This window comes from Lissotriton helveticus, chromosome 9 (assembly GCF_964261635.1).
Source record: "Lissotriton helveticus chromosome 9, aLisHel1.1, whole genome shotgun sequence".
In the NCBI taxonomy this organism is placed as follows: Eukaryota; Metazoa; Chordata; class Amphibia; order Caudata; family Salamandridae; genus Lissotriton; species Lissotriton helveticus.
Window position 1 is genome coordinate 258,973,899 of NC_136070.1, and position 576,716 is coordinate 259,550,614.

A 576,716-nucleotide genomic window follows, 5' to 3' on the forward strand; every position below is an offset into this window, starting at 1 on the left:
GTGTGGAGAGCCTGGGACTCACGTCTGAGCATACCCAGCCCACTCGGGGTGAAAATTGCAAAAAACACAGTTGATGGACAGAATGTAGAACAATGTCATACATTCACCCCAGTACAAGGATCTGGGCCTAAATCCATCGTTTTTTTCACTCCACACCACCCTGGGTTAGACACTGGCTATATGCAAATCAGCTCTGACCCTTTGCCTCATGGGAAAAGTCCAGTCCGAACTGCCAAGCCCTGTCTTTCCCAGACCGGAATCAAGCATCCAAGGACCGGTTTCTGGCTATCAGCCTTCATTCAGCCTGGATAGCTTGACTCCAGTGGTGTGGAGAGCCTGGGACTCACGTCTGAGCATACCCAGCCCACTCGGGGTGAAAATTGCAAAAAACACAGTTGATGGACAGAATGTAGAACAATGTCATACATTCACCCCAGTACAAGGATCTGGGCCTAAATCCATCGTTTTTTTCACTCCACACCACCCTGGGTTAGACACTGGCTATATGCAAATCAGCTCTGACCCTTTGCCTCATGGGAAAAGTCCAGTCCGAACTGCCAAGCCCTGTCTTTCCCAGACCGGAATCAAGCATCCAAGGACCGGTTTCTGGCTATCAGCCTTCATTCAGCCTGGATAGCTTGACTCCAGTGGTGTGGAGAGCCTGGGACTCACGTCTGAGCATACCCAGCCCACTCGGGGTGAAAATTGCAAAAAACACAGTTGATGGACAGAATGTAGAACAATGTCATACATTCACCCCAGTACAAGGATCTGGGCCTAAATCCATCGTTTTTTTCACTCCACACCACCCTGGGTTAGACACTGGCTATATGCAAATCAGCTCTGACCCTTTGCCTCATGGGAAAAGTCCAGTCCGAACTGCCAAGCCCTGTCTTTCCCAGACCGGAATCAAGCATCCAAGGACCGGTTTCTGGCTATCAGCCTTCATTCAGCCTGGATAGCTTGACTCCAGTGGTGTGGAGAGCCTGGGACTCACGTCTGAGCATACCCAGCCCACTCGGGGTGAAAATTGCAAAAAACACAGTTGATGGACAGAATGTAGAACAATGTCATACATTCACCCCAGTACAAGGATCTGGGCCTAAATCCATCGTTTTTTTCACTCCACACCACCCTGGGTTAGACACTGGCTATATGCAAATCAGCTCTGACCCTTTGCCTCATGGGAAAAGTCCAGTCCGAACTGCCAAGCCCTGTCTTTCCCAGACCGGAATCAAGCATCCAAGGACCGGTTTCTGGCTATCAGCCTTCATTCAGCCTGGATAGCTTGACTCCAGTGGTGTGGAGAGCCTGGGACTCACGTCTGAGCATACCCAGCCCACTCGGGGTGAAAATTGCAAAAAACACAGTTGATGGACAGAATGTAGAACAATGTCATACATTCACCCCAGTACAAGGATCTGGGCCTAAATCCATCGTTTTTTTCACTCCACACCACCCTGGGTTAGACACTGGCTATATGCAAATCAGCTCTGACCCTTTGCCTCATGGGAAAAGTCCAGTCCGAACTGCCAAGCCCTGTCTTTCCCAGACCGGAATCAAGCATCCAAGGACCGGTTTCTGGCTATCAGCCTTCATTCAGCCTGGATAGCTTGACTCCAGTGGATAGCTTGACTGCAGTTACCCCTCCAAGTCACGCAGCACCGGGGACCGGAGCTGAGCTCGAGCCGAAGTGGCCAAGGGGTGGCCCGGAACGGGACCAACTCGACCTCTGACGAGGCAGCTGCCTGCGTGGAGGGACGAGAGGGACCAGGGGAGTGAATAGAAGCCCTCCGCCAGCCTCGGCCCAGAATGTGATGGAGGTGGTCCGCTGACCCATGCGGCGCCACCAGGGCCGATTCAACCTCCAACTCGACCTCCGACGAGGCAGCGCCTGCGTGGAGGGACAAGAGGGGCCCGGAGGGGGACTAGTGGTCCCCGTCCAGCCTCGACCCAGAGCGGGATGAGGGGCCCCACTAACCCCTGTGGAGCCGCCCAGGCCAGCAGCTGCTGGTGCCGTAGCGGCATCACCTCAGCCCTAGACAAGGCCGCCGCCTGTCCAGAGGGCGGAGAGAGGCTCGGGGATGCGACCCAAGCCTCGGCGACCTCCCGCGACGCCTCAGGGACTCCCGCAGAAGTGTGGGCCAAAGCAAAGGCGCCGTGGTCCGAAGGAGGGACCCCCAAAGGGCCGCACCCCAACTGCACCACATCCTCCAAGCCTGGAGCCGAGCCAGTCGGCGCCGGGGCCCGAGCCGCCGGCGACGCCGCGGAGGACCCCGCACAATGCAAGGGATCGGCCGACCTCCCAGGAGGGAAAGGAGGAGGAGACGCCAGTGAGGCCTGCAAAGCCGCCGCATATGTCTCCATCTGGGCTCTCGACGCCCCCCTCACCGGGAAACGGTGGATAGGAGGACGACACTCTGGCCGCATCACCCGCGGAGAGCCAACTGCCCCGGCAGGCAGTACACCAGCCCCCGGGGACAAGCTGTGACACTTACCCACCGGGGAGCAACGCTCATGAGACATCGGAGAGGGATGAGGACGCCGCTGCTGACGGCCGCTTCTGAAACCTTCTGCCGAGGCTGATCGAGGGGATGAAGCTGCCCTGAGAGACGCGCCAAGAGTAGTTTCATCCGGCGCTCCCTCCGCGACTTCGGCTTCAACTGTTGGCACACTTCACAATCAGTAGTGCCGTGATCTTCCCCTGAACACCACATGCAAACGAGGTGAGGGTCCATCGCCGACATAAGGCGCCCACACGACGTGCAAGTCTTAAAGTCTGAAGGCATTTGCACACTGTTCCGCCAAAAGATACCACAATGATGAAAGAAGAAAGGGCCCAAACAGGCCCGAACAGAGACCGGATCCGCATTGCATGCAGAAAAGGAAGAAAAAAAATGACGTAGGCACGCCGGGGTGGGACTTATGTGACCTCGCTGACATCACGTACGCGGACGACGCCTGGGCGGAGTCGCGTGATGCCATCATCCCGGCACGCAGGGATGCTGTGGCAAAAAGATTTTCGGATCCAGTCTCACGCCTGGCGATAATTCTATGTTACGGAATCTGCGGCTAGTAGTCTCTATCATGTGGTAAATAAATAAATAATACCCTATTTTTGACTAGACTTATAGCATAACAGATAGCTCAATAAATAAGAGTCAAGATTCGAGGTAGTAGGAGTTTCTGCAGGTTTATTACAGCATAAGGACAGGATCAGGACAACCTGCATAGGAACAGAATGACAGGGCCCAGCAGGACAACTGGGGCCCAGCAGGGGAAAAGAGGCCCAGCAGCTGCTGGGGCTAGGTCTGGGATGAGCGCGCTAACATTTAATAACATAACATTGATTTATATACATAGCGCAAACACATAGCATTACATTGCAGTAGGCGTAACAGTGGGTGGAGCAGAAGGCGTGACGTGTAACAGTCGCGAGAGATAACAGTAATAAGAGGTGTAACTGGGAGTTTACATAGACATGTGATGCGAAACGTAACAGAAGATGTCATGAATGGGCGGACACATAGGAGGGGGCTACCTAAGGAGCCGGGACCTCTAACCTAATGGTGCGCGAAAACTGGCAATGACGTGTTACTAGGAGAAGCTGGGGGCTACGAACTCTGTGCTAGGAGCAGAGACTAAAGTCTGGAGGGTCGGAGCGACATGTACTTAAACCCTATCTGGTATCTAATGTTTAGGGAACGTGTTGATATAAACTAGAAGTCATGAGGGGAAAAGCTAACCTGATTCTAAGACTGGACCATGCATTATTCTACATGTAGTGCGTGAAGAATATTAAATGACCATTAAATACAGTATTTCTCTAACATGGAGACGAGAAGGCTAGACAATGACGGAAACTATTGATGCAGTTCAGTAGCTTAGGAATGCAGAGGAGGAGGACTGAACTGATAGCAGGAACTATAACATACTTTTGGCAGACTCAGAGGCAGAGCCGGGGTGCACCGGGCACTGCAAGGCAGGAAGTAAGTGAAGGGTCGAGGATACAGGTGGGGGCTGTATCGCTCCTCAGCGAGGCTTTCAGGAGACAGGAGCTGAATCCAGGGTCCGGGCCCTTTTGAGGCCTGGAAACGGAGACTTTATAATAGAATAACGTGCACACTGAGAAACGTGGCAACATTACTTTACATAGGCCTGATATTCGTAGTATTCACGAGAACTGGAAACTAACATATTAGAGGTGGACACAACTGTAATTGCGTCTTCAATCAGAAATGGGGAATAACATACGCATATTGGTCATGCATACATAACATATGATGGATGGGGCGTAGGGACACAGAACATGGCAAAATTTACTTTTCCACATTCCCTCCTTGTCGCTACGTTTCCATCAGGAAACATCAATATTCATGATACCATCTATCACTTCATACAGTACCATTTGCTCGTCTCGAATTGTCTTGGAACGGGATTTAGAACGGGGCTTGGGACCAGGAATACAAGAGGTAGCACACATGCTGCAAATCGCAGGGCCACATTGTATACAGAGGCAGCAGCTGAATATAATCGCTACTGCAATACCTAGGAAGGACAGGACTTTCCATCCCCATGCGGAAATTATATTCCAGAACCAACCGGACCATGTCCAGGTGCCTGGATCTTGATGTAACAGATGGGCAATTTTATGGAGTCTGGTTATAGCTGAATAAACAGACGGCGCGTTATTTGGAATGAAAATACAACAACTGGATCCGAGAATTCTACAGGCCCCGCCCCTATCGGCCAGTATGACGTCAAGGACAAGACGATTCTGTAAAACGACAATTCTCATAAAGGATTGCTCTTCAGTTAAATTACCTAGAGCGGAGGCAGTCTCATCTACTACTGCTTCAAGGGTTCTTGTTAACCTACGAATTAGCTTACTATTTACAACTGTACCTAAATAAGGGAAAACACCTTTATCTATATCAATGAATTGCTCGGCGGCGGTTTCAGTATAATCGACAATCGGGAGATTTCTCTTGTGTCTAGTGTGTACTAAGAAAGAATTCCTATGATAATCAGGTGGGGCTAGAAAAACAGGTGGCAGTAGGAAGGCAATGTAACAGGTTCCCTCCCAATCGAGGGGCAGACGGACATATGCAGTTTGACCACAAACAAAATAAGAATGACGTGAAGCTATAAAAATAGATTTCCCACTGTCACTATACTGGATAACAGTAGTACATTCACTATGACCTATATGTACAGAACCATAACTACGGACACATAATTCGCCTTTGACTGGTAGTACTGAAATAGCGGGTGAGTCTGGAGTAGTATTAGACTGAACATTCAGAACCATAAAATTCGACGAATAATTTCCTAAATTATATACTTCATTTTCTAGATCTAAACCTGTTCTATGGGGGAAACCTTGCTTGTCTGGGAAACATGTACTATTAAGAAAAGACATATCTGTTGAGGATGACGTTAGCGTGGACCATGCTCCACACGAACCATTGTGTGAGAATGGATAAGGAAAGAGTGGCAGAACTCCCTTCGGTGTCTGGAAAGGGGGGAGTCGACCACACACCCAACAATTAGTGGCATTGCTGGTCTGGTGTGAATAATGTAACATACGGATGAATGTGTTATTACGCATGGCGAGGCGGTATGAATATTCGTGAGGAGGCAGATCACTAAACGTGTGCTCTACTGTAGTATGAGCAGACATGTTTACATGAGGAACTGGAAAACACAGATAGAAAGCATAACTGGTGCAGGAAATCATTATGCTAAGAAACAATATGAAACTTAGAAAAACGATGCATTGAAGTGAACTTCGACTGACTCTCTCACTATGGGGGTCTATTTTATACATGTCAGAAACAGTCTAACCGTTTCACCTAGGGGAGGACTTATACAATCAAACTGGCTGACTTATTAGACCTGAGCTTTAACTTATACTCCTGTTGCGGAGTTTTCTCTAACAAGGGAGGGGTTGTAATAAAGTCTGGTGCGGGACAGTCCTTTAAAACAATGTTCTGGCAATCCTTCGAATCCTGGGAAATGTTCTTGGCAATGTCTGGTTCTGATCCTTTGAAAAGTTTTACATGAGAAAGGTGGACCCACCCCTTCCTGCCTTCCAACTTGACGGCAGTTCGGGTGGTCAAGAGGACCTGACGTGGCTCCTTCCAACGTGGTTCCAGCGGACTTGATCTGTCAAAATTTCTGATCATCACCAAGGATCCTGGAACGATCTCGTGCGGTGCCACCTCGGTATTGTCTGGAAATGCGGCGGCAACCTGTGAACGACATGAGTTGAGGGCAGACATCAAGGAAGCTAGGTAATCTGTCAGCATATTACATGAAACATCGGTAATACTTCGGGGTCTAGGAGTACCCCACATGTTAGGGGGGCGGCCGAATACGACCTCATACGGGGACAGACCTGATCTGGAATGTGCGACCATACGCATGTAAAACAGAGCGACTGGCAAAGCTACTAACCAGTCCACACCCTTGTCTTTACAGACTTTTGCTATACGGATTTTCAGAGTCTGATTATGTCTTTCGACTAGTCCAGCTGCTTCTGGATGGCGTACACAATGGAACTTCCACTGGTACCCTAACAACAGGGAAACGTGTCTCATGAGTTCGGATGAGAATGGCTGACCGTTATCAGAATATACGACTCTAGGGAGTCCGTATCTAGGGAAAAATTCACGAACCAACTGCTTGGCAGTGGTCGCGGCTGTGTAATCTGGGACTGGATATGCTTCTGTCCACCTGGACAAAGCGCATACAACTACAAGGACATACTTGAAACCTCGACATCGCTCCATCTGAATATAATCCATCTGGAGGACCTCAAAAGGGTGGTCAGGGGGCTGGAAACCACCTTGTTCCACCGGGACACTTTTACCTGGATTAAACTGACAACATATCATACAGGTACGGACTTTCTGCTTGGCTGCAGCTCGTAAATGCTTGTTAAACCAAATGTTCTGGATACTGTCTAACATAGCTTTTTCTCCTAAATGTGCTGGACTATGTGCGGTATTGATAATGACTTGAACCATAGAATCGGGGAGAAACCATGTGGCTCTACCCTTCGTTAACCATCCTTGATCTGTCTGGGCCCCTCCTTGTACAGACCATTTCTTGATTTCATCGGGAGTAGCATGTGACTGGATATCTATGACATCTTGAGTAGGGTCCTTAACTGTCATGCATGTAATCAGATCTGGAGTATGTGTCATGTTTACTGGAATGTCTGGAGTCTGTGCTGTAAGCTTGGCTGTGCGGTCTGCTAAATCATTACCTTGGGAAATAATGTCAGTAACTTTCGTATGTGCTTTGCACTTCATGATAGCAATAGATGTCGGTAAATGTATGGCATCTAACAGAGCTTGAATAAGGAGACCATGCTGAATCTTGGTTCCATGAGAAGTCATAAAACCTCTCTCCTGCCAGAGCACTCCGAAGTCGTGTACAACTCCGAATGCGTAACGTGAATCTGTGTAAACATTAACCTTCAGGTTCTTGGCGTGTATACAGGCTTGTGTCAGAGCAACTAGCTCTGCTGCTTGAGCGGACAGAGTATCAATACGGTGTGTTTCAATAACTGCAGTGTCAGTAGTCACTGCATACGCGGCGACTAGTTCTCCTGTACTAGTTCTCATACATGAACCGTCCACATAAAGTGTCAGGTCAGGATCTGGTAACGGAATGTCTGTCAGATCTTGTCTTGGCTTTGTCGTAATGTTAACTACTTCCACACAATCATGTGGGTCTGGATTTGAATTAACTGATGGTAACAGTGTAGCAGGATTCAGGACGTTGCAGCGTCTAATTTCTATGTGTGGCTGGAACAGTGTCAATTCATAACCTGTTAAACGTGCAATTGTCAAGTGTTGAGTTTGTGTTCGGTTTAAAAGAACTTCTACTGAATGTGGAACCTGTACTGTCAGGGAATGTCCTAAAACTATGGAATCACTTTGTCTGATAGCTAGTGCTGTGGCTGCGACTGACTTGAGGCACGCAGGCAACGCCTGGGCGACTGGATCTAATGTGCTCGAAAAATAAGCACAGGGCTTGTATTGACCTGCTTGATCTTGTGTGAGAACAGATAATGCTGTACCTTCGCGTTCTGTAACGAAAAGTATAAAAGGCTTACTGTAGTTCGGTGTAGCTAGAACTGGAGCTTGGCATAGGGCTTTCTTTAACTCGTTGAAACTAAGTGTATGTTCAGATGTCCAAGGGAGGACAGTCGATACGGCTGCCTCCTGTGTCGTTAACTGTATCAGTGGCTTGGCTAGAAATGCATACTGGGGAATCCATTGTCTACAATAAGAAGTAAGGCCGATGAAGGCACGTACCTCCTTCTGGGTTCTTGGCTGGGGAAGACTCGCTATTAACTGGATACGGTCGGGTGTCAACTGCCTACCCCTCTTGGACAGCAAGTGTCCTAAGTATACCACTTGCTGGACACAGAATTGAAGCTTTGAAGGTGACACCTTGTGCCCCATCTCGGCTAGGAAATACAGAACTGTAAGTGATGCTCGCTCGCAAGCACGTTCAGAACGGGCTGTGATCAGTAGATCATCGACATACTGGAGCAGGGCAGTGTCAGTTGGCATGTGAATATTGTCTAGTTGTCTCTTGAGTGCTTGACTGTAAATACTAGGGCTTTCTGTGAAACCTTGAGGAGCGCGTGTAAACATATAGCTCCTTCCATTTAAACAAAATCCGAAAAGAAACTGGCTGTCTGGATGAATTGGAACACTAAAAAATGCATTCTTGAGGTCAATAACAGTGAAAAACATGGCTTCGGAATCAATGGCTGTTAACAGGGAAGAAATGTCTGGGACAACTGGGTACTGAGGAATTATACATTTGTTAAGCTCTCGTAAATCAATCACTAATCGATATACTGGGGGTGCATTTGGATCAGTACGTTTCATGACTGGAATGATCGGAGAATTGCATACATTGGAGTCAGTTTCTACAACTACTCCCTGAGCCATGAGCTCGTCAATAATTTTGGATAAGGCTGCTACAGCCTCAGATGGCAATCTGTACTGCCTGATTCGTGGTAACACTACACCTGGTTTGAGAGTCACACGATAGGGTGTGATTTGCATGTAACCTACATCAGTTGGACCTTGCGCCCATAAATGCTGCGGAACATTAGACAATCTTGAATCAAAATCTCGTAACACATAGTGACCCTTAAAGTCACGTAGGAACAGACGTATTCCCTCTGGGGAACAGCAAATAACTGCACCTAATTCTTTCAATGTCTTAATGCCTAATAGATTTTCTGGACATGACTTAGTAAGTAACAGATCAGTAGTACGGGACAATGGACCTACTTCTAGAGTAACTGGCTTTGAAATCTCATTAACGATGGGTTTTCCTGAAAATCCAAGGGAAACATTTCTTGAGCCTGAGAGCGGAGCCCCTGGAACTTCGGCATGACTAATTGTGGTCCTACTTGCCCCTGTATCGATCAAAAACTTTCTGTCTTTCCCTAATACTTGACTATGAACATAGGGACCTTCTTGGTCTACAGGTATCTCGATGAGAGGCAAGCCTACCTCCCTCTCTAGGCTGTTTCATGAATATGACTGGTACTCTGGATACTCGGACTGTGCATACTGGTACATCTGCGAAGTAACGTGCTGTGTTGCAGCAATAGGCTGCGGTACTGTAACTGTCTGTTGTGCATTCTGTGGCTGAGGAATCTGTGAAACTTGTTCTTGTCTCGGCGGACGTGGTCTTTCTTTAGTCTTACCAGTAGCTATGTTGTGTTTCAGAACTGCACACTCGTTTATAAAATGACCTGGCTGTTTACAATAGTTGCAGTTCCCTTTAACGGGAGCTGCAGGATGACTGGCTTGAATCGGACCCCTCTTCTGACTGTCTTGAGGAATAGATTGTGCAACTAGCACTTTCATTTTCGTGTCTTTCATACGTTTTCTTTCGTGTTCTTGCTCTTCTCTGATTCTATTCTGGTGATACTGGAGCATCTGGAGCATCTGGGACGGAGTATTTGCTTGCCAGGTGCTTTCGACTTTCAAAACTCGATTTTTAATTTGGGGACTTGAATTCTCGACTAATTTGGTAACGAAAAGATGAGGGTATGACTCACTACTTGTCTTGAGACCACTGTTAATACTGAAACATTTCTCAAATCTAGAATAAAAATCACTAATATCCTCTTCTTGTTTCTGTTTACAGGCTGAGATTGCATCCCAGTCTTCTTTCCTAGTTGTCAATAATCTGGGTAAAACTTGAATCAATAATTCTGGTAATTCTTTACATTTATCTCCAAGACCGGTACCTGGTACTCGTGCCTTGTCTTCAGCTTCTAGAGCTGCCCAATCGATCTTTTTCTCTCCCACCTCCCATTCTTTTTCTTTTAACTTTTCATACACCCCTGCGGGTAGCAGAACCTTTAACATTTTAATGATATCTGGGTAAGTGTATTCTCCCATACGGAGCATGTCTTTTAATTCTCTATGGAACCCTGCTGGATCTTTGTCATGACAGGGAATTAATTTTTTCATTTCGAGAAGTTCCATCTTTGTGATTGGAGTGTATACAAACACTCGTTGCATTTCGCCACCCGCCCTTTGGACTGGGTGGACTTCTCGTAACGGATTCTGTCTGTCTATGTAGAATGGTTTACTTTCTGGGGGTGAGACATGAACAAAATGCGGGTTCAGGAACGTTCTATACTTGTGGCGCTGTTCTAGAATGACACTAATCAAATCGGTACCTAGACCTCTCCATCTGTACTGGAGTAACTCGTTCAGGATATCGTGTAACGGGCCTGGATCAGAGTGTTGACCCTCATACAGAGTAATGAGGTGCTGGATCATATACATACCCACCAGTCGTTGCTCGGCTAGGGGCAGTTTCAGAAACATTTGTGCCACTATTTCGTCTGGAAAAGTGGTAGAATCAGTAATCCATCGGACTGCTGATCGGGCTAGTTCTTGTTCATGCATGGTGCTTAACTCGCTATAACCGACTCGTGATTTCAGAATGTGATCGGTAGCTTGAAATACTTGTTCTAGAGAACCTTGTTCTGGTGTTGGATGATGAAAAACAGACTTGGGTTCTAGGCGTAAATGGCGATCTGGAAATCTGGATTTTCCTACATACGCTATTCTGGCGGGATTCTCGTCTTCCTCTTCAGGATCAGAGATACTTTCTTTCTCGCTTACTTGTGCTGCTTTACGCTGTTCGTGTAACCTTACTATTTCTTTACGAATTTTCTTGTACATACTTTCCATAGCACTAATGGTCTTGTGCTTACCCTCGGCTATATTATCACTCCACCTTGTTAGGATTCTCATTTCGGCGGGATCTTTAGACGGGTAATCTTGTTCTCTTATTAGACAATTGATCAGGAACTTTAATATCATGAGCTGAATCTCGGCTTTCCTTTGAGACATAATCTCGCCAATACTTTCTGGATCATCCCCTGTACGGATGAAACGATATATTCTGTCTAGATCTTCTTTCATATTCGGCAAGGTGACTAGATACTCGGTCACCCTTCTTACGCGTACGGAATATAAAACCATATTATACTCGCCTGGGACTGTGTCATAGACACATTCGGCAAGGGCTTGTCTGATTTCTGTAACAGACTTATTACTTTTAGGAGTACGCTGTGATGCTTGAGCATGTAATTCGAGTGCTGATAAACGCTTGTGAGGCGGCGGGGTTTGAGGAGGACCTCCTCCTGCGGCCCCTAGACTAGAATCGTCGACTGACATTCTTCGTGCTTGCAGGGTCGGTAATTGTAACGTGGGTTGAACTTGTATGACAGGCTGACCCGGGGGTACCGTAACAGGTACTCCGGTGTCTGGAGAAACGGGAAGTGCCTGATTTACAGGGACAGGTGGAGCGCGAACTGGATTGGCATATTCTGGAACTGTGTCGTCCAAATAGGACGAAATAAAAATATCAGCTGCGGTCGGTTTGTGACGTAGCTTGGTCGGAACCAATGGTGGCGGGAAATTACTGGGTGCCTCTGGGGTTGCTTTTGGCAAGCCTTCGGCAAGGAGAGGATACATACCCTTAATGAGGGCATGCCTCTGTCTGTCTGACTGTTCGGCTTTGACTTGTTCACCTATCTCGATTAATTCTCTTTCTTGGGCTCGTTCTTGGGATTCTCTACTTAACTCTGACTTTCTGACTTCCTTTTCCGTTCTTTTATGAGCTTCCTTACGCCATAACTCGATGGCATCTTTCTGTGACTGTCTGGCTTTCTTTTTCCATAATGCTTCTTCTACTCGCATGATACATTCGGCATCCCATGTACCCGATACGGGCCATCTATACTTTTCTTCTAACTGTTTGGTATATTCTACCCATAAATCTAGATACAATATGGCGCTTATGCCATGTTTCTGATACATAAAGTGACCTGGACTGTCCCTAGGCGGAACAGGAACTGCTGCTTCCAGCAGACCCTTTCTAGTTTTTAACTGACGTAACTTGGAAAAGAGCGGCATTCTAAACTTGAATCGGAACACAATACAATACACGAAAAACAATAACAATTGGGAAAACAATTCAGGCATACCACGACATTGAAAATACATTAAACAACATTATAAATAACAGTTCGAACAGAATACTACCTGAAAATACTGAAAACAGAAACAGAACAGAATTCTCGAGAACGGAACAGACTAGAATTACTGGATGCACTGCTATAACAGTACGGAACATACCGGTCCCATAAAGGAACACATCAAGACCCGTATCCACCTAGGTGAATACTTCGTTTGTGGGCTTGGGTACCACCAACCCACGGACCAGGAGTCAATTTAGACTGACCCTGTCTAGACACTACCCCAGCAATGGTACTCACCGGGCAGCACGGAACGGAAGGCCTCGGACGGGACTGGACTACGACGACGAACTTCGGGCTTCGGACTTCAGTTACGGGTGGACCTCCGGATACCTCGGACCTTGGACTCTCGGCTTGGGCTCTGGTCGGGACTCGCCGCGTTCCTCCACCGTCTCGTTCGGATGCTGGACCGCCTCCTCCGTCTCCTCCGTGGGCCTGAGGGATACTTGAAGCAGAAATATCTGCACTGGCCAGTATGGTTCCGTCACGACTGCAGAGGGTCAGGGGGTCGGCGTGGCTTCACCGACGCGTGGGGAAAGGGCAAGTCCCTATTCGGGCGCCATTATGTGGTAAATAAATAAATAATACCCTATTTTTGACTAGACTTATAGCATAACAGATAGCTCAATAAATAAGAGTCAAGATTCGAGGTAGTAGGAGTTTCTGCAGGTTTATTACAGCATAAGGACAGGATCAGGACAACCTGCATAGGAACAGAATGACAGGGCCCAGCAGGACAACTGGGGCCCAGCAGGGGAAAAGAGGCCCAGCAGCTGCTGGGGCTAGGTCTGGGATGAGCGCGCTAACATTTAATAACATAACATTGATTTATATACATAGCGCAAACACATAGCATTACATTGCAGTAGGCGTAACAGTGGGTGGAGCAGAAGGCGTGACGTGTAACAGTCGCGAGAGATAACAGTAATAAGAGGTGTAACTGGGAGTTTACATAGACATGTGATGCGAAACGTAACAGAAGATGTCATGAATGGGCGGACACATAGGAGGGGGCTACCTAAGGAGCCGGGACCTCTAACCTAATGGTGCGCGAAAACTGGCAATGACGTGTTACTAGGAGAAGCTGGGGGCTACGAACTCTGTGCTAGGAGCAGAGACTAAAGTCTGGAGGGTCGGAGCGACATGTACTTAAACCCTATCTGGTATCTAATGTTTAGGGAACGTGTTGATATAAACTAGAAGTCATGAGGGGAAAAGCTAACCTGATTCTAAGACTGGACCATGCATTATTCTACATGTAGTGCGTGAAGAATATTAAATGACCATTAAATACAGTATTTCTCTAACATGGAGACGAGAAGGCTAGACAATGACGGAAACTATTGATGCAGTTCAGTAGCTTAGGAATGCAGAGGAGGAGGACTGAACTGATAGCAGGAACTATAACATACTTTTGGCAGACTCAGAGGCAGAGCCGGGGTGCACCGGGCACTGCAAGGCAGGAAGTAAGTGAAGGGTCGAGGATACAGGTGGGGGCTGTATCGCTCCTCAGCGAGGCTTTCAGGAGACAGGAGCTGAATCCAGGGTCCGGGCCCTTTTGAGGCCTGGAAACGGAGACTTTATAATAGAATAACGTGCACACTGAGAAACGTGGCAACATTACTTTACATAGGCCTGATATTCGTAGTATTCACGAGAACTGGAAACTAACATATTAGAGGTGGACACAACTGTAATTGCGTCTTCAATCAGAAATGGGGAATAACATACGCATATTGGTCATGCATACATAACATATGATGGATGGGGCGTAGGGACACAGAACATGGCAAAATTTACTTTTCCACAATCAGCTAATTAAATTCAACTTTCGGACAAAGACACCCGTACTTGGGAACCACAAAATCTGCCTGACAGTAGGACATGAATGAAGTGGGGCGAGTGGACGGCTAAAATATTAAGGGCAGCCCTGCTGATCCAGAAATCCAACAAGGGGCGTGTTTACTTCCACTGTTTGAGATTGTGACCGAAGGAGGTGGGAGGTATAGCTGGCATCAAGGCAATGGCTGAGTTATGAGTTTCACAGGACCCTAGGAATTGGGGAGGTTCCTGGCTAGAGTGCAAGCCCCTTACTTGACAAGGTTTTTATTATGCTTTTAGAGCACCCCAAAATGTCAGCAAAGAACGATCAACATATTCCTCCTTCCCCAATTGCAGTGGTTTTCCCTCCCAAGGTAGTAACAGACACCATTTTGGCCAAGGGTGCAGGGGTCTTTACCGAAAAAATAACTCGAGGCCTCCCTCCTTGAGTTGAAAATGACCATTGGAAAATCCCTAACAGATAATCTGGCAAAGATGAGGCCTAAAATAAGCATGGACATTGCAGACATTAAAACTGACGTGCAAAGACTTTACCTGAGGTTGAAAAAGGGCAGTCAGATGCAGACAACTCACCACTACATCCATGTCAACTAGAATCACAACCGATATGGCTAACGCTAAACTGTGAAGACTTGGAGAATCGATTTTGACACCATAACATTCACGTTAGAAACCTGACAGGGGGGGGGGGTAATATGGTACCTTTATAGTAGAGCTCTATTGTACTATAAACAAGCATTGGCATAGCCAATAGGTCTCGCCTTTGGAACCTTATAAGTGTAACACTTATAAGGTCACAAAGGCAAGACCTATTGGCTATGCCAATGCTTGTTAAATAATATTACAGCACAAAATGAACACAGTATTATAAATTAGACCTATCTCTTGGTCATCGGTTTAACAACAGGAACTACGACTGAATCTGACATCTGGTCACAGAGCCTACTTAAGCCCATTTAGCAGTTCCTTCTTACCCTTAAATCACTCTGAGGTAATTTGTCCCATCAACTACTATGGTACTTCTATTCTGGACACAAAATGACCACACTATGCCTACAGTGCATGACCAAAAGTGCATGTTAGAGCCCAGGTCCATTTGGAGATCACAAACCAGAGAACAGCGATAGTTCCAGCGTTTTGTTATTGTACGGACGCATGTATATAGCATTTCATAACCCATTATGGGTAGTTCACGCTACATAGTGTTGGGGGTGGGGGGCAAGCCAAGCTTCCTGGCGTGGAAGCTGCTTTGCAGTAGTGCTGTTTTTTTTTTTTTTTAGTTAAAGGTTACAAAGTTATCTGAGGTCCGAGGATAATTTCTCCACGAGCTTGCGCATGCTAAAACACATTTAAATCTGATGGATCTTTTCGAGTCAACTAAATAAACGGTTGCAATAAAATGTAAACACAAACCTCAAGCACCACAGCCAGTAAATACGTACAGATTATCAGTAAAGATATCAAACATTCCTTAGTTGCCAGCAAAAAATTACTTGTAGTTTTGTTATTTCTACAGCTGAGAAAGGAAACCAAACGCCTGTCCATTTCAAAGGCATCATGCACCATGCAACTGTGGGGTCTCCAAGTGGGCCAAAGTAAAACTGTGCGTGGCCCAACAGTGACATCTTCTGGCCGTTGTAACAATATCATGCACAGTAAACTCTCCCGCGTTTAAAACATAGTTGTAAATAATGATGCATTGACTTAGTGTTTTGTAGGTACCACGTAAAGAGGTAACAGTGTATTCTCGGACTAAAATAGTCTTCAAATAAACTAGCCTCACCTACATTTATGGAATACTGAGGAATTTATTTATAGATTTATAAAAATCCCAATAGAGAAAAAAACTAGGAAAAAAGTTGAAAGCGCAACTGAATATTGAAAATATCCACGAATGCTTAATGTACACCCGCTACATTTTAAAACAAGCGCGGCCAGTCATGGGAGGGACAGAAGATGTGCACGCGGGGACTGGCTTTACTGGCAGCGAGAAAAAAAGTCCCCGGTGTATCATGCCGCCAGTAAAGCATCCAATCCCCCCGTGCACATCTTTTCTCTTGTTTGTCTCCCCCCTTGCACCCTAGAATCGTATCGATTCCAAAAGTCCTCTGCATGGCAGAACAGCGCATGCACTGCTTTTCGCCAGGCCGAGACCTAATAACAAGCAATGAAAATGCAATAGGTCTCGCCTTTGATTAAGTTAAAGCCATTTGCTTTGCTAATGGTATTGTATAGCAAAGCAAATGGCTTTAACTTAATGAAAGGTGAGACCTAATGTCAGTCAGTGTCAGTCAGTCAGTCAGTGTCAGTCAGTCTGTGTCAGTCATGTCAGGCAGTTTCAGTCAGTCAGTTCCAGTCAGTCAGTTTCAGTCAGTGTCAGTCAGTCAGTGTCAGTCAGTCAGTCAGTGTCTGTCAGTCAGTGTCAGCCAGTCAGTGTAAGTCAGTCAGTGTCAGTCAATCAGTGTCAGTTATTGTCAGTTATTGTCAGTCAGTGTCAGTCATTGTCAGTCAGTCAGTGTCAGTCAGTCAGTCAGTCAGAGTCAGTAAGTGTCAGTCAGTCAGTGTCAGTCAGTCAGTGTCTGTCAGTCAGTCAGTGTCAGTCAGTCAGTCAGTCAGTCAGTGTCAGTCAGTGTCAGTCAGTCAGTGTCAGTCAGTCAGTCAGTGTCAGTCAGTCAGTGTCAGTTATTGTCAGTCAGTGTCAGTCAGTCAGTCAGTCAGTCAGTGAGAGTCAGTGAGAGTCAGTCAGTGGCAGTCAGTCAGTGTCGGTCAGTCAGTGTCAGTGAATCAGTGTCAGTCAGTGTCAGTCAATCATTGTCAGTCAATCAGTGTCAGTCAGTGAGTGTCAGTCAGTCAGTGTCAGTCAATCAGTGTCAGTCAGTGAGTCAGTGTCAGCTAGAGCAGCTCTGCTGACCTGGTTCTCTGGCTCTAAAGCAGCTCTGCTGACGTGGTTCTCTCCCTCTAAAGCAGCTCTGCTGACCTAGTTCTTATGCTCTAGAGCAGCTCTGCTGACCTGTTTCTTTGGCTCTACAACAGATCTGCTGACCTGGTTCTCTGGCTCTAAAGCAGCTCTGCTGACCCGTTTCTATGACTCTAAAGCAGTTCTGCTGACCTGGTTCTCTGGCTCTGGAGCAGCTCTGCTGATCAGGTTCTCTGGCTCTAAAGCAGCTCTGCTGACCTGGTTCTCTCTCTCTAAAGCAACTCTGCTGACCTGGTTCTCTGGCTCTAAAGCAGCTCTGCTGACCTGGTTTCTCTGGCTCTACAGCAGCTCTGCTGACCTGGTTCTCTGACTCTAAAGCAGCTCTGCTGACCCGGTTCTATGGCTCTAAAGCAATTCTGCCGACCTGGTTCTCAGGCTCTAGAGCAGCTCTGCTGACCTGGTTCTCTGGCTCTAAATCAGCTCTGCTGACCTGGTTTTCTCCCTCTAGAGCAGCTCTGCTGACCTGGTTTCTCTGGCTCTACAGCAGCTCTGCTGACCTGCTTCTTAGGCTCTAGAGCAGCTCTGCTGACCTGGTTCTCTAGCTCTACAACGGCTCTACTGACCTGGTTCTCTGGCTCTAAAGCAGCACTGCTGACCTGGTTCTATGGCTCTAAAGCAGCTCTGCTGACCTGGTTCTCTCCCTCTAAAGCAGCTTTGCTGACCTGGTTTCTCTGGCTCTACAGCAGCTCTGCTGACCTGGTTCTCTGGCTCTAAAGCAATTCTGCCGACCTGGTTCTCAGGCTCTAGAGCAGCTCTGCTGACCTGGTTCTCTGGCTCTAAAGCAGCTCTGCTGACCTGGTTCTCTGGCTCTAAAGCAGCTCCGCTGACCTGGAGAGAGTAGCGAGTAGTAAAGAGTGAGTAGAGAGTGAGGAGTAGAGAGTAGTAGAGAGTGAGTAGTAGAGAGTGAGTAGTAGAGAGTGAGTAGTAGCGAGTAGTAGAGAGTAGAGTGTTGTAGAGAGTGAGTAGTAGTGAGTAGTAGAGAGTAGTAGAGAGTGAGTAGTAAAGTAGTAGAGAGAGAGAGTAGTCGAGAGTGGGTAGTGCAGAGTGAGTAGTAGAGAGTAGTAGAAAGTGAGTAGTATAGAGTGAGTAGAGAGTAGTAGAAAGTGAGTAGAGTGAGGAGTAGAGTAGTAGAGAGTAGTAGAGAGTGAGTAGTAGAGAGTAGTGAGTAGTAGAGAGTAGAGTGTTGTAGAGAGTGAGTAGTAGTGAGTAGTAGAGAGTAGTAGAGAGTGAGTAGTAAAGTAGTAGTAGAGAGAGAGTAGTCGAGAGTGGGTAGTGCAGAGTGAGTAGTAGAGGGTAGTAGAAAGTGAGTAGTATAGAGTGAGTAGTAGAGAGTGAGTAGTAGAGAGAGTAGTAGAGAGTGAGTAGTAGAGAGTAGTAGAAAATGAGTAGTATGAATTGAGTTGTAGAGAGTGAGTAGTAAAGAGTGAGTAGTAGAGAGAGTAGTAGCGAGAGAGTAGTAGAGAGTGAGTAGTGGGGAGAGAGTAGTAGAGAGTAGTAGAGAGTGAGTAGGAGAGTGAGTAGGAGAGAGTAGTGAGTAGTAGAGAGTAGAGTAGGAGAGAGTGAGTAGAGAGTAGTAGAGTGAGTAGTAGAGAGTGAGTAGAGAGTGAGTAGTAGTGAGTAGTAGAGTGAGTAGTAGAGTTAGTAGAGAGTAGTAGAGAGTAAGTAGTACAGAGAGTAATAGAGTAGTGAGTAGTAGAGTAGTAGAGAGTGAGCAGTAGAGAGTGAGTAGTAGAGAGTAGTAGACAGTAGTGAAGAGTAAAGAGTAGTAGAGTGTGAGTTGAGTGAGGAGTAGAGAGTAGTAGTGAGTAAGAAGTAGAGAGTTGTAGAGAGTAGTAGAGTTAGTAGTAGAGAATGAGTAGTAGAGTTAGTAGAGAGTAGTAGAGAGTGAGTAGTAGAGTGAGTAGCAGAGAGTGAGTAGTAGAGAATGAGTAGTAGAGAGTAGAGAATAGTAGAGAGTACAGAGTAGTGAAGAGTAGAGAGTGTGGAGTAGTAGAGTGTGGAGTAGTAGAGAGTGTGGAGTAGTAGAGAGTAGAGAGTGAGTAGTAGAGAGTAGTAGAGAGTGAGTAGTAGAGTGTGAGGAGTAGAGAGTGAGGAGTAGAGAGTAGTAGTAAGTAGTAGAGAGTGAGTAGTAGAGAGTGAGTAATATAGCGGAAGGGAGGACGGTGGCAGAGTCTCCCCGACCCGCTTTTCTATCTTGCTGTGAGTGCTACAGCGCTCTGCGCTCCTTACTACCTGACACCTGTTTGCTGTGCTTCTGCACATTTTTAATGGTGATTACTACTTTTAAAAATATTGTGTTATAATTGCTGTCAGTACTGTGTTGGTGCACCGGGGTCTCATAGGGGCTTCCTGCATCAAAGAGGGCCTGTGCTCGTTTCTTCCCCTGCCCCGCCCCGTTCCGACGCGGCAACCAGTGCCGTTTGAGCGGAGGGCGGGACAGGAAGAGCCAGTCACCCCACCCAGCCTCTCGCGCGGTTAGCGCTCTAGCTTTTGCAGCAGGCAGGGCATTTAAGCCTTCTCGTCGCCCAAGCGCGCAGCGGTTGCGCGCAGGGGTGCGCCTTAGTCGCGCCTGAGACGAGCCAGAGAGGAGCCCGTCTGTGCCCGTCTGTGCCCGTCCGTGACCGAACGGGGCCAGGGGCCAGGGGCCATGACCCCTACTTCTGCTGCATCCTCCTGTAGTGCAGTGTCTAGATTAAGATATTCCTCTAATGACCTGCGCAATCTGTGGATTCCTCCGCACAAAGGCTGTGCACAGGACTCTGGGCCATGTCCTGGAGGCCCGTTCTCATGTAAGCACTGCCATTACCAGTCATACCCCTGCAAACTCCCTTCTGACATATTGTCTCCTGAGGACCTTCGTCTCAGGTCTCCTAGGGGAAACAGTATATTGTGCAACATAAGATCTCTCTCGAAGCACCACTCTGAGGTTTGGGATTTGATACACTCTACCCGCCCCGACTACTGTTTCTGTACGGAGACCTGGCTCAAACCCCATTTGGTTCCTGCAATTACATTGGGGATCCCTTTGGGGTACAAGATACTTAGGCTGGACCGCCCTGTTAAGACTGGCGGTGGGGTCGCCATTATTTATAGGGACACTCTCACCGTCACCATTCTAGATCAATGCTGTACCAGGGACATAGAAATTTTGGTCTTCAAAATTGGTTCTAATCTAGAGGCCAGCTGGAAGGGGGCATTGGTGTATCGTCCCCCGGGCCCTTGTGCTGATGCTTCCACTCTCCTTCTGGAGACGCTGGCCCCTCATATTAATATAGGGACTAATTTTTTACTCCTTGGAGATTTTAATATCCACAGCGAACTGCCCGACAATGTAGAAGCCCATAACCTGCTGGCTGATCTAGCTGCCCTGGGCTTCAAACAGTGCAACCAGGGCCCGACCCATCGTGCCGGTCACACTCTTGACTTAATCTTGTCTAACTCGCACACTCTGACCTGTTTCCCTCCCATACAAGTGGAGTGGACCGACCATTTTGTGATTAGTTTCTCCCTCCCTACCCTTACACAGGAACGCCCCCAACCTGCTCCCCTCCCGTTATGGCGTAGGCAGTGGCACAAAGTGTCGGCAGATACTTTTAAAGATGCTTTTATTCCTCCGGACATCTCTCCCTCGGATACCCCCGACATGGCCCTCTCTAAATATAATGCTGCCTTGAACACTGCTGTTAACCTCATTGCCCCTCTAAGACTCTGTAATCAGCGGTCCAACCGTAGGCAGGAACTATGGTATTCTGACTTACTGCGTGATGAAAAGAAAACATGTAGGAAGTTGGAGAAGACCTGGAGAAGTTCGCACAATGTAGCTGACAAATCTCGCTACCACTCGGCCTTGAGACTTTACCATAGAAATATTAGAGCCGCCCGCAAAAACCATATTGTCTCTCAATTATCGGAGGCAGGTAATGACTCTAAACTCCTGTACCAGGTTCTCTGTACCTTCACTAAGCCTGTTGCGTGTGACAGCCCGGAGACAGTGTCCCAAAAATTGTGTGATGATACTGCTGTGTTTTTTGCCAATAAGATCGATGCTATCTATCAAAATATTGCTCAATCCATCACTTCGGTCGATACCAAGGATCCCTCTCCCAGCCTTCAGCTCGGAACAGTCGGACTTGGCCCTTCTGTATTATCCTCAATTCCTGAGATCAGTCTGGATCAAGTCAACTCTTTGATTAGGACAATTAAAGCGGGCAGCCCGGTGGACCCTGTACCCGCCCGTGTCATGCATCTTATTGGGAATGCTCTTAGTCCCACCATTCAGACGGTGATTAATCGCTCTCTTTCTGAAGGATTGGTCCCTCTGGAGTGGAAAAAGGCCCTGGTCAAGCCCATCAGGAAAAACACCTCCATCCCTTGGTCGGATATGACCAACCTGAGGCCGATCTCCCTTTTGCCGTTTGTCGGCAAATTGATGGAGAAACATGTCAACCACCACCTTTCCAGCTTCATCGAGCAGACCGGCTGTCTGGACCACTCTCAGTCAGGGTTCAGACCTAGGTATAGTACCGAAACGGCTCTTCTTTCTGTCACGGATACTATACGCATGTCTCTGGACAGGGGTTTGTCTGTGGTGTTGGTGCTGTTGGACTTGTCCGCAGCATTCGACACCATATCCCATGCCATTCTCCTAACCAGATTAAAGGAGATTGGCATAGACAAATCTGCCCTGGCGTGGTTCACCAGCTTTCTTGCAGAGCGTACCCAGAAGGTTAATATGGGCTCCTTCAGTTCCATCTCCACCAATATTACCAGAGGAGTCCCGCAGGGCTCCTGTCTCAGCCCTACGTTGTTTAACGTTTATGTTTCCTCCCTGGCCGACATCATGAGGTCCTTTGGGTTTTTACCCATTTCTTACGCTGATGACACGCAGCTGCTGTTTACCTTTAAAACCTTTACCCCTGAGATAAGACAAGCTTTCTCTAACGGCATGACTGCGGTCGCCAGCTGGATGGCCAGGAACTTTCTCCAGTGCAATGTGGGAAAGTCGGAAGTCATGCTGTTCGGGGAGGCAAAAATCCTGTGGACCCCTGACTGGTGGCCTACAAGCCTGGGAAAGGCCCCTTCCCCTAAACAGGTGGTGAAAAATCTGGGGGTCCGTTTGGACCATGACCTCACTCTTGCTCACCATGCCAACATCACGGCGGGATCCTGCTTTCATGTCATCAGCCTCCTTCGGAAAGTGTTCCCTCTTCTCCCTGACTGCACAAGGAAGACCTTGGTCCAGGCCCTCGTATTGAGCCGCCTGGACTATTGCAATGGCCTATTGTTAGCAGCCAATGAAGGAGTGCTCAACAAACTTCAGGTTGTACAGAATACCGCGGCACGCTTGGTGACCAATGCCCCCCCTAGAACACCATCCCTGCCCCTTCTTAAAGGGCTCCACTGGCTCCCCATCCGGAAACGGGTGGAATTTAAGACCTGTTGTGTGGTACACAAGAGTCTGCATAACCTAGGGCCCCACTATCTGGCCGAAAAATGTGTCCATCACCGCCCCTCGCGTACCTTAAGATCCAGCAATCAGCTGTTACTACAGATTCCCCGACACAATAAGACCAGACAGGGAGGTCGCGCTCTTTCTGTTATGGGTCCTCGTCTGTGGAACAGCCTCCCCTTTTCCCTCAGACAGTGCTCTAGCCATCAAGCCTTCAGGAAATGTCTTAAAACAACTTTATTTCAGAATTAGCTCCAGTTTGACCTGTATCACTCCACAGCACCGCGCGGAGATACACCTTCGGGTGTGATTCCGGCCCGTTACAAGCCCATAAATAAAATAAATAAAATAGTGAGTAATAGAGTACAGTGTAATAGAGAGTAGAGTGTAGTAGAGAGTGAGTAGTAGAGAGTAGAGATTAGTGAGTAGGAGAGAGTAGTGAGTAGTAGAGAGTGAGGAGTAGAGAGTAGTAGAGAGTAGAGAGTAGTAGAGAGTGAGTAGTAGTGAGTAGTAGAGAGTAGAGGGTAGTAGAGTGAGCAGTAGAGAGTGAGGAGTAGAGAGTAGTAGATAGTGAGTAGTTGATAGTAGTGAGTAGTTGAGAGTGAGTAGAGGGTGAGGAGTAGTAGAGAGTAGAGAGAGAGTAGTAGAGAGTGAGTAGTGGAGAGTAGTAGAGTGAGTAGTAGAGAGTGAGTACTAGAGTAGAGTGTAGTAGAGAGTGAGTAGTAGAGTGAGTTGTAGAGAGTAGTGAGTAGTAGAGAGTAGAGTAGGAGAGAGTAGTAGAGAGTGAGTAGAGAGTAGTAGAGTGAGTAGTAGAGGGTAGTAGAGAGTGAGCAGTAGAGCAAGAGTAGTAGAGTAGTAGAGAGTAGAGAGTAGTAGAGAGTAGAGGGTGAGGAGTAGTGAGTAGCTGAGAGTGAAGTAGTAGAGAGAGTAATAGAGCAAGAGTAGTAGAGTAGAGAGTAGAAGAGAGTAGAGAGTAGTGAGTAGTAGAGAGTGAGTAGTAGAGAGTGAGTAGTAGAGAGTGAGCGGAGAGTAGTAGAGAGTAGTAGAGAGTGGGTAAGTAAGTAGTAGAGAGAAGAGTTGAGTGAACTAGAGAGTGAGTAGTAGAGAGTAGTAGAGAGTGAGTAGTAGAGAGTAGTGAGTAGTAGAGAGTAGTAGTGAGTACCAGAGAGTGAGCAGTAGAGAGTAGTGAGGAGTAGACAGTAGTAGAGTAGAGAATAGTAGAGAGTGAGTATTAGAGAGTGGGTAGTAGAGAGTAGTAGAAAGTGAGTAGAAGAGAGTAGAGTGTAGTAGAGAGTGAGTAGTAGAGTGTAGTAGAGAGAGTAGTAGAGTGAGTGGTAGAGAGTGAGTAGTAGAAAGTGAGTAGTAGAGTGAGTAGTAAAGTAGTAGAGAGTGAGTAGTAGAGAGTGAGGAGTAGAGTGTAGTAGAGTGAGTAGTAGAGAGTAGTAGCAAGAGGAGTAGAGAGTAGTGAGTAGCAGAGTAGTAGAGAGTAGAAAGTAGTAGAGAGTAGTTGAGACATTAGTAGCGAGTAGTAGAGTAGAGAGTAGTAGAGTGAGCAGTAGAGAGTGAGTAGTAAAGAGTAGTAGAGTAGAGAGTAGTGAGTAGTAGAGTAGTGAGTAGTAGAGTAGAGAGGAGTGGAGAGTGAGGAGTAGAGAGTAGTAGAGAGTGAGTAGCAGAGAGTAGTAGAGTGAGTAGTAGAGAGTAGTGAGTAGTATGGAGTAGTAGAGTGAGCAGTAGAGAGTGAGTAGTAGAGAGTAGTAGATAGTAGTGAGTAGTAGAGAGTGAGTAGAGGGTGAGGAGTAGAGAGTAGTAGACAGTAGAGAGTAGTAGAGAGTGAGTAGTAGAGAGTAGTGAGTAGTAGAGAGAAGTAGAGTGAGCAGTAGAGAGTGAGTACTAGAGAGTAGAGAATAGTAGATAGTAGATAGTAGTGAGTAGTAGAGAGTGAGTAGAGGGTGAGGAGTAGATAGTAGTAGAGAGTGAGTAGTAGAGAGTAGTAGAGAGTGAGTAGTAGTGAGTATTAGAGAGAAGAGAGTAGTAGAGAGTGAGTAGTAGAGAGTGAGTAGTAGAGCGTAGTAGAGAGTGAGTAGTAGAGTTGTAGAGAGAGTAGTAGAGAGTGAGAAGCAGGGTGAGTATTAGAGAGTAGAGTAGTGAGTAGTAGAGAGTAGTAGCAAGTGAGCAGTAGAGAGTGAGTAGTAGAGTAGTAGAGAGTAGAGAGTAGTAGAGAGTAGAGAGTGAGTAGAGGGTGAGGAGTAGAGAGTAGAGTAGTAGAGAGAGAGTAATAGAGAGAGAGTAGTAGAGTAGAGAGTATTAGAGAGTGAGTAGAGAGTGAGTAGTAGATAGTGAGTAGTAGAGAGTAGAGAGTAGTAGAAAGTAGATAAGAGTAGAGAGTGAGTAGTAGAGAGTGAGTAGAGAGTAGTAGAGAATAGAGAGTAGTAGAGTAGTAGAGTGTGTGTAAGTATTAGAGTAGTGTGGTAGAGAGATTAGTAGAGAGTGAGTAGTGGAGAGTTTTGAGTAGTAGTGAGTAGTAGATAGTACAGAGTAGAGTAGTAGTGAGTAGTAGAGAGTAGTTGAGAGTGAGCAGTAGAGAGTAGTGAGGAGTAGAGAGTAGTATAGTAGAGAGTAGTAGAGTAGAGAGTAGTAGAGAGTGAGTAATAGAGAGTGAGTAGTAGAGAGTGAGTAGTAGAGAGTAAAGTGTAGTAGAGTGAGTAGTAAAGAGTAGTAGAGAGGAGTAGAGAGGAGTAGAGAGTGAGGAGTGGAGAGTAGTAGAGAGTGAGGAGTGGAGAGTAGTAGAGAGTGAGTAGCAGAGAGTAGAAGAGAGTAGTAGAAGAGAGTAGTAGAGAGAGAGTAGAAGAGAATAGAGAGTAGTAGAGAGTAGTGAGTAGTAGAGAGGAATAGAGAGTAGTGAGTAGTAGAGTAGTAGAGAGTGAGCAGTAGAGAGTGAGTAGAGAGGACTAGAGAGTAGTAGAGATTAGTAGAGAGTAGTAGTAGAGAGAGAGTAGTAGAGAGTAGAGAGGAGTAGAGGGAAGTACAGAGTGAGTAGTAAAGAGTAGAAGAGTAGGGAGTGGTAGAGAGTAGTGAGTAGTAGAGAGGAGTAGAAAGTGAGGAGTAGAGAGGAGTAGAAAGTGAGTAGAGAGTAGTAGAGAGTGAGTAGCAGAGAGTAGTAGAGAGTAGTAGAGTGAGTAGTTGAGAATGAGTAGAGAGTGAGTAGTAGAGAGTAGTGAGTGGTAGAGAGGAGTAAAGTGAGCAGTAGAGAGTGAGTAGTAGAGAGTAGTAGAGAGTGAGTAGAGGATGAAGAGTGGAGAGTAGTAGAGAGTAGTAGAGAGTGAGTAGTAGAGAATAGTAGAGTGAGTAGTAGAGAGTGAATAGTAGAGAGTATTGAGTAGTAGAGAGTAGAGAGTAGTAGAGGGTGAGTAGAGAGTGAGTAGTGAGTGAGGAGTAGAGAGTAGTAGAGAGACCATGATAGACTCGGGCTCTGGAGGGCTGGGGATCTACGATGACAACGTTGGCCCACTCCAACTCTGGCTTAGAGTGAAGGTTCCAGTGGTGTCCTAAGGCGTCAAGCCTCTGGGAACACGGAGGCCTCGCAGTAGTCTTTTGGTGCATACAGGGAAGCAGGTCAGCAACTTTTCGGGAGGTCTTGTTTCCTGGGTGAAGTGCTGGCAGGTTTCTCTGGCTTTGGGGAGTCAGCAGCTGCAGGGCAAGTCAACTTTTGGCAAAATTGCCAAAGTCAGTAGGCAGGCCAACAGGGTTGGCACAAGGTCAGTTGCTGGGTCTTCCATTCTTGCAGGATGCACCTCTTCATGTCCATCTTCTATCTTCAGGTCATCAGGATCTATTTTTCTGGTGCTAGGGGTTCTTCCAAATACTGAATTTAGGGGAGTTAGTGGAGTGTATGGTGTTGGACCCGGAGTCACCGGTCCACCTAGGGTAGCCTGGCACCAAGTGGAAAGGCCTAACTCCTAGGCAATTGTGCTGTACTTGCGTCACACTCCACACAGCAACTCAGCGCACCACCACTTAAAAATGACACTACACCAGTTTTTTTAAAGAAAAAGTAGAAAGGCTTTGTCTTTCCTTTAAATTTGTTTCTCAGTTGTGTCAGCAATAACAAATCATCATTTCAAATGCTTGACTATTAAAGTTTCTGTTCCTGTAAACACATGGATGGCATAAAGTCATGTACCACTAATGACCCTTACCCAGCCATAGTACTACTAAACAGCAGATTTAGATGCAAAAGCCCAATTCAGACAATGACTCATTTAAATATAAGGTGATTAGCGAAAGGCTTAAAGGCAGATCATTGGTAGTCACATTAGCACAGATTAAGCGAATGGATACATTAATTTCAAGCCAAGTAATGCCTAGAATGGAGAAGGCAGGTAATTTCATAAGTCACTTTAACTTCAAATCAGCTGCGAATGGCATTCTCTTAGTAAAGACTGAACATGCATTAGGCCCGCAGATAGTTAAAGATCATGCATTTAGTCAGGCGAGGTACACAGTAATCCTCGTGAGTAAATATGCCTTCAATTGGTAATTCTGAAATGAGCTAGTTCCTGGACAGCCATAGTAGGATCAGCAGCTGACTCTCCGTTTGCAGGTCTTTCAAGAAGAAGGGTTATACTTTTTCCAGTTTCCCAGCCTCACCACTCATTCTTCCTTCATGGACCAGAAATCCAGGCAAACACTAAGCCTAGCAGAGACCTCTGTGAGGCGTGCCTCCCTTCAGCCCAAACCCCCCTGCTTACTTCTGTCAGTCGATACGGCAAGTGCCGGCAGTCTATGGGGTTAAGGCTATACACCAACAGTTATTGCTCTGATCAATGAAGGCAGGCCCGCTGAGGCAGGATCCCACCGGAGACAGGATGTGCTTCAAACACCGCTTCTTCAGCTGTCTCCGCGTTCCTCCCTCTCACGCACACCCGAAGGGAAACTCCTCCCTCGGCCGCCTTCAACCCCACCTCACTCTTCCCGGCGCCCTTCTTGTCTAGGGCGGGTCTTCCTCCAGGCTTCAGCTGCCTGGCAACCAACTCCCCGAGGCAACGCACTTCCCTTCCAGGCCGGTCCCCAGGTTCTCCTCAGCGGGGAACCGGCCGTCCAGCAAGACCGGGGACGCGCTCCCGCCTCCCGTTATCCTAACTTGGAACCGGGCATGAAGGCGCTGCCGGCTCCAACCTTCGAGAGCAGCACCCCCCACCACAGGGTTTCCAATAGCCAGCGGCGGCGATCCAGTAAGTACTCCGCTATCGCAAGCGGGATAAGGAGGGACACAACAGGGCAGCAGGGAGATGAGTTATGGGGTGGTAATTGACATAGGGGACTGTAATATCAAAGTTCAGCCCTGTGTGGAGGGCTGCCCCACTCACCCTCACCAAACTGTTCAAGCTCTCCCAGTCCCCAATCTGGTCCTCCACTAGGGGTCCTGGTGATATCGTTGTCTCAAGTGACAGAGTCCTTGCGGGGTCAGATCAATGGCTGGGGGTAGCATCACAAAGAGGAGTAGCAGCCTTTGAAGGCAGTCAACCCCCCCAACAGTGTGCCAACCTCCTCACTCCACAGCCTGGACTCCAGCTGACCTCTCTCTTCACCTACAGTCTCCTCATTCCTCAAAATGGCCGCACAACATTCCATCTTATATAGCCTGGGCCCAGAGTGTCTAGAGTGGACCAGAAGGTTCTGGAACCCCTCATGACACCCTATGGCCCCAAGCCGTGAGGTAATATTGACAGGCCACCATTTTGTGAAGGAGCTCCTGCTCTTCCTCCATTTTAAGGGAGCACCTGCACCTCATTATTAATTGTTAATATTGGGGCGCCTAGAGACCTAAGGTCAACACCCAAAAAAAAATCATAGTGGACAAAAAAAAAAATAAAAGAAGGCAAAAAGGGAGAAAAAGTAAGGAGGGACCACCTAAAGGGCTGACAGGTCTAACACGCGTCCCCCCCCAGCTGAAAGTGGGGAGAGCTACCCTACCCCTTGGGAGTTCTCATCACTAAGGCGGAAATACTTGGAGAGACCGTCAGCGTTGGCATAGTCCACTCCTGGTCGGTGTTCCACCCTGAAGTCCGTTCCCTGTAGGGAGATGGACCACCTTAGCAACTTAGGATTCTCACCCCTCATTTGCATCAGCCAACAAAGGGGCCGGTGGTCGGTCTGAACGAGGAAGTGCGAGCCAAACAGATATGGCCGCAACTTCTTCAGTGCCCATACCACCGCAAAAGCTTCTCGTTCGATCGTACTCCACCTCTGTTCCCGGGGGAGCAGTCTCCTGGAATGGAAAACCACAGATTGGTCCAGACCCTCCTCGTTGAGTTGCGACAGCACCGCCCCAATGGCATGCTCCGATGTGTCTGTTTGGACGATAAACTCTTTGGAGAAGTCAGGGGCCTTTAAGACCGGAGCCGCGCACATAGTTTGTTTTAGGGTGTCAAAAGCTCGTTGACATGCCTCAGTCCAGACTACCCGTCGAGGTTGTTTCTTAGATGTGAGCTCAGTCAAGGGAGCCACGATAGTAACATATCCCATGACAAAGCGACGGTAATATCCTGTGAGGCCCAGAAAAGCTCGAACCTCAGTTTGGGTCTTGGGGGGTTCCCAGGCCATGATAGTGTCAATCTTAGCCTGGAGGGGCTGCACCTTTCCCCGGCCCACCAAGTGGCCTAGGTACACTACCGACTCCTGCCCGATCTGGCATTTGCTGGCCTTGATCGTCAAGCCAGCCTGCTGCAGGGCTTGAAGAACGGCCTGGAGGTGAAACAAATGGTGCTCCCAGCTGCTGCTGAAGACAGCGATGTCATCAAGATAGGCAGCAGAGAAGGTCTTCATACCGGAGGAGACCTGGTTCACCAGCCGCTGAAAAGTGGCAGGGGCGTTCTTGAGCCCGAAGGGCATAACACAGAACTGGTAGTGGCCCTCAGGAGTGGAGAAGGCTGACCTCTCCCTTGCTCCATCTGTAAGAGAGATCTGCCAGTACCCTGATGTGAGGTCAAAAGAACTTCGGTATTGGGCAGCTCCCAGCCGGTCAATGAGCTCATCCGCCCTTGGGATAGGATGGGCATCAGTCTTCGTCACAGAGTTCAATCCCCTGTAATCCACACAGAACCTAAGTTCTGGGGTGGTGCCCGGCAGGGCAGCTTTTGGTACCAGAACCACCGGACTGGACCAGGGGCTGCTTGAAGGTTCAATCACTCCCAGCTCCAGCATCTTAGTGACTTCACTGTGGATGCTGGCCTTCACCTTATCCGACAGCCGGTAGGACTTGGGCTTCACAGGTGGGCTGTCCCCTGTGTCCACATCATGGGTACACAGGTGGGTCCTTCCTGGGATAAGAGAGATCAGCGAGGAATACTGCTCCAGGACTTGATGGCAGTCTCTCTCTGCTGTTCGGGAGTCAGGGTTGGTGAGAGGATCACCCCCTCCACCGACCCATCCTTCTCTTGGGATGCAAAGAGATCAGGGAGAGGCTCACTTTCCTCTTCCTCTGTCCCATCAGTCACCATCATCAAGATGACTTCGGACCTCTCATGGTGGGGCTTGAGGCGGTTGACATGGAGCACCCGATGGAGCTGCCTGGGGGTCTTAAGATCCACCAGATAAGTGGCCTTGCCCCTTGATGGTTAATGTGCGGGTTTGGCAAAGGGGAGTTGGTTAGTAATTATGAACCTGTTTCCAGACACGATCGTGGGTTGATTGATGATCTGGGCATGATAGCACCAAAATTGGCTGGGGTCTCTGTGCCTTGTTAATTGCTGCATAATTGTCCAATCTTGTCTTAACTTGGAATGTGGATGCCTTTAATTTATACCGACCCCTTTGATTTGTTTTGTTTGTGTTTTAAAATAATAAAAAGATTTACAAAAACAAAAAATAAGTGGTCTTGCCCTTCTTTTTAACCACTTCAAAGGGGCCTGTCCAGCGATCCTGGAGGGCACTAAGCTCTCCAGGCTCCATGACCCACACCTTCTGTCCAGGCTCCAACTCCACGGGGTGAGCATTGTGGTCGTACCACTCTTTCATGACTGCCTGGCTGGCTTCAAGGTTGTCAGAAGCTTGCTTCCGCAACTTAGCCATTTGGCTACGGAAAGCCAGCATGTAACTCACCACATCCTGGGGAAGCCTCCTGGGAGTCTTTTCCCATCCATCCTTCACCAGGCTGAGAGGTCCTCTAACAGGGTGCCCATACAGAAGCTCAAAGGGGCTAAAGCCCACTCCTTTCTGTGGCACTTCCCTGTATGAGAACAACAAACAGGGTAGGAGGATGTCTCATTTCCTCGGCAGGCTCTCGGGCAGACTCCTGATCATGCCCTTCAAGGTTTTGTTGAACCTTTCCACTAGACCATTGGTCTGGGGGTGATAAGGGGTGGAGAACCTGTAAGTGACTCCACACTCCTTCCACATAGCCCGCATATATGCTGACATGAAGTTGGCCCCTCTGTCAGACACAACTTCCTTGGGGAAACCCACTCGGGTAAAAATCCCCATCAAGGCCCGGGCCACCGCAGGTGCAGTAACGGTTCTCAGAGGAATAGCCTCTGGGTACCGGGTGGCATGATCCACCAGTACCAGGATAAACCTGTGACCGGCTGAAGTAGGTGGATCTAATGGCCCAACAATGTCGATGCCCACCCTTTCAAAGGGGGTGCTAACGACGGGTTGTGGTTCCAGGGGAGCCTTCAGCTTAACCCCTGTTTTCCCACTGGCTTGACAGGACACACACGTCCTACAAAAAGTGTTGGGCGCAACCCTCATCTGAGGCCAATAGAAATGGGGGACAAGCCGGGCAAAGGTCTTGTCCTGGCCCAGGTGTCCTGCCAAAGGAATCTCGTGAGCCAGCTCCAAGAGAAAGGCTCGGTAACGTTGGGGAACGACTAAGGCCCGGGACGAACCGTGCACCAGAGCCTTGGGTTCGCTGTAGAGGAGGCCATCCTCCCAGTAAATGTGGAAATTCCCTGTCAGGTTACCTGCTGCCTGGGCTTCGGCCTGTCGCCTCAGTCACTCAAGGGTAGGGCACTCCTTCTGCCCTTGACAAAACTCCTCCCTGGTAGGTCCTCCCTCCACCTGCCACTCTGCAGGGATAGGTAAGTCCTCCTGGGAGACAACTCCCCCCCCCCCGCGGACTCCGGGACCACCATCTCAGGTGCCCCATCCATCTCACGAGGTGTGGACGCCGAGGCAGGTTTATCCCATCCCCGGATCTTCCCCTTGTTAGCAGCTGGCTGTGCCTTTGTCCCAGCCTCCAGCCCTTGCGAACTCCCTCTCCGGGCAGTCGCGGACCGCATGCTTGCACAGGTCCAACCAGGTGATCCCAGCATTTCTGTATGTGTCTGGAATTCCACCTCTTTCCAAGCATTGTGCTCAAGATCGTTTCCCAACAGACAATCGACTGGCACTGCGGGGCTCACCGCAACTCGAAGAAGGCCCGCAAACCCTCCCCACTCAAAGGGAACTTCGGCCACGGGATAGTGATCTATTCTGCCGTCAGCCATCACAGCTGGGTGGAGTATGTTAGGAATCACCTGCTCTGGGGACACCAACTGTCTCCGTACCATGGTCATACTGGCACCTGTGTCCCTCAGAGCTTCCCCTCTCTGGCCGTTGATGGTGACCCATCACCTATACTTTGTGGTATTTGGAGGCACATTGACCTTAGGAACCATCTCGCTGTCTCCCAGGGACACTAGGGTTAGCCCTGCCCACTCACCTCCCTTCTCTAGGGGCAGCTCCTCCCCGAGCACTGCACTTGCCACCCCAGGGGTTTTTCCTCCAGTGGGAGGGTGTGGTCTCTTGGGGCACTTGGTATCTCTTTTATAGTGCCCAATCTCGCCACACTCGTAACAGCGGACAACCCTAGGCTGCTGACTAGGGTCAGGACAGGGGGGTTTTTGTTGACTAAACTTGGGAGTGAAACCTGACCCCTTTCCCTGCGAGTTATTTTGGGGGCCTTTCGAGAACTCCTTCTTTTTGTCTCCCCTTCTTTCTTCTGGGGAGCACGCTGACCAGTCCTTTGGGAATCCCCTCCAGTTCCCTTTGAGGACACCCGGGTACTAGCCCAGATGTCCGCCTCCTCTGCAAGCTTCCTAGGGCTAGTCAGCTTACAGTCCACCAGGTGTTGACGCAGCTCCGGAAAACATTTCTCGAGGAGATGCTCCTTCAGGAACAGATTATACGAACCCTCTTAATCAGTAACCTCACTGCCTTGCACCCAGCCCTCTAATGCCTTCTTAGCGTAATCCAGAAAATCCACCCAGTTTTGTGTAGTTAGTTTGTAGCTGTTCCAAAATTTCTGCCGATATTTTTCAGGGGTCAGCCCAAACTTCCTGATCAAGGCAATCTTCATTGTGGGGTAATTGGTCTGTTCCTCCTGTTCCAGAGCTAAAAGAGCATCCCTCCCCACTGGAGGCATGTACTTATACAGGCCACCCCCCCAATGACTCTGAAATCCCATGGGATCTTAGTGAGACCTCATAGGCAGCCAACCATTTGGCAATGTCATCTCCTACACTAAAACTGGCGACTACATCTTTGGGCAAGTAGGGTCTGGGCTCCCTGGTAACTTCCTTAGGTACGCTGCCACCAATAGGATTACTGGGGGTCCCTATCTGTAGAGCTTTGAGGTCTAACTCCCTTAAAGTAAGTTCATGGATAAACCTCCTTTCCTCCCGCTCCTTCTCCAATCGGGCCAACTCCAATTTTAGTTGTCTCTTCTCCCTCCTGTCCGCTAATTGTGCTGAAGACAGGCTCCTTCCAGACACACTACTGCCCGCCCTCGAAGGTGTCCCAGGACCTGGTAACAGATTCCCCTCTTCGGTTTGGTACAGCATGTCCAATTCTGTGATGGTGTCAGGCTCCCCTTCCTCCTCACCCCTCCCACCATCTGGGTGAGCTGCTACCCATGCTCTCAAGCTGGTTTGAAGTTCCGCTTTCTTCGCACCTCGCCTAAAGAACACCCCTTTCTCCTGGCAAAATTCCTTAAGCTGTGTCACTGAGTAAGTCTCTAACTCAGCCAGCTCGAACTCCATTTTACCAGACAGGCCCCCAGACATTTGTTTGGGTTACTCAACAGAGAGGCGTCAAATAGGAGCTACTTATAACCACCACAAAAAAAATGCCAATTAAGGACTAACCAGGAGAAATCTCCAATCAAAAAAGAAAAACAAAAATTCAGGTGGAGGGTGCGTGGTGCACACTGGGCCCCTGTCAAGTGAACGCAAGCACAAGCCCTAATCCCACCACTGAACACCAATATGTTGGACCCGGGGTCATCGGTCCACCTAGGTTAGCCTGGCACCAAGTGGAAAGGCCTAACTCCAAGGCAATTGTGCTGTACTTGCGTCACACTCCACACAGCAACTCAGTGCACCACCACTTAAAAAATAACACTACACCGTTTTTTTTTTAGAAAAAGTAGAAAGGCTTTATCTTTCCTTTAAATTGGCTTCTCAGTTGTGTCAGCAATAACAAATCATCATTTCAAATGCTTGACTATTTAAGTTCCTGTTCCTGTAAACACATGGATGGCATAAACTCATGTACCACTAATGACCCTTACCCAGCCATAGTACTAAACAGCAGATTTAGATGCAAAAGCCCAATTCAGACCATGACTCATTTAAATATAAGGTGATTAGCGAAAGGCTTAAAGGCAGATCATTGGTAGTCACATTAGCACAGATTAAGCGAATGGATACATTAATTTCAAGCCAAGTAATGCCTAGAATGGAGAAGGCAGGTAATTTCATTAGTCACTTGAGCCTTAAATCAGCTGCGAAGGGCATTCTCTTAGTAAGGACTGAACATGCATTAGGCTCGCAGATAGTTAAAGATCATGCATTTAGTCAGGCGAGGTACACATTAATCCTTGTGAGTAAATATGCCTTCAATTGGTAATTCTGAAATGACCTAGTTCCTGGACAGCCATAGTAGGATCAGCAGCTGACTCTCCGTTTGCAGGTCTTTCAAGAAGAAGGGTTATACTTTTTCCAGTTTCCCAGCCTCACCACTCATTCTTCCTTCATGGATCGGGAATCCAGGCAAACACTAAGCCCAGCAGATACCTCTGTGAGGCGCGCCTCCCTCCAGCCCAAACAACCCTGCTTACTTCTGTCAGTCGATACGGCAAGTGCCGGCAGTCTATGGGGTTAAGGCTATACACCAACAGTTATTGCTCTGATCAATGAAGGCAGGCCCGCTGAGGCAGGATCCACACCGGAGACAGGATGTGCTTCAAACATCGCTTCTTCAGCTGCCTCCGCGTTCCTCCCCCTCACGCACACCCGAAGAGAAACTCCTCCCTCGGCCGCCTTCAACCCCGCCTCACTCTTCCCGGCGCCCTCCTTGTCTAGGGCGGGTCTTCCTCCAGGCTTCAGCTGCCTGGCAACCAACTCCCCGAGGCAACGTACTTCCCTTCCAGGCCGGTCCCCAGGCTCTCCTCAGCGGGGAACCGGCCGTCCAGCAAGACCGGGGACCCGCTCCCGCCTCCCGTTATCCTAACTTGGGACCGGGCATGAAGGTGCTGCCGGCTCCAACCTTCGAGAGCAGCACCCCCCACCACAGGGTTTCCAATAGCCAGCGGCGGCGATCCAGTAAGTACTCCGCTATCGCAAGCGGGATAAGGAGGGGCACAACAGGGCAGCAGGGAGACGAGTTATGCCGGGCATGGGGTGGTAAGTGATGTAGGGGACTGTAATAGCAAAGTTCAGCCCTGTGTGGAGGGCATCCCCACTCACCCTCACCAAACTGTTCAAGCTCTCCCAGTCCCCAATCTGGTCCTCCACTAGGGGTCCTGGTGATATCCTTGTCTCAAGTGACAGAGTTCTTGCAGGGTCAGATCAATGGCTGGGGGGTAGCATCACAAAGAGGAGTAGCAGCCTTTGAAGGCAGTCAACCCCCCCAACAGTGTGCCAACCTCCTCACTCCACAGCCTGGACTCCAGCTGACCTCTCTCTTCACCTACAATCTCCTCATTCCTCAAAATGGCCGCACAACATTCCATCTTATATAGCCTGGGCCCAGAGTGTCTAGAGTGGACCAGAAGGTTTTGGAACCCCTCATGACACCCTATGGCCCCAAGCCGTGAGGTAATCTTGACAGGCCACCATTTTGTGAAGGAGCTCCTGATCTTCCTCCATTTTAAGGGAGCACCTGCGCCTCATTATTAATTGGTAATATTGGGGCGCCCAGAGACCTATGGTGAACACCAAAAAAAAAATCATAGTGGACAAAAAAAAAAGAAAAGAAGGCAAAAAGGGAGAAAAAATAAGGAGGGACCACCTAAAGGGCTGACAGGTCTATTTATTTATTTATTTATTTGCGGGTTTATAACGGGCTAGGATCACCTCCCTGAGGAGTATCTCCGCTCCTTTGAAAACCTTTCAGCTTGTGACAGTAGGTGTACAGGTATCGCTAGTTTTGAAATAGAAAGGTTTTTAACTGTTTTCTAAACGGGAGATATTCCTGACAGAGTCTCAAAGAGAGAGGGAGGCATGCCACAGCCTTGGTCCGGCGATTGAAAGGGCTCTTCCACCTTGCCTGGCCTTTCTGGCTCTCGGGACCTGTAATAGAGCTTGATCACTAGATCTCAAGGATCTTACAGGTTTATAGGGGGAGAATCTGTCATTTAGGTACCCTGGGCCTTTATTCTGGAGGCTTTTATGTATAATACAACCTATCTTATACTTCACCCTTTGCTTAATGGGAAGCCAATATAAGGTGTTCAAGAGAGGTTTCGATGGAGTACGGGGAGGCTGATTTAGGACAAGACGGGCCGCAGTGTTCTGGACTACCTGCAATCTCGCAATAACTCCCTCGTTTGCTGATAGGAGCATCCCGTTGCAGTAGTCCAGACGACTCAGTATCAGGGCCTGCACTAGCGTCCTCTTAGTTGAGTCAGGGAGCATAGGGAAGACTTTCCTCAACATGGCGATCACATGAAAACATGAGCTCACCACTTGGTTGCTGTATTGCTTCAAAGAGAGCTCCTGGTCCAGACGCACACCGAGATTTTTGACCACCTGCTTTGGCTCTGGGACTGGGCCTAGATCTTGCGGCCACCAGTCTGGGGACCATAGGAGCTTTGCCTCACCGAACAGCATCACTTCTGTTTTTGCAACATTACATTGCAAGAAGTTAGATGCCATCCAGTGGGCCACTGCCTTCATCCCCAGGGAGAAAGAGTTCCTGACCTTGTCCGTCAGATGTTTAAATGGAAAGAGGAGTTGGGTGTCATCCGCGTATGACATAGGGATGAACCCATGGGATCTCATGATGTTCGCTAGGGGGGCCACATAGATATTAAACAGGGTCGGGTTTAAACAAGAGCCCTGTGGCACCCCCTTTGAGATCCCCAACTCCTCTGACCGGTATGCACCCAAGGTGACTGTCTGGGTGCGATCTGTCAGGAAACTCCTTAACCATGCCAGAGCTCCACCTTCCAGGCCGATGTTCACAAGTCTGGTAGTCATGATGTCATGTGACACGGTGTCAAACGCCGCAGACAGATCCAACAGAACCAGGATGACAGAATAACCCCCATCCTGGAACATGTGTAGATCGTCTGCGACTGACAGCAAGGTGGTCTCGGTGCTATGTCTCGGCCTGAAACCCGACTGGGATGGATCCAGTCCATGTGTCTCCTCGACGAAACTGGACAGATGGCTATTGACGAATTTCTCTATCATTTTACCCATAAAGGGAAGGAGAGAGATAGGACGTAGGTTAGTAAGATCCGTCCAAGGAATGGTGGTATTTTTCCTCAACGGTCTTACTAATGCCCTTTTCCAGTCTCTCGGAACTTCTCCCGTACTTAATGATAGATTAATTAGTTTCTGAATATCTGGACCAAGGATTTCGGCCAACATGGGCATGATGCGGGCGGGGACAATGTCCTGCGGGCTACCGCTCTTAATCATATTTGTTAGGGCAATGACTTCCTCTAAGGAAATAGGGGGAAAGTTTTTTAGACAATTGACCTGCACATTCTGCTGTATACTATTGTGAGGGGGGTTATTGGGGTCGGCTACCTCAGTCGTTTTTGTGGCCAATATCTTTGCATAGATCATATCAATTTTCTTCATAAAGAAGTGTGAGATCTCATCACATAATTCTTGAGAAGCAGCCTCTGCCGTCTCACATGCTGCAGGCTTAGTAAAAGTTTGCAGGATTTGAAAAAGAGCTTTAGAGTCCTTTCCAGCCTCTGCAAGTTGCATAGCAATATAACTTTTTCGAGCCGTCCTTATAGCCTTATGATATGACCTGAGGGATGTTAAGTAGCATTGTTTATCCTCCAATCTCCGGTATTGTCTCCATACTTTTTCCAGCTTCCTGGACTTTTGTTTCATCTGTCTCAGATCTTCGGAGTACCAGATTTCTTGTCTGCCTGCTTGGCGGGGTTTATACGTTTTCAGCGGAATGATGCCATCAATTGCTTCGCTCACTGCATTTACAAACCGATTGAGCTCAGTTGGCATAATTCCCTTATGATCGTTAATTATAGGAGCTTGATAGGCTCCTCGAAAGGTGTCCAGTGTTAATTTGTGCCATGGTCTCCTTTTGGTCGGCAGGGCGGTCGGCGCACTTAATTTGCCCATGGGCTCAGTGTAGAATTTTAAGATAAAGTGATCTGTCCATTCTACCTGAGTGGGGGGTGTACACATATTTAAAAGTGAGTTGGAAAACACCAAATCCAGCGTATGGCCTGCCTCATGTGTGGGTCCCTGATTCATCTTTTTGAGACCTAAATATTCCATATCCATAAGAAGTGTTCTGGCCTCCATACAGGTCTCTAATTCACTGTGGAAATTAAAATCTCCCACCAATAGGAAGTTCTGATTATCCACAATAGATGGCGCCAGAACCTCCATAAGGGAGATAGAAAAATCCACACTCGAACCTGGGGGTCGATATAAAACCGCACCCCTTCTATTCTCCCTAGAGGCAGAGCTGAGTTTAAAAATCATTAGTTCCATCAGAGGGGTGCTAATTTCCTCCAGTATTGTAACAGTTAACTCCTCCCTGTATACGATGGCTATTCCACCTCCTATTTTATGTAGGCGGTCCAATCTGGAGACCTTATATCCCATCGGGATGCCTAGTGTAATGGCTGGGACTGAGTAAGGCTTGAGCCATGTCTCCGTTAAAAAACAGAGGTCAGGCTTCTCTGTGGATATCAAGTCCCACACCTGTATAGCGTGCTTTGTCAATGAACGCACGTTACATAGCAGATGTTTACTTCCTATAGGAGTGGGGTCCTTTGTGGTCTTTACTGGGCCAGTGTTGTGTGTTAAACATCGCCTTGCGGTTGGAGCTCGCAAGGGACTGTCGGCCACTACCTCAAGGCCGAAATGTGTGCAACAGGTATAACATGTGAATGGTCCTTCTAGATTCGAATGAAAGGTGACATTGCATCTGTTACATATGCTGTTACGTAGGTCCAATAATACCTGTGAGGAATATGTTAGACGTCCAACACCAGGAGTTCTCGAGATGATAGATGAGACAGCCATGGTGTCCTGCCCCTGGCCCCGTCCAGTCACGGACGGGCACAGACGGGCTTCTCTCTGGCTTGTCTCAGGCGCGTCCTCAGGCGCTCCCCTGCGCGCGACCGCTGCGCGCTCAGGGCGACGAGAGGGCTAAATAGCCCCTCCTTGTGGGAGGCTAGACCGCTACCTGATGCACTAGCGGAAGTGAGGAAGTTTGTCAGGCTCTTACCTGTCCGCCCTCCGCTCTACGGCAATAATTGCCGAGTCGGACCGGGGCGGGCAGGCTACAACATCGAGCACCGACTGCAGAGTGCAAGTAAGTTTTAAAATCACCCCCAATGCACTAAAGAGCATGCGAACAGATTTTTACTATGTGAGCAGGTCAAACGAGTGGTTTTTAAAATCAACCAAACGACGCAATTAAAATATTCCAGTTTCCTGATTACAGGCAGTTAATACCTCGTTCCAGTAAGCCTGTCCTGATGCAAGCTGTCTGTCCTCAAGCAGAACGGGGAGACACTGCCACTGTCAACCCTATCCGCGAACAGCGCGCAGCTCCTCGCTGCCTAAATAGCCCCTCCTTGTGGGAGGCTAGACCGCTACCTGATGCACTAGCGGAAGTGAGGAAGTTTGTCAGGCTCTTACCTGTCCGCCCTCCGCTCTACAGCAATAATTGCCGAGTCGGACCGGGGCGGGCAGGCTACAACATCGAGCACCGACTGCAGAGTGCAAGTAAGTTTTAAAATCACCCCCAATGCACTAAAGAGCATGCAAACAGATTTTTACTATGTGAGCAGGTCAAACGAGTGGTTTTTAAAATCAACCAAACGACGCAATTAAAATATTCCAGTTTCCTGATTACAGGCAGTTAATACCTCGTTCCTGTAAGCCTGTCCTGATGCAAGCTGTCTGTCCTCAAGCAGAACGGGGAGACACTGCCACTGTCAACCCTATCCGCCTAACATATGGTAGTAGCTAAAAGGCTACTGACCCCTGTGCAAAGTGGGCATAACCCTGTCCTAGGGTTCCTAAGCGTGCTAAAACAAAGATAGCCACTTCTGAAAAGTCATGTACACTTCAGTTTAGCCCACCTTACAGGTGGTACTAGCCTGGAGGTGGCAGCCTACCGGACTAGCTAATTTTCCCACCTATCCCGGTGCAAAGGAGCTCTGGATAAAGGGGTCTGTTTCCGCTCCTGTGAGGGGAGCCAGATTTGCATTTGAAAGGCAGCAGATCTTGGAAGCTTGACCCCCTATGAAGGCTAATCCGCAGGTCATTCTGTGGGAGGGGGTGTGGCACCCTCTTCTATGACAGGCTTTTGTTCTGGGTCTCCTGAGCAGAAGGCTCTCACCTTAGTAAATCAGAACAATGTGCAGGGTGGCAGAAACCAATTAGAGAGCACACCAGAGGCTGACAGGTTTGCTTGTATTTGTAAATCCACCACAGAGTGGGCCTATCAATATGAGATGTTTGATAACAGACATCTCTATCTTCAGCAAAGCCATCATGTAAATGGAGAATTGATTTTCACCAGTGTCCAGTACATGTTTTGAAATGGCTTCCCTGGTCACTTGTACTAGCAGTAATAGGACTGCCCAGCACAGGGGCACATCTGCTCATGCAGGTATGCCCTCACATGAAATATTCAGCACCCTGCCTTAGGGCTGCTAGGCCTGCTGTAGGAGTGACTTGCAAATATTAAATATTACCTGCATTGGTAAGGGACAGGACACTCAGGAAACTGTTACATGTTGTGTTTTCACTTTGACACCAGCCTGCAATGGCAGCTTGCATGTGCTTGGGGAGGGGTCCCTTAGGGGAAAACAAATGTACAATTTTAGCACAGAGATCTGGCACTGGGGGTCCTGGTTAGCAGGAACCAAGTGCACTTCCAGTCGAAATCACATCTTTTATCAGGCAAGAAGTAGGGATGACCAAGTCAAAAAGAGGTACTGTCCTACAATTTCTCTCAAGTAGGATGATATTTGGTGTAATTGAGGAGTCGATTGCCTTGCAATGGGAAAGGCTAACAATAGACCTAAGGTTGCTGTGACTGGCAATACCGATATACTCCATTATATGACTGGTGTCCTCTGCATCTGGTTTCCTACAACAACAATAATTTGAGGAGTGGTAGAAACTGCAATGATATTGCAGTTTAAGTGTTTTTTTCAAAGTCTTGGGGTGCATCATCAATGTCTTTACTGAAAGTGCTTACCCACTAAATCACTTACCCAAACATTGACACTTCAGACTGGAGAGAGGTGATTCACATCCATCCCTCACATCTTAGAGCAGCGTGATAGCTGCCTGAATACAGTCTATGAGATGTTCATGGCTGTTTAAGCAATATATGGTGTAATATATTAATCAAATGCGTGTTATTAACATTCTAGATTGGCTAGTGTTGGCTACCTTGATCGATGTGCTGCCATCAAGCTTACCCTCTTTCTGAAAGTGTTCATGCCCTCCCTATAAGCTGTATTGATGCAGGGGGGTGCTCAATTCATAGGCTGTAGATGGGCAGCTGCTAAGATAGCCCAATCTGACTTTGGATAATAAGTTAGGCAAGAGGACCAGAATCAGTTGCTCTATAGTTCTATTCAAATGCGAGTATGTATAGGCATTTATGTATGTATAGGCATTTATATAGCGCACTACTTACCCGTAGGGTCCCAAGGCGCTTCGACCGCTGCGAAACCCTTCCTGGCTTCCCTGAGAGATGGTCCCTTAATGGGTATCTCCAGGGTGAGACCAGGCATCCCCGGCGGTCTGGTGGGGCCGTTAGTGAAGATGAGGCAAGCTTATGCCCAGAGTTGCCGAGTGTGATCGCTGATCAGAGTGGGCACCGAGGCGAGAGAATTATCGAGTCCGCTGACCCTGGTCCAGAAACCTGCCGCGCCGGGAATCGAACCCTGGTCCCGGGCCGTCCTCTGCTCTCGGGTCTGCCGCCTCTAACCAGTGAGCCACACTGCCAGCATCCTTATCAATCGTTGGCCCTCCTTACACAAATGGGAACATACCTGTAAGGTCTTTCTGGTTCAGTGGGCTCACCTTGAAATTGTATAAGATATATTGCTTCTCTGTCGCTGCAACATTTTGATCGAATCACTTTGATGCTCTTTCCACTTGGCCATATCACCTGGTGCTGGGTTCACTTAAGATCATAATTTCTGTCCTTCAAATCAGGAACACATCATCCTGTTCGTCCAGTGGTACCACGTCTTCCTCTGTGGTGTCCCGAATGTTGAAGTTGTCTTGTTTCTTCCTTCATAAATGAATAAATGTGAATATGCATATAGCATAAAAGTAGGCAGGGACTCTGAAGCATGGAAATGCTGGGTTACTTTCTCCACCGGTGGGGGTGGTGGTGGATGGGGTGTGGTTCTGGTTTGGGAACTATGCATACAAATCATACTCTGTAGCAATATGGCAACACCAGGAGTAACCTGCATTCTGAGATGCCTAAAACAAGGTAATAGTCACTGCGATTTCTTCAGTGGGATTAGGAAGCCCATAGTTGCTCCATATCATCTTCTTTCTGCTGATACACTGATGGCAAGTAAGTAGTCTTATCTTTCTCCGTTCATTCACTTTCTTTCTCTTCATGCTCCTCATCTCCTTCTGGCAGATTTATTATTTATTTATATAGCATGAACCTTGCCCTATGCGCATCGGAAACCTCTACAATAACTAATAACCGAGAAAACATTAGGTAACTGCAGGTGACATCCTAGGCACCAAAAAACATATGTTATAATTGGGAGGACAGGAGAATGAACAATGAGTCAGAGGTAGAGTCTGAAAATTAGGCGTTAAAATTCCTTCCACAAGCCAGGACAAATTGATACTTGTGGATTGTCACACTTGAATGGGAATGTAGGGGATTTTGAACAAGTCAAATGTGTGATTTTTTTAGTCCTCATCACCATACCCACTTGACCTACTCATCAACAACAGCCAACCATTCATTCATAAAATCTTTATTTCGGCAATTTGCCATAAAAGAGTGCAGAGCGATAAAACAATATTCAGGGATGATACTTCAATTCATTAATACAGACACATTGTACAATTAGCATCATACACACTAAAATGGTACATAATTTCAATATGACAGACCTTGTCAGCAAGATGAATCAATATCACTCATTAGCAATCAAAAGCCTGCCTTATGTCACATGGCTGCCAGAAACTGAGAGACGGCAAATACAATGTGCCTGGTCGTATCGATTTGTAAAACTCTAAAAGCATGCGTACACTGTACAAAACCCAGATTCTTACATAGAGGTACGAGCCAGTACTTCCTGGACTTTCTGTAAGCAGGACAAAAGAAGAGAACGTGAAGTTCATTTTCTGTGTCACAGCTACACCCAGGACAGTTCTTTTCTGCAGAAGCAGACCATTTACCAGTAAAGGCGTTTAAGGGTAGAGTGCAGATAAAGTTTCCTGGCTGCAATAGGATAGATATCATCGATGAAATCCTCAAAAAGATAAGAAACTTTAATTGTTAAAAAAGAATCAGTTAAGGTGCCGGCATGGGGATCAGACAGAGCAGCAGTAAGTTTGTTGTCCGCAAAAATCCTAGTGAGGGACTTGCACGAGACCTCTTTGCAACTCCACTCTGGATCATACCATAAGGCAGACAATCCCAACTTTACAAGTTCATTCTTTATGAACATGAGCCAGGGGATTTTAGCTGCGCTATAGTGAGTTAATATTTCCTTGAGTTCTAGCCTATAGTTAAGCAGCTCTGGCGTTATCCAGAGCCTACGCCAGAACCTAAGGGGTTTGAGCGCTAGTTCTTCTTCAATGGGTCTCAACCCCAGATCAAACCTTAGAGGGAGTAGCGGGGTACTTTGTGGAAGTGCCAACAACTGTCTAATAAATTTGTTTTCTGCTTTGGCAATTTCAAGCCTACAGGAATATCCCCACAACTCCCCGCCATACAGAATTGCACCCCTCGCCTGGGTTTTATAAATCTCCAGAGGGGGACTAACGGGTTTGAATGTAGATGAATTGGAAAGCTTGAGTATTCCCCCCCACAAGCTGGGCCAGTTTCATTTGTGACTTTATTTGCTAGGGGCCCCATAACAGATTTTCATTAATGGTTACCCCCAGGTATTCAAAAGTCGACACCCTTTCTAATCTAACTGGGCCTAAACTAGGATTCGGGCGGGTAGTTGCCGGTGGTTTGAAGATCATGAATTTTGTTTTACCAGCATTTATCTCCAAACCACGACCTCTGCAAAAGTCCTCAAAGCCATCCAGTATGCGCTGTATCCCCATGGGAGACTTAGAAAGTAGCAGGGTGTCGTCTGCGAACATGTTAGCCGGCACCCTGCTACCTACCAACCTTGGCGCATCATTGTGGAGAACACCATCTAGATGGGCGATTACCCCGTTGACATAGAGGCAAAACAGGGTGGGTGCCAACACGCAATCCTGCCTTACCCCCCTGCCAACGGGGAACCTGGATGACAGCGCCCCATTCTTCCCACATCTGACCTGCGCAAAATTCTCCTCATGTAGCCTCATCAGAATGGCTAGTAGTTGGGGCGGAATACCCAAATCTTGGAGCACAGTCCACAATTTCCCCCGGGGCACTAAGTCAAAGCAGAGCGGAGGTCCACGAACACCATATAGAGGCTGCCACCCTCTATCTTCACCGTTTTCCAGAATAGTAATATTAGGCAAAAGATTCGATCCATGGTGGAGGTGTTCCTCCTAAATCCCGCTTGAAACAGGTTGAGGATTGCGTGCTCCTCGATCCAGTCCTGAAAACCGTCTAAGATGAGCCGCGCAAAGATTTTGTGTGGAACATCAATGAGGCTGATAGGCCTGTAGTTGGCTGGGAGCAGAGGAGAGCCCTTCTTGAATATTGGGACAATTTCTGCTCCCAGCCAAGTACAGGGAACCGCCATGCCCCTCAGGACTGCATTGAAACGTATTTGAAGGTATGGGCCCCAGATCTTTGGTTCATGTCTAAAAAGGTCTCCCGGAAGTTTATCAAGGCCCGGGGCTTTTCCCGGAACGAGTTTGCCTATTGCATTACATACTTCCTCTGTAGTAAACTCTAGCTCATCATACTGGAAGGTGGGAGCTGGGGGTACCGAAAAACTTTCCCCACCTTGTTCTACCGAGTACAAGGCCTGAACGTGGTCTTGCCAAACTTTGGCATCTATATTTGGTTCGATAGCCGATTTCGGTTCTCCACAACCTGTATTGACTATTGACCAAAATCTCCGTGCATACCTTGAATTAAGTATTTCATTACTTCTTTATACTGTTGTCGCATAGCTCGAATTTGAGGTTTATTATTACCAAGCTTTAGAGCATGAACTAACTCAGACTTGGCCTTTCTGCATGCAGCATTATACGATAAGGATGCAGGAGCCCTTTTTGTCCTTTTAGCCACCTGAGGATTAAAGGCCTCGGCTAGATTGGATACTAGATCCATATGAAGAGCCTGCATTTTATCATTAAAATCGGGAGGCGGAGGTTGAGTGTTTAAGACATCAACCTCCACAAACAAGGGAACAATTTGATTATATATGTTATAGAGTACTTCTGGGTTTGCCACTATTTTTTCCCACCTAACCCTACGTCTATCATTTGATAATATGGTCCTGTCTCCTGGGTCCTCCAGATTAGCCGTGCCATTCTCTCCAAGACTGGGAAAAACCATCTCCAGACTTAGAGCGTTATGATCGCTCTCGGCTCTAGTGTTTACCTTAAAGTCGATGACCTTGGGCCATAGCCGTGTCTCGGCCATGATATAGTCGAGGCGTGACTCCTGTCCTTAATAAAGGTGCACCTAGCTGGCGTGTCAGAAGGCGTGCGACCATTACAGGCCCTGATAGAGTGATTTAACATTAGGGCCGTGATCTGGATTGCTAGAGGGGACCATGTATTTGGCGATGGAGACTGGCTCGGAGGTATAGCCCAGTGATCATCCTCCGTCATAAGGGCGGCTTCATTCATCCCAGATATGGGCTCAAAATAACAATTTAAGTCACCCCCCACCAGGAGATGGATTTCACTAGTAAGAGTGTGCAAGAAATGCGACAACTCATCAATGGTACTTGACTCACTGGCGATGCTTACAGGCCGTGAATAAACATTAACAAGAGCAAGCTTAAAAGCATTTGGCCACTGCAGAACTACACACTGGACATCGTCTGAGTGAGTGGTCAAAGTCTCAGCGGTACAGCCCAGATGCGAACCGACCCAGGTGGTGAGGCCACCTGACGGTCGCCCCTCCCCCCCCCCAACGTGCGGGTACATGGAATGCGGCATAGCCTACACGGAATTGTTCTTCACGGGCCCAGGTTTCTTGGAAGAGACAAATGTCGTTCTTGTCCACAAAGGATCCCCACTCTGAGCAGGCTATTTTATTGGGTAAGCCTGCAACATTCCAGGATAATATTGTCACAGAGCTAGGTTTTGTACCATTGGCGCTAATGTCGCCGCACCCCATTGGGCCACCCTCAGTCGGACTTGACAAGGAGGGATCCAATATGCGACCTGTTACAGTTCTCCCAAGTGGGTGATTGCTATTCCCTATAATAGTGCCTGCATTGGACGAAAGAGGATCTGGGGAGTCACGGGTTAGCTGGCTACTACCTAGCTCCGTAGCTCCCTCGTGATGTGCATTACTCATACTTTGAGAGATCCCCTTTGTACCCACCCCGGTGTGCTGCAGTCAGTCTACCATTTCCAAGCAACTGTATCTATTTTGTGTATGTATATGGCTGGATACGTGTGGTTGCACAAACCGCCCCCTGTCAGCCCTACTCACTCCTCGGTGCTCTACTAGGGTCCAATCATGTTCCGTGTCTGGTATGTGGGGCGGAGGGTAGAAGTATGACAATGGGAGGGGTTGGATGATTGACCCATGATTGTGGCACATCCAATGACATATATGCGCCACAGTCCGTGGGTCCCTGAAATTTACCAGCACACAATCGCCCTTTATGGGTTTTGGCCTAAGCCCCACCCAATGCAACCTGCGCACCATCAAAATTTCACTAGTAATGTGGCCGGGGAGCGGTCTATTTTTGTTGAGCCAATCGGAAACTTTGTTTTTTAGAGACTTAAAGGATTTCCTACTAGCATCACTTAGTTCGGGGACCCCTGTTAAAACTACCAGATGCGGACTCGATTCTGGGGGCAAATCAATTCTAATTTCCTTAGAGGAGCCCCCATCGAGTAAGTCCTGACAGTACTCCTTTGGCTTTACAACATTGACCCCTGAACGTATATTGACAAGTAAGGCCACTGGTGCAGCTAGCTTTGTGATACCTACATTAAGAGGAGATGCTAATGAAGGTACAGAATTTTGTAGTGCAGTTCCCCCCTGTCCAGTATTCAGTTGAACGTTACCCAAAGACGCCTCTTTAGACGTTAAACAGTGCGCAGTCTCCAGTGTTACTTTTCCGATCTTGGACAGCCGTTGTTCAATCTGCGCGAGTCTGTCTTCAAATGGTTGGAATGAAGACCTTAATAAGGTGCCCAATTTTACAAGGAATGGGTCCTCTGTTGCAACTGTTGCGCCGGTGGGATTAGCCACTCCTAGAGTGTTTGCAGTCAGAGGTGGTGAACCATTTTTATCCATAGGTTTCGGAACTTCTGGGCCCTGGCACTTGGGAGTTGTGTCACTATTGCTGGTGCGCTTAGCAATTTTGGGCTTCCTGCCACCGACGGCAGCAGCAGCCCCTCGCTTCCTCTTGGGTATCGCCCCATCGCATCTCCCCCGCAACTGTCGGGTGTTTGGTCTTTCAGGGGAACTGTCCATTATTGACACTGCGGTAGTCTCTGTTACTGCTGATTGTTGGAACTCATCAGCTAGAGAAGTATGACCATGGTCCTGAGAAATGACTGGACTGTGTGAAATCACAGGAACTTCAATAATAGTTGGTCGCAGTGTGGGCTCTGGTGTACGAGCATTTGCGAAATGACCCAAGGAGGATCTTTTCGCTAGGGCAAGATCTTGAGAGAGGCGGCGCTCCATTAGGATTATCTCATGATCGATGACTGAGTTAGCTCGGATGATAAAATTATCCAGCGTCCCTTTTACATATCCACTCGAGATCACTGTCTTGCTCCTACTTTCGCGTGCTGACATTTTACTAGCAAAGTTCGTAGTTCAAAGAGATACTTACAGTGGGTCAAGATGGTAACAATATGGGACAAGCCGGTTGAAAGAGGGGTGGCCCGGTCTGGTCTCCTCCGGGCTGTAACGGGCCCGCCCTTGGCCCGGGCTTCGCCCGCGTCCCGCGAGGTGGGAGATCGGCGTAATTTAATTTAAATATGCTGAGCAGAATGAGGGCGGGAAGAGGACCCAGCTGTGGCTGATTTTAGGGCTGCTGGTCCTCACAGTCCCGGTAGGCAATCCTCTACGTACAGGCTAGAAGCGGCAAAGTCCACACTGCTGCGAGCGGTACCCCATAAACTTCCTCACCCACCAAGGCACAGGAAGAAGGGTCATTCCTTTTCACAAAAGGTCTGAGGGTATTGCTCTGATACATGCTGAAAGGAAAGAGAGCAGCACTTAAGTGGTGTTCTTCATCATAGGACCTCTCCATGTCTTTCTCAAAACCATTCGACCACCGGGGGGCCATAATTCAACATTGTTCTTACACCTTACATTTCCTAGGTGCATCAAATACACTCTCTTTACTAACAATAACCAGTCTTTCAGTTTGGAGGGTGGGGAGTGAAGGGGTCAGGGTTTACCCATTTTTTTTTACAGATAGCATTCCTCGCTGTTATTATCAAATGAAAAATTAGATACCTTATTTTATGGTTGTAAGGCTTTTCCTCAGACTCTTGGGTTATCCCAAACAGTACTAGACAAGTGGTTACCTCGATTGCTTTGTTGGTCATTTCTACCATACATAAACCTACTTTCTCCCAAAAGGACTTCAAACCTAGACATTCCATAACATGTAGAGATCATCCGCCCTGGCCTTGTTGCATGTTTTACAGCACATCTCAGGCGTACCAAGAAATTGAGAGTTTCTGTGGAGTCTAATAAGCCCTGTGTACAGTAAACAAGTGATTTCATTTAAGAGCAGCAGAATTCAGCACCTTCTATAAAATGCAAAAGAATACTTTCCATAATGTTTCCAGCTGGTCACTTGGCAAGCATCTATTACAAATCAAGTTGGTGTTAACAGGTTTCCCACTTGACACACGAGTCCATAACATTTAGCGACTTCTTTCTTGACCCTGGCCAGTTGTTAGGCTGCTTCAATGTCCTATGGAGTTCATAATTCATCTTTATGTTATTGGTCATGAAACTAATTGCAGGTATTCACATTTGGAAAGGTTTATTCTCGTCTTAGTGCCTAACTCTAACCACGATTTTAAGATGCTGCTATCTAGAAAGTCTCTGTACTTTTGAATACCTGCAACTTGCAACGGATGCATAAGCTGTCTCGCAAGCACTCAGGAGTGGCAGGTGAATCCCAAATTGGAGCATAAGAAGAAAAGTAAGGTATTGACCAGATTTTATGTAACCTGATCCATAAGATTGTGGCCGCAACCACAAACTTCAGCATAACCTTCTTGCAACATTTTGGATCCCCAAACTTATACAGGATACCAGCTTTTTCAGTTCAGGACCCTAACATGGCCCGTAACATCTTATCCATATCTTCGTTTCCCGTATCTATCAATGTGTTCAGAAGAACTTAAATTGAAACCTCGCTCAAGCTCTCGTTCTATTAGATCTGTCGGCTGCTTTTGACACAGTCAATCACGCCATCTTGATCGACCGTGTCAAAAATGCGGGCATCCAGGGCATGGCTCTGACATGGATTAGCTCCTTCCTGCACCAGCGCTCCCAGTCGGTTCACCTGTCCACTTTCTCTGCCCCCTATTCCTCACTTTCCTGTGGTGTCCCTCAAGGTTCTGCTCTCTCGCCCCTTCTATTTAATCTCTATATGCAACCCCTTATAGCTTCTCTCCGCCACACTCCTGTCTCTACTTTCAATTATGCGAATGATTTACAGTTAATTTTTCCTATTGATTCTTCCCCTTCTTCCTGTGTTAATTTCCAAACCACCATGCTTGCCATTTCTGAGTGGATGCATTTCAGCCAGCTGAAGCTCAATCCCAGCAAGACGGAGTTGGTGTTGACAGGTGGGTTGTCCAACCCTTGGAGCTGTAGCTTCTGGCCCTCTTCTCTTGGCTCCCCACCCTGTCCTGTCAATACGGTGAAGAGCCTCGGTGTAATCATCTCCAGTGATCTTTCTATGAGGCCCCAAATCAATGCTGTCACCTCCTCCTGTTTTTTCCTCCTACGCAGGATTTGCAAAATTCGCAGGTTCCTCACCACTGAGGCTCTCACACTGGTCATCATGGCTCTTGTCACTTCCCGTATTGACTATGCCAACTCCCTGTATGCTGGGATTCCTGCCTACCATCTTCATCGGCTCCAGCTGGTACAAAATCAGGCGGCAAGACTGATCTTTCAACAGCCTAAGCACCACATGTTTCGCCCTTGCTGAGGAGACTGCACTGGCTCCCAGTAGCCTCTCAATGCATTTTTAAACTGGGTTGCACGGTATTCAAGGCACTCCTCGCTCTTGCCCCAGCTTTCACTTCCCTTAGTCTCAAGCGTCACATTCCCTCAAGAAATCTCCGGTCTTCTACACACAACCTCCTCACTGTCCCCAGGTTTAAACGCAAAAAGCACGGAGGTTCCTGCTTCTCTTTTCTTGCCCCCACACTTTGGAACTCTCTCCCGACCACTATCCGACTGTGTCCTAATTACACCTGCTTTCGTAAACTACTCAAAACACATCTTTTCCAGTTAGCTTACGAGTAACCTCGCTGCCTGCCCCTTTCTGCGTTTGTCCATGAGCGCCATGAAACCGACCCGGTGACCGTGCGTGGTAGAAGTGATTTTAACATAACATAACATAACATGCCTTACAATAAAATTGAATATCTGGCAACTGTAGGGACCCTGTCCGCAGCTTTGTCCGAGCTTCTTCCCCGATATCCGAGCTCCCCTCAAACCCCAAATAAAGCTATTTATGTTACCTTGGATCTTTTCTATTAAGCTCTTTTGGATGACTAATGGGATACAGTTGTAGAAAAACACAAACGTAGAGAGGATACTCATTTTAATCAGATTAACTCTGCCATATATAAGAGATAGGTTATGCCGCCTTCTAAGAGTCCTCTTGATTTCTGCTGAGGTTTTTCCAAAGTTGACTTCTGTTATAATATCCAACTTGTGGTTCACCAGGATACCTAGATAGCACACCTCCGCTTTTACTAAGGTATTGTGCATCCCTACATTCCAAATCATTAAATCAGTTTTATCCTGATTAATCAAATATCCTGAAAATGCACCAGGGTCCTTTGCGGACTTCACAAACCTTTCACGGGCAGAGCTAGGCAATGATGTATATAATATTAGATAATCAGGGCATAGACGATTTTTTTTTGTATCTATGAGATTGAAAAGGGGTAATCTCATGGTCTTCTGTAACCTTCTGTGGCCAAAGGCTTCGATATAAAAATGGAACAATAAAGGTGATAAGAGGCACCTCAATATTTTTATGTATTTACAGGAAGCTATCTGTTAAGACCCCATTAATCAGTACTCTAGCCGATGTCTTGGAAAATATTGCTCTCAGGGTCTCTACAAACAACTTAGGGACACCACACCTCTTGAGATAAAGCCATAGATACACCCAGTTCACCCAATGGAATGCTTTGGCTATTGTTGAAGGTCAATATTGCCAAGGGGATAACCTTAGCAACAGCCAGGTCTACGGTTCCTATCAATAAATTAGATTATGTATTTGATGTCCCTTCATAAAACCCTGCTGGTCCTGGTGAATGTCCTCACTGGCACCATTGACCAAGCCTCTGACAATATACCAGCCAAACTTGTATAATCTGTGTTTAATAATGAAATAGAGAGGTTTGATTCCCATTTTCTTGGGTTTTTGTGGGGTTTCAAGATAACTGCAAAGGCTGCCTCATATCATGACGGTGGGGCGGGGTTGTCTATGAGTAATATATAATTAAAGCGTGGTTTTAGAATAGGCCAGTCTCTTTACATATGACCTTATAAAGCTACCCTGGGTATCCCATCGGGTCCTGCTGCGTCCCCGACGCCAATACCCTTAATGACCTCTCTAATCTCTTCATCAGTTATTTCTTTGACCAAATCTACCCTAGATTCCTCTAAGAGACACAGCAAGCGTATAGACTCAAACCATTCCCTGATCTTCTGTGGGTTAGATCTCAAATCCTCCTTGTATAGCTCCTAAAAAACCTCTGGAATGCATCTCTAATTTCCTCAGGCTACGTTAGTTCTTGCTCTGCCTGGTCTGTCCTATTGAGCTTGAGATATGTCTGATAACGCTACGGGCAGACTATATCTCGCACGCCATGCTAACCAATTGCCAACCCTCTCTAAATCATTGAAGTGTCTCAGCCTCCCAGCTCTCTTGTTGTTTCTTATCCACAAGCTCTCTGTACTTTTGTTTGTGTTTTACTAATTCCTCCTTAAATAATTCGTACTGACTACTCTTGCCTGGATCACTAATCAAACTTTCTAGTCTTTGAATCTCTTTTTTCAGTGTTAACTCAAATTTCTTTCTTTCCTCCTCTGATCCTTTGTCCATTTGATAATCACTCCCCTTATATACGCTTTGTAAGTGTCCCACACTATCCTCCCCTCACAACTACCTCTGTTATCAAAATATTCTTTAGTGTAAACTAACACATTTTGTATAAAGTCAGGATATGTCAAGTACCTTCTTTCCAATGTCCACGTCTCAATAAACCTCCCATCCTATAGTCTTACCCTTCCATCTCTAACCAACCAATTTTAGGATTAGAGATTGCAGTAGGTATATATTTGATCGGACTCACTTTCCCCATATGCCTATGGTCGATAAACCAATTTTCCAATCTTGAACTATGTCCATATTTTGCACTGTGAAAAGAGCATTCCCTTTGACCTCCCATTTTCTCCATCCAAGTATCTCTTAATCTTAACTCCCTCAACATGTCCTTCAGACTACTAGTCATCTTTGGAAAGCAAGCATGGTTTCCCACACTGATAGAATCTGTCCCTTTTACTATCCAACAGAATATTTCATCACCACCCAATATCATAGGATTTTATATTCCAATAGCTTTCCAAATAATTATCTTAGAAGCCCCGGGCCATCAAGATTTGGACAGTAATACCCAATAGAGACAAATTAGACTTGACCAACAATTATCTCCACAATTACCTATCTTCTTTTATCGTTGACCTCAGAGTGCACCACTTGCAACTCTAGGTTAGTTGAGACTAGAATAGCCACTCCCTTCATTACATAGGTCTTAGTAAAACACCTCATGAATCCACCTCTTCTTTGACAAAAGTTCTTTCATTTCAGCAAATGTGTTGCCTGTAACACCACCACATATGTTCTAATATCTCTTATTTCCTGCATGTTCACCCCATGCCTGCTTCCAACTCGGAGGCCATTTACATTTAGATTCTAAGACATTATTTTAAAGGCACGCCTATAATTATTCTGACCCCGATTTGTTCCATGTACAAGCATTTTCTGCCTCACTGAACTTTACCCTCTTAATACTAAAGACTGGCAACTCGTGGTCTGTTCTATTGTCGTTGATGCAGACTATATTTTTTCACCCATGCTCCCCACCCAGTGTGCCCTACCTAGCTGCCACCCCACATCCCTGAGGAACCTTCCGAATAGCCTTGGCTGATTAGCAGCCATTTGGGTGTACTTTCCGAGGCTCTCCCCCTTCCCCACCTATAAACAAACTATGAACTCCCTGCACAACCACCCCCCTCCCTCTCATCTCAACCTCACCAGGAATGTCTATATAGAATATGTTTTGTCTTGCCATTTACTCTTTATTTCCCTTTGAACTACCTGTAACATCCAACCAATCATGCCTTTAACACAAAATTGTGCGGTAAAAGAATACATTGTTAAGACTCATTCGTTGTTCAAGCCACATTGTAGAGGCATGCGTTGTTTAGCCATGCGTACCTCTGTCATACAACCTCGAGCCATCCAGCCCCTCCAGAACGTTCATGATCTTAATGTTATTACGTCTTGCTTGGTTTTCTAACCTCTCCATAGATGCTGGTGTTACTTTGTTCTATCTTTTTAGCTTCTCCAGCTCCTGAGAGGACTTGCAAACATCTAGTGTCAGGTCTGCCATTGCACCCTCTAGCACTACAGTTCTTGAGGTCAACTCTTCTATCGTATCTGAGAGTTCTTGGCATGTATCCAGATTCTCTCTCTGGTTCTTATCTGAGGTTTCAAACCCATTCCTGATCTCCTTGACTAGTTCTAGTAGTATTTTGTTAGTTTAATTTTTATCGTCTGTAAATTGAGTTGTGCACAATGGCTCAGACTTTTTATTCTGGGGAGGTTGTGACAGGGTAGATGCTTGCATATCCACATGGTTGAGAGGGGCCTCACATATGACATAGAAAAGTCCTTGGTCAATACCTTTGCCTCAGTCTCATTATGTGCCTCTGTTTATGGGGTTTCAAGAATGCTCAAATCTGGTTCATCTAACCCGACCAGCACTAGCTGCGCAAACCTATTAGACTGCCACCGCATGCATTTCCTTACGTCCGAACCACAGTAGTGGTAGCAATTTCCTTTGGGTTATCCTTGTGATTACACTCGACAGTGGGCTCCATATCGCTACTCCTTTGAGATACTCGAAAAAAAGAGGTGGAGTGCAGGAGTCAGTTTCTGGGTATGTTTTGCTTAACTGGGGCAGTAACTATCAACCACTCTTTTTTATGCACCAGGCAAATATCCCTTGTCCCCTTAGTCAGGGCAGGACCCTCTCTTTCTCTTTCCTACTCTTGTAACTAGAGGATTGTGAAATCATCTACGCATTTCGTCCTTGGTTTTTATTAGAGTTAACAAGATATAAATATGGATGTGACCCTGGTCTGAGCTGGTATCTCCATCGGTCTCCATTTGTCCCCAGGGCCTCCTTTGTCCTTTCACTCCTCCATTCAGACATACAAACTCCCTTATCTTTGTCCTCTAATCTATCCAGTACTGACTTTTGATAGGGGTTCTCTAAGTCCAAGTCTGTCCTTCCCTCTATGAAAGCACTTACTGGCACATAGGAGCTCTTGTTCCAGCCAAACCTCGCTGATAGTGCGGTTTTAACATGCACCCAATGAGCCAATTTTCAACAACAGATCTTGCGAGGAGGAATGAACAGAATCAATGCAAGACTTCTCAATCCAAACTGAATCTGTGTACCGGATTATATTGAAGCATTATGTAGTTGAAGGAGTCAAATCTTAAAAAGGTTCTAGTGTATTAATAGACTAGCAATACCCACATCCCCAATCCTAAATATATTATGGAAGTATCTTGAATGTTGCAGTTTCAGTGCTACGTTTGTGGCAAAATCTGGACTGGCATGAGTGTAATAGGTTATTGTTGGCTAGAAGTCATACTATGCCCCCCCCTTCTTTCCTTTCAGGCAAGAAGGATCATGGTTCAAGCTCTTATTCTATCTCGCCTGGACTGTGGGAATGCCCTCTACCTGGGATCCCCTCATTTCACTATACATAAGCTCCAGGTGATTCAGAACTTTGCGGCTCGCTTGCTCCTCCAGATCCCTCATAGGCAATCTGCCAAACCTGCATTGAGGAGCCTTTATTGACTCCCTATTGTGGCAAGAGTACAATTCAAGGCCATGTGCTTGGCTCATAAGGCCTTTTGGAGGAAGTGTCCAGTCATTATCCGTTCCTTCATCACCACTTACCATCCGCCGAGGAAACTCTGCTCTAGCTCCTCCTTTCTTGTCGTCACAAAGATCAAGATGGGGCGGACGCTCATTTTCTTTTAATGCCTCTAATCTTTGGAACACTCTTCCACTAAGTCTCCAGAAGGAGCCAAACTTGTTAGCGTTCCAAAAACTCATTGCAGTCTATTTGGGTTGTTGGGAGTCAAGATTAGGCAAAGTTGTAGCTATCCGGCACTAAGGGCCATGATGGAGGTCTCACCCATCACCATCTGTCTCTAGAAGCTGAACAGGAGTTTAGATGTCACCTTACTTATCAGCTCTGTAAAGGTAACCCAAATTGTTGCCACCGGGAAAACAAGGCTCTTAATTTTGCCCTCTGACTTGTATATTTGCATACTGTCTTTGGGGTTTTCTTTAATTTTGATGAAGATCCACAGAGATTAAATGGTTGATAGGCATGCACTTGACAAGGTAGTCAATAATGTTGTTTTGGAGATGGACAAGTTCGATAGTGATGAGCAAGCACTTTACCCAGATAGACAGATGAGTCACAGAAGAGAGTATCTTTAACAACTACTTTGCCATCTTTGTTTTAATGAGGGTAGTCATCAACGATTTTGACAGAAACCATTGTCATACAGAGGCAGTAGATTTAAGTGGTGAAGAGTATTTATCTGGCACCCAATTCAGTTTCTGAGGCAAAGCCTTTGAAGAAGTACTCTAATCACTTGATAGGTTTTAGAATGTCCAGTTTTGGACACTTGCTCTCCTAATGAAGGGGAGCTTTTCAATGAATTATCACCCTGCACCTCAAGAGGGGACATTCTTATCTTTGTTGCTAGGGTTGTTTCTAAGGGGAAAAACCTTTCTCTGTCGTTGAGATGTTTAGCAGATAAAGTGACACAGACCTTTAAGTCCTCAGGAATGTCATAAGTGCCAGCAGTGAAGGCTCCTTTATGAGGCTCATTTGAATACCTTGTCTTAACGATGCCACGGGTCAAACACAACCTATATAGCCCCAAATAGTATTTACTATAGCTTTAGAGCCCACAGTAGCAGGCTATGCTGGCCATTAATGGCTCGCTCCATCGTTTAACAAAGAAGATGCCTTTAACGGCAGGAACAGCCCAGCTATGGTGGACTTTAACGCTATTAGAACATTCAGCCTCCTTTGGGCAGAATGTTCTAATTGAAAAACAAAAGCCTCTCGGAGCCCGAGGGGGTTGAAATCCTCTCTGCTCTGAAGCCTTTGTTCACAGCTCTTGCTGTTCTACAGTGGACAGCCGCGCACAGGGCTGTGGCTGTTGAACATTCACTACTAGAGCTGTGAAAGGGGCGGAAGTCAGCTCCCGGTTCTCCCCAGCCTGTGTAAACTTTTTTTTGTAGTTCAGACATGCCGGGGAGACCCACGAGATGAGAAGCACTAACCCCTCCTTTCTTCTGAAGCCCTGGTGACACCGCCTTCTGTAGCTCAATGGAACTAGGGCTTCAGAAGGAGGGAGGGGGTGAATGCTTCTCATCTCCTGGGTCTCCCTGGCTTGTCTGAACTACAAAAAAAGTTCAGCCAAGCTTGGGAGAACCAGGGTGAAGGCTGCCTGTGTCCTCCTGCACTGTCTCTGCCTTTGGGTTTCCTCTGCCTAATTAATAGATTTTCGAGAGGTAGGGGAAAGTGAAAGGGAGAGGCTGTGTATTAAGACACTGAAATGTTGAGAGCAGCAGGCCTATACCAGTTCATATACGCCACTGCTGTTCTGTTGTCTTCAGTGGAGCCTTCAATATTCCAATGTTCTAATTACTTGTAACTACATATCTCCAGCATTAGTAACTTTCATACGTTTACGTGCAACGCTCTCTCCCACACTTCTGTGATGCTCAGGTCTATATTTTATCCTTACAAACTTCTGGTAGGAAAGCTGAGCGTAGCGGTTCTCTACAGGGAGTGGCATGCTAAATATATTCACCTTATTGACTGACGTTTAGAAATAGGCGAAAATGCAACATAATAGCGTAATGCCTGAAATCACGTTAATACTACTTATAACAAAAAGTAAAATTATTGGGGACTCCTAGCCCGATGATGGGGAATGATTCAAGCAGGAGATCTATGAAATGTCAACCACTGGAGAAAATACTTTACCACACACAAACTCCTCTTTTTTGGCAGGCTAAGCTTCAGATACGAATTAACAAAACATTATATGCAAAGAAAATATTTTCCTTACTTTCCAAAGTGTGTTCCTAAAGAAATTAGGTGAATTCCACTGCTTTTATTCCAGAACCCTGGAGTTCCATGCCTACCTCGTTTTTGTGTCATCCTGATAGATGGTAGCACTCTAGGTACATGGGCTTGCCATACCATAAGACTACGAAGATATGGTGGACACAAATTCTAATAAAAATAAATGACCCAGGACTATCACTGCTAGACAGCTGAGGTGGTATGTGGGAGATTCTCTGGTAGGACACAGGTTTAGGGCTGATAGCTTTAGGTGGGCTAATAATCTAGCCTTGTCAGCGCCCCTGTAAAAATCATTTCCCCGCTCGACACAAAATTACTAGCGATAGAGAGAAAGAAATTGGTAACGTGTAGGTAAACCCAATGCATTGGGGAGCAAGCCTTGCTAGGATGCTTTACATTCTGGGGCATTGTGGAGATGGCATGGCTGTTGACAATTCTTCACATACTGTCATTGTGGACGCACTGTTATATCCGTAGTAGATTCTTTTGCATTGTGTATATCAGTTTGAAGCTAGTGCTTTTCATACTACCAGCAATTATTTGTTTTTACCCTCCAAATCAGGCAGAGTTGCATGTTGTTAGTTCATAAATCAGGAAAATGTCAGGGTTTCGAGGACAGGAGCCTTAAGCAGGCTCTCACTGAAGAAAGGTGTTTGAAAAATAAAATTCCAAATGTATTCATTTTCGTTTTTTAAACAGTGATCCAAGTATTATTTGAATTGCCACAATTTCTTTCAACATTTTTTGCTAGAATGTTGCAGGTCCACTAGGCATTAATTAATTGCATCATAATATGATAAAGATCCAGTGATAAAGAACTGGTCAATTTCGTGCTCCTTGTGACTATTTTGCTGTCCCTCCCACTCAAGCATAACTTCCCATATGAAACCCATACTGGCGAATCCAAAGAAATGGAAATAAGCATTGGCATAGCAAATAGGTCTCGCTTTTGGGACCTTATAATTATTTAGTTATGCAGCACAATATCCTTGGTGTAACAACATCAACTGTTGCATGGCTAAACATTTATAAGGTCCCAAAGGCGAGAACTATTGGCTATGCCAATGTTTGTTTCCACTTACAACGGAAGCGCTGGTCTGTCGTCCGTACTGGAGGGCGATTTTGGAAGTCATATCCGGTGTTGGCTGGGAGTTTCCGAACATGCAGACATTGTACTGTAGTTGCTAAAAACTCCTATATCTATACTTTCGCTTGCTGGCTAGCATCCACAGAATGAAAGGTCCGCTCCCCACGGGGGGCGGGGGGGTAACGCAGTACGTAAGAGCTGATTTGTGCATGACCCCACTGTGCTACTGTGCCTACTCATGGCTGTCTCTCAGGGATGCTGGTGAGGTGGGAGTGTTCAGGGCTTTGAATGTGGCCATACCGGCTCTGGCTCGAGCTGCGCGTTGCATTCCAGAGCGCTGGCGGTCCACACCGCTCTCTGTTATTTCAAAACAGTGTTGGCATCTCCTGGAGATAAAGCTACAGGTCTCTCTGGCGCAGCCAACCCACGCCCATCGCACTCCCCATCTACTGCTGTGGCAGCCAGGCTACGTCACCTTCAGGGGGGTGTGGGGTACAAGGGAATGTATAAGCGAGAAAGTGAAATATAAGCAGCACCAAAGCTGAACACTCCGTATGAAATAAAGTGTTTAAAAATATAACGCAGCCATGTTGAAGCTGGAAGGTCTCTACCTTATGGGATATAAAGAGAAATATAAGCAGCAGAGAAGATTAACAAATCATGCAAAAAAAATGAAATCCAATCAGCGCCGAAGCTGAACGTACCGTATTAAATAAAGTGTTAAAAAACATAGCATAACAATGTTGAAGCTGTGTGGCCTCTACCTTACTGGAGATAGAGTGAAATACAAACAGCACCACAGACGAACACTCCGTCTGAAATAAAGTGTTTAAAAATATAGCGCGGCCATGTTGAAGCTGTGTGGTCTGTACCATGCAGGAGATAAAATTAAATCTAAGCAGCACAGAAGTTGAACACACCATATGAAATAAAATGCTTAAATATATAGCGCAGCCATGTCGCAGCTTTGCGATCTCTACCTCACTGGAGATAAAGTGAAATACAAGCAACGCCGAAGCTGAACACACCATATGAAATAGCGCACCCATGTTAAAGCTGTGCGATATGTACTTTTCAGGAGATAAAATTAAATATAAGCAGCGCCAAAGCTGAACACACTGTATGAAATAAAGTGTTTTAAATAATAGCGTGGCCATGTTGAAGCTATGCAGTCTCTACCTTGCAGGAGATAAAGAGAAAAACAAGGGAGAACGAGGGTGAGACAAGCAGTGGAAAAGCAAGCGCGCAGCTACGTTAATTACAAACAGATGGCCCCTGTGCGCCGCAGCTCACTCCCGCAAGGTGGATGCCGCCACATGCACGAGTGTGTGGAAAAGAGCAGACCAACTTCTAAAGGTCATCTCCTAGAGCAGCGCATGCGCGCTGCGCAAGGCTCGATCTAAAAAAACTAAAGGAAACAAAATGACAAAAGGAACAAATGGTCTGGCTTGCATTTTGAGTCCTGACATTTTTTAAAGCCTATTGTATTGAAAACACAAAAACAAAAAGATTGCTTTCTGTGTCCAGCTAGAAGACAAAAGGTGGAAAACATTTATTTGCAATGCAAGCACTCCAGGGGAGGTGCAATGATACACCAAACAAGCAATAGCATGAGGTTAGAGCGTTCTACTTCTTTAAGGTGGAGGTAAAGCCCACTCAATATAAATGTTAACCTCATAGCTGCTATGGAACGTCCAGCTCCAGTGCTGGACGTTCCATTGGGCAGGTGCAGTTCGAACGTTCAACGGCAGCACTACGGCGGTAGTGGTGCCGTCAGCCGCTGAACGTGCGCAGCACTTAAGGGGTTAAATAAATTGCAACAATAGGTTTTGCAGATGGCTGTGCTGTCAAGCTAGTCATAAAAGGAAAATGTTAATTACTCTGTAAGCATTTGGGCATAGCGTGTAGTGTTGTAGATCACATGCTCTACATACTCCTGCCATGTAGTGGTAGGCTTGGATGTTTGCAAATAGTTTTTCTTTGAAGAAGTCTTTAGAGTCACATGGTATAGTGACCCGTTACCTAGAATAGCAATGCACAAGGGCATCAACTCTTTGTTAGATTGTTTTCTGCGCAGCGGGTGAGAGTAGTATGGTGTGGTCAGGTAACGCTATATGATGCATGTGTATTGCACAACAAATATGAGTGAGAGTGGAGAGATCTGTGATAAGAGGTACAAGTCAATCTACGCCACTAGACACAATGAACAGATGCACACAGGGTAAGAAACATTCTCCGCCTCTAGCATGTGTTGCTGCAGATATACATGCTACGCACATACTTAAGCAGTACCCTCCTATAAGCAGTGGCTAGCGTTTGGATGATGCAGATGTCTGAAATAAGGTCTTCAAGACCGTTTGGCCAAGCAGAGCATGCTGTCTGGATAGGACCACAAAACAACTGTGTTTAGTAAATGTGTGTGGGATTGGCCATATAGTTGCCTTACACATATCGGCTAGGGGGAAGGTCCCTAGGATGGCCCTGTATGCAGTCTTCTTGCCAGCAGAGTGACCTGTAGGGGTAATGGGGAGGACTCTCTTTGCCTTTTGATAGCAAGTCTGTATACACTGGGCTGCTTTGGATATAGGTTCCCTTGTGATACTTTAGAAAGGCCATAAACAACTAGTCTGTTTTGCTAAAGGGATTGGTTCTATGTAGCACATAACTGCACGCTTTACTTCTAGGGTATGACGTGCTCTCTCTGTTACAGAGTCTGGGTGGGGAAAGAAATCTGGGAGCTCAATGGTCTGGTTGAGATGAAAGGGGGAAATCACCTTAAGAAGAAACTCAGGCTTTGTCTTGAACACTACTCTGTCCTTGTGAATTTAGATAAAGGTTTTTATTGCAGTGTGAAGGCTTGCAGCTCACTAATGTGTCATAAAGCAGTAATCGCCACAAGGAAGGAAGTCTACCTTCTCGGAAAGGCACAGGAGAAGGCAAGAATGTAAGGGCTCAAAATGGGACCTGAATGGTAAGGAAAATACTAAGTTCTACACTAGTGCTGGCAGAACCCTGGGAAGAATGATTCTTGAGGCCTTTAATGAATGACTTAACTACAGGTATGCAGGAGGAGGAGGAATGTTCCTCGGTTTACATGTACGACAATAGCTGCTAAATAAAGCTGTATTGAAGTGGAGGCTAGGCTGGACGTCTGGAGGTGGAGCAGGTAGTCAATAATATCCTTGACTGCAGATTTTACATGGTCTAGCTTAATATTGCTGTAGTACTGGATACATCTTTTTCCATTTTGCAGCACAGCATGCCTGTGTGGTAGGTCTACGAGACTCCTGCAGGATGTTCATGCATTCCTGAGCGAGGCCTAGGTAACTGAATTCTAAGACCTTGGGTTCCAAATCACTAGATTGAGTTGCTTGGGATCTGGGTGCTTGATCTGCCTTTGATTTCTGGTGAGAAGGTCTGGACTATTGGGTGTTTGACACCTCTAGCAGGGCCAAATATCAAGGCTGCCTGGCTCAGGAAGAGCCCACCAAAATTAGGATTTGAGATGTCCGTTGCATCCTCAGCACACCACCATTGCAAGGAGCGGGTGAGGTGGAAAAGCATAGGCAAAGCTCCCTGATTAGTTGATCCAAGTGCATTGCCCAAGGACTTTGGGGATGGATACCTGGAGGCGAAATTTTTATATTTTGTGTTACCAAGGGTGGTGAACAGGTCTACATCAGAGTGCCTTCCCCAGAAAGAACTGGTGTAGGACCTACAGGTGCCCACTTGTGAGCTTGTTGATGCATCCTGTTTAGCAGGTCTGCCAGGTAGCTGCCCACCCCTGGAAGGTACTCTGCCACCAAGTGAATGCGGTGGTGGAGCACACAATGCCAGACTGGCTGAGACAGTAGGGAAAGGGAGAGCAAGTGAGTGCACCCCTGATTTTGTAAGCAGTACATGGCAATCATGTCTGTCTTGACCAGGACCACTTTCTCAGAAAAGCGGTAGGAGAGCCTCGAGGGTAAGTCATATCGCCAGAAGCTTGAGGTAATTGATGTGATGATCTGTTGCTAGAAGCGTTCACACACCCTGCACATGGTTCAGATCGAGATGAGCTCTCAACCCAGCTTAAGAGACTTCCATGGTTTTGGTGACTTGTGGAAAGGGGTCTTGGAAAGGTCTGCCCAGCAACAAGTTTTTGCTGTACCACCACTGCAGACATCAATGGACTCTGGCCTTTGTCCACCTGTAACCATAGTGGTGAAAGGCAGTGCTGCAACGGCACATGTGTAGTTGGGCTTGGGGTACAATAGCAATGCCCAAGGCCATTATATCCAACAAGCACATTACAGTTCTGACTGTGAGGTCACGTTGAGGTTGAAAAAGAGGTACAAGCTGAACATAAGCTGTGGCCCTTTGAGCTGTGCCGGTGAGCGAATTTAGCAACTCCCCTAGAAAAAGTTGGATCTGGAGGGGTTGTCGATGGGACTTGGTCACATTTATTTTAAACACGAGGCTATAGAGTAGTGGGATAGTTGCCTGTATGTACTGGAGGAATTGTCGGCTGCTTGCACTCTTAATCAGCCAATCATCAGAATATAGGAAAACGCGATGTTTTCTCTCCTTAAGTGGCCTACAGCCATTGCCATACACTTGGTAAAGACCTTTGTAGAAGTGGTGATGCCAAATATAAGTACTTTGAACTGATAATGGAGGCCACTTACCAAGAAAAACAAGAGGGCGGTATGGATAGGGATGTGGAAGCATGGTCCTTGAGGTGCAATGTGCCCATGTAGTGCCCTTGCTGAAACAGAAGAATCACATCCTGCAGCATCACCACATGAAAATGTTCGGGGAGAACATATGTGTTGAAGGGCATGAGGTCCAGAACCATCCTTGGGGATTAGAAAGTAGAGCGAGTACACTCCTTTGCCTCGTTGGTGCATGGGCACCAGCTCAACAGCACCCTTTTAAAGGAGAACTTGGACCTCTTCTTCTAATAGACAGATATCCCCTGCTGAGAATATTTCTGCGGGCGGAGAGGAATGTTGGGAGGGGGGTGTGAAGTTCTGAGCAACAGTTCTGCTGAACTACTGCTAATACCCACTTATCGATTGTGATTTCCTACCACCAGTGGAGGAAATCTTGAAGACATCCACAAACAGGTCTTGTGTGATCGGTGGGTGGGAAAAGGGTCACTATTTGGAAGTGGAGGATCCTTTGCCAGAACCACTGTTATTGTTTCCTCTGCTGTCCCACTTTGGCGTAACCTTGTGATGATTGCTGGTGGTAGGCCTGCTGCTGCCTCTAATAGGAGGAAGGAGAGTCTGAGGAGGTGAACATGCTACTTGTCCTGTATTGCTGCCTAGGAAAGGTCTCCCTCGGGGTGGATGTGTGGGGGTCACCCATCATTTGGCAACCTCTGGGACGATAAGCTGTTCGCCACTGAGAGCAGGTTGATCAGATGCTATCGTACTGCCAGTCTAAAATGGGGGACACAGAGCCAGGTGTGACATCTTACTAGAATGTTGGCATCAACCCTTTTGGGTCGCAGTGTCTGCAGTACCCAGGACACATGGCGAATGGTTGCGTTGGAGATGGTCTTTCCTTCTGTCACCAATTCCTCTCCCCTTAGCCTACACTCCTCAGGTCTCACACATGGTGGTGTTGTGGTCAGGGAAGAGGCAGAGATTGCAAGCTGGGCGGGGGTCGGTCCAAGGAAATTTGGAGTGGTGTTGGAGACCGTAATGGAAGGATCTTCTTTTCATCACTGTGCGTGCATTCTTGACAATGTCTTTGAGAAAAAGTAGACAGCAGCCTGGGAAGCTCATGAGGCACTGGTGGTGAGGCGTTGAAAGAAGGCCAATGTCTGTTGAGCGCTGTCTGGAAATGAAGCGAAGAGGAAGATCTGTGCTGAGCGGAGTTTCTTCTATTGCTACCGGAGTTGAAACAATTGATTGGGCTTGAAAGGAAGAGCTGCAAGTCGGGGAACACGTAACCCTGATGGTATATGCCCAAACTGAATGGCGCACAAAAACAGTCTCACATGGAGTCGAAGCCCATGCCCCATTGCCAGCTAAGGGATAAGTCACTATACCATGTGGCTCAAAAGACTTCTTTGAAGAAAAGTAACTTGCAAATATCCAAGCCCAACAATAGATGGCAGGAAAATGCAAAGCATGTGTATCTGCAGCAACGCATACTACAGACACTGACTTTATTTCACAACCATTTGGCATATGGGTCAAGCTGAAGCAAAAGGAAGAGGAAGAGCCTATTTCGGAAAAAGGAGCTGCCACATCCCCTATCCAGGACACAGTACAGCCTTGTATAGAGTGGCTTAGATATCAGGATAAAAAGAACGTCAGTGTTTTTCATCAATGGAGGAGGTTCACAGGCTTTAAGCGCAAGATGAGGGCAAAAGAACTACAAGTAGCTCGGTTGTGGGGAGACGTCAACAAAGGGTTTCTTCCTACTCCCATAAGAGGAATTGCATGGTCATAAGAATACATTTAGGGAAAATTGGAATAAAACTTTCAATAAAAGCAGAAAGACTGTCACGTTAGTGAGGGACAAACACATTGACATGCCTAACTAATCCATCCCAGACTGCTGATTCCTTTCCACATCAGAGAGCACCAACTGGTCCCCCCTTACATCCAACAGGGCTTATAATCCATTTAACAGAACACAAACATACTCTTCCCTTTCTGCTGTATCTACATGCTCCAGAAAGACAGTGCAAGCAGCAACCCGAGGGTAGCCATGACAAATGCCCCCCCACCCCCTCAAAAAAAGTTAACAATATCAACATTCACTGAATTCTTTGATGTAGATGCAGCTTGAGTAGAGTAGACAGATCTTTTTCTGAACGGAGTCTGCTATGTTTAAAGAAATAAATAATTAGTGTGAAGAAACTGAGAAAAGCATTGGATGTGTTGGAGATTCATCATTTTATTTAACAAACTCCAAAGCTGCTGCACTCCAATCTCAACCCTTCACAATACGACCCGAACCGATTGCAATGGGCACATATCAAAACCGACAAGAAAATCAGCACCAAAGTAACAAACAATACAAGACGTGATGCACAGATTGCCGGACACGGGACTGAAGGAATTATGATGGGCAAGGTGCCCACAACCACCCATGGGCGTGCACCACTGGCATCAGGCCAAGTCCATTCATGGAAAAACAGCCACTGAGGTCTTCTTTTTTTCTTCGGAGAGCAGTGTGTTGTGCTAAACATCAGTGAAAAAAGAATAAAGTACAACATAAAAACAGCAGCAACATGAGGCACTTCAAGAACTGTGGCCTAGAAAGGGCTGCCTTTACCCTTTCAGAGCTGGCCGCAGCAAGGATCCTCCATTCACAATATGAGGACTGACACAATGGCATTGTAGTGACGAATAGCCTGTTTGTCTTCAACATTTGGTATCCTGGCCAGGTAGAGAAAGGCCACCTCAGTCTAAACAACTTACATCTAAGGCACATCAGGTGTGGTACAGAACAGCAGCACTGGGTGCCTGATTCACATGAAGGCGATACAGGAATCCTGTCCTGAGGCACATCAAGGTGTGGTGCAGAACGGTCAGCAGACTTGCATATCACTGGGGTATTATGGTGAGCAAGACAAGGGGCTGATTCAGCCTACCGACCTTGGCTTCCACAGGACATCATGTAACATTTATAACCCTCTATGCCTATAGCACAAGGTGATGTGCTACAGAAGGATCCTGGTTCTGTCCAACAAAGAAACTTCAAGGACATGCAGGAAGGCCTGTCTTTGGATCGAAGCATAGGCTCTCCAGCACACAAAAGGTGCTATACAGATAAATCTGCCCCATTTTACAGAGGTGGGCATCACCGGCACACAAGCGCTGTATCTAAGTGTGGGAAACTCTGGACCATCCAAATCTGTGGTACACGTGAGCCTCCAAAGCCATAGCTCATAATCTCAGGTACATTAGGTGTTAAAGCAGGATCTCCATTTAGAGAGGCTGGGATCTTAGCCACATCAGATGTTACAGAATGCTCTACCTTAATACCAAGAGCAACACAGCTCACACAAGTCTGACTTGGCACAAAGTTCTACTTTTATGTCTGGAGTTGGGTTTCTAAGGCACATCAAAATATTGTGTAGAAGGGCCCTTTGTCTACAAAGCTAGGTGTCTTTGGCGCGTCAATGTTTGTGGTGCTCACGGTCTATTTACAATTCCCATTTCTCGCCAGAGATGGGATATTTATATATATTAAGGCCTATAGAGAAGTAACTTCCCAAGGGGATCTTTCCTCCAACAAGGTCACTGAAACATTTCAAATTTCAATGTGCGAAAACTCCCATTTGAAACCGGAAAATTTGTAAACATATTAGTGAATCCAGCTGCCAAGCAATGTGGGGTGAGATTGCCCACTTCTTAGTCTACTATAGGGAAAAAGATTCTTAACTGCAGCTTCCTTGTAAAACAGAACATCTAGACAAAATCCTTACCCAACTGGCCTGACATTCTGCAAATTGACATGTAGCCAAAATGATCAGTTGCCCTTCCTCGTTTCATCCACCTATTATCCTACAAAAGTGTAACTTGTAGCCAGAACCCCTAGCAGTGCCTTCATTGTCTCATTTATCTCACATTATACAAAATGATCCATCTGAACCAAGAACATTCAGCGGCACCGTCTTTGGCAAATAGGAAGATCTAGGCAAAATTCTTGACCGACATATCTGACAGTAATACTAATTATACTGAGTTGGTATTAGGTTACTAGTTTAAAAAAAAATCTCTTATTCCCCTAGTCTTATTAGATGTCTGACATTATGCCAATCAATCTGTAGCAACAAGCCTCAGCTGCGCCACCTCGATTCACCTACCTTTTATTCTACCTACAAAAGTAAAACTTTTATTCAGAATCCTGAGCAGTCCCCTCCTTTTCAAACTTTATATTATGCAAAATTATCTGAATCCACGGCTTTCCCCTCCGCCTCTCAAGCACTCATATTTTGCCAAATAAATCTAGCAAAATTTACTTGTACCCCAAATCCATAGCTATCCCTCTCCTAGCCTTTCCTCACATTATGTTAAATCATCATCCAAATTCTCATCTACCCCCACCTCTCCGGTCTCACCTACCTTACATTATCAAGAATGACCAACAGTCACTGCAATCATTCACAGCTCCCTAAGTCGCCCACTCCACATTACGAAGACGATCTTGCCCTAAATTATCAGCTGAGTCTTCAGTTTTTCAAATACTCCATGTGGTGAAGCTAAAACATGCATCTGCAATCCTTCCTAATTGAACTACTTTGTGACTGTCTGTTTCCTCCAACTCTGCTTCAGTTTCACATTCTTCATTCTGAGGTACCTTTCTATTTGCATGTCGGATGTAACCATTAAACAATCATGTCAATATCCTCAAAGGATGCCAGACAACCCTGTAGGACATTTCTATTGAGGATTCAATACAGTACATAAAGTGGATATTTTCCTCTTCATACAGCAATTGGCACCCATGGATATGAGCGACATATACCTTACAAATGACGCCCAAGGCCAGGACCATTGCACACCTTCGTCATGGCATCATGGACACTCCTTCTGTAATCATAAGACTGACATCAAAGCTCTTGCATTTTCACCCAAAATAGCATTGACTAAAAGATTCTCCATACACCCAAAAATAGCAATCTAGTGACATTTACTGTACCTTCTGGGCATTACACTCAAGAACGTCCTCTCACCCTTGGCATTACAGCCTCATCCTCTGTAAACTGCAGAAACATTTAGGGACCATTCCCTGTAACTGTACAAGTGGTGCACAGCGACATGTACTCTTATACACCTGAAGCATAATAGTCATAGACATACTCTCAGAACATTAAATATTTACGGAGTACTCTCTGTACAGTCTAAGAATTTCCCTCTTGGGTACGTCCCCAATTTACTGACATATGGACATTCTCTGGTCAACCGAACAACATTAATGAATAGGCTTGCTGTAGATCCAAAGTTTAACAACAAGACCCAATTGACATGTCCTTTGTATATTAACCCCTGATACAGGGAAAACTCAAATACAGCGAGGTGACCAAGTCTAAAAAACATCTGCACTCCCTCATATGCCATGCCCTTATATTCAGTGGACTTGCCTAGTTTATATCCAATATGTGACATTTCCAATAGCTTTGTGTTCAATCAATAAGAGACTCCCCCGTAATCATGCTCTATAACCCTAGTCAGATAGCTGAATCATTCTTTTGTATGCGCAAGTCTGAACACCAATGGACATGCCCTCTACACATAAGATCTAGCATCAGATTGATTAGCAATCTTTACACAACAGACCAACCACTCACTGGACATACACTGTGGAATTAAAGCCAAACACCTAGTGGACATATCTAACATTCATTTCGTGATTACGGCACCTGAACATCCCAGGGAGCCACTGTTTGTGGAACTGCGTCCCAAGCCTTCTGCAAACAGTAAGTCTTACATCTTGGGGCCACTTTAGATGGTTTCTGTACACTCTAGGCCTACCTAATCCCCAGTTGCCATCCACGCTACACAATGCACCCCGGATGCCCAGTTAACCACCTAAATCTGGCACCTGAAAAGCAGAGAACACTTCCTTAGTATGTACAGCTTTTTGGCTCACAGGAACATTAGGATTAACTAAACCAAGGCACTTGGATGCATCAGTTACTACACTTAATTGGAATCATCAGCACTGTCAGTGGGTTCAGAACTCTAGTTTCACAAAATGGACTCTTACATTAATTCTGTAGTTCATGCAATCACTGTCTCGGAAATCAAAAAATAGCAATGCTAGTGAACAGCTGAGAAAGGCAAACGTGTTGTCCAAAGTCGATTAAAGAATTCATGTGCATTGGTAGAGTGGTGTGGGTGGGTCCAAGCTAAAATATAATGACAGAACCTTGAGAGAATTTAAATTGTGGCATTGCATGGAGCACCCAGTCAGGACTAATGTGTATTGGCATAGCTGAGTTCTGATCGCAATGTAAGAGCAAAGCTTCCACAAGACAAATTTCTTCTGCATCCGTAGAGTTGTGCATTGGTTTGAAAGGACTGAAGTGGACTAGCAGAGCTTTGTGTGAAACTTAGTAGTGGCGCTGGAGACGTGTTGCATGTCATCGGGCAGGGCTGTGGCGCCACCCTTTTCCCCAAAGAAACAGCTGTAAATCACAACTGAAGTGATCTGGAAGTGCTTCCAGGCAATCGCTTCCAAGAAACTCCCACTCCCACATCTATGGCAACATGAGTGCTGAAAGGCAGCACAAGAAGATCAAACTACTATGGAGGACCTTGTGCTCCAATGCTCACAAACCAGCTTCCCTCACATATACACACTAAATTCTTACACCATATAGAAGCAATTCAGGTAATCTAGGACTAAACAAGAAAAATAACTACCTATCTTTCTAATGGACAACTGTCAGCCACCTTTGTCTTAAATGGAGAAATAGAACTGAAAACCTGGTGTTGCACCTCTGCATGTTAGCATACCTAATACTGTCACTACTGGTAGAAGAATGTCTGGGCATGATGGAGCAGCTCACTGTTTCCACTGTGCATACATGCTGAAAATTATGCCTGCAGCAGGGCTCACATTTGGTTCTAAATCTGCCTGGGACAACAGTACTATGCTCTAAGTCTACCTACGTGTCAGGAAACTAGTGCATACATGCATTGATACGTTAGTAAGGGCATCTGGGGATCACATTAAACAAAGCCTAGGAGAGCACTTAAACTACATTGCTAATGAATGGAAAGGCTCTACTTTTAACAAAGAAAGACGAAGAAACATAGCCACTGAAGCAACATCAGCCATATTATTACATTTTTCGCCATAATGGGTTTTAGAAGCTAGTGAGGGACAGTGATGTGCAATCACATTTTGTGCATTTTCTTGACTAAGGCCCCCTGTACTTTGACATTGCATGAACTACTGTCCTTTGTGAGTGCAAGGTGTGTGGCAAGAAGTAGAAATTGGTTAATGTTCGGCTGAACTGAGAAAAGTTATTTACCTGTAACTGCAGTTCTTGCACATTGGTATCTTTCATATAGTTGCAAGCTTGATTATTCAACATCGTTAGAGGGGAAGTTCTGATAGTTTTCAAAGTAACAGTAGACACTATCAACATGTCCACAGACAAAGAAGTGTTTATATATTAGCACATTCACCTCACTGAAAAGTGTCCAAACCTCAACCAATGAAGTGAACGTAACGCCCCACTCCTTCGAAAAAGCCACCACACTTTAAATTTCAAAGTGCTTATAAGTAAGAATTGAGTGCAAATGGTGAGCCTCAGCAACTGGGCGGAGGTTAACAAAAACAGGAAGGAACAAAAATGGTAAGCCTCAGCAAAGTGAGGAGGGAGAGGCTCATCATTTATGAAAGGTACCAGTGCTGCAGAACCGTAGGTACAGACAGTAACATATCTCATTCAATAGTGGCTCGCTCAGATTTATATGCTATAATCAGAACACTGAGCAGTACGTTACAAAAACAGAAATCCGTTATAGTGGGTATATAGGCTCATCTTACTGAAATGCTCTGTGATGAACCACCAGGTCCACTTCTGATTCTCTCAGCCAGGCAGTGATGGTTCATGAAGGTTTGCCGACTTCCCATGTCACTGTCATGCAAAGGTCTGATAAATACACTTCAGCGTACAGCGCAACTGGGGCAGACACGCTCCCAATAGAATTTCCCTAGACTCTTCTTTTGACATGATGGATGGCTTTGACGTGGCAAAGGTAATGAATGCAGAAGTCAATCTAGCAATACCCTGTTTTGGTACAGGTGTCTCTCCTCTAGATTACAAAGAGAGGCAGAACAGTCCCCTCGGTAATAAATACCATGATTGATGTTTAGGTTCAGGTCTGCAGCTCGAGAAAAAGCTCAAAAGTGCCAATTCCATCTGCTCAGGGACCACACTGTCAATTTGTGTGATGCTGCACTGTGATGTACTATCTGTACCACCTGCTTGGATGGAAGACCTAGCTGTGAAAAGTGAAGTACTGACCTACCAAAGGCTAAAATATATCAGTGAAACAGTAATGTCTGGACTTTGCCAGTGCCATTAAGATCGCCATGCACAGCTCTTTTTTTGAATTTGTTGAGCACCACGGATAATAGAGGAAATGGAAAAAAGTGTACACAAATAACCCAAACCAGTTAATTAAAAAGTCATCCCTCTCCTCTTCGCAGGCTGCCAATATCTGATTAAGAGGACTCACCATGTTTTTTTTGTCTCTGGCTGCGAAGAGTCATGTCTGGTTCCCCATGGGTGGAATTATATTATATTCATGGGGATTTCTTAAGTGCATGGCTACCCTGAAAAGCTTCCAAGCGCTATCACAACCAAGTATCATACATATAGAATAGTAGTTAAAAAATGTTTTTTTTTTAGCAATATCCTGAATGATAGTTCAGATTTGCTTTGCCTCAGGTTTTGTGGGAGTGCGTTTCAGGGTTTTGGTACTAGGAAAGCAAAGGACCTACTTCCACTCCTGGTCCTCATCATAGGGGCGGCAAACAGTTGCTGGGTATTAGAATGCAGCGTTCTTGAGGGATTGTAAGGGAAAGTAGATTTAGAATCAGCTTAGGACTCCTTTTATGCATCACTCTATGGGCCACACAGTAGCTTGAAGTGTATCCTTTTGAGCACTGGCAACCAATAAAGGTTTACCAGGGCAGTGGTGGCAGAGTGACGTTTGGGAATTTTTAGTAGGATACTTGCTGTGGAGTTTTGAAAACTTGGGAGTCTTTATGATGGACTTTGGGATGCCCAGGTACAAGAAATTTCCACAATCAAGCCTGGAGATGACCTACGTTGTACTACTATCCTGTGCGATGGCTCTGGTAACCACCGGATCAGTTTTCTTGAAGTCCTTAGCGTGCCTAAGCAAGTTGCTGCCAGTTTTTTGTCTTGTGTTGGCACTGTCATCTTATCGTTGAGCGAAAAACCTAGAGTTTTGATTTCTGATTTTGGGATAAGTTGACTACCAAGGGACTCAGGCCAGTACAGTTAGTTTGTTTCCCTCCATCATCACCTCAGTTTTCTCCCTGTAAAGTTTAAGTTTGCTTGCCGCCATCCACTCTACAACATGCTTCAGACAGGCATTGAGGAGGGGGGGGGGTCGAGATTTTATCTATTTGGTGGAGGAGGGATATGAGAATCGGAGCGCCCATGGCAGTTTATGATTTCTGCCATTAAGATGACCTACAGATTAAATGATGTTGGGCTCAGTGAGGAACCCTGAGGGACCTCACAGTTAAGAACGTAGGTGTTTAACAGTATGGGATCCCCACAGACTTGGAAGGTTCTATTATGTAAGAAGGAGGTTAGCCACACGTGCAGATCTGGACTTTCTGATTTCCTGCAGAGCGGGCTGGAGATGCTATTTGTAGCAGTCACTTCGGGATCTGCTGAGGCCATCAAACTATTTGCAGATCTCTACTAGTAGATGTTACATGTTTCACTGAATTAATCTTACGTGCAATAGTCCATTACATAAGTTCCTGTGACTTCAACATGTTGGGCTATCCTATGGCCCCCTACCCCACATATTCGTTGACACAACACTAGAGTGGTATTTTTCTTTCTAATTACAATAAAAGGAATTGAGATTCTTAGTAAAAACACCTGGAACTATAGCCATATCGCTTGTAGCGTCAAGATGATGTGCAACATTATATTAAGAGACCACTGGAGCATAGTTCTTGCAAATTAGCCCCCAAACCCCATCCTTCCATCCAGAGATATACCCAGTGGTCATGATAAATTTTGGCGACGGTGCCTTAAAAAAAAAAAATCACCTGAGAAATATTTCTACTATCCTGCCAAAATAGTAAACCTTTGTTCGAGGTGTGGTAGAATGCTGTGTCTTATTATGACTTCTAACTTGTAAACACTGAAGGTCTTGGTCTTCTTCGTTAAGATGTTTGTGCGGGCATTAAACAGGGACTTGAGGAATGCAGGATGACATGATCCTCAGCAGACACTTCTATTTACACATCATGTAGAAGCTAATCATTTGGAAGTATTAGACTATCATGAGCGGTTTAGAAACTCGTTCCCGAAAAGGTGATGCCTACACTATAGATACAGAGTATGGCCCCAGGAACTGCAGATGATATTTCTTGCCTGTTCATTGTATTTCTCTTTGAGGAGTAAGGTGTATGAATAAAGAAACATTTTTTGCTCCCGTTTCCGAAGAGAATGCTTCACCACTGCCAGACACTTTGTGAAGATCCTTGGGGCTGATCTGAGGCCAAAGGGAAGAACTATGAACTGGTACTGTTGAACTGCCACTGCAAATCTATCTTCAGTAAATGGGGTAGATAGAAACACTAAAATAAAAGTCTTAACCCCTTCAGTGCTGCGCGAATTTCGCTGCAGTGCTGAAGGGTCATAAATCACATTAACTCATGACGGAAATGTTCCGTCATCAGCACCGGAGCACCGACGCTGATGACGGAACCCTTCCGTCATGAGCATGCAAGGGGTTAAAGTACTAGAGAGGATAGAAATGTGCCCTTGTGCAGAAGAAACCTTCTTGACACAGGTTGGCAATTACAGTCACCAAAAATGCCTGATGTGATGCCTGCTTTAATGGAGATTGCAGCCTTATTTTGCTTATGCTGTATTTTATAAGGCTAATCATAATCGTCTTCAGGGAGAAAAAGTGCCTAATGGTAACCAGGTCTATAAGCAGCATCATATGTTGTGGTGCCCTCTGAATCACCAGCAACAATTTCTTCCATGCCAAGAATCAGGATAGGTGATTTTAAGGTGACATGAGCTACTAAAACTGCTAAGGTGACCCATAAAGGGGTGCTAAATGTAGTAGAAGCCAACAGTTGTCTTCTTATAGTCTGAGGGGGTATATTGGAAGGTTATCATATGAAGAGAAGTAGACAGTAGAATCACGGACAATGTAGCTGGTGAAGGTTAGATAACCTACTATGCTGGAGGTAGAATCACATTCAATGACAGAGCAGCCTCCAAAGGGACAGAAAAAGAAAGCCAAAGAGACAGTTAAAAATGGAGAGGCTGCTGACAGAAGGCATATAGATTAGGATGTAGGAGTCAATGAAACCTTCAATGAAGGGGATGTAGTCGTGTGAATTTACAATGATGACACTGATGAAGATGTTAAGAAGGTCCCAACTGTCGTGCGCGTGAATTAAAACTTGGAAGTGGATGACAATATTGTCAACCATGATTTCAGGTGCCTCTCAGTCGGTTTGTCAGAAGAAAACTTTTTGGCCACCTTCTGGAGGTGAAACTTTATAAGAAGGCCCCAGTTTCTCAGTAAATGCAATTTTCTTGGACACAGGAGATTTAGAGAAAGCCTATTTGTAACATTATATGTGGGTTCCTGGAGCATGCTGAAGGAGCACTCCTCATAAGTTCTTCCACTGGAGAGTGGTATCCTTTCAGGGGGCAGCCTACAGGGCACAGATTAGTTGCCCTTTCTTGAACTTAAGGGATTTTTTAAAAGAAGGTATCACAGACTTTACAGTCATTAACCTTGTGGCGCAGATAGAGTATTATCTACAAAAATCTTTTTTGGCCAAATGCAGAAGGAATGCCTAAAACACGGCCTTCTTCTCTTAGGTATATTTAGACACTGAAATGAAGCTCCTTGGCCCAAAGACCCTGAAACAACACTCCAAAGAAGAGGGCTGTAGGAGCAAAGTGTCCAGAAGAACTTAATGTAAGCAAGTTGCATAGAAAAATTGAACTTTTCTGTACAACAGCAGAGCCCTGACGGAATTCCTCCTGACCCCCCCCCCCCACACACACGCCCACCACCCACACAGTGTGCAGTAGAAATCGGAGCTATAGCAGACTGCTGGAAGGAGTGGAATGCCCAGCAAATTCACACTGCATGCAATTTGGCCACTTTCAATGAGGTACTAAATAAACGCTATTGTTAGCCTGAGAGAATGTTTAAAAGGAATACGTGTATGTTTAATTCTTCTTTAACTTCCTTCCTGATGATAGAGAGTGTTTCAAGCATGTGATCTATGAGCGATCCAATGCTAAAAAAGGTAATGTTTAAATAATGGAGAAGGAGAAATTAAATCTTTTGTTTCTTTTAGATGAGAATGCTAAAGGATTTTCTTTCATGAATTAACTGAGTCACAGCTTCAATGGGGGGTGGGGTTAGAAGTTTTGACTACCATCCCACCACATCTTTGGGACAAACAAGGATACGATTGATGGCGTAGTGATAAGTAACCACCTTCGAGGCGGACAGTATGGTTTGTTGAAATACTGATATTAAACAACAAGTTACTTAACTTCGGTCACACTTTTGCTATTGGATGGTCTAATGACAGATTGCTCACCTTGTTATTATCCCTGGGACCCACATTGGATCTGGAAAACTCAAGGAGCAGTGCTCCTGCCAGCGGATCTGTGCAGATCTGTGTCAACTCCATTTTGCTCAAGATGTGCAGAGAGGAGCCGCATGTAAGCACCACTCATGACACGGAGATCGGTTTCTTATGATAAGCCTGTTCAAGCAGTCAGACATGGAGTCCATCAGCAAATTGGTAGAACCAGTGTGCAGATTTCTAAAACCCGGAACTTTTCTGAAGCAGTCATTCCATAGACCAGAGAGCTGCGAGGGTAATGAGGTATCTGCAATTACATATAGTATCTACCAGAAAGAACATTACCATAGGTAAGCACCTTATTCTTCTGAAAGACACTTAACACCACACATTTCTCACCTGGTGGGAATGTGGAAAGATTCAAAGTCCTGCAAGACCGAAGGTGCATAATGCCAATCACGGCAAACCAGTCAAAGCAGTAGTGCTTACTGAATGTCTGCACCGATGCCCATGTAGCTGCTTGACAGACATTCAAGACAGGCAGGCCGTGTCAACACAGTGGTATCAGCCTTGACCCTGGAGGAATGAGGCCTCTCAGGACCTTCTGGGGGTTGCTCATTAGCAAATGCATAGCAGATCTTAATACAGAGGATCATCCATTGGGAAATGATTCATTTCTGCACCCACTTGCCCTTCTTCGCGCACAAGAACCTCACAGAGCTGATCATTGCTCCTTGGTATGAACACTGTAAAAACGAAGTGTTCTTTTGGGGTCCAAGTGAAGGAGTCTCTTTTCCTGTTTCAAGGGTTGAGATGGACCAAAGAATGTCGGGTGATTGATGGCTCGTCTGACATTAAAAGGTGTGACCACCTTCTGTAGGAACTCTGCTAGAGTCTTTAACCCCAGTTTGTCTGGAAAAAAGTTGGTATAAGGAGGTTGGACTGAGAGGGCCATAAGATCACTCACAGCATGTGGATATTATCGCAACCATAAAGAGCATTTTGTAAGGTGAGGAGGTGCAATAGGCAGCTCTGCATCTGTTCAAAAGGGGTACACTTTAGAAAGTAAGAACCATATTTAAGTCCCACTGTGGCATCGCAAAGGGCTTAGGCAGAAATATTTTGTAAACTTTAAAGGATGTGCATCACAACCTGTCTTTTGAAAAAAGACGTCAAGTCTGGCAAAGGGAAAAAAAGCCAGAAAGACAGACAATGTTTAAAAGTGACCACACCAAATCCTTGCTGGGACAAAGACAAAAACAAACAATACATCTGGCAGTTTGGTCTGCAATGGGTCCATCTGGCAGGTACCACACCCAAGCCACCAACTTATCCAACAGCCAAGCATACACAGATTTCGTTGGAAGGGTGCTTGGTTGTAAGGATGAAATCAAAAACTTCAGGAGGGAGCTCAAATTAGATAAATGTTTCCCTCTCAAGCTCCACGCATGCAAATGCAGGTCCGGGTTTCAGACCCTTCCCTCATGTGGCGATAGAAGATCCTTCTGAAGAGGCAGCCGGATAGGAGGACAGAAGTTTAAGCCCAGCATTTCAGCGTACAACATTCTCATGGCCCAATCCGGAGCCACAAGGATGACTTTAATCCAGTAGTTCTTGATCTTCTTCACAACTCAGGGCAGGAGAGGTAGTGTTGTAAAGGATTCCCATGCTCTACTCCATGGGGAATGCATCATAGGGAATTCATCTTTAGGAAGTTCAGAGCGCATAAACATGTACATTGCGCTTTTTGACTGGTGGTGACAAGATTGTGACAGGGTTCTCCCAATTGTTGGAAGATGCCCTGCACCACATTCAGGTGTAACTGCCATTTGTGATCTGCCAGGCGTCACCGTCCAAGTTTGGCTGCATCGTGAATGGTTTGGGCTAAAGAAGCATGCAAGCCGTCGGGGACCATAGGTAAGATCTCACCCACCATGTCCCAAAGTGTGTGAGTGTAGCGTCCAAGAAAACGGCTCAAAGACCTCAAGACAAGGCTGGCCTAGGAGAACACTTGCTCCCCAAATGTACCACATTTCGACTCTGTCAGAAGCAGCGGTCAGGTAGGAGATCCGGTTCACTTTTCTGGTGGACACCTGCACCCCCACGCTTTCAGGGGTTGGGTACTGAGTCATGAAATCCGGTTTGCCTGAAGCAGGACTATGGCAACCAGTGGCTTGACTTTTTACGGGGGGGGGCAGAGCTTGGATTAGCCCAAAAGCCCAAATGCATGTCAGTGAGGGTCTCATTGAAAGGCAAAAGAAGTTCTGCTGGTGCCTAGCCAGGCTGCAAGAACTCAGTCAGTGCATTTCATTGTACCTCCATAGTAGGGAGTTGAAGGTCAAGGACCTGAGTTCAGCTTGCATGGGTGGCAATGATGTGATTCCATTTGTCACTTGCAGAGCGGAACGGCATCAACAGGAAGTCACACAATGTCATGTACTGGCATACAGGACCAATATTTCTTTTAGTTTTCTGGACCCAGTCTGGCGCCTGGGGATATTCACAAGGTGAGAAATCTGTAGTTACAAGTATCCTTCAGAAACCATTGTTCTCTGTCAGAGGAACAGACAGGCAAAAAGACGGACTGACAGCTCTACGCGCAACTAGAAGAACAAATGCTGCCCCATCGACAAAAATGAAGTAAGCAGGAAACTCATACACGTCTTTCCTAAGAAACGAACATGTGCTGTGAAAGCTAAAGCAATAAATATAAAGAAGCATAGTGCTGATCATTACTCAGTTCTGAATGACCAGGAAGAGAAGGATACCATTTGTGACTGTGCCTACTACCACAGAAAATATTTCCTACAGTCAAAGCAACCTCGTGGAGAGCAGATATTGGCAAATCCCCAGGAAGGATCTTCTTGAGAATTATGCCGAAGATTGCAAACTTCGGAAAGGAATATTGCTTCACATTATGTCAGCACATCACAGCATCGGATCCCACATTACTACATAACATAAGCAGTTCAGGCTAGAATTTCTCTATGCCCAACGTGCATCACAATTTTACCTTGCTTTTTAAGCCAGTGGAATTTGAGGTCTGTCGAACAGGCTTCTGATAACAAATGCTCTTTTAAAATGAGTTCTCCTCCAGTGCAGCTCCTTCAAACATGGAACTGACCTGACGACAGTCACATCGCTAGGCATGTGACAGCTAGGTGAATGCTTAGATTTATCTGTGGCCTTTCTTTCCCTCAATCGGTCAGATTTCGTACAATGGGGCTACAGCGGCAGTATAGCAAAGCAAAAAACACCACACATATACTCACTCCTCCATCCCAAATAGACATTGATATCTGCTTAGGGTTTCAGAACTACTGTGACATCATGCATCGGATGGCCCCTTTAAAACTTTGCTGAAAGGTTCTATAATAAAAACCCTCTAATATATCCATTTTTTGCTTTCTGGAAGTCGATCTATCTTTAATGCCTTAATTAGTTATTTGTTTGTTTAAAGATAATCAGTTGTTCCTGGAAATACCTCACTTTTAGTCTTTCCACCTCTGTGTGCAGCACTGCTCTTGGGCTTCTTTTGTTTGCCTTAACTGATGTGAAGTGCTAGTTCTGGTATCAAAACAGCCATCCATAAGAGAAATATACAACCTACAATCTGGCAGAACCAGACCAGAGTTTATCACATCACAGTATGAAAATCCACGTTGCCCTCTGCCTGGTTTAACAGGTTGTGAGATTAAAGAAAGTCTGCATTTGTGGGGGTATCTACCAATCAGTCCATCTCCCTTGAGGAGGTGGAAGGTGTGTTTGGGCGTCTTTCTGCACGTGGCAGCCAACTACCCGTCAGGCGTTGAGGATAGGTAGGCAAGAAGAGGTTGATGTATATTCAAATAGCTCATTGATGGTAGGACTGCAGGACGTACTCCAATCTTCCTGAAAAGTTCAAGCAAGAAATGACCCCAGAAACTCACTGCCACAGTCATTTCAGGACTGTTAATTTAGCACAATGACTGGCTGCACTCCTCTTCAGAGCCAGGACAGAAGCACTCACAACTAACGAGCTTCACTCAATGTCAACATTTGTTGTTAGGGATGCATATCTCAAAGCCAACACTGCCTCAAGTCGCATTACTCTTTGGGGGAGGATCTACACTCCGAATAATAGTTAACTAATGTCCAAACTGTGCTTTTCGCTATTTTTCATTCTGAGCTATGCTATCAGGACGGTGTAAAGGCACATCAAATGACGCCTGAACAGGTATTAATGGAAGCAAAACTGATCTGGTTTCCCTGAACCGCAATTATTAGTTAGCTGACCGTGTTCCTCGTCAATGAGCTACTACCCGTCGCAATGTTCCGTATGATGTTATGAAGAGTGTAGAAGAAGAGAAAATTAGGTTTCAAAAAATACTTTTCTCCAGCCGAAAGTAGAGACTAATGCACCCATGTCACAGTACTGTCTGTGCATTTTAACACAGTTCCACATAGCTGTACGAGTCCAGCGGATATTCTCACAGTCAACAACAACCAGCTAAATCTATTTCAGGGTGTGCATAACAGCATGTTGGTGCCAGATGAAGTATCCTGAAAAGCATTCTATCACATACTTCCGTCATATCTCTGCACCTACTCCTCATACGTTGGAAATAGTAAATTGCCTGAAACAGCGAAGTGTCAGGGCCTCCATCCAGGCGAAGTCGGCAAATATTTCCACTGCTTTGCTCTTACACACCAGACCAGCAATTGTGGCGGGCTCGACCAACGTTAAATGTGTGCTGCTGAAGGAGTGGAAAAGGCATGCATAGCCAGAGCACTGACTGCCCTAACCAATATCCTATAGACAGCATTCTCCTTGTGACTGTCGCGTGTACACACCGCTGGGGGAATCTGCCTTCTTCCCTCCAGCGCTCACTCCTGCTCTGATCCGGGAGGTGATCACAGCACAGGAAGGTGCTTGGCTTTCAGTTACTATTGTGTGGTGATGGTGAATCAATCGCAGTACTTTTTTAGGACTAAACCCCAGCACCTGGCATAGACCTGCATGGGTCAGGCCCAAGGAAACACCAGGAGTCTGTATCCGAGTCGTGCTTTGGATCCGCCTCAGTGTCTTCTCTTGTGCCATCAGTGCCAGCAGCAGTAGTGCGAGAGAGCTTGAAGAAAAACTCCAACTGTTAAAACAAAAACTCAGAATAAGCTTGCAGTAACAATATAACTGGCAGCCTCCGCCAACAGCATCTCAGCACTCAAAATCCCCTCTAATAACCTCAAAGCATTACACACCACAGGGATAGGCAGTTTGGCATTGACCCAAATGTACATTTGTCACACAGTAAACCACCTCTCTCTCACAGGTTTCCTAACATGTTAGAGAATTTATATTTTAATTTCTAAACCCTTATACCTGTAATTTCTAAATCTACCATTCTCTCAGCAGTTTTTAAACTGGACTTCCACTGCAGTTGTCTGACTACTAACCTGTCGCTGTAACACCTGGATCACCTCTCCCTGCTTGATCACAGTTTGGGTCAGCTGTGAAGAGAAAAAGTGGTAAATGAACATAAGTAGGAAAGCTGCTTTATACGGTATTCAACAAGAACTTGCAGGAGGTTTTATACACTTTATTAAAATTTATAGCACATGGTAACTGAGGAAGAAGGTCAGTCACATGTATGGAATGGAAGGGACCTTACTACAGCTAGATTACTATTTTCTGGTTAGAGCTTTATAGCAGCGCTTCTTGGCGTCTGCTACTGATGCAAATGTTTCTGGCTGAAATGGGAAGGTCCCTCTCCTGATCAGAGCCCCAAACCAAAGCCCTATGGTGAGGGCATAGTCATTTAAGGCTCACCTGCTTTGTTTCCTGAGAATCATGACTCAGCCTCTGTAGCTCAGCCGAGAGTCGTGTGTTCTCCTGCTGCAGCCTCTGCTGTTCAGCCAGACACTCTCTGACCTGCCCCTGAAGCCGATCGACCTCGGCCCTCAAAGAGTTGCATGAGCACCCTAATGGGCTATCGCTCGACAAGCACGCTGTCTCCGGTACAGTGAAGTACACCTGGGGATGAGAATAGTGTTATAGAACAGAGTTTTAAGAATGCCAATGGTTTCAATACTGCAGTGGTTTTTTAACATGTGGTCCATGGACCCAACCTACCTTGAAAGGGGGGTTGGGTGGGGGGAGGGGGGGGAAGCTGCTTAGAACATTTAAAATAATATAAACACATTACCAAAGTGTATATAAGTAAACAAAAGTGACCATTTTAAAATGTTCTGTAAATGGGAAAGAATTTGAAATTGGAGGCTTAAAAGTACAATGATATCCTCAAATTGAATTGTGGGACAGGACACGTGCATCAAACAAAATATAGTATGGACGATGGGTTGCCATAATCTAGTTTAGAAAAGCTTCAACCTTCACATTATAATTAAAAAATGTTTTATATTGGTTTGTAAACTAAATAAAATATTCAATCATTTTTGTATTGTTTTGTGGTTCAAACCATTAAAATTGCTTAGGCCGAGGCCCCCAGATTCAAATAATTACTCAGTGGGGTTCCCGGTATACAGTAGTGATTAAGTGGGGGGACACAGATGTGAACAGGTCAAGAACCACTGCACTGAGGTATTTGCCCTGCAGTTACAGCCCAAACAAAGTTCAGCACGAGCATGGACAGGTCTCCAAGCAGCAGCCTAACAAATATCGGAGATGGGAACAGGTCTCATAAAGGCAGCAGGAACTGCTTTCCTCATCGTGGATTGGGCCCCTATGCTTGCCAGGGGGGGGCCTATTGGCTTTAAAATAACAGGGACAAATATAAGATACAATCAAAGTAGCTATGACATGCTAAGAATTTTTTTGACCAGTTCTAACAGCACTACAATTCACAAAGAATTGCTCAACTTCAAGAATCTCTGGCCTTCAGGCTATGTGGTGTATACACCCTCTTTGCCGGGGACACAGGATTCGAGAAAAAGTATCAAATGAAATAGTCAGATTAATGTGAAAATCAAATACCACCATTGGCAAAAAAGGATGCGTTCTTAGCAATTCTTTATTCCAATGGAAAATCATGTATGGTTCATCAGAAAATATAATCTTAAGCTCACTCTTGGCAGACGTAATAGCCACTAAAAATGCAACTTCCCCAGAATGATGTTGCAAGTCAGTATTGCTCAGGACCGTGCCTCTTTGCTTGTTCAATTAGTGCATGGCACCCATGTCTGTGGCAGCAGTAATGTGCTGACCTTGATTCCTGGCAGGAAGGATTTCAGAGCCAGTTGAACAGCAACAAAATCCTTCGGTTACTGTAGATCACAGCAAGATCAATCATATAAGCACCCCAAGCCTCCAATGAGGCGTCTGTCACTGGCGCAGGTGTGAAAGTGGGAAGAGAACTCCTGTAATGAGATTCTTCCTTCTGTACCACAAACACAGGGACTAAAGGGCATCTGAAGTAGACTTAACGTTTGAGGTCTAAATTCAGATTAGATTCCTGCTTGGGACCTTTCTTGATCAAGAAATACAGCGAATAAGCACCTCTGTTCTGCGAATGTTTGGAAACTGGCTATATTGTGTCCTTATCCAGCAGCGATTGAGACTCTGGACCAGAATAACAGGATTCACTCCCTGTTGTGAAATCTGAGGAAGTGGAAAACATGATGTTGTACCAGTTTGCACAAAATCTAGTACCCATTTGCCCATAATACACTACAAGCAGATAGGTAGTTTGAAACGCTTGTGCTAAATGGTGGGGGTAGGAAAAGGGAATCATTGTTTACTGAAGTCTTTCCAGAGGCTATGGAAAGCTCTTAACAAGATCCTCTTCTCGGAGAGGACTTTGCTTCTGAAATGGCTGAAGTTGCTACTGTTTCTGGAGTTGACACTTCCAGAAAGGTATGTTTACATATTGTGTGTTGTGTCCTTTAAAAAGAAAACCTTAAACTAAAACAGAAGAAACTTTTTTTTTCTTCAAACCCACTAGCTTTAAGGGCTCTGCTTCCGTTTTCATTTTTTGTATCTCCTCGTTGGATTTTGAAGCAAACATACAGGCGCACCAGCACTTCTTGTGGAGCATGCGGTGTCAACGGGAGATGCAATGCCAGATGTCAGCAGTCGCTAGGTCAGCCGTATCCAGAACAACTCTAAGTCGTCTGAGGTGACCATACCTTCCTTGAATATTTCTATGAAATCTTATACCTTCTCTAGCAGGAGAACCCACAAAAACTGGTTCTTAGAATTTCAAATGAACCTATCATAATGGCTTAGAAGATCAGAACTGGCCGTTCTGACAATGCATGCAGACATTGGACTAATCTTCTTAACAAGGGAGTACCTACTTCTGCTTTCTTTCTCTGGTGACTTTAAAGAAGTAGAACCCTGCTCTGCTGAGTTGTTTTCTTTTCTGCATCTACCACCAGATCATAGGCCAGGACTGCTTCTCCAAGAACCCTCAGATCCAAATCCACAGGTTGGAACTTTTTCTCTAGCCACCTCTTCACAAGATGCACATAGAAAGGATTTGTAAGTGTCCATCATAAGTTCTAACAGGCCTTTTAGCAAGTGACCCAATAATCTGGGCTGAGGTTTTATCTGGATTGTTAAAAACGTGGTCACCTCTGGAGTTACTGTCTGAATGTTGGACTCTTTCACAGCCCTGTTTGGCAGTTCATGAAATTAGATAAGGTCATCAATTAGAAACAACCTTTATGGTATGGATTGTGGTGATGCAGGAGAAAGTTCACACCTAACTGTGGAATCATTGGAACCCATGAATCAATGCTGAGAAGAGATCATGCACCTCCTAGGACAAAGGACACACAGATCTCTCATGCCCTGATGTGCTGAGACCCTCCAAATTCAAATCACGTAAGCTTCAACTTTAAGCTTTTCAACCAGGTAGAACAGAAGGCAGCTCTGCTGGCATCAGGAGTTTAGAAGGAGGATGACCTTAAATCCACAAAATAGACTGGTTGGACATCATCCTCAGCTAATGGCATAGTAACCGCAGGTGTTGCGAGGCAATGTCAGTCTGTTTAATCCTCTTCCGAGTGCATGACTTTGAAGGCAACTCACCAGTAAAGGCAAGACAAATTATGGATGATATTGAACCCCCAACATTGAATGATGACTCAACTTCGATCACAAGTACTCCGAACCTCTTGATTTTGAGATGTGGGAATGCCTCAATTAAGAATCTTCAAAAGGGCTGGCTGAATGCCAACAGGAAGTGCAAATTCCTTCAAGATGCTGCCCATTCACTTACTGAGTGACAAAGCAGTGTCATGCAGGGGGTGGGTGCAGACGGGTACAAATTGGACACCTTCCCTTCAAAGCAGACTTAAAAGCTGAAAGAGGTGATGTTCCACCAATCTCATCCTTTTTTTCCCTAAGGTGGACATCATCCCTGTTCCTTGGAGTACGACATATTTTTACAAATATCACAGTCTTTAATGGGGAGAGAGTCCAGAAGAGCCACCATGCAGATATTTCCTCCACAATTTTTAACATAAAAAAAGCCTTTATGATGAGTTTAGACAGCAGGGAGATGAAAGCCACAAGGAAAAAGAGAAAACACCTTTCTTGTTCAGAAAAAGGGCTAAAGCAATCATAAAAAGTCAAATGACCACTGAACGTCCTCCACTTAAAAAAAACCTGGTATTTCCAGCCACAAATAGCTTTGTAGAAAGTAAACGTTCTAGGATTTTCTGCACAGAGCTGAAATAACAGACTGCCAGTCACCCTGCTTAGAATGATGGGATAGTGCAGTTCATACAGCTTTTGAAGGAGCGCTATCTATATTTTCACCTATATTTTCACTATCTGCAGTGTTTTATTAGAATACTGAAAAGTTGCATCGTGGAATCTCACACATAAGCAGATATATTACGAATGTCAGAAGGAATCTCAGGGTGAAGAATTGGTTTTCTTCATAAGAATATTTACCAAATCCAGGTGTTTAACGTAGCAGTGGATGTTTCTCCCAATAGAATGATTCTCTGTTGAATTAAGTTGCCCGTAAGAGTCCCATTAACTAGCTATCTTTTCAAACTGAGGCATCATACACAAAATACTGGTCTTTTGTAGCATTTTAAAAATATTCCTGGTATAGCAAACCAGATGTGCAGACATAGGCATCTGCTATGCTCCACTCCTGGCAAAAATACCACAGCCTACTGTCCACTATTCAGGGGATTTCTCTACAAAGATGCCCATAATGTTGTGGTACCTTGATACCTTCCCTCTCAAGCAAGTGTTTCAGCAAAGTTTTAACATACCCCAAGCACCGAGGGACTTGTTTATTTAAATCCACTTGACCATCTGGCACACCTCCTGGGAAATTAATCTACATAACTACTTTTCTTAGTGCTTGGACTCGAGTGTTTTTGTCCTGATGATGAACATAAGAATGGGTTAGATAATGTTAACAATATGACACCTGGGCTCGCTAGGGCAATAACTGCCGACAAGAAAGCAATATACATGATTGAACTCTGTTGCAATCTGTTCCTTCACTCGAGTCGGCACTGGTCCTGCACGCCAATTCCTTGTATACATCCTTTTCATCATGTTAGTTTCACTGTGTGATCACTCTGGTACTGAGACCCCTGGTTGTTTATAGTAAATGTATTTCATTTAAAACAATTAAATCATATTGATGTATGCCACTTAATTTTATTGACTCATTTTCAAGTCTTCGAAAAAAGGTAATAAGTCTGACCATCCACAAAGTCATTAGTGGAGAACCATGGAGAACAAAAAAAATGGAGACACCAACCTAACAATCACAATAATATTAAATCAATGCACCCCTCGTTAGATCTTATCAACTGTACTTCATATCTCCTTCCCCATTGTTTTTTAATCACACTACTGTCAGTCTTATTACCGGGGAATCGCTGCTGTAGCTTTCAGACACAGGAAGCGGTTCTGGATTTGTCGCCATCCCTTGCAGCTGATCGAAAGGAAGCGTGGTCTTCTCTGGCTCCGTAGATCCCAAGCTCAGTGGCGCTGAACTATCTGGCATTGGAATAAACTCTGCATTCTCCAACTCCTAAATATCAGAGGAAATATTTGAGAGCAAGATAATTGTTTCACTCCATTAACTGGCCCATCACTCACAATATTAAAGGCAAAATGCCTACAGCACCACAGGAATATATAGAGGTGCAAACAGTAGAAATTACCCTTTCATTATCAATTTCTTCCCTCGGAGTGCGAATGATCTTTAAAGTGTTATGTGTACATTGGTGACCCTTAGGGATGAAACGTATCCAGGGTTGCCCAAACTACCTTCATTAAGAGTCCTTTCGCCATTTCCTCCATGCCTGCCTTTCGAGGCCACTAACGTTCCGGGTATTTCACTCCGTCGTTTCAGCCTTGACTTCACCTCGTCTTCCAGTGACATTCAGATAATTTCCTGTATCGCAAAGAGGCACTTACCGATGTGCAGTGAAAAGTATTTTTTTCATTTGCCCGTTATTAGAATATTTTTACCAATAGGTAATTTGTATACATTTGAGTGCCTTTGCTCTTTCTCTGGACAGTTAGCCGTTTTGTGCCTCACACAGCAGCTCCTAAAAATCATTTTAGAAATATGACAATCACTTTTCTGGGGACATTTTCTTTCAGATTGCTTAAAAAACAATTACCCACAACAAGAGCGATTCTTCATGTCCTTGCATTTGTTTGACAATGTCTGGGATGCAAGAGGTTTTTTTTGTCAGCCACCTCTTGCTCGACTATAGCTACAGATTTTCACTGCCATTCTTCCTGTCTCCTAATAGTAGAATTTCAATGAGCCCATCTGTGATAGACTAGAAAACAGCCTAAGCTAGCAGCCTAAATACTCAATCATTAGCAAGCGACTCCTCCAGAGTGTGTGCAGAAGACTGAACATAATCTAGTGAGCGAGGTTGTTCGGAGGCTTTTGCAATCCAATGGTCCGCATTTTTTCTGTTTTCTGCACTACTATTGCTGTGCTTTGCACATATGCCCGAGCTGTTCTCCAGCAAACATGAGGCTTGAGTCAGTGACTCGATGCGCCAAATGGTTTCAGCAACAGTACACTTATCATTTGATACTGCATACAGATTAAATCAATGGTGGGGGTATATTTTTGTAGCCTCATTTTGCAATGCACCTTTTCTGTCTTTTCTGCCCCCGTACCTACCTTTGCAAGGGAAGCTAGGTACTACACTTTTTTTTAAAATACTGTTTTGTTCCCTTCTAGTATTAAAAGTTCATTTCAAATTACTTTTTTGCTTCCCTTTGACGAGACTTCTAGAGATTATCATCTGTTAGAGCAGGGACCTGCATGCAATAAATTGAGGAAAACCAGCCAAACTGGGCGTATCACGTTTGCACTGTGGGGAACAAAATTATTGCAGATGCAGAACATCTCCAGTCGAATGATGGCTTGTCAGCCTAAGCAATGGACAATTTCCTGCAAGCAGCCCCAACATCTTGCTGCCGTGTGCTCCACTGTCTTGAATCACTCCCCACTAGGTCTTTCTCACTTCCATTCAGTTATCTTCCCAACCTCCGCACAGTACCACCAACCTGAGCCCCACAATAGAATGCTCAACCAGTGGTTCCACAATAGCTGCAGATCTGGATTAGCGATGTTCCAGCAGCTTCTCATGGGGTGCATCTGAGATATTAGCGTGCGGTCCTTTGCCGGGGTACAATCATTGATCTAGGCTTGCTGTAAGCATTCAGAACTACTAAGATGCTGGTCACTATGCTTGACAGGATTTTCCACACCTATGTGCAGTATCTATTGCACGCTGACATTTACTCTTCAGGATGCTTACTAGGTGTCATATTCTCAGTCTCTTGGAATATTGAGGGTGTTTTCTTCACATAAGAGCTGACAGGAATGCAGAATTCAGAAAGAGCACACCCGTTGGTCTTCATGTGCCCAATTTGATCCCTCCCCAATAAAATATTCTCTGACTTATTATAAAATGCCTCCATTCACCATTTGGCACTCTGATTTATTTTATACCTAGGCGTTTTTGACTGCACCTCTTACGCTCAAATCCATAGCACTACAATAATAACCCTCTCCCACAGACAACATATTTCCATCTCTATGTAAGAATCCTTACCTCACGCAACCAGCTGGGACAAGAGCTTTCACTCATGCTGCTATCACCTCCATTACTGCGCATATTCTCAGTGGAATTAAAACGGCCCATTCCATGGTCAGCTTCCATGGTACCCCGGAAGCCTCCACTTGGATCACTCAACATTTCCTGCTCACTCTCGTCCTCTTCCCCTCCAACACTTCCATCTCTGGAAACCTGAGCAACTGATGGAAAACAACAGGCAAAAGTGGGCTCAGTTGAAACAGTAACTTACTGTCTGTAAAGTTATTTCTGTTGGATAGAGTGGAGTAGCTCTCCCAGGTTCCTCATAAGAACTCTCTTGTGGCACCCAGTCTAAACCAGAAATTGCTTTCAGCAATGTCCAGCCAGTGGTGGCACATGGGACTGCAGACCGGCATCTGCGCAGTGCCACAAAACACGTCATGGGTGTCCATTACATAATTTCTGCCCACTTTACCCATTACCTTTCAGAGACTGTGGACATAAAAGGCAGGGTCAAAATCAAAATCAAAACAAAAACTAATAACACAGGAAAATAGCTGGAAGGGCAGTAGGTAACCTATGCGAGTCGTAGTATCCCTCAGTAAGAACCTCATGAAAAGAAAGCATCTGATTGGCACTTGATCCCACTCACACAGCCAAACGGCAAAACCACTGACACACCCATTCATATACCCACCCACCCATCACACACACAACCACTCACACAACCATACAGACTATCATGCACCCAGTCACACATCCTTACAGCCACCCATATAGTCACTGATACATCCACTCAGAGAACCACTCACACACCCACTCACAGACCCACACAATCACACTCACATATCTACGTACACGCCCACACAACCACTAACACACCCACTCACATACCTCTGCAGCCACTTACAGACCCACACAATCACACTCACACACCCACAACACATTCAGACACCCACTCATACAGCCACTCACCCAGCCATTCAGACTCACACAGCTACTTACACATCCACTCACTCACTCAATACCCCGAAAACTAATAATTTATGTATCATTGTAATTCGTGTATGTTTTAAGTCCATGATCTGAATGTACTTTCAATTTTTTGAATATGTCTCCAGTCCTTGTTCTCTCAATGTGTATGTCCCTTAACAGTCCTGTGTTACTATGTATTTTATTGTGATTAATTATACGTTCCAGCACTTTATGGTATATGATTATTAATATACCATAAGATTCTTAATTTTGGTGGTTGGTGTCATATAATTTATGGTCTACATCAAAGCATGATTGAGTCATCAGACCTTCATAAAATATTTGTGTGATAAGTAATGTTTTTTGTGAAAGAAATACAACTCCCCACATAACCAATTGTAGTTGCATACGACTAGATTTCCCAGGTTCTGAGGGATACTGAGTCACCCCATTACTATTAATAGACTCTAAAGCAGTCCTCTCCAAGCGGTGGCTCAGTCCGAGGATGTTGCAGAAGACTGTAAAAGTGTATGTAAGACAGCTTGGCCAACTCTAACCTGTTACCTAGCCAGGATTTCCACACAGTAATGTTTAGTAAAAGTGTGAGGAGTGGACCAAGTAGCTGCTTCATATATGTTCGCTAGTGGTATGTTGACCTAAAAAAAGCAATAGAAGCCCCTTTCTTGCACGTGAAATGGGGTCTGGGACAGACAGGTAGGAATCTTTTACCCTTAGCACATCAAGTCAAGATACAGTTGAGAAGCCAGAGCAATACCTTCTTTGGAAATAGCACAGCGTTTATGTGGTTTGGAGTAGGGCACAGAGTTTTATGAAAAGGTTTTGTTCTATCCACATAATGCATTAACGCTCTTTTGACATCTGGGTATGCAAGATGCATTCTGCTACAGACTCTGGGTGTGGAAAGAAAACTGGCAGCTCAACTGCTTGATTGGGATGAAAACTGAAAACCACCGTAGGGAGATTTTTTGGGATTGGTTCTAAGGTCCACCCTGTCTGGTCTGGGTGGACTTGGGGAAAAAAAGATCTTCTAAGGTGAGAGCGTGTATCCCACTGACTCGCATGAGGGAAGTAATAGCTACAAAGGCGGCCACCTTCCATGAAATAAACTGCACTGGACAAGAGTAGAGGGGCTCAAAAGGAGGGCCCATGAGCCTGGTTAGTACCATGTTTAGATTCCACACCGTAGCAGGAGGCATCCGGAGCGGGATAAACCATTAAGGGCTTCCATGATAGCCTAATGGCAGGTCTTTGAACAGCAAAGTGTGCTGCCTATTCTGTAGGTAAACAGCCACTGCAGCCAAATGTAACCGAATGAAAGTGTGAGCAAGGCCTGTCGGTTGAAGGTGAAGAAGGAAGTAGACAAAGTCTTGTCCTGACTGTTAGGGGATTGATATGTTTTGGAAGACAAAAATGGATAAAGTGCTTCCATTTTGCTGCATAGAAGGCTCGGGTAGTAGGTCTACGTGTTTCACGAAGAATGGACATACATTTCTTTGATAGGCTAAGGTAACCAACATCTCAGGAGCCATATCGCAAGATTGAGTTGAGGATTGGAGTGTCAGAGAGTAATGTGATTTTGTGTTAGAAGGCGCGGCCTGTGGGGAAGCTTCTTGTGAAGAACTAGCAAGAGTTCCAGCGGGGTGGAGTGCCAAGGCTGGCACACCCAGGTTAGGGCTACTAGGATGAGGGTAAGAGAGGTCTGTCTCAGCTTGCGAACTATGAACAGTAGGAGCAGGCGAGGCAGAAAAGCGTAGTTAAATAGGCCTGTCCTGGTCATCCATAGTGCGTTGTCCAGGGACTGTGGATGGGGTAACCTGGCGATTAAGTCTGGGCATTTCATGTTTTCGGCAGTGGCGAACAGGTCTATTTGAGGAAAACTCCACTGCTGGAAATAGAAAAGTAGGGTCTGAGGGTGGAGTTCCCACTCGTGGACTTGTTGATGCATCCTGCTGAGCAGATCTGCCAAGCCAATGTCCGGACCAGGAATGAACTGTCACCAACTGCACCTTGTGATGTATTGTCCACTTCCCAAATGCTATGGACTAGAAAGACAGCTGGGGTGAGTTTTTTCCCACTTGTTTCTGTAGATAAAACATGGCTGTGGTGTTATTCATGTGGACTAGAACAACCTTGTCGCAAATGATAGGAAGGAATGCTCGAAGTGCAAACTGAGTATCCAGCAATTCCAGGTAGTTGATGTGGAGGCCCTGTTACGTGGATGTCCACAAGCCCCGGATTATGTGATCTTGGAGATGCGCTCCCCATCCGGTGAGAGAGGCATCTGTGGTGATGATCTCCTGTGGAACTGGATCTAGTAAGGCAGTCCTTGCAACAGATTGTTGGGGGTTCCACCACTTTACAGAGCAATGCGTACGGCCCCAAATTAAGACTAGATCCTCCCACTGACCCTCCGCTTGAGACCACTGTGCTGCTAGGCACTGCTGTAAGGGATACATGTGTATCCTTGTATGAAAACTATTACAATGCAGGATACATTACTGTCCTGACGATCTGGATGAAACAGAGGTATTAGACTTTGTAAAGCGTGGACCCTGGCAAAACTTGGGTGAGCCTTCCCCACCCTTGAGTCTAGGGTGGCCAAAAGGAACGGTTGTGCCTGAAGGGGTTGAAGGGCTATGTTTATTGTAAAGCCCAACTTGTGAAGATCTATGGTTGTTGTGTGTGCTCTAGATCAGCCGGTCACTGAGGTTAGGGAACACATGGATGCTACCTCGCCTGAGGGGTGTGGACACTTGGTGAAGACTTTGGGGGCTGGTGTTACCCAGAAGGGCAGTACCTTGAAATGATAATACTGTTCACTCACCACAAGGATGGCTGAGGGAAGGCAGAACAGAGTTGGCAAGACATCAGTGAGTGACAAGTATTTTCTTTCTCTCCCGGTCTGGAGAGGGTGTATCCGGTGCTCCCTTAGAATACGCTCTCTTCCTAGCGGTATCAACAGGGAATCAGGGGGTAACTGCACTTTGATGTAGGGTGGGTATGATGGAGAAATCAAACTTTTTGTCAACAAGTGTGTGATGACTAGCTTTTACATTCTTGGAAGCTGTCCCCAGCAGGCTTGAGCATGCCTTTTAACATGGGCAATTACTGGAGGGACATCTGTGTAAAGCAGAGGGTTTCCACTAGGGAATATTTGTCCCCAGACTGAACATATATCTCAACTTTATGGAAAGCCGCAGCCCTGTAAAAGGCTAGTGGTAAGAGGTAGTCTCATCGGGGAAGAGGGCTTGGCGGGGCACAAGTCCGGGTAAATATCTGCAGAGGGATCTGCTGATAGCCATACCAAGGGTCAGGAGCCCTCGGGTCATCAGGTGGATCATAAGGGATATAGGGAAACCCAGGGCTGTCCCCATCCCGTAAATAAGGAGATCTCTGTGGGAAATGTGTGTGTGGGTTTCCAGGTAGCAAGGGAGAGGCAGGAATAGGAGGGGATGGAGGAGGAGGTAGAGGAGATGGAGGAGAAGGAGGTCGAGGAAGAGAAGGAGCAGGCCTGAAAGGACCAAGTAGCAGTGAAGAGGTGCCTCTGTCGTGATGCCGAGGCTTTTTGGGCATCAGCTCCGAAGGAGGGTGAAGGGCCTCCTCGAATGGGACTCTCCTCTTGTGAGAATCATTGGTTGGCGGGGCAGACTTAGCCAGGATCCAGCAGGTGCCCTGCTGGCCAGCATCCAAATGTTCCTGGAGTCTCTGCAGGATAGTTTGGTCACACTCCACTGAAGATGGTGTAGAAAGCTGGCTCTTGATAGGAAATACAAAAAAAAGGTATATCGTACAAAGAGTCCAGCTATTCTCTTACTAGTGGACAGGGGCTTGTGCTAGCAATCTGAAGGTGCTCTTCTAGGAGGTAATGTAGTCAAGCAGTCTTAGGCTTATCAGAGTGGAGTGTCCGACATCTACAAATACACACATTAGTCAATAAATGATGCGCACAACTCAATATGGAGATTCACACCAATTTATAAAAATAACACGAATCTTTAGATATATTTAGGTACTAGAATCAATACGATCAGGTAAGTATGTTTTTCAATAGAAATACTTTTGCATTCAAAAAGTCGACAGTGCATTTCTCAGAAGCAACTTTTTTTTAGAAATATTTTTATTTGCATTTTCAACCAATTCAAAACAGCTAGCATGTCACAAGAAGTCACTCAAATATCCCTGACCACCCCAACCACAACCCACAGCATCATCGCCATGCCATGCACCCAAACTAAATCCCGCTCTTCCGCAGGTGAGACTTTTAGTAAACTACTCCCCTCACCCCCCTCCCCAACTGAAACTCCCCCAGAGTCTAAAACACATGCCCAGTAACACTCCATCTCGGCGCACATCAAAATTCAAAAGGACCCATATTGTGCTAGTCGGCTCCCAAACTCCCATCTAGTCCATGATACTTGCTCCATTTCCCCCATATTCTACGGAACTTCGGGGGCATCCTATCACTTTGTGTGACCCTTTCTGCCGCCATATACATGTCCATTCCCCTCCTCCATTCTCCTAATTGAGGGGGGTATTAATGCCCCCCCTGCACGTGCCACGTCTCTTTTAGCCACCACTAATGCCAATAATGCAAAAATAAGTTGTGGGCGGCTCAAGTCAATGTCATTGGAAAACCCCTGCAATACGAATTTAGGGTCTAAAGGAAGTGTGGTCTCTAGCACCTTACTCAGCTCTCCCAGTACTTGTAATCAGTATGTGTGGATGGCAGGGCAGTCCCAGATGATATGGAGAAGTCCCCCTGCGGATGTCTACAACGCAGACAGTTTGGATCATTGGCCCGGCCCATTCGGTGGAGTTGAACCTTGTCCAAATATACCATGTGTATATTCGGGGCATATTCTGGCAGGGTAGAGGAGAGCAAGCTCTCGGTCCTCCATGCATGTCGCAATTGCGCGTATTTAAAAATTTGGGTGGGGTGCAGCCCAAACTCCAATGCCAAAGGCTTGAAGGATTTAAGGTCCCCCTTTGCCACCACATCCCCCAACGTAGAAATTCCGATGTCATCCCAGCCATCAAAGCCCTTGAGTTTGTGGAGTTCCCTCAACCAGGTACAGTTCCATATCGGTGTCTGTTTTATCGGTGTACGTGTCCATCCCAATATCTTATTCGCCCTATCCCAGACCTCTACGGTTATTTGCGTGGCCGGAAGTAGACGTCTTCTACCTGGACCCCCATATAAGTAAAATAGACAAGAGCGAAGTGCCATGGTGTCCCTTTGTAATCTGTAGGTGGGGTGATCAGCCGGGGCATGGAGCCATTCATTTACCGGCGCCAGATGCTCTGCCCAGTAGTATGCCTCGATGTCCTGCAGGGATATCCCTCCATTATACTGGTTTCGCTGCAACGTACTCAGAGCAATCCTTGGTTGCTTCCCCAGCCACAGCAGGGAGCGCATTTCTGCTTCTATCGCCCGAAACGTCTGTCTGGGAAGAGGGAAATATTCATTTTGGAGGGCATACAAAAAGCGGGACAATGTAATCATTTTTAACATTGCGGCTCGGCCAAGTATCATAAGGGGGAGGGCTTTCCATCGCAGGGCATCCGCTGCAAAATTCGTTATGACTCGCTGAACGTTTTTTTGGTAGGAGAGATTTCTATCGGTGGTTAGGTAGATCCCCAAATACGTGAAACCCGTCTGCGTTACCTGGAGAGCCCCCGGGAGAGGGGGCCACGTCTCCTCAGTTCATGGGCTTAACAGAACCTATATATGCCAGTTTATCGCATAGCACGAGAAGGAGCCATACCTGCCCAGGAGCCTGAACAGTGCGGGGACGGTGACAGCCGGTTGGGTAACATATAACAGGATGTCGTCGCATATAGCGAAATCTTTTCTTCCTCTAAATCAGTCTGCGTAATTTGGAAACCCCGTATCTCCTTTGTCTGCCTGACCTCACAGCCCACTATTTCAATGGTGAGGGCGAATAGTAGGGGCGGACAGAGGGCACCCCTGTCGGCTTCCCCTTCTAATAGGGAAGTCCTCAGATAATAGCCCATTTACTTTAACCTGGGCTCTTTAGTCTGCATATAGGAGTCCCACCCATTGCCTGAATTTTGGGCCAATGCCAAACTTGACCAAAACCGCTTCTAAATAGGGCCTGAGAACGGGGTTGAGCGCTTTTTCCGCATCCAAGGAGAGGAACATGTGTGGATCATCCCGGTCCTGTACCGCCATAGGCCAGTTGTGAGTTCGCCGTAGGTTCTGTCTGGTCGCCCGGTCTGGTAAGAAGCCCATCTGATCTCGATGCACCAGGCCCGAGATCACTTGGCGTAAACGGAGGGCCAGTATCGTCGCCAGGAGCTTAACCTCTATGTTGAGGAGGGAGATGGGGCGATAAGATGCACAATCCTCGGGGGGCTTCCCTGGTTTATGGATGGGGATGATCGGGGCCAATCTAAGATCTAGCGGGAGGGTACCCTCTTGAGCCGCGTCCTTAAACAGTGCCAACAAGTGCACCACCAGGAGGTTTGCCCCTTTTTTATAAAATTCTGCTGGGAGTTCATTTCGGGCCTGGGGACTTCCCCGGGCGCAGTTTAGTTATTGCCTCCTTAAGTTCGGTCACCGATATGTCTGCTTCAAGTTCCTCCCTATCCTCAGCCGCTAAGCTCGGGGGTTTGAATATTGACTAGATGTGCTAGGATCTCCTCCGGGGCACCCAGTTCCCTGGCCTTATAAAAAACCCTAAAATAGGAGACAAATGTCTGTACCATTTGTGCATCTCCCTTTTGCGCCTGTCCCTGGTGGTCCACTATGCTTTCTAACCATCTGGCGTCCAATTCCTTACGGCTGAGCCAGACAAGGAGCTTACCAGATTTATTCCCAACGTCATATAACCTATGAAGGGTCGCCTGTGTTTTAGCCTCTTCTGTTACTAGGGTTCTATAGCGCTGTTGTGTCTCAGTCAGGAGCCGGAGGATCTGTGAGTCACGTCCCACAAGATAGCGTTTTTCTAGCGCCAAAATTTGGGTTTTCAAAGTAGTGAGCTCCTCTTGTGCTTTCCGCTTCTCCCAAGTTATTCGGTGTTGGGCTCCAACACGGAGCACTGTCTTATAGGCTTCCCACACTATAACGCCAGATTGCACCGAGCCTACATTTTCCGCAAAATACACTGTCGTGTCAGCCAGGAGACCCCGCAATATCTCAGTGTTCTGCAGGTCCCAAGCCATCCACCTCCAGTTTCCACTTCTCGCCCTGGGCCTCCTCCCTGTCCTATCCATCAGTGGGGAGTGGTCAGAGATCCCACGCGCCAGGTACTCTGCCTCACAGTCAGTGCCTGCGGCCTGCCGCGGAAGAAAAACATAGTCCAGTCGAGAGTGCACCTTGTGTGCGCCAGAATAGAATGAATAAGTTCTAGTGTCCGGGTGGAGGTGCCGCCACACATCCATCAGACCCAATGTGTTTATCACCCTGGCCAGTTGTGTAGTCGGGGAGTGGTCGATACGGTTCCCTGAGAGGTTCATAGGGATGGAAATGATGTCGTTGAAGTCACCCCCTATAATGTGTAGTGTATCTGGGGTATCCAACAGGATATCAGTCAGCCCATGTAGAGTCCTGGCCTGAAACTGCGGGGGGGCATAGACCGAAACTATTGTGACCCTCCGTCTACCCCACACCCAGTCACTCCCGCGTACGTACCCTGGGGGTCTGTCCATGTTGGAGTTATCTTGAAAGGGGGAGATTTTTTTAAGCAGGATTGCAACCCCCCGGGAGCCCGCTGTGTATCCCGCTAATACTGTGTAAGCTCCTCTCGCTAGAAACCCACACTTTGTACCCTTGAGGTGGGTCTCCTGCAATAGGTTTACATCTGGGTGGACCCGTTTTAAGTATGACACCAGCCCTCTCTTAATGTTATCCCCTAGGCCATTTACATTCCATGTGAGTATCTTGTAGGGGTCAGTCTCCATCCCATCTGCGGGGAATCTACGTTCACTCAAGGGGGCCATAGGCATGAGTGGTCAGAGTATATCCCAGGTGGGGGCAACAAGTGGCACGCGCTTCTGAGAAACCATGTGACCGCTTGTGCAAAACAAACTTAAAAAAACCAACTATAGAACTATTGTAACCCCCCCGCCCCAACTCCCCCCCTCCCCATTTCGCATTCCCCGACAGTCGCTGGGGAGTGAACCCCAGGGTGGTGGAGGTCTGTAGCCCTCCCAGTCCCAACTCACGCCACAAGTTCCAACTCTCGCAGCAGTCTCAAAATTCTACAGAAAGAACAAGAAAGAGGAGAAGAAACAGAGGGAAAGACCGAGCCAATAAGAAACGCAACTGCCAAAGCGAGGGAACGGCCGAGAGTCCAAGTCTGTAGCCACCCCAGGGCTATCGCCTACGGCTCTGCGGGTGTCCTCTAGGTCTCCGCAGGCTTCAGCAGATGGAACAAAGAAAGAAAGAAAAAAAGAATAGAAACAAAAGAGGTGGGTATCCAGCTTGCATGTTCCAAAATGTCAATCCAGTCCACGGCCAACCTCGCAGGCCCCTGTTCACGATTGGGAATCCCGCGGGTCTCCTTGGGTAGCTGCAGCATCCGTCGTTGCATCCTGTTCCATCGCCAGTATTCCAGCGGCCAAGGGGTGCATAGAGGGGCCCTCAGGCTCCTCTTCTCTGGAGAGAGTCTCCGGTTTCCGTGTCTGGTTGAGGATGACCAGGGAGGCGGAGTGGTTGTGAGCCCGCAGAGAGTCCAAGGAACATCCACTGCACCATCTGAATCTGCCAGTGTCTTTTGGGGCATATGGAGTTGCCTCCAGAAGTCAACCCCTGCGTGCCTGTCGGGGTCTTAGTAATCTTTGTGGGCCCGGGGACCGTCTGGCGCCCGCCCCCCAACACCGAGGACACATCGCTGCGTGTCGGCGCTTCCGGTCGCCCCAATGAGGGACGTTCTTCCAGCCAGTGCCAAGTCTCCTCTGGCGTCTGGAAGTAGTGGGATTTGCCCATGAACAGCACTTTCAGTTTCGCTGGAAAGAGTAACATATATTGAATCTTATGTTCTTGCAATTTGGCTTTTATGGAGTCAAATGTACGTCTCTGCTTCTGCACCTCCCTACTGTAGTCTGGGAAAATCATTATGCGTGTGTTCTCATGCCGGAGTACCCCAAGCTTTCTGGCTTCCCCGAGGATCTATCTCTATCCAGAAAGTTCAGAAAACATGCTATCACGGGTCGTGGCTGCGCTCCTGCAGGTGGTCGGGCCATCAACCCCCTGGGCCCTCTCTATGACAAAGCAGGTAGAGAATTTGTCTTTCTGGAAGGTGCGTAGTAGCCATGAATGCAGGAACTAAGGCATGATTGTTCCCTCAATTCCCTCTCTAAAGCCCACGAAGCGGTAATATTGTGGCGTGCTCTATTTTCCGCATCGTCCACCCACCATAGAAGGTCTTTGTAGGAGGCTTGTAGTTCCGTCATTCGTTTACGCATGTCTTGTAGCGAGTCTTCCGCGTCACCCAGCCTAGTCTCCGTCTCTGTGACCCTATCTGCCAAATTCCTGTGTTCCTGCCTCAGGAGCGACACCTCCATGCCCACTGCACCGATCTTCCCCTCTAGCGCCGCTCTGGATGTGTGAATTGCCTGAAGGAGGGTGTCCGTGTCCGAGCGGGGGGACGAACGTTCCTTGGGAGGGGGGCAAGGACCTTCGTGTATTGGTCCATCTTGCCCTGTCGCGGCGACTTCGGTTCTCCATCTTTGCCCACAATGGATGATGTTGGGACGGGGTATGCAGAGGGTTCTCGCCCTGAATGATATTGTTCCAGACAAGTGCACAGCTTTATCCAGTAGCCTCACCTTGTGGCGGATACCCCGCTGCTATCACTGGGCACCCCCCACTCCGCATGTATCACCCCTGCAGGTGCCCTTCAATGCAGGTCTGTGTACTTGCAGTCAGCGCCCCCAAAGCATTGTGTTGCAAGCGATATCTTCTGTGGGCAACCCAAGTCCGAGCTTCAGGCGGGGGCCTCCTCAAGCCTCATTCACCTCCACGAGGGTTCATGCACTGCCTTCAGATAAATTGAGGCCTCCCAACACAGGAAGGAATTGCTAGGCCCTCTGGGGCACTCATCGCCGGGCCGCCTGATCACGCAGGTTGGGGGCTGCCAGTCTTTCCCAGCCGTCTCATCGCTGATAAGTGGGTGGGAGAGAAGGCGAGGAACGAGATCCGCTGTTCCGGCGGTAACCCCCAGGCCTCACCGCACTGCCCCGGTCACCTACCTGCTCGCCAGCTGCAGCTCCTCACCAGTGCTTGCCGCTTGGCAGTCCTCAGGGATCAGCGCTCCCTCAAGGATCGCTCCCTCTGCTACCCTCGCACCCCGGGATCGTCACTATGCCCGCCCAGGAAGGCTGCGCCAGTTCGACGTACCGGGCACCTCCGCTCTCAGGCAGTCCCCTCCGGAGTCACACCACCTCTCCCGGACGCTGGTTCAGCAGGATTCCAGCAGTCCCCGCCATCCGTCTTCCCCCGCAGCCTCAACGCGCCTGAGCCCAGCCGCACTCCGACACACTTCCGGAGCGGGCGGGGAGCTCGCTTGCCCGCGGTACTCCACGGCCTCAGGGACTGCCCTCGGGGACTCCCCACCCCGCTCAGGCAGTCCCAGGTGGGGATGGGAGGGCAGCTCACCTCGCCGGCTCCTGTCCACTGTAGCCTCCACAGTGCGTTCCCGGTCTCTCAGATCGTCTCACAGCCCACTCAGTATCTCCACGGCGCCATCTTGGGTCTCGCTCTCGGCGGCAAGTCGGGACGATGTTTAGCCAGCGCAGCTCCTTCAGGGCATTCAGCTCCACAGCTACCAACTTCGGGGGTCATCTAGGTCTCTAGGTGTGTATAGCCAGTGGTGTCTGGGTCGGCAGGTCGCCAGAATCTATGGCGTATCAGGCTTTCAGCAGGAGCTCGGCGAAAGCACGTCTTACTCAGCCATGCTGCTAGCGACGCCCTCCTCTCAAAAGCTACGTTATACTATGGGAGAACAAGTACAGCATTCAGGTACAGTACAGCAACCTACAGGACCAATCTCTTGGACTGAAGGTGAGTGGTGTGCAAGGTCCAAGGCAGCACCAGCAAGACACCAACAGCGGCACTAGGGCGGCCAGGCGCAGGGGTGCAAACCAGCATCAGGTGCCCAGTCTTAGTCTGTGGGGATTTGTTCGGACTGAGAGGTCAGTCAGGCTGAATCAACAGGGGGGCTTTCATGATGCTCGGGGGCACTGGGACAGCTTTGGTCCACTTCTCCACAGCCCAGGGGAGACGGTGCAGAGGTGTTGGGTTTTTCTAACTGGAACCAGTCACGGTAGAGGGGGCCTGCGAACAAAGGCTGCAGGCGACGTGGGTGGGGGTGGGGGTCCACGAGAGGCAAAGCCATAGTGGACTGTCTCTGGAGAGTTGGGGCACTTAAACTGTGACTTGGAGCGCCGGGTGCTGCGATGACCTTAGGCGTCGGGTTTTTGTGGTCTTGGAGTCCTCTTAGGTGTCTTTGGGTGCCTGCAGGATGCAGGGAAGCTGCTTCACAGAAATTGATTCCTGGGTGTAGTGCTGGAAGGGCCTCCAGGCTCTGGAGACATGGCAGCTGCAGGACAAGTCGTCTTTTGGCACAATTGTCGAAATCAGCAGGCATGCTGGCAAGGTTGGTGCCACGTCAGTTGGTGGGTCTTCTGTCCTTGCTCTTGTGACTCTTCACGTTTGTCTTCTTTCAGGTTGGCAGGATCTGCTTTTCTGGTGCCAGGGGCTCCCCTAAATACTGAATTTAGGGGCGTTATAGGAGTGTAGGTTAGAAGATAATGGGCTACCGATCCTGGGGTCAGTATGCCCCAATATGAACACTTACTGTGGGAAGTGGGCATAACCCTGTCCTAGAGTTCCTAAGTTAGCCATCACAAAGATGGCCAACTCTGAAAAGTCCTGTCCACTTCAGGCTAGGCCACCTTATGGGTGGGTACTAGCCTGGGGGAGGGCACACCTACCTGCCTACCTAGCTAATTTTCACACCTGTCCAGGTGTCAAAGGGGGCCGGTTTTCTCTCTCTAAGGCGGTGACTTCTTTGAAGTTCGCCTGTCTGAGAGTGATAATCAGCAGGTCATCCTGTGGGAGGGAGTGTTATCAACCTCTTCCTGAGCAGGCTTTGTTTCTGATCTCTCGAGAGCAAAGACTTTTACCCTTGTGGGTCAGAAACTGGTCTCTGGTGGCAAGCTGGCAGAAACCAGTCAGCCAACACACCAGGGGGCTGTTAGGTTTTCAGGGGGAACCTCTAAGGTGCGTTCTGGGTGCATGTATCAATAAATCCAACACTGGAAATAGTGTGGGTTTACGAATACGAGATGTTTGATACCAAACTTCCATATTTTCAGGGAAGCCATGCAAGTATGCGATCTACAGCTTATATGCCTCAAACACTCATTTTTACCAGTGTCCAGCACATGTTTTTAAATGGCTTCCCTGTTCACTTGCATTGGCAACAATTGAACTGATCAGCACAGGGACATATATGCTCATGCAGATATGTCTTCCCATGAAATCTAATGCACCTTGCCTTAGGGCTGTAAGGCTGCCTGTAGGGGTGGCGTACAAATATTCCAAGGAGTGTTAGGGTACATAGCATACAGTGATGAGTGGAATGTCAGATTTTCACTTTGTCTGAACCAAAACACACAGCCTGAAGTGGCGTCTGTAGGTGTTTGGTGAGGGGTTCTGTAGAGTGGCATAATACATGTGGCAGCCTTTAGAGCCCTCTTTTGTCTCCTTGCCCCAAGTACAAGGGGTACCACTTACTAGGAACTTACACCGAGTGCTAATAAAGGTCTTGCCAATTGGGTATAATTACCCAGTTTTGGGAAAGAGATCTGGCACTGAGAACCTGGTCATCAGGAACCCATGCACATCCAGTCAACATCACATCAAATACCAGGCAAAAAGTGGGGATGACCATGTCAAAAAGGAGCACTTTCCTACAAAATAAACATGGGGTAAAGGGTTAAGAGAAGAGATTTAGTGCACATAGTTTGGAGTTTGGACCACAGGGCAGAAGGTAAGAAAATAGGGAGAGTGAGGGATTGAAGAGAATAAAAGGGAGACTAATGTGAAAACAGCCATGGAGGCAACAGTAAAGAAAAAGTAGGCAGAGGTCATGAAAGATAAGAAAGGATAAATGAAAGGCAAGAAGCTGCAAGCAAAGGGACGAGGCACTGTGTGGACCTAGAACATGGCATAACTTGCGACTGACAACACATACCTGTTCCGATGGACAACCCACTACTGTTGGACCTGATTGTTTTTGAGTTCAGAACCTTTTCTGTTGTAAAGAAAACAAAGCAAAGTTCTTAATGGCAGTGTAAGTTCAATAAACCAGTATCAACATACTATTCATATATATCTTCAAATCCAATACACAAGTAGAGAAAAGGATGTTTGGACTGACTTTAAGTACACCTAAACTACACTGATCTACCGGTTCCTTAACTCATTGGTAAAAAGGGCACTCTAAATCCTCGCTTAAGTGCAAATCCCGTAAGGCACAGAAATGCAATTTTCCCTCATAAAGAGGTGTGCTCGCATCAACTACCAAATAGTCTTTGCCTCGGTCCGCCAATAGTACTTTTCCCAAAGTCCTGGATATTGGGCTTGCAGTTTCATGAGACAGAAAAAGTAATAGATTTGTTTTGTTAAATATTATTCAAAGTTCTTCTGTGATTATGTGTGTCTGTTTCACGCCTTCAGTCTTGTTGACGAGGAACTGGTATTCACCATGTGCTTTCCCAGTACCTGGATAATGGCCTAGAAGGTTTCTTATTTATGTCTAAGAGGAATATCCCTCACCCCTCTCAGACCAATACACTAATGGACTCTCCTCTTGAGAAGCACAAGATGCTAACCCTGGGTAGATTTTATAGTCAAGCAGGTGGAAGTCTATGTAAACTGGAAATAGATGAAATCCTAACAGACGTAATGAATGATTCCTCTAATCGTGAAATGGAAAGAATTATACTTAAGCACATACATTTATATTGGGAATTAAGTCCTTCAATCCATCTAATCAAATACAGACTGGCTGCTAGGTAAAGGCTGTTACTATTAATATCAATGCAACTGTGCAGTTGTCCAGACCCCCAGCGGAATGAAACTCAAAATGAAACAGTAGGGGAAAAAAGTGAGATAAAAGCCATATATTTTATGAACGTGTAATAAAAAAAAACAGACTTAAATATTAAACTTCTCAAATTCAGTCAAGATGGCCTGACTATGCATTTCCAATTGAGGGGACAAAAAGTGTGAGTTACTCTGCAGAGATCAAATCTGACAGAGGGACACTGACTCTTTCTGGTGGATAGTTTATATAACCTCAGATCCCTCACCTTGTGAATATCATAGACTAGATCTGGGAAACTCTAAAGCAGTGATCCTGGGTGTGGTAGATAGTGCTATGCGACTCTGTGTCGACCTCGTTTCCCTACAGAAGTGACGATCAGAGCAGCATTATCGCCACCCATGCACGCTTATGCAAGTTTATTTCGTAAGCTTATCTGCACCCTCGAATACGGAGCCCTTCAGTGAATTGGAAAATAGGAAGTTTTTACAAGGAAAGGAGACCATTCATTACATTGGTGAGGTGGGAGGGTGGTGAGGCATCTGCATTTAGATAGTGTATCCACCAGAAGGAATAGGTTACTTACCCTGTAAGCATCTATTTGTAGCGTGTGGTGTCACAGATTCATATGCTTAGCATTATCCTGCCATCTAGTGTTGGGCTCGGACAATTACAAGTTATTTTTCTTCGAAGAAGTCTTCGAGTCATGCATGCTTGGTTCCTTTGTTAGACTGATTTTGGCTCATCAGGTGAGCGTTAGAAAAGGAGCAATAAAGTGACAGATTAAAGAAACATGCATATAATTGTGAATGTGTAATTTACAGTACTAAATATATTACGAATTACAGAAACCAAAAGAACCCGGGGAAGAGGTGCATATGAATCTATGGCACTACACTACACTCTACTAATAGAAGCTTACAGGGTAAGTAACATTCCATTCGTAGCATGTGTTGGCCGTAGATAGATATGCTTAGCATGGAATGTAAAGCAGTGCTCTCCTTTGCAGAGGCTAGCGACTGGTTGAAATACTTGTTTGAAGAACAAGTTAGTTACCTTCGGTAACGATATATCTGTAACAAATATTAGTTAGTTAGATTTCTTACCTTAGAATAACCCCGAGGTGTCAGACTGGATCCGGAAAATTTTGCATAGCAGTACCCTTGCGCGTCGGTAGGCGTCGTCTGCGGCTCCGCGTCAGTCGTCGTTGGCGCTGGGATGACGTCTGAGTACTTAGACGCCGCCCTCGCGCGCGGACATCAGTTCTTATACACAGCTTTTCCGCGCCAGAAACGCAGAGCCATGATAAAAATCAACACTGGTGCCATGAAACTAGGGCCCTGAAAGGGATGATCTTAACCCTAGATATCGGTTCGCAGAACGGGGAGGATGGGTGGGGCGGTAAGGAATCCATCTAACTAATGTTTCTTACAGATATATTGTTACCGAAGGTAAGTAACTTGTTCATCTGAAAGAAACACGTTAGTTAGATTCCTTACCTTAGAATAGATACCCCAGCAATACCAACCCCGGTGGTGGGTCTGCGAACCAAGATCACACCAGAAAGTCCTGGAGAACAGAACGGCCAAAGAAGCCATCTCTACGGACTTGGCTGTCCAGGCAGTAGTGTCTAGCGAACGTGTGCAGCGAGGCCCATGACAGATGTCCTGCAAGGGGACTCCCCGACCCAGAGCAGTAGACGCCGCCATGGCCCGAGTGGAATGGGCCCTCAGCCCAACAGGAGGCTCCTTCTTCGCCAAGGAGTAGCAAATATTGATGCACAAGACGAACCACCGAGAGATGGTTCGTTTGTGCACCGCCCGTCCCTTCTTAGCACCCACGTAACCAACAAAGAGTTTGTCATCCACCCGGAATTGGCGTTTGCGATCCAGATAGTATGAGAGCGCACGTTTTGGGTCCAGACGGTGGAGCCTCTCTTCCTCTTTCGAGGGATGCGGAGGCGGAAAGAAGGTGGGCAAGGTGATGGACTGCCCGATGTGGAAGGCTGTGACTACCTTGGCAAGGAAAGAGGGTCGCGTCCGCAACACAACTTTGTCTGGATGGACAGAAAGGAAAGGAGGTTGTGAAGAAAGGTCCTGGAGCTCACTCACTCACTCTCCTGGCAGAGGTGACGGCAACCAGGAATGCAGTCTTAAGAGTGAGAAGACGAAGAGGACAGTTATTAAGTGGCTCAAAAGGAGCGCACATCAGATAAGTCAGAACAAGGTTCAAGTTCCACTGCGGCATCACGAAAGGAACAGGGGGAACATATGAGTGATGCCCTTCAAGAACCTATTTACAATTGAACAAAGAGGGCTGACCAGGTAGCCTTAAGAAGGCGGAAATGGCAGAGAGGTAGCCCTTAATAGTGCCCAGAGCAGAGCCCTGCTGGGCAAGAGAGAGAAGGAAGAGGAGAACCTCTGAAAGGGGGGCAGAGTGTGGATCCACAGCCTTTGCTGTGCACCATGCCACAAATTTGTTCCACCTGCAGGCGTATATCGATTTTGTGGAGGGACGCCTGGCTGCCAAAATTACATCGCAGACTTCAGGAGGCAAGTCAAATGGCCTCAACTGCCGCCACTCAATCTCCACGCATGGAGGTGGAGACTGGACAGGTGCGGGTGGAGGACCGTCCCCTGCTGCTGCGACAGAAGGTCCTCCTGAAGAGGCAGACGAATCGGGGGATCGACTGACATTCTGAGTACCTTGGGATACCAGTATCTTCGTGCCCAGTCCAGAGCCACAAGGATGACTTGGGCCTGGTCGCGCCTGATCTTCTTCAGCACTCTGGGCAGAAGTGGTATAGGCGGAAAGGCGTACAAAGGACCGCAACTCCACTCGCGCCGAAAAGCATCTCCAAGTGAGTGCCGCCTTGGAAATTCCAATGCGCAGAATGGATGACATTGCGCGTTCTCTTCTGTGGCGAATAGACCTAACCAAAGTTCTCCCCACTGCTGAAAGAGACCTTGCGCCACGTCCGAGTTCAGACGCCATTCGTGATCCATCATGCACAGACGGCTGAGTTCGTCCGCCCTGGCGTTCCGGGAACCTGCCAGGTGTTGAACCACCAAGGTCACGCCCTGATGTTCCAGCCACTGCCAGAGGCGCAGAGCCTCCTGGCATAGGGTCCACGACCCCACCCGCCCTGTTTGTTGGAGTACCACATGGCGGTGGTGTTGTCCGTGAACACCTGCACTACACTTCCCCGGACAGAGGGAAGGAATGCCTTCAGTGCAAGCCGGATCGCCCGCGGCTCCAGAAGGTTGATGTGGAGCCAGGACTCCGCCGGAGACCAGAGTTCTCTGATCTCCGCCTCTCCCATGTGGCCCCTCCCAGCCCAGGAGGGACGCATCCGTCACAACTACGTGCTCCGGTTGGGGAAGGAAGAGGGATCTGCCGTTGACCCAATCGCGGTCCGTGAGCCACCACTGCAACTGTCTCGCAGTGCCCTCCGAGATCCGGACATGGTCGGACAGGTTCCCATGATGCTGGGCCCACTGAAACTTCAGGTCCCACTGCAGAGCCCACATCCGCCACCTGGCCTCAGAAGCCGCAGCGTCAACCTGACCGAGACCTGGGATAAAGGCTGAAAGTTCGGAATCAGAGCCTGAATATCCCAAACCCGCTGTTCAGGAGGATAAACCCGAAACTGCGCCGAATCCAGAACCACTCCGATGAAGAGGAGCCTTTGAGAGGGACACAGGTGTGACTTCGGAACATTGATGGAAAACCCCAGCAAGTGCAGGAGGTCGGCCGTAGTCTGAAGGTGGCTGACGACTGTCTGGGGCGAGCCGCCTTCAACAACCAGTCGTCGAGGTAGGGGAAGACTGACACCCCTAACCTGCGCAGATGAGCTGCGACCACCGCCATCACTTTCGTGAACACCCGTGGGGCGCTGATAAGGCCAAAGGGGAGCACGGTGAACTGGAAGTGCTCGTGGCCTACCATGAACCGCAGGTAACGCCGGTGGGCCGGCAGGACGGGGATGTGGAAATACGCGTCCTGCAAGTCCAACGCTACCATCCAGTCTCCGGGGTCCAGGGCAGCCTAGACCTGAGCCAGAGTCAGCATCTACAACTTCTCCTTCCGGAGGAAGCCGTTGACGTTCCATAGGTCCAAGATAGGTGTGGGCCCCTTTGCCTTTCTTGGGAACCAGAAAGTAGTGGGAATAGCAACCACATCCTACTTCTGGCCCAGGAACGCACTCGATGACACCGTTGGCAGAGAGGGCCGACACTTCCTCTTGCAGAAGTCGCAAGTGATCCCCCGACACGCGGTGGTACTGTGGGGGCATGGCTGGAGGGGTCGCCTCGAAGGGGAGGGAGTAGCCCCTTCAGACGATTTGCAGCACCCACCTGTCCGAAGTGATGGTGCGCCAGGGGAGGAGGTGATGGCGGACCCTGCCCCCCACTGGCATCAAATGAGCCTGAAAGCTTGGAATAGTAGGGCTTTGAGGCGGATGCTGCGGGGTGGATGTGGACGGGCCGCGCCGTTGTCCCCTGGCACCGCCACGGCGGTTACCACGTCCGCCGCTGCGCTGGATGTTAGACTGCGGCTCGTGGCTGGCAGGACGTGAAGGGGCACGCCTTCCTTGGCCACGAAAGGAGCGAAAGGCAGACTGCTGCCGACGCTGGCCCGAGAGGCCCAAGGACTTGGCCGTAGCCCTGGAGTCCTTGAAGCGTTCAAGCGCATGATCTGCCTTGCCACCGAAGAGGTGGCTGCCATCAAACGGCATGTCCATGAGGGTTTTCTGGACATCGGCCGAGAAGTTGGCCGACCTCAGCCAGGCGTGGCGGCGAACCGCCACAGTCGTTGACATCGCCCTGCCCAGCGAGTCCGTGGTATCCAGCCCACATCGTATGGAATACCGAGCTGCGTCTCGTCCCTCCGCGAGGGCTTGGGCGAGCTTCGCCCGGGCCTCCTCCGGGCACTCTGGCAGCACGGCCGCAACCGTATCCCACAGAGAGTGGGTATAACGGCCCAAACGGCAAGCGGTGTTGACTGACCGCAACTCACAACAGAGGGATGAGAACAGTTTTTTACCAAACTGTTCATACCTTTTGGATTCCCGATCTGGGGGTGCAGTCGGGAATGCTGATTTTGGAAGTAGAGGCCTGGATAACCAGGCTCTCGGGGGTGGGGTGGGTGGACAGGAAGCTAGGGTCGCCTGGAGCTGGGGGGTGGAGCCTGGCGACGTTCCTATCTACAGGGGGGCCTGTAGCGGGCCTGGGCCAGGTGCCCAACAGTACGTCCAAGAGAGCCTCATTAAACGGCAGCAGAGGCTCCGGAGAGCCTGTCTGCGGTTTAAGGACGTCAGTGAGGATGTTAGACCTCACAGTAGCGACGGGGAGCGTAAGCGCCAAGGCCTTGGCTGCCCGCATCAGCACCACACTATAAGCAGCCCCCTCCTCCGTAGTCAGGGTAGGAGGGGAGACAAAGCCAGTGTCAGGGGAGGTATCTAGACCACTGGCCTCCCCTAGCTCCTCTGTCCAGTCCTGAAAGGACTGACACTCACGAGTCAGAGGGTCCCCAGACCCCTCCCAATCCCCCTCGTCCTCCATCTTCTGAAATTCAAGGTCAAAGGATGGAGCCGGATCAAAGAAGAAATGCTCTTTATCTCCTCCGGCGTCGCGTTCAGCCCAGGGACTAGTGGGTATGGAGCTGGTCACGGCGCCTGCGACTCGGTTGGAGCCGGTGTCGCCCGAACCCCGGGCCACGTCGTGAGAGCGTTGGGGGGAGTTGGAAGAGCGATGTCGTCTCTTCGACTTCTTGTGCCTCTTACCTGAGGACTTGGAGCCCGACGAATGGTGTCGACTCATCAAGCTTCGATGACTGTGGCCCCGTGACCGGTCGACCCCCTCCTGGACCAGGACCTTGAGCGGCGTGGGGCCGACTGCCGGAGCTCGAGGCGCTTACGGGACCGCTCCCGTCTAGCCTTCGACGTCAAGGCCCGGCAGTCGGGGCACGACCGGTCGTCGTGGTCGGCCCCAAGGCAATACAGGCACCGGTGGTGGGGATCGGTAACCGACATCAGTCCGGTGCAGTCGGTACAGGGTTTGAACCCGTGCATCCCTACCGGCACCGAGAATCGTGAAGACTCGACAAGAGATCAAAAATGATCACAAAAGTTTAGTCAAAAAGTGACTAAGGTACTGCTTTCTCCGGACCTGCGCTTGCTGGCGCGGAAAAAAGAAGAACTGACGTCAGCGCGCGAGGGCGGCGTCTAAGCACTCCGACGACGTCATCCCGGCGCCAACGACGCCGACGACAGACGCAGAGCGGCAGTCGACGCCTACCGATGCGCAAGGGTACTGCTCTGCAAAATTTTCCGGATCCAGTCTGACGCCTGGGGGTTATTCTAAGGTAAGGTATCTAACTAACGTGTTTCTTTCAGATATAATGTTTTAAGTACAGCTTGACCCACTCTTCCTTGTTGATGTGTGAATAAATCAACACAGCATTGTCTCGTAAATGTATGTGGGTTATTCCATGTTGCTGCTTTACAAATATCTTCTATAAGGATATTTCCTAGAACAGCCATAGCGGCTCCTTGTTTACGTGTGGCATGAGCCTGTTGGGGGGTACCGCAAGTACTTTTTTGGCTTTTTGATAACAAGTTTGAATGCATCTAACTATCCATTGAGCAATTCCTGCTTTGGATATAGGTGCACCCTGGTTAGGTTTGTTCAAAGCAACAAAATGCTGCTGCATTTTTAAAAAAGATTTTGTTCAATCAATGTATTTATTTATATTTATTTATTCACTCATTTGTATGGCGCGACAAATCATCCCCAGGGGGATCTCTCGGCGCCTGGGAAAGAAGTACACTGTTACAGAGGGCTCATTTAAAAAAGCCAGGTCTTAAGAAGCTTTTTAAAATGGCGGAGGTTAGTATAAGCGCGGATCTCATCTGGCAGGGTGTTCCCATGGGTGGGGGCTAAGTACGAAAATGCCGGACCAGCCAGCCTCACCTTTCTGATGCTCCGTACACAGAGTAGATTACGACTGCTGGATCTCAGCAGTCGTGTGGGATGGTACCGTTCAATCTTCTTCATCAGGTAGGCTGGCCCCATCCCATGGAGGGATTTAAAAAACAGACATAAAAGTTTAAAGATGGACCTCTTTCTGATCAGGAGCCAATGCAATTGGCGTAGGAGGGGTGAAGAGGGGGTCTGTGCCGGCTTGTTGAGGGCAAGATGGGCTGCCGTGTTTTGGACCACTTTTAGTTTGAAGTCAGGTCCTCTCTCATCCCGACCAGCAGTGAGTTGCCGTAATCCAGTCGACTAACCAAGAGCGACTGGATCAGAGTCTGTCTGGCCATAAACGGAATCCATGGAAAGATCCTTCTGAGCATTCGCATGGTTCCAAAAGAAGTGCCTGCCACCGATTTTTCCTGCTTTTCCGTTGATATAATGTTATCAATTTTTATATGGTTTCAAACCCACAGTTCCTGATGATTGAGGCTAGGGGAGCCACATATATGTTAAACAACGTGGGGCTCAGGACCAAGCCCTGTGATACTCCCTTATCCACAATGGTGGTATGAGATACGAATGACCCCAGCTGGACACATTGTGTTCTACCCTCCAGAAAGCTCTGGATCCAATTGAAGGCCCCGCCTCCGACACCAATCTCTCATAACCGGTCCAAAAGGATCTTGTGAGAGATTGTGTCAAAGGCCGCCGACAGATCCAGCAGAACCAACATGACGGGATGTCCCTATCCAGGGACATCCTTAAGTTATCTGTAACCTCCAGCAGTGCGGCCTCTGTACTATGCGAGGTACGGAAGCCTGACTGGGAGGTATCCAGTATGCTGTTCCGTTCCAGATACTGGGAGAGATGCCGATTGACTAATACCTCCATGATTTTAGCGCAACAAGGGAGGAGAGACATGGGTCTAAAATTCTGAAGATCGGTGGTCAGCTAAGGGCTTATTGAGCAGGGGTTTTATGTGCGCACTTTTCCATTTGCGATGTACAGTGGAGGTGGCCAGCGAGATGTTACAAACTTACGCAAGAGCCTCAGCAAGGACAGGGGAGAGAGCTGACATAACAGAAGGGGGCACCAATTCTGATGTAGAACATGATAGCCCTTTTAGCATCTAATATATATATAGGGCTCTCTCTGCTCCTGAGTCTGGGTTAGGAAAGAACCCTGGTGGCTATTTGGTCTGGCTTATATGAAAGGATGAGACCCCTTGGGTAGAAATTTTGGATCAGTCCGTAGAACTAATTTGTTTGGGAACATTTTATAGAAAGGTTCTTGCAGAGTAAGTACTTGTAATTCACTTATCCTTCTGTGAGAAGAGATTGCCACTAGAAGAGATTGCCACTAGAAAGGCAACTTTCCATGTTAGAATTTGGAGTGGACATGAATGAAGTGGTTCGAATGGTGGCCCCATAAGCCTGGTAAGGCAATGTTTAGGTTCCAGGACGGGGCTGGTGGAGTGAAAGGGGGGATGACTCTTGAGTCCTTCCATGAATGCTTTGATTATTGGTATTTTAAACAGGGACATATATTGCCGGTTTTTCATGTGGGCAGCTAGTGCTGCTAAGTGTAATCCGATAGATATGTATGCAAGCCCTGTTTACTGCAGATGGAAAATAAAGCCTATAATGTCTTGTACTGTAGGTGCTAAAGGCTGAATCTGCTTACTTGTACAATAATGTACAAAACGTTTCCATTTTGCAGCGTAATATGCTGCAGTTGTAGGCCTACAAGCTTGTTTAAGGATGTCAATACATTCTTGTGGTAATTTTAGATGCCAAAACTCTAGTATTTCAGGAGCCACATTGCTAAATTTAGCTGATTGGGATGCATTACTCATCCTTGATCCTGAGTTAGTAGATTTGGCAAAAGAGCTAGTTTCTTGTGTGGCACTAAAGATAGTTGCAGTAGGGTTGTGAACCATGCCTGCTGTTCCCATGTTGGGGCTCATAGGATTAGTGTTAGAGACGTTTATGTTAACTTCTAAACCACATGTGGAATCAGTGGGAGAGAACGAAAATACTCCTGATCAATTAATCCATCGGGCATTGCCCCTGGATTGAGGGTGGTGGAACCTGCAAGCTGTGTTCCCCATCTTTTGAAGGAAGAGTGGAGTAGTTGTAAATTAATCTCCCACTAGTGTACCTGCTGAGTATATCTGTGAAGTGGTTGTCCACACCAGGGAGGTATTCTGCTAGGAGGTGGATTTTGTGATAGACTGCCTAGTGCCAGATACACTCTGGTCGGAGGGATAGCTGGGAGGAGTGAATTTGTATCAGCAGTCAACATATGCTTCATGGTGGATACAGGGCAGGCAGCAGCTTTAATCCTTTTGGACTTATCCGCAGCCTTTGACAACATATCGCTGACCCTGCTTGTTGAACAGCTGCAGGAACTGGAGGTCACAAACCTAGTGCTTGGCATCTTTTGAGTGATAGATGGCAAAATCCCTTGGAGCTGTAGTGACCATGACGGCTAGCACCTTGAACCTTTATTACCAACGTATAGTTTGCTTTTTTTTAGCTGGTTTTAATTGGCATTCATTTCATTTGGACCCCAATTCTTGTTGACCAGATATTTGAAAAAACTCGGATATAACAGAACGTCGCGTCACATGGTGAGATCGGTATTGTTGTAACCTTTCGTAGTAGCTCTCTCGTTACGAGCTCGTTATCAGCTTCTTTCCTTTTCCATCAGGTTCCCGCCAAATGATTTTGAATTCATGGTAGAGGTAAAAGAAAGCAGTTTCACAGGGCTTCCACTGGAAGGGCATATGTACCTGGATATTAACATTAGTGTTTTATTTGTCAGGAGCATTTTTAATCTTATTTTTGGAACCTCGCAGAACGCTTTCTCGTCACCTGAGGTACAGTCACTCAGCTCACCTTGGTTTATACACTTTGTTTATTGTCATTGGTTTTCACCACTGAATTCATTTTGTTGATCGTTTTATTTGATTTTATTCTGCAGGTCACAGGGGTTTTCAACTTGTGACGTTTACTTTCGGAATTACGGCGTTGGGTGCTGATCACGATACTTCCATAATCTTGTCCACAGGGTGTTTCACCATACAGGGTTAGGGCCTGATCTTTGTGTTGGCGCACAGTGATACATTACAGAATTATTTGTAATTGAAGCGCACACCATATGATATCGCATAGAGTTGTGATTTTGGTTCTTTTGTGTTCCGGCAGGAGGCCGCTTCAAGAAACAGGGTTTTTTTCACCCGATCCCCCAAAGAAGGGTTTTCACCAGAAATGCATTTGGGGCTGAAAAGAGTAACGAGAAATATATGCTCATGTAATAGAGCCAAACTTATGTCATTACATTCAGATGTAATTGTCTGCCACTCAAAGGAAATTGCTGACCCTGCTTCCTACCAGATGGCTATGTGCAGCTAAGGGTGCACTAAGAATGCTTTGAAGTTTCCTGCCAGAGGGATGGAGGGTTGGGACGTACACTGCCACTGATGTGGCAGTGTACGTTGTCTGTTGGGCATGGTCTGTTGGGCCATGGCCGTGACTTTGCAAGGGCTGGGAGGCCTGTTGAGTGGGTGGAGGGCCGGACGCTGTTGATACGCCAAGCTTCTGGGATATCCCAGAAAAGGGAAAAACTGTTGGGAGGGATTGCTGGACTGGTGGCAAAAAACTCAGAGTTTCGAGGCTCAGCTCTACTTAAAAACCTCCAAGGCACAGTCCTTTCCGCCAAACAGGCTGGTCCGTTGAACGGCATGTCCATTAAGGATGTATGAATGTCCCTGGAAAAGCCTGTAGAACTCATCCATGTATGGTGCTGAAGCACCAAACTTGTCCCAATAGTCGTTAATAGATTTCCAGTCTTGGCCAGAGGATGTCTAACTTGGCCGCACCATGGCTGTCCTGAATGGTTTCCTTCAAAAAAGCCTGTAAGTCTACTGGGAATGACAGTAAGATCTCACCAACCATGTGGCAAAATGAATAGAACGCCCAATGAGGCAGCTGGCTCGGAGTGATCATAGTAGGGAGGTGGAGGTCAAGGACTTCAGCAGTTCTCCTAGTCACAGTGGCAAAAGTAGAACTTACTTCTGCAGCTGGTCCAGAGGGGAAAATCAACCCAGTATTGGGTGAGGTATCCAACCCAGTGGCCTCTGGGAGGTCCATGTACCAATTGTTGTCTTCATAACGCAGGGCAAACGGTTCACCATCCCCTCAATTGTTGTTGCTATAAGGCTAGCTCTGGTGGAATCCAAGACAAAAAGTTGGTGTAGTGTCTGTGTGCGACTGCACAGTAATGAATTAGTGTCGGAGTCAGGGGAATTGAGCATTGGCTGAGCCACATCGGGATCTGGTTGTCGCCTTAGTCCGGAAAAAAATCGGCTCGGTGTCTGATACCAGGATAGATAGCGCGTTCTCCGGTGTTGGCACAAAGGACTGGTGAGGATTTTGGTCAAAGATAAGAAGTCGGCACCGATGACATTGCGGGGACCTAAAGCGGATTCAAGTGGCACAGATGGCACAGAGAATGAATCCGCCAATAGTACCGGACTGGGGGCCCCTGTGGATCCTCAGAGCCCTAAGGCACACCAGAAGTGTTCCAAAGATGTGCAACATGGCCTCTAGAATGGCTTCGACCTGCTGAGGTATCACCGATGGACACAGAAAATTGGGTTGCATTGGGACCAAAGTTGGAATGGACTCCTCAGTGGAACAGTAGCAAGACATGAAGGCAAGGCGATACCCTAATGCCTTCTCTAGAGAATAACAGTGGCGGGAAGGGACAGAGTGCCGCTGGGACTGTTTATGTTTTCTATTGGACTTACCCGAAGACTCTGGCAGCAAATTATGTGGAAAATACTCCAGGAGCACTCTCGACTTTGAACTGGAGCTGGACCTGTATGAAGCCTTGCCGTGCTTTACACATGGAGCTTTGCTTCGTGTTCACCAATGGCCGCCGCATTAATTTGGGCACAGATGTCACAGGCCTAGAGTCGTGCGGCAAACACCAGAGACACATCTCGAGGGTATCTGTCACAGACATCTGTATGCGACACTCCCTACCAGGGCTAAATCCTGTTTTCTTAGGGAGTAACATGTTCCCTTGCACACTGGAAAACTTTTGAGGAAAAAAAACTTCAGAGTGAAGAAAAAAAGAGAAGCATAACTCTGGATCCATCTCTGAACACGCAGAAAGAAAGGAACTGGCGTCAGCGTGCATGTGTGGCACTTCTAGAGCGGAATATGGTCAACACAGCACCACCTACCGGCACAGAGTATGACTGCTTTAGAGTTTTTCAGGTCCAGTCTGGCATCTGGGGATATTCACAAGGTGAGGAATCTGTGGTCAGAAGTATCCATCAGAAGAGCAGAATAAAATTCATGTGAAACTTTTAGCATCATCTTTCAACTACAATGCCACATTAAAAAATAAAAAAATTAATTCACATTTGCCTTTGTCCAGACGTTTTTGCTTTAGACTAGTGGTTCTAAGCAATATATGTGAATTGGTGAATTTCCAAAACTCTCACAGGTATTGTGCATTTTCTAATTCACAAAGCGGGAACTACGAACACAGAATATTAGGAAAGCAAAATAGGCTCTTCTCAATCTTGGAGATGCCCTGGGCAATCCAGACCTAAATCTGTGTTGAAAAACATGTTTCCATTGGGAGCCTTTGACAGGTTCAATGAATTCTTAATTTCTAAGAAGCACTGACTCAGCTTTAAGAAAGAGTACATGATGCCCAGCGATCATTAGTGTTAAATACAACATATTTTTACTTTTTGGATTACTCAGAGGAATGAAATAACAGGCGTACCCAGTCACTCCCAGAATACAGATGCAATAATGCAAAACAGAAAATCAATACAAAGAAAATCACTCCTCCTAAAAACAAAGCCCACGACAACATAGGGAATGCACTGATGTTACACAAACACAGTAGCATATCATAATTTTGAATGAGCAGGTCTCGCACTTTGCAGATACCCATTATACAGATTATCTACAAGACTTATTAACAAAGTCACGTTTTCAGCAATGCATTTTACACTAGTCACTACCACCCACGAAGGGTACTTTTGTGATCGCAACAATGACTAGCAGCATGCAGAAATTAAATGCAACTGGTCATAATTGTTCATCATGTTCCTCTTTGCTTGAACAACTGTTTCACTCGGCACTTCAGTCTTCTAGTCCTTGCTTTAAATCAACGTCAATCTCTACTACATTTGTACTCACCCACAATGAGAATAGTATGCCAGCCATGGCAGGACAGGTCTGGCACATGATGCAGTGAGCCAAAGATGGGTCGTGGCCAGGAGGTACAGATATCAGACCCATGAGGCCTTTCGGTTGGTGTCATTGCCAGGCGACCATTTCCTCCATTACCCCAGGCAAAGATATGATTATCTGTGAAAGGAAAGTCATGGGTGGAGGTGTTTTGAGTCCCTCAGACAATAGAGCATGGTCAACATTATGATCATACACTTACACAACAAATAAACAAAAGATGCAGAGAGGTATAAACATACCAGTACTGAGACTAAATACAGTAACAAGGATACAGACCAGTACTGCGTAGTAGAAGGATAAACGAGCTGAAGTCTTGCAGTAAGGAACAGTGTTTTCCCTGTAGAATTATCACTTCGAAATAGACTGTTCTGGAGTCTCCAACACTGGAGAGACCCCAGAACACATTGTTTTAAATCCTTTCTAGTTGTCCAAATGATGAGAACGCAACATAGCCCAAACATAAAAATAACAAAATAAAGAATACATTGTATTTTGGAGATGATTTCAACTATAATTCCACCTAAAAAAAATCACTAAGTTCAAGTTCAGTAATTTGTATAGCGCACTACTCACCCAGAGGGTCTCAAGGCACTACAAACCTAGTTCCATAAGATGTAGATATAAATTATTAAAAAGAAGTTGGCACATGCTGTAAGGCAATAACATAACTAACACAAAATCAGCGCTACAATCAAATAGTAAAATTGCATCGTAATTATGTGTCAGGATATTTTAATAATGGTGAAAGTCTTCAGCCACACTAAACTTAGGATGTGACGGCTGCGGGTGGTGTGTGTGTGGGGAATGCACTTTGGTAATCTTATGAGAGTTCTCCTGCCCTACGGCACCTGAGATTATGATCCCTCCCTCACAGGAACTCTACAGCACCCTAGCAAACCACTTCCAAAACAAGATATCCGCCATCTACAAGAACTTTGAGCCCCAACCCACTGACCTCCACATCCTCCCCGCTCCAACAGAAGCCTCGCCTGATCAGCCACTCCCTGCTTGGGAACAGTTCACCATGCAGACCACCACAGACATCTTGAACTCCATCCACTCTGGAGCACCCACGGACCCCTGCCCCCACCACCTCTTCAACCTCGATAGCAGGAAAATCAGCCACCAACTTATCACCATCCTCAACGCATCCATCACCACAGCCACCTTTCCCGACACATGGAGATAAGCAGCAGTCAGACCCCTCTTCAAGAAACCCACCGCTGACCCCACTGAACTCCAGAACTACCAACCCATCTCGCTTCTCCCTTTCTCCGCCAAAGTCCTCGAGAAGCCCATCAACCAGCATCTCACCAAATATGGTTTCCGTGCCAACCACAGCACTGAGACAGCCCTAATAGCTGCTTCGGACATCAGCACCCTCCACAATAGAGGAGAATTAGAAGCCCTGATCCTCCTCGACCTCACCGCAGTGTTTGACACCGTATCCCACCACGCACTCATTAAGAGACTGCACCACATCGGAACCCAGACGATGCACACAGATGGACAACAAACCACCTCAGGGGATGAACCCGGAGAATCCACCTACCTCCATTCCCATTAGAACGCAATAGCACCATGTGCGGCATCCATCAAGGTTTGTCCCTCAGCCCCACCCTCTTCAATGTCTACATGACACCCCTAGCCGACAGTGAGGACCCACAACTGCACCAGCATATCCTACACCAACGACATTCAGCTCATCGCCTAGCTCTCAGCAGACCCAACGACGATGAAGACCAACTTCTACAACTGAATGAAGAACGTTTCCAACTGGATGAACACCAACAGTCTTAAGCTCACCACACGCAAAACCAAAGAGCTAATAGTTGGGTACAACGACTCCCCATGGAACAACATGGATTAGTTACTTACCTGTAATCCTAGTTCTCTTCCAGGGGTATCCTCAAAGTCATTAGCATTAGAATATTCCCGCCCATGTGCGGGACCCCGGAAACACTATATTATATGTGCCCCACATATATATATATACACTCATATATAATATATATACATACATATATATATATATATATATATATATACATATACATATATATATACATATATATACACATATATACACATATATATATATATATATATATATATATATATATATATATATATATATATATATATATATAACATGCAATAGCAGCCAAATAAATAACAGAGCTGAAATATGCTGAAAAGAATTTCCACCATACATGAGTAATAAGCATTAGAAAACATGAGAAAAACAACACAAAGTTTGTTTTAGAAACTGCTTTAATGCTCAGAAAGCAGCAGAAATTCTCATAACTCCCTGGAAGCATAGAAAGCTCCCAGGCTGCATTGCAAACACACAGTCTAAAAAGACTGAAAAGCTAACCTGTAGCTACATAGCAATAAACTGACACCGTGCCTTTAAGGCACCCATGACCCCCAGTATCCCATCATGCCTCAGGGGTGACAGTTAGGTCAGTTGTTCTTTTCGGAGACTGAAAATAAACCCAGTAACAGATAGGTTAACAATATCTCCTTATTAAAGAACGTCCTTTGCCCGGGGAGGCGGGAGGGTTGCTTATGACTTTGATGAGGATACCCCTGGAAGAGAACTAGGATTACAGGTAAGTAACTAATCCTTCTCTTCCAGGGGATCCTCATCAATAGTCATAAGCATTAGAATAGAATAGCGAGCCTCACCTCATCCCTGCGGGCAAAGGGGTAACAATACAGTAATAACCATATTGAGCCTAGTAACTACTAAGCTTGTACAGGCCGTAGGCTACCCAAATAGATTCCTCAAAGAGGCTTGTCCTACTTGAGTATCGGCCCTGGAATCAGACTCGAGACAGTAGTGTCTCGTGAAGGTATGAACTGATTTCCAAGTCGCAGCCTTGCAAATCTCCGACATTGGAATGTCGTGCAAGAAGGCTACTGTAGCGGCCTTCCCTCTAGTGGAATGCGCTTTGGGTGACTGCAACAAAGGCTTGCCTGCAAGCTGATAAGCCAATTTAATGCTAGAGACAATCCATCTCGCGATGGACCTCTTGGCCGCTGGAAAACCTGTTCGCATCGAACCATAGTTCACAAACAGTTGATCCGTTTTCCTAATCCCTTTGGTCATTTCCAAATAGAACTTGAGCACTCTCTTAAGATCTAAGGAGTGAAGTGACCGCTCGGCTGGGGTCGTAGGATTTGGAAAAAACGAAGGGAGGGAAATGGACTGATTTATATGAAAATCAGAAATAACTTGAGGTAAGAAAGCCGGATGAGCCCTTAGGACTACCCTATTGTGATGCAAGACAGTATAAGGTTCTTTCGCACAGAGAGCTTGAATCTCGCTGACTCTGCGAGCAGAGGTGATAGCCACCAAAAAGGCCGCCTTCCAAGAGAGATGTTGTAAAGAGGCCTTGTGGATGGGCTCAAAAGGCGGTGACATTAACCTGGATAGAACCAGGTTCAATTCCCATAGAGGAGAAGGATTTCGCACAGGGGGATACACTTTTTTCAACCCCTGGAGGAAGTCCTTAACCACTGGAACCTGAAAGAAAGAAACCTGATCAGGTGATTTTCTGTATGCTACTAGGGCTGACAAATGCACCCTAATAGAAGCGTATTTTAAACCAGCAGTCGCTAGGGAAAGGAGGTATGGCAAGATGACATCCTCCTGTCCTGTAGTCGGATCAAGGTGATGATCCCTACACCATAAGAAAAACCTCTTCCACTTGAACGCATAGGACGCTCTCGTGGAAGGTCTCTTAGCCTCCTTTAAAATGTTCATGCACTCAGGAGGCAAGTTCAAATGTCCGTATTGCAGGACCTCAGGAGCCATGCTGTTAGGTTCAGTGAAGGGAGGTTGGGATGCATTATCCTCCCGTTCATCTTGCTCAACAGGTCCGGCCTGCAAGGGAGTCAGTCTGTGTGGACACACAGACAGATGTAGAAGATCCGGGTACCACCACTGCCGCGGCCAATCCGGAGCTATCAGGATCATGTCCATGTTCGACCTGCAGAGCTTGGAAACTACTCTCGGAATCAGAGCCAGGGGAGGAAACGCGTAAGCGAATGTCCCTGACCAATCCATCAGTAGAGCATTCCCCTGAGTCCCTGGCCGGTGGAACCTGGACGCGAAGGCGTGGCATTTGGAGTTTTCGTCGTCTGCGAACAAATCTATAGTTGGACGACCCCAGCAACGAAAAAGCTCTTCTACGACTTCGTTGTTTAGCACCCAGTCTGGCTGATCTTCGAAGTGTCTGCTGAGTGCGTCTGCTTTTACGTTCAACTCGCCTGGAAGGTGCACTGCCACTACCATGAGGCCTCGAGAGAGGAGCCAAAGCCAGATTGCCTGAGCCTCTCGAGAAAGAGGGCGAGACCTTGTGCCTCCTTGCTTGTTCAGATAGAACATGGTGGTTGTATTGTCCGTCTGAACTAGGACTGAGTTGGACTCTATCGCGGGGAAAAAAGCTTTGAGAGCCAGGAATACCGCTCTGAGTTCCAGCATATTGATGTGGTATGTCTGCTCCTGCGCAGACCACTGGCCTTGAATTTGAAGCGGACCCATGTGCGCTCCCCAACCTTGTAGAGAGGCATCCGTCACTATCGATTGGGTTGGAAGAGGCTGGTGAAAACAAACCCCCACCAGCAAATTCTTTCTCCGTGTCCACCATTTGATGGAATCTTTCGTCGCTTGGGAGAGCCTGATGCAATCCTCCCAAAGACCTGTCGCCTGGTCCCATTGATCCTCCAGGGCCTGCTGTAGAGGACGCATTCTCAGCCTGGCGTTTGGAATAAGAAAGATGCAGGATGCCATGGAACCCAGCAGGGATGCTACTTGTCGGGCTGTTGGAAGCCGAGATTCTAGCAGAATTCCACATTTCTGGTTCAAGGAAAAAAGTCTCTCCTCCGAAGGAAACGCTTTTCCCACTTTTGTGTCCAGAACGGAGCCTAGGTAGTGAATTGACTGTGTAGGCCGCTGGACTGACTTCTCCAGATTCACATGGAGACCGAGCCTGTGCAATTGGAGAAGACACAGATGTAGATCGTGTTTTACCCGCACTGGAGATGGACCTTTTAGGAGCCAGTCGTCCAAGTATGGGTATAGGAAGAGCCCCTTCTTGTGCAGAAAAGCCGCCACCACTGCCATGCATTTGGTGAAGACTCGTGGTGCGGACTTGAGACCGAAGGGTAGCACTGCGTACTGATAGTGTTTGTTCCCTACGACAAACCTCAAGTACTTGCGATGTTGTTGAGCAATTGGGATGTGAAAGTACGCATCTTGCAGGTCCACCGAACACATCCAATCTCCGACTTGAAGATGTGGGCATATTTGGTGAAGCGCTAACATGCGGAACTTTTCTCTGATGATGACCTTGTTTAGAAGTCGTAGATCGAGTATTGGTCTGAACTTGTCCTCCTGATCTTTTTTGGGGACATGAAAGTACCTGGAGTAAACTCCCTTTCCTCTTTGAGCGAGAGGAACCTCCTCTATCGCTCGTTTTTGTAGTAGGACTTTTACCTCTCTTCGGAGCAAGCTTAGTTGGTGAGGGTAAGCGCTCTTTGGAGGTATGTTCTTTGTAGGAGCAAGGAAACGTAGTTTGTATCCATTGCGCAGTATATTCAGCACCCACTGATCCTTTGTGATGCTGACCCACTCTGCCAGGTGTTGTGAAGCACTTCCTCCCACTGGAGTGGGCAACGGCGCCAGAGGAAGCCACTGCTCAGGCTTTTCCTCCTCTGGTGGTGTTAGAGGATTGTTGATGACCTCCTCTACCTCTGCCAGGTTTACCTCGAAACTGGGGTTTCCCTTGGTTCTTATTTTGGGACCACTGAGGGGTTTGAACCCTCTGTTGAGCCCCTCTCCCCCTGTTCGTCTTGAAGCGGTGCTTGAATTCTTTCTTTTTCTCCAAGCCCACCGCTTTCACTGTGTCCAGCTCGTCTTCATTCGGGTCATTTCCTCGTCAGCATGTTCCCCGAAGAGAGCGGAACCCGAAAAGGGGAGATTAAGGATGCGATGCTGAGCATCCGGCTTCAGGCCTGTAAGGTGCATCCATGCAGACCTCCTGGCACAAACCCCATGTGAATAGGAATGCGCCACAAGGACAGCACCATCCGCAGCCGTACTTATCATCTGATTCGCCACCAGACATCCCTCAGTCACAGTCTCTTCAAAATCCTGCTGATCTTCTTTTGGCAGCTTGGCTTTGAACCTTTCCATAAGAGTCCCATAAGGCCCTATCGTATCGACCCAGAAGCGCAGCCGCACTAGAAACCTTAAGAGTCGAAGCAGCTGAGGTGCAAACTTTCCGACCCTAGGAGTCTTGAGTCTTGCTGTCCTTGTCTGGTGGGCCTGAAGAGGAGCCGGCAACTGCGTGTGTCTTCCTCGCTGCTGCCACAATTACCGAGTCTGCTGGAGGGTCAGATCGTACAAAAACCGGGTCAGAAGAGGCCGGTTTGTATTTCTTCTGAATGCGGGCTGGTACCGCTCTAATAGCCGCCGGAGTTAGGAATACCTCATTGACAGGAACCATAATCCCTGGGACTAATGGCAGTAGAGGACGGGAGATCGCTTTTTTGTGTAAAGTCTCAAAAATGACTGTCGTTGTAACCTGAGGGACAGACATTTCAATGCTCAGCTTCTGAGCTCCTCTTTGCAAGACATCCAGATACGTGCCAATGTCATCCACTGGGGAGGACCTGGACGTAGGACTGTCCGTCAACGTAGGGGAGTAGTCCCTCTTGGAAGACTTGGTAGAAGAGGTAGATGAAGTAGATGGCGTGCGTCGACGTCTACGGTGAACACTGTGCCCCCTCTCTTTTGATCTTTTCGAACGCTCTTCCCGTCTAGGAGAGCGAGACCTGACTCGATCCTCTGGTTCGTTTCTGGGAGATCGGGCCTTCTGGGAGATCTGGTTGGTGGTCTCACAGGAGATTTGCACCTGGGAGGACTATGCTTGTCCATCTCCTCTACCAGATCCTGAAGGGGAGACCTGTGCTGCGAGCTGGCATAGTCCTGCATACGTTTTGCAGCCCCAGAATCTCTCCAATGTTCAAGAGATCTGTACCATCTAGGTGACAGTCTGACTTTATCCGCCCACGGGTCTGTCCGACGCTCAGGAGATTTGCGCACAGGACTTCTGGACTTCGAAGATGCAGTCGAGGAGCCAGAGGACCTTGAAGTGGAATGACGGGAAGCTGACTCCGTTACCATAACTACATCTGAACACCTTGACGTCGAGCGATCTTCCCTCGTCGTCGAGTGCTTTCGGGGAGTCGGCGGATCAAACAATCTTGTCTTTGATTGTCTATGCGAGGAGGAATGGTCTCTCGTCGTCGAGCGGCGATGAGCAGCCGCCGACGGAGCCCCCTCTCTCGACGTCGAACGACGATGCCCAGTCGTCGACGGAAGTCTTTCTCTCGACGTCGAACGACGATGTCCAGTCGTCGACGGAAGTCTTTCTCTCGACGTCGAACGACGATGTCCCATCGTCGACGGAGCTCTCTGCCTCGACGTCGAGTGACGATGTCCAGTCGTCGATGGAGGTCTTTCTCTCGACGTCGAACGGTGATGTTCAGCCGTCGACGGAGTTTTCTGCCTCGACGTCGAATGTCTGTGCGACGACGGCGGAGGGCTATTGGGCACCCTCGACGCCGAGAGCTGACGAGACACCGACGGAGACTGCCTCCTCGACGCCGATCGACTTTTCCTTGTCGACGGCGGAGGGGTCTTGGTCCTCGACGCCGAACGCCATTTCTTTGACGACGGCGGAGGAGTCACACTTCTCGACGCCGGTCGTCGTCTGGATGACGTCGGCGGAGGGGTGACCTCCCTCGACGCCGGTCGTCGCCTGGTTGATGCCGGCGGAGGGGTCTTGGATCTCGACGCCGACCGTCACCCGGTTGACGGCGGCGGAGTTCCCTTCCTCGACGTCGGACGTCGCCCGGTTGACGCCGGCGGAGGGAATTTCGACGACGGAGCTGGATCCTTCTACGTCGTCGACGTACCTGGTCTTCTCCTCGACGGCGAGCCCGCCGTCGACGGTAGTTTAGACGATGAATGATCCACCGGTGGTTCTTTTCTCAGCGCCGAGCCCGACGCTGAAGGTGAAGGGTGTGAAGACTTCTTTCTGGAAGATGTATGAGTCTTCCTGGAGCCCTTCTTCACCGGAGATCTTCCTCTTGATGACCTATGTCATAAATGCGAATTCTCTCCCTGTCCTTCAGAGTTCTTCCTGACAGGTGTTCACAATGAGGACAGGTGCCTGGATCATGATCTTCAGGCAGACACAGGATACAGACGTCGTGGTTGTCTGATTTGGCCTTCTTGTTGCCACAAGAAGGACATTTGTCAAAGAGTGAAGGCATTCTCAGGAGAAAATGTTCACAAAAATGACTGAAAAAGGCAGTATCTTACTTAACTAGGTGTAAAATGTCAAGTAAGAGCAAAAAATTGAAAAAGTGAAGTATTTTTCTGTCAAAAAACAGAAAAAATAGTGGAGCTGTGTAACCAGGGTCCTTCTCTGAAGGAGCCGGAAAGAACAACTGACCTGTCACCCCTGAGGCATGATGGGATACTGGGGGTCATGGGTGCCTTAAAGGCACTGTGTCAGTTTATTGCTATGTAGCTACAGGTTAGCTTTTCAGTCTTTTTAGACTGTGTGTTTGCAATGCAGCCTGGGAGCTTTCTATGCTTCCAGTGAGTTATGAGAATTTCTGCTGCTTTCTGAGCATTAAAACAGTTTCTAAAACAAACTGTGTTTTTCTCATGTCTTCTAATGCTTATTACTCATGTATGGTGGAAATTCTTTTCAGCATATTTCAGCTCTGTTATTTATTTGGCTGCTATTGCATGTTTTTATATATATATATATATATATATGTATATATATTATATATGAGTGTATATATATATATGTGGGGCACATATAATATAGTGTTTCCGGGGTCCCGCACATGGGCGGGAATATTCTAATGCTTATGACTATTGATGAGGATCCCCTGGAAGAGAACTGGAGGAACACTGAGCTGGGATCTCCTCCCAAACCGACAGACCAGGCGGGCAACCTCGGCATCATCCTGGACAGCAAGATCACCATGAAGAGACTGATCAACGCCGTCTCTTCTTCATGCTTTAACACTCTCTGCATGCTCCAAAGAATCTTCATATGGCTCTCCCTAGGTACAAGGAAAACAGTCACGGAAGCCCGTCACCTGCCAGCCGGACTATGGCAGCGCAATGTACGCCAGAACTATCACTGAACTCATGAAGCGAACACTACAGGCGATACAGAGCTCAGCAGCCAGACTCATTCTCAACCTGCCCAAACGGACCCACTTCACTCCACACCTTAGGAACCTCCACTGCCTCCCAGTCAAGTAAAGATGCAAATTCTAGCTATCGACATACCTACAAAACCCTCCACAATATATGACCAGCATACATCAAACCCCGTCTGAACTTTCACCAACTGCCCAAAGACCTATGCTCCGCCATCCTCGCACAAACCTCGAGCATCCGCCGAAGTCACAGCAGAGGCCGTTCCTTCTCCTACCTCACAGCCAAGTCCTGGAACAGTCTTCCACTCCATCTCCGGGCACCACCCTCACTGGAGGATTTCATGAAGAGACTTAAGACCTGGGCTTTTGACTGAGCTGTGCTACAAAGAGCCTGTATACCCTTGCAGGTGACTAGTCGCACCATACAAATATAGATTGATTGATTGATAACACTAAAATCCATTTTGAGGCAGGTACTACACCCGCAACAAACTCAATAAGGTTGTTGGATGACTGTGCTTTTGTCTTCCCAAATTCTAACAGCAAGTACACAAGAATTTTCTAGGAATCTTGTCTCTCCCTTTAAAGTGTGCCACACGTGTTACAGTTGGCTTAACAGACCTGTCAAGTAAGATTTGACACAGTTCTGTCAGAAGGAGGTTACAGCCTCCACCCTGCATATTCTGTGGCGTGCAGGGGAGTCATTGCTTCCCTTTCAGATCACCCTATTGTTTACACCTGGGAGGCATTTCACACTGCTTTCACACCTATTCAAGATGGAGACCTAGCAAAGACTTATGAGACTTAGCCTCTGACAGTATTAGGCTCTAACATGGATTGCCAGAGTTTCTCTTTGGGCAAACCAGCCTTCCAACAGTGAAAATAGATTTTATAGGCTTGCTAGTCACTGAAAATACATGTTAACATTAAAGTTCTAAATGGTCTACTTTTAAATATAATGAACACTGCGTTGTGGACTACAAGGCCCACATAGGAGTGACTTAATATTCAAAAGTGAGTTTTGTACGAGTCAGAAAGTTTTATTTTAACTGGTAGCAGTGCAAGTCTTGCACTGTCATAATCAGCCTAAATTGGTAGGCCTGAAGCAAGGTTTGCACTTCCACTATTAGCGGATGGTATAATAGTGTTGAAGACCACAAGTGGCATTTAACTTCCAGGCCATCGGTGCACTTTTTAAACTATACACTAGTGACATACAGGCAAGTTAAATGTGCCAATAAGGAATTAGGGAATTTAACCATGATTAAAGGGAGAGCACATGCACTTTACAACTCTGTACACTTATCCCTGGTAACCAGTAGTAAAGTCAGCACAAACATAGGGCCCGGCAAAAGGTGAATTATCTGTGGTGTGCAAACAGAAAAGGCGGTTTTCCTACACAGTTACACTGGCTTCCAGTAGCCAAACAGGGCCTGTAATTATCAGAGATTCAAACTTTCCCACTATGCCCCAGTTAAAAACATTGTAAGACTAGTCTCTGTGACAGTCTTCAGAATGGCAGCGTCACACCTCTAGCACAATACGCATTTCTAGCCGAAATGTAAACAGTTTCACTCCTGCTTCAGGTAACTTCTAAAGACTCATTTCTTCCAATCTATTCAAAGACAATGTTGATGATCTCTCAGCATAGGTTTCTTTCAAGCCTGATAACTTTAATAGTGCCAGGAAACCTTGTGTGTATGGTGTGCTCATTAAATACTGCTTTGGATTGCGCAATTTAAAATGTGATCGAGGAACTTACAATAATCCTCCTGTCGGAAATAAAATAAATGTAGCCAGCTAATCTGCAGTCGGATGCCCCGTGCCGTGCGCTTGCATGACTGTTGACATGATTACAGGAGGAGCTGAGAACACAAAGGGCGTTAAGATTCTCCTAGATTAATACTTCTCAGAGTTCTTTCACATTTAATGCCATGATGACATCTGCCTGACAAATGTGGAAGAATGAACGCAGTAAAGAATTCAATCAATGGCATTCAAGAATTTGAACTCCTAGTCAGAAATGGCAGAGGGAGAGAGTGTAGGACACCCGCGCACAGCACAGCAGAGCTCATGAAATACCATGCTAAATGGCCTAAGGCCACTAATTAATGTTTTATAATAGAATTCTTGTGGTTGCCGGGACCAGTTTATTAACAAGGAAGAAGTCCCACCCACTTTAATACCAGAGAGATCATGGTGTCCATTAGGAAAGAAGAAGTTACTTAACTTCGGTAATGCTCTTTCTGGTAGAGACTATCAGCAGCAGATTCCTCACCTTTTGATATTACCCAGGCATCACACTGTATCCGGAAACCTTTCAGAAATGCTTTTGTCTGCTGGAAGGTGAACGGCGCCTTGCGGCTCGGCACAGGCGCCATTCAGCTCCGGAAATGACATGTGGAAGCTGTATAGGTGCAACGCACAGTCATCATTTGCTTTTTATCTTTGGTATGATTAATGTAGAACCAGAGCACTCTCTTGGAGTCCAAGTGGTGGTGTCTCTCCTGGGGGTGAGGAAGAGCACATAGAACGCCAGCAGGGTGATGTTTTGGCAGATGTCGAACAGTCACAACTTTCAGTAGAAAGGCTGCTCTAGTTCACAGAACCAGCTTATGGGAGATGGGGAAAGTGTATGGTGGATGAACAGAGAACCTGAAGCTTACTCACATACAGTTTTGATGGCGAGAAGCTGTAAAGGACAGGTATGAAGCAGCATGAATGGTGAGCACATTAAAAAAGTAAGAACAAGATTGAGGTCTCATTGGAGCATCACAAACGAGGAATGGGGAAACATATGTTGCAGCCCTTTCAAGAAGAGTATCGCAACAGGTGATTGAAAGAAAGGGGGCCGATCAGGCGAATGTAAGAACGCCGAGATGACCAAAACATAAGTTTTAACTGTGCCAATAGCAAGGCCAGGCAGGGTGACAGACTGAAGAAATATTAAAACATCAGACAGTTTGGCCTGGATGGGGTCAATCTGGTGAATGCCACACCAAGCCACAAATTTGTCCCAATAGGTATATATGCCTTTCTTTGGGGGAAGCCTGGCTGCCAAGATGACATCAATTAACTCCAGAGGAAAGTCGTAGGTGTTCAGCTGTGGTCGCTCATTTCCCATGCATGAAAGTGGAGGCTGTGGAGGCCGGTGTGGATCTTTGTCAGAACTCTGGCAGGAGTGGTATCAGTGGAAAGACTTACAGGAGTCCTGAGTTCCACTTAGGGCAGGGCGGGTCTCTGAGTGAGATACGCCTGGGAAACTCCAGAGCTCAGAAGTGCTGATACTGCACATTATCGGCGGTGGTAAACAGATCGAGTCAAGGCTCTTTCCATTCATAGAAGTGACCTTGTTCCACCTCCAGGTGTAACTGCCACTGGTGATCTAATAGGCGCCGACAGCTGAGTTCATCTGCCTTGGAATTCACTGAGCCTGCCAGATTGTCTGCCACAAGGAAGATTACCTGGCGGTCCAGCCAGCTCCAATGGCACAAGGCCCACCTAAGGCATAAGGTCTGTGACCCCCACTTGTCCTGTTAGTTGCAGCACCATATGGCAGTGGTGTTGTCAGTGAGCACCCTTGTTCGACGGCTGCACCAAACGGATGGCCCTCAACTCCAGAAGACTGATATCGAGCCGGGACTCCACTGGAGACCAGAGGCCTCTGATCTCCACCTCTCCCAGGTGGCCCTCCCAACCCTGGAGGGACGCGTCCGTCACAACTACGTGCTCCAGTTGGGGTAGGGAGAGGAATCTGCCACTGACCCAATCGCGGTCCGTGAGCCACCACTGCAACTGTCTTGCAGTACCCTCCGAGATCAAGACATGGTCGGACAAGTTGCCCTGATGCTGGGCCCACTGAAACTTCAGGTCCCACTGCAGAGCCCGCATCTGCCACCAGGCGTGATGCACCAGAAGGATGCAGGAGGCCATCAGCCCCAGAAGCCGCAGCGTCAACCTGACCGAGACACGGGATAAAGGCTGAAAGATCGGAATCAGAGCCTGAATATCCCGAACCCGCTGTTCGGGAGGATAAACCCGAAACTGCGCCGAGTCTAGAACCGCTCCGATGAAGAGGAGCTTCCGAGAGGGGCACAGGTGTGACTTCGGCACGTTGATGGAGAACCCCAGCAAAGGCAGGAGGTCGGCCGTAGTCTGGAGATAGCTGACGACTGTCTGGGGCGAGCCCGCCTTCAACAACCAGCCGTCGAGGTAGGGGAAGACTAACACCCCTAACCTGCGCAGATGAGCTGCGACCACCGCCGTCACTTTCGTGAACACCCGTGGGGCGCTGTAAAGGCCGAAGGGGAGCACGGTAAACTGAAAGTGCTCGTGGCCTACCATGAACCGCAGGTAACGCCGGTGGGCCGGCAGGACGGGGATGTGAAAATAAGCATCCTGCAAGTCCAACGCTACCATCCAGTCTCCGGGGTCCAGGGCAGCTAAGACCTGAGCCAAAGTCAGCATCTTGAACTTCTCCTTCCGGAGGAAGCCGTTGACGTTCCGTAGGTCCAAGATAGGGCGTAGGCCCCCTTTGCCCTTCTTGGGTACCAGAAAGTAGTGGGAGTAACAACCACACCCTACTTATGGCCCAGGAACGCGCTCGATGGCCCCCTTGGCCAAGAGGGCTGTGACTTCCTCTTGCAGAAGTTGCAAGTGATCCCCCGACCGCGGTGGAATTGCGGTGGCATGGCTGGAGGGGTCGCCTCGAAGGGGAGGGAGTAGCCCCTTCGGACGATTTGCAGCACCCACCTGTCCGACGTGACAGTGCGCCAGTGGAGGAGGTGATGGCGAACCCTGCCCCCCCACTGGCGTCACATGGGCCTGAAAGCACGGACTTGGAGGGTTTTGAGGCAGGTGCTGCGGGGGAAGGTATGGACTGGCCTCGCTGTTGTCCCCGACCGCCGCCACGGCTGTTTCCACGGCCGCCACCGCGCTGTTGAACATTCTGCGGTGCGTGGCTGCCAGCACGTGTGGGGGCGCCCCTTCCGTGGCCGCGAGAGGAGCGAAAGGCACCCGATTGCTGGTGTGGGACCGAGAGGCCCAAGGACTTGGCCGTAGCCCTGGAGTCCTTAAAACGCTCAAGCACATGGTCTGCCTTGCCGCCAAAGAGGCGACGGCCATCGAACGGCATGTCCAGAAGAGTGGCCTGGACATCGGCCGAAAAGTTGGCGGACCTCAACCAGGCGTGGCGTCGAACCGCCACCGTCGTTGCCATCGCCCTGCCCAGTGAGTCCATGGTATCCAGCCCACACCGGATGGAATATCGCGCTGCATCTCGACCCTTCGCAAGGGCTTGGGTGAGTTTTGCCCGGACCTCCTCCGGACATTGTGACAGCACGTCCGCGACCATGTCCCACAGGGTGTGGGTGTAGCTGCCCAAGAGGCATGTGGTATTGACTGACCGCAGTCCCAAACTCAGGGATGAGAACGCCTTCTTCCCGAATTGTTCATACCTCTTGGATTCCCGATCGGGCGGAGCCGCCGGGAATGCGGTCTGGGAAGTGGAGGCCTGGATGACCAGGCTCTCGGGGGTGGGATGGGCGGACAAAAAGCAAGGGTCGCCCGGGGCCGGGCGGTAGCGTCTGGCCACGTTCCTATCCACAGGCGGACCTGTGGCGGGCTTGGACCAAGTGCCCACAAGAACGTCACACAAGGCCTCATTAAACGGCAGCAGAGGCTCAGTGGAGCTTGCCTGCGGTTTAAGGACCTCAGTGAGGAGGTTAGTCCTCACGGCCGCGACGGGGAGCTCAAGGTGTAAGGCCTTGGCCGCCCGCGTCAACACTACACTGTAAGCAGCCCCCTCCTCCGTAGCCACGGTGGGAGGGGAGAAAAATCCAGTGTCTGGCGAAGTGTCAAGACCACTGGCCTCCCCAAGCTCATATGTCCAGTCCTGTTGAGACTGGCACTCCTGTGCCAGAGGGTCCACAGACCCCCTCCCAATCACCCTCGTCACCCATCTCCTGCAGGTCAGGGTCAACAGATGGGGCCGGTTCGTGGAAATAGAAATCTCCAAACAACGTCGAGAGCAGCGCCCAGCGGCGCCGCTCCGGCGTGAGAACCGGACCGAGGGTAGGATCGGGGACAGCGCCAACAGTGGGCGCCGGGGGCGACACCCGCAGGGCCGGCGCCGGTGAGGTCGACCGGCGACGACCCGGATCCGGAAGCGGATCCAGTGAGGGCCGGCGGCGCCGGGCCGAAGCACCCGACCCGCTAGGCCCTCCAGCCGGGGCCGTTGGGCCCGGAGGCGCCACGGAACCCGGCTGAGGAGGGAGGGACCTCATGGCCATGAGAGACCTCATGGCCATGAGGTACCACTCGACCTCCTCTGGCGTCGCATCATGCCCAGGGACCCGAAGGTGTGGGGCAGGCAGCGACGTCCGCGACTCCGTCGGAGCCGTGTGGGTGGTGTCACCCGAACCCCCGGCCGCGTCGGGGTGGGTCGGAGGAACGATGACGTCTCTCCGACCTCTCATGCCTCTTACTTGAGGACTTGGATCCTGACCACCGATATCCACCCCCGGAGCTGCGAGGGCTCCGACCCCGCGACCGGTCCCTCGACCTCCTGTGGAACCGGGACCTGGGGCGGCGCGGTGCCGACTGCCGGTGCTCAAGTCGCTTGCGGGACCACTCCCGCCTAGCTTTAGACGTCAGGGCCCGGCAGTCGGAGCAGGTGCGGTCGATGGGCGTCGGTAACCGACATCAGTCGGTCGCACTTAGAACATGGTTTAAACCCGGGCATCCCTACTGGCACCGTCGGAGTCGGAAGACTCGAGTAGAGAAATTATCAAAGGATCCAAAAAAGTTTAGTCAAAAAATGACTTAGGGGTTGAGCTTCTCCGGATCTGCGCGGAAAAAAGAACGGACGTCAGCACGCGAGGGCGGCGTCTAAGTACTCAGACAACGTCATTCCGGCGCTAACGATGCCGACGACGGACGCAGAGCCGCGGACGACGCCTGCCGGCGCGCAGGGGCATTGCTACGCAAAATTTTCCGGATCCAGTCTGACGTCTGGGGATATTCTAAGGTAAGGAATCTATCACTAACGTGTCTCTTTCAGATACCATAGCCCTGGAAGGGGAATGTTGGAGAGATCTAAATTTGTTACTTTTGTTAAAGGGTTTATAAATGTTGCAGGCTCTCACTGGAGCAGAAAGATAGACAACGGTGCAAGGCATGTGTTGTTTAGGGTGGTGCTGCTCACTGGAATGTATATGTACTTTTGATTACAACATGCGCAGTCTCAACTCCCAGTAAGCGCTATAATGTGCAAGTATAAATTAAGAGATAAGGAGCCCATATACCATATCTCCAAGTGACACTTCACACAGTCTATGGGGCAAGCATTATAAAAGAGATGGCAGGGCCATATGTACGACACCATCTACTCTGCGTTTACCCGTTGGGCATTGATCTGGGCAAGACTGGCATGACTTTCCAGTACCTGACAAACTTAACCGAACTGGAAAGAATGTAAGGGCAGGCTGGAGGGCAAGGATATTGCACTGGTCAACATCTATGGCCTGGATGTAGACCAACTAGCATTTTTGGAAATAGTTTCCCCTCATCTGTCTGCGACACTGGAATTCTCATGTTATTGATGGGATTTCAATTGTGTGGTGAATGTTGAAATGGACGGGTTCTTAACCTTCCATTCCTATGTCTGGGATGCTTAGGATGGCCACAGCTTTTGATAATGGAGGACAGCGGGTGTGGCGGACAGCTGGAGGACCCTTAACCTCAGGGAAAAGGCGTGAAAACAAGTTACTTACCTGTAACTTTGGTTCCCCAGTATTGGTAACCTTCATACATTCCCATGCTTTTGTATCATTCCCCGTCGTCGGAATGGGAGTCTCGGAAACAAAAATAACATAGCAGTAGGTACAAAAGAGAAAGAAAAAGGCCTAGGCTTCATTCCCTTTCTAGCATATCCGCCTCTTTTTGAAATCCATCTCGCAATACTTTGTTTCGAAAGTGGGAGGCCCTTGCGAGGACCACCAAAAGCAATGAATAATTGTGAAGATTTACGAAATTCCTTGGTGCGATCCAAATAAAATTTCAAGCACCGTTGTACGTCCAGAGAATGCAGTGACCTCTCCGCTGGTGTGGAAGGGTGAGGAAAGAAAGATTTGAGAATAACTGGTTCATTCAGGTGAAAGTCCGAAGGCACCTTAGGTATGAACCTCAGATTAGTTCTTAAGATTACAGTATTCCTCTTGAACTGGAGAAACGGTTCCTGTATCGTGAGAGCCTGCAACTCCCCAATGCGTCTCGCCGATGTGAGGGCAAGAAGGAGAGCCAATTTCCATGAAAGGAATTTCATGTCCGTCCGTGTATTGGTTCAATCAGGTCCTTCATGAGCTGTGTGAGAACCAAATTTAGCTGCCAAGTAGGAGGCGGAGGCCTCATTGGGGAATAGACTCGGAACAATCCTTTAAGAAACTGTTTAATTATTCTTGAAGACCAGAGAGAGGGTCCAGATGCAGAACGTCTGTATCGAGAAATCGCTGCCAAGTGAACTTTTATGGATGAATGAGCTAGTCCTGTCTTAGCCAAAGACAAAAGATAAGGAAGAAGCTGATGAGAGAAGAGAAAGGGTTAACACCTTCCTTCCTGCACCAAATGCAAAATCTCTTCTATTTTAAACATTAAGTCCTATTTGTGGAAGGAGCTCTAGCCTGGGAGAGAAACTCTCTTATTTCATTTGACATGGGAAGGTTCATGAATTCTCGCTGCTCAGGAGCCATGCAGTCAGGTGTAATGAATCTGGATCCAGATGCCAAATCTGTCCGTGAGACATCGTGAGAAGTTCCGGAATCGTCCGCGAAGGAAGAGGAGGGACGAGCGACAGAAGATGGAGTTCCGTGAACCAGAACTGTCTCGGCCAAGCAAGGGCTATCAAGATCATCTTGCACAGTTCCACCTTGATCTTCCTGAGAAGCCTCGGGATCATTGGAATGGGAGGAAAGGCGTATACAAATGCTCTTGACCAAGCTATCGAAAGCGCATTCCCTAATGACCCTCGATGGTGAAGCCTACTTGCATAAGACCGGCATTTCTTGTTGGTCGGGGTGGCAAATAGATCTATTGAGGGTTTGCCCCACTGTTGGAAAATCTCGGCCAGAACCCTTTGGTTCAGTTCCCATTCGTGACTGACCGAGGATAGCCTGCTGAGTCTGTTGGCATTTTCATTTAGGACTCCTGGTAGATGTTCCGCCTGCAGCGATATTCCGTGAAGAATAGCCCACTCCCAGATTTCCTGAGCTTCCTGAGACAACGAAAGAGATCTGGTACCCCCTTCCTTGTTTATGTAATGCATGGCCGTGGTGTTGTTCGGATGTGAACTTCCGAACCTCGCAGTGGAGGGAGAAATGCTTGAAGAGCCAGCCTGATAGCCCTGAGTTCTAGGAGGTTGATGTGAAGAAGACGGTGCTGAGGTGACCAATGCCTGCTGACATGAAGATCCTGAAGTACTGCACCCCAGCTGTCCAGTGGAGACGGATTGCTTATGAAGGATAGACCTTGGGAAAGGTTTTCCTGCTTTGTCCACCACAAGGCCGCTCTTTTCATTGCTGAGGTGATCGTCACCTTGTTGTCGAATGAACCGTGAATCTGCTTCCACTGTTTGTCTAGCTGCTCCTGAAGAGGTCGCACCCGCAATCTGCAGTGAGGAATCAGAGGGAAGCATGAGGAGATCACTCCCAGAAGGGATTTGTAACGGCGTACTGAAAGAAACCTTCTTTTTCTCAAGAGCAGTGCCATGGCTCGCAGTTTCTCCTGTCTTTCTAAGGATGGGAACGCCTTGTTGAGATTTGAGTCCAAGATGGCCCCCAAGAAGCGCGATGTCCTGGACGGAATCAGAGATGATTTCTCCTTGTTGAGAGTAAGACCCAAATTCTGGAATAGGTTTGTACATTCGTTGACTGCTTCCCTCGCAGCCTCCCTGGACGGGGCCTTCAGCAACCAGTCGCCCAGGTAAGGGCAGACCTGAAAGTGATTTTCCCGCAGAAAAGCTGCCACCGGTGCCAGCACCTTGGTGAAGATTCTTGGGGCCGAGCGAAGTCCGAAGGGTAAAATCCTGAATTGAAAGTGGCTCTTGGCTACTGTAAACCGTAGAAATCTTCTGTGTGCTGGGTTAATGGGTATGTCTTGGCCTGTGAACCCCTTCATTCCTGAAGATATTCTCCTTCCGAATCGGTCTCCTGACATTTCACCAGCAGTTGGGATGGACTGTGTGCATACCCAAACGATTCCTGACCCTCATCATCTGAATCTTCATCATCCTCCTCTAACAACAAAGCGGGAGGCAAGGGGGTAACCCTCCTTGGAGACGTCACGCCTAGGATAATTCTTTTCATAGAAATAGTAATTTTCCCCGTCGACCCGTCGACGATGGAGATGTTAAAGGTAAACCTGCCGTCTTTGACGGAATAGGTATCGTCGACGGACGAACTATCGACGACGAGATGGGCGTCGACACTCCTTCTGTCGTCGTTAATGTTGTCGAAGCACTCGTCGACGACACCATCGTCGTTGTCACCACCATCGTCGCTGTTGTCGATGTTCCCGTCGACATCGTCGTCGACGTCGCTGTCACCACCGTCGACTCAGTCGACGCCGACGATCCAGTCGACGGCACCACCTTAATCTTGGGCTTCGACACCTTCGTCGACGGAGCCTTCTGCTGCATCGTCGGCGACTTGGAACTCCTGTCCAACTTTTCAGAAGACTGAGAAGATGGCTTTTTGAAGGCTGGAGCAGTCTTCATCCCAGTGGACGGTGTAGATGGTCCCTCCCTCTCCTTTACACCGTGGTGAGGAGATTAGACTGGACCCTGGCTCTCAGACTCGCGGGGGTCTTTTTTGAGGCCTTAACTGGACGCTCCACGGAAGGTGAAGGGGGAGCCCTACCCCTTTTTACCGACCTTCTGAAGATGAAGCTTAAGAGGACTCCTCACTGTCGCTGGAGACTGCGTCTTTCCTGGACTTCTGGTTCGGGGGCCAGGTGAGGAGTCGACCCTCACGGTCACTGAGGGTCTTGGTAGAAAAGGTGCGGCAGATCTTGCAGTCTGCAGCCTTATGATCTGTGTACAGGCAATATATATATATATATACACACAATCTTTATGCCTGTCCTCAACATATAACCTTTTCTTGACACAGGTGTAACATGGCTTGAAAAGGGCCTTCTTCTCCTTATCAGACATCCTGGAAGAGACAGCCAACAATTCTGAAGAAAATCCTAAGAGTAGAGATTGAGCAGAGCTCAAAGGAGACTCCCTAAGCACAACGTGCGGTAGAAAATCTGAGGCTCTGAGGTTCCTTCAGGTGGGTTCTATGGGGTGAGGCTCTTCTGATTGGCTGATGCTTAGTTTGGTCTCTTTTACAATAAGAGGCGGATATGCTACAAAAGGGAATGAGGCCTAGGCCTTTTTCTTTCTCTTTTGTACTTACTGCTATGTTATTTTTGTTACAGAGACTCCCATTCTGACGACGGGGAATGATACAAAAGCATGGGAATCTATGAAAGTTCCAATACTGGGGCAAACTCTCATTTTTCATGTTTACATGATTTACATGTTCAGCTGGATAAATTCCTCTGTTGCCCACTGATGCAGGTAAAGGTCATACGGGTCGAATACTTAGCCAGGACTTGCTCCTATAACAGTGCATTTCTTATTAAGGTGCAGTGGGATCCCCCCTAAAGAATGTATACCAACCTGGAGGCTTAATGTCACCCTACTTGAGAATATAGTTTCAAAGGGATTTCCGGGGGGCGGTAATCAACCATTCCTCTGCCGAAATTCAAGCTACAGGCTGATATTACTAAGCAAGAGCAACTGTTAAATGCCATAGAGAAGGAGGTGGCATGGGGCGGTTGATCCCAGGCGCACCTTGCATTGGAAAGGGAAAAACTGAAGTCGCAAGAGGACTGAGCTTCCCTGCATAGAGCATAGGTGTATGTATATCTTCTTCAGTCTCCTGACGAGCATCTTTGACACCAGCAGTTGGACTGAGACCTTCAAGGATTCAGATCCTTACATCGAGGGGTCTGTATGTGCAGGACTCCAGGCCAGTCTAAGCATGCATTTTGGCTTCAACTTCAACACCGAAATGTAGTCTTTGACACTTAGCTACATAGGGGACATCGAAGGGTGGTCTGTCTCAGCGCCTTTAGGTCGAGGTTTGTTTGACGTGTAGGAATGCTCTCAGGGTTGAGCAGAGTCCGCTGACAGAGCCAGACCAGAAGATGGGTGCCTTTTCTATGCTGGACTCAAGACTCTTTCGTAAGTGGTGGTCTGCCTTGGTCTGGAGACCCTCTAAAGGTTGAGATGGCTAACTTTGCTGCATCAGCACTAGAATTGGAGCTCTAGGTCTTCAGTACTAAGTGATTCTGGCCTGGGTGGTCAGCCTCCTCCTGCTCAACATAAGAGAACACAACCTCTAGGCTCTCACCTCCCTGAGTAGATGGAATGCAGAACCGCCCTGCTTCTTCCCCCCTGAACAAATTTTGTGAAGACGTCAGTGTTCTCAGGCAGGCTTGGCTTTCCGTTCTGCGATGTGCCCTGTGCCTCTCTGTTTGGTGCAGGAAGGGTCTGCAGGCATTGAAGGCGCTTTGTCGTATTTTGGCAACTAGCATAGATTGTACATGCCGTATTGGTCCGACCAAGAGTACTTGGCATTGCACTTAGGGCAAAACTGAAAATTTGACATGTCCCAGAATATGACCCGAAAAGCATAGACATCTTATCAGGGGAGTCCAGTCACAATGCATCAAAAAGTCTAACGCAGTGAGTCAAAAGAAGGCACTTGTTTCTGAAGTTACTTGGTTGGAAAGTGCGAAGGCTGGTCCTGAAGAATCCAGAAAATAATTTGTCATTCCAAGAGCTGGCACTTAAACATCTGTATCCAATGGCCAAACAAAACAATCTGAGGTGGAGTCTTTGCCCTGGTGCACTGTGGACTAACAGAGGAGTCACCACAGGTCTTGCAATTGAAACTTCTTAAAAGAAAAACAAGTTACAAATGTCGGTGCTCAACACTAGATCGCAGAAGTATGCAGAACGTGATTTGCATTTCTTCTTGGGAACGGAAAGGACCTTGATGCAGTAGTGCCTAGGAACTGATCCTCTGAGAGGAAAATCAGAACAAACTTCCAGTAACATGGTCATGCTCTGGGTATAAAGTGGCACACAATCTACATACCCATGGCCAGCGAAAGTAACCCAAAGACAAAGCCATACTGATGAGTAGCAAACTAGGTTACAAAAACTTCTGAGTGAGGCTAACTTTGTTATATCATGTAAAGATGAATTTGCTGAGCTAAGAGGTCTTCTGGTTCTTCTGGGAGAGTAAGAATATATACAAACAAGTCTTCATATATTTTTCTGTGGCTTACTTTGTTAAATTTTCTAGCCGACTGTTTACAAAGGTGTGACATGATTTTCACTGTAAAGCTGTCCTATCATTACATTAGGATGGATGTGTTAACCTCATGTTACAAACGTCCAAGCAAGGCAAAAGTACTTAATCAGTTCAAGGGGACGCTGTCTGTTGGCTTTGACTGTTACTGTAAGTGAAAGGATGGAGTGAGTTGTCCCATTGTGTATGAAAGTAAAAATGGTGTTGGGGTGAAATTCTGTGGAAAATTAAAAGTGTAGACCCCCCCCTATTTCCAGATCCACAGAGAATAGAAACATGGACTGAGGGGTCAAGTGTCACTGTGCTGCTTTTTAGAGCAGTGGAGCTCGTAGGTAGCATTCAAGGCGTTTGTCTTGTATATGAAACTGAATACTGTTCAAAACTGTTTTCCTTTGATGGTTTCCTCTTAAAATGGGTTCCATAAACTATGCTGCTTTGTGTTCTTAAAACCACTATAAATATTTTATTGGGTTTTGATATTTTTACTATAGAGGAAAATATTGCCTTTTCTTAGGAAGTGTTTTTGAATGTAACAGTTTTGTTTCTCACTTAAAGTGTTCAGGAATCCTCCACATGAAGGCGATAGCTAGCCTTTATTATTAATGATAATCCCCAAAATGAAGTGTAACATTTACATCTGGGCAACTGATTTGATAGGACAACTCTCATTTCAAAAGGAAGCATGCAAACGTTCTCAGTCACTTGTTAGTTTACAAAGTGGATGGAATGTATTCTTGCTGCAAATAACACGGACTCCTGCTACAGTGTTAAAGTACATTTCTAAAAGATAGGCTTTCAAACGTTAAGGGAAACGGTAGGGGTCAACAATATGATGCTAAACTAACGTCATGTTTGAAAATCTTAAGTGTCACTTTAGTAGACTGCAATTGGATTCATCTGAACAAAATGAAAAAGGAACTACTCCAGATCATCAACTGTTCAATGAAAGAAAATGTACTTGTAGAAAACAACGATTAACTTAGACATCAAGACTTGCCCTAAATCATAAATTGCAGTGGTTCTTCATAAAGTAACAAAAAAAAAGAAAATCACAGGTTCCCAGTGAAATATGGTATTTTTGACAAACAACATTTGTGTACTAATAGTATCTAAACTTGTGCAAGTGCTTGTGTGTTATAAAAATGTGTATACTGCATTTCAGTCATTGTATGTGTTAATCACTCTTGCCAATACCTTCCTGCACAGTTTAGGTCTTTCTCACTAGCTGGAGTCATGCAGTCGGTATCTTTATATCAATTATGTGTACCAATGGGTCTGATCAGTGTAGTGCTAAGTAGGGACTCTTACTAATATAATGGAGGATCCAGTGTTGCCCTATTGTTTTAAAGATTGTGCAGAGACAGACAAACGCCACCCCACAACAATAGAAAGAGCATACATTTTTTTTTCAAAACTGGTTTTATTGAATCGCAGAGATAAACATCCACAGCGCTCCGAACCCCGGAGGGACTGTGACGACAATCATGAGTCATGGTATGCGATACATTTAATGAAACAGTGAAGAGCATACATTTTTAAGTCTTAAATTTCGACCAACTTACCGTAAGTAGCAGCGATAGTGAACTCATCTCCACACGAGACATGAGTGACCTGCTTTCCAGCCAGGGGTCCTCCTAAAAGGTTTATACCAAGGCGCTTCTTGTAGTTGCCAACACCCAGCTGCCCACACTTATTAGAGCCAAAAGTGAGAAGGCGACCACGCTCTAAAATGGAACAAAAGAAATGAGGCTCTACATTTTTAACACAAACTGAATATTTTCCTAACAGTAAACAAATAGCCACACTCTTGCAGAAAGTGGATAGATTTCAAACAAAAAGCCAAAATAAAAGATCTTGAGAAAACCTCAAAACTTGACTTGGTTACCACAACAGTGAAAGGGTGGGTAGCTAACTTATATGGTCGTTCATGTAACACAGTACATAGATATATCCCCAAGCCTGCTATAAATGGCAGCAGAACATGGAACACACCGTTACCAATGTCAAGTGGGGATTTTGTTGAAACCAAACGAAACAGATTAAATAAAAGCATAAATGAATACATTTTAAATCTTGCCGAGTTCATTATTCTCCTGAAAATTTACCCCAATTCCAGCCCTGCATGCAAGAGATGTGGTTTCCCCCCCTGGATGGCTTTTTTTTCAATTGTCTTTGAGTTGTCACGTTATCGAAAGCTCCTAGAAGGAAATTACAGAAACAATAGCTAAGACAGCTGATGTTACTACTGACATGCCTGCCCTTTTGTTATTGCTAGACTTTGTGAAAGTCATACTCAAACACAGAAAGAGGCTTACTGCTTGATTCGGATTAGTTACCAAAAGACAGACAGCTAAAACCTGAATGTGAGGGCCCCAGCTGAACTTGATGGATTGGCTTATAGAGGCTGCAACATGGAACTTCAATGTTGAAAAGTTTGCTAACTTTCCAAAATAAGAACAAATGATGTTTGATAACCACTTTGCCATTACCTCACTGCCCAAGAGGCAAGGTTGCTGATGTTTAGAAATAACAATGTCCAATAACTTGGAGCAACTTTGTTAATTTCCCTATGTTTCGTATGAACAAACTTACAAGCGCTGTAATCTAAGGTTTTCGTACTGTCTTCTCCTATACAGCAGAAGATACTGTGTAAGATTCTCAGATTGTGAGATGTGGGACTCTTGTATGGGTTTTGTCAGGATTACATGATCGAGGTACACCACGATGCAACTAAAAGGTACACTGTCCTGGGTACTGATATGTTTGTAATAAAACTGAAGTTATTGGATTATTTGTCATGGAGTCAAAGTAGGAGTCAGAAGTAGGCAGTGTAATCCTACTCAAGACAATGAGGAAAACATTAGAAAAATCTTATCATAATGTAAGGGGTTTCAACAGAAAGAATATTGCAATGTCCAGTATGCCTACCGGCATAATGAATTATAGAACCACAAAACAATTCTCTTAAACAGCTTTTAAAAAGTAATATTAGTTCATAAGAAAACAGCAAAAACACGTTTTTTCACCCCAAAATGTAAGTTCTTCTTAAAAGTAATTATCAGTAAACGGCAAACTGGACTATAAAATACTGAACAACAGTGTTTCCCAAGTGGGTTGAAAAGTCGATTATTGGTGGGTTGCAAAAGTCCAAGCAAAACAAAAAAAATATCTTTAAATTCTGTATTTATCTGGTCACATTTGCTTAGCTTCAAAGACAGAGCTCAAAAAGAGGCTAAATCTTCTATCAAACTGCTGTTTTTAAAAAATAAAAATTCAGTTGGGATTGGGATTTAGAAACCCTTTGCACTTTACAGTCCGAGAAAGAAAAGTTAGGTGAATTATGTGACAAACTTGCTGGGGTACTGGGAGTGTGAAAGGAAAGGCTGTCATTTTGTAGCAGGGTGCAGATGTGTATATTATCACACATATGAACTGTTGAAGAATTTTCATTATTTAAGTTTCTCGGAGAGGAAGGATGTATGTTCAAGAAGTCCCATGATGGAAAGGTGTATCATAATTAAGTGACGTTTTCATAATGAAGTGACGTTTTCATGACCATCATGGGACTTTTTGACTAAGACTCAAGAACACTAAAGAATAGCGATAAACATTTAAAACTAAAAATAACAAAATACAGCCAAATAACAAACATATAATGATGCATGTAAATGAAAGGGTTTTGAAAAGGCTTGACCACCTTGAGAATGTTTTGTTATTTGGATTTATAGAGTGCAACATATCACCCGAAGTGTATCCAAGCAGTGGAGCAGGTGTGTAGGTCATGTGCCGGGGGTTAATTGAGGAGCCAGGTCTTCAGCCTCTTGGGGAACTCAAGAAGAGAGGAGTAGGCCCTACTCTGTCCATAGGGAGGGAAACTGTTCTACAATCAAAATCTAGGCAATTGTCTTGCACAGGCATGAACGGATTTCTAGGGCACAGTGCTGCACAATTCGATAATAGGGATATTCATATGAAAGGTGGTGATAGACAATTTGTCTCTGCTAGAATTAGCGTCAGCTTTCCTGAAAGGGACCTGTTTGTTTGTTGGTAACAGTATATGATACAAAAAAAATCCAACATGAAATGGACTGTTCGGTGTCAAAGTCATCCTGCTGATAAGATCATAATTGGCAAAAAGGAGCCTGCAGTTAATCAGTCCTATTGATGTGCTTATTTGATACAGTAGAGCTCTTTTCAAATATAAGTTGATAAGGGATTTTCTTTTTTCTTTTTACACTGGTGTGCATACATTTGGGGAAAATGTAGGGAGTAATTCAGTCCAGACAGTATGAAAACATGAAATGCCTTGTGTGAATAAAGCCGGGCGGCTTCTCAATAGAATCGTATCCATATGTCACACTGTGAGCAGCTTCTTAAAGCATCAAATCTATTTCACTGATCATAAATGCAGAAGTAACAGCTACTAAGGAAGGTTCCTTTGAAGAGAGGTGCTGCAGGAGGGCTTTGTACTTGGGAAAGTGCAGACCTACCAATTAGGGGATGGGAGGTGGAGAATACTTTAAGCTCCTCAAACAGTTTAATGGCTGGTACAGTGACAAACAAGCTCTCTGATGTAAATTTCATGTAAATTGTAAAAGACACTGGGTGCACCATCAAATGTCACTGCTCCTCTCCACGTCCCAAATTCAGAGCAATGCTCATTTCAATATTTTCACTGACCTGCTGGACGGTCTCTTTGTTTCTATCAATAAGGTAATGAAGTCTACTGGGACATTTAAGCATTCCTGTGGCACACTCAGGAGCTAGGCATCGAAGATCAAAAAACTAATTTGTTGTAATGTTTTATGCCTTCAATTCTTGTCAGAAGGCCTGGTCTGTCCAGCATTCACACGTGACTGCTAGGTATGTGAGTGGCTGTACTGGTGAGTGAATAGGTGCATGAGTGGCTGGATGGGTGAGTTAGTGGTTGCATTAGTGACTACATAGGTGACTAAATGTGTGAGTGCCTCTATGGATCAGTGAGTAGGTGTGTGAGTATTTGTATGGGCTATGCCAGTGGTTGTGTGGGAGAGAGAGTATGAGATGTTGTATAGGGTGTAAGTGGGTGTGTGAGTGGTTCTACGGATGATGTCCTCAGTAATGTAATTTGAGATGTGATCAGTGATGTCACTGACAATGTTATGAGTGATGTAATATGTAATGTCATAAGCAGTGCATTGCGGGCATAAGTTATAGTTGGCTCGGCCAATTAGAACTGCAGAATTTCTGTGGTTTTGTACGAGTAAAATGTCAGTCTAACTAGAACGTCCCTGTATCCTTTATTTTTTTCACTGAATTTCAAAGCTTTTTTATATTCTATTTCCTAACTATAACGTCTCTGTAACCTTTGCTTTTTTAAGTGATCTAATTTCTAAGGTTTTTTTAAATTCTATTTCCTAACTATAATGTTCCTGTAACCTTTCTTTAAATTAATTTCTAAGGTTTATTTAATTATACTTTGCAACTAGAACATCCCTATAACTTTTCATTTTTTAAGTAAATTTCTAATATTTTTTTTAAATCTATTTTTGTAAGTTTTGAGTTTTTTAAACATTTGGTTTTTTAAACTTCATTATAAAGTTTAAAAAATATTTTGCCTAACTATAAAACCCTAGAATTAATGTTTATTTTAGTGTACTTCCTACATTTTGTTTTTATTTCTTTTAAAAATTGGATATTGAAGACGATGTATGTAACTCAGTATTTCATCTGATTTGTTTCAGTTCATTAATATATTCCAGGTTTGTTTTTGGTTTTTTTCCATCGCAAGAACGTTGCGATAGTCACAGCGTTACACAGAGGCCCATGGTGACTGTCACGGCTTCTCCATGAATATTGCGCAAGGGTAAAAAAAAACATTTTTAGATACATAACTTGACATTACCACCTCCATTTCTCAAACATGGGGTCAGTACCTCCACCCAGACCACTTATATCCTCTTTCATGCACATTTTTTGCCTAGAGAAATGTTCCTCGATCGATAAAATGGCAGCCACACATTTCTATTCAAGCTATGGCCATCCAATCACAGCATTCCTGTTGGCTTGTGTCTTGTTGAATAATCGTGATGTCTTGGCGAAATATCCTCGGGCACAGAAATCACAAACTACTTCTTCTTAAATTTCCCAAAAACTACAGTATGGATTTACACCAAATAACTAAAAGCATGATCTGCGTAACAAAGTCTACCTTTCTGCGAAATTTGGTGTAATAACATTCAATGATTCGGGCTGTAGACATATTGACAGGTCCTATGGGAACTAAGATTGCAAACGCCCCCTTTTCTTAATCCTATTTTTCTCAGCCCCCGCTTTACGAATCACCCAAAATCTTTCCATGCGCAACAAGAGTCATCGAAGATTTTTGGAAGGTTCATCAAACGGCGCCAAAGATATAGGCAAGTCAAAAAACGCTTTTCCTATGGAAACATGGTCTTCACTAGAACTACCTACTGGCCAGTAATAGATATATATATCTATATATCTATAGCTATCTATATATATATATTTATTTATATTCATGATGTTTTGGTAACAGCATAAATATCTATCATAAACCCCTTTTTCTGATGCAGTATAGAGATGAAGGGAACGCAGGACAGTGCAGCATCATAGGCTGTCATAGGAGCTAAAAAGAGACTGTGCCTTTAAGAACTCGTAGACCACCAGTATCCCAATGTGCTCAGCAGAAGGCAGTTGCTTCAGTACTTTTTTCTGGCTCCTGCTGACCAGATCCTGGAGCATTGAGCTCGACCGCTTTGCCTTTTTTCCACAGAATTCTTAAACATTCTTCTAGATAACCATTTAACTCGACGTTTTGTTGTCTCTCCCTGGCTTTTTCTGACAGAACGTTGAGGTATTCTTCACAGAAAAAAGCCGCCTTTATTTACCAAATGCGCACCCTGTGTGTGAAAGCAGGCTCAAACCGACCCTCATGAGGTGTGTATCATCTGCTTTCCAGAAACTCATGTTCCTGAGTCTTATCACCACTGCAGGAACTTTTCAAAGTGCACCCTGAAGGACGGGGAGAAGATTTGCCTCCAAAGCACTGAGGAGCATCAAAGACAACAGGCTCAAGCTGAAGATGGGACCTCAGAGCATGGAGAGGGTCAGTCCTCTACCAGAGCTCTGTCATCAGTCTCTGGAGGGCAAGCTAGAAAGAAATCTGCACAAAAACACCATCAGTCCCAGTCGACGTCAAGAGTCACATTGAGGCATCATTAAAGATCGCCATCAAGAGTCACATAGGCGCTGAGGCGCCATTGAAGGTCGCCGTCAAAAAGTAGATCCATGTCGACACTACAGGAGACACAGAAAAAGAGGAGTCACATTTATTCTTCTCCAAATTTGGAGTATTCCAAGATCTATTATCTGTGACAATGGTCGAACCAAGTTCACGCCTCCAGCATCAGCACCACCACCACCACCTCCCCCTTGACAACCTCCTGAGCCTCTTCAAATACCTCTAGAGGCTCCGTTGCCATAACCTAGATCACGTTCCCGAACACCATCATAGACGGCATGGTTCCCACCGGTAAAGATCTAGATCTTATACAAGATCACGTCATACATCTAGAGATACTACATCCACCTGTACGAGAAAAATATTATCCAATGTTACCAGACTCTCCACCGCCTCGTATCTCCCCGGTGGATGACATCACTACATTCTAGGAAGTGCTGGTATGGGGAGCTACCAAGCTTAATATTTAGAAGTTGGCACCCACACCCTCCGCATCTGTAATAGTTGAAACTATACATCAGCGGACAACTTCGAGACCTCAATTGCCGCTGGTCCCTGGCCTCCTAGAGCTAGCTATGGAACTCTGTTTGACACCGGCCTCAGTCAAGGCTACAAAAGAAGCACCGACCTCCAGAGCATGACCCACTATTCCTCCGTTATGATCCACCTCCAGACTCTGTGATTCTCTTAGCGGCCAAAAAACACCACGCTACTTCTCCTTCATCATCGGTACCCCCTGATAAGGAGAATAAGAAACTGATTCTGCAGGTCACAAAGTCTGCAGCACTACTGCAACATCAATGAAAGCAGCCAGTTTACTGCTCTCTTGGGCAGATATGACAGAGCTATCTGGGACTCCATCCAACATTTTGCAGAGAATCTTCCCAGAGACAAAGGGGAAGACTTTTTAGAGATAGTTAATGAGGGCTCGATGGTGTTTAATCAAGTAATAGGTGTGGCAGCAGATTCTTTCCTCCTAGCAACTCATGAATACTCCCATGGAGTGGCTTTAAGGAGACACGCTTGGCTCCGCTAAACACCCATCTAGCCGGAGTCTCAGCAAAGAATCCAAAATCTCCCATTCTCAGGTTCCACTCTTCAGAAATCACACAGATGATGAGATGGCGTGCATGAAAGATGAAATGGAAACACTTAAAGCGGTGGGTCTAGAAAGACTAAGAGAGCAGAGAAAATCCTTCAGGCCTTACCAACGCCGCAATTACCCTCAGAGGATTCAAACCCCTTCATGGTATCAAGGTCGACAACCGCAACACCACCAAAGACCTTTTTTATCAACAACGAAGACAGACGAGAGGTAGATAAAACAGCCTGCTCAAGGGGGTAAACAGGCAACCGCATCCAAACCATGAGACCTTGCTTTCCCCTCTTCCCTTACCCACTCCGGTAGGGGGAAGCATTTCTCAGTATCTAGCATAGTCCCCATCGCCCATGCCTTCGAAACCCTTCCAGTTTTCATCACCCATTGCTACGGTCGGAAATAAACATCCTCTTACAGAAGAAGGCAGTGGAAGCCGCTCCCCCACAAACAATTGGAAAAGGGCATTTATTTCAGATACTTTCTAGTGAAAAAGAAAGACAAGAACAAGTTCAGATCCATACTAGACCTCAAAATAGCCAATAAATGGATTTGGCGAGTAAAGTTTTGGATGCTGGTGTTACATCAAATATATCCCCAATTGCACCAGGGCGATTGGCTTTGCTCCATCGAACTTCAGGATGCATATTTTCATATTCCAATCGCCAGAAAGCATCGAAAGTTCTTGAGGTTTGTGGTGGGGCAAGACCATTATCAGTACCAAGTACTTACATTTGGCCTAAAGTCAGCACCCCGAACATTCTCCAAGTGCATGGCAGTAGTAACTGTCCACCTCAGGAAGCACCACATTTTTGTCTACCCTTACTTAGACGCTTGGCTAATATATGTATTTATAATGCTTTTATGACATGTATTGTCAAAATAAAGCTTTTTAAACTGATTGGCTAATAAAAGGCATCTACAGCTCAGGAAGCCCAACTCCATTAAAATTGAACCTGTGATCTTCAGCGGTTGAGACTTCACGTCAGCCTTAGCAAATCAGCACCTACCCTGGTTCAGACCTTGCATTATTTGGGAGCTTTCATCAACACTAAACAGGCAAGAGTGTATTTTTCGGAGCAGAGATGCTTATTAATCCTTCTGAAGTGTCACTCATTCTCTCATGAGTCTCTCATCCAACAGTGAGAGCAGTGTCCTCTCTTCTAGGCTCGATGGCCTGCTGCATCCTCCTCACACCGAATGCCCAGCTCCAAATGCGGCCTCTCCAGGAATGTCTCGAGGACCAGGGGGACCAGCTCACGGGTAACTGGGAAGACCAAATCAAACTATCCCATCATGCAAAGCACTCCCTGAAATGGTAGTGCTCCCCAGTCAACCTGCTTCGAGGAATGCCATTTCATCAGCAGTTTCCTCCTAAAATAATAGTGACAAATGCATCACTTTTAGGATGGGGATACCACAAGGATCGCCTACAAATGCAGGACAAGTGGTCACAGAAGGAGAGGTCATATCTCATCAATCTCCTTGAGCTACACGCAGTCCATAAGGTGCTGAAGGCGTTTTGTCCCTCGTTCAAAACCCAATCACTGCTTGTTCAGACAAGCAATACAACCACCATGTACTACAAGCAGGGAGAAACAAAATCCAGGCCCTTGTCACTCAAGGCCCAGACAATTTGGAATTGGCTCATAGCCAGTGGCATGAAGATCATGGCAACTCCCCTTCCTGGTGACCAAAATATTCAGGCAGATGCTCTCAGCAGAATTCTGCAAGACAATCACAAATGGGTCTTAAATGACAGCATTATAAAAGACCTCTTTAAGCTGTGATGGACTCCAACCATTGATTTGTTCGCCACTGAGAAAAACAAAAAATGCTGAAGCTTTGCCTTGAGGTACTTTGTAGGAAGGTAGATCCCTGACTATGGTTGCCCCCAACTTTTTTCCTGGTGTTTTGCTGGTTTTCTGACTTAGTTGACATGGGGCCCTGCTATTCAGGACCCCAGGCCTACTGCTCCCCTTGTAAAATGGATTCTATGTACCTTAGGTACATATCTAATTGGATACTGAGTCACCTTATCAGTCCCTGTACAGTGTACCTGAGGTACCCAGGGCATAGGTGTACCCAGGGCCTACCAGGGGCTGCAGCATGTATTATGCCACCCCTGGCTGGCCATCCAAATCTGACACAACTGGCTGCACGACAGCTGGGGCAAGGTGGTGTAATCACCCTTTGCTTTAGATATAGTATACCTATATCTAACCCTAAAATGGGCACACAGATCTCCTATCAGTCACTCCTATGGCAGGCCTTGACAATCCTGAAGGCAGAGTGCTTGGAATCGTGTGAGATGGTGCTCTGGCATGAGCTGAGCCTGTCTGCGACTTTCGGGATCTATCCCTTAGCCGTTTCCATGATATCGCATACCATATACTCTTAAGTGCATTATAATCCTCGCGGTTATATGCCAACTCTGGTATCGCTTTATCAAAACATGTCGAGTAAGGTGTCATACGAATTGGAATACTAACCCCTCGCCAATTCTGGCGACGGGGTTAGCATTCCACCCTTCTAGAGGGACACGACATGTATGTAGCCTGTAACCCCGGTTAAAGTCAGACAGAGCCTTAGCTCCACAAAATGGATGCTGCCACCGAGACACAAGTCTGCCCTCCTGCTGCTGGGAGTCCTCCCAGAGCAGGAGGCAAGGACAAAGGGTTTCCTGCCAGGGGCGGTGCCAGCACCGTCCCAGACAGGGTTTTGTGTATTCTAGGTAGGCAGGGCTTTAGAGGAAGGTGACTGCAAGTGGCACCCCGGTGCTCACTGTGCATAGGCCGGCTTGAACCAGTTCCAGGGGCACACCAGACCCTGAGCTGGGGAAAGCCCGCCAAAGGAGAGGGGTGTAACCACCCCCCTCCTAGTCCCACCCATAGGGCAGGACTTAGTCGCGTGCCAGCCCCCTTTTTCAGGATAAAGGTAGGAGCAGGCCCCCTTCCAAATTAGATCATCTTTGAATCCTGAAACTACTTTCCACGAAAGGAACTCAAGACTTCTTCCCAAGATTCTCCCTTGTGACTAAGGAGTAGTCACCCTGCAGCAGCAGGCACCAACCAAGCTTTGCAGTTTGTTGCCAGTCTCTCCTACGGATCAAGACTGCTTCATCACGACGAGAACCGGCTTCCCTGGCACCTCTGACCTCAACCTACATCATCAGCCCAGCTGTGATCCGTGGGTGCGACGAGACCTCGAGGGACCGGCCATCTTCTGAACTGCACGACGCTTGTCCAGCACGACACCCGAGTGACCCTCGACCGAGTGCTTTGGGGTAAGAGAAGCCCCGACCCTGAGCAGCTCCAGCACCGAAGTCCAGACCCCTTGCATCCACGAGATCTGCGTGGGGCCCTTCTGCTTTTTGCTGCTCACCGCGTTGTCCAGGTCGCTTGCCGTTGGCTAGTGGCCCCTTCACGACGCTCCACGACAATCAACACTGCTGGTCTGGTTGCTCCAGACTGGCCCTTGCTTCCCTTCTTCAGAGAAGCACCTTGGACCCTCCTGGTCCACTCAAGACGCCATTTGAGGTCCACCGCGTGGGCCTTGCATTTGCCTAGGCTTGTTGCCCCAATCCTGGGTCCAGCGACGTCGACAGCAAGAACCTTCGTGGGACAGCTCGCACCTCCATCCTGGTCGCCGACAACGCCTCCTGGTCCGAGAGACTGCAGAGCCCAGCAGCGCCCACTCACCTGACTGCGGTGACTTCGCCCGGTGCCATCCTGGTGCCCACTTAATCACTGGCTAGTGATTCAGAACTTGGTCCCCTCTGCTTTCAGGTTTTCTCCTTCCCCGATCCAGGCTTGGATCTCCTCGAACTTTTCTTCACTGGCCGCCTGCCAGCAACTTCTTCTTCAGGCTCCTGGTCCGTCAACGTGGGTTTCCGACGCAACTTGAACCCTATGCAGCCGCAGCCCCTGGGCTAGGTAAATCCAGCACTCCGGTGCCTCAGCATAGTCCAACACTCCAAGTGTTCGGATCCACTCCTGTTTTCGTCCCAGCTAGTCGGGTTCGCCCGAGAACAGTAACTTTGTGAATTCTAGTTTCCATAGACTTTGTCCCGCATCCCGCGTGAGAGTGCACACTCTGCACCCGAGTTCCCTAGGCCTCCTGCTAGTAATCTAAAGGTTCAGTAGTCCAGTCCTAGCGATCCCAAAGCCTCTGAGAATCGTTACTTACCTGCTAGTAATTCGCATTCCACTTTTGTAGTATATGGTTTTTCGTGCCCCTCGGGCATTTGTGTAAATTGTGCAACTTGAAGTATTTTTATAAGAGTTTTGTTGTGTGCTTAGCTCCCTGTCTCATAAAGAGCCAGGGTAGTCTTGTTATAAATAAATACACTGTTTATTTTCATAACAACTTGTGTGGTGTCCTTTCACTTGGTGTTCAAGGGGTAATGTGATGGTAAAACAGCTGGCTTAACACGCCCTCTAGAGTCTTAGCCTTAGACTGCTCGTATCCATGCTACTAGGATAGCTGGTCTATAAGGTTGACTTACAACCAATCATCAATAAGGGTTGTTTGGACTGATATATAGTGTTCACTAGAATAGTGAACACTGCACATCAGGCCAACTTCTCACATACTTTCATCCAGGGACACTGGTCTGTCAAATTTCTTTACGCCTTCCCACCGATTCCCCTGATCCCGTCAGTCTTCATCAACCTGTCCCACTCAAGTGCCAAGAAGATCCTCATAGCTCCAGAGTGGCCACGTCAATAGTGGTTCACAGACCTTCTTCACCAGTCACAGGGTACACATCTGAAGCTGCCATGCAAACCAGTCCTCTTAACGAAATTCGGAGGTCAGATGATACACCTGAACCTCTCCTCTTTGAATTTGGCAGCATGACTCCTGACCTAGAACAGTACGGACATTTGAATCTGCCACAAGACTGCATGGAGATCCTCAAGGAGGCTAAGCGGACTTCCACATGTTCTGCATATGCCTTAATGTGGAAGAGATTTTGCATTTGGTGTTCCTCTAAGAATGTGGACCCTACAACTTGCCATGAAATGTCATTCTTCCATACTTGCTACACCTGGCAAAGTCTGGTTTGCAATTCTCTTCCTTAAAGGTTCATTTGGCAGCCCTTACTGCCTACAGAAAATGTCCTTCACAAACCTCTTTTTTCAAACTTGCCATCAACAAAGATTTTCTTGAAGGGTTGAAGGAGGTTTTCCCTCCCATTAGGCACACTTCACCTCCCTGGGAACCTAACATAGTCCTTTCGGGAATTATACAGAATCCTTTTGAGCCCCTTCACAAAGCGTCCCTGCAACATCTGTCTTGGAAAACAGCTTTCCTTGTAACAATAGCATCAGCTCGTAGGGTTAGTGAGATCCAAGCATTATGTGCTCGAGAATCATACACTGTCTTTTTTATTTTTTATTTTTGTAAAGCGCACATATCACCATTCGGTCTCATAGCGCTGACAGGGGGTTTGGGAGATGCAGAAAAAAGGGGTATTACGCCAGTGCCTTAAATAGTAGTGTTTTGAGTTCTCGCTGGAAGATTTTAGGATTCTGGTTGGATCTTAAGGCCATAGGCAGGGAGTTCCATGCCGTAGGGCCAACCTTCGAGAAGCTCCTATCTCCATTTCTAACAGTTCAAACTCTTGGTATTTTTAGGAGATTTTTGTTTGAAGAGCGCAGTGTTCTTTCCGGGCAGTATTCCTGAAGTTTGTTTTTTAGATATTTGGGGCCCTGTCCATTTATTGATTTGTGAACACAGCAGCAGATCTTGAACCTTATGCGTTTTCTGACTGGGAGCCAGTGCAGTTTCTTCAGGCATGGGGCCGAGGGAGTGCGTGGGGGCAGGTCGAGAGTCAGTCTTGCTGCTGCATTTTGGAGTGTCTGCAGTTTAGTTAGTATACCTTCGTTCACATCTGCCAAAAGTGCATTGCCATAATCAAGGCGGCTGGTGATTAGGCCTTGTATCAGTGGTTTACGGTAAGGCAGGGGTAGCCATTTGAATATTTTCCTTAGGCTTCTCATTAGGCCTATACAGGTATGGACTACTTTGTCTATGTGGGGTGCCATGGTCAGCTTGTCGTCTAGGGTGTTGAACGGTGCTTTTCGGGGATGGGCAAGGTCCGAGTTCCTGTGCCCACCAGTCCTGAGACCAGATGGATTTAGCAGCGCCGAAAAGCATTATTTCGGTTTTGCCTGCATTCAGCATCAGGAAATTATTGGTCATCCAGGCCTTTATCTCTAACATGCAATTCCTGAATCTCACTCTTGTCTCTGATGGGTCAGGACCAAGGGTTATGAGGATTTGAGTGTCGTCGGCGTACAACACTGTGTCGAAGCCGAAGTCCCTGATTATTTTGGCCAATGGTGATAAGTAAATATTAAATAGAGTCGGGCTCAGAATTGAGCCCTGGGGCACTCCCTTATCGTTTTCGATCGCCATTGATGAAAAAGGTCCTGATTTGACCCTGGAGCTTTGCCCCGCAAGATAGCTTTGGATCCAACCTAGGGCTTGGCCTTCGACACCTATCCCCGCCAGTCGCTTTAATAGGACTCTGTGGGATATGGTGTCGAAGGCCGCCGAGAGGTCTAGCAGGATGAGGATAGCCGACTGTTTGGAGTCCAGCGCCAGCCGAACGTTGTCCACCACCTCTATCAGTGCAGTCTCTGTGATGTGGGAAGCTCTGAATCCTGACTGCGAGGAGTCCAAGAGCGTATGTCCTTCCAGGTATTTGGTTTGCTTCGCGTTGATAATGAATTCCATAGTTTTACCGAAAAGTGGTAACAGAGATATAGGGCGGTAATTTATCGGTTGCTTAGGGTCTGCGTTATTTTTCTTCAGGATTGGCCTCACAATGGCTTCTTTCCAGGGAGTGGGGAAGGTGGCGCGTGTTAGGGACGCATTAAAAATAGATGTTAGTATGGGAACCAGGGCGGGTGCTAGTTTTGCTAAGATCTGGGCGGACGCTGGGTATTTAGGAGATCCAGATTTAGCTTTTTTTAGCTTGTCAGCTACCTCGTCCTCAGAAATTGTTCCAAAGTCAGATAGGTTCTGCTTTATGGGGTTTGTGGTGGAGAGGTCTGCGTGGCATACTTCACTTGTTGTGCCTGTTTCTGTGGGGAATGATTCATGAATTATATGTATTTTATCTTTGAAATAGATAGCTAATTTGTCAGCCCAGTCCTGAGAATTCTGTGTGACCTTTTGGCAGGCAAGGGGGTTAGAGAACTGTTGGACCCGGCCTCGTGGCGTGGTCCCACTTCTCCCGCCTATCGGGCCCTGGACAACGTCAACCCTCATCCCCCGGCCGGAAGGCTATCCCCTCCAAACTGCACGAGAGCCGCCACCCCTGGCGATCCCCGGCTCTCCCCCTCGGGAGCCCGGCGACCCCGGCTCGCCCCACTCTGCGGATCCGACCCCGATTCCGGCCCACCATTTCAGGCCCGACTCCATTTTGGACCACGTGGCCTCGGCCCCAGCAAAGCCCAGACATCGAGGTACCAAGATCCAGCCAGGTGGTAAAGCGGCCACTTGACGGATCCAGGAAGAGGGGAGTTTCGATGAGCCTCCAGCCGTCCCCGGACGCCTGGTTTCGATCGCCCTCCGGCCTCCCTGGGCGCTGGCTCCACCCCCCTGCTGGGTGTCTGGACACTCTCATCCCGGCCCCTCCGACCCCCAGGCGCGAGGGTCCGGACATCAAAGGGCTCCAGACCTATATCTGGGGCAGCTCTGGGATGGGTCAGTAGTTGTATCCTGGAGTCGAGAGCCCTGCTGACGCTGTCGCAGCTGACCCCGTAGAAGAACTCACTACTTCGAACCCTGAACCTTTTGGAGTCCTGCTGGCGCTGCCGCGGCCCAACCTCGCTGAAACCATTTTTGGAGTCCTGCTGGCGCTGCCGCGGCCCAACCTCGCTGCAACCATCTTTGGAGTCCTGCTGGCGCTGCCGTGGCCCAACCTCGCTGAAACCATCTGTGGAGTCCTGCTGGCGCTGCCGCGGCCCAACCTCGCTGAAATCATCTTTGGAGTCCTGCTGGCGCTGCCGCGGCCCAACCTTGCCGAAACCATCTTCGCAGCCTGCTGGCGCTGCCGCGGCCCGACCTTGCGGAACCCCCCAGCTCGAGGATTGAGAGCTGAGCGTAGGGTATCCCCGTGCTAGACTGGTATTAAGACTGTCCCGCTACCCTTTTCCCCCTTGTTACCGAGACTTTGAGGATCCCTCGATCCGTTGTATATATTACCGAAGGAACCGAACCGTTAATACTGATAAAGATTCTAAGAAGTACTCTCTTGTGTGGTGTCCCTTTGTAGCGTGTGAATACTCTGCTGTGACGAGTCTGGGAGAGGGCCCTCGCTCAGGAGGCCTCTCGACGGCGCTCGGCCAACTCCTTAAGGAGAGGTGGGTCTCGGGGTGGTCAGTCAGACATCTTCTGCCTCCCCAGGGACCGCCTTTCTAACAAGAACTCTTTTACGATAGAATAGAGTTCTTTCTGTGAATTTCCTGCTGCTTTAATTTTTTTCCCCCCCGAGATAGGTTTTCTTAGCAGTGGCTATTTTGCTCATGTATTCTTTATGTGCAATTTTGTATTGTAATTTGTCATCAGTGTTTTTTGTTTTGCGCCATAGTCGTTCCGCTTTCCTCGTAGATTGTTTAGTGGTTTTCAACTCATCAGTGAACCAGGGCGATTTCATTTTCGGGCAGTTTATTTGGCGTTTAGGGGCTATAAGGTCTAGAGTCTTACTGATTGCGGAGTCCAAGTCTAGTACCGACTTGTCCAGCTCTATGTCCTCGCTTACTCTCGGGGGTGCAAAGGTTTTGGAGAACGCTTCTAGGTTAATCTTTTTCCAAGGGCGGCTCATCTTTTTTTCCTTAAGGTGATCAGGAGCGGGCTCATTGGTTTTGATGGTGAATTTAATTATTACGTGGTCTGACCATAGGACGGGAATTAGTTCATTTATATGTGTTTCTTGGGAGTTGGTGCATACAATGTCTAGCGTGTGACCCCGCTTTGTGTGTGGGGTCGGTTTCGAGTAGTCTTAGGTCCAGGGACTCAATACTGTTCATTAGTTCCACCGTATAAGGGTCCTCGTGTTTTTCCTTGTGGTGGTTGAGATCGCCTAACAACAGGAAGTTTTTACAGGCTAATATGTGGGGTGCTAAGATGTTAACTAGCTGGGTGGCAAAATTGGCTTAGGTTTCTGGGGGTCGGTAGATCAAGGCTCCTTTCCATGACTCCTTCCTATTGAAGACAAGAGAGAAGATTAAAAACTCTCCCCAGGTGTCTAGATGTGTGGCAATGATGTTAATTTCAATCTCCGTTTTGTATATTATTGCAGTCCCTCCCCCTCGTTTCAAGGTTCTGTCTAGTCTGGCTATTTTGTAGTCAGAGGGCAAAGCTGCCGCTATGTCCGGTGCAGATGTTTCTAATAGCCAGGTCTCGGTTATAAAGAAAAGATCCGGGGCTTCTTGATCAAGTATGTCCCAGATCTCTAGTGCGTGCTTAGGGAGCGACCGCACATTTCCATATAGGCATGTTAGCAATTTGCGTGGTGGAGGAGGACTGGGTTTGGTAGGAGGGTCTACGTTTACTAGCTGGATCGAGTTAAGAGACAGGAGCTCTGTGCGAGTGTAAGTAATCATTTTAAATGTTATAATATTTGTACCTGTTTGTTGACGATGGACTATCAGGGGGGTCAAGAAAGAGTTGGCCTGTCGCCGACCTGGCGCGGACAGGCGCAGACAGGCGCAGACAGGCAGGACTTGACTTTGGCGCGACTTAGGCGCGCTGCCTGCGCGTCGCTGCGCGAGTCCGCTCTGCGCACTCCGCTATATGCAGGAGTGGGCGGGACCGCCTTCCGGGGAGTCTAGAGCGCTGACCGGTGTGGGCTACCGGAAGCGCTGTTGTAGGAGGAAGGACCCCGCCGTGCTAGCGGCACAAGCCGTGACGGATCGGGTGTCCAGCAGGTAATCAAGTGCCCGCAATCCAGTGTAGCGTCCGGACGCCCGGGGACACAGACGTGACTGAGCCACGAATTGTGCAAACGGCCACGAGGCAACATTGAAAATAACAAAGGCGATAGATTCTTTCCTGCATACAACGCGCCTGACCCGCCTTAATCAGACAGGCGAGCCAGGCAAATCCGTGAGCGCACTGGTAATCCCCAAATTGGGATCACAACCCTTCCAGCTTGTGTTGTCGAGCGCAAGATTGGTCCTGAAGAGAACTACGCAAGAATGGTAGTTCGAAACGCGTAGACCCCTTTAATAGCCCAAAAAACCCCACAATTGATTCATTAATGAGGGAATATTTGTACAGATTGTAAAAAAACATTTGGCTTTTGTTGCTGGAGATTCAATTCAGCAATTTTTCGAATCATTTATGTTTTGTTGACAGTCGGTTTGGTTTGTAGTGGATTGAGTGTTGTATGAGTGAAGACTGAATGGTGAGCAAGTTGTATTACACTGTAAATATTCAACAAGTCTGTTATCACTGTATATGTTATTTGTTGTGCACTCCAGGTTTTTAATATTTGTAGAATATATGAAAAATTATTTTCAAATAGAAGTGTTCAAATGAAAATGCAAAAAAATTAAAACAAACAGAATTGATTTCATTAAACATATTGTTTCAATCGTATGTTCATTCAACGAATGTTCAATTTGAAAAATTAGTGGCATTTGCAACCGTTTTGTTCTTTACAGCAGGTAATCAGGGGCACAGATTCAATTAAGCACAATACTTATTTCAATCGTTGTCAAATGCTTACAAAGGATGCCTTATTTAAAACACCATTACCAAGACAGGGTCTGGGCTCACTGGCAATAAGGACAAGCCTCACAATCAATAATAACAAACCAACACGAGCACCAATATTGCCTAGCTATTTCAACACTGGATCACAAGAAATGATCGCTCGAACTACTGAAACCAAACAGTAACTCTCAGGGATTGTTTTTTTCCCGGAATTAATCCAATACTTTTTTTATTTTGCATCAAAACCATATAAATGAGCAATTTTTTTCTTTTTGCACATACAAAACTGTTTTGACTCCACGTCACATAAATAAAGACAATTTCTTACAACCTGACAACTTACATTCAAACACTCATACACAACAACACATTGATATATATACACACACGAAATTTCTGGAACTATACAATGTTATTTACAATTTCCTGTTATTTGAAAACATAGCATTGGAAAAAACAAATGAAATTTTTGATGTTTGATGATCAAATAGAATATTCCTAATGCTGAGTGGGGGGGTCTACGCGTTTCGATAACCCCTTGGTGTGGGGAAATCTCATCAGGACCAAGTGCCTGTAAATGAAGGAACAAAAAAAACAATCAGCCTGGGGAAAACCGTGCCACTGGCACTACAGTGAGGAGGGGCGAGGAGAAGCTAATCCTACCTCTTAGGTGCTCGGTTTTCTTGCGTTAGAAGAAACTGTAATGAAAGCAAAGCCTATTTAGCTTCTGTTAACAAAGGAACTTAAACTTGTTTAGACGACAGACTCATACGTGAATACTCACATGATTTGACCCATGTTGCGGATTATCAGGATTGGTGGAGGTGAGAATCTGTAAAAATAGAGCGTTTTGGTCAGGGCATGGCGGTGTGAGGCATGCTCTGTGACTATTTAGCGAGAGACGGGGAACACACTTACATGATTCGGGCGGGTGTGGCAGCTGGACTGGGTTTCCGGATTTAGCGATGCTTCTTTTAACTTCAATTCGCTAAAATGGAAAGGGAGACTTGAGTCAGGTCTTTGTCTCCGCTTAAAGTTTCTCCCGTTATAAGATGCTGGCGGTGCTAGCATTTACCTTTGCAATTCGCTCGCGCTGAGTCAATCAGGGGTCCACACTGTTCAGTGTCGAATCACACAACACAAATCACGGATAAAAAAAAGAACGTGACGACTGCTCCACTGGTAAACCATTGGAAAAACCACGGGCACACGTTAGACGATTTAAAATGGACCGTGATTGCCAAGATTGAAAAAGATTCTAGAGGCGGCGATATAGAAGAAAAGCTATCGCGCCATGAAGCCCTGTTAATTGTGAAGTTTAATACGGCAACAGACGGTTTAAATGAACTCTCGGAGATTTACCGCTTGTAAATATTCCAGACGTGAGCACAGTTGACACTGAATACATTACATACTGCGAGCACTGCCTGCCGCCTCCGTGACAGCCCTGAAGGTCGGCTGCACAAAGTCCTATTGAACTGCATCCCGTTCTCATATGAATTCGGCAAAACATATCGTTCCCATGACGACTGCTGACTTGAACCACAAGTCCCAGAATTCCCTCAACCAGGAAGTGTGTTAAACCACTTGACGCGAGAGGAGCAACACCGACGAGTTGGTGCGAGCTCCGGCATTGAATGTCAGAGGCTGAACAGTGTGGACCCCTGATTGACTCAGCGCGAGCGAATTGCAAAGGTAAATGCTAGCACCGCCAGCATCTTATAACGGGAGAAACTTTAAGCGGAGACAAAGACCTGACTCAAGTCTCCCTTTCCATTTTAGCGAATTGAAGTTAAAAGAAGCATCGCTAAATCCGGAAACCCAGTCCGGCTGCCACACCCGCCCGAATCATGTAAGTGTGTTCCCCGTCTCTCGCTAAATAGTCACAGAGCATGCCTCACACCGCCATGCCCTGACCAAAACGCTCCATTTTTACAGATTCCCACCTCCACCAATCCTGATAATCCGCAACATGGGTCAAATCATGTGAGTATTCACGTATGAGTCTGTCGTCTAAACAAGTTTAAGTTCCTTTGTTAACAGAAGCTAAATAGGCTTTGCTTTCATTACAGTTTCTTCTAACGCAAGAAAACCGAGCACCTAAGAGGTAGGATTAGCTTCTCCTCGCCCCTCCTCACTGTAGTGCCAGTGGCACGGTTTTCCCCAGGCTGATTGGTTTTTTGTTCCTTCATTTACAGGTACTTGGTCCTGATGAGATTTCCCCACACCAAGGGGTTATCGAAACGCGTAGACCCCCCCACTCAGCATTAGGAATATTCTATTTGATCATCAAACATCAAAAATTTCATTAGTTTTTTCCAATGCTATGTTTTCAAATAACAGGAAATTGTAAATAACATTGTATAGTTCCAGAAATTTCGTGTGTGTATATATATCAATGTGTTGTTGTGTATGAGTGTTTGAATGTAAGTTGTCAGGTTGTAAGAAATTGTCTTTATTTATGTGACGTGGAGTCAAAACAGTTTTGTATGTGCAAAAAGAAAATAATTGCTCATTTATATGGTTCTTTTGATGCAAAATAAAAAAAGTATTGGATTAATTCCGGGAAAAAAACAATCCCTGAGAGTTACTGTTTGGTTTCAGTAGTTCGAGCGATCATTTCTTGTGATCCAGTGTTGAAATAGCTAGGCAATATTATTTAAAACACGGCGCAGCACAGTTAAAAATCAAGGTGCAAGCTGGCTATTAGAATCAGTCAGTCTCGTTCTTCGTCACCAGTTCAAATTTAAAGTGCTCAGGTGCTCACGTGCAAAATGCTGGCTTGTAAGTTTCAAATTTTACAATTCATACAAGTTTAAAAGCGGGCGAAGCAAGAGCTGCCTTTTAGTCAAGCAATCTCTTTGTCATCTGTCTTTCACATGTAGTCATGAGGACTCATCCGAAATCTCTCCCTAAGGTTATTTTAGATTTCCATGTTAATCAGACCATCTCGTTACCAGCCTTCTTTCAGAATCCCTCTACTCCAGCTCCAAGTATATTTAATTCTCTGGATGTCAGAAGTGAAAGATGAAGAATTGGACCATTGTAGCCTGTTCCTATAGGCTGCATAATCTTTTTCACTCTTAAGGGACTTCAGGCCTTCCCGAACATAGGCGAATATCCACACTTAAGAAGAGATATTGTGAAAAAATGCTCCGGGATCCTCACACGTGGGTGGGACTATTCAGTAATTATGCTTCAATGGAGATTCCCCTACAAGAGAACTGGAGGTACAGATAAACTATTCCTTCCATAAAAAACACATAAAAACTAGTCAAGACTTTACGCCACACAGGGTACTCTGTGACAGCGTGGCTTATGTTGCGTCCACCATTATGTGTAATGTGGGGACTATAATGAACTTGTCAATTGGCGAACAGAACACCTACCACGTTCTGACGACAGATAAAGGAGCTGAGCAGGCCATAAGCAAGTCCACGACTTCCTCAAGTAAAGGAACGAAAATTGTGCGTGTGCTTGCCCAATGAAGTAGTGGCCCATGAATGGTAGATGTCCATGCACACCCATTGAAAAGTTTACCTTGCGGCAGCTCCACCGCAGCCAATTTTCTAGTCCTTCACTTTTGTGTGGTACAACATAAAGCAAGTAGGAAAACATAGGGCTGTCAGAGATGAGCAATGAGGATAGTAAACACTACTCTCCTGCCTCTTTCCTTGCTTAGAGGAAACTCTACCATGACGACAAGGTTGAGTCTTTTTAGAAGTTTCAGGAACGCGATCAGCAAAGTGTCAATCCTGCCACCTTGCCATTTTCTCCTAAGCTTATGAAGTTAAGGCTGTTGCTTCTGTAGCAGAAAGAATTTCTACGACGGTCAACTGAAAGTCATAGAAAGACATGTCTTCCCATGGTGGTCTGGCGATAAACAACATACGCCTTGTATGTTGCCATTTGAATCAGGTGGGTAAACAGCTTCTTATACCAAGTGTGGGTTTTACTATGTGCATTGTATGGCTGAAAAACGTGGTCAATCTTATCCACTCTGCCCATGTACTTGTCGTAATCAAGTATAAAGGTGGGCTTGTGAACTTCGGCCATCTGACCCCAAACAGTGATAGAGAAAGTGCTCTCATCATGAATTGTGGTGAGCACCTACACATCATGCCTATCGGAAAACTTGAATGCGAGCAGTTTGTTGGAACACAAGGCAGCTCTCTGAGTTTTTTGGAGCTTCTTACAAACAAGCTCCTTCTGAAATCCTTTGCAGCGACAAAGAACTATACCACATGCCACAGTGCAATCTTTGTACAACTCACTGCACATCTCTACTCCTGTATAGAAGTTGTCCACATAAAGGTTATAATCTTTGTGAAGAAGTGTCTGGACAAGCTTTCATACAATCTTTCCTGTGATTCCTAGCGTGGGACTACAACCTACAGGGTTCAGAGTGGAGTCCTTCCCTATTTACACTCTCAGGCTGTACACTTAGCCAGAACGGGTTCTCACACAACATGTACAACTTGATACCATAGTGAGCTCTTGTTTCGCAAAATGTACTGTCCGAATAGCAGGCGCTTTCAGTACAGGATTAAGAACTCATCAATCTCTATATTCTTTCCAGGAGTGTAGGGGCCAGATGTAGTAAAATCAGAAATACCGACTCTTAATTACCGAATTTTACAGATTCGGTAATTAAGAGTAGGTATTTCTAATGTAGGTACCAATTCGGTAAAATTTACCGAATCGGTAAAAATCGGTATTTACCGATTCGGTAAATACCGAATCGGTATTTGCTATTGAATCCTATGGGCCTTGAAGCCCATAGGATTCAATAGCAAATACCGATTCGGTATTTACCAAATCGGTAAATACCGAATTTTGCAAGGGTGCAGGGGGTGTCACTTTGACACCCTCTGGCACCCCTGTTTTAGGCTTGTGTGCCATGTGGCACACATACATGCCCTAACGGCATGTATGTGTGCCACATGGCACAGGTGTACATGCACAGATGTGCATGTACACCTGAATCGGTATTTTACCATGCAATTGTATTGTATGGTAAAATACCAATTTTCAAAGCCCTGTGTCAATGTTAAAATTGGCACCTACATACCAAACATGCATTTTCGTTAATTTTACCGACCGGTATATTTACCGATTCGGTAAAATATACAGAATCTGTAATTTTACCGATTCTGTAATTTTACCGATTCGGTAAAATTACCGAAAATGCATGTTTTAATCCCCTTACATCTCCATGGCCATTTACCGGCCGGTAAATGGCCAAAATCTCCCACCTACATCTGGCCCCTAGTCTCTGGAAACTTGGCTGACAAATGTTCCACCGCAGGCTGATTTTTTGAACAGCCTGTCACGGTCTGGATGGTCTCATGGCATTGCAGCAGAATGGTCATTGAAATGCAGCATACGCTGCAATAGCAAAAAACCATCTCTGCTGCAAAGTTCTGGGTTACTCCAAATGGTTTGAGTAGACAATCACAAAACAGGTTGAGGACACCTTGTTTGAAAGGGGAGATTCTGACTTTGCCCACTGGAGGGGAGAGAACACTCGCCTGCTCCTTCCTTCCTGCTGCTGTGGTGAGGAATTTGTGACGTCTGCGTGCCTCGCTGGTGCTGAAAAAAGGGCTTCCTTTAAAGCCCTTCCCAGTGTCGGCCAATGACCAAAACCTGCACTGAGCAGGGAGTGTGGCCAAGGGATTGATACCTATCTAGAAGCTGGCTTCACGGAGTCAGTTTGACAGACGCGAGGGTTCCATTTCAGCATAAACTTGCATTCCTTCCCAAAACACATGCTGGAAAGAAAACAGAATTGAATGGTTTGAAGGCTAAAGTTATGTTCCGTCCATAAGAATTGTGACACCATGCCTGTCCCAACAACTCACCAGGCCTCTTTGCTAGTTTCAGTGTCATAGAACCCCAGCTACCGCTCACACTTGAAATCTCTACAGGAGGACTAGTGAAATGTGTGGTCAAGGAGGGGCAAAGGCCAATTGACTATGTCAAAGGCGACTATACAGTAGTTCAGAAGTGACATTATGGGTGGTGGGGCTTCCTGTGTGTGTGTGGTGGGCTCAACTAAAGGTCCGCCTGACACTCACCATGTCTGAATCAGGTAGTGAAGCACCTAACCTGCTCTAATATGCAGTCACCTGGGGGCGCTAGAGGGCGCACGAGCGGAATGGCTGCTTAAACAAGTAGCTCCCGCGCCTTGGTACCGAATCCTCTCATAATCCTACACTGCAGGGTGCAGAATCGCCAGCAAAACCCGTCGCTATCTGCAGGCTAACATCCTCTACCCTCGTTCCAAATTTGGAGCTGCTGCAGGACTCGGGACCGGAGATATCGAGGCCGTCGCATTTGCCGAGGGTGCCCTGGAGCTAGCAGACGGTGTACGCCGGGGTGACGACCTACGAGACGCCGCGGTCGGCCACGAGGGGCTGGGCCGCACCTCCGGACGGCCGCCCGGACTCACGGAGGAACCCTGCGCTGAAATCTGGGCCGGAGGTGAGCTGCGATCGGCCTGCTGCCGGTGCTGACCCCCCGTTGGTACGGATCCCCGACGCGAGGACCGAAGGTGAGCCTTCCCCGCTCCGCCCGGCGAGGAGGCGGGTGTCGCAACGACCAGGAGCCGCCTGGAGAGGCGGCCGCCACGCTGACCTGCTGGTGTCGGTGGGGTGCACCGGGATTGCCCTGGACCACGGGTGGGACCTGCATGCCTGATGACCTGGGCAGTGGGGGGCGGCACGCACGCAGACGCCATCACTCTCATGGGCCCCACGAACGGCGCGGAGTGAGGAACTCTTTGCTGGCATCCCTCCTGTGATACACCCCCACCGGGCAATACCACCTCCAGGGCCCGTGCTGACACACATTGGACAACACCCACGGGGGGTACGCGACTGCTCTATACCCAACCTGGTAGGCCGGCTGCGGCCTGGGTGCTGCTCTCCCTGTGTTGTGTTTCGTGGACTAACTAGGCTGCAGAGCCTCACTCTGCCTTTGCTCCTTGTCCACTGACACGGGCATACTTGGGACCGTGGGGAGCGCGTCAGGCTCGCATCCTTCTCCTGATAATTACTGCGATATACCGTCCTGCCAGAAGCTGCCTCACCGAGGGCTGCCGGAGCTGACTAGGACCCTCCACTACCTGGCGGTCTGATCGTGGCATCTAGGGACACATAGAGCTTCCCAGGCACACAGTATTACCGGACTGCTCCCTTCCACGACCATGGGACGCCTCGATGGTCGGCAGGCGAAGCTGAGCTTTGATGGCGCCAAAAAGGGCGCGAAATTGGTGCCTAGCGGCCCTGGACCCAGTGGAACGCCTCCGACGGCCACTACACCCCCCCCCCCCCCATCGGACCTTGATCTTCAAGCCCTATTCCAGGAAATGAGGCAGGGGTTTGCAACCTTTTGTTGAAAAGGTTGATGCTCGTCTGGACGCCCTGGTCCATAAGGTGGATCGTCATGAGGAAAGACTGACGGCTGCAGAACAACGAATCTCTACTACAGAAGATACTGCCGCATCGCATACGACGCAGCTAGCACGGATGGACAATCTGCTCCGAATCATAGCGGCGAAAAATGAGGATTTGGAGGCTCGCAGCAGTCGCAACAATATACGCGTCACGAATGTACCGGAATCAACGGACACGGGTAGGATGGAACTGTTTATTGAGAAATTGCTTAAGGAGTCAATCGGAGAAGATGCTTTTTCTACCCAGTTCATCGTGGAACGGGCGCATCGTTCCCTTGCGCCTGTAGCCAAGCCCGGATTGCCGCCTCGGCCTATTATTGCCAAACTGTTGAATTATCGCGACCGCGATGCAGCGTTGAGAGCAGCCCGAACTCAACGTAACTTGCAGTACAACGGCATCAATTTTTCCATCTATCCGGACTTCACGCCGATGGTGCAGGAGGAGCGCCGTAAATTCCTACCCGTGAAGAAAAAACTGCGAGAAGCCCAAGTGGACTATGCCCTTTTATACCCGGCGAAGCTGCGCATCACTCATCAGGGACGGCAAAGGTTCTTCACAAACCCGCAAAAGGTGGAGGACTTCCTGAAATCACTCCGAAGAGCACGACATGAGGAACGGGGTGCCGCAGAAGAGCTGGGACGCGATGATTTGCCTCCGGACCAGGACGAATGACACTTGCCTCTAAGGTTTGCGTTGGCTGCTTTCCCTACAATGCTGGAACATCGTTCATCATGTGGTTCAAGGTGCCTGCACTGGACACGGACACTGACCTCGCATGGCTTCGGCACACCTGTGGTAATGTAAACCAAGGCCCACTCTCTTGGCTCTAGGCTCTACCAAGGGCAGTACAGACTGGAGTTATGAGCCGAGAGGTGGCTGTGCGTACTCTATGTTTTACCCCCACAGGGTGCTCCCCTTCCAGCTGTTGCTGATTGTTTGGTTCCTACGTGGGTTAGAAATGGCGGGGTGGGGTGGGGAATGCTGGGTGGGACTTATTGGCTACTGGCATGATTGGGATGCTGGGGTGGGAGGGGGGTTGGACTGTTATATGTTGAGGCTGTACTTCCTTGGACTCCGTAGGCAGATTGTACGTAGTTATGCGTGGCCCTGGCGGAAGGCCGCTGCAGACCCGAGCTTCTTACTTTGGCTGCTTCTCCTGTTTCTGCTACGCACCGAATAATGGCCCTACCGACTGCTAATGTACATTTAAATTGCTTGTCCTGGAATGTCTGGGGGCTAAATGATGCTAGAAAATGTCGCAATGTTATTGCCTCTCTTGATAGACACCACGCTCAGGTGGTTATGTTACAAGAAACCCATTTGCCGCCGCGAGATAGGATCACCTTTGCCAGTAGATGGGCTGGGGACCGAATTTTTTCTTCTTATTCCACGTATGCGAGGGGGGTAGCTATCCTTGTGGCCCGGAATGTACCGTTTCATAGATATGGGGACCTTGCTGATAAGGAGGGACGATACGCACTTTTGTGGGGCAGACTAGGCCGGGACACTTACACATTTGTTGTGGTTTATGCGCCGAATGTGGACACACCTGCTTTTTTCACCACTCTGTGGGGCAAAATTCTAGCTGCGGGCTCCCGACACGTCATTTGGGGAGGCGATTTCAATTTGGCACTGGCACCACACTTAGATAGAGCTGATGGAGTGTGCTCCTATAAACCTAGGGCTCGTGAGGCGCTGGAGGGAGTGATTGCAGAAGGGGAACTTCTGGATGCTTGGAGACACTTACATCCGTTGGGGAGAGAGGGCACTCATTTCACATCGCACACGGAGACATGGGCGCGTCTGGACTATTTTCTAATTACCAAAGGGGTTGCCGCGGAGCTGGAGGGGGTGTCTCACCTGCCTAGGAAGCACTCTGATCACAGCCCCGTTGTCCTCCACCTTCGTGTCCCTGGGTGGGATAACCAACGACCACACTGGAGACTTCGCCCAGAAATCCTGCTAGAGACTCTGTTTCAAACCGAACTGGGGAGGAGATAGCTGCTTTTTTCCCCAGAAATAAAGGATCAGTTGACTCTGTGGAGCATGTTTGGGAGGCATTCAAAGTAACTATAAGGGGCTTCTGTATTTCCAAAAGCTGTGGAGTCCTACGTGATATCCGTCGCACTATTAGGAAACTGGAGATTGAGCTGGGCACTCTAGAACGCCGCATGGTGGAAGAACCTGACCCTGAATTGCATGCTACCTTTAGGGAAACGCTGTCGAAATTTGAGGAAGAGGCTGCTAGGGAGTCTAAGTTCCGTGGCAAACATCGGCAGGCCCGAAAATACTGTGAGGGAGACAGGCCTGGGAGGGTACTAGCTGCACTCACTCAACCAACACGTGATCGCAATATCATATTCGAACTTACAGATACACATGGCGCCACTCTCAGAAACTCGGATGAAATTCTCACCTCTTTCACGACACACTACCTGTCACTATACACTTCCACTGTGGGGACTACACCATCTTATACCGACTACCTGAAGGAAGTAGCATTATGTTGGCTTAGCGATGAAGATAGGGCCTTTCTAGCTGCACCTTTCGAGCTCGATGAGATCCGGGATGCCATCATGTCTCTTCAGAATGGTAAGGCCCCAGGCCTAGATGGCATTCCTGCCGAATTTTATAAAACGTACATTGATATCATGGCCCCTGTTTTGCGCGAGGTTTACTCGGAGTCCCTTGACGGAGGCGTTCTGCCCTGCTCTATGCGCGAGGTTGTCATCACCTCCCTACTGAAGCCCGATAAGGACCCCAGCTCCTGCAATTCATATCGCCCACTTTCCCTCCTAAACTGAGATGTAAAGATACTTGCTAAAGTTCTGGCTACTCGGCTATCGCTGTTAATGACCATAATTGTCCTGCCTGATCAGTCTGGATTCGTGGCTGGCCGATCCACATCGCACAACCTTCGTACCCTGTTCTCTCTCCTGCGTACCGTGCATCCTGGTACACCGGTCGCAGCGATCTTTCTCGACGCGACTAAAGCCTTTGACTCAGTCGAATGGCCCTATTTATTCGCTGTCTTGACGAGCATGGGATTTCCACCCTTGTTTATTTCCTGGATCCGCCTGCTCTACACCCGGCATACGGCGCGAGTGCTGATCAATGGCCGCTTATCACAGTCTATTGACATCACCAGAGGCACGCGCCAGGGATGCCCGCTCTCGCCCTTATTGTTTGCCATAGCTGTTGAGCCGCTAGCCTGCCGCCTACGTCAGCTTCATCGAGATGGCGCGATCCAATGCTTGCAGCGACAGATTGATGAGTCCCTGTATGCAGAGGACATCACACTATATGTCAAGCACCCTGAGATAAACCTTAATCCTCTACTCAGGGAGTTCATTGTGTTTGGCGGCATGTCAGGTGTACACATCAACTGGTCCAAGTCCCAATTTTTCCCCCTAACTGAAGCGGTGGGCGACTTTTCCCTTGATTATCCGTTGGAATGGTGCCGGACAGACCTCCGCTACCTGGGGATACGCATTTCCCGGGACAGGGAGGAGACGTTACGAGCCAAGTATGGCGTGGCTATCACAAACCTAACCGCTTCCGTGGATCGCTGGCTCACCCTGCCGTTTTCCATGGCCGGTAGGGCGTCCCTAATCAAAATGATTATCCTTCCCCGGTTCCTCTACCTTTTTATCAACATTCCCTATTTTCCCGGCGCTTTCTTCTTTAAGACGCTAAAGGCTGAGCTGCGCAGACTTTTCTGGGGAGGCAGGAACTCACGGCTTCAATGGTCCACGCTTACCTTGCCCTATGACAAAGGTGGATTCGATATCCCGGACTTTGAGAAATATTACCAGTGCGCTCAGGCACACTTTGCCTACCACTGGATGGCTCCTACACCTTACATGCCACATATTGCGGTCGAGGATTGGATAGTACGTCCCCTCCCGCTGTCGGGACTACTCCACTGCCCGGAATCATCCATAACCACGCTGAATACATCTGTATCGTGCACGATGGATGCATGGCGGCGAATGGCCAAGAGCTTATTATGCCAACTACCATATTCGCCGAAGTTGCCACTTACCTACCATCCGGAACTCACTCTACTGCGGGAACAGGGATTCCGCATGCTGTGCGCTGCACTCCGTATCTCCTGTTGGGGCGACTTGTTTGTCAATGGTCAGTTTAAAACGGCAGACCTTTTTTTCCAATCGCATGTCTACACTCCGCTAGAACTTTTTTATTACGTGCGCCTACGTGCAGGGATGCGGGACATACTCCCCAACTTTCCTGACGAGCCTGAGATTTTGCCTCCGCTCCACTTCCTGTTGTACTCCCGAGATGGGACACATTTGGTATCTGGCCTCTACCGTCAGCTCAGGGACGCTACGCAGATGCCGGACTCCAGTGCTCGAGCGCGCTGGGCAGCTGAATTGGCTACTGAAATCACTGATAAGCAGTGGCAATACTGCTGTGCGCTTACCTCCCGCCTATCTGCCAGCAGCAGATTTAAAATTATACATTATAAATACCTGCAACGAATGTACTATACGCCGGTGCGCGAACTCAGATTTGGCTTGGCAGACGACGACCGGTGCGCACGCTGCCATACATGCCATGCGGATGTCCTACATTTAGCATGGGAATGCCCACAGGTGGCACACTATTGGCAGCAAGTGGTGGATGCCCTTACAGACATGACGAGCACTACGGTGCCTGTAGACCACTTGGTAACGATTCTTGGATATACACAGCAGATCCCTAGCTCTAGCCGGAAATTTGTCGACATTGCGTTGCTGTTGGCCAAACGCCGAGTGGCCTGTCGGTGGGGCCGAGGCAGGGCACCCAAATTTAAGGACTGGCTGGCGGACTTGACCTACTGTCAGGATCAATATACCACATTTGCTGACTTATTGCCTACATCCTGTAAACCTAGAGACATATGGGGTCCCCTGGTGTGCTACATGCTCCAGCGATCGGTTGAGGAGGACACGCCTGAGAAGGACACTGTCCCTCTCTGAGATCACATTTTACGGCCCTAGAACAGACCTGCACTCTAGCTGCAACATCCACATATCACAGAACTTGGCACGGGTCGTGCTTTACCTACTACGGGCGGGCTGGAATAGTCAGCTATCGATACCATTGCCCCTGTACCTACCACTGAGGCTCCCCCCACTTGGTAGCGAATGTCTCCCCTCCCCCCCCTCTCTCCCCCCTGAGTTGATCCATTACCCCCTACACCGCACCTTGCATGCCCCCGGACACATCTTTTACTCTAATGCGTTACATACAACACACAGCACATATCATCGTCTCCGGACTGGCTGGAGAGCCGTTCAAGGTATGGAGCTATAGCCGCCGGGCACTACACTGCACTACTTGCCTACACTGCCTTACTGATTTGACAGTTTATTATTTCCTTTTTAATTTCAAGGAAGACTGAAATGCCTCTTAGTTTCTTCTATGTTGGAAAGTTTTAACTATTGTTCTATCAATGACTGTTGGAATGAATAACACTGTTCTGCTGCTGCTTATCCTCTAAGGGCCCTACAACGCCGTCTGCTTTACTGCCATCTCTCATGCTTATACTTTGCCGCCGGGCCTCAGGGATGCCGGCCACGAGGCTGTGTTTAAATTACTATACCACGCTGCCGGCCTCCGGGTTGTGGGCACGAAAAGCTGTGTACCCTGGCTTGTGTTATATAATAAAGCAGTGTTGAACTCCAAAAAAAAAATGTAAAAAAAATAAAATAAAATAATATGCAGTCACCTGGTAGCCTTGGCCACTTTTTTCCGGCTGAAGATCCCACAACCTCTAGGGCATTGACATAGTCAGTCTAGCAAAGCCCTGCGAGGATCCTACCCCCATGATGAGGGGAAGCATCAGTGATAGCCAGCCCTGGGCGCTTCAGGTTTAAGCCCTGAAGTGTCTGTATCACAAAATTCGGGGCCTTGGTGGGGCCTCAAAGGATGGAGAGATCGTCACTGAGGAGGTGGGAAGGAATATATCCTCCCTATGTATAACTGGTTAAACAAATAGATATCCCTCCTGGAACCAAGGAGGTTCCTAGTAACAAAGAAGAGAGAAGGGGAAGAAACAATCGATGATAAAGGACGGGGTGTTCTAAAGTGAAGAAGAACACCTGACAGAGTGTGCATCTCGCTTATTTAATAATCCCCCTTGGTTGAAGGGTGGGAAGGGAGGAAGACCCTTTTGTTATTATAGCCCTCACTCACTCTAATCGTGACATGCTGCATCATCGGGCTCACCCTGACTCCTAAAGGTCAGGGTGGGCTCGACTGTATTTCAGGGATCACTTATGAAGATATTTCGTATGGGGGGTAACATTAAGACAACATTCCTCTCCTGCTTTCTTGATGAAGAGGGAGGGAAGGTTAAAAACTGATTATGGTAGGGTTGGAGGATATGATGGTCCTATGACCCTAACTGAACACCAACATGTTTCAGCCCTTGCTACTGGCCTATTTAACGGTCCCGGGCTTTTATCAGGGTGGTAAAAGAAAAGAACATACACATAAATAACAATTTGTGACTTATGTGTGGTCAAGCCAGAAGCTGCTTGTCGCAAAGAAGCTTCACTGTTGTTGTTACCCTGAGCAACATACCATGAAAGTGACTGGTACCATGTGAGGATCACCAGAGAGTGATTGTGTCTGGTGTTCACGAAATTGAGATCATACCAGTGACAAACCTCCACGGAAATGTCGCTCAACCATATATTTTATGGGTAAAACATGCTAACAAGTTTTAATTCATTCGTGCCATACGCAATAAATTATGCTTCTCAGTGTCACACATACACGCATCGTGTTGCCCTTTTTAGGTCTTGCCGGAGCCAGCGCATGCGCTAAACTTGAGAGACATTTAGTGAGTGGGCTTTAAAAATCCGACAACACGCTTTTGCTTGTGGCCTAAAGCTTGCGGTTACGCGCACAGCCGCCATCTGGCTTTCCTATCTCTTCTTCATTAAGCGCATCGCTCAAGCGCATCGCTCGCGGGCACCCTTAAAGAGCGATCAATTTCACTTTTGCCAATTTCATGCAAAGGTGTGCGTCTGCCTCCGATTTGTTGCCCTTTTCCGCAGCAGAGCTGGTGTGCCGCTTCGGGTAGTCACCCCGTCCATTCCGCTTGTTATTCACTGTACTGGCTGCTGGACGCTGTCCGTGCACCACGTGCCCCATCACTCTGTTGTCAACTTCTGCTTTTCCTAATAAGGAAGAATTTACTTGGTTATGAAATAATTAAACAACCGTGTATCTCCCTGGAAGCGAGGAATGTAGTTGTTCAATCGCATCCTCACTTTTATAGACTTTGTGAGCCTGAACTTAGCATTTAGCCTCCTTTGATTTCGGTTCCTATATCTCTATGACTTGGCAAACTTAGCCACAGCCGTGGGGTCAGTAAAGTAGCGGGTCTTCCCCGGATGCATTATCCGGAGTTTAGCGGGGTACATTAAAGAGTATGTAGCCTCACATCGCTGAAGGGTGCGCTTAACCGGCAGGATGACTCTTCTGGCAGCTTGTACTGCAATTAAAAAGTCTGGATAAATAGATATTTCATTTCCCTGGTAATGGAGTGGACGCCTCGCCCTCATCAAGCATAGGGTCCTATTGTTCAAGAGCGGAACTATTACAGGGCGAGCCAGAGTCCCCGGCGGGTGCTACTGACCAAGAGATCTGTGGGTGTGCTCTATAGAAAACATGGCAGAAAGCTCCTCATTGAAAATGTCTGAAAGCATACCCTCGATGTAGTTCTCCCTTTTACCCATAGCTGTCTATTCAGACACCCCCAAAATCCAAAGATTGTTCTTCCTTGAACACACCTCCAACTCTTCATTTGTATTGCGGATCACCTTCAGGACTTTCTACATTCGAAATAGCTTTTCTTTGCCCATGGAGTCGCTGTCCTCCAAATCTGAGGTGCGACGTTCGAGTTGATCAACCCAATCATCATGCTTGTCCACCTTTTCTTTGAGACAGTCGAATCTGTCCGTCAATAAGTACATTTTCATATCTATGGCTGTAAGGCTGTGCTTCAAATCCAGGAAAATAGCTTCAATGTCATGTTCCAGAGCCGGGGTAACCTCACTGCTCCACCCTGGCAAGGGGGCATCAGCGGAGGGCTCCATCGTGCATGCTTGTTGTCTGTGTTCAAAGGTCAGTTTGGCTTGCCTAGTGTCTGCTTTACACATTGTCCATGCAGCAAACCACGTCAGGCAGCGTCAGCCCATGCCTGGCCAATCGCAGTTTCAATTTGCTGCTAAGCGGTGGCACCCTCTGATGTTCCACCACTCCCCAAGCAGCCATCAGTATGGGGGGGGGCACGAGCAGACCCACATTTGTCTCTGGTCTCAATGACTATCTGGCAGAGTACGCATGCATATACAGAGGAGAAGCAGCTGTACATTCCCATCTGTAGTTCGCTCCCAGGCACATGACCCTGCCTCACCCCAAGTCTCTGGGGGGCATGAGCAAGCCAGAACCCCTCACAGCGGTATATTGAACAATCCAGCACTAAGGCTGGGCCACCGGACGCTGTACATCCCAGAGTCTCCAGGATCAGCGCATGGGACAGCCAAGGGCTCCAACGATGATCAGGAGGCTAAAGGGCCCTCCAAAATTGCCATAAAAGTACCAGCAAAGGGACACTTCAATTGTCCAGGGCCTCAGCGGGCCAGCAACTAGAATGAGCAGTTAGAAGAGGTCTCAATTGTGCATGGCAAGGAATCAAAGGGAGCAGTTGTTTGGGGGAAGAAGGATTAGTTACTTACCTGTAATCCTAGTTCTCTTCCAGGGGTATCCTCATCAAAGTCATAAGCATTAGAATATTCCCGCCCATGCGCGGGACCCCGGAAACAATATATTATATGTGCCCCACATATATATAGACATATATATATACATATATATATATATATATATATATAAAAATAAGCAATTGCAGCCAAATAAAACAACAGAGCTGTAATATGCTGTAAAGAATTTCCACCATACAGTGTATTTTGCATTAGAAACATGAGAAACAACACCAATGCTTGTTTAGAAACTGTTTTAATGCTTAAAAAACAGTAGAAATTCTCATAACACACTGTAAACATATACAGCTCCCAGGCTGCATTGCAAATCCCCAGTCTAAAAAGACTGAAAAGCTAACCTGTAGCTGAATGTACTAAAACTGACGCTGTGCCTTTAAGGCACCTCTGCCCCTAGCTTCCCATCATGCCTCAGGGGTTACAGTTAGGTCAGTTGTTCTTTTCGGAGACTGAAAACCAAACCATGGTAATAACAGGTTAAAAACATCTCCTATGTAATAAACAAAGTCCTTTGCCCGGGGAGGCGGGAGGGTTGCTTATGACTTTGATGAGGATACCCCTGGAAGAGAACTAGGATTACAGGTAAGTAACTAATCCTTCTCTTCCAGGGGATCCTCATCAATAGTCATAAGCATTAGAATAGAGTAGAGAGCCTCACCTCATCCCTGCGGGCAAAGGAATCAACAGATAACATTCATATCCGTAGGCCCAAGAATAGGCCTTATTCTACCCAAAAAGGTTTCTCAAGGAGGCTTGCCCTACTTGAGAATCCGCTCTGGAATCAGACTCTAGGCAATAATGCCTTGTAAAGGTATGGACTGATTTCCATGTCGCAGCCTTGCATATTTCTGACATAGGAATGTCATGCAAAAAAGCTATTGTGGCTGCTTTCCCTCTAGTGGAATGAGCTTTGGGTGATTGCAACAAAGGTTTGCCAGCCAGTTGGTATGCTAGTTTAATACAAGAGACAATCCATCTGGAGATGGATCTTTTGGCTGCTGCAAACCCGGTCCTCATTGCACCATAATTGACAAAGAGTTGGTCTGTCTTTCTGGTGTCCTTCGTTCTTTCTAGGTAAAACTTTAGCACCCGTTTAAGATCTAACGAGTGCAACGACCTCTCAGCTGGGGTCGATGGGTTAGGAAAGAAAGAAGGAAGGGTAATCGTTTGATTTATATGAAAATCCGAAACCACCTTTGGAAGGAAAGATGGGTAAGCCCTCATTACCACTCTGTTGTGGTGAAACACAGTGTAAGGTTCCTTGGTGCAGAGTGCTTGTATCTCGCTAACCCTGCGCGCAGAGGTTATTGCCACCAAGAAGGCCGCCTTCCAAGTGAGATGTTGCAAGGAGGCCTTGTGTATAGGCTCAAACGGTGTAGACATCAGTCTGGAGAGAACCAGGTTCAACTCCCAGGGAGGAGAAGGATTTCTCACAGCTGGATAGACCTTCTTTAATCCCTGAAGGAAATCCTTCACTACTGGGACCTGAAAAAACGATGTTTGTGTAGGTGATTTTCTGTACGCTACTATGGCGGATAAATGAACCCTAATAGAAGCGTATTTCAACCCTGATGTCGCTAAGTATAGGAGGTATGGCAGGACTACCTCTTCTTGTCCCTTGGTGGGATCAAAGCCATGGTCCTTACACCAAATGAAAAATCTTTTCCACTTGAACGCATAAGACGTCCTTGTGGAAGGTCTCTTTGCCTCTCTTAAAATATTCATACATTCCGGAGGCAGATTTAAGTGTCCATATTGCAGGACCTCAGGAGCCATGCAGTCAGGTTCAGCGACGGGAGATTGGAATGCAGGATCCTCCCGTCCATCTTGCTCAGCAGGTCTGGCCTGCACGGCAGACGTCTGTGTGGACACAGCGACAGATGTAACAGATCTGGATACCACCATTGTCGCGGCCAATCCGGAGCAATTAGGATCATGTCCATGCTCGATCTGATGAGCTTGGCCACCACCTTCGGAATCAGTGCCAGAGGGGGAAAAGCATAAGCGAACATTCCTGTCCACTCCAGCAGGAGAGCGTTCCCTTGCGTCCCTGGCCGGTGGAACCTGGACGCGAAGGCGTGGCATTTGGCGTTTTCGTCGTCCGCAAATAAGTCTATGTCTGGACGACCCCAGCAACGGAAGAGTTCTTCGACCACTTCGTCGTTTAGCACCCAGTCTGGCTGATCTTCGAAGTGCCTGCTGAGTGCGTCTGCTTTTGTGTTTAGCTCGCCTGGAAGGTGTACTGCCACCACCGACAGTCCCCGAGCCAGAAGCCAGTGCCAGATTGTCTGGGCCTCCAGAGACAGAGGGCGAGATCGAGTTCCTCCCTGCTTGTTCAGATAGAACATAGTTGTAGCGTTGTCCGTCTGAACCAGGACTTTGTCCGTTGTTATTGCTGGAAAGAACGCTTTGAGCGCCAGATGAACTGCTCGAAGCTCCAGCATGTTGATGTGGTATGTCTGAAGGTTGGTCGACCAGCGACCCTGAATCTGAAGATGACCCATGTGAGCACCCCAGCCTTCTAGAGATGCGTCCGTTACCACAGACAGCGAAGGAAGAGGTTGCTGAAAAGGGACTCCCTGCAGGACATTCCGAGGGCGAGTCCACCACTGTATTGAGGTCAGTGCTGCTTGAGACAGGATGATTCGATCCTCCCAATCTCCAGTCGCTTGGTCCCACTGATCCTCCACAGACTCTTGTAGAGGCCGCATCCTCAACCTGGCGTTCGGTATTAGGAAGATGCAGGACGCCATGGAGCCCAACAGAGACGCTACGTCTCGCACCTTTGGACGAGGAACCTGAAGTAACTTTTTGCATTTTTGTCCCATGGAAGATAGTCTCTCTTGCGAAGGAAACGCTCTTCCCAACTTTGTGTCTAAAACTGCTCCCAGATAGTGGATAGTTTGCGTGGGCTGCAGGATCGATTTTTCTGAGTTCACATGGAGGCCGAGCCTGTGTAGCTGTTGGAGACACAGGTGACAGTCTTTGGTGGCTTGACGAGGTGACGAACTCTTCAGGAGCCAGTCGTCTAGATATGGGTACACAAAGAGACCTTTTTTGTGTAGACACGCCGCTACCACTGCCATGCACTTGGTGAAGACCCTTGGTGCGGATTTGAGTCCGAAAGGAAGCACTTTGAACTGGTAATGCTTGGACCCTACCAGGAACCTCAAGTACTTTCGATGACCTGGTGTAATAGGAATGTGGAAGTACGCGTCTTGTAAATCCACCGAACACATCCAATCTCCGATTTGTAGATGAGGACATATTTGGTGGAGTGCCAACATGCGAAACTTCTCTTTGACCACCACTTTGTTGAGGAGTCGAAGATCCAAAATCGGTCTGAATTTTCCTTCTTGGTCTTTTTTGGGGACAAGGAAATATCTTGAGTACACTCCTTTCCCCCTTTGGGATAGGGGTACCTCTTCGATTGCGTTTTTCTTTAAGAGGACGCTCACTTCCCTTTTGAGGAGCTCTAGTTGGTACGAGCGAGACTTTTTTGGAGGAGTCGGTTGTGGTTTCTTCCTGAAACGTAGCGCATATCCATTGCGCAGTATATTCAGCACCCACCGATCTTTCGTGATGCTGACCCACTCTGCCAGATGTTGTGCAGCACTTCCTCCCACTGGAGTGGGTAACGGTGTCAGAGGAAGCCACTGCTCAGGCCTTGCCTCCTCTAGGTGTGGTAGAGGACTGATGATGTCCGCCTCTACCTCTGCTCGACCTTCCACCTCTGTATTGTGGCTTTCCTTGTGGCTTGTTTTGAGACCATTGAGGGGTTTGAACCCTCTGTTGGCCTCCCCGTTTTTTGTTGGTCTTGAAGCGTCGTTTGAACGGTGCTTTCTGTTTTTCCAGACCTACTGCCTTTACTGTGTCTTCATACGGGCCATTTCCTGATCGGCATGCTCCCCGAAGAGTGAAGATCCGGAAAAAGGCAGATTGAGGATGCGCTGCTGTGCATCTGGTTTGAGCCCAGTTAAACGCAGCCAAGAGGATCTCCTCGCACATATTCCATGTGAGTAGTTATGTCCAGCTAGAAGGGCGTTATCTGCTGATGAACTAATCATTTGGTTTGCCACCAAACAGCCCTCCGTCACTGTCTCCTCAAAGTCCTTCTGGTCCTCCTTGGGCAATTTCCCTTTGAATCGTTCCATGGAGTCCCATAGGGCCCTATCGTACCTTCCCAGAAGGGCTGATGCACTAGAGACTTTCAGGGATGAAGCTGCTGTGCTGCATACCTTGCGTCCCCAAGAATCTTGCGTCTTGCTGTCTTTGTCAGGAGGAACTGACGAAGAAGGAGCGACTGTGTGATTCTTCTTAGCTGAGGCTACAATAACTGAGTCCGCCGCAGGCTCACCTTTAACAAAGATAGGATCTGAGTCGGCCGGCCTATATTTTTTCTGGATACGTGCCGGTACTGCCCTGATCGTTGCTGGCGTGAGGAAAACCTCTTTGATTGGGTCCATTATTCCTGGAACTAATGGGAGCAACGGCCGTGTATATGATTTGTGATGAAGGGTCTCAAAAATCACAGTAGTGGACACCTCTGGAGTGGTCATCTCTATATTCAGTTTGTGAGCACCCCTTTGCAAGACGTCCAGATATGTGTTGACGTCGTCAAGAGGGGAAGCTCTTGAGCGAGGGCTGTCTGCCAGCGTTGGAGAGTAATCCCTTTTAGAAGATCCAGGTGAAGATGGAGGGGAGGATGATGGAGTCCTTCTTCTCCTGTGGTGAAAATGCTCCTTCCTCACCGGTGATCTCCTAGGTCGTTCCTCCCTTCGAGGAGAACGTGATACCCTCTGATGTACTGGAGATCTCGATCTCTCAGTCCGTACCTCCTTTCTCGGTGTTCGAGATCTGGGTTGCTCCCTCCTTGGCGATCGGGAGACCCTAGGGGCATGCGACCTGTCCGCTCCTCTCTCTCGTGAGCGTGATCGGTGAATGGCAGGACTCTGTCCATCTGCCTCTTCTGCTTGCTGAAGAGGGGACCTGTGGACTGGACTCAAGTACCTTTGAAGTCTCTCTGGTGCCTTAGAATCCTTCCAATTACTCAAAGGAGCATACCATCTTGGCGAGAGTCTTATATGTGAAGTGTACCCCCGCTGGGGACTCTTTTGTACCGGACTCCTACTCCTAGAAGATGACCCCGTTGAACCCGAGGCACTTGAGGAGGAATGGAGTGAAGCAGATTGTGTCACTAGGACTGTCGAAGGCACCGAAGGAGATCTCCGTCTCACCGGTGTTGGAGGACGTCTCAAAAGCCTTTCCCTCGACGTCGAACGCCTCTGCGGCGTCGACGGGGTGACAACCTTCGGCGTTGAATGCTTCGACGTTGACCTGTGGTCCCTCGACGTCGATCGGCGATGATGTGCCGACGGCGGAGTCTTCTCCCTCGACGTCGAACGGCGTTGCCCTGCCGTCGACGAAGGTCTCGACGTCGAACGGCGTTGCCCTGCCGTCGACGAAGGTCTCGACGTCGAACGGCGTTGCCCTGCCGTCGACGGAGCTCTCGACGTCGACCGACGTTGATCTGTCGGCGACGGAGATGGCAATCTCGACCTGGCATGTGGCGACGGCGGAGGATCGGACATCCTCGACGTCGAGCGCCGACGTGCCTTCGATGATCCCTTCCTCGACGACGATCGTCCGAGGGGGCTCTTGCTCCTCGACGCCGAGCGCCTCCGTGGAGACGTCGGCGGAGGTGTCACACTCTTCGAAGCCTGTCGACGTCGAGACGGCGGCGAGTGTGACCTGTCTTTCGACGCCGACCGTCGCCTGGTTGACGGCGGCGGAGTTGACTTATGTCCTGACGTCGATCTTCTCGTCGACGGCGATCTCGTGGCTTCTCTCGACGCCGATCGTCGCCTAGTTGACGACGGCGGAGCCTTCTTCGACGACGGCGAACTTCTTTTCGACGACGATTTCCTCATCGACGCCGATCTCGACGTCGACGGAGCTTTTTCTCTCGAACTGTCCATCAGATGTCGTTTTTTCAGCGCCGAGCCCGGTGCTGAGGTTGATGGACGCTCTGACTTGCCTTTGGAGGGAGTTCTGGGTCTCTTTGAACTCTTCCTCTCCGTAGATCTTCCTCTCATGGATCTCTGGGCCAGACCATAGAGCCTGTTCCTCTCTCTGTCTTTAAGAGTTCTGTCAGACAGATTTTTACAATGGGAACAGTCTTTAGGATCATGATCCTCTGGCAAGCATAAAATACAGACCTCATGAGAGTCCGTTTTTGCCTTCTTGTGGCCACAAGAAGGGCAATCATCAAATAATGAGGGCATCCTGACAGGAAAACCTCACAAAAAATTGACTGCTAAGCAGTTATTTACTTGACTCTGATTTGAAAAGTCAAAGTAAATCAAAAAATTGTTCTTTTGAAGATTTTCTGACTGAAAAAGGCTGAAAAATGTGGAGCTGAGTATCCAGGGTCCTTCCTGAAGGAGCCGGAAAGAACAACTGACCTAACTGTAACCCCTGAGGCATGATGGGAAGCTAGGGGCAGAGGTGCCTTAAAGGCACAGCGTCAGTTTTAGTACATTCAGCTACAGGTTAGCTTTTCAGTCTTTTTAGACTGGGGATTTGCAATGCAGCCTGGGAGCTGTATATGTTTACAGTGTGTTATGAGAATTTCTACTGTTTTTTAAGCATTAAAACAGTTTCTAAACAAGCATTGGTGTTGTTTCTCATGTTTCTAATGCAAAATACACTGTATGGTGGAAATTCTTCACAGCATATTACAGCTCTGTTGTTTTATTTGGCTGCAATTGCTTATTTTTATATATATATATATATGTATATATATATGTCTATATATATGTGGGGCACATATAATATATTGTTTCCGGGGTCCCGCGCATGGGTGGGAATATTCTAATGCTTATGACTTTGATGAGGATCCCCTGGAAGAGAACAGTGTTTTTCACCTGGTACCACTACTTCGCCATAAAGCGATCCATCGGTGGTCCGCCTCCCGTAAATCAAAGCACTTGCGCAGCACAGCAGCCTCACAGTGCGACTGAGCGTCCGCAGGCAAGCGACCCTAACGTTCTCCCCCCGCAGGTCAGGAGCTTCTCCCTCCAGTGCTGCACAGCCTCTGCATACTGGCCCCTATCAGGGTACAGTGCGGCCGTCTGCACAGCCAAGTCTCAGAGAGCCAGTGGGCTCCTCTCCTTAGCTGCTCTCCGCCTAGGGGTCCCCACACAGCAGGCTACAGAAGTCGACGCCTTCCTCCCCGCAGCAGCACAGTTTGCATTACAACAGCAACAGCCCCCTCACCGGTCCAAGGCCCACAGCATTTAGCCATTAGGGGAGGGGGGGAGGTTGAGGGGTAGGCAGGCAGACCGTTCACTCACCTGATACTGCCCAGGGGCAATCCCCACATGCCCAGCCGCTCCGCAGTCCCTGGTAAGGCTTGCCCAGGAGTCCCCCCTCCTCTCCGGACTGCCCACCCGTCCAGACGATTTTGTCTTACACAGTGACAGCCGAGGGTCACCGCAGCCTTCATCACCAAATGCCGCATCATTGGCTTCAGCTGGCAGAGCCTCACGGGTTGACAGCCATCTTGTAGTTGGGCTCACTAGCACCCCTCTGTACTGCTTATCTTTCGTCAGCCCTGTAAAGCTTAACCTGGATTACTAAATCATACATATGCAGGAATATCCGGAATAACAGCAGGCAGTCAAGTCCATTGTACCAGTTGACATAGTGATTTCTTTAACGCCAACATGACTTTGCATATGATATCCAGAACATCTTGAAGTTCATTTTTCAGCAAGTTGTCTGACTTAAGAACCAATGAATTCCTCCTAGTAGTGCAGATGTGTTGCTGTTTTTAGAGCCAAGTTGGCACAGATTTTGTAGCCCAGTGTCAACCTTTTGGCTCTCTTTATCTAGGAGTACCAATGAGGAGGAATCCTTTCTCTCTTTGTGAATGGAGAGACTCGCCAGATCTACAAGAGGATTGTTTTAAAAAAAAAAAAAAACAATTAGGGATGCTATTCCACATTTATTTTGGTTTCACAGTTGTTGAGGCAAAGCAGACTACATAGCCACAGAGCAAGAAGAAATTGAGACTAAAGGAACTAGTAGCTGTGACAATTCTTGTGGTTTTATAGTATTTACATTTACAGAGATTGTGGATGTTTAATTTAACGAGTCCCCTGATTAGGGCATCTTGGAAGATAACCATATAACCAATCAGTGACACTCATCGTTGGTCAAGCGAGAGCTAATCGGTAATTTGATCCTCGGGGGGTATCTAAGGAAGGATCATCCCCCAAGTTCTTGGCCATACATGGGCAATAGGATTATCTCTATCTGAAGTGTGATGAGGTCCTCAAAGGGGTGCTGCAATGGCAGTGTCTTGTGGGGACAAGATTCCTTTCTTTTTTTTAAAAAAAAAAGGATTCTATCAGTTCTGAAAGTTTCTTGATGTTCTTTTTCAGAAGAGTTGGATACAAATGCCTTTTTCCTAAAAGACTTTATGATAAATGGTTAGACTCTGTTGATGGCATACAAGTGCCATAACACTGAGCAAGACCTCCACCTCAATGTCAGAACCATGAATGTTATGATGTGATGTGATCATCTCGAAGCGGATTGGCAGTGTTGACTATGTAGTGACCAATGCTCCTCTGTTTTCTTAGATACCTCCTGGACAGCATTCATGGCGGTGTTAGACACCAAAGAGGTACAAGAGAAAGCTGCCCTAGGCAAGCCTAGGGCACATATCCGCCTACAGCAGAAAGGAAGCTCTGGAAAATGCTCTGCCCCTCATGCGGATTCTCCGTCTATCTTTAGTGCCCTCTGGGGCATTTTCTAGAAAAAGGGGCATAATTCTGCTTTGTGAGAATCTGGAAGGTCAACAATGTATAGATCATCCAGGTCCACTTTTATTGGCACACTTTATGAACAGTAAAAACAGTGACAACATCCCGGATAGCAGAGGAGAAAAAATCTCTCTCAAAAACTATGAATAGGGATCATGTCTGGAGAATACAAGAAATAAACTGCCAATAAACTGCCAGAGCTGTGTGCACAAAGACAAAAGAGGCAGTCTTAACTGTTAAAAGCACTCTGCAGTTTCTCCAAGTAAGTTTATGATGCTTATCTGCCCACTATGTGCAATTGTCTTTCATTCTAAAATGAAAAGAAGTAGAGGGAGAATTATTCATTTGGGCTTGCGGGACTCTGCAATCTTTATTTTAATAGGCTATAAATAAAAAAGGAAAAAAAATAAAATGAGACTTTAAATTGGCATAACAATAATAAAAAGAAAGGTTACTATTTTAAAGTGTTTCAGAAAATCACTCAGGGGTATATCAATTCAGTGCTTCGTATCAGTGAAGATCCCACAATGGACAATATACACTTCACTAGGCATACAAAATGAGCCAGGATAGTCCATGAAGAAGAATTAACAGAGCTTTGTATAAGGGAAGAACAGATCCTAAGCAGATGACAAATGGGTCTAGTACACCTCAAATATCAGGGAGATATGGGCAACAAGTATAGATGTGGGCAGGCATGCACATTACATCTAGAGCATGTAATATGCTTAGAAACAAGATTTTGAGAGCGATCTGTGAGCTGTGCACTTCAAGAACGATGCAACCCGACATCTATAGAGAATCTCTCTATGAGAGCTACCAGGCAGCAACAGCATTCAGTAAATATTTGTCAAATATGTGATGCTACACAGTTAACTTCCCCCCACAAAATTAGACGGTTTGCGGCCCTCTGACTCCTGCTAGCCAAACGTGAGATCGCTCTGCTATAGGGCCGCAGGTCGATACCCATGCTGCAGAGCTGGATACGCAGCCGGGCCTACTGTAACACAAACAGCGAGGTTTATGCAAGTACTGTAACTAGCTCGTCCCAACCAAAAGATATATGGGGCCCGTTTAGATCGTACATTGAGAGCCTACGGCACACCGCCTCCTCTCAACTGGAAAGAGGGCTAGTCCCCGAGGGCATGGGGCGATGAGATCCTCCCAACGGTACTTGATTGCATGCATGCTGCGTTTTTTTTGTTGCATATGCAGGAACAGCTTATAAACTGCCTAAAACAGACGTGGGGGATTCTTAGAGATATAGGGCTGGTGTGGTTCCTGTTTGCCAATTGCGATCCCAGCGGAGATATACTTGTGGGTCTGCAAGTAAAATGTTGGACAATGTTTACTTTTGTACTGTTCACCGTCTTATAGGTCATATGAAGCTGTAATCTGTTGCCGCCCATAATATCATGAGCGATCATGTGCGGCAAATGTACCTTCATCGCTATAGATGCTGTAATGGGATGAAAATGAAAAATAAAGTTTCGAAAAAAATGAAAAATGTGATTTATGCAACCACCTGCAGTGACCCACAAAGTATACAAAGTGTACATGAAAAGGAAGCAGGATCTCACCATCGAGGGCAGCAGTGTGATTTTTGCCAGGTGCAATGGTTCGAATCTTGTAGAACGAGAGCTGTTTAGCCAAGGTGAGTGAAGTAGTATAGGGAACCTCATGGAAAGCCTAGAAGAAAACATTAGTAGATAAATTAGGACAAAACTAATATTCCAAAAGGGACCTCTGCTAAGCAGAGTAATGTTCATAGCTTCTTGATAATCTCAGTTTACACATTTTTGAAGGCACGCAAAGAGGCAGTATTGCACTTGCTTGTGTCCTATAGCATGACTATTTGTTCCTCCACAACCCCATCTCCGCATTTAGGAAGTAATCAACTTCACAGTCCTAAAAAGGCATGATTTTCCTATCTTGTAGCTGGCACATAATTCAAAACATGTGAATATAAGAAATATTCAACATAACTACCAGCATGCAAAGCTTGAATGTAAGTTTTTTCACTAAAGACCAGACTATTTAAAAAAAAGTATTATTCAGCTATAATTACTAAACTAAACGCTCTTGTACTATGAACTCTGTAAGAACAATAAGCCAATTTACACTAACTATGTTGTTAATACCTGGTATGAGCAGTTACAATATTAGATCTGTCTGATAATAAACTAATTTAGCAGTATTTGGTACATATAACGTTAAATAAAATTACGTCAGTTTATTCTGTACTCCCTATTCTGTATCGTGGGATCTTCATTGATAGTCAAACACTTAAACAATTCCATGCTGCATACCTGGACCCAGGAGTGCTTACCCTATATATATATTGACAACGGAGTACAAACACAGAGTGCTAGTGCTCATATGATGAGTTACACCTGTTTGGGACCTATCGAAGTTACAATTTTGCCCTGAGTCTGTAGTATAGTAAAAGAAACTAAGCTCAAGACTGAATTGCATCACCTAGGTTGCACGAGGGGTTGAAGTTGTATAAAACGGAAAAAAATGCAGCCTGAAAATGCTCAAAAGTATATTGAAAGACCAAGCAGTAATAAGACTGAAAGGGATGCTTCAAGATATGAAAGTGGAAGATGAGAAGATTTAAAAACAAAAAAGATGAGTCTCAAGGAAACATCCTCCCATGCAGCCACTGAGAAGATGACGGCTCCTGAAAAGGACTCAAGATCGACCTCAAAGTTAACAAAGTCGAGGGGATTGGAGCCAGCCTGCTCACCGTCCTAAAATGGCAAAATGTCATCAACACCAGATCTTGGCATCAAGACATCTGTCTACAGAAGAGAAGTCTATGTCTCAATATTCAAAAGCGTCATTACCACTGTCAACTTTGAAGAAAAGCTGATCAACAGCTGCAAGAGCCCCATCATTGTCCATAAGGCGGTTCAGCCACAGGTTGAGATCAAACAAGCGTTTATCTCTGTCAAAGTCTAGCCTCATTCCCTTCGCTGTTGAGAAGGTCCAGAATGGATTTGTCAATGTTCATCAACATCTATGCATATTACGGTGATGGACATCACCAGTCTCAATAGCCTCAACAGGATTCAGTCTTTCTTTTTCAATGCTAACCTAGTGTCATTTTACTTCTGCACCTCTTCACTTTAGCCAACTTCTAAGAAAACGTGAATTGCACCAGAATCCATCATCAGGCCTCAGTGATGCCTGTAACTCAGGATCCACATCCACTATTTTTAAGACCTCTAAGTCCGCATACCTTTTGAGAACCCTTTAAAAGAGCCCTTGCTTTGCAGCTCCTATTGCCCTATTTCATTACTCAACATAGACGCCAAAATCATCCCCGGTGTTCTGGTGCTACTAATGGCGGGGCTGATTGACCCCGATCAGGCGGGGTTCATTCCCACCCGACAAGGAGGAGACAATACAAAACGACTCCTACACCTCATGTGCAGCACTCATAGGTGCCACAAAGAGGCCATTTTCCTCTCCATAGATGCGGAGAAAGCTTTTGACAGGGTGCGGTGGAATTATTTATTTGATACATTACGTAGCTTTGAGTTCGGGGCGCACTTCATTCACTGGGTGCAATGCATATACCTCTCTCCTCAGGCCTTTGTTAGGGTAAACGGGGTGTCTTCGACCCCCTTCCCGATCGTGAGGGGTACGAAGCAGGGTTGCACGCTCTCTCCCCTCCTTTTTGCCCTTTATATGGAACCTTCTGCCCAACGGATTAGAGATCACCCAAGCATTCGGGGTCTAAGATTTGGAGCAGACACCCACAAAATAAGCCTCTATGCGGATTATGTCATCTTGTCTCTTGCCGATCCCCTACCCGAGCTCGTGCATGAATGGAGTCCTTCGGAAGGATATCGGCGTTTAAGGTAAACTTTAGCAAGTCCCAGGTTCTAAACTTGTCCTCCCCTCAAGCACACATCGACCTACTGAAAGGAAGGTTCCCGCTGCAATGGACCAATGACTCGATAACCTATCTGGGTATCCTCCTTGCCTCTACACTATCACGCACGTTCGAGCGGAATTATTCGGTGATGGATGAGTAGACCACGAAGGCACTAGACAAGTCGTCTAGACTTAAACTGGCATGGTTTGGGTGCATAGAGGCGGTAAAGATGACGATCCTACTGCGGATTCTCTATCTCTTTCAGACTCTTCACTTGGTGCCCCCTCCGAAAGCTGTGCATACCTTGCAACTGGCCATTAACAAATTTGCCTGGGGAGGAAGAAAGGTATGCCTGCCCACATCCCAACTGGATTGACCCAAGAGTGAGGGAGGTGTGAATTTCCCACGGATCCATGGATACCTACAAGCCTCCCTTTGCTATGTCTTAGAATGGAACTGCAGCTGTCCGAAAAACACTGGACCTTCATGGACCAGGTGGTGGCAAGATCAAACATCTGGAAGGAAATGTGGCTACAACGTAGGCTGAGAGCATGGGGCTTATACTCCGCTCCGGTTTCAGCGGCGACGCTCAACGTCTGGGACACAGTGGCGCTCAAGAGAGGGCTTACAACATTCCCCTACCCAATGACCCCAATGGTAGATAACCCAGATTTCCCACCATGCTGTAAGTCTGAGGTCGTACAACGCTGGAGAGAAGCTGGTAGTAAACACTTGGGCTCCTTATTTGATCAGAAGGGCATCCACTCCTTCGCCCAAGTGTGCCAGGATTAGAACGTACCAGACACCAATGGGTTCTACTATTTACAGCTGCAACACTGGGCGACTTCGGCGGCCTGTCTGCCGCATGTCTCTCGCCGGCTTACCCCTTTCGAGTTGTGGCTAATGAGCAAGAAAATGATAAAAACGTAATTGCAGAGCTCTATGCTTTACTTGCAGCGGGTCAGGACGGGAGGCGTACAAAGGGTCAGCTGTGTTGGGAAGAGGAACTAGGGAGGGCCCTTTCGGATAAGGAGTGGGAGAACATTCATTATAGGGCGCACCATCCTGCCTTTAACACTGCTGGCACTGAGTCTACGTTTAAGGTCACATCATATTGGTACCTCACGCTGGCACGTATCCACCAATGGGATAAAAACCACACAGAGAAATGCTGGCGCGGCTGTAGACAGGCCGGCTCGCTGGTGTACCTACTCTGGCACTGCCCGAGGAAGGTTAGAATGATTTTGGGTGAAGGTGCTGAACAGCATAGACGCTGCCTTCGAGACTGAAATTCCCCATTTCCCGGCATACACACTACTAGGGCTTTCAAAGGCGCTCACGTTCCCTTTGCGCTCTCTGAGGGGAAGGCAAATGGCCTTGGCATTATTAGCAGCACGGCAAGCAATTCTAGCGAACTGGGGTACTCCTACGGTACCAGATAATTCAGCTTGGCTACATAGACTCTGGTCGATCCTAGCCATGGAACGCTTTACGCTAGTACAAGATCACAAGGGCAAAACTTATGCAGAATTATGGGCCCCAGAAATATATTTGCTATCTAAAGAACTTGGAGAAGTTATGTGTCCCAAATTGCTACAAATCCTACATCTGATCCCGGTGGCAGAGGACAAGGTATTGCCCCGTACATAGTGTGGGGAGTCCTAGGGTGGAAATAGGCTATTGGGGGTAAATGGCACCACAGGACCCATTAGTACAGGGTGCAGGTGCCCTTTCCCTTATTCTTTTCTTTTGTGGGCTGTGGGTGGGGGGATTTATCGCTCTATTTTCTATGTTCCTGTAGTGATGTTTATTTTGTTCTTAGGTAAACGGATAGACTTGACCAATCCTAATATGCTGCCAGCCTCCGGGTTGAAGGCATTGAAGCCGTGTAACTTTATTTTATTCATTTATCCCATGCTGCCGGCCAAGGCGGTTGTAGGCAAACAGCTGTGTATTGTCGGTCTCACAAAACGAATACAAATATTTGTTCCATAAAAGAGCCTTTGTGATTGTCAAAAATTAGTACGGTATCCAAAACAACATCTACCTTAAGTAGGACATAATGGGAGACCATCTTCCCCTTCTCCTAGAAGATCTCCATCCTCAGCCAGTGACAGATGTCACACCGAAGAAAGCAGCAGAAGATACAAACCTCTGGAAGGTCCTGAACCCTCTGTTCAGATACAGATAGTACAAATTGCTCCTATACACCCACTTCACCTGTAGTGTCTCCATTCTAGGTCTGCCCTATAGATGATATCACCCTATTGTACAACAGCTTGGCCAAAGGAACCATCAGCTGAATGTACCCTTGGAAACTCCAGCACTATACTAGAGATCTTACAACTGAGGGTACTGGAAGTGGGGAGGTGTTTTTGCCCCGGGCAGGAAGACCAGGAAGGGTGGGCCCAAGAACTTAACTTCAAAGGGACTGAAGAAACTTCCCTTACCTCCCCGGGGCGGCGACCGAGTGGGGACTCCCTGACCTCCGAGACCGCTCATGCAGCCTCTCTGCCAACCAGGGCTACTCCTCTCTCCTTCTCCCTGCAGGGGCCGGCAGCGACAACGGTGCGCGGAGGACCGGAAGCGATCTCTTGTGACCCCGGAAGTGAGGCGATTCAGGAAGGACCGGAAGTGACCACCCTCGACCCCGGAAGTGTTTACCCCGGTTCCTGCCCGGAACATAGAAAAGCAGACAACCAGGTAGACGAGGGGTTCCCAGCAGCGGACTCGTGGCAGGAGGCAGCAGGAAGCGGAGAACCAGTAGCAGAGAGCGGAGCGGAGAGGAGAACACGAGACGACGAAGAGGAAGAGGACGTTTGGACAGAAGATTGGTGGCGACCTCAGGAGGTGGCTGGAGAGCGGCCGTAACTCGGAAGAGAGTTACGGCGGGGCACGTGAGTACATTGTAACCTTTCTCCGTGTTTCCCCTGTAGTTAAGTGTAATTAATGTATATAGGACAGCACGATCACCGTCTCACTGTAGTATAGTTGTACCACCGGCACTGTATATAAGACCTGACACCATTTCCACACAAGTAGCACCCTCTCCCCGTTCCCCATCTTGCCTTTCCTTCCCCATCTACCCTACCACCGTCCCTTCCTCACGCTCGGTTTCAACTCCCTCACTCCCCGGTGTAGGTGGAAGTACTCAAAAGTCCTGGCTGATCAGGACTAACCGCCCTGTACTTTTCTCTTTCCCCATATACCTCCGTGGGACACCGCTGCCTCTTCCTGGATAAGACGACCTCAGCCCAGCAGCGGACGTACTACCGAAGACCCCACCTCCCTGGATTTGCAACGCGACGACCCCAGCCCTGCATAACCACCCGGGACTCACCCCACCACACTTGTTCTTCAAGGACCTTACTTCTGTATCTCAATAAATACTCACTGATCATAGCGCACTTCATCCGGCCTCCCCGCCTGTTATTCCGGTCCGCCCATACCCATACTCCACAGGGACCTAACCGGTCACAAGCAAATGTTAGGCCTTAGCCTTTGTCCCCATAATCAGGCTAGCATTATACTCACTGGGGAGGGGATTCTACCCCCAGAACTGGTTTTGGTTGAGCACAGAGGAGGGGACTGCTTATTACCCTCGCCACACCTCTGGGTGGGCACACATGTTCTGCACAAAGGAAGAAGTGCTTGGATTTTTAGAGTTGGGGGCACTGTAGGGTTGTTTGCGGTAGAGAAAACGGGAACTGCTGAAAAAGTGGGTAGAGTTGCCTCTGGGAACTTTTAGCCTACAAGTTACAGAGTGCCCAACTCACTAGCTGGTTCCAGGCAGAATTGTGACATACCCAGGCAGCATTCCTTTGTATTCTTAGCTCCTCCTGTAATCATGTCAAAAGTGACGCAAGGGAACAGCAATGGGGTACCATACTGCAGAAGAGGTGGTTACATTTATTTTATCTCTGACAGAAGAGTTATTGTAAGGTCCTCTAGCACATCTCCAACAATGTAATCCAAATTAGTATTTTAGGAGCACACAGTACAAGGTATCTTGGTGGTATCAAAGTTAACAGGCTTGACAGAAAACTATGATGTCAGACCATCAAAATTGTCTTTAAATAAATAGGAAGAGAAGAGTTTTTAAACGTTTCCTGAAGTAGGAGTGAAACTGTGTACATTTAGGCTAGAAAGGCATATTGTTCCAAAGATGTGATGCTGCCACTGAAGGCTTTGTCCTAGAGAGTAGTCGTACAAGATTTTGGACTAGGGCAGAGCAAGTGGGCAAGTTTGAATCTGTGAGCCAATAAGGAAAGGGGTTTCAAGCTGTGCTAGTTTGTGAATGATGCACAGCTTTTTAAAGGGGATCCGTTTGGCTGCTGAAGCCAGTGTAACTAAGTGTAAGAAATCTGCATTTCCTGAGTAGCCACCACTGATTTTTCACCCTTTGCTGGGCACTACATTTTTTGCTGACTTTAAAACTCTGTACACTTTACCTGTGGTAACCAGTAGTAAAGGTGTATGTGCTCCCCCTTAACCATGGTTATTCCTGATTGGCAAATTTAACTTGCCGGTCAGTCACTAGTATATGGAGTAAAAAGTGCCCCCAGGTCCTAGAGGTGAAATGCCACTTGTGGATTGCAGCGCATATTATGCCATCCATGAATAGTGACAATGGAAAGTTGGCTTAAGGATGTAGCCTGAATGTTACAGTTCAAAACATGCACTGAGATCTGTCCAAATAAACCCTTTTGACAGGTAAACACGTTTTTTAAATATTATTTCACCCATATGTGGGCATTGCAGCCCACAAGGCAGGGTAAATGGCATTTAAAAGTAGGACATTTAGAAATGTACTATTAATATGTCCTTTCAGTGACTAGCAAGCGCTCAAATGCGATTTTCACTGAAAGAAGGATGGCTGGCCCACAGTGAAACACTGGCAAGCAATGTTAAATCCTAATACTGTCAGAAGGCTAATTATTACAAGTCTCTGTCAGGTCTCAGCCTTGAAAACAGTATGAAATGCCTCCCAGGAGCAAACAATAGGCTGACCTGAATGGGCAAAGATGACTCCCCTGAACGCTGCAGAATATGCAGGGTGGGGCCTGTCGCATTCTTTTGACAGCACACTGTCAAAACCTGCTTGTCAGTCTGTTAAGCCACCTTAAAAGACTTGGAGCACACTTTGAAGCGAGAGCAGGATTCCACGACGACAATTATTGTGTATTCAATGTTTGGTTGTTGGAGAACCATACTTTTGTCAAACCAAACATGTGTCTCTGGGCTAAGATTACCATACTACACTCCCCAAACAGACCTGCAGCCATCAAAGCCCAAGTTTAGTGGCCAAAGACTTTAATCATAGTGAAAATGCCCTGATGCATGGCGTTTTGGCCCTGTTTGTAGTACGGCAAACAGAAACTACTGTAAAAGTGGGAAGGGTTAGCCCCAGGAATCTTTACCAAATTGGTTAGGGTGTTCCAAAGGGTCATCTCCACCCACCAGCTTGTGCCAGGCATAAATGTGGCAGCTCCAGGCACCCTCATCATGTACTTAGTGGACCTGCGAAAGACCAGAAGAGTACTTGGCCTGCTGTTTGTGAACTGAGAAGAGCCCTGAAAGACTGGACCTGCACCCTCTTTCACTCAAGACAAAGAATTACTCCAAACATCAGCTGGCTGACCTGGATGGCTAGTGAGATAAATGCGCACTGCTTGGGGATTCCCACTACAGACTTCAAGGCTTTTCTTTTTAAATTGACACTTCACAAACAAGAGACTTTCACATGAATACTAATTTATAGACCACCTGGCCCTAAAAATAATTTCTTAGCTAGTCTCCATTCGCTGCTAGAATATGGCCTTCAATCCAATTATTTCTCACTTCTGGTAGATGTCAACCTTCATTTAGACTCATCTACAGATGATACGTTAAATCTCCTAGATATGACATCTGAAATAGGTCTCAAACAACCGATTGCTGGTCATACTTTAGACTGACTCTTTTCTCATAATCCTGCTATCTCCAATCTTGGAGTACTCCCACTAGTTTGGTCAGACCACTGAGCACTACTCTTTGACTATATGCTAGCCCCATCGTTTCAGACTTCAATTAAACCAGCATTCAAGGTGTCTAGTAGGCCTGGGCATAAATAGACCCAGAGGTTTTAACGTCTCATCTATTACAGAGCCCACCAGACATTGGCATGGACACTAAAACGGTACGCCTCAACTCTGCATTCGCAAAAGTAGCTTCCGCTATCTCTGTTAACAAGCACAGAGGGGCACCTTTGGCTCCATGATATTCCGAAGCATTGAGATTCGAAAGGCAAGCCTGCAGGTGGCAAAGAAAGGATGGGTGTAAATACTACAAAAAAAATAAATTGGAAAAACAAAGATAAAAAGTGGCTCTTGCAAATTATACAAAAATGGTCAATGAAAAAAGTCTTTACTATACACAATTAAGTGAAAAAGCTGGTAATTCCAATAAAGAATTATTCCACGCTATAAAAAAATTGACCTCAGCTACAAAAACTAAATCCATTACTCACAATCAAGATTTCTGCAATACACTTGCTCGGACTTTTAGAAATAAGGTCTACTTAATCTTTGCCCAATTCAACAAATCCAATATTGACATGGATACTAAGGACCACGAAGTAACCAACGTCTGTTCCTTAACAAAAATTAATACAACATCTCCCACCTAAGTAGGATGTCTTCTTTTAGCTACCAAATCAGGGTCTCCTGACGATCAATGTCCCCCTAAGATCCAAAAGCTCGCAAATCGCCTCTCATCTTTCATTAATATTCAATCAAATGTTCGAGCAAGGGACATTTCCTGTAATTTGAAAACAAGCTAATATTCTCCCTCTTATAAAAAAAAAAACCTCTCGACTCCTGTAATCCGGCAAATTATCGTCCCATTTCAAGACTTCCTTTGCCAGCTAAAATGGTAGAAAAAATAATCAATGCTGAGCTATCCAATTAGATTCTTGACAATCAACTTTTGGACCCCAGTTAGTTCGGGTTTAGAGAGAATCGCAGTACGGAGACTGCACTGACTGAAGAGATAAGAATGCCATTGGATGGCAGAGGGTCAGCAGCTCTCATCCTGCTTGACCTAGCTGCAGTTTTTGATACGGTGGACCATGGATTACTGGTCCGCCATTTGAATGCCATTGTGGTTATAAGTAAAGCTCTCGCGCTAGTAACCTTTCTATCACAGAGATCTCAAGTTCTGAATCTCAGTCAGTTTAGGTCCTCACCTTTTATTCTGCCATGTGGAGTCCCTCAGGGCTCTGCATGGAGCCCAACGCTCTTTAATACCTACAATTCAGAACTTGCCCCTCTAATTAAAAGTATTTTTTTTTTAAACTTCTTTTTATTAAACCAGTGTCAGCATTTCAAAACGGTTACATATGCATATTTTGAGGTGCATGTTTCCCCAATGATTTACACAATCTGCGACTTGCAAACATGTTCTAGTAGTCATGATACCGACGGAATCCACCTGTAACTTCGGTCCCATCCCAACCCCCCCCCCCACTTAACTATTCAGCACCCCCCGTACCCCCTATAGTCTGCCCGCAGCAGCCAATTTTTCTCCCATTTCTTGGGGCGTCCCCTGCTTTCATATATTTACCTTTCAGCCGCACAATACCAGTACATGTCCCTTTTCCCTTTAGGTGATTGAGTGGTCCCCCATGCCCCCGCCACGTTCCGTTTGACGGCCATTGCCGCCACTTGCAACCATATATTTGAATATTTGGGCCAGTTTTGTTCCCCAGAGACACACAATATATGCCACCTAGCATCCAGGGACACTTCTTGTTCTAGAACTTCCGACATTACCGGAATCACCTTCTTCCAGTAAGCTTGTATAATCGCACAGTCCCATAGGATATGGAAAAATGTTCCCCTCTGAGTGCAGCCCCTCTGACATTCCTCCGTGGAAATGCGCCCTATCGTAAACATTAGTGTGCTGTTGTAATAGGACAGGTGCAGTATCCGCAGCTGGACCAACCTAAATCGTGCCCGTATTGCCACCTTTCTAGGACTCTGCACTGCCTCTGCCCAGTCGTCATCCTCTAGTAATCCCACCTCGGATTCCCACTCCTCTAGCAATTTTATTAGTAAGTCTGACGAGTTATTTATTATTTTTTTATGTGTATAGGACAGTGCCTTCTCTGGAATAGGGTCCAGTAACAATCTATCTTCCAATGGGTTGTGTTCGGGAATCTGGTCCCCGTCTTTACGGTGCCTGCTCAACGCGTGTTTCATTTGCAAATATGTATAGTACTCCGTGGGTGCCAATTGACAGTCCTCCTGTAGTTCTGCAAATGTCATCCGTGCCTGTCGCCGCAGCACATCACCTAATCGTGTAATGTCTATTAGTTTCCACTTCGAGAAGCCCTGTAGATGACCCACCTCCCAGAGTGTCACGCTGGTCCACAAAGGTGTCTGGTCCGCCAGACGGCTTGCCAAACCCAGGAACCTATTGGCCTTGGTCCATACTGTTAGCACCATCTGAGTATGCTGGGGCAGTCCAACCGGTTTCTCACGGCCATACAGTGCCCCAAGGTATCCGTCAGCCCCCATTGCCCAGTGATCAACCCTGTATGCCGGGTCATTCCGATCTGCAAAAGCCCAATCATTGATGACCATTAAGTGCGATGCCCAGTAATACTTTAGACGGTCCTGGAAAGCCAGACCTCCCTCGTCCACCACCCTCGGTAACATGGCCAAGGAGATCCGTGCACCCCCCGTCCCACAGCAACGTCCTCAACTCACTATTCACGTCACTGACAAATGTGTCCGGTATCTGACAAGGGGTGTTCTATATGACAAAGTAATCGGGGTAGAGACATCTTGAAGAGGACCGCCCTTTCCATCAGGCAGATTGATAATGTCCTCCAATGGGAGACACCACTCCTCAAGCGGTCTAGTTGCGGCTTTAGATTCCTTGCCAGAAACGCTGTGTCAGTTCTTTCTATCTGTATGCCCAGGTATCTAAAACTGTCTTTGATCTGGAGCACCAAGCTGTGGCGGTGGACCACTCGATAGCATGTACAGGAGGGGACTTATCCCAGTTCATTTGATATTCCGAGTACCCCTAAAAGAGTTTGAAGATCTGGAGCAACCAATTGATTGTGAACCGTGGTCTTGTTGCATACAAGAGGGCATAGTCTGCATATAACAATATCCTTTCGTACCACTCATCACCCGCCGGGGATCCCCGATAGTATCGGGTCCCCTCTGACCCACACCGCCAGTGGCTCAATAGCGAATGCAAATCAGATCGGCACCCCTGCCTCGTGCCCTTCTGTAGGATAAAGGAGCGAGACACCGAACCATTGACTCAGACTCTGGCCAGAGGCCCCGTATATAAGAGCTTAATCTATGAGAGGAATTTGGGGCTGAAACCAAACCTCCTCAGTTCTTCAAACAAAAAGTTTCATTCAATACTATCGAATGCCATGTGGGCGTCGAGTTCTAATTAAAGGTTTTAATTTAAATCAAACATCCTATGCCGCTGAAACCCAATTAGTCGTATCAGCTGTAGATAACAATATTAACTATTCTCTAAGATTTCACAATTGCATGATTGCCCTAAGCAACTGGATGAGTAGACACTGCTTAAAACTGAACTCTAGTAAAACAGAGGTTATTCTGTTTGGAAATCTCTCTCGAGTATGGTCTCCGGCTCGGTGGCCAGACAGTCTGGGCTCTCCTCCCACACCGGTGCCTAAAGCTAACAATCTTGGATTTATCATGGATGATAAGCTCAGATATGATGCACAGGTGCCGAAAGCTGTATCCTTTTCTTTTTATGCAATCAAAACCTTGCGGAATATTTTTCCTTTCATTCCCGGAGATACCAGAAAGATTGTTGTTTCCTCACTGATTTTATCTAAACTCTACTATTGTAATGGCTTGTACATGAATCTCCAGGTTAAACTTCTTGATAAGCTCCAAGAGGTGAAGAATGCAGCAGCCAGATTGATTTTGGACATCCCCAAATACCAGTCGATACCTGCAGGCTTCTGAAGCTGCACTGGCTTCCTGTGCGACAACGGATTAAATTCAAGGCACTCTGTGTAGCCCGTGAAGCCTTGCTCGCACAGAGAAGGACTGAAATTCCTGTGGAAGGTTTACAACTGGCATTCACCAAGTAGACCTTTAAGGTCATGAAATGCAAAATTGATTACCACAATAAGAATCAGGAAAGTGAAATGGGGAGGAAGGAGTGTCCTAGAGTTTATGAACCAGTAATGCTCTAAATTTAGTAGCTCATGATCTGCAATCGCAAAGACACCTTATGGGCAGACGTGCGCTACAGAAGTATAATTAACATAACATAACCGGGACACAACCAGATACATGAGGCTCTTTCCTGGAATACCCAGCTGGCATTTGGCAACTGGACAAGAGACTGGACTTTGCCACTGGTCTCTTGCTGAAACCCTGAGAATCTTAAAGTGCCCTCCTCTGTAGTCCCAGGGGCCTTAAAAGCGTGTTCCTGTGGTTGGTTGGCACCAGAAAAAAGGAAACTTTGATAAACTGTTTCGCCAGTTCCATGGTAGTGTACTGAATTTTACCTTTGTCCCGCTCAATGCTCACAGCTTCATGGAAAAAACTACCAAAGACCCATTCTGTGCTGGGAACATTTTCAGAGATAAATCTCTAGAGTTCTAGTGGGACCAACCTGCATCAAATATTTAGCCTTTGGTTCCACGGAGAGGACTACAATTTCAGTGGCGGCCTGCTCAGGGAGGATTTTTCATCTCGAAAAGCCTCTTTCTGCCTTGGTAATTCGATACTTTTTCAAACTTTGACTTGCAGACTTTCACCGGGACCAATCAACTTGTGGTATCAATCAAGGCTACGTTGCAGTCAGCTACAAATCACGACTACATTCCCGGTCTACCCCTTACATGGATTTTCAATCGTGATTTGCTCTTTTTGGTGCTATTGGATGTTTGTACCCATTTTGTTTCTTTTCTCTTTATTTTAAGATTAGTTGTGGTTTTGGCTGAACGCCGAGACACGCTGAAGGAACACACTCTTTCCGACCAGAACCCCGTACTCGGAGGAGATATTACGAGCATTTTATGAACTGGGTGGATAATTACAAACGATTGTAAGGACTGGACGTCCTTTCCCCTTTGATAATTACTTGGAGCAAGACGCTTTCTTTTGGAGATTAAATCTATAGTTAGAACAATACGCCCACGCTTACCTACTGGAACTTTGCAGTAGATAATTTTTTGCCCTGATGAAGTCTAGTGGTCTTAACGACCTAGACGAAACACGTGTTTTTAATGAAACTGTTATTAGGAGATATAGGCAGGCTGGATAATTGAGCTAGTGTGTGCTCACTTTGTTCTATGTTTGTTATAGATCTATAGTTAGAACAATACGCCCACGCTTACCTACTGGAACTTTGCAGTAGATAATTTTTTGGTGAGCATTTATTTGACCTTTTTTTTATCGCATGTTGGTTGGCATGCACCTATTGGTTTACAGATAGGTTTATCACTTACTTGGGTGTGAATTGGGTCTATTCTTTTAGATACAATCCTGATTTGGGTTTCTTTTTTGGTGGTTACCTTCCTTTTGGACTGATCTTTCCTTTCATATTCTGGTTAGCATCCTAAATGTGCAGTAAACGAACTATCACTCACTGGGTTCTTGGTGGGTTTATTACTTTACTGTTCACATATCACAATGTATCCTTTTCATTGTGGAGGACATTTTTAGTGCAAACCACTTATTACTGTATGTGCTAATGTTATAATAACTCGGTCACCGGTGTTTTTTGTGCGGTTGCCACTTTGTTATATATAACTGTAAATAGGATAAGTTTCTTTTTTCTTAGAACAGTGTCTGGTTAGTGGAATGTGATTGTGATTATGTTTATTGTAATATTATATTTACAGCCCTGATGAAGTCTAGTGGTCTTAACGACCTAGACGAAACACGTGTTGGCAGCGGTTGTTTCTCTTCCTAATGTTTGAAGATTGGATTCTATCATTTGAATGAAAGAAACATTTTTTATGAAGAATAAAATGAAGAGCACCTGAAATATTGGGACTTGATACTTCGAACTTACTTGAATTCTTTTTAGCTCAGGATCGAGTGCATGTTTGTATCGATTAACTGTGGCCCCTCGGTGTCGCAGGTTTTGATTCTGGTGGGGTGACCAGAATCTGATCCTTTGAGCTTACTAAATATTGTGATTGTACTTAAATTTTCTCTTCCCAGCGCAAATTATCCTCTCTCACCCTTTTTTGTTGCTGTTGTATTGGATGTTTGTACCCATTTTGTTTCTTTTCTCTTTATTTTAAGATTAGTTGTGGTTTTTCATTGTGTTGTGCGTGACTTTTTCCACTTTCTATGCACTGCTTAAAATACTTTACACGTTGCTTTTGGTTTAAGCCTGACTGCTTTAGGTCATATTACCAAGGAATGAGAACAGGTTTATTATATTTCATTTGTGAGACATCTAGCAGGTGGTGACATTATCCTTTGAGGTGGATACTTGACCACCTCAAATAATAATCCATTTTCCTACGCTACGAATGACTACACATCTTCTGGAGAAAAAAACTTGCTCTATGCAGCAACTACCAGTACAATGCATTACCGGTAAAGGAAGCTCTTGGAATATTAAAGGGGCAGGAAACCAGTTTCTCAGCTTTCAATGTAGGCCTAGCAGCCTGCATAGTTTTCCTTCTGTTCTACATTTTCAATCCCTTTTGCAACTAAGATGCAGCAATGTAGACTTGAGATGGCTTATTTTCCTAAATACAGACTATTCTCAGGAAAACATGCCTTACAATATAAGTTTTTATTTCATGTACAAGACAATGCTGGACAAATGAGTTCAAACCTATTGCAATCGAATACTTTCAAGATGTAATCAGCTGTAGTTTAAGTTCCACATAGCAACAAACAGGAAAATAACGAATTATTCAACCAATAATGGCTTGCATCAGCCCTAGTCTTCTCATTTAATGCGTTGGCATATATGCACCAACTACTCCTCAGTTAGTGCTTGGATGCATGCAAGTGCACAGAGGTGTATGCAGACCCACCTCATGGTTAATGATCCCAGACATGCACTGGTTGAGTCCTAGTTTGTTACACTCGTTCAGACCACAAGCCAGCACCTTCCCAGATTGGGTGAGTAAAAAAGTGCCATCGCTGCTACATTGCACAGATACAATGTTCAGGGTCTTCTGAACTTCTACCTAGGAAGAAAAAGAGTACAATGTTACTCTGCACATGATACCAGATGACAAAAGCTTTATAGTATGAAAAAAAAGGAAAATAAATACATCAATAAAAAGGAGTATAAAACCAAAATGACTCTTACCTTCTGGGGAGTAAAGTAATCATCTTCGGAATCTAAGGCCAGACGTCCTAAGAATAAAAACAAATCTGTATTAATAAAGTAGGTAATTCTGGTAGTCACAGCACACACTACATGTGACTGCTCGAAGCCCACCCGTTCACAATTGATCTTGGGGGTGGAGGTAGGTCAGGTAGAAGGAAATCATCTCAACGTCTGGTCATCAAAACACCCTGTTAACATGCTACCACATCTTATCACCAAACCTCCCTGCTAACACTCTGTCTGTTTGAAGTGGAGCATTGTAGAATGAATTTTGGGAGAGAGCAAACTATTAAGATCCTCCTGCTACTATTCACCAAAGCCCAACTTTACATCCGCTTGTCTTCCGTGACCCTCAAATACATATGAGGAAAAGGCGCAGACAGGGTCCTTTCACTAGATTTATGCCAATACTTTTCAGTTTCAGCGCAACAAAATATTTTCCCTAATCCCCGCACCTGATGAAGGTCCATGAGAGCTGGATTCATAGAGGATTTTCAAGATAACCATTCACTATGTAAATTTTTTCATTTAGATTCATTGAATATAAATGTAGTTTATGCGGCAACGACAAAAATATAGCTTGGATCCAGCTCATATGGACTTAGGTTGGAAAATCACTTTTGTTGGATCATTTGGGAGAGGATCTACCCTCCAACATCCATCCTCTGCTTACTGGAGCAAACGCTTCACATCTGCCAGCCACAAACCCATTCCTCTTAACTATCCATCTGGAACATAGAGGTGTCCAGACTAATAGATAATTTGAAATTGAGTCACTGACTACACTATAAACTGCTGAGTAAATACTCTGACAGTTTCACAGATAAAAGAAAGCACTAAGTTAAAATGAGAAGCATGTAAAATGGAAAGTATGCTTATGGAAAACCCGGAAGAAAATCTTCAGTTTTCTTCAGTAAGTTAAAAAGAAAGACACCCCTGAATAAATAAATAAAACAATCTCTGTAAGCACAGGTTTGGTGAACTCAAAGTCGGACTCCAATTTTTAAAAGTTAGGTTAGCCGGTCTACCTTTGGTCTAAATTCAGCATATATTTGGCAGAAAATAACATTTCATTGAAATAATGATTTGTCATTACATCAGGTAAAGCAAGTCTGCCTAAATCTTCGCGATATATACATTTCGAAGTTTGACAGTAGACATGTATGTTAAACACGTAGTCGAGCTGACAACCGGTTACAGCTCAGATTTTGGAAAGTCCCGCTAGATTTGCAATTTAGGCAAAGGGTTAGCGGTCAATGCTATATAAAATCCTTGAACTGATCACTGAGTTTGAGAGGACTTTGCAGCAGGGTATCCATGAGGTCCTTCCAGAATGCTTGAGCATCTACTTTTATGCCACAAATTGATTTAGTGCTGAGTAGCTCAGCCCAGCTAATCTTGTGCTTTCCTTCTGAGGGAATACTCGCTCACAGCTAAAGTTGGATAGCCACAGCTGATCTGCTGTGAACAGGAAGGCAGGGTACTGGGCCCCAAGAGGCAAACAAGCTATTCCATGCTCTCATAATAAGGAGCATAGAAGTAGCTTTAAGGTGGTAGACTGTTAACATTCTAAACATGTTGGAATTGTTAATTTTATTTTCGCTGCTAGAATCAAGCACAAGTGCTGATTTAGTTATACTCTGTGATTATTATTAATGTCCTAAGCATCAGGATGAGAGTTTTGAAATAAACACATTTAAATATATAGTGTCTTTTATTAGTGAAATGCTTGAGTGTTCTATTCTAAGAACGAAATTGGGTTTGAATTACCGCTACATCCCAGAACCTTGTAAGTAACTCAGAAAGCACGATATCACCCTTGCAAGAAAGCTCAGTGGATAGTGTAGGGCTGAAGTAACCCTGACTTTCTTACTCCGTGATGGTGCACTGAACTACGCCCCTGCACCCATGGGTTAGGTATCCAAATATTGTTGGCCTGGGCCAAAGCCCCAGGATACGCATCATGGTGCCAGAAGTCAGCATTCAAACTTTGCGTAGTCTTTGAAAGAGCGCACTGAAAAGAACCATCATTGCAAATAATAGAACTGTCCATTGTAATCATGGTTACCTCCTACAGACAAAATAAGGAAGCACCTATTTACTGCAGCTTAGTCAAGCTTGACACTCCAACCCAGTGAGTTATGAGGTGTGTACACGCCGGGGCTCTAATGGCATACAGTGGTATTGTGTAACCCATGCAAATAATGTTTCCTTTCATAAATGTGCATGCTGTCTCAAAAAGCTTCCACAATATTGCTAAAAATGCTGCATGAAAAACCAACCTTCACTTAAAACTTCAGATTGTCGGCTCTCCTTTTTCCTTCAAATACCAACTCCTTCCATTCCATCCTCTGCAAACCTCCTCTCTCTGGGCACAGCCTACATAAATGTTTGCATTAATCCCTATTATTGTACGTCTGCAAATTACCCACACTTTATTTCACACCCCTGCACCCTAATACCTAATCTCCTGCAGCTCATCAATTAATACTGCCACTCAACGCATGAAATTCCACCCCGACCTACTCTACGGCACATCACATCAAATTTCCTACTGATGTAATCTACATCATAGAAACTTGAGTAAAGACATGCAATGGCGATGGTAGTGCACAAGACTAATCCCAATAACTATAAAAACACTGACCTTGGGACTTGGAGGCATGCTGCCCTACGTAAAAGCACAACAATGCCATTCGAACAGATAGCGCTAACAATTCTCCTCCTAACCTCTGCCTGCCCAGGACCCTAAAAATAAATAAATAAATAAATCTTAGAATGACAAATCTGTAAAGTAACCATCCACGTAGACTATCAACATAAGAAATACCAAAAGATGATCTGCAGAGCTGCTCAAAGCTGCCGGATTATAAAAACCATGAACTCCGCTCCTCTCACACTTCTTCATCCATCACACTGCTAAGCAATGCGTCCCACAACACGATAACCGCACCTCGGTGGTCCTTAGGTACAACATGGAAACGCTTCCACACAGGACAAAACCAAGACAATATCCTTCCAACCACACATCCTACACTGCGTAGTGTGCTACCCATGTAGGCAAAGGCTTCAGCACCCTACATAGGGGTAGCAAGCTCTATAGAAATCCTGCAATACAATACAGTAAAAGGGTTATCATATGCTCGTGCTGGAATGAGTGCCACAGTTGCAATGTTACAGCAACACTACTGGTGGCCGGGTTTACCTGAACAAGCCAGTGATTATGTATGACAGTGTAATATTTGTCAACAGATTAAAACTTCTACTGTTAAATGGCCAGAACAGGTACCCCCTTTTAATGTCTCACTTTACAGATCCAAATTATATATTTTGCCCATACTGGGCCAAATAAATTCTGTTAACCAGTATAAATACATTTTGGCAAGAAGCAAATAATTTGATCGATTCCTGTGCATTTGGCCACAAAGAAATGTGGATGCTCAAGTGGACATGAACAAAAACTTGTGGTGCCTTATAGCCATAAGAGCAGTTTATACTTTCATTCAGACAATGGTTCACCTCAAAGGCTTACAGGGATGATCATTCTGCTCCAGGGGTATGTCTGCAATTCAGCAACCCATTTCAATGGAAGAGTAATGGGTTAATCAAGCGAGCTAATGGCACTATTAAATAATCCCTGCCCGCTAGGCTGCTCAGTTTCGGACTTAGCTGGTACATTTACTTCCATGGGGTTCAGACAGCATTAAATAACGTATCTAGAAGAGTAATGGCTGGCCACACTACATAAGAAGTACTCTTCGGTGTACCTATGTATGTATCAGACACAGAAAATCCTCGGAAGGAGGCAGAAGAAAAAGAATTTGACCTGGACCAACGTTTAAGTGTTTTACAGAATATCCAAGCGATAAGAGGCAACTATCCAATTTGAAGCATTCTGAAACCGCCACAGGCGAAGAGAAGGTATTTCCAGTTGCTGAGGGGTGGGTTCCCCAAGTAAGTGATCTAGTACGAGAGAAGATCCCAGAAAAATGTGTGTTGGTGATAGCTTACCGAACACCGGTTCATCCATTTGGGGTAAAGGGCACAAGCACTATAATCCTGCTTCCAGTGTCGTGTCCAGTTCCAAGAAAAACAGACAAGTGTCCATTGACCACATAAGTGGCATCATGTGGCCGATCCTGAACAGCAGACTCTCCAGAACACCAAAGAAAATTCAGAGTAGTGCTTTGCAGCATCTAGCTATTCTGAATTATATGCCCCCGGAAGACTGCAGTACCACGGACAGCTTGAGTCTCTAGCCGGGGATATTCGAGCTACTGTGTCTCCAGCTTTGCACCAGACAACAGATTCCATGGAGGGATCAGATGCTACGTTTTCTACAGTTGTAAATAATCCAATCAACACTGTGGTTTACTATGAAACCCTGCATGACCCAATATCGATTGAGATGCCTTTCCAAGAAATAACGCTTTTTAAGAATGATTCGTAGTTCTTTTCAGATGCCTTCACACATCCCCCAGTCGATTTATTCTTGCTTATCATTGGTTTATTGACATGTACTTAATACCCCAGTGGTCCTAAGTTTGGATGGCTACATGACTCTTCCTTTTCATTATGTGGTTTATAATGCGGACTATTGTTCTGCTACTACTGAATAGACACTACCTTCTTGAAAGAACAGTACAACAACCCATGTTTCAAGACCTACAACCTCATCTTTCTTCCCACAGAGCTCGATGGGATCGCTATACTGCAAACACTGCAGCTTATTCTGTGCCAGAGGGCATGGTTTGGCAAAGAGTTCCTTATTATGCTATGAGACCCACTGAGACATTGTAATTGCCACAGGTGTTGAAAATTTCAATGAAGGTGATAATTTCTGTATCTATTTCAGGTGACCGGGATACTGCCTAAAACGATTGATGTACGATTTAAAGGCATATATAACCCTCGAAAATAAACACACTTATTAGAATGCAGTTAATTACAAAGACATGTATGGTTATCATCATTATGTACACCATTGCATACCTTGAACTAGCTATCCCCAAGAGATATACAATTACACAGTGGAAGCATTGTGAGGCTCCATCCCTAAATAGGACATCCATATTGTCAAAGTGAGAACAGGGCCATCCTTCAACTTTCCATTTTTCATAACATCTAGAGCAACTTATGATAAACTTAATTACTACGCACAAAATAATCTATTCAGAGGCATTCAATCAGAATCTGGCCTTGCAAGGATAAGAATACTGGAAATAAAATATTGACGAGAAAAGAATTTAGAGAAAGAAATATTGGGAAGTTCAAGGTAAAGAAGCCCTATTCGGACTGTGTCTCATATCTACATAAACAATTTTCCTGAATGCAACTTTCCAGCAGGTTATCTGTCAGGGCTTTAAAACTATGAGAGATCATTAAAAACCCTCCATACAAAAGGTTGATTCCATGCATGATCAACATATCAGACACTCAAATTGTTATTATTTTATTTTAAAAGTTTTATAAAGCGCGGATCTGACTCATCAGAGGGCTATACAAATTGTAGACTGGTTATACAAACAGAGTAAATGGCAAAAACAGTTATAAGAAAGAACAGCAAGAAATGCCGATAATCCAGCTAGCAGGTTGAATCACAATCAGATATTGTCAACATTAGAGATATTATGATCTAAAATGTAAAGTAGAGCAAACATGAGAAGATAACACGATTAAAGGCATCCTTATTACTCACAAAGTGAAAGTGCAATAAAAATACCTTTAAATCTTATCTTGTCCCATTTGCTGACTTTTAGAGACAGAGGTCAAATGCCAGTTTGTCTTCCTACATGTATTTTTCTTTCTGTGACTGAAGTTAGAGAATTTTGTCAAGTAAACTGTGTGACAACTGAACAGTGCAAATCATGTTAAATGAAAGGCTGTAACATCGTTAAAAGTAGCTAGTAGCCTTCTGGCTACTTTTGGCGATGTTACCTACAGCCAATTTTTTTGCCTGTACAATGTAATTACGTCTTTGACAAGAACAAAAGAAAAGAAGAAAATAAAGCAGAAAACTTCTTTTGAGCACACCTTGTCTTCGGGAATTTATTGTACTGGCCTGATACAGTTTATTTGTAAGTATCAAACAAATGGAAAGAACCCCATTTTCTGTTCATGAAAATCTACCGGTCACATGGCTTATATATGGAGTCATTTCTCTTCCAGTTACCAAGCTCACGAGTGCCAGATATATAAACCTTTAGGCGGATTTGGAAAAATGCAAAATGCACAATACACATTTACATTATTAATGGACTCTACCCTACCCCCCCCCCCCCCCCCCCGCCCCCAATGTTAAAAATGAAGACAAGGCTGTTTATCTGCATCTCTAGCTGCAGAAATCCTCTAAGTCACTCACTACTGTGCAATTCTATTTCTTTGCATGGAATGTGTAACCTTTCAAGCCAGAGTTGAGTTGTGTTTGCTCAGTAAACTTGGTTTCATTGATGTCAATACACCACACACTTTTAAATAAAGATTTGTATTTAAGGTTAACCAATACTAGCAGTTACAGGTTGGAAGCCAGCCCTTATGTGATTACAGTTTCAAAAACAATACAGTGTTGTGTTATGACCTTATACCCCAAAGCTCAACATGTAATAAGAGATGTCCCTTGGCCTAGAATTGATACAAAGGACATGCGTTTTGACAAAATTATTAAACGTGTTGCAGTTTTACTACTAAAGGAGGAGTCTTTAACCACTGCGGCTGTTACATAGCAGGCCGTGGTCCGGCCTGTGATGCCTGTATTTACCGCCGCGGGCTGCAGGTCAGTCCGCTGCCCCTCCCTCCACCAGGGCATGCCGCGTTTCTACTCTATGGGTTGAACCAATGCCATATCACCAATGCTTCTAATGACAGAGTCTGTACTCTCATTCTTCAAAATAGTACATGATGGAGATGCTATCTGTCTGTACTACTACTCCGTTCAAAATTAGATCCGGCAGAAAAACTCTGAGGGCTAAGCACTGCTTTTAACTCAAGGACATTGATGTGATATAGTTGTTGTTTGGGAGACCATTGACCTTGAATCATTAGATCATTATAGATGAGCGCCCCATCCGGTGAAGTAGACCTCGGCCACAATAATCTGAAAATAGGTATGTCTTGATGAAAGGGGACTCCTTGGAGTAAGAATCTGTTGAGCCAGCACTGAAGTGAATGACAAGCTTGTAGAGTTAAGATCACTTTGTCCTTCTAATCCACTGTTGAGACCATTGGTTTTCGAAGCATTGCTGAAGTGATCCCATTTTGAGACGAGCATTGGGGACTAGAAAGATGACAAGGCCACTGATCCCAGTAGTGGCAAAATCTGCCATAGTGATGGATTTGTGTTTATTTTATTTATTTTTATTTTGAAAGTTTTATATAGCGCGGACAAGATCTTTGCAGATATCAGAGCGCTTTACATAGAAGGGGTACATGAGGGAGCATAGTCAGACAGATAAATCAATAGAACAAACAGTACAAATAGGTGGCTGCAAAGCCAATCATGTGAGTAATAAGACAGCTAATACAAATAAGCAAAGGGGTCAAACATGTGGTACAGATCGGTACAGAGTATTAACAGAGTTCGAGATAATAGTTCAAGTGTATTTAGCCATGAGGATAGCTTTTACTTCATTTTTAAAGAGTGTAGTGGAAGAGATAAGCCTGGTTTCGGGAGGGAGTGAGTTCCAGATCCTAGGCGCCATTCCTGAGAAGGAGCGCTTATATGTTTTTTCCTTCCGGAATCTTCGAGGTTTCAGCAGAAGATTGTTTGTGCCTCTAGTGATTCTAGCCCTGCCAGAGATTGTCAGCTTCTGAGCGAGGTAGCCGGGTGAGTTTAAGTGTACCGCCTTGTGTGTCATGCAGGCGATTTTCAGATGTATTCTGGCTTCAAAAGGCAGCCAGTTCAGGGATTTCAAGTCAGGGGTAATATGGGAGTGCTTTTTTGACCCAGTGATGAGTCTCGCTGCAGCGTTTAGAGAAGCTCTTAGGGGTGCGGTTGTAGTTAGGGGGAGTCCGCAGAGGGCGATGCTGCCGTATTCTATTCGAGGGAGGACTAGTGCTTGTACTGCGGTTTGGAAGTCTTTGGCTGGGAGGAAGGGTTTAAGTTTCCTCAGCGTATTGATTTGGAAGTTCGCTCCCTTTGTTGCCTTGCTGATATGTTGCTGCATGTTGAGATTGGTGTCGAGTGTTATGCCTAAAGATTTTGCTGAGTCCACGATGGTGGGTTGGACATTGAGTGCAGTTAGGTGTTTAAGCCAAATTTGAGTGGTGGAGATCTTCGCTGGAGGTGAGATCAGAAGGAACTCTGTTTTCAGGGCATTGAGTTTGAGATGATTATCGGCAAGCCAGGATTGGGTGCCTCTGATCGTTGCGTTCAGGAGCAGGATGTCTTTGGGGGATTGTAATTTGAGATAAAGTTGGGTGTCATCGGCGTACATGTGAAAGTGTACATTGGATGCTTGTAGCAAGGTGGTCAGAGGTTCCATAACTAGGTTGAACAGAGTTGGGGATAGAGAGGATCCTTGGGGGACGCCTAGCGTTACAGGTATTGGCGAGGATATCAGGTTGTTGCTCTTGAATTTCTGAGACCTGTTGTGAAGAAAGGAAGTGAACCACTTGAGAACAGTTCCAGATAAACCCATTCTTGTGCTTAGTAGTTCTAGTAAATTCTCATGTTTAACGGTGTCGAATGCTGAAGAGAGATCAAGAAGGATGAGGAGGCAGGTGTCGTTTTGGTCTAGAATTTGAAGTGCGTCGTCAATTATGTGAGTCATAGCAGTTTCTGTACTGTGTCCTGCTCGGAAGCCCGACTGGTGAGGATTGAGGAGATCAAATTGTTCAATGTGTTTAGTCAATTGTAGTTGTGCGCATTTTTCCAGCAGTTTGGCGAGAGTGGGAATATTGGTAAAGGGACGGTAATTGTTGAGATCAGAGGGGTCGGCTGTAGGTTTCTTTAGAAGAGGTGTGACTTGTCCAACTTTGAGAGAGTCAGGTATGCTTCCTTGTTGGAGAGAGCTGTTGATAATTTTAGTCCAGAGAGGGAGAAGCAAAGGGGTAAAGTCTTTTACTGCGGTAGCAGGAAGGGGGTCCGTGAGGTGATTGGATGGTTTCAGGGTGCTGAGCAGTTTGCCAATTTCTTCTTCCGAGTATGTGCCAAAGGTTGACCATGTAGCATTGTTTTTTGGTTCAATGGGTGCTAAGCACTGGGGTTTGGAGTAGAGGCTTGCGTCAATGAGGAGATCGCTCTTTATGTTGTCCGTTTTTTGGATAAAGAAAGCAGCGAAGTCTTCACAGGAGGGTGCTTCACGCCCAGTGTTGAGTGGTTGGGGTTGATCCTTGGATTGTGATCTGATTAGCTCAAACAGTTTTCTCGGGCGGTTTTTTGCTTGGTCGAGCTGGAGGCTGAAGAAATCTGATTGAGCGTTTTTTTTTCCTGAAGTAGGCGTTTCTCTTTTTCTTCAGAGCTTTTAGGTGCAGTGCAGAGGGAGCTGATCTCCAGGTGCGTTCTGCCATTCGCATGTCTCGTCTATCCTCATTGAGACTCCCGTCGTACCATGGATTGGAGATTTTAGTAGAGACTCTTTTTAGCTGCATAGGTGCAGCCTCATTAATTATTGAGGTCATAGCGTTGAGATAGTGGTCAGTCAGGGTTTGAACGTCCGTAGCGCCTGTCGGTGGGAGTAGGAGATTGCGACTGTTAGGGGGCAAAGAGCCTGGGTTGAGTTTTTTCATGTCTCTTTTCCAGACTTTGGGCTTGGCGGGTTGGGCCGGGTTAACTTTAACTTTTTCATTGATGAAGAATGTGACAATATGATGATCTGACCAGTCACAGGGTTGGATGGACTCGAGTTGGATAGAGTCCTCTTTGGAGATGATCAGGTCGAGGATAGATCCTTTCTCGTGGGTCGGGCTGTTGCATATTTGGGTGAGGTTAAGGGCATCGAGGAAATTTTTAAGACTATTTACCACCGCGTCATTGCGATCGTTCCAGTGGAGGTTGAAGTCACCAAGGTATATTTGGGTGAGCTGCCGTCCGGAATTGGTTGAGATCATATCAATGATTTGTTGGGAAAAGGTGAGGTTGTCCCTGGGTGGGTGGTAAATGCTGTGAAGAGAGCATATCGGTTTGCCCTCACTAATAATGTCAAGCCAGATGTATTCCCAGGATGTTGGGGATGGTAGGGAGGTGGAATTGACTTTCAGAACAGAGAGGTTGTTCCTGTAGATGCATGCGATTCCACCACCTATTTTGCCTGATCTGTCGAGCCTGATAATGTGGTAGTTGGGAGGAACCAGAATGTCCATTATAGGTGACGAAGATTCAGTTAGCCAGGTTTCAGTCAGGATGATTAGGTCAAGGTGTTGTGTTGTGTTGTGTACCAACTGGTGGCATTTCTGAAAAATGGTACAAACTATGGAGGAAACACTTCTCCTTTGATAGTGTTTATAGACAATTCCAGATAATCTATAATCTTTTGATTTTTCAAGGTTCACACAAAGACCTAGTTGAGCTGACAGACAGTAAAGGTGCTGACTTTTTGTCCTTGATTTGCAGTGTTGTGAGCCGTTATCAGCCAAACGTCTAAGTATGGGGAGACAAAATCTTTGTTTTTGCATAGAAGAGCTACAACCACTGCCATGCACTTGGAGAATGTTCCTGGAACAGATTTGAGGCCAAATTGTACTACTTTGTATTGGTACTGAGTTTTTCCAACTAGAAAACAGAGACCTTATCTGGGTTTTTGTTTTAATATTGGGATGTGGAAGTAAGCATCCCAAAGATTCACAGAGCATACCTAGTCTCTCTTCATTAAGTGTGCATAAATGGGAGGAGCCTTTGGCAGCTGAGAAACGTTGTCGTTTTTCCTGTTTTTGCTTTTCTTCTTTAGCCATTAGGTTTTCTAGTTTTTTTCTAAGGTGAATGCCTCCCCTGTCTTTCAGAGCTTTTTTTGTCATCTTTTGGCAATTACGACAGTCGTTGCCATCCTCCCACATTGTTAGACCAATCACACATCATGGGGCTCTGAAGAAGCCTCCTTTCCCCCACATTTTGTACCTTCATGAATACTGAAGACATATAAAAACCCTAGGTTGGAAAAATTACAGGGAAAGTCATTAAACTTTCCGAAATTCATTATTAGATTCACTAAACATTTTTTGAAGAGAAATCCTTAGAAAAGAGGAGATAAAGGGCTTCTAAAATGTTCTGAGGTCCAGTCAGCACAACCCGTAAACAAGAAATGACCCTGTGAGGCAAGCTGCCAATGCAGTGCATGCTGGGTAAGGGAAGTTGCTAGCTCTTTTAAAGTTACAGTGTATGTTGAGTGCAACTGATGCACTTTGGACATGACTGGCAACTTAATTGTTTTCTCTACAACTACAGTTGGCTTTTAGCATAGTATTTTTATTTTATGCCATATCCTACATTAAAAGCCGCAAAATGGGCCACAATTATACAACCGTAGATTTCTTTAGAATAAAAAACAGTTAAGGCTGGACTGTCATCCGACTGTTTAACATGTAGGTGGCTACCTTCGAGAGATAGATAGGGAGGGGGGCGAGGATGGTGTGTGAGTGTGTGTGTTCCAGAGTTTCTGCATACAGGCAGGACTATTTTACATTCATGACCATCAGTGAGAATTCTACGATGCAGAAATTATAAATAACTAATAAAAATAAAACACCCACACAGCTTGTCCGATGGAATGATACTTTGGAACTAATTCTTCCTTTTTGGCCACCTCTTAATTCTCTTATTTCACTTAATTTCTCAAGAATGGTTACACCCCCAGTAATGGAAAGTTAGGATGTTGACACGTCCATAGAAAGGGGCAACCATAAATAGCTTAGGCACTCTTCTCAATGCTAAAAGTAAACTGTTTGCAAAGTCACTAAGTTTGTTTAACAGAGTGGATGGAGGTCAGTAAGTCACTGTACAAAGTGATCTCTTTATATATTTTATTTTTTTCCCCAGATTTTTATATAGCGCGAATTTGACCCGAATCGGGTATCAGAGCACTTCACATAGCACCAGTTACGTTACATGAGGACACACATTCATTTTTGTTAGGCCACGGGGAGATTAAGTGATTTGCCCAGAATCACAGGATATTTAGCGTCATTACCGAGACTCGAACCCAGTTCCTCAGGTCAGAGGTATGCTGTGTAAAGAGTCCAGGCATTGTGTATCAGTGGACAGGGGCTTGTTTTAAGAGTCCCAAGGTGCTCTATTTGTGGTAGTGTGGTAGAGTAGCCTGAGGCTCATCGGTGGAGTTTTAAGCATTTCATGCATTCACAGAGTCAATAAGACACACAAACACTTAAAGAGATCCACACAAATTTTGAAAAATACCACTTCTTTTTATAAATATTTCAACACCAAGAACTTCACAATGGGTTGAGAACTTTTCAAGTTATCACTTTTACAGCTTTTAGCAATGTTAGCCAACAGTGCGTTTTTACACTGTAAAGCTTTTCTATTGAGAGAAGAACATTTATGGCATACAGGTATTTGCAGTAGTATTTCGCAAGTCCCCTTTAGGTCGTGGGGTGAAAGGGGGCCGAAGTCCCAAGTTCCGCCAGCAGTTCGGTTTTACCTGCCCTGGTGTGTCTGGGTGCAGAGGTGCTGGATGAGTTGGTCGCCTTGCGCGCTACACAGAAGACAAAGGGGCGGGGGGAGCACCTAGAAATAGGCTGCAAAGCAGGACTTGTGGGTAAGTTCGGGAGGTCCCAATGGGTGGATCAGTTCATGAAGGACAAGGGAGAGCAGTCTGTTTTCCTGGACTCAGACGGGGGAAGCTCAGGAGCAGTGGGTTTTGGTCGACTGGCCCTGCGTCATAGGATCCATTGTTTGGACCTGCAAAGGGGAACAAAAAAGGGCAGCTGGGCCACTCTTGGTGCTGGCCTTTGCGGGGCAGACGTCCCTCGTCGGCTGGTCAGTCTTTGGATTGTTGAAGTGTAGATTGGGCTCTAAACAAGCCTTGGTCATGCATGGCAAGGGGTGCTGTACCCCAGGTATTGGTGCTGGGAGGCTCGTAGAAGTCCTAGCATCTCTAAACTTGGTAAGGAGACGAATCTGCCCTCTTTGAATATGTTGACCTCCTCCTGGGCAGCTACTGCGTCGGTGGGTCTGGTGGTCAGCAGCTTCTAGGAACCAGACGACACAGTTGTGTCTGCAGGATGCAGAGGAGTGGCTCATCCACTCCAAGGGTGAGATGCTGGCTGATTTTTGAAGTACTGGCAATCCTCCGAGGCTTTTGGAGGATGTACAGCTGCTGGATGAGTCAGGTCTTTCAAATTGTCAAGTCTATAGCAGGCAGGGTTTGGTGCCAAAAGTCCACAGCAGTCTTCAGTTCTCATGTTGGTCGGCTCTTCAGTGTCCTCTTTTCCTTCAGTCAGGGGAATCTAAAGTTACAGTGCCAGGGGGCCACCTAAATACTTAATTTCGGGGGTTAGGGGAGTGAAGAGTAGTAGCCAACGAGCGACATACCCTTGGGGTCACTATGTCCCCTATATAACCACTTCCTGTGAGAAGTGGACATAACCCTGTCCCAGTGTTCCTAATTCGGTCATCACCTAGATAGCTGAATTTTCCTAGAAGGAGGCACATTAAGCAGCTCACCTTAGGGGTGTGTCTGACCTGGGTGTGTTCCACGCCTTCTTGAATAACAAATTTCCCGCCTGTCCTGGTGCCAAATTGGCTTCAGGGTACGGGTGGCATCTCCCAGGTCTGGGGGCAGCCTGGGTTGCATATCAAAAGGCAGCAGAGACTTTGAACCCTCTGGGCTTGGTATGCAGAGTTACTAGCCATCCTGCTGGAGGAGGTGTAAACACCTCCTGCCAGGGCAAACATTGTTCCCGACCTCTGCGAGCAGGACTCTCACCTCCTAGGGGGTCAGAAGCACATCTGTGGTGGCAGGCTGGTCTGTACCAGTCAGGCAGCACTCTAGAGTACTAGTAGGGTTCATGGGGTACCTCTAAGGAACCCTCTGGGTGCATGTATTAATAAATCCATCACTGGAATCAGAGTGGTTTTATTAATAAGAGTTGGTTGATACCAAACAGATTTGATTTCAGTGAAGCCATCATGTAGCTGGGGAACTCGTAAACACCAGTGCCCAGTACATATACTGAAGATGGCTTCCCTGGTCACTTGCAATGTCTAAGAATCGACTTAGACATCACAGGGTCATATCTGCTCATGCAGATATGTCCACACATGTAATATAATGCACCCTGCCTTAGGACTAAAGGTCTGCTATTATGGTAACTTACATATATTGCATGCAGTGTTTGAAGGCATGGCACATAGGATGGGTGCCATGTCTAGTTTTCACTTTTGTCCACACCATTTCACGCTGTCTGCAAATACAGACTGTATGAGTGTGGTGAAGGGTCTCTTACGGTGGAACAATTCATGCTGCAGCCCTTAGCAACCTTCTTAAGTAGCCATGCCCCGGTACCAGGGGTAGGTACCATTTACTAGGGGCTTACAAAAGTGCTAAAGGTCTTGCCAATTGGGGAACTATTGAACAGTTTTAGGGAAAACCAACTGGAACTAGGGACCTGGACAGCAGGAATCCAGTGCACTTCTGTCAAAATTGCGTCAGATTGCGTCAGATACCAAGCAAAATGTGGAGGTGACCATGTCAAAAAGGGGTACTTTCCTACAGTTACTACCTCCAAGGCAAAATGGTTTTAGATCAGGGTCTTCCACCATGAGTAATGTGCATGCTTTGAGGTTTCTAGCGTTGCACATGCTTGCAAAAAAGATAGCAATGTTCTTTTATTGACTTTAGGACAGTCTTTGACCGAGAGACAGACAAATTATGTAGCAAAAACTTTCAAAGTTAGGCCATAATCCTGCTACACTCCAACTAATAAGACCCGTTCATTCTGATACATGGGTTAGGGTACAAACAAATCCACCTGGCATGCTAAAGCAAAGATCAGACCATTGAAAGCCTTAAAGGAAGCTATATTTTGGCATCTACCCAATTTAATTCACAGATGGCCAATATGACTCAGCATCTGTAGTTACTAAACGTATTTCACCACAAATTGAGAGGTCCTCTCATGTCAGCGCTGTCCTAAGAGAACAACAAATGACCTAGGCTCTGTTGGATCTTTGATGAATGCCTTGTTTGATTATAATAACACAAATAAACTGCAGCTAAAATTTTAGAAAGCAAACATTTTTATATCCTGCTATTATAAAGCACACCCAATTGGATGAGCTCAACAAATACAGAAGTCTTGGTATTACATTTATTTCCAACTTGACTTGGAAATCATACATGGCAGAAATGACCTCTTATGGACTTCAATTTGTCAAAGAAGTTTTCAATCTGTATATGGTGGGGTCAGAGGGGGAGCTTTCTCTATTATTGAGAGTATTGTTCAGTAAAATGGTGTATTCAAGTCAAGGCAACTTTATTTGATCATATTAAATAGACCACATAAATGCAATACAATCATGTGCAACAACGTACAATAAAACAGTACAGATTGATCTAAAATCCTAAGTAAGACCTAAAAGGTAAGAGTAAATATAACATCAAAATACATATAAAGCACAACCACCAAGTACAGTACAATGATACCATCAATTTAAGAGCCGGTCTATGACAGAGTCGAACCACAAAAAGCGGTCATGAATAGCCTGCTATATCGCGCAGTATAATTATATTCAAAGCATAGGACATTTCATCACGGTATTAAGTTTACAATTAATAAAGTACACCACAGCAGTATAGCATATTCATTAGTGCATCTACATCTAAAACATCCAGAAGTCGCAAAACTATACAAGGAGCTTTCCCAATCAATGTCCTCGCCATGGTGGGATGGGAAGAATGTTTCCTCTTATGCGCAATTGTAATTCTTCTAGCAATTGTTCCATACACTGATACCCACTTTATAGGTCTTCCTACAACGTGCAACCTCAATAGCAATCCTAGGCTGATTTTGAAGGGAGGCCACTAGCTCTTTGTGAGGCCTGGAGCATGCTGCATCAAAACATCCCCTTTTCTTAACCGGGCCCTCGTGGGACACTCTACATAATGCCCTTGACACTGCCTCGGAGAGTGATGAATGCCTGCTTTATACTAGCTTTATTAGCCTCAAGATCTATGCAAGCCTCGAACAAGCAGGATTACCCGTAACCAGTTAGGGTAAGAAAATGTCAGTGTTAAACTCCCACTTGATGCAGGTACCCTTTTAACTTTGAGCAGCAATGCCAGTGATTCTCCTGGTGGAGCAGACAAACTCCTGTCAGTTAGTAATATCCACAGTAAGGCTTTGTGGACGGTGATCACTCCCAGCAAGATTGCATAGTAGCTCATCCCCCGCCTTTTCAACTAAGTTCGCAGACAATAAAATAAAATCAATATCAGAGCCCTCATCCATACTCATAAAAGTCCTTGGGAAAAGACCATTCATAGTTTTGTACTCGTTAGCAAAACGCATGATAAATTTCATCAACAAATAATGTTATTCCAAAACACATTGTGAGAAAAATGAAATAAAGAATTCCCTTCAACATCTGTTAGGCCACAAGCATCTTTGTATGTAGGGAGGCGAAGTGGGACATTAAAATCACCTCCCCTCGTCAAAACCAGCTCACTATCGCCTTTAGAGCGAAGTCAGTCCAAATCAAAGTCTGATTTTTAAAAGATATAACCTTTATCTACTGTTGGAATATTGTTGCAGAAGTTGATAACGCCCAGTAGAAAACCAGACACAAATTCCCGACCAAGGACCTGATAAAATGATCTGCTAGCTACATAGAGAAAAAGATTGGCATTGACCAGAGTTGAGACATAAAATCGCCAAACCTCCCCTAGAGCGGCCAGATGCAGAGGGATTTACTGATAAGTGAAATGTTTTGTATCCATTGATGTGATAGGCATAGTATCATAAAAAAGCTCACAAAATGTGTCCATGTTCGAGTCCCAATTTTCCATTTAGTTCCAGCCACATTCCAAACCAAGAAAGATAATTTGGAATTATTGCTGGTTTTATTGGTAAGGATGAGTGGTTACATTGCATCCATTTAGCAATGGAGTTGATGTGGTGTTGCCTTTTTTTCAAGTCAGTCTAATATCAGTTTTCGGGATCCCCTGGATGTTGTTAACTGCACCAGGGGCAGTCTGGAACAAACGTTTTGTAGAAATGCCACAATGGATTTCTGAAGCTGGCTCTGCAGCTACGCGCAAGGGCAGGCAAGATTACAATTGCACGCAAGAGGAAACACTCTGCACATCCCACCATGGCTTCATGTGCGCGGAGGAAGTTACAGCACTCTCATTCTTGTACTACAGCTTTCTACCTACCGTACTTCATATAGATAACTTCGACAGTGACCCTCTGTATGCTCACTGATGGCTATCAAAGGCGCAGGTAAGTGCTTACAAAAATCAGTGCCGATGGGTCCTCTCAGGAGTCCTTCCGAGTCAGTAGAGTTGCTAGCACTTGGCAACAAAGGACTAGGATAGCAAGGTGGGAGCACTGGTGACAACTCAACGCCCACACATGTGAAATATAGCCTTGAGCTGCCAGACTGGATTGGCTAGGTCCGAGGATATCCAAGTAGTGATAGTAATATCTCTTCCCACTAAGGCATGATTTTTCCTGTACTCTATTGACCCCAGATGTGTACTGGTGCTAGCAACTGACCCAAACAATTTAAAAATTATACTTCTTTTAAGGACTACCTATTTTCCCCTAGAGACGTAGTGCGGAATAAACTAACTTGTTCGTTGAAAAATTGGACATACATTTTCCCTCTTCTAAAGCCTCCGTATTTTTTGCCCAGGTGCAATATTCGTCGAGTAGAGTCCTTCCACGAGGGAGGTAGGAGTAAACTGTTGGTACATTAGACATTAGATGGTCTATACAAGAGTGAGAAGATGCACAGGCAACATCAAACAGAGGGCTGATAGGCGGGCTAAGATGTTACCATTGGCTGAATGGAGGATTGCATTTGTAGTTGAAAAGAAAGAGGTTTGACGCCTTCACTCAAAATAGCAGGGGTGTTAGATCCAGCAATAGCGGTAGTAGAATCCTCGTAGAGTGTATTACCAGTATGAAGATTTTAAATTGGTGGGTTTGAATCATACAAAGATGATGCCAAAGCTATAACTGCATGCTGGTTGCTGGAGATTGGTGTTGTTCCGGCCACAGAAGTCTGCTTAACAGTCAGGTTTTAATATTAGATTGCAGTGGATCAATGGGTATATTTGTATTTCGCTAGGGAGCTTCTTGCCTAAAAGCGGTGAATAGTAAGGTTACCTGCTGAACCCTCATTGTCAGGAGAAGCCATCTGCACAGGAGCTGCAAATAAAAGCAGAATGCAGCTGGCTCATAGCTTCGGTCTTGTTTTCCCAAGTCTTTTGCGCTCCCTTTTAATAGGTGGCTTCACAACTATGCTGAGGTGTAAACTGAAATGTAAATGTAAATTGATACTTGTATAGCGCACTACTCACCCGCAAGGGTCTCAAGGCGCTTGTACGAATACCGCTGTGGAACCCATCCTGGCTTTCCCTGTGAGGTGTCCACTCCTGGTGGAGGCCAGGCATCCTTAGCGTTGTGGGGGCCGTTGTGGAGATTAAGCAGACTATTGCCCAGAGTTGCAGAGTGGGACTCCATGATTGGAATAGGCCCCGAGGCAAGAATTATCAGGTCCGTGGAATTTTTGAGCTCAAGACCCGCCGAGGCGGGGTATTGAACCCTGGTCCCGGGCTAGACCTCTGCATCAGGGTCTGCCGCTCTAACCATTGAGCCACACTTCTCCAGGTGCAGGTCATCTTCCATCAATAACTGAGTTGGTATTGTCATATTTTGAGTAAGAAGAGGGAGCGCCCTCATTGCTATTTGCAATGTCGGATGGCACAGGTTCCGAAGCGATAAGTCGCTCAGATGCTAGGCCCTCAGATGCCTCAGCAGAACCAGGTCTGATGGTAAGACAGGGTTAACCTGTATACAATGATAATCAGAGATGCCATTGAGCAAAGCGGGGGTCTGGCTAAATTCCATCTTGTCATGTTGAATCCAATTTGAGCCAGTCTGCTGAGAAGGTGTTCAAATCCGGTCAAGAATAAAGTCCAACATTTGAGGTATCCAAGCAAGAGAGTTAACCGTCCTGGAACAGGAGCAAGAGTAGTATACAGCATCCGGGTCTGACTGGACCCTTATAATCAAGTTATTCAGTACTGACAATTTTGTGTCAATACCCACTATGTGGGCTGATAAAGCACTTATAATGTCCACTTGCATGTCTAGTTTATGAGAGTGATAAGATAATGATTCAGAAACTGCACCCAGATTGTCGAGTAGAACATTCCAGATAGTAGCGCTTGAATTGTGCAGAGGTATCCCTTCAGTCTGGCTACTGAAGGATTTAGGTTGTAAATTGCATTCTTCCCATAGGGGCCGAACTCCGTCAGAATGACTTGACGAAGCATAGCCATGGATCTCATGGTCCTCTTCTATGGAGGGGGTAACTAGACATTTCCTTAACTGGACTGGTGTCTAGTATTTTTCCAAACAGTAAATTTAACTTTATGGGACTTAATGCGGTGGAAGAAACCAAGTGGCATGCAAAGTTCCCTGATGTATTGTTCCAATCTGTTACTGAAGCACACAGACTATGCTGTGTTAAGCTGGTCAACTGACATACCGAACTAGCCACCTCATTCTCCAATTTCCAGTTTCTAATAGGAAGGAAGTAGAGTAATCAAATGCGGTCTCCAAAAACAATATGTTAACCTCCTCATGGTCTGTGGCTGAGTCATGGACTTGAACCAGCACAGTTGTTGTATAATGGTGTGCAAAGTTGCCATGAATGTCAGAAAAGTTATTGCCATGTTTGCCACTTGAGGATACAGGGCGATCATCAACTGGGTTACAGGAGACGTGCTAGGTAAGGCTCAGGGTACCATTACTGGCAATGGAATTATTTGGAATTAAAAAGTCTGTGATCTTGGAGCACTTGGATGGGCGGTGGGAATGAGACATGGAGGAGTGGAGAGAGCCAGGTGATATTACTAATACTGATGGTATTATGGTATCTCCTGCCAGGTCATTCATAGAGGTGGACATGTCTTTCTTGCCAGATTTGACAGCTTTTTTTTACCACTTCCCTTTTTATTAAATGTATGAGGATCCATTCCCTGGACTCTTCCTGAGCGCATCATAGTTGGGCAGTAGAGCAAATCTGAAGATAGTGTCTCTACACTGTTTTGAGGCCAATACCCTGTAACATTAACCTTCTCTGAAAACAGATATCGGCCAAACAGCAGCTGCTTAGAATCTTAAATGAGGCTGTGCCACTAATGTGCTAAAGCTGCAAGCAAAGCGATATTTATTTACTATAACACTTTCTCCATTTCTCAGATTTTTTATTTTTCGAATAAATGTAATGCAATTCGCCAGCGCCACCTCACCCCCCCCCCCTCCCCCATATTATAACACATTCAAGAGTTTGCGGGGGGCACAAGCACACTGCACAAGCATGTTGTACAAGGTTAATAAGGTGACTCATTGGATTCTAAATGTTTGCTGTCAGGCTTTCATTTGAAGTGTGCAAGAGTTTTGGGTTTGTTAGAATGTATATTATTGAGCGGTGTATTATCTGCATAGATAGAGACCCCAATGTCTTCTTTGATTGAACTCTAGCATCCCAATAGTCTCACAATTGGCAGAATTGGTATTAATTTTACATTTCCCTAGGATTTGCATAAATTAACATCATTCAGTTACTTACTATACCAGGATAGAACTTGCACTATTGCTGGGGGTGAACAGAATCGTTCATGGCTCAATATGACATGCCAGAGACTTGGCACAATCCTGAAACTTTTAAAATTACATTTTAGTCTTTTGTCCAAACAAAACATCAGCCTACAGTTTTCTTTAAGAAATTAAACTTTCGAAAATAAAAACGGGCTCTTCCTTGAGTGGTGATCAAATTGCAACCTCATATTAAGCAAGTTCTTTTCAAATTCTACCTTACACAAACCGATATCTTGGAAGTAAGTGGGCACTAACATTTAAAAAGTTAAGAAACATAGTTTCACTTCTGTAAATCAGACCCAAAAAGACTTCTGCACATTCTCAATTTATTCCTGTCTCAAAGAATGGTCTAAATACCACTTGTACATACAAAGAAAATGGAGTTTGTTCAGTAATTGACACAGTGTAAATGCCAGACACCAATAACATTTGTTTTAGATTCATGTGTTTTTTTACCTCTAAAATGATCTATCTGCAAACCCACATTTAGAAAAATAACACAATCTTACAATAATAGGACATAAACAAGGCATAGACTAAAACATTGTTAGTTTGCGTTTAAGGTTCTTCCCATTTCCTTGGTTATTTAAAAGTTAAATTTATCTTGATGGGTTGTTGTCTGAATTATCACCGACTGTGCAATGTCATTGTTAAGTGATGATCAATTATGATCTTAATGTACTTGGTTTCTTCTTGTATTGGTCTTTTCTGAATGCATATTTAATACGTAATTATAATTAATACTAGGAAATGTACTTCTACTGGTGAGGATCCCTTTCACAGGATTCTTTCATCAAATAGAGTATTAGCAGTAATCTCCCCAAGCAATCTCCGGATACATACAATAGAACATTTGAACAACTCCAGGTCATGTAATCTTTGGTGGTTTCTCCTCATTCTCATCGGTGTCGTAGAGCTCCAAGTATAATTTAGTGGTGGCAATGTTGGCTTCTCCTTTCCAATGATGCTGAAGTCTTTGATATGGAGTTCACCATTGCAGACCATGAAACCTGCCCCAACAGGACAACCTTGGGAGTTGGAGCCTTTTACTAAGATGATTTTGATGCCATCAATTTCAGCTGTAATGCAAATATTTGAAGCTGATGGCAATAAATTACAAGGGTAACGTTTGTGGAGAGAACTATGAAACGCATTGCAGAAGAAGGGCGGGAGGGTCACCAGATGCAAAGTTTTCACCTTTGACAACGGCTCTCCCAAGGTGGATTCCTCAAAACTAGGAGACACTGTAGGACAAGATCTCCAATAGGAGAATAACCCTGCAGGGAAGTAAAGTCAATGAGCCACAGATGAACTGAACTCTGTTCCTTTCCAAACCCTTAAGATGATCCGGCTGCCCTGATTTTCCACCAAGTTATTAAGATCCAGATGCTAAACACATGGCGCGGCACCAGCTTCTCATCTAAATGAGAAGGTGGGACAAAGAAATAAAAAACAAGAGGTTTTTTGGAGTTCCTTACAAAGCATCAAACCTACAGGTTGTTTCAACCTTTGGAAGATTATTGTAGATCAGGTATGCAAATCTAAAATATATATACATATATACATATATATATATATATATATATATACATATATACATATATACATATATATATACACACATGAAAAAAGCAGCACTCCCCGCAGATAAGGAAGGAGAAGAGGCCACGCGAGGGAACAATGTAGGAGCCGTTTTTATTGACAGACAGCGTAGCAAGATGCATTTCGGCAATGAGCCTTCTTCGGTTGCTGTTGCTGACACGTGATGACCCCACCTGCATTTTCGAAATGTCCAGTACCACCCTCATTGGAAGGTAAGTAAGCCACCGCCCCCAAGTCACATGTTGATTCTACCATGGTGGCGCAAAATGAAACTTCAACTCCCAGAAGACAGTGCGACTGGAGAGTATTGCAGGGGACGGCAGACAGGATTAGAGGAAAAATGCAGTGATGAAATGAGGAAAAAACGTAAAATAAAAGTCTTGTGCACTCCTACACGTCCCTCTCAGTTCAAGCCTCGAGCATAGTGCAGCCCAAAATTAAGCCAAAATGCAGAGCCGAACAAACAGTGCAGTCGACTCCTCGTTAAGTAACAAGCTGCCAGCTGGCAGAAGGCTGAGGCAAACACAAACTTGAGGCGGGCAGAAACTGGTCCGGGAAACGGTAATTATTGATGCTTGGAAAGCAGGCGCCAGCTGATTTCTGCCACTTGAAGAACCGGAGCCTCCAACGCACCTCTGGCATGTGCGTGAATCTTAATGAAAAAAGCAGCACTCCCCGCAGATAAGGAAGGAGAAGAGGCCACGCGAGGGAACAATGTAGGAGCCGTTTTTATTGACAGACAGCGTAGCAAGATGCATTTCGGCAATGAGCCTTCTTCGGTTGCTGTTGCTGACACGTGATGACCCCACCTGCATTTTCGAAATGTCCAGTACCACCCTCATTGGAAGGTAAGTAAGCCACCGCCCCCAAGTCACATGTTGATTCTACCATGGTGGCGCAAAATGAAACTTCAACTCCCAGAAGACAGTGCGACTGGAGAGTATTGCAGGGGACGGCAGACAGGATTAGAGGAAAAATGCAGTGATGAAATGAGGAAAAAACGTAAAATAAAAGTCTTGTGCACTCCTACACGTCCCTCTCAGTATATATACATATATACATACACACACACACACACACACATAATGCATGTTGCATAACAGTATTAAGATGAAGGTGACTAAATGGACACTTTGCACAATTCTAGCAAGGGATCTGCCTTGTAAGAGAAATATACCAGTCCCACAGAGCCAAACTACAAGGAATTTAATCTGAATTCTGCACAAACTTTGAGCACAGCCATGCCTGTAATGGAAGTGCAACACACCAACCAGTTAAGACATCACTTACCGTACTCTCCACAGCCCCAAGAGTAAACTGCTTTGCTTCGGGTCAGGACTACCACATGATTTTCTCCACAGGAGACCTGCTCCACAGGGTTAAGAAGGAAAAAGTCCAATTGAAGTGGTTCGAGCACTTCAGAACCACAAGCCTGATCCACACCCATACAGCCATAGTAATCTGATCCAAAGGTGTACAGCTGTCCTTCATCTGCAGCAAGCAAAAAAGTTTTATGAGAAGCAACCTTGAACAAAATGACCAGAGGCTAATTGAAGAGAGTAGAAAAATGCATGTAGGCATGTTCATTCTCACAGATGTCTAGTCAGAGAACCAACCTGTGATACAGACTGTGAAATCATCCCCGCAAGCCACCTGTCGAATGGCCTTTCCTTGCAGTTTCTCCACATGTTTGGGCTGCCGGTATGAGGCTCGGTCGCCATGTCCCAGCTGTCCATGTAGCTTGGTACCTCCTTGCATGTTCTTTAAGACAAGGAGGCCACATGCATAGTGAACAAAGCTGTATCTGAAGAACCAAATGTCCGAACAAAAATGCATTCTCCCACTACAAAATCTTGAAAACACTCACAGTAAGTCCCTCCCTCATTCAAGGTTCTCCTTTTTAAAACCATTATCAGCGCCCCTCCAGCAATCGCACCCCTCTCCAGTTAGACACCGTCTCCTCATCTTAAAAGCAGAGCCCACCACCAAAGTCTACCCTTACCAGCATTCCCAAATCACCTCCATTCAATGTTGAAGGTCAATACAGAACAAGTACAAATCCCTTTCATTCCTCTTATGTGACCTCCTTTTCAAACCCACCCAAGTGCATTACAAAAGTACCCATGCCTTCAAATACATACAATTTTCCACTGCTTCTCTTAACTTGTTGATCACCCTGTGTTGTAGAGTTCTTACAGCCCGGAAAGATGGGTTTCACTCAGTTCTCAGTGGAAATAAAAAGGACGATCCTGCCGTGCCACCCCATGCTCATTTTTGTCCCAAACCTTTTCATGTGCCACTCAAACTGACCCACAGAAATCAAAGCATGATGCGGCTGCTTCTTACCACCCAGGTGTAAAGCTCTTTCTCCACGGTCACGACTGCAAAGTGGGTGTTACCAGCACAGACCTGCAGAGCTTGGCAGCCCCCTTTAAAGACATCAAGTTTCTGAGGTGTAGACTTTCCACCTCCCCAGACATACACCTCGCTGCTACGTGACGTCACCACAGCTATGGGAGCTTCGTTCACTGCACCGGGCCTGTGATTAATGTCATTAGGAGAGGTGGGGAAGAAAACCGTTAAATCAGAGCAATCCAAAAACAAAAACAACCTTCACTGTCATGAGATCGTCATTCATTATGTCAATCACTTGAAATAACCCTCCATCACCCTCGAGACCCAACTTCATACTAGTACGTGCCCCTTCACTGACTTTCACAATTCAAAACTTTTTTTTTTTTTGAAGTAACAGGTCTGCTAACTAAGATACCTTTACATATGTCAACATATTACCTCAGTCTTTTGCTTGGACCATTCAGCAAGGAAACCTTTTCTTCCATTTCCCTGAAAATGAAAAGAAAAAAAACAGTAGGTGAAAAATTACTTTATCAACTAGGGGACTACAATGGATAAACTCGCACAAAGTTACACAATCCCATACTCCACTTCAAATGCAGTTTTCATTGAAGGATCCTAGGCTAGCCCTAGTAGCTGTGGCTCAAACTGACCAACTGAAATTAGAGAAAAAACACCAAACGTGTTGTAGCAGCACCAAATTAACATGCATGTCAATCAATGAAATAGTAATATTCTGAAACCATTTTAGTAACAAGAAGGAAAATGTAATGAAAAAAATATTCATCAAAATGCCTAGTGGGGACCAGGAGCTAAGGGTTTTTGAATAGTCAAAAGTCACTCATTGGAAACCATCGGGGTCAAAACACAAATCAGAATAAGAGTCCCATATGTCATGTTAGAATAATGTTCTGATTTGTTACCTTTGCCTCAAATTGTAAAGCGCTCTGATATCCTTCGGGATCAAGTTCGCGCTATATAAAACTTTATAAATAAATAAAGTTGTAAAACAGAATGGCAATTCATACCTTTGCAGGTAAGCTTGCAGGCATTTTTCTGATAGTGTATTTTCCATAAATGCTATGTATTCAACACATTGAGTGCCTTTGTTGGAGCTTCATTGCAGGGCTGAGCATGGCTCCTGCACACTCCTAATTCACTGCCTAACCACATATACTAAACTCTTACCACCTCTACACCACCGCCTAGCCACGTATACCAAGCACTCTCCTCCTTGTCCACTTTTTCACATTGCAACATGGACTCCAGACTTGAAAAGTCTGGTTCAAACAGCTACAACATTAACTATCCAGACAACTTCTCCAAAAATGCGACCAAAACTCTGAAACGCAGACTACTCAAAGCCAATCCAGACACTCTTATCTCTGACCCCTACAGCTGCCCCAAAAAATTTTCTTTTACGAGCGACTTGATTTTCTACACTAAAAGAAGAGCTTAGTGAAAATTTACGTTCCACTCCCTTCTCAGAATCACGTCAACAAAAAAATTCCTGCACGGTCTGCGACTTTTGGTCTCCCACCTTCAGAGCAAATGGCACTATGGCCATATACAACAATGGGACTATTCTTATTCAGGCCACTGATCGCAGCCTGTAAATCTTTGATGACAGGTTTGCACTCTTTAAAAGGTCTCTGGTCCCTAGAGACTACCCTTCTCAGTCCTGGTATGAACCTTCTCGTACCCCCTCTAAGGAGATCCCTTATCCCTCTTTGACGAACCCCAATCAACACCTACTGGCCAATAGCTCCACTGGCACCGGGCTCCCCTAACTCACCCACGATCTAACCAGACTTTGACCAATAATCACAGTGCACTTGCTCTCCCTCGCTCCGGCCACCTCGCCAACACTTCCCCCCCACCCCCTCTCGCCCTAACCCTCATAACTCCTTCACTAGTCAGCAGGCTTGCCCACTTTCAAACAGGAACTCAATCAACCGCCCTACCCCTAACCTCCCTTACATCGCCAACTCACCTTGCACACCAGTACCTCGGAGTGGGAACTCTCCATTAGTTGACTTCCCCCCCATCCCACCCGTCCACTTGCCCTGATCTCCCCTCCCCCCTCCCCATTGACCAACCTACCCCTCCCAGAGTGTCCCATAATCCACACTCTGATCCTGCTTCAAAACTCAAGACTATAAACCATGAACTGCTAACTCTAAAAACTGCCATCCTTAAACTCATTAAGGCCACTGAAGACCTAACCTTGATCTCTCTCCCATCATGTCCATATCTGACATCCCCTATCTCTCTTCCACCTTGCCAACATTTGAAATCTAACATATGATCCTCCTGAAACCCTCTTCTCAAAATTTGACCACCACCCCCTACCCTAAGGCCCCGTCTAGACCTGCCAGATCTTTAAATGGATATCATGAACCTGATATTCTCCCCCTCCTCTTTGGGGACACCTGTCCATACACAGAAGCGAATATTCTCTCCCTCTTCAATGAGTACCCCTCTCCTCCTTCGACCTTCTCAGGCCCTGCTACTTGCTCTCGAACACCCTCACTTATTGCACATAACACGACACTCCCTAAACTTGACAATGCGGATCCCATCCGAACCATCACACCCAAACCCCATAGAACGCCCAGACTCAACACAAATTCCATAAAAATCAATAACCTCTTGCAGATCCCCACTACACAACCTGCACCCTCAGACAACCTGCACAAATCACACATGAAAAGTATGTTACTTAACTGTAGATCAGGAGTGAAACATCCCAGAGACCTTACTAATCTCATCCTCGCCCTAGAACTGGACCTCCTTATACTCACGGAAACGTGGCTCAACAACTCCTCTGGCCCTATCCTTGACCAATTAGTCCCTCCTAGTCACAACATTATCAGACTTGACTAAGTTAAGAAACTGGGAGGTGGCATTGCCTGTATCTTCCGCAACTCTCTCACAGCAAAACAGTCCCCCTCATCTAATCCCTCTTCCTGTGAATACCTTTCCATAGATATCGCCAGCTCACACAGACCCCTATGCAGCCTTCACATCTTCTACCACCACCCAGGAGAAAACTTCCATCTAATTGAAAAAGTTATGGAAAACATCTCCTCCAACCAGGGCAGACACTCCCCCAGATCTTCCTTGGTGACTTCCATCTCCACTGAAATGACCCCCACAATCAGGCTGTCACAACCCTCAAAAACGTACTTACCGACTTGTCTCTCACCCAATTCTGCAACAGCCCCACTCACAACGTAGGCTCGACACTGGATCTCATCATCTCTAACCCCAACTCCATTCATCTCAAATCCATTCTGACCATCATCTCATCAGCTTCCCGACACCTGGAAATTGGAACCACAATTCTGCTCAACCACGCAAACTAAAGCACTGGAAAAGACCGCTCCATAACACAAGCGTTAAGGAGCTCATCGAATGCTGCAATCTCTCCCTCCCGCTGCCTTCTGACATGATTGACGTTCTCGACCTCACTGACCACTATAACAACACCATGCTATCCGCCTTAAGTGATACGGCCTCCCCTTCAACTGAAAAGAAGTCCCATAAAAGAATCCAAGCCATGGTTCAATGACAGTCTAAATGCGGAAAGACGCAGTCTAAGATTACCTGAACGCAAGTGGAGATCCTCTACCTCCCCAGATATGCTAAAAACTCTAAGATCCCAAAGAAGTAGATACAACAAAGTCATTAGAAGGGTGAAAGCCAACTTCTTCAAACACCAACTTGACATAGCCAAAAATCACCCGAAACGACTTTTTGAATTCATTAAATCACAATCCAACAACACCACTACCCACTCTCAGCACCCTGCTCGCCAGCAACCAAACTGCGATGCAGTGGCTGAATTCTTCCTTGAAAAAAGACAAACAAAATCGAATCAGACCTATGGTCTGCTGCACTCACTCGCTCGCCCTCTCCTTACTCCTTTGTCTCCACACCCCTGCCCTCCCCTCAGGGTCTCTCACTCAAAAACAATGCCACATGGAGTCACTTCACTCCCCTCAATGACTCTACCATCCTCAACATTCTCTCTACCTTCAAACCCTCAAATCACTTCAATGACCCTCCCCCCTAACTTCTTTAAATAAATGATAGGTTCACTAGCACCCCTCTGGTCCAAAATCATCAACGCCTCACTTCTTCAAGGTGATATCCCGGACTGCTTGAAGGCGGGCCCTAGTGCACGCTATCCTCAAAAAAAACCTTGGCTGCTCCTGCTGACCCGAACAACTACCGCCCAATCACAAACATACCGACCATGGCGAAACTTCTGGAGAAATGTGTTCATGAACAACTTCGCAAACACATTGAGCAATTCCAGCTTCTTGACCTATTCCAATCGGGTTTACGCAGTGGCCACAGCACCGAACCAGCCATCACTCACACCAGCCATCACTCACATTGTGGGACGACGCTCTCACTTTACTTGACCAAAACGAAACCTGCCTTTTAATTCTGCTCGATCTCTCATTGGCATTTGACACTGTCAAACATGACAATCCACTCTTTCTCTTAGAACACAGAATGGGGCTATCAGGCAGGTCCTTAAATGCTTTGTCTCTTTCCTCAACAACAGAATACAAAGAATCAAATTCAACCAGTCTCTCTCCAACCCGAGGCCCTGCACACTTGGTGTCCCCCAAGGATCCTCACTCTCCCCCACTCTCTTCAACCTTTTCCTTGAACAACGGACTGTAATTCTTAAAGCCTCCAACATCCAATATCACATGTATGCGGACGACACCCAACTCTACATGAAAATCTCCTCCCTCGAGGACATCAAATCTCTCAACCGAACACTTCTCAAAACCCTGAACTGGCTAACTACCACCCATCTCAAATGAAACGCCCTCAAGCCAGAATTTCTCCTCATTGCACCCACTGGGCAAACCCCCACTGTGTTGCAATTTCTCTGTAACCTCACCGTCCACAACTGCACACCTCATATCGTTGACTCCACTAAATCACTGGGAGTTGTGCTAGACAAAAACCTAAACATGCAAGAACACATCAGATCATCGACCAAAGGAGCAAACTTTCAACTCTGCATCCTAAGAAAACTCAAACACCCCCTTCCCCAAGTGGACTTTAAATCGGCGTTGCAAGCACTTGTCATTTTCAGACTTGAATATGGCAGTGCGACTCTTTGCGGTTTGCCGAAACTCAGTTTAGCACCTATCAGAGCATCTCCAAATGCTGCCACTAGACTCATCACGGGTTCCAAGAAGTCCAATCACATTTCACCGGACTTTAAATCGCTCAATTTGCTTCCTTTTGAAGCTAGGCTACAACTAAAGATCGCATGTATGACCCATACGGCACTTCACTTCAACACCCCACTACCTGACAAACAAGCTGGAACTTTCAGGTGGCTCCAGGTCCACAAGGAGCACCAGCACACTGCTGCTCAAGCCCAAGAAATTTAATAAGCTTAAAAAACTTACAATCGTACATTCTCTGGCATCGCCCCGAGAATCTGGAACTCCCTTCCAGTGGAAACAAATCAGATTCCCTCTACTCTTGCCTTTAAAAGGGAAGTCAAAACACTACTACTGAACAAACTCTTCTAATGAACTCTGTGCTGAACCTGATGCTTTCTCCTATTGACTCGAATTGACAGTTTTTGTCTGGTATGCTCTTGATCTATATTGCCCTACTTGGCGCTTTCACCCATCCTGCTTCCTTTGCACTCTCCAATTTCATCCTGCTCCCGCTGTTTATTGTCCCACCTTTTCCATGATTTATATCACCTTGCCACTTTCCTTTGTATAACATAACATATGTAAAGCGCTCTGATACCCACCTGGGTCATGTTCGCGCTATACAAAACTTAAAATAAATCAATCAAAGACTACTAGAGGTACTACTGTGCTAAAATAACAAGTTACTTACCTTTGGTAATGCCCTTTCTGGTAAATACTCAATCTAACGCCGGTTTCCTCACCTTTAAAATATGTCAGTCTGGATCTGGACAATTGTTCAGCAATGCTCCGCATGCTAAGGGTGGGCACTGTGTGGGTCAGTAGTGACTCCTTATTGCCCTAGAAGTGAAGGAGAGGAGCTGCATATAAGTGCCACCCCTATGCATAGATGCTTTTTTGATGCAAATTTCTCTTTGTGTTTCATGTACCTTTCTCATTTGTTGGAGACAGTGTGCTGAATTTCTAACGTGGGCCCTATTTAGATGTCAAAGAAGCTACTCCACAGAACAGGGAGGTATGAGGGCAAAGAGGAACCTGCTTTCAGACAGAGTAACTACCAGAACAAGTCTTCCTGAGAGTAAATTGTCCGTCTAATGGATTCTTCTAACTGCAGATTCCTCACCTTTAGAATATATACTATGGTAGTATCCCCCAAAGTTGACTCAAAATGTCCTTCATAACCAAGATGGTGACATGGCCTTCCACCCAGACCGGACAGTCAAGGCCATAAGAGTTTTTAGGCCAAATTCAACTAAGCCCATGTCACTGCTTGGTAGATCACTAGAACAGTCTTCTCTCCAACACCACTGTTGCGGCCCTACCGCTATGGAATGACATGCACACCTTCAGAGGTTATCTTTTTAGCTATTCAGTAACAGATTTTGATACACAGAACGATCCACCTTGGCACGGTCCTCTTTTGCACCACCTTTCCTTTCTTTGCCTCAGAAAACCCCACAAAGAACAGACCGTCCAAACAATGTTACTCTGTGCGGTCAATGTAAAGCATAGTGTTCTCTAAGGAGCTATGCAATGGAGAGAGACTTCCTCTTTCGAAGTTTGAGGCAGGTAAAAAAATGCTGGCAGAGTGCTCGATTAGCCCACGTGGAAGGGAGTAATACAACCTTGTGAAGGCCGCTTGAGCCCTCAACACTTTTGTTGAAAAGAAGGTGTCGTACGGCAATTACACCGAAAGCACCTGTAGTTAACTTGTGGCATGCAGACATAATTGCAAAAAGCGTCAACAGCCTTAAGGCACAACTGTGCAAAGGATTAAATGGCATGCACATGAGAAATATCAAGACCAAGTTCAGACCCCATTCAAACATAACAATTGGTATGGAAAGAAACATGTGAGTCATAAGTCTTATAAAATGCATTACAGCTGGTAACAGCCAAACATTTTGGTTAAGTAAACAAGAAAGGCCAAAAGAGCCAACAAATTACCCTTTACTTTGCTCATCACAATGGATTGCTGGGCTAACAAAAAAACAACAAATATGAGAACATAAAGTTTGGATTGAGAGTGATCGGAGTTTTGGGCACTTTGTGTACTTATATCAGGCCACAGGGATGACTTCAACCGCCTCTGGTCTGCAAGTCAAATGCATTTAGCTGCAGACACAATCTCCACGCATGGAGACTGACTGACTGATATATTTATATAGCGCACTATTGCCGAGGCGCCTTTCCGCTAGGGAAATGTGAAAGGCGGAACAGCAAAATCAATTAGAGTTGCTTGAAGAGACAGGTTTTTATATTTTTTCTAAAAAGCATATGGGAGGACTGAAGTCAAAGTTGGACGGGGAGGGAATTCCATAATTTAGCTGTTTGGAATTAAATAATTTTCCTCCCCATCTTACTCTTTTTGTACTCGGAGGATGTACCAGTCAAGTGTTAGTAGATCTTAGACGACGTTATGGAACATACCGAGGAAATAGAGATTGTAAGTCTGTTGCCCCTCCTCCATAAAGGGCTTTATGAAGTAGGCAGAGGGCTTTAAACTCCACCTGCCGTCTCACTGGAAGCCAGTGAAGTTGCTTTATACTGGCACAGGTGGGGTGGTGTTTAGGTAATCTAAGCTGCACTTGTGCTGCTGCATTTTGCAGTGTTTGGAGTTTAATGAGCTGCCGTGCTTCGGCGCCTGGGTAGAGGGTGTTACAGTAATCTATTCTAGATAGCACTAAAGCTCCTACCACCGTTTTCCTCCGAGAAAAAGGAATAAAAGGAAGAATCTTCAGTAGGACCCTTAACGTAAAGAAGCAGGCTGAAGCCACTTGGTTTATCTAGGAGGCCATTGTTAAATCTTTGTCAATCAGAAAACCAAGTTTCCGAGCCTTGGGCACCGGACAAGTTCCGGCTTCAATAGGCCACCATGATTGGCTCCATATCTATGGTTTCTGACCAAATTCTATAATCTCACTTTTTTCAGTGTTGAGTTTTAAGAAGTTGGTATTCATCCAAGAAATCAGTGATGTAATCCAATTGCGAAACCGTTCGGCTGTCATGTCCCCGTTTTGCGTGACAGACACCACTAGCTGCGTGTAATCAGCGGAGATGTAGGCTGTGGAGACTGATGCAGGGCCCTGCCCTGATACTGAATCAGGAAGTCCTCATGAAGAACAATAGTTACTTACCTGTAAACAGGTGGTTCTCCAGTATTGGTGTCTTTCATAGATTCACATGCCTGAATCATTCCCCGTCGTCGGAGTGGGAGTCCCACGGTATATATAAAAGCAATAAATGCCATAAAACTTATAGCAAATATCAGAGATACTAAACCAGGAAGTAAAGTAGCACCAGCTACAGTAGAAAAAACTTCCACATTAGTGACTATCCTAGTCGTTATGTATTAGTCCAAACTGCGGCCAATCAGGCGACAGCACCCACCAGAATGTCCTCCCCAGAGGCTCAGGCTCTCAGATTTTTTCGCACGGGAGTGAAACCCTAAAATGCCTGAGTGAGTCTCTGGGGGGAGGCGGGCGGGTTGAATGTGAATCTATGAAAGACACCAATACTGGAGAACCACCTGTTTACAGGTAAATAACTATTGTTCTTCTCCAGTATTAGGGGTGTCTTTCATAGATTCACATGCCTGAATCAGAATAGTAAGCAGTACTCCTAACATAAGGCTCGTAGACGTCAGAGTATCAAATGTATATATATATATATATATATATATATATATATATATATATATATATATATATATATATATATATATATATAAATATAAATATAACAGAATACCAGTTATACAAGAAGCATCGAATCTGAAAGAACGTCTAAAGAGCATATAGGAGGAGGAGGAAACAGAGGCTCACCTTATTTGAAAAGATTACGCAGCACTGCTCTTCCAACCGAAGCATCTGCGTCGTCTGCTGAATCTAGACAGTAGTGTCTAGTAAAGGTGTGTCTACTAGACCATGTAGCAGCTCTGCAGATCTGTCGAATAGGCACACCAGCAAAAAGGGCAGTGGAAGAGCTAACCGCCCTTGTAGAATGTGCTCTTGGCAAGGCCTGTAAGGGTCTACCGGCCTGCTGATGACAAAGTCCAATCGTAGAGGAGACCCATCTAGCAATGGTCTGTTGTGAAACTGCACAGCCCCGGCGTTGCCGCCCATAAGCCACGAACAGTTGGTTTGTCTTGCGGATGGCAGAAGTTCTAGAGAGATAAAATTTAAGACATCTTCTAATGTCTAATGAATGTAGTGCTCTTTCAGCCGTAGACTGTGGGGCTGGAAAGAATGTCTTGAGGACAACCGGCTCATTCAGATGAAATCCAGAGGCACTTTAGGCATGTAAGTTGGATTAGTCAGCAGTACCACTGAGTCCGTGGTGAATTGGATGAAAGGTGCTTTAGATGTAAATGCTTGAATATCGCTTACCCTTCTAGCAGATGTTAAGGCTAGTAACAACGACACTTTCCATGTCAGAAATTTCAGGTCCACCTTATGGATCGGCTCAAAAGGGTGACGCATGAGCTGAGTTAGTATGACATTCAGATGCCATGCCGGAGGAGGTTTCCGGACAGGCGGAAACATACGAAATAATCCCTTGAAAAATTTGTTTTATGATCCTTACAGAGAACAAAGAGTTCGATCCATCTTGACGAAATCTAGAAATGGCAGCTAGGAAGACTTTAAGAGTAGAATGTGCCAAACCCAATCTGGCCAAATGCAAAAAGAAAGGAAGGATTTGCTCCGGTTTCGCATGAATGGGATGTAGATCATTAGATTGGCACCATGCACAGAAACGTTTCCACTTAAGTTTGTAGGTTTTGATCGTGGATGGAGCTCTGGCTTTAGCCAGCACCTCCTGGTAATCTTGTGGAATGTTCAGGTGTGCAAATTCCATGTGCTGAGGAGCCAAGCTGACAATTTCAGCGAGTTCGGGTCCGGATGGTATACCCTGCCCTGCTGGGTGGAGAGAAGATTCTGAATGCGTGGAAGTTGGATAGGGTTGCATTCCGAGAGAAGGAGTAGCTTGGTGAACCAGTATTGCCTGGACCATCGTGGAGCGATCAGTATCAACCGGCATGGCTGCTTCTTCATCTTCCTGATAACTTTCGGGATCAGAGGTATCGGTGGAAAAGCGCATGCGAATATTTGATTCCAATTCAGCGAAAGGGCATCCCTGCACGAGTCCTTGTGGGGAACCCAGCTTGCAAAGTATGGGCATTTCCGGTTCTGGTATGTCGCAAACAAGACCAAATCCGGAAGCCCCCATATCTGAAAGATGCGATGTAGAGATGGTAGATGTAGTTCCCACTCGTGAGTGCAGCCCCCGGACCTGCTGAGAGAGTCCGTCAACACATTTGCGATTCCCGGAGCATGGACCGCTGACAGATGGATATTGTGAGTCAGGGCCCAACTCCAGATCTCTTGTGCTTGTTGCAACAACCGGGCTGATTTTGTGCCGCCCCGCTTGTTCAGATAATGCATGCAGGTGGTGTTGTCTGTCCGTATTAAAACTGTGGCACCTTGTAGAGTCGCTTGAAAGGACTTCAGGGCTAAAAATATGGCGTGCAACTCTAGCCTGTCTATGTGCCATCTCATTTGGATCTGGTTCCATTTCCCGCTGACCGTCATGCCGTGGAGGTGTGCACCCCAGCCTGTCATTGATGCGTCGGTCGTTACTATGAACCTGGGCACTTCCGTGAGGAAGGAGCATCCCACTTGTATGTTGGATCGGTGGGTCCACCATTTTATCGCTTGTCGCATTCGCGGTGTAATTTGGATGATATCCTCGAAGGATCCTGATGCCTGGATCCACTGGCGACTGAGCTCTTCTTGCAAGGGCCTCATCCGAAGACGACAGTTGGGGGTGAGAAGAATGCAGGAAGAAAGCAACCCGATGAAGGACTTGAACATGCGCACTGAAACGCACTTTTTTAATAACAGTGCCGCAGCGAATCGTTGAATCTTGTCCTGTCTTTTTTTTTAGATGAATACTTGGGCGAGCTTGGTGTCCAGTGTCGCTCCCAAGAAAGTCTTTCTTGTTGCTGGCGTGAGGTGTGACTTTTCGAAGTTTACTGAGAAACCCAGGTTTTGCATCAGTGACAGAGTTTTAAGGGAATTTTATTAAATTAAATTAACTGAATTCTTCCCACAAGAATCACAGGCCCTGAACAGGGATTTTGAAGAAGACATCTGTGAAACTTGAAGAAACTAATAATGTAGAAGAAAAATTTCGAGAATCTAATGAAATAGGCTGTAATGTACGTAAAAGAAACAGCAAGAAAGAGCTGCAGGCTTCTCATTCGCAAGAGATAAAACACCCTTGCTGGATGTGCATGGATTGTTGTTCCTAGAAAATCCTGTGTCGTAACTAGGAATAATTAGGACTTGACATGGTATATTGATAAAAACCAGGCATTGAAACAGTGACTGCAAAGTCTGGATGTACTGGATTGCTTATTAAGAAGAGTGATCCTTCTTAAATAAACTTGTCTCAGAAATGATGAATGCGTATGTGTTGCAGACACAGATAGGCTGCCAGAATCTAGATAAGAATCACGTGGAGTGGACCGAGAGTCCTAAAAAAAAATAGGCCTGTGATAGAAAATGAATATAACTTAGAGGAAAGAGCAGCCACGTCCCGTGCTGTGGAAGGATTGGCACCTGAACCTTGACACTCTGGAGGTCGAGTGCACTTGTCAGGTCCTCTGGCAGTAACATTTGAAAAACCTTTTTGAGGTACAACATTTGAAAAATTTTGCGCAGGAATGACAAAAATTCGGCGCTACATTTCTGACCAGCTAGTTGATGAGGAACTGAGAGGAAAAAAACCTAACTCCTTATAGATTCAGAACCACTCCGACGGTCCCTGATGTATCCATAAGTCAATTTGTGAATGACTCACGTAGATGAGGTGAATGCGGTCACTATGAAGGCGTAGCAGAAAAGAAATAGCCAAATTCTAGAGCATGCCCTTTTGGCATCACAATTAGAATTCCCCACAGATAAATGGCATCGGTGACCAAATTAAATCCCAGAGATATTCCACCCTTATCCCACTTGGAATGGACTAAGGATGAGCTCTAAAGTAAGTCGTAGTTTCCTGGAAAAACGACTTCCTGTATACGATTTAGAGACGCATAATACAGTTGTATACCAGATACTGGTTGGAACTTCTTGGAATAAAATGTGAAAACTGTCCTCTGGCACCACGAAAGGGTTGATCCCCGTACTGTAGAGAACAGAAGGCGCGGCATTGTCTGGCCAATATGATGGCCCAGAAGTAACATCTATAAGAAGGTACGGCCATTATCTCAGTTTGAACTTGTGGGCGAGGAACCAAGGGTTCTTCCAACCCTAACTTCGCAATACAATACTGCAAAACTTGGAGATGCAATGTGCACTGCACGGTGTTTTGTTGAAGATGATCTCCTTCTATTCTTTTTGTTAAAATTCTAGAAGCGTCAGTTTAGGGGTATTCATGGGTACGCACATTCTGTGCCCCTATGCCAAAATTGATTGTGTCCACAGAGCTAAAAGATTGCCAGAGAGCCACCAGCGCCGATCTTTGGCTTAAGCAGGGCTCAAATCTCTGCCAATCTAAAATTAAAAGAGAAAAAAAACCTTCCGCCTCTATCCTGGTGACAAGGGCGTGACGAAAGCGTGTCACCGTTCCTTACATGAGGAGGGTAAATCCGTCAAAATCCGCCGGAGGATAGAATAATAAAGATTCATGCAAGATCTCGTCAAAGGACAGGACATGGCATCCCAAAGAAACCAAGGCTAAGAGTCTGGCTAAGTCGGAAGCCATTCCAAGAAAATATGGCGTCGAGTAAAAAGACATCACTCCATCCGGAGGATCTTGCTGAAAGGAGGCTACGACTAATAAGTAGGCTAAAGGAACACTGTACATAAACCCAACTGAGTCAAGCGTCGACGAACCTAACCATGGACTGGGTACAGCATCAGAGAGGTCAACCAAAAAACGTGACCCTCCGTGTCCGCATAGGAAAACTGTTGCAGACTTAAACTACTATGGATGTGACCGCTGACGCTGTCAATCTACAAACCCTCCGTAGACGTACTACTTGTTGTCCACGAAACTGATCCGTAACTTGGCCAACATTCAACAATAAAACTCACCATCACTGAGGATGTTTGATGAACAGAGTATTTTGTCGACTTAGAATGTCGTCGACGAGCCTGCTATTGACTAAGCTGAACTGTCGTCAATGGGCCAACTGTTTACGGACCTAAAGCCTGCGGGCCAACTGCCGATGTGCCCACTGTCAATGGCCCCAACTGCACTGTTTATAGGTCCGCTGTTGACAGCCAAGAGATGCTGGGTGCCAATGGCCAACTGCCGATGGACCACATGTCAGAAGGGCCACTGTCAGTGGCCCACTGTTATTGAGCCAATCGTCGCCAAAGCTTTCAGTTGACTATTTCAGCTGAATAGGCTCTCGAACGTCGAATAGACTCTTCACCGTCGACGAGGCACCTCACCGTCGAAGAGACTCTTCACCGTCGACGAGGCACCTCACCGTCGACGAGGCTCCTCACCGTCGACGAGGCTCCTCACCGTCGACGATTGCTCTTCACAGTCGACGAATGCTCTTCAGCGTCGACGAGGGACACCCTGCACCGTCAACGAGGCCCGTCGTCGACGGAGCTCCCTCGTCGTTGACGAGGCTCGTCGTCAACGAAGCCCCCTCGCCGTCGACGATGCTTCCCGTCGACGATGCCACCATCACGGTCGACGAGGCTTGTCGTCGACGAGGCTAAACTCGTCGTCGACGAGGCTCACCATCGACGAGGCAAAATTGCACTCGGTTATGAGGCTGTTTGTCGACGAAGCTCTTTGTCGGTTGCGCAGCTCCCTGCGACTTACAACCAGTGCATAAGAGGGCACTGTCAACAGGATCCTGTAGCCCTGTGACACCGTAGAGCACCAGTGACGGCAGAGATTGTCGTCGTAGAATACAAAGAGCGCCTTGTCAACCAGCTGGCACGTTCTCAGAAGAAAAGTGCGCAGAACGAGTCTAAACGCCTGAGAGTAAATCTCGTGGGCGTAGATGTGGGAGGCAGACTCAGAGTAGGTCAAAGACCCTTTACTTTTGAAGCAACGTCAGCTGGTGAAGTGAAGCCAAAAACATCACTGCAACATAAAGGCGCCATATAAATAAAGAAAATCCTCCCACATCAGAAGGGGGGTAGCCAAATCACAAGAACATCCCCTTCTCATCCTACCATGTCCGCGACAGGCAGAGAAAATGATCCATTAATTCGTGAAGATAACCGGAAACGGTCGCAGCTTTCCACAAGTGACACAGGGTCAACAAATAGACTTCATGTAAGAAGACATCACAAAATTTAATATAAATGAAGTAAATGAAGAAACTGAGCAGAGCTCAGGGAGACTCCCTTCACACGACGTGCGGTAAAAAATCTGAGAGCCTGAGCCTCTGGGGAGGACATTCTGGTGGGTGCTGTCGCCTGATTGGCCGCAGTTTGGACTAATACATAACGACTAGGATAGTCACTAATGTGGAAGTTTTTTCTACTGTAGCTGGTGCTACTTTACTTCCTGGTTTAGTATCTCTGATATTTGCTATAAGTTTTATGGCATTTATTGCTTTTATATATACGTGGGACTCCCACTCCGACGACGGGGAATGATTCAGGCATGTGAATCTATGAAAGACACCCCTAATACTGGAGAATTTGAGGTGTGTTCAGAGGATAAACGCTCAAGAGCACTGGGTACCCCACCCTCGTGGCCCAATCCGGGGTGATGATAATTACTTTGGCACAGCTGGTCGAGACCTTTGTTAGAACTCAAGGCACAAGAGATAATGCTGGAAATGCATGGGAGCCCATTCTTCAATTCTTCTTTGAATGAGTCTCATAGCAAGTGTCTTGGAGAAAACTCAAGCATGCAGAATTGTTGACACGGTTTGAAGTTTGTGAATAGATGTAGCTAGGGTATACCATACAGGTCGAAGTTTCTCTGTACTGCCTCGGGATGAAGCCACCGCTTGTGGTCTTCAGACGATACCTGCTCAGTTCATCCACTCTGACATTTAGAGACCAGGTCAGGTGGTCGTCAACCAGGAAGGTATTTTGGTGGTCCAGTGTATTCCTGACCTCCAGGATGGTAAGTGACCACTGCCATCACTTTCGTGACCACCTGTGAGACACAAGTAAAGTCAAAAGGAAGCACAGTAAATCCGAAGTGTTCCTGGACCAATCTGACCCACATGTAACGCCTCAGGGACTGCAAGATGGGTATATGGAAATTCATGTCCTTCAAGTAAAGGGACGCCTTCCAGTCTCCTGTGTCTAGAGCCGATAGGTTCTCAGCCAAAGGGCGCATTCTGAGCCTGTCCTTCCTCAGAAAGGTGATCAGCGGTGGAGGCACAAAACAGGCACACGGCCTCTATCCTTCTTTGGAACAAAGTAGTAACAAGATTAGCATATTCATCCCTTCTCCATGTCCAGTACCTGCTTGATGGTACCCTTGGATAAAATAAGCTGACTTCCTTCATGAGGATTACAGAGTGACATTTCAGAAGTTGCTCCAGTATTGGTGGAAGATGGGGTTAAGTGGGGATGAACAGAAGTCATGTAATACCCACCTCTCCGACATGATGGAACTGCATTTTGCGCCCTACAGGCCAGGCAGAGTCGAACAAGGCAAACTAAAGTGGCTTGGTAGCAGCTGCAGATGGAAAGGAAGATTTGGAGGATTGCTTCCCTTTCTATATTAATGGATTCTTGAGTAGCATGCTACTCGCCAAAGAACACCCCATTAGGGGTAACTTGCTATATAAATGCAAACCTTTTTCCCTCTTCTATCCTTCCGCTATCCATCTCAATCCACATAACTAAGATATCCACCACTCAAATGACTTTCCTATTTCACTATACTAATTCACAACTAATCCTTTACAGGTTTCCGAAGTAGCGTGCTACTTTCCGAAAAAGCACTCCCAACACCCCATCTGGGGTAGCAAGCACTATATAAATGCAAACCTTTTTCCCCTTATCCCTCCACTATCCTTCTCAATCCACATAACAGACTAATATATCCACCACTCAAATTACTTTTATATTTCACTATATTAATTCACCACTAATCCTTTATTGGTTCTGGAGTAGCGTGCTACCTGCCGAAAAAACACTTCAATGCCTCGTCAGGGGTAGTCAGCGCTACATAAATGCAATAGAATATCCTTGAAGGGTATTCCAGCAAACTGCAATATTGTAACTTGTCATGTCTCTACTGGAGTGGGCCAACAATGTCAGTCTTTGAGACCCAACAGCCTTGGGGGTGCAAAAGATGATGCAAGACGTTATCCAGCAGGCAAAGCACTGCTTTAACAACCAAAAACCCTTTTTGGACTTGCCAGAGGAAATGAATAGATGATTGAAATTCTGTGTTTGGTTCATATACAGTTTTCTATTGTTTACAACGCTCGATTTCTAATGAACACAGAGCCCACTTTGGTAAAGAAAAAAAGACGCCCATGGTATAAAGATTGGAAGATGAATCTACTACTCACAGAGGTGAACGGAAGGAGGCACTTTTGGGATCAACCTGGTTTGGCGTTGAAGGCGACTATATGCTAACTCACCAACATGCCTAAGAGATGTCAGAGTAGAAACACTGTCTTCCAAGAAAGCATTTGCAAGGGCACTTTATGGATGACTTCTAAATAATGATACATTACCAGGAGAAATATGGAATTCAAAAATGGCCACAAAGGAGATTTTCCCAGAAGATTCCTTTAGACCTGACTTGGCTAAGGGAATGTGGTCGCATCTGCATTGTATTTCGAATAAGAATCCTTGCTCAAATACAAAACTTTTTCCAGTTTGGGGCATAAGTTTTAGTCATGAAGGCCACACCAACCACCAGCAGAATATTTTGGCAATACGGATGTATGCCAAGAGAACCAAACTCTAGGTCTGAAGCAGCCAGGTTATCAAAAGGGTTGTGATAAAGGGCCTTGGCGCTTAGTGACAAGATATGCATCTGATTTGAACTGTATCAGCCTTTCCAACAGGTCTCAGAGGCCTGTGAACCAAAGTAGCCAGGCCTAGATCAGAGCCACCACAAGGAGCAGACATGGTTTCTGTTTTGTCTTGCAATGGAAACTCAGGATGAGGAGAATTGGTGGGAGAGTCTCCGCAAAAACTCCATGACCCGGGAATCTAAAATGTGTCCTCCTGTATACTAGGGAACCACCAACTGCAGCTAAAGAACCAGCATTTCAAATTCACTGGTGTCTCAGAGATCCAGTGGGGTCATGCCTTTGCGCAACAGTGGAAATATTAATTCCGTTCTAATCTGGTTAAGGAAGTAAGCAGAAGAGGATTCTTGCGCCTTGAACTTCATGTCTGTTAAACCCTCTTAGAGGCAGGGACAGATCTGATCGACATTTTGGGATTGTCCACAAAATCAAAGGTTAGACCTCAGAGTGGTATGGTTGCTAAAGTTATGAAAACTGGGCAGTCATCCGGGAGAGAATCTCAGGAGACCAGTTCTACAACAGTAAAGTATGGCATCCTTTCATGTGGCCTTATATGCGGGAGGGGAGATTCCTCTCACCCCCAATCATCATCGGCATCGCTACCACCATCACAGGCGAGAATTCACTCTGGCACAGGTTGCTTGCATATGGAAACTGGAGCACGTAACTGAAGAACAATTAGAAGGACTGGGTTGACAACCAGTGGTTGCTTACAAATGTCGGGATAAGGCCAGAATATTACTAGTGGCTGGGGTGATGAAGCTAGTGAAGGTCAATTAGGCATAGCTCACATATGGCAGCTGGTTGCAAAGAGGTGTGCTACGGCCCTGGTGCTAGGGACACACTGTATGACAGTGGTGCAAAATGTATCATACATAACAAGAAAAGAGTGTAGAGGGTTTCTAAGTAGAACAGCCAGAGCAAAAAGAAATACAGCACCAAATTGGTTTGTATGAAAAGCCCTCACTCACCAACCTGGTTGGTGACATGCTTCATCATAGGGCCCCACTGGGAGTGGCCGAATGCCACCCCAGTGTGCTTCAACGCCAGATTTACTGCGGAGCGGGTAACGTGAGTGCTAAGTGATAGTGTTGGTAGTGAGATTAAAAATGTCTAAATTGTATCAAAAAATGATTTATTGCTTGATCAATAGGGCATATTAAAAGCAAATGTGTTGGAAAGTAAACCAAATAAATTGTTTGGCTGTTTCCAATAACGTTGTAAGTGGGTCAACATGTTTCTGCCAATGTTGGTTTCAAATTACCTGGCATTCGTCAGGACCTATAGTGGACTAAACTCCGGCGGTATGGGCACGCTAAAATAATCTTACTCTTAAGGAGGACCCGCACATTAAGCTAGGGTCGAACCACCATTGGTTAGGTTTATGTCTAACATTTTATTGCTGTCTATTAAAATTTGTGATAACCAATCACCGTAATCCCAGTGGTCACATCTTTTATTCATATTTCCGTTGATGAATTTTCAATGCCCTCATGTGAATCCCTTTTAGAGCACAGAGAACATCAGCACTTTTGCATTAGTCATAATTTTATGATGAGACTGATTTAATAAAAAAGAATGTATTTGTAGCCTGTTGCTTGAACGTTCTCTTCATGCAAATCGTGGAGACTACAGAAGGAACATTTTTGACTAGGAATAGTACTAATGCATGTGCAAAGCTGTTGGCTTGGCCATTGCATGTTTGCAAAGCACGGTTGCAAAAAAGCAAAAGAAAAAAACATTTCAAAGTTTTGGATGAAAAGCAAACACATTTTAATGTATATGCAAACAGTATACCCAATTCATTACTTTCAATCTTAATAAAGGGAATATTTGATATTTAATTACTTTTTAAGCAGGAAACTTAATAGAATTTAAAAAGAAAAAGGAAGTATCAGAATACAATGAGAATAGCTTGCAAATACCCAATTTACTTTCCAGAAGACTAAGAATTTAAACAAATGCTAAAACAATTTGATAACAAACATCAGCCCATGGAGTAGATTTATGGGACGCCAAGGCAAGAGAGAACTAATTTTCAGTCATGCCAAGTACATCTTCTGCCTCAAATGACAGCTAAGAGAGTGCATCAGCCTCCCCTCACCCCCCCCCAAATTCCCCCAGTACCAGACATGCTGCTGGTCTGTGCCAAGGCATTGACTTTAATGCAATATGTGGAATGCAAGAGATAAAACAGTGCTACTTCAAAGTCTGTTCTTTTATCAAACCCTGGCAAAATTGTATCTGTTGCTGTGCCTTTGTGTGTAAGTGGTAGGGATGTGATGGAGATAGCAGTGCAGGGGAGAGAGAGAGAAAACCTATGCACTCTCAATTGAGTGGTGAATGAAAACGAAAAAGATAGTTCCTTGAATGTGAGTGTGAGAGGGACGAGGAAGCCGCCGGCAGGAAGTGCACTAAAACGGGCAAGGACAACCAAAACAGACTGGAAACCACCAGCGGTCTAGTTGTGCGAGGTGACGTCGAAGCAACGAAACAGAGGAAGGACGATAAAAACAGAGGAACAACGAAGGAGGGGCGGCACAGTCTGGAAGGGGAGAGTCGGAGAGTGACGGAGGACGAGGAGCCCAGGTGTCGAGGAAGAGAAGAAGAGCTACAGGAGGAGCAGAACGTCGGCAACGAGCTGCGGGAGGAGCGGAGGACCGGAGACCAGCTGCAGGAGGAGCGGAGGACCGAAGACCAGCTGCGGGAGGAGCGGAGGACTGGAGATAAGCTGCGAGAGGAGCCGAGATGCGAGAAAAGCCTCACAAGAGCAGACAAGGCGCACATACCCGGCGGCCCAAGGAAGGGAGAGGACGCCCCGGATCTGGACGACGCGGCCCTGTTCACGGGCCGTGGCCAAAGGCAAGTGCCTCTAAGGGGTGCATTCTGGTGGGGTTGGTGGGGGGAATAAGGGAGCATAAAAAGTCACTCATTCCGTCGGCATCCATCCCTGCACACCCAGTCCCTTTTACTTCTTTAACCTCCCCCTCCCCCCCACAATACGCCTGCTGATGGTAGCACACAAGAAGTTTTAGGAAGGACAGGTATAACTAATTCCGGCCCTTTACTTTCTTCCCTTCTTTGAGCCTCATGAGGAGAAGTCTGAAAAGCGGCAAAACGAGCCCAGAAGCCAGGACTTAGAAGCGGACGGCCCACCCTGAACCCAGCCAGAGATCATTCTTTATTTTTTTGTTTGTTCAGTTTTTCATCCGTGAAACTGCCCATTCAAGAATAATAGACTGAAGTCCTGAAAATAAAGGAACTTGGTTAAAGTCTGAAAGTGACCCAATTCTTGTGTCAACCACTCGGACCAAAAGTGGTGTCAGAAGTGGGATTTTCTCCCTGTCCACGTGTCTAATCAGGACAGCCCATACCTCTGAACGATATGGTCACACAGTTGGCCGAAGGACAAAGGCATTTGCAGTTAGTGCTGAACAACAACTACAGGAGGCACGACTAGAAAGGGAATCCCTACAAGGAGCTCTGAAGGATCAGGCCACCATAACTTCGACCAATCAACAGGTCCAGGACACGGCTATTTTAAGGCTCACTGATGCAATAGTAAATGCCCGGGTACACACTAATGTTCCTGGAACGGTATAACAAAAATACCAGGAAGGGGAAGACCCTGATTACTTTTTTTAATATTTTGAACGGGTGGCTTCCACAGCGGCTTGGCCTCGAGAGAGATGGGGCCAATACATTGCCCCGCTTCTTTCAGGAGAGCTACAACTGGCATACCAAGCTGCCAACCCGACTGGAACCACCGCTTACGATGATATGAAAAAGGCAATTCTGGAAAGACTGGGATTTGACCAGGAGCATTACCATAATAAATTCAGAAAAGAAAAGTGGTCTGCTGGGGACAATCCCCGTGCTTTGTATTACAGAATATGGGATATGGGGAATAGATGGCTGACTCCCCATATATCCACGATAGAAGAAGTGGTTAAAAAAGTTTATTTGGAGCAGTTTATAGACGCATTACCACCCTCTACACGTTCATGGGTGAAGCAACACCCAAACCTAAACTCCTCTTCAGCTGTAGACATCGCATGTGCCTCTCATAGATCCCCGGATTTCAGAGCAGGCAACACCCGGCCCCAGTTCTCCCTTCCCCCCTCACGAACCCAACTTGTTCTTCCCTCAGGTTCCCTGTAAAACCCGATCCAAAACCAATTACATCATCTCGCCCTACCCCTAGACAGGTCATGACCCCTAGACAGGTCATGACCCCCTCTAGTACCAGTGGGCAGGTTTCGCAATGTTTTAACTGCGCAGAGTGAGGCCACATAGCAAGACAGTGTCCCCTCAAACACCCTCCCGTAGAACCTATGGAGGTAAGGTATTCCCGGGCAGGATATTTCTAACCAAGGAAGGCCCCCAGCGATACAAAACAGAGGTGTTTCTGAACGGGGAAAAAGAGACAGGCTTTGCTTGACACCGGGTGCAATGTTACAGTAGTTGATAGGTCCCTCCTCTGGGTTCCCCAGCTACAGGGCACGGAACAGGTAAGGGCAACATGTGTGCACGAGGACACAAAGTCATATCCTATAGCAGAGGTACTACTGGAAGTAGATAACAACCCACACTTGAAGAAGGTGGGTGTAATACCTTCCCTACCAGAGGCTGTGATTATAGGGACTGACCACCCTAAGTTTGAGACTTATCTGGAGGGAAAAAAGAGAAACATGCAGACCTGACTTCAGGAAGCCCAGTTTTATAATATGGAGATACAGCAGTCAGATCCCAGCGCTAATAATAGTAGGCGAGAAAGGCGAATGGAAAAAAAAAATAAAAGACTTCTTCCATTCTCCGGTACCTCGTACCGCTCTTCCTTTTCAGACACCGACGGAACAGGGCACTGCAGCTTCAGAACTGCCCAACGAGAAGATGTCACTCGTACACGCCTGGGTAGAGGTCCATGTGCAGCCACCAGAGTAGGTAGGACCATATTTCATTATGAAAAAGGGGTTGTCATATCGAGCAGGAAAAAAAAGACTCCCAAGTTAAAACCCAGCTTGTTGTACCATTCCTTTTTCGGGAGCATGTCCTATTAGCCCATAATAAAATAGGGGGTGGACATTATGGGAAGGAGAATACCCTCAAATACCTACTAGAGAGGTTTTACTGGCCTGGTGTATACAAAGACGTCGCCAAACATTGCGTGTCCTATGTGAGATGCCAATACACGAGTACCGGGGGCATCCAAAAAGCTCCTCTACAACCTCTACCCATCATTGACATTCCCTTCAAAAGGGTTGGGATGGACCCGATAGGTCCCCTGACACCCTCAGCCAGAGGACATCGCTACATATTAGTCATAATTGATTACGCTAGCCGATATCCAGAGGCCTTCCCATTATCAAGCATGAACACTACAGCAGTGGCCCAAGCAATTATCACCTTGTTCTCCTGAGTAGGCTTCCCCTCAGAGATCTTAACAGACCAGGGTACCCCTTTTGTCTCTGGAATGATGGGACAAATCTATAACATTCTTGGGATATAAGGAATCTGAACCTCAGTCTACCACCCACAGACAGACTGTCTTGTTGAACGATATAACAAAGCACTTAAAAACCTACTCCGTAAGGCCGTCTCAGACTGGGAGGGACTCGGACCACAAACTGCCCCTGGTTCTTTTCGCCCTTAGGGCACATGAACAGAGGTCTACAGGATTTTCTACCTTCCAACTACTGTTTGGAAGGAAACCAAGAACCCTGTTAGACATTAAGGTTGAACAGTGGGGACAGGAAGATGAGGAGGGGAAGCCCCTGTTGCGATATGCCACTGATCTTAAGACCTCCCTGACAAAACTCTGGGGAATGGTACATGATAATATGCAGGAAGCACAGGATACACAGAAGAGGTACTATGACCGTAACAGTAAACTCCGGGAATTCCAACCCGGGGATAGGGTCCTTATATTACTCCCCTCCATGGAGGATAAGCTTGTAATGAAATGGCAGGGACCATACACCATAGAGAAAAAGGTAACACCCGTCACCTACAGCGTGCTTCTGCCCCATCGTGCTGCAGGTAAACAAATATACCATGTAAACCTATTAAAAAAAATGGGAAGACACCCCACTGTCTCTAGGGGTGAAAAGCACAGCCTTATTAGCCTGTTCCTCCCCACCAATAGACATCCCTCTCTCACCAGTTAAGAACCCCCCTGACCAACATGTACCTACCGGAGAGGTGTTAACAGTTACCCAAAAAACCCAAATGGAGGCCTTGCTAACAACTTTTCCTAGTCTCTTCTCTGCCCGTCCTGGATGAACATCCCTGCTCCAACATGAGATAACATCTCTTGTCCCAAAGGTTGTGAAACAGAAACCCTACCGGATCCCAGAGGCACACCGAGAGGCTGTAGAAAAAGAAGTGTCCAAGATGCTACAAGCAGGAATTATAGAACCCTCCCAAAGCAACTGGTGCTCCCCGGTGGAACTAGTGCCAAAACCGGATGGCAGCTTACTCTTCTGTATTGATTTTAGGCAAGTAAATGCCATCATTAAATTCGACACTAATCCAATGCCTAGAATAGATGAGATGGTAGAGCGCCTGGGAAAAGCACGTTACATGTCAACCCTTGACTTAACTAAGGGATATTGGCAGATCCCGCTAGGCCCCAATTCCAAAGAAAAGACGGCATTTGCAACACCTTCAGGCCAGTACCAATTCCGAGTGCTTCCTTTTGGGTTGCATGGGGCCCCGGCAACCTTTCAGAGGTTAATGGATCACCTCCTAAAGCCCCATCAAAAATAAGCAGCCGCTTATCTTGATGATATTGTGGTTTTCAGTCAAACATGGGAGGAACACTTGGAACACCTGAAAGCCATCTTTATGGAAATACAGGGCGCTGGTATTACCATTAACCCAAAGAAATCACTATTGGGCACAAATGAAATACAGTATTTTGGCTACACCATCCATGATGGACATCTGAAACCACAGATAAACAAGGTAGAGGCCATACAGTCCATCCCCAGGCCAACCACAAAGAAAGAGGTACGCCCCTTTTTGGGCTTTATAGGGTACTATAGGCGGTTTATACCCAACTTTTCTGCCATCGCTAGTCCCCTAACTGATCTTCTATCCAAGGCCAGTCCCACCCACATACGTACATGGTCTGCAGTACAAGAGAACAGTTTCCAGACGCTAAAGCTTGCTATGTGTACCGCTGAAGTACTAAGGTGTCCTGATTTAGAGCGTCCCTTTGTGCTCCAAACAGATGCATCAGGCCATGGGTTAGGGGCCAACCAGACCCTTCTGATGAGCTCAAGCCCCTATTATACATCAGCCGAAAGATACTCCCAAGGGAAGAACACTACTCGACAGTCGAGAAGGAATGCCTAGCAATCAAATGCGCCATAGAATTCCTACAATATTACCTATTGGGTCGGCAATTCTTTGTCCTGACCGCGCACCCCTAACCTGGCTTGCTAAAAACAAAGACACTAATGCTCGCATACTAAGATGGTTCCTCACCTTGTAACCTTTTTCATTTCAGACCCTACACGTACCTGGGGTGAAGCAAATAAGTGCGGACTATTTGTCCCGGTACCCGTCCTCTGAATGGCCTCATCGTCCATTCCTATGGGGAGAGATCTGTGAGAGGGACGAAAAGCCGCTGGCCAGAAGTGCACTAAAACGGGCAAGGACACCCAAAACAGACCGGAAACCACCAGCGGTCTAGTTGTGCGAGGTGACGTCGAAGCAACGAAACAGAGGCGGTACAGTCTGGAGGAGGAGAGTGACGGAGGACGAGGAGCCCAGGTGTCGAGGAAGAGAAGAAGAGCTACATGAGGAGCAGAACGTCAGCGACGAGCTGAGGAAGGAGCGAAGGACCCGAGACCAGCTGCGGGAGGAGCGGAGGACCGGAGATCAGCTGCGGGAGGAGCAGAGCTGCAAGAGAAGCCTCACGAGAGCAGACAAGGCGCACATACCCAGCGGCCCAAGGACGGGAGAGGACACCCTGGGTCTGGAAGCCGCGGCCCTGTTCACGGGCCGTGGCCCAAGGCAAGCACCTCTAAGGGGTGCATTCTGGTGGGGGGAATAAGGGAGCATAACAAGTCACTGATTCTGTCGGCATCCCTCCCTGCACACCTAGTCCCTTTTACTTCTTTAACCCCCCCCCCTCAACACACAATACGCCTGGTGATGGTAGCACACAAGAAGTTGTAGATAGGGCAGGTGTATCTAATTCCGGCCCTTTACTTTCTTACTTTCTTTGCGCCTCATGGGGAGAAGTCTGGAAAGCGGCAAAACGAGCCCAGAAGCCAGGACTTGGAAGCGGACGGCCCACCCTGAACCCAGCCAGAGATCATTCTTTTTTTGTTTGTTTGTTCAGTTTTTCATCCGTGAAACTGCCCATTCAAGAATAATAGACTGAAGTCCTGAAAATAAAGGAACTTGGTTAAAGTCTAAAAGTGACCCCATTCTTGTGTCAACCACTCGGACTTCCTACAGTGAGCAGCGAAAGGATACAAGTCATCCAACCAAAAGGATTGTAAAGAGGTTATACTCCAGGAGAGGAACAAACACAAGAAAGAGAAGAAAAGTCATTGGATAAGAGAAAGCAAATAGTTTAAGAGAAAAGAAATTGGTTAAAATAAAGCCAACCAATTGTAAATGATGTGCTGGCACAAAGTCTAGTAAGTTTTTGCTATGGTCCACAAAATGTCTTTTGAGTCCTAAAAAGTAAAGTAATATAATTTTAAAAAGCAGAGAAATAGCAGAGACTTGGGGACTTCCCTCAATTCACTTTTCATATAGTAGAAAATCTGTGTTATGAAAACCTCTTGGGGAATGGAGAAAAGTGTCTTTCTATCTAACTGGCTAAAATTCAGGCCACACAATATGATGGCCTCAGGTAGGTCGCCCGCCAGCTGCCACACGGTCCTCCTGTGACGCTGCCCCCATTGTCGCCTCTGCCGCTGCAACGGGATTCCTCCTGCTGCTCACTGTTTTACTTGTGTTACTGTATTTTTTTTTGCATTCTGTGATTCCTTGATTGTTCCCCCTTTGCCTTCTGTGCCCCCTTGTGCCCCGTTTCGCCGCCCGTGCCCAGTCCCCCGCTCCCCCGTCCCCTCTGTGCCCTCTCCGCGCCGCTGCGTCCCTGCGGCCCCGCCCCCCGCCGTTCCCATTTGCCGCCCCACTCCCGCCTCCCAGCTGCCCCTCCCTACCACAGCCCCTCTTATGGAAGCCGCGCAGCGGGCGCGCCAACGGCACGCCAAAGGCAAGCCCGTCTGCGCCCATCCGCTCCTGGACCGCGCCCAGCGCCAGAACCCCTGGCCCCCGCCGGAGCCAGGGAACTCGACTGAGATACGACTCCTCCACCCTCAACGCACTCAACACAGGACGTCAACTCGCCTGTTACAGAGCAACCCCGAAGCGAACCCAGGGACCCTTCACCTGTCAAGCCTGCAAATTCACCTGCTTCCGATCCCGCAGACCTCCCACCGGACCTAACATCAACAACAACCACCTCAAGTGCATCCTCCTCAACACCCGATCCGTCCACAATCACGCCATCGAACTCTGGGACCTCCTCGACACAAAAGCTCCAGACGTAGCCTTCCTCGCAGAAGCCTGGATGAACACCTTCTAGGCCCCAGACATCGTCATAGCCATCCCGGACAGCTACAAGATCAACCGGAAGGACCGCGTCAACCAAACCGAAGGAGGAATCGCCATCATCTACAGGAACACCATCAACATCACAACCAACGACGAAGACACGCTCTCTGCCGCCGAACACCTACACTTCCAGATTCACACCGACCCCAAGACCACCCTTAGAGGAACACTCATCTACAGACCCCCGGGCCCGCGCACACAATTCAGCTAAACCATCGCCGACTTAATCAGCCCGCACGCCCTAGCCTCACCAGAATACATCCTCCTAGGGGACCTGAACTTCCACCTGGAGAAAAACAACGACAACAACACAACCACCATGCTCGACAATCTCGGACTCAAGCAGCTGGTGAACACCCCCACCCACCTAGCTGGCCACACGCTCGACCCCATCTTCACTGCCAGCAACCACGTCTCCTTCAGCCACTCCACCGGGCTACACTGGACCGACCACAGATGAATCCACTTCACCTTCAAAGAGACTACATCCCACCTCTGCACGCAACAAATCCCCCGCAGATGCTGGAGCAAAATCACGACAGACCAGCTCCTCTCATCACTGAGCCAGAACCCGCCAGCCGACACAGCGGACCCCAACAACACAGCCCGCAACCTCACACAGTGGATCACCAATTGCGCCGACGACCTCGCTCCACTGAAGAAACCCCCAGGCGAGTCCCGCAACAGGAAATCCTCATGGTTCACCGACCCCCTCAAAAACTCAAAGAAATCCTGCGGAACCCTCGAAAAAACCTGGCGCCACGATCAGACCACCGAAAATATGACTGCCCTCAAAAACGCCACTCGCAAACACCACCAGCTGATCCGCACCACCAAAAGGGCATAGTTCAAAGAGCGGCTAGACAGCAACACCCACAACAGCAAGGAACTCCAGCATCGTCAAAGAGCTCTCCAAACCCAGCGCCAGCAACAACGACATCACACCATCACAAGACCTCTGCAACTCCCTAGCCACGTTCTTCCACCGCAAAATCACAGACAAACACGACAGCTTCGGACCCCAGACTCCGCCTCCAGCCACCGAACCACCGACCACCACCACCATCCTCAGCGCCTGGACCCCCATCAGCACTGAAGACACCACCCACGTCATGAACACCATCCACTCGGGCTCCACCTCTGACCCTTGCCCCCACCACATCTTCAACAAAGCCGACATCATCATCGCACCCCACCTCCGGAACATCATAAACAACTCCTTCACGTCAGCCACCTTCCCTGAGAGCTAGAAGCACGCAGAAATCAACGCCCTTCTGAAGAAACCCACAGCGGACCCCAAAGACCTCAAAAACTTCCGCCCCATCTCTCTTCTTCCCTTCTAAAGTCATCGAGAAGACAGTCAAACAGCGGACTGCTTGCCTCGAGGCAAACAACTCGCTTGACCCGTCCCAGTCTGGATTTCAAACCAACCACAGCACCGAGACCGCCCTCATCGCAGTCACCGACGACATCAGGACCCTGATGGACAACGGAGAAACAACCGCTCTCATCCTCCTAGACCTCTCGGCCGCCTTTGACACCGTATGCCACCGCACCCTGATAACCCGCCTCTTCAACACAGGGATCCAAGGAAAGGCCCTGGACTGGATCACCTCACTCCTCACCGACAGAACCCAGAGAGTCCGCCTACCTTCTTTCCGCTCAGCGGCCACCGAGATCATCTGCGGCGTACCCCAAGGCTCCGCGCTCAGCCCGACCCTCTTCAATATCTACATGAGCGCCCTCGCCGCCATCGCACGCAAACACATCAACATCATTTCCTACGCCAACGACACCCAACTGATACTCTCCCTCACCAAAGACCCAGCCACCGCCAAAACCAACTTCCAGGAAGGAATGAAAGACGTCGCAGAATGGATGAAACTCAGTCGCCTGAAATTGAACTCAGACAAGACGGAGGTCCTCATCCTCGGACAATCTCCTTCCGCCTGGGACGACTCCTGGTGGCCCACGGCTCTGGGCTCAGCACCAAAACCCACGGACCACGCACTCAACCTGGGATTCATCCTGGACTCCTCCCTCACAATGACCAAGCAAGTCAACGCCGTCTCGTCATCTTGCTTCAACACCCTGCGCATGCTCCGGAAGATCTTTCAGTGGATCCCCACAGAGACCAGAAAAACCGTCACCCAGGCCCTCGTCACCAGCCGACTGGACTACGGAAACGCCCTTTACGCAGGAACCACAACCAAACTTCAGAAACGACTCCAGCAAATACAGAACGCCTCTGCACGACTCATCCTCGACATCCCCCGCCACAGCCACATATCCGCCTGAGAAACCTGCACTGGCTCCCCGTCAACAAGAGGATCACGTTCAGGCTCCTCACCTACGCACACAAAGCACTCCACGACAATGGCCCCGAATACCTCAACAACCGCCGCTCGTTCTACACCCCCACCCGCCAGCTACGCTCTGCCAGCCTCGCCCTCGCAACCGTCCCACGGATCCGCAGAACCACCACCGGAGGAAGATCATTCTCCTACCTGGCAGCCAAAACATGGAACTCCCTCCCCGCACACCTACGACTGACCGAGGATCATCTTACCTTCAGGAAACACCTCAAGACCTGGCTTTTTGAGCTGTAGGGACACCCCCCCCCCTCCCTCCAGCGCCTTAAGACCCTCACGGGTGAGTAGCGCGCTCTATAAATGTACGGATTGATTGATTGATGGATAGACTACACATAATGCATGGCTGTTGCAATTAAACAGGTGCTTTCAAATAATGTTCTTTAAACATTCCTTACTGACACTTCCCCAGTCTGATAAAGGGGGTAATTCAAACGTGTGACTCAATAAAACTTCCAATCTTAGACAAACACAACTTATTAGGAGGGAGGGGGAGTTGGGGGTTCCCATTATGGAGGAGCAGTGGGCCTTTTGCTGTCGCCAAATAGGGGCCATCTCTGCAAATAGCAGGTTATGTCTCATACACTTCAAATATGTACATCGCTTATATTACACGCCAGCTAGACTACACCGGTTATGTCTGCGCGACACGGACCGCTGTGATAGATGTGGGGCTGCTGGCGCCGACTTTGGACACCTGGCATGGGACTGCCCTATTGTTCGGGAGTGTTGAGGGAGGTACTTCAGGCGCTGGGAGTCATGATTGCAATGCATGTGCCAGATGATCCCCTCACCGCTCTATTGGGCTATACAGAGAAAATTTCCACTAAGGTCAGGAAGTTCACCTCTCTAGCTCTTTTGATGGCAAAACGGCGAGTAGCCTGTCACTGGGGACGCGGTCGTGCTCCCAAGATTAAAGAGTGGCTTACTGATCTTGTATACTGCCAGGTACAGCTAGATATTTATGCTGATCTTATGCCACCTTTGTCACGCCCTAAGGATATTCGGGGTCTTCTTAGGGCATATCTTTTGGAACATACTGATAATGAGGGGACAGACCAGAGTCCGAAGCGAGTGGGGGAGGAGGCCGGGAGGAGCTTGTGGAGGCGGGAAAACCTTCGGATGTGGGCTCATGAGACCCTAGAGTGGGACATCGGACCGGAGGGTGGGGAGTAAGGGGTAGACATCCTTGACCACACTTAACTACCTGTGACCTGAGCGGTAACCGGAATAAGATATTGTATGGATTTGTGGCTAACTGTGACTACTGACCTATGCAGAATGTTTGCTTATAGGAGGGTTCTGGTTTTTTTTTTCGGTTACTTTTTAGGGGACCTTAATTGACTGCCGTCTGATGTGCTGGTCTACCCAACGCGGCCCACACCACCCTCCTCTGTAAAAACTCTACGGATTTCACTCAATAAACACCTCACTCCCCATTCTCAGATTAGCTCTGTTGTTTCTTCTTGTTTCTTTGCTCTCCGCACTATACGGAAAATCTCCCGTTTTTTCTCTTTCCCCGCCCTTAAATTAATTCTGATGGCGATGGTCCTGTCCCGGCTGGACTACGGGAACATTGTATATAATGGCGCTCCTGCATATACCTTTCGTCGCCTTCAGTTAGTCCAAAATCAGGCTGCCCGCCTGATTTATGGCCTGTCCAGATCCCATCACATCACTCCCCTACATTGGCTGCCCATCAAGGAACGGGCTCTCTATAAATTGGGCTGTCCCACGTTTCAGGCCTTGGCGGGAACTGCCCCTGATTTTATTTCTTCCGCCATCAGTACTTACTGCCCCAACAGAGAACTTCGCTCTTCCACTAAATTTTTTCTTTCTGTCCCCCGGTTCAAGAAAAGGGAATCTGGGGGCCTGAAATTCACTGTCCTCGCCCCCATTTTTTGGAACTCCCTTCCCCTTCACATTAGATCTATTTCCTCTTATCTCGAATTCCGCAGGGCACTCAAGACCTTCTTATTTTCCCACGCCTTCCCACCTCAGTAATTCGGTCACCCTAGCCATGGGTTAAGCATCCTCTACGCGCCATGAAACCGCCAGGTATACGTGCGCTATATAAATTTCTGTAAATTCAAATTCAAGGTAGGGGAATCACAGGCCCATTTCCGGTGTTTTTTTGTTTACCAGTGGTGGTATGGCTTTTTTTGACTTTGTACATACAATAAGTAGAGAGGTGACAGGAAAAAGGGGAAAACAGGATTAAGAAGACAGTGAGAGGTAGGAAGAGGGAAGAAATAAAATAGAGAGAGGCAAGCTAGATAAAGGTCTAACACAAAGCACAGCATAGCGGATGGGCAAAGAGGAAGGAAGAAGGAGTAAGAGATTAAGAACAAACATTTCTGCTAAATATACATTTTGCTACCAAATACTATGATAGGCCCTGAAGAACTGGAATATTTCAATAATGCCCCTTAGAGATGCTTGGAAAATATATGTATTTATAGGTTTGAAAGTGAGCACATAAATGTATTTGACGCTACTTTAGATACAGGATAGATTTTAGCTCACTTGCTCGGTGTAATATGGGGATACTCAAGTTTTTTTTGTCACCGTTTTTGGTTTTCAGTAAAGCAGTTCGTCATATGCACAGAACATGTGAAAAGCACAATACTCTCTAACCTAACTGATCCATTTATTTTCAGGAAATAGGTGTATATGGGACTACATCGAACTTCTCAATTGTAAAATGTTTTCAGACTCTTTATTGCTCAGTGTTTTAATTTCAAAAGGTGACATGCAATTTGAACTCTGTTGCATCCCAGATGTTCATCATCTTTGACAAAAGTAAAGATGATTGGCATCCTCAGTTTATCGTGTAAGCATCTTCTCTGTTACTGTAAAGGCATTAACCTGGTAATTTCTAGTGTACTTCTAAGCATGATTTCGATTTTAAAAAGTAAAACGTAAAGCTGGATATTTCAAATAGTCTAGAAAATAGTAAAATGATCAACAAATACAAAATAAGATTAAGAGTCAGGAGAACAATATGGATTCAAAAATATTTAAAGAAGCTAAAAGGAAATACATGTAAAACTAATTAAATTTCGACACGAAAAAAATGAATGCTGGGCACAGGCTTTGCTTTTTGAAAAACATCCGAGTGACTTTAAAGGGATGGAAGCAAAAAAAAAATAAAAAATCTGTGACCCACATCTGTGAAACTTTGAGTAAGAAATTAAATTCACTAAACAACCACATAAAAGAAAGTGTATCTATTCTATTAAGAAAAATAAGTAAGAGAGGACGTGTTAGGGATATTTACCATGTAACCAGGACCCAACACTTAGTTACTTGCTCTCAGCAACCATCAACACTGTCAAACACCATGGGCTCGCCAACAGCTTTTCAAAATCCATGGGGCTCACTGAAACAATGCTTCCTCTCATATTTATCCAACTGAAGCATGTCCAGATGAACCCATCATGCACCAATAATTAGCCAGTGACCTGTGGAGTCCCTCAAGGCTCCTACCTCCTCAAAGTGATCTTTAATCCGTACACAGACCCCCCCCCCCCCTCAGAGTGCTACAGCAAAACGCTTGATAAGCACTCACTAGCAGGATGATAATGCTCAACAGTTTCTTGAAGTCTTCACAAGCAGAGATACAGACTGTCAAGAATTATCTATGCATTTTCCAAACATGAATGACAAACTCCTACCAGAAGTCAAACCCTACAGAGACAGGTTACACCCATATTACCACCATGATTTATAGGCTTCAAGATTGCCAATAATATGCAAGTGGACCAATTCCCCCCTCAACTAAGCTCAAATGCAAAATTCCATGGCTTCAACACTGACTCAGAACCAATTTTCAAAAGTTACCTTGCAAGAAAAAGGCAAACCGCACCAATTTGCTTCTGTTCAAGGTCAAAACTCACCTTCTCAAAGAGATACCAGGATTTTTCAGCATGCCATAGTCCAACTGTATATGTAGGGGGGCAATGCTCTGCTCATACAAGTACCAGAGTCAACTGTAGTTACAATGTAGATCATTTTATACGCTGTTACCCGCTTCAACAGGGAGTCAAAATATGTAACCACACATTGTGCATCCTGGTAGTCCTACAGTGGCTGTCTCAAAATCATTTTATCTTCAGTAATTGCTACCTGTAATGCAGTAACATACTGCACATCAACTTCCTACAAAAACAATTGGACACCTCAGCTTACCACAGGATGCCAGAACTTCAGCAAATGAAAACATGAAAGAAGCCTTTTCCATCTATGTACCCAGAACAAGGAACAATATCTCCCCATACTTCAGTATTAGCCCATTATTTTTGCAATCATGGAAAGAGCTGAAGATAGTTCTAAAACAGTTGCTTAATCAACCAGCACAACTCATAATGACCTTTACCCCCTTGGTGATTATAGGATACTTTCACCTCACCCACGATTAGGTAGTAACAGTGCTTAATTTTCTCCGCTGCCATGCTAATTTATTGTTTTTTAGCTTTCCTTTGCTCTCTGTAAGGATATTGCTAAATAAATATCTGCCCATACATACAAATCAGTGGTTAAACGGGAAAGTTGATCTCACTCGAGAAGTTACGATTTATCCACATTTGTGCCTCAATACTTATAGATGCACTACGAAAAAGCCAAGGCTCACGTGTGCGTTAACACATAGTTACATTTTATATTGATTTTCTATTATTTTATGCCTACTTAAAGACCACTAAAATGTTCGTTTTTCTATGCACTTACACACATTTAAACCATACTGAAGCCATAATATTTTAAGATGCACAAGTACACCTATAAACATCTGTGTTAGTGAAACAGTCTAGTTTTGACGTTGGTACAACCAAGTGAGGATTTTAGAAAGTAGGGGAGTCAGTTCCCGTTAGTATTACTGGTTTTGTATTGTCAAGGATTTCTCAAATTCCTTACAATCAGAAGATCCTGGCACCTGCTCATTAGCGGTTATTGTCAAGCTCTTGCCTCATGGTCTAGTGGCCATTTACTTGCATTGAGAGAAAATGTACAACAATGTGTAAACATTGTATGAATTTTAGCATTACATAATCCATATGATTAAGGGCAAAGCTCTGGTCCTTTCAAATGGCAATTGCCCTGAAGTATTTGTGCTTTCTTCCTGGCTATTTTGCATTAAACCCATGTTAGGCTTTATCCAGCGTTGTGTTTCTTGTACACACTGAAGTGCATGAGCCAACCAAGATGAACAAGGCAGTGAGTACATGAACTGTATTTGTGACACACGTCCTAGGCGCGGAGCAGTGCCGTGGTTGTTTTTCTACATATGGTGTAAATATGCCTAATTATAGAAAAATAGCTGGAGATTTTAGTGATAAATGATTGCAAGGTGAGAAGAACTAACTACTGATGATCACAACCTGAAACACTGCATATTGGGGCTGCATGCAGTACCTCACAAGGGGAAGTGCAATATAGATTTGCTGCCCTATGTTTAGTGTTAACATCAACTTAGATTGGCAATACACTGGCTCCTTACAACTGGCCATTATCGGTCTTAGCGAAAAAAATATGTACTTGAATGAACTGCAGATGTCAAAGTCACAGACATATCCAAAACAGATTGAGGATCTTAACTGAAGTTGTATATCTACTATGCACTTGCCGACTTAGAACCATCAACAACTGTGTTCTAATTGTCTAAACGCTGCTGTGTGCATCGGATGAGATGTTGCTCTGGATATGCTGTGAGAAAATGTAAATTACCTAGAAGAATGCAGGAGCTCACTTTGTGGTTTGGGAAAGGTGTTCATTAAGTATTGTCACCAACTGTTTCCACTGTGTTGCTCTAAAGCATAGTTGTATTGCTTGAAATGTCAATAAAATGTTAAAATAAAAAATATATTTAACCCAAATGGGACTACAGCAACTCCATACCTAAACTATATTGTCCAAATGGATTCCAGGTCCAGATCAAGGGTGTAATCTTAAGAATTGTTCATAATGGTCACAGACATTTTAAATTACTTTATTGAATAGTTTCTCCTGTGTTATATGAAAGGTATTGGCATAAGGCACACTGCTGGGACCACAAACCTATTTCAGGCTAACAAACCGAGCATTAGTTCACCCCCATTGCACGGTACTTTGAATGTTGTAAAAACAATTGGAGTGGAAAGTTATGTATACTGTAGTAAATGTCATTAAGAAATATCGTTTAGAACTTTTTTTTGATAATCAACTTTATTGGGTTTTTAATAACACTTAAGTTCATTAGCAGTAGATCAAGCATCATAATAAAACATGGCATCGCATACAGTCGACAAAGGTAAAGGCGGCCAGCTGGATTGGGCACAGCAATAAAAAAAATAAAAAAAAGCATTAGGGATATACAAGATTAGTCAGGCCTTCACACTGGTAGCAGATTAATCCATTTACCCAACACTTTACCGAATAATTTGGGGCAACCCCGGGCCTCGAAGAGAGACTCTTCCTGTACTCCACACCAGTCCACTCCTCTCTTCCATTATTGCACAGTCGGTGCCTTAGCCTGAGACCAGAGCGCAGCTATATCTCTTTTTGCCACCGCCACGGCCGTCCCCAGGAAGCGCTTGTCTGCCCTGGAGCCATCCAGGCAGTTGAACACCCCCAACAGCAAGCGCCTCGGTTCGTGAGGAACCTCCCATCCCAGGGCCGGCGTGAGCTCGAGCTCCACCCCTCTCCAGAACGGCGCTAAAGCCGGGCATTGCCATACCATGTGATAGAAATCTGCTGGAGCGCGCTCATGTTGGGGAAGATCTCATATGGGCCCGGAAAAGGCGTGCCTGAGTGAGGTATGCCGCATGGAGGTAGTAAAGTTGGACCAGGCGTAACTTGGAGGATGTAGTCAATGTTTTGGGTGCCATTAGGGCATCTCGCCAGTCCGCCTCCTCCAATGTGCCCGGCCACCACTCCCAGCGGGTTCGGAGCCGGTCCAGGGATGCAGGACCGTTGTTCACCAGAGACAGGTATATGCGGAAGAGAGGTAGGGGATAGATTGCGAGTATGAAGGGCGTGTCTGAGTAGTAGGTATTTATAGAATCGGGAATGAAGAAGGGCGTGAAGTTGTTGTAGGTCAACAAAGGATCGTATGTGGTCTCCCACCCACACGTCTCCGAGCAGCGGGATCCCAATGAGGTCCCAGCAGCGGAACCCTCCTCAACCAAGCCCCAGTCCACAGCGGCGTTTGCCTGGTGAGCTTCCGGTCCCATTGCACGTGGCGAAGGGCTGTACGCCAGGCCATGAGCACCGCCCTAGTGACAGGGGCAGAGCCTGCGGCACCGAGCAGCCATAGAAGAACGTCTGGAACTGCGTGAAGTCCATTGTTTTGATTTCCACCCGGTATGCTGGGTTGGACCAGCCACCCGCAAACCAGTCGTGGATCATGATAAGTCTCGTGGCCAGGTAGCAGAGGTGGAGATTAGTCACCCCCGTGCCTCCGTCGAAGGGAGGGATACGACAGTGTGCCAGGGACAAACGTGGCCTCCCTCCTCCCCATAGAAACCGGGTAAGAACGCCGTCTAGTTCCCGGAACCAGCTACCTGGGAGGTGGATGGTGGTATTTTGCAAGGTGTAAAGAAAACTGGGGAGGATCATCATTTTAAAAAGCGCACTCCTGCCCAAGGGGTTAAGGGGAAGGGTCTGCAATTTCTTGAGGTCTGCCTTCATCCAAGTGACCAAGGGTGTGACATTCAGGGCCCATTCAAGCTCCGGTAGAAGGGTAACCCACACGCCTAGGTATTTGAACGATTGCCTCCGGAGGGGGATATCCATCTGCCAGTTAAAGCATGCCCGAGAGGGATGCAAAGGGACCAGAGTTGATTTTGCCGGGTTAAGTCTGAGTCCAGAGACCGGTTAGAGAGCGGAGAGGACCTGAAGGCATCTGGGGCCTGAACGGTCCGGGTCCGCCAGATAAAGCAGGACATTGTCCACGTAGAGGGCTATCTTGTCAACCTGACTCAGGTCCCAGGCCCAACCCCGGATGAGCGCGCCAAGGGCTCCATCGCCAATGCGAATAAGAGCAGCGAGAGCAGGCACCCCTGACGCGTGCCCCTCCGGATTGGGAATGTCTCAGAAAGCTCGCCGTTAATGAAAACACGGGCTCTGGGGTTACTATAAAAGGACGTTGATCAGGCGGCGGAAGGGAAGACCAAATCCCCTCCTCCCCACCGTGATCCGTGGCTCTGGTGGGGAGGAGGGGGTGTGACCGGCGCCACAGGCTGTGGAACTCACAATTCACCCTTTGGGACTCTCTGCAACGGGACTGCTCCGGACCCCACGAGCCAGGACCTACATGGCTCTACCGAATGTCCCGGTCGGGGTTTGACCTTCCATTGCAGTCCCGGGTCTGACACACTCTAGTAGTCTCACGTTTACCACTTCATGTTTTCAGCTGTTAGCATTCATCCGTATACATGGAGGGGGGTTCAGTTCAGCCATGTCCTTGCTTGTTTGTTGCCAACCATTTTAGATTAGCGAATCACCTCTTTGTGGGGTAGTTAATGGTTGGGATTTTTTCAGGGCGACAGATCCGACGTGATGGCCGACGTGCCCCCGCACCACTCGGCTGCCCAGTCAGTGATAAGAAGTGGGTCTTCACAGCAGTGCATCCGGGGCAGGTCGGTGAATTCTTGGGGCCTCGGAGGATGGGGCACCCCGTATCTCCGGTGCCTGGGCAGTTGCCGGAGGTGCTAAACCGCGTCAGAGGTCAGTACAGGCTGTCCCCAGAGACTGTAGAACGATCACAGTCCAACTGACCCCCTCGCCCAACGAAGCCAGCAGCACCCCGTGCCCGCAAGACGGCGGAGGGCACGAAAGGCAGCAACAGTCGAGAAGAAAGGAATCTCCCAGAAGTAGCCCCTCTCCAACCAGGAGTGAGGCGCGCAGGATTCAGCAGCAGTCCAGACAAAGGCTTCCCGGCCCCAAGGGGCAGTCCACTCGCCAGGGCGCCACAGCAGACCCCAATCCTCCTGTCCACACAGGTGGGGAGCACACGTGCGCGACCCCAGGAGTCCAGCAGCAGAGCCCGGGGGAGGCGACACGGAGCCAGGCCACGGTCCCCGCTCAGACCCCAGGGGGTCCTCGTGGATCAGTCCAGGTGCCGCCCAGGCAAAGGCCCGCTCTCCTCCACCACGTGGAGCCGGCCCCGGGCACTCCCGTCCCAGAGCAGGCCAGCCGCTCCACCCAGGCTCCGTTTCCATTCACCGCACTCTCGCCTGCGGGCAGGTCAGGCATAGCGGCTCGGCTCGGTCCAGCAGTCCTCCGAGGCCTCCTCTCCAGCAGCGTCCCAGCTCGCGGACGTCGCCATGCACCATGTGGCCCCAAGAGCAGGAACGGCAACCTCACGCGGCCGCAACTACTTCGGGGGATCGAGGGCGCCTCTTAGCGCTCCAGGGCGCCTCCACCGCGCCCCGGGACTGCCCCTCGCTCTCCTCCGGTCCGGCAGGCAAGGGGGTGAATCCCGCACCGCAGCTCCGGGCTCCGAGGCGAGACCGCCAGCCCTCGGCTCAGTCGTCCGCCGCCAGGTGAGTCGCAGGCAGGCAGTGGGGGCAAAGAGAGCGCCGGACCGTCCGGGCGGAGATTTCAGGCCCAAGGATGGGACGGCAAGGAGGCCGCTATCTTGATTATTCAGGGCCTCATGGGAAGAGGGGACCAGCGAAGACAGCAGAGTCACCGGGCAGCCCGAAAAGAGATGCAGGCGGGATGGGGGAGCCGCAGCCGTTATTGTGGAGCTCCGATGGCAGCTGATAGCGGGCGGTTGCAAGGCAGATGACGGAGGGGGTCCGGAGCACTCTTAGAGTGCGACAGCCATCTTGACGCCTCAAGCCACGCCTCCAAATACCGTTTAGAACTTAAATAGGAATGTTTAGAAAATGTTATTTGTGAAACTGCATCAGAAATGTTTCATTGAATAGATATAAAAAATGTTAGCATCTCCCAAAAGAGATCACGTATTTAAATGTGTCCTAATAGCTACGTAATTCACATCAGTGAGGAGAGACGTACTGAAACAGACCCTATCTTAAAGTACAATAAAAATGAAAAAAATACCAAAATAAGTTAGAGCTATGTCTAGTTTTAATCTTTGTTTGGGTTTAATCTGTGCATTTCAATGACTTATTATACACAGCTCCTTAATACAGCCAGAAGCTCGCCATTGGAGGCTGATTGAGAAAAGAGAAAGCAGACATTCTCATGGATGACCAAGAATGCTAAGAAAAGCACTTCCAAAATATGGTGAACTTCTAGTAAAACCGCAATTGTTTTAAAGTGTGGAATCCAGGGATGGAAACGTCTCTTAATTTATCCGTGCACAACAAAGCAATAGCAGTAAGGGTAGCAATCTACTATCACATGAAATGATTGTCATAGAAGTGGGGCAGGAGGGTCATCAGCCGAAGGAGACAGCTTCTATTATTCCCACATATATGTTTTTGAGTCAATTGTGGAAAGAGTACAGTTGTGGTTCAGAATTTACCTAGTCAGCAAACTGTTAACAATGACCATTCCGCACTGCATGTTTGAACTGGCAGTTTCCATGATACAGAATTAACAGCTCAATAATGCTATGGATCTGCAGGTCCTGTAATACTGACCAGAAAGTACTGATGTATATCACTATGGCTCTGGTTATTTTAATGGTGGCATTACATGAAGCAAAGCTTCTCATGAAACAGAGCAGGCAGGCAAGCTCATGACCCTTGCAGTCCCAGTGATATTGTTATCAAATTGCCACCGCTACCTACAAAAAACATTTTAATACCACAAACTATCACTATGCCCTGGTCACATAAGTGTTCTTGAACGTGGTACCTTCTCTGCCGGCTGATGAGAGGACGTTCCAAGATCTCCTCTGCAGTGGGTCGCTTGTCTGGATCCTACAACAACAAACAATAGTTAACAATGAGATTACTTTATGTTCCCACTAATTCTGCATTATACTGCAGGACCATAACCACTCCGAAATATGACCCACCTGTTGTAAGCAGTCTTGTACCAGGTTGATCATCTCTGGCGAGTAGACTTTTGAGTTAACTTCCATGGCCCAGTTTCCTTGCACAATCTTCACACAAAGATTCAGAGGGTTCTGCAGACAAACACAAAAACTGAGTCTCAGCAGCAGCAAGTACTGTATAAGGAGTTGCAGAATAGCCATAGGAGATTTGCGATACTGGGTTAACCAGAATACTACAGACATTACAGAACCTTGATTCATAAAAGGTAGGTCATTAGATAATCTATTTGAACTTCCATAACTGCTCCATTCCATGCTCTCAATTCTTGCCAAAACAACGGCTTACTAGCAAGTCTGAGGTCATTCAATAAATCAGCCAGGCCAGCCCACCACACCTGCTTATATTTAAAATACAAAAATCCTCCATTCCAAGAAGATAAAAAAAAAAAAAAAAAAAACGTTTTGCAACCCACGACCTCCACCTCCCCTCCTTCCGTCTCCCCAACACCCTCAATTACTCAGCCCTGGCAAAAAAAACGTTGCCATCTTTTCAATGGAGGCTGGGGTTAAATCATCAGGATAGCTTTCATAGAAAATTAGCAAATGTTTAACTGAAGTCCTTCTAGCCTAAATAGTATTTTGAAACAAGGCGCAGGCAATAGTCAGGGTGGGCATGAAAAATGTACTTTACTACCTCCACCAAATACCAAATAAACTGGTGCAAAACAACTGTAAACATGCAATTTTAAACACGTCAGGCTGAGTTTATAGGCTACAAAAGATTATGTACTAAGATGTGTTAAAGAAACCCCCACTCACACATTTTTAGGAACTTAATAATAAGTCACATTTCACAGTATGTGTTAGATGAATTATGCACAATTGCCCTGCATCCCAGTATTCATGGAGAAGACTTCATCTCCATGTGTCAGTTCTTTTCAGTCCTGTGTGTGAATGTTAAAAAGGAAGATAAAATTACTATATTGAGGCTGGAACAATAACTGCTTACCTGCAAAGACAAAAAGCGGTATCACCCCGTGTAAAGGTTTAACATGGCAGTCAATGGTGTAGCCACAGAAATAAGCGTGAGGGCCAGAGATATCACACTGCAGTTCAAGAGCTGGCTGTGTGACCAATTATCATTTGCCTAGAGGCTAAGAATATAAATAGGATGTAGGTGACTTCTGGGTGTCCACTGAGGAGAGGCAAATACCACCTTGGATGCAGATGGAGAAACCCACCATTAACATCTGCCAGTCATCCACCCACAAAAACAGCATAGAACAATCCCGGGCAAATTCGAAGAGAGGCTACTCTGTTCTAGCACAAGGACTCAAAGGAAAGAAAGAAAAAATGCATTTGATGCTTTATAAAACCAGTTTAAACATTACCCACAATGCTAAGACAAAGTATCGCATATAATTTTGATGAATGCCTACACCCCACAACTACTGTAAAGCGATCCAAACAATTCCTACATTAATATCCATAGGTACATCATGGAAATTGAGGCTATATCTATACGATGTCTGTAATTGAAAGGTACTAGCGACCCTGAATGGGCAGGCACAATCATATGAGCAGGTTTTATTAAAGGTTGAGCTAGCTCATAAACAGAATACAATTTTGCATGATACAATGCAGATCCAAGGCTGCGAGGGGACAAGCCGGTGTCACCACTCTCTGTAGAGGTACTACAATGTTCTTTTCCTGCATTGAGTTCTTTTGAACCTATCTTAAAAATGTGCACATATACTGTATTTAGAGAAAGTTGATTTTGAATGTGACTATCTTTTGAAAAAAAATCACTGTTCTACTAGTTCTAAGCTTTTAAAACATGTTCCTACTCGAACATAGGTTTTAATGAAACTTGTTGCACCTGATTCTCTTGCGAGGGCTCTCGTCTCACTATAGAGAGGGTCGTTTAACTGACCATAGAGAATCGCTCCTCCTCACGGTCACAGAGTGGCCAGGATAGCATTCTACCTGCGAGGGCTCGCCTACTTATGCTGGCAGCTGTGCGCCTAAAGCAAGCCAGTCTGCGGCCGTCCGTGCACAACTGGGACCAGGGGCCAGGAACCCTGCATGAGTACACTTTCAAGACAAATAAAGTACACTGCTGGTGAACTAGGGCTGCTTAGACATGCCCCTTCTCCACTCTGCATGCACTCCCTTGATGTAGACAACCCCCTGAGAAGCCGAGTGTTTTATCAAAACTGTAACTATACTCTAGAAACAAGTCCAGACAACCCCAGAAGCAAACAAGTCACACATGGTAATAAAGCGCACTGGAAAATGGGCCTAATAAACTGCAGATCCCTCCCAGGACACAACATCGAAATTGGGCTACTTCTAGAGGATGATGCTCTTGATGTTCTGTTTATTACAAAAACGTGGCTCAAAGAGAGTTTGATGCCACAAATTATTATGACCCTCCCCCTGGTTATTGCATTTGCAGACAGGACCGGGTGGGAAAAATAGGAGGTGGGGTTACCATTATCTAGTACAGTTCAGCTGCTCCATCACACCCCTGAGAATGACCAATTGCGACGCCATGCAATTTAGAATAACGCATGCCCCACATTCTCTTTCTCCGGTACTCTTGCTTACAGGCACCCAAGGATCGTGCACAATGTTTATGGAGTCCCTTCCTGATCTCCTTGCTAGCTTCAGCATAGTGAAAAACACATTTACAGCTCTGGGCGATTTTAAACATACTCCTGGACGATACTAACAGCTCGTCCTCCAACAGACTTCTATCAGACCTAGAGGCCCTGCAACTTCCCCAGCTTATGGGCTTTGCCATACATGAAAAAGGGCATATTGTCAACCCTATCTTTTCTAATGACCCCAGACTACAGGTGCTTACCCCAATTCAAGTCCCCTGGTATCATCATTTCTACATCCCTTTTCTGTGTGCTAAACCACTCATACAAAAGCCTTCAAGGGGTAACATTAATCTAGGACATAAATGGCCCAGGGTTGCACCTGAAAGTTGGACCTACTGTTTAGAGTCTACCACTCCCTCTTCATCAGAAGACCTCTATTTATTTATTTATAAAGTTTTATATAGCGCAAACATCTATGATGCACAAACATTGGTCATATTGGATTAATAACTCAGTAGACAAATGTTTTCGCAAACCTAGATTGACAGCCTAACACAACCCCAAAAGAGCCATCAATAGCCAGCTATCCTCTCAGAAAAAGAGCTGCAAGAGACTCGAAAAGAACTGGTGGAAAACCTATGCCCCAGACTTTAAGTTATTATATAAAAAAGCCATCAGAGAATACCATGATGACATTTAGCTAGCACAGGCAAAGTTCTATGAGGAGAGGTTTAATAAAGCTTTAATAAAGCTTCCATTTCCCCCAAAGAATTATTCAAAATCGTGAAATCGCTCACCACCACCGAACAAGGCTCCCACACACATCACACTTCGAAAGAGATGCAAGGAGCTAGCCACTTTTTTTTTTTTTTTTTAAACAAAGAGGAAAACATATATAACTTGCTACAAAGGTGTTCCACGGAAAACCCCCGAAGTGAGTCAGGACACCTTTGGTAGGAAGGGCCAACTCCATAGCCCAGAACAGCCTGGACTTCCAATACCCCAGTTATTAGGTACCTTCCCAGCATTGAGCAAAGAACGCACAGGCCTCCTCCTGAGCAACATTAAATCTGGGTCTTCACTGGATCCCGCCCCTCCCCGCATTTTACTTCAGGGTGGAAATTCTATCCTCTCCAAAATGGCTGACCTTCTATCGCTATCCCTACGCACGGTATAGTGCCAAAAGAGTGGAAGCATGCCACAATGAAGCCCCTACTCAAGAAGCCTCAACTGGATCCCACGGTACTGGGGAATTTCTTCCCCATCCCAATTTATTTATGAACACACCAAATATAAAGAGATCAAGATGGGGTGGGAGATCCTTCTCACACCAGGTCCCAAAGCTCTGGAACTCAATGACCATGGAGCTAAGACTGGCTAAAAATGAACGGTGTTTCAGGAAAAAACTTAAAACCTGTTTTTTCCCATGATTCCCTACCTCCACCCACTGCCCCCCTCTCAGTAGCGGTGGGAAGCCCTCGGGAAGCCATGCGCTTTATAAATCTCATGAGCATAAACAGTATACACAAAACGTTTTTGTTGCCTCTTTGCAAAGATTTAGGGCCTCGTGGACAAGTTGTAACAGCTTCTATCATCCTTGTAGGAAACTGACTTTTTATGTGATAGATTAGAAATCTGATATACTGTGTAAAGGGGCCAGGGGTTCTCTAAGGAGTAGACAGGAGTTGCTCTGCAATCCCAAAGTGCTCTGTTAGGGGGAAGTGTAGTTGGGCATCCTTAGGCTTAACATATATGAGTGCAAGATATTTGCAGATACACACACTGATTAATAAAGGACTTGAGGACTCAAGAAGGAGATACACACCGAATTTATAAAAATAGCAAGTATTCTTATATATGTTTAAGCATCAGAGAAAATCTGTTCAGGTAAGTACATTTTCAAAGATAAATTCTTTTCACTTTAAAAAGTGGACGCTGCAATTTTTGAATTCTGCAATGTTATCCTATGGAAGAAAGAACAAGTTCTGCACAGAGGTACAGTACATCAAATTACAAGACTAACCTCCCAGAGTTAAGGTGAATGGTGGGCAAGGTCCAAGGCAGCACCACAGTACACCACCAGCGGCATGAGGGCGCAGGGTGCAAATCAGTATTGTGAGCCCAATAGGTTTTAATGGGGATCGGTCTCTGTAAAAAGAGGCTGCAGGTTCTGGAAAAGAAACCAGTTGGGTTGAACCAACAGGAGGGTTCAAGGCTTGTGATGCTTGGGGGCGTACGGACACCGGGTGTCCTCTTCTCCACGGCCCCGGGGCGACTGATGCAGAGATGTTTTAAGGCATTGGGTTTCTGTTACCTGGAGCAGTTGTGCTTGAGGGGGGGCCTGCGTGAAGAGCTGCAGGTGACGTCAGTGAGTCCACGAGAGGTAAGACCACGATGGACTCTAGCTCTGGACGGCTGGGGAACCTGGTTAGCACCTGTGGCGCACTTCAACTTGGGCCTGAGGCCACAGGTTCAGTGGTGGCTTCATGTGTCGGGTTTTGGTAGTTCCAGAGGCCTCAGAGTCTTCTTTGGAGTTCTTTGGAACCTATCTGCTATTCACAGGCGGCCTTGGTCTTTATTGAAGGCAGGCAGCCCTCCCAGGTTTTGGAGGCACTCAGCTGCAGGACGAGTCATTTTTGGCGCAGGGTTGCCAAAGAACAGCAGCAGGGCTGGGGCCAAGTCAGGTGCTTGCATCAGTCTTCTGATTTAGCAGCTCTTAGGTCATCAGGATCTGCTTCTCTGGTGCCATGAACTCCCCTAAATACTGAACTTAGAGGTGTAATGGGCAGTAGCCAATGGGCTAATGACCCTTTGTGTCACTACACCCCCTATATGACCACTTCCTTTGGGAAGAGGGCATAACCATGTCCCAGAATTCCCAAGTATGCCATCACAAAGATGGCTACTTCTGAAAAATCATGTCCACCTCACTGTAGCCCACCTTAGGGGTGGTACTAACCTGGAGGTGGCACGCCTACCTGACTAGCTAATTTCCCCACCTGTTCAGCTGCCAAGGAGGCTCTGGACAGTGGGGGGAGGGGGAAGGGGGGCTTCCTCTCCTTTGTGGGCAGCCAGATTTGATTCCAAAGACAGCAGCTTCTCTGAAGTTCACCGGCCCAAGGAGGCTAATCAGCTGGTCACCCTTTGGGTTGAGGCGTTACACCCTCTTCCTGGACAGGCCTTTTTTCTGGGTCTCCTGAGAGCAAAAGGCTCTCACCCTAGGAGGTCAGAACAGCGTCACGTGTGGCAGGCTGGCAGTAAACAGTCAGCAAGGACACCAGAGGCTGGTAGGTTTTCAGGGGGTACTTCTAAGGATCCCTCAGTGCATGTATTGGTAAATCAGACACTGGCATCCATGTGGGTTTACCATAGGAGATGGTTGATACAAAACATCACTGTTTTCAGTAAAGTCATCATGTAGCTAGGGGAACTCGTTGTCACCAGTGTCCAGCACATGTTCTAAAATGGCTTCCCTAGTCACCTGTACTGACAGTAATGGAACTGACCAGCACAGGCGCATATCTGCTCATGCAGGTATGCTCTCACATGTAATACTAAACACACTGTCTTAGGGCTGTCAGGCCTACTGTAGGTGACTTATAAGTATTACATACAGTGGTAGGAACATGACACACAGGGACGTGTGACATATTGTGTTTTCACTTTTGCATGCACCAAGACATGCAGCCTGTAATAGCAGTCTTGTATGTGCTTGGTGAGGGGTCCCTTAGGGTGGCACAATTTGAGCTGGGGAGCAATACCTCAGGCCCTAGGTACCAGGGGTACAATTTACTAGGGATTTACAGAGGGTGATAAAGGTTTTTCCAATTGGGGGAACAATTGTATATTTTTGGGGAAGAACACAGATACTGGGAATCTGCTCAGCAGCTACCTAGTACACTTCAGTCAAAGGTGTATCCAAAACCAGGCAAAAAGTGGTGGGGTACGGCAATAAAAACAGAGACCTGATGGTAGCACTTCCTATTGAAATGAGTCTTTTCTGAAATTGTGAAGGAAGGAGAGCCAATAGCTTATGTGCTGGCCTGTTTGCAAGCTGTGAATAGAAAGCAGGGCACCGGGTCAGCTGTCCAATCCCTTCATCTACTTTTAGAAGGAAATCAGAACATCTGCAGCTCCCTTTCTGTAACACCCCTCATCAGCCAAGCTAGCTTGACATCAGTGGCATGGAGAGCACGGGACCCACATCTGGGCACACCCGTCCCACTCAGTGTGACAAATGGAAAAAGAACAATTGATGGAAAGAATGCAGAACAATTTCATACATTCACCCCAGTACAGAGATCTGGCCCTAAATCTGTCGTTTGTTTTTGCTTCCCATGCCATTCCAGTTTGAACCCAACATATACAAATCAGTCTTGACCCTTCTCCCTACGGAAACAGTCCAGCCCGAACTGCTAGGCCAGGTCCTTCCTGGACTGAAAATAAGCATCCTTGGACCGGTTTTGGGGTAACACCCCATATCAGCCAGGCTAGCTTGACTCCAGTGGCATGGGGAGCACGGGATCCACATCTGGGCATGCCCGTCTCACTCGGGGTGAGAAATGCAAAAAGAGCAATTGATGGACAGAATGCAGAACAATGTCATACATTCACCCCAGTACAGAGATCTGGGCCTGAATCCATTGTTGTTTTGTTCCACATGCCATTCCAGTTGGAACCCAGCCATATGCAAATCAGTCTTGACCCTGCTCCTATGGGGCAGTGTATGTTCTTTTTTGGCATCTGGAAATTTTCTATGGGAATTACCATTTTAAAACTAAAACTAACAATGTCTTGTAACTTGGTCTCTTCCCGTTTCACCATTCAGAACCAAATTTGATAGGCTTCTGATCTGAATTTGATAATGTTTTTTTTTTTTACAAAGCTCACTTCAAAATGGTCAGCTAACAGGGTTTCCATTGAGATCTTTTTAATATATAATGGGAATGTTACAAAAAGACTGCACCGGATTCAGAACAGAGCCTTATTGACTAAGATCAAAGGCCGGTTACTGGAAACGAGATTTTAACTCCTTAATAGTTATGTTTTTACAAAGGAGGTTTACGTCTTGGTTGTGCTGTTGAAGGGATTGAGAAACGTGCAAGGTCCACAAAGGATAAACCAGCTTTAACAAGGCTCAAGGAGATAATCTGGTAGAAAACTAGTCTGAATAGGTATGTTGGAATGAAGTCTGGATATGAATGGACCCACGTTTGCACACATCTTTTTTCTGGAAGAGTTTGCAACCGTGCTGCATAACAATCCAATGATATTGGAAGGCTCATGCAGTGGACTGAAGAGGTTGAAAAATAGAGAGGTATAAGCTAAGTGAGAACAGATAGTGCAAGGCAAATTCCTACCACCTGCCATACAACCAAGAACTCCAAACAAAACTCTTCAGCACATACATATATTAAACTCCAGGCAAAATCCTAGACAGGGCAAAGGCAAAATCATTCCTATCAACCAGCTAACTTCTGCCTCTGAAGCACTTCTTTGCTAGTACATTTGACACTTTTGATTCTTACTGTAGCATCGAAGGTCCTGGTCAGGGTCAGTAGCTCGAAAATAACACATCCTACTGCCCATATATCCGACTTAAAGCTGTACTTCACCCCCTGGCAGATCTCTGGAGACATGTAGTAAAGGGTTCCAACACACTAAAGAAAGGAACAAAGTACAGAAAGTAAATTGTACTGCTTATATCTGCATTATCCTCAGACAGTAGCGAATGCTCTTCATTAACCATCTTCAAATGGACTTTTCAGTGGTTTCTCGCCATGCAACAGCACCTTTTTATATGTACCAAACAGTTATTACCCTGGCATTGGGGAAACTTAAGAAGCAAACATGCTACTGTCAGCACTGCATACATCTGGCTGGAAACTCCTTGGTGGAGAGTTGTTTGTGTCTGTGCTGTCAGTACAAACTTTGCAGCGAACATCAAAGCTGTTGCAACAGCTTTGCTCTAGAATATAAGGAAGTTGGCACTGAAGAGGCCTTGATAGATGCTAGTGACTCCCCCTTTTACAACATCTGTACCAGGACCCTGCAGAAGCCTTAATAAACTGTAGCAACAGCTCCCTTTAGCAGTGTCAGTAATTGGGCTCAACACATGGGTCATGAGAAGCCTCAAAAGACTCCAGCATCTGCTGCTACCTTCACTTTCTTTGCCTAGTTTCTGTAGAATCCCAGACACAAGTTCTTTAAATCTGCACCCCAGTAGAGAATTAACAGAAGGTATCATCTGCCTCTCTAGCCATGCCCTGAAGAGGCCTCTACAGATAGTAAGACCTTCTTCTCCCATCATTGGGCTTGGCAGACACCTTAACAGGCATTTATCTGTGCAGTCAACAGCTGGGCTCAGCAGAGGTATACATAAACTTGCAAACACCAGTGCAGAGAAAGCACATACTCTTCTTTGCACTGGTGCTCTACAAAGAGATACATAAACATTAGCACATGCATTCCTCTGGAGCTGGCTTTGCGGAAGCCTCAATATGAATGGGACCTGCTTCTCTTAATGACTGGACCTGAACTTTGCAGAGGCTCCCCTGGACAGCCAAATTGGAGCCTGGGATAAGAAGAGAGCTTGGACAATACTTACCGTTTCTGCCATGGAAAACTCAGAGGACAGCTGTTTAGCCAGTCCGTAGTCTCCCAGCTTTATCAGGTTTGCTTTAGTCAGGAATATGTTCAAGGTCTTTATATCTCTGTGAAAAGAGAGAGAAAATTAATTGGAAAGAGCAGAGAAACACAGGAAGCAGAAAGTTGAGACTGCATATGGCAAGTAAAGTAAATAAAGAAAAGGTGAAAAATGGTGGGGAAATGGTGAGAGAAGAAATGAGTAAAGGAGCTGGAAAAAAGCAGTTAATAAGAGTTGAATTAGAAGTAATTAAAGAAGAGAATAAAATAAAACAGTAATGAGGGGGGAGACAATACTGCACATTAGGACGATGTTACAAAAAGTTTTCAAGGAGCCTTTCAAAAAGTGGTTATTTTTCAATATTTAAGTTAAGAAATTATTTTTGCAAAGTGAAGATTGTAGAGAGATTTTGGAGAAACTCCTCCTCTATAACAAACCTCATACAGCTATGGATAACAAGGAATGCGTATAGTAAACATATCCGTTGAGCCAAAACAGATCACTTTGGGTCACAGCTTGACAATGCCAAAAACAGACCTAAAAAACTATTCAAAATCATCAAATAACCAACAAAACACTCTGCCAAACAATGCTTAGCACAAAATGATTCACTCCCTAATGGTAAGGAGTTCTCAGCATACTTCATTGAAAAAACAAAGATTGAACTAGAACTGCAACTCTCCTTGCCTGACATGGATGATCAGTCTCAGTCCACTCCGTCTACATTACTTCCTCCTGAGAATACACCTCTTGCTGGCTCTGTGGATTTGACTACAAAAAAGGGTGCATCATGGAATTCCTTTATGCTACCAAACTATGTTGAGCTCTTCAACTACATAACTGCATTAAAACTCAAACCATTTCGAACAAACTCACCATGGGATGGTATGACAGGGGGATAGGACTGCCTGATATACAGCTTTACTATCAGGCATCCCAACTGATGGCAATTAATAATTGGGTTTTCGGCCCCCACGACGATCCAAACTTCTGCACCGACCACTGGCTCATGGGTAGAGGGGGCTATAACAGGGCGTTGTATACCAACCCCCCTAGGCTTCACTTAACAGGCCCCACGGCTAGCACGGTTGAATTATGGCACAGAATTACGTGGAAACTGGGGTGGCACATGTAGGAAGGTGGATATCTGACTATGGTTACCCCCAACTTTTGCCTAGTGTTTAGCTGGTTTTCGACCTAGTTGGCCTGGGGCCCTGCTATTCAGGACCCCAGTCTAATTGCTCTCTCTGTAAAATGGACTCCATGTACCTTAGGTACATACCTAATTGGACGCTGGGTCACCTTATCAGCCCCTGTACAGTGTACCTTAGGTACCCAGGGCATAGGTGTACCCAGGGCCTACAAGGGGCTGCAGCATGTATTATGCCACCCCTGGCTAGCCATCAAAAACTGACACAACTGGCTGCTAAGACAGCTGGGGCAAGGTGGTGTAATCACCCTTTGCTATAGATATAGTATACCTATGTCTAACCCTAAAATGGACACATATATTCCTATCAGTCACTCCTATGGCAGGCCTTATCAATCCTGAAGGCAGAGTGCTTGGAATTATGTGAGATGGTGCTCTAGCATGAGCTGAGCCCGTCTGCAGCTTGCGGAACCAAGTCCTAATAGCTGTTCCATGATAACGCTATATTATATACTCTTAAGTGCATTATAATCCTCGCGGTTAAATGCTAACTTTGGTATAGCATTATCAAAACATGTCGAGTAAGGTGTCATACGAATTGGAATACTACCCCCTCGCCAATTCTGGCGACGGGGGTAGCATTCCACCCTTTTAGAGGGACACAACATGTATGTATGGCAGTACTTATACTGCTAGATCTCACGGCGGCCTTTGACACGGTCGATCACAACATCCTGATTGACCGTGTCAATGCCGTAGGCATCCAAGCTAAAGCCAATGACCTCTTGAGATCTTTCCTAGCTGGTCGCACCCAGACAGTCCAGCTTGACACCTTTCTATCTGAACAACTGGCCCTACCCTGTGGTGTCCCCCAAGGCTCTTCCCTCAGTCCAACCCTCTTTAATATCTATGTCACCGATCTGGCAAGGGTAATTAAGGACTGGGGGATGAGCCTAACATCTTATGCGGACGACACCCAGCAGGTGCTTACCATCACAGAAAACGGACAAAAAATAGCAGCTAATTTCCAGCAGGGCATGCTCGCCATCAGCAATTGGATGTCAGCAAACTGCCTTAAATTGAATTCCAATAAAACCGAGGTCATGACCTTCGGCAAACTCACTCCCGCCTGACCAGATGCATGGTGGCCCACTAACTTAGGTCCCCTTCCCCTCCCAGTTACCAAGGTCAAAAACCTTGGAATACTCATAGACAACAAACTCACTTACTCAGCCCATGTTAATTCTATTGTCTCTTCATCGTTCTTCAAACTCAAAGCCATAAAAAAGATCCTCCCACTCCTGCCTCCTTCCTCCGGCAAAACCTTGATCACCTCATTTGTCATGTCATCAGTGGACTATTGCAACGGTCTTCTGGTTAATGCCCAAAACCAGGTTATCAAAAGACTACAATCTATACAAAACGCCGCGGCCAGATTGCTCTCCGGTACACCCAAATTCCAACCCATTTCCAACACCATAAAAAATGACCACTGGCTAACAGTCAAAAATTGAATAAAGTTTAAAGCTCTCTGCATCGCCTACAAAGCCGCGCACAAACAGGGCCCGCGTTTCCTCACTGACCATTTTGCTTTCCACGTCCCCAAACGATTGCGCCGGTCAATGAATAACTTCACCATGACGGTCCCACGTACCAGAACTGTCGCATGGGGCGACCGCAGCTTCCACGTATCAACAGCAAAACTCTGGAACTCCCTGGAACCCGATGTTAGATCTGCCCCCACCCTGACCATCTTCAGAAGGAAAATAAAGACATGGCTCTTAGCATAGTTGACTATGTCTTAGCATAGTTGACTATGTATCACAGGGTAGCTTAGGCCCATCTTCCATTAGTCTCACTAACCGTTTTTCCCCTTTGACCTCAATGGAGACAAATGATTGACTCCCAGACGCTCCAGGTGAGGACAAGGGGTTACCTAACATACAGAGACCATGTTGCAAAATTCTTACTTGGAACGTTGCTGGACTAAGCGCAAAAACTTCTGATCCTTTATGGCAGGGCTTTGTTAAGCAGTATGATATTTTGGCCTTTCAAGAGACATGGGATACATCACCCAGTTTTTCATTAGATGGCTTTCTCAGTTTCTCAACCCCAGCAGTACGGGGCTGAGAGGAAGAGCTAAAGGGGGCTTGCTTACACTGTTCTCACTTAACTTGGTTGGGGCTTTTAAAAAAGTAGTTTCTACCCCTCTGAATTCATTAATAATTGAATGGACCATTCCGGACCAACAAAAATTTCTAATTATTATTTTTTATAATTCCAGGGCGGGCTCATCTGAGAATGAGCATTTGACTGCCTTGGCAGATTATCTGTCAGTCTACAAACATGATCACACTTCTGTCCCAGAGATGGTTATCATGGGAGATTTTAATATTCACCCTTGTGAGGGGGATTGTTATAATGATGGACACGGAGGATCACCTGTGGAGGGGATCCCCCATTTTGAACATAGTAAGGAGGATGATGCCCTTGAGAGTCTCCTTGCCAACTCAAACTTATTCGAACCAGGCTTAGGTAATGGCGAGACTAGAGCGCCTACATTTATTGGGAGGGACGCAAACACAGTTATCGATTATATTTTTGTTTCCCCTGGGGTGCTAGCCAAAAAGCAGGAGTACAGTGTAGTGACCGCAATTTTTAGTGACCACAACCCGGTTTTATTGGCTATGGATCTTGAGAGTTTCTTGCATGGGAGGAACTGAAGCGTGGTGGCCTCAAGAGACTGGTCAACTGGAGGGCAGGGCAGGAGGGTAAAGTGGGAGAAGGTTATTCCAGAAACCTTTTTTAAAACACTTGCACAGGAAACCGAGGACAATATGGCTATCTGCTTAGACTCCACTGCATCAGGGGCTGATGTTGTGGATGCCTATGTAGAGATATGCTCACGGATTTCCAAGAATTTGGAGTCTAGAAATGACTCACATTGTGAGAAGGTGTTTAAATGGTTTGACAAAAAGTGCTCACTCGCCCATAGAGCCCTACTTAAAGCGCTGAAACTTAGACCCAGGGATAGGCTAATTGTGGCGAACCTTCGTAAGGAATACAAAGTGGCACTTGCAAATCGCAAGAACCAAATTAAGGAAGAAGCCTGGGATCATCTACAATCTGCAGATGTGTTGAGAGACAGTGTGAGAAGTTGGCCTGATGTGCAGTGTTCACTATTCTAGTGATCACTATATATCAGTCCAAACAACCCTTATTGATGATTGGTTGTAAGTCAACCTTATAGACCAGCTATCCTAGTAGCATGGATACGAGCAGTCTAAGGCTAAGACTCTAGAGGGCGTGTTAAGCCAGCTGTTTTACCATCACATTACCCCTTGAACACCCAGTGAAAGGACACCACACAAGTGTTATGAAAATAAACAGTGTATTTATTAGAATCACAACAACCCTGTACTCTTTATGAGGACAGGGTGCTAGGCACACAACAAAACTCTTACGAAAATACTTAAGTTAGCACGTTATACACAAATGCCCGAGGGGCACGAAAAACCATATACTTAAAAAGTGGAATGCGAAATTACTAGCAGGTAAGTACAATACTAATAGGCTTTGGAATCGCTAGGACTTAACTAGGGAATCGTTAGATTACTTCTAGGAGACCTAGGGGACTCGGGTGCAGAGTGTGCACTCTCACGCGGGATGCGGGACAAAGTCTATGGAAGCTAGTAAAGGCAAAGTTAGTGTTCACGGGCGAACCCAACCTGGTAGGAAGAAAACGACAGTGGATCCTGACCCTAGGATAGTGAGGCTATGCTGGGACACAGAAGTGCCGAAGTTACCTAGCCCAGGGGCTGCAGCTGCATAGGTCTGAAAAGACGTCGGGGATCTCGTTGCCGGACCAGGAGCCTGGAAGAAGGAAGTTGCTGGCAGGCGACCAGTGAAGGAAAGTTCGATGGATCCAAGCCTGGATCAAGGAAGAAGAAACCTGAAAGCAGAGGGGACCAAGTTCTTGAATCACTAGCCAGTGATTAAGTGGGCACCAGGATGGCACCGGGCGAAGTCACCTCGACTAGGTGAGTGGGCGACGCTGGCTCTGCAGATCTCACGGACCAGGAGGCGTTGTCGGCGACCAGGATGGAGAGGCGAGCTGTCCCACGATGGATGAAGCTGTCGGCGTCGAAGTTACCCAGGATTGGGCAACAAGCCTTGGCTAATTCAAGCCCACGCAGTGGACTCAAAATGGCGTCTTGAGTGGACCAGGAGGGTCCGGGGGGCTCCTCTTTTGGAAGGGAGCAAGGGCCAGCCTGGAGCAACCAGACCAGCAGCAGAAATGTCGTCGGGCGTCGTTCAGGAGGCCACAAGCCAGCGGGCTAGTAGCCAAACAACGCGGTGAGCAGCAAAAAGCAGAAGGGCCCCACGCAGATCGTGGAGATGCTGGGAGGCTGCACTTCGGTGCTGGAGCTGCTCAGGGTCGGGGCTTCTCGGACCCCAAAGCACTCACCAGGAAATTACTCGGCGGGCTTGCTGGAAAGAAGTCGTGCAGTCTTGAAGATGGCCGGTCCCTCGAGGTCTCGTCACACCCACGAATCTCAGCGTGACTGATGATGCAGGTAGAGGTCAGAGGTGCCAGGGAAGCCGGTTCTCGTCGAGCTGGGCAGTCTTGATCCGGAGGAGAGACTTGCAGCAGACCGCAGTGTTCTTAAGATGGTGCCTGCGGATGCAGGGTGACTACTCCTTAGTCACAAGGGAGAAATCTTAGGAAGAAGTCTTGAGTTCCTTTCGTGGAAAGTAGTTTCAGGATTCAAAGATGATCTGATTTGGAAGGGGGCCAGTTCCTACCTTTATCCTGTAAAAAGGGGCTGGCACGCGACTAAGTCCTGCCCTAGGGGTGGGACTAGGAGGGGGGTGGTTACACCCACTTCCTTGGCGGGCTTTTCCCCAGCACAGGGTCTGGAGTGACCCTGGAACTGGTTCCAGCCAGCCTATGCACAGTGAGCACCGGGGTGCCACGTGCAGTCACCTTCCTCTAAAGCCCTGCCTACCTACAATACACAAAACCCTGTCTGGGACGGTGCTGGCACCGCCCCTGGCAGGAAACCCTTTGTCCTTATCTCCTGCTCTGGGAGGACTCCCAGCAGCAGGAGGGCAGACTTGTGTCTCGGTGGCAGCATCCATTTTGTGGAGCTGAGGCTCTGTTTGACTTTAACCGGGGTTAGGGGTTACATACATGTCGTGTCCCTCTAGAAGGGTGGAATGCTAACCCCGTCGCCAGAATTGGCGAGGGGTTAGTATTCCAATTCGTATGACACCTTACTCGACATGTTTTGATAAAGCGATACCAGAGTTGGCATATAACCGCGAGGATTATAATGCACTTAAGAGTATATGGTATGCGATATCATGGAAACGGCTAAGGGATGGATCCCGAAAGCCGCAGACAGGCTCAGCTCATGCCAGAGCACCATCTCACACGATTCCAAGCACTCTGCCTTCAGGATTGTTAAGGCCTGCCCTAGGAGTGACTGATAGGAGATCTGTGTGTCCATTTTAGGGTTAGATATAGGTATACTATATCTAAAGCAAAGGGTGATTACACCACCTTGCCCCAGCTGTCAAGCAGCCAGTTGTGTCAGATTTGGATGGCCAGCCAGGGGTGGCATAATACATGCTGCAGCCCCTGGTAGGCCCTGGGTACACCTATGCCCTGGGTACCTAAGGTACACTGTACAGGGACTGATAAGGTGACTCAGTATCCAATTTAGATATGTACCTAAGGTACATGGAATCCATTTTACAGAGAGAGCAGTAGGCCTGGGGTCCTGAATAGCAGGGCCCCAGGTCAACTAAGTCAGAAAACCAGCAAAACACCAGGCAAAAAGTTGGGGGCAACCATAGTCAGGGATTTACCTTCCTACAGACAGCAAAAAATTTTGGGCCATCATCAACCAGTCGTTTTTCACTGAGGAGGGGAAATCAGATATGGACTGCGTAATTGAAGATGAGAGTTGGCTTAATCACTTTAGAAACATCTATGACATTGAGCTAGGGGTTCCTACTCCCCCAGACTTAGTTGTACCTCGAAACAATATGTCCATTAAGTTTAACACCTCTGAAGTGGAAAAGGCGATCAAAGATACTAGCAAACATAAGGCCCCTGGGCCAGACGGGGTCCCTGCAGATCTTTACATCTTTTACCCACAATTCTGGTCCAAAATTCGAACAATTGTTTTCAATGCAATACCCACCGCAGGCTCCCCATCCTCTTGGTCAACCTCCATTATTGTTCCGATTTTTAAGAAAGGGAACAGGGGGGACCCCGCTTGCTACAGGCCAATCTCCCTGCTGGACTCTGCCGTAAAGATCTTAGGCAGAGTTATTTTACAGAGATTGGGAGATTGGCTTGAGGGGAGTGGGGTTCTTTCTGATCTCCAGTACGGTTTTAGGGCACACAGGGGGACCATGGATCAATGCCTAAACCTTCATTTTATTATTAGCAAGTACACAGTGGTGAAGGAGGGGCTTCTATATTTGGGTTTCATGGATCTTTCTTCCGCATTTGATTTGGTCAATCGTTCTAAATTATGGTTTATTTTGCGGGATATGGGTTTGGACATCACGTTGGTTAATTTTCTAAATGATCTTCACCAGAACTTGTCGGCTTCTGTTAGGGTAACAAGGGAGGGCAGATGTACTGAGCAATTTAGATCAAGAAGAGGGGTCAGACAAGGTTGCATTCTGGCCCCTCTCCTATTTACGCTCTACATTAATTCTTTGGGTAAATCCCTAGATCTGGCCACCTGGACGTCCCGCGTATGGGAGGGTCGGCTATACCGGTCCTCCTGTACGCGGACGACGCCGTCCTACTCGCTCGAACTGGTACTGGATTACAAAGATTGTTAGATCATTTTGGCTCCTTTATGGAGGCCTTAGACTTAAAAATCAACACCTCGAAATCCCACGTAATGGTGGCTGGTTTACGCAGGAAAACCATGAAGATCAAAACCTTTGGATGCAATGGTACGCCAATCTTAAGGGTACCCTTCTTTTGTTACTTAGGGGTTATATTTGATGAAAGAGGGAATTGGGGCCCGCAGTTGAAACTCAAGGGTAACTTGGTTGCAAGATCTACCACAGCCCTCATGAATTTTTCAAAAAGATTGGGTGCAAGACCCATGGAGGCTATGACCCGCATCTATAAATCAAAGTGCGTAGCAATCGCCTCATATGGGGCTGACATTTGGGGCTATGTTCCAACAACAAGGATCCAAATTATAGAAAATAAGTTCATACGATCCCTTTTGTCACTCCCTCAATCATCCCCTACATATTCCATCAACTGTGAAGTAGGCTTGGGGTATATTTCTGATCACTTAAAAATGGCCCCTTTATTAAGATGGGTTAAACCCTGGCTAAATGAGGAGATCACGCTTAACCACCTAATACTCAAGGACTGTATGGCCCTGGATAGAGTGGATAGAATACCCTGGCTTGCGTATGTTAGAGCGGCATGCGTGAGGCTGGGGCGTCCGGAAATGTATCTATCACCATAGGGTCTCAGGAATGAGGCTGTAGGGTGGATTAAGCGCAACTTTCTCAATTTACTTGAGTCAGAAAGGGAGGAGGTTGAACTCAGGAAACCTACGGTGAGATCAATCTATCAACTTGTGATCTCCCCAGTCATGGAACCCTATCTGAAGTACGTGACCAACTCTTACCATCGTTTCCTTTTAGTTAGATTCAGGTTGAACCTCATCCAACTCACACTTGGTACCTGTCTGAAGTGGGGGACCCCTGAAGATACTCCACCCTGCACCTGTGATAGTTTCTCTAAACAGGACACGCTCCACTTGGTGATGTTTTGCGAGCACTATCTGGTGGCCCGTAAAAATATTTTATACCCTGTTCTGAAGGAACTAAAATTCGTCCAGGTGAGGCCTGCCCTCCTACATTTACAAATGCTTGACTCTATGCAGGTTACTTATAGTGTAGCCAGTTTTTTGGTAGCGGCAGCGCATATAAATAAAATTAGACTCACCCAAATGAATTCACTATCAGGAGGACACATAACTGAATGAGGATTGTTCGAAAATAGGGTTGGGCCTTTTTATTCATGACACAGATTTTGTCTCTTTTCTCTTTGCATCAAAGATTTTAACTGTTTTAGATTGTTTTGAACTGCAATCATGTGTATATCTTATTTCTGTACAAATTTTAATGTGTATATAATGTGTATATAATGAATTTTTGTATTGCATTGCTTTTATGGTTTTTATTAACCGAAATAAAGATGTATTGACTGACTGACGGACATGGCTTTTCAACCAGTAACTTGATCCCTCCTCCCTTCACTCTGCCTCATCCACAGCGCCGAGACGCCCTTGGGCAATTGTTCGCGCTCAACAAATTGCATAACTAAATAAATAAATAAATAAATAAATAATATGTAACTGAGAACCCCGGTTAAAGTTAACTCGAGCCTTAGCATCACAAAATGGATGCTGCCACCACAGACACAAGTCTGACCTCCTGCTGCTGGGAGTCCTTCCAGCGAGGGAGGCCTGGACAAAGGGTTTCCTGCCTTGGGAGGTGCTAGCACCACCCCAGACAGGATTTTGGGTATTAGGTAGGACAGGCCTGAAAGAAATGAGACATGCCTGGGGCACACAAGGTGCCCTGTGCATACACCGGTTCAAACCAGTTGCTGGGGCACTCCAGCCCCAGCTCTGGCGCAAAACCGGACAAAGGATAGGGGGTGTAACCACCCCTCTTCCTGGTCCCACCCATGGGAAGGACCTAGTCACAGTACAGCCCCCTTTAGGAGAATAAAGGTAGGAGCTGGTCCCATTCCAAATTAGATTATCCTGAACAACTCTACAAAGAAGAAACTCTGGACTTCGACGTTCTGCTCCACAGAAGACTGAAGAATCTCCCTTGTGGGCAAGGAGTGTCCACCCTGCAACTGCACGCACCATCAAGCGTACTCGCGGTTCACTTTGTCGTCCTTCCTGCCGGAACCAGACTTCAGAGCCCGACGAGATCCGGACTTCCAGACCTCTCCGACCTCAACCTACATCTGCAGCACAGCTGAGATCCGTGGGTGCGACGAGACACGTGGGACCGGCCATCTTGAAGAAACTGCACTTCGCTTCCAGCACGACTTCAGAGGCATCCTCGAGAAAGTGCTTTGGGGATTGAGAAGCCCAAGCCCCGAGCAGCTCCTGCACCGAAGACCAGCCCCCCCAGCATCCACGAGATCTGCGTGGGGCCCTTTAGCTTGATTGCTGCTCGACGCGTTGTCTGGTCACTTGCCGGCTGGCTAGTGGCCTCCAAGACGACGATCCTTGAAATCTTCACTGCTGGTTTGGATTGCTCCAGACTAGCCCTTGCTTCCCTCCAAAAGAGAAGTACCCCGGACCCTCCTGGTCCACTCCAGACGCCGTTTCCACTCACCGCGTGGGTTGTCTTTGCCAAGGCCTGTTGACCCCGAATCCGGATCCGACACCACCGACAGTGAGAGCCTGCGTGGGACAGCTCGTGCCTACATCCTGGTCGTCGAAGACACCTCCTGGTCCACGTGGCTGCAGAGACAAGCGTCCACTCTTCACCTGATCGCGACGACAGCACCTGGTTCCTTCCTGGTTCCACACCGGTCACTGGCTAGTGACTTTGAACACTGTCCCCTCTGCTTTCAGGTCCTCTTCTTCCTCGATCCACCCGTGGATCGCACCGGACATCTTCCACTTGGTCGCCTGCAGCATCTTTCTTCAAGGCTCCATAGACTTCGAAAACCCGACACACTTTGACACCTATGCACCCGCAGCCCGTGGGTGAGGTAAGAAGAGCATTTCGGTGCTCAAGGGTATATTAACTCTCCTAGTGTCCAGATTTCCAGTTGTTTTAGTCCTAGATAGTAAAGACTGTCCATACTTACCTTTTTCGTAAACTGTACTGTCCATTGACTGTTCCGCATCTCGCGTGTGAGTTCACACTCTGCACACGCGTCCCGTGGGCCTCCTATTACTTACCTGAGGTTAGGATAGTGTAGTCCCAGCGAACCTACAGCCTCTGGACAGCTCCATTCCTTCTATTGCTTTCCTTATAGCATTTACTTAGTATATGGTTTGTCGTGCCCCTAGGGCACCATTGTAATTTTGTGCAACTTATCGTATTTTTCCTAAGAGATTGTCATGCGCTTAGCCCTCTGACCTCATAAAGAGTTCAGAGGTGTTTGTTATTAATAAATATATTGTTTATTTTCATAACAACCTGTGTGGTGTCCTTTCATCTGGTATTCAAGGGGTTATATGTGGTAAAACAGCTGGCTTCACATGCCAAAAGAGTTTAGCCTAAGACTGCTTTGTCCATGCTACCATTAGGATAGCTGGTCTATAAGGTTGACTTACAACCAATCACCATAAGGGTTGTTTGGACTGATACAAGGTGATCACTAGATCTAGTGAACATCATATATCAGGCCAACTTCTCACAGCACAATCACTTTACGAAAGCAACTCCATTATGCGAACCAGATATCCTGGGTAGTCTCAGCCGCTGCCCTGGATTTGATAAGTGGAACATTATTGGGATCGCTACAGTGGGAGACATGTGAGTGAAGGGGATACTGGCTACATTCGCTGACCTCCAGAATAAATACCACCTCGCGCCCTCAGAGGCGTTTAGATATTTTCAAATCTGACACTCGGCGGCCTTACCGAAGGGAACCCCTCTCCCGGATTCCTATCGAGGATCGGTTATTACTGGATCCCATGGAAGGTAAGGCTATCTCCCTAACATATAAAATGGTAAACAGTCGTACTAATCCCATGCATAAAGTACGCACTAATTGGGAACTTGACTTGGGGGACATAGATGACGACTGGAGGGACGCCCTTGCCTCTCCTCGAGAGGTAGCAATCCTAATGAGTCTTCGCCTTGTACAGCTTAAAATACTACATTGTGTATATTTTGATGCTCAATTACTGTTCTGTCTGAAGAGGCGACCAGATCCGCTCCATCTTCGTCACTGCAACCAAGTTGGTACTTTCCTACATATACTTTGGGAATGTCCAAATGTACAAAACTATTGGGAAAGGGTGACACTCCAACTAGCCAGAACATTTGATAAGCCCCTGCATCCCTCTCCTAAAGTCTGCCTCCTCAACATATGGGATGCGACCAACCTCTCACAGACGGAACAATATTGGGCTGCAATGGGATGGATGATTGCTAAGATTAATATTGCACAGAAATGGGGGCGGGTGTGAGAAGTTGGCCTGGCATTTGCGGTCTACTGTTCTAGTGGGCACCTTGCACCAGTCCAAACGACCCTTATTGATGGTAGGTTTAAAGACAACCTTTATAGAAAGCTATCCTAGTGGTAGCTGTGGAGTGCAGACTTCAGGCTAAGTCTTGAAGGAATGTAAAGCAGCTTGTGTTACCAGTCTATAATCTTGTGAATGACCAAATGAAAGGAGAACCACACCAGGTATATATATATATATAAAATATATGTATTTATTCTAAACACATCCGTCTAGTCTCTTCATGAGGCTAGAAGCAAATGCACAAACTTATTTAGCACACAGTAAATTAGCACAATATATGGTTAGCCCTAGGGGCGTACCAAACCATATACTAATGAAGTGGTATAAGTACCACGACAGTCATAGAGACAAGGCCTAGGGCATGTAGAACCGCTGGGGCAACCAGGAACTACCCAAGGTAGTGACACAGGAGACCCACGGGGGACGCCTGCAGTGTCTAAACAAAGCCGCAAATCACCATTGACTTCTAAAGTTCACACTTAGAAACTTTGAGGTGATTCTCACAATGTTATTCAATGGGAGGAAATTCAGGTTACAGGAAAAGTACGATCGCGTTACTTTTGTAACCCAGCACTAGTCTCCTAGGGCCAGCACTGGGGGCTTAACTCAAAACAGGTAGGTAATTGCGTTTCAGTATTTCGTACGATTTTTAAAGAATATTTGCAGTTTTCAAAAGTAGGCACTTAGAAGAATTTTCATAGAAAAGCAGACAATGGGTTCCTAAGGAGAAAATACAGTTTATTAGTAAACCCGCTAGGGATTACTTTTGCGGTTCAGTACTGGGCTGAAAGGTACAGTTCTGGCTTCTCTCCTGATCACGGGTGAGTATTTTCGAATTCGGACTTTGGCTGATTTTATAGGTATATTTTTCGTTTTCAAAACACCACACTTAGAAAATTTTCGAGTCAAAAATGGGTCAATGTTATCCAATGGCAGGTAAGTGAATTACCGGTTTCCAGGTGAGTACTTGGTTGGTGAAGTTAGGGTTCTGGGCATAGACTCAGGGGTCCCCCAAGGTCAGGTGAGTACTGTTGGTTCGGTCCCAGCGGCGCAGGGGCGGCCGGGTGCAGAGGTAGGTAGGCCCAATGTTATCCAATGAGGGAAAGGGACCTTTGGTTGGTGGCTGCTGACTAGCAGGCCACGTGGCTCTGGGAGCTGGGCTCCTGGTCACTTGCTCTGGGCAAGAGGGGGAAGTAGGATGGGGCAAAGAGGTCACAGCCAGCGGCACTCGGGCGGCTGGGTGCAGGGTGCTTTTGAGCCGTCGGGCGCTCAATGTTATCCAATGAGGATCTTGAAAAAGGAACAAAGGATGCAGGCTCGGGGACGGTGACTCTCCAGGGGCGACCAGCACTTCGAGAGGTAAGTTGGGATGTTGGAGCACAGGTAGGTACCCCAGAGGGAGGCACAGGGGGCTGTAGGGCGCCGGGTGCAGGGGTGTCTTTGGGTGTCGGAAAAGCTTACCCTCGGCTGGTCGCGGTTGGGGTGGCACCTGTTTCTGAGTCTGCAGGCGTAGGCTGGTTCGTCGAGGAGGCTCTTTGGATGCTGGACTTCGGGTCCCAGTCGCCGGGGGGACGTCCTCGTGGTCTTGGTTCGGGTTGGCCCGGCCCGGGCTCGGCTGGTGCAGAGTGGGCTGGCCCGGAGCTTTCTGCTGGGCACCAGGTGGGTTGTTGCAGCAGAGCCTCTGCTGATGGGAGTCCCAATGTTCGAGAGGGTCAAGGCAGGCAGGTCCTCTGGGTGTCCCAAGGTTGCTGTCCGCGGAGGTCGCTGGGTTTACGCAGGAGCAGGTACCAGGATCAACAGGCCAGTAGGGCTGGGGCCAAGTCAGTTGTTGTTGTCCTGTTAGTAGCTGCACGACGGGTCGTCTTCTTCTTGATCTTCTTTCTTCTTTTTGATATCGGGATCTGAGGAAGGAAGGTTCAGGGAGCCCCTAAATACTAAATTTAGGGGCGTTACAGGTAGGGAAAGGGCAGGGATCAATGGGTCCCTGTCCTGGGGTGAGTACACCCCCTAGCCTGCTCCTCTCCTGTCGGAGGGGGGCAGGAGCCTAGCTGGGATTGGGCAGGACTCCCCATCTACAAGATGGCCGGGGCCCGGGGTCGTGCATCATCTCGCCTCCTCCACCTGACTGGTGGAGTTGGCACAGGTTGGCACACCCCCCTTCCTGACGTAGTTTTTACCGTCAGTCTTCCCACCAAAGTGGGGGTAGGACTGGTGGGGGGCTGGTTGCTGGGTACAGCAAATGGTCTGGGGAAGCTCTCAGAGGCGGTATGCCTTTGAAGCTTCCCCCGGTCTATCCTGGGGAAGGAGACATAGCACCTCGCCCAGGATGTGCTTTGTTGCAGACCCAGGAGAGCGGGGGGCTCTCCACCCAGGGGTCCAGCAACATGTCTGCTGGGTGGGAGCCTCTGCAGCCACTCAGCCCAGACGTGGATTGTAGGTTCAGGTATTTGGAGGGCATCTCTAAGATGCCCTCTCGTGCATGTTACATTTAATTCCACACTGACATCAGTGCAGGTTTAATGTGCTGATAAGTTTGGTACCAAACTTGTCAGTCTTCAGTGAAGCCATTATCGTGCTGTGGAGTTCGTGAATGACAACCTCCCAGCACCCAATACTCTTAAATGGCAACACTGCACTTACAGTGCCCAGGAATGGCCCTGTGTACTGTAGGGGCACAGGGCTCATGCACCTGGGCCCTCACCTCTGGCACAGGGCACCCAGCTAGAGGGGTGACTGAAGTGTGCCAGGGCAGTGGGTTCTGTGGGCATGGCACACAGGGATGTGTGCCATGACGACTCTTGCTTTAGTTCTGTACTTAGGCCCTTAGCCTGCAAAGGCAGTGTGTGGGAGCCAGGGTACAGGGCCCCTGAGGGTGGCAAAATAAGGGCTGCAGCCCTCAGGGGTCTTCTCTGGTCACCCTGCCCTGGGTACCTAGGGTACCATTTACTAGGGGCTGACAGGGGCCAGAGATGCCAATTGGGTATTTTGTTTCAGCATAGCTTTTCTTTGTAGGGAAGGAACACGGGCCCTGGGTACCCGATTGGCAGGGACCCAGGGCACACTCAGTAAAAGTACATCAGCAGTTCAGAAAAAGGTGGGGGCATACCAAGGCAAGAAAGATGGCACTCTCACAGTGCGTAAAAGGACAGATGCCACAATCAATGAGGGAAGCCATTTTAGTAGCCATCCCCTAACCAGGTAAACCCCCGGAGGATTACGGATCTTACCGGCCGCTTTCCCTGCTCAACGTGGACACCAAGTTGTTCGCGAAGATCTTAGCTAACCGCTTGCCCCTGTTGACCCCGGTTCTAGTCGCCGCGGAACAGGTGGGGTTTGTTCCTGACAGGAACCTCACTTATAATATCCACGTGGTCTTCGGCAGGATACAACACATCCGACAGGACACGAAGGCCATTTCTGTTTTCCTGGACATGGAGAAAGCATTCAAATTGGTGGAGTGACCCTTTATGAGACAGGTGTTGACCAGGATGGGACATGGCCCTGTTTTTTGGCATATGATACACGGGTGTTATATAACGCCCCCACCACGCGCATTCGTTTGGGGGGGGGGGGGGGGGGGATCTAGTCACAGATGGTATTTCGATTACTAGCTGCACTCGCCAGGGCTGCCCCCGACGCTACATGCTTTAATCGCGGAGCCCCTGGCGTGCGCACTCAGGGAATATCACAGCCACAGGGACGTCTGCTTCCCCTCTTATGAAATTGTGGTCTCCATATACGCAGATGACACCCTGTTATACGTGAGGGACCCTGAAAACAACCTCTCTGCGGTTCTTCGAGAGATGGTACACTTTGGGGCACTCTCCGGGTTGAAGGTTAACTGGTCTGAACCATTGCCTTCCCGCTTACACCCTCCGCGACGCCGTTCGAGATGGAATTCCCGCTACTGTGGTCAGACGAGTCGGTTCGGTATCCTGGCATCAAATTGCACACAGACTCGGAAATAGTTTTCCGAGAAAATTATGGGACTGCCGTATCAAAGTTAGAGGACGAAGTCGAAACTTGGATTGGACTGCCGCTGTCGCTCCTCGGGAGAGACTCAATCATGAAGATGGTAGTGTTGCCCAGACTCCTCTTCCTGTTCGCAAATATACAGATAGTGTTACCGCGTTCCTTCTTCGCCAGACTTAACAAATCAATGGTTAGGCTGGCTTGGGCGGGTAAGCAGGCTCGCGTTCAGGGGCGGGTTCTCGCACTGCCATACCATCTGGGGGGCTTGGGTGCACCAGGCCTAGAACTCTACTACAGGGTGGCGCAGAATGCGCAGGCTCACAGCTGGATCCACGGCGCAGATGACATTCCATATCTCAAGCTTGAGAGGTTGTTTGCTGACCCTCTTACCCTCCCAGTCATCATCTTCGAGACCGCGGATCGCGGAACGGGGATTCTGGATTCCCTGAACTCGACGCGGTATCCCTGGCCCAGCTTATTACAACAGCAGGCAGGGGCACAGTTGTATTCTCTGGAAATGCCAGTGGATTGGGCGGTCTGGCTGACCCCCCTGCAGTGATAAGGGAGTCGTACGTGCTCTTCGAGTGCTGGCATTCACAAAGTGGGGGACCTGTTTTCGGACCGCGTCGTTAAAACATGGAACGAAGTCATGACCGCTATAGAAGCACCCTCCCTCCTGCAGCGCTTCCAGTTTCACAGAGTGCATGGAGCACTGCGCCAACAACTTGGGGATTACATGGACGAGCCCCCTGAGGTGGGAGAACTAACGTATCTCATTATAACTAAATCTCCCCGAAACTAATAACCAATATATATATAAATTGGCAATGTCACAGAGTGACAACCACTACACTAAAGCCAGACTGGCCTGGCAACGGGACTTGGACATAACAATTGAGGACGATATGTGGTTCTACTGTTGCACTAACAAGAAGCGCATCTCACTGCACGGCAAACAAAGACTGATTCATTTTAAATTCTTTAATAGGGTGTACTATACGCCAGAGAGAATGCACAGGTACGGACAGAGAGGACGCAACCTGTGACAGATGTCGCTTCCCGACAGCGGACTTTACACACTTAGCATGGGGCTGCACAGGGGTTTTCCAATACTGGGAAAAAATATTCAGTGAAATAAGCACAATTGTAGAGTTGGAGATTCCCCCGGACCCGGCTTTGGCGCTGCTGGGCTACTCTAACAGATTGCCGAAGGCAGCTCGCCGGTTGGTAGGTATGGGCCTGCTAATAGCAAAGAGCAGAGTGGCAATGTGCTAGCTAAGGGGTCCTCTGCCCACAGTGTCGCAATGGGCGCGTGATGTGCTTTATTGCTGCACCGAATCTGAGATCTTCAGCGAGCTACTACCCCCGCGAAACAGACCAAAAAAAACTTCTGGGGTCTGTACACCACATACCTGAAGGTAGGGGTGGGGGTACATCTGCTGAGTCGGCGGCGGAGGCGAGAACTGGTGACCCAGCGACATAGAAAGTATTGCTAATTTGTGAACCAGGGTGGACCCTGTAGACAAGGCTGATCTTAGAGTAATAGAAGGGGTGAGAATAGAAAGGGGGAATTAGAGGAGGGTTACGATAAAAGCGGGGGGGGGGGAAAGAGATGGGGCGGGTCGGCGATGGTCAAGGGCCTAATTGTAGTGTTTGTCCTGACTGAGCGGACTCCTTTTTGTTTGTTTGTTAGAAAATTTTAATTTTGTGCTTTACTTAACAATATGGGGGCACAGCGGATAAGCTTCATACATTGACAGATTTAACTGCCCTCGGTTACAGCGCTGCCCGGCCTCCGGGATGTGGGTGGCGTTGCTGTAATGAGTGCTTTAGGTATATATGCGGCCGGCCCTAGGGTTGTAGGCAATCCGCTGTGTTTGTCATTAAGATCTTTCATAAAAAATAAAAATAAAAAGGGAAGACATCATAGGGTGGTGGACCTGCATTAGAGGTGCATCATAAAAGGTCTGTGTGCAGGTAGTAGGTGAATGAACAGCTTCCCAGTGATTTAACCTATTCAAGTATGCAGCTGTTGTCAAGGTGGAACTTCTGAGGGGAAATGTATTCAAGCATAAATAATGGAATGCATGATTGCTCCCTGCAAGTTCTACCCAGCAGTCATAGGCGCTTAAGCTTGTATGGATCTTTGGATTATGTTCTTTAGAGTTAAAAGTAACACTGAGCGCTTAGAGGCCAAAGGAGGGGTGGTATAGAATATTTAGGCTCTAGTTTTGGATTGGGGTGGGGGCGGCATCAGGACAGATTAGATTATGTAGGCTTCTAATTTGCTAGTATGCTGTTAAAGCTTTAGACTAACAGGGACCCTTTGGCACACTTTTCAGCATAGTGGATATCCCATCCAATAAATATCTGTTAAGTATTATGCCACGGTGAGGTGGACTGCAATACACTGTGTAGTGCCCAGGGCCCCAGAGGCAGAGGTTCGGAAGCAGGAGCTCCTAGACGGGCCCATAGTAGATGAACAGCATTATCCGCTCACTAGGAGAGACGAAAAGGTGGGAGGAGGAATTGGAGACATGCGGATGAAATGATTGGTAAAATTAAGGACCCACCAGATGGCGGATTACCATAAGAGTGGAGTGCACAGCACTGAGCTCCACGAGAGAGCTAGAGAATGGGTGGAACTAACAAGTGCCCAGGCCATAGGTTTTGCATTGTACACTGTATCGAGATTCTCACAATGTAATGAGGAACTTATCATCCTGTTTATTGCTAATCATGTACCATTGTGTGAGAGGATTGCAAATAACTAAAAATATATATTTTTATCATGTTTTCTAAAGTATTATGCCATGGTGTTCTCTATTCTTAGCAGCATTTTGGAAAAACCTATCAGTTTGGACCAATAAAGCCTTTGCCAATATTACTCCTAGGTTTGAGCACTGGGTAATATTCTAAACACTTGTTGGCAAGTCCCAGGTTTTTCTTGCCTTTCATGCTTAATGAGATGGCTTTGGTGTTCTGCATGTCAATCTCCATTCCGGAGGACAAAATGTAGGCATGGATGAATCAGCTAAATTGGGTGGGCCTAGACTAAAGCTGTTGGTTTTTATGCTTAGCCATTTAATTGCACCCATTGATATGTGCATGTGCCCACATATTTAGATACATGTGCACTATATGTAAATGTTTATTAGGTTATTGTAATTCTTTTCCCATACAGAGAAAGATGCCTAGCGTCATGGTAAATGGAGTAAATAAATCTCTAGAATGGTAAGATGAAGCACTGATCTAGCTTTAGAAGCCCTCCAAAGGGGCATGCAATGTGACATTCGAATGCCACCCTTCCCTAGGTTTTAAGGGGGCCTAAAGATATAGAAGGGTGTTTAAGTCTCAAGTATGTCTGATTTTCATTCAGGTTTATGTTTATTTTGTTGCTATATGTACCCTTGGGTAAATGTCTTTAGCTTGGAAAGGGCATGGCATAAAGAAACCAGCATTTACATGTAGAGTTCTCTTGTAGTAGTCATCGTTCAACTTGTTACGCGAGGACCAGAGTTGTGCTGTTATTGCGTTTTGCTACACCAACTAAGAATTTGTTGAAGCAAATAGGAGAGAGAGACATGGGAGCTTAGGCAATGGATACAAGTTTACTGATGGACGGAAAGAATGAGAGGACAGTGTGGTCTCCATAGAAAGTGTTTTGGGGTGGTGTGTGTGTGTGTGTGTGTGTGTGCGTGTGTGTGTGTGTGTGTGTGTGTGTGTGTGTGTGTGTCTACTCTATCTGTGTAGCTACTAGTGTGTAGCCACACAAGTGTGGAAAAAAGTGGGAGGACGTAAATATGCAGTGGTGCACACGGATCCCTACCATATTTAGAGTAGCGTAAAGTGTCCAGAGTTGACAACTGCTACCCTAGTGGGTGCGATCTTCCAGCAAATATAGTAACTGCTTTGGAGTTCCCACAGGACTGGCAGAGGAGCAACTGATAGGAACAGGCATCATGCAACCATCCTTGGCACATGCTCTGAGGAGTCCAACCGGAGGTGAACATTACCACTTTCAGGTGTGCAATCTTCCATCAGTCACAATGTAACAGATGCAGTCCACACATCAGCAACCTGTAGGAATGTGCATTTGAAATCATCCGTGCTAAATCTCAGATGGATCCATCTTGGAGAGACTATTACACAACTACGTAAAGGTTGTGCAAGGAGTCCATCAGGGTGTGTCAGGGAGTAACCCACAGGAATGTGTAATCAGACAACTAACCCGATCATGCGCTCCAAGAGTCCCACACAGGAGTTGTAAAGAAGCAATCCATAGGAAGGAGTGATTATTCACCAGCCACACTATTTAGTCTTCAGAGTACAACCAGGACTGGCAGGTATAGTACATACAGCTAGCTACAAAAAAAGCAATCTTGCTGTTCTTGACTGAAAGTTAAGTAAAAATCGCGAGAAATGTGTAAAACTGCAGATCCGACCTACATGGATTACACAGAACGATCCTCATGATCTGAGCACCACAAAACATTTTCCAGACTGCATTCTATTGCTTCACGATTGACTTGAGACGTCCTTGTTTCCTTGTATGTCAAGATTACCACAAATCTTCCTCCCCATGAAAAAAGCCTTAGGCCCATACGCACTAACAACAAAGGCAAAAAATGAAAAATCAAAGAACGAAAGAAAAAAAATATCAGATCGATCAAGTGACTGTAATTGTATAGATCAATAAACCTGCTACACAAGCCTTGTCCTCGTTTCTGAATTTTGATGTATGCTTGTGTCACCGGGTCACCAACGCACCAGGATCGTTCCCTGTGGCTGACTTTCCGTCTTCCCTGCAGGAGTGGTCCGGGCCCTTTAAGGGAAGCCAGGATTCCCTTGGCCGTGAATCCGCCTCTCTGACGTCACCGGAGATCAGCCTATCCCCAGGAGATGTTGCCGAAGAAAAGGAGGATCCGGAAGACGCGGAGTTGCTGCTGAGCCGAGGAGACATCGAGCCCCGGAGAGGAAGCAGAAGCGGAGAAGAAGGAACGGAGGAAGCCGAGTCGGATTGGCGAAGCAGAGGACACGGGACGAAGCCAACCCACAACAGAATGTCGGAGCGGGAGAGAGAGTCGGAGTCCCCGCCGAGGGAGAAGCCAGGAGGCCACCGGTCCCACGCACCGCCCAGCCACGCGCAGGAAGACGCATGGCTCAGTCAGGTACGGGGTCGTTTCCGTAACCTTCTTTGTTTTAATAACGGGGGAACCGGGTAACGGAGGGAGCGGGAGGGACCAGGACACACCTGTTGCTTTGTGCACTTCACCGCACTTCGGGTTCAATGCTTATGAGAACGTTGTTGGTGACGGTGGTTCGGTCTGTAATATTCCCACAGTAGTTACCCTCACACCCTTCCCCGTAATTACTAAGACTCAGGCAGTGAAGTAATTGCCACCTTTCTTTTGTTTTCCTGTATAAACCGGGCAAGCCGCAAAGACCGGGCCGAGGAGACCTCCCGCAGACAAAAAGCAGGAAGTTACCCCAAGACCCCTGGAACTGTATAATGGACTTAATCAGCTGTCTTGTGCAGAAAGCCTAATAAACCTGTTGTACAAAGACCTTCTTAGTGGCTCCTTCCCTCCTTGTATACCCACAAGGTTACAGCTTGCCTATTGTCATATTTCACAAACAAATGTTGATTTATCACTTATAATGTTTGGCAATCCACACTCCTTTATAAATAAATGTCAAATGTAACTGGTAAGTCCCAAACAGAAACTATAGGAGTTATCACCATCTTTGAATGGCAACCATTTGAGGACTGGCCTTGTCCACCATTAAACCGGAAAAGTCAATAAGAATGAAGGAAGAGAGAGCTACTCTATACCCAGATTCCTTTAAATGAACCCTGTACTTGATTCCTCTTATTCCATACTGGCACACTGTAGCCAATATGGGTAAGAATGTAGTTATCCACTGCCAACTTCAGGCAGCTGCAAAGGACTGTGGTAGAGCCAGACATGTTGCCACCACTTTCCCCAACAATGTCCCTGCAGAGACAGTCGTGGAACCGAGCACTGCCGCCATTGGAAACAACAAGGCTCTCAGAATAAACATTATGCAATGAGGAATAGTTAGTTCCTGAGGACGCCAACAAATAAAGCTAGGGAAGCAACCCAGAATACAAACAGCTAATTATTTCATGAACAATGTAGATGGCCGACGGCTTTGGGAGCTCCGGATGAGCAGTCCAGTCGACCCCAGACAAGCACTGCTGTCTCGGTTCTGGGAGCTCCGGTCAGTTCACACAGTCGACCTCAACCGACGGCCTTGGGAGCTCCGGATGAGCAGTCCAGTCGACCCCAGACAAGCACTGTTGTCTCTGATCTGGGAGCTCCGGTTAACTCACCCAGTCGACCCCAGCCAGTTGGCGTGGAAGCTCCGGTGGAACAGCTCAGTCGACCCCAGAGAGGCACCAGTGTCTCTGATTTGGGAGCTCCGGCCTGCTCACCCAGTCGACCCCAGCCGGTTGGCGAGGGAGCTCCGGTGGAGCAGTCCAGTCGACCCCAAGGGAGCACAAGTGTCGCCGATCTGGGAGCTCCGGGCAGCTTATTCAGTCGACCCCAGCCAGTCGGTGTGGGAGCTCCGGGGGGGCAGCCCAGTCGACCCCAGCAAGCCGGCGTGGGAGCTCCGGGCTGTTCACCCAGTCGACCCCAGCCATCCGGCGTGGGAGCTCCGGGCTGTTCACCCAGTCGACCCCAGTCGGCCGCGGCGGCCTTTGGGGCGGGTGATCTGATCATCTCACCACCGCGGTTGGATTCCTTCCCTCTCCCGTCCTTTGAAGACTTTTGTAAAACGGCTTGTTCGGTGTCATCCGGTTCTCCGCTCGATCCACTGCCCCCCAAATTTTGGAAAACTTTTCAGGAAGAACTGTTCCCGCCTCTGTTTTCAATCTGTCGCCAATCTCTGGAATCGGCTTCTGTTCCGGGCTGCTGGAAATTAGCAGTGGTGTCGCCTCTGCTAAAAAAGTCAACCCTGGATCCAGCTGTCCTTTCCAACTACAGGCCGATTTCCTTGCTCCCCTTTCCAATCAAGATCTTGGAGAAATGGGTAACTCGCTCTCTCTCCGGCTATCTGGAACACATTGGGTGGTTCGATGAGGCCCAGTTTGGCTTCCGACCTGGTCACGGGACGGAGACCGCACTTGTGACCGTGTTGGATAACCTGCGTTCGCGTGTTGACAGTGGTCGGGCAGCCTTTCTGGTGCTGCTCGACATGTCGGCCGCGTTCGACACGGTCTGCCATCGGACCCTGGTTCAGAGGCTGGAAGAGTGCGGGATTTGCGAGGGGGCCAGAGACTGGCTAATGTCATACCTCGAGGGCAGGCAACAGTTGGTGTCACTTCCGCCTTTCAGCTCGGAGCCAAGGAAAATCGGACAGGGGGTGCCACAGGGCTCGGCCATCAGCCCGTTATTGTTTAACCTGTACCTCCGTCCACTTGTCCAGCTAATAAAATCTTTTGGGGTCTCGGCATTTAATTATGCCGATGACACTCAGCTGGTGTTTTCCTTGGAAGGAAGCAATGCAATCTCGCTGAACACCTTCCATCGCTGCATGGCAGCTACAGCGGATTGGCTTCAAGCAAATTCTTTGCAATTTAATAGCTCGAAGACGGAGGTGCTCCACTGTTCCACGGATCGGATCCCGCGGGCTTTACCCACCGACTTCTGGCCCAGCACTTTTTCCGAACCGGTGTCGGCATCGGAGTCAGCCCGTAATTTAGGGGTCATGTTCGGCCCTAATTTACAACTTGACCTACATGTTAACAAAACCACGGGAACATGTATGATGCTGCTCCGCATGCTCCGCAGAGTTTTGCCTCTGCTTCCTGCTCGATCCAGGCCGGAGGTAGTCCGCGGGACTATTTTAAGTCGGCTGGATTATTGTAACGGCCTCCTTTTGGGGGCCCCAAAAAATCTGATTGGGAAACTGCAGAGGGTGCAGAATATGGCTGCCAAACTGGCCCTTTCACGTCCCAGATCCAGCTCCTCTACTCTGGCGCTTCGTGACTTGCACTGGCTCCCGGTAGATCTACGGGTCCAATTCAAAGCGGCCTGTTTGGTATTTAGAGCGGTTCACCTTTTAGGCCCCCTTCCACTACAAAACATGTTTGCATGGTATTCTGCCCCACGGCTTCTGCGGTCGTCATCGGCTCACCTTCTAGTGGTGCCCAGGTTTCAAAGAGTGAGGATGGGCGGCCGCTCATTTAGAGTGGCGGCAGCTAAATTGTGGAATTCTCTCCCACTCACTCTCAGGAGCTGCAAGGACTATCTTCCATTCAGGAAAGCCTTAAAAACTCATCTCTTTCCTAAGTAATGGCTGCGCGTCTGCTCTAGTCTTGTGCGATGGGTTCTCTGATCAAAGCGCCAGGATGCCCTCTGGGTGACAGGTCTGCGCTATAAAAGTATGCGAAATAAATAAATAAATAAATAAATAAATATCTTAATCATCGAGTTCTTACAGAAGCATATTGCTTTGGATGATGCAAGCCTAAGAAAAATGGACAAATGTTTCACTGATGAGAACAAGGGGGAAGCTGCCAAGTTTTAGAGCCGGAAGCGGGTCAATAATGGCTAGGCCCACTCCTATTCCGGTCGCCAGTTTCTATGCATAATCACTAAGAGGAGGAACATGGGAAGCCATCTCACACAAGAGGTAGATCTAGGTTGATGAAATTGACTGTTACTTCATGGAGTGCTACAATTTAAAGTCTTTGATAATTTGCTCAAAAGCCCCACTCTGGAAGAAGTCAACTGATGATAAATCAACAGCGATCCAATGAAACAGGTACAACAGTATGTAAGTTCTACAACAAAAGCTGAGACTGCATACAAGTCAACCCCTGGTCACTGTACAAGACGGAGCTGAATCATCAGCAAAGAATGAATAGTGAAAAGACAGAAAACTCATCCCTAAAATCTGGGTTTGAATATGCATGTTGTAATTAGTTTCATCATTATGTACTTCCTAAGGTTTTAAAGTACATAGTTCGGAATTACAAAATTCACTTTTTATAGGCACGAAGACACGAAATGAGATTCCGGCTGAACTGGCTTGAATCGATGACTTGTCTAAGCTTATACATGATGTACATTTGATCTGTAAGCAACTTAAATCAATGGGGATAGGTCAGAGGTCATATTGACTATTGTTGGTTGCTTACCTATATATAAAGAATGCACATGAATGGCCATTTCATTGTTTGCCCAAGCAAGTAATTAAACACTAATAAAAAGAGAGACTGCATTATGCAAGAGAACTGCGAATGGAATATGTAGACGATGAGTCTCAATCTCAACAGCAGCAGAGATTAGGAGCAACGGATGTGTGGGCAGGCTGTTCCAGGGGTGGGTAGGGCACTTCAACTGAAAAACATGTGTCATTCAGTTTGTGACATTGCCTAGGAAACGTTTTTTCACGGAACGCCAGTTGCATATAGAAGAGTATGTCACACTTTTATCTTACAAGTATTTTGGGGCGGAGCCTTCTATACCTTTCTGCCAGGCAGAAAAGCTTTCATAATTAGGACTTTGGCTAGAAGCAAATGAAGGCTTTTAGGTGGGCTGCTTCTGGCTCATGTATTGATAGTCCAAACATTTGTCTCACAGCCCAACATCAGTTTTCCCTAGATTAAGAAAGGTAGTATCCCGACTTTAAAATATCATTGCCATAGTTTAGTCAAAATAACCAATGCTTCCAGCACTGTGGGGTACTATGGGAGCACAACAAATGAGAGGAACATCCTTAGGAGTTTCTTCTGGTGTAAGAAAGTTTTATATCACTGTTCACACATGTGAGCTCATGATGAAGTCCGCGTCCCACAACACTCCCAAGTTTCATTCTTCGGTTTCGTTAGGTAGTTGTTACGTAGAAGAAAAAAAAAGGTAATCAAGACACAAGCTATTAATATTTTTGAGCAGGTATGCTTGGCACAATAGAAGCTTTTTATTGAAGAAGAATTTATTTTGACGCGGTTATCTATCATCCCTTTGCTTATGAATTCAAACTGGTTGTGACATCCTGTGACTCCATGCAATGTATGTATTTCTTTTGCAGAAGAGAGCAAATGGAGAAGATGGAAGCAGAGCAGCTCCTATAAAAGTGTAATATCTGTGGTGGCATATCTACAAAATGCCTACTCAGTAATAGAAATAAAACTTCTATGGTTGGATGTCATGGCAAATTGATTTAAGAGATGTTATAGTTGTATTTCATTGCTATTCTAAGGAGCTCTTTAAACTGTTGTTTTAACCGGAGGGGTCTTTTTGTACAATAGCAGGGAAACATAGAATGCTCTAGGTGATCCACTAGATTCCTCTAGAAGTTTAAAACCCAGCTCTTCAGAGCTTTGTGAAATTCAGCAGACTGCCTATAATGCAGAAATGTGGCAGCACAGGGTTGCAAACGGTCACCATCTGTACATACAGACGGTGCGGTCACCAAACCCAGTGCGCCAAAAGGTGGGATTCACCAAAACACTTTCCAAATCATCTTAATGACCACTAAGGGGGCCAAGTTTTAAAAATATTTTCTGAAGAAAAAGGGGTCATAGTAACCGATTATATGCCATACAGGGGGATTCATAAGACCAACTATAAACCATAACGCAGGTTAATGGAGACAATGCCATCCTCAGCAGATGTGCTAAACTTCTTTAGCTATGGAACGAATCTGGCTATGAAATTCTTGGTATTTTTTAGAAGACTCTAAGAGAGGGTACAACACATTAGGAGACAATACTCATTTAAGTGCATGACCACAAATGTCACCTTCAGTAAAGTATTAGTGTAGGAATGGAATGTCACTAGTTTCTAATGTGGTTGCAAAATTCAATATGGATAGCGCACAGACTCTATAGCCACATCTCCCCTATGGGATCCAGAATTACAGCAAGAACTCCCTGACTATTGTTCACAGATCCGACCCTGGTCTGCAATGGGTCTAAAATGCAATATATTGCTGTATCGCAGGAAAAATGAAGTATTAGCACTCTCTCAGCAACTTTGAAAGGGCAGCAAAGAGATAGGGAATGAGTCACTGGCCAACGTTATTCACAGAAAAAAAACCTCAATATTCACATCAGATCAAATCTTTCTATTACATATATATTCTTGTCTTACGTATATTGAAAAATAACATATTTCTTCCACAACCACACTGAAGATTTGCAACACAGATAATATGAAACCACCTGGCAAACAAGAATTAGCAGACAGAATTACTGCTGGTGTAGCCAGCATCAGCCAATCAGCCGAGGGCATTTCTTTGAAACAAGACAGAAGAAACAACACAATTTTGTTTGTTAACAGGTTGTCACAAAGGAGAAGTCTTTAGTGCAGTTCAACAAGCAAGTGAAAAGACCCAAATTAAACTACAGATGCCCATCTTCAGTCCTTGAGGTTCACAGCTGTGCCAAGTTTTCAGGATCACTGATTAATTGATTACCAAAGAGTTTAAATGTAAGTAACTTTCGGACGTGGAATCCTGGAAATCCTAAGATAGTGAATATACACCCTTGCTCTAGACCCATTTGTAATGTGCTGCATGGAACTTATAACTTTCCACTCATCTAGTTCCATCTGGCTCTCCCTCAGACTACTTGTCAAAAACGTACCCATTGCTGTTTATCTCCTACTGTCCTAAAGGTCGTTCAAGGTAATAGTGTAGGGCAATTAAATTCTCTATAACCCATGTGGTTAGATCTAAACAGTTTAACTGACACAAATATATAAACGTGGTTTCTTTTGGGCGAAAGTCCCACATGCAGATACAAATAAGAAATCAAAGTCATTGTAAACATGCAATAATCACAAAAAACGGAATTGTGCAGATATTCTGAAACTGTAAGAATGCAATTTTAAATGCCTAAATTCAAAAGATAATCCCCAAGTGGGGAACTGGTGGATACATTTAATAAACAATTTTACAATTCTGTGATTTATTTCTTTGTCCACTTGCAGGTAATACAATCAATCCTTTCAAAGATAAAAACAAGGAGAAAACAAACTGAGAGATATCCTTAAACTAGGATCAGAAAACTAGTAAGCAACATCTACTGCAGGCGTATCAGCATGTATTCTTTCTATTGGCATCCACAGGGAAAAAAACACCCGTCAAAAAGAAGATGTTAAAAGAACTCAAAGCTGATATGCAATTTTTTCAAGAGGTATTTCAGATCTCAAGCTACAACTCAGAGGAAAATTAACAGAATTCAATGTCACTCCCACTTAGGGCAACCCATTACGTGGAAATTCGATCAGCACATTTTGAATAACAGCTGACAAACCACTTATCATGAAGTGGTAAATATATACTGAAACTTGTTTGCTAGATGTAAGTGTAGTGAAGGACAGAATCTGGTTTCTACTAGAAACTTGAGTGACATATTATATATTTTACAATGATGTAGCCAAAGAGAGGATTACACATTTGAAAGTCAAAAAAGTTATATAGAGTAAGTGGACATCCTCGTTTATAAGACACTGTTCAAGACAAGCTCATCCTAATCACAGTTTCTACTTTCCTGAATGATGCTCCTGACAAATTAGAGACCTTTATCTAGTAACCAGTTTAACTTATCTCTCAAGTCAGCCTAAAGGTCAGAAATACATTAATTGGAGGGAAAACATAGCAATCAAGTAAGAATAATATTTACAACATAAGACTAACACAAACATGGGCCAGAATTCCCCTTGGTAGCAAATATAACATTTGCTCCACCAAAATCAGTCCGTTTACTAAGAAACACAACCCTGGATATAGATTTTCAAATATAACTCTGCATTAAATTGCCCACAGCTACCTGCAAAAGAAGACAGGGCAAGAGAGCAAAATGTACATGACTTACTACTTTCGGTTCCACCAAATTCCCTATCCTCAAACAGCACATGAAGAAAACCCATCCCATTAGTCTTGTTGCCAACCTTGGATTTTAAGTTAACATTCCTAGCAACCCACTATGCTTGTTCCACATATGAATACAAATGTACAGTATTTTTTAATGTATAGTTACTGTCCAACTGCTATAAAACTTCAAGCTAGAATTACAAGACACGCAGCGGTGAATACATTGGCTACAGTTTGACTTTCATCTCTGGTTTTAATTATTTAGCTTCAAGGAAAAACCAAAAGAAAATTTAAAGCATGTCTGACTGAACATCGTATATACCAAGCAAATATGGTTAAGAAATCAACAGGCTTATATATCATTTCAGCACACTAAAAACAAATAATCCAGTATATTCAGTGCCAGCAACTCAAGAAGATACTAAATTCATTCAAGGGAAGCAGCTGTGTGGAAAAAAAAAAGAAAAACAGGAATCCAGGAAGGCATGCGAGTATAACATTTTGCTTTTTCATTTTGGATCATAAACTACAATCTATCAAGCTACCAGTACTTTCAATGCATATTTTACCACTCTATTTTGTTTCTTGGTTAGATACGACTTTGGCGGCGGCATCGGACATCTATACTGTAATGTGGCCTAAGAGCACGTCAAACACTGAGCTCACTCATATGCCAAGAGATTTTTTACTGGGGGTTGGGGGTAGTCAGTATTTTAGAGGCAGCATTTTCTATGGGTAGTGTTTTTTTTAATTACTGGTGTATATGACCATCTTTTTTTTAATAATAACAGTAATATTTATTAGTTTTGAATCCACCCCTCGAAGAAGGGCAGCAAGACATATGTTACTGTTAAGGATGGGAATGACCCATGATTGGTACAAGGGCATTATTTTTTTCTGGCCTCGATTACTGGCGACAGCCAGGTGCAGAGATCTCGCATTTCACTGTTTCCTGGTGTGGGCTGTTTCTGCTTGAAGACAGTCTCATTGCTACCTGTTGTGAGAAGCATCACTTTACACAAAGATTGTTTCTGGAGAGCAACCTAAGAAGGATACTTGAACGAGAACCTCCCCAAACTAGATCTAAATTTGGGGACATGGATTTACATCCACAATCAAGAAAATGTGTATAAATGTGGGATCCAAAGCACTATACTTTATCTAGTTCCACTTTCTTCATGACCAAGGAATGGAATGCTGTGCAAAGTACTTGAAGAGCAGCTGTTTAACCAGAGCTGGTGTCTGCCTGACATCCCCCTCACCTCTGGGAGAATGGCTATCACCCGAAGTCTACACTCTCTGGTGAAGTACCTGAGGATCTGCCTGGTGTATGCTACATAGATTCTGCAATTGATGGCCTAGTGCATATCTTCCAAGAATCAAAACAGCTTCCCTCCTTAAGGGACAATCTAGCTCTTCTTTCCCGTAGGTCACAGCATCAAGGTTTCTTTCCCTGCAATTGTGGCCGCAAAAAATTCTTACATAGGCCTCCGACTCGCTATTAGGAAGGAACGCCCATGGAACCCCCCTTCCTAATAGCGACTCACGATTCCTATTTAGTGAGTCACAAAACAAACTCGCTAAATAGGGATTGCACACAGCCCTATTAGATTTTGCATGCGCAAACGGATCGCACTCCCGTTTACGCATGCAAAATAGGGTCGTACATCTGGCCCCAAATACTGTGTGTGTGCAACATAACCAAACTGCAGGCTTTAGGGAAAAGAAGCCATCATTAAATGGCCACAGAATCACTGTTACCACCTTCCAGAGACCTTTAAATGTGCTTCTTCAGCACTCACTGGGAGAGTTAAATGTTCCCAATGGAAAACATTAAGCAGAACAAGCATTGACAAAGCCAATAGGTCTCGCCTTCGTGAACTACTGGCTTTACAAATTGTTTTCAGCTGTGCTGCACAGTATCTTAGATGCTGTGCAGCATGGTTAAAGTTAAAAACAGAGTATATCAGGCATACACACTATTTGTTAAAATACCCCTCACACACAAAAAGGGCCCTTGGTGTCATGCTTCATCATCGGGGTCTTCCCCGCCCCGCTGCGGGACGGGTCGTGCTCCGACTAGCGACTACGCTGGAGCACTTAGATATTGTAAGTGCTATGTGAAGTGTATTGAGTGAGTGCGAGTAGGGTCAGGAGTGATATGGAAAAGTGAGATTTAAAAGAATACCTGGCCTTATGAAAGCAAAAAATTATTTATTAGTCATAGGCTGGTATCGTTAAAAATAATGGGGCGGAGACAATCTAGCTTAACAATGGGCTAGTTCTCCTGGTGTTGTCAACATGTTTCGAGGCTGACTGCTTCTTCGTCAGGACGGGGTCAGATCCCTCTGTCACTCACTAAGGTTGGTTTGAAGGTTTAAGCAACACCGACCCTAGCCCGACCGGGGGGGATTGGGATGAATTAGCAGCCCTGAGAAGGACACAGATAAAAACAGCTCTACATGGTCTTCTAATGACCGAATACCTCAAGGCCAAAGTAGCACCACCAGGCTTAATAGTCAAAAATGAACCTTTCATTTTCACCCACGATGCAACATTCAAAAACGACTGGTCACTAATCAGCTGGCATTGTACCAGGGCCTGGTTGGTCCTTATTATCAAGACAGCAACCCGGCTCACTCAAGAACTCAAGCGGGACATACAAAAACTAGAGGTCCAAATTAAAAGCTATCAGGCCCTGGCAGTACTGAAAAAAAGGTTAGAAGAACAGAATCAGGAAATGATGGATTTTGAATTGACACTGAAAAAGAGCAAATTCAAGAAACTGAAGAAAGATACTGATGTGTTCAGTCATGAACGTGTGTATCCATACATCAAAGATGATTATGTATCAAGACATAGTTATAGTGACCAAAGTACAGACACTGATCCCTCTGATACCAGTTCCAATGGGTCGGGATCTAGCAGGAACAGCAATTACGGTAACATGGGAGGCAGAGCTCGTTTTCAGGGACCGTATAGACCAGGGGGTAGAGGGTGGGCACCCTACCAACCCCCGCCTGGGTACATGCAATACCCACCGGTACCACCTTACATGGACAATCCATTCCCACAATGGAACCAGCCACCACCCCCGAATTTTGGTTACTATGGCCCACCGCCTTTTTTAGGCCAGCGCCGCGGCCCACGAAGAGGCAGGAATCGGAAGGGAACCCAGGTCCACTGGAACCAGAATCCAGAAGTACCTCCACGTGTATCAACACGGAGCATGACAGCTTCAACCAGCCGGGACACTTAGTAGTGAACCTATCAGACCTTCAACTTACTGATTCCCAACGCAAAGTTCTAGAGAAAGGGTTAAGTTTTGTCCCAACGTACAGAATGGACAAATTTAAGATTTGTCTTTAAATGAAACAATTTATGCGAAAACTAAAACTGCAAGCCTTCTTTAAGGACTCTAATGAGAATGTGGTCAACAACATTGACCCATCAGATACAGGCCTAAGGAATAAGTCCACCTTCACTCCTCTTGACTCTACCATTCCAGTTGAGTTATTGGCTTTCGAGAAAGCAGTAATGGAGGAGCTAGAAAATCTACCTACCACTCATAAGGCGACATTTCAGAACACGTCACAAAAAGAAAGGGAGGCCCTACATGAGCTAGCCAACAACTCAGAGATTATCATAAAACCGGCTGATAAAGGCGGCGCAATTGTTATTCAGACCAAGCAGAATTAAGATAGAGAATGCCCCAAACTATTAAATGACAGACGGAATTACGAGATACTAAGAGAGGATCCAACTGAGGATATACGTATCCGTATTCTGATGATGGTTGAAGAGGCCACTGCCCATGATTGAGTATCCAAAAAAGAAACTAACTTCCTCATTCAGAGCAACCCCATAACACCTTATTTTTATACCATACCTAAAATCCACAAGGAGGCACCCTACCCACCAGGGCGCCCAATAGTATCCGGTATCGGCTCCATATTGGAACCACTCTCCAAATTCGCGGATGCGTTTTTGAGACCGATAGTCCAACAAACCGACACCTACCATAAAGACACGAAGGCAGTACTACAATTGATTGAGGAAATGCCTTTTGACACCGAGCATGACCTATTGCTCGGGTTGGACGTGGAAAGCCTCTACACAAGTCTTCCCCATCGTGAAACCCTCAAGATAATCGAAGAGGTACTTTTCTCAACACCATGGAAATACCAGACCCAGAGACATGTGGTTTTGGAGTGCATCAGTCTGGCTATGAAGAAAAATTTCTTTCTCTATGATGGCACACATTACCTACAAAAGCACGGGACCAGCATAGGGAGCACCTTTGCTCCCAGCCTGGCTGGTCTTTATGTTCACCATTTGGAGACCACTAAAATTCTCCACCAACAGAACCCCTTCCGTGATCAAGTGGTCATTTGGAAACGGTACATTGATGATGTGCTTGTGATTTGGAGGGGCGACACCCAGTCTGTCCAGGATTTCATGGTCTGGCTCAACCAGCAAGATCCATTTCTGAAATTTACCCACACAGTATCCAATGAAAACTTGATTTTTCTGGACCTAAACATTTACCCGAACCGAGGCAGACTACATACCAGTACCCATTTTAAACCTACCGCTGAAAACTGCCTCTTACTGTACAACAGTTTCCACCTGAGACACTTACGAGATAACCTCCCTTACGGGCAGTTCCTTCGCCTCAGACAGAACTGTTCCAACATCACTGATTTCAAAAGCCAAGCGGCAGACCTCGAGCAAAAACTACTACACAGAAACTATCCAAGAGGAATTGTGACGAAAGGCCTAAAAAGGGCTAGGAACAATAATAGAGAGGCTCTATTGGAACCCACGTTGCCAAAGGAACAGGAAACCAGACCAATATGTGTAACCACATTCAACATCAACTCAAACAAGATCACTAAAATAGTGAACAAACACTGGAAAATCCTTAACTGTGGCTCTTTGAACTTCCCGAAACCAATGTTCTCCCACAGAAGGGGGTGCAACTTAAAAGACATCTTGGGCCACATTAGACCTAGAATCATGAAAGACACTGGCCCTCCTAAATTGATATCTGTAAATGGCCACCATCCTTGTGGCTCATGCACATCTTGTGAATCCACCAGTAAAAGCAAAACAATCAAATTCTCGAATGGCACGACATGGGAACAACGTGGTTTCACGAACTGCAACAGCAGAAATGTTGTCTACCTCATCACTTGCCCATGTGCCAAAGAATACATTGGAATGACTTCTAGACCAGTCAAGATTCGTATTGGTGAACATCGAAGCAACATACGTTGCAAAAAAGCCACGACTAAGATGGCCTCCCACTATCTAACCATGGGCCATGGTATTCAAGATCTTCAGTGGACAGTGGTTGAATCAATTAAATGCGAGAAAGATCTCGTGGAGAAAGAGCAAAGATGGGTGTTTCGTCTTAGGACACACATCACAGGGCTGAATGACGACATACCCTGGGCTCAACTGAGCCAGTAACAACCTCTATCAGGAGATCAAAACCCTATTAGAACTGGTTGTGGTCTCTCCAACTTGAACTGGTCACACTAGCGACAGGCTGTTTGCACTCTGCATGCCACTGTAGAGTAAGGATTAATTGCACAATGATCTGTCTCTACTTTGCACTCGTGTATGTTGGCATACCACTTTAATCACACAGCGATCGTTCTGAATAGGTTAGGGCCCATTGTGTTCCTTACCCTACATTAGTATTGATTAACTGTTTGCAAAAATATGGGCCCACTGTGTTCCCTACCCTACATTAGGATAGATTGCCTTTTGGCTAGTATGTGGCCCCATAATACGTATTGACGTGAGGCTTGATACTGGATCCATGAGGCCACCCTCCAGACCTGATCCAACTATACAACTTAATATCCGGTCACCCCAATAACCCCATTTTGCTCTTTCTAGGCAAGATGTCCGCCTCCTTTTTTCGAATCCTGATTCACCGCCCGTAGCACATACAGGCATCTCTGCATTAACAGAACCGCATGCAATTGCCAAGTTGTATAGCCTACAGATTTCACAACCAGTTCAGTTTCACCACTGGCCTCTCCAAGATGGCGCCCGTTTTTGATTCTTGATACTGTTCCAAGATGGCTCCCGTTTCCGTCCACCTTCCTGAGCTTACACCGCTCTAGTGTTCTGCTCAATCAGCCGCCCCTCCCAGGTACAGGTGCTAGTAATTATCCAATTTACTCTAGTATATAACCGCATGCTCCTCTCCTTCCTCTCACACCACGGAAGCCGCGGATGAGGGAGGATGCGAGGACTGCTCGTGAACTAGTAAGTACGGCATAGCCGCGTTAGGGAGCCTTATGCCTAGACTTTCAACACCTACTACCATGACCTTATCCTAAACCATGGCATGCTCCACTTTTACTTTACCAACAGATGGAAGTTCCATGTACCCCTTTTCCAGACCGGCTCATGGGGCACTGACTCCTAATTATTCCAGTATGTATTTAGTCCTTAGTCTTTTAATTTTACAGCTCACCATGGACTTGTGCAGAACTTCACGACATAGAGTGTGTTTTATGTTAAGTGTTGGTTTTGTCTTGTAGTGTTTTTCCTTCCACCTACAGGTCACAGCACCTAAGTGTATTTTACCGGCAATCGCAAAGTCACCATATATGTCACCATGTCTTTCCTTCCTTAGGTGATATATGAACGCGCATCTTACTTTATCTTTGCAGGCCCACGACTCAGAAATACTGACAGGGCTATAACTGTTAAAAATTGAATGCCATATTGCAGTTGTATTATAATCTATATTCTATTCACTTGTATATACACATAGCACACATTGTTGCCAACCTTAGTGAGTGACAGAGGGATCTGACCCCCGTCCTGACGAAGAGGCAGTCAGCCTCGAAACATGTTGACAACACCAGGAGAACTAGCCCATTGTTAAGCTAGATTGTCTCCGCCCCATTATTTTTAACGATGTAAATGTAAATGTGCTGGACTTGTGAAGCGCACAGCTGCCCGCAAGCGTCCCGGCGCTTGCTTAGGGAACCCGTCCTGGTATTCCCCTGTGAGAAACCCCGGCAGGGTGTCCACAAGGTGAAAGCCAGGCATCCCGCCGCGAGGGGCCGTAGTGGAGATTAAGCAAGCTATTGCCCAGAGTCGCAGAGTGTGACCCCGTGAGTTGAGTAGGCACCAGAGCGAGAATTGTCGAGTCCGTGGAATTTTGAGCCCGAGACCCGCCGAGGCGGGGAATCGAACCCTGGTCCACGGTCAATCTCAGCTTCCGGGTCTGCCGCCTCTAACCACTGAGCCACGCTTCTCCACTTCTACCAGCCTATGACTAATAACAAATTTTTTGCTTCCATAAGGCCAGGTATTCTTTTAAATCTCACTTTTCCATATCACTCCTGACCCTACTCACACTCACTCAATACACTTCACATAGCACTTACAATATCTAAGTGCTCCAGCGTAGTCGCTAGTCGTAGCACGCCCCGTCCCGCAGCGGGGCGGGAAGACCCCGATGATGAAGCATGACACCAAGGGCCCTTTTGGTGTGTGAGGGGTATTTTAACAAATACTGTGTATGCCTGATATACTCTGGCTCACAGGAAACCTTCTAGCGGTGGACCTTGTTGTTTATACCATTAACTGGAGGAGGGTGTGCCCACCTTTCTAGCACTACCTCTTCACTCCCCCCTTTTGATTCTTTGTTTAAAGTTAAAACCACCCATGCCCACTTTTTTATTTATCAATCTAGTTGGATGGTTAGTAAAAAAAGAAAAAAACAAGCAAAAACTTTTTTTTCCTAAATTGAGGTGGTGGAAGTGAAGCAACACAAAGGAGTTTGGGTTGAACACCAAAGCAACACGGGAAGCTGAGCAAAAGCAACAAGGGTGGCAGGAGAAGCCAAAGGAAAATGGGAGAGGGGAGTAAAAGCAACATAGTGGTTGAGGGGAAAAGCAACATGGAGGGAGCGGGTGGGGAGGGAAGCAATGCAGAGAAGCACACAGGTGAGCACAAAAGGGAGGATGGTGGGGAGAAGAAGTCAGGCAACAGAGAGAACAGAGTGCAGGAGGAGAGTTGTACACCAGGAAGACGGCTCAAAAACACATGCACTTTACCAGGATGCTTCACACAAAAGGAAAGAAAAAACACTGCTTGAAAAACATGCGGCAGGATCAGCGATGGCAGCCATTGACATTGTAAATTCATTGGCAATTCTCTATGGGAGGGACAAACAAAAAATTGACACGCTGGGACATGAATAAGGAGCATGCAAATGACAGTGACAAGGAAAGCCAACCAAAGGCAAGCAATTGGGGGAGATGGGGAGTTTCAAGCCGCTCTTTATTATAGGTAAGCAACAATATGCCTTGCAACAGACAGTCCATACACTGCCTTGTAGAATCGATCTAAGTGAGGGCTTTCAAGAAGGTAAATAGACTGCTGGATTCCAATTCTTCACTTCAGTGCTATTCCCAAATACCCACCTGTGCAGGATCCCAGCTTTGTGAATGCAACTGACAGCACAGGCGATCTGGAAAAGGTACCACAGCACAGTCTGTACAAAAGGAGAAAGGAAACGACAAGGTGCAGTCAGATAGAAATCACAGGAATGTACCAGTCAATGATAATTATGTATATGAAGAGAGTGAATAAGCTACATTTTAGCTGCAAGAGGTTCCATCATGACACACAGCAGGAAAACACTTTCTCTTTCACCCACCACTACTGTGAACAAAGACACCTCTGATTCTATGTGGCGGTCACATTTACATTGGAAAGCAAAATATTAAAGTGTGGTGGAGTCTGAGGTTACTCCCATTTAAAACGAGACGAGTTCCATAAAACACTCAAAGCAAGACAAGAAACCTAAAGTACTTTGAAAAGAGGATGAAGTAAACAGGACCTACAAAATAAGACAAACAAATTATACCAAACTGGGGTAAACCCATGTCAAACCATAAGCACCCAAACAGGAAAAAAAACAGTTTTTGGGAAGAGTCATTAAATGCTGAGAACTCATGGGAGGACAAGCTCCTCGTTCAAACACTGGCTTACATGGGAAAACAGAAGGGTGGCGACAAAAATTGCTGCTTATTTCCTATCCCACACAAGAGGTATATGGAGCACCTTATCGCCACCCACATCCTACCATCTTATACAAAGTCAAGACCCCCACATACTCATAACACAGGAACCAGATAAATGGATGGGAAACATTAGAAAAAACACGTGCATAGGACAATGTGAGGGGTCTTTCCTCTAAACCCTCACAGTGCAGAGAATGGTAGCATTTCCCCAAACCAATTTACCACATCCCCATAAACAAACCCCTCACCCTCCATGCTTTAAAAGGTTACCTCTTCATCAAACAGCATGTCCTTCTGACGAACAATCTTATCAAACAGATTCCCACCTGCATTGTACAAGAGAAGAAAAGTCATTAAGAAGACACTAACAGGAGAAAGACAGTTGCAATCCTCTACCACCACAAAGTTCACCCCTAAAACAGCAGCAGTCCCCGGTGCAATTTTCTGAAAACATATCCACTCAAACCCTACCCCTTTAACTCCTTATGAAATCGATGCATTTGTGGTTATAGAAATGTGAAATCCTATGAACAAAGACCAGTGCTCTACCCCAAACAAAGTACCAGAGGAGAGCCAAGACCTACTCCCTATTCCACAAAGATGTCAGTTCACTGGCACAGGAGACTATTTAGCAAGCATTCTGCCACACAAGATTGGGCCTAGCTAGCTCCAACATACATGCTCCACAGGAGAGAGACTCCTCACTGTGAAAAGGGAAGAACCAACCACCTCCCCCCTCTGCCACAGGAGCCGCACCATGGAGGGACACTCGAGACCCAACCACTGCCTAAAAGAAAATGATCATCCTGCTCCAACTTTAACTTAGCCAGAACTTACTATTGCAGTGTCCCAGTAATCAACCTGCTCCTGGGGAACACTGCTTGATGACCACCTCTGAACAGTCGTCTTAGGTTATGACCTTCAGCATCGTTCACATCTTAAGTATTCCAGTCTCCTCAGCAGCTCTCTGTGCTGCAGGTTTCCAGTGATCACCTGAACCCTGCTCCTTTCATACTTCAGTTTTCCAGTGCTCAAACCCAACACCCCTCACAGTTCCAATTTTCCAGTTACCACCCCACCTTGTCAGCACTTGCCAGTGTTCGAGTAGTCCATGGATCACTCCAAGCACCTCTCACCATTGCAATATTCCAGCTCTATTAGCAGCGTGCTGTTGTCCAGGAAGTGGTTGTAGTATGCTACTATGTTCTCGTGCTGCAGCAGAGCCAATATAACAATCTCATTCAAGGCATCGCGGCGCTCCTTCTCTGAGAGCCGGGTGAGGCACACTTCCTTCCATACTACCAGAGAGTCATCCTGAAACATATGAGGGTAAACAAATGCCCAATCAGCTAACACCAGAAGGAATCCAGAAGTAAAAGGTTTGTTACGCTAACGGTGAAGGATCAGCAGTTTAAAATGAAAATGCTTTGCATCTGTGGTGTATAAATGTCATCTATACAGCACAAAGTGCTGCATATTTTAGCTTAACATACTAGGAGAGGAAAGGTATACCCTCCATAACAGGTAAAGGCTTGTCATTTTCAACACAGACACAGAGCTTCTGTCTAGCCCATTAAATACTTATTAAATCTCTCTCTTAGACAGCAAAAAAGTGACACATGGACTTGCACGAATTAATCTAAACAATTGGTAAATACGCTGTTGACATTCCATATTATGTTGTTTAGCACTCTCATACCAATAAAGAAAGGGACAAATCAACCTTGGTCCTGCACCTAAACAGAACATTCTGCCACAGACTGCTAGGCCACATCTACTCGGAATTAAAACAAAAGCTATGCCATACATGTTTCACGCTTGTTAGACCTCAGCAGTGAGACGCAGCTTCAATCCCTATGGTACAACCAAGCGCAGAAAACATGTCTGAATACAGTCACACTGCTTATGATGATATTTTGCATATGGCTGGGTTCAAATTTTAATGGCATGGCGAGCACAAAAAACGATGGATTCAACCCAGATATGTAACTCAGTGTAAATATTCGAATTGTTCAGCATTCCAGCCATCATCTGTTCTTTTCACAATGATTTTCTAGACAGCAAAAAATGTGATGGAAGGACATGCTCCAATTAATCACAATTATTGAGTATTCTGGCACCACTCAATTCAGTTTTCTTTGCTCGCCTGTGCCATTACAGAGACCAACCATATGCAAGTCAGCCTTAAACTTCCTTCAAAGGAGCAGGCAGCCCTGAACTGTGGGCCATCTGAACGGGAACACAGGCAACCCTAATCATGGTTAGACAATCTTGGACATCATAAGTGAAGTGGAACCAGAGTACATAAGTGAAGTGCAACCAGAGTACAATGTGACCAACATTTGAGAATGCCCATATAGACACTAAGCCACTAGTAACTGCTGTGGATGCACTCCACATAATCTTGAATGACCCACCACAAGAAGGACATTTGAGGGAGTTGCTTAGGCTGACTTTGTTCCCAGAGTATAGTTTAGCAGTTCTGTCCCTTTTGGGGAGGACCAAGGGTGATTTGCATATGATTGGTTCCACTATACAGTGGCACAGAAAGGTAATGACTTATAATTGAAATCTCTCCAAAAAATGTTTTACTGTAGCAAGGACCTTTTATAATGTTGGTCTCAAGGTCAGATGCGCCATTTTTTAAAGGTACAAATTATCAGACTAAATTTGGAAAGTGAAGTAAGGCATGTTCTAATTTGAAATTATTGAGAAAATATTTTACAGGGAATAGCTTGGGGACTTTACAACCGTATCTGCTCTATCAAATGTTCCATAAAGTAAAACGAATTTTAAGTTGACACATGAAGACTGAGTGCACTTTATCTCTCGCCATCCCTCTCTTCAGATTTATTATATGATATGTACGTTTTTTAGGGGTTTTTTATACATGGTTTTAAAATGTTTTTGTATATTGTGCTTTTAAATATTTCATTATGATGAAATGTGCCAATCGGCAATGTTGATCCTTGTATGTTGTAGTTAACTTCAGTAGAGTTCTACATTAATAACAATAATAAAAAGTGGCACAGAAAAAAAAAGGGTTTGGAAGAGCGAAAACATCAGGGTAGACTTCTGGAAGGGCAGACGTGTCACAATACAAAGAGCATGCTCCACGTGATGCTGAAAACCATACTGTGATACTTGATTATCTTAAGCTGGCACTGACTAAACTACCAGAGTTTAGGACAGAGGTCTTCAAACTAAGGAGCGAGCACCCCAGCAGGAGTATGGAAATACCTCTTTGGGGGGCACAAGCTCCACACAAAGATTTCCCCTTTACATTGCTCATTCCAACATCTGAAGTAGGTTTACTTCTGTTTCTTCTCCAGAATCATGCCATTGCAAGCAGGTCTCTCTTTGATTGGAGGCAGCGGTCAGAGTAGCCAATCACTGCGAGTAAGCGTCAACTCTGAAGTTTAAACATTTTTCTGCAGGATAACTTCCTTATTTCCCCATCCTCTCTCTAGTCTTTTGCCAGTGCCAAACACAGTGAGTTTTGCCCCACAGCACGATGCTCATATACACATTTTCACTCAACATGGGGTTCACACCCTCAAAAAAACATTCTTTCACACAAACGCACACACATAGGACATACATGCAACAGTTCCCCCGGCATTTAAAACAGTGAAAGGTTGAGAACTTGGATGGGTATAAAAATCACCAGAAAGAAAGAAACACAAGTGACTCTGGATGTAATATCCAGAAAATTAACCGCACACTGTTCCTTTCAGATTACAGCCACCGAGCCACTCCAGATATACAAATTATGGGTCGCATCAAAAGGTTAAATTCTGGAGTCACCTCTGTCGCTCAAGGTCCAGGTGATGCTGTCTTTGCGGAGCATCTTTCTAGAAGGCAGAGGAACACCCTGATAACTAGACAAAAATTAACCATTAAATGCAAATAAGCTAGAAAAAAATAGCACTATTGTTCTTACATAGGGCAAAACTGCGCTGTACAAATGCTGACTACTTAGTCTCCTTGCACTTTGCTGCCAAGAGGCCCAACCTGAGGGTCTTATCTCTGCGAGCCCTGGCGCTTTAGCCAACAGTAGTTTGGATTCTGAAAATCTTCTGTGATGCAAGCATTTTCATAGCCTTAGGCAAAATTACAGGTTACCATGTGTCATAGTAGCTCCCATATTAACAAGGTGTTTTTCAGTCATTTGTTGAAGTTTTGTAGCCCCTACCGTTCATTTGTGATAATTATGTTAAGTAGCTGCCTGCGACAGCCTTAACAAAAGGTCCTGCCCACTAAACCCTGATAGTTGCTTTGTACTCTAATCCCAGCTATAATCATGGAGGCCATTTTCATTGTTTCACCAGGTCCCAAGGCATCTATACTGCTTTCGCCAGATAATACAAAATAAACGTATGGCAGTGGGAATTCCATTTGATTGAGGTGTATCTTCAGAGCAAAGACCTTGCCAGAGAATTATGTGGTTGCCAGTTCTGCCAACATTTTGCTTGTTCGCTGTATCGGACTGCATGGTACTAGATGAGGTCCTGAAAGATAGGAGTGCATGCACTGACCTTGTGGTGGTTTCCCATCAAAGGGTGTTGCATGAGTTCTGTGATTTTGGTCCAAATTTACAACTCACAAATCTTACATCTACATAACACTGTTAATGTTTCACTATTTCTTAAATGCATTGTCAGATAACACCTCAGGGTTAAAATGGTTGTCAGAGATGCTAAATTCCAACTTCCAGAAATGTTTGGGATGCGCCTCCCCCACCCCCACGTTAAGGAACTTGAGCTGCAAGAAGTAAATTAATCTGTGCATTGTCGGTGAGGATGATAGTAAAAGTAGAAGCGTATGAAAGGAGTGCATGCAGGAGGAAGCACACACCATTTCAAAACATCAAAAGAGAGAAGATATACAAGTTTGCACAACTGACAGAAATAAATCTCTAGGTACAGGAAAAAGCTGTCTGCCGAGGAGCGTTAGAAGGGTCATTATGTGCAGAGTTTATGGTACAAAAGAAGGGCCTTCTTGGGAGTGTCTCCTGGTGTTATGTTTGACATGAATCTCCTGTAGGTCATCTTTGACCCTGCGGTGCACCATTTAAAAGGGAGTCTATAGTGGGAAAATTATGGTGCTTTAGTAAGCTGTAAAGCTACAGGCAGTTATACATTGTGAGATCGTGTACTGACCATTGTCTCGATTTGACTTTAACTGCATTTTGTAAGCACTGTTTTATCTTGTACCTGTCTGACCCTGCCTTTTCAGCTGGGAATGCAGGCAGGCCCTGGTTACTTGCACACACAGATTGTTGATGTCTGCTACGACAGACAGTGTGGGATGCGTACAGTGTCCAAGGATGAGAATATGAAGAAATCTACCTCCGCTCTCATCGGACCCTGGCCAGCTTCATTGATTGACCTCGACGCAGAGAGTGTAGCCAGCACCTACAGCGCAGAAGAAGGGAGGGGGGAGCTTCTTGAAATCTCTCTCCGTGTTAGTAAAGAGTATAAACACGGAGACCTCTTGCAACTTTGACTGGAACTCTCCTGGGAGTCGGCTTTTGTGCCTAGTTGAGACCTACTGCCTGAGACAGTCAACGGGTTCCCTTGTCGTGCTGTCAAGGATGATGCTAAACAGACAGCCAGTGAAATATTTCAAGTTCCAATTATTTATTCCTGTGTACACGCAGTTACTTTTCTACACATTTATTCTTGTGTATTATTGCCATTTGATATATGGGAACGTGCTGCAATAAATATTCCCCTTTACTTATCAAATGAGTGTTGAGCTTTGTTCATGTTGTACTTTGGTATTCAAAAATGTGTAGAGTCCTATTTTGAAGTGTGTTCATGTTGTGTTCTGGTATTTTGAAGTCTTGCCCAGGTGCTCCAAAGAAAAGCAAGACATATGCTTGGGGACTTAATTCTTATTAGCCTCTTAAGTGATTGTGGTACAGAGGTCTCACAAAGCCGTTTGTCGTAAGCTGTGGGACTGTATCCTGTAACGCAGATCTATTACGTTACCTCATTTGGAGAACAACATCCTTTTTCTATAGCACTGAACATCTTATCAATCCGAATGCCTCCAAACTGTTGAAAATTGGCAATTTTTTGAAAAACTGTCACCACTGTCTCAAAGTGAAATATCTGTAATGAAATTAATAGACTTGCCCTCTTAAACATCTGATTTTGCCCTCATTAGGATTTCAACTGATTGATAGGTATGCTAAAAATTGTGTTGGAGAGTATGCCAGCCCTGCCATGTCCCATGCATCAAGGGTTAAACTAACGCATTTGTATACTAGTGTCCACATCACCGCACTTAAATGCATTAATCACACATTATAGCACCCCTGAGACATCCCCATAAGGTGCCCGTGACAAGGTTGCATTTAAGCAGCCAGCACGCTAAAACTGGCTTCTCGGGCAGTGCCAGCGCTGCTGCCTAGAGCCTGCCTCTAGATTTACAAGAACAGAGGCCTGCACACAAAAGGGTCTAGAGGGGCTGGCGTGTTAAACAGCGCCAGGCATGGGAATGTAGGTCCCTGGAGGGGACAATGGGCAGGAAATGGCAGCCGCACCCCGAGCGTGTGGGAGAGGGGCGAGGCTGGAAAGGGCGCTAAACCTGCAAGAAAGGCGCAAAAGCCGCCAGCCAATGGGAAGGCTGGGCAGGATTAAAAATTCACCCCATGGCATCGTAGCCCTATGAAGGAGTGGGGTGGGGGGCAAGTGCCTGTCACCTGTCACTGTTCGAAGCGGGTCGGGCGCTGCTGTTCAGCAAAACTAACCCTCCCACACCCAACAAAAGGGTTGTTGCAGCAACAAGGCGGTAGAGGAGTCATATAAATGGAGCTTAAGAAGGTTGAAAGGTCACACCAGACCTCACGGCAGGCTAAGGCGGCCAGAGATATGGGGAGGGGGGGGCAGAACATGGCACTCGCAGCCCAGGCCCACCGGTTGTAGTCCATACCAACTAAGCAAAGGTAGCGAGTTGGACCTAAAAAGAGCTTGCGGATTTAATTACCCCTCTCCTACATAGATGCTGAAACTCCAGCTCGAGGACTCCAGTTGACAGCAATAAACACCAGAGTGATTTATGGCGATAAAGGACTTTATGACAAGGAATCAATATTCCTCTAGGTTTGATTTATAACTCGATTTATGACCTGTACATTTGACTTGATTTAGGACCTGGTGACAAGCCAGGCTATTTTGATTTGTGGCACGATGCATGATGATGTAACGTTAAGAAGCTGTCTGTGATTTGTGATGACAGTTATAGTTGATGATTGTTTATGAACGGACGGACGAGCAGGATGATTTATGACCCCCCCAATAAAGTTGAAGCAGGTGCAGGTATTGTGCAACATTGGTGTAAATAATGCTGCGGCCAAAAACTTACAAACGTGTTCAGTGTGTAGCGTTTCAATGCAGAATGGGAGTGGTTGCGTGCAAAGTATAACGTAAAATATCCACCATGCACTGGTGCGTCCGTGTTGTTTAAACTGGTACTGACTGACAACTACTGTCTCTGCCCTCACATGAATCCAAGAGAACTTCCCCTGTCAGTTTATTTCTGTTACTTTCTTTCAATTTAGGTGAATCTGTTGCAAAACATACAAGCAATAAAGTGCTGGCAGTGAAACACAGCTGCGCCATGATGCCAAACCCCAAACCAACAAGAGCTGACTCTCTGCAAGTGGAGGAACGAATGATGTGTGTAGCCCCAGGTGTGAAACGCATTCTCTGTTGTTGTTTTCGGACTGGGACTCCTCTGTCGTGTTAGTCAAAATTTGAAGAATAGTGGTCCACCCACCCCAGGGTCGAGAGAGACTACCTACCTACCAGAGAGACCCCAGCAGGAACATCAACATGATGAATGAGGTGATTTAGCAGAGATTGGCAGCCGTGTGTAATTTTCTCACTTTGGTAATGGATTATGACAAATTCCTGATTATTCTCTTAAAATACAGTTTGGAGTTTACTTTCTGTCTCAAACTGAAAAGTTAAAGCAATTTCTAAAGTGAACTATACAATAATCGTGCTGAGTACAGTAAGTGGGAAAGACTTTAAAATGCCTTTTTCTCCTGCTAACACCCAACACGTATATACGTGTAAACGAACTGGACACTTTTTTCCCTAAATATATTAGCAATTAGAAGAGAACAAATGAAGCACGTTTTTGTAATTCTGAAGAGTAATGGAAACAAACATTTTAATAGGATAAAAACAAATCAATATACTTCTTGAAGCACAAATTAAATATTCTGGGAAACAATTTCCACACGTTATCGTTTGTGTACAATGTAGGTTTATCAGTAAAACTGTGAACATTTAGTTGTCTGTAACAGACAGCGCGCTACCACGCCATGCTTTAGTAATATTTGTGTTTTTTTCTAGCCGTTTTTATTTGGTATTAGATGTGAAAAAGTGTCGCACATATAGAAGCAGATGTCATTCATAAGTACCTCGAAACCGATGAAATGTCACACATAAGCAATGTGTAAACCTGGCAGCTATGTCATCTATTTCCGCATGCCGGGCAATTTTGTGTTATGCTCTGTTGCATGGGTCTTTGTGTGCTGGGGCAGTTTCTCACCTCAGTCCTCCGGTACAGGGTGGCTTCCCCGTAGGCCCCGTGTCCCAACACCCGAATGGGGACGTAATGCAGTTCTTCCTGCTCTCCGCTGAAGCTCCCTCGCGAACGTCCCACGCCCCCATCACCCTCACCTCCGAAGTCGGAGTTGATGGAGTCGCAGTGACGCTCGTACTGTCCGAGAGAGGACATGATGCTCGGTGACCTGGAGACAGCAGACTGAAGGGTCGCAAAAGGAATACCTTGTAGTACGTGGGAACAGGGAACAAGCAGACCGCAACAGTAAGAGCAGAACGGCGCGTATTCACGAACAGGGCTTTGGCTGCACACATGGACATACGGAGTCTTAAGCCCCGCTCTCTCGCGGGTCTCTCGACCCTTCCTCTCCCCTTGGCCTTCACTTCACGCACACCTCCGGACCTACGGAGAAAGCCTCCATGTTATTATGAACCGGAAGCGCTATTCTGCTTTTGCTGTCAGTTTTCAAGTGATACTTCCGGTCTCCAACTGCGAGCAACAAATTGAAGTTCGGATCATGGAGGCCATCTTGGATAGGGTTTCCCGTGTCTGCACAAGATTAGCTACTTGGGATCTGGGTATGTATGCTATCTCTTACAGCAGCTGAGCTGTTAACGATGCCAAAAGAGATATACGATAAACTCGGAAAAGTTAATATAGGAATGCTGCTGTCGAAAATACATGCTAACATGTGGCAACACCTACCATATACGGATATATATATATATATATATATATATATATATATATATATATATATATATATATATATATATATATATATATATATATTTTTTATTTTTTTTACGTCTTTCTTCATTTGCATTCTTCTTGAAAACTACATTGACGTTCACAGTAAAATGGAAACCATACATTTTTCACTGCTGCTGATAGGTTTTCCTGTTTTATATATATATATATATATATATATATATATATATATATTGAACACACGCTCAAAGCTGGAGGACACCGCTGAAAAATCCCAGGCGCCGCTGCAACAAGGAACACGAGACCCGAGGGTTCAGGTGAGAAGATTTTAATCGGCACCTTCGTCAAACATAACGTTTCGGCCTCCGAAAGGCCTTGGTCACATATATATATACAACAAATCTCCAATTCAAAGAAAAAGAGGTATGCCCGACCAGACTTCAGGAAATAACTTGCACTTTTATTCCACAAAGAAACAGCCTTGCGCGTTTCAGCTAAGCTACATCGGTAGACTTGATCACAGGTGAGCTGCATGCATGAATTTGAGGCGTAACTACGTGCTTTATACGCCTTCACTGGACCACAACATCTTTACGCAGTCCTTACTTATTACAATTCCCAGAATGCGCTTTGAATGTTAAACAGTCTCACAATCTTGTGGGGCTGCCACTGCTATTCATTTTCCCATCCTGTTTGTAAAATATCGGGTATTTTCACAGTTCGACGTACAACATACTGAGTTCACTCAAAGTACTGTTAGTCTGCTCAATAGTCATAAGGCTGTTGCTATTTTCCCAATTGTAAGTAGTACCTGAAACCTTGAAGTCCGTACGTGGGGAACAAATGTGCTTCACCTTCCCTTGCCTCACAGTGTTTACCAAAATTCCTCGGCTGGAATGCTCCGTGCCATTTGCTGTTTGGAACACTGCAGGCGGGTCCCGCTCCTTTTTACAAATCCAAGCTTAATTTGTCCGCAGAAAGCATACACCTCTTCCAGGGCGGTCTCGGCGCTGGGGGCGGACAACCTCCATACATACATATATATATATACATATATATATATATATATATATATATACATATATATTCATATATATTCCATTCCAGTGCACAGGCGTCAAATGAGTTTTCTCCTATGCAAGTTAATGAAACAAATATATATATTTATCGAACAGGATACTGGCTCTCCCCACTTCCAGCCGGCGAAGAGAGAGTCACGGACTCCAGTATTGCGTGGCAAAATCAGGTCTTTATTTTTACCTCACATAGCCATATGACTCGTTTCGGACATCAGAGTGTCTGCCTACTTTTTTATACTTTCGTGTTTTCTTCCCCGTGTCACATGATAAACAAACATAAACAGCATACTAAGTTACATTGTCTCACATAGTCTGTTTTCTGGTCTATGTGTTCTATACATTAGGCAATTGTATTTTCTTCCTTACTGCGCTGTAAATGTTATTTCAGTAGGCGACATTGCATAGAGAGCAACATTTGAAAGTGCACATGCTTATTGATAACTGCATGAATGCAGAAATAGTGTTGCATTGATTAAGCAATGGTTCAGTCATAATATTCAAATTTATCTCAATTCAATAAATAAATATATATATATAAACAAGAGAAAATATAGAAGGGCAAAGGAATTTTAAAACCAATGGTGAACATTTTTCCATCAAGAAGGTACTTTACCAACATTTAAACAGGAAAGGGTAAATCTTTCAATTCTAAAAATGGATGATAAGAAACCTTGGTAAAGAGTAGGTTTTACAGAAATAAAGCTTTTGATTCCTAAAAAAATCCCTTGTAAGAAATTAATGGATGAAATGCATCTCAGGCTTCAGTTATAAAAAGTAAAATAGAATGGATACTGAAATTGACACTCTAAACCTTGGTACTCTCTGACCCTGTGGAAGGCTAATGCTGAAACACGTAGGTCAACTGTTTGTTTGTTGCACTGTATGAAATTAACTGAATAAATAAAGAAGATTGCTGTAAACTTACTATTCTGTGCCCGCCTCTTCTGTCCCACTAGAACTGTGTGGCTGAATTTGGTTGTATGTGAGGTCCTTGAGGAGCAATCCTATGCAAAGTATAGTTCGGGCACCGGAACGCACACGGCGAGTACCTGGATGTGAGACGGCAAATTCCTTGTCTGGTGGTGAAAAGTTTTGGAATAAGAAATGAGGAAACGCTTCTTCTGTCTGGCGTCAGAGAAGAGACTTGGACTAGCGGTAAGGTGAGGTCGGGGAGGAAAGGGCTTAGGGACGTGATTACTCATGCTCCGGTAGGGACGCGGGTGTTACTACCCCCGCTCTGAACCTCCAAGCCAAAATCTACAGTGGTTGTCTCAAACACAATTTGACCGAGACAGGCATAAGGTCTGGTGGACGGGATGAGTTTAAAGTATAACAGTGGTGATGAAAGAAAAGCATTTAGAATTCTGATGCGCTGACTTGTCCTGTATTTCTGGAGTGTGTACTTCCAGCAATCAAAAGATTTTAAGGAGAATCAGAGCATAGAAGAGGGGCAAGGCATTGAATGAAACGACAACTGGTGATGAATACAAGTAAATAAGAGACAAATAGAAGCAATAAATAAAGAAAAAGTGAAAAATAAAATAACGAAGAGCAAGTAAGGAACTGCAATCACCTGAGGGGGAATTTCAACATTTGGAGTGGATTAGAAAGTGGAGCAAAAAAGGATGGCTGATAGACAGGCTAAACAGGAGTTAAAGGCAAAACAGCTCTTCAGCCACCAAGGTGAAGATGATGGGGAACCTAATTGGGTGCCAGGAGCCACAGAAATATCTCCTCTCAAAATGGTAAAAGAACTAGAAAAAATGAGAATTATGGAGATAAACAAATGGTGGGAAAATCCACACTGGAAAACGACATAAAATGTGGGAGAGTCCTTAGGGGCCTACGGATCTTTGTACTACCGACACTCAGTGATTTGGAACCAGACTGGCTAAACCAATGGCAAACTGATAATGGAATGTTCTAAAAAGCTGATGCAAACTTTGATTATACATGCAGAATGGAAATTGGTAAAAGTTGTTGAAAGGATTAAAGAATTAGAGGGCGCATTGGACATTTTTACAGAAAAGCAAGAAATAAAAAATGTTCTAAAGAATATTGAAAGGAAATTAGAAAAACATGAAAAAGAGGTGGGGGATAGAATGTGAAAAAGTTCATTCGGGACAGAAAGGATTACGCAGCAGGGAGTATTTACACCTTTGCCAGAAGATTTGATCATCTAGTCAATCGCCAAGCAGCAGATAGGAAGACAGTGATCGCGACAGCCCCATCCAGTGCAGAGAGCTCAGAAGTGAGTTCAGGGGATAAAGAAACTACAGCTTCAGTGCCCAAGCTGGATTTTTTAGGGGAGATGAGACTGTATCAAAATGAGCACAAGAGGAGTAGTACGGAAGGAGGTGGCAAATTCTCCAGAACAAGAAGGTCAAAAAGAAACAAAAAGAGGTCGTGGAACAAGAGGACAAAGATTTTGAACAATGTACTACCTCAAAATAACTTGACATCTCAGCTTAGGTTTTGAATGAAAATCATATCAACCTCTTAAATAAAGGATTGGCTTTCTGCCCCAAAGCCAAATTGGATCTTGTGAATGCTAGGGTTGACTTGTACAAATTCACATGGAAAGTACAGTTAACAAATTCTTTGCAAAGAAAGGGAAAAGATCACAAGGAGTGGGAAGTAAACCATTGTAATAAAAAATAACAGGAAGGGATATAAATCCTTTGAGGACGCTGACTAGTTTACAGATGGAAGCAGCAGGAGAAGAATCACATGAGGAAGCGGAAACCTTATCAGATATGAAATTGTGTCGATACGCAGGAATTCCAACAGATGAAGCAACTGGAAGTAGTTGTAAATTAAATTCAACATTTTGTCCCCAGCTCCCAGCGGGGAACAAGGTGGACATATTTCAGGAGAACATGATTAAGGGTCTCAACAAAATTAATAATAACATCAAAAAAATGAATAGAGGGGAAAATGTGCATAGAAACATGACATAAAATGACTTGGAGGCATCATTGACTTACAATAGGATGAGAACATCATCATAAAGTCAAGCGACTAGGGTGGAGATATTGTGATTTTTGATTGTGATAAGTACCTAATGGAAGCAAATAGGCAGCTGACAAACATGAATCACTGTAGAAAACCTGAGAAAGATCCCACTGATGAATATATGAAAGTCTTTCCCCTGTAATGAAATGAATGGTATGACACAGGCCTCCTAGATTATGAGGAGCATCAACATCTAAGAACAAGCCATCCAACCTTCCCAACAATATACTTTCTTATGAAAGTACATAAGGACTGTGAAAATTCCCCAGGGAGACCAATCGTGAGTTCAATAGGATCTCTATTTGAAAACACATCAAGATTTATAGACATCTTTTTTTATTTCCATATGTGGTCGCACTTCCATTGTATATAAGGGATTCTCAAGATTTTTTAAACAAAATCAGTGGTATGCCCTGTAATCCAAATTATTTAATGACTACAGTAGTTGAAATCTCACTGTATACTTCGATCCAGCATCAAGATGGGATAAAGGTGTGTCAATATTTTTGGAATTCCCGGTCTATATCTCTCTTAGTACATTCTAATACATTGCTAGAGATGATGGATATCTGTTTGAATCCTAATGTTTTTGTTTTCAATAAAGAATATTTTTTACAGGTACAAGGAACTGCAATGGGGACATCAGTCACCCCAAACTATGCGAATCTTAAGATGAACGATGGGAAGCTGAAGTCGTATGGAACGGACAAAAATTGCTATATATGGAAAAACTAATACTGTGGGTCCGTTTCATCAATGACCACCTTTTTATTATCTGGGAAGAAGACAAAGCAGAGTTAACGAGCTTCTTAAAATCCCTAGATAATAATACACTAGGTTTAAGGTTACCATATGAAATCAGACACAAGGAAATAAGTTACCTGGACATTGGGATTTATATTGGTGAAAATAAATCTACACTAAGATACACAGAAAGGCAACCAGTACCAACAGTATTCTAAATTGAAAATAGCAGACACCCTTGGAGTTTAAAGTGGAGTGCCCCCTATGGAGAGTTTCTCAGGGTGAACAGGAATTGCTTGGATGAGGAACAATTTGAAAAACAAGTTAAGGAGATGTATTTTCTTTGATGTTTTATATTTTATATTTTGAATTCTGGCCTCGTTTGTGTTCACATGTCTGTTTTACTGTATTTTCTGGTCACGATTTTGTAAAGCGCTCTGATACCTTCGGGTCTAGCAAGCGCTATATAAAACTTATATAAATAAAAAAATGAATAAATATGATTGATTTAAATATAAAGGATAACCAGTAAAGTTCTGGATGATGCATTACAAAGATCAAAGGATAAGAAAAGAGAAAACCTTCTAACTGTAAAATCAAAAACTGAAAAAGAAGGATGTGAAATAGCAAGGTATATTATGGATTAAGATACCTACAATTTTGCGGTAAAAAAAACTATTTAAAGACAACTGGAAAATTCTCCGGATAGATGATGACCTCAGAGATGTACTACCAGAAGCTCCCAATATTGCCTATAGGAAAACAACATCGCTTGAAGATCTTTTAACAAAAAGTTTTTACAATCCTGATAGATCAACAAGTAAAATTACAATTGGAAATTGGTTATCTAATATGAAACAAGGTTTCTGGAAGTGTCAAAGATGTAAAGGGTGCCCCCTTGGACTCAATACAATCGAATTTGAGACAATCCAAGGAAATCATAAAAAAAATTACTGGATTACATGTGAAACAAGTTTTGTGGTTTACATCCTACACTGTTCGTTTGGTCAGAAATACATTGGAAGTACAGTGAACAAACTGAAATTGAGCATCTTGCAACATCTACCTGCAATAAGAAATAAAGATGTTTCCTATAATATGGCGAAGCACATTTGGGATGCACATAATGGCGAAATAAATACTTAGAGGTTCTATGGAATACACCATGTGGCAAAAAAGATAATAGGTGGTGATAGAGAACTGGAATTACGTAGGGCTGAATCCAGGTGGATAATATTAATGAGGACAGAACATCCTAGAGGACTAAATTCAGATGCTGACCTCCATGATCACCTTTGACGGATCACGGAAACCTGTACGGTGTCAGAAATCTATAATTTTTCATATAATGTATTTAAAAAATCTATATTAATATATATATTTACAAATCAATTACAAAATCTATTTAGGAAATGTATTTAAAGTTTACTTACAATTCGATATTGGGTTATAATCTATTTTAAATTCATCTTGGATACTGGGTTATATTATTGTAAGCTAAAGTGGATGGCTATTTGATAGATCTGCGCAAGCACAAGGAGATGATGGACGGAGCGCGGAAACTTTTCAGACACTCACGCCCAGTCACAGATCTGGGTTGAATCCATCATCATTCTTTAGCTCACTTCGCCACCACAGTTCAGACTCAGGTATATCCAAATCAGTCTTGACCCTGTGCCTAATGGGAACAGTCCAGCCCGAACTGCCAAGCCAGGTCTTCCCTGAACCGGAAACAAGCATCTTGGAACCGGTTTCTGGGTAACATCCTTCATCAGCCAGGCTAGCTTAAATCCAGTGGCAAAGTGAGCAAGGGACCCACGTCTGGGCATACCCTTCCAACTTAACTTAACTTATTTGATAGATCTGAACACTTGAAATGAGGAAAAGCAAGAAATAGGAGAGTAACATCTTTTTTATTATGATATAAAGAAATGTGGAGAAAGAGTATCATTACAGATCCTTCTTGAAAAATGATGCGGAGGTGGTGACATTTATAAATTTTATGGAAATATGGAGAAAGTGTACTGTATTTAGATCCTTGCCATATTTGTCTGTATAATTTGATTGGATTTTACCTGTAATGCATTCGCACTTTAAATACATATGCACTTTAAAGAAATCTGAGGGAGTATCTGCACTTTACATTTAGTCGAGAGAAATTGAATGCTGGGTGAATAAGGAACAATGGAATTTAAACTGCCCCTGTACCTAAAAGAGAATTCGCACAACATTGCTTTATGGACGTCTCATGTACTGTAATGCATTTGCACTTTGATGATTTTATTGAGAAATTTGCATTGTACATCGTGCTAAAGAGGTCCTTTTATATATAGGACTAATTTGATGGAGTAGACAAATGTATTCCTATTTGAAATATTAACCTGGTGTGATGCACCGTTTAATGATGTATAGTTGCTAGTTCAATCCGGAAATGACAAATTGAGGTACATAAATGGGGCAATTGACAAATAAAAATGATTTGAGACATATTTATACCCGGTAAATGTACATCTTTTTGGATCTACATTATGTGCATCTATATCCAAGTGGATACTATTGTGGAATTGTGTAATGTATACATCAGTATATTCGGGCATGAAGACTGAGCATTGCATTGTGATTAAGATACTGGCACTTTAAAAAAGAAGTTCCCCTAGTAGAATTAACTACTACATCAAAACAGAAAGGAGTTCATCTTTCTCTTGTCACTTTCGATCTGTACTTGCACTTTTCTTTTGAAAATTGCAATTTTTTTTGTTAAAATGATGTCTTGGCAAGAAAAGTGGGAACAGAGGAATTGATGCTTTTTGATGAATTTGCTGATAATATTTACTTAGTGAAATGTGATATTGAAGGTACTTTACCGTTATCTATAAACAAGAGAAAATTTATAAGGAAATATACAAGGGCAAAGAAATTTTAAAACCGATGGTGAACATTTTTTGCATCAAGAAGGTACTTTACCATCATTTAACAATAAAGGGTAAATCTTAAAATTCTAAAAATGGCTGATAAGAAACCTTGGTAAAGGATAGGTTTTGACAGAAATAAAGCTTTCAATTCTTAAAAAATTCCCCTGTAAGAAATTAATGTATTAAATACACCTCAGGCTTGAATTACAAAAAGTAAAAAGTCATGGATACTGAAAATCTGTCATTTACATATTTAGGGAAAGCAACAGAAAGGAAAATGAGATACATTTCCCAGTTAGATGTTGGTTTTTAGGTTTCGACCTGGCGAGGGCACTGCAAGTGCCCCTCCCAGGGCGAAAACTTTTGTCAATAGTATGGATGTTCGGCACGCCTCTGTTTCCCATTGGCTAGCTCCATAAATGGACGCTAGCCATTGGCAAACAGAGGCGTCCGTCAAATCCCGAGGCGATTGGTGGGCGTTCCGGCAATGTTTTTCCCTCTCCACCCTTTTTGCATCGTCATTGGGCGGTGGGCGGAGTTTCGTTTTTTTTTTTTGGGGTGTTTGTTTTCCTCATTTCATGCCGACCACGGCCGCCGGAAGAAGTCCAGGTGAGTGCGTTCCTTCCCCCCCCCCTCCGCTGTCCGTGTCTTTCCCGCCCCCCCCCCTCCTGCTTCCGTGTCTTTCCCGCCCCCCTCCCGCTGTCCGTTCCTTTCAGGAAGGGAGCAGCAAAAAATAGGCCCATTACAGAGTGGACCTTGAGGGCCACAAATAAATTGAATACATAAAAGCATTAATTTCCATATAAAGAGGTTAGAAGAATCTGCAATTGTGGTTGCATGCATAGAGTGACCTGTTCCTTCGTGCAAGATTCTCATTGGATCATTGAAAACTTGCCAAAAAGACTAGCACGCAACCTTCCTGAAAAGCCTCATTTGATCTCACGAAACGTTCGGCCATGCTTGAAAGGCGACACTGTTCAATCATTTCATTGTGATACCCTCAAAGATGTATCATTGGTATAATAGAAAATGTTTTACTTTTTAATATTGCACATATATTCATGGCGAAAAAAATGTGTAACACACTCGGCATTCTTTTATGAAGTGTTTTTTAAATTTCCCTTTAATTTAATGTTTAAAATAAAAATTATTATAGATTTCAGTGGATCAATAACATACAAATTCGACTAAAATATGGATTCAAGTGACAAGCCTTTTCCCAACCAATGGCCGTGCGGTGTTTCTAACATGGCGGCGCTATGCTCTGCTGAGGCACTGCCATGTGGTGTATCGTCTCTGTCGATGAGACGGGGTGTGCACGCGAGCGATGGTGACGCGCCTCGCGCGCGCTGAAGCAGCTGTTGCGGAGGCCGGGTGCTAGCGGTGCAGGATGTCCTCCTGCAGCCCCGCCATGTGTCTGGAGAGATGCCGGGCGGACTGGGGGGATTTGGAGGACGAGTTCCAGCAGCTGCAGGTAAAGTCCCTGTCGAGGTTGGGTGGGGGGCAGTGCGGTGCCCCTTGGAATCCGCAATAGCTCCAGCAAAGCAGCTGAGTGCTAATGAAACCCAAGCAAAGCATTTAGTTTTTGAAGACGTCATGAGTGACACTGGTATAGGCTGTCATCGTTGTTGTGGTAGGTGACATCACCTGATAAGCACCTAGATCGAGACTGGCCAGCTTTCTTGCAGCTCTGAAAATATTGCCATGTTAGGTAGGACATGAGCGATCGCCTCTGGCTTGCAGACAGTGCAGAGCAAAACACTGCATTATTTTGCTTTCAACATCTTTATACCAGTATCCCCTTGCCTGCTATATAGTTCCTGATTTTTTTTTGTTTGCATGTTAGTTTGTCTGTCTAGAGCAATGCTGGTATTATGTAGTCACTAACAACATGTCGCAATTGCCTGATGAGTGCTTTGGTTGTACAGAAGCATTTCTGCCCCCGCTTTATGTCATGTTCAGCTAATCTGGTTGCGCATGTGCACAATAGAGTGGGCATAAGGCAGTGTTTCTAGGTGGACTCCATATGTTTGGCAGCTTCTCATGTTTGTTGATATTTCATTAAGAGCTGTGGGACTGTTTGCTTAACTGTGTTTTAGCCTTCTAACCATAACAAATAGAAAATACCTGGATGCCTTCTAAGATTGAATGCTCCTCTCTTTAATGGAATTCTCCTGGAAATTGGCTTATCAAGACTAACAGGTGCAAGTACGCTACTGGCTGCAGTAAATCTGTGGATCTCTCTTGCTCTTGACTACCACTTGTTTCTTTTCCTGGTCATATTCTTGGCCACCCATATGCACCACTGGAGTGATTGTCAACTCAGTAAATGATCCGGTGATAACCTTGATTAACATTCTTTCTTTCCATTTGCGGGCAATTTTTGAGTCGGAGCTTTACTACAGGCCTAGTCTGAATTTCTTATGGTGTCCGTTTTTAACAGTAGACTCAAGAAAGCACTTTAAATACCCCAATTCAAATATCCTTTTCAGAAAATCAGAATGACGAGACGCCAAGACCTCTACTAATAGAAGATTTTTTGTAATCCAGGGCATAACGAATCCGTCCTTTAAGATGTGTAGCTTTTTTTTACATTGTGATGTTGTGCAAGTTTATTTTTTTTTAAATACACTATTGGCTGACTGTTGCATTGGATCCGCTGTGAATAACAACATGCAATAGAATGTGAATAATAACATGCAATAAAATGTGTTATTCGGTACTCTGACACGATGTTTCGTTACAAATACACTTCGAGCTAATTGAAGATATCTTGCTGTCTGTCAGAAAACCATACTCGTTTTGTTGTTTCTCCAAATGTTTCGAGTACCTTTGGCGCATCTGACCCTGTTGCATGACATTCTCTAATGCACAACACAATGCTTGCCAGCAGGGTTTTGCACGATGAACACATAAAAGTTACACACGATCGTGCATTTAATGTGATTATAATAGCAGTTGCAAGTGTGTGTGGGGCTCTTGCGTGTGTGTGTGTGGGGGGGGCTCTTGTGTGGTGTGTGTGGGGGGGCTCTTGTGTGGTGTGTGTGGGGGGCTCTTGTGTGGGGTGTGTGGGGGGCTCTTGTGTGGTGTGTGTGGGGGGCTCTTGTGTGGTGTGTGTGTGTGCAAATGCAATACGTCTCGCATTTGCGACAGAGTAAGCTATTGGCATTGTAAATGACAATGCCATTTATTTATCTGTTTTCAAAACCAACACATAAATAAAAAGTTTGTCATTTACAATGCCAATAGCTCTAACTTTTCCGAAGGCGAAACCGTTGCATTGTAAATGCTTGTTTTATTAGTGGTGGGAAAGACTTGTGCCTTTAAAATTGACACTACAACTTGGTACTCTATGACCCAGTGGGGGGCTAATGCTGAAATGCGTAGGTCAACTGTTTGTATACCACCCTTAATCCTATAAAGCGCTCTGATACCCTCACGGGTCTGGTTTGCCCTCTATAAAACTATAAAAGAAATAAATCAAACATGTCTCGGCTCCTGCAGAGCCTTTCTCACGACCCCTGCCTGTTGCAACAGCCTGCATTTATCATGTATTCAACATAGAAAATAGACTTTCAACTTCTACTTCAAGTGAATAAACACAGTGGCCATTTTGTAATGTGCAAAATCTTGCCATGTTCCACACAAATGTGTTCAAATAAACAAGGTTAAACAATTATATGTCCACAATAGTTAGCTTTTAAAAGAAAAATAATACTAAACATATGCACACCCACATGTGAATGTATGCTATTGTTGCTGATAATAGCTGAGCTTTTAAAGATTAAGCCCCTTAGAGGCCCTAGGTAACCAAACATTGGCAGTTTCTGACTTCACTTCGCACCGATGCATCAGGCTTCCCTGGTGTAGGTGTCCTGGTTCCTGGGATATCCACTGGTGTGGTGACTCTCCAACCTTCTGTCTTCATTTTGGTTTCTTGGGGGTCAACTGGGGGGGGTCCTTCTTCTTAAAAACTGCAACCACGACTTTCCAGTTTACTTCTATTGGACACACAGCTGTGTTTCCACTCTGCACACAGCCTCCGTGGGGTTCCAGGGTACTTACCTTGGGTGGTTTCTTGTGTCCCCGGCTGCTTTGAGTCTCCTGGTCCAAGTCCCGAATCTGGTCGCAAGTCACATTCCACTTTTTTAGTATATGGTTTGGCCGTCCCCTGGAGACCACTGTATTTTGTGCTTACTTACCTCATTGTAATTGAAGTATTGTTGTGTATTTGTGCTGATTACTCCAAGTAGGAGATATACCAATGTTTTAGTGAGTGTAATGTTTTTGTGAGCGTTTTGTAATAGACATATTTTATATATACACTGTATTGTTCTCTTTCATTTAGCCTACACTACATGACTCAACTGGTAAAACAAGCTGCTTAATACTCCTTCAGGATAAGCCTGAATGATGCTCTCCACAGCTACCACTGTGAGAGCTTTCTATGGTTATCAAAGACCACTAAAATCACCCTTAGGGTTGCCTGGATTAGTTCAAGGTGCATCACTTAAATAAGTGAATGGTTGAATAAGCTTTATTGTATAGTTAGTTAAAACCATTACAAAAAGTAGAAAAAGGAACAGCGGTTTAAAATGAATGATCAACGAGCATCCATGGTTTAAATTTAGCAACATTAAAAAAACAAGATTACATAGAAGGGACGTCAAGTGCCAAGTCAATTCAATTTTATATTGTCCATTTACTTGTTGAGGAACGGTGAGTGGAACTCATCTTCCGTTGACTACCAAAGAACAAGTGGCAGGTGGAAGACTTGCGTGACATTAAAAAGAGGGAACTAAATCTTATTTACTCTAAAGTTAGCAGCATGATCTTTATCTTCATTTTTTTTTTTTTTTTCAAACTTGTATGATAGTATGTCTTTTGTTCTCAACGTTCGTGACAAGTTTGACTGATCTGCAGATTAATTGTGGATCCGCTGTACACAAGACTTGTATGACAGCGGAGCGGCAGGTACGTACTCTGTATTCAATTAACTTTGTCTTTAACCAGTACCGTCGTTCCTGATCCAGTGCAGGACAGATGCAGAGTAGATGGATAAAGTCTTGTTTTGCATCGCCACATAAATCACACTCCTTGGTGTCTGGTTTCCTCCAATCTGGTTTGTCTGCGTTTGTCGGCAGATTAGCCATCCTTAAATTAAGATATTTCATTTTGACATATGAGGAAAAGGAAAGACCGAGATAAGCTGCCGGTTTGAGCACTTTGTACGATTGAATTATCATCCAGGCATGTGATCGGTGACTAAGGATAGACTTGTCATTGATCAGCGAATGCCTGTTTGCAGCCTTTTTAATCGCTAGCTTGAATGATGATACCGGTAGCTTAGTTTGCCACAAGGATGTAAGTTCAGTAGTGTCGAGTGATAGTTTTAGATACTTAGCGTACTGAGAGTTGGAATTATTTTGCATTGCATCCCACGTGGCTTGGTTGATTCCTGTTTCCCTGTTCATCCAAATATCGTACCAGAATTTAATGGTCTCATACTTTTTTTGCAGTTCTTGGGATTTCAGGCCGAACTCCAGTCGGACCTGCGCAGGTGATGCATTGGACGGTAAGCTAAAAACCCGCTTGTAGACTCTAGTTTGAATTCGGTCTAGAAGTTGTGCACTTCTGCCATGATGTAACACACTGCCATAGCCTATTGTGGGTAACAGCTTGGCTTTGATGACTGTCAGAAGTGGATTAAAAAACGGGCCCTTTAGCTGTTTAGAGATGCTATTAAACGCATGTAGCAGGGCTATTCCTTTTTGGGTTTCGCCTGCCGAAAGCCTGCGCTCTGCGCAGCTTTTCAGCGCAGGTGAAATCCTATGTCTACACTAAGCACTTCGGGAACGTCCCCCGGCTCTCATTGGCTAGCTCCATAAATGGAGGCTAGCCATTGAGTGCCGGATCTGTCCGTCAAGGCCGGACCAGATTCGGGGGCGTTCCCGAGATTTTTTCCCTGGGCGGAGATGCGCTGTCCATTCCCGCCCCCTCCGTGTGCCTCCCCGCCCCACCCTCGCCGTCCTGTGCACGTTTCCTGCAGTCCGTGTCCCCTCCCGCCGTCCGTGTCCTCTCCCGCCCCCCTCCCGCCCTCCGTGTCGTCTCCCGCCCCCCTCCCATCCTCCGTGTCGTCTCCCGCCCCCCTCCCGCCCTCCGTGTCGTCTCCCGCCCCCCTCCCGCCCTCCGTGTCGTCTCCCGCCCCCCTCCCGCCCTCCGTGTCGTCTCCCGCCCCCCTCCCGCCCTCCGTGTCATCTCCGTGTCATCTCCCGCCCTCCGTGTCGTCTCCCGACCCCTGTGTCCTCGCAAACTGCGGCTGCGGTAGTCCGGAGGAGCGGGGTTGCGGTAAGGAGACATGGGGGAGTGATTAATACAGTCCGCCGAGAAGGCCGCGTCCCAGGCGTGGTCTCCCGCCCCCCTCCCGCCCTCCGTGTCATCTCCGTGTCATCTCCCGCCCTCCGTGTCGTCTCCCGACCCCTGTGTCCTCGCAAACTGCGGCTGCGGTAGTCCGGAGGAGCGGGGTTGCGGTAAGGAGACATGGGGGAGTGATTAATACAGTCCGCCGAGAAGGCCGCGTCCCAGGCGTGGTACTGGGCAGCGCCGACGGTATTCACGCGAGACCGGGGCTCGCTTTGCGGCCTAGGTCGGACGAACGATGAGTATAGCGTATACTAAGTATACAGGAAAACTGGTTCTTTTGTTCTAGTGCAGACGTCGGAGGGGGTGTGGTGGTTTTAAAAATCAGAGCCTGTGTGCGGGCCTTCGCGAAGCTGGACCGTCGGGCCTTGGAGCACTCTCGTCATACCTTTCACACCGAAGTGAAACATTGGATCCCTACCGGTGCACCAGGAGCCCTGCCTCCCTGGAGATTTCCCCTTCCTTATTTACAAGTAAGGGGCGTGGGCATAGCGATGGTGGTCGCCACAATTGCATATTATAGATAGTGTCTGTTTATCATGGCAGTATATATATATGTGTGTGTGTGTATGGGATCTTAGAGAGGGATACGAACAGGACTAGATATTGTCTAGGCAAAAACCACAAGTGGGACGTCTTTCCAGTGTTGTTTGTTATGTGAGCGATTAGGGCAGAAACCTCGAATCCGGCGCTTCTCACTCATACATAACAGGGCTGAGCAGAGCCTAACACAGGGGGCAAAGTCTCACCCTGGAGAGACCATGAGAACCGCGCCCTCCCGCTGGGGGCATGCACATCTCACCTTCACACAGGGATCGTGAGCCTTATCATAAGCGTCTCGCCCAGAGAGCCCGAGGTCCTCCCCCTCCCCAAGAATAGTTCCCAATCCCAGGGCCCGGCTGTTGCCTCGCGCGGTCTACGGCGCCTGATGTAGCAAGGTGTATGCTGACTCCCGGGCAGGAGGCGCGCCCCCCTCCCCCCCCCCCCCTCGCACCCAGGTAGTCTGGCCTGGATCCACCTCTCAGTGGGTGATTCATGTGAAAGCCAACAGGGCGGTCTCCCTTTTCTTAGCTCATAGCCTCCGGTTTCACAACATCCAGACTGACTCACGTCCAACCTTCCTCACAGGCTCCATATTCCCAGTCGCGGTCCTGGCCTCACACCTACAGCCTCGAGCCACACCCCTCAGTATTATTCGTCGCCTAGACTCAGTCACTCACTGCCCGCCTCCAAGCGCACCCGTAGCCTCCAGTCACAGCCTCCGAGCCCTCAGACTGGCTCCGCCCCGGGTCCGTCGCAGCATTTTCATCCTTTGACCTCAGTCACGGCCTGTAGCTTGACTCGCAGACTCGGATCCCGCTCTTCCTTGCCTTCCATCACCGCCCCTACACCATTTGGAATCTCGTTTCTCACTCGAACCTGTGTGAGACCAAAAAAAATCATGCTCATGCCCTCGACTGACGGAGGAGCTCCGTCCATCATTGTCAGCCACCTGGACCTCAGTCCGCGATCTGACCCACTCCAGCACATACACCCAGCCTTGCCCCACACCCACCCTAGCCTTCGGCCTCCATCTCTGCCTTCGGCTCCGCTCCCAGCCCGGTCTGTTCACAGCCTTGGGGCCCACCGGGTGACATATACAACCACTAGCAACAATCAGAGGCCTCACTCTTACCCCGAGGAGGCGCGATGATACTGTTGAGATGAGAAGTCATCCGGAAACATGGCTCGGACCGGAACCGAGGGAGGTTCAGGTAAGACGTGAGGAGGAAATAAAGATGGCACTGGGTGATCTACAACTGAAATGATCTTGGGTGTACGTTTATAGAAGCAGACGGTAATTTCACGGCCCTGATTTGGACAAGATCAGAGTTGAAAGTGAGAACTTTTAGAGCTGTGCCTTGAGTTGTGTAAAAACTAGAAGGTCGTGGTGTTTGGTACAACACGAGTTTGATACATATCACTTCTTTATTTAGTCCAAGGCTTTGGGTAGTGCTTGTTATTTATTACTAATTAAGTCCGTAGGATTGCGAACAGACGTAGCATATTTAAAACGTGCCTAGGTTACTAGGAAGGTATTGTGCGCAGGATACCGGGCGCTTCAACCTCTTTGGTCCTCTAACTGGATAAGGCAGCTCTTGAGGTCAAGGGATTTGGCTGTAGTAAGATAGCGAGAGTGCTCTTTTCGATAATTCAATGTTTGAAGGATCAGGAGGAGATTGTTGCTAGGGATGGTGTCCGACAGAGCGCGGTCTTTGCAAAGGAGCTCATATTTCGAAATGTTTTTGTGAATGTGAAGTATGGCGGAGAAGGTCCTGATCGCTGAGTTAGTATTCTATTTACTGTGGCGATACCTTGCAGTCTTGGTACATGTAGAGAGAAGTACGTTTCTCAACAGAATTTTAATATTTGTTGTACACTCTTCTCCATAGTTGAGACCAATAAAGCAGCTCTACTCAAGCGTTTCGTATAGTAATAACGCTTTGCTCTAAGATGTGCTTCCATTAAACGTATATAAACACTGACATTTTAAACCGTGGACCGGCTTAAGTGGTTTACATTGCTTGAGAATATGCATTGATGTGTATTTTAAACATTTCTTCCCATACTGAGGGAAAAGGGTTTACCTCCTGTTTCTTAGTGGCATTTATTCTTTGATTGGTGCTGTCCAGTAAAGAGATCGTTGCATTTAATTATATAATGCAGGGATGTGAGTCAGCATGTACCCATACAAGCCTTACCATATATCTCCCCAGCTACTTGTGAAGGCATTACTGAAATAAGTAAACTTAATTCCATCAGCCTACTTCGATCTAGGTCTGTAGAACCCAAGCACAGCAAAATGCGAGCAGCACTCTTAAAATATATATTTCGTTAACTTAAGTGAAAGTTAGAGCACTCAATTACTTACTATTGGTTGCCTTCATCTTTCCTTTATCGTTCGTTTGCACGTGAAAGTTTATTTGTGTGTTTGTCACTTCGATGGAGCATGGACCTCTAGGCTCACCCATAGGCACCCTGGCACTGAAAACAGATGTTTATTGTTACCCAATTCAATAGTACTCAGTTTATCGACCTAAGAAGGATGAATGGCTGAGTGGGTCCACCGGAATTTGAACCTGTGACCATGAGGTTGTACACAGGTCCCAGCAGTGTTCGCATTAGTCCACTGAGACACCAGACCCAGCTCCATGAAGGTATTCTAGATGCTCAGGGCCCCTTAGCAGGCATATGATGCCATGTTAGCTCCAGTTACTCCCCACCTGCCTCACTTCTACTCGTCGGTCCTGCCTGTACTCTGGACGTTATGCGCAAGCTGTCGCTTCCCTCTTCTTCTCAACATGCGCTATCACTGCACACATCCTCTCCACACACGGCCTCTCTGCACATGCCGCTCTCCATATAATCTCTCTGCACAGGGCCATGTGTAGAGAGGGCAAGTGAAGATAAGGCATGTGTAAAGAGGGCGTGTTCAGAGGGTGTTTTCCAGAGAGGCACTCCATATTTCTGTGTAAAGTAAAACACATCAACGTTTTACACATAATTCAAAGAAGTTAGAAAAGACCATTTGTCAAAAGCAATACCAAAAGCTCAAACTTTAACAAAGGCGAAACCATTGCATTGTAAATGCTTGTTTTTCGATGGCATCGAAGTGCAGGAAAAAGTTGAGGCGACTGTCCAATTGTATTCCCAAATACTTGTAATTGCCCACCACTTCCAATTTTTTATTGTCTATCACAAAAACCGGCAGAGTATTACGTCGACGGGTCAGTATCATGATCTTTGTTTTCTGGCTATTAATTTCGAGAAGATTGAGTTTTGTGTAATCTGCCAGTTCACGCAGGAGACGTTGCAGACCTATCTTTGTTTGACTTAGGAGCACCACATCGTCGGCATAGGAGAGATGTGTCAGGCGTAGTGTTCCTAGCCGCGGTGGGTGAGCATTAGTGCTATCCAGCCTCGAGGTTAGATCTGCCATGAACAGATTAAAAAGATAAGGGGCCAACACACAGCCCTGCTTTAATCCGTCGTGTGTTTTAATCTTTCGTGTCAGCCGGTGCCCATTGGCGATCTTTACCTGCATCCAGGTATCTGTGTATAAATTCATTATAGGGTTTAGAATTGTATCCGGCAAGCCCTGCTGCTTTAATTTGGACCATAGTAGTTGACGGTTAATACGGTCAAAGGCCGCCTTGAAGTTGACGAAACAAGAGTACAATGCTTGATAATTTTGCATACTTTTTTCGGCGATTAAACTTATTGCCATGGCGTTAGCCATGGTGCCTATGCCCCTACGGAAACCAGTCTGGTTTACCGGGATCTTCTGATTTTCCTCAGACCATTTTAAAAGGTCCATTAACACCAAGGATGCGTAATATTTTGCTTCAGCATCGATGAGTGCTATTAAACGGTAATTTGCTGGGTTTTTACGGTCTCCTCCTTTCTAAATCGGATTTATAATCGCCCCTCTCCAACTTTCTGGCAGCCGACTCGTGTCATTTATTGATCTGAATAGGATGTTTAACTTGCGTGCCCAGAATTGAGGGCCCTCCTTGTAGATAGCCTGGGGGACACCATTTGGTCCAGGTGCACAGTCTTGTCTGCTTCTCTTAACTATTTGCGCTGTTTCAAATTCCACGTATGATCTTTATGTCTGGTCTCCGTCTCGCTGGATGACACTCAAGTTGTTAAGTTCTACAGGGACAGTGGTCTTCACTTCCACAATTTTTAATATTTTTTGTATTTTTTGAGCTTGTGTTGTAGGTGGCACCAATTGCTTTACTGAAAAAGTATCAAGTAAATGTTGGACCCATGAATTTTCCGTAACACAGGTCATGCTTGTTGTTTGCGCTGATCTATTTAGTGAGTTTACTTGTGACCAGAATGCTCTGGAGTCGGATTTTTTTATGTTGTGTAGCAATTTGGTCCAAAAGTCAGTGACTTTGGTTTTATTTTCAAACCAGATTTGTTTTTTGTATTGTTTCCTGATTGATCGAAACGTTTGCCAAACGTGCATATCCGAAATGCGACCCTTTGCGTGCCTCATGGATGCCCGCAGACGCCTTCTTAAGGACAATATAGTTTTGCTGGTCTGACTATGTTTCTTTTGATTGAAGTTCTTGCGCAAGTTGACTCCAGTTTTTGGTAGCTTCTCCAAAAAGGCAGTCCATGTTTCTGCACACAGTTCGCTTTCATCACTTATGGTTTGAAGCAGGTGCTTTGCCTCCTTGGCTATTTGTGGTAGTGAGTTAGTCGTCCACCTTAATCGCTTCAGGATGACTGTTGTTAGTTCCCCAGCTGTTGATCGAGCTTTAAAGTGTTTGAACGGTGCCAATTTAATCTCAATGTGCTGCATTAAATGATCACTCTCCGGTGAACTTTGAATTTGGAATCTGTTGATTAGCCCCAGCAGGGGGAGCGAGACGATGGTGTAGTCCAGAATTGTACTCGTGCTGGGGCCTATGTGGGTAATTGAAGGGGGTTTATCCTGTTTGATTCTTCCATTTAGTACTCGCAACCCATGATTTTCCAGGGCCCACATCAACTGTTTTCCCACTTGTTTTTCTCCTGTGTTTCAACCGCCCAGAATTTGTTTGCAGCCATGATATTGTCTTCCTCTTCTGGGAGCTGTATGAGATTTGCATTGAAATCGCCCGTCAGAATTATCTCCCATCCTGGTTGGTCGAGGCAGAACCCTGATATAACATTATTAATGCCCTTGAATAATTCTTTTTTTAGCTTCGTTTTTGGATGGGCATATATATTGAATAATATAATAGTTCCGATACCTGCCTGGGATACCCTCTCTAATTTGATTATTTGCATGTCTGGTATGGAGGCTGCCAGTTGGGAGGCCTTGACGTTTAGTGCAGTGCTTATGTAGACCGACAAACCCCCCTTTGCTCGACCATAGCGCTGAGCGCGAATTGCGTTGACATGAAAACTAATTCTACCTGGAACATCAATTGGCTCTGTTAGCCAAGTTTCCTGCAGAGCAATGATATTGTATGTATCCCAAGTGTCTATTTTCCTACTGTTGTTTAAAAATTCTTTGGCACCGGCGATATTCCAGGAAAGGACTTTTACTATGCTATGTCCAGTGTTGAGCGCTATGCTTTTATTTCAGTATTCCGTTGGGTCTTGCATTTGTCTGTTCTGTTGGTCGATTTTGGAAATATCTGCACCCCTTGCCCCTTGCAGTACCGAATATGTACATCGGCTAACCCCAATATGGTCTCCTAATTTGGTGCGCTTTCTTAATAGGGGCGAGGGATAACCTGTTGTTGCATCTTCCTTAAGCGAGATCCCCCATTCTTCAAATTTCCTGGTTTCGTTGAGTAACTGCTTAACAGTTTCCGCGCTCCTCCAAGTTGTGAGGGTGCCTTCCTTGGGGGTGTTGTTTCCGAGGGTGATGAATTCAATTGTCAACAGGTCTGTGGGTGTTATGTGGTTGAGGCTCCGGATCACCGATATTAGGTGTAAGATGTTTCCTCGGTTTAGATAATCTTGCGTACCTTGCATTTTATAATTGGGTATAAAAAGTAACCTTCTGGATATTATAGGTTGCGCACCGTACGTGTTATCGTGCAGCCGAGTTGTCCCTGCTTTATTGCTTCCGTTGTGTGTACCCTCCACCCTTGTGCTATTAACCTGTTGGCTATGAGCATCGTTCCCTGGTTGTTCTGGCAGTATACTTTCCTTAGTTTTTACTTTCAATATTGTTTTTTTAGGTCCGCCTGGATCTGTGTTGGGAGTACGATCGTTCACGTTGTTGAGTGGGTTAGGACCTGGCCTTGTGGTCTTTTCCGATCCTATGGTTTGATGTTGTTGCTCGGTAGTGATCTTTACTTGTAATTGGTCTTCTTTATTCTGGTCAACTTTTGCTGTGACTTGTCTTGCCTTTATTTTATCTCTTTTGGAGGCGATGTTGATACTCATAGTTAAATCAGGTTTTGAAGCAGCTTTGTGAATATTATCTGGACCTTTGGTCACTACCCTTTGGGCTCCATGCTTGGTGGTTTCGTGACTACTGTCCTCTTGATTCCTTGTGTGGTGGTTTGTACCTTGTTGATTAGCCCAAGTTTTTTGCCTTACGTTATTCTCATTGCTAATTGGCTCGTCCTTAGGATTTCCTAGTATTTTGTTTAGGTGTGGATGATTATAATCGATACTTTCCAGACTCCAATCCTCCTTATTTGAGTCATCTGTGTCTGTGCTTGTTGCATAGTCGATCTCCTCAAATATTGTTGATGCTCGTGTTCTTTTTCTCTGTGCTGAGTCATTACAGCAATCCTCTTTGACGGTTAGCTGCCACCCTTTTTCTTTTGCACTATGCTTCCGAGAGCTGCTGTGGGGTTTTGACGTTGTTAGTGACTGACGTGACCCCTCGGCATCTCCCTCTTGGGTTTTAGTAATTGTTTTTCGACAGTTGAAGATCGGGAAATTGGTCAAGGCTTGCTTGGGTGCAGGTATGCGGTTTAATAATTGATTTCTATTTTTCCTTGCACGTTTTTTCTGCCTTTTGGTTAACGGTAGTTTGATCTGCAGATTTTTTTCGCCATCTTGTTCGTGCTGTTCTTTTTCTAATGATTCGTAAGAAATGCTATTCTGGGTTCCTGAGTTGTTCCCTGTGATGTTTTGTTGTTTCTGTTTGTCGCCAAGTTTTTTTCTGTGTGGCGAGTTTTGTTTTGGTTCTTTGTCTGTTATTTGTTGTAATACAGATGCTGTCAGTTCTGATTTTCTCTTTTCCCGGGTTGATATTGCTTCTTTATGTGCATCCTTTTGCTGAGCGGTGAGGTCTCTTTCATTTAATATGTTTTTTGCGCCCTGATTTGCGTACTTGCATTCATGTAGAATATCTCCAAGTACTGACGGTAAGTCTTTTAATTTTTCCAGTATTGGGCTGCAAGTGCACTGTGGGACCTGGGTCCCGGGACGGGCTGCTCCCGAAAAACATCGAACAAGTTTCCCAAAGTATCCATTTTTTTATTTATGGTGGCTATATGTTCGGCTATAGTACTCATTAGAAGAATTTGGATGTCGAGTTTGTCTGACTGCATGTTCAATGTTTTGATTGAAGTTTCCAGGATATTACCCAGTGCACTGTGCAGTGCAATTATAGATTCCAAATTTTGGCTGAGATCGCTCACTCCTGCTTGCTTGCGTGCGTTCGCATTATCGTGTTTGTCTTGAGTTACGGGATTTCGATGTTCCTCATGTTGTGTGCATGAGAAACCTTTGTGTGGCGACCTTTTTGCAGGTGATTGGTCGCATGGTACTGACACACTCTAAATATTTATTATTGTTGGTTCCTGACGGCAATTGGTATCAGGGCCCGTGGGCGATACTGGTTGAGCTTTGTTTTCTATGTCCTGGTTTGACCCACTTGATATCTCAATTATGTTATTGTTTGCTAGTTCCTGAGTTGATAAATTGGTTTGGTGCTGTTCGCTTAAGGTTTTTCCTTTTACCTCCGTTGCTGCAACTGCTGGCTTTTTTTGTGAATTCTTTTGCTTGGAGCCATAAATAAGTGTGCACCATATACTAAACCAGCCTCCTACAGTCGTTCTTGCTCATTGTTCTTGCTCATCCCTCCTGACTGTGCCCACCACTCCGATATGAATCGAAAGATGTTTGTATGTTTGTATGTTTGTATGTTTGTATGCCTCATCATCCTGGAATTAGCTGTCTTTATGTCTCTTGTGGGCAGGATTGATGGACTACTGACAACGTTCATACTGTTTCTTCTCAGAGCCCTATTTCCTGGTGTAACAGTACCTATCTATATTGCGAGTCTGAATTCGGATGCAGTGTTCCATAAGCAGCTAAAAACCTGGCTCTTCTCTCAACCGTAATTGTGTCCTGGTCTTCTCATCTTGGCATTTTTTTATCGGTGCTAGCGCTTAAATGCCTTTGGCTTAATTTGTTTTATAAATCCATATACAATGCAAAAGCACTTCCTGTCACCTTGACTACACTCCTCTCATCACAAACACGGACGGGTTAGACACCTCACCAGGCAAAGGGCCTATCAAGTCTAAAGCCACCTCTTCCCAAGGCATACCATGTAACGTATGACAGTGCATAGGCACAGTGAAGGCTTTAAAAATTGTAGCACTCTTTGGACACTGCAGATACTCCATCACAACTCTCTCAATCTCCACATCCAAACCAGACCTCCAGACACACAATCTTAAACTCTCATTGTTTTTCATAACTCCCGAGTGTCCTTGGTTGCTCAAGTGAATAATCCTCAGAGAAATAGGTGACATCAAGCTAACGCCCCTGAACACGAACTCAAAGATTGCCAATTCATCTTTGACATGCTGGTAAGATCTGATACTAGACATTAATTTCAGCTTATCCTTCCAACCTCTCGTATGTACCCCATAACCTCCAGAAGGACCTCATTCATCAGAATTCCTGTTTTTCATTCTTCCAGCAAAATCACACACCCTGTAATAACACAGATACTTTCCTGACTGTCCCCTCATCTTCTAACTCATCAGCAAGCTCATCCACCTTAGCAACCAACCTAGGCAAAACAAATTGTGGAGTAAATTCCTGCACCTATAATCAATGTTCCCTCTAATTTCCTTCCTCTGTGTGCGGCAGAGTAAGGTCTCTGTGCACTGCAGCGGAGGCTATGTGCGCCAAGAGCCCGACCGTGCTTGTGAACCAGGGCTTTAAGTAGGATGGAAAAACTGGGGGTCTCTCAAAGAGGCGTGACCGATTCAATGAACGGCGTGGCTTAAAAGCAATTAAGCTAAAAATCTGTGCTTAGCATAGTGTGCCACCCAACTGATATTTAGCTTCTTCTGTCATTGCATCCAGATATATAATACAAGTAACATTACACATACAAGAAGTCAGGACTATTGGCTTTGCCAATGGTTGTTTGTGGCATAAAGCAGTATATAATATTGAAAATGCTTCTGCTCTTGTGGAAGAGGTTGTGGCTTAATACTCGAGCTGCCGACTAAAGAGATGGTTTTGAGTTTAAGGGCCAAATAAATATAAAAAATCATGTAAATCGCCCCAATATGTTTGGGTTGAGTTCGCACTATATAAAACTTGGTGCATTTCTTTTCTAAGTGCAGGGCTGTCTTTTGAAAGCACTTATGTTAAATGCAGCCCATGACGGATGCTGTGATCAGGGGGACTAACTAGACCCGAACTTCAGGGGGGGCTAATACTCCCAGCCAAGGCTGGCCCAAGCACTGGTCGCACACTATGCAACAGTGGCGCACCCTCCCCCATTTCCTCCTCCTACATGAATTACCTCACCTCCACTCACCAACAATGCACCTCATCTCTCTATGCTGTTTATGGCAACAATGGTTCTGATGTGGCCTAAAGGTCCATTCAGGAGTGACCTTCCGGGGGGCACTAACAATTGAGTGTGGGAAATTAATTCTTGGAAAGGGAGCGATAAGTAATATACAAAGGGAATCGTAGGGTCAAGTATATATAGGTATTTATTCAAAAACAATAGTATTCAGGAGCTCACATAATAAGTGACAAACAGCGTGGTGTGAAAACTGAAGGTGAAATAAAAATAAAACATCGCATTGACAACAGTAGTGCGAACTCCTTCGAAAAGTTATACAAAGTAAAAGGAGTTCATGTTGTTGGGGGTCGACGGCGTTTTGAACTCATTTATTTGAGTTCATCATCAGGGCAAACATTGGTGAGCAAGCTGAATCTAAAATTATTGGAAGGGGGGGGAGAGAAAAGGAAAAAATAATAAATATAACATAGTATAGAGTCGCTAAACACCACACACACAAGTTAGAGGGTTTGTAAGATATTTATTCCCGGAGCGCCGGGAGCTGCCAACTTGCTTGTTACGGTCGGCGCCAATGAAACAATATGGCCGCCTTCCGCTTCCCGTCCCCTCGCTTCCTGTTCCGGGGACGGAACACTAGACCGCTACTACATATCTCCCCCCTTTATGCATTTACCAAACAATATAACAAAGTTCTTACTTCCAGTTCATATCAAAGTCCTTGAACCTCTCAGGTACCTTTACTCTGCGTCCTACTCGGGTCTCCACATTCTCACCATTTCTTTCTCCTTCTGATGCCTTGTTCACTGTCTGCTCTCTTAATCCTCCTCCTTCTCTGTCCATCACTTCCCTTTCACCTTCTACCTTGCATCCGCTTCTCTCTCTCATTATCGCTCTCTCATCTCCTTCTCCATCTGCTACCTGCTGTGCTCCCTCTTCCACATTCTCTCCGTGCCTTCCGCTACCTTCATTTTCTCCTTCTTCGTTGACATGCTCTGCTCCTTCCATAGTCTCTTCTTCCCACTTCAGGATCTTGCTGCACTTCGCCATCCTGTCCATTGACCATATTTTTCCGTCACTTAGCAGGGCTGATCGGCCGTATGGTTCCACAACTTTCAAGGGTGGTGAAAACTTGCTTTCTCCTTTTTTCTTCAAGATGGCCAGCTTTACACGAACCCAATCGCCCTTCTCCAGCTCCGCTGCCTGAGTGTTCCGTCTCTTGTTGTAGTGAGCTGTGTATACTTCTTGCGCTCTTTCCAGATTTCTTCTGACCACTGCTGGTGACCACTTGCTCTGTACTACTAATTTCCTCCATGCCGTGTTGTCTTTCGTGAAGGCCTCCCTTCCTCTTAAAACCTTGAATGGGCTGTATCGCGTGCTCCCGGGTGTTATGCGATAAGCCCAAATCATCTTCTCCAATTCTTTTTCCCAGTCCAGACCATCATCTATGGCTGCTTGGATGGTACCCATAATCACACGATTGAAACGCTCCACTTGACCATTTCCAGCGGGGTGATAGATAGGTGTGTGTTTCACTTCAATGCCATTTCTGTTGGTAAAGTCAATCCACTTCGCTGACGTGAATTGGGGCCCGTTGTCGCACGTAATTATTCTTGGGATTCCCTCCCTGACAAACGTGGCGCGTAAGAAACGTACCACAGCTTCCGTGTCTGCATGTTCTACAATCTCCATTTCCGGCCATTTCGAATATTTGTCGATGATTACTACTGCATATTTCTGAGTTCCTGCTTTGTCGAGGACTGGACCCATAATGTCCACTGATATCATTTCCCACGGTCCGTCCGGCACTGGGAATTTCCCCAAAGGCGGTCTCAGCATGCTCTGTGATTTGTCCGCTTTTGCACATGACTCGCACTTACGCACATGACGTTCCACCTGCACATCGATGGCCGGCCACCAGTACGCTTGTCTGGCAAGGGCTTTCGTTTTCGTTATTCCCTGGTGCCCTTCATGTAGTAGGGACATCAGATGATCCAGAATGCTCTGTGGGGGAACCACCTTGTCACCTCTGAGTAAGAATACGGGGTTCTCCGCCAGTGACAGTTCGTCCCTGACCTCCCAGTACCTCCTCAGTTCTTCTTTCAAGTGTCTTTTTTCCAGCCATCCATGGACGACATACCCTTTCACTGCCTCCAAATCAGTGTCCCATTCCTGAGCACTTATCACCTCTTCTGTGTCTTGGATAGTGGCCACCACATATCCTTCCCAGTCCTGTCTCTCTCCGCTCCTTGCTCCATCCATGGCCGCTGCCCTACTCAGGAAGTCCGCAACTTTGTTCTGCGGTCCCGGAATGTGTTCTACCTCATAGACGAAGTCTAACAGTCTGAGGGTCATCTTGGCAATCCTGGGTGTTGCGTGATCGTGTCCGCTGGATGTCAGTACTCGGACCAGTGGTTTGTGGTCTGTCCTCACTAGGAACTTGGCTCCCCACAAGTATTGCCTACATTTCTCCATCGCCCAGACTACCGCCAGCATTTCTTTCTCCACAACACTGAACTTCTCTTCATTGGAAGGTAGCGAGCGAGAGGCGAAGCTGACAGTCGACATCTCTCCGGATTCCGACTTCTGCATCAGGACTGCTCCAAGGCCGCGGTCACTGGCGTCAGTGGTGAGGATGGACTCTGCACTCGGGTCGAATCCCTTGAGGGGAATGGCGGTGCTCATCTCCTGTTTGAGGGCATCAAATTCCATTTGCTCATCTTTCCCCCACTGAAACCTATTCTTTTCCTTAAGTAGTTGACGAATTAAGTGGGTTTTCGTGGCAAAATGGGGAATGAATTTGCTGTAATATTCGGCCATTCCCAGAAATGACCGAACGTCCTCTTTCTTGCCAGGAGTGGGGGCCTCCTGGATGGCTTTCATGTTCGTTCTTTTAGGTGTAATCCCTTGTCCACTCACCTCGTGCCCTAGGTACATGATGGATTGTACTCCTAAATTGCATTTGGACCACTCAGCCGTGAGGCCATTGTCTTGCAGCTTTTGTAACACCTTGTGGAGTTTCTCATTATGGTCTTGCTTCGACTTGCCCATCACCAAAATGTCGTCCTGAAAGAACAGGACATCCTTTAAGTCTTTTAGAAGTCTGTGCATGATCTTCTGGAAGACTGCCGCGGCGGAAGCCAGGCCGAAGGGCATCCTCACAAATTCGTAGCAACCAAAGGGTGTGATAAAAGACGTGAGATGGCTGCACGATGGATGTAGTTTCACTTGATGGTAGGCTGACGACAAGTCCACCGTGGAGAACCATTTGACATCTTTTGTTTTCGCCAGCATTTCATTGATGCGTGGTAGCGGGAATTTGTCAATGACAATGTTTTTGTTCAACTCCCTGAGATCAACACATAGTCTCACCTTGCCATTCGGCTTCTGGGCTACCACCAGGGGTGAGAGCCATTCTGCACTCTCTATTGCCCTGATCACTCCTTCTCTTTCCAGTCTGTCCAGTTCCGTTTGCACTGCTTCTCTACTGCGGAACGGGATGTTCCTCACTTTGTGCACGACGGGCACAGCTCCCTCTTTTAGTTTGATGAGATGCGTGTATTTACCTAGTTCACCAATCTGGCCGTTGAACACCTTGGGGTATGCCTTCTGCCACGACACCACATCTTCCATGTTCTCCATGTCCATCAGCAAGATTTTTTCGATTCCTCCCGGGTTGAGCTGGATTCCCAACGCTCCCTGGTCCTTCCAGCTCAGCACCGAGGGGCCTTTCTCTGCCACGTATAGTTTGCAACTTGCGTGGCGGCCTCTGAATTCGAACATGAGAGGACAGTACCCCAACATGGGAATCCTTTGTCCGGTATATGTGACTGGTCTCACATCCATCGGTAGTAGGTTCTCTTTGATCTTTGGCGCGAATTTGTCTTCCCAGACTTTCCTCTGTATGATGGAAATGGGCGCCCCACTATCTGCAATCATCTCCATTGGTATTCCACCGATGTGCATGTCAAGTCTGGGTTTATCTGTGTCCGACCCTTCCATTTCTAGCACTTGGACATCTATGTAAAGGAACTCCTCCTCCTCTACGGAGTCTTCTTGGTCACTTGCGTCTTCACGTCTTCCTTGGTCCACGTAACGTACCATTGCGTTTTTTTGTTTCCTGCGGCACACCTTTTCGTAGTGCCCGAAAATGTTGCAGTAAGAGCATTTGGCTCTGAACGCAGGGCACGCCTTGTCATTACCTAGATGGGCATTGCTGCCACACCTGTAACAGTGGGGTCTACCTCCTTTGTTAGACTTGTTATCCGTCTGGTGTTTGGTGAAGCTGTTGGATTTTCCACCTCCCTGATTCCTCTGCGTGTCGCTCTGCCTCGAACGTTCATTTCTAGTAGTCATCATTATCTTGCATACTGTTTGCGACTCTACTGCTTCTTTCTTTGCTGCTTGAGCGCACCGTCGTGATAATTCTGCTTTCTTGACCATCGCCCAAATTTCTTTGAGTGGAGCATCTCCGTTCACCCACAACTTTTCCTGTATGTGGGAGCTGGATGTATGCATGATAATCTGGTCCCTGATTAGTTCGTCGTGAAGCGTGCCAAACTTACACGTGAGGGCCAATTTCCGCAACGCTACGACGTACTCGTCCACCGTCTCACCACTCTTTTGCTTCCTCTGAAAGAAGTTGAATCTGTCGATTGCGATGCACACCACCGGTCTGTAGTGTGCATCCAGGTCGGCGATGGCGTGACCAAAGACGTCAGTGTCCGTGGCAACTCTCTCACCTTTGACAATGGTGTCATACACCCTGATCCCTTCCGGACCTAAATTATGTAATAAGATCTTCATTTTCCTCTTGCTCGAGAACTGGGTATCACCTTCTTCTTCCAGAGCCTCCAGATAGTTAAGGAAGTACCGCTTCCAGTCTTCCCATTTCCTCTCCGGTTCACCCCCTTTAGTCAGAAACGGTACCAGTTGGGTGAGGTATGTGGTCTGGGCCGCCATCGCTGGTGCATTCCTTCTGTCTGCCGCAGTAGTGATCGCCCGGCTGGGTGGGCTCCCTGGCGTGTGCTGTCTCTCTGCGTCCTCTTCGCTGCGCTTTCCGTCGCTCTCCTCCCCCTGGACTCTCTTAGTGGGGTTCGATAGCTCTGGTCGTCTGCCCCCTTTATCTTGGTGTGAGGAGTCCGGTGCTTCAGCTAGTGTCCGCTGTTCTGCCAGGGTGCCTGGTTGGCTGCCCGTGACCTGGATGGTCCAATTCCCGCTTTAGCTTTGCGCACCCAGCGCGAGTACCTCTTGTGCCTTATTGTGTGCACTGTCCCCAGTGGTGACTGCGTGATTGGGGCTGCCGTGTCCCTCGCTGCTCAGGGTGCAGGTTCAGGCACCGCTGTTGTCTCTATGGGGTGCCGGCTGGTTTTCGCGCCAATGAAGCGCAGTGCGGCGGCTCCTCTGCCGCGCTCCGGGTGCCTCTGTGTTCGCTCACGCGGAATGCGTGTGATCGCGTCGTCGTGTGTGGTTGTCGGTGTCCCATCCCATCCTTGTCGCCATTATAGAGTCGCTAAACACCACACACACGAGTTAGAGGGTTTGTAAGATATTTATTCCCGGAGCGCCGGGAGCTGCCAACTTGCTTGTTACGGTCGGCGCCAATGAAACAATATGGCCGCCTTCCGCTTCCCGTCCCCTCGCTTCCTGTTCCGGGGACGGAACACTAGACCGCTACTACACATAGTCTGATCCCTGGATATATTTATCATAGTTAAGTCACTATTTAATTTTAAAGGCTCCCTATTGAGTAAATATGCATATTTAGCTCATGCATACAATTGATATCATAGAGTAAATCATCATTTAAAAAAATAGGTAATTAAGAAAACGAAAAAGTGTCAGAGGGTCATAATTACTAGTCGGAAAAACAGAGTAAACCAGATCTGACAGTTAAGAATGCACTTGCAAACTGGGCAACATTCGGAGTTCATAATTAATTAGATACAGTATGGAAAGGAAGTGGCGCTGTTGTGAAGAATGACAGGAACATTCTGAACGCAGCTGCACTGATATGGAAGCACTTATGAACTCTAATCAAGAAATGAGAGCAGGTAAGGCGCGAGGACATGGGCGTAGGAAGTGTGGGGGACGAGGGGGATATATCCCCCCCAGATTTTAAAGTGGGGGGAACACGGGGACAAGTGTGGCGGGGACGAAGGCACAAAAGAACTTCCCCCTCTCCCTTCTGTTATTCACAGGGCCATTAGCGCACGAAAGCGCTACCTAATGGCCCTGCACTTGACCTGCCTGGAGTCAAAGAGGCCACCCGCCCTCTGTCCTTTATTATGCTGCAGGAAGGCTCGGTGTCCTGGGAAGGGCTGTCTCTTTTCTTTCATACTCAGAGAAGGCAAGCACAGTGTCAACTTCTCCTGAGTCCTGATCTGCCTCTGGCAGCGGCCCTCCTACCCCTCTCTCTTTCTTTTTCCTCTATCTCTTTCTGTCTCTGTCTTCCTCCTCGTTAAGTTATGATTTTGAGACAGCTCTTACGTTCTCTCTCTTGCCTCTCTTTGTCTTTATTTGTTTCCCTGTGAAATGGATCCAAAATATTAAGAACACTTCAGCTGGAAATGTCCCCATTTGCTGATCGTTTTATAATTCCAAAGAAAAACCTCAGGACGGAGAGAAAACATTATTAAATACCTAAATAAAGCAATACAGAGTGGTCAGCAGACAGGCCAGATTGTTATTTACACCCACACACACATTAGCACCACTTTATATAGTTTGCCAGTGAAAGTGCTACTTTCTTTTTTTCTTCTTTCTTTGAAGCACATTGTTTTTCCAGGGTGGGGAAGTGCACCATCCCTAAAGGGACTGCAATACCTGGTTGATGAGTGGAGTAGAAACGTTTAATATGTTCGTTTTCAACTGTTTTAATTATTTTAGCTTATAAAATGTGTACTGTTGCTCTGTGTTCGGGTATGTGGTCTTTTTTTAACCGCATCGCTGCGGCGGCTATTCCGCCGCAGCGCTAAGGGGGCGGGGCGGCCACGCGGCGGCCGCATGCTGGTGACAGAACCGCTCCGTCATCAGCCGCGGTTGGGCTGTGCTCATGACGGAGCGGTTCCGTCATGGCCCCGCCTGCTCAATAGAACGCGCCGCACAGGCGCGGCGGCGGGGCCATGACGGAACCGCTCCGTCATCAGCACAGCCCAACCGCAGCTGATGACGGAGTGGTTCCGTCATCAGCATGGAAAGGGTTAAACCAAACTGCTAACATTTTGAAAGGATATAAGCAATGGACATTGAAACGGGTCCCTTCCTGACTGGTCCTTTAGCCATGTCCTGAAATTTACAGGCAAAATCACTTACTGATTTCTGAATAAAGAGTTTAAAACTGTTAAGGTAACCATGTTGTTCCTGAATACATTTCACATGTTTTTCTTATTTTTGCATTCCTTATGACTGTTTGCTTTTTCCAGGGTGTTCTTCATTTTTTTCAGGCAGCATTTTACTGTTGTCTAGTGCATAATTTAAATTTAGTTGCAGCACAATTGAGTTGTAGCTTAAGGCAGTGCAAGTTTCTCTCAGTGGGGCAGTGTGGTGTTCAGTGTGGGAGAGGATGTGGCACTCTGGCCAGAGCTGCTGAATTTGGAACTTGAGCATCATTTTCAGCCTTCATGACCAGTCCACCAGACCACACTCCTGACAGAGCTCATTCTGATGCTACACCTTAGAAGGCCCGATAGACCTTGTTATGTTATGTTATGTTACGCTCTTTTGTATAGCGCTCGAATCACTGGGGGGCATCTCGGCGTTTTACTCAGAGTACTCCAGATAGGTGGACAGCACAAGAAAGAGAAGGGAGCCTAGTACAAGAAGGCTTTTAGCATTTCCCTGAAATTTAAGTAGGAGGGTATATCTCGTAGGTGAGCTGGAAGACTATTCCAGTACTTAGGAGCCAAGAAGGAAAAGGCCAGGCCCCCAGATCTATGGCGCCTAATGCGGGGCACCTGGAGAAGCTGGAGTGTAGTAGATCTCAGGGAGCGACTCGGGATATACTTTTTTAGTTTCATTTGGAGATTCAGGGGGCCCTGTCCCTGGAGAGCACAGTAGGTCAGGCTCTCTGTTTAATCGGAAGCCAGTGCAGCTTTCCTAATAGAGGACGTGATGGTGATCCTGATGGCATATTCAGGACCAACCTGGCTGCCGTGTTCTGAACTACCTGAAGTTTTTTCAGGGAAGTAATTCCAACCTCCGCCAGTAAGGCATTCCCATAGTCTATACGACTAAGGACTAAGGCTTGGGTCAGAGTTTTGCGGTGTTCCGTCGTGACAAAAGGTAAAATTTTCCTCAGGAGCCTAAGCCTATAATAGTAGGATCCAGAAACTGAGGCTACGTGATCTTGCATAGATAGAGTGTGGTTAAGTTTCATGCCCAAGTTGTTCACACACTGTTTGGGTGTTGGTGATATGCCCAGTTGTCGTGGCCACCTGTCCTCCGACCATGCTGCTGAGGCTTTCCCTAGAAGCATGACTTCCGTTTTCCGAATTTAACTGGAGACGGTTGTCGGTCATCCAGTTAGATATTGCAGTGATTCCTGAGACAAAACGAAGTCTATCTGCTTCCAGGTTCAGACCGATGTTAAATATCAGCTGGGTGTCATCTGCATACGAAATGACTTCAAACACCAGAGCTTCCACCACCCTCGCCAGAGGGGCCATATAGATATTAAACAAGGTGGGGCTAAGGCAGGAGCCCTGGGGCACGCCTTTGTCTAGAGGTGTTTTTCCTGCTTGGTGGGGGCCCATGATGACCGTTTGGAAGCGGTCAATCAAAAAGTGTTGAAGCCACTTGAGAGCTAGCCCGCCAATACCAATGGAGCTTAGCCTCTCCGCCAACCTAATGTGAGAGCTGGTATCAAAGGCCGCGGAGAGGTCAAGCAAAACCAGAATAGCTGAACCGCCCCTATCCACCGTAGTTCTCAGAGAGTCTGTCACTGCTAGCAGGGCCGTTTCTGTGCTGTACCCTCGCCGAAAACCTGACTGTGTGGGGTCCAAGATACCATTTGTCTCCAGAAAGCAGTTTAGCTGCTTATTGATCAGACCTTCAAGTATTTTTCCTAATAAAGGAAGCAGGGATATAGGGCGGTAATTGCCCAGTTCCGTGGGGTTTGCTGTTGGCTTTTTCAGGATAGGTCGAACAAATGCTTCTTTCCAGGACAAGGGGATAGCCCCTTCTAGGATAGAGCGGTTGAACATTTTTTGCACCATAGGGGCCAAAGAATGTGACAGAAGTGCCATAACCTTCGGAGGGAAAAGATCTGCAGGTGAACCCGATTTTGCTGAAACTAAGGCCCTTTCGATCTCAACTAGGGAGATGGGTTCGAAACTTTCCAACGAGCAGTCAGTCCTAGCCCTAGAAATGGATGAATTCATAGTGCAAGATGGAATTGGCAACTTTTCTAGGGGAAAACTAGCATAGATTTTCTCAATCTTCTCCTGGAAAAAAACAGCTAGTGCGTTACACAGGTCTTTGGATTCAGTTGTAGGTTGCTTGCATACCTCCGGCTCAACGAAGCCTTTTACAATATCAAATAGAGCTTTAGCACAGTTCTTTGAGCCCTTAATTTGATTTGCAATAAATAGGCATCGCGCAGCCTTTAAATTTTAATGATAGGTTGTTAGGGCTCCTTTAAAGATTTGTCTAGACTGGGCAGTTTTTTGTCGTCTCCACTGTCTTTCGAGTCTCTTACAAGATGACTTTTCCTGCCTTAGTTCATGGGTGAACCACTTAGCTGACGATCGAGTTCGATTGGGGCAGGCTTTCAAGCCCTGGTGTCTTAACACCCGTAGGTGGACCCTAATGGTGGCAAGTGTGAGTTAACCTTGAAGGCCTGTCCACCACAATACATACTGCAGTTCACCTCCAGTCTTGCGAGCAGGCATACAAAGAAGCACACCCTAGACACACCATGAACAGTGACTGTCACTGAGGTCACAAGATCCTTGAGGCCAGTCCACCGCACCCATTGGTATCTCCATTGGCCTTTTTTAGCAGTAGTGGTGCAACTCACCAGGGATCAGTAATGAAGGATTTGCATGCACACCAAACTTAGGGGGTGATTATAATGGTGGTGGGACTGCTCCGTCACCTCATCATTGGCGGTTCCACCGCCATCGTTGACTGCATTACCGCCAGCAATATTACAATGGCGGGTGGTTCCCTGGCGGTCGGAAAGACCACCGCCACACACCCAACTGGCGCCTTGAGCCCGCCAGTGCGGCGGAGGGGCTCGTGGTTCCTACAATGCTGGTGGTGCCTACCAGCCACCACAGTAGGGATTACGATACCCTTTACCCGCCAGCCTATCCATGGCGGTTCACCCCCCATGAAAAAGTTGGTAGAAAGGGACATTGGGGGCCCGTAGCAGGCCCCCGTCCCCACAGCCCCCAGACATGGGACCCAGGGGATATCTAAGATGCCCCCCTACATATCACCGCACCATGTGGCAGGCACCACATTGTGCCTGCCACGTAGTGCAGTGATATATGTAACATGTGCTTTTTTACATTGCGGCGAATGATGCAGCCATCAGCACCTGCTGCAATGTAAAAAATAGGCCCGCGAATGCCATAGTAGTGGTCACATTGTAATGCCTATCGTGGGGCCGCCACCTAGAAGGCCAGCGGTCCCATTCCCCGATTTGATGGCGGACGGACTGAAGTCCTCCTGCCATCGTAATCAGCTTCTAAGTTTGCAAACTTCATGGTCTCTGCTTCATGCACAAACACTTTTAACATGTGCAGCCTGCTTTCGGGCTACTGGAGTTATGCAGCAATAGAGGCCAAAAAGATGTTGCAGTGTTGACTAAATTATGCAACAATAAAAAGGCTGCAGCGTAATGCAGTGCATTTTATGATACTTTATTATTTTGACATATTTAGCCTCTGCAAAGCTTTTGGCTCATTAGTACATGTGTAACATACAAATGCAGCAGTGGGAAAGGTGACCACCTTTGCAAAGGGCCCTACACTTCACAGCAACATAAGTCATATTTCTCTTAGTAATTTTTGATCCGTTTGAGCAACAAAATTGCTTTGGGTCAAATCGTTAGATTATGCAGCAGATGATGTATTATGTGGCAAATATGACGCAGCCATAGTTAAGTGGAAAACATTTTTCCACTTAACTTAATTTTGCCCCAGCATTATAGTTGATCAATTTGCAAGTTCTCCAAACCCAAAAGTCGACTTTGGGCACAATTTGCATTTTAAAAGCAGTCCTACGACACAGGGCTACTTGTAAACTGACCTCAGGCTTCAGCAGTGCACACATGCAAACGCAGAAAGGGCTGCTGGCCTCAAAACTGCCATGCCCTATTATATTGTAGGGACTTAAAGGTAGTTCTAATCCCCCTGCCCTAGTATGTACTAGGGCCTTATAGGAGAGGCCATGCCAATCATATGGGTACCCTAACCCATTCACGTTCTTTGCAGCAGGCATATTACCCCACTGTGGCTACCTTACCAAGAGTCAAAACTTCCACTAGACAAACCTCCGATCTCTCTCAATAAAGGACATTAATCACCAAAGTTATCTTCATATTTTTATTGTTGGCTGAAAATTGCTGGAGACCAGGAATGCAGCAGCAGGTATTTTTCAAACCATAATGCACTTGCAAACACGACGCCCCCACCCTAAGTCCGTGACCTTTGTTTGCTTGGTGCATGAAGATGCAAGATTCATATACATGTTTTTTTAACATTTGGTCTGATTACTATATGAAATAACAAACAAGCATACATGCAAACTGTGACAACATGCCTGCTTTTCTCAATATTTCACTTCGAAAGTATGCGATAATATTTGTTTAATGGGCAGTGATTTGTATAGGGTCATTGGGAAGTCCACAAGGTTGTCCCTGTCCCCCCCCCCCATAATTTTAGTGTCTCCTACGCCCCTGCGCGAGGACAAAACACGACGGCAAGTGATAAAGGTACACTTACTGGGTATGAAAACACAGTTAATAGCACGTCATTCATGGAATGCGCCTGTGAGACATGTGGTCCTTAAAGTGAGCGCTTGGAAACCTGGGAGGGAATGAGTGGTCAATTAATTACCAGGTTGAATGAGCGATGCGAATGGGTGTGAGAAGCTTGTAGAACAACAGTAAGTGATTTCTGCTGAATATGGGCCTTTTGAAAGTATTTATGTTAATCACAGCACCCATCAAGGGCTGCATTTAACAGAAATATTTTCAAAAGGCAAACAATCAGCCCCACAACTTTGCTCTATTTAGAAAAGAAATGCAGCTTAAGTTTTAAAGCACGAACGTGTGCTTTCAGATGATTGATTGTAAACTTGCTGCATTTCTTTTCTAAATAGAGCACTTGCTGCATTTCTTTTCTAAATAGAGCGCAGATGTGGGGCTGATTGTTTGCTTTTTAGGTCTCCGCCTAGCGAAGGCTGCGCTTGCGCAGTCTTGCTGGGGAGAACTGATGTTTTACAGAGTGGGGCTTGAACCCGCCCCTCTTCTCCATTGGCTGGCTTCCTAAACGGAGGCCAGCCATTGGAGGAGAGGGGCATCACTCCTTTTAAGCCCCGTCTTTTTGGGATTCGGGGGTTTGTGTTTTTTACTTTCTTTCTCTTTTCTTTCTCTCCTCTTCCCATTGGCTGGAATTTTACCTTCCAGCCAATGGGAAGAGGAGATAACGAAAAACACGCCCCCAAATCCCAAAATGACGCTGCGTTTCTCCGAGGCATTTCTGCTGGGCCTCGGAGAATTGTGGTGGTGTTTCCGGAGCTGCTCGGCTCTGCTCGCCTCCCCCTTCCCTTCTGCTGAGGTAGTGTCGCACTTTTCATTTAATTAAGACTGCGCAGCTCTCCTCCGTACCGCTCTCGCCTCCCCCTTCCCTCTGCCGCAGCTCTCCTCCGTCCCGCTCTCGACTCACCTCCCCCCCCCTTCCCTCTGCCGCTCCCCAGGCCCTCACACCTCCCTCCCTCTCCAGCGGACATGCTGCCTCGGCTTGGGCATTTCTGAGAGGAGTGCACTCACCAGCAGCACTGAGCTCCACACCACCTCGGACACGCTCTGCCACAGTTCGGCCGTGGTGCATTCAACATTTGTCTAAATTTGGTAAATACAGATTTAACAGCACACAGGTTATGGTTTCCGACTTTCCGCATAGTTCTGCACTGCATACACCCCTACATAAAGAGCGAGGTGCGGGAATGGGGCTTTGTGTTTAGCAGATTGCAAAATTAGGATAATCTCCGGGGCTCTGCAATGGGGGTTAGCGGGGCTTTACAACCTCTCTCCCTCCAAAGAAAATCAAAATAATAGTTTTTGCTGCGCATTATTGCACCGGCTATTGTTTTCCATTTTCTCTCCATGCCATTGAGAGTGAGAGGCACCAGGAGTGTTACGGGACAACCTGGTTTACCAGATGCTGTTGCTGCGTCACTGGTCTCTCGGGCCAATGACCACCTCAGAGTCCGCCATAGAGTGAACAGAGGCCCTCATTTGAACCCACTACCCGGGAATGACCATGGGAGCTCCCTTCGCCTGGGACAGCAACCCTCAGTGTGTTGTTCGCCCCTCTCTTTAATTACACAGCTCGGGCTGCAGGAGCCGTGCTTTACACACCCGCTCCCTGAATGAGGCCCGTCTGGAGTGAGGCGAGCCCCCTCACCTTCCAGAGGCGCGAAGACGGCACTAATGTCCAATACAAAGGCCGGCCCGGGGAGGGAGGGGCGCACCTTCCCTGAGATTAGAGCCCCGCCACTCAGGGAAGGTGTTCTGCGGGAGGGAGGGGTTAAGGAGCAGTGAGGGGGGGGCTGGATGTCAGTGCCTGCCTAACCATGCCTTCCTTCCCCCTTCTTAAACCTGCTCCTGTGTAGTCCGCAGGCACCAATAAGGAAAAAGAGTTTAGCTAGAGAATGATTAAAAAGGTAGCAATTGATTTATATTTCATCAACATATATTTGAAAGAGAAAACAACAATGTGAATAACCACCTCGTTTTGAGTGAATACACTAAACACAGATATAAATATCAACATATATATCTTTTATTCTTTTTTGTAGTATATTTTCTTTCTGGTTAGTTTTTATAGTTCATCCATTTCAATCAGAAAGAGGGGGAAAAAGAAAAACAAACATAATCATATATCCATAGATACGATAGACGTAAAGATGATGTAGGCAGTGCTGCGGATGTCAACTACGCGCGTTTCGGCATACATGCCTTCATCAGGTAGCCGTCTATTGCACAATAACAAAACATATATCGAGAAATGCTAGTATCCATATGAAAACTTCCGGTTGATTGGATGTAAAAAGATTGGCACGTGGGCTCCAAACCTCACATAGAGTTCTCGATGATGAACTAAAGGGAAAGGTCCATACTATGCGTCCGATATGCAGTCAGTTTGGCAGACGTAGAGATCGATTTAGTTTGCAATTGAAAAGAATAATTTTTTAGCTGAGGCACATGACGATGAAGATGATACAAAGGAATTATAAAAACAGCTGTTCTACCATACGAGGATATTCGTCTGTTTTAGCGGTCAGAGTGTTTCTCTCTCCACTTTGCTCATCATGCCATATCTTCCTGTTTCCAAAAATGGGAACGCCTTTTCCAGATAAAGAGACCTCCTCCTGCTCCTTTCTTGTCCTTATCGGGCGCAGAGCTGCTCCGGATGGAGGGGAGGTAGAGGCTGCCCGGCTCCCACTCACCGCTTCTGCACCCACAGGCCAGGGCTTGGAGGGAGAGCGCCCCAACACCGACCCCACATGCAGGACCCGGGACCCCTCCCAGCGTCCCACCTTCCACTGCTGTAAAGGTCAGTTTCATACTGTTTTGTTTTGAGTTTATTCGCTGCTGCTAATGAGGTCTGCAGCCCCCTCTGCCTGCGCTCAGCCTCTTCACGCTATAACCTGTTGGGTCCCTTGCACTGTGTGATGGTGACTAAAATTAATAAATTATACATTCATAATGACTTTCTTTAAGATTTCTAAATACTCTGTTACTTACTGTAATGTATAAAGTAATGCTACTTCAGTCAATAATATCTATGAGTGCACTATGCATTTATATGTACACAACACACACTCCGCTAGAGTGTAGAGCATACTAGCATGTGTACACACCTGCATGACCACAGGATATGTATACATGTGTAGACACACACACAGAGCCACACGCACGGGGCGTGAGTGTAGAACTTAAGTAGCATATGTACACAACACACAACAAACATGACTAAGAAATACAATATGTCTTTATGTGTGTAAACAAGACACAGGCATCCGTTGATATGAAATATGCATCTCTGTACACATCACACGCACGCCCCACGGGTATATATATATATATATATATATATATATATATATATATTTTTTTTTTTTACTGATGCAGCAAAGAGAGTAGATCGAATAGTAAGAAAAGACCTCATAAAGACCAATGTGAAAAAGACTGAAGAGGATAATACAGTGAGAATGATCACCAGTTTTAACATGAGATCGAGTGAACTGGTACATATATTTAATCGTAACTGGCATATCCTAGGTACGGATCCCACCATGAAGAAAATAGTACCAGCAAAACCGTCTATTACTTATAGACGATGTCAGTCTCTTAATGATCATCTTGTCAAAAGCCATTATGTAGAAATACCCAGAACACTGAGATCTAAACCCATCAATGGTTTCTTTCCGTGCATGCAGTGCAAAGCATGTAAGTACAGTAAGAAACGTACTAAATATGAGGGAAGACAGAATGACCCAAGGCCCACTAGAGAGATCACCAGATTCCTAAATTGCAACTCAGAATTTGTAATTTATTGCCTAACATGCCCGTGCTCCAAAAGATACGTTAGGAGTACTATTAACCCAGCGAAAAAACGCATTTTGGAGCACATGCGTACCATTACAAATAAAGATAAAAACTATCCTGTGGCACGCCACTTTGAGTCCCACCACAAGAGCAATAGGGATCTATTGTTTTTTTATCTCATAGACCAACTGGATAAAAAGGAACGGGGTGGGGACAGGATTAGATCCCTGAGGAAAATGGAGTCTAGGTATATAATCGATCTCCAGAGTATGGAACCAAGAGGGCTTAATAATGATGAGGAGCTCTGGGTACACCTGGAATGACAACAAATAGTTCTTGGCTGCCATGTAAATACAAGCAAATCCTGCAATCAGACACATATATGTGATAAAATCTACGCATGAGGTCTGTTTAACCGCCTGAGTCAATTTGGGATGATTATGAAATCACTAATGGATTAAGCCCATACAGGGCATTATGGCTGAAACAGGGACATTAGGAATGTAAATATGAGCCCATACAGGGCAAAATCTGCTTATGAAATTTCAATGAAATTGGGACATGAGAGCTCAAAACATTGCATAACGTTTATTTAAAATTGGTATAGAAGCATACAATGGATACCCTAATGTATATTCACCTGTTTACTGTGTTTTTAATACTTGCACGAGCACTTTTCTAAATCACCGTTTTTCCCATGTATATAATGTGTAAATATGTAAATAGTATTTGCGAAATTGCACATTACAAGATGGCCGCCAATTACATCGTGGCGAGCAGTAGTCCACTTTCAATGTTGTGGGAAGTGGTTGGGAATATAACGGTGTAGCGCACGAGTAATGGCTGACACTGACGAAGCCGAAAAGGTGAAACACGTTTGTCGAGGGGCAGGGGGGTCTGCCTAAATAAACCATCTTGGTGAAAGCGCTGACTTGGAGTGCCGCCTGTTTCATCCGAGTGATTGGGAGGTGTGTGTGAACATATATATATATATATATATATATATATATATATATATATATGTATATTTATATGTACAGGGTACACACATGATGAGTGTAGAACATATGTACACAGAGCCCATGAGAGTAAACTATGCATATGTGTACATATACACCAATACTGGTAAAACGGATATATATGTACATAAATAAATAAATTTCTTAAAAAGTGGTTAAATCACGAAGAACAGCACCTACTGTCCAAAATTGCAAGGCACGCACACATTTTTACAGAGAACACACTGAATCGAAATGTTTTATTGTTATCATTTTACGTTTGTTGTTGTTAGCACCCACTTACAAAGTTTGGCTCCAATGATAAAACTTTCCAAAACTCCTCTAACACTTCTGCGTTTGCTCATAGTGGGATCCAAGGAAACAGCGTGCCCAAGTTGCATTATGTAAAATGTTTATTATTTATTTGTCCAGACTTGCTTCCAAATGCGTGAGTCTCTCGCCGTTTTATTTATTTTATTTGCAGAGTTTTATATAGCGCGAACTAGACCCGAACCGAATCAGGTATCAGAGCGCTTTACATAGCACCAGTTACGTTACATGAGGACACACTTTCATTTTAGGCACGGGGAGATTAAGTTATTAGCCCAGAATCACAGGAGGTTTTTGGCGTCGTTACCGAGGCTCGAACCCAGATCCCCAGGTCCGAGGTCGAGCGCCTTAGCCGTTAGGCCAACTCCTCTCCCTTCTCAGTGATGTGCGACCGTAATTGCCTCTTTTCATCTCGTTTTTAGGTCTCCGCCTAGCAAAGGCTGCACTTGCGCAGTCTCGCTAGGGAGAACTGATGTTATACAGAGCGGGGCTTGAACCCGCCCCTCTTCTCCATTGGCTGCGTCTTCTTCCGAATTTGCTGCAAAGTAAACAACACCCGGGGGAAGAATACAGAGAGTGGGGTGATAATTGCCAACGCAGATAGGACCCACCAAAAGCTGCCTGGTTTGTGGCTTTGTGTGTGGCTCTGTGTCTGTGTGGCTCTGTGTGTGTGTTTGGCTCTGTGTCTGTGTGTGGCCCTGTGTCTGTGTGTGGCTCTGTGTGTATAGCTCTGTGTGTGTGTGGCTCTGTGTGTGTGTGTGTGGCTCTGTGTGTGTCTGTGGCTCTGTGTGTGTGGCTCTGTGTGTGTGTGTGTGTGGCTATTTGTGTGTGTGTGGCTCTTTGTGTGTGTGTGGCTGTGTGTGTGTGTGTGGCTGTGTGTGTGTGTGTGTGTGGCTCTGTGTGTGTGTGTGTGTGTGTATGTGTGTGGCTCTGTGTGTGTGTGTGGCTCTGTGTGTGTGTGGCTCTGTGTGTGTGTGTGGCTCTGTATGGGTGTGTGTGGCTCTGTGTGGGTGTGTGTGGCTCTGTGTGTGTTTGTGGCTGTGTGTGTGGCTCTCTGTGTGTGTGTGTGTATGTATGTGTGTGCAAATGCAATAGGTCTCGCACTTGCGAAAGATGAAGCTATTGCCATTGTAAATGACAATGCCATTTATTTCTCTGTTTTCAAAACCAACACATTAATAAAAAGGTTTGTCATTTACAATGCCAATAGCTCTAACTTTTGCAAAGGCGAGACCGTTGCATTGTAAATGCTTGTTGAAAGTATTTATGTTAAATGCAGCCCTTGATGGGCACTGTGATTAACATAAATACTTTCAAAAGGCCCACAATCAGCATGACAACCGCGCACTATTTAGAATAGAAAGGCAGCCAGTGCAGTAGCATTTTATTCCTTCCGGCGCAGGAACGCTCTATCGGGATGTGCTGTGTGTGCGCGCTTCACACACAGCACTGCGCGCTCAGGAGAACAGAGGTGCGCGGAGTGCAGGCGCGCAGGTTACAGGAAACAGTGCCTATAATATACTGAACCTCAAATATGAAGTCCTGTAGACCAATCACCCAGTTCCTTATTCTGTGCTGACACTGCATTCAGTCCTTTTTTTCAAACATTTCTTTCAAAGGTTAATGGTCAGTTGTAACCATCAAATGCTCACCTCACTCAAAATCTTTAAATGTATGTACTGGCCAATAAATGGCTAAAGCTTCCCTATCGATCACAGAGTAATTGTAAACTGCATCTTTTAGAGATCATGGGCAAATGCTATAGTCACCTCCATCCCTTTATCTATTTGAGTCAAGACCATGTCCAAACCTTTTTCACTCGCAACCGAGTTTAAAGTACATATCTCACTAGGTATGAATGCTAGCAAATTTAGGGCAATGTTCAAATACTAATACGAATTGAAATTCAGACAACATTCATCCAACCCAAAAAAATTTGCATTCTTCTTAAGCAATTGTCTTACCTGAAAAATTTGCTCAAATAAACTATTGATGAACTTACTATAAAACTTAACCTCACCTATAAACAAAATAAGTTCTTCCTTTTTTTTGGTGATTCCAGCTTGCATACAGTAATAACTTCTAGGTCGCTCTTGGGTTTTATTCCCTTCACACTTACTGTGTGGCCCAAATAACTTATCTGAGAGTGAAGACAAATTTCTCAGAACATTTCAAAACCTTATGTACTCTCATATTGTGCACCTCCCAATTTTCTCCACAGATTAGAAAACTATTCTGATAATAGCGCGCACCTTCTAAATTGCCGACATCATTCTTTGAAATACAGACACTGCTGACACCAGGCCGAATGGCATCCTCACAAATTCAAATGCCCCTACAGGTGTGATGAAAGAAATTAAATCTTGGAGGTTTTCCTTTTTTTATCTTTAAACTTGTTTTTATTGACAATTTAGAAAACGGTGCCATTATCTCTAAGGTGCACGACCTTGACTCTTTACAACAGCAATGGTAATGCAACAATGCACTAGATGGGTACGTTTAGTAACAGAAGGTAAATAGGAGCAGCTAATGCAATTGTGTGCGCACAGTTACAGAAAGAAGAAAGAAGATGGGTCGTGGGGGGACAAAATAAGCGCACTCATTGCTGGCGCATGAAGGTGTCTGGGGCCTTACCACACACACTTAGACAAATGTCGTAACCTTAGGAGAAAACTGTACAAATTGAGCACCTGTATTGCAAGCAAGTGACGGAACCAGGGGGATGAAGAAGAGATGAGACGATGAATCAGGCCTACCGCAGCAAGCTTTCAAGCAGAGTAGCAGGTGCAACAGCAATGGATGAAAACAAGCCACAGGCGCTGTTCTAAGAAGCGGGTTCTGTGCTGAGAGGTGCAAGTAGCTGGTCAGGCAGGTAAATCTTGGAAGTCTTCGGGTAAACCATCCGCGTGATAAGCTGATGCCAGGTCAAGAGTGATAAAATACCTGGCACCACCCAATGACAACAGCAGTTAGCAATAGAAGGTAGAGGAAAGTAGTCAACCACTACAACTTTGTTTAGGGCCCAGGGTTCCACACACAAACAAATATCACTTCTGGGCTTCTTCGCTATGACAATAAGTGTAAACCATCATGATGCCCCAGCAGACACAATCCTCCTATATTGAGTTAAACGCTATAAATCTTCTTTCACAGTACCCAGTGCCTCAAGGGCTAACCTACGCAGTTTACACAAAACCAGACAAAACTGGAAAAGCACCACTTTTAAGTTCAGTTTTGTGTAAATAGGTTTTAAGCCATCCCAATGCCATGCAGAAAACAGATGGAAATTAATTCTCAAAGTTACCCTTCAGTACACAACACCTCCAATGATCGTATTTGTACTTATGGGTCAGGTTTAGGAGCCAAGAAAATACCCAGAACCTTCTGATGCAGCCAGCCAAAAATACAATCTCCTTATACTAAGACATTAGCTTTTGCCACTGTAAACCTATTCCTAAAGCCCAATCCTGCTTCAAAATAACCCAAACATATGTTTGACCCTCATATCCACCAGGAAGAATGTCCATGTCAGAATGTCTAAACAAATCCTTGAACTCAAGACTATACATATCTTGCAAGGGCAAGAATCAAACATGCTAACCTGTGTCGGTCAACCTCAACCCTTTATGCTTGCACAAATGTTGTAAAATGCTTCATTAGTAACCTCTTTTTCTAAACGTCTATGTGGACCAACACCTGACAATCTACAGCATTTCACAAAATGCCCAGTCTTTCCATATTTATTACACACCACCTTCAAAGCTTCACACATCTTGTTACTTGCCAAGTGACCCCCAAATTCCAAACCTGAAACATTTATTTCCACCTCATGCTTGCGTCAGCCTTTGTCTTCACCTCCGTTCTTTTACTTTCTTTCATAACCACAAAAACATTACTTTGTGTGAATTTCTACAACCTAATCACATCAACACATTCCTCCATGTGTTTCACTCCCTTTGCAATATTCACAACTTCACTCAAAGGAGGCTCATCTTTGAACCATAGTTTCGCTCTAATCCTGTTACACTTGCAATTCAAAAGGAACTGGCCCCTAACACGCTCATCACGCGAGCCATGAAATTTGCAGATTGTTTTCAATTTCCTAAGCACAGTTACAAACTCCTCCACTGTTTCAGCCTCACTTTGCGCAAGTTTACTGCAATAATAATGATCATAAATTCCATTTACACGTGGAAGATAATGTCAGTCAAGTTTTTTTAAACATTCCTCAAATTCATTATGCCCTCTGGCCTCCTCCATTTCCATTTCTGGCAAATTGTCAAGGAACTCCTGACCCGCACCAGTCAGTGTAATAACAACAACCAGTTACGTTCTGCACCCAGATTAGTGCCACACACTCTGGCATAATTTAAGAAAGCCTTTTTCCATTTATTCAAGGATGGCTTAAGAAAAATGGGAGTGGGGTTACATTAATCTTTTTTCCTTAAAACTTAAGCTCACACAAATAACTTTAAACACTCAGTAAGCAGAATTAGTTACACTAATGAATATCCCAATAAAATAATATGAAACAGGAATAAAAAGGCTTAAAATATAAACCATGAACATTACACAAATCGCTGCTTCAGCACACAGTTCTTTTAGCCAGTTTTCGCAGCACCATCATTATGAAGTTCTTGTTCCAAAAATAGCTCAAAAGAGGAAAAAGGAAAAAAAAATTGGTAACACTACGAAGACTTCAATCAATAAATCAGGGAATTATAAGCGCACTACTCACCCGTGAGGTTCTCAAGGCGCTGAGGAGGGGGGAGGGGGTCCGCAGATCTGTTTAGCTCAAGAGCCAGGTCTTGAGGGTCTTCCTGAAGGTGTTCAGGGAGGGGGCACGTCTGATGTCAGCCGGTGGCTCGTTCCAGGTCTTGGCTGCAATGTGAGAGAAGGATCTTCCACCTGCTCTGGCTCTGTGGATGCGTGGGGTTTTGGCCAGTGCGAGGTTGGAAGATCGGAGGTTTCTTTTGGGTACGTGGAAGTTGATACTGTCGTTGAGGTATTTGGGTCCTTTGTTGTGTAGGCATTTGTAGGCGTGAGTGAGAATTTTTAAAGTGACTCTTTTCTCCACGGGGAGCCAGCGTAGACTTCGTAGGTGTTGGCGGATGTGTTTGTGTCGGGGGGGTGCCGAGGACGAGTCCCGCGGTGGTGTTCTGTATTGTCTGAAGTTTGTGGAGTAGGGACTTGTTGATGCCGGCGTAGAATTTGTTTCCATAGTCCAGTCTGCTGGTGATGAGTGTGTGGGTGTCTGTCTTCCTTGACTTAGGGGGATCCACTTGAAGGTCTTGCAGAGGATGCAAAGGGTGTTGAAGCGGCTGGAGGTGACAGCGTTGACCTGTCGGTTCATGGTTAGTGATGAGTTGAGGGCTTCCTTCAGTGTATATAAAACTCTCTCAAGTTATTGAGAAGATAAATGTGAGGTGACTTAGTCTCTATAGTAAGACAATACTCTTTCAACGACACACTGTAAACTGGAAGAAAAAAGAAACACACACACACACTGTACACTGTGGTGTCTGCTTCCCGTGTGAGCAAGCGCTTCAGCATCTGCATAGGGGTGGTAAAAGCTATATAAATGCTACCATACAATACAATAGGTTTTTGCCCATAATGAGTCTTGAGAGATTGCTGCTCATCCAACAGGATACTGTTGAGTAGCACCCTACAAATGCTCAAAGAGTGCCTGCAAGAAATAATTACCTGCTTCTAAGTCTAATTTCCAGAATTGACACCTTTCATAAGGTCACGTGAATTACCTGGGAACGAGGGAGAGCTGGATCTTTATTTAAAGGGAGTCTCCATGGTGTCTATTTTTCCAAAATGACTAGGTTTGGTAGTTTTCCCTAGATGGCCACTGAGTTTGGGACCAAAAACACAAGTGCCCCACTTGTAAAACCAGGTCGTTTTGTGCTACATATTTTTGATGTCTCCACAATACGTTTTGGGACCTTCCCTGTCACGGGCACTGGACGCACCGACAAGTGAGGTACCATTTTTATTGGAAGACCTGAGGGAACACTGGGTGGTAGGAAATTGGACCCAGCCCAGTCATCCAACAGCTTTCCCACACAGAAATGTTAGGAAAATATATATTTTTGTGAATTAACAAATTTACAAGGGTTTCTGGCTAAGTAAACCTTGTGGGATCCACACAAAACATATCACATACTATTCCTTTAGTTACCAGTTTCCAAAAATATGCAGGGGCAGAAGGTGTTTACTACCAAAAAAATATGCTCTGACGTTTAAAAATCATAACACGAAGACATTATTGCATACCCATTCACTAGTCAATAAAAGGCATACTGGGTGGGTTTGGTACGAAGGTAAGTAAATAGTTCATAAAAAAACTTCATTTACCCATGAGTTTACAAATAAAATCCGCAAAAGTCATTGTTCATTATTTCGACACCATATCAGAGAACCACTGACTTAAGGCTTGTGAGCTGTAAAGCCATGTCAAGGCACCAACCGCTTTACAGTCTATTCACACGCCTTTCATGAGTTACAGACAGAAATTCATTCACACTGCAAGCCGTGGTCTCAACACTATACAACACTTAAATTTACAAACAGCGCCCCACAAGGGCCCATTACTCTCATAAGCCAACAGGACTAACACACCTATCACACCACCAAGCACCCAAACATCAGACAACTGACGAACATACATCAAGCAAGTCAATACACCAATTTACATACTGGCTACCAGCCACCAACACACCGCCAGTCCACGTACACTGCCAGCGAAGGACCAGTCCATACACACCACCAGTGAATGCCAGTCTACACACACTGCCAGCCAAGTGCCAGTCAACGCACACAGCCAGCCAAGTGTCAGACCACGCATACCATCAGCCAAGCGCCAGGCCACGTATACCCCCAGCCAAGTGCCAGTTCACACACACTGCCAGTCAAGCACCAGTCTACACACACCGCCAGCTAAATTCCAGTTCAAACACACCATCAGCCAAACGCCAGTTCACACACACCGCCAGCTGAATGTTAGTACACACCTAGAAAGTCAAATGCCAGTACACGCAGTCAGACGAACTCCAGTTCAAACTCGCACAGAAACTTTACCTGATGTGTAGTGGTTTTCTGCCCCCCCTATTTGGAAGCTGATGGGCCTGAAAATATGGCTGATCTGCCACAAGGGGGTGGGGGAGAAAACAGGCAAAACATTGCCCCAATATTGGGGAGCGACCCTTGCACAATAGGCCACTCCCCGACATATCTTTGTCATCCCTGGTGTCTAGAGGATTTCTACCCCCCTTGCAAGCAGATGTGCCTAAAACTATGCCAATCTGCCCCCAGGGGTGTAGAAAACAGCCAAAATATTGCCCCCATAATGCGGAGAGACCCTTGCCCAAGGGGCCGATCCCCAACATATAAAAAAAATCCTTTGTGTCTAGTGGTTTTCTGCCTCAGCCTAACAGTAAGGCCTATCTACCCCTGGGGTATGGGGGGAAGTAGGGGTGTCAGAAAACAGCCAAAATATTGCCTTTATAATGGGGAGCGACCCTTACCCAAGGAGATGTCCCCCAACATATAAATAAGTATAATTTCTGGTGTCTATTGGGTTTTTGCCAGATGGGCCTACAAATAAGGCCGATCTGCCCCCAGGTGAGGCAAAAAACAGCCAAAATATTGTTCCATAATGGGAAGTGACCATTGTCCAAGGGGCTGCTCCTCAGCATATAAATAAGTATAATTCCTGGTGTCTAATGGTTTCTGCCCCCATTGAGAGCAGATGGGCCTAAAAATAAGGCCAATCAGCCCCCAGTGAGAGCAGGAAACAGCCAAAACAATGCCCAAATTAGTGGGGAGTGACCCTTGCCAAGAGGCTGCTCCCCTATACCAAATATACTAATAAATACATCTTTGGTGCTAGTGGCTGCGTTCTTGCTGTGCATTGCGCACCCACTCAAGATTGTACTGCAGAAATGCACTGCAAAGAGACAACAGGAGAAAAGGACAAACTCCCTCCTTTTCCCCCGTGCCTCTTTGCCGTCCCCGATCCCTCCCAGGAAGTCACTTTTTCCTCCAATGCACTGAAAGCAATGTCTTCCAGCACACCCCCGGCCTGCTCTGATGTCGGCGTGTGGCGTGCGTGCTGCCATCAGATTGCAGGGGTGGGGTTGGGGGTGGCAGTGGAAGTGCTTCCACTGCCACCTTCATTGGAGGCATGCTGCGAGGGGCCCATGGGGTAGCACTAGCGCTCCCAACACAGGTGGGTGCCAGGACGGCTTGGAGCCGTCCTCAGCATACACCAACCGTGGCTGAGGATGGCTCCAAGCTGTCCTAAGAACCCAGGGGGTTAAGAAGAAAATTATTTTTACTACACACAGTACTAAATACTACACCTGAAATTACAAATATGTATGTCAGATGGATGGAAGTACCTTTGGTGACACCCTCATATCAAATTGTACCCTAAGTACACTACATTACCCTCCACCTAAATAAGATGCAGCATTACAATACAAGCTGGTGACAATTTAAATAAGGCAGGCATACTGGCTTTGTCATTGTGTCACCAGGTTAGTAAAAGCAGCCACGTCACACTGTAACATTGCAACACCGTTAAAATCAATGAGCACAGTACCAGTCAAAAACATTAATTATAATGGTAAACGTTGATTTGTCAACATCAACGTTTTAAATATAGCATTTTAAATTGAAAACATGTGTGTCAGAGTCTTTCTTTTCCCACTATTACAATGTCACTGCAGCCAAGGACCAGCCAAGAGGTTTCTGTACTCCAGAACCCAAGAGCAAAAGCTCCAGTATTGCTTCAAAATTAAGGTAAACTTACCCCCAGGTCAAGGATTAAATCCCCTGAGAGAGGTAGGGTGACTAACAACATTCAAAGGGGGCTGCTGCACTTTCTGCAGCCCACCACAGCACATGAGGATAATGTTGGTGATATCCCTGCCCTTCCTTGAGGTACCAACAGAGGAGCATATCAATTTCAGTCCTCTTGCTGGACATTACGTTGTGAGTGCTCCAGCCTGGGTGGCTGTGAATATTTTATGAGTAGCTCATCCACTCTGTTTTCGGTGGTACGACCTTGTACCTTGTACCGTGTGTCTTTCTTGTTTTGTTTTTTAAACTCCTGGATGCCTCCACCGGAACACCCATGAGCTGGAGAGGGTCGTTGGCGGCTACAGGGGAAGTCGCCAGCACCCTGCATCCCCAGCAGCTCCTCTCAAACATGTGCACCTCCTGTGCTGTGTGCAGGAGCCGACATTTCTTTTTCTACTCCTACAAGGCTGGAGTAAGTGGATTGCAGTGGGCACCCCACAGCGCAGCACAACCCACGAGTAGAAGCACTGGCGACCTCGGGACAGAGCGAAGGGGCAGAGACAGAAAGCCCCCAGCTGCAGTCTGAGCAGCAAGTGGAGGACGGCGCACCAGGCAGCCCCAGGGGCCACAGTGGGACTCCACCCTCAGAAAGGCACGAAACCATGTGCGCACAGGCGTCATCCGCGACAGCGCCCGTACAATTCCTACCCAAACCAGGGGAACCCCTCATGAGGTGGGAAGACTGGAGAGACTACATTGACAACTTTATTGAAGTTCTTGAAGATGAAAACGAGAAATTTACCAGTAAGAGGAAGAAACGGATATTATTGCATAATCTAGGCCCGGAGGGGCTCAGAATCTTCAGAAACCTCGTGCCTAAACAACATGCGAGTACAGATGACGACGTATATGCCCACGCGATTGAAGATTTGAATGAACACTACAGACCTGCGGTTTGTGTCTCAATCGGCAGATACAATTTTCAACAAAGGAAGCAACAAGCGGGAGAATCGGTGGAAGAATATGTGGCGGCACTGAGGAAACTGGCGTCCACATGCAAATACGATACATTCCAGGACGAGTTCATTAAGGATCAAATCGTAATGCACACCACAAGTACAGCCGTGCAGGACAAGCTATGGGCTAGTGGGGACGCCACACTGAAGGAAGTAATGGTAATAGTCAAGAAAGCGGAATTGGCGCGACGCTGAGCGGAAGCGGCAAAAAGAGAGACTTTGGCTAGTCCGATGGTAAACAAGATAGAAGAAGAGGAGCCCTGGAGAGATGGAAAATTCAAAGGGACCAAACCGGTGTCAAGGGAATCCGGGACCTCCGGGAAAACAGACGGGAAACAACAAGAAAGCCTGCTACCGATGCGGAAGTTGGACACACGAAGCCCACGACAGGAAGTGTCCGGCGTTTCGCGCCAAATGCATGTTCTGTGGGATCGTAGGGCACTACGAGAAAGTGTGCCGCAGAAAGTCCGCCAGGAGTATGGTTAAATACATTGATCAAGGACTGGAGGACCCGGAGGCGAACAACCAAGAAGAGGACGACACCATTCTCTGCATCTACGACCAAGTGTTAAGTGTGGATACTAAGAGATCAACCAAGCCGGTGCTGGACATGACGATTGGCGGAGTACCGATAAGCATAGTGGCAGATACAGGTTCACCCTATACCATAGTTCAGAGGGCGGTATGGAACGAAACATTTAAACCACATTTGGGCCCAGAACTGGAGCGACTGGACATCAGGCCCGTCACGTACAATGGAGATCGAATACCCATGGTAGGGTTCAGGCCACTAAAGTTTGAATTCAGAGGACGCAGTGCCAACTGCAAACTGTACATATCGGAAAAAGGACCATCGGTGCTGGGATGGCTAGATCAAGGGGACCTGGGCATCAAACTGGACCCGGGTGGTAAAGTTCAGATATTGCTCACCGAACATGAAGGTTGGCCGGATCTGGAGAAGTAGAAGAGAGAGTACCCCAAGGTATTTGGAGGCACAGTGGGAAGACTCGAGAAGTTCGCGCACAAAATTGTACTCAAGGCAGGGGCGGTGCCAGTGTCTCACAAGGTGAGAAATGTGCCCCTCGCAGTGAGAGAGGCAGTGCAGGAAGAACTGCAACAGTTGGAGAAAAAGGGCATAATAGAACCGATCATGTGCGCAGAGTGGTTGGCACCATTAGTAGTGGTAATGAAACCCAGTGGGAAGGTCAGACTATGTGTAGACCTACGCAAACTAAATAAGAACATTGTAGTGGAGAAGTTCCCCTTACCAAGGATCGAAGAGATGTTGGCAAAAACAAGAGGAATCAAGTGGTACTCCACCATTGACTTAACCTCAGCATACCACCAGATTGCGTTGCACCCGGAGAGCAGGAGATTAACGTCATTCATCAACCCCTTCGGATGTTACCAGTTCCGCCGCATGCTGTTTGGACTAGCATCGGCGGCTGCGGTGTTTCAGAAATTGATGCACCAGCTGTTTAAGAATATGGATGGCTTTCAGTATTTCCAGGATGATATCCTGGTAATGGGGCGAGATAGATTGGACCACGATGCAAAACTAACCAAAGTACTGAAGGTGTTGGAAGAAAAAGGCCTAACGGTGGAGTGGGAAAAGTGCCGCCTAGGCATGGAATCAGTGACCTACTTAGGTCACGAGAGTGGAATGCAGGGAATCACACCCAAGACAGAGAATGTAAACGCTATTTGTGATGCACCACCACCCACTAGCAAGGAAGATGTCAGGTCCTTTTTAGGCATGGCAGAGTGCTATAGCAAATTTGTGCAGCATTTTGCAACAAAGACACACCACTTGAGACAATTAATGAGAGAAAAGACAGTGTTCTGCTGGACGGAGGAGGCACAAAGAGAATTCGAAAGCATAAAGAAAGACGTTGTGGGAGCCATCCCCCTGCAAGGATACGATCCTCAAGGAATTACTGTGCTCACGACAGATGCCAGCGATAAAGGATTGGGCGCTGTGTTGATGCAGGACAGAGGACAAGGAGTGATGGAAACACTGAGTTTCGCATCCCGCACACTGAGTGACACGGAAAGGAAGTTCAGTGTCATTGGAAAAGAAATGTTGGCCGTAGTATGGGCAATGACAAGATTCTGACAATTCTTGTGGGGTACACGATTTCAGTTGAAAACGGACCACAAACCATTGGTGAAGGTACTTACCTCCAGTGGGCATGCAAGTGCCACCCCCAGGATTTCAAAAATGACTTTGAAGCTGCTGGAATTTAGATATGATGTTGAGTACATTCCAGGCAGTCGGAACAAAGTGGCAGACTATTTGAGCAGGGTGGCAGCCATGGAACCCGGAGAAGAAGACAAAGCAGGCAGGGAAGAAATGGTAGCCCTGGTGGATGACCAGGAGAAGGTCATCAGCATTCAGGAGTGAAATGAGGCCTATAAAGAAGATCAGGCCATGCAGGATGTGAAAGAATGGCCAGAAAAGAAGCGACTTAGTGAAAATCTACGGAAGTATTACGAGGTCCAGGAAGAATTGTCCCTGGACGATCAAGGAGTGTTTGTATACAGAGGGGACAAGGTCATTCCCCCAGCAGGCATAGTCCCAAAACTACTGGCTATACTCCATGAAGGTCATTTGGGGATTGGAAAGACAAAATTGCTGACTAAACAAGGATACTGGTGGCCAGGCATGGACCTCCAAGCTGAACGTTATGTCAGGGAATGCACACAGTGCCAAGGAGCAGACAAAACCCTCAAGCCACTAAGACCGGCACTGGGAAGATTTGACTCCCCAAAGAACCCGTGGGAAGAATTATCCATCGATATCCTAGCCCGATTCTGGACAGACAAGTGTCCCAAAAGTATGTGTGCATCCTCATAGACAGATACTCGAAATGGCCTGAAGTGAAGGTGGAAGAGGTAATGGACACAGAGTCGATTCTAAGGTTCCTGAGCGACACGTTCGTGAGAGGGGGCATTCCTAAGTCCATCCTAAGCGATAACGGCCCCCAGTTCCCCTCAGAAAAATGGACAAAGTTCATGGAAAGGAATGGTATCCTCTCCAAACACACCTCGATCTATCACCCGGCAGGAAATGGACTAGTAGAACGCTTCAACCGGGTGGTGATGGGGTCTGTGCAAGCGGCAATAATGAATGACAAGGATTGGGAGAAAGAAATGTGGCATATGATATGGGCATACAGAATCACCCCCACTGGAACAGGGTATAGCCCCTTCCAAATTTTGAGGGTCCGGGACCCCTTCACGAAGGACAACCGAGCGTGGAAGGAGAAAACACTAATTAGCAAATGGTCCCCCGCAGTGGTTCAGGCGAACTTGGAGAAAGCACAAGCTGTCTACGCCAAATATTACAACATGCGAAGGAATGTGAAGGACACTGGACTGGAGGAAGGTGAATGGGTGCGAGTTAAGTTGGCGGTCATGCAAAGGAAGGGGGACAGCAAATATAGTAGACCCCTTCAGGTCAAGGAGGTGTACGACAGAGCCGCCTTATTAAGTGATGGAAATGTATGGTCTCAAGACCGCATGGCGAGATGCAATAAAGTGCTACATTGGAGCCAAGGTGAGATCGAACCGGAAGGGGCAGTGGAGCCCAATGTTGGAAATAAAAGAAGTGACTTGGAGATGGACACGGGAAGAGGAGAAGTCGACGATGAGCATGGCAACAGAGGTAGCCCTGGAATGGAAAGGGAGCCGATTTCCAGGAGGTCAATGGAGAGCCCAGCTGCACTGAACAATAAAGGAGGTGGCGTAGAGACTCATGAGAGGGAAGCCACGGCCACCCCGGTAAGACAGACCCGAAGGGGAAGAGCGGTGGTGAGACCATCCAGGTTCCAGGACTATGATATGAGCGGCGGACTGTAAGTTTCTTGTTGTTCCATTGTTTTGAAAAAAGGGAGATATGTAGTGTCAGCGCTCTAGCTGACGCACGTCGCGTGATGACGCAACGCACCTCCGGCCATCTTGTGGATGCGCGCGCATCCACATTCGAGAGGCGTGAGTGCCGGAGTGAGGACGTTCCACCAGCTCGGCGCTCTTTGATGTAATTAAGTTCAATAAATAGCGCTGCAACACGACGCTGTCTCCTGTCCTTATTGGGTACAATCATATCTTTACAATGTGCCAGGCCCTGACAGACAAGAGGATAGAGGGCGACAACACACCGAGCCAAGGAATCCCTGTCCAGGTGGATGGGTCCAAGGGACAGTATCTGACATGCATTGGCCCCTGGGAAGATGGAGGCTCCCAGGGCAGAAAATAAAATTAAACAGAGGAGGATTGCGGCAACGTCCAGGGCCTTGGCCCCCCCCAGGGGAATTCTTTCCCATAGTCGCAGAGTGCAATGCATTTTGTTCTCAGCTCAGTTCCCCTGGACGGGGCGACTAACTTGAATTAGCAATATCCTCGGACCTGTAGGTATGCTTTTCAAAATCTTTGGCTTGTTTTACTCTTCGTGGTCAACAATAGCCAACAGGAGCATTTTGTTTCAAAGAAGAGCTTTTCTTGAGGAACAAGACTTTCTAACTTGCTGCACAAGACGTGTCCTCTTCTCCTGCTTGTGGGGGCATCCTGCACAGCCCCTCAACCAGAAGAACACCCTCCCTGCCACACTCCCCAGGTCACATAGCCTCCTGGGTTGTTGAAGGGCACCTCTGGGTCAGCGAGTCAAGGACCAGTCCAAAGGAGATCCAGGGGAACTATCCAGGGTCCCCCGGCAGGTCTATGCTCCCAGCTGTTTCTCAGAGGACATATGCAGTGCCAGCGCCCCTGCCCACAAAGAGACCCATTCTAGACCGGCGGGCAGCTGGAGTCCTTCAGTCCATCTTTGCAGGGCATCAGTTGTCTTCTCCTTCTACCTGGGCATCCTATTGCCATCGTCATTCCGTGTTTCAGTGTCATCGCCTATCTATCTCTTGTTGCTTATGTTTGGGTGCTTATCCATAATCCAGTCTGGGTCTTTGCCACCTTCTGAGGCGGAAAAAGCCAAAGCCACAAAAACCACACTGCTGCATGAAGACTTGAGAGGGTTGAAGAAAGCCAGGTGTCCAGAAATCAATCATGGAATACTTTAGAGGCAGAGTCAGAGTCAGCAAGCGGAGGGAGCGAGGAAACAAGCTAGGGAACACAGCTTTGCTGCAACACACTCTCCAAATTGACTGAAGCCTTTATATAGTAAAGGAATGGGAAAACAAAATTACATTAAACCTCATATGCCAGTAAACACAAAGGATAGGGGAAAACCAGAAAAGAACGAATGAAGAAACAGACATGATGGAAAAGGATCACAAAAAAGAACAAAACCATGAAGTTGACTAGATGCGGGCAGCTTTAAAAGGCAGCTGCAAACCCTCAGATGGGTGGCTGCCATTTTGGAGCAGGAGGAGCAATGAGCAGCAGCTAGGAGCCCAGGAGCACGAGCAGCAATGAGCAGCAGCAAGGAGTCCAGGAACACGAGGGAAAACAACCCCCATTTGACTGAAACCCACAGTCCACATATGTTGGCTTCGTATAGTGTCCTGGGTACCTTGGGGCCACACAAGTTCCTGCAGTTTTCAGGCTTGTGACCAGTGAAGACCTGCGACTGCAACACTTGAGCAGGGGTTTTTAAGTGGGGTGAAGAGTTCTAGAAGTCACGCATCTCTGGCCAATCCTAGGGTGGTACATCATCACTCACCTCTGACCCAACCCTCCTGCAAAGTATTCTGGGACAAACCAATAGAGCGATAAAGTTGTCTGAAGGAGGGGCTCTCTAGAGAGCCTCAGCTCTCCCCTAGCTGACACAGTTGCCTGATTCATTCCCACCAAAACTTCAAAGGTGAGCCCCTCCTGTGTTGGCTCCAGAGGTCTGACTCGCTTGTTTTGTTCCAATGGGCCTACCAAGCCCAGGTGAAGTGTGGCAAGCTAATTAACAGATGCAGATTTCCTCCCTACCCTTCCTTTTCCAGGAACTGGGTCAAGCACTGTTTTTTTTCTGTGGGGAGATAAGTAATTAACATGGTCTAGTAGTGGGGGTACAAAGCATGGACTCTGAGCTCAACCAGGGAAATATGACGCATCTTGAAGTGCCTTATTGTGTGCATGTGGGATATAGGGACTGTAAATTCACACTCAGTGCATGCTGTACTTCATATTGATACCTCGCTGGACCCTGGAGGCCTAAGTGAAGCTTAACAGTGCTTTAAGACAGATTTTGCCTTTAATGTGTACACAGTGTAAGCACCACGGACCTTCAATAAGTATTACACACCTACGCTATGTACACTGACATTATAAGGCCTACCCCAGGTAAGCCCCAATCCCTTCTGCAACAAGCTGTGCGCAGATTTCGGGCAGCGCAAAATGGTAGTCTAACAAAAGCAGCCAACAAATTGTGCACATGCATGTGCTCACGTGTAACCAGCCCAAAGCCTTTTACCATAGCTAGCTGTACAGCAGCAATCTTATCTTAAAAGGCGTACACTGGCAGCTAGCACACTCAGTCCAATTACCATGAATTTACTGTGAGTAAGACTCACAGTACAAGTCCCAAAAACCTTTCAGTATTTTTTTTTATAGAGGACTAAATGGATAGAACTCATTTGCTAGCTACAGCTCTTATGAATGAATCTATGTATGCCTATAGAGCAGCACCAGGTAAACAGTTTTGATTTGCTTCACAGCACCTTCTAGTGGTATATGCCAGTGCTGCACAAAGGCTAACCACACGGTCTTCCAAAAGAACAAGAGACGAAATTCTAGATCCTCAATGTCCTGGATAAATATTTGTTACTTTTTTGTCACTGTGGAGTGGGTAACACTGGGGGAACTTCTGACAACCTGCCCAGAGCCGAATACCTAAGCTCAGGCACTTAAGATGCTTCTGACTGTTTGGTGTACAAGATTTTTCCTGAACAAATATAGTAATCGTTATGAATGGTAGGCATGATTTTTGATTGATCATTTTGAAAATGTTCTGCTAATAAACATCTGCCAGGCTTTGATGGATGTTCTGCATTCACTAAATTCTAATTGACTCCCTTAGACTTTTTAACCACAGAGCTCTGAGTGCATAAGCGTATATCTTGTGTAATGAGGTTTCAGAGTTGCCGAATCTCTGCCACCCCTCCTCGAGTAAGCATCGACTGCTAGTCCTCAATACCTTTGAAGAATTAAGTGTTCAAAGAAAACGACTTCATTATCCCACTGGGATTCAACAATTCCTGAAGGAGTGAAACTTAAGCAGTAAATGATAGTACCTTTCATTCAAAGTGTTCTGTAATCAAGACATTTGCCCCAACATCCACAGAAAAGGCCTCACCATTTCCAAGTGGTCAGCAAATCAACATGCAACAACTTCTCTCTGCACCAGGTGGAACAATGTCTACAATGGCCTCTGAGAGTGAAGTTGAAACTGCATGGAGGTGTTTGACAGAAAGGCAAACAGCCTGATAGAGAAGGCGAGTGGCTGCAAAATGGAGGATGTTAAACAAGAAAGGAAAGCAGCCAGGGAATTCAAAGCTGCACAGCCTGTTGTAGTCACTATAATAAACTGAAAAACACGTTGCCCACCTCAATGGTCTGCTGCACATTGACCATACATTAGGCATGTTTTAATACACAAAAATTGAGAGGCAACAGAAAACATTTGTTGAAGAAGACATTCAACAGTAATCATTGAACACTGAATAGATGCTTGTAAGTCTTAGTTGTTGGTTTGATTATTTTACTTTATTGTGTACTTCCAAGAGAGCGCAGCGAACATGTTTCACCTTACAAAGGGCTTACATCAGGGCTGCAAACATGAAAAAACTGTGCATCAACATATAAGTGGACACATATAAAAATGATTGACCGAAGACTGATAATAATATGAGCATATATTAGATACATACAAAACAATTTCATAACAAGTTCATCAACCCACAGTGCTGTGTACTATTGCATCGGCCACAAGACAAGAAATGTGTGAACACACATTACCCAAACAGTGTCATTGGAAGAGTTGATGAGTGACTCCATTCCTATACCATTTACTTAATATTGTTGTCTAAGGAAATACACCAATTGAAATGTAAGAGTATATACAAATAGAGATAACAAGGAACACCAGAAGACATGTTTGGAACAAATAGATAAACCAAATAGAGTTAAAAGCATTACAAATTCATGAGTGAGGTGCACACCCAGTTTCTTCTTCATAGATAAGGACCATTACGAATCAAGCATAAGATAGCAAAAGAAACAAAGGACCGTTACAGTACTATTACTCTAACTCAGACGTGATATTTTCTGAACTTCCTATACGTGGAAATCTGAACCCTGTACATACAAAAAGTGATGTAACACGTTATATGGGAGAATATTTTCTGACTATATGTACCATAGATTTAGGTGAAGCACACAGAGATAACTTGACCTGTTCATTGCATGAACAAGAGAAAGTGTTTTTAAACATGGCAGAGAAAAGAAGAGAAAGTTTCCAAAGAAAAGCGAATGATAAAAGGCAGAAAACTCCTAAGTGGGCTGAAAACATGGAAAGCACCTCAAATGGTGGGGCTAGTCCTGCTTTGTTGCTGGATTTCGAGAGAAAAGGTAAACGTTGTCTTCACCGAGAAACGACTAGTTATTATAATAACATTTTCATTGGTTCCAGTCAATGTGAACACAATTACAAGGTAATTGGAGGTTGGGGTTTCAAAAATGGGTCAGAACCTGTGTTTCCCGGAATTTATTACATATGTGGAAACAAGGCTTATTTCAAATTGCCGGATCACTGGTATGGAAGCTGCTATTTTGGAATTGTCTTCCCGAAAATATACCATGTGAATGAAATTGCTGGAAGCAATGAAAACACTAACAGTTTAGTGTGTAGTAAAAGAGAAAGTGTAGGTGAAATAATGGGTAGTATATTTAGTGCATTGATACCTGCAGTGGGAGTGATTCTGAACACACACAGAATTTGCAAATTGTCAACTATAGTGGATCGGTTGTCTACTGACACTGCTAGTGGATTTCTGATGATCAATACCGAAATGGTTGCGATCAGATCTATGGTTTTGCAGAACAGACTTGCTCTTGACACCTTATTAGCAAAAGAGGGCGGAGTCTGCCGAATGTTGAAAGCGCAACATTGTTGCACTTACATACCGGACAAAAGTGTGCAACTCAAAAGGTATGTGACCAACATTACCAAATTTGGAAAAGGAACTCAAACCATTGGAGGTTGATAGTGCTTGGAAGAGACTTACTGATGGTCTCTCCGCTGTAGGTCATTGGTTTTCTAATTTAGGTAAAGGTTTTTTGTTCAAGGTACTGATGCCAATTGCAGTAATAGGTTTTATTATATTTCTCATATTTGTCTGTTGCAAATGTCGCAAACACCAGAAGAAATATACCGTGAACAAAAGAGGCGTGAAACGGAGTGTGGATGAACTTGAATTAGAGGAACTGAATAATCAAATTTATAAAAGGGTGAAGAATTCTCACCCTAACAAAGATACGAAAGAGAAATTGAATTGAATGTTGGAGGAGATCGAATTGGGAAAATTGTGAAAGTTGGCATCTGATTCCATTAGTTTTGTGATGATAGTAAATATCATCAAAGAGTGGATTGATGGAGCAAGGATTCGCACGTTACGCGACTTGCTTGAATTCATGAACCTCGAATAACATGTAACAGAGTAACCCAACATGTTTTGTCTTACTAACTTTCCTTTATTTTGACATTTGGGATGTCCCAGAGAGGCTTGCCTATGTGTTTACTATAACTCAATAACGCTTGTCACTAAAAATGGTCGCTGCTTTGCGGGGTTTCTTCTGCGCATGCGTTAGTCACACTCACGTGACGTGACGTACTTGCAGTTCTGGTGGGAATCTTTGCGCTTGCGCATTAGCATTAAGATGGCCGCTTTGTATCCTCCCATGGTGAAGCTTGCGCTGCTGCTTTTGTGTTATTGTTTGTTTTGCATTTAACCATAATGCTATAGTTATATAAAGTAAAGGGGTATAGAGTAGCTATTCATGGTATACAGTGTAATCATTTATTTCTGTGTTTTAATTTGTTTTCGCTTACTTTTCATGTACCGCGTTCTTGAAGGTCTGAGAAACACTCGTGATTCCATATTGAACAGCCTTTCTGCGCATGACAGTCTTTGGCCGGTGGCATTGAATCCCTGCCAACCAGAGGTCCCAGCCAAGATGTGCCTGGTAAGATGCACCTTCGCCTAGCAGAAGAAGCTGAACTGTCCTGCAAATGCAACAATTGTATTTTATTCATTGTATTCTGTAAAATATGTCATGGGAACCCCAAAATCGATAGGCGGTCCCAGAGTATGTAAATGCAGGCTTGTAGAAATGAAATGTGATTGGTCCCCAAGTAGGATAGGTCAACACACCAATCAAAATTGGGGATTCTGACACTTGCAACATTTGGGGGGTGGTACACTGACCCGAAAACAGTATAACTAGCCTAGGTTTAGCAAGAGAAATTGTCCGACTTGTCCGAATAGCTGACCTGTCACTGACCCAACGCACTCAATAGGTGATTGATACAGAGAGCTGCGGAGCACTCTGTTCGTAATTTCCATAGACTCAAGCGGGGTTTTGGAAACCTTAAGTACTGGCGGAGCACTTTGCTGGGGAGTTCGTTAACCCAATCGGGGTTCTGACTGATAGCTGCAGAGAGGGTGGAGCGCAGGCGTTTCTTCCAAACTGCGGGTGCTGGTCTTACCTTGGTGGTCCTGTCCTGATCCTATTCTGGGTTTCCTGTCCTGTCCTGAGGTGTCCATTCTGCACCTGCTGTCCTAACGATGACTGTCCTTCCTTGGGGTCCCTCCCGTCCTTAACTGACCCGTGGCCAGGGTTGGTCTTCACACCAGACTAGGTAAATATAGAGCTGAGAAATCTATTCTGCATCTCCTATTTTCCTTTCTTTGCTTTAATAAAGTCATACTCTTGCATATTTGATTTTCCATGCTTGTCGCATCACTATATGAGCAGGTCATATTTTATTGTTCTTTATTTTAGCACACTCCATGGTCTTACTCATCCCTTTAAGTACATTCCTTTTAATTCGTGATATATAGATGTTCCTTCTCTTTACCCATCCTTCAGTAAATTCAAGTAATTGCACTGTTTTATTAGTATGGTCTATTCTTACTTTACCTATGGTTCCTCTTCATGGGGAAATATTTCACTGTGAAATTCTAGTGTGTTCCTTATTTTTCCCGTCCTTTAGACAACATACTGAGTCTAAACTCTGAAACCTATTTTAGTATGTTTACTGTTCTTACCTTCCTTTAGATTCATAAATGGTTGGCTTGATTTATTTCCTCTATGGATATGTGCTCTTTGTAATTTTGGTTATTGATAGTTTAATTGTTGTAAACCTCATGCTTTCTGAGATTGAAGAAAACTAGATAAAGGTTTTAATACTTCCCGAGTCTGTGATTATTTTAATGAGTACAAATATAAGAAGGTATTTTGGTGTCTGCCTTTCTTTTACTTTTAGACACATTCATTAAATGAGAACAAAAAGACAAAAAGACTCTCCGATACAGGTCCAGTAATTTGAGAAACAAATGCTCAAAAACTTGAAGTCATGTGATCAATCAATTGTATTAAAAAGAATTCCAAAACATTTGGTATCTGAATTGTAATCATTCATGGATAACAATCAATGTATATGGTGACTGTCAAGTGCAAAGTGACTTTCAGTGGAGAATGCTCAGTGAATGGCAAGATATACAACTCAAATTATGTACAATTATATACAATGTCTTCATTGGCCAGAAACTGTTTTAAACCAAGGAATCCTAGAGTTCTTGTATGGATCCTGGTCACTCTGGGCCTATGGAGTTCGCCGACGTTTCGACCCTAGTGTGCCCCGGTTGGTGGTCACGGCAGGTCTTTTTCAAGACGGGAGGAGGACAGTTTGGGGTACAGGCCGGACAATTACAGGCTGGGACCAGTGTGGCACGAATGCCAAGTCACTCTTGTGAGCAGATTCTACAGGGCAAACGGAGGTGCTTCGTTCCTCTCGTGTGTGGCGCTGCTGATTACAATTCAGATACCAAATGTTTTGGAATTCTTTTTAATACAATTGATTGATCACATGACTTCAAGTTTTTGAGCATTTGTTTCTCAAATTACTGGACCTGAATCAGAGTCTTTTTGTCTTTTTGTTCTCATTTAATGAATGTGTCTAAAAGCAATTGGTCCGACCCAACAGAACCACTTTCTTTCTAAACTACTAATACCCAGGTTCTGAGGGACACAGGGTTACCCCTTTTTCTTAACTGCCTTTCTTTTACAGCTAGCTCCCTGATCCATTGTGATCAATAGGTACCCGTAATGGTGGATTGGTAAGTCGGGTACAGTAGGAATAAATAGGAAGGAATAAGGGATACTGGTAGTAGAGTGTAAGGTTACCCGATTAATAAATATGGTAAATTGAAATTTATGGGCCCGATACGTGTATGGTAAAATTGTTGGTCGGGTGACCTGCGCGCTCTATCAGTGGAACAGAGTCATTACAGAAACCCAGATGGCAGCTGTGCACGTGCATGCGATCGTGAACGCAGGCTTGAGGCCAGGAAAAGGCGCTGGTAGCACTTTTAAAAGCCCATTTACAAAATTTCTCGCAGAGCAGTGCATGCGCTGGCTCAGCAAGACCTAAAAATGACATTGTTGGAAAAATTTCGGCTGCAGAAAAAGAGCAAAAATAAGGGACAAAAATCATCTAAGCTGTTGATGCTAGAAGCAACAAATGGGGCTTTGAATATGCTGTAACCACCTAGAAATTCAGCCTCATATATGAATATAAAGTGAATAGGAAGTGATATCACAGGAAATCCTTAAGAATCCATCTTGGACTGATAGACTCAGGCATACTATACTGGAATGGTGACCATCTTTGATTTGAAAGGATATTAAGTAGACCATGCCCATCCTGCCAAGAGAATGGCATTGAGCAGGCTGCCGCTACGGAAACCTCTGCAAGGGCAGTCAAGTCAGCAGATATGGCGGTACCAGCCTGATGGAACCACATGAGGCTGTGTCTGTGGCCACTGCTGTCTTGAGCGAGGCAATGTACTCTAGGAACAATTCATTCTCGACCCTGCCACTTCGGGGGCAACAGTACTCACCCCTGCCCAGGGTGACAACAGTTCACCAGCAACGAGCCTTGCCAACCAGCCTCATTACCAGACATCCACGATTTTTCTGTTGTACGAGCTGACTTTACAAACCGGTGGCAGTCTAGGTTGAAACCCTTGTTGAAAACAGCTGACTACGCTATGGTTTTATGTACTGCACTGTGATGACATCACCGTCACACCAATCCATTTGTTCACGTGACATTCTGGAGAGGTCTGTGAGAGCAGTTTAAAACCAGATGCTGCTGTGTAAGGTTCCCACACAGTCTTGCTGTGGGCGCTACATGCACCTTGAATGAAGGGATTTCTTCGACTGACCACGTCTCGTCTTCCAGTGCATGCAAATTACAACAGTTGATAAAGATTTTGCACCAGGCTTCTATGTTGACAGTAGATATATAAAGCTGTTTTAGAACCCTGATGGATACTGCATGCAGAATACCTATGTCTATGAGCAATGAACAGGGTGTGATTGACAGGAGGCCAATAAGCACCAACCTGGCCACAGAAATAACACTTACAATAATGATGCCTAACCAAGGCCAGAAGCAGCACTAGGCGTCACACTTGCACATGAACAAAAAATGGGAGTGGAAAAGGAAACAGTTAACATATGCAATCTGTTGCATTTGAAAAACATATCTGTTCGTACAGTTTCATACTTGCCTTCTAAAAACATTTGTGTGCATATTGTAGCCCAAACAGTCCAAGACACAGAATTAGGTAGCATAACTATCTATAGAATATAATGTACCTTCATCTCTTGTAGTTTCTCCTAACACCCATGCACTTCCGGACAGTGCTCGGTCGGACATCTCACGCCTGTCAAGGATATTGCTCTGACACCTCACAAATGTTATGGACAGTGCTCTGACATTGTGTCACAGACAGTTCTCTAAAATCTCATGCCTGTCACAGACAGCGCTCTGACATCACGTCTGTCACGGATAGTGCGCTGATATCTCACGCCTGTCATGGACAGCGTTCTGACATCTCACGCTTGTCACGTGCAGCACTCTGACATCTCACGCCTGTCACACAGTGCGCTGAAATCTCACGCCTGTCACTGACAGCACTCTGACAAGCCACACCTGTCAGAGACAGCACTCTGACATCTCACACCTGTCACAGACAGCGCTCTGACATCTCAATGACAGAGCCAACACTATACAAGCCACAAAGAAATACATTTGATTAAAAGTGAATATTTACTTTGCTGATGCTGTACATATGTTAGTGACATCAAAATGTGATTTCCTCTGGTATCCATTCACCATGACTTTGTACAGGACAGGGTGTCTGTGACCATATCCCAAATTACATCTTTGTGAATTTATTTTAGATGCTCTGATATTCAAGAACACACAGTCGCAGGACCTTCATCTGTGTTCTTGCAGCGCCCTGAAGAAGAACCTTTTCCCCTGGCCATAAAGGCACAGGACCACATTATACCACCTACTGATTAAGCAGTCCAGTTTTTAAAAACATCCTGAAGGCCCCATGAGTGGAAGATTCGCGAATTGCAAAGGGAATAGGGCTCTAAAATTTGTCAATCAGAACAGAAAACGAGCAGTTTCCTTTAAGAGCTTTGCGGGACCTATGATAAAAGCAGGGGAGGGAATGGTCCAAAAATGGTCATACCAAGAGAAACACCTCTTAATAAAGGCAGGTACCAGAGGCCACCTTGGTCAACGCCTTCCCTGATGCCCTCAGGAACGGTGCAGAGTCACTGATGGAGGGAGGGGGGGGGGGGGGAGGGAGGAGGAGTGGGAGAGTTGGTTCATGAAAAAACCCTTGAAGGCACCTGGGAACTACTCCGGCAATTGCTTGGGTTGCTCCAATCCCAGTGGAATAAGGCACCCAAGGATACCTCAAATTTACCCGGAAAGCACGTTGAGTCAGAAGACCCAGAGGATAATGACAAGCCAAGCCGCCCACTAGGAAGAAGCTGGTTTAAGGCTGTAGCAGGGGTAAACATGGATGGGGCGTAGACCCCCGCCAAAAAAAGGACACCAAATGAATGAATGAGACAGCATTTATAGAGCCTACAGCTACTCCGGAGTGTCCCGGTGCTGACAGGAAGTCTACACACCTAACTGAGTGAAATCACTTAAGTTGCTGAATAGCCAAGTTTTTAGTTGCATCCTGAAAGGGGACAGTTCCGAGGTGTCCCGAAGGGCCACTGGGAGTTGATTCCAGGCTTCGACACCCTAATATGTGAAAGATCTACAGCGGGTTCTAACCCAGCAGACCCCGGGAATGGTGGCAAGTGGCTAGAAGATGACTGTAGTGTCCTAGGAGGGACATAGTACAATATCCTCCTTCTAACGTAGATGGCACCATTTCCATGTAGGACTAGATGTAAGAAAAACCTGAAAGGAGACCGAGGACGTAGGGGTAAACATCCCATCATCAAGTCGCAAGTTACCCAGGGCAAAATCTGATGTAAGAATCTGAAAGGCACCTAAGGTGAAACCAAGGATAAGACTGTAAGGATTTCAGAATAAGAACCAGAGAAGAGCCAACAAAAAAGCCTTGTTTGAGTGCCAAAAGGTACTTTATGATGGCCTGAAAATGAGAACCACTTGGAGCTAAACAGTGTAGGGTCTTGAATAGCACCTTGGTTCAGGGACCCAAGTAGAACACCCACAAAGCAAAGACTATGTAAAGTCCAAACACCGTGTGAAAGCTCACAACACAAACCGTCATGTACAGATCAAGTGCAAAAAAGAGAAAACCTCTGGAGAAAATAACCTACTTTTCAGTCCTTTCCCAGGCAGATTCTGAAAGGGAGACAAAGAAACTTGGAGTTTGCACAAAGTCGTGGGAAAACATGTATTAACAAAACAAACAGGTCTGCTTGAGTGCGCTAACTCATGGAAAGGCATGCATACACAAATGCAATTTACATTTCTCTGCACTTTAAACCCAGATCTGTTGGCTTGGCTACTGTTTGTCTCTCTAATGGCCTTCATACTGAAAGAGTATTGTTGAAGGAGGAAACGTCTCATCAGGTGGAATTCATGGAGTTGAAGAGGAATCAGATGGTTGCATTCACTCACAGCAGAGCGAAGTAGAAAGAGGGGGCAGACAGGGGGTCTCCGGAAAGAACATTGGCAGATCAACAACCCCTTTATACCGCCACCTAGGCCCTGAAGCACCATCACAGGCTCGTGGAATACCATTGCAGCCCAGCTAACACCCCACAGTAGCATTGACAATGTCAGTGCAGGCAAACTCCCCCCCCCTCCAGCATTGGAATCAAATATACTCAAAGTCCATCATACACATCAGTGCAATCAGTTACAATGACCAATGCGCGCACAGAATAACAGGTTTAAACAGCATTCCAATGCTTTGGATTGCCTGGAATCAAAATGGCCCAGACAGGGCCAAGCAAAGCAGCGCAACATACATCCCTGGTGGACACATTGGAATGGTCATGAAAGTTGTGGCTCTGAAGCCACATGGGTGCTCACCAGTCACAGCTGTTGGGGAAGACTTGATATAGGATGAGGAGAGAGATTCCCTCCCACCCCGACTCTTATTGTCCAGTACCCACACACCCCTGGTCCTCTGACGATGACACCAACAGCGCCATGAAGCAGTACACAGCACTCGAGAGGCAGTAGGTGTTGTCTGGTGCATCAGTGCCCGAGTAGACGGAGCTGGTCTCCCTATCATGTGGTACTGACTTGGCTTTCAAGGTGAGAGGGGGGGAAATGGACAGTGGGAAATCTGGAAATCACTAAAATGAAAACCCATAACATTCTGTGGGCTGACCACAAAATGTGATGGACAACTGAGCAGGGAAATGCCTGAATGGGCTTTGCCAAACAAGCCAATGGCTGAAGGGAGCAGACTCCTAGTCTCTCTTTGACTGTTCTGTATTTGTGTTGTGTAGGCAGGCAGGTCTTGCAGATATCTAAAGCCATCTGTAACCAAACGTACAAACCTCAGAGTGAAAGCCGTGTAAAAAGCAGCCTCGGTCCGTACAGGTAAAAGCGGTGGGGCCGGGTGGGCATTCTGACTGACGATGACGAGGGAAAATGATTTATTTAATTTTCCCTCTGCATCGTTTCTCGAAATCCCCCACACCTGACACCACCGCTGTTACCTTCACGGACCGAGGCTGGTAAAAAGAACTCAAAGTGACTACATTAAAGCATGGGTGATGGGAAGGAACGGAGCAGAACCACAAATGCAAAATTCCTAACTTTTCCTATGCTGTGGAAAATGATCTTCACGTTGCAGCCTCAACATCAAACAAGCCTAGAGATTTATATTATGTGTCAGTACCTTCCTTGATTTGCTAGTAATCTAGGTCAAAAGATGATGCATTAATAAGAGTATAATGGTTGTCATTCTTAAATTACATTGCTACTACTAGTGTGACCTAATTCACAGTTACTTCGCCCTCAATATTTGTTTTTTTGTAAAGCATTGCTCACCACCTAACTTCTGAGCACATATACAGTGGTGCAAAGACCTAACTGGGCACTGCTTGGAGTGGACAGAGGGTTTTCAGCCCAAGTCAAAAATAGACTTTATGAGAGGGAAGAAAGATGATAAAGCTTTGAGTATCATTAGCCAGACCCCCAGTAGAACATTATTAGGTGATGGAAGAAATGCTTGCTTTAAGTGGCTATGGGTATGCCCTTGCATGGGCCCCTTGCTCACTGTACAACTACAACCATGCTACACCTGACTGAAAAGGTCTAAGCAGGCTGAATCCTTTGTTGATTTGCTTGTGTTCCAGTTCAGAGATGACCTGATTGGCAGTTCAGGCTGGTTTGTTCCTATTGGAGCAGGACCAAGACAGGCATTAATACGACCGGGCCTAATCTGAAGTGGCAGGGTGGGAAAAAGAACAATTGGTTGGAATACTACTCTGAGCAATTTTCATTGGTTAGACTTACTGCAAGCACTCCTCCCATCTACTTGTATGTGTATTTGGTGCAGTTATTTATAGCCTTGTGGAGAAGACAACATATTTTTAACTTATTCCCTTCCATCACTGGGGGGCAATCAAAGGATTAGACAGCAGGGGTAACATGGCCATGATGCTTGAGGTTGGATACCAGTTGGGTAGCATAGTTTTGAACTGGAGTTCCTTAAGGGAGGTGATAGGAAGGCTAATATAGAGTTCATTGCCATACTCTCAGTAGGACAAAACCACTGAAGGATCAAGGCAATTTTCTGTGTGCAAAGAAGCAAATGTAGAATTTCATCTCAGTTGATGGTGAAAAAAATTCATTTTTTCATCGCATAATTTTTTGTGGAGCAAATGTGACAGCGCTATTGAAGATTACTCCCAGGTTGCGTGCTTGCTTCACCCTCTAAGGCAACGAGATGCATGCATGCGAGGCTGGGAAGGGTATTCATTGGTGTGGGCTATATGTATAGAGAAAAGTGTTTGCATTACTGCAGGCCAGGTGCTTTGGTTGCATAGCTGAGTTTTTTCCCACACGGTACAACAGATTCATGTGACGGAAATGTTGTAGAGAGGCTTAAACATAAACAATCTTAGTGTAGCAATAGGGAGTGGAGTGAGTGCCGGATTGGGAGGTGGGCTTTGCATCCATGTGTAATGTGCCACAGGCTTGAGATGCACTCAGACTGTGACACAACAAAGGAAATGTGCAGCTAAGTTGAAAGGTGGCTGGCCAGTGTTGGAGGAGCATTTTGGAGGCAAATGGCACAGGCTATTAAGATATGACAATTTAAATATGCAAATAAAATGCCAGTTTTGACAAACTTCAGAATTATTACAAAAACATACCCCATAATATGTAAGTAACACTATCAAGGCACACACTGTTGAGACGGAAAACTCCCTTGCATGGTGATGGACGTGTACCTGTACCCAGAGTTCCCCAAACTGCAATGATGTTTGGATCTCTGGTGCTGATTTTTGTTGTCATGGGCGAATACAGATCAAGCGTGTGCACCATGACTTAGACATGTCTCAAGGATTGTGGTCTTTTTGGACCAGGAGGGGTACCCAAAGTGCTACTCATGGTGGTAAATGGCTACTGCCTATGCAAGGAGTTAAAGCGAAAAAGTCCCTAATCGCACAAATGCAATCCAGAAAACCTAGTAGTGTTATGTGTCTCAGAACTCAGAACAAACAAATACTATCAACATATCAAAGACATATAGTTCCCCGGAATGATAAATGGATATTTGTCAAAATATTACCAAAACAAGATTGAAAAAAAAAACATAATTTATTCTATACCCTACATTGTTATATAGACAGGTTTCATAAAAACAGATAAAGTACAAAGTTAAAAAATTCCTGTGGCCAGGAAACAATATTATAACAATGATTTGGAGAAACAAAGTTCTCGACGCAGCGTTTTGGGTTTTTGTCTTTAAAACACCTTCTTCAGGACAGATTTTTCTGAATAGTAAAAAACATACAATTAATCACATCCTAATTATCAGCAATCAATTACATGTACATGACTCTCTTAACATATTAACATTACACAGTAAATTTTTATGGGGCTTATTGTTTTATAACAGTTCTGAGTTAACATTGTCTTCAAACACATAACTACCTACAAGAACAAAATCATTCTGACAGTGTCTATCAGTGTCTAGTTTGGTACTACTGAGTTCAGAAGTATTAAATAATGCACAGTCATTACATACCTCAAAGTCGGGAAACATCCTTTACAACGCAACTTTTACCACGCAGTGCCTTTATGACGCAACTTTTACAACGCAAACCATTACAACGCATTGCGCTGGGGGGCGCTCTAGGATAGGGAATGTGTTTAATGTACTATCCAACACCTTCCCTACTATCCTTGGGGACTGGAGTTGGAATAGTAAATTAAACAATTCACTATCCAGCGCCTAAAAGCATTATGCGTTGTAAAAACCGCGTTGTAAAAGCATGCGATGCAAAAGCATGCGTTGTAATGTCATACATCCCTCAAAGTCACATACAAAATGTGACCAAAAAAGTGGAAGATTCACTTAAGTAGTCTGGTCTATATCCTATTTAGCCAGTACCCTTCTTCTCATCAAGGTACGCACCTTTAAAAGATAATCAATGATGGTGTTTGAATATACCCATTGCGGTATTGAGATTCTACATATGTAAGGTATATTACGTTCATTACCTTAGTTTTTAATAATCACACCATGGGGTCGATTCCGATCCGGTAAAATACCGTCCGTACGAATCGTATCCGGAGCCGTTTCCGTACGACTCGTACGGACGCCGTACGACCGGACGATTCCGATCGGCCGACCCGGACGCGATTCGTACGGTACACGCCGATTCGTACGGAAAAGCGCACGATCACCTACACACCGTACGGCGCGTACCCCCCATGATCGCAGGGGTACGCGCCGTACCCCTGTGATCATGCGGGGTACGTGCCGTACACCCAGCGTACATGGGGTACGTGCCGTACACCCACCGTACATGGGGTACGGTGCGTACCCCATGTACGCTGGGTGTACGGCACGTACCCCGCATGATCATAGGGGTACGGCGCGTACCCCTGCGATCATGGGGGGTACGTGCCGTACCCGGGGGGGGGTGTTTTGTACCTGTTCCGGCGCGCACTCTGCGTTTACGACTGTTTTCGGCTCCCGTAGGAAAAGGGTCGTACGGCACGTACCGGACACGAATCGTACTTGCTGGGTCGTAAAAACCAGCCGCGAACCGTAGTGATGTCGCGTACAGCCGGTTCCGAGTGAGACTCGTACGGAGATTTGAGTCGTATGGAGTCCTGTACGACTCGTACGGAGTTTGGCACCTGGTACGGATCATACTTCGTCGTACGTACGGGACGTCTACGGGTACGATTCGTATGGGGAAAAAACTCTCCGCACGACGATTCGGAGCGCATTTTACCGGATCGGAATAGACCCCCATGTGTTCCTGGATATAGAAGCCACCGTTATCAGGATGCTTTGGAGCCAGGTTCTAAGAGGATATATATTAAACACGAAAACCGAAACGCTGCGTCGACAACTTTGTTTCTCCAAATCTTTGTGTTATAATATTGTTTCCTGGCCACAGGAATTTTTTTAACTTTGTACTTTATCTGTTTTTATGAAACCTGTCTATATAACAATGTATGGTATAGAATAAATTATGTTTTTTTATGCAATCTTGTTTTGGTAATATTTTTACAAATATCCATTTATCATTCCGGGGAACTATATGTCTTTGATATGTTGATAGTATTTGTTTGTTCGGAGTTCTGAGACACATAACACTACTAGGTTTTCTGGATTGCATTTGTGCGATTAGGGACTTTTTCGCTATATCTCAAATTTCCCCCTGTCCCACATTGATTACAAAGGGGACCTCCCTTGTTTTTCTTTTGCAAGGAGTTTACGCAGCATGCCCACAGTGGTGGCAACATGCTGTATAGTGATCAGTAGAATTGAATAGGCCTTTTAACCTGTGTCACTGGAGTGAGGCCTACAGGATCACTCATGTAAAGTTCCACTGCAGTGTGCTCAGCACATCTCGTTATTGTGCAGTGAATGTGTTTTATATGAATGCACTGGATTTTTGTGCGCCTGTAAATGGTACAATACATGGAAGATGTAGTGCTGCGCAGTGCAAGAATGTTATATGCATTTGGTGAGTTTATGTGTGCTTGTGAACCATACAATATATGGAAGATAGGTGCTGTGCATATGTCTTATATGCGTGTGCTGGGTATGTGCCTGTGAATCATACAATAAAAGAAGATTCTAGGTTCCATTTCTGGAGACCCAGGGCAGACTGGAGTAGCATGAGGCGGAAGGCAAATCCCCCCCCTCCCCGAGACACATTTGTGGATTGCTGCATTCCAGTGAGCTGGGTGGGGCACAATGGAGGAAGGGAGAGCAGGCTCTTCAGTATACTTCAAAGGGTGCTCTTTGATTCTGAGAGAGGTCCCTGAAAAAGGGTGTAGGCACTTCTCAGAAAGGTGCTGGGGCTGATAAGGGAATCATAAAGAGTAGGGCTGAGGCCCTTGAGTATCTTTGATATACATATCACTGTGGCTGACACCCAGCTGTGAACCTCTAATCACTCTCATACCCTGTATTACTGGGTTATCCGATATGGGTTCGCTGCTGTTGTGACAGACTGCTTTCTGAAAGAAGGGCAGAGAGGAGGCCACAACAAAAGGAAGCAGGACACCCCAACACAAACTTCAAAGACTCAGACCCTAAATCACATTTGGTGAATGGAAATGGACTATAAGAGGAAGATCTCGAGGTCACCAATGTCGTCAACTGTCAAGTAGCCACTAAGGTGTTTTGAGAGCAGGAGAAGCTCTGCAAGACTTCTGCCTGGGATCAGGACTGGGGGCCCCAAGGCCTGCTAGTCTCCCACCTGGGCGAAAGGCATCACGCAGGCAACCCAAGACCAACTGCTCCAGGAGCACCGATGCCTGCCTGCCTGCCTGCATGCCAAGACCGGAATGCTCTGCAAGGAAGAGGCGAGTGCTGGAGCGCGCAAGGTCCAGTGGGAGATGCTGATGACTTGATCTCTAAAGCGAGATGTGAGGAGACTGCTTCTGCACTGATCAGGCCATAGCCGATGGGTGGAGTGAAGTCGGCAACTCCATACGCCAGGTGTTGCCACCATAAAGACTGCAGCATTGCTGATCAGGCCATAGCCCAAGTGTGGACAGAGTAATTACCCAATAAGCCAGGTGGGACAGCATTGAAGATTGCTACCATGTCAATCATGTGCAGAGTGAGGAGGTGATGCCAGGTGGTGCCATCGGAAAAAGTCAAAGAGCATGGTTTGGTCAAGACCGTCATTGACAGAAAGGGGCTGCTGTGGCAACCCATGCAGTTCCAAGCCCCGACTGAGGATCTGCACCAAAAGCGTCGAATTCTCCCCATCTGTGGGGAGAATCAATGAAACTTACCAGCATTGGTGGAGCATCAAGGACCCCCAATCCCCACAAGGCAGTGTGTGAGGATCTTGAGGACACGGCCACTGCCCCTGCAGGGCCACGTGTGTTACTCACCTGAGTGAGCCATTGCAGCTTCTGCGCCAACGAGGGGGTGTGCTCTCAGAGGCTCCAGTCATTGATGCTGCAACACGTTTGACTTTAATTAGAGTAGGACTGGGACTCCTGAGATTCAGACTACTAGTGCGACTTAACTTGAATGTCACCTATTGTGATAGGGGAATAACCACTAGCAATAGGAGAACAGGACTTAGGGAGCGCTCATTGGAACACTAGAGCCCTGATCTCAAGGCACTGTGTGTATGGTTTGTAAATGCCATATTTTACTTTGTGTTGGGTTATAAACACTCCTTTTTTCACAAAATTATTTGACTGGACAGTCATGTATTGCTGCTAGTGAACGCATTTTGAGTTGTGAGCTAGTATTGACCCCATACGTCTACCTACCTCCAGAGAAGCCTTGGACTACTCAACCAGCGCCATCACTGACAGTAAAGTGCTGAGGGGTACTTGACCCAGTTGCTCAGAATCCATAATAGGTTGGGCCCAGGGACATCAGGAGTTAAAAGGCCTAAGACCCCCATGGTTGGGCCAGCAGCTCTTGCTTGCCCTGAGGCCCTCTGAACAGGGTTGTGACACACACCAGTTGAACAAAAGTGTTGGTCTCGAAGTCTGCATTTAAGCTGAATGTCACTGCAGAATGGCAATTTAGGGACTGCCTTCCTTTACAATATATTTGGTACAACTGGAGATGAAAGGCATTATTAGCAATTAGGCCTTTTCACTGGAATAATGTTAAAGAACAATTCTTGAGGGGAGGAGCCTAGCTCGCGGCCGTGATGGTCGCCCTTTAGCTCGGCTCCCGCAGCCCTCCGTCCTGATTGACGATCCTGTCTTTTATCCTGTCCGAGGACGACACATCTTTTGGGGCATTGAAACATAACGATTTGTTTGTACTTACCGTCCGACCCCGGGGTCTCGGTGTGCAGTGGCTCCGGAGTTGTGGCCTCCGAGGGGTCGGGGCCTCTGCGGGACTTGGACCGGGACCTGGCTGGCGGGATCCGACGGCTCTCGGCCCCGGCCGAGAGCGGGGGCCGGTGTTGAGAGCCGATGTGCGGGGATCCCGGCGATCCTGGCCCGGGCCTGCCCTGGTGGCCGCGCGGCCGATGTGGGTGAGGGGCCCCGGGACCTGATTCTGTGGGGGGGGTCTCCCTCCGCCGCTGCTTGGTCCGGCGGCCCTGGTCCTCGGGGCCCGGACTCCGCTTGTCTGGGGCGCCGGGGCTGGTGCTGCCGGAGACCCGTTTTGGGCGGATATCCTTTTGGCGTCGGGGCCGCCCTTGCTGGGACCCCCGGAGCTTGTGGGGTCCTGCATTTGCGGACTGTTGTTTCCGGGGGTCTTGGTGGGCGGCGATTGGGCTGATTCACGAAATGGCGGCCGACCCTCTGGAACGAGAATCGCCCTGTGGCGGCGGGCCTGTGTTGCCTGGTCGGGTGGGGAGCGGATCTGGTGGACGTGGGCCGACGGTCAGAGATGTCCTGGGGGCGCTGGGATCCCTGCGCGCTTCCCTGGCCCTGGGGGTCTCGGTGGGTCCGCCACGATCTGCCGCCATTTTGGGAGGCCATCTCTTCTTGTCGCCCTCTTGTTTCGATGACTTCATTGCCTCGCCCCCCTCGATTGACTTGAGTGTCTCCGCCGCTGATCGAAGATCGTGTGGTGTGCCAGTGACTTTGGGGTGCCCTGCTTTTCATGGTTCGGACCCCGGGGACTTGGATGCTATATTGCGACCATGTTTGACATTGTTGCCTGAAACTATTGATGGACTGCCTCCTGTGCTTATTTCGATGACATTGCCTGTGTCTATAATTGGGACCACCTCGCCCGATTTAGTGGCGCAACTGAACTCCTGTTTTCCACTGATCGTGCTGCGATTGTTGATGCATCTACACTTTCGGTTCGGACTATTGCTCCCTTGTGGATCTATCTACCCCCCACGTAGCTATGTTAGTCACCATTCCACTCGACTATATGCTGATTTCGTATTTAGTATGTGGTTTTACATTGCCATGTGGTGGGTGGGATTTGTCGCTCGAAAGGGTTGGGGGTGAAATGTACGACTTCTGTTGGATTCCCGGTGTACGATTTAGTAGTATCATTGTTTTTCATCGTAGAAAGGTGGGCGGTCCCCTTCTCTTAATGTTTTATAGCACGTGCTGAGGTGTCGTCCTGGACTGTTTTTGACTGTATTTTTCTGGTTGGGCGGAGGGCTGCGGCCGCCCGTTCGGATTATAGTTATTCTGCTCCTCCCTCCTGTCCTTTTTTTTCTTTGCTTTGGTTGTTCTTTTTTGTCTCGTTCTTCTTTCTTACTTCTCGCTATATTTCGGGTTCTGGTTTAGGGCGACAGGCACGCTGTCTGAAGGGTAGGCCATAGCCTTCTACAGGGGTGCAGGGTGGGTCGGGTACTATTTTTTGTTTGTCCTCTGGTTCTATGGCCCTTTTCTATCTCTTTTTCGTGAGGCCGCGTCTGTCCGGACCTCCTTTGGTGTGTTTCGGGTGGGGGGTGTGGCATCGTTAATCCTCCTGATAGGTTTCAGCTGTCTTTCTCCCCGATTGCCATCCCCCACTTGGGCCGTTACTCCGTTTGTCTCCTGTCTCCCTGCCACGGGGGGCCTGGGTCGACGTGTCTTCTTCCTTTCGTTTTTCTTATTTCTTTATTTCCCTTTTTATTGTCTTTTTTTTGTCTTCCCTCCGTCTTCCCTTCCCTTCCCCCTCCCTACCTCGTCCGTCCCCCCCCCTTTTTCCTCTCGGTGTCCTAGAAGTTCTTATGACGAGTTGGTTTTGGTTTATTGTCTTTCCGATCCCTCTGTTCCTGCTTGGTAGTATCCTGGGTGGCGGGCATGTTACGAGAAGAATGCTCAGGGGCTGATTGTGTCTCACATATCCTGATTTCTTGAATGCATTGTATTATCCCCCCAGATCTTCTGGCCCCATGCCCCCTTATTAATGTTGCAGTTGATTACGGGATATCGGATGCCTCCGTATTGAAAGTGCGCCTGTCATACGTCTTCCCCCCATATTATAAAATTAAGCCTTATTTACTCCTGTGTTTTAGCCCTTTGGTTCCCGAATTTTTTCTCCCCCCTTTTATATTGTACGGCCTCTGCTTTGTATTGATTGATTATGTGATATTTGCCTGGTGACTCCTGATTGTATTGTACATTGCGGCCGGCCGGATGGGTTGTAGGCCTTGACTTGTCTCTCCTTTTTGATGTCAATAAAGGTTTAAAAAAAAAAAAAAAAATTCTTTACAATTCTTTTCAGTGCGGGGGGAGCACAAGGCCCTTGCTTCAAAACCAGGGTTAGAGTTAGGCAAATCATTTATTATTTAAACTGCTCACTGGAGAACTCTGGCTTGACTACTACAGCAATCGCCTCTGGGAGCCTATAATCTTCGTTGGTACAAACTAGGTTTCCTTTGACAGTGGGGTATCTCTGAATTAATTCTCCGCGAGAAAGCAGTTTGCCTCTTTGGGCTCCTTACGAAATCAGATGCATGATGACTATCCTATCATCCCCTCCACAATATTTGAGTAAACTTGAAAACACACACACACACACGACTGTGCGGCGACGACTCAAAGTGGAAAGAGACACCAGGAATGTAAAGCTTCAAACACCATTTCTGACCTTAAGGAGTGCAAAATAATCAGAATCTGCAGAATCAAATACCACCATGAGGCGATCGGTCGAATTCTTGCCGGGGGCCACCTCACACAGAGAATGAAGTTGAATGCATTTCCACTAATCTATCTGTACATTTTATTACAAAAAAACTCAGGCAATTCGTATTGCGACCACTAGATGGCAGGATAATGCAGAGCATGTGAATTTTTTCCGCTTCTTTCTGTAAAAGGACTAAATTAACGGCGACTCCTGTATTCTTCGTCGCTTCTACACTTAGTCCGACTGAGCAGATTGTGGAACGGCCCGGTTGTTGGTTTTTTCAAACAGAGAAGTAGCACCACAATTGTGCATTGACTGAGGTGCATAGAATGGCTAAATTGCTCAACACCATAGAAAAGACAGCGCATGAGCCAATAAGGGTAATTAAATGTAACTTTTAAACACTATCGTGTGTTCCTTAGATTGTTTTCTCATAAGAGCTTCTCGCTAATCCTGTATTGGGTAAAAACTAGCTTCCCTCTGTGATAGTCGACCCACTCTGAAAACTGGGACACAATCTACATTTACTGAAATCTGCCCGGACAGAAATGGAGTTTTGAACAATTAAATACAATGAAGGTCCGCGTGTTTCATAAGTGGCACGCCCTATCCACTCGCATACGTGTACCATCGCCAGTTACTGTATTGAAAAACGTGAAAGTCACTTGATGCGTTTTACCATGACTGAAGTCTCGGCGATAGGGCACTGATAATAGGAAAGGGCCTATGGACAAAGATTAACTAACTGAGTCACCCATATCTTGGCACTTTCCTATTTTCCATCAAGTGACTAACCCCCAGATGCATCACAAACCCATTTTGCTATTCCTTAATAACGAAAAAGAACAATTCACTATTAAGGAATAGCAAAATGCAATGCATGAAGAAATCACAAAAAAAATAGCGATTTCTTAAAATTCCTTATTTGCGACTCGCAAATTGCAAGTCACAATTAAGGAATATCTCCCCATTCATTCCTATGGGCCTAGAGGCCCATAGGAATGAATGGGAAGACATTCTCAATTTGCAAATCGCAAATTGAGAATGTGATTTCAAGGGTGCAGGGGTGTCCAAAAGACACCCTGTTGCACCCCTGAAATTGATCTGTGCACATAAGTTGCGCACACACATGCCCTTAGGGCATGTGTGTGCACAACATGAAACTTTGAAAAATGCCCTTTAGTGCATTTTTCAAAGTTTTTGCAAATTACAATGAAGTTCAACTTCATGGTAATTTGCGAGCCCTATTAGCGAAATCACTATTTTTTAACTTTAATGCATTGCATTTAAGGAATCTCAATTTGAGATTAAATGCAAGTAATCGCAATTTTGCGATTTTTGCATTTGGGTTGATGCATCACAAATGCAAAAATACCAGTCGCAAAGGGGCAGATTCTGAGAATCTGCCCCTTTGCAAGCAGATTTGACCTTGATGCATCTATGCCTAGGTTCCACAGCAACAGAGAATGAGAAAGGCAGCTTCGGGCTGCTTAGACCTAGACATAAAGGAAAAGAAGAGTTTCCTTGCCAAATCTTGCAGGTCTTCGGAAAGAAGCCTCAGGGCTTAATGTAGGCAGTCAGCTTGTTGGGTAGGCCACGCAGCCAACTGGCATAGGTTTCTGCTAGGCCCATGCCTAGGAAATGGGCAGAGCCACTGATGCCACCTTAACCCTGTTGGACAGCAGCCTATCTGAAAAGAGACGTCAGACAGCAAGCAAAGCGTAGCTATGAATGTTACATGAGTTTATCCATCTAGCAGTGGTGGCTTTAGCAACCCTCAGTTAACACCATTGTCTCAAACACAATAGTATGTATGCAACACAATAAATAAAACTAACCAAACAAAGAAGTCCCTACGCAACCACATCTTTCTAAACTTACAAGTCAAGATACATACTCAAACCTATCAAATTAACTTCAGGTAACATGGAAATTAACGTCTTTGCACCATTCATATTCCGTTCTAAGTATCACTTGCGATGCTTAATCACCCCACTTCTTTCCATGTCAGGTCTTGTACAGTCAAATAAACGCAGTGCAGTGTATCTTGGGGGACAAGTAATTTCTTTGCATTCTTACACTGCTAAAGGGCTGGAGGCCAAATAGACAACACTCTCCCTTTTCTATAAGCGATCAGGGGTTCCAAGACCTTCGTAACCCATACTCGGCAGCAGCACAATTGACAGTGCAATGGGGCGTCGATTCCAAGGTCTGGCTATGGGCATCATTGCCACAGACAATTGCTGATTGTTGTGTGTGCGGAGGAGGGGGGGGTGTTTGGAGTAAAGAATTTTATTGGCATTTATTGGCATTCCTACAACGAAATTCCCACCCCAACCTCGATTATTCTCTCCCTAGACACTAGTTATAAACCACGAGCAATTTGTACAGGCTGGAGATCCACCATTCTGTTCCTCCACATTTCTTTTCGGAAGGTGCTAGCTCCCATATGCCGGATGCTAATCTGCATAGTGGCATTGCCCTATAATGAATCTGCTGAAAATGGTATTTTCCAGTTAGGCCATACTCGCTTTTACAATCTTCGAAGGATATCATTTTCAGTGTGGGACGTTTCAGAAATAACCCGGTGTTCCCCTCTTACAGTTCTGAATAGCAGGACAATCGCATACTGGACCAAACTCCATATATTACTGAATGAGGGTATCGGGAATAAATAGTACTTTATGTTCTGCTGGCTGACACGGACAGGTGACTCCAGCAGATGCATATTGGGGGGGGGGGGGGGGGGGGCGGTGTAGTAAATAATTTTATTGGCATTTGTCATTAATGCAATAGAAAACAGGTATCATTTAAAATCAAGCAGGAAAAAGAAAACACTTATGTAATCTTAGTTTCAGAAAAAGACATGTCGAAGACAAACCAGAAGAAGCATGGTACGACAACTGAAGACAGCTCTGTGACTTAGTGCGGTCCCTACTCAATAAGGCTTCCCTGGATAGAAATGTTCCTGTCTTGGCTCTCATACCTTGCAATTTCTGGGTGCAGCTATGCACCTCGAATATGGGCTTCTCGAGAAAGTCGTAATTTCTTGTCACGGTCACCACTTACTCTTGGAGGGAGGCCATCTGCTTCCCACCCAAGTGCACCAGAACCCAAGGCGGTTTGCATAGGGTCCTCTAATTTAGGCAACAATGATACTTGGGAAGAGAGAGGGTTCATTGGCTAACCGATTAATCATGATGCTTTAAGTCATATGGAGAAAGGTACCATTCTCAGTGTGGTGCATAACAGGAACAAATTCCTGCCCGTTTTCCACAACCTCTCAAGGATATAGCACTGTCGAAACGAATTGGATCAGGAGGTATTGGCAGGAAATTCTATCCTCCCTGGTGGATATACAGGCATCCCTCAAATTTTCGTCAGATAGGCTACCATATAGGTCTCTCACACCTTATGTAGGGCAGGAAAGGAATCAGGGGGTGACTTATGGCTAGTGACATTTATCACTGGGACACATTGTTACCCCCAGAGGGCCCCTATAGTTATTTTCACTGCCAAAGGATTGAAACCGCTGTGATCGCAGTCCATCAAATAGATGGAGACAGCGTGTCATCTGGAGAAACCAGAAAACTAGGATATATGAAAGTAAAAGTATTGCAAAAGATTTATCAACTGAGGAAGGCATGTGAGCGCCGAAAGAATCCAAAGTGGAGAAATGTTGATGGAAGGACACCTGGGCTAGCCAGATCCCCACCAAAGAGGAGTCTCTCGAGTTAATTTGCCATCTGCTTGATAGTAGCACAGAGGAAGGCATGGTTGACATGTTGACATGAATGAGCAGCTTAGTGGCAGGTGGCACACCAGATGGAAGCCACATCACTCTAGAAACAATGGCAAGCAGAACAGTCGAAAATGATAAATCACATTGAGGTCCGTATAAACAACCATTTCTAACTAGTAAGGTAAGCAGGCTAATCTAATAAGGCGGGATGTTCATCATGCTAAGACCATCACCACTCTATGTCAATCTGACAATGGAGAAATGCGAGGGTCACACCCCCCCCCCCCCCAAAAAAAAAAGAAACCTCGTTAGGACAGCACTGATTTCCCCCAAAAAATAAAGGAACACAGAGAACATTTCTGAAGGGTGATAAGCTGCTCAAAAGACATACCATTTTAGAGACAGGCACTCGACACATTAGGACCAAGGGGAGTGACTAATGATCAATTCTCTCTGGAGAGAGGGAAGGAGCTGAAATGTTAACTTCTACGGCCAGGAATTAGCTTCTTCCCATTACATTGGTCTTATGCCCAGAATAACTACACTTGGGTGAGCTTTATAAAGGAACACCGTCATCTCCTTAACAAATCAAGAATGCTCTCCTATATATTATCAAAACCAGGCATGACCTCTAAATATGAAGTGGAGTACACTCCACCCCACCTTCCCTCCAACCCCTGTCCGGCTACTCGAGGGAATATTTTATGAAGATTCACTATGCTGCACCACTAAGCTACATTAGTGCAAGTTCCTACAACGAAATTCCCACCCCAACCTCGATTATTCTCTCCCTAGACACTAGTTATAAACCACGAGCAATTTGTACAGGCTGGAGATCCACCATTCTGTTCCTCCACATTTCTTTTCGGAAGGTGCTAGCTCCCATATGCCGGATGCTAATCTGCATAGTGGCATTGCCCTATGATGAATCTGCTGAAAATTGTATTTTCCAGTTATCCTTTGAAGATTGTAAAAGCGAGTATGGGATATCACTTTTCAGTGTGGGACGTTTCAGAAATAACCCGGTGTTCCCCTCTCTTACAGTTCTGACAAGCAGGACCATCGCATACTGGACCAAACTCCATATATTACTGAATGAGGGTATCGGGAATAAATAGTACTTCATGTTCTGCTGGCTGAAACCGACGGGCGACTCCAGCAGATGCATTGCTGATGGGAAACTGAAGCTTAACTGGAATGGATAACATTCTAGCTCGAAGCAATTAATAATGCAACAACACTTGGAGCTGGCCATTTAGCATCAACTTAAAAGCTCTGCCTACTCCGCCACCTATCCACCAAGTACGAAACTTTCCCAGCCCCGGTCTACAGCATTCACGTAGGAAAATAGGATGACTTCAATCTGTAGGCCACGGTGATTGCCAAATGTAAACCTGGTGAATTCCAGGATTATTCTCAACTAATAACGTCCCAGCCGTATTCAAGAGTTACCTCTGGACGAACGTGGATTGAGCAGGGAATCCAACCTGGAGATTAGAGCTGGGAGCTCTGCAGCATAATGAAGAAATGTTCCATGAAAGAATGAAAGGTACTAAAAACGTATAGTATCTATATGTACATTTAGAGAAGGATTGTGCCATCTAGCAGTGGGACAGAATAGCACAGGTCAGGCCCAGTCCTTCTCATTAACCTTTAATTTAATTTTGCGACCACAGCAACCCCATCCCCGCCCCCCCCCTCCCCTTCCCTTCCCATCCATAACCAGATGTCCTTGGTCTTTCAGACTGCTACGACCTTCTATTACTCCTACCCCCAACCCTGGTGTTCCCAAATTGCACTACCCCATGGTCTACTTGCAAATGGCCTCCTTTTCTTCTGAGATAATTCATCCAGTGATCAGTCTCATTTTGTCTCCACCCATTGAACCTCATTTCAGTTCCCGGTGGCCCTGCCTTGCCACTCTTGCACTCTCCTGGTCCACGCTGGGGTACCCAGTGTGGCTGCTCAATCTCCTGGATAATTCTGGTGATTTATCTCCCCCTAAAGCTCCATTCTATTCCTACCCCCCCCCTCTCCGCCCCAAACTCCCTTGCATTATTGCCCGTCAAATCCTCTTTTTGCTCTCACCCTCTAACCTGGCCTGAAGACTCCCCCCGACTCAGCACCTCAGTCTTGCGGGATCCGTGTGACCTACACTAAGGCGAGGGTCTCTCTAGAGCTCAGCTGAAACTCTGCCTACATCAAATAACTGGAAGCATTTAAGACCCACACCAGGAGTGAGACACTAGCTAAGGACTGGACCACCATGGGATAACCAAAGACCTACAGCTATAAAATAAATCTATATAAAAAAAAATTAGTATTTGTTAACATGCCAACCTTATTTCCAAGATTGCTAGATTACCAGTTTTTTATTTGACTGCCCCAATGGTTACTTGTATGCTTTCTCGTACTAGGCAATGCAGCTAGTTACAGATGTAAAATATATTTAATAATGACCGCAAGAGCTCCCTGAACTTACTTCTGTTCCTACATCAACAGTAAAAAAAAAAAACACAGCTGCAAGTCATTTAGTGGGTGTTGGTCATCCCAAAAGCAGATCCATATCGAGTCGCATTCTTACCGCGCCATCACAACATAAACCCTGATACCACTATGCACACAATACTGCTCAAAGCCACAAAAACTCTAACACTCCCCTATGCTCTAATCAATCTGTAGGTCAGCCTCCAAGACAAGTGAACACTGTGAAGTCATATGAATGTTACCAAAAAAAATTACTTTTAACAAAAAACTTTTAATCTTGAAGTCAGTTGTGTACTTCCACCTTTTAAAATTACCTGTGCCATATTGCGTGATGTAAACTCCTCAAGATCTTTAATTTCACGATCTTTCCAAAAGGGCACCACAGCAGAATACTTCACTTTTTTATGGCATTCATGTGCTCCTTTAGTCTTTCTTTGAATGAGTACTACTTTGTACTCACTGAAGAATATATAAAAAGATGGAATGCTTGAAGTAAATTCAACCATTTGCTTGAAGTAATTGCAACCACTGGTATTCACTCGGGCCGCAGACAGTCCATTATTTTGCATTCTATTCCACCTCAGTTTGGACCCAGCCATACGCTTATGTCTTGACCCTGCTCAAATGGGTACAGTCCAAGTCAAATTGCCAGGCCAGGGTTCGACAGTTTCCATTGGAGCAGGGTGAAGACTGATTTGCACACAGATGGGTTGATGGACTGGGATGCAGCCCTGAGTGATTGCCGATGGCTGAGATTAACTCAAGTATTCCATCTATCACTTTGTTTTGGATTTCCTAATAGTGATAGGTATGCTCAAACATAGGTTCCATGCTCAGTGTATCACTAAAACCAAGCTACACCTGGCCGATGAGCCCTAATAAGGGCATAACCATCCTGGGTTGATTGTGTTCCGGCTCAGGGAGGGCCTGGCAGTTCTGGATGAACTGTTTCCATTGGAGCAGGGTCAAGACTGATATGCATATTGCTGGGTCCAAAATGGTGGCATGGTGACCAAAAAAGTATAGATTGGGATACAGCCCAACCCATTGGAAGTGGTGGAGATTCATTCAGGCATTCCCCTCCATCACTTTTTGGTTTTGTTGCTTAGTACTCAGACATTTGATCAAGTAAAAACAGTACCTGGATTTAAAGGTAAGGAACACTAAAATGTTTGGTGTCTTTGTAGTGGTTAAAGCTAGTAGCCATATAAGCAGTGGGCTTACAATCACAAACAAGCATTTGCAATGCAATAGGTCTCACATTAGGAAAGTTTGAGCTATTGTTATTGTAAATTACACATTTTTTATTTATGTTTTCTTTTTGAAAGTAGCGAAATTAATAGCGTTGTCATTTACAATGCCAATAGTTATAACTTTCGCAAATGTGACACCTATAGCATTTGTAATGCAATGTGAGGTTGAGGGGGTGTGAGTGAGGGTGAGTGAGGGTGAGTGAGGGTGAGTGAGGGTGAGTGAGGGTGAGTGAGGGTGAGTGAGGGTGAGTGAGGGTGAGTGAGGGTGAGTGAGGGTGAGTGAGGGTGAGTGAGGGTGAGTGAGGGTGAGTGAGGGTGAGTGAGGGTGAGTGAGGGTGAGGAGGTGTGAGGGTCCGAAGTAAATGGTGGCCGGGCAGACATCATAAGACAGAGAGAAACACAAATGTTAAGATAAAAGTGCTTGAAGGGGTTGTGGCCTTTAGTATATACGTACACAGCATTCCATGTTAGAAAAAACCTACAAGATACAGAAGCATGGTGAAAAAGAATCCCTGAAAAGGCCTCTGTGTGGACATGGGACACCCATTAAAAGCAATTGCGCACCAATTAATGACTTTTGGAAACAATGCTTCTCTCCCAGGGCAACTTAAATTTGCGGAGGTGCCTAGGTAAAGAGAGGCTGGTGGAAGGCCTGTGCGTGTGTTGAGGGCTGTCCCAGGAAGGTGCACACAATATAAATCAGCGGGTATCTGTGCTATAAACTCACTAATGTAAGGGTATTTTAGGGCCACACCTCTGCACACCTGATCCTCACATTTACTACATTTTGTTTCTAGGAAACGGATGCTTGAAGTCAAGAAAAGTGAGATCACCTTTTCGAGTTATTCTCCAGTAACCTAGAAATGAGGGTTGCGGTGGGAGGCAAATGAAACCTGTCTGCCGATTTAAATAACAGTTTCTGAGAGATGCAGCTTTCAGGAGCAAAGCAAGTAGCGAACTAAAGACCTCCTTGAAAAATAACAGTTAAGAGTGCTGTGTGAGAATTAAAACACACGAGGATAAATATGAGAAAACGTGAGAGTCCGACCTACAGTGTAAGATAAAATGCACCTAAACACATTTTGACAAGTTAGCATGCTGACTCTAAAATCACAGGCAGGAAGATCACTGCAAGGAAGCAAAGTAAAATAGAACAAGGACTAGGCGAGAAGGTAGGGGGGAATGTCAGCAGGAAGCGAGGGGGTGACAAATGGTGAGTATTTCGCAGCCGCTTTGATGTGCTGAGTGGCCGCACGGCTCACTGAGAACATCAAAGCGGCCGCGAAGCATGGCGGTTTGTGACGTGGCTGGGGGTGTGTGGGGGCGGGGGGGGAGGCATTCCTTTGAAGTGTCAAGCGCATTGGCAGGTCGAGACCTAAAAAGGCCTCGTTTACAATTTATACGGTTGGTCTGCAATGTAGGGTGTCACAAAACAGCACAGCTGAATGATCGACATAAACTACAACGCAATGAGATGTAAAGACAGACACATTTAAAGCAGAAATCTCTCATGGAAAAATATAGTGTTATTACATAAGGTCATGCAGAAAAAATGCCATAACCTTAGAAGAACATACGTTGACTTAAACGCTGCTGTCATCGGTTTGCACTACCGAGCACCAATGCGTATTCTCTCTTGTACAACCAACTCCATTACTCGTTGCCATGGCATGCATGGGTCCAGCAATGCTGTATAAAGTAAAATGCAGCTTCCGTTCTAAAGCATAGGAATGAAAGGGGTCACGACTTGGACGGGAGCTCTCATCGCTGCAGCACAACGTCAGGTACTGTCACATCAATCAAGCAGCGGCCGCGACATCTGTCAGAGAGGCGACAGTGGCTGTCGACGCAGGCAGGAGTCTGCTAGCCAGGCCTGGCACACGCGCTCAGCTTTAAACTGGCACCGGACTGGGCAAACCCTGTCAAAAAGCACATGCCTGACGATTGTAAGCACGACGATCAACAGCTAAAAATATCAGGGAAATTAGTTTATGTAAACACTGAAGATGGACTAAAAGTATTCTTGTGTATGCACCAACCTTTACAAAGTATGACGACTTTCTGCAACTGTCAAAGCAGTGATTAAGGATATATTTTATTTGTGTAAATATGGAGTGATAAAACCGTGTGCACGACAATGTTCACTGGGAGCAGATTTTTTTGTAGCGCTCAAACTCCAGTCGATCACGCTCTAGTCTGCCAAGAAAATGCAGACTATGGAGTGACAGCGTGTGAAAGACAGTGAAATGGCAGCGCGGGAGCTGGAGGCCTCCTCTGACGTGTGAGCTTTTCACTCTGCCGTGTGTTAGCCAAGGGCCTGCTCAGCAGCGTGCGAGGGAAGAAGGGTCTAAACCAGGCCATCTTAGCCCACCTCCATGGAGTAACAATATTTGTGCTAACTGGGCTGGGTATGATAGTGATCGGCAGGACAAGCAATAGTCCTACCAAAAGAGAAATGTGTAGGCTATGTCAGTGTGGGATGAGGAGGAGGGAGAAACCCTGAGTGAGAATGGGCGAAAGCGATTGAAGTGTGCAAGGCACACTGACAGACTTAGAACGTACAGGGAATGCACGACCTATTTCTCTCCCAAAAGTTGATTTGGGTATAATTTGGTGGAAATAAGGACATCTAAATGGATGTACCCAAGTGCTACGGGACTCCATGGAATGGGATGTAAAATAATTGTACAACAGCGTCACTACATCAGTGAACAAATGTCTGCCTCCAATACCTTCGGGTAAGCCCGTAAGACTGCAAAATAAACAAGCTTTTACTACAAACAAATGGCCACCAGATGGCAGTATAAGACAGCCTGTGGAGAATGCCAGCATAGTTCAGGCCCAATTCAAACAAGTTTAAAAAATGCGCGTCACGGCCTGGCGACCGTGAAGTGTGAAGATGCGTGGGCAGAGAGAAGGCAGGCGCTGGAGGGGGTGGGCAACTCGAGCGACCATATGGAGAGGGAGGGGGGTGGGCTGCCTGCTGGGAGAAGCTTGTGTGAGGGAGGCTGGGCTGGCTGGGCTGCCTTTGATGATGGAATGCGAGCTCGTGCACGAGGAGCTTGTGGTCATGTGATTCTCGTGAACTGTTGAAAATCCGCTTTTGGAGAGCCTTTTGCGAGCCTTGGGTTTAAGTAGTGGTTTAGCTGCATTAGACTCGCATATTCATTCCTTGCGGAATGGAATAGCCGAGACCTAAAAACATTCATAAAAACTATGCTGTCAATTGTGTTAACTACATTTTAAATACTGGTTTCATTTTACTCGTCACTGATTGTATTTTGTGATAAACATTGCTGCGCAACACAGCTGGGTTGGAGCAATAGAAGTGTGCATGTCTGTTTGGCAGGCCTAAAAAGGACGGCCAAACTGACACGCATACTTCTAAGTGGCCACCACTCCCGGTCATGGAATGGCCCGCACTCCATGTTTCAACCAGAGCCCATCACATAAAAATAAGATATTGTTTTAATATTATTTTATTTTTCTGTGAACAACAGACCAGTGGGGCGACGCTCCTCCACCATTACGGAGGAGCTGCACCTGCTAATATTGTCAGAAGGCACCCACCACAATTGTAAGCAAACTGGATACATTCTGTATTCCAATTAATGCACTTTCAGAATCATGAAACCTCACTGTAAAAGGGAAAACCATTTATTGTCTTTGAGGCGACACTGAAGTTGAGTGGGAAAATGTTTTTCTTTCTGAGGGAGGAGTTGTAAGCACTGTTATGTCATCTCAAGGAGCTTTCTCTCCAAAGGCACAGCTGTTTCCAAGACCACCTTATGAATGGAGGCACCCACCGCATCACAAAAGTAGTCTGTGACTGGGAAGTCACAGACTACTTTTGTGCGCTGATAAGGTGGGCATAACATAGTAAAGTGGATCACCGACTAAACCTATAGCCCAGAAAACACGCACACACAACTATACAGCAAATGAATGTAGAATGTGAAACCATCAGAAACTAGGATCAATCAGGCCGCTGTTAGGCCCATAACAGCAGGATGAAACACCTCAACTTTACAGGGCAAAAAAACTAGATTTGGATCCGGCAGCAGTGTCAGTCTCAAGTCCACCAAACAGGGCAGAGTGCTGAAGAGTATGTTGAGGTCGGATTGGGAAGAATGGGCCCTACAACCGGAAGTGACATCAAGATAAATACCAATCCTCCGATATTTCCTAAACTTGGAATGGGGGAAAAGTTCCTCAGGAACCAAACAGGCCCTAAGAGGAAACAACTGGGTCAGTCATCCCAGCGTACGGATGTGGAAGAAGCTCCTTTCAGATTATCAAAAGCAAGAAGTCACAAACTGAAACTGGCACGTAGGTAAGCAGAGGATCAGAACTCATACATTAGGTTGCATGGAACCTCTCAGAAGGGACATTTATGGCAGCCTGCCCTCTTCGGTACACTGCCAAACAACTGGTCTCGAACGACTGAAATGGAGAGCAACAGCGAATCCCCATCAAAGGGATCGGGGGGGGGGGGGGGGGGGGGAGAATTGATGTTTAGCACGCCAGAGAATGCACCATATACAGCTCCATCGCATCTTTTTGTAGAGGTATCAGTGTCAGATTAGAGCTGTAGAAATACCGGCCAATGTAGTAGAGCTATTTCAACTCCGCTAGATCCAATTTGTCACTATCGAGTGAGTAATCTGTAGACCGAAATAAACATTACAATGTGTTGATTTAAATCCCCATGGAGTTAGGCTCTTGTTGCCCCCACTAGATGGCGATGCTCCCACAAGTTTAAAATGTGAAATGGCCAAGATTTGAGCGCTCTTTTACACAACGCAGAATGGCAAGCAGCAAGCGGAGTGCTTGATAGAGCTAAATAACATACTACTAGGGATGTTGAAACGATTAATCCAGATGACTGTGGCAATGAGAAATTTTACTGATCACTAAATGAGAAAAATGTCAAGTGAATTTAAAGTTTACATGTCATGCCGAGATTCCTTTCAACCACCCCTACCCTCTCAGTTACTCTGGTGTACCAATGCAATTTGTGTGTGAGCATGTCACAGTTGAATTATTCCACCCGTTAAGTGCTTGCATTTATCAGACTAATCTCAAGCACAGGCACGCCTCATGAACACTTATCTACCAATATTCCACCATTTCTCTCAAATGTAGCTACATGGGTTATCTCCACTCTCCGGTTTACGGGACATACCTACCTAGGGACTATATTCACAAGAGGTGATGTTCTCCAATAAACAAGCCAGAGAAAACACAATCATAATTTGCCCAAACCTATTACAACAAAATTCAGGGTAGTCATTCAGAATTCAGGATTCTGTGCTACCTCAGATAATTCAAGAACTGTTGCCAATCCTTAGTAGAACACAATACGAAGAAAGGTTGCCAGAATTCAGGATTCTGTGCTACCTCAGATAATTCAAGAACTGTTGCCAATCCTTAGTAGAACACAATACGAAGAAAGGTTGCCAGCTATTGTGGATCCATCAAAGACATAGCGCAGACTGAGAATGATCTGTGGAACAACGATAATTAGCTACTTACATGTAAACTACCATGGTCCAGGCTTTTTAACAATAGCTCACATGAACCTCCGCTGATCAAGTGTCTTCGTACATTTAAATTTATAATTGCATAACTATACCATCGCGTATGTGCTACTCAATTTCCTACCAAACATCTAGCAGCGACTGCATAACTATACCATCGCGTATGTGCTACTCAATTTCCTACCAAACATCTAGCAGCGACTGCATAACTATACCATCGCGTATGTGCTACTCAATTTCCTACCAAACATCTAGCAGCGACTGAACATGAGGAAATGTCATGGTCATAAAGAGAAACCAGTGACTGTTGGAAAAAAGCTTACATTTTCCCCTAAAGTTTTATTTTAGAACATTTCTGAAAAACATCCATCAAATTCAATACATACAGGCAACAGTTATCCAAAGGCAGGAGGCAGAATGTGGAGAATAAGACTGTCAAGTGGCAAAACTGAAAAGCTACATGTCTCGTTAACGCAATGGACCTCAAACAGTTTAGGTCCCACTGCATTAGTAGTCATGTGAATGGAAAATATTGGGAGCCTAGCCCAAGCAACAACAAAAGGTAATACTAGCGACCATGAGCTGAGGCAACAGAATATTCTGTGAATCACCTCAAGGACACTCAGAACTTTGCCAAGCTTTACAAATTAGAGGGTTCGAAAGGTTGACAGGTACAGGATATAGAAGGCAAGCGGGTATGAGTGGATAGAAAAGTGGTTATCCCGTTGTGGACGATGGTTAGAGACTGTCTCTGGATGGGTGCGAAACTAGCTGTGGCATGAGGAGTGGGATAAGAACAAGGGAATATTGCCAAATTAACAAGTCAGTTAACATAGATAAGGACTGCTTTGGTACGAATCAAATGTGGAAACAAGCTCCAAGCTGCAGAGTGGAGCAAATACCATGTTTGTTCACTAGACCAGTCACTGCCTAGGGTACAAGGAGTCTTAAACTATGTATTGATGTTTGGGAGGAATCAGAGGGGATCTTAATCTTCGTAGAAGAAATGAGTTTAGAAAACGTGCAGGTTACAGTGACAATTGCAGGCAAGACAAACCCTCAATCAGATGTGGAATGGTAGAGAAAGAACAGTCTCTTGCATCACTGCAGTACAAAATGCCAGCTCTAACAAAGATTGAAGCAACAGCACCACAAACATTGGCATGGAGTTCATCCCACGGAGTTAAAATAAAGTTTTGCATGTAAAGCATATATTAATTTTAATATTCTGGTTGAAAACCATATAAAATGGGCTTTGCCGGTGGTCACTTTTTTTGTTTTTACTGGATTAAGCCAGATACCAAAGTTCAGTGAATCATGCCTCCCAGAGCCAGAGACACGTACAGTGCTACCATTAACATTGATGAAACATGGCCCTTATCCTCACCAGGTAGGTGACCTGCAAGCATGATAGCATGATGGCACTTTGGCCACGTAGTCCTCAAAAAGCTTCTGCTATTCCCCATATAGACAGCATTGGCACCTCACTCGCTCCTTAACTTGTAGAGCATGGCAAGCAGAACTGCATGAACAGGCTAGAAAGAGCCAACCCCACCGTATACCCCCATCCCAAGAAGTAACAAGGCAGCATTTCAATAGATTTTCACCCCATGAACTAATTCAAAAATATTTGCCAAGTTCAGCAGCACTAGGAGGGCCAAATCCAAGGGGAAAAAAAAAAGAGTTTGTGCTGTGTCAATTTAGGAAAGAACAGCCACGGTGTGTAGACACTGGGGGAAGAACAGGGGAGGGGGAAGACACCAAGAATTGAAGAAACCTAACCTTCCCCAAAATTAATGTTACATAAAACCCTTGCCTGCACCCCAAAGACCTTGTCACCAATATCTGCACCCAGCCACAATGTGGTAAAAGGCTTCAGAGCCGCTGGAAACTCTCTTCCATGGCAGTTTATTTATTGGGCCGGACACAGAAGAGGAGCTGGGAGTCCATAAAAAAAGGCTCTGGGCAGTGGCAAGTCTCTTCCTCGGACTCTCCAAGGGAACAGGCGAGAGGAGGAAGGGGAGCCTCCCCGCCTCGGATGTGCGCAGGTCCATTCACTCGATCAGTTTCTTCGCTTTGAAGAAGCGCCGCAGGTAAAACACCTGCCAGGTGGCCAGTCCAATAAGACAGCACATGGAGAAGACGCTGAAGTACAGGACACGGACGTTCGTGGACTCTGTGGGAGGAAGGAGATGGCATCAGTCAGAATCATGTACCAAGACAATCACAGGGCACAGTGGGCAGGAACAACTTTTTTTCTTGAGAGTAAATTCAGATTCCTGTCGAGCAATCTAATTTCTATTGCTGTATTTCTCAGCAACAACAAATCAATTATATAAACCCAATCACATTAACAGTAAGAAGAATGAATAAACACTTCCTCAACTAGTAAGCATTCAAGCACCAGGATCAAAAGTACATAAGTAGGCTTGAGGAAGTTAGGTAACCTTCCTCCCAGTCTTGTAGCAATCTCTTAGAAAATAACCTTGAAATTATAATTCAGCCATACTTACAGTTGAGCGCCCTTAGTCCTAGTTGCCTTTCTTTCCTTGTTTTTTTCTTGAGAGCACGACTAATCGCAATACCCAACAATTAACCACTAACCGTGGATTCCCGGAGTAGCGTGCTACTCACCGTAAAACGCTTCAACGCCTTGTGAGGGGTTGTTATATAAATACAATTACAAAAACAGTTCCTATACATTTCATTAAAAATAAATTAAATAACCGTCCCTGAACGGTTAATCCTGGCCTGGACCTACCCGGAGGGGAGAGTGTTTTGAGCGGAAAGGAAAGAGCTACATTAATACTGTACAGTAACAGCAGCATGGAGCCGCCCTTCCCATTCCCTGTGCACGGGGGTGCTTTCCTTCTGGGAAAGAAAAGAGCATGTTGAATTGGTTATTTGTAGGGCTGGTAAACATCATATGGTCCCTATTAAAACGGAGGCCACTGCACCAAATCAACAGACCTCTTGGTTGTTAGAAACCGGCCTATGGGAGCGCCAGTCAAGCTTAACCTCCTACGTTTTGAAAAGCTTTTAAATGGTGTTTGTATGCGAGGGGAGTGCGTGACATACAATCGGTTGCTACAGCATGTGTATCCTGCCAGTCTTGTACTGTAAAACCAGTCTGAAAACTCAGCGGGTAAATGCACATACTGCAAGCCAGAACTTCGGATCTCAGTTAGTATAGAGGGTTAATGAATCTATTGCGCAGATTGTTTCGTAATTATACCACAGGTTCTACCCATACAAGGGTCAGTGCGTTAATAAACCTATCGTAGAGATCTGTGCAACCCGTAAGACACAGGTTCCAATCCCATTAAGACAGACCCCTCCCAGCAATGCACTGACCAGGATTCTGTGACGTGAAATCTGAGAAGGAGTTTAAATGGCAACGATCCAGGTTTTAAAAATTAACTAAAAAACTATCAGTGAAGTATGTTGTTGCACCAAATTAGTATATGCAGGTGCCTAACGATGAAAGGACCACAATGTAATTGCAGTATATTTTGCTCTTTTTAACCACATATTTGACCCCGAACCCAGACGCCCTTTGTCACAGTTCCTAAGCTTTTTGTATACCCTTGGATAACGGAGTGCTTAACAGTACACCCAACAGCATCGCTACGCAATTCTATATTTACAGGGACCATTGTTGTCATTCTAAAGCACTTTCCCAAAGGCAGCCGGCAGGGGGAGCCCAAGGACACTCCATGAACTTCACCAGCGGTACCTGCTCTACTGGCCCATACAGAGTTCACCGCTTGAACAGTATTATCGCTGCTCAGGAAAGTAACGAATCCATGGGCTGAGCAGAACCTGCATATACCGGATGTGCGCTACATAAAAGGAAAGTCACCAACACGTGGAGCATGCGTGGGGAGAGCAGTGGCATAGCAAGGGCGCAGGGGACCCTAAGGAGGGAGGGAATTGTCGCCCCCCACATGCCCTTGGTTTAGTAGTAAAAACAGGTACTAGACCCATGGGCCCCAGCACCTCTGCGCCTGGTGAGAGCTCTCCTCCCCCTGATATTAAGAACGCCGCCGCACACCCCACCCTCGGCCACATTCACTCACCGTTGGTGTCCCTCATCTCTTCCTCCCTCTTCTTCATGTAGGCGAAGTCGTTGACGATGGACTCGGACAGGTCCTCGAGGCGCCGCAGCTCCACCTCCAGGGGCTTCAGCTTCTCCACCTTAGCGATCTGCAAATCAGAGAGGCATCCATGAGACCGCAGCATCGCTGTGCCACCTGCCTGCACATCTCACAGGCGGGCACCACTGGGCACGCTGCATGGAACATCACCCAACAGGGCTCCCAGCAGCACAGCTCTGTGTTGGACACCGGGTTACAGAGGTAGGTATCCTGTCTGGATGACATCTTGCGAACACAGACACCGCTGATCTAGGAACTGGCCACCCCAGCTGCACATCTCTCTTAGCCTCTTGCATGTATAGTTCACCTCTGGACACTACCTGCCGTCCCCTAATATGACACCCTGCCTGCAGATCTAGGTGCTGGACTCACTACCTAAACAGCTCTGGGCTAGGCACCCAGCCTAAAGATCACTCTGTTGGGCACGTTGCTTAGACATCTCCCCACCAGCAGTGACCCTGCTTGCTGGAATCATGCTTGTAGATTTCCTTGCTGCCATCCAGCATGCACTCACTACCCCTCTACAGGGCACCCTGCCTGCAGATCACGAGGCCAGAACAGTCTCCAGATCTATGTGCTGGTTATCCTGCCTGCTAATGACCTCGCTGGGCACCTCATGCGGACATCTCCCAGCAGGACATTGTGAATCCAGACCTATCAGCTTGGAACCCTGAGGAGCATGATGCTTCGCCCCAAAGTGGTAAGAAGATCGGGTTTTCTCCCATTCACTCGCCATTTACATCTCCCGCTTTAGGAGACCACAGAGGGCTCCTGCTACCAACACCACCAATCAGCAAGTTACTGCCACCTGACCTAGCCTTCACAATGGACTTCAGACGCAGATCAACAATTATTTAAACACAAGGAAGCCAGGGGATGCAGAGCCCCAGGCACGGGGCTTTCACCCTCTCCTCACACACTATCAGTCCACCCACAAACGTGCCAGACTCCCTCCTGGAGATCAAATATCCACTGGGACAGGCCATCGATTGTTCCATGGAATTCACTCCAAGGAAGCCACACACCCAGGGGTAGTGAACAGGAGGTGGGGGGCGGGTGGTGCTCACCTGGTATTAAGCCACACCTTCACTTGTCTAAAAAGGCCTAAATAGGATCATGCAAGAACGACCCTAGAGAGACACATTGGAGTCCTTTTCCCTCTTTCAGGGTAACAGTGTGAAACTAAACAAAAACTTTGATTCATTCTTTTCGAAAGCAATGGGGCTGAATAAGGAACGATATGAAACACACGAAGAAATAAAAGAACGTGCAAAATAAAAATTAAAAGTCAGGAGCACAAAAAACCATAGAAACTAGGCACATATACTTATGTCAAGAAACTATAACTTGTGGAATAAAGTTACTTAACGGTACAAATGATAGTTATACTTATCTGAAGAAATTATAACTGCTAAATTTATATGGTTTTGTGAGGGTAAAATGCAAACCTAACTAGAAGGCCCCTGTAACCCTTGTTTTCAGCGAATTTGTATTTTTTTTTATAAAAGTAAGGCAATATGCAATTACAGTACGTTAATACAACCACCGCTCAGGCTACACGCAACCCCACGCTGCACACGGTCTCTGGCCGTTCATGACAAGGGTTTGTGGGGGGATTGGTGACGGGGGTTAAAAAAAATATTTTATTGTGCTTCAGTTCCGGGGGATACCTCGCCAAGTAACCTTAAAGCTCCTCACCCACGCACACAAGGCACTCCACAACACCGGACCAACAGACGACTGCTTCTACACCCCCACCCGTCCGCTCCGCCGACCTCCCCTTCGCCACAGTCCCCTGCTTCCGTTCTCCCACCTCGCCGCCAAGACCTGGAACACCCTCCCCATCCACCTACGGCAGACCCAAGACCTGTTGACCTTCAGAAAACTCCTCAAGACCTGGCTTTTCGAGCAGTAGCAGCATTCCCCACCCCAGCGCCTTGAGACCCTCACGGGCGAGTAGTGCGCTTTGCAAAGATTTTGCAAGTTTTGAATGATAGCTGTCAATTTAAGGAAGTCAAGCCAGAAAAGGTAGATTGCTGGGTTATGTTTCAGTATAAGGGGAAATGCAATTGTTAGCACATAACATTTGAAGTACTGTTGCTTCATGAATTTGTAGATGCTCAGAAATTAAGACTTTAAATTGGAGACACAGTCCGAGGAATCCAGTTTGAGACAGACCTTACACTTCTATAGTCTATATTAAATGATAATGTGCTCTTTAACTATCACAGTAAAACACATTTTGATAAACTGCATGCCAAGTCAGCCAACATCATGTTTCACGAGACAGTTATGCACACTCCAGAAGAGGAACTAAAAACATTGCATAGAGCATTGGGGGGGGGGGGGGGGGGGGGGGACTAAAAACATTGCATAGAGCATTGGGGGGGAGGGGGGGGGTAAGGACACCGGCTTATGAAATACAGAGCAGTACCACCTCTTTCGAAACCCAGAGTAACTGGGCAAGGACTAGAGTAAAACATGCATCTGATTCCACTACAGACTAAAGCGAGACAAAAACTACAAGCAGATGAAGGGGACTATAAGCCACCCCATTTTCTGAAGAACAAAGGCAAGGGGAGAATTCTGTTAAGCAACTTAACAAAAGTGCGCTTTCCTTTTTAGGCGGATCCATTTGAAATACTGCTTAGGCTCCCAATGTAATTTGAAAGTAAGAAACTGGTTTAACGGGTTTTAACCAGTGTTCCCTGTAGGGCGCACACACCCTTTCTTCCCCCAGCGCTCGTTTTGTTGTGATTAGAGGTTTTTGGTTTGGGAGGGGGGGCTGCAGGGTAGTGTGTTTTACTATCAATCATGGCCTATCAGCAAATACTCGCTGTCACTGATATTTTACTGAACTGTGGATCATTTGAATATGGAACAGGGAGTTTTGTATATACAGCCCCATATTGCATCTGAGCCTTGGAATTCAAATTTCAAGTCGTTTCACATTACTTTTCAGTCTTTGTTTACTTTAACTGTTAGTCGGCGATTATTAAAGCAGCTCTAAAACAATTTAAATGCACTTCCATCATATTTCTTCTCGAATAGTTCATGGGCGTCCGTAATGATTCTTGACTAATAGTTAAAGTAAACAGACGGAAAGCTCATGCTACGGTTGATTAGACACAGCGAGGGCCGAGGGCACTGCACTGAAGAGGGCAGCTCGGCCAGTCCATGCTAAGAGAGGGGGCATCCGAGGGCAGTCCGTCCAACGGGTGAGTGCTGGATGCTGCAGCTCTCCGTCGTTGGGCAGAAAGAACAATGCGGCTGATGATAGGGAAACGCTTTTGACGTTTTGCATAATTTCTGTTCAATAATATTTCTATTTTGTGCCGCGTTTACTGCGCAGGGCTATGTTGACGCATGCGTTTCTGATCACATAACTACTTCTTAGTAGCCACAATAAACTCTGGGCAGTAGATAGATATCCCGAATCCCATATGCAAATAACTAGTCAACCGCAAAATATACCTATGCTTTTAAGCACTCTGAGAAATGCAAGACTTCATTTTTCACTTCTGTCCAGCTGCCTTTACTTTTTGTTGCACGGCTACGTTACGCATACTTTTCTTAACTTTTTTGTTTTACTGAGTGACTCCCGTCTCTAGACTCTCCACCGCCACAGGGCCTGACTGGGGAACCAAAAGTAGCCCTGGCAAAAATGTTCAAACTAGCCCGCTCCCTTCACCTCCTCGTGCAGTCAGTCCGTCCGTCCATCCATCCACCCATCCATCCATCCAGATTGCTTTCACTACCCCCCCCCCTCCTCCCGTCCATCCATCCATCCATCCATCCATCCAACTATCCATCCAACTATCCATCCATCCATCCAACTATCCATCCATCCATCCATCTCTCCCCTCCCTCTTTCCACCATCTACCTCTCCCAAAGCCTCCCTGTGCCAGCTGTATTTACCCTCCATGAGCTGGGGCAGACAGAGGTACCAGGGGCAGACAGAGGTACCAGGGGCAGACAGAGGTACCAGGGGCAGACAGAGGTACCAGGGGCAGACAGAGGTACCAGGGGCAGACAGAGGTACCAGGGGCAGACTCCAAAGGCTCCGGCCCAGCGGGGAAATGCCAGGTAAATAAAAGCCAGTCCGCCCTGCCCCCAGAACGTAATTCATGCAGTGCCATGCAATTTTCACTTTTCTTCAACGGTCCCACCTTTCCACCCATTTCACCTTGCACTCCAAGCTTTGAAGTGACATTACGTTTGCACACAACGCTACATAAATACGCTCCAGACCAGCTTCCATTAATTAAGTAGCCACAGCTCATTTACACCTCAGTTACAGAGGTAGGTCACGTTTGCAATATGTAGCAGCTCTAGTAACTTTCCCCACCCATACTGCCTTGAAAGAGGCTTTTGGGTGAGTTACTACAGTAAAATTTCGCAATGGTTCAACCTTTTGATTCCCGTTTTCTCTAACTGGGGAATAGGTGCTACTTAACAGGTCATGTCAAAGGGGTGTGTCACTATGTCACAAAACTGCCTTAATACTTTATTATATGCAGAAGTGTTTGTAAAAATACCCCTTTTATGCTTTAGTTGTAAAAACAAGTTTAGAGAGGCAAATGCCACTGATTTTGGTAGGTTCACGCTGTATTCGCATAACCTTGCTGCACACACATACCCTTGGGTTGCAGCGCACACAGAGCCTACACTGTAGTGCACAGTGGAAAAAATTAGAGGGAACATTGGTCTTAACCGGTGTGATTGTTTAAAATTCTGACAGTGATGCCGCACCGTTCTTTTAGTTTAGGTTCCAAGTTGTTGGTGATCATACTAACATCAGAGCCTGAGAGCTGAAGGACCTAGCTTATGTAGCATTTGAGTAACCAAGGTAGACGCCTCCATTTGGGCTCTAGGATACTAGCTTTCAAAACATGTGCAGTGGAAAACCACATTTTAAATAGATATAATTAGGGTTTAACACAAACATTTTATTATACTGGATCACGTCCCACATCTACATACTCTGGTAATGGAAGATCAGTAAGAGGAAGGTGTAGTAACCATATTAAAAATGCATTCTATGAAGTTGTTAGTTTAGTGAAGTTGGTGTACACCCATATCTTGGTGCCATGGCCGGAGCTTCTCAGCCTGATCCAGTATTAGCGCAATGGCTAGTGTACCCGAAATCACAAATGAAGACAGTCCGGAACGGTGGTTCTGTGACTCATCCGTCAGGCGCTGAACCACCGTTCCGGACCATATCCATTAGTGATTTCGGGTACACTCGCCATTGCGCTAATACAGGATCATGCTGAGAAGCTCCGGCCATGATTCCAGAAATGTCATTCCCACTCCTATTTTGAAAAAGACCCGCCATGACTACCGATTGGGGCACCATAGGGTCGAAACGTCGACGCTTTTCTTGGGGTCCAGCACAGCCAGGATTCCAACAAGAAAAATAGGAAACCTTGGTTAAAAATTGCTAGCTGGCCACTGAAACTCCTGTATATAGGATATTGTCTACACAGTATATATCTTTCACCCTTTTTGAGCACTAAAAACACAATTGTCACTAAACTGTACTTTGCCACATATGCGGACAGTCTACCCATGTATTGTATAATATCATTGAATGACTCAATTCTGATAAAGTGACAGTACAGCCAGACGATCTTATGATTTATTTCTTCAGCATTTATTTCGAAAAATAGTGTATATGAGAGCATCCGTCCTAGAGTGCATTCCATAGCAGTACCAAAAGTAATTTTGTTTTACCCAACAGGACCATTTTCTTGTTTAAAGATATATTACCCAGGTTCTGAGGGACACAGGGATACCCCTTTTTCTTTTATCATTTAAATGAATTAAGTGCCAAGAACTTGGTCTTAATTTTCATTATGGTCAAGCCTCTATTCCTGCAAAACTCAAATTTTAGTAACTGATAAAACAAGTGCTGTCTGCAAATAATAGAGTGTCTATAATCTGAACCCTTAGTTTTGGGCATCTGAAGGCTCTTTACAGAGATTAGCAGTACATGCAGAAGAAAAATAAAGCTCTACCAACACACAGCTCTGCGTAGCCCCACTAGAAACACCCCTTGTGAACCCCATCTAACTTGGAAAACAATGATCAGCATATAGTTACTTGGTAGCTACCTTTGTTTACCTAACTTCAAGCGCAGCATAAAGCTCAATCCTGGGCATGCATTCAAGAAGGAAGTTGTCAAATGAGAGAAGAAGGTTGGAGTTCAATGAGCTCATTTTAGTAACATGGCATTGCTCCCAGGGGGTTGGTATGTTACATCCCGTCTCAACTCATGTTGGCATGGATAGATAAATTTGAAGAAGTGCAAAGGAAGAGAAAGATCAGAAAAAATACTTTTATGAGTGATGGCGAAGCCATCCCCTTTTTCCACCCGATGGTCCTATCCGGAGATGGAGTGATTTGGTGAGACAAGGAAGTCTGTAAGGTGGGGCGGGAAATACTTAAGATAGGTTTCAGTTACCAAAAAAAACGCAATATCACGATAAGTCTAGCTATTTAGAATTTGCACATCACATTTTTCACTTATCTTTCGTTTATTATACCACTAAGCAGTGACCTAAGCCACAAGACCACCGCCCTGGTCACTCCGGCATGACCTACAGCACTTCTATACAGAATCACGGCAAGCACAACACCCCTCCAAACAAGTGCTCCCAATTTGTAGCATAATTGTGCACTAAGGCACCTCACAATGGTGTATGATGTGATATACCAATGCAATACACTACACAAGGAAAGTGAGAGATTTCTGCCACTAGGTGCCTTTATTTGGCAGGGAGCGTGATTGCATTCAGTGGGCGGTCTGTGTGAGGATTATGTTCAGTGATATATTTCTGGATGGGAATAATGAGGGGATTGTGTGAAGACCGGGCACGAGAAAGTGAGGGCTGTGTATGATGTGCCAATATATGATTTTGTGGCGGGAGTTGAGAAATTGAGGATGTGTGGTTAAAAAAAAAACTGAACTTAAAAGAAAAAAATAAGACTTCAGACCCGCTGAGTACTAAGCAAGGAATAAAGTGCTGAGTTAGCAGTATACATTAGTGATGTAGTGTTACTCTTTGTAAAGAACACAGCAGCCCAGAATCATGATGCAACTGTATGCTTGAACGTCAGCCTGGCATGTTACACAAGCACACAGCTGCTGTATTTTGTACAGTCTTTACCTCAAAATCAGAAAGTCGGAAGGAAGGAAAGATGAGAAGGAACTTGTTCACGTCATTGGTGCGTAGAAGGGGTAAATGTGGAGCTTGCAGCATTAAAGCGGGTGCTGACAATTTTGAGGATGTGGTACTCCTGGCTGATGCGCCACTGACGAGAACCAGCTAAGAACAGCTATTTAAAGAGAACATCCAAATCACAAGTCAAATCTTAAGACCTTATATTTTGCAACGGTCATCCATGAAACAATCGAAAAAGTGAACAAGAAGGTTACGGAGAAGACCTAACAAATTTATATATAGACTTGCGCAGTTTCGAATTTTCAGCTGGCCCGAGCAATGTGGACTACAGGAACAAAATAGGCAAAGATAGCACAAGATGGCCATATTAGGAACATCTTTATCATCCGCTCTGTTAGTCCACACCTAGCACTGGATCAAACCTTCATTCTGGTCCCTAAAGTGGGCAGTATGTGGATGCCAATGGAGAGTAGTTTTCACATTCAAGTGCAATTTAAAGCTGTTGTCAAGAGTGCCCAAAGAGTTGAGCAGATTCCCCCTGTCCAAACCTGGAACCATAAATGCACATCCTCTGGTAATAGCGGAGAATATAGCAGTAGTCATCATGCAAACTAGCAATTTGCTTGGTAAGGATGGGAGCACACATCTATGATCCTAAGCTCTAGTATGCTCTCTGCCAAGCTTGGCAGCAGGATCTGAGCAGTTATTTTTACACCTCTATGGCATGTTTCTTGACGCTCAGTCTTAACTCTCACCATAACACTTATTTCTAGGGTGGTAGTAGGGATCCTGAATGCAGAGCTCTTTGTACTTTATACTGCTCGAAGTACAAAATACCTCTGCACACATCTATTATGAAGTACATGAGGACAACTAAGAAGTACGGAGTGAGATATGCATACTGTGTTCTTGGCTTTTTAAATGTGAATATTCTACACTGGGGTGGCTTCTACCGTCCAACAACTTTCCACATAATCTCATGGCAACCATTTTTTTAGGATCTTTATCTTTAATGGCCACATTTGTGTTTGTAGGGTCTCTTTGAAAACATCCCATCACCAAGAAGGGAAAGTCTTGCTTCTTTGATAGGTTATTGAAAACAAGACTTCCCTTAAAACAATTGGCTTTGTCACCATTACAGCCCCATTCATTCGCTAATCGTGAAACTCCTAGAAAGGCACTGGATCACTGTAGTTTTACGAAGTAGGAAAACATTACACTATATAGATAATGAATAAACAACAAGATGGGTGGGGCATTGGCCTGCAAGTTGTGAGCTTAAATCTTGGTCAGAAAAATCTTTCATCCTATGGATATGTTGATTGCCACTCAGATGTAGAACAGAAAAACATTACATCACTTAGAAAGACCCCAAATTTCTCCCCTGAGCACTATATAAAAAAAAAAGAAGCTACTGTACAAACATCTACGAACCTTAAAGTTAGAGAAACCCAGCATCTAGAGGTGAGGAAAATGATAATACGGTCATCACCTCACCCCCGCATTAAACACATTCTCTCACTGCTTTTTTCAATAACCCAGTGCCATGTCTTCTTTTTTCTTGGCCCTCACAAACTCCTGCAGCCCTTTTGCAGACTGCTCCTTCCTGCTCTAGGTCGTTTGTGCCACCCATCTCTTGCCTCTGAGGATCCCAACATTTCTTCCTTACACCATCCAATTGTACTGTTTATAGATTTTGACCTTGCTCCCTGTGCCATCCATCGATTGGGCCCAATTCCCACCGTGTCCCCCCTACTATTCCCTCCCTTCAATGGCATAGTGTTGTCACTAGAACGAGGCTAGTGAACTGAACAGGGACTGAAACAATACTTTTCTCCTAAATCTATTTGTCAACACTTGTCCTGCTCTAAAGTGAATAAAAGAAGGAACTTCCTTTTTAAGGTGAATTCCTTACGAGCAGATCTGAAACAGGATCAATAGGTCAGAAGGTTCGCTGACCTCTTACTTATTCGTTTGAGAGTACACAACTTGAGTGTTCCCTGATCTTAGCTCAGGTTGCGTCTGGGCGTCACAGAACTTAGTGAAGTGGAAGGATGAATAATGTAGGGTCAACTTCAGAGGAGACGGATGAGGGAAGGTCATGAAGATGAGCGCAAAATCACTTGGTCCTGATCTGAGGTAGGTTTATTTACTAGCTTTCCAATCTCTCCTTAGCCAGCCATCTATGATGCTCCTTCTTTGCCCCTACTCATATTAAAAGAGTCTCTGGCCCAATTAAGGGCCATCCCATTTTTTCGAGTCCCTTCGAGACACCGATCATTTATCCTAAGCCCACACCTACCTCTTCATAATTCTTAGCTTCCACTCCGTGCTTCATGTCTAGAATCACAAGCTGGTCCGGCACTCTGCCATGTCCTGTAGGCCAATGAAAAACATTTACACAATTAGCAAGTATCCCAGTCCTGTAGGCCAATGAAAAACATTTACACAATTAGCAAGTATCCCAGGAAGTCACTACCCTTGTCCTGTGGCCTCCACCCCAACCCACTGCAAAAGAATGCAGAATTCAAGAAGCTCCTTTGGATAGCATCAGAAAAACAGCTCTCACCCTTCCTTAAAAGCTCACTCTGAAGTGCTGAAGATGACTGGCCTATAATCTGACAACTGGCTGATGCATGTTCAGGGCTGAAAGTGCCCACAAACAGATTTGCTGGAGGTGAATAGCTAATAATGCCCCACAGCTAGAGAAACATCGTTGGTGACTGATTAGTAACGTCTCACAACTGCATATACAATGTGAGTGAATGATTGGTATGGCAAACTACTGTAAATGCTGGAGGACTGACAACTGACTTAAAGCTGAAGTTCTATAGGTGACTGGCCAACTATGTCTTCTGCAGGAAAGGAACGATAACTAATCTTCCTCTTTCTTCTCTTCCCTGTACTGTATTTGTGGCGCTGTGGTTTTGAGTAACATACACTTGTCATCCTCACATCTGGCTGAACGGCCCTTTACTTCCTGTCGGCAAAGCTGCCACTATCTAATGCTTCCCCCTTTCAAGCGTTCTTCGTTCTGCAAAGCTAAAAATCTTCATTTTAAAAAACAAGAATAGGCAAAGTCAATAGGTTGCGCCTGTGAAATCTATTGGCTTGGTCATTAAAAAAAAAAAAAAAGTACAGCGGTACAAGCTGCTGTGCAACGTAGCTTAATGTTAAAAAAAAAAAAAAAAAGCCAGGTGATGTGGTCAGATCGTGTCATATCGCTTTTTTTTTTACTGTAAGCTATGCAGGCAGAAAGAAGTTTAAATTGTTATTTTTCCTATACTTAATATGCAGTTTATATTCTTCAACAAATGTCCAGTGAAGTTACTAGCGCGCCAAAGTGTAGCTAGCTGGAACACAGAGCATGGACAGACCGGTGTTACGGCCAGAGGTGCCGACTTTGTGACTGGTGAACCAGATTAGAGTCTGGTCACCAGATCAACATCCTGTAATTCTGGGGAAATCAAATAGTCGCCCCTAGCCTGAAAAATGATGTGTCCTGCAAAATAACTGGTGCTCATCTAAACCACTCAAAGTTCTTCCAGTGGGCTCTGCGCTATTTTAATCAAGCTATGATGGAGGTGGGGAAGGGGCATGCAGTGACAGGAGCTAAGTGGTGAGACAGGCCAGCAACGAAGGGGAAGAAGCATGCAGCGACAGACGTGAGGTTGTGGTAGGGACAGGCAAGCAACAAAATAGAACGTGGACGCTGGACAGTAAAAAAAAATGGATATTACAAGTGCAAGACCAGTGGAAGGACACTGGATGCCGAAAACATTACTTGAGCCAGGCTCCACCGCCAGTACAAAGACGTGAAGCCACGCAGTAAGCTGGAGGAGGCACTGACCAGCAGGAAGAAAGGCAACACGAGTAACGTGGGAAACAACTAATAGTAAGTAAAGGTAAGTAATGCCAGGGCTCTAAGCCCCTTTAAGATTTTTTTTCTCGTAACAAGAGATTTTGCAATCGCTTCTAGGCTTAACTCGCACTTCTACCGCACAAAGTTGAGTCAAAGCTACACAAATTAAAGCTATACTGTCTGTGCAGGCATTGGGAAAGGTCAAAATCCACCTAGGACAAGGAGAAATAAGTAAAACTTGTACAGTCAGAAGGAACTACACATGCATATTAAGCCAAGCAAAATCTATAAACACAGCCCAGTGATACCTGCTAACAAGACTGAGCTATACAAAACTTATGTAAGCAGATCCGTGGGTCAAGCAAAATCCACGATAACTGACAATTTCCATGTGTATGGAGCCAAACACATCTACACAAAGCAATGCTAAATATATAGACAGCGAAGTCACTGTACAAATGTAAAATAGGATGTGCGACCAAAACCAACACGTGAAGAAAAAAAAACACAAAATGCTCCGACTTAAAGACTAAAGCAATATCTGCAAAAACGTGCACACAAGAATGCAAACAAAGCACTCACGAACACACAAAATAAGGCTCAATCTACACAAATACGTTATTTTAAGACAAGTCTACATTTGGGTGTATGCAAGTATGCATTTATACACAAAAAAATCTTTCTCAAAACCAATTAATCTTGTACTTCCTCCTTTCTGAAACAAAAGTCTCTGTACTGTTTGTCATTGTAAAGTTATAATGTCCACACACTGTTCCTCCCTATCGCTGTTTCCTATGGTCCTTCCTTCCTACCTTTCTCATGCTTAGGCTACTAGTCTGTCTTTATCCATTCAGGTTTCAGACCTCCTAGACTCGCACTCCTTGATTTGAACTCATGTCTTTATAATCCGCCACACAAGTTATGCTCGCATTACTGCTTACTGACTTTCGCGGCTGAATCGTGCACATGCAGGTAACTTGTCAGATTGTGTTGCACTTACAGCTTCCTAAATAGTCCAGCTCTGCATGGGCAGGGTTGCCATTTCATACGTCTGCTGCTACAAACGGGTACACTACATACCAAAGTAATCTAATCTGACTGTACAGCAACCTGGAACCTTTGTCCGGGTTTTAGCATTGCAGGAGGCGAAACAAAAACAAGCATTGGAAATGCAATAGGTCTCGCACCATTAGAGTTAGTGCTTTTAGAATTGTTTATGGGTTTTTTTGTAAATGTTTAGCATTTTTGTTTCCTGTAGCCAATGCGAAAGTATTACAAATAAAAAAAGCCATAAACATTTCTAAAAGCTCTAACTGAAATGGTCTGAGAACTATTGCACTGTGTGAGGGTGAGTGAGGGTGAGTGAGGGTGAGTGAGGGTGAGTGAGGGTGAGTGAGGGTGAGTGAGGGTGAGGGTGAGTGAGGATGAGGGTGAGTGTGGGTGAGTGAGAATGAGGTGTTGTGGGTGAGTGAGGTGTTGAGGGTGAGGCTGAGGCTGAGGTGTTGAAGTGTTGAGTGAGAGTGAGGGTGAGTGAGGAGTTGAAGGAGAAGTGTTGAGGGTGTGTGTGTGAGGTGTTGAGGGCTAGTGAGGGTGGGGGAAGTGTTGAGGATGAATGAGGGTGAGTGAAATTGAGGGTGAGTGAAATTGAGGGTGAGTGAAATTGAGGGTGAGTGAAATTGAGGGTGAGTGAAATTGAGGGTGAGTGAGGTGTTGAGGGTGAGTGAGAGTGAGGTGTTGAGTGAGAGGTTGAGTGAGTGTGAGTGAGGGTGAGGGGTTGAGTGAGGGTGACTGAGGGTGACTGAGTGTGACTGAGGGTTAGTGAGGGTAAGTGAGGGTGAGTGAGGATGAGCGTGATGGTGGGTGAGGGTGAGTAAGAGTGAGTGAGGCTGAGGGTGAGGGAGGGCGAGGCATTGAGGGTGAGTGTTGGTGAGGTATTAAGGGTGAGTGAAGGTGAGTGAGAATGAGGGTGAGTGCGGGTGAGGGTGAGGCGTTGAGGGTGAGTGAGGGTGAGTGAGGGTGAGGGTGAGTGAGGGTGAGAGTGAGGGTGAGTGAGAGTGAGGGTGAGAGTGAGGGTGAGTGAGAGTGAGGGTGAGGGTGAGTGAGAGTGAGAGTGAGAGTGAGAGTGAGAGTGAGAGTGAGTGAGGGTGAGTGAGGGTGAGTGAGAGTGAGGGTGAGAGTGAGGGTGAGAGTGAGGGTGAGGGTGAGTGAGAGTGAGGGTGAGTGAGGGTGAGTGAGAGTGAGTGAGAGTGAGGGTGAGTGAGGGTGAGTGAGGGTGAGTGAGAGTGAGTGAGAGTGAGGGTGAGTGAGGGTGAGTGAGGGTGAGTGAGAGTGAGGGTGAGGGTGAGTGAGAGTGAGAGTGAGAGTGAGAGTGAGTGAGGGTGAGTGAGGGTGAGTGAGGGTGAGTGAGGGTGAGTGAGGGTGAGTGAGGGTGAGTGAGGGTGAGTGAGGGTGAGTGAGGGTGAGTGAGGGTGAGTGAGAGTGAGGGTGAGAGATGAGGGTGAGTGAGAGTGAGTGAGGGTGAGTGAGGTGAGTGAGGGTGAGTGAGGGTGAGGAGGTGAGTGAGGGTGAGTGAGGGTGAGTGAGGGTGAGTGAGGGTGAGTGAGGGTGAGTGAGGGTGAGTGAGGGTGAGTGAGGGTGAGTGAGGGTGAGTGAGGGTGAGTGAGGGTGAGTGAGTGAGAGTGAGGGTGAGTGAGAGTGAGTGAGAGTGAGGGTGAGTGAGGTGAGGGTGAGTGAGAGTGAGAGTGAGAGTGAGAGTGAGTGAGGGTGAGTGAGGGTGAGTGAGGGTGAGTGAGGGTGAGTGAGGGTGAGTGAGGGTGAGTGAGGGTGAGTGAGGGTGAGTGAGGGTGAGTGAGGGTGAGGGTGAGAGAGTGAGGGTGAGTGAGAGTGAGGGTGAGTGAGAGTGAGTGAGGGTGAGTGAGGGTGAGTGAGGGTGAGTGAGGGTGAGTGAGGGTGAGTGAGGGTGAGTGAGGGTGAGTGAGGGTGAGTGAGGGTGAGTGAGGTGAGTGAGGGTGAGTGAGGGTGAGTGAGGGTGAGTGAGGGTGAGTGAGGGTGAGTGAGGGTGAGTGAGGGTGAGTGAGGGTGAGTGAGGGTGAGTGAGGGTGAGTGAGGGTGGGTGAGGGAGGGTGAGAGTGAGGGTGAGGGAGGGTGAGGGTGGGTGAGGGTGAGGGAGGGTGAGGGGTTGAGGGTGAGTGAGGGTGAAGGTGAGAGGGTGAGGGTGAGAGGGTGAGGGTGAGTGAGGGTGGGTGAGTGAGGGTGGAGGGAGTGAGGGTGAGGGTGGGTGAGGTGAGGGTGAGTGAGGGTGGGTGAGTGAGGGTGGGTGAGTGAGGGTGGGTGAGTGAGAGTGGAGGGTGAGTGAGGGTGGGTGAGGGTGGGTGAGGGTGAGTGAGGGTGGGTGAGGGTGAGGGTGGGTGAGTGAGAGTGAGGTGAGTGAGGGTGAGTGAGGGTGAGTGAGGGTGAGTGAGGGTGAGTGAGGGTGAGTGAGGGTGAGTGAGGGTGAGTGAGGGTGAGTGAGGGTGAGTGAGGGTGAGTGAGGGTGAGTGAGGGTGAGTGAGGGTGAGTGAGGGTGAGGGTGAGTGAGGGTGAGTGAGGGTGAGTGAGGGTGAGTGAGGGTGAGTGAGGGTGAGTGAGGGTGAGTGAGGGTGAGTGAGGGTGAGGGGAGGGTGAGTGAGGGTGAGTGAGGGTGAGGGTGAGGGAGGGTGAGGGAGGGTGAGGGGTTGAGGGTGAGGGGTTGAGGGTGAGTGAGGGTGAAGGTGAGTGAGGGTGAGGGTGAGTGAGGGTGAGGGTGAGTGAGGGTGAGTGAGGGTGAGTGAGGGTGAGGGTGAGTGAGGGTGAGGGTGAGTGAGGGTGAAGGTGAGTGAGGGTGAGGGTGAGTGAGGGTGGGTGAGTGAGTGAGGGTGAGTGAGGGTGAGTGAGGGTGAGGGTGAGTGAGGGTGAGTGAGGGTGAGTGAGGGTGAGTGAGGGTGAGGGTGAGTGAGGGTGAAGGTGAGTGAGGGTGAGGGTGAGTGAGGGTGGGTGAGTGAGTGAGTGAGGGTGAGTGAGGGTGAGTGAGGGTGAGGGTGAGTGAGGGTGAGTGAGGGTGAGTGAGGGTGAGTGAGGGTGAGGGTGAGGGTGAGTGAGGGTGAGTGAGGGTGAGTGAGGGTGAGTGAGGGTGAGTGAGGGTGAGTGAGGGTGAGTGAGGGTGAGTGAGGGTGAGTGAGGGTGAGTGAGGGTGAGTGAGGGTGAGTGAGGGTGAGTGAGGGTGAGTGAGGGTGAGTGAGGGTGAGTGAGGGTGAGTGAGGGTGAGGGTGAGTGAGAGTGAGTGAGGGTGAGTGAGGGTGAGTGAGGGTGGGTGAGGGTGAGTGAGAGTGAGTGAGGGTGAGGGTGGGTGAGGGTGAGGGTGGGTGAGGGTGAGTGAGGGTTTTCTCTGCAACTGAATATTCTCTGTTTCTCACCCAGTGACTGTGCGAAGGGAGCAGAAATCATGTGACACACTGGGGCACCGTGTGAGATGGTAGGTTTGGATTGACCACACTTGCCACATAACGTAACATATTATTGGTAACTAAAAAAAGAAAACATGTTCTAACTTAGATCAAAATAATACTGCCAGAGAATGTGCTGCAAAATGTCACAACATTTTACCTTCTTGCACATTAGGTATATAACCACGCTGCTGGATTCAGTCCTGCATTGCCGCATAATCCTAGTGGCTCTGCCCATGGTAAATCCGAGTAGTGATTCGAGGGGTTCTACTTATGATGATGAAACCCGTATTTTGAAGGGACTCGTGAGTCATTTCGCATATTTCAAGTGTTGCAGCTGCATTTCTGTTTGAATGAAAGGTCCTGGCCTCTATAGACCAACGTGCTTTGTTAGCGCTGATGCAAGTCTGGTGGTCTGTGATTTGGCTATTTAAAGACCTGTGTAGATTGGCCGTTATGTCTGGATATATGTAACATGTATTGTGATATAGAATTTGGATTGCCAATTGTTGTTTTCTACAGTGCGTTGTCCAAACATGTTACATACACAGCACACTGTAAACAAGCCAGTTTACACCTCTTCCAAAACACAAGTTGCTATTTCACTCTCCGCCTCGACTGATGCCACGGGCTAGGGGTGCGTTATTTTGGGAAGCTTGTGGCGTTTTGGCAAAAAGTCTTAAATAGGTAAAAAGATAAAAAGTTCTGTGCGTTTAAGCGTTCGCCGGAAAACGTGTACTTTACCGAAACTATTAATATTGCCTGTTAGACCTGTCTGACTTTTTGGCGAAGTCCCTCCTAATTTTTATTTATTTTGTCCCCTTTTTGCCCCTCATACCCTTATTAATTTTTGTGTCTACTGGATTTTTATAGGTGTTGGCCAGGGGGATAGGTGTTCCCTCTCCCCCTCATAGTTTTTTACCTCAGGTCCAGAGGCCTGTTCTGACAGGAAAGTTGGCACCACCTAAAATGGTGGCCACCAACTGCCCCAACTGTCACCAACAGAACCTGGCTAAACAGAACCTGGCTATAGACCAACATAGGGCATTCCAGAACCTTCTGGTCCATTCTGGACCACTGAAGGGCAGCCTATATAAGGCGGAATGCGGGGCAGCCATTTTGTCTACCTGTGGAAGTCAGCTGGAGGACAGGTGGTGGCTAAGGGTGGGAGAAGGTTGGACTTTGGATTGACCTCCTGGACTTGGAAGCTGTCTATTTGGCCCAGCCCACAACTCCCCTGTTGGTTACTTGTCCTGGCCCCGCTGTGGGAAGTTACTGGAGACCCTGGGCGCCTAGCTAGCCCCTTGTCTAAAATTATACAGGGACAGCTTCAGGAGAAGGAGACTGCAGCGCTGCGGTGTGCAGTCCTCTGCCCAGCATAGGGAGTCCAGAGACTGGTAAATGGTTCTAGACTGACCCCTACTTTGTAAACCCCTGGAGAAGATTGAAAAGAAGGACTCTCCTACGGAGAAGGGCTGATCCTGGTGCCCTCCCCTTGTTCTGCTTGTACCCCAGTGCTGCCTATCTGCTGAGATCGCGCCCCCCCTGGTGCCAAACCCCTACCTGCGACCACCAGGGCTGGAGAAGCGGGGACCGCAGGACCACGAGTCGCTCTACACCTGGGTCGGTGTGGAAACGCTGAGGGAGCCGGACCGGTTGTTCAGTTGGCCGTGCTGTCCTTTCATCTGTGCGAGTGAGCGACGCGCTTGTGGAGCTGTGTCAAGGGCTGAGGTGAGGAGCGGAGCCAGGGAAGTCTTCGGCGGCGTGAGGAGTGAGCCGGGAGGAGAGAACAGCATCGGAAGTGCAGCGCGGCCTCCAGCGGCAAGACGCTGATCTTTCGCGCATGCTCTGTGGCGCCGCCGGGCTCCGTGAGGTGGAGCCGGATCGAGGAAGGCGGGAGCAACTGCGGAGGAGCGAGAAGCATTGCGCATGCCCCCCCGTGATCAGCGCGTCTCCGACGAGGGAGTTTGAGGCTTCGTTTTCCCCCTTCGCTCAGGCGCTTCAGAAAGGAGCCAGCGCGAGCGGAAAGGGGGCCTTCCTGTGTGCGCTTCACTGATTCTCTGCCCCAGTGACGAGGAGGCGAGTGCGCTTCATTAACCCCCCCCGCCCCAGCATTAAAAAGGCAGCTGGCTCGGCAGGAGGGTTTGAAGTGAGGCCGGTGGGACCTCGAAGGAGCCGTAACTGACAGTAAGGAGGTCATCTGGAGGGGGAAGGTGGCGCTAGAGCCTGTGATCATCTGGTAATCCGTTAATGGTTGTTGCTCCTCTCAGCTACTACAGTTTATAAAGTGGTGGGAAGCCTGAGGAAACCCTCCTTGACTCTGGAGATTAGTTAACTGCACTATCAATGTTAAATTAACCTAATATCTCTGAAAGTGCCTGCTGGAGAGGGAAAGGGTGCATGTCCTCTTAGTGAGTTGAGGTTCAACTGTGGCAGAGGGGATTGTACCTACAAATCTGGAATACTAGAGCCTGTTCTAAAGTAAAGTGCTGGTATTATCTCGTTGAGGAGTCATAGGAAGCTATAATTTAACAGATTAAATAAGCACAGTGTTTGATGAGGTAAACTGTTAATCCTGCTGAATGTGGATTTGTTATAATTGAAAGGGTCATTATTGATTAATTGGAAAGTGTAATGCACCTTAGAAACTCTATTGATAAATTGTTTAGTAGCTTCTAAAGTAATTATTGATTCTAAGGTACAGGTTCTCCAAATGCAAAAGTGTGATAAGATTTCAGAAATACAGTGACTGTTAGTAATTGAAAAAGTGACAATCTGCTAGTAACGTACAAAGTGTAATTGTTGACCCTGAAAGTGATCTAAACTGCTTTGAACTATTTATATGTGAGCTACTAATAATTGACAACAAAGAGAATATTATTTTTACATAAAGCAGCACGTATTTTCATATAATTTTGGTGTAGTGTTTTTCTTTTTGAGTGCTATTGCGTGAAGTTACTTTTGGGTGGTCTGCAACCTTTACACTGTGCCTCTAGATGTTAGTCTTGCCCTAGGCCAGGCTACCTAATTCCAACATATTGGTGCCTAGCGGTGGGATTGCGGACTTGGTTGCAGCTACTTACTAGTAATTTGACGTAATACACCTAACCTACACCAGGAGTTTTCTCCTTGCGGCCCTCCCAATTAGTCCTTTTGTTTTTTCTAAATTTATTCCTGGTGGTGGGTGGAGTTGGTTTTAGGTTACCCTTACCCCTCTGAAATTTCTGGTGTGTATCCAGGTTTGCCAGACTCACAATGGAGTTTGCAGTGGAAAACCTGGAAGTCTATTCCGTGCCCCAATTGAGAATGTTCTGCCAACAAATGGGGGTCTTTTTCAAACAGGGTGCCAGGAAGGGGGAGCTCCAGACTAGCCTTAGGGCCTGGGTGGAGGCACACCAAGAGACAAAGGAGGAGGATGAAGAGGTTGACCAGGACATGCTGGGGGAGGTAGAAGAGTTATTCCGCGATAAGGGGGAAAACTTACTCACCAAACCAATGTCCTATTCCAGTAAGGGCAGTAGCATCTCTGGGAGAAGCCTAACAGAAGCCGAGCTCACCGATAGGAGAGAGAAAAGACAGCTAAAGTGGGAGTTGGCTAAGTTGGAGCAGGAGAAAGAGGAGAGGAGGATGGTCCACGAGTTTAGACTGAAGGAACTGGAGCTCCAAAGTCTGCGACGGGGGTCCTCTCCTGTTAGGAATGGTGGCAGCGAACCAAAAGAGTCAGCCAGGGAGACCAAACCCTATATCCCAAAGGACCTGATAGCGAGTTTCAGTCAGGGGGATGATGTAGCTAAGTGGCTGGCCGCTTATGAGGTTTCTTTGAAGGTTCATGGAGTGCAGGAGAAGCACTGGGGGGGTAGTTTGTACAAGTACATGCCTCCTGCTGGTCGGGACACCTTGCTGGCCCTGGATCCAGAGGAACAGACAAACTACCCCACCATGAAGTTGGCGTTATTGAGGAAGTTCGGGCTCACCCCAGAGAGGTACCGACAGAAGTTTAGGGGGAGTCACAAGATGGGCACTCAGAACTGGGTGGACTTCCTTGATTATGCCAGAAAGGCCTTAGAGGGTTGGGTCAAGGGCAGTGAGGTAAAGGATTATGAGGGGCTGTACAATCTATTTTTGAAAGAACACCTCCTCGAGAAATGTTTTCCCGAGCTGCGCCAACACCTGGTAGACAGCAAGGTGACCAATCCCCGGAAGCTTGCAGAGGAGGCGGACATCTGGACAAGTACTCGGGTGTCCTCCAAGGGGACTGGAGGGGAATCTCAAAAAGCCGGACAGGGCGCCCCCCAGAAGAAGGAAGGGGGGGGGGGAGAAAAAGAAAGAGTTCTCTAAAGGTCCCCAAAATAACTTCCAAGGGAAGGGAGCAGGTTTCACCCCTAGGGCAAACCCGCCCCGGAACCCTTATCCTGGCCAAAGCCAGCAGCCCAGGGTTCCCCACTGTTTTGAATGCGGTGGCGTTGGACATTATAAGGGAGATGTCAGATGCCCAAAGAGACCACCCCCTCCCACCGGAGGAAAGTCACCGGGAGTAGCTAGTGTAGCGCTCGGGGAGGAGTTGCCCTTAGATAAGGGGGGTGAGTGGGCGGGTGTCACCTTAGTGTCCCTGGGAGAGCGGGAGATGGTGCCAAAGATCCAGGTGCCCCCAAATACTACAAAGTATGGGCAATGGGTTACCATCAATGGCCAGAGAGGGGAGGCTCTGAGGGATACAGGAGCCAGCATGACTATGGTGAGAAGTCAGCTGGTGTCCCCAGAGCAGGTTGTTCCTAATGTACTCCACCCCGCCGCGATGGCTGACGGCAGAATGGGCCACTATCCAGTGGCTGAGGTTCCCTTTGAGTGGGAGGGGGTTGCAGGTTCACTTCGAGTTGCCGTAAGCCCTGCCGTGCCAGTCGATTGTCTGTTGGGGAATGACATGGAACACAACACTTGGAGAGAGGTGGAATACCGGACGCATTCTGCGATGCTGGGTACACCTAACTGGGCCTGTGTCAGCACAAGGTCTGCGACTGCCCGGAGAGGGAGTTCGCCTGGGTTGGAGCCTGGAACAATGGCCCAACCCGCTGCTAAAAAGGGTCAGAAACGGAGACAGGGACAGCCTGCTCCTGCTTCCACGCCCCATGTGACAGATCGGCCACCTGCAGTGGTAGGCCCGGAGTCCGTGGAGGGGGAAGTAGACTCTCTGGAGGATTTGCCCATCCCTGCTGAATGGCATGTGGAGGGAGGCCCTACCAGAGAGGAATTCTGTAGGGGGCAGAGGGAGTGCCCTACCCTTGAGGGACTGAGGCGTCAGGCTGAAGCCCAGGCAGCAGGTGATGCTACGGGACACCACCATATTTACTGGGAGGATGGCCTCCTCTACAGTGAACCTAAGGTTCCTCTACCTGGCTCATCAAGGGCCTTGGTGGTCCCGCAGCAATACCGAGCCTTTCTGCTGGAATTGGCTCATGCGATACCACTGGCAGGACACTTAGGCCAGGACAAGACCTTTGCACGGCTTGTTCTCCACTTTTACTGGCCTCAGATGAAAGCGGCGTCCAACACATACTGTAGGACATGTGTATCCTGCCAGGCCAGTGGGAAGACAGGGGTGAAGCTAAAGGCTCCCCTGGAACCACTTCCTGTCGTTAGCACCCCCTTTGAAAGGGTGGGCATCGACATTGTAGGGCCATTGGATCCACCAACAACAGCTGGTCACAGGTTCATCCTGGTTCTGGTGGATCATGCCACACGGTACCCAGAGGCCATCCCTCTGAGGACTGTTACTGCACCTGTGGTGGCTAGGGCCCTGATGGGAATCTTTACTAGGGTAGGATTCCCAAAGGAGGTTGTGTCTGACAGGGGGACTAACTTCCTGTCTGCTTACATGCGGACTATGTGGAAGGAGTGTGGGGTGACCTACCGGTTCACCACTCCTTATCACCCCCAGTCCAATGGACTGGTTGAGAGGTTCAATAAGACCCTGAAGGGCATGATAAGAAGTCTGCCAGAGAGTTTACGGAGGAAGTGGGACATCCTCCTACCTTGCTTACTGTTCTCCTACAGAGAGGTGCCACAGAAAGGAGTGGGCTTCAGCCCATTTGAATTGTTGTATGGGCATCCAGTGCGTGGGCCTCTCAGCCTGGTGAAGGAAGGATGGGAGAAGTCTCCCAGAAAACCTCCCCAGGATGTGGTGAGCTACATGTTGGCCTTCAGAAGCCAGATGGCCAAGTTGTGGAAGCAGGCTGCTGACAACTTGGAGGCCAGTCAGGCAGTCATGAAGGAATGGTACGATCAGAATGCTCACCCGGTGGAGTTGGAGCCTGGCCAGAAAGTCTGGGTGATGGAACCTGGAGAGCTAAGTGCCCTTCAGGATCGTTGGACAGGCCCCTTTGAGGTGTTGGAGAAAAAGGGTAAGGCCACTTACTTGGTGGATCTTAAGACCCCGAGGCAGCCCCTACGGGTGCTGCATGCCAATCGCCTCAAACCCCACCATGAGAGGCCAGAGGTCATCCTGATGTTGGTGACTGATGGTGCTGAGGAAGCAGAAAGCGAGCCTCTCCCAGACCTCTTTTCATGTCAAGAGAAGGATGGGTCGGTGGAGGGAGTGATTCTCTCCCCGTCTCTCACTCCTGAGCAACGAGAGGACTGCCGACAGGTATTGGGGCAGTACTCTTCCCTGTTTTCCCTTGTCCCAGGCAGAACCCACCTGTGTACCCATGATGTGGACACAGGAGACAGCCCCCCAGTGAAATCCAAGACCTATAGGCTGTCGGACAAGGTGAAGGCTAGCATCCATGGCGAAGTTGCCAAGATGTTGGAGCTAGGAGTGATAGAACCGTCCAGCAGCCCTTGGTCCAGTCCGGTGGTGCTAGTCCCAAAAGCTGCCCCACCGGGCACCACACCAGAACTGAGGTTCTGTGTGGATTACCGAGGACTGAACTCAGTTACCAAAACTGATGCTCATCCCATCCCCAGGGCGGATGAGTTAATTGACCGGCTAGGAGCTGCCCAATACCTAAGTACCTTTGACCTCACTTCAGGGTACTGGCAGATCTCCTTGACAGATGGAGCAAGGGAAAGGTCAGCCTTCTCCACGCCTGAGGGACACTTCCAGTTCTGTGTGATGCCCTTTGGGCTCAAGAACGCCCCTGCCACATTTCAGCGACTGGTGAACCAGGTCCTCTCTGGAATGGAGGGTTTCTCGGCTGCTTACCTGGATGACATTGCTGTCTTCAGTAGCAGTTGGGAGGACCACTTGCAACATTTGCAAGCAGTTCTCCAGGCGCTGAAACAAGCTGGATTGACCATCAAAGCCAGCAAATGCCAGATTGGGCAGGGGTCGGTTGTGTACCTTGGACACTTGGTGGGTAGGGGGTCCGTGCAACCCCTACAGGCGAAGATTGAGGCAATCATGGCCTGGGAACCCCCCAAGACACAGACTGAGGTCCGAGCTTTCCTGGGCCTCACAGGTTACTACCGTCGCTTTGTGAAGGGGTATGGCACTATTGTAGCGCCCCTCACAGAGCTCACCTCCAAGAAACAACCTCGACGGGTAGTTTGGACAAAGGCTTGTCAGCAAGCCTTTGAAAAGTTGAAGCAGGCAATGTGCGAAGCACCGGTCCTGAAGGCTCCCAATTTCTCCAAGGAGTTTATTGTGCAAACAGATGCATCCGAACATGGCATTGGGGCAGTGTTATCGCAACTCAATGAAGAGGGCCTGGATCAACCTATAGTCTTCTTATCCAGGAGACTGCTTCCCCGGGAACAGAAGTGGAGTGCCATTGAGAGGGAAGCTTTTGCGGTGGTGTGGGCTCTGAAGAAGCTGCGGCCATACCTCTTTGGCTCGCACTTCCTGGTTCAGACCGACCACCGACCCCTTCGTTGGCTGATGCAAATGAAGGGGGAAAATCCCAAGTTGTTGAGGTGGTCCATCTCCCTACAGGGAATGGACTTCCGGGTGGAACATCGGCCTGGAGTGGACCACGCCAATGCAGACGGTCTCTCCAGGTATTTCCGCCTTAGTGATGAGGACTCCCAAGGGGTTGGGTAGTTCTCCCCACTTTCAGCTGGGGGGGACGCGTGTTAGACCTGTCTGACTTTTTGGCGAAGTCCCTCCTAATTTTTATTTATTTTGTCCCCTTTTTGCCCCTCATACCCTTATTAATTTTTGTGTCTACTGGATTTTTATAGGTGTTGGCCAGGGGGATAGGTGTTCCCTCTCCCCCTCATAGTTTTTTACCTCAGGTCCAGAGGCCTGTTCTGACAGGAAAGTTGGCACCACCTAAAATGGTGGCCACCAACTGCCCCAACTGTCACCAACAGAACCTGGCTATAGACCAACATAGGGCATTCCAGAACCTTCTGGTCCATTCTGGACCACTGAAGGGCAGCCTATATAAGGCGGAATGCGGGGCAGCCATTTTGTCTACCTGTGGAAGTCAGCTGGAGGACAGGTGGTGGCTAAGGGTGGGAGAAGGTTGGACTTTGGATTGACCTCCTGGACTTGGAAGCTGTCTATTTGGCCCAGCCCACAACTCCCCTGTTGGTTACTTGTCCTGGCCCCGCTGTGGGAAGTTACTGGAGACCCTGGGCGCCTAGCTAGCCCCTTGTCTAAAATTATACAGGGACAGCTTCAGGAGAAGGAGACTGCAGCGCTGCGGTGTGCAGTCCTCTGCCCAGCATAGGGAGTCCAGAGACTGGTAAATGGTTCTAGACTGACCCCTACTTTGTAAACCCCTGGAGAAGATTGAAAAGAAGGACTCTCCTACGGAGAAGGGCTGATCCTGGTGCCCTCCCCTTGTTCTGCTTGTACCCCAGTGCTGCCTATCTGCTGAGATCGCGCCCCCCCTGGTGCCAAACCCCTACCTGCGACCACCAGGGCTGGAGAAGCGGGGACCGCAGGACCACGAGTCGCTCTACACCTGGGTCGGTGTGGAAACGCTGAGGGAGCCGGACCGGTTGTTCAGTTGGCCGTGCTGTCCTTTCATCTGTGCGAGTGAGCGACGCGCTTGTGGAGCTGTGTCAAGGGCTGAGGTGAGGAGCGGAGCCAGGGAAGTCTTCGGCGGCGTGAGGAGTGAGCCGGGAGGAGAGAACAGCATCGGAAGTGCAGCGCGGCCTCCAGCGGCAAGACGCTGATCTTTCGCGCATGCTCTGTGGCGCCGCCGGGCTCCGTGAGGTGGAGCCGGATCGAGGAAGGCGGGAGCAACTGCGGAGGAGCGAGAAGCATTGCGCATGCCCCCCCGTGATCAGCGCGTCTCCGACGAGGGAGTTTGAGGCTTCGTTTTCCCCCTTCGCTCAGGCGCTTCAGAAAGGAGCCAGCGCGAGCGGAAAGGGGGCCTTCCTGTGTGCGCTTCACTGATTCTCTGCCCCAGTGACGAGGAGGCGAGTGCGCTTCATTAACCCCCCCCGCCCCAGCATTAAAAAGGCAGCTGGCTCGGCAGGAGGGTTTGAAGTGAGGCCGGTGGGACCTCGAAGGAGCCGTAACTGACAGTAAGGAGGTCATCTGGAGGGGGAAGGTGGCGCTAGAGCCTGTGATCATCTGGTAATCCGTTAATGGTTGTTGCTCCTCTCAGCTACTACAGTTTATAAAGTGGTGGGAAGCCTGAGGAAACCCTCCTTGACTCTGGAGATTAGTTAACTGCACTATCAATGTTAAATTAACCTAATATCTCTGAAAGTGCCTGCTGGAGAGGGAAAGGGTGCATGTCCTCTTAGTGAGTTGAGGTTCAACTGTGGCAGAGGGGATTGTACCTACAAATCTGGAATACTAGAGCCTGTTCTAAAGTAAAGTGCTGGTATTATCTCGTTGAGGAGTCATAGGAAGCTATAATTTAACAGATTAAATAAGCACAGTGTTTGATGAGGTAAACTGTTAATCCTGCTGAATGTGGATTTGTTATAATTGAAAGGGTCATTATTGATTAATTGGAAAGTGTAATGCACCTTAGAAACTCTATTGATAAATTGTTTAGTAGCTTCTAAAGTAATTATTGATTCTAAGGTACAGGTTCTCCAAATGCAAAAGTGTGATAAGATTTCAGAAATACAGTGACTGTTAGTAATTGAAAAAGTGACAATCTGCTAGTAACGTACAAAGTGTAATTGTTGACCCTGAAAGTGATCTAAACTGCTTTGAACTATTTATATGTGAGCTACTAATAATTGACAACAAAGAGAATATTATTTTTACATAAAGCAGCACGTATTTTCATATAATTTTGGTGTAGTGTTTTTCTTTTTGAGTGCTATTGCGTGAAGTTACTTTTGGGTGGTCTGCAACCTTTACACTGTGCCTCTAGATGTTAGTCTTGCCCTAGGCCAGGCTACCTAATTCCAACATTGCCCAAGCTATTTTTCTCAACGCAAAAACACTTTCCTGCATTTTAAAAATGTTGCAGGAGATTTTTTTGGGGTGTCGCAAACATGCGTTTTTTTGTGCGCGAGTACACTAATTTGTCACTCATGTCGCTCAAGCGCATCGGAATGACCTCATTTTCAAAGTGGCAAAAAAAAAATATAGGAAGCATGACGTGTATACGGTTTAATTGAAAAAAAAAAAAAAGATGACAAAACAACACAGCCAGCTGCGAGAAAATATTCCACCATACAGGTAAGTGTGGGAGGAAAACGTTGACTGTTTGAAAAACGCGTGAATTTTATGATGCTAGGTGAAAGTAAATAACTGGCTAATTTTTGGCAAACCCCTGCTTCTGTAACAAAAATCAAACCCATCCATATGACAGATTAATTAAATTATTCCTGGTGCCCGTTTTAAGGAGAAAAAATAAACAAAAAAGAAGCCGGAGGGAAGAGAGGGGAGGGGGGAGGAGAGCGAAAGGATCGGAGACACGGCGACACGGCGGGTAAAATAAACAAAAAAAAAGCCGGAGGGAAGAGAGGGGAGGGGGGAGGAGAAATGCGACACGGCGGGAAGGGGAGGGGGCGGAGCGGGTCAAATAAACAAAAAACAAGCTGGAGGGAAGAGAGGGGAGGGGGGAGGAGAAGTGCGACAGGGGAAATGCGAGACGGCGGGAAGACGGACATGCACGCGCCCGTGACTTTTAAGGTCAATGCGCATGCGCATAAGCTTAATGCGCATGCGCATTGACCTTAAAAGTCACGGGCACTGCAAGGAATCGCCACGATTCCTTGCAGTGCAGATAAAGAGTGGATAACTCGCAATACTCTCGCCTTGCTCGATGCGCATGCGCATCGACAGGCGAGACCTAATCATTCGCCAAGCACCCCTTCTCCAAGGCTGAAGCCAGAAGAGACCACTTAAAAGTTCACTTCAAGGTTTAACAAGAAGCTTTCCGGGGAAATTCTCCACTTTTACAGATTTCCCAGCAAGACCAGAGAGAAAAACAAGACAATAAAAGTCGGGGTATAAAATGAAAACACGTTTTTATGGGCTGTTTAATGCAGAAGTGAAATAGGGAGGAGAAACAATTGCTTTTTTAACCTACGCATTTATTAAAGATGCTTTTCTGCACAGGCATCTCTAAGAATACTGAAAATCTAAGTGGTGAAGTTATTTTCTTACAAAGTTAAAGTACCCTTTCTTGCGCAATTACGTGCTTTGCATTCTATAGACCCAGTCTCAACTGTTAAAGCCACTGTGAAGTACAGACTAAAAACACACAGAAGGAGCATGGTTGTAAGATGTACTGCCTTCAATTTTCTACCGATTGAAATGGGCAAACGAGGATTTTGCTGCACAAGCTTTCACCAGTTATTCAGCTAGTCCTATGAATGAAGCCTCACACAAATGATCATAATTATTTTTTCTTAGAACGTAAAAACAACAAGCCATGATAACCTTCAGCTCCCTGCACTGCTCGCCAAGCATTCTAACAGGCACGGACTCACCCAACAGGCCTGACCTACAAGAGAACAACGCAGACAACAAGGGGTGGGACAGAGAGGCTGGGAGCAAGCATACAGATAATGGCAGGTGAAGGGGCAAGTGACGGACAACAAGGTGGGAGGGGCTGGGGCAAGAAACATGAAAAACTATGGAGGGAGAGTGGAGGCAACCAACACCACAAACAACTGAATGAGGAAGGGTGGGAAGGATGCACTCAACACCACGGACAATAGAAGGATGGCAGGTGGTAGCAAGGAAAAAGGATGAGGGAGCCGTACACAAGGGAACCAGCTGAAAAAGACTAAGCACTCCATCAGAGATGAAGACAAAAAAAGAATAGAGCCTAAAAAATTGAGCAGGTGAACGGCAAGTAATGCATCCATGCTCCAGGCGAGGGACAAACCCACGCAGAGGAAGGAAGCCTATGGCAGTTGACCAATAAGCAAGCAAGCAAATGAGTGGCAAACAAGCCAACTCAAAGAGACCGCATATGCCATCTACGAGAGGTCTAAAAAGCAAACCCTGTGAACACTCTGCAATTTAAAGCGCACCTGGCAGGCCCATAAAGACTGAGAAAAGCCACTTTTAAAATACTAAAGAATGATTGCTCCAAAAAATATTCACTTGCCACACAACAAAAATTTAAATCTTTGATGAATAGCATTTAGCTTACATTTTCCTGCTGTGATATAAAGTATCAAATTAAGGAAAGGAGTGAAAGCTTTCACTTAACTTCTTGGAGATCAGAGTTCCTTAATCTCCCATCCCAGTGCTGTTGACTACATAATTCCTTGAAGGTGCCCTTGACCCATTTATGGTGCTCTCAAAGTCAGTAATAGCACTACTTACCAACAGGAAGCTTGCTCTCAAAGCACACCTCAAACATGTCATATTCTTCTGTAGTGAAGGCAAACTTCCCTTTCGAAGCATCCTCCTTGGAGTAGAGGATGTGCCCAGCAGAGTCTGTAATCTGAAATAAAAGATGAAACACTACTGTGAAAAAGAAAGAAATCTTTCCAAACGTAACGAGCTGGGGGAAGGGGGCATTGTCCACCATTTCCCTCTTCTCTGTAAATTTCAATTTTACCCAGTGTCAAGTCAGCAGAAAGACAAGTGTGCAGTGTATAAAGACTGTCCCATCAAATGCGCTATGTGGCCCACATAATGCCGAAGCCTTAGAGCCTGGCTAATGCAACGCATTGAGAATTAGAAGCAACAAACACTTCTCAGGAAGCCAGCATTGGCAAAGTTAATAGGTCTTTCCTTTGGGACCTACTGGATTTGCCAATGGTATTTCACCATGTTAAGCATTCCTGATGCTGTGCAGCACGGCTGCATCATTTTGTAGGCACACCTTTACAATAGTCACATTCAGCAGTGGAAACTACTTATTGATTACATTTTTATGATTTGGAGAGGCAATGTATATACTCTGTCTGAATTCCTAACCTGGATTAATTCCCTCATTCCAGATACAAGATTGAATTCCATTGATTTTCTTGACTTGACAATCTAGGAAGTAGAGGGCCAGCTGGGTACCAAGCTATTTCAGAAACGGACAGAAAGGAAAGCACTATTTCAGTGCACCAGTAGTCACCCATGGGTATTTCAGGATTGATAAACGGTTGGTCATTTCCTATGTATTCGTGGGAACATTAAGTGGAGAGCTGTCTATTTTAAGAGAAGAAAATCTTAGAAACTAACTGTTGGCCTGTGGGTGCCCAAAATAATTGGTGAAACTATCCATGACAATAGCTTTGTATTCTCCAAATAAACATCTCCTTTCCTTCAAGACCAAAAAAAGAGACTAACTGTATTGTCTGCGTTACTACATTTTGTAATCGGAGTAATGCCCTAACCGAAAATCAGAAAAAGAATAGGTCTCTCACCTTTGTAGGCCTCACACCTTTGTAGGCCTCACTGACCCGATTACAAGGTTTTCCTTACACAAGGGTAGGACTTAAGGGAGCATTTTGTTCATCCCAGCGTTTAATCTGAACAGACCTGCACTGACCAAGGTCCCTATTTGGGATTAAATCGCCTAATAGGACATTAGAGGGGTGGAAGTTGTTTTATTTGTAACTACACTGATTGCAAGGAATGTGTTCATTGTAACATCAGACCGACATTAAGGGACTACTATAATTGTAATACGAACATTGTCATCTATTCTATCTGATGTCCCTGTATTCTGCTCTATATAGGCCAAACCACTTCAAAAGTCAACACTGTAGTTGTTTGTCAGTGAATAGGTGAGTTTACCTCTTTCCAAAAATATTTTGGGAGACAAATTTACAGGATATCCCCTCAACATGTACTTTTCAATTTTGTTGCTATTAGATGGCTTGCTGCTCTCTGTAAATCTTAACAGTCCTGATTATGACCCATAACGAGATTAGGGTCGAAACGTTAGACATAAAGGGCAAATGGGACCTATAAGAACCACGGATTATCTACTCTGGCTCATTTGCACGTTGTGTAACTCACTATTTGTTTGCCATTTATCATTGTGAATACTCAAGAGCACTGAGCACTTTTTGCAGAACAGTAAAAAGTTTGGATAGTGGTTTGTGTCTCTCTGCGTTTTACATTTTTCACAATTCCCATCTATTGATGGCTGCAGAATTCTGCAAAAGAACCAATTTCTTATTATAAGGAACAGTTGCTGTTTGTCCAACAGGTGAACGACCAGCAACAGAATAGAAATGCAAGCTATTGACTAATAAGCAAGCAAATGAGAGTGACAAAGTAGACAATGGCAAGTAATGGGCCTGCTTCCAGGCCCGCTGTGAAGCTTTTGGTATTATTCACAAAGCGTATTCGCCTACACACAGCTAAAAGCTGTCTGGTAGCAGAGATCTTAAAAGAATTCCAGAACAGATTATTTTCTGATCAAAGCATCATGTTGATACTGCAGAAGCTAAATGAACCATGGACGTTCTCTATACGTTAAACAAAAAGCATTACAAAGAAACAATTTCACAATGCAGTCATACCGAGAAATGACAATAGACATTCTCCGTATAGTTCAATCATAACTCCCTATCAGAGAGGCTCGAAGGAGCACTCAACTAAATCCTATTGGACACAAAATAAAATGGGATTGACCATAGAAGGCTTTAGCATGCCATAAACATTCCAAATTGTATCAAGCCCTGTCAAAGCTCGAAAGGTTACTGCCTTTATGTGGTGCTACTGTCGAGAGCTGACACTGAAATCTTTGGAAAACGTCATTAGTTGAATAAACTCAAATCTATGGGGACTTATAGGGACTAGTTTTATTATACTACATACATGTCAACGGCTCCTCCTGAGGAAATGTCAGAGCTTTCTTTCTGCACAACACACACCTTTGCACAGGGGTGCTCTAAATCGAATTATTTTTTTACAAGTTAAGGACAGAGAAACTCCAGTAGTAGTAAAACAAGGGATCAAAAAACTCACGGCATAATGTAACTTTGTTTTATTCTGGTTATAGATAAAAGTATTATCTAAATTATCTATTTGATTTATATAAAAAAAATCATAAAAGGGTGGAACTTACCACCATGCGGTCAACATTTACATCTTTAAAACAATACAATGTAAACAGCAAATCGGAATTAAAAGTAGTAACGTAAAAGTACACAAACTTTGCAGAGTTGATCGAAGGGGAAAAGTAAAACTTAAAGAGTCGTGTAAGTTGGATCACATTACACTTTTTAACTCAAAAGAATACTTGTGTTATACTAGTGAGTGGAGAGAAAAATATCCATTGAGCAAAATTAAGGAGGGTCCGTGACCGACTATAACCAAGCCTGTTATCCTTAGTCCTCTTCGGTTGGTACCTTGTTTTCCAGCTCTTGGGCGGTGTACTCCAAAAAATGTATAGTATTACAGGATAATTGGATCCAAGACCCACTAAGGCATTTAATAACGGCCGCCCTGCAGGTTCTCACCTGAGCGTCTCTTAAAAGTGGTAGCAGGAGCGTTTTCCTTAGTTCCTGAAGTGCCGGGCATATGCTTAGTAAGTGCAGTAGTGACTCTGCGTCGTTTCCACAAAGGCGACAGTCGTGTGTTGGCCACGACCGTAGCCATTTGGGGGTGAGGTCTTTACTCGAAAAGCAACCCAGCCGTAACAGCTTAATTTCCTTTTGTAATAGTCCCTGAAGCAGTCTTGCAAATATGGATGGGGTTTCAGATGGATGTATGATGGCAAGACGATCCAGGCGTGGCTTTTACCAGCCACTGCAGCTTTGTCCATTAGTAGTGACGCTTGTTTAATTGCTTTGTTGGTTAACTGTTTGAAAGAGGTGTAAGTCATAGGTAAAAGCCAGGATTCCTCCAGTTCTAACGCATGAAGCGCTTGCCTAAGGGACTTGTATATGGAATTGGGGAGCCCTGCCTGTTTTTCGACTTCTAGCCAGCACAGATGAGCCAGGGAGTGATCTTCTGCGTCCCTCATTCGCCAGTAGTATTTGGCAAGCGCTCCTTGTCTTGCCGGAAGCTGATTTGTGAGACTATATTCCAAACGTATTTGGGCTTGGGAAATGTGACGCGGAATTGAAAAAAGGGTTTTTGAACAGGCTAGATTGGGAGATATTTAGGACTATGGAGTCCCGGGTTGCCATCAACTCAGAGCCGTACGTGAGCGATGGCAGGAATTTGGCGGCTACAATCTTTAAAATGTGGCCAGTGGAATTTACCGGTAAATGTTTTTGGATGGTTTTAAAGGCAAATTGGAGTTTTGACTTTTGATTTCCCTTGTTCCAAGTGCTGTTTATACTTTAACTTATGGTCCAGTGAAATGCCCAAATATTTGTATTGGTCTACCTGAGTTAGTGTGGTGGAGTTTATCTTCCAGACAAATTTTTTTCTTTTCTTGCGAGAGCCGGAGAAGCATAGGATGTTTGTTTTTTTAAGATTTATTGTTAATTGTGCATTCAAGATATACGACGCAAGTTTGGAAATCATGCGTTGTAGGCCGAGAGGAGTTTGTGACAGGAGCACAATGTCATCTGGGTATTGGAGACTCATTATGGGTAGATTACCCAGTTTTGGTGGATCTCCCTGGATAGAACGTAAGTCACTTTCTTAGTATTATTCACAAAGGGTATTATTCGCCTACACACAGCTAAAAGCTGTCTGGTAGCAGAGATCTTAAAAGAATTCCAGAACAGATTATTTTCTGATCAAAGCATCATGTTGATATTGCAGAAGCTAAATGAACCATGGACGTTCTCTATACGTTAAACAAAAAAACATTACAAAGAAACAATTTCACAATGCAGTCATACCGAGAAAGGACAATAGACATTCTCCGTATAGTTCAATCATAACTCCCTATCAGAGAGGCTCGAAGGAGCACTCAACTAAATCCTATTGGACACAAAATAAAATGGGATTGACCATAGAAGGCTTTAGCAGGCCATAAACATTCCAAATTGTTTCAAGCCCTGTCAAAGCTCGAAAAGTCACTGCCTTTATGTGGTGCTACTGTCGAGAGCTGGCACTGAAATCTTTGGATAACGTCATTAGTTGAATAAACTCAAATCTATGGGGACTTATAGGGACTAGTTTTATTATACTACATACATGTCAACGGCTCCTCCTGAGGAAATGTCAGAGCTTTCTTTCTGCACAACACACTCCTTTGCACAGGGGTGCTCTAAATCGAGTTATTTTTTACAAGTTAAGGACAGAGAAACTCCAGTAGTAGTAAAAAAGCAAGGGATCAAAAAACTCACGGCATAATATAACTTTGTTTTATTCTGGTTATATAGCAGTGCCCCTTTGTGATCACTCCGCAGGTAAATAAAAATCACACACACTCATGAGCCTTCTATGCCAGCTTTTTATTTATAGAATGGGGATGGCCCACTGAACTAAACGTGGTTCAGCGTTGCCGATGGGTCACTGTACTTTCAGCACTAACACCGAGGAACAGCAGTTTAGCTTTAACGCCATCAGCGTTTCAAAACACTTGCCTTCCATACTCCGATAACATAGGCAAGAAAGGCATCTTCTCCTCGGCTTGACTGCAGCTCAGAAGGCAACTGTTTTAAAGTCTAAGCAACCCATACGTGAAACATGCTCCAGTTACCAACGGTAACCAAGACCTACTGAGGTTTAGAAAAGGATTTTTTTTAATCCATCTCCTTTGATTCCACGACACTCGCATGCACCTATAAAGGAGCTTAAAGTAACTCCGCGAGTAAAACTGTGCATCTAAAACAAGTATTTGATTTTGCCAGAAATATGGACCAGCCTATGGAACCAGGCAGCTGCACCAGTTGTTGAATTGCAATCCCCAAGTAAAGCAGGCTCGTAATACATCCGTTTTTAACGTGAAATCCATACAACTGCGCCCACAGCTCCATGTGCTCTGCAGTAACTGTCATATTTCAGACACGCCATAACGAAAGGCCTCCAAACTAGTAAAATGCCGAAGAATGCAAAGTAGGCGGTTGAGCGTAGCTGCAAAAGTAATACTACCGCCCGCTCCTACACCCGGCAGTCAGACCAAATTGTCAATCTGCAAATAAACCTAGCCAAAACGTTCACTTACCCTTCTAAAAAGGCCAGCATAGTTCCAATTAACAGAGACGAACCTAAGGGCCAAAAGACCATTCCCACGTTGGTGTTTTCACGCCGCCTGCAGCGCGTGATAACTCGTTCCACTAGCAAACAGGTCTCGGTCAGAAGAGAAAAGGGGTAGAGCTGCAGGCATTTGTTTAAACTGCCGTCTTAGAGAATCCTTTACATGCTGAGAATCTCACATTGGAGTGAAAAGATTGCAGGGTGCCATATCTTGAAATATCTTTGGCGTAGGTATAAAGAGATGGGAAAACGCGAGGCCATGCATGTTAAAATAAACTTTAAGGATTTAAAACACTGCTTTATATTATTCGTGTGATGAAATACTATTTCCGCAACTGTCAAAATCTTTGAACAGATTTTGATAAAAATGACGTAATTTAATTACCATATTAATTTGCACTTAAGTGGTGGGCAAAAGTGCGCGATCTTAAACAGATTTTTTTTTACATTATACGTTTGTGTAAATCAACCATATAAATCAGCGTTTGTGAACGCTATGGGAAGTCAGAACGAGATTAAGTGTGCCAAGAAAGTGATATCACTGCTAATGACTGGCGTGGGCGCACGGACACACGAGACCCGACAATCCGCTGTGGGCAGAGGCGGGAAAGCCTCTCGGGCAGACTAAAAAAGGACTTACGGTAAACGCGCCGGGCGCTGTGTATACACCCCCGCAGGCGCAGAATAGTCCACCCTTCAGCAGCACGTCCATCTGTCTCACATGGCGGCACCTAACAATGAGGTCGAGGCACGCGGCCGGACGGGGGTGACATCACACCCTCAGCATTGAGCCGATGCTGGGAAGCCTGCGCCCATACCACAAAGAGCCGGCGCTTCGGAGAGGCCTGTGCATGAACAAGAGCTGGCATTGTTTGGGTTTCTGAATAACCAGCCCGCGCAGAACAAGTGGGTAGTAGTGCCCACAAACATAGCGCTTCCGCCTGCCAGATGGAGCCCGCCCGCCCACCTGTACTGAGCCAGCCACAAGGGGCTTCCTAGTTAACTCAGCCTGGAGAGAGGGAAGGAGCCGGGTAAGAGAACGAGCGAGGTGAACTATATAACTCGATAGTTAACGCACGACAGACAGATCGCATTAGGGAGTGTCATCAGTCAAACAAAGCAGCCAGAAAATAGTCCCAAATATTAATCAACTACACGACCGAGACGGATGGTTTCACCACGCCTTCGATTTGTAGAGTCGGGCAAATAATTGCAGGGTAACTTCGTTCCATACATTTTTCAAGTCATATTCATCACACCAGGTAGATACCGATAGGCAACTTTATCAGAAAGCTCCAGTGTGTTTATTTTACTTATCAACTAATATTACTTCTTGCTGGCATCAAGAATACCGATTCTATAATGCCCGTTAGTAGTAAGGATGAGGAGCAAGGTGGTAACATATTAAGAAAACACAATATTACTGATTTGTGTGCCTTGGAACTATGTGGCACGCCACCACTCATTTCACACTTAACAGATGTTAAAAGGCAATTAGCTAAAATGCCAGCAAACGCAAAATCGACAGGACTGCCATGAACAGCGTTTTAATTTAAAGCAGTGTTTAGCTACCTATGGGTTCTCAAGAGCCAACCCACAAGACACAAACTTCTGCTAACACAAAGGAGAGGCTGAGGTCGGTCTTGAATTATGTAGGAGGAACAGCACACGCCCTTGAAGGCAATACAATGTCTGCACTCAAAAATTAGGTGTAAGACTTTTCTGGGTACAATTGCTTGAGGTTTGTAAAAAAAAAAAAAAAAAAGTGATACTCAGTGACCTAACAAGTGAGCTGCAGCTTATCAATTCATATGATAAAATCTAATTTATGAATAGCTATTATATCAGAAACCTGTGCGTTTTTAAATGTTCCTGAAAAATTTACTTTAGGAATAAAGGGCAAAAAAATGGCTTTAGGAATAATGGGTGTTTTACCCATTATTCCTAAAGTCTTTTTTCCCCTGAATTTGCCTTGCAAGTGGAAGCTAAATCTACTAAGAGAAATTCTATTAAAAAGAACAAATATTCTACTATTCAGTGTTCCCACGCTTTGATAAAAGCATTAACAGCCTGTTTGGTTGGGTCTAGAAAGACATTAAAATGCAACTTGGAGACAACATTTTCCCTATTAAAAAGTCAACCAGTTTTGATATTGTGGGTAAGCAGACTATTTGGGCCCATTCTCAGCCGCCAAGTAGGAAAACGTACTAAACCCAGACATTTCTAAAAACAAGACACTCAGGAGAGTCCAAGGTGTGACTTGCATGGATCCTACTACATTTTCTTACCCAGAATGCCATAGGACCCTCCAACTTTGGCTCAAATTACACATTTTCCTCACTCTTTGGGATCTATCAACTGTGACGAGAACAGATTAAACCAGGGACCAGGCAAAGACAACACTAACTTTGTATGGTCATGGTTTTCATCCATTCATGTTGCAGGCACACTAGCCCCAACCACACATCGGATGTTTTTAATCAGAAGACGTGTGTAAACACTGGGTAGTATGAATTGTGTGGTTCCCCGCAGGTTCCAGAAAACAGTGGGCTCCACGCAAGCACAGCACCCTGGATTTGTCTGGGTCTCCAAGTTTCATAAATGCCCCAGGTTGATAGTGTTTGCCTGGTACCAGGCTTATCCAGAGCCCAAATGGTATAGCCATTCACCACAGCAAGTGAGAGGCAATTGGGATTTACCCCTCTCGGCCCCAGCCTGCATACCAAATCTACTAATGTATGGGTGAGAAAACTTTGTCGTAAGGAAGTAAAAACTCAAGGGGTGTGGGGAGGGTGTTGGGGCAGACCTGGGGCTAAGCACCTCCTAATATGCTCCTGAGAGTGGGAGCAGAAAGACTGTTGGGCCTCTTTTGCAGTAGGGACACGACCAGATGCCTCTGCAAGCAGCCTCTGGCAACCAATTTTTTTGACCATATCCTTTGGATCTACCGAGCTTGGCTATTCGCCTTCTGAAATCATTTTGCGAAAAGAAATTTTTTTCTAGAGCAAGCATGTGAACATCACATCTTCTGCATTTAAGCGGTTAAGGCAAGTAATAACAATGTCTCCCTATAAATGAGTAGTGGAAGGATACAACTCAGGCAATCAAAAGGACAGGAAAGAAAACTATACTTCAGAGGAGGGACAAACAAGAACAAGCATTGGCAAAGCCAAATAGGACACCTTTGAGACCATTGGCTCTCATTTCCTTTTGTTCATTCTCGACAGCATGTCGGCACTGATCACTTTTTAGGTCTCGCAAGGGAGACCTACTGTCAGCGTGATGCCTCCCAAGGGAGACAGACTGGGGCACGCGCAGATTGTGGTCTGTGGACGCGCTTCTAAAGAGTCACGCTTGCGCAGACGCGCTTCCACATACACAGCCCGCTTTTGCTTAGCTAGCATGCACTAACGGCGCGCGCGCACACACACACAGCCACCCCGCCCTTCCTTGAACACACACAAACACGCGCGCACGCACACAGACACGCACGTACATTGCCCCTCCGCCCCACCCACCGCCACTTCTGCAGCCATCGCGGGGCTCTCCCTCGGGCATGGGAGCCCCGTGTCAGTACTGCTTCTCTAGGCCAGTCACTTCGTGGGCGCGGGCTTCCCATAAAAACGGAAGTCCCGCCCCACGACAGTCGTAACACACCCGAACTTCCAGCTGCACAACCCGACATCACTAGTGCCCTTGCGTAGCTCGCAGCATTACTCAGGAGTTGGTCGCCATGGTAATGCGAACACCCTTGTTTTTGGCACTAGATGGGTTTATAACAGATCCAGATTAGGTTATGCATGTTTTTTTTTCTTCTCATGGGGATTGCCCAGAATCACGGAGTGTTTAGGAGAAGCAGTGATTCGAATCTGAAGCCAGTCTCCATTTTGGTACGCACAGTTTGTGTGGCTCCTGTCTGCCTGGCCTCTGCCCTCCGTGGACTCTCGCTACAACACCCAGTGCACAGCCCACTCAGCTGCCAAGTTGTAAAGGTCCTGGCGTGCAGAGCTGCTCCACTCTGGGTTTTTTATTTAGCTGACTTACTTTTCTTTTACACGTTTATATTAATAGCATGAACTCGTGGCCCAATGGCACTAGATGGCTTTATAACAGATCCAGCTTATCTTACGCATGTTGTGTCTTATTTTTTTCTTATGTGCTGATGTAGAGTAACTGGTTTGCCCAGAATCACGGAGTGTTTAGGAGAAGCCGTGATTCGAATCTGAAGCCCGTCTCCATTTTGGTACGCAGTACTCCACAGTTTGTGTGACTCCTGTCTGCCAGACCTCTGCCCTCTGGACTCTCGCTTTAACACCCAGTGCACAAATGGGAGGTCACAGCTTGGTGTACCCACGGTGTGACAGCTTTTCACCGCGATGAAGGGATAAAAAGTGACTTTCGGCGAGTAATGTGGCGGTATCTCTGGCCAGTTGCTCTGCGACTTTCAACCTCATGTTATGTTTGTCTTTTTTCATCTCGCCTCAATATGTTGTGATGTTTTTTTAGTGTAGAAGTTAATGCAAAAGATAAGGTCGCCTCAAAGCGCTCATTTGGGAAGATTCAGGCAGAATAATTAGCAGTGAGGAACGAGGGGTCGTGCACATAGCCTCGTGAAAGGGTGGAGAGATCTCACTCAAAATGCGAATATTCAACTGGCAGCTTCCTTTTTGTCGGTGGTGGATGCGACATACATGAGGTAGAAACAAGACTAGGTAGGCAGCTTTTGTGTTGAGAAACCCTGACCATCATCAGCGCATGTGGCAGGCCTCTAAAGCCTTAGGCCTGGTGCACTTATAGTTTGCTTTTACAAAGTAAAGTGCAGCCAAGCGGCAGATATCTCCTTTGGTGTGGGTGGCCGGTTTCATGGGTCCCACCAGTAAGAAATTAGTGTGGGTCTGTGAGAAGACGGTCAACACTCTCCATGGAGTTGTAGTGAAGCTGGGAATGTAGGGGTCGCGGTTTTTGCGTGCTTTGACAGTTAATAATGGCCGTTATTGCAGCCCTCTGTTATAAATATCACATGCCCTTGGAACAGAAAAGTACATTGCTGTACAGCCACCTCGCGCCCCCTCTCTCCGACAATTATTAATCTTTCTTACAGTTATGTTTACAGCAAACAAGCATAGACTTTCCTGTGAAAATCACCTTTAATAAGCTTCATTTATTTTTTGTGGGGAGGCAGGGTGTGTAAGGTAAGATCTCCAACCTTCCCTTGCGCTTAATCTTGTGACTTTTTCACGAAGACATTTTATATATGTATAAAATGTCGGATTGAATAAAAGCGTTATGTACATGTACTAAAAATATCGTGCTAGTTTATTTAGTATTGCAGTAATTGAGCACAGCGATTTCCATTTGGTACGAAAGGAAGAGAGCTGGAGACATTCATCCAGTGGCTGAATTGCAGTGTGTAACCAATGAACCTGGAATCAAAACGTGCTTCCCTTTCTCCGAATTTTGTGATCCTATGGAAATCCCTTTACTTTACAGCGCTTCACTTTGAGTGTCTGATCTGAGCGCACCCTCAGTCTGGTCTAGATGTGGTCTGTATATAAAGCTTCGCCTACATAAAGTTAAATAGACCGTGTAGCTCCTCGCACATTAACAATATTGGTCTTCTGAACAGTGCCCATGACAAACTGGCACCTCGAGGCACCCGAAGGCAGTGTCCACTCGTCAGAGCATTGGGGGTGCAGTAGAGTTCACTTTTAAATACTGTTCATTTTAACAGAAGTCAAATCGGTGCTTTCATCTAATGCACCATGGGAAAACACGTGTTCAGCTAAAAACTTAAAAGTTGACAGTTACCATATCGTATACCCTGTCATGTACATGCCAAATCTTTTGGTGGCTTGGCTCATGGTTTGCCTTTTTAGATCCAAGTTCGATCCATGGCTCGGCTCTGACTTGGTGCTCTCGCTAAATTTTCTTAACTCGCTCAGCTTGATCATTAGGAAAGCTCTTTTTATCAAAATCCCCAAGGTCAAACTCAAATAAGTGTTCCACTTAGGATAAGCAAGAGCGTCACCCCTTCTGAATCCAGAGCGCCATGCACGAAATCCACTGTGCTACAAATGACATCTTCTGTGTCCATCCTGCACAAAACCTATTTGTTTCTCAATTCCAGATTTTTTCCTTATTCGATTATTGACTCCAACTCCATCATGTGTGATGGCCTGGTTTTTTTTTTTATGCTAGGCCTCAATCCTTTATGACATTCCCAACACCTGCACCCCGAAGGACAAATTAACTTGTACAAATTAAAACTATTTTAATCACAGCGACCCTTCCTTTAACAGTGGCAGTGGACCTTTCTTTAGACACCCCTCATCCAAACAAAGGGGCGTAGCCTCTATTAGCGTGAAAATGCTTTATGGGCTGCTTGAAAACAAGCATTTGCAATACAACAGGTCTCGCATTTTATAAATTTTGACCTATCGGTATTGTAAATGACAATGCCTTATATTATTGTAGGTTTTTTTTAAACAAAAATAAAAGGCATTGTCATTTACAAAGCCAATAGCTCAAAATCTCGCTATTGCGAGACCTATTGCATTGCAAATGCTTGTTTCTTTACTTTCAGAAATGCTGTCCAACATAGCTAAACAAAACATTGACAAAGCCAGTAGCTCTTGCATAGGGGCGAGACACATTGGGTTTGCCAATGCTTTTTTCCCCTTATGTGTATTGGTTCGACTACGGGCTGGTCAAGAGATTGTGATTAACATTTTTCTTGCCAACTAAGGGCAACACTAAATTAGAGCAATCAAAATGTTCAGTTAGTTTATGCCACAATATTCCTAGTGTAAACAGGTAAAACAATTGCAAACAGGGAAAGAATGGAGCGGTGCACTACGCTAGTCCTCTGTTCCAAGTAACAAGTAGTCAAGATTCCTTTGGTGAAAAAATATATATCCTTTATTCAATGTTTCAAAATGGTGCAAAGAGTCTCAGTCAACGCATTTCGTTCATCTGGGGGGAACTTCGTCAGGGCGTGTGATGTGTAAGAAGTCCAAAATTAGCTAAATAAAGGATATATATATTTTTTCACCAAAGGAATCTGGACTACTTGTTGTTACTTAGAACAGAGGACTAGCGTAGTGCACCGCTCCATTCTTTCCCTGTTTTCGGTTGATCTGCTTGGCAGTTGGCACCTCGCAACAGCAGGTGCAGGAGCAGTCAGTGCACACCACTTGTAAATAATTTGGCAAAAAACTTTACGAAGGGAATACAGCAAAGAGGTGCAGCCACTGGAGTCTGCCGTTGACCATTGCCTTTCCTAGGTAAAACAATTGCAACCGCAGTTTCAAAAGGAGACACCACCAAAGGGTCAACCAGTTATGCAAACCAATTACGCAGTAGCAATTAACATTTAATGTTTCGGCCTTTATGCATTGCATAGCTTTTCATTGCAACAGCTGAGCCAATTCATTTTTGATCTTGCATATTTTTTTTAAAATTAATTCTGTGAAGTATTAGGGACCTAGTTAATCCTAACAGGATAAGTGACCAGTTTGGCTGAATGAGAAGCAGTTTGTGCCCAGTCATGCTTTTTATGTTTTTTGGCTGGATGAAAGTTTACATTGTTGTCGCTGTTGACACTTCCTGAAAGGAAAGTTCATGGAAAAAGCAGTGAAGAACTAAACCACTTAAAGACACCACACGCTGGCATCCAGAGGAATGTGGCTGGTCACTGTATGATAGATTACATACTGTGTCGAATTAGGAAAATATGTGATTGGCACTATTTACTCACAGTCCCCGAAGTGGGATGTAAAACTACTAAAGACAATTTAATACGGAGGTCTTACCCACTGGATTCAAACCCACCCAGTCGACGGGCAGTGGCATAGAATTTGCGATGAGGGAACCAAAAGTGGTGAGGGGTGAAGATTGCCAAAGACATCGAAAAGGTGCATTCTTTTAAGTTTTGCTAAAGTGGACATCCTGATGAAAAAAAAATCTAGAAATATTAAATGTCCTCGAGACCATTATAAGCTTACTTCAAGAGCGAGACATGATCAGAGAAACAAAAAACCGTGCCCTCCTACTTATTAATTTCTTTTTTCAGTCAAATATTCCACAAACCCTAAAAAATGTTGGCATGTGCTGTTTCCAGCCAGTGTTAACAATGATATGAAAAGCAACCGCTACATAAAAGAAAGTGTGTCAGTACTTTAAAACACACATATGGTTTACACTGTCTGGCAAGACGTCACTTTCAAGATGGCATCGGAGCTTGGGAAGCTCCAGGGTAAGAGTACAAGCCTTGCAGCTCAAGTCAGTTAAATACTGGCACAAGCAAATCATGTACATGTGAACCAAAACATTATCACAATGAACACAAGGATTTGTGTTTTTTAAATAATTTTTATAAGTGTAGATCATAGTTAACCAAGAGCCCCAACTGACATCATTGGTTCTAGTTATGTAATTATTTATAAAGCGCGACAATTACCCGAGGTTGTCCTGATGCTAAAACCACTAATTCTCCGAGATCCAGGCTAGGCTATCTACAGTAAAAAGCCAAGTTTTAAGGTCTCTCCAACAGTTGAGTAGGTCCGTAGCGTTTCTCAAAAATGGGGGGGGGGGGGGGGGGGGGGGGGGGGGAAGCTTGTTTCAGGCTTTAGCTGCACATAAAAGGAAGCTTTTCGCTCGCCATGTGGATTTTTTAATCACATAGTCACCAGCTTGGCGCAGGGTTCTGCCCGGTGTATACCATTGTATTTTCTGTTTTAGAAAATCAGGTCCTATCCCGTATAGTGCTTTAAACACCATACTCAGATTTAAATCGTACTCTATGCTTGACTGGCAGCCAATGAAGTTTTGTTAATTCCTTGGAAATAGATGCGTATTTGGGCGTGCCTGTAATCAGCCTGGCGGCTGCGTTCTGCAGCATCTGCAGTTTGTTTGCAAAGCGTTCCTGAATATTTAAATACAGGCTATTACAGTAGGCAAGTCTGGAAAGAATGAAGGCTGTGACTACTGTTCGCTGACAAGATATAGGCAAAAAGGGCAGTATTTTCTTAATCATTTTGATTAAAAAATGGACGGAGGAAGCCACAGCATTTATTTGGTCCCCAAAACTGAGTTTCTCGTCAATGACTCCTAGGTTCCTCCCTTTCCTTACAGGAACAGGAGGTGATCCCATATCTCTAGGCCACCATCTAGGGGTCCAGAAGTTGGGGTCATTACCAAACAGGATGACCTCGGTCTTCTCAGAGTTCAATTTTAGACAATTCCGTGACATCCATTTTCCAATGAATGCCATGCAGTCATGGAACCTGTCCAATTCCTAATGTCTGACCAGGCTGCAAAGACACCACTATTTGCGTATCGTCCGCGTATGAAGTCAAACTAAAGCTTAATAATCTGAGCAGGATAGCCAGTGAAATAAACATTAAAAAGAGTGGGAGTAAGAGAGGACCCTGGGGTACTCCACACGGCAATGAGAAGGGTTTAGAACTAAAGTTACCCAGTGCCACCGTCTGAGATCTGTTTGACAAGAAAGATCTAAGAAGGTTATAGGCTTTACCTTGGATACCACATTCCGCCAAACGGTCCATCAGATCATGATGGACCATGTCGAAGGCTGCGGACAGGTCCATCAAAATCAGGGCAGCTTTGCCTCCCCTATCCACAGCCTCCCTGATCTCCGCCGTAGATTTTATCAGTGCAGATTCAGTACTATGCCCTTTTCTGAACCCAAACTGAGTTGGGTCCAGAACTTTTTTCCCCCCAATTAGAAAAGTACTGAGCTGTAAATTAATATTTTTCTCGACCAATTTTGCAGGCAACTGAATAACAGATATGGGTTAGAAATGATTTGGCTCCTTTTGGATCCAGGTTGGGCTTTTTCAGTAGTGGCAGTATCAAAGCCGATTTCCAGGGGCTAGGGAAGAGTCCAACTTCAAACACTGTATTAAACAGACTATTCGATTGGGATGGTTTTAGAAAATACCATCTAGATTGTGTCCTGCCAGGTGCGTGGGGCTTATCACCTGTTGGATCAGGTCAGTACTCCCCATGAGATCTGTGTGGGCCACTGTGTCAGAGTCCTCCAATACCTCTAGATGGTAATTAAAATCCCCCAGGATTGTGAAGGAGTCTGAGCTCATCCCCTCTTCTAGCAAGTTCCCAATGGAAGATGTATCGGTGCGTCTGGGTCCTGGAGGTCTATATACCAGGATGTCCTTAAATGTATGGTGACTTGTTAATTGGAGGCCGAAGGCAAGTGTCTTACAGGCCAAGTTAGAAGCTATATGAAAGGTGGCTTTTATTGAAGCAAGGCGGATCATCACCATACCTACTGAGGAGGTGACAAAGGTAGCCTGGTGGAGTGGCTTTTACAATGTCAGGACCAGAGTTATCATCTGTCCATGTTTCTGATATGAAGGAAATTTGAATATTTTTCTCTTCTATTAGCGAGGCACACTCAACACGGTGCTTCACCAATGACCTAGCATTCAGTAGAAGACATTTAAACACTGAAATATTGTCGGTAGACTTTGTTTTCACAACTCCAGCCTCAATAGATCTAACTGGCAGGTAGGTGAGCCTGGGGAGAGTGGTGTTACAATTGGGGCATGTGACCAAACAAGCCCTGAGACCTGAATCAAACGTGAGACACAGACAGCCTGGTCTCAATTTCATACGTTGGGACCTCATATGTTCCTGGAGGACCCCGCATTCTGTGTTACGACGGACAGGGATGCTGGCATGGAGCGTGGATGGGGCGCAGACGGGCTCGCCTCTGGCGCATTACAAATACATATATTGTGCCTCAAGTGCTAAGAAGCACAAAAAAATATATACAAAAAAAAGTTGTTGTTGGACAACAGACAACTCATTAAATTGATTATTCAATAGTTAATAGGAATTAGGAAAGTCTGTCTGTTTATAGTCCAGTGATACTCAAAATACGGCCCGGGGGACACATGCAGCCTTCCTGACCTTTACATGCGGCCCCTGGGCAATAGCAGCACTGGGCTGCTTTTTACTACACAGCACTGACAAAAAAACAAGCATTTGCATTACAATAGGTCTCGCATTCACGTGAGTTTGAGCTATTGCCATTGTAAATGACAATGCCTTTTATTTAGGTTTTGAGTTTTAAAACGTAAATAAAAGGCATTGTTGTTTATAACACTAATAGCATACTCTCCCAGATGCGAGACCTACTGCATTGCAATAAAGGGCCTTCTCGACCGCTTGTTAGATTGTCTTCAAAATAGTGATAAATAGTGCAGCGAAGAAGATGTGGAAGTGTTGTAAATTACACAGACACAAAGTGCGAAGTGAGAGTTACATATTATCCGAGCTATATACACTAACAAAGTGCTCCAACACCTTTCGCACTGTGATTACACTGTCGCAGCTCAGGAAGAAGAGCGGGGGGGGGCTATTTCCTGCCCTCTCCGTGATTGGAGTGTGCAGTTTGGCATTGCGTAAGGTCATTACTATATTTGGCCTAATAAACACTCCAGCTGTAGTAGGGCCCTGGCTCCACCTCCTGGTGCAGGGCGGACAGTGCTTTATGGCACGCATGGAGGGATGGTCTTGGCTGCAGCTCAGGCCTCATACAGTGCCCTAGCTATTACTAGTGAGCGAGAGGCGCTGAGGTGGTGGTATTGGCAGTGGTACTGGCAGTAGCAGTGGTGGTGGTACTGGTAGTAGCAGTGGTGGAGGCATTGGCGGTGGTGGAGGTACAGGCGGTGGTGGAGGCATTAGCGGTGGTAGTGTTTTTAATAAATCAGGTTTTTAAAAACAACCCATCAGGTGGCTTTAGTAAAGATGACATGCAACACAGATGTGCTTTGTCAGCTTCACACCATTAGCAAACAATTATGTTCTACTTGGAATTTACATTACTTAATTCGCTAATCCTTTCTAATTCCATTTTACTTGGGATTTGAAAAAGACACGAGGTAGTGTTGGGTTAAAGTGATTAAAAGCAAGCCACAAGTAAAAGAACCAGCCTCATGGAAGGTATCAAATGGCGACAATGTGGTAACAAGGAGGGACTAACAAGACTCATTATCAAACAGAAGCCAGCATTCACCAAATACAGTGACACCAGGCAATCACAAATATGGGCGGAGAGAAGGCGAGGCTTCCACAGGTTCTCGGCTACTGTATGCCTCGCAGAGCCAGCAGCGCATGCCACTAGGCTGGACCTAAAATCGTTAAACAGCAAGCATTTATTTAAAGGTTATTTACAGTTAAAGAAAGGAAGTAACTAGGGTGTACTGCACACCTCAACTTTAGGATTATCTGCATCTTTAAATACAGCAAACGTGTACAAATATGATAGGCTCTTCAAAATTCAAAAAAAGTATTTCATTAACCTGCAGAACCGTTTCACCGTAGTAAATCAGATTGTAGCGGTGCATTCAGAAGTATTTTTTTAAAGTGATGGTTTTCAAACAAATGTAGAAATGTCATGCTCTTCTCCTCCCTCCACCATTAGTGATTAAATCCAAACACGGGATAAGGTTTTGTATAGCACGCATCCTTAAGTTATGCACTTCGAGGTCCTCGTCTGTGTAATAATGAAGAAAAAATAGGGAAATTGAAATTGCCCAAGATCAACACAAATTGGTCAAGTGAGGAAGCCGGGATACATCCCAGGTCTTCTGGTTCCACATTGTGCGATTGAGTTCTGCCACTAGTTGTGCATGCTTACCTTCCCCTAAACCCATTTTACGCCCCTTATTTGTCCCCGACCAAATGTTTGCGAGTACCCATGGTTTAAACTATCAGCTGTGTTTTGACCCACAACTTGATGTTGGGTCTCATCAGGACTGACAATATAGGGACATCCTGTGTGAAAAAGAAAAAAAAACAAAGAGGGTGGCAGGGGTTAGATTACAATAAAAAACTGGGAGTGAGCCCTAAAGAAATGGGCAGGGCATGCTACTCACGAAGATGTGTCAAGCGAAGTGCTGTGGGAGTGAACAGGGGACCTCAATAAAATGGCACGGCATGCAAGGGGAGCATGCTCCCCAAGGAGGAATACAATTACCAAAGCACACTTCCTAAGGGACAGAGCGTCAGCAACCATTGTACAATCATGCTTCTTTAAAATATGCCACGATAGTGCCTGTCCAAAAGTAGACTGAAGGAAGGAAAAAGAGCAGGTTCTTTAGTGATAATACTCCTCCTTGGGTAGCATGCTACCAAGCATGCTTTGCCAGGGAAGCGATGATCATTTTGTCAGTCCTGGTGACATCCCAACATCTAATTTGGTGTCGAAATGCTGTCGACAGTATAAACAAACAATCTTGCCTAATTCCTGCTAACTATTTAAATTATTCTGATGATTTTTCTGTTACCTAACAACTTTCCTTCTTTTTGTATATATTTTTGTGTTTGTTATTTGTTTGTGTTCCTTAGCACTTGAGGCATACGTATTTGTATGCATGCTAGAACTACCAAGGACATCAATTGGGGCTCTAGGTTAACTATGATCCACAAATAAAAAAACAGAAAACTCACAAAAATCGTGTCGTTTTCATTGTAATCATTTTTTGGTTGTTGTGTACGTGCTTTGTGCAAGTATTTACTTATGTTTAGTGAGTGTCTGCTCAAGTTTTTTTTTTCATATTTATTACAGTTTCTACTGATAATAACAGTTAAGAGTGGGGGTGTGAGCATATGTTCCTACTTTCCAAAGAGTATATTCTGGTCAGTAGGGTAATTACTTATTTAGATACAACACAGTAATCCAGGTTGGTTTGAGTGAGGATAGTTCTTTTTATTCACCACTTGGTTAAATCCATTTCAGTCATTTTTAACTTTTCACAGAATGAGTTATTAGAGAAAGAGAACAGCCGACACGTGTTTCGCCGACACGTGTTTCGCCCTATGTGGCAAGTTGAGCCAGGGCTTTCTCAAGGCTAGTCATTTCGTTCCAGCGTCATGGTGTCAGACGAATAGTCTACATTTTCAATATTTTTTAAGGTCATATATTTAAAACATCCAATTTTTGAAATGGGTCCAATAGAGGTCTCTTGTGGGGTAGGCTAGCGGGTTACTGGGAGGCGGTAATGTCCTGCCTGAACGCTGTCACGGACCGGCAGATCGCTCTTGACATGGGCACCTGTCTATTATTGTGGTTCCCTCATACCCCTCGTACTCGAATTACCAGTAAATTTTGCGACCTGGGTTTGATATTAGCCAAATGTGAAATCTCCATGCACTGGAAATCTACTCAAGGCCCCAGCTACTTGCGCTGGAAGACCACACTAGAGCGCTGGGCGAAAGCGGAGAGCACTTTGCGGCAGGCTAGGAGCCTAGATAATGACAAGGCAATGGAGGCGGCTAGGGCGTGGGAGGCCCTAGTGGTAGCGCTTCAACGACCAGAGGGTGACCAGAGTGAGGATGAGGGGGGGGACACCAGGATGAGAGCACTGTGCCCGAGATGCCTCACACTCACCGGGGCACACACACTACTTACACCTACTGATGGCAGAACTGGGGGTCCTATCACCCCGTTGAAGGACATCACTTACCCTTTGCCGAGATACCTTTCCAGGACAAATAGAGTTACCATGTAAAAGACTGGGAAGGAGGAATGTGACACACTGGCTACGGGGGGGGGGGGGAATACGGGGTGGGATGGGTCAGTTGGGGACTGTTCTATATAAAAGGTGTCTTGTTGGAACTGTACTGCTAAACTGCATAGTCGGCTGATGCCTGGATTGCTCTTATCCTGTATTGTACCTTCTAAACTGGATTGCCAATAAAAATTATTTAAAAAAAAAAAAAAAAAAGTCTCTTGTGGGGTCCCTGGATGAATCCGTAGGGCATTATGACGCTGGAACGAAATGACTGCAAACATAATATAAAAAATGTATGTTCTGTAAATGTGCCAATAAAACACGTCTCTAAAAATACACCCATCTAAAAGAAATCAAGGCTTTAAAGATCTAAAAAAAAAAAAAAAAAAAAAAAAAGAAGAACTTTCTAACTGCTGTGCTGACCTGCACTTATTATAGCAGAACCTATTCTCACTTGGCTGTCCGGAAAAACTGCTTTCTGCAATGAAGTCACTTTATGTTGGAAACAGGGCAGCAGCCAGATAGGGTCCCAGAGGCGAAACAACTGATAGTATTGGCATTCATGTTGAAGTTAAGCTGAGTTGCAGCCTGGCACCAGCTCTATTTAAAATCTCCATCAGCGGTGCCAAGAAATGTCAGCGGGCATGAAGTCTTGATGTGACAGTTTGCAGTGGACAAAAAAATGGCATTTCTACTGTTCTCCGAGGAGGTCCTCTTTTCTTTAAAGAAAACTGACAAACTCACTCCTCAAAGGATCCGTGGCCTACTGAAATATGAAAAAGCTCTAGATCAGCACTCTCAACACGAAATACATGATCCTTAACAGAAGAGCCAAGACCAGGAACGCATTTAGAATTTACGGAACTCCCCTGGAATGTGGAATGTTAAGACTATTTGGAATAACATTTGATGTGGAATTATCTTGGCCTCCCAGCCTACGAAAAAGCGAAGCCACATTAACTAGTACACAAATGCAATATTAGGATTTTAACAACAACTGTGGGCGTGGGCTAATTGCCCTGCTGTCGAGGCTTATCAAGTGCAAGCAATAGCTGCTGCAACATGCGGGGCTGAATTCTGAGGCACCAAGAAAGTGGCAATCTTAGCAAAATCTGAGAATCGTTTTTTGCACAGATTCTTCACCAAGGGCCAGTGACCCCTACAGCTGTTCTCAGAAAGGAGATAAGACTTACCTCCGTTGACCATCACGTACCCCTACGACCGCTTCTATAATGGGTAACAATTTGGTCCAAGCCACAGCTGAGCAACTATTTGAAAATTGAGTGCGGGCTTTGGTCCTGAACAGAATAATCAAAGCTACATTGGTAGAAGTACATAGCTGACATATCAAGCCCCTTAGGATGCCCAGAGATTTGGTCCAACCCTGAGTAAGTGGGCAGCACATCCTACCCAGCATTTGAACCATATCTAGCCAGTCTTTACCCGAAATAAAAATACTTATTTGCATTAGATTCCGAATAGGAACTTGAACACTGAAAATACATCAGCTAGGGATCCAACTGAGAGCAAACAACAGTAGCATGCAGCTGGGAGGAAATTAATCTGTTGTGCACTTCACGGTCTTATGTAATTTGTCATTGCCAGCCTGAAGACAATATCTTTGTCCTCCGTTTAAGCATAACATCAGACTTTATAAAGAAGCCCTGGATTTATGGATTCATCCTGAATGATGAAATCATTAATGTTCTCTCTGCTTATATTTGCGCTGCTTGGAACATCACTAGATCTCTACATTGGGATAGCGGCACTACCAAGGGAATTTGACAAGCAGTTATTCTAGTTAAATCTACTTCTGGGTATCTCTGCACTGTTGGAATGTCTTTCATTGGCACTTTGCATAAAATCTTTGTCCAACACTTTATGGCCACAAGGGTGAAGTATCTTCTGTTTGATCAAAAGTGTACAGGCCTTTATTTGCCTATAAATGGCACTTTCACTTTATGGAATTCTCAGACATGGCACAGGCCCGGATCGCTTTGAGGAGCAGACATTTTAACACCATTAATCACATTATTACCCCCACGCAACAGAACCATCAAAGGCATTTAATCATCAGTTACTATACACTTACTCTCAGCACCTTGAACTTTCTGAATTCTTTGTATTGCGACTACATAGAAGCTTTTTCGTCCACTGTTACAAGGTCACAAGGGGGGCTGACCTGATCAATTCTATTTAATGGCACTAAGGGCATGGACCTTATCCACGCTCTATGGATACTCATAAGCTTAGAACGGTAGCCCTAGACCAAGTAGAATAGGGGCTGAAACAAGTCGCCCAACAGAGCATAGGATCATTACTTCCACAGAATTAGGTGCTGTGTGGGTATTTTTAGTATAGGACCCTGGCAGGAGAAATTATCTTAAGTGCTCCCTAAAATATGGTTACATACATCCTGGCTTTAGGGACCAAGATAAGACCCGATGATGAAGCATGACATCAATAAGATGTGTGAGAGTCTTTCAAACTACACCAAGTAATGTCCTGACTGACGACAGAGCTCCACTATAAAGAAATATAAAAACCTCCGCTGGGAAGGGTATACATGTGTAGGACACCTTAGGTGAGATTTGTAATAAAGGGAGGTTGTATCCTATACCTCCCATCCTCGGGGCTTCTGACCTTTGCTCTGGAAATTTTTAGACATACATGTTGGTAGTACAACCAAATATAACCATAGGATATCACTGGAGTTCTAAAACACTCATAACAAAGCAGGCATTCCTTTGCACAAATGTTCAGTTAGAAAATAGGTTAGTCTTCTTCCGGATGCTTATTCTTTAGGCTTCCAATTCTCAGTAAGTATACATAAAGAGCGGTCTTTGAATTTTCAGTGTTCAGAACGTTCTCATATAATAAACAGCAGATGTGTCTCCTCCAATAGAGTTGTTCAAGGTTATAATTGATGTAAAATACATAATATAAATAAACATGAGTGATGCAACATCGTAGTTTTTAAAAACTAGCCAGCAGAGCCACTCAAAATGAGTGAAACAGAAGGAGGAAAGGACAGAATATTATGTAGCCACAAGGTAGAAAGAAAAGATGCACACGTGGACAATTAACACCTCGGTGGGAACCAATCAATGGCTGAATACGTCCATCAAGGATGTAATCAGCCAAGTATGTTCAATCTAGTGATAGACCGGCAACGTGGAGCCATGATAACTACAATGACAAATGAGAGCAATGCTCAGTAAATGCAAACTCTCAGTATAATGCAAGTCAAGCGGGGTTACTGCTTCCCTAAGAAAATAACCTGTAAACTGATGTCATCCCGTGTAACGCTTGCTTTTACTAGCATCAGGGCACAAGTCCTAAAACACAGCAAAGGGGGGTGGGGGGGGGAGGAGGGGATGCTGACCTAGTTTGGCAGTATGCAAGTGACATCACGTCGTAGGACATCACAGGAACAACATCATAGAAAGTGGCATCACAAGCCACGACTTTACTGAAGTTGCATCTCAAGAAGTGACATCAGATCTAAAGCCCTCACGTATATGTTTAGCAGGTCTATTATGTGCACGTTTGAGCGCATTGCGGGGACAATAGCACAGTGAGCTATGGAAGATGATATGTGAGTTCTACACTTTTCAATCCCCCAGTTTTATGTAACACATCCTGTACATTAATTTACAAACTTATATAATTTATTGTACATGTAATGTACTTTGCCCTTGGCAGGGTGGATGGTGTTTACCCTCTGAAATAAAGTGGTTGGACGCCGTCCCCCTGCATGTACCCCTGACCCGTGCCATGACTGGCATCAAAAATATACCATGCCCCCTACTATGGTTGGGGACCACATTATTTCGGGGTCCTCTCCCTACGTGCTCAGCAGACCACTGCATGGCTCAACACTGGACTGAACATACTTAGTTGATTAGGTCCTTGATGGGTATACACTTGTGTGGTAATACTATTGTATTAAATACACATTTGCTGGCTTACCGTCAGATATTGCGCAAGTCTACTGGAAATCGTATTTTACCGTTCCCCCCCCCCCCCCCCAGAATCCTTAGCTTTTACCACATTATAATACTTACCAGAGCAGCCTCTAAATGTATTTGATTTGTAGGACTCTTAGCCTTGATTCCCATTATTGAACATTTGAAACAGGAACTTTCAAAGATCTAGCTACATCGAGAAAAGGGTATTTTGCCTTAACATAGAGGTCTCACTTTTACCTATGATTTCCCTTTTTTTGCATGCATACACTGATTTTAGAAGGTATCGCTCAACACTCAAATTATAAATGTGTGGTGCTGTGTTGTTTTCATTAAATAATTGGTTCGCACCGATGTATTAATTGCGCGAGCACTCACTTTTTGGTCTACCTTATGGTTGAATAAAATTCTGCGTTTCTCTCCTACGAGTGGGATCGTTGGCTGCTTTTTTAGGTTTTGCCTAGCAATGCGTACGAAGTACGCATGCGCTAGCAAAACCTCTTGAGTTCTATGTCGGGTGATGACCCGCCTCTGTCTCTCATTGGCTAGCTCCATAAATGGAGGCTAGCCATTGGGAGACAGAGGCTGTCAATCGCGCTTTCTCCAGAAAACGCGATTCGGGGGCGTTTCCCGGTGTTTTTTTAAGCCCCGCCCCTTTGTCCCGGGCCGCGCTGTGATTGGCTGCCGGCCCGGGACACCCCCGTGATGTCATTCCCGGGCCGCGCTGTGATTGGCTGCCGGCCCGGGACCTGACTTGTTTCCTTTTTGTCTCCCAGTTTTACATCCTTCCTTGTTCCCACCTCTTATCTATATATTTTTATTCCCTCCATTTTAATTTTGTTTCCTTCGTGCCTACACTTCACTTTCATTCTTGTTACTTTCCCATTCTCGTCCTTTCCTTTGCCCGCTCCAGACGGACGCCGACGCCTAGAAGGGCTGCAGACCTTTGCATGCCGTGAGAAAAATACTTCAAGCTACGTCACAAGACAAATGGCCTCTTTCTGTGTCACTGCTCAAGGACGGCCTCATTTGAGTCACGAGGCCTGCCATTCACGTTTGTACGGATCTTTCCATCCCACGCAGCAGTACTATGTCGATAGGAATCCTTCATGGGGGTGGTGTGTGTGAGGGGGGAGGGCGGGGGCTGGAAGCGCTGCTTGCTAGAGGTTTCAACCTCAGCCGCTGACCTTGAGCGGTGTCTTTTCTTCCTGGGCCTCGGCTACACGGGACCAGTAACATGCAGAGACCCTGTGGCTGCCCCGGAGCAAGCACGGGAGCCCTTTACATGGACTGGGAAGGAGGGGACGATATATATAGATATATATATAGATATATATATATATATACACACACAACCCTTATTACTTGTAATGTGATTATTATTTACACATCTGTGTACATAGGCTGGCGTCATACCATCATATATGTGCTGGGGTCTGGCACAAGCGAGCTGCACTGCCTCGCAAAGCGTCAAGATATTATTTGCTTTAAACTTTTTTGGGCCGCGCTGGGATTGGCCGAGCCTCCGCCGTGTCATCGGGAGGAGGAGGAGTGGAGAGCAGGAAGCAGCCTGCGTCGGCCGCGCTGGGATTGGCCCAGCCGGCCGAGCCTCCGCCGCGTCATCACTAGAGCTGCTTCCTCTGCTCTGACGCGGACACGGGCAGTCAGGTAAGTTTTCTTATTTTTTAAAAATGTACTTTTTAACCCCCCCGCGCGAGTCCCGTCCCCCCCCACCCCCAAGTCCCGTCCCCCCCCACCCCCAAGTCCCGTCCCCCCCACCCCCAAGTCCCTTTACCAAAGCCGACAATTCTGACTCGATAATGAGACTGGACGCTGCACTCAGACCACATGGCTTCTTGTGTGAGTAGTGTCTTCTGCAGCCGTGGAGGAGCTGTACTGACCTGCCCACTATATGCTTAAAATGTAGTTTACTGTAAGGCTATGCATGACACTTTTCCTTTCAAACTAAATTAACGTCTCTCACTCTTAATAAAGCTAGCACTGTGCCTAGCGATGACGTGGCATAAAGAGTATTGATGCACATAGTCGCTGTGCGTCATTTAAATGATACCTGTATATGAATCTATAGCCTTCATCAACCCACATAATTACGCCGTTACTGCTCGCCTCTGGTATTCCTTTACAGAGATGTCTGAACAGGAAATCCAGCAAGACCACAGGCACAACAGGCAATAATGAATTCAAGGATTGCCTGGTTATTCCAGAATGCCTCAGGCCCTTGAGGACTGGTATGGAAAAGTTGGCACACAGAGAAAGACCTAAACTTCAGAGAATACTGACAAATTGACAACACATGCAGTATGTTCCCATGAGGTGCACAGTAAATGGAGCATTTTGTAGAAGCTGAGTGAATGGTAATGACCACTGATTAGCTGAGGTCAGCCTATTGGGTCAAAAAGGGTTGCATTAGGCAGACTTAGTGGCTGAACTTATGAAGGGCCGGGATGCTTTTCCCAGTGACCTGTGAAGAAACTGAAATAGATGTAGCCCTCTCAAATACCGACCCTCCAGCACATCTCCAACTTGTTCTTTTGTGAGTCCCTTGTCTCACCACTAGCCATGGCCCTGATCGCGCACTAGTCCCTATGTCCACAGCTTGTGTTTAGCGCTGCAGACAGCTAGGGAGAATAAAGAGTATCAAAGGCAGAAAATCAGCCTACAGAAAAATAGGTGTTTCACCGTGGCTGGTGTATGCGGTATAGTGCAGAATGCAATATCATATTCCGAAGGAGTATTAGCTTTGATGGTTCTATACAACAAATAACACACACACCTAATAAAGAAAGCCATCTCCAGATGTTGCCCATGAAATTAGCACAATTGTTTCAAAATCCATACACTTGGTGAACAAGTTTAGTATTTTGTTATGTTCCTAAATGTTTTCATTTCATTTTCTTCACCGTGAGAGAAAGGAGATAATGCATGATTAGAAAAATTTAGAGAGAATATGTTACTTTATTACAAAGAAATTCAAGCCGTGTGTGCTTTACTACATCCACAGAACAAAAATAATGCCCACAGGTTACCCATAGTCCCGGTTTTAACTTTTTGTTCTTCTGTAGCCGTCCAATTCCTTATGCTCAAAAAAGAAGTTTGGTTACATATGACCACATTCCCTCTATGGCTTTATTATATTCTATTGTTAGAAGTGCATGGAATGTCTGCCTGAACAGTGCATATATTTTTCATGATTAGAATATTTTTTGTGGTCTTGGATTTGTTAAAGATGAAGTGATGGGGTGTTGAGGTGGTGGTTTCCCAATGCTTGCATGAGCCAGAAATTCACAAACACCTGCCCTCGTACTAAAAGCATGACCGTGGCGTTTAATCAAGAGGCTATGATTGTTATGTTTCATTATTGGCAAGTTGTTATATTTTTGTAGTGGTGATTTTCATTACAATCCTGGGGCTCGATTTGCAAAAAGCAGGAGCAAAATCAGATTTCAAAAAACCTAATGCTTTTGATTTTTGATTTGGTCAGCCCTGTTTGGTGCTAAAATGTGGAAATGATTAACAAATAATGATACGTTCAAAACGTAGGAAACAAAAATAGGCCAGTGGGTTGGTACACACCATAACAGTCCATACATAAAACAGTATCTTGTGACCCTGTTTTCGTTCCTCTGTTGCCTGCTTGTGACCCTGTTTTCGTGCCTCTGTTGCCTGCTTGTTCTCTGTTGCCTGCTTCTGACCCTGTTTTCGTGCCTCTGTTGCCTGCTTGTGACCCTGTTTTCGTGCCTCTGTTGCCTGCTTGTGACTCTGTTGCCTGCTTGTGACCCTGTTCTCGTGCCTCTGTTGCCTGCTTGTGACCCTGTTTTCGTGCCTCTGTTGCCTGCTTGTGACCCTGTTTACGTGCCTCTATTGCCTGCAATGTGTGGGGGCTCGCAGTGTGTGTGGGGGGGGCTCGCAGTGTGTGGGGGGCTCTGTGTGGCTGTGTGTGTGGGGGGCTCGGTGTGTGTGTGTGGGGGGCTCTGTGTGGGTGTGTGTGTGTGGGGGGCTCTGTGTGGGTGTGTGTGTGGGGGGGCTCTGTGTGGGTGTTTGTGTGTGGCATTTGCGAGAGATTAAGCTATTGGCATTGTAAATGACAATGCCATTTATTTATGTTAAAAAAAACATAAATAAAAATAATGTCAAGAGCAATGCCAATAGCTCTAACTTTAACAAAGGCAAAACCATTGCATTGTAAATGCTTGTTTTTTTACTGCGAGATAGCATCAGCCAGGTTAATTTATATTATGTATTTTTCACCTATTACAGCATTGGAAAAGCATGTGTCAGATGAAAAACGTTGGCTGTTTATTGTATGAAAAGTTTCCGAAGACTGGTCGTTGTGTACACTTATTGGGAACTGGAAGCTTAATGAGTAAACATCTGAAAGAAGATCATCATATTATTGGAATGGTTATTAATGCAAAGAATGTCAACTTTGCAAGGACAGAAAGTTCGGTGTTATCATAAGAAACCTATATCTTCTTCCCTCGTTGATCCCAACCTTTCGACTCTCCAGCTGTTTGTTTGCCAGGACTGAGGATAGGAAAGCATTTATTAATAATCAGGTTTGAGAATTCAGGCTTTCTCGGCCTCCTGAAGCATTATACCATAGGCTTAGTTAGTCGCTCACAACTTGTCACTCGATTTGGGATACACATTCCGGAGTCTGGTGGGCTAATTCTCCGTGAACTTAGAACACTCCACCCCATCGGGTCTTACCTTCAAGTGGGTCTTAACCCCGGGCTGTTCGCTCGCCTCGTATTCCCCAGTCACTAGCACGTCCCGGTGGATCTCCTCTCGCAGACACTTGCGCCCGTTGGACGGAAGGTGAAATGATATAGGCTGCACCGGCACGAAAATAAGCAACAGAGGCAGCAAACGAAACACGGCCATGGCGGCGGCAGTCAGAGACCAGAGCACGCACGGCACGTACAGAAACGCACGGCACGTATCGTACGCACATGACGTAGAGGACGTCAGAAGCCAAGGTTGCCATGCTTACTGTGGGCACTGGCTCGTTCCCATCTCTTAAATCCTTTGATGAAGCGCGATGAGTCCCTTCTGCTTCAAGTAGACACTTTGTAACTACCACGCTTTCGGACCTCAAGCCAAGTTTGGGACTATTTTCCTGCACAGAGTGCGCTCAGGGCTCTACGACGGCCATGTTGGATACTGGCACAGACAGAACTTCCGGAACAGAAAGAGGGGAGGTGGAGAATCGTAATAAGCTAGGAGACGTGTCCATCACTACTCTTGCTTCCCTCCCCATTACAACATATTGACAGTTGGCATAGGCGGGACTTCCACAAGCGTAGACGCTGTAGGTGGAAGACTGTTATAGGGTGAGAGTGCTGTCCGTCTCACATCATCTTTAGTTTGAAGACGTGTTGCGTAAAAGTCTTGATAAAGAGACATGGAACTTGTGTTGTGGTGGGTAGTCGGATCGGGGTGTGGGAAAGATGTTGGCAAAGGAGTTAAGGTCAGCGCACGAGGCGTGAACAGAAAGTCAACGAGGCTGACTTTAAGCATAGCTGCCAAGGTTTCAGATTGCTTATGAGCATAGCTGCCAAGGTTTAAAATTGCTATGTGTGACATTTTCATAATTTCAGTGTAATTATGAGTGACATTTCAATGACTATGAGTGACAGTTTCTCGCGAGCAAAATGAAGACGGGGAAACAAAAATATCTGAAATTATACCCATTTGAGCAACAAGAAACTCCAAGAAAATGTTAAAACTACAGCAAAGCACCAGAAATCATTGCCAGCCTATGGCCCCCTACCTGCCAACAATCAATCAGGAGAACATCAGGACTCCAGGGCTTTTCTCTGTCCATGTAACGTGGGACCCCCGGTCTAACAGGAAGGATGTGTGAGGCTTCACATGAACAAGACAAGTTACACAGGGATCCAGGTATCTCAGCTGCCTGTCACACAGTGTCAGCTGACTCGCAGGCAGTCAGGCTGAGCACCTTTTTCCATTATCCTCACAGGCTGAGGCCGGCGCAATAATCACCCATACAACATAGCCAAAATTATCTCTACCTTAAGGTGGCCAGAATGTAAACACACACGCTTGTCACAGCCTGGGCCTCTACCAGGAGCCACGCCTGCAGCCATATCAATGCAGAACTTCTGAGTCATGACCGGACTGGCACCCCACTGGCTGCAGGCAGCTGCCAATCTCGGGCCTGCCATATGGAGAGTAAATTAACATATAATGTGCCCGAGCCATGAAAAAAATGGCAGAAATGCAAATGGACTACGCTTCAGCATTACCTTAGTAACAAAGTGCAGTGGCTCTGCAAACCATATTTTTCAAATTAAAATGTTAGCACCCATTTGTCGGAATTATTCTCTGCACTGTGACTCCAGACAAGCTGTTTTAGCTTGTTTTCTATAGCCAGATTATGGTTTTGGGCGCAGAGAATCTAATTGCGAGGCTGAACAGCTGACTCTGTCCCAGTCTTTTAGTATTGGTCTTTCACAGGCACCACACAAGGCCGAAGTGTTACATGGGGTCTTCACAACACGTGATTTCACTCCACTGACTCGGTCTCTGTCACTTGAAAAAATAACAGAAATGCAAACAGGCGATGCTTCAGCAGGCAAGGAAGCCCGTATGATATCATAATGCAGAGTTACATGCACTGTAGTCCCTCCACACTAGTGACTGATTTAATGCAATAGTTGTTTAGCACCTGCATGCAGGCGGTGAGAAATGTGTAAAATAACCTGCCTCCTTTCTTAAGTCATTGAAAACAACTGCTTTTGTTTTCACATTTATGTCCCAATTAAATCCAACAAACGACGTTTTAAACAGATCTGCATACAAACATATAGCGATTGCTTTTCAGGAATATGTATTTCTAGATATTTACCAACGCGTTAGACCACGCGACATACACAGGGGCACAGTTGCAGTGCTGAGAGGCGCTTACAACCTGGGCCGTCCTCGGACAGCCTCTTCCATGCGTGCGCACCATTTAATTTATTATAAGGGGCCGAGTGGCGGGCGTGCACATAATTAAATTCAGAATGAATAGTAAAAGAGGCTTGCTGAGTGAGGGGGCCCCTGGAGCGAGGGGGGCCTCTCTCCTGCGGGTGCCAAGCCACGGCAATCTGCCTGGGAGGGAAAGGGTGCTGAGGCAGGCGGGCGGTGCAGGGCCTGCAGGAATTTAAAAACCTCTGTGTCAGTGAGCGCGACCTCTATATGCCCCATATCAGGACCAAAATAAGGGCAGACTTTGAAAACGAGCGCCGAAGCGCACTTCCTGCCGTGGTTCAGCCGGGAGTCTGTGCCGTGCGCTTCAGGAGCTGGATATTCATGTCAATGGCAGTCTCTAGTGAAGCACGGAACCCGACCAGCGCATGAGAGTCTGCAGGCCCCAAACTCGACTGGCTGCATCATCCGTGGTCCGGTCTGTCCGGATTCGTGCAGAATCAACAGAGGCTGCAGGCACCACTTAACCCTTTTGCCCAGCACTGACCGTGGTCCTCCAACTCTGTTCCGGAGCAGGCAAGCGGCTCTTTGACAAGAGGGCAGCACAACAGAGGTGCGAGAAGCGGCAGGCTCCACAGACTTAAGTCAAACGTTAGGAGGCTCAGGCACTCAACTCTCTCGAGTCCCCCGCCGATTCTAAGGACCAGGGACCTCACTTCCTCTGCAGGCAGCCGGGACGTGATGAGGTCACATCCGTTAACAATCCCCCCGGCCCAGTCGATACATTTGTAGCGCGCCGGCTCTCAGAGAGCTGCGCAGTCTGCTGCCAGGCTGTTAACTGTTTCGGGGCACAGGCGGCAAGGCGCAACTCGAGCAGCAGAGAGAGCCACGGTGACGGGCACAGTGGCAGGCGCCGTTGGCTCGCCTGGCAGGGCGAAAATGCGTGACATTTAATTTCAGTGCGGTGATGCGGATCACCGAACTGAAATGCGTGGGCGTCACGCGTGTTGCGTGACGCTTGACAGGACTGTATGAGTGACACTTTCAAAATGTCTGTGTAATTATGAGTGATTTTATTTATTTATTTATTAAAGGCATTTTTATAAAGCGCGGACTTTACCCTAAGGTGTCAGAGCACTATACAATAGAACCAGTTACGTTACATGAGAGAACTGTTACAAAAATGGTACAAACAAAAATAGCAGGCCATAGAATCAAAACAACTCAGGCAAAAGGAACACAATATCAAACACAACAAGCACAGAATGAACAAACAAAAATATAAATATATATGACAAATTTACAATGACTAAAGAACTTCCTGGCGAAAAATAGCAGGCCATAGAATCAAAACAACGCAGACAAAAGGAACACAATATCAAGCAATGAAGACGAGGAAAATAAATAAATATCATCCTCCTTCTTTCTCCTTGTAAATTTTTTCCTCTCTTGCTCTGAGTTAAAGTCATGATGAAGAAAAATAAGTGCTGGCGCCACCAAATTAGTGTTAGGGGCCCCATATGCAACTGCTGGCTCAAATTCAGCATTGGCTTTGGGTATCTGAGGAATATAATGCTGACATAGTGTACTGAAACTTATGGCTAAGTTCTGTTGTTTCCCACTCTAATTCTTAAGTACTGTGTTGGCTGACATATACCTAAGGGAAAAAGGAAAGTAATTACAAAGTAATTACAACTGAAAAACGTGTCACACATCTGAGGGGAGGTGTAGCATCACTTGTTTAGCTCCAGAGTTAAAAGAGAGGTTTAGCCAAGAAGGTCAGAGATTCATCACCACCACATTTGACACCTACAACAAACACTCATCATCTCACTCCAACAAGCACTTGCCTTGACACACAGTATTACCTTAACAAACACAACTGTACAGCACCAAATAAATAACACAAACACACACTAAAATCATGAGGGAAGCTTGCACTGCTGAATCTATGTGTTGGGAGTTGATAGTTTTCACCCATTTGCTCTGCTGCAGCTGGTGCCATTATTGAGATCTGTAAACTCTTTCATAGTGCACAATTCCAGGGTCTCTTCACTAGACTTTGAACTATCCAATGATGGTGCCACAAGCGGCCAAAATAGCATTTTGTTGACCTTTAGTTCAATACGGAAAAGCTGCATATTACAGACTTAGAAACTTTCAAAAACAAAACGTTGGTTTAACAACATTAGCCTTTTTTCATCTGTGTTCGAGTTATTCATTTTTTTAATACTCCTTCCGTATATCTTTCATCCCTAATTCATTCTACCTTTTTGTTTTAATCTTTCTCTTTCTTTCCTAACTGCACTTCTCCCTTCCGGTCCCTTAAGCTTTTCTTTCACTTCACTTCCCTCCCTTCCTTACTTTCTTCCTCATTTTCAATATTTACACAGTTTTCACAATGATATGTAATTGTTAGTTTCACACCTTATACATTTTATTTTTTATTTTAAAAGTTTTATATAGCGCTAGCTTGATCCGTAGGTATCAGAGCGCTTTACATACACACTGTAAAAACAGAAGGAAATTGCATTAGAATGTGGGAAGGCAGTAGGGAAGCAAAACCAAGATAAAAAATACAACATGAAAAATAGGTAAACAGTGCAGGGGAGGGAGAGAAAACAAACGAAGGTGGTTAACAGACAGTCCTGTCACCAACTATCCTTTAATGTCAAGAGAGAGAGGAGTCAACTCGGATATTGAAGTCTATGTTAGTTGACGTTGGTCAGGAAAGTATTTGTTAAGGAGATGGAGTTTCAGGTCCCTTTTGAAACAGGAGGAGGGGTTGCATCTGAGGACTTTAGTGAGAGCGTTCCACATCCTGGGAGCGTTGCCAGAAAACGATCAGTATTGGGTGGTTTTCTTTTTCAGTTTCAGAGGGATAAGAAGGAGTGAGTTGGAGCTTCTCAGCGTTATGGATTGACCTGCTTTTACCAGTTTGTTGTTCAGGTAGCTGGGGCTGGAGAGTGAAGGGTTTTGTGTGTGATGCAGGCCAGCTTGTAAATACACCTCCCTTCCATGGGAAGCCCGTTGTGGGACTTGAAAGCTGGGGTGATGTGTTCAAATCTTTTTACTCCAGATATGAGTCGAGCGGCCATGTTCAGCTCTGCCCTTAGTGGGGCTAGGTGAGCTTTTGGAGTCCCTGTTAGGATGGCGTTCCCGTAGTCGATTTTAGAGAAAACTAGGGATTGAACTACTGCCTTGAGGTTTCAATTTCGTGAGGTGTTTTAGTGAGAAAAGAGCACCTTTTGCAGAGTTTTTTAATGTGGGCCTCCATTGATAAGTTCTTGTCAAGGGTGATGCCTAGAGACTTAACTGAGTCGGGTAGGACGAGGGGTCAGTTTTTGGCAAACAGATACTTGAGCCACTCTTGGATTGGTCAATGGTTGCTTTTTGGAGAGAATAGGATTAGTTCCGTTTTATCTGGGTTGAGCTTTAAGTGGTTAGCGTTGAACCAAGTTTGGATCTCGGTTAGAGTGACATTGAGGTGTCGGATGTCACTGGGAGATTTGATTTTTAAATAGAATTTGGGTGTCATCAGCGTAAAGGTGATAATTCACTCCAGCTTTTTTCAAGATGATTGTGAGGGGCTCAATGAAGAGACTGAAGAGGGACGGGGAGAGGATCGAGCCTTGCAGGACCATAAGTGTGACTTTTGTTGGCTTCGAGAGACAGGAGTTGATTTTAATTTGTTGCGAGAGGTATTCTAGGAAGGAGGTGAAAAGCAACCAAACAAGAAAAGGGTCTGCCCCACTTGATATACGAGGCTGGCTCACAAGGAGTCCAATGCTTTTAGATTAGCAAAATTGAGCTCACCACATTCTAGGACCAAACCACATGATCAACCGTGCAACAACTCTGAAGACATCATATTTTAATTTTTTTATTTTTCTTTATACATAAATTCTGGATTATAAAGTATCATAATTATCGTTTCTTCTCTTATAAATACACTTAAATAAACATTCAATTTATACAATCCAAAATCATAAAACTTCAATACTAGCCCCTAGATACATTCTCCTCACACATTCCAAATATATCCATCAGTCAAACACATACTCACACAATTACGCCAACAAACTATACATTCAACCATTCATCCGTCATCCTCAGTGTAATTCCAGAGTGACAAGTTGGACCCGTCCTGTAGGGCCTTCACAGCTCCTCGCCAGAGACCCAAGATAGTAATCACAGGACAAAGGAGAGAAAAACGCCAACGTGCGTTTCGGTGTCCGGCCAGATCTATGGCCGCACCTTCAACAGGGCCTTCACACGAGGAATTAGGGGGGCAGGTAGTAGTACATACAACAGCAGATCTGTGGTAGAAAAAAACACTATTCATAATGTTGCACACATATATCATTTCATTAAGATTTCATTGAATTTTTACATTCTGATATTACATATACATTATATTATGACAAATTTAATCCTAGACAAGGATGAACAGTGTAACATTCCTTGCTAACATCGATATATCAATACTAAAGTGTTTTAATTGGTCGTATGTGCAGTAAGCTCAAGGTTGCTAGAACATTAAAAATAAACAACACAATAAAATTCTGCCCAAAGGCATGCTCAGGAATCCCTTCATTCTCACCAATCAGTTCATTCATCCTCTAGTATCATACTAGAACACGCTTCCCGGACAGATAATATAACCGATAGGGGGCATGGGGCTAGAGAAAGCACTGGACAGACAAAGCAGGGATTTCATAGGGCTCTAGTTCATCTTAGATCATGTACCCAGCCTGTCTCTCATCGTCCATCTTCAAATCCTCTATCATTCCACATATATCCCAAAAAAAAAGACTCCATAGGATACCTACTCAAAAAGGAGAGCACCACATGCGCTTGGGTAGCTAATCTTCAACTTCTGCCAGCAACGTCAATGACCATTCCTATCTGAGGGTCGAAAGACTCGCTGTAATCAAACACCATAAGATCTATTAGGTCAGGATAAACCTGGCGAAAGGAGGCCTCACACGGGTACCTTGAACGGCACTACCTCAACTACAGACTTACCAGTGTTTATGAGTTTGTTCGCGAGCACATTTCACCAGTTAAACACGTTCTTCAATACGCGGGCCAGGCTGCCTTCCACACAGGTACAAATAGATGTCAGCATCTGTCAAATACAAAATTTGGAAATGCGTCTTATTACCCCTTCTTACTAAGATATTTGCCTCGAGACATCTCCCTATTTTGGAGCAGTGCTAGATAACGTCACTCTCAGAAGGAGTTCCCAATTGCAAGAATGGCCAGTCTATTTAGGCCGTCAGCTCATGGACAAAGTCTGCACAAACTTTTCCGAGGGCCGCGGTAAATCTTCTTGTCATCGCGGCAAACAGACACGAGATTATAGTGGGTTTAGGCTCCCCCCGCCTAATCCCTAAATAGAGGGCGGGCACGAGCCCTGCATATTGCGTTGTAAAAATGGAGGGACACCTACCAAGGAACAGGCGGTATCTGCATCCCGAGGGCTCAATCGACGTCCTCGAGGGTCGTCCTATCAGGTGACCGGGAGGTTATGAACAACAGATGAGCAGGCTTCCAGGTCCTAAACATAAACCAACAGAAAAAGCTGTGCTAGCTTAAGTAGGAAACGTTTTAAGCCCAGTATTCTGTATAGGCCAGAGAGACACAAATAAGGGGGCATGTGAAAGTATCAGTTCCTACAGTGCACCCCAAATAAATTCCCCGCGTCTGTCGTATAGTAAGTTAACCCATTGCTGCCCCAGGGTGGAACAAACAATCAACGCTAATAGCGATTCAACCGAGGAAGTTACAGGTATCGCCTCCCATATCCCAGACAGAACCACAGATGGGCTCTGCTTAGCCCGCTCTAGGTTTAGAGAGCTCTCGGGGACCCAGGGTTAGAACATACACAGCGCCCATCTAGGGGTGATTCCTACCTCTGTATGTAAAATCTTTGCAGTAGTCGCTCCTCGTGGCAGGCTCAAATCTCAGCAGGTGCGGTCTCCACAAGGGAGCTACTCGTCGTACGCCGATATTTAAATCGGCTAAGCCACGCCCCCTCTGCACAGCTGATCCGCTCGTAAACTGACCCCAATCACATGTCGGAGCCAAATCAGTGCAGCAGCAAAAATCTGGCAGGGATTAGGTCAGGGAACTAGGATCGTACGGCCAATCTCAGTCTCTCAAGAGAACCTGATACCTAATATATTCCTGCTCGCCCAGGGTCCAAAGCACCACCTCCACATTACAGCAAAAACTGTTAGTGGTCCTAACGGTGACGTCAATAGCGGCCCAGCAGAATACGTAAGAAGGCCGACTGCGTCTCATGTCTCGTGCCTCAGTTGCTCACATATGTCTAAGTTGATCACACCAAGAAATAGCAATAGGTTAAAACCATACTGTTTCCAAGAATAGCCACTTTTTCCAAAATGCAGCTAGGAGCAATAACAAATAACTCCCTCAACAAAGATATTGGAAAGGATGTCTCAGCGACACAACAAAGGGTGGGGGGTATATGAGAATTCATGGATATGAGGGCCAGCCCAAAAACAACGTGTTATGGACATAAATCATCCAAGAATCGCTCACAGAATCGCGTTTTCCCATGGGCAGGCATCATTCAGCCCAGAGTGCACAGAGTCCAAGAAGAAGACCCAGAAAACCTCCGTCTTCCGTCTCACAGAGGTGGCATCCTTGCCAGGCACATCTCTCACTTTTTCGATGATGGACCATTTAAGGTCCGTCTCAGAATGCTGGGCCGAGATCCAGTGTGATACTAGTGGGGCCCCACTTTTGGAGTTCCGAATGTTCGATTTGTGCTCGCCCATCCTGATGCGGCACTCTTGCCCGGTTTCCCCTATATACGGGAGCCCACAGGGGCACAGAATAACATAGACAATATTCGTAGATCTACAATTCGTCATCGTGTTTAAATTGATGCTGCGGTTCCCGATAGTCAAATTGTTCCCTGTAAGGGCATGGGCACAGGCTTGGCAATTACCACATCGGTGGTTGCCTTCCACCGGTGGTAGACCGAAAATCCCAGTCTGCTTAGGTCCTCCAGTCATCGCAACCTTCCCACACACAAGGTGATTGCAAAGATTTTTGTTCCGCCTGAACGCAAAAATCGGTTTTGCAATGGGGTTATCTGGTTCATTGGTATTCAAAATGTGCCAAAGTGAATTCACTGCTTGTCTTAATTTATTGTTGGCGCTAGAATGCTTAGTGATACATACCAATCGCTCCTGTCTCACTTGGTCATGATCCTGAAACATGGTGTCTCTATTAAAATACCTTGCCCGTTTAAAGGAGTCCCTAATGAGGCGACGCGGATATCCTCGTTGTGCTAATTTTAACTTGAGGATGTCTGATTGTTGGAGAAAATCGCTCATCATCGAGAAGTTCCTCCTAAGACGAAGGAACTGACTAAACGGGATCGAGTCTCTTTGGCACCGGGGATGAACACTCCCATACTCTAGTAATGTGTTCTTGGCGGTGGGTTTAGTGTATAAAGACACAAACAGAGATCCTTCATCATGTTTCACCCACATGTCCAAGAACTCAACTTTGTCATTGCTCGCATTTGCTGTAAACCAAAGATTAGGGTCAGCAGCATTAATCCAGGTGACCAACTCATCCAGTGAGGCCTGGTCTCCGCTCCAGATGAAAAATATATCATCGATGAAGCGGGACCAGGCCCGCACATTTTCGAAAAACGGTGCCATCTCGTTGAAGATGTTAATGTCTTCGAAATGGCCCATGTAAAGGCAAGCCACGCGGGGGGCGCACGAGGCCCCCATGCTGACTCCCTTCACCTGGTGGAAATATTGTTTGTTAAACTCGAAATAGTTTTCCCCAAGCACTAACCTCAAAAAATTCAAGATCACAGTGGCATTAGGGAGGTTCACTTTTCTCGTCAGGATCTCTTCTAATACTTTCAAGGCCCCTTCCTGGGGGATATTGGAATAAAGGGATTCCAAATCCATCATAACCAAAAGCTCAGATCTTGGATCAAAAGGTAATTTCTCAATCTTAGAGATAAAATGTCCTGTGTCCCTGATAAACGACCTAAGCTTGCAAACCAAAGGCTTCAAAAAGGTATCAATATATTGGCAAGAGGTTCTGTTGCTGATCCAATCGTTGACACAATCGGACGCATGGGCGGATCAGCACGGTTCTTGTGTACCTTCGGGAGGCCATAAATAATGGGCATCCTGGTGAATGTGGGAGTACGATACTCCGCTTCTTTGGTGCAAATAAGGCCATCGTCCACAGCAGTGGTTACCACGTCAAGGATACGTCGTTTTAACGCTTCTTCAGGGCATCTCATGATGTGATGGTAATGCACTTCAGAAGAGAGAAGAGCATTCATTTTGTTTATGTATGTGGTGGTCTCAAATACTACAATTCCCCCGCCTTTATCACAAGGCTTGATGGTAAGTTTGGGGTTATCACAAAGTTCTTTTAGGGCTATGTTTTCATCCGCAGAGAGGTTGTAGCCAGGGTGGGGTACAAACTTCAACATTTTACCAAGTTTGTTGATAACCGCCTTCTCAAACACTCCCACCTCAGGTCCAAGTACATCTAGACTCGGAGTAAAATTTGATGGCGGTCTGAGACCAGAGGCATTTTCAGATTCCTCTATAGGCGGTCTAGAGAGGAAGAATTTCTTCAAGTGGACTTTCCTGAAAAATGCATGCATATCTTTCATCAGCTCAAAACGATTGAAATTGACTGACGGCACAAAAGAGAGACCATGTGATAAAAGGGACATAGATTCATCAGAGATACAACTTCCAGACAGATTAAAGACTGGGATATTGCTCACCTTCCCCAGTACTGTGTGTTCCGTGTCTGAATGTATCTCTGAGGAAGGCCCTGGCCTTGACCCTGATGAAACTGCGGTCCTCGAGGTGTTCGATTCCTTGGTCTGAAGTTGCCTCTGCGATTGGATAAAAAATGGTCCTGACCGTTGGATCTATCAAACGAATCAGGGTGTTGATGGTACCCACCACTGTAGTTAGGATCATTATTGGGACCACTGTCACCATCCGAATCCGTGGTATCGGAAAAAGTTTGAACCCTTTTGTTGCCCCCTCGGGGATTTCCCTGATGCCGATCTCCATTGTCCGCATTGGTGTAAGGAGGAAGGAGGTGAACCATTTTAGTACTGTACCATTAATGCTGGATTGCTTCGACAAGGCCTCCAGAAGAGCTGGATGATTTACTGTGTCGAAATCCGCAGATAGGTCAATAAGGATAAGTAGGCAGGCATCACCTTCATCTAAAGCCGTGTGAATATCGTCAGAGATGTTGAGCATAGCTGTTTCAATGCTACAACCTTTCCTGAATCCTGATTGAAAGGTGTTGAGGAGGTTGAACTCATCAATGTGTTTGTTGACTTGGTGGAGAACGCATTTCTCCAATGTTTTTGCAAGGAACGGGAGGTTGGAGATAGGTCTGAGGCTGTTAAGATCATTAGGGCCGGCCCCTGGTTTCTTGAGAATGGGTGTGATTTGTCCTAGTTGAAGGGAGTCTGGGACACAGCCTGAGATGAGAGAGGTGTTGATGATTTTTGTCCGGAAAGGGGAAATGGTGTGGTTGAGTTCTTTTAAAATTGTGGATGGGAGGGGTACCATAGTGTAGGAGGAAGGTTTTAGGTTAGAAATTATACTGAAGACCTCGTTTTCCGACATTAGCTCAAAGTCGGACCAATGCACATTGTTTTTTAGCTGGAGACAGATCTGATTGTCCTTGGTAAGAACTCTTTCTGATTGGACAAGGGTGTTTAAAGAGGGGCAGGTTAAAAGGGAAGGAAGGTTTGCGATTTGGATGAAGGATTGATCAATATTTGAGATTTTATTAGTGAAGAAGGTGGCAATTTCTTCACATTGCTCTTTGGTGGCTTTGATTTCGTGAGAGGGAGTTCAATTTGTTTGGCTTTTGACAATGTTGAAGAGTTCTCTCTGTCTGTTTTTTGCCAGATCTAGCTAGATGCGGAAGAAAGACGCCTTTTCACTGAAAATTTGTTTTTTGTATGCCTGCAGAGCAGATCTAAGTTGCGCTAGGTCATGGGGTTTAGTCTCCAAGACCTTTCCATTTGTCTGGGTTGACGCCTTTCATTATTGAGATCCACGTTGAACCAGGGTTTAGATTTGGTTTGCCTCATTTGTTTGAGTTTGAGTGGAGCTACTTGGTCTAAAACCTCTGTCATTTTTGAGTTAAAGTGTGTAGTGAGGTCATTGGCCGTCCATGATGAAGGTTGGAGTTGTAGATGGGCATGAATCCTGGATACAAGTTCGGGTAACAGGACTTCTTTGATGTTTCTGGTCCAGTGCTTAGGCTTGTCATCACAAATAGGTTGGTGGCTGAAATGTGTGGCAATCTTGAACAGAATGAGGTGGTGGTCGGACCAGTCAGTGGGAGAAATCGCTATCAGAGAGACCAGTTCATTGTTGGTAATGATCGCATCCAGCGTTCCACCTTTGATGTGAGTTGGTTTATTGCAGAGTTGTTTGAGGTTGTATATTTCAAGTAGGTTGGATATGTTCTGGACAGTGGAGTCTTCTGGGTCGTTCCAGTGGATATTGAGGTCACCCAGGAACACGTCTTTTGTGTCTGTCATGGAGAAACGTGTTATTAGGTCTGTTAGTTTTTCGGGGAAAAAGGTACGTTATTCAGGAGGATGGTAGTTGGTGTGGACTTTGATGGGTGAGGTGCCCTTGGCAGTGAGTTCAACACCCAGGTATTCAAACAATAGGTATTCTGCAGGTTTAAGTTTGGTAATCTGTATTCCAGTTTTGTGAATGATGGCTAGTCCCCCCCCAGTTTTGATCAGCTTATCTTGTCTGCTGATGTTGTACCCTGGGGGGTGAGAATGTCTAGAATGGGGGTGGAGTGTACATTGAGCCAGGATTCTGTGAGGAAAGTGATGTCAGTTTCTTCAGAGAGTAGAGCTTCAGCAATGTCTGTGGCGTGTTGTACTGCTGATCTGCAGTTTAGGAGCATGCAAGAGAGAGGGCGGGGAGCATCGATGTTGGGGGGAGTTAGGTGGATAGAGGAGTATTGAGCAGGAGGTCTAGGCAAGTGGACAGTTTTTTTTCTGATAGTGCCAATTATAATAGGGATGGGGAAAGGGGCTGACTTCTGGCTCAAAGCGAGGTAAGAGTCATTGATCTCATCAGGTTTCGGTACATACTTGCACTTATTGAAAAACAGTCCTGTGCGGCCAGTCCTATGGTTTGTGATTAGCACACTGTTTTATATGAATTACGTGGCAAATAATTTAAGTGCTCTGCTTGTGCATAGACTCTGAGAGCCAGAGCCGCTGCCGGCTTGGCTCTGGTTAAGCTCTCCCTCTTATTTTGTTGCCTCACTCACCTGGTAAGCTCCACTTGTGCCAAGGAGCAGTCCGAGTTTCCGGGACTCTCTCTCTCCATGCCTGCAGAAGTGGGGAGATTGATTAATCTATAATCTAGATGGATTAACAAAATGAAATAAATGCAGCAGCTCACCTCACCTCATGCACTACGTCAAGATAACCATCAGCACACTGGCAAAAGGGGCATAACACAGGAGGGATGCTGCCCACGCCATTGCTGCCTGCTCGAAGACCAGATTTCCAGAGAGGGTCATCGCGCAGTGTCAGTCACCTAGTTTGCACGTGGTGTGCACAGAACAAGAAACAATCAGAGACCTGACGCCCCCAGACCCAATAAACTCTGTTGTGTCAAGTAGGAAAAGGTGTCGGATCCACATGAGCAGCTGATCTCCACGACCAGCCTCCGCAAGTGAGACCCTGTTTTTCTTTGCTAGCTTTTTGAGTCACTCAATCTTGAAGAAGCATGGCCTGACGTGACATGTTTATAGGAAGCAGCTTGCTCTCTTCCATAGTGCAACATGCTCATGGCGTTAAAAAGTATTGTAGGGAAGCTTATTTGTCACAATGGTAACCTGACAGGCGACTGCCATTGCGCCTACATAGAGTATGTGATGCAACTAGACTAGGCAATGAGTTTTGAAGGTGGGCGGCAATTGCCTTCGACCTTCAAATCTGAGTCGTAAAGCAGAAGAAAGATCGTTAGATTGATTACAGATATTCAGTTTAAATTTTGCGCCCTCCTCTGATCGAAAGCAGCAAGTTCAGGCTCGGCTAGCAGAAACTAAAAGTACATTTCCTGGACTATCAGCAGCGCATTATAGTGTGACCCTTACAGCACTGCCTTAGCTTACAGCACGAGAGCTGAAGCCTGCGGGAACACAGCATGATCGGTGCATGCCACGGCGCGCTACCAGCTGCCTTGGGGCTTTCAGTGACAGCTAAGACACAACATTAGATATGCTTGACAAAGCATTTCAGTGCGGTAATGCGGAGTACCACATAGAAATGCGTTAGGCTAACGCATGATGCGTGATACTTGGCAGGACTGTTATTTATTTATGTATTTTTTTTTATAGTGCAGTCATGCCCATGGGCATCAGAGCGCTGTACAAAAAGTAGAAAGTATCAATAACATATAGAAAGCATGTAACATTCAATGTGAAGACAACACCAGGTTAGCCTCCCGTGAGGTAGTGCAGTACACACATATTTTTTGTAAAACACAGCAGTTAGTATTAACTGACTGATATCTAGAACTTAAAAACGAGACCACCTAGAAGTTCTGAAATTAATGCTGTTAGCAAAAACTCCAGACCTGGATGGTGGTATTTTTTTTTTTTATGCAGTTTTATATAGTGCAAACTCGACCCGAAGGTATTGGAGCACTTTACATGAGCACCGGTTACGTTACACAAGGACACATTCAGGCACGGGGAGATTAAGTGATTTGCCCAGAATCACAGGCTGTGGATGCGACCCCGAGGCTCGAACCTTGGTTTCCAGCACCAAAGTCGACGGACCACATCCTCTCCCCTGATATAGGTATCGGCTAGGGTGCCATATTTACCAGAGAAAAATACGTTTTAAGATTATGCAAACGCCTGGAATTGATCCTTATAAAGAACTTTATATAAAAAACTTTATTAGTTTTTAAAATGACCTTTCAGTTATTGTTTACTTTAATTATAAGCCTAGGATTATTAAGTATGCTCTAGAAAACATTTGACAGTGCGTTCTTATATTTACTGTATAAAATATGTACTGAAAAGGGGGAGAAATATTAGCGTATGTTCTTTTCATAATTTTTGTAGAGGCCAGGACATCGAAATACTCTTCAAGTCGGTAAAAAAACGGCCAGGTGCTAACCCAAACCTAGAACTACAACACTGACCTTCTGGCAGCTTATGTTACTTTCACATTTGAAACAAAATGGAATATTTCAAATGGATTTTATCACATCTAGGACGCACTCCAGGTGATTTAGAGTAGCGTGGGAGATGGCAGGGAAGGCATTTAAATATGCTAAGTGTCAATGGCGGCACGGCCAGTGTTCACGCAAGATGGCAGCATCCTTCTACGCTCTGTCGAGTCCACTGCATCGTTAGTCTGTTCCTGGAGCCCTTAACATTTCCACAGGCTTGGGAAACCGCAGACCTCTTGCCCTGATGTACTGAAGCACCAGTCCTGCAACTTCATCAGATTCAGGGAGCTTTAGAAACTCACCTCCCCGCAACGCTAGGGGAGCCAATAATTGACAAGATGTCACCCTATTATCAGAACGGGAGACAGCACGCTAATAGCCTGCTGATCCTGTGGTACATCTCCTAGAGCTCAGAAACTACAGTCCTTGACACTGACACCCGAGGCACAAAACCTTCAACATCAGCAGGCCCAAGCAACCCTAAAAAACTACACGAAGTGAAAAGAGCCAAGATGGTGGCACCCTATCATCAGATCGTGTTTCGGGCGTGCTGACAGTCTCCTTGAGCTCAGAAAACTACGGACCTCTACCTGACGCCCTGGGGCGCCACACCCGCGACACCATCTGGGGTCGGGGAGCCCTAAAAACAACACAACGCAAGTAGTGGCAAGATGGCAGCATCCTATCAGCAGAGCGTGAATTGGGCACGCTGTTATTCTGTCCACCAATAGCGGATTCCATTGGTAGCCCTTGGGCAAAATTTAACCTGTGGAGTACTGACCCTGCGGATCCCTGAACCCTTTCTCCTCCACAACGTGAGCGGGAAGAGACACTGAGCGCCACACAGAAACAAGATGGCGGTGTCTGGTGATCAAAACACTAGACGGGCTAGTTAACAGCCTGTCTCCACCCTTTGCCCTTGACCTTGTGGGGCGATCCTCGCCTTCATGAACGGAACCCTCAGGTGCCTGTGGAGCACCTGACTCGCCCGACTCCAGGTACCATCTTGCCATTTCTGTTACAGAGTGACTGAGACCCCTGCGGAGTACCTACGGAATACCTGTGGAGTACGTGACTAGATGTGACCATTCAGTGGCAGTTTGACCCTGCTGCATATATCAAGACGGGCGCATTGGTACACTGGTGCACTCATAGCTTCTGAACCTTCATCACCAATTCTGCCTTTCAAGTGTTTCAGTGGCAACCTGACAATACTATACAAAAGGGGATGATGGACGGAGCGTTTGAACAAATCAAACACTCACCCCCAGTCAACTGATCTGGATTTAATCCATCACCATTCTTTAGTTCACTCAGCCACCCCAGTTCAGACATGGCTATATGCAAATCAGTCTGACCCTGTGCCTCATGGGAACAGTCCAGCCCGAACTGCCAAGCCATGTCTTCCCTGGACCGGAAACAAGCATCCTGGACCGGTTTCGGATTCATAATCCTCATCAGCCAGGCTATCTTGGCTATCCAGGCTGATGAGGGCTGAAAGCCCGAAACCGGTCCTTGGATGCTTGTTTCCAGTCCAGGGAGGACCTGGCTTGGCAGTTCGGGCTGGACTGTTCCCATGGGGCACAGGGTCAAGACTGATTTGCATATGGCTGGGTTCAAACTGGAAAGGAATGGTGAGCAAAAAAACGATGGATTTAGGCCCAGATCTCTGTACTGGGGTGAATGTATGACATTGTTCTGCATTCTGTCCATCACCTGTTGTTTTTGCTTGAACCTGACAATACTGCCTTTCAAGTGTTTTAAAGCGCTGAGCACAGCTGGAGTGCAAGAATGATTCCAGGTACCATCCTCCTATCACTGAGTGCCGTTTGCTCCCGGCTCCCCTATTCTACTACCTGAAGGGTGTACTGTGTGGTAATTAGTTCAGGGTCAGTAGTAACTTTGTTGGAACTTATTTGGAACGACTGTCTAAACTTGGTGGCCCAGTATCTTGCATCACTGGTGCTCTCACATTGCAATAACCTATGCAGCTCTCCGCTAAGTACTGCATAGTTCCTGATTCCAATAGCGATCAGATATCCAGTAAGTATGGCGGATCACAAATACCACAAAATCTACAAGAAGAAGGAGGGCAAGTGCGGCCTGAAAAGATCAAAACAAGACTCCACAATTCTTGAATCACCAGTCAAAGACAAAGAGGAGAACCATTCCACACTGGAAGTGATCCTTAAAAAACTGAATGATGTCCACGACATTTCATAGGGTCTGAAGACTAACACTGACATCTTACAAGTGGTAGTGTTCGCGATTAGGAGAGACCTCAAGGACCTGAATCTGCGAGTCATGAAAACTGAATAAGCATGACGGAGGACCGTGTTATGGCTCAGTCCAAACACCTGCTCAAAAATGACTCCATGTTTACATCTCTTCGATGCGAACTAACAGAATTGGAGGACTGGAACAGGAGAGGTCACCTTAGAATCTTTGGCCTTCCGGAGGGAGGAGAAGACAAGACACCCTCAGCGACTGCCTTCCTGGAAGCTTGGATCCCGTCAACCTTAGGCATTTAGTTTAACAATGACTTTGAACTAAAGAGAGCTCACGGAGTACCTACATTCAGGATGGAGAATGCCACATTACCTCCTCATTAGTCTTCCTCGCCACATGACTAACAAAGTGACCTTCAGCTCCACACCAGAACCCTCCAAAGCAAAAAGTCAGCCTCCAATGCCTCCCATCCCTTCCCAATATGGCCGACCCATTACACCCTTCACCTCTATAAGAGGAGGGCCGCCCCAACCCATCAGCCTGTTTTTTTAGTTATGCATGCATTTTCTCTCCGGATGCTTCGTCAGGTAAGTGGTGTCTGCTATAGCAGGTACGTGGGTCTGGGATTGTAGGTCCTGCTCTAGCGGACCAGGGAATCTTGGACCTTTTTCTCCCCCCTTCCTTCCCCCAGTGTGTTTGGGCCGGTTAGGCTCTGCTCCAGCGAGGCATGGGTTAACAGGGGGGGGCGGCCGGGTACGGAAGGTGGGCATCGGCGCTCTGCCGCGCCTCTGCTCGCTTGGCTCTCTCTGGCCAGTCCTGCTCTGTGCCCGATTGTTTCCGCCCACCTGCCCATTGTGCCACTTTGGCAGCGGTACTGAGCACTTATTCCCTTTAAATCACGCCACCCGCCCGCCTTCCCCGCGCGGCGCTGTGGCGGGTGGTGGCTGTGCTTCGCAGCAGCTGCCCAGGACTGCCACTCACTTTCTTCCGGCTTGCTTCATTGTGGGTGATACTACTCTTCTCACCGCCCGCCTGCCCCTCGGGCGCTGCGGCGGGCGGCGGTTGTGCTGCAGCGTTCTCCCAGCACCCTTTGGTTTTCTCCGCCTGCCTGCTCCTCGGTCGCTGCGGCGGGCGGCAGGTGTGCTGCAGCGTTCTCCCGGCGCCCTTTGGTTTTCTCCGCCCGCCTGATCCTCAGGGCGCTTCTGCGGGCGGCGGCTGGGCTGCGCGGCGTAATCACGGCGCCCTTTGTTTTTCTCCGCCCGCCTGCACCTTGAGGCGCTGCTGCGGGCGGCGGCTGGGCTGCGCAGCGTTCTGTCATCGGCACAAGCTTTCGGATTACGGGGCTCCTATTGCGGGGTTACCAACACTAGCTATTGTTACGCCGCCCGCCTGTCCATCGAGACGCGACAACGGTGCTGCGCGGCGGTGTGTGGTCCTGGAGCTTACCGGGTCTCCACGGATTTCGTGGTCCGGGAGTGTGTGTGGTCTGACTCAGGAGCATTTGCTCACTGGTTGGTCTTGTGCCTCTGGTCGCTTGGGCTCGCTCTTTGGGCTTTGGGCCTGCGGTCCTTCCGTCCTATGGACTCCGGTTCCTGCCTGCTCTCCATTTTTGTACTGTGGCTCTTTGGTTGCTCTGCTGCCTTTGGGTGGTGCATGCTTGGTTTGGTCGGGGGTTCAGCGCCCGCCTCTACTGAGGTGTGCGTTCTGGACTTTTATTGCAGGGTCGCTTTTTGCCGGTCCCGCGGGTCCTTCTGGGCGGGTCCTGTTCTTCTGGTTTTGTTTGGCCATCGGCTGTTCCAGTTGGGGTTGTCTGCCTTGTTTGGGGCCTTCCTCAGGACGTGTTTTGGGTCTTGTTGACTGGTGGTATTTCCCCTGTCTGTCCTTTTGCGGTTCCTCTGGTTCCTGTTGGTCTCGGGGCCTCTGGCCTTTCCTTGGTTCCTTTCTTTTGCCCCGATGGCTCCTTACCCGCCCTGTCTCCTGGTGCGGCCGGTAGTCTGGTGCCTCCTTCCCGGTGTTGGTGGCATTTGCCGTCCTGGGGGCGTGCTTGGATTCCCGTTTTGTGCTGCTTCGGTGGGTTCCCATGATGGTGGGGTTCCCGTCTGGCTTCTGTCTACTGTGCCTTGGTTTTTCTGGGGTTTTCCCCTGCTTTGCTGGGACTTCTTTGTTCCTGTTCTGGGTGGTTTGTCCCCTGCCTTGTGCTCCGGGGTGTTTGCGGGGTTCGCCCCGGTGATTTTTGGCACGGTGGTACTGTCCTTGCTGGAGTCGCTTTGGCTTTGGCCGTCCCGGTCTGCATGCTCATGTTCTCATCTGGATGGGTCCTGTGGCCTCGTGGACTGGGCGTTGGCTGCTGGGGCATGTGCTCAGCCTCGTGGTCACAGGTTAGGATCCCGGCGGGTCCGCTCAGTCTTTCCTCCTGAGGTCTGTGGTGTGGGTCCCATTGAGTTGGTTTGAGACTTACGTCTGTTGTTCAGCTCCAGGTTTCCCGTTGTGGTGCACTTGCACTTTACATGTACACATGTTTTGTTATATTCTCTCATGCAGTGATTATGGGTCAGTCCTTTTTGGTGCCTGGATGGGAGTTCTCCTGGGAGCGTCTGGCGCTGTCCGTTTCCTTTGGCTCCCCGGTGTTGGCTCTTTGGCCTTCTCTTCCGGGCTCCTGCTTTGCGCTTTCCTGGGGCTTCTGGGTTTGTTTGGCCTGGCCAGGGTTTTTGTCCTGTTGGTGATGCTCACATGGGTGCGTCTCCGTTGGCGCCTGCTGCTGCGGTCGTTGACTTGGGTGCCGTTGCTCTTTGGAGCCGGGTCTGGTGGCTTAGTGGACTAATGCATGGGGCATGTGTTCGACCTCATGGTCACAGGTTCAGTTCCCGGTGGGTCCACTCAGCCTTTCTTCCATCTGAGGCCAATACTTTGAGTACCGTTGGGTAAAAATCAACATCTGTTATTCAGCGCCTTGAGACAAACGGGTGATGAGTGTGCTTTACAAATACACGTGTTTTGTTTAATAGCAGAACTGTGGCATGCAATTATTTCCCTTGCTGGTTTTTTGTTTCCAGCGGTGCTGTTCAGTGTCCATGGTTGCTGGTGCTCCCAGTTCTTGTCGCCCTGGCAGGGACCTGCGCTTCCGATGTGGTTTTGTGTCCTCGGCTTTTGTCCCTGGTCTTGGGGTCCCGGGGCCTGTTGGCTCTGATGGCTCCCTGGGGGTCTTGACATGGCTTGGGCTTAATTCGCCCTACCTTCTGTCCTTCTCACCTTTGGTGTGTTTCTACCTGTGTTTTTTTTTCTCTCCCTGTGCACTCCTGTTGCTGTCGGTTCTTCCTCGTTGGGCTGTGCCGGGCCTATTTGTTGGCTTGCTGGCTGTGTGGCCGCCTGGGTGCTCGCTTCGGTGGCTCGCTTCCTCCTTATGGTACTTTACTCGGAGGGGTTGCTTGGTCCCTGTGCGGTCTCGGGTCACCGCGCTGCGTTTCCCTTCCTTACGGGCATGGGCGGCCCTATGGGCTTTTCCGCTTTTTGCTGTTGCCGGTTGGGTTCCCTTGTTGGCCAGGTCTCTTTAGGGTCATTTCTGGCGCCTTTCCTGGGTCCGTTTTGCCTTGTGCCTTCCTGGGTTCTCTGCTTGGTGTCGCGATCCCTTCCGGGTGGTCCCCTGTGTGACTGGGCTCTTGCCGGCCTGTTTGATTGAGTCTGGTTCCGCTGCCTTGTTCCTCTGGTGGCTCCGACTCTCTCGCGGTTGGTGGTCCGCCTTGCGGTGTTGCTGTGTTTGTCGGAATGCGTCTCTTTGCCTGCTGTGGCTTTTTTGTTGGGTCGCTGTGGTGGGGATGCACTCTCTTCCTTCAGTTCCTCTCTCTGGGTTTTTGCTCCCCTCTCACTTTTGGCTGTCCATTGGGCGGTCTTGGTGTGTTTGGCCCGGCTTGCTGTTTTCTGTTCTGGGCCCTGTTTGCTGTTGCTTTTGGATCCGTGCAGTCTGGATCCGTGCCTTCTCTGTCCTCCTTCGGCTTTGCTTGGGGCGGATTTTCTGGTGGTGATTTGTGGCTCTGGGGTCCGGGTTTTTCGGCTTTTCCTAGTGTCTTTCTGTCCCGGGCGGGTTCTTCCTGCTCGTGGTTGCCTCTCTTGGGTGGTCCTTCCACTCGTTCTGGTCTGTTGGGTTTGCCCTCTTTCATGGGCGTCCCCTTCTGGTCTGTTGGTTTCTTGTGAGTTTCCATGAAGCCGCTTGGCTTTGGTATGTGCTCACTTTGTTAGTCATGTGGCGAGGAAGACTAACGAGGAGGTAATGCCCCAGTTGCTTACCGTTAATCTTCATTACTCCCAAACGCCACCTCCGATCAGCCAACCACGCCCTCGCCGCCGTCCCCCGCATCCGAAGAGCGACTACAGGAGGAAGGTCCTTCTCCTACCTGGCCGCCAAGACCTGGAACTCCCTCCCGCCCGACCTGCGCCTGACCCAAGACCACCTCTCCTTCAGGAAGAAGCTGAAGACCTGGCTGTTCGAGCAGTAGCGGCTCCCCCCCCCAGCGCCTTGAGACCCTACGGGTATGTAGCGCGCTTTATAAGTGTCACTGATTGATTACTCCGAGTATAGTCTTCCTCGCCACAAGAGTTCCCATCCCTCCCTCCCTGTCTGGCTATCGGCTTCATGTTTGTGCTTGGTAGTTTCAGGCTGATAGGTTGGGCCGGCCCTCTTCTTATAGAGGTGAAGGGTGTAATGGGTCGGCCATATTGGGAAGGGATGGGAGGCATGGGAGGCTGACTTTTTGCTTTGGGGGGGTTCTGGTGTGGAGCTGAAGCTCACTTTGTTAGTCATGTGGCGAGGAAGACTATACTCGGAGTAATGACGATTACTGGTAAGTAACCGGGGCATCACCACGTGCTATGATGTTCAGGCCTTTACGTTACCAACACTTAGAGCCCATCCTAATGCAAATGAGAAAGATTAAATCACACTCCTGGCAAGGAGCCACGTTCTCTATCTCTCAAGACTATGCCAGAGATACTGTCTCTAGAAAAAGGTCTTTCTAGCACTCAAGAAAACACTGCTGGACATAGCGATTAAATCCAAATTTAAAATCATCTACTAATGACTTTCTTAGAAAACACCCTAGAGTTCGAATGGAGGACTCCCAGAGTGGACCTGGTTGATCCCTCGGCCAGGCTTTAGCCCGCAGTTAAATCCATTTGACACATTGGGCCCAGTACTTTGTAAATGTTGTATTTCCATGATTCTACACGTTACTACATGCTCTTACTCTGCTACTTTCAGGGTCATCCTTTTTGCTCTTTTGACTTGTTTTGTTCAGTGGCAACACTTCTTAAGACTCTTTGACAATCTATTAGAGTGTTATCCTGCAAGCCATAACTAAGTCAGAAAATGTTATAAATATGTTTGCTTTACATGGTACAATATGCTCTTAATATGCAATTTTCAGGGTCGTCCTTACTGCTGTTTTGACATGTTTTGTCGACCTTGTTCAGCAGCAATACTACTGAACACTCTCTGACACTCTATTTGAATGCAATCCCACAAGCCATAATTAAGTCATATCTATTCTCCCACAGGGTTGTCGTCCTTTCTGCTGTTTTGGCATGTTCTGTTGTCCTTGTTTAGCAGCACCGGGTTTAACAGCATCAGTCTTATGTGCTCCTGGATCCCGCAGAATGATTGACTCTCTGGGCAACACCCAGCGGCCCGGCAAGCCTTTCTTGGCAGCCCGCGGACCTTGCAGACATTGTACCTGTGTTTTTGATTACATTTTTTTTAAAGAGTGTCAGCAAACACCCCTGCAGCAGCGCCAACTCTGAGACACCTTGCTCTATGGGGGCTGGGCAAATCCAGCGATAGTCAAAGTGGATATGCCGGGGTGCTAAGAAGAGGTGAAATACATCAATACTTCATTAACAAGTAAATGGTCTTTTAAAGACCTGTGAAGTACTCAAGTGCTGCTGTGTGTGTGTGCCTGGAAGCTGTCTCAGCCCAGGCTGCCACACACACTGGGTGAGGTGACAGACAGAGGGAGGGAGACAGAGACTGACAGAGGGAGACAGAGAGAGGGAGACAGAGGGAGGGAGACAGAGAGAGGGAGACAGAGGGAGGGAGACAGAGAGAGAGGGAGACAGAGGGAGGGAGTCAGGGGGAGACAGAGGGAGGGAGTTAGGGGAGACCAAGGGAGAGAGAGGGAGACAGACGGAGGGAGAGAGAGGGAGGGAGAGAGACGGAGGAAGACAGAGGGAGCGAGACAGAGGGAGGCAGAGGGAGGGAGTCAGGGGGAGACAGAGGGAGGGAGACAGAGGGAGGGAGATGGAGGGAGACAGAGGGAGGGAGGCCGAGGGAGGGAGGCCAAGGGAGGGAGACAGAGGGAGGGAGGGAGACAGAGAGAGAGGGAGGGGAAGACAGAGAGAGAGGGAGACAGGGAGAGAGGGAGACAGAGAGAGGGAGACAGAGAGAGAGGGAGACAGACAGAGATGGAGACAGACAGAGGGAGACTCAGGGACGAAGACAGGGAGGGAGGGAGACAGGGAGGGAGACTGAGGGAGACAGACGGTGGGAGAGAGACGGAGAGAGACAGAGCGAGACAGAGAGAGGGAGACAGAGCGAGACAGGGAGGGAGGGAGACAGAGGGAGACAGACAGAGGGACACAGACAGAGGGACACAGACAGAGGGAGAGAGAGGGAGAGAGAGGGCACCAGAGGGAGGGAGTCAGAGGGAGACAGAGGAAGGGAGACGGACGGAGGGAGACAGACGGAGGGAGACAGAAGGAGGGAGACAGAACGAGACAGAGAGAGAGGGAGACAGGGAGGGAGGGAGACAGGGAGGGAGGGAGACAGAGGGAGACAGACGGAGTGAGACAGACAGAGGGACACAGACAGAGGGAGAGAGAGGGCACCGGAGGGAGACAGGGGGAGGCAGAGGGAGACAGAGGGTGGGAGTCAGGGGAGACAGAGGGAGGGAGACAGAGGGAGGGAGACAGAGGGAGGGAGACAGAGGGAGAGAGTCAGGGGGAGACAGAGGGAGGGAGTCAGGGGAGACAGAGGGAGGGAACCAGAGGGAGGGAGACAGAGGGAGGGAGAGAGAGAGGGAGACAGACAGAGGGAGAGAGAGGGCACCAGAGGGAGCTAGACAGAGGGACGGAGACAGAGGAAGACAGAGGGCGACAGAGCGAGACAGAGAGAGAGGGAGACAGGGAGGGTGAGAGGCGGAGGGAGGGAGACGGAGTGAGAGAGACCGAGGTAAAGAAATGGAGTGAGTGAGACGGAGGGAGAGAGACGGAGGGAGGGAGACGGAGGGAGAGAGAGGGAGGGAGACAGAGGGAGGGAGTCAAGGGGAGAGAGAGGGGGGGAGACAGAGGAAGGGAGACGGAGGGAGGAAGACAGAGAGAGAGGGAGACAGAGGGAGGGAGAGGGAGACAGAGGGAGACCGAGAGAGAGGGAGACAGAGTGAGGGAGACCGAGGGAGACCGTGAGAGAGGGAGACCGAGAGAGAGGGAGACAGAGAGAGAGGGAGACAGACAGAGGGAGAGAGGGAGAGAGAGGGAACCAGAGGGAGGGCGACAGACAGAGGAGGGAGGGCGACAGACAGAGGGAGGAGGGCGACAGAGGGAGGGAGACAGGGAGGTAGACAGAGGGAGACAGACAGAGGGAGACAAACAGAGGGAGGGAGACAGAGGGAGGGAGACAGAGAGAGGGAGACAGAGAGGGAGAGAGAGAGAGAGAGATGTGTGTATGCCGGGTCTGGTGGCTCAGTGGACGAAGGCGTCCGCTGCACGGACCTGTGTTCTACCTCAAGGTCACAGGTTTTTTTGCTCTCGACCCGCCCCCTCCCCTACTGACCCCGCCCCCACCGGTGCGGCCCTAGGCCACAAACCACACTGTAAATTTGGCCCCCGAGAGAAAGTTTGTGAGTACCCATGCCCTAGAGTCTCAAATGGAGGACTCCCAGGGTGGCCGTGGTTGATCCCTCAGCTAAACTTTAATCCGAAGATCAATCCAGTTACTACTGCTGCCTATCGGGCTGTGTACTTTGTAAGTGTTGAATATTCATGATGCTACACCTTACTATATGATTTTACTCTGCATTTTTCAGGGTCATCTTTTCTGCTGTTTTGAAATGTTTTGTCACCCTTGTTTAGCAGCAACACTACTTAAAACTCTTTGACAATCGATTAGAGTGCAGTACCACAATCCATAACTAAGTAATATCTACTCTCCCATAGGTTTGGTATGCTCACTCTAGTTCCCTAGCTCACCCACAATATTTTGTATTATTTGTGTTTGCATACTAATTACTGTTATAAATATGTTTGCTTTACATGTTTAACGTCCAGCAGGGCTGTGTTCCTCACCTATTCCACTTTCTGTTTGATGCGGTGGATCCCGAGCCCCCTCTTGCTTCTTGTGTGCAATATCCATTGCCCTGTATCCCACACCTTGTCTTTTAGAGACCTTCCTCTTCCAGTGGGGGCCTTTTGTTTCACAACACTCTATGGTTTTCCATTTTGTTTCCCTCTTTTCTCTCTGTTTTGCTGCCCTCGCTTCCCTTAAGTCATGTGCCAGCTTTGAGTTCCCTCTTACCCTGCCACAAATAGTGCCCTAACTCCAAGAAATGTTCACTATAGGTTTCCACCACTCAGATGGCTGACCAACGTACCCAGAGGCTAAAGATTGTTTCCCTTAATACCACAGGACTCAGCCACCCGGTGAAACGCAGAAAATTCTCAGAATACTGCCAATCTCTTAAAAGCTACTTGGTTTTTCTACAGGAAACTAGGATCGGCTACAAAGAAGCAGCGTCCTTGCGCTCTGGTTGGGTTTCCGATATTGCCTGCTCTAAAAGGAACAGTGTAAACACAGTGATCTCCAAAAATTCCTGTCTTTTGATCATCACGTCAGAACCAGATAATGATGGCAGGAGGCTGATTTCTCGCCTCCAAAATGGTACTACCAAATTCTATGCAGTACACATTTATGCCACCATCGCAGACAATCCCAAATTCTGGGACAGCTTATCTGCAAAACTCTCGCTCCCTCCCCAATGCCTGAATTCTCCAAGACAGCGACTTCAACCTGCAGATGGATGCCACCTTAAACAGATAGGGCCCTATGTATCAAAAAAGAGTTTTAAGATTCTCAAATTGCGATTTTTTAGCAAATCGCAATTAAAGAATCGTAAAATGCAATGTATGTAGGATTTGCTAAAAAATGTGCGAATCCTACATATTCCTTATTTGCGAATCGCAAATTGAGATTCGCAAATAAGGAATACCTTCCCATTCATTCATATGGGCTAGGAGGCCCATAGGAATGAATGGGAAGACATTCTCAATTTGCGATTTTCAATTAGAGAATCGCAAATTGAGGACGCAATTTCAAGGTTGCAAGGGTGCCAAAAGGACACCCTGTTGCACCCCTGAAATATGCATGTGTGCACATTTTGCGCACATACATGCCCTAAGTGCATGCATGTGCGACATATGACACTTTAACAAAATCAAAAAAGAGTTTTTTTAAAGAAAATCGCAAATTACCACCAACTTGAAGTTGATGGTAATTTGCAATTCCTTAAGGCCAAATAGCAAATTTCTGGTGCTTCCAGAATTGCATTCAAGGAATCGCAATTTGCAATTCCTTAATTGCACTTGCAAAATAGAGAATCTCAAATTTTGCAATTCTCTATTTTGCGATGGACTTTTGGAATGATCCATCCTAAAGGCTTTTTCAAATTCGCAAACGGGCCGATTCTGAGAATTGCCCGTTTGCAAACGGGAAAAAGGCTTCATACATATGGCCCATAATCTTCCTTTTTGATATAGGATCCCCACAATCCCACAAAGCAATAAATTCCCTATGTACAACTCATCATCTAACCGATGTCTGGAGATTGCATAACCCCTCAGGAAGCGACTTCGCATTCTTCTCCCCAACACACAATACCTTCTCAAGAATCAATTCTCTCCTGGTCATAATTTGCCTGACCCTCTTTCGCGTCTTTGCAAACTCTGGCAGAAAGACCTTGGGAGGTTAAAAGACAGGGACTGGCAGGAAGCACTTGCCTCCTCAAGGGAAGTTGCCATAACATTAAAACCTAGGCTAATCCAGCTTAAGATACTTCACAGATCCTATTTTTCCTGTGGTACTCTACCGAAAATGGGAAGGAAGGAAGATGCTAAGTGTAGAAGACTCTGCGAACAGGAGGGTACGTTCTACCACATATTGTGGGAATGGCCAGCTGTCAAACTCTATCAGGAATCTGTAGTGTCTCAGCTGCAGGAAGTGTGTGGGGGAGATTCATCCTCAACGCATGGGAAGTGACTGACATGAATCGCATGGAGTGGCTCTGGGTCACCGTGAAAACGACAATTTCAAACCAAAACATTTGCCAGAAAATGGAGAGCTAGGGAGATGCCGACGCTGGGGGAGTGGAAAAGAAACACGGACTGGTGCATGATAGCGGAAAGGGTCGTCTATATGGACAGAGGGTGCCCCCGGAAGTGGGATCGGATATGGAGTAAATGGAATGCCCACAGGTGTAATATATGTGTCTCCCCCACCAATCAGAAAGGCAGAACTAGCTTTGAAGGGACTACTGTGGAGAGAAACGGTGAAGATTCGTAATGGGTCGCTGATGGTTTGAAATGAAAACTGTAAGGTAAACCATACCCAGACAACTTGTGATAAATGCTGTTATACTTTAACTACTGTATGACTAACTTAAATTTAATAAACCGAGTAAAAAAAAAAAAGAAAATCTCCTAGTTGACCTCTCTCTACTTCATGACACATCCTCTGCATCAGCAATAGAATCCATCACAATTTCAGACCATGCAGCTATTTCAATACCTCTACATATCCTCCCCACTCAATTTAAGGGGCAAATCTTGCATATGAACACAGAGGTTCTTGAAGATAATGACACTGTGAATGAGCTACACAAAGAACTAGCCCAATTCAAACAGGAAAACAAAGACTCAACATTCTCACCGATAATACTATAGGACACCCTGAAATGCTTTTTCAGAGGTCGCCATAAGCCGCATGTCCAGGAAATATAAGGTAACTAAAGCATCCCTAGATATTTTAACTTGCGAGATCAAGGCCAACAAATTGGTATTTATATAAAATAATGACCCTTCAGATATGGTGGCATTAAAACGACTCAAATAGGAATTCAACTCCATCATCAGTAAACACGCTCATCTATGGGTACATGCCAAGAAGGGCACTTTTCTTTTTTTTACTTAAAGCAGGTAGATCACTAATGGCATACCTGAAGTTCAAATGCAATTCTAAATTTATCCAAAGTATTAAAGATGACCAGGAAAAATTTTAAACGTTGACGGATGAAATCCTAAAAGTCTTTCAAAAATTCTGTACCAAACTATACACTCCGACAGTTAATACTCCCTGGGATGCCTGTCTAGAATTCCTCTGTAACCTCCCAAAAAAACACATTTCGATTGATGAGGAACTATCCTTAGGCAGCCCAATCAACAGAGACAAGATTAGGTTCACTATAAAAAGTATCCCAGCTGGTAAAGCATCAGAACCAGGCGGTCTTTCCATTTTAAGTTTATAAAACCTTTGCTCCCACGATTATAGAATCACTTGAATCTGCCCTAAACCATTTTACTACCTCTGGTTCAGTGTTGGGTTCTGCCTCCAAGGCTAACATCGTGGTCATCCCCAAAGATGGGAAAGATCACTGCAACCATAACAATTTAACCCATCTCCCTAATAAACATGGAGGTGAAGATTTACACTAAAATCCTTGCTAAGTGCCTTTCCCCCCTAATATCCAAATTGGTTCATCTCACCCAGACAGGCTTTATCAAAGGCCACCCGGCCTGTGACAACATGTGCTTAATTTTCCCATCTGATCGAAAAAGCTTTCTGTCCACTCTCCCCACCAGCAGCAGCTACAGCCTTACATGCCGAGGAGACCTTTGATAAGGTTTTGTGGCCATATCTCGAAGCGTCCTACCCACATACAACCTAGGTGGCCCCTTCATCAGAATGACCATGACCTTATACTCCAACCCCACAGCTGGAACACAACTCTTCACCCTACAAAAGGGCACCCACCAAAGCTGCCAATTATCCCCTCTACTATTCCATTAGCCATTGATCCCCTTCTAGTAGTGTTAAATGAGTCCACAGACATCCCAGGCATACAATTCAGTGACATACCTAATAAGAATGCTGCATAAGAAGCTGACGTAATAATATTTATGGAATCCCCCAACTCATCCATCCTTGATATTATTGATCATTTATCCTGCTTCTCTGGTTATTCCTTAAACAAGGATACAACAGAGATCATGTGTCTGAACATCCACTGTCATACCTCCACTGCTGGCACCTCCAAATTTCAACTGAAATCTAATATCAAATACCTCAGCATCTGGTTCTGCAACGATCTCTTAGAATCGGTTGCCATCAATGAAAAAAAAGATGATGGGTCAAATTAGGGACCTGTTGTCTGCATGGTATCTCATGGTGGGGCAGACTTGAACCTATGAAAATTATGGCTCCCCACTGACTAATTTTCTGTATAGTATGCTACCTATCTGCCTGTCTCACACATTCTTCTTTACAATCGATAGGATTGTCTTAGAATTTCTCTAGAGCAAGAAAAAAGTTTGATTCAGCCTAAAAAAACGGAGTCTTCCCAAGATAGGAGGCTGCAACCTCCCTAATTGGGTATCCAACCAAACGGCATATTTGGCTTCGCAAGGTACACGCTGGTCTTAGACTGAATCTTCCAGGAAGCCTGCATGGCTCATCGTGGAGAGGTCAGTCAGTCACCCATTCACTTTAGAAGCCAACCCGATTATGACTAACCAATCCTATCCACACTCCAGGAAGATCTTTAGAGATACAATTTCAGCCTTTCCTCTCAGTGGATAAATCTCTGGCATCCAGCATACACAAATCTTTCTCTCTATGGTTATGGAATAACGAGCTTCAGACAACCAACTCAATGGCCATCGTCAGATATAGGCAGCTAAAGGCATCTCATTGTTATCGGACCTTTACACGACTCCAAACCACTGATGTGTGTAGCTCTACAGAGTAGACATGGTCTCTCAAATAGGGATTTCTATGACTTCCTACAGATCAAAGCGAAAGTGACCGAGTTGGGTCCACTTCAGAAATTGACTCACCTCAGAAAGATACAACTTATACATTCGGGTGGTCCTTCCCCATTCAAGATCTATAAATTACTCCAAAGCGCCAATCTTTATCAGAACGCCCTCACTACTAAACAAATGGTTATCATACTTTTCTTCTAAAGATTACACACCTCTTAGAGAGGAGGCTTGGTCGAAAATCTGCCCACACGTAGTCCAAAACAAACTCACCCCCCCACTGATGCAAACACATTTCTTTGCTGCCCACTTCCTCTACTTTACACCCGTAAACTCTTCAGATTAAAACTTAAAGACACCGACACCTGCTGGGCCTGTAACTCACCACCTGGCGAAGCTGAACATATGTTCTTTTCATGCCCCTGTCTGTCTTCCTTCTGGTCAGACATCCTCTAATTGCACAAAATGGTAAAAATCAACACCTCTCTAAACTTCCTATTTGTAAACCTTGGCCGAGCCAAGGTTTTAATTTACAAAAGCCTTCTGGGACAGATGCAGAAAAAACAGGACTATCACAGAAAATCTGGGGTGTCTGGTGTTGGGATAGAAAAGTCCTCCGCATGGTTAAAGACGTCTACCCCTGCCCTGAGAGCCCAATTGTACTGTGGTATGGATCCCTAATACTAATTTGTCACAGGTAAACACAGATCGTGCGAGTGTGCTGTGACATAGGCCTATAGGCCTGTCTCATGGATTGCAGTTTTGGTGGACTGGGAGGGGCGCCCAAAGCACTACTCTCATTGTGGTGGAAGGCTCCTGTCTTCACCAGGAGGCAAGCAGCACAAGTGTGGTTGTGGCAGCATCCTGTGTAGTAATTAGTAGTAGTGAACAGGCCCTTTTTACCCTATGTAATAGAGTGAGGCCTACACGCATGCTCACCTTTAAAAAAGTTGTGCTGCTGTGTGCATAACTAACCCTTGGTCTACATCAGGTAGATGTGCAGTGCTGCCAAGGGCACAATACAGAGATAGTACAGTACTGGGTAGTACATGTGGTATTAGTGCATGTGCTGATTGTATGTATGCCAGCAAGGAATATATGACACGAACGATGTAGTGATGTGCAGTGTGTGCTCATTGAAAGCATATCCTGGATGTATGTGTGCTTGCTCTCGTTAGTGTTGGTATACTGGTGAAACTACACGCAATAAATCCCACAGTTTTCTCCTGTCTGTGTGTGCCCACATGCCTTCTCCATGAGAGAACAGAAAAAGTTGGAAGAGAGATGGCAGGAGAAGAGAATGAGCAGATGGGAGAGACTGTTGAAGGTAGAAAGTGGAAGTGGCGGATAGGTGTAGAGGGAAAGGAAGAGAGAGAGGGATACGAGTAGAGTGGATTGGCTAGGGCAGAGAAACAAGAGAAAAAGAGCGATAGATGGCAAGTGTGAGGAGAGGGAAAATCTAAAGGGAAGGGAACAAAGATTAAAGATGTCAGATGGAAGAGAAAGAGGCAGAAACAGGAGCATACAAGAGAAAAGGGATACAGGGAAGAGGAGTGAGAGCAAAGAGAGAAAGGGTATAAGACGGCCTAGCAATGCCCCTGTGGTAGCTGTCTACTATCGACATTATAAAGGGATTCTGACACGTCACATATAGAAGGGGTACATGTGAACGATTACATTGTTCCACACAAGCCTTTTGCATTGACAATTATGCTCTTTGCAATCAAGAATGCCTACTTGCATTTCAAAGATACATCACTGTGCTAAGTTTTTACAGCCGACAATATTGTCCTTCATACTATTATTATTATTTTGAGGTTTATATAGTGCTAGCTAGACCCGAAGTATCAGAGCGCTTTACATGTTATGTGATAACGTTTACAAGAGGTACATTTGGGGATTCATAAGAATCATTGTAGAACAATACCCCATTAAGTGGTTATAAAGTCAAACAAGTATAACACAAGGACGCTTTGTGGAATGGTATCAGGGACAGAATGTTGCAGGAGGGTGCTCTCCTTTTACCAGTTTACAATAATAGTCTGGTTGGTGTCACAGAAGAGCCGCAGAGCATTACCAGGTTCCAACAGGAAGTGTTGCTCTTCTTCAGGTACCATTTCTGCTCAAGTGAAAGACAGGGGATGACTGTTTGGTGAACAATGACCTTAACCAGTGTGGTACAAGCAGTGTGGCCAAAGGCTCTTTCAGATACTCTAGCAAAAGGGAAGGCTGGGCATGTTTTCAGAGATGAACTATAAGGTAACCAATGTCATTCCAATGACAGGAATGTCTCTTGCATGATTTTAGGCATAAACCTCTATCCTGAAAGAACATGCTTGCAAGTTATTGTCTTTTTGCACTTTTGTTTGGTTTGAGTACACTGACAATTATGCATGTGTGCCATGTGCCGCTGTATCTATTTAATATAGAGTGCTGTGGGAGTCTCTTTGGTCTGGAGAGACACACCGCTGTGCCGCCCATAGAGAAGGGATAACTGTGCCCTCACCATATTGTAAAGTACTGACAGTGATAGCAGCTTGAATTGTTAGTAATAGGACAGGCCTTTTTCCTGATTCCTACAGAGGCAAGTGGCATATATGATTCACTATGTAAAATGTCTAATCAGTTCATTACAACTAGGCCCTTCACTACATCCTCGTGAGCGTAAGTCTAGTATATGCAGATTTACGTGTGTGCATTCTTTTAGGTTGTGGCATGTGTGCCACGTTAGAGAATGGACAATATAGGATACATTTTGATACCATTGCATGAGTAATGGATACAAAATAGAGGACAGAGGGCAATAGAGGACAGAGGGCACCTTTCAGTGGGCTATGTCAATTTCAGAACCATGAGAGCTAACTGTTTGTTAGTTAATGAACTGGATGGGTGTTGGAGGACAGGAAACTGCGGTGTATTTGAAGTACAAGGCTTTTCCTTAGGTATGTCCTGCTTTGTGTTCCCCTGGAAGTGCCCAACACAAACGCCAGCTGATTGGAAAGTGAAAAAGGCTGCCACCTCCTTTGTGCTAGTGTTTTGTGTAGTTCTGAGAAAGTGCTTCCCAGACCCATTCTCCTTCCTGCTGTCACCTGACTATAAAGACTGTGTCTGATTTGGGTGGTGCTAATACACCAAATAGTGGAATTCTCTAGCAGTCTTTTGTGGGCAGAGACACAGAATCAACAAAGAATACCTGGAAGGACTGTAAAGAGCGCCTGGAACTTCCACCCAGTGTTCCTAACCACATACCAGGGCATAAGACTTCTTCTGTGGTCCAGGACTGGAGTCTCCGATTGCCAGCTTCCCAAGGTGGTGAGGTACCATTGCTTCACAAGACTGCAACTTGCTGCTCAGTATTTGCAATGGAAAGTGGACTGATGACGTGAGAAAGGGGCACTGGAGGTGTCCTAGCAAAAAGTCTTCCTAGAAGAGAAACCCAGCGAGATCCGCCTGCTGTAGGTTCTGCCTGTGATCTGTGTGTTGTAGTGTACCACCCCAGAAGGAGTTTGCCTGGTGAAGCTGATGTATTCAATAGCTCTGCCAGTGTGGTGGTTGACTGAGGAAGAACTGTGCCAGAGAGTTGTGCCCCTAATAGTAGCGGTTGGACATTGGCCTATGGCAGTGGGACCTCTCTCCGCATGTTCCTGCCCATGCTGTCAACAACATTGCACCCCTGGACAGTGGTGCCATTTAATCGTGCATCTTCCCATAACGTCAAAATCATTGAAACCCAGCATAGTTGGGCTGCTATATCATGTGCGGGCCAGTGGGATGAACTCAAGGCCAGTAAAGACCAGCAAAAGATCAGTTGGAAACTGAACTGCATCTGCCACCTAAGTAAACCTGGTCCATTGGAGAAGGCTGTTAAACAAGAGATGGAGAGGACAAAACTTGATTTGATTTCTATTTATAAAGTGTGACTAATGCCCCAAAAGGCGTCTTGGCGCTGCTGTCTGCACTATTGGAATCAACAAAAAAGTATAGTCAGGTCAAAACGTAGCTGAAAGAGGAGAAAACCAGGTTTTTAAATGTTTTGTAAAATTCATGAGGTTTAATTGGGACCTTTAATACAGTGGCATTTGGTTCCACAAGAGAGCTGTGGCATGCCAAAACGTCTGCCACCCCAGGTGGCTTTGCAAATCTTAAGGACTTGCATGGTCTTAGCAGAAACAGATTGCAAACACTTTCTAGCAGTATAGTCCCTGAACACTGATACCAAAGACTGACTATATATACAAATCCTCTGCACACGTTCAAAGTAAATACATGAAGTTACATTAAATATCACAATGATGATTGTCTTTATATTTTCAGATGTCTTTAATTCAAGATCTTTAAGACTTCTTAGCCAACACGTGTTTCATCACTGTTACAGGGATTCAGGGGATTTCGCCGCGACTTCTTCAGGGCTGATGTCAGTTTCAAGTAGTCTCTTAAATCCAGTGATAATTCCAACCCGGAAGGGGTTCCTATAAGTACTGCTTCTGGAGAGGTAGACCAATAGGTAGACTGCTGATTTGCACAGCAAACATGCCACGGCCTGGAGATCTGAAGGGTTCTACCTAATACTGCCGGATGGGGCATCACTTCTAAAAGAAACTCCCTTATATTTGGAAGCATATTTATCTCTTCGGACAGGAGACTAATTGGTCTACCTCTCCAGGAGCAGTACTTATAGGAACCCCTTCCGGGATGGAATTATCACTGGATTTAAGAGAATACTTGAAACTGACCTGAGCCACTTGTAGCCCTTTAGGAAGTAATACAGGTCTAGTGGGACATCTAATTAATATTTATTGCTTTGTTTCCCCCTTTGTCCCAGACCTCAAATAACTTGCTCTAGGGGATACCTTTCTCTTGCTAAACAATTCGCCTTCTTATTTTCATACAGGGAGGATCTTAGCCGTATTTTATCCTCCTCGTTTTCAGAGCTATGTAATTTCCTCTCTGCTTGCTTCAAGGCTGCTTTGAGCTTCTTTACTGTTAGGATTATACCAGGCAGCAGAGGGTTGACTACGCTTTTGCATGGCTTGCATAATATCAAGTATTGTCTGCAAATTGTTGCACGGTTCTCAGTCTCTAACCCCACACCACCCACCTGAGTAGGCTTTGAAATGTTCATCCACCTCTACCATTAAGGGTCAAGCGCTATATGGGTGAAGTCACTGCTCAATTTACAGGGCCATTGTAGGTATGGCCCCAGGGTAGCAGCGGTTAACGCCTGTTCACGCCCTGTTGTGGCCTAGCAGACCCAGGACTTGCCGAAAGGGTCTGACAATTGGCAGCAAGTACTGCGATCTTTAGAGTCCAGTTTCAATAACACTGAATAAATCCAGTTTTTTTAAATGTAACCTGTCCAAGCCTGACAGATGGCAGTTACAAGAGGAGAAGGAGAGTTGAATAACGTATCCCTAAATCAGTTAAGGGAGTTGTTGTCACAACTATTGAAGCATCGCAGTTACACCACAGTTCTGGATCTGTTTCGTTATATGTTCATAATTTGTGAATTTGGTGTAAGTATATCCATCCGCTTTGGTCACGGAGAGTGCGTCACTGGAAGAGGCTGGCTACCCTTGGTGATATGGGAAAAATACAGGAATACAGAGTCAGTGGCACCAGTCTACATGCAACCGGGTCTGATTCCTTACACAAAGTAAAAGGAAGTCCATTTTTCTAGATCGCACTAAATCTTGGTGGCCATCTTGGATCGTTTGTCAACAGGTAATATGAACAGCAGTGACTATAACATCCCGAAGACTTATCTGAAATACTCCAGATTCCAGCATGTGCTTTCATTCCCTGGCTGGAAACCTTTGAGAATTTACTCAGTTTGGTCCTGGGAATTTGTAACGTTGACTTAAAGTCATGCAGACATGTACTTGTATATCAAATCAAAGAACCCGACTATTGGTTTAAAATGTGCAGATATTAAAATGATAAAGGATTTATTTCAAGGCAAAAACTTTCTGTGATGGAAGACCGAAGACGGTGTTATAAATGCTGTGCTATCGCGGTGGCTGTGCCTCACATCCAGGTTATGCACCATCTGCCTACTATTGAGCATGGTACTGAGCTAAGGATAGTACTATTCATCGCTTCACAAAAGTAGTAACAATGTGAGTCACTGGTGCAGGGGGATTAAGGGGGTTTCCACTGAGTGTTGCTAGCTTTTAAGTTCATTGGCACGTGTGTCTAGACCGCAGTCATCCACCACACACTAACCTCAAGAGGGACCTCGTCTTCCTCTTTTCCCCGGACTTCCTCCCACAGTACACTGATGTTTATATTTGGGGTTTATGTACGTTTGTGGGATTGGTGCCAAGTAACAATCTAGTTATTGCCAGATCTGCAAAAACAAGGGCAGAGTCTGCATTCCTTGAAGTAAGCTTGACAGGCCTAGCAAGGGCACAAGAGTCCTATAAAGGCCTATAAGAAGCAACTGAGAAAAACAAAAATGTGATGGCTAAATTGCTCAAATTAATCTCAGCCACTCGGGGCTACAATCCAATTCATCGTTTTTTGCCAACTATGGCACCTCAGACAGGGACCAGCCACATGCACATCAATCTTGGTCCTGCTTCAACTGGAACATTGCAGACCTAACCGCTAGTCTAGGTGCTGCTTGAATCGTATGACAGTGAACATGGCACCTACTTCTGCCCATACATGTTGCAAACCCTAAAGTGATGGGTGGTTTGACTGAATTATTCTCAGCCACTGGTAATTACACCGGGTCGCAATCCAGTCCATCGCTTTCATGCCCACCGGATGTATGACGGTACAACGCGTACCGTCACAACGCATCCCTTTACCACGCATCCCTTACAACGCAAGTCGTTACCACGACTTGCGTTGGGGGGCGCGGATTTCGAATAGTATAATTTACTATTCTAACACCTGTCCCCGTGGACCCTAGGGAAGGTGTTTGGATAGTAAATTTACTATTTTTAATCCTTTAGCGCCCTCCAGCGCAAGTCGTGGTAACGACTTGCGTTGTAAGGGATGCGTGCTAAAGGTACCGCGTTGTAAAAACTTTGTGGTAAACGATGTTTACCATGCCCACCATGTCACCTCAGACAGGGAATAGCCATAAGGAAATATCTATGAGATCCCTCATAATCAGCATCAGTCTAGGGATGAGCATGTGATAAACCATTTAGGAAGCAGAGGAGATCTTCTCGGTATGCTCATAACCCACGAGTCGGTGAGGGAGATCGTTTGTCATTCCTTAGATGAGTAGAGATTGTTCTGTCATTCATGATGGGGGAAACAGTATATTGGGTTAAGGCGAGTCGAAAATCTCTCTTCAGTCACAGTGAGTAGAAAGTGTTTCTTCATCAAAATGATTAGAGAGGTTCTCTTAAAAGTCAAGAGGTTCTCTTAAAAGTCACAATGAGTGGAGGGGTCTCGTCAGTCACAATGAGTTACAAAGCTCTCTAAAGTCACAGTGAGTGGGGAGGCTTTCTTCGGGTATGGTGAGTGGAGAGGGCCTTTTAAGTCCTGGTGAATGAAGATGCCCTCTTCATTCACCGTATGTAGAGAGGGCCTTATCAACCACTTGAAGCTAAGACACACTATTCATTCGCAGTGAGTCAAGAGGTTCTCTTGAGTCCCGCTAAGTGGAGATTTGTTTTAAGCCACAGTGACTAGCCATGCTCCCGTCAGTCATTGAAAATGGCAATGCTGTTCTTAGTTGAGTGGAGAAGCTCTCTTCATTCAGGAAGGATGTGGAGGATCCCTTCAGCCACAGTAAGTGGATAGAGTCTCTTTAATCATGGGGAGTAGAGAGGTTATCTTCAGCCACTGTGAGTGGAGAGGGTCTCTTCAATCATGGTGACTGGATAGGGTCGCTTCAGTCACTGTAAGTGGAGAGGCTGTCTTCTGTGATGGTGAGTGGAGAGATGCTCCTCAGTCCGAGTGAGGCTTTCTTCAGTCACTGTAAGTGAAGACGCTCTCTTCAGATGACTGCAGCGGCTCTTTAAGTCCCAGTGAGGGTCTCTTTAGCCACTGTAAGGTGAGAGGCTTTCTTCATATGATAGGAGAGGCTCTTTGAGTCCCAGCGAGCCTCTCCTCGGTCATGGTACGTGGAGAGGTTCTCTTCACTCATGGTGCAGGGAGAGACTCTATTCAGACATGGTGCCTACAGAAGCTCTGTTCACTCATGGTGCATGGAGAGGATCTATTCAGGCATGGTGCGTACAGAGGCTCTGTTCACTCATGGTGCGGGAGAGGATCTATTCAGGCATGGTGCGTACAGAGGCTCTGTTCACTCATGGTGCATGGAAAGGATCTATTCAGGCATGGTGCGTACAGAGACTCTGTTCACTCATGGTGCATGGAGAGGATCTATTCAGACATGGTGCGTACAGAGGCTCTGTTCACTCATGGTGCATGGAGAGGATCTATTCAGACATGGTGCGTACAGAGACTCTGTTCACTCATGGTGCATGGAGAGGATCTATTCAGACATGGTGCGTACAGAGGCTCTGTTCACTCATGGTGCATGGAGAGGATCTATTCAGACATGGTGCGTACAGAGGCTCTGTTCACTCATGGTGCATGGAGAGGATCTATTCAGACATGGTGCGTACAGAGGCTCTGTTCACTCATGGTGCATGGAGAGGATCTATTCAGACATGGTGCGTACAGAGGCTCTGTTCACTCATGGTGCATGGAGAGGATCTATTCAGACATGGTGCGTACAGAGGCTCTGTTCACTCATGGTGCATGGAGAGGATCTATTCAGACATGGTGCGTACAGAGGCTCTGTTCACTCATGGTGCATGGAGAGGATCTATTCCGACATGGTGCGTACAGAGGCTCTGTTCACTCATGGTGCATGGAGAGGATCTATTCAGACATGGTGCGTACAGAGGCTCTGTTCACTCATGGTGCGGGGAGAGGATCTATTCAGACATGGTGCATACAGAGGCTCTTTGCAGAGTTTTTTTTTTTATTAGAATTTTTTTTATTGGTTTACAAAAGAAGGTCGTACAAAAATATATATATACAGATATAGGTACACAGACGACGGTCATATATATCTATTGTTCTCCCTCCACTGGAGAAGAAATGAGAAGAGAGGGGGGGGGCGCGCACGTAGTTGTCTTTGATTGTCCTTTATTGGGTCGTCCTCAGGAGCTCATCAAGCGGGTCCCACATGTGCAGCTTGGCTTTGTGTTCTTTCGAGAAGGTGCCTGTGATGTTGTCGGCTCCCCTCAGGAAGGTAATCCAGTTGATCCATGTTTTAAAGCTTGCTTTGGCTGTGTTTTTCCAGTTCGTTAGGATCATTTTGAGGGCTGCTGTGAGAAGTAGGTCTAGGAGTTCTCTTTCTTCTTTACTTTTTAGGTTCGCTGTTAGGTGCTCAGTCGCCAGGCTGACGAAGCTGATCTCCAGATGTGTTTTGAGCATATCGTTCAGGAAAGTGTTGATTTGTGCCCAGAACTTCCTGACTTTCACGCAGGTGAAGATAAGGTGTTCGAGGGTCCCTTCCTCTTTCAGACAGTTCCAGCATTTGTCTGAGTCTGCTATGCCGACCTTGTGGAGTTTGGATGGCGTCCAGTATGCGTTGTGGAGCAGCCAGTATTTTGTTTGCGCTAGTTGTGGGGTGATTTTGTTTGTTGTCGCTGAACTCCACATTATCGCTCGCTCCTTTTCATTTAATTGCCTGCCCAGGCGCATCTCCCATGTGTTGGTTGCTTTTTTGTTCTGCGCCATCTTGGATGGGCTGAGTAGTTTATAGATTTTTGCCGTTTGATGACCTGCTGAGTCGATGAGCTGCAGATACTTGATGATCCCCGGCTCTCCTCCGCATAGGTTGGCCTTTGTTATTGCTGTCTTAATTTTTAGGAAGTTATAGAACTCTTGGTTCGGGAGGTCATGTAGCTGCTGCACGTTCTGGAACGTCAGCGGTTTTTTCTTTGTTTCCAATTGACTGGGCGTGCTGATGCCTTCTCCAATCCACGTATCATTGCGCAGTGTCGCCCCTTGGTAGGTCACTTTAGTGTTGAACCAGATGGATTCCCAAGCAGTGCCCTTCAGTTTCTGCGCCATGTGCCTGTCCACTTTCAGCAGGGCATCTCTGGTGTGTTTTAGTATGGCGCTCGTTTTCAGTGGGTGCCGGTTCGCTGTTAGGAGTGCTATTGGCTTGAGTCCTCCTAGGATGTCTTGTTCGACCTCCAGCCATACTGGCCTGTACGTTTGTGTGGCATCTACCCAGGCGATACCCTGTCTCGCCAGACAAGCCGTCTGGTATGTCTTGAAGTTCGCCAGGTTAAGGCCTCCGAGGTCTCTTGACAGTCTTAGTTTTTGTAGGCTTATCCTTGGCTTCTTGTTTTTCCACAGGAAGATGTTTATGAGCTGGTCCAATTTTTTGTGAAAAGTCTCTGTCATTGGAAGTGGTAGCATTGATAGCGTGTAGTTTATTACCGGTGTTATCATCATTTTGATCGTTTCAATGCGTCCCCACCAGCTGATGAACTTTGGTGACCATAACTCCAGTCTCTCCTTTATCTTCTTCAGCGTGAGGTCCTCGTTGTGTTGCAGGGTTGACGTGAGGTCTCTCCCAAAGTGGAGCCCTAGGTATTTCAGAGGTTTCGTTTGCCATGCTAGGCCGGAATCGCCTAGGACTTCTCTTGTGGTATGGACATTCATTGGCTTACACTCCGATTTCTCCTTATTGAGTTTGTAGCCTGAGGCTTCTGCGTATTCACCTATTGTGGCCATCAGAGCTTTTATCGACGTGGATGGGTTCGCTGTTGTGATTAGGATGTCGTCGGCGTATGCTGCTAGTTTGACGGTCTTTCTCTTGAGCTTTACGCCTGTTATCTCGGTGTTGTCCCTGATTCTGGCTAGCAGGGGCTCTAGTGCGAGCAGGAATAGTCCGGGGGAGAGGGGGCATCCTTGTCTGGTTCCTCTGCCCAGCGTGAGCGTTTGGGATGCGCTCCCGTTTACCACTATTTTCGCCTTCGGTTTGTTGTAGAGGGTCATGACCATCGCCGTGTACTTCCTGCCTAGGCCAAACGCTCCCAGACAGTTACCCAGGAAGGGCCACGAGACTCTGTCAAACGCCTTCTCCGCATCCAGCGCTATCATGACTGCCTGCTCGTTGCTGCTTGCTGTGTGGTTGATCAGGTGGCACAGTAACCTTGTGTTGTCCTGCGACAGTCTGTTCTTTATATATCCCACTTGTGAGGGGTGGATGATGTTCGGCAGGATCCTGTTTAGTCTGTTGGCTAAGACTTTTGCGTAGATCTTGCAGTCGACGTTTATTAGCGATATTGGTCTGTAGTTCTGGGGATATTGTGGGTCTTTCCCCTCCTTGGGAATTATGGTGATGTTGGCCTCGCACATGGACTCCGTCATCCTCCCTTTCTGGATGCATGTGGAGTATGTTTGTGCCATCAGTGTCTTGATGTGTTCGCTGAAGGTTTTATAGAATGTCGCCGAGTAACCATCTGGTCCTGGCGCCTTGTTCCGTTTCAGTTGGCTTATGGCAATTCCAATCTCTTCCTCCGAGATATCAGCTTCGAGCGATTCCCTTTCCGCCTCGTCCAGCTTCGGCAGATTGGTTTTACTGAGTAGGTCGCGTCCTGCATCTTTGCTCAAGTTTTGATCCTCAGTGTACAGTTCTTGGTAAAATTGTCTGAAAACCTCTAGTATTCCTTTGTTCGTTGTTTGGGATTTGTTCGTGCGGTCCGTTATTGCTGCTATCGTGTGTTGCCTCTGTTTTGCCTTTAAGTAGGACGCTAGCTGTTTCCCTGCTTTGTTTGCTGCACATAGGTTGACTGACTTGAACTTCGTCAACCAGGAGCCCGCTCTTTCGCTTAGGATCTTGTTCAGCTCGTATTTCTTTTTTGTGAGCAAAGTGAGCGTGTTTTTGTCCGTTATGTTAGCACAGTGACCTCTCTCCAGTGCTGTTATTTCCTCCTCGAGCTCACGGAGTTTTTTGTTCCGCCCTCTGTTCATCCTGGCCTTGATGTTTATCAAATTCCCCCTTATTGTCGCTTTGAGGGCATCCCATACAGTGTCTTTCCCTACCTCGCCATTGTCGTTGTGTTCGAGGTACTCCTTGATTGTGGCTTCAATTTCTTTGACGTTCTCTCTGTTCTGGAGGATGTCATCGTTCAGTCTCCACCTCCTCGTTGGGTTCTCATTGTGTTTCCCACTTAGAGTGAGTGTTATGTGAGCGTGGTCTGAGACAGTGATTGCGGCTATCTCCGTGTCTTCTATGAGGTGCGTGTGTGTGTTGGACATCAGTATGTAGTCGATCCTGCTGTAGGAGTTATGTGGGTGTGAGTAGAAGGTGTATTCTCGCGCTGTCGGGTGTTGGAGCCTCCACGGGTCTGCCAGTTGATGTTTGGTGCATAGGTCTTTCAGGGTGTTGTTGTTGTTGTTGGAGTTGTGACTTGGTCTGTTTGGGTGTCTGTCTGTTGCCTGGTCCATCGTCTTGTTCATATCCCCGGCTGTGATCAGGAGGTCCTCTTGGGGGAGATCTGATAGCTTGCTGTCCACTCCCAGCCAGAATTGCTTGTCTTCCGAGTTCGGAGCATAGATATTGACCATGTGGATTGTGTCGCCTCCTCTCTGGACGCTTGCTATGAGCATGCGGCCATCTTCATCAGTGTCTACTGCTAGTGTTGTTATGTTGGCCTTCTTGCTCAGGATAGTTATTACTCCTCTTTTTTTCCCTTTTGCCGGTGAGCAGAGTACCTCCCCTATCCATCTGGCTTTGAGTAGATTCGCCTCCTCTTTGGAGAGCTTGGTCTCTTGGAGCATGTACACATCTCCCTTTAGTTTGGACAAGTAGTCTAGGATTTTCCTACGTTTGACTGGGTGGTTCAGTCCTTTAACATTCATGGACACTACCTTCAAGTCAGTGGACAGGCCCGCTCTAGTTGGATTTATCATGGTGGTTTGGCTTCGTCGCATGTGCTTTGCGTTCTGCGGCCCCCCCCGGGGTGCTGGATGGGAAAAAAGAAATAGGAAAAGTATAGGGTGCCTGTGGAGAAAGGCAAGATTCTAGGTCCTTTGTTCATGACGCAACCGGCGGCTCTGCCATGTACTATCATATCCGCCGACTTCACTCCCCCCCCTGGCCCGACCCCCTCCCTCCCTCCCCCCTCCCCCCCGTCAGTAGTAAACCGGGTGTGCGACAGCAAGGGTCCTCACACTCCCCTCCCCCAAGTTCTTCCTGAGTCTTTTAGTCCTTAGCATGTTAGCCAAAAAAAAAGAAAGAAAAACCCCCGCCCCTCATGGTCAATTTCAAAAGAAAAGGATATGATCAGCGGATTGCCCGCCCGTTCTTCCCCTGGCCGCCGTGGCTTTGCTGAGGTAGGTATGGTTCCATTGATAAGTTCTTGTCAAGGGTGATGCCTAGAGACTTAACTGAGTCGGGTAGGACGAGGGGGCAGTTTTTGGCAAACAGATACTTGAGCCACTCTTGCATTGGTCAATGGTTGCTTTTTGGAGAGAATAGGATTAGTTCCGTTTTATCTGGGTTGAGCTTTAAGTGGTTAGCGTTGAACCAAGTTTGGATCTCGGTTAGAGTGACATTGAGGTGTCGGATGTCACTGGGAGATTTGATTTTTAAATAGAATTTGGGTGTCATCAGCGTAAAGGTGATAATTCACTCCAGCTTTTTTCAAGATGATTGTGAGGGGCTCAATGAAGAGACTGAAGAGGGACGGGGAGAGGATCGAGCCTTGCAGGACCATAAGTGTGACTTTTGTTGGCTTCGAGAGACAGGAGTTGATTTTAATTTGTTGCGAGAGGTATTCAAGGAAGGAGGTGAAAAGCAACCAAACAAGAAAAGGGTCTGCCCCACTTGATATACGAGGCTGGCTCACAAGGAGTCCAATGCTTTTAGATTAGCAAAATTGAGCTCACCACATTCTAGGACCAAACCACATGATCAACTGTGCAACAACTCTGAAGACATCATATTTTTATTTTTTTATTTTTCTTTATACATAAATTCTGGATTATAAAGTATCATAATTATCGTTTCTTCTCTTATAAATACACTTAAATAAACATTCAATTTATACAATCCAAAATCATAAAACTTCAATACTAGCCCCTAGATACATTCTCCTCACACATTCCAAATATATCCATCAGTCAAACACATACTCACACAATTACGCCAACAAACTATACATTCAACCATTCATCCGTCATCCTCAGTGTAATTCCAGAGTGACAAGTTGGACCCGTCCTGTAGGGCCTTCACAGCTCCTCGCCAGAGACCCAAGATAGTAATCACAGGACAAAGGAGAAAAAAACGCCAACGTGCGTTTCGGTGTCCGGCCAGATCTATGGCCGCACCTTCAACAGGGCATTCACACGAGGAAGTAGGGGGGCAGGTAGTAGTACATACAACAGCAGATCTGTGGTAGAAAAAAACACTATTCATAATGTTGCACACATATATCATTTCATTAAGATTTCATTGAATTTTTACATTCTGATATTACATATACATTATATTATGACAAATTTTATCCTAGACAAGGATGAACAGTGTAACATTCCTTGCTAACATCGATATATCAATACTAAAGTGTTTTAATTGGTCGTATGTGCAGTAAGCTCAAGGTTGCTAGAACATTAAAAATAAACAACACAATAAAATTCTGCCCAAAGGCATGCTCAGGAATCCCTTCATTCTCACCAATCAGTTCATTCATCCTCTAGTATCATACTAGAACACGCTTCCCGGACAGATAATATAACCGATAGGGGGCAAGGGGCTAGAGAAAGGACTGGACAGACAAAGCAGGGATTTCATAGGGCTCTAGTTCATCTTAGATCATGTACCCAGCCTGTCTCTCATCGTCCATCTTCAAATCCTCTATCATTCCACATATATCCCAAAAAAAAAGACTCCATAGGATACCTACTCAAAAAGGAGAGCACCACATGCGCTTGGGTAGCTAATCTTCAACTTCTGCCAGCAACGTCAATGACCATTCCTATCTGAGGGTCGAAAGACTCGCTGTAATCAAACACCATAAGATCTATTAGGTCAGGATAAACCTGGTGAAAGGAGGCCTCACACGGGTACCTTGAACGGCACTACCTCAACTACAGACTTACCAGTGTTTATGAGTTTGTTCGCGAGCACATTTCACCAGTTAAACACGTTCTTCAATACGCGGGCCAGGCTGCCTTCCACACAGGTACAAATAGATGTCAGCATCTGTCAAATACAAAATTTGGAAATGCGTCTTATTACCCCTTCTTACTAAGATATTTGCCTCGAGACATCTCCCTATTTTAGAGCAGTGCTAGATAACATCACTCTCAGAAGGAGTTCCCAATTGCAAGAATGGCCAGTCTATTTAGGCCGTCAGCTCATGGACAAAGTCTGCACAAACTTTTCCGAGGGACGCGGTAAATCTTCTTGTCATCGCGGCAAACAGACACGAGATCATAGTGGGTTTAGGCTCCCCCCGCCTAATCCCTAAATAGAGGGCGGGCACGAGCCCTGCGTATTGCGTTGTAAAAATGGAGGGACACCTACCAAGGAACAGGCGGTATCTGCATCCCGAGGGCTCAATCGACGTCCTCGAGGGTCGTCCTATCAGGTGACCGGGAGGTTATGAACAACAGATGAGCAGGCTTCCAGGTCCTAAACATAAACCAACAGAAAAAGCTGTGCTAGCTTAAGTAGGAAACGTTTTAAGCCCAGTATTCTGTATAGGCCAGAGAGACACAAATAAGGGGGCATGTGAAAGTATCAGTTCCTACAGTGCACCCCAAATAAATTCCCCGCGTCTGTCGTATAGCAAGTTAACCCATTGCTGCCCCAGGGTGGAACAAACAATCAACGCTAATAGCGATTCAACCGAGGAAGTTACAGGTATCGCCTCCCATATCCCAGACAGAACCACAGATGGGCTCTGCTTAGCCCGCTCTAGGTTTAGAGAGCTCTCGGGGACCCAGGGTTAGAACATACACAGCGCCCATCTAGGGGTGATTCCTACCTCTGTATGTAAAATCTTTGCAGTAGTCGCTCCTCGTGGCAGGCTCAAATCTCAGCAGGTGCGGTCTCCACAAGGGAGCTACTCGTCGTACGCCGATATTTAAATCGGCTAAGCCACGCCCCCTCTGCACAGCTGATCCGCTCGTAAACTGACCCCAATCACATGTCGGAGCCAAATCAGTGCAGCAGCAAAAATCTGGCAGGGATTAGGTCAGGGAACTAGGATCGTACGGCCAATCTCAGTCTCTCAAGAGAACCTGATACCTAATATATTCCTGCTCGCCCAGGGTCCAAAGCACCACCTCCACATTACAGCAAAAACTGTTAGTGGTCCTAACGGTGACGTCAATAGCGGCCCAGCAGAATACGTAAGAAGGCCGACTGCGTCTCATGTCTCGTGCCTCAGTTGCTCACATATGTCTAAGTTGATCACACCAAGAAATAGCAATAGGTTAAAACCATACTGTTTCCAAGAATAGCCACTTTTTCCAAAATGCAGCTAGGAGCAATAACAAATAACTCCCTCAACAAAGATATTGGAAAGGATGTCTCAGCGTCACAACAAAGGGTGGGGGGTATATGAGAATTCATGGATATGAGGGCCAGCCCAAAAACAACGTGTTATGGACATAAATCATCCAAGAATCGCTCACAGAATCGCGTTTTCCCATGGGCAGGCATCATTCAGCCCAGAGTGCACAGAGTCCAAGAAGAAGACCCAGAAAACCTCCCTCTTCCGTCTCACAGAGGTGGCATCCTTGCCAGGCACATCTCTCACTTTTTCGATGATGGACCATTTAAGGTCCGTCTCAGAATGCTGGGCCGAGATCCAGTGTGATACTAGTGGGGCCCCACTTTTGGAGTTCCGAATGTTCGATTTGTGCTCGCCCATCCTGATGCGGCACTCTTGCCCGGTTTCCCCTATATACGGGAGCCCACAGGGGCACAGAATAACATAGACAATATTCGTAGATCTAGAATTCGTCATCGTGTTTAAATTGATGCTGCGGTTCCCGATAGTCAAATTGTTCCCTGTAAGGGCATGGGCACAGGCTTGGCAATTACCACATCGGTGGTTGCCTTCCACCGGTGGTAGACCGAAAATCCCAGTCTGCTTAGGTCCTCCAGTCATCGCAACCTTCCCACACACAAGGTGATTGCAAAGATTTTTGTTCCGCCTGAACGCAAAAATCGGTTTTGCAATGGGGTTATCTGGTTCATTGGTATTCAAAATGTGCCAAAGTGAATTCACTGCTTGTCTTAATTTATTGTTGGCGCTAGAATGCTTGGTGATACATACCAATCGCTCCTGTCTCACTTGGTCATGATCCTGAAACATGGTGTCTCTATTAAAATACCTTGCCCGTTTAAAGGAGTCCCTAATGAGGCGACGCGGATATCCTCGTTGTGCTAATTTTAACTTGAGGATGTCTGATTGTTGGAGAAAATCGCTCATCATCGAGAAGTTCCTCCTAAGACGAAGGAACTGACTAAACGGGATCGAGTCTCTTTGGCACCGGGGATGAACACTCCCATACTCTAGTAATGTGTTCTTGGCGGTGGGTTTAGTGTATAAAGACACAAACAGAGATCCTTCATCATGTTTCACCCACATGTCCAAGAACTCAACTTTGTCATTGCTCGCATTTGCTGTAAACCGAAGATTAGGGTCAGCAGCATTAATCCAGGTGACAAACTCATCCAGTGAGGCCTGGTCTCCGCTCCAGATGAAAAATATATCATCGATGAAGCGGGACCAGGCCCGCACATTTTCGAAAAACGGTGCCATGTCGTTGAAGATGTTAATGTCTTCGAAATGGCCCATGTAAAGGCAAGCCACGCGGGGGGCGCACGAGGCCCCCATGCTGACTCCCTTCACCTGGTGGAAATATTGTTTGTTAAACTCGAAATAGTTTTCCCCAAGCACTAACCTCAAAAAATTCAAGATCACAGTGGCATTAGGGAGGTTCACTTTTCTCGTCAGGATCTCTTCTAATACTTTCAAGGCCCCTTCCTGGGGGATATTGGAATAAAGGGATTCCAAATCCATCATAACCAAAAGCTCAGATCTTGGATCAAAAGGTAATTTCTCAATCTTAGAGATAAAATGTCCTGTGTCCCTGATAAACGACCTAAGCTTGCAAACCAAAGGCTTCAAAAAGGTATCAATATATTGGCAAGAGGTTCTGTTGCTGATCCAATCGTTGACACAATCGGACGCATGGGCGGATCAGCACGGTTCTTGTGTACCTTCGGGAGGCCATAAATAATGGGCATCCTGGTGAATGTGGGAGTACGATACTCCGCTTCTTTGGTGCAAATAAGGCCATCGTCCACAGCAGTGGTTACCACGTCAAGGATACGTCGTTTTAACGCTTCTTCCGGGCATCTCATGATGTGATGGTAATGCACTTCAGAAGAGAGAAAAGCATTCATTTTGTTTATGTATGTGGTGGTCTCAAATACTACAATTCCCCCGCCTTTATCACAAGGCTTGATGGTAAGTTTGGGGTTATCACAAAGTTCTTTTAGGGCTATGTTTTCATCCGCAGAGAGGTTGTAGCCAGGGTGGGGTACAAACTTCAACATTTTACCAAGTTTGTTGATAACCGCCTTCTCAAACACTCCCACCTCAGGTCCAAGTACATCTAGACTCGGAGTAAAATTTGATGGCGGTCTGAGACCAGAGGCATTTTCAGATTCCTCTATAGGCGGTCTAGAGAGGAAGAATTTCTTCAAGCGGACTTTCCTGAAAAATGCATGCATATCTTTCATCAGCTCAAAACGATTGAAATTGACTGACGGCACAAAAGAGAGACCATGTGACAAAAGGGACATAGATTCATCAGAGATACAACTTCCAGACAGATTAAAGACTGGGATATTGCTCACCTTCTCCAGTACTGTGTGTTCCGTGTCTGAATGTATCTCTGAGGAAGGCCCTGGCCTTGACCCTGATGAAACTGCGGTCCTCGAGGTGTTCGATTCCTTGGTCTGAAGTTGCCTCTGCGATTGGATAAAAAATGGTCCTGACCGTTGGATCTATCAAACGAATCAGGGTGTTGATGGTACCCACCACTGTAGTTAGGATCATTATTGGGACCACTGTCACCATCCGAATCCATGGTATCGGAAAAAGTTTGAACCCTTCTGTTGCCCCCTCGGGGATTTCCCTGATGCCGATCTCCATTGTCCGCATTGGTGTAAGGAGGAAGGAGGTGAACCATTTTAGTACTGTACCATTAATGCTGGATTGCTTCGACAAGGCCTCCAGAAGAGCTGGAAGATTTACTGTGTCGAAATCCGCAGATAGGTCAATAAGGATAAGTAGGCAGGCATCACCTTCATCTAAAGCTGTGTGAATATCGTCAGAGATGTTGAGCATAGCTGTTTCAATGCTACAACCTTTCCTGAATCCTGATTGAAAGGTGTTGAGGAGGTTGAACTCATCAATGTGTTTGTTGACTTGGTGGAGAACGCATTTCTCCAATGTTTTTGCAAGGAACGGGAGGTTGGAGATAGGTCTGAGGCTGTTAAGATCATTAGGGCCGGCCCCTGGTTTCTTGAGAATGGGTGTGATTTGTCCTAGTTGAAGGGAGTCTGGGACACAGCCTGAGATGAGAGAGGTGTTGATGATTTTTGTCCGGAAAGGGGAAATGGTGTGGTTGAGTTCTTTTAAAATTGTGGATGGGAGGGGTACCATAGTGTAGGAGGAAGGTTTTAGGTTAGAAATTATACTGAAGACCTCGTTTTCCGACATTAGCTCAAAGTCGGACCAATGCACATTGTTTTTTAGCTGGAGACAGATCTGATTGTCCTTGGTAAGAACTCTTTCTGATTGGACAAGGGTGTTTAAAGAGGGGCAGGTTAAAAGGGAAGGAAGGTTTGCGATTTGGATGAAGGATTGATCAATATTTGAGATTTTATTAGTGAAGAAGGTGGCAATTTCTTCACATTGCTCTTTGGTGGCTTTGATTTCATGAGAGGGAGTTCAATTTGTTTGGCTTTTGACAATGTTGAAGAGTTCTCTCTGTCTGTTTTTTGCCAGATCTAGCTAGATGCGGAAGAAAGACGCCTTTTCACTGAAAATGTGTTTTTTGTATGCCTGCAGAGCAGATCTAAGTTGCGCTAGGTCATGGGGTTTAGTCTCCAAGACCTTTCCATTTGTCTGGGTTGACGCCTTTCATTATTCAGATCCACGTTGAACTTGGGTTTAGATTTGGTTTGCCTCATTTGTTTGAGTTTGAGTGGAGCTACTTGGTCTAAAACCTCTGTCATTTTTGAGTTAAAGTGTGTAGTGAGGTCATTGGCCGTCCATGATGAAGGTTGGAGTTGTAGATGGGCATGAATCCTGGATACAAGTTTGGGTAACAGGACTTCTTTGATGTTTCTGGTCCAGTGCTTAGGCTTGTCATCACAAATAGGTTGGTGGCTGAAATGTGTGGCAATCTTGAACAGAATGAGGTGGTGGTCGGACCAGTCAGTGGGAGAAATCGCTATCAGAGAGACCAGTTCATTGTTGGTAATGATCGCATCCAGCGTTCCACCTTTGATGTGAGTTGGTTTATTGCAGAGTTGTTTGAGGTTGTATATTTCAAGTAGGTTGGATATGTTCTGGACAGTGGAGTCTTCTGGGTCGTTCCAGTGGATATTGAGGTCACCCAGGAACACGTCTTTTGTGTCTGTCATGGAGAAACGTGTTATTAGGTCTGTTAGTTTTTTGGGGAAAAAGGTACGTTATTCAGGAGGATGGTAGTTGGTGTGGAATTTGATGGGTGAGGTGCCCTTGGCAGTGAGTTCGACACCCAGGTATTCAAACAATAGGTATTCTGCAGGTTTAAGTTTGGTAATCTGTATTCCAGTTTTGTGAATGATGGCTAGTCCCCCCCCAGTTTTGATCAGCTTATCTTGTCTGCTGATGTTGTACCCTGGGGGGTGAGAATGTCTAGAATGGGGGTGGAGTGTACATTGAGCCAGGATTCTGTGAGGAAAGTGATGTCAGTTTCTTCAGAGAGTAGAGCTTCAGCAATGTCTGTGGCGTGTTGTACTGCTGATCTGCAGTTTAGGAGCATGCAAGAGAGAGGGCGGGGAGCATCGATGTTGGGGGGAGTTAGGTGGATAGAGGAGTATTGAGCAGGAGGTCTAGGCAAGTGGACAGTTTTTTTTCTGATAGTGCCAATTATAATAGGGATGGGGAAAGGGGCTGACTTCTGGCTCAAAGCGAGGTAAGAGTCATTGATCTCATCAGGTTTCGGTACATACTTGCACTTATTGAAAAACAGTCCTGTGCGGCCAGTCCTATGGTTTGTGATTAGCACACTGTTTTATATGAATTACGTGGCAGATAATTTAAGTGCTCTGCTTGTGCATAGACTCTGAGAGCCAGAGCCGCTGCCGGCTTGGCTCTGGTTAAGCTCTCCCTCTTATTTTGTTGCCTCACTCACCTGGTAAGCTCCACTTGTGCCAAGGAGCAGTCCGAGTTTCCGGGACTCTCTCTCTCCATGCCTGCAGAAGTGGGGAGATTGATTAATCTATAATCTAGATGGATTAACAAAATGAAATAAATGCAGCAGCTCACCTCACCTCATGCACTACGTCAAGATAACCATCAGCACACTGGCAAAAGGGGCATAACACAGGAGGGATGCTGCCCACGCCATTGCTGCCTGCTCGAAGACCAGATTTCCAGAGAGGGTCATCGCGCAGTGTCAGTCACCTAGTTTGTACGTGGTGTGCACAGAACAAGAAACAATCAGAGACCTGACGCCCCCAGACCAAATAAACTCTGTTGTGTCAAGTAGGAAAAGGTGTCGGATCCACATGAGCAGCTGATCTCCACGACCAGCCTCCGCAAGTGAGACCCTGTTTTTCTTTGCTAGCTTTTTGAGTCACTCAATCTTGAAGAAGCATGGCCTGACGTGACATGTTTATAGGAAGCAGCTTGCTCTCTTCCATAGTGCAACATGCTTATGGCGTTAAAAAGTATTGTAGGGAAGCTTATTTGTCACAATGGTAACCTGACAGGCGACTGCCATTGCGCCTACATAGAGTATGTGATGCAACTAGACTAGGCAATGAGTTTTGAAGGTGGGCGGCAATTGCCTTCGACCTTCGAATCTGAGTCGTAAAGCAGCAGAAAGATCGTTAGATTGATTACAGATATTCAGTTTAAATTTTGCGCCCTCCTCTGATCGAAAGCAGCAAGTTCAGGCTCGGCTAGCAGAAACTAAAAGTACATTTCCTGGACTATCAGCAGCGCATTATAGTGTGCCCCTTACAGCACTGCCTTAGCTTACAGCACGAGAGCTGAAGCCTGCGGGAACACAGCATGATCGGTGCATGCCACGGCGCGCTACCAGCTGCCTTGGGGCTTTCAGTGACAGCTAAGACACAACATTAGATATGCTTGACAAAGCATTTCAGTGCGGTAATGCGGAGTACCACATAGAAATGCGTTAGGCTAACGCATGATGCGTGATACTTGGCAGGACTGTTATTTATTTATGTATTTTTTTTTATAGTGCAGTCATGCCCATGGGCATCAGAGCGCTGTACAAAAAGTAGAAAGTATCAATAACATATAGAAAGCATGTAACATTCAATGTGAAGACAACACCAGGTTAGCCTCCCGTGAGGTAGTGCAGTACACACATATTTTTTGTAAAACACAGCAGTTAGTATTAACTGACTGATATCTAGAACTTAAAAACGAGACCACCTAGAAGTTCTGAAATTAATGCTGTTAGCAAAAACTCCAGACCTGGATGGTGGTATTTTTTTTTTTAATGCAGTTTTATATAGTGCAAACTCGACCCGAAGGTATTGGAGCACTTTACATGAGCACCGGTTACGTTACACAAGGACACATTCAGGCACGGGGAGATTAAGTGATTTGCCCAGAATCACAGGCTGTGGATGCGACCCCGAGGCTCGAACCTTGGTTTCCAGCACCAAAGTCGACGGACCACATCCTCTCCCCTGATATAGGTATCGGCTAGGGTGCCATATTTACCAGAGAAAAATACGTTTTAAAGATTATGCAAACGCCTGGAATTGATCCTTATAAAGAACTTTATCTAAAAAAACTTTATTCGTTTTTAAAATGACCGTTCAGTTATTGTTTACTTTAATTATAAGCCTAGGATTATTAAATCTGCTCTAGAAAACATTTGACAGTGCGTTCTTATATTTACTGTATAAAATATGTACTGAAAAGGGGGAGAAATATTAGCGTATGTTCTTTTCATAATTTTTTGTAGAGGCCAGGACATCAAAATACTCTTCAAGTCGGTAAAAAAACGGCCAGGTGCTAACCCAAACCTAGAACTACAACACTGACCTTCTGGCAGCTTATGTTACTTTCACATTTGAAACAAAATGGAATATTTCAAATGGATTTTATCACATCTACGACGCACTCCAGGTGATTTAGAGTAGCGTGGGAGATGGCAGGGAAGGCATTTACATATGTTAAGTGTCAATGGTGGCACGGCCAGTGTTCACGCAAGATGGCAGCATCCTTCCACGCTTTGTCGAGTCCACTGCATCGTTAGTCTGTTCCTGGAGCCCTTAACATTTCCACAGGCTTGGAAAACCGCAGACCTCTTGCCCTGATGTACTGAAGCACCAGTCCTGCAACTTCATCAGATTCAGGGAGCTTTAGAAACTCATCTCCCCGCAACGCTGGTTGGGTGAGCCACTAATTGACAACTTGGCACCCTATTATCAGAACGGGAGACAGCACGCTAATAGCCTGCTGATCCTGTGGTACATCTCCTAGAGCTCAGAAACTACGGTCCTTGACACTGACACCCGAGGCACCAAACCTTCAACATCAGCAGGCCCAAGGAACCCTAAAAAACTACACGAAGTGAAAAGAGCCAAGATGGTGGCACCCTATCAGCAGATCGTGTTTCGGGCGTGCTGACAGTCTCCTTGAGCTCAGAAAACTACGGCCCTCTACCTGACGCCCTGGGGCGCCACACCTGCGACACCATCTGGGGTCGGGGAGCCCTAAAAACAACACAACGCAAGTAGTGGCAAGATGGCGGCATCCTATCAGCAGAGCGTGAATTGGGCACGCTGTTATTCTGTCCACCAATAGCAGATTCCATTGGTAGCCCTTGGGCAAAATTTAACCTGTGGAGTACTGACCCGGCGGATCCCTGAAACCTTTCTCCTCCACAACGTGAGCGGGAAGAGACACTGAGCGCCACACAGAAACAAGATGGCGGTGTCTGGTGATCAAAACACTAGACGGGCTAGTTGACAGCCTGTCTCCACCCTTGGCCCTTGACCTTGTGGGGCGATCCTCGCCTTCATGAACGGAACCCTCAGGTGCCTGTGGAGCACCTGACTCGCCCGACTCCAGGTACCATCTTGCCATTTCTGTTACAGAGTGACTGAGACCCCTGCCGAGTACCTATGGAATACCTGTGGAGTACGTGACTAGATGTGACCATTCAGTGGTAGTCTGACCCTGCTGCATATATCAAGACGGGCGCATTGGTACACTGGTGCACTCATAGCTTCTGAACCTTCATCACCAATTCTGCCTTTCAAGTGTTTCAGTGGCAACCTGACAGCTATTTCCAATACTGCCTTTCAAGTGTTTTAAAGCGCTGTGCACAGCTGGAGTGCAAGAATGATTCCAGGTACCATCCTCCTATCACTGAGTGCCGTTTGCTCCCGGCTCCCCTATTCTACTACCTGAAGGGTGTACTGTGTGGTAATTAGTTCGGGGTCAGTAGTTACTTTGTTGGAACTTATTTGGAACAACTGTCTAAACTTGGTGGCCCAGTATCTTGCATCACTGGTGCTCTCCCATTGCAATAACCTATGCAGCTCTCCGCTAAGTACTGCATAGTTCCTGATTCCAATAGCGATCAGATATCCAGTAAGTATGGCGGATCACAAATACCACAAAATCTACAAGGAGAAGGAGGGCAAGTGCGGCCTGAAAAGATCAAAACAAGACTCCACAATTCTGGAATCACCAGTCAAAGACAAAGAGGAGAACCATTCCACACTGGAAGTGATCCTTAAAAAACTGAATGATGTCCACGACATTTCATAGGGTATGAAGACTAACACTGACATCTTACAAGTGGTAGTGTTCGCGATTAGGAGAGACCTCAAGGACCTGAATCTGCGTGTCATGAAAACTGAATAAGCATGACGGAGGACCGTGTTATGGCTCAGTCCAAACTCCTGCTCAAAAATGACTCCATGTTTACATCTCTTCGATACGAACTAACAGAATTGGAGGACTGGAACAGGAGAGGTCACCTTAGAATCTTTGGCCTTCCGGAGGGTGTAGAAGACAAGACACCCTCAGCGACTGCCTTCCTGGAAGCTTGGATCCCGTCAACCTTAGGCATTTAGTTTAACAATGACTTTGAACTAAAGAGAGCCTCCTGGTGCGGCCGGTAGTCTGGTGCCTCCTTCCTGGTGTGGTGGCATTTGCCGTCCTGGGGGGCGTGCTTGGATTCCCGTTCTGTGCTGCTTCGGTGGGTTCCCATGATTGCGGGTTTCCCGTCTGGCTTCTGTCTACCGTGCCTTGGTTTTTCTGGGGTTTTCCCCTGCTTTGCTGGGACTTCTTTGTTCCTGTTCTGGGTGGTTTGTCCCCTGCCTCGTGCTCCGGGGTGTTTGTGGGGTTCGCCCCGGTGATTTTTGGAACGGTGGTACTGTCCTTGCTGGTGTCGCTTTGGCTTTGGCCGTCCCACTCTGCATGCTCATGTTCTCATCTGGATGGGTCCTGTGGCTCTGTGGACTGGGCGTTGGCTGCTGGGGCATGTGTTCAGCCTCGTGGTCACAGGTTAGGATCCCGGCGGGTCCGCTCAGTCTTTCCTCCTGAGGTCGGTGGTGTGGGTCCCATTGAGTTGGTTAGAGACTTACGTCTGTTGTTCAGCTCCAGGTTGCCCGTTGTGGTGCACTTGCACTTTACATGTACACATGTTTTGTTATATTCTCTCATGCAGTGATTATGGGTCAGTCCTTTTTGGTGCCCGGATGGGAGTTCTCCTGGGAGCGTCTGGTGCTGTCCGTTTCCTTTGGCTCCCCGGTGTTGGCTCTTTGGCCTTCTCTTCCGGGCTCCCGCTTTGCGCTTTCCTGGGGCTTCTGGGTTTGTTTGGCCTGGCCAGGGTTTTTGTCCTGTTGGTGATGCTCACATGGGTGCGTCTCCGTTGGCGCCTGCTGCTGCGGTCGTTGACTTGGGTGCCGTTGCTCTTTGGAGCCGGGTCTGGTGGCTTAGTGGACTAATGCATGGGGCATGTGTTCGACCTCATGGTCACAGGTTCAGTTCCCGGTGGGTCCACTCAGCCTTTCTTCCATCTGAGGTCAATACTTTGAGTACCGTTGGGTAACAATCAACATCTGTTATTCAGCGCCTTGAGACAAACGGGTGATGAGTGTGCTTTACAAATACACGTGTTTTGTTTAATAGCAGGACTGTGGCATGCAATTTTTTCCCTTGCTGGTTTTTTGTTTCCAGCGGTGCTGTTCGGTGTCCATGGTTGCTGGTGCTCCCAGTTCTTGTCGCCCTGGCAGGGACCTGCGCTTCCGATGTGGTTTTGTGTCCTCGGCTTTTGTCCCTGGTCTTGGGGTCCCGGGGCCTGTTGGCTCTGATGGGTCCCTGGGGGTCTTGACATGGCTCGGGCTCATTTCGCCCTACCTTCTGTCCTTCTCACCTTTGGTGTGTTTCTACCTGTGTTTTTTTTTCTCCCTGTGCACTCCTGTTGCTGTCGGTTCTTCCTCGTTGGGCTGTGCCGGGCCTATTTGTTGGCTTGCTGGCTGTGTGGCCGCCTGGCTGCTCGCTTCGGCGGCTCGCTTCCTCCTTATGGTACTATACTCGGAGGGGTTGCTTGGTCCCTGTGCGGTCTCGGGTCACCGCGCTGCGTTTCCCTTCCTTACGGGCATGGGCAGCCCTATGGGCTTTTCCGCTTTTTGCTGTTGGCCGGTTGGGTTCCCTTGTTGGCCAGGTCTCTTTAGGGTCATTTCTGGCGCCTTTCCTGGGTCCGTTTTGCCTTGTGCCTTCCTGGGTTCTCTCTTTGGTGTCGCGATCCCTTTCGGGTGGTCCCTTGTGTGACTGGGCTCTTGCCCGCCTGTTTGATTGAGTCTGGTTCCGCTGCCTCGTTCCTTTGGTGGCTCCGACTCTCTCGCGGTTGGTGGTCCGCCTCGTGGTGTTGCTGTGTTTGTCGGACTGCGTCTCTTTGCCTGCTGTGGCTTTTTTGTTGGGTCGCTGTGGTGGGGATGCACTCTCTTCCTTCAGTTCCTCTCTCTGGGTTTTTGCTCCCCTCTCACTTTTGGCTGTCATTGGGCAGTCTTGGTGTGTTTGGTCCGGCTTGCTGTTTTCTGTTCTGGGCCCTGTTTGCGGTTGCTTTTGGATCCGTGCAGTCTGGATCCGTGCCTTCTCTGTCCTCCTTCGGATTTTCTGGTGGTGCTTTGTGGCTCTGGGGTCTGGGTTTTTCGGCTTTTCCTAGTGTCTTTCTGTCCCGGGCGGGTTCTTCCTGCTCGTGGTTGCCTCTCTTGGGTGGTCCTTCCACTTGTTCTGGTTTGTTGGGTTTGCCCTCTTTCATGGGCGTCCCCTTCCGGTCTGTTGGTTTCTTGTGAGTTTCCATGAAGCCTCTTGGCTTTGGTATGGGCTCACTTTGTTAGTCATGTGGCGAGGAAGACTAACGAGGAGGTAATGCCCCGGTTGCGTATCGGTAATGTTCATTACTCCGAGTATAGTCTTCCTCGCCAAATGAGTTCCCATCCCTCCCTCCCTGTCTGGCTATCAGCTTCATGTTTGTGCTTGGTAGTTTCAGGCTGATAGGTTGGGCCGGCCCGCCTCTTATAGAGGTGAAGGGTGTAATGGGTCGGTCATATTGGGAAGGGATGGGAGGCTGACTTTTTGCTTTGGGGGTTCTGGTGTGGAGCTGAAGCTCACTTTGTTAGTCATGTGGCGAGGAAGACTATACTCGGAGTAATGACGATTACTGGTAAGTAACCGGGGCATCACCACGTGCTATGATGTTCAGGCCTTTACGTTACCAACACTTAGAGCCCATCCTAACGCAAATGAGAAAGATTAAATCACACTCCTGGCAAGGTGCCACGTTCTCTATCTCTCATGACTATGCCAGAGATACTGTCTCTAGAAAAAGGTCTTTCTAGCACTCAAGAAAACACTGCAGGACATAGCGATTAAATCCAAATTTAAAATCATCTACTAATGACTTTCTTGGAAAACACCCTAGAGTTTCGAATGGAGGACTCCCAGAGTGGACCTGGTTGATCCCTCGGCCAGGCTTTAGCCCGCAGTTAAATCCATTTGCCACATTGGGCCCAGTACTTTGTAAATGTTGTATTTCCATGATTCTACACGTTACTATATGCTCTTACTCTGCTACTTTCAGGGTCATCCTTTTTGCTCTTTTGACTTGTTTTGTTCAGTGGCAACACTACTTAAGACTCTTTGACAATCTATTAGAGTGTTATCCTGCAAGCCATAACTAAGTCAGAAAATGTTATAAATATGTTTGCTTTACATGGTACAATATGCTCTTACTATGCAATTTTCACGGTCGTCTTTACTGCTGTTTTGACATGTTTTGTCGACCTTGTTCAGCAGCAATATTACTGACCACTCTCTGACACTCTATTTGAATGCAATCCCACAAGCCATAATTAAGTCATATCTATTCTCCCACAGGGTTGTCGTTCTTTCTGCTGTTTTGGCATGTTCTGTTGTCCTTGTTTAGCAGCACCGGGTTTAACAGCATCAGTCTTATGTGCTCCTGGATCCCGCAGAATGATTGACTCTCTGGGCAACACCCAGCGGCCCGGCAAGCCTTTCTTGGCAGCCCGCGGACCTTGCAGACATTGTACCTGTGTTTTTGATTACATTTTTTTAAAAGTGTCAGAAAACACCACCGCAGCAGCGCCAACTCTGAGACACCTTGCTCTATGGGGGCTGGGCAAATCCAGCGATAGTCAAAGTGGAGATGCCGGGGTGCTAAGAAGAGGTGAAATACATCAATACTTCATTAACAAGTAAATGGTCTTTTAAAAGACCTGTGAAGTACTCAAGTGCTGCTGTGTGTGTGCCTGGAAGCTGTCTCAACCCAGGCTGCCACACACACTGGGTGAGGTGACAGACAGAGGGAGGGAGACAGAGACTGACAGAGGGAGACAGAGAGAGGGAGACAGCGAGAGGGAGACAGAGGGAGGGAAACAGAGAGAGTGGGAGACAGAGGGAGGGAGTCAGGGGGAGACAGAGTGGAGTAGTGTGGCTCACTGGTTAGAGGCGGCAGACCCGGGAGCAGAAGTTGGCCCGGGACCAGGGTTCAATTCCTAACGCGGCAGGGTCGTGGACTTGGGTCAGCGGACTCGATAATTCTCGCTTCGGTGCTTACTCTAATCAGGGGTTCCACTCGGCAACTCTGGGCATTAGCTTGCCTAATCTCCACAACGGCCCCATCAATTCCGGGGATGCCTGGCTCCACCTTGGGGACTTCCAGCAGGGACCATCCCACAGGGCGTTACCTTTTGGGGTCCTGCTACATCGATCGGACTCTCTGGCAATCTGCTGAGAAGACTCCGCAGGATCCCATTCATGTGTCACTCTGGGGATTACGTTGAGGAATGTGGATATAGTGTTTTATGTTGAAGTGGATGCTTGTGTGCGATTGGATGAGAAGATGAATGTGTATGACGAGAGGCTGATGTGGGTTTTTTATATGAAATGCATTTATTGATTTATGTACTGTTTAAATGAACTGATGAATCTATGGATCACCGTATCAATTGTTTTGACTTAATGTATGCTAAGAAAATATAAAAAAGAAAATAAAGATTTTATACACTTATTATCTGGAGTTGAATCCACCCTGTGGCCTACTCGTCGCATGTTAGTGAGCTCAATGTTGCGTATTTAAATCTGCGGACCCTTTATGGGCCATTTTTCTATACGGATAGGGTTGACTTTTTCTAATGCAGTAGTGTAATATTCCCCTGTAGTCTGCCCTATATCCTTTTCAGGGGGCCCCTTTTGTATTGGTCATCCCACAGGGAAAGCCAGGACGGGTTCCCCAGAGTTATACAGCGCCAGGAAGCCTACGTACAGGTAGCAGTGCGCTTTACAAGCTCGAATACATTTACATTTACAGAGGGAGGGAGTTAGGGGAGACCAAGGGAGAGAGAGGGAGACAGACGGAGGGAGAGAGAGGGAGGGAGAGACGGAGGAAGACAGAGGGAGCGAGACAGAGGGAGGCAGAGGGAGGGAGTCGGGGAGACAGAGGGAGGGAGACGGAGGGAGACAGAGGGAGGGAGATGGAGGGAGGCCGAGGGAGGGAGACAGAGGGAGGGAGGGAGACAGAGAGAGAGGGAGACAGAGAGAGAGGGAGGAGAAGACAGAGAGAGAGGGAGACAGGGAGAGAGGGAGACAGACAGAGAGGGAGACCGACAGAGAGGGAGACAGACAGAGAGGGAGACAGACAGAGGGAGACACAGGGACGAAGACAGGGAGGGAGGGAGACAGGGAGGGAGACGGAGGGAGACAGACGGTGGGAGAGAGACGGAGGGAGACAGAGCGAGACAGAGAGAGGGAGACAGAGCGAGACAGGGAGGGAGGGAGACAGAGGGAGACAGACAGAGGGACACAGACAGAGGGAGAGAGAGGGCACAAGAGGGAGGGAGACAGAGGGAGGGAGTCAGAGGGAGACAGAGGAAGGGAGACGGAGGGAGACAGACGGAGGGAGACAGAAGGAGGGAGACAGAACGAGACAGAAAGAGAGGGAGACAGGGAGGGAGGGAGACAGGGAGGACAGACAGAGGGACACAGACAGAGGGAGAGAGAGGGCACCGGAGGGAGACAGGGGGAGGCAGAGGGAGACAGAGGAAGTGAGTCAGGGGGAGACAGAGGGAGGGAGACAGAGGGAGGGAGTCAGGGGGAGACAGAGGGAGGGAGTCAGGGGGAGACAGAGGGAGGGAGTCAGGGGAGACAGAGGGAGGGAACCAGAGGGAGGGAGACAGAGGGAGGGAGAGAGAGAGGGAGACAGACAGAGGGAGAGAGAGGGCACCAGAGGAAGCGAGACAGAGGGACGGAGACAGAGGAAGACAGAGGGCGACAGAGAGAGACAGAGAGAGAGGGAGACAGGGAGGGTGAGAGACGGAGGGAGGGAGACGGAGTGAGAGAGACCGAGGTAAAGAAATGGAGTGAGTGAGACGGAGGGAGGGAGACGGAGAGAGAGAGAGGGAGGGAGACAGAGGGAGGGAGTCAGGGGGAGAGAGAGGGAGGGAGACAGAGGAAGGGAGACGGAGGGAGGAAGACAGAGAGAGAGGGAGACAGAGGGAGGGAGAGGGAGAACGAGAGAGAGGGAGACAGAGGAAGGGAGACGGAGGGAGAGAGAGGGAGGGAGTCAGGGGGAGACAGAGTGAGGGAGACCGAGAGAGAGAGGGAGACAGTGGGAGACCGAGAGAGAGGGAGACAGAGAGAGAGGGAGACAGACAGAGAGGGAGACAGAGAGAGAGGGAGAGAGGGAGAGAGAGGGAACCAGAGGGAGGGAGACAGACAGAGGGAGGAGGGCGACATAGGGAGGGAGACAGGCAGGTAGACAGAGGGAGACAGACAGAGGGAGACAAACAGAGGGAGGGAGACAGAGGGAGGGAGAGAGAGGGAGGGAGACAGAGGGAGGGAGAGAGAGAGAGAGAGAGAGAGAGAGAGGGAGGGAGGGAGACAGAGGGAGGTAGAGATAGAGAGAAGTAGGGAGACAGAGAGGGAGAGAGAGAGAGACAGATGTGTGTATGCCAGGTCTGATGGCTCAGTGGACGAAGGCGTCTGCTGCAGGCGCCTGTGTTTTACCTCAAGGTCACAGTTTTTTTTGCTCTCGCCCCGCCCCCTCCCCTACTGACCCCGCCCCCACCGGTGTAGCCCTAGGCCACAAACCACACTGTAAATTTGGCCCCCGAGAGAAAGTTTGTGAGTACCCGTGCCCTAGAGTCTCAAATGGAGGACTCCCAGGGTGGCCGTGGTTGATCCCTCAGCTAAGCTTTAATCCGAAGATCAATCCAGTTACTACTGCTGCCTATCGGGCTGTGTACCTTGTAAGTGTTAAATATTCATGATGCTACACCTTACTATATGATTTTACTCTGCATTTTCTCTGTTCTTAAAAACTGTACATATTTTAACCGCTAGATTTTATTAGTGGACACTGACCACCTGCTTGCTTTGACGAGATCGAGTCGTCACAGGGGTCCCGATCTTCTTTCCCCTTACCGGTGCAGCCGAGCACAGCGCTCTCGCCGGCTGGGTAAAACGGAGCCGCCATCTTGGGGGGAGGCAGGGTAGCGTTCCAGCTCCTGGACGCCTCCCGCCCTCCCTCACTACATAAGGAGTCTCGGTAACCTTTCTCCCTAGATTACTTGTTTTCCCCTGAGGCGGAAGCCGGGGGCATTTATCTGTGCTTAAAACCTTGAATTTATTCTGTGTGAGAGTGCATGAACTTTAAGCCTATAATTGTGTGTTTGGTGATTTTAATACCGCATGCAGTCACGCTGACCGGCTGTTCTTAAAAACTGTACATATTTTAACCGCTAGATTTTATTAGTGGACACTGACCACCTGCTTGCTTTGACGAGATCGAGTCGTCACAGGGGTCCCGATCTTCTTTCCCCTTACCGGTGCAGCCGAGCACAGCGCTCTCGCCGGCTGGGTAAAACGGAGCCGCCATCTTGGGGGGAGGCAGGGTAGCGTTCCAGCTCCTGGACGCCTCCCGCCCTCCCTCACTACATAAGGAGTCTCGGTAACCTTTCTCCCTAGATTACTTGTTTTCCCCTGAGGCGGAAGCCGGGGGCATTTATCTGTGCTTAAAACCTTGAATTTATTCTGTGTGAGAGTGCATGAACTTTAAGCCTATAATTGTGTGTTTGGTGATTTTAATACCGCATGCAGTCACGCTGACCGGCTGTTCTTAAAAACTGTACATATTTTAACCGCTAGATTTTATTAGTGGACACTGACCACCTGCTTGCTTTGACGAGATCGAGTCGTCACAGGGGTCCCGATCTTCTTTCCCCTTACCGGTGCAGCCGAGCACAGCGCTCTCGCCGGCTGGGTAAAACGGAGCCGCCATCTTGGGGGGAGGCAGGGTAGCGTTCCAGCTCCTGGACGCCTCCCGCCCTCCCTCACTACATAAGGAGTCTCGGTAACCTTTCTCCCTAGATTACTTGTTTTCCCCTGAGGCGGAAGCCGGGGGCATTTATCTGTGCTTAAAACCTTGAATTTATTCTGTGTGAGAGTGCATGAACTTTAAGCCTATAATTGTGTGTTTGGTGATTTTAATACCGCATGCAGTCACGCTGACCGGCTGTTCTTAAAAACTGTACATATTTTAACCGCTAGATTTTATTAGTGGACACTGACCACCTGCTTGCTTTGACGAGATCGAGTCGTCACAGGGGTCCCGATCTTCTTTCCCCTTACCGGTGCAGCCGAGCACAGCGCTCTCGCCGGCTGGGTAAAACGGAGCCGCCATCTTGGGGGGAGGCAGGGTAGCGTTCCAGCTCCTGGACGCCTCCCACCCTCCTCCCACCCTCTGGCAGTTATGGATATAAGGAAGGGTCCTTCCCGTCCGCGCAGCGGGCGGGCGCAGCGGGCGCGCCGATGGCGCGCCGAAGGCGCGCCTAAGGCAAGCCCGTCTGCGCCCGTCCGCGCCGGACTCGCGCCTAGCGCCAGAACCCCTGCTCCAGGTACCCCAATTATCCGCTGGTCCTCGAATCAACTGTTGAACCTTCGCCCTGCTATTTGCGTCTCTGTCTCTTGCTGCAATACCACGAATCTTGATGCTACAGCTTACTCCTGCCCTTACTGCAATTTTTTTTTACCGATGGTATCTAAAACTCCGCTCCTTCGCCCAACCATTATTGATCAGCCACTCACCATTTTCAATGCCGCTCTAGTCAACTGCAGATCTCTTTCTGCCCATGCCCATGACGTCTGGTTGTCACTTGATACTTACAAGTGGGACCTGTTGTTTCTCACTGAAACCTGGTTAAAAGACTCCTCTAAACCAGACATTACTTTAGCCACTCCCCCCGGTTACAGCCTCACTGCCATTAACCGTGAAAACTTTAAGACCGGTGGGGGGATTGCGATTATTGCTAAAGCACATCTCAAAACTAGTCTTACGAAAATTTCCAATCTGGGCCCTATTGAAGCCGCCCATTTCACTATTATGGATTCTGCTGGTACCATCTGCGCAGGCATATTAGTCTATAACCCCCCGAATGTGACCGCTTCCTCCCTTACTACCTTGCTGCATACTATCGCTGACTTCTCTCTCAAACATCCCCACTTTACAGTTCTAGGCGATTTTAATATCCATATTGATAAGCCCTCCTGTACACTGGCCTCCTCTCTGCTTGAAACCCTTCAAGGACTCACCCTGCCCCAATTAGTGATAGGCCCAACCCATTTAGCAGGCCATACACTTGACCTTATTTTCTCAAATCTCCCCTCCCTCTCCACTTTCCCCCCTACCCCTCTGACGTGGACCGATCATTTTCTTATCCCTTTTTCTTTTTCTGTTCCCTCTCACCCCTCCCCTAGCCCCCTCATGCCAGCTAAAGGACGTAAATGGACCAAAATTACCTGCGACTCTATGGTAGATCTTTTTCATTTTCACCTCAATCCGCAATATGACCTTAATTCTGAAACGGTGAGACTTAACACATCGCTCTCTGAGGCGCTTGACTTGGTCTCCCCCATGGCTCCTGTCACTTCCCACAGATCCCGTCCCTCTGCTCCCTGGTTCTCTCCACTGTTGCGAGAGGAGAAGAGTAGGTGTAAGCAGCTAGAACGCAAATGGAGACTGAACTACAACCCCTCAGCCAAATTAGCCTACAAATCGGCCCTGAATAAATTCCACAAACTCAAACGCGCCTCAATGAAAGCCCACTTTTCCAATCTTATTCAGCAGGCACAGAACTCCTCAAAAACTCTTTTTTCTATTGTAAAAGATTTTGTACATCCCCCTGCTTCTAAAACCCTTTCCACTCCCACTCAAGATCTCTGCAACGGATTATCTGACTTCTTTCAAGAGAAGATAATCAAACTGTCTTCCTCCTTTGCAGTGTCTACATCTGATCATGCTGATGATCACCTTGGCCCCCCCCACTGTTCTTTTGACTCTTTTAGTGAGCTGACTTCAGACCTTGCGTTAGCCTTACTACGCAATGTCAAGTCCGGCTCCCCCCTGGACCCAGTCCCGGCCAAAGTTATGGGCACGCTTGCCCCAATCCTACTGAATCCTTACCTTTCCATCTGGAATGCCTCCCTGTCAGGCGGCCAATTCCCCTCAGTTTGGAAGCAGGCTAGGCTTGTCCCTTTATTGAAGAAATCTGGTGCCGACCCTTCACTTTTTGTAATTACCGACCTATTTCACTTTTGCCAAAACCTGCCAAGATTTTGGAGAAAGTGGTACAAAAACAAATGGCACTTTACTTAGAGTCGAACCAGTTGCTACACGATTCTCAGTCCGGCTTTAGGACCGGATATAGCACTGAGACTGCGCTGATTGAGGTCTCTGAAATCATCAGGGAATCAGTGGATAGGGGCGAGGAGGCCATGTTGGTCCTCCTCGACCTATCCGCTGCTTTTGATACTGTCTCCCACAAAATACTTATCACCCGCCTACAACAGCTGGGGATTGGTGGGACAGTGCTTGCCTGGATCACTTCTTTTCTTACCAGTCGCCTCCAAAGGGTCACCATGCACCCTTTTGAATCTGAAGACAAACCCCTCTTGTGCGGAGTTCCCCAGGGCTCCGCCCTAAGCCCTCTATTGTTTAACGCTTATGTGGCCCCCCTAGCCAAGGTAATTGAGTCTTGGGGTGTCAGGGTGGTCTCGTATGCTGATGATACTCAGCTTATCTTTTCCTTTCGAGACCATTCTGACTCCCTTTTCGCTAACTTTAGGAAGTGCCTTGGCAACATCTGCTCTTGGATGTCTACCAATCATCTTGCCCTGAACACCGATAAAACGGAGGTCCTTTTCTTCAGCAAAAAATCCCCCCCCCCATCTATCTTATGGTGGCCTACTATCTTGAACCCTCCCCCTACGCCAGTACAGGCAGCCCGTAATTTGGGCTACATTTTTGATAATGCCCTGTCTGGTAAAGCTCAAGTTAATAAAGTGGTCGGAGCTTGTTTTTCCAAACTACGCATGATAAAGAAAATCCTCCCTTTTCTCCCTCAATCAGCACGTAAAACTGTGGTCCATGCTCTCATTACCTCCCACTTGGACTACGCCAACAGTCTTTACTCAGGTGCCCCACTTTTCCTGGTTGACCGCCTGCAAATTGTGCAAAATGCAGCCGCTCGGCTCATTGGCAATATTCCTGCCCGCACCTCAGTCAGAGCCTTTCGAGAAAAACTTCATTGGCTTCCAATATTACGACGCATTGAATTCAAGATTTTGACTTTGACATTCCGGGCTATCCATGGTACTGGCCCGTCATATCTGAAAAAGCGTCTTAAAATCTCGGTATCAGCCAAACATCTTAGATCTAACAACCTGCGCCTGTTGATAGTGCCCAGATTTAAGCTCTCTCGGACTGGCGGCAGATCTTTTACCATCACTGCCGCCAAGCTCTGGAACAGCCTCCCTCTTGACCTCAGGTTCTGCGAAGCTGAGCCTGTTTTTCGCCGTAAACTCAAGACTTGGCTGTTCACTAAGCAGTAGGACCTGGCTGGGTGGGTCAGAACCCTATATGAGATCTGTCTCTGTTTTCTTGCCCTGGGGACAATTCAGTAATCTTAGCGCCGGGACACTTCCTTCGGAGGTAGCTGTGCGCTCTACAAGCTTCAAAATAAATAAATAAATAAATTTTTCAGGGTCATCTTTTCTGCTGTTTTGAAATGTTTTGTCGCCCTTGTTTAGCAGCAACACTACTTAAAACTCTTTGACAATCGATTAGAGTGCAGTACCACAAGCCATAACTAAGTAATTTCTACTCTCCCATAGGTTTGGTATGCTCAATCTAGTTCCTAGCTCACCCACAATATTTTGTATTATTGTGTTTGCATACTAATTACTGTTATAAATATTTTTGCTTTACATGTTTAACGTCCAGCAGGGCTGTGTTCCTCACCTATTCCACTTTCTGTTTGATGCGGTGGATCCCGAGCCCCCCTCTTGCTTCTTGTGTGCAATATCCATTGCCCTGTATCCCACACCTTGTCTTTTAGAGACCTTCCTCTTCCAGTGGGGGCCTTTTGTTTCACAACACTATGGTTTTCCATTTTGTTTCCCTCTTTTCTCTCTGTTTTGTTGCCCTCACTTCCCTTAAGTCATGTGCCAGCTTTGAGTTCCCTCACCCTGCCACAAATAGTGCCCTAACTCCAAGAAATGTTCACTATAGGTTTCCACCACTCAGATGGCTGACCAACGTACCCAGAGGCTAAATATTGTTTCCCTTAATACCACAGGACTCAGACACCCGGTGAAACGCAGACAATTCTCAGAATACTGCCAATCTCTTAAAAGCTACTTGGTTTTTCTACAGGAAACTAGGATCGGCTATGAAGAAGCAGCGTCCTTGCGCTCTGGTTGGGTTTCCGATATTGCCTGCTCTAAAAGGAACAGTGTAAACACATTGATCTCCAAAAATTCCTGTCTTTTGATCATCACGTCAGAACCAGATAATGATGGCAGGAGGCTGATTTCTCGCCTCCAGAATGGTACTACCAAATTCTATGCAGTACACATTTATGCCACCACCGCAGGCAATCCCAAATTCTGGGACAGCTTATCTGCAAAACTCTCGCTCCCTCCCCAATGCCTGAATTCTCCAAGACAGCGACTTCAACCTGCAGATGGATGTCACCTTAAACAGATAGGGCCCTATGTATCAAAAAAGAGTTTTAAGATTCTCAAATTGCGATTTTTAGCAAATCGCAATTAAAGACTCGTAAAATGCAATGTATGTAGGATTTGCTAAAAAATGTGTGAATCCTACATATTCCTTATTTGCGAATCGCAAATTGAGATTCGCAAATAAGGAATACCTTCCCATTCATTCCTATGGGCTAGGAGGCCCATAGGAATGAATGGGAAGACATTCTCAATTTGCGATTTCCAATTAGAGAATCGCAAATTGAGAACGCAATTTCAAGGTTGCAAGGGTGCCAAAAGGACACCCTGTTGCACCCCTGAAATATGCATGTGTGCACATTTTGCACACATACATGCCCTAAGGGCATGCATGTGCGACATATGACAATTTAACAAAATCAAAAATAGAGCTTTTTTAAAGAAAATCGCAAATTACCACCAACTTGAAGTTGATGGTAATTTGCAATTCCTTAAGGCCAAATAGCAAATTTCTGGTGCTTCCAGAATTGCATTCAAGGAATCGCAATTTGCAATTCCTTAATTGCACTTGCAAAATAGAGAATTTCAAATTTTGCAATTCTCTATTTTGCGATGGACTTTTGGAATGATACATCCTAAATGGCTTTTTCAAATTCGCAAACGGGCCGATTCTGAGAATTGCCCGTTTGCAAACGGGAAAAAGGCTTCATACATATGGCCCATAATCTTCCTTTTTGATATAGGATCCCTACGATCCCACAAAGCAATAAATTCCCTATGTACAATTCATCATCTAACCGATGTCTGGAGATTGCATAACCCCTCAGGAAGCGACTTCGCATTCTTCTCCCCAACACACAATACCTTCTCAAGAATCAATTCTCTCCTGGTCATAATTTGCCTGACCCTCTTTCACATCTTTGCAAACTCTGGCAGAAAGACCTTGGGAGGTTAAAAGACAGAGACTGGCAGGAAGCACTTGCCTCCCCATGGGAAGTTGCCATAACATTAAAACATAGGCTAATCCAGCTTAAGATACTTCACAGATCCTATTTTTCCTGTGGTACTCTACCAAAAATGGGAAGGAAGGAAGACGCTAAGTGTAGAAGACTCTGCGAACAGGAGGGTACGTTCTACCACATATTGTGGGAATGGCCAGCTGTCAAACTCTATCAGGAATCTGTAGTGTCTCAGCTGCAGGAAGTGTGTGGGGGAGCTTCATTCTGTGCTCAAACTATGTCTCCTCAACGCATGGGAAGCGACTGACATGAATCGCATGGAGTAGCTCTGGTTCACCGTGAAAACGACAATTTCAAACCAAAACATTGCCAGAAAAGGGAGAGCTAGGGAGATGCCGACGCTGGGGGAGTGGGAAAGAAACACGGACTGGTGCATGATAGCGGAAAGGGTCGTCTATATGGACAGAGGGTGCCCCCGGAAGTGGGATCGGATATGGAGTAAATGGAATACCCACAGGTGTAATATGTGTGTCTCCCCCACCAATCAGATAAGCAGAACTAGCTTTGAAGGGACTACTGTGGAGAGAAATGGTGAAGATTCGTAATGGGTTGCTGATGGTTTGAACTGAAAAGTGTAAGGTAAACCATACCCAGACAACTTGTGATAAATGCTGTTATACTTTAACTACTGTATGACTGACTAAAATTCAATAAACCGAGTGAAAAAAAAGAAAATCTCCTAGTTGACCTCTCTCTACTTCATGACACATCCTCTGCATCGGCCATAGAATCCATCACAATGTCAGACCATGCAGCTATTTCAATACCTCTACATATCCTCCCCATTCAATTTAAGGGGCAAATCTTGTGTATGAACACAGAGGTTCTTGAAGATAATGACACTGTGAATGAGCTACACAAAGAACTAGCCCAATTCAAACAGGAAAACAAAGACTCAACATTCTCACCGATAATACTATAGGACACCCTGAAATGCTTTTTCAGAGGTCGTCATAAGCCGCATGTCCAGGAAAAATAAAGTAATTAAAGCAGCCCTAGATATTTTAACTTGCGAGATCAAGGCAACAAATTGGTATTTATATAAAGTAATGACCCTTAGATATGGTGGCATTAAAACGACTCAAATCGGAATTCAACTCCATCATCAGTAAACACGCTCATCTATGCGTACATGCCAAGAAGGGCAGATTTTCTTTTACTTAAAGCAGGTAGATCACTAGTGGCATACCTGAAGTTCAAATGCAATTCTAATCTCATCCAAAGTATTAAAGATGACCAGGAAAAATTAAAAACGTTGACGGATAAAATCCTAAAAGTCTTTCAAAAATTCTATACCAAATTATACACTCCAACAGTTAATACTCCCTAGAATGTCTGTCTAGAATTCCTCTGTAACCTCCCAAAAAAGCAAATTTCGATTGATGAGCAACTATCCTTACGCAGCCCAATCAACAGAGACAAGATTAGGTTCGCTATAAAAAGTATCCCAGCTGGTAAAGCACCAGGACCAGGCGGTCTTCCCATTTTAAGTTTACAAAACCTTTGCTCCCACGATTATAGAATCACTTGAGTCTGCCCTAAACCATTTTACTACCTCTGGTTCAGTGCCGGGTTCTGCCTCCAAGGCTAACATCGTGGTCATCCCCAAAGATGGGAAAGATCACTGCAACCATAACAATTTAGCCCATCTCCCTAATAAACATGGAGGTGAAGATTTACACTAAAATCCTTGCTAAGTGCCTTGCTCCCATAATATCCAAATTGGTTCATCTCACCCAGACAGGCTTTATCAAAGGCCACCCGGCCTGTGACAACATGTGCTTAATTTTCCCATGTGATCGAAAAAGCTTTCTGTTCACTCTCCCCACCAGCAGCAGCTACAGCCTTACATGCCGAGAAGACCTTTGATAAGGTTTTGTGACCATACCTCGAAGCGTCCTATCCACATACAACCTAGGTGGCCCCTTCATCAGAATGACCATGACCTTATACTCTAACCCCACAGCTGGAACACAACTCTTCACCCTACAAAGGGCACCCACCAAAGCTGCCAACTATCACCTCTACTATTCCATTAGCCATTGATCCCCTTCTAGTAGTGTTAAATGATTCCACAGACATCCCAGGCATACAATTCAGTGACATAACTAATAAGAATTCTGCATAAGAAGCTGACGTAATAATATTTATGGAATCCCCCAACTCATCCATCCTTGATATTATTGATCATTTATCCTGCTTCTCTGGTTATTCCTTAAACAAGGATACAACAGAGATCATGTGTCTGAACATCCACTGTCATACCTCCACTGTTGGCACCTCCAACTTTGAACTGAAATCTAATACCAAATACCTCAGCATCTGGTTCTGCAACGATCTCTCAGAATCGGTTGCCATCAATGAAAAAAAAAGATGATGGGTCAAATTAGGGACCTGTTGTCTGCATGGTATCTCATGGTGGGGCAGACTTGAACCTATGACAATTATGGTCTCCCCACTGACTAATTTTCTGTATAGTATGCTACCTATCTGCCTGTCTCACACATTCTTCTTTACAATCGATAGGATTGTCTTAGAATTTCTCTAGAGCAAGAAAAAAGTTTGATTCAGCCTAAAAAACGGAGAGTATTCCCAAGATAGGAGGATGTAACCTCCCTAATTGGGTATCCAACCAAACGGCATATTTGGCTTCGCAAGGTACACGCTGGTCTTAGACTGAATCTTCCAGGAAGCCTGCATGGCTCCTCGTCGAGAGGTCAGTCAGTCACCCATTCATTTTATAAGCCAACCCGATTATGACTAACCAATCCTATCCACACTCCAGGAAGATCTTTAGAGATACAATTTCAGCCTTTCCTGTCAGGGGATAAATCTCTGGCATCCAGCATACACAAATCTTTCTCTCTATGGTTATGGAATAACAAGCTTCAGACAACCAACTCAATGGCCATCGTCAGATATAGGCAGCCAAAGGCATCTCATTGTTATCGGACCTTTACACGACTCCAAACCACTGATGTTTGTAGCTCTACAGAGTAGACATGGTCTCTCAAAGAGGGATTTCTATGACTTACTACAGATCAAAGCGAAAGTGACCGAGTTGGGTCCACTTCAGAAATTGACTCACCTCAGAAAGATACAACTTATACATTCGGGTGGTCCTTCCCCATTCAAGATCTATAAATTACGCCAAAGTGCCAATCTTCATCAGAACGCCCTCACTACTAAACAAATGGTTATCATACTTTTCTTCTAAAGATTACACACCTCTTAGAGAGGAGGCTTGGTCGAAAATCTGCCCACACGTAGTCCAAAACAAACTCACCCCCCCACTGATGCAAACACATTTCTTTGCTGCCCACTTCCACTACTTTACACCCGCTAAACTCTTCAGATTAAAACTTAAAGACACCGACACCTGCTGGGCCTGTAACTCACCACCTGGCGAAGCTGAACATATGTTCTTTTCATGCCCCTGCCTGTCTTCCTTCTGGTCAGACATCCTCCAATTGCACAAAATGGTAAAAATCAACACCTCTCTAAACTTCCTATTTGTAAACCTTGGCCGAGCCAAGGTTTTAATTTACAAAAGCCTTCTGGGACAGATGCAGAAAAAACAGGACTATCACAGAAAATATGGGGTGTCTGGTGTTGGGACAGAAAAGTCCTCAGCATGGTTAAAGACGTCTACCCCTGCCCTGAGAGCCCAATTGTACTGTGGTATGGATCCCTAATACTAATTTGTCATAGGTAAACACAGATCGTGCGAGTGTGCTGTGACATAGGCCTATAGGCCTGTCTCATGGATTGCAGTTTTGGTGGACTGGGAGGGGCGTCCAAAGCACTACTCTCATTGTGGTGGAAGGCTCCTGTCTTCACCAGAAGGCAAGCAGCACAAGTGTGGTTGTGGCAGCATCCTGTGTAGTAATCAGTAGTAGTGAACAGGCCCTTTTTACCCTGTGTAATAGAGTGAGGCCTACACGCATGCTCACCTTTACAAAAATTGTGCTGCTGTGTGCATAACTAACCCTTGGTCTACATCAGGTAGATGTGCAGTGTTGCCAAGGGCACAATACAGAGATAGTACAGTACTGGGTAGTACATGTGGTATTAGTGCATGTGCTGATTGTATGTATGCCAGCAAGGAATATATGACACAAAAGATGTAGATGTGCAGTGTGTGCTCAATGAAAGCATATGCTGGATGTATGTGTGCTTGCTCTCGTTAGTGTTGGTATACTGGTGAAACTACATGCAATAAATCCCACAGTTGTCTCCTGTCTGTGTGTGCCCACATGCCTTCTCCATGAGAGAAGATAACAGAAAAAGTTGGAAGAGAGATGGCAGGAGAAGAGAATGAGCAGATGGGAGAAACTGTTGAAGGTAGAAAGTGGAAGTGGCAGATAGGTGTAGAGTGAAAGGAAGAGGGAGAGGGATACGAGTAGAGTGGATTGGCTAGGGCAGAGAAACAAGAGAAAAAGAGCGATAGAAGGCAAGTGTGAGGAGAGGGAAAATCTAAAGGGAAGGGAACAAAGATTAAAGATGTCAGATGGAAGAGAAAGAGGCAGAAACAGGAGCATACAAGAGAAAAGGGATACAGAGAAGAGGAGTGAGAGCAAAGAGAGAAAGGGTATAAGACGGCCTAGCAATGCCCCTGTGGTAGCTGTCTACTATCGACATTATAAAGGGATTCTGACACGTCACTTATAGAAGTGGCACATGTGAACGATTACATTGTTCCACACAAGCCTTTTGCATTGACAATTATGCTCTTTGCAATCAAGAATGCCTACTTGCATTTCAAAGATACATCACTGTGCTAAGTTTTTACAGCTGACAATATTTTCCTTCATACTATTATTATTATTTTGAGGTTTATATAGTGCTAGCTAGACCCGAAGTATCAGAGCGCTTTACATGTTATGTGATAACGTTTACAAGAGGTACATTTGGGGATTCATAAGAATCATTGTAGAACAATACACCATTAAGTGGTTACAAGTATAACACAAGGACGCTTTGAGGAATGGCATCAGGGACAGAATGTTGCAGGAGGGTGCTCTCCTTTTACCAGTTTACAATAATAGTCTGGTTGGTGTCACAGAAGAGCCGCAGAGCATTACCAGGTTCCAACAGGAAGTGTTGCTCTTCTTCAGGTACCATTTCTGCTCAAGTGAAAGACAGGGGATGACCGTTTGGTGAACAATGACCTTAACCAGTGTGGAACAAGCAGTGTGGCCAAAGGCTCTTTCAGATACTCTAGCAAAAGGGAAGGCTGGGCTTGTTTTCAGAGATGAACTATAAGGTAACCAATGTCATTCCAATGACAGGAATGTCTCATGCATGATTTTAGGCATAAACCTCTATCCTGAAAGAACATGCTTGCAAGTTATTGGCTTTTTGCACTTTTGTTTGGTTTGAGTACACTGACAATTGTGCATGTGTGCCATGTGCCGCTGTATCTATTTAATATAGAGTGCTGTGGGAGTCTCTTTGGTCTGGAGAGAGACACAGCTGTGCCGCCCATAGAGAAGGGATAACGGTGCCCTCACCATATTGTAAAGTACTGACAGTGATAGCAGCTTGAATTGTTAGTAATAGGACAGGCCTTTTTCCTGATTCCTACAGAGGAAAGTGGCATATATGATTCACTATGAAAAATGTCTAATCAGTTCATTACAACTAGGCCCTTCACTACATCCTCGTGAGCGTAAGTCTAGTATATGCAGATTTACGTGTGTGCATTCTTTTAGGTTGTGGCATGTGTGCCACGTTAGAGAATGGACAATATAGGATACATTTTGATACCATTGCATGAGTAATGGATACAAAATAGAGGACAGAGGGCACCTTTCAGTGGGCTATGTCAATTTCAGAACCATGAGAGCTAACCTTTTGTTAGTTAATGAACTGGATGGGTGTTGGAGGACAGGAAACAGCGGTGTATTTGAAGTACAAGGCTTTTCCTTAGGTATGTCCTGCTTTGTGTTCCCCTGGAAGTGCCCAACACAAACGCCAGCTGATTGGAAAGTGTAAAAGCTGCCACCTCCTTTGTGCTAGTGTTTTGTGTAGTTCTGAGAAAGTGCTTCCCAGACCCATTCTCCTTCCTGCTGTCACCTGACTATAAAGACTGTGTCTGATTTGGGTGCTGCTAATACACCAAATAGTGGAATTCTCTAGCAGTCTTTTGTGGGCAGAGACACAGAATCAACAAAGAATACCTGGAAGGACTGTAAAGGGCGCCTGGAACTTCCACCCAGTGTTCCTAACCACATACCAGGGCATAAGACTTCTTCTGTGGTCCAGGACTGGAGTCTCCGATTGCCAGCTTCCCAAGGTGGTGAGGTACCATTGCTTCAGAAGACTGCAACTTGCTGCTCAGTATTTGCAATGGAAAGTGGACTGATGACGTGAGAAAGGGGCACTGGAGGTGTCCTAGCAAAGAGTCTTCCTAGAAGAGAAACCCAGCGAGATCCGCCTGCTGTAGGTTCTGCCTGTGATCTGTGTGTTGTAGTGTACCACCCCAGAAGGAGTTTGCCTGGTGAAGCTGATGTATTCAATAGCTCTGCCAGTGTGGTGGTTGACTGAGGAAGAACTGTGCCAGAGAGTTGTGCCCCTAATAGTAGCGGATGGACATTGGCCTATGGCAGTGGGACCTCTCTCCGCATGTTCCTGCCCATGCTGTCAACAACATTGCACCCCTGAACAGTGGTGCCATTTAATCGTGCAACTTCCCATAACGTCAAAATCATTGAAACCCAGCATAGTTGGGCTGCTATATCATGTGCGGGCCAGTGGGATGAACTCAAGGCCCGTAAAGACCAGCAACAGATCAGTTGGAAACTGAACTGCATCTGCCACCTAAGTAAACCTGGTCCATTGGAGAAGGCTGTTAAACAAGAGATGGAGAGGACAAAACTTGATTTGATTTCTATTTATAAAGTGTGACTAATGCCCCAAAAGGCGTCTTGGCGCTGCTGTCTGCACTATTGGAATTAACAAAAAAGTATAGTCAGGTCAAAACTTAGCTGAAAGAGGAGAAAACCAGGTTTTTAAATGTTTTGTAAAATTCATGAGGTTTAATTGGGACCTTTAATACAGTGGCATTTGGTTCCACAAGAGAGCTGTGGCATGTCAAAACGTCTGCCACCCCAGGTGGCTTTGCAAATCTTAACCCCTTCTACGCTGATGACGAGCTGGGCTCGTCATGAGGTAGCCTCCTCGCACGCTGATGACGAGCCCAGCTCGTCACGTAACATGCGATTTTAAAAATCTCCGCGTACGAGCGGAATTCCGCCCGCACGCATGGGGTTAAGGACTTGCATGGTCTTAGCAGAAACAGATTGCAAACACTTTCTAGCAGTATAGTTCCTGAACACTGATACCAAAGACTGACTATATATACAAATCCTCTGCACGCGTTCAAAGTAAATACATGAAGTTACATTAAATATCACAATGATGCTTGTCTTTATATTTTCAGATGTCTTTAATTCAAGATCTTTAAGACTTCTTAGCCAACACGTGTCTCATCACTGTTACAGGGATTCAGGGGATTACGCCGCGACTTCTTCAGGGCTGATGTCAGTTTCAAGTAGTCTCTTAAATCCAGTGATAATTCCAACCCGGAAGGGGTTCCTATAAGTACTGCTCCTGGAGAGGTAGACCAATAGGTAGACTGCTGATTTGCACAGCAAACATGCCACGGCCTGGAGATCTGAAGGGTTCTACCTAATACTGCCGGATGGGGCAGCACTTCTAAAAGAAACTCCCTTATATTTGGAAGCATATTTATCTCTTCGGACAGGAGACTAATTGGTCTACCTCTCCAGGAGCAGTACTTATAGGAACCCCTTCCTGGATGGAATTATCACTGGATTTAAGAGAATACTTGAAACTGACCTGAGCCACTTGTAGCCCTTTAGGAAGTAATACAGGTCTAGTGGGACATCTAATTAATATTTATTGCTTTGTTTCCCCCTTTGTCCCAGAACTCAAATAACTTGCTCTAGGGGATACCTTTCTCTTGCTAAACAATTCGCCTTCTAATTTTCATACAGGGAGGATCTTAGCCGTATTTTATCCTCACAGTTTTCAGAGCTATGTAATTTCCTCTCTGCTTGCTTCAAGGCTGCTTTGAGCTTCTTTACTGTTAGGATTATACCAGGCAGCAGAGGGTTGACTACGCTTTTGCATGGCTTGCATAATATCAAGTATTGTCTGCAAATTGTTGCACGGTTCTCAGTCTCTAACCCCACACCGCCCACCTGAGTAGGCTTTGAAATGTTCATCCACCTCTACCATTGAGGGTCAAGCGCTATATGGGTGAAGTCACTGCTCAATTTACAGGGCCATTGTAGGTATGGCCCCAGGGTAGCAGTGGTTAACGCCTGTTCACCCCCTGTTGCGGCCTAGCAGACCCAGGACCCACCGAAAGGGTCTGACAATTGGCAGCAAGTACTGCGATCTTTAGAGTCCAGTTCCAATAACACTGAATAAATCCAGTTTTTTTAAATGTAACCTGTCCAAGCCTGACAGATGGCAGTTACAAGAGGAGAAGGAGAGTTGAATAACGTATCCCTAAATCAGTTAAGGGAGTTGTTGTCACAACTATTGAAGCATCGCAGTTACACCACAGTTCTGGATCTGTTTCGTTATTTGTTCATAATTTGTGGATTTGGTGTAAGTATATCCATCCGCTTTGGTCACGGAGAGGGCGTCACTGGAAGAAGCTGGCTACCCTTGGTGATATGGGAAAAATACAGGAATACAGAGCCAGTGGCACCAGTCTACATGCAACCGGGTCTGATTCCTTACACAAAGTAAAAGGAAGTCCATCTTTCTAGATCTCACTAAATCTTGGTGGCCATCTTGGATCGGAGTTAGATTATGGCACTTAAAATCTTACCTATTTCAGTGGCCATCTTGAATCTGATCATTGTATAAAGAAGCACCCTGCATTTTTCTCTTGCTTGTCAACAGGTAATATTAACAGCAGTGACTACAACATCCCGAAGACTTATCTGAAATACTCCAGATTCCAGCATGTGCTTTCATTCCCTGGCTGGAAACCTTTGAGAACTTGCTCAGTTTGGTCCTGGGAATTTGTAACGTTGACTTAAAGTCATGCATACATGTACTTGTATATCAAATCAAAGAACCCGACTATTGGATTAAAATGTGCAGATATTAAAATGATAAAGGATTTATTTCAAGGCAAAAACTTTCTGTGATGGAAGACCGAAGACGGTGTTATAAATGCCGTGCTATCGCGGTGGCTGTGCCTCACATCCAGGTTATGCACCATCTGCCTACTATTGAGCATGGTACTGGGCTAAGGATAGTACTATTCATCGCTTCACAAAAGTAGTAACAATGTGAGTCACTGGTGCAGGGGGATTAAGGGGTTTTCCACTGAGTGTTGCTAGCTTTTAAGTTCATTGGCACGTGTGTCTAGACCGCAGTCATCCACCACACACTAACCTCAAGAGGGACCTCATCTTCCTCTTTTCCCCGGACTTCCTCCCACAGTACACTGATGTTTATATTTGGGGTTTATGTACATTTGTGGGATTGGTGCCAAGTAACAGTCTAGTTATTGCCAGATCTGCAAAAACAAGGGCAGAGTCTGCATTCCTTGAAGTAAGCTTGACAGCCTAGCAAGGGCACAAGAGTCCTATAAAGGCCTATAAGAAGCAACTGAGAAAAACAAAAATGTGATGGATAAATTGCTCAAATTAATCTCAGCCACTCTGGGCTACAATCCAATTCATCGTTTTTTGCCAACTATGGCACCTCAGACAGGGACTAGCCACATGCACATCAATCTTGGTCCTGCTTCAACTGGAACATTCCAGACCTAACCGCTAGTCTAGGTGCTGCTTGAATCGTATGACAGTGACCATGGCACCTACTTCTGCCCATACATGTTGCAAACCCTAAAGTGATGGGTGGCTTGACTGAATTATTCTCAGCCACTGGTAATTACACCGGGTCGAAATCCAGTCCATCGCTTTCATGCCCACCATGTCACCTCAGACAGGGAATAGCCATAAGGAAATATCTATGAGATCCCTCAAAATCAGCATCAGTCTAGTGATGAGCATATGATAACCCATTTAGGAAGCAGAGGAGATCTTTTCGGTATGCTCATAACCCCCGAGTCGGTGAGGGAGATCGTTTGTCATTCCTGAGATGAGTAGAGATTGTTCTGTCATTCATGATGGGGGAAACAGTGTATTGGGTTAAGGCGAGTCGAAAATCTCTCTTCAGTCACAGTGAGTAGAAAGTGTTTCATCATCAAAATGATTAGAGAGGTTCTCTTAAAAGTCACAATGAGTGGAGGGGTCCCGTCAGTCACAATGAGTTACAAAGCTCTCTAAAGTCACAGTGAGTGGGGAGGCTTTCTTTGGGTATAGTGAGTGGAGAGGGCCTTTTAAGTCCTGGTGAATGAAGATGCCCTCTTCATTCACCGTATGTAGAGAGGGCCTTATCAACCACTTGAAGTTAAGACACACTATTCATTCGCAGTGAGTCAAGAGGTTCTCTTGAGTCCCGCTAAGTGGAGATTTGTCTTAAGCCACAGTGACTAGACATGCTCCCTTCAGTCATTGAAAATGGCGATGCTGTTCTTAGTTGAGTGGAGAAGCTCTCTTCATTCAGGAAGGATGTGGAGGATCCCTTCAGCCACAGTAAGTGGATAGAGTCTCTGTAATCATAGGGAGTAGAGAGGTTATCTTCAGCCACGGTGAGTGGAGAGGGTCTCTTCAATCATGGTGAATGTATACTGTCCCTTCAGTCACTGTAAGTGGAGGGGCTGTCTTCTGTGATGGTGAGTGGAGAGATGCTCCTCAGTCCGAGTAAGGCTTTCTTCAGTCACTGTAAGTGAAGACACTCTCTTCAGATGACTGCAGAGGCTCTTTCAGTCCCAGTGAGGGTCTCTTTAGTCACGTTAAGGTGAGAGACTTCCTTCATATGATAGGAGAGGCTCTTTGAGTCCCAGTGAGCCTCTCTTCGGTCATGGTACGTGGAGAGGTTCTCTTCACTCATAGTGCGGGGAGAGGCTCTATTCATACATGGTGCCTACAGAGGCTCTGTTCACTCATGGTGCATGGAGAGGATCTATTCAGACATGGTGCGTACAGAGGCTCTGTTCACTCATAGTGCGGGGAGAGGCTCTATTCATACATGGTGCCTACAGAGGCTCTGTTCACTCATGGTGCATGGAGAGGATCTATTCAGACATGGTGCGTACAGAGGCTCTGTTCACTCATGGTGCATGGAGAGGATCTATTCAGACATGGTGCGTACAGAGGCTCTGTTCACTCATGGTGCATGGAGAGGATCTATTCAGACATGGTGCATACAAAGGCTCTCTACAGCTTCTGTGCGTATTGAGGCTTTTCCCAGTCATGGTGACTGGAGAGGCTCTTTTCAGGCCTGGTGCCTGGAGAGGCTCTTTTCAGACATGGTGCCCGGAGAGGCTCTATTCAGTCATGGAGGGTGAAGAGATATCTTCAGTTCTAGTGAAGTTCTCTTCAGTCATGGCGAGTGGAGAAGCTCTCTTCGGTCATGACAAGAGCAGCATCTCTTTAGTCACATTGAATGGAGATTATTTCTTGAGTTGAGTGTAGAGGGACTCTCCTGTGGCAGTGAGTGGAGAGGGTCTCATCTGTCACAAGGATTGAGACGGTGTCTTCAGTCACCAAGAATGGACAGTCTCTCTTCAGCCACAGTTAGTGGAAAAGTTCTCTTCAGCTGACTGGAGGACTTGTAAGTCATGGTGAGTAGTGAGGGTCTTTTCAGTCATAGTGAGGCTATCTTCAGTCACAGTGAGTGGAAATGCTCTGTTCAATTGTATGAATAAGCTCTCTTCAGTTGAACAGAGAGGCACAGCCCCTTCAGCACAACCCGATAGGCAAACATTTATTGAAGTACTATTGAACTACTGCTGCAAAACCTAGTATTTGTGAAGTCTCTTGAGAACAGGCAACAGCCTGAATGTTAACTCCAGGCCTTAGTTTAGGAGGTACTCTTTGACCAGCTTCTTTGCTTCCTCAAAGGAAGAGGTGTTACCCAATGTTTAATTAACTCTATCCAGGTAGTGATTGACAGAGTTACCATCTTGATAAGACAAACTCACCTGGATTCTTCTAGGATACTGAACCCAAAGGAGATATCTTGAAATGCTAAAAAAGGTTATCTTCGCAAAAGTCATCAACCATCCTCAAAATCCTTTCTTTCATTCCTCAAGCGACACCATCCCTGTTTGACCCCATGGCAAAATGACAACGCTTTTTTTCGCTGGTATCCTCTCTAGGTGTGCTCTGTATACACTTAAGTATTGAGGCGGATCAGCAAAAGAAATGCTCTCTGTCCACATCACACATACTAACTTACTGGTGATACAACTTGGGGAGAGTTCAGTGATGAAACATGGAACCATTTGAATTGCCGTTCCATATTTCACCGCAGAACGTCCCCACCCTCTAGGGATCTCATGGTCTTCTTCAAAGGCCAGGTACCAGGGTGAACATGCAGCGACACCTACAGCCGTCCTCTGCCTCCCTGTCAGTGCGTTTCTCTGCACAACCTTGGTCTGTCTTCGGAAAAAGGTGATGGAAGGCATGTACCTGGGTTAGCAATAAGTTGCAAGCGCACAAGCCAATGTACTGGTAAATGTGTGAATGCAGTTTTGTCACGTCCTCTACTTACTTCTACAAGTCATGAGGTAAGCAATACATCTACTACAGATTGCTGAACTCGACCTCCAGTGCAAAATGTTCTTTGAATGGGTTGCTTCATAGTTGTTTCTTGGTATCAACTCACATATCTCCATTTTGTGAAGCGCATGTTTTACCTTTTACTGTCAACAAACCAGCAACATTACAAGTGCTCAAACCCTGTGGCATATGCTCCTCTACGTCTTCCTCGATCTCTTCAAATCTCACCTACGATTGTCTCTCTCCCATTTTAAAGAGAATATTGAAATCTCGCTCTGCATCTTACACCAACTGCTAGGCACTTGTCTACCCAAGTTTTCTTAACTCCTTTCTTATCCTTCTCACCCTCTTCTTTCCTTAATATTCTTTACCCCTAACTGCAAGCTACAGCATATCTATGGAACAGTTGAACGTCTGGACACACAAATACTGTTTCTATTACAAAAGAAATAAAACTGAATGGACTATCTAAGAAATAAGTTCTGCCGTGCCTTCCCTTAAATCACACAATTCAAACATTTGCTACACCACCTACACATGGTTCCCATATAACAAACCAATCTGGTTAGGGCATACACAGATAACATAAACACATTTTATTCTCAAACTTCTACTCAATGAAGTACTCGAAGCACCCCTCAGACTTAGAGTTAGCCGCAAAATAGTGAGATACATTTGACCAAGCTGTACTCTGTAGGTGCATACAAACATCTCATTAGTACAAATATCACATAAAAGAAAACATTTCACATGAGAATGAAAACACATTGACATGGTAAATGTGGAGTCAGTTTCTCCTTGAATAAAAGCATGTGATATGAAACAAGATGGTATCCAGACATTAGCCATCTTAAAATGCAAGCCTACATCAGCTCTGGTAAGTCTAAATGTGAATAATGCACAATCAATACATCTGCATGTTACATGTTAATGTCGATAAAAATACAAAATGCCTAATGTGAAAAATATCTTCACTAATACCTAAACATATTCCCTTCCTATTTTTATTAAGGAAGCATATATTGCGCTGTTGAAGATCTCCTTTTCAATGCCTCGACTGGGAAATACAGGATTTGTCTCCGATTTTTAGTGGGCAGCCATCAGGCCAAATAATTCTACTGAGTAATATGAGGGTGCCTACCTATCACTGTAATCCCCTTTCTTCAACATGCATACCAGTTGTTCCACTGTTGGGGGGGACAATATCTGGACAATTGTCATCATTTTCTAGTTTCAGCCTGCATTTACCATTGTCAATGGTTGAGCAGATTGTCAGAATAAAAAACTGGAACACAGCGAAAGAAATAGAAATAGGACTATGTTTTGGCCAGGGCTGGATTATGGTCACAGAAGGACTTATATATATATATATATATATATATAATACACATATATATATCGGTTTTTTTCACTGAAAAAAACTAAAACCAAAAGTTACAGGGACGTTATAATTACGAAATAGAATTTTTAAAAACCTTAGAAATTCAATGAAAAAACAAAGATTACAGGGACGTTATAATTATGCTCAGATTGTACACACACAAAATCATAGTTACCTGAGCTAACTATAACATAAGACCCCACAGAGAACTACTTATGAGCTCACATATTACATCACTCATAGTGCTGGTAGTGTCTTGGGTATCCAAAAATCTTTCACTTCACTAGCTATAGTTAATCCTTGCCGGTGGTCATGTCTAACAGGACAACTTTGTTAGCTATATTTATATTCTCCTGAGTTGTGTCAATGTCTGTAAGGACCTTAGGTATTTCTGCAGTTGATTGTTTTTTGCTTTTGTAGAATCTTCTGTCTGTTTCCGGGCTAGTTCCACTTCACTTTTTGGTTTGAGGGACCCATATCTAGTGTGTATTGTTTTTTTTTGGTTTTCCTTTATCTTTCAGCAGACAGCCTGTCACTCACTTTGTGCATGGCAGTCCAGCACCTGCTCGTGCTTCTCTAGGACACCTCCCTCAGTGTCTTTGTCTACACCATACACTTTTCCCTATGCCCGTGCTTTCCATAGTCACAGATTTAATGTTATTTTTGATTTTGTGAGCCAAAGAGAGTTATCTACCTTTGGCTACAGAAGGCCGGACCAGCTCCACTCCACTGTGACAGTTCAACACTTCCTTTAGTGTCTTCATGCCTCTATCTTACTAGGTTCGCTTCCACACTCACCACTGCCGCCTTCACCCCAAAAGGCATCACAGCTTCGGTTTTATCCCGTAACTTAGGGATATTAAATGTCTTCAGGAAGTGTGAATTGATTCCCTTCTCTGTTTACATTAATTGGTTCACTTGCATATGGTCCCTGTAGGATAATTGGCAGGAACGTGATCAGAGACCACCGGGGCATGAAGTGGTATAATTGAGGAGCAAGTTTCTAAAATGCCTCCCTCCCCCCCAAAAAAATATTTACTTCTGTGAAATAAGTGGGTGATGGACACTGATCGGTTATTTCAGTGGTGTAGATTTGTTCTTTAATTGATTTCAAATGCATATGTTTGGAGTGTTAAAATTTCGATGTTGCCAACCTTGATGTCTGCAATATTTTGACTTTGTGTCCAGTTAACATTGTTCCCCTGTCCATGATCTCTTCCACATTGTCCATTAGGCCACTGCCATGGCCTACATAGGCACTTGGGCTAGTATGTCCTGTGGTCCCTCCAGGACAATCCGCACCTCTCCCGTTGCCCATGACTCAGAGAAGATAACCCATCTTGCACCGGTACCCATTTCCCGAAGAGCAACTGGCATGGACACAACCTCAGAGCTCTGACCACTGTGTGACCTAAAGTGGGAGTGGTCAGAAGTAGCTTTTTGAATTATCACAAGTATTTGCATTTGTGATCTGCAAAAATAATCTGTGAGTGGTACAACTACTCTACTGTTGATGTAACATACAGATAGGTAGCTGTGAAAATAACTAAAAGATGGCACACAGTACTCAACTGGTCAGAGAAGAAAGTCTACAGAAAGAATACGTGTTCAAAGACTGGTGCTACCACAGTATATGCCCCTGATACCTGTAAGGGTAATGATTATGTTACTTCAAAGAATAGCAAACCACTAAATCATAACACTGTTTGAGGACAAATAACCAGAAACGTAGGTCCATAAGTCTAAGGTCATGTGATATATTTTCATTGTCTTTACTGTGTTTACACACTTCCAACTATGTACATGATCATCAGCCAGCACGTTTTTCGTCCCCAATGGGACTTTTTCAAGGTTGTGTGTAGTAAACAAATATGAAAACAGTGTAAGTTACACCAACATGAAAACATGAAATTGTTGGACCTGGCCTCGTGGCGTGGTTCCCCTCGTTCCTCAGCACCCTGTTAGCGTAGCCCGGCACCCAGAAGCCCCTGGTCGTCCTGCTCCCTGTACGCCCCAAACTCCCTGCACGACCCCGCCAACCGACGACCAGCCCCGCATGCCCCCGGCCTCCTTCCCGGCTCCGAGCGCCCAGTTCCTGCATCACCCTACAGGGCCCCGGCAGCCATTTTCCCTTCCTGAGATCCCTGACTCCTTGGGCCTAAGCATGACCCCGGCCCCCAGCGAAACTTAGACTCCAAGGCGCGCCAGTCCCGGCTGGGGGGTAAAGGGATCCCCGAGTGAGATAAGACAGGGAGTTTCGATTGCCCCACTGGCCTCCCCTGAGAGACTGGTTTCTTTCACACCTCTGGCCTTCCCCTGTGGGCCGGTTTCGATCACACCTACGGCCTCCCCGAGTGCTGGCTCCAGACCCTGCTAGGCGTCTGGGAATCCCCGGATGCATCTTCGAAAGGATCAAAGAGCCATCCGCCGCACCTCTCCAACGACCAGCCCCCCAGGCATGAGACCTCCGCCTGCGAGGGTCCGGACATCAAAGGGCCACTGGACTATATCAAGGCTCGCCCAACAACTAGCGGGCAGTTGTATCCTGGACAAGAAAGCCCTGCTGATCTGATCGCGGCTGACCCTTGGGGAGAACTGTACCTTCGAACTCTTTGAGCCCTGCTGACGCTGTCGTGGCTCCTTCTCGTAACACGGAACTGGAACACCGGAGCCCTGCTGACGCTGACGCGGCTCGTCCTCGTAAAGACGGAACTAACACCTCGGAGCCCGGTGACCTCGTCGCGGCTCGAGCTTGAACTCGAAAGAGATCTTCGTGAAACCTCCTGAGCCCTGCTGACGCTGTCGCGGCTCCTCAAGAACACCTCCGGATCGAGCCCTGCTGACCTCGTCGCGGCTCGAGAAGTACTCGACGCTACCAACATGACCTGAGCCGACTCGAAGTGAGTGAAGCAGCTAGTACGACCACCATCTTCCGTACCCCCCGGCTCGAGGATTGAGAGCTGTGCGCAGGGTACGCTTCGTGCTAGCCTAAAAGACTGAGACTGTCCCGCTTCCCTCTTCCCGAATTCCTGAGACTTTACGATCCCTCGATCGCTTGTAAATAAGAGTGCTGAAACCTTTTTTTTATTGTTGATAAAGAACTTGTTTCTGAAACCTACGGTGTGGTGTCCGTTCGTAAGTGTGGTGTGAGCTCAGTGTGTACGATCCTAGGCTCTAAGTCCTCCCCGGCGAGGACCTCACGTTAAGACTCGGCAGTACTGGTGGGAGAGGTGGGTCCCGGGGTGGTCGGGTGAGCATAACCTGGCCCTCTGAGATCGCCCCGTCTAACATTGGTGGCAGGCGACGGGATTAGAGCCTACGTCTAGGGATCGTACAGTAAAACGACTGACACACTACCTGAACGAGGAACAACCATGAGACTCATTGTAACAAGTGAGAAGACCACATTCCAGCAAGAACTTCTGGAAGAGTACACCCACCGGGAACTGAAGCAATTCTGTAAAGATCTCCATATCGCTACCACTGGGTTAAGTACCAAAGAGGACTTCCAAAAAGCCCTGACAGCATGGGTAGAGACGGGAGCCCATCTTCCCCCGCCAGAAAGAGACGGTGGAGAGGCAGGGTCACCGACCGAAACCCGCATTCAAGAAGGTGAGGGAACAGAGTCCCTGACACGGAGTCCGAGCACGGAGAGAGGTCTGTCACCGGAGGAGATGACAGACCGAGAACGCAACCGAAGCCCGAGCTAGAACTGGCACGCCTTAAAATGGAAGGGGAACTCAAGTTGGCTGAGAAGAAACTGGCCATCGAGCAGTTACGGCTGCAAGGAGAAGTGGAGGAGAAGAAGCTCCAGAGGGAGCACGAAGGCAAGAGACTCCAGCTGGAGCACGAGCGCGGCCCGAAGGAGATCGAGCTAAAGGCCCGGAGTGGAGACAACCGAACATCGGAGAACCGAAAAGCCATTCCCCCGGCGGAATAAAAAGTCCACATCCCCAAAGAGGTAGTAGAAGAGTACTACAAGAATGAGGATATCCAGTAATGATTCAAGGCCTACGAAGTAGCCATGACCTCCCACCAAGTTCCTCAGAAGGATTGGGGAGCCGGGTTGTGGGGTCAATTCCTGAGCGAGGGGAGAGACACCCTGCTCGATCTACCATCCTCCGAACAAACATCCTACAGCCACATGAAAGAGGCCCTCCTCACGAGATATGGGCTCACCCCAGAGATGTATCGACAACGGTTTAGAGACTGCAAGAAGATCCCCGGCACCACATGGGTAGAATATGTGAATTTCTACAGCCGGGCCTTGGAAGGGTGGATCAAGGGCAGCAAGGTGACCACTTTTGAAGGACTCATTGATCTCATCGCCTATGAACATTTATCAACCAATTGCTTTGTGGAACTGAGACAGCACCTTCTGGACAGCAAGTTGGCCGATCCCCGGAAGCTAGCTTTTGAAGCAGACCGCTGGGTGAACACCAGAGTCCCCCGGGCGCCCGGGGGAGATTATGGCCGAAACGAGCAAGGATCTTCCCGCCAGAGGGGAGGGGGAGGTCAGGGTAGACAGAGGGGGTCCCAGGCAGGGCCCCAACGCAGCCCCCCCAGAAACCAGTCTGGAACATCTCCCCCCGCAGTGAGGGCGGGTTTCCCCCAGCTAGACAAGGACCCCGAATCAGCAACGCCTGCTACAGATGCCAGCAAACAGGGCATTATGCCAGTGACCCCATGTGCCCCATGCTCAAGAAACCCAATGCTGCCAGTCCCCCAGCGCGCCAGCCAGCCACAGTAGCCTTAGAAGAGGAAGAGTTCGAGGACCCAGAAGGGTAGGAACCAGCAGCCATGACCTTAGTCTCCCTGGGTGATAGGGAAATGGTCCCCGGAGCTTCCTTACCAGACAACACGGAAAAGTACCGACAGCGGGTGACCGTCAACGGGCACCGCATAGGGGCGCTCCGAGACACAGGGGCCAGCATTACGGCAGTAAGGTGTCACCTAGTCACAGAGGACCAAATTGTACCCCACGCCTCCTGCAGAGTGATCTCCGCAGACAATTCAGTCCGCACCTGCCGAATAGCCCAGGTTCCCTTCGAGTGGGGGGGTGTCTCCGGGGAATTACGAGTAGCGGTCCGCACCGACATGCCCGTGGACTGCCTACTGGGTAACGACCTGGAGAGTTCCCCGTGGAAGCAGGTAGAGCGAAGAACTCACCTAGAGATGGTAGGCCTGCCCGAGTGGGCCTGCGTGAACATCCGATCCATGACCGCCCGACTGTCCACCCCCGAGGGGGTGGAACCCGAGAACCCTCACCCGGTCACTGATGACCCGGAGGGCAGCGGGCAGTCCGAAGTCCCCGAGCCACCCCCCAGTGAGAGCATCGACCCCGGCGCAGATCCCCTGAGCCCTGTCGTCGAACAGACCCCGAGCTCCGATGACCTTCCTGAGTTAGCCCAGTGGCGCCAGGAAGGAGGACCTTCCCGAGAAGAGTTCTGCCTGGAGCGGACCTCCTGTCCTTCCCTGGTTGGGCCGCGGCAGCAGGCCACCGCCCAGGCCGCCGGTGACCAGTCCGGCTCCCACCTTGTCTATTGGGAAAACGGCCTCTTGTATAGTGAACAGAAGTCCGCCGAGCTAGGGTCAGCCCGGGTGCTGGTGGTACCCCTACGCTTCTGCGGCTTCCTCCTGAACCTGGCACATGATGTGCACCTGGCGGGACACCTGGGATATAACAAAACCTACCACCGCCTGGTCACTCACTTTTACTGGCCCGGCATGCGCTCCGATGTGGAGGCCCACTGCAAATCCTGCCCCACATGTCAGGCCAGCGGGAAGAGCGGGAGACACAAGGCTCCCCTCCAGCCCTTCCCCGTGGTCAGTACCCCCTTTGAACGGGTGAGAATAGATTTCGTGGGGCCTCTAGACCCCCGGACCTCCTTAGGCCACCGATTTATCCTCGTCCTGGTGGACCATGCCACCCGATACCCCGAGGCCATTCCCCTCCGAACGGTGACGGCCCCCGTAGTGGGGCGGGCCCTCATGGGGATCTTCTCCCGGGTGGGATTCCCGCGAGAAGTGGTGAGCGATCGAGGGATGAACTTCATCTCCAAGTACATGAAGTCCCTCTGGCAGCAGTGTGGGGTGACGTACAAGTTCACCACCCCATACCACCCCCAAGGTAACGGCCTGGTTTAGCGATTCAACCGGACCCTCAAGGGAATGATCATGGGTCTCGAAGAGCCCCTGAGGCACAAGTGGGACGTCCTCCTTCCCTGTCTCCTGTTCACGTACAGAGAAGTCCCCCAGAAATCCTTGGGATTTTGCCCCTTCGAGCTGCTCTATGGGCACCCCGTCCGGGGGCCCCTCAGCCTGGTCAAAGAAGGTTGGGAAATGGCAGCCCCAGAGCCCCCTCCAGATGTGTTTCGATACATCCTGGCCCTCCGAACTCAGACTCGGAAATTCCGGGAACTGGCCGAGGCAAACCTCGAGACCAGTTAGGAAGAAATGAAACGATGGTATGACCAGAATGCCACTCTGGTCGAGTTTCAGCCCGGACAGCAGGTCTGGGTGATGGCCCCCGAAGAACCGTGTGCCCTGCAAGACAAGTGGACAGGGCCCTCCAAGGTGGTAGAAGGCAAGAGCCAGGTGACATACCTCATAGATGTGCAGTCCCCCAGGAACCCCTTGAGGGTCCTTCACGTGAACCGCCTCAAACCCCACTTCGTGCGGTCCGAATTGAGTCTGCTCCTCGCCACCGACGACGGAGCGGAAGAGGACACGAAGCCCCTCCCCGATCTCCTGTGTGCGAAGGAAAAAGATGGCTCCGTAGAGGGAGTGAGTCTCTCCTCCTCCCTCACCCCCGAGCAGCGCGAGGACTGTTGCTAGTTACTGGGACAGTTCCCTGACCTTTTCTCTCTCGTCCCCGGCGTCACCAGCTGGTGCGTCCACGACGTGGACACCGGGGACAGCCCTCCCGTACGGCACAGAGCCTACCGAGTCCCTGACAGAGTCCGAGCCTGCATCAAGGCCGAAGTCTCCAAGATGCTAGCCCTGGGAGTGGTCGAGGCCTCTGACAGCCCATGGGCCAGCCCCGTGGTCCTGGTTCCGAAAGCAGCTGCCCCCGGCGCTGTTCCCGAGCTGAGGTTCTGTGTGGACTACCGTGGGCTTAACGCAGTCACCAGAACCGACGCTCACCCCATTCACCGAGCAGACGAGCTCATTGACCGCCTAGCAGCAGCTCGCTATCTCAGCACGTTCGACTTGACCAGCGGATACTGGCAGATCGCCCTCACCGAGGGGGCCAGAGAGAGATCCGCCTTCTTCACCCCGGATGTTCACTACCACTTCCGGGTGATGCCCTTCGGGATGAAAAATGCCCCCGCCACCCAGTTAACCAGGTACTGGCGGGGTTGGAAGAATTCAGCGCCGCCTATCTCGACGATATCGCGGTGTTCAGCTCCCGCTTGTCCGAGCACCTCCAACACCTCGGGGAGGTGTTGAGGACCCTGCAGAGGGCGGGCCTCACAATTAAAGCAAGCAAATGCCAAATCGGACAAGGGTCCGTGGTCTACCTGGGGCACCAGGTCGGAAGCGGCCTAGTAGCTCCTCTCCAGCCCAAGATCGATGCGATCGTGGCCTGGGAGGCCCCCACGACACAGACAGAAGTGTGGGCATTCCTAGGGCTCACGGGGTACTACCGAAGATTCATAAAAGGGTACGGCAGCATCGTGGTCCCCCTCACGGAGTTGACCTCCAAAAACGAGCCGAAGAAAGTTAACTGGACCCCCGCCTGCCAAGAGGCGTTCGAAGCATTGAAAGACGCCATGTGCACTGCCCCAGTAGTACAGGCCCCCGACTACTCCCGAGAGTTCGTGGTCCAGACGGACGCATCCGAACATGGCATCGGAGCGGTCCTGTCCTAGATGAACGAAAAAGGCCTAGACCAGCCAGTGGCATTCATTAGCTGGAGGCTACTCCCTCGAGAGCAAAGGTGGAGCACCACCGAGCGGGAGGCCTTTGCGGTGGTTTGGGCCCTGAAGAAGCTGAGGCCCTACCTGTTCGGTACTCACTTCCGGGTCCAAACCGACCACCGACCCCTCCGGTGGCTAATGCAAATGAGAGGGGACAACCCCAAACTGTTGCGATGGTCCATCTCCCTCCAGGGGATGGATTTCACTGTTGAGCACCGGCCTGGTGTTGCCCACGCCAACGCAGACGGCCTGTCCCGATTCTTCCGCCTCAGTGAGGAGAACCCCCAAAAGGGATGGGTAGTTCTCTCTGCCTTTCAGCTGGGGGGGACGCGTGTTGGACCTGGCCTCGTGGCGTGGTTCCCCCCGTTCCTCAGCACCCTGTTAGCATAGCCCGGCACCCAGAAGCCCCTGGTCGTCCTGCTCCCTGTATGCCCCAAACTCCATGCACGACCACGCCAACCGACGACCAGCCCCGCATGCCCCCGGCCTCCTTCCCGGCTCCGAGCGCCCAGTTCCTGAATCACCCTACAGGGCCCCGGCAGCCATTTTCCCTTCCTGAGATCCCTGACTCCTTGGGCCTAAGCATGACCCCGGCCCCCAGCGAAACTTAGACTCCAAGGCGCGCCAGTCCCGGCTGGGGGGTAAAGGGATCCCCGAGTGAGATAAGACAGGGAGTTTCGATTGCCCCACCAGCCTCCCCTGAGAGACTGGTTTCTTTCACACTTCTGGACTTCCCCTGTGGGCCGGTTTCGATCACACCTACGGCCTCCCCAAATGCTGGCTCCAGACCCTGCTAGGCGTCTGGGAATCCCCGGACGCATCTTCGAAAGGATCAAAGAGCCAACCGCCGCACCTCTCCAACTACCAGCCCCCCAGGCATGAGACCTCCGCCTGCGAGGGTCCAGACATCAAAGGGCCACTGGACTATATCAAGGCTCGCCCAACAACTAGCGGGCAGTTGTATCCTAGACAAGAAAGCCCTGCTGATCTGATCGCAGCTGACCCTTGGGGAGAACTGAACCTTCGAACTCTTTGAGCCCTGCTGACGCTGTCGTGGCTCCTTCTCGTAACACGGAACTGGAACACCGGAGCCCTGCTGACGCTGTCGCGGCTCGTCCTCATAAAGACGGAACTAACACCTCGGAGCCCTGCTGACCTCGTCGCGGCTCGAGCTTGAACTCGAAAGAGATCTTCGTGAAACCTCCTGAGCCCTGCTGACGCTGTCGCGGCTCCTCAAGAACACCTCCGGATCGAGCCCTGCTGACCTCGTCGCGGCTCAAGGAGTACTCTGGTCCGGCTGGACCATCGACGCTACCAACACGACCTGAGCCGACTCGAAGTGAGTGAAGCAGCTAGTACGACCACCATCTTCCGTACCCCCAGGCTCGAGGATTGAGAGCTGTGCGCAGGGTACTCTTCGTACTAGCCTAAAAGACTGAGACTGTCCCGCTTCCCTCTTCCTGAATTCCTGAGACTTTACGATCCCTCGATCGCTTGTAAATAAGAGTGCTGAAACCTTTCTTTTATTGTTGATAAAGAACTTGTTACTGAAACCTACGGTGTGGTGTCCGTTCGTAAGTGTGGTGTGAGCTCAGTGTGTATGATCCTAGGCTCTAAGTCCTCCCCGGCGAGGACCTCACGTTAAGACTCGGCAGTACTGGTGGGAGAGGTGGGTCCCGGGGTGGTCGGGTGAGCATAACCTGGCCCTCTGAGATCGCCCCTTCTAACAGAAATCTGTTCATTTCATGCACTGGTGCTGGGAGTTGGCTTGAGGTTCTGTGACAGGCCGGACTTCACTGCCACAGAACACATGTGGATATTTTAAAGTCTGAATATGGGCTTCAGCCAACATTTCGTGGCACCAGGAGGTTGGGGCAGGTACACAAGATGTGGCATAATGATTCTGCACCATATGGCCAACAAAGTCTCCGGGCCTGACTTTAATCTACCATACCAATAAACGCTTAGGGGAATTAGGCCAACTGTATAGCGTGTCCCCTGCCTTTTTAGTTCTAAAGACCAAGGCTGTTTTAAATAGTCTGCAATATTGGTGGAGTCATCAAGTGCCAGTCCAAGATTACAGTGTTACTGATTGCTGAGTTCTTTCCTATCCTGAATAACAGATAACAGTTTCACTTGTTTACTCAAAAGTTTTCTTAACAGCTTACTTGGCTGGGCAAAGGTCTTCCACTTATAGAGCCCGTAATGAGTCCTATAAATTTGATTTCCAAGGGGAACAGCAGTTAGTCACGCAGGCCCATAAGGTGCTTTTTAAAGTGCCAGAAAGCGCCCATTTGAGTTTCACACAATTAAGAAGGAATCTGGCTCCGAACATCAGTTGAAATTTAGTAATATTAAACTTTAAACGAAGTTGGGCTTGAGATATTGCATTAGGTAGGTGAAATATGTAGCGATATGCGCTACACTGGATGTTATCAAGCCACTTTGCAAGGTTTTGTCTGAATGCCACCTTTCCATACAGCATAGGTGGAGTTAATTTGCAATCAATAACCGTGCACAATTTGCCAAGATCAACCCAGTTTGGCTGTTTTAGCAGTCTCACGAAGGATATATTCAATGACAACGTAATATTTTTGGTTTCCAATTTCTGTAGTGCAGGGTGGACCCTTTCATCATACCATAAACCAAGGTGTTTATAGGACACCACTCTTTCAATTGTTTTATTATCTATGCGCCACTCTCCTTGTCTATGGTGCTTCTGACCAAACAGAATCATCTTACAATTGTTGGTATTACATGTGTTCCTGACACAATACCGAGCTAAATCATCCAGTGAGCAATGTAATCCTATTGCAGTCTGATCCTATATAATATTGTCTTCTTCCTATTGTATGTATCAAAGGATTTCCTAAAGAAAGAAGGTGGGGGACTAGAAGCTGGATGAGAAGTCAAGGGCCCGTTCTCCTTGGTTGACAACACAAACAAAAATTACGGCCACTGTTCCTAAAGAGAAAGAGAAGATATCGACAAGTTGTGCAGGACTAAGTGATGTCATGCTTCATCATAGGAGTAATTGCCGTATGATGAAGCATGACATCCCTTTGGGATGTGTGAGGGCGATATGAAGCAGTCCCGCTGACTACCACTGTGCACAACCTGTAGATATCTGCTCATTCTCTTTGGCAACTTTGACCCTAATTTTTGTTTGTGTCTACATAATGTAGACATATGATGCTTTTCCCAGCCAGATGCTTTTCCTAGCCAGTTTAACAGGGCACACTCCAGAGGATCTGAAAGCCGCAGGTATATCTGCCAGATATAGGTTAAATGAGAGGGGTAGCTAATAAACACCCCTGTTTCAAGCCTTTTTTCGTCATGATTTTTTCAGATGCATTTAATTTGAAAGTAAAATTTTATCACAGCTCATATGTTGGAACATATTACCGCTTGTAACAGCAAGGGTGAGATTTCTCATTTCACTAGTTTAGCTCATAATGTACCTTGATTAATTTTTGAATACGGTTGTAAAGTCAATGAACGCAGCATCTTCCTTTGTCTTTTGTTGATGGATCCACCAGGATCGCCAGGGCGAGCAGGTTGTCATCAATGTTACATCCTTTCTGAAAACCCGGTTTAGAAGGGCAGGATCAGATGTTTTTCAGCCACCCATTGCTTCAGGTCTCCGAGTATGAGTTTTGCATAGTATTTCCCGTTGACATCTATGAGCGCGATTAGCCGATAATTAGCCAGATTTTTATGGGATACCTTTTTAGGGCTCGGACTCCTCCCCAGTGAAACTGGGAGGAGTTTCGAGAACTAATGTTAAAGGAGAAAAAAAAGAAGTATCTCCTAGGGCCTTGGTGAGAGGAATTCCACACATTCCTTAGCGTTTTCTGTCATCTGGTCAGTGATTCGTCTTCCTTGTGTTTTCGTTTTAATAGGCTTGAAGTGATAGGGTAAATGTAGTTTTGTTCCGCCATTTTGGGCATATTTCGTTCGTGCTCGCGCAAAGAAGTACATAAATTATAATTAGGAGCTGTCAGGGTGCCTCCGTTAGTGAATCCAGATGGCCGGGCGCGTTCACAATTCTGCAGCGCTCAGCGCGCAGCTTCCTTGTTCTTGCATGTTATGACTACGTTGCGTTGACTTTAACCATACAGTGCCCAAGCCTACAAGGGTTGATTGTGTTTTCCCCTGCTTACAACACGCACTATGCTCACAGCAGCTGGAGGGCAGTGTTGATGGTTTGTGCGTGCTATATTCGTGTGTGTGGCTTACATAGCACCAGACAGACCCGGTCGAGGATAAGGGTGCTTTCAATAGGAAGGCATCATTCAAATTCTTTTTTTCCTCTGCCCGGTCCTCCGAATGCCTATTCACCCATCCCCTGATCCCTCCTCCCATGCTTTTTTCTCTCCTTCGTACGTTTTTTCTCCTCTTTCTATCTGTAGTCTCTTCCTGTTTCTGGGTTTCTTTCAGCCCCGCATCTTGTGAACTTTCTCATATCTCCTGCTGTCACGAAAGGGTAGACGAGTCTTATTGATAAAGTGGTTTCTGCAGGTGTTCTGTTTCAATGCACTGTATGCTGCTGCGGTGCTGCCTGCTTGTGCCCTGAATCCTCACACATGCTGACAGGGCCCCGCTTATTTTTTACATTGTGAAGACCGAGCTGCAGCTCTGAGGACTTGCAGAATGCGCCACATCCGCGTGAGATTACAAAGGATGTCGGTATTCCCTCTGCCTGGAAGGGACATTATATCACCGACTTATGTCCTGATAACGCCGAGTGCGGCGTCTCTCCTGCACGTGTTAACTAAAGCGCAGCGTGCACAGCCGGCATGACCCCGCTTCAGCTCTCAGTAAAACCGCGCTATACTTTAAATGCTCCCCTTCAACCGCGAAGCCTGTTAACCAAAAGCCCTGGGATGCAGAACATAGCTCAAGAGGCGAAGGAGCCTGCTGCAGGGAGTAACATAGCTCAGCGAGTTAAGCCCCGTGTGTGGCGATCTGATCACAAAGTGTAGGACTCGGGTACTTTACTTATTGGACATACTTATTTTTCATCCTTTTTGATGAAAAGAGTACAATAGGGTTATGTAAGCAGCGGCTACAACCTTAATGTTTAAGGACAGTATATTTTCTTCTAAGGCGCACACATTTCTACCATAAATACACCTGACTGCAACACATAATTTCTTTAAATAACACCGCAATAATATTGTCGCCAGTGGCACCGCAGACAACTGTTGTAAATCATCACAGAGTCTTGACAGGGGCCAGTGAGTGGTTCTCACTTTCAAGGTATGCGTATCCCACCCACCTATCTACTGAAGTTCAAAAGCCCCATAGTGGGACAGCCTTCTGGGTAAATTGATGCCGCTGAACCAAGAACGACTTTATCTAATCTAACCGCGCATACTTTCACCTTCAACACACTCTGTGATCTTGGCCAAGTGACTTGCTCTTCAGTTCTCGCATCTGACAAATCCCGAGAGCATGCAAACCATCTGAACAAATGAACATTTGACTTTTTCTGGGAAATAAATGAAGTGGCGAGCTTACTTTTTGCTACCAGGCTCCTGAGGACGTCTGCGTTCTGTCCGAGTGGCGTGTGCTTTTTAGCCCTCTTGCCTCCTGGCTGCAACCATTTACTGAAGCCTTGTCCTGTAAAGGCGAATTATCTGAAATCGCTCTTGGAATAAGTGAAAATGTGAACTCAGTTGCAGAACACAACAATGGATGCCTTGTCCTGTAAAGGCGAATTATCTGAAATCGCTCTTGGAATAAGTGAAAATGTGAACTCAGTTGCAGAACACAACAATGTAATTGAGTTGAGCAGTTGGGCCATGGATTTGTGAAACTGAACATAAGGTCAGTTTGCGATTGGGTCCTCGACCCTGACCTGGGAATGACCCTTTGCTCGCAAAAGTCACATTTACTGTCTCAACAAGCGCTTTCTATCCCTCAATTGCATTTTATCAGGGAACGAAAAAAACTCCTATCTTAAAGTGGGCCATTTTTAGGGCTCAGACTCCTCCCCACTGAAAGTGGGAGGAGTTAGAGAACTAATGTTAAAGAAGGAAAAAAAAGAAGTATCTCCTAGGGCCTTGGCGAGAGGAATTCCACACATTCCTTAGCGTTTCCTGTCATCTGGCCAGTGATTCGTCTTCCTTGTGTTTTCGTTTTAATAGGCTTGAAGTGATAGGGTAAATGTAGTTTTGTTCCGCCATTTTGGGCATATTTCGTTCGTGCTCGCGCAAAGAAGTACATAAATTATAATTAGGAGCTGTCAGGGTGCCTCCGTTAGTGAATCCAGATGGCCGGGCGCGTTCACAATTCTGCAGCGCTCAGCGCGCAGCTTCCTTGTTCTTGCATGTTATGACTACGTTGCGTTGTATGACTAAATGGGGATACGGTAATGGCGCCGCTTTAATTTCTTTCGTATGTCACTGAGGTCCAGACATGCCGATCATTGCGGTGGTCTCCGGGGCTTGTTTACATTTGGGCACTGGAAATACGGGGTACGAAGCAGAGTCGTCATTTAATCAGGACTTGTCATTTGCTGGTTTGTGCACACCGTTGCAGCTTCTGCCGCTCTCAGAGCTCTCTATCTTTGTCGAAGTTTAAACCCTGCTTCCTCCGTTTGTGTGTCTTTTACTTGCCGCGGGTTGTGTGCAGAATTACGCTGCAGCTGATGTCCAGAAGAAAGCGGAAAGAAAACTGCGGCGCATCGCTGCTCTCCGGCTGATTGGCTATATTATATATTTATAACGCCCAAGAATTGCTCTTTCTCTGTATTCGTTCCTGCGGTATTTTTAGGCGAACATAATAGTTTCATGCATGGAGGGTAAACATTAATTTTAATCTGAGTGATGTCATCTGCGTATAACAAGACTAGAGGCAACGACCCCCTCGTGATGATTTATCGAAGCGCCTCTCACATTTCGATGCTCGGCTCTTTAGATGCTTAATGCTTAATGCGAAGTTTACCGAATGTCCAGTACAATTTACTTTTCCGTGCAGAATGTTTAATATATTATTAAAATGTTATTCACAACTTTTGGATTCATAATCATGCCGCATTCTAGGCGGGAATGCCAGGCTGAGAAGCACAACTAAGGGAGGCGGTGGCCTCCTTCCAGACCGCGCGCCCCTCCCTGGCACCCAGGGGCGGGCTCGCGCTCCTTGCCGTGGTCACCCCCGCCTTGCCAGAGATGAGTTCCAGCTGTCTGCCTGTGGTTCCGCGCTGCACATCTCTCGCGTGCCCTTTCTCATGCTCTGATGTCACGTGCTCCCCGTAGATCGGGCACCCTTCCGATTCTGGGCAAAGGGCCGGGCCTCTTTCCTTTCCAAGATTGCCGAAATTCAACGGGAAACTACGGGATCCAGCCAGTGGGCATCTCGGGCCGACATTGGTGCCACCCGGGTGCTGCTGCAGCTCTCCGGTGCATCGTGGGATTTGTAGTGTAACACTTCCTCTTTACCCTGCTCCTAATCCCCATTAGTCACCTAGTGTCAGTTCTCCCTTCTGTGCCTGTTCCCACACAAGCTTGCATCTTTCCTGTTCTTCTCTCCTGTAGTCTTACGTCTCTCGTTCTCGGTACCTTCTGGGAAGGAAAATTAATAAATAAGACATACCATTCTATTCTGTATACCACGAACATGCCTGGAGATAATGTGTTCGGGTTTATGCTGTAAAAATAGCATTTGCCTGCAGTTATAGTTGTACCAGCTTGGAGGTCGGCCGCTCTAGCTGTTAAGCCACATCCTCTCGTCTGCCTGTTAAGAAACGTTAATATTTTTTTGGACCTGTCTGTCTACGCGTTTTTAGCCTTCAACTGAAGTCTGAAGCTTTTCTTTTTTTCCTCTCCCCTATAGCACACCAGTTTCTCTCTTTCGCTTTAAGCTCCTGTTCTGCAGAGCTTGGCGGCACGTGGAGCACAAAGAGCTTCTGTGATCTAACTTCTCTCCACTAACACTCTCCACTAACACTCTCCAATAACACTCTCCACTACCACTCTCCACTACCACTCTCCACTACCACTCTCCACTAACGCTCTCCACTAACGCTCTCCACTAACGCTCTCCACTAACACTCTCCACTAACACTCTCCACTACCACTCTCCACTACCACTCTCCACTACCGCTCTCCACTACCGCTCTCCACTAACGCTCTCCACTAACGCTCTCCACTAACACTCTCCACTAACACTCTCCACTACCACTCTCCACTACCACTCACCACTACCACTCTCCACTACCACTCTCCACTACCACTCTCCACTACCACTCTCCACTAACGCTCTCCACTAACACTCTCCACTAACACTCTCCACTACCACTCTCCACTACCACTCTCCACTACCACTCTCCACTACCACTCTCACTACCACTCTCCACTACCACTCTCCACTACCACTCTCCACTAACACTCTCCACTAACACTCTCCACTAACACTCTCCACTAACACT

General features: G+C 46.3%; 2 protein-coding genes and 1 long non-coding RNA gene across 4 annotated transcripts; all 3 read right to left on the minus strand.

The window, feature by feature from the left end:
• Positions 1 to 78,029: 78,029 nt before the first annotated feature.
• NEK9 (NIMA related kinase 9) lies at positions 78,030 to 323,781 on the minus strand. Of its 2 annotated transcripts, XM_078659920.1 has the most exons (23): positions 323,319 to 323,781; positions 315,884 to 316,061; positions 315,018 to 315,073; positions 314,145 to 314,215; positions 276,376 to 276,481; positions 275,297 to 275,428; positions 267,181 to 267,291; positions 267,018 to 267,082; positions 227,434 to 227,484; positions 226,987 to 227,179; positions 226,257 to 226,401; positions 225,931 to 226,131; positions 202,231 to 202,277; positions 201,950 to 202,105; positions 186,587 to 186,695; positions 142,410 to 142,571; positions 118,109 to 118,279; positions 104,053 to 104,112; positions 89,852 to 90,054; positions 87,628 to 87,792; positions 82,593 to 82,796; positions 82,220 to 82,273; positions 78,030 to 81,912 (listed from the first exon to the last, which is right to left on the minus strand). In XM_078659920.1, the coding sequence occupies exons 1-23, from the start codon at positions 323,505 to 323,507 to the stop codon at positions 81,757 to 81,759; spliced, it is 2,985 nt and encodes a 994-aa protein (XP_078516046.1). In that variant the 5' UTR covers positions 323,508 to 323,781; the 3' UTR covers positions 78,030 to 81,756. The 2 variants fall into 2 exon arrangements, with proteins under 2 accessions (XP_078516046.1, XP_078516047.1); XM_078659921.1 differs by lacking the exons at positions 315,884 to 316,061; positions 323,319 to 323,781 and adding an exon at positions 315,585 to 315,698 and having other exon boundaries at positions 80,501 to 81,912.
• Positions 323,782 to 413,190: 89,409 nt separating this feature from the next.
• LOC144781213 (uncharacterized) lies at positions 413,191 to 415,408 on the minus strand. Its single transcript, XR_013600911.1, has 2 exons — positions 415,128 to 415,408; positions 413,191 to 415,044 (listed from the first exon to the last, which is right to left on the minus strand). It is a non-coding gene; the product is annotated as an uncharacterized LOC144781213 (long non-coding RNA).
• Positions 415,409 to 415,586: 178 nt separating this feature from the next.
• On the minus strand, positions 415,587 to 477,082 carry TMED10 (transmembrane p24 trafficking protein 10). Its single transcript, XM_078659922.1, has 5 exons — positions 476,628 to 477,082; positions 447,638 to 447,758; positions 428,915 to 428,988; positions 419,347 to 419,473; positions 415,587 to 417,443 (listed from the first exon to the last, which is right to left on the minus strand). The coding sequence occupies exons 1-5, from the start codon at positions 476,799 to 476,801 to the stop codon at positions 417,322 to 417,324; spliced, it is 618 nt and encodes a 205-aa protein (XP_078516048.1). The 5' UTR covers positions 476,802 to 477,082; the 3' UTR covers positions 415,587 to 417,321.
• Between the last annotated feature and the right edge of the window lie 99,634 nt (positions 477,083 to 576,716).

Excerpts from the sequence above, each read along its gene's own strand:
- TMED10 (XM_078659922.1), bottom strand. The coding sequence starts at position 476,801 with ATGGCCGTGTTTCGTTTGCTGCCTCTGTTGCTTATTTTCGTGCCGGTG. Across the intron at positions 447,759-476,627 it reads GGGTTAAGACCCACTTGAAG|ATTACAGACTCTGCTGGGCA; the intron begins GTAAGACCCGAT and ends CTTTTATTTCAG. Across the intron at positions 428,989-447,637 it reads TGAGAGCAAGCTTCCTGTTG|GACATGGCAGAGTGCCGGAC; the intron begins GTAAGTAGTGCT and ends ATTGGCCTACAG.
- NEK9 (XM_078659920.1), bottom strand. The coding sequence starts at position 323,507 with ATGTCCTCTCTCGGACAGTACGAGCGTCACTGCGACTCCATCAACTCC. Across the intron at positions 104,113-118,108 it reads GCATACTATTCTCATTGTGG|AAAAGGTTCTGAACTCAAAA; the intron begins GTGAGTACAAAT and ends TCTTTACAACAG. Across the intron at positions 90,055-104,052 it reads TGGGTTGTCCATCGGAACAG|TTGCTCAGGTTTCCAGAGAT; the intron begins GTATGTGTTGTC and ends GTTTTCCATCAG.